Consider the following 576,716-nt stretch of genomic DNA (forward strand, 5'->3'; position numbering starts at 1 on the left):
TCTGAGGTGAAAGTCAGCAAGTAAAACAAAAATTTTGATACCTATTACATATTGATACATTTTAACAGAAAAAAAATACCCATTGCCTAATTACCACATTTCTCCTAAATTGACTTCTTTATATTTTAAGGTAAGAAAACTTTTTCTATATTTATTCAGCAAACAGTTATTGAATTATCTTTGGGATAATCTTACTCTTGGAAAAGCCATCCAAGAAAGAGATATTTGCAGTCCAAACTCCACGAGAGTGCCTGTGAATTCTATGAAATCTTTTTCTTAACCAAGAATTTTATTGACCTTTCAGATGTGAACATAACTACTCTTCTCAGAAGGAATAAAATGTCACAAAAAGCTGTCAGCATTCCATTTCCAATCTTTTGGAAAATCAGTAGAACTCACCTTTATTTAGAGACACCTGTTGGTACAATGTTCCATTCGCCTATTCTTGATCACTTACTGTTTAGTTTATAATACCCCTGTAAAATGTATTCGAAGCAAGATATTTATTTGAGTAACTGTGTAAGCGCTGTGCTTCCTTTGCCTAGAGAGGCCTAAACTAATCATCCCCTAGATGCAGGGGTGTCCAACATTTTGGCGTCTCTGGGCCACACTGGAAGAAGACTTATCTTGGGCCACACATTATATATATTGCAACACATAAGCACAAAAGGGTCTCAGTGTTTTAAGTAAATTTATGATTTTGTGTTGGACCACATTCATAGCTATCCTGGGCTGTATGCAGCCTATAGGCTGCGGGATGGACACCCCTTGCGAGAGTCAAGGTGCCATGCCACAATTTTTAATCCACTTGCTCATAGCCAAGGGTTCTGTGATTACATCCAGGGCCACAGTGATAAGTTGTGCCATGTATTCACCTTAGGAATATTTTATAGCAGCTGCTACTAGATCTCAAGGTTAATGAGAAGCCTTCCCTAAGAAAATCGATTTTTTAATATGAAAGGATTCAGTGGCTTGTGGTCTCTGAGGCTTTTTTGAGCCTGAACTTTATTGTTGCCCTCGTTTTCTCTAGTTTTTATTTTATAAGAAATATGTGCATATTTATGTATTCTGTGTATAAATACAAGTGCTCTTTATTTGACACTATTGACAGTGTGTATCTTTTTAGATAATATACTTAGACATACAACTATATTTACTTAGGTTCATGGTTATGGGTACTTTGTTTTTAATTAGAGTTGATGTATAATATTACATTTGCTTCAGGTATATAACATAATGATTCTACATTTATATATCTTACAATGTGATAACCATTGTAAGTCTCTTAACTGTCACTGTACAAAGTTATTTCATTACTGACTGTATTACACTGACATTTTTTAACCATAAGACAGCCAATACTGTTGATTGCCTATTTAATATTTTATCTTAACTATATACATCTCTTTCCCAGAAGGATTTAAGATATATCACAAATGGAAATAGAAAAAGGAAGTTAGGACCATGGTAAAGAGAAATATGTAAATCTATCACCCATGATGATAAATATGGGAGCTATAAACAGTGTGGTGTCACTAAAGCCAAGAAGAGCCAGTGTTTGAGGAAGGAAGAAATGGCAAGCTTTGTCAAATGCTGCTAAGAGGGGGGCTAGTAAGATGAGGGAAAATAGATGGATTTAGCATCCTGGGGATTGTGAGTGATCTTGGCCAGAGTAGGTTAAATGACATGCTGTAGGCCATGCTTGGGAGTGAAGCCACATTGGTGTAGGTTGAAGAGGGAATTGTTGCTGAGGAAGCAGAGAGAGCAAATGCAGAGAACTCCTTTGAGGTTTTCTTTGAACACAGTTAAAAAAGGGATGGGAATTACTGAAACATGGCATGGAATTCACAGACACGAAGACTTCAGTTTTAACTCGGGAGATACCAAAGTGTGTTCACGTGAAATGGCTACCATAAGATGGTTTCTCTTTGTGAACTTCCATAAAACTCAAACACACACCTTTTACAAAAATATTGAAGAAAACAAAAGCTATTATCTGACTCTTCCTTTAAGGAATTTAATATGCACAATTTAAACAAAGTAAGACATTCTATTAAAGTTAACTTGAAGATACCCAGCAGGACATTTAGGGCATACTGTGGTAAGTGAAGGCACTATTGAGGAAGTATCTTGACCAGCAGCATACGTGGGGTGGGGGAACATCCCAGAAGAAAATAGTATTGACATTTTTCCAGCCATAAATGTACTGCTCATCCACACTATAACCTGTAGTTCTTCAAGATGGAAGAAGTCATCAACCCAAGTGGCTTTCTAACTCTCGAATGTCTTTCTGACATCCATCTTTTGTTCTCTTTTCATCCACCGACCCAATAATAAGGTGCTAGCCATCTGCCACACCTGTGTTCTGGTGATTTTTCTGGGCAGTTCTATTTAAAGAACCAAAGGTTTCTGTGCTTTATAGGCTGAACTTGGAATGAAAATATCCACACTCTAGGCTGTGGTTATCTCGCTAATGCTCTCCTCTCACAGTCTGTGCTTGAGATATATATACAGCAATGAAACACTCTTGCCTTGGTGCAGTCAGCATGACCTTACTTAACATGACATTCAAATATGTATAAATAGATATTCTTACCCCTGAATAATTTCCTCATTTGTCTAAGGATATATGACTCTTCTACCAAACTTTCTTTGCATTCTCAGCATACTCATTATGATTTCTATCATGGACATGCAATAAAAGAGAGAGAGAAAAAATCCTTGTATAAACTATCTTTCATTCCAAGATTATAATCTTCTTCTTGGCAAGCACCACATGCTATTTATCTCTGTCTTTTCTGAACTCACACATAGTAACATGCAAAATATTTTAGTTAAAGAAACAAAAAGAATTAATAAAAACTATCTGAGGCACTTTTATGTTTGTATAAAATGATGATTTTTCTTATCTTAGTTATTGGTCCACTGTCATCTTGTTTAATTTGTTAAATAGATTTAGCCATTCATTTAATTCCTCCCTAGGTTCTCTACAAATCTTTTATCCCTTATTTTTTCCTTTCCAATATGAATTACTTGAAACTTTTTTGCCTTTTTTTGTCACTGTTATATGCTCACTGTCTTTGATTTTTTGAAAACCTATTTTTAAAATTTTTATTCGAGTGACTTTGTTTAATAATATTATGTAGGTCTCAGGGGTACAATTCTACAATACACCATCTGTATATTGTACTGTGTGGTCACCACCCCAAGTCAAGCCTTCTTCCATCAGCATTTATCCTTCCTATGTCCTGTACTACTCGCTTTCTCTCTGGTTGTCAGTGTCTATGAATTGTTTTATTTTGTTTTGTTGTTTTGCTTAATCCCTTCACCTTTTCACACAGACCCTCAACCCTTCTCTTTTTGCTGACAGCTCTCAGTCTGTTCTCTGTCTATGAATCTGTTTCTATTTTGCTAGTTTATTTTGCTCAATAGATTCTACATGTAAGTGAAATTATATGGTACTTATCTTTCTCTGACTGGTTTATTTCACTTAACATAATACCCTCCAGGTCTATACTAGATAATTTCATTTTCATAAAGTTGCTTACTGTGAAAAGTCACATTTATACACTTTAATGACTATTATGTGATAGACTTACAATATCACTATTACATTACTATATTCTTTGTAAGGAAATTTTTGTACAAATGTGCCAGTATGATCTATGTGCCTTTTGAATTAATCAAGAGTATCTGAAGGTCCCATCTCAGGGCCAGCGCTAAGATGCTATTAAAATAACTGACAACCAGTAGAATGGCGCTAGGAACTGGCTTAAGAAAGAAAGAACATTCCATAATTACTTATAAGATCAATGCCTTTATAAATCCAGAATAAAGGTATAGTAATGGGATTATTTAGGAAGAATAACTGGATTAAAGGCAACATGGTAAGAGCACCTGAAACAACAATATTTGAAATATTGAAATCATGTAAATCACTAAAACAGTGAAGGAAGGTTGCTAAGTTTTTCCTTAGCCAATTTAAAGTGATTTTAAACAAAGATATGGGTTGAGAGACACATACCAACGTGAGAATACTGATGACGGAGTAGTTTGGAAAGAAGGAGATCTCCTAGCTTGGTCTTCTGTGGTAGAGGCTATGATAGCATTCCCCAGGCAGACATCAGATCTGATACGTGGTCATAAGGAAAACTTAGGTGGGCCTCTAGGAGTAGAAGGAAACCTGGAGGAAATAATTACAAATGGATGAAACTGAATTCCTTTCCCTAAAGGAAAGAAAGCTAAATGTTGGAATGATTATGGAAATAAACTTGAGAAAGCTAACTATATCGAGCTTGAAAACTAGTACAATAATAAATCCTTGGGCTTCTTTTAGAAACTGGAATTCAAGGAAGTTAGCTATCAAAAAGAATATAGTTCTGCCCACTCAAACAAATTATACCAAGATATTTGAAAGCCAAGAAAGGAAATAAGGCGATATGACTAAACCCAGAACTTTGGATGAAGTTGAAGGACAAATGAGAACATTGCAAAAAAAGGAATAGTAGAATCAAAGTAAATTAATTACCTAATAATCAGATCTAAAATATTTAGAGGAAATTCTTTTTTTTTTTGTCAGGGAGGGATAAACATTACAACGAATGTGACATAAAAATTTTCCTCATTTATTCATTCCACAGATATTTATTGAAAGTTTACCATGTGGAAAGTATTGTTTTAGACACTGTATGTTCACGAATAAGCAAAACAACTTTTTTCCCTTGTAAACTTACATTCTTAAATATTATCAATATATCATAAAAATCATTAAAACATCTTCCAATATATTGTGTGATGTTGTATTTAGTTCAATTCTCTACATATTTTACATGGGTATTTTTTTTGTAAAGATGATTTATGCTAATCCAAAATAATAACCCTGAAGACAATAATCTTTTATAAATTTTATTCACTCAAAAAGAACAAATATGTTTTAGAATAATACACAATTTTAAGGATTGAAATGCATCTTCTATTGCTGCTGTTACTATTTACTCACTTACCCAGATAAACACGATATAGTGGACAATACATTTTGTCTTCACAATGTCTGCTCCTGTTTTTTCCCCAGGAGAATCCTGACTATCTTTGGGTAAACACTACTCCACTCTTCCTCCAGGAAGTGTATTATGATCCAAGGGGTAATCCCCTTCTTTTTGCCACTGATTGGTTCAGGAATGTAATGGACATGTGCCCCAATTTTGCTTTATGAGGTATTTATCCACAGAGTCCCCAAATTGTTTTTTTTTGATATTAAAATGAAACTATTGACTATGATGTGGTTGTCGTAATTTAACAATTCAATACATAAAAGGGAAAATAAAACTTCTGAAAATATAGCAGGGTATATTTAAAAAACCTTACTTGAATCAATCTTTTGATGTTTCTTTTTTCTCATCTATGATTTAGTTAAATTTTAAAAATTTGCAGCTGATATAAGAAGGTCGTAATTATTTAGTGGAACTGCATTCCTAGGTGATTTAAAATTGATTGATGTTCTATTTGACAGTCCTTTTTAACTAATTTTACTCACACTTCCCAAATAGTTCCCAGGAGACCTATGACTCAAACCCTGGTCCCTCTTAAGTTCCAGACTTATAGCCTCAACTGTTTCTCTGAGTGTAAAAGGCATGTCTTGCTCACACAGCAAACCTAGAATGCCTCTAACTGAGTCTATTATCTCCTTTCCCTCAGTCTGACCCATGGCCTTTGTTTCCCACCGTGGTTTAAACAGTACCACCACCCTCTAGGTTAATCAGTCAGAAATAACTCCCTCAATTTCTTCTCTCTCATTTATTCGGGAAAACAAAATGGTTCTTATTACCTTCTATTTCTAAATGTAAATTATTTCTCCAATCAATCCACTCATTTCCCCTTGGTAGCCAATGCCTGATTCTGGAATTTATCCCCTCTTCCCTGGAATTCACAGCAGTGATCTAACCTATTTCTTTCCATCCTCTCTTCCTCCTGCTATCATCAGTTATTTTGTTACCAGGGATGTGTGTGTGTGTGTGTTTGTGTGTGTGTTTACGTACCAAAAGTTTGGCAGAACATCAAGGTCTTTTATGAGCTGACCCTTATAACTTTTTCCAGACAGGACCTGCTTCATTCCTCTTTGTGAAGCTTGTGTTATAGTCAACACAGGACAGCCATCCCTGCTACAACATATTTTTTCTTCTAGTCCTCCATTCACAATGTTTTCTGAAACGCCACTGCCTTCAGTCTCTACCTGTGGAAGTACTATTTCCAAAATCCCAGCCCAAACTTTAACTTCACTTAGAAATATCTTTTTCCAAGGCTAATCATTCTTTTCCTCCTTGACATTGCTCTCAGGTTTTGTTTGGGCTCCATCAGGCACTTACCTACTCTGCAACTCATACCACTGTAACTCATATGAATATTACTCATTAATGAGTTACTATTAGGCAAAAAAAATCAGCTTGTTTCTGGAGCTACCATGCTCAAAAGCAAGATAGTAATACTTGATTCATAGGCTGTATTACTGTAATAGTAATTTTAATCCCATCTTGCCAGTACATTTTATTAAGATGGACAATAAATCAAAAAAGGCACAAAAACTAAAACCAAAAGCATGAAAACAGCAAGAGCATAGAAAACAAAATGAAAAGACAATTTTAAAGAGCTAAGGATCTAATAGGATTTAAACTGGACTCCTTTTAAATTTGTGAAGTGACTGGACTACTATAAAATATTCTCTGCACAGTCTATGCCTTAGCATGGGCCTATGTCTAAGAATTTGGTGGTCTTACTTAGGCTGAGCTTTTTCTATTCACCTTTTTAATAGTTGTGACCTTCTAAATATTTGGCATGACTTAAAAGAAGGCACAAGAAAAGTCTGAATCGAGAAACTTAAATCTTCATTGATTTTACATGGTGTCTCAGATATGTCACGCCGTGAGACTTATTACATACTTCCTTATTTGTGCATTTTTCTCCCACCCCTTTAACCCAATGAGAATGAAATCTCCATGAACAAAAAGACCTTACCCAGTTACTGACTGAGTACTCCCAGTACCTAGGACAAAGCCAGCTCCATGGTACATCCCATGACTAAGAGTTTGTTGACTTAATGAATTACAACACCCAAGTCCAAGCATGACTTGGAGAAAGTAATTTTTAAAGATATCTTATAAATCCTGTTTGCTTACTACTTACTAACCAAAACCTATACTGCCCTCACATCCTCTCCCTCCTAGTGAGATGAAGCTCTATAATTGAATTCTGGCCAATGAAAAGTCACGTGTGCCATTTGGGGGACAAAATTTGTCAAGGAGAAAACCTCTTTCATTTTCACTTTCCCTCCTGCTGGACCGGAGGATAAAAGAGCAGAGGCTCTTAGCCCTTGGGGGCCTGTGAACAGAATTCAAGGGGTTCGTAAACGCGGATGAAAAGAAGATACACTTTTAAACTAGCCTCTAGCTGTGAGTTAGCATTTCTTTCACTCATGATGGCAGTCAAAAAAATCCCACTAGTATTATTAAAATACTTGTGATTTGGTTGCCAGTTGAAATCACAGATATTTCATATCACATTTCTGTTGCTATAGATATTTCAAAATATTGTTTACTCATCGCTACTTCAAAATTTTGGTGGTTATTGAATCTAGGCTGTTAGATTTAGTCATTTAATGCTAATTAAAAAAACACATACAAGGTGGGCAAAAGTAGGTTTACAGTTGTTGATATGAAAAATAATACAATAATTAATAAATAACAACACAAATATCAATCAATACAAGAATAAACCTTACTTTTGCCCACCCCTGTATTTACTCCTAATTTACAGTCATAAATTCATGTTATATACATTTTGATAAAATTTATGTCAATATACATGAATCTATAATATGTAATAATTGCTTTCCTTTATAATCCTATGGGTTTTATGTATTTAAAAATGCTATACTTGAAAAGGGCCTTTAGACCCATGGACAAAGCCAAAGGGGGGTAGGATCCAGGGTGGGAGGTGGGGATGGCTGGGGTGGCGGGGAGTGGTCAGGGGAAAATGGAGACACCTGTACTTGAACAACAATAAAAAAGGAAAAAAAAAAAAGAAAAAGGGCCTTTAGGCTTTACCAGAATGAAAGATGGGTCCATGGCACAAAAGTATAAAAAAAAAAGAAGAAGAGGAGGAGGAGGAACCCTGTCTCTGGACCAGCAGAGTACTGGGGTAAAAAGAGGAAAGGCGCATGGGCATCTAAATTACTACAACAGCTGCTAGCTGAAAAGTAGCCCCTTCTTTAAACTATTAAGGATGTGAAAAGTAAGTCTCTATTTTTTTCTTCATTTATTTGTTTTGGGAGTGTAGTTGTGAACACAGACTATCCTACCAAAATTAATATTACAGTATTTTCTTCAGTGCAATAATCAATTCCTGTGCAATAAAACACCATAAAATAAACAAGAATCAGGAAATAACAAAGTTCTCTACAGAACTATATGGAATAAAGAGAATAAAAAAGTAATGTAAGTATTCTAGCTTTTCAGGGTTATTTGAGGTGGACTTGATTTACTATGATTCCATTTGTATACTAAGCTTGCCTGTAATTAATGACAGCTTCCTTCAGATCAGGTCTCTGAAAACTTTCCTTGCTAATCTCATTCATAGTTAGCATGAGGGATTTTATTTTTGTTGTAACAGAGAAAGAATGATTCTCCTTTACTTCATGATTGAAACCACTTTGCCACTTGGTGACATGCGTCCAAATTTCAGTTTTAGTGCTTTTTGCTGCTATCAGAACTGCAGAAATAATGGGGTCCTGTCCATTGAGTCAAAATTGTATATCCTTTTCTTCTGCACCATTAAGCCAGTGAAAGCATTTTTAGCTCTCATTTTGTATTGAATGTTTTAAATTGGCCACAGTTTCCAGAAAAACAGATGTGATTCATTTTGGACAAGACTTAAACATATAAATTTCACATGAGTTTAGAGGCCTCTCAAGTCCTGGAAGAAGCATCTCATGATTTATAAACACAACCCATTCTGGGCGAGTGACCAGTTAAGGTGATAAGGGCAAGAGAAATATCTGAGAGCACTTAAGGTGAACTATTTTTGAACACACTGTAAACGAAATTCACGACTATTTCACTTTGTTATAAGATTGCTGTTTAAAATGTAAAACAGCAAAATCTGATTTGTTATTATATTCTCTCCCTCTGCAGCCTCCTCTGCAGGCGCCACCCTATGTGGTTGAACAAAGTCCAAAAATCAATCACATTCCAGGCATTTCTTGGGGCTTTGTGTGTTGTTCTACTTTCTCCACCCATCTGCCAAGCCTGCTTCACCCCACAAGATTCAAACTTTTACTGTTTAAAAATTAGAAGGCTGTTTAGGAGCTTAATAATGAGCAATCCTTAATAATTTTAATATCAAAACAGGTTTCATCGCATACGGGTATGTGAGACTATTCGAGACTAAATATAGTGTAGGAGTGTCTTTTTTTAAAGAGCAACTTTATAAGTAAGCAATCTATTTTTACAAATATTATTGGTATAAAATTCCCTAAATTGTATATTCAAAAAATAATTGACTTTCTTAAAAAATAATGGAAATGTATTTTTTAGATTTTTGATGGGGAATGAATACTTTTCTGTCTTAGCTGCACTGGGGTATGTTAGTGGATTAATTAGAAAATTTTTGTTATGAGAGAGATTACCTGTACATGGATTATTTCCCTCAAATACCTAGATAGTAAAATGATATATAAATGCTATGGAGACATTATGTCTGGCATTTTGTTAATATTTTTGAATCCAACAGTGCATTTATAGTGCAAGGGTGCGACCCATGATAGTAGGAATTTTGTCATAACAGACATCAATATTGTGGAAAGCTCAGGGTAGAAATGTTCCAGTCAGGTTAGTCTTACAATTCAGACACCATTTGTTTTTGTGGAAGTTTTTCTTGATTCTGAGTTTTTCCTGTCATGGGACAAGACGCACGTGGGACCTAGCTGAGCAGGAGTTAATTACCGTCCTCCTACCGGGACCCGGATGGTCCTGCAGCGTGGGCCCCAGGAGTGAGTCTTCAGTGTAATCACTGTAATTGCCATTCCTTTGTGTTATTAAAACAAAATAAAGGTTGGATGGGGCAATAAAATGAGAAATGGGACACAGTAGGGTGTTTCCAAGATTAAAACCTCAGTTAACATAAAGAAAATTCATAACTGAAACCCCGAAGAATTTCTTAATATTTTTAGAGTTAGATTTCTCATTTAGAATTATTTGGCTATTGTAGCTGCTACACATTTCAAAAACCTTCATCATCAAGAATCTGGTTAGTCCACAGATTCACATGAATGCTGTGTACATGCTGACAAAGAATGAAAACTTGTTTATTACAATGTGAAAACTTCTGAAGTGGGGTTTATACTTCTCCATACATGCCCTTCTTCTAGTTCATTGGCAGAAACAAAAGCAAACATTTCTTTCTTTTTTTTAAAGATTTTATTTATTTATTTTTAGAGATGGAAGGGAGGAGCTGAGAGAGAGAGAGAGAGAGAGAGAGAGAGAGAGAGAGAAACATCAATGTGTGGTTGCTGGGGGTCATGGCCTGCAACCCAGGCATGTGCCCTGACTGGGAATCAAACCTGCGACACTTTAAAAGCAAACATTTCAACAAACTGAAAGGTCATCACTCCAGGATGACACCAAATGGCATGGATTTAAATGTGAATGCAAGTTAAGGACAACCTAAGGTATTGGATTTAGGTCCAGACTACCATGTTAAAAATATTGGTTCTATTTCTCTTGCAGTGTTGGTAGGAATGTAGATTGGGGCAGCCATCGTGGACAGCAATATGGAGATACCTCAAAAAATTAAAAATGGATCTGCCTTTTGACCCAGCAATCCCACTTCTGGGAATATATTCAAAGGAACCCAAAACACTAATTTGAAAGAACATAAGAACCCCATGTTCCTTGCAGCATTATTTACGATCACCAAGATATGGAAGTGGCCCAAGTGTCCATCAGTAGATGACTAGATGGATAACTATAGGACAATTACACAATGGAATACTACTTAGCCATAAGAAAAAAGAAAATTTTACCTTTTGCAGCAGTATGATGGACCTTCAGAGTATTATGCTAAGTGAAAGTCAATCAGAGATACACAAATAGCATATGATTTCACTCATCTATGGCATCTAATGAACACACTGAACTAACAGGCAAAATAGAGTCAGACTCACAGACAAAGAGCAGGCTGACAGCAAAGGCAGAGGGGGGTAGATGGTGGAGGGATTGAGCAAAAAAGAAAAAGAACTCACAGACGTGGACACCAGTATGGTGATTGTTGGGGGGGTGTGCAGCGTAAGGGACTAAACAGTAATGGAAAAATACAATAAAATAATTAAAAAGTTGGTTTTAAGATATTTAAATGGTTTACATAAATAAATATGTAAATAAAATTAGCCTCACATAAAGATCCTACTGTGTGACGTGAAAATGGCTGGAAAACTTGTTCTGTTGACTTGAGAAAAATCATGTTAAAGTCTTTAATTAATGATTGTTGATTTATTACTTTCTCCTTATAACCTTGTTAGCATAACTTGTTTTACTACAAAAAAAATCTCTTCCATTAGGATCTTTGGACATTACATATTGTATCTCAGGTTAACATCAATCAGCCTACAGTGGTTTGATAGTTTGCCTTGTCTGTTGATTCTTATCCTTTTATTTCCAGTATTTTTATTGTATTCATCTCCCTTGTTTCATTCCTATCATCTGGGTAACTTGGAAATTATGTATCTTATTTCATTCTTCACATTTTCCTTTTGTTTATAGCACACGACAGTCTTATATCAAAATCTAAAGTTCATCACTAAACATAACCTCTTCCCAAATAAGGCAAGAATTTTATCATGCTTTCATTTGCCTCCTTTTTCACTCCATCCTTGCCTATACCTATGTTTGGATAATCTGGCTTTTTTGTTCCAGTTTAGTTAGTTAGTCAACGTTAGATATCAACATTTAGTCAGTCCTAAATATGTTGTACTTTTTTCATTGCTTACCATTTTTCTCTGTATTCCAAATGATCTTCTTTCCTAAATATTTTTGTTGTTTATTTTGGTTTGCTCTAGAACTGGTTTGCAAGCGGCTTCCCAGTGACTTTTCCCCCTGACATTCCTTTATCCTTTGATTCTAAACTTGGACTGTCCAGGAGCCATTCCTATGTCTAATAATAGCCAACATTCTTATGACTTAAATTTTTTTTTCTGATTAAACCCAATGTCAAAACACGAGTGTGCCTTAAGATTAGCTGGGCAGGTTCAAATGTATATAACTCTTACAGAAGAATCTTCCTAAAAGCCTGTTGGCTTTGTGAGTTAGACGCCAGAACACTGGGCCAAAAGGACGAAAAACCTCATTCCAGTGCTTAACCTACTCGTTAGTTCTGTGATGTTGAGAAAAATCTCTAGATTTTTATCAATCTAACTTTTTTCACTGGAAAAACAAGCTATTTCCAACCTAATATTCTTTATAAATATAAACTAGAATGTGGTAAGATGCTACATTCCATTAAAATATTACTTTGCTTAGATGTCTATGGCATGCTGTGTTCTAGTTTAATGTTTTGATGATTTAACAGCTTACATTCTGAAGAGCACAATAATAAAGGATAAAGAAGATATTGTGGTATTCATTATACTTATATAATATTGATGTGTGATATGCAGTTCAAAAGTTTATGAATAATATTTGTTCTAAACAACTTTTATTCTCTATAAATATATCATAAAGGCCAATTGAAGAATATAGTGTTTATTATATATATGAAAACAAAAGGCTTTAACTAAAAGTGGAGCAAAAATAAATCCTATGTATTTAACAAACAGTGAGCAAAAAATTATTGCATTGCAGGTCTTTCATCTTACGCTGAATTTGCAATACTTACTTTTCCCCCCTTCAGTATGGCAAACGGCATTGTGCTCAATGAAAAAACAAGACAAAAAAACAGACAGGAAGGAACTTTATTTAGAGAGAATACTTGTTGATCTGCAGATAGTGCTCAAGTAAAATCACTCATCATCAGGATTCGTTCTAACAGCATCTGCAGAAACCAAAGGAAAGGATGATGTGACAGCTCTTTTGAAAACATCCGTCAGTGTCATCTGATTCCTCTTATTATGTCTTTCCTTTTCAAATATTTCCTTCAGCCTGTACATCTGGAGGATCTCCTGTTCTGTAGCAAATTATCTTTGTTTCATGAAATCCATTCAATTTTTACAGCACTCTCAATTGTCATTAAAATAGACAACATACTATCTAGGTCACACAAATTGGGCCACTGATTGCACACTTACCTTCCATTTCTAGCCCTTTTGCTAATGACTGATGCCACTTGCAGAAGCCAAATATCATATAATTTCAAATAGTGAATATATCATATAGTTCACAAATCCAAATGACTTTAAAAAATGACTTTTGTTCCCACTCCTCACCACACCCACTTTGTTCCTCGCTTACTCTTCCAGACCCTAAAACAAATGATTCAGTTCTGCATTTACATAATTAATTCTTTAGCTATTACAATACATTGGCTATTTTTAATAGATGACCATTTAAAAATATTTATAAAACAATATTCGAATACTTGTAATCTTTAGAATCCTAGAAATGAACTTCTACTGTCACTTGTTTGTAGGCTGAAACAAAACAAAATAACTCATCTTGACTCTCAAATGTCAGAGAAGTATCAAACATAAGATTGGCTTTGTTTATAATGTGCAGTTTAAGGAGAAATGTACCAATGGAAACTAAATGTAAATGAACATAAAAACATTGTCGCAATTGCCCAGGCCCCTTTAAAAGAAAATGGCAAACATTTGGATTCATTTACACTGACTTGCTCTCACTAGCTCCAGAAGAGTAAAGATAAAAGAATATGTGTTGGTAAGAATAAGCTAGAAGAAAATATAATAGTTCAGAAGTATTTGTTACGTGAAAGAAAGGTCTCGGGGCAGGAAATACAGTGGTTACAAGTGTGTGAGCTTTTAGAAAGCTAGTATAAAGGAGAAGGCAAAGTCTCACTAAATCAAAACATAGGGCCTGACCACTATGATGTACTGCTTGCTGTAACTTAGAACTACAGGGAGAAAATGGTTCAAGATGAGTAATCGATTCTCCTTAGACCACTTGAAGCAATACAGCACCAGAAATATTTCAAGATGAAATCATAATACACATAGTCGAAGTTGCCTCATCTAAATTAAACAAAATCGATGACCACATGTGCCTTAAAATACACTTGGTTACTTAACTTGGGTCTCTGAAAGCAAGTAAATTGAGAGTGAACATTTAAGTTCTTCAACTTAATCTTCAACCTTTCCCTTGTGTCTCGGTATAGTTAATAACACAAATCTTCTTCTTGAACCAGAGCATAATTTTTTTTCAAAGCCTGTAATACCAGATTGCCAAATAACAGAAACAGAATCAACTGTGCTATGTTGACAGCCTTAATTGAATATGCTTAACAAAATTAAAAAATTAAAAGTATAATTGCCTTCACTTTGAAAGGATGTTTTAAATTTTATTATATAAACTGAAGGAGGAAAAACAATCATCGTCATCATACCTTAGGAATTGTTTTCACCACTGCACACCATTCATTAGGAATCATGCCGTATGACTTGTTATAGAACCGAGAAAATTTCTTTTTTATCAAAGTCCATTACTAAGTAGACTCCAATGGTAAGATTTGTCTTCTTGCCATGGAATTTAGTTTAGCCTGTACATTTAAATTAGAAGAACCTGAAGAGGTCTATTTTACACTACACTATTGTGCAAGGGAAAGAGGACACACAGAATGAGGGATAAAATATCCCTTCTACTGATGCCATCAGGTGACTGGGGTCCCACACCCTACACAGTGCTTTGCACTTCCCCGTGAGGCCAGAACTGTAATTTTATTTTGGATGTGCTTCTTTTCAAGACAGGAGAGACAATTTTTCTTTGTCACTGTTTTAAATATTTTTAAAAGTGTACAAAACTAATTAATGTGTACTTTTAAAAACTGTTGTTCAAGTACAGTTGTCTCCATTTTCCCGCCACCACTTTCCCTTGTCCCACTCACTCCCACCTGTCATGTCCTACCTCCCACCCTTAGTGCTACCCTCTTTGGCTTTGTCCATGGGTCCTTTATACATGTTCCTTGACTTGAAACTTCCCCTTCTTTCCCCCATTACCCCATCCCCTCCTCTCTGGTAACTGCTAGTTTGTCCTTTATTTCAATGTATACTTTTTATAAAAGTATCAAAATGATTATAGTGATTCATCATTAGCAGCTAGCAATTTCTACCCTTCCTATCCTTACTTTCTAGCCTTAATCATTAAAGGATATTGCCTTCAACAATATATTTAGTGAATAAACTTGATGAATTTATTTTAGAGTTTATTGAATTTTTCTAAGTAGAAGTAGTCAGATAATTGTTGGATATAGGGATCTGAAGTTTAAGAGAAAAACTGTGGGTATGCTTACTGCTTTGGCAATTCTCAATTTATAGGTGGTATTTGAAGCTATGAAAATAAGATCTATCCTAGAGTTTGCATTTTCAAATGTGTGTAGGAGAACCCTTTGCAAAATATGATATAAATATAGAGTATTCTTAAAGTATAAATAGGTTTAATGCAGCAGTAGGAAGCTTGATAGTGTGAAAGGTATAAACAGAAACCTCATTTAAAATGGAGTTGGGAGGCTAGAAGACAGAAGTCTCGGGCACATGTCACTCAATGGCACACCGCTTACCCCAAAAGGAAGAGATGAATCTTTCATCTCTTCCTGGAAGTGATATTACGTTACTACCTTGGCAGAGGAAGAAAAGATTCCTCCTTGCTCAGTGACAGCTCAGCGAATGGGAGACTGCCAGAATGTAGCCAATAAAAAGTCACCATATGTTGAACTTTCAGTTTCCTCCAATGAATTTTTTATTTACAGTAGCTCTACAAAGTCCATTAAAGGGCGTTCCTATTCTTTGTTTCTCTGGGCTTATGCATGGTTCGTCATTAAACCTGTGTGTCCCTAATTGCAATTCTTTGTTATTCCTGAATAAACCCATTCTGCTAGAGAAATACCTGGCTTCCTATTTGTTTGAGGTCAAAAAGTAATAAACCTGTGGCAGGCTATGGTACCATCTCAAATGCAAGGAGCTAGAGACAAGAGCTAAGAGATGAGGTACCAAACTGGGTAGAAAACATAGTCCCCTCAAAAAAAGAGCAACAGGAAAGGGATAGAGGGAAAAACTGGAACCCAATCTTACATTTTCTTAAGGCCAAACCAAAAATCTCCGTCCTGCAGCAGTTCAGAAATTGGAAATTGGAATTTTAGGATAATGATTCCTTGCAGAGCTTTGCTGAAAGCTCCATAGAATTTTCCATGGAGATGTATGTAAAGTGAAACATCATTTTACATGAAAAAAATTGAGAAGTAAAACATGTCCTTGCTTCTTTCATCCATAGGCACCATTTATTGTTATAACATGGTTTCTAAGAATTCTCTGCTTCAATTCTCTACTCAGTTTTACTCCTAGGACCATGTTTCTTCCTCTAGAAATCTTTTCCTTCACGTCCATCAGAACTCCCATGAAATTCTACTATCCATGAAAGCTTAACTGCTGTAAGAACTGTCTTTCTGCCAAAAACATTATAAAATTGAACAAAATACAAAAGAGCAAAGTTTACGCATTGCAAGAGAGACAGTGCACGACCTCGATCTCTGAGATTAGGAAAATAAGTGAGGCGAATCCTAAAATTTGCACAGCTTACACTTTGGGGGAAGTTTGCAGATCACAGTGGATCATGGGAAACTCAAACAGAGCCCAGGGATCTAGCTGAGTTGAAGAGAGAAATTAGAGCTAAGGAAGGACGTTGGCTAAATTTTGTGAGGCAGAAGATCCAAAAAGATAGGGTTAGGTACATGCACAAACAGAGTTTTGGAGATGTGCAAAACTGACTCCCTGAGTCTTCAATTGAATAAAAATCTAAAATGTTTGAAATACAATTTAATGAAATACCAACTAGGAAAACAACTAAAACCTAATAGGTTGGAAATCCTCTGGAGTGTACCTAGTTAGTAAACTTTAAGACTACACGCAACATTGGTTTCAGTACTCAGAAGAGCCTACTCATGCAGTAGCCCTGGAGAAAAGGTTGTTTTAACACTAGTGCGGGGAAAGGGAGAATCCAAAGAACTTATATGTATGACCCATGGACATGAACTAAGGTGGGGGAATGAAAGTGGGAGAGGGGTAAGGGGTGGAGGAGAATAAAGGGGAGAGAAATGGGGCAACTGTAATAGCATAATTAATAAAATATATTTAAAAAGTAAAAAATAAAATTTGAAAAAAACTACCAAAAAAGTGAAAAAAGCTTATCTTTTAAAGCATCAAACTTATTCTAGATAACTTGATGCCAAAAAATGTTCAAAACTATGTGAAGAAATGTATCACCATTCAAAACCACACAATTTAGAATTTCTTGCACGTAATAAAAAATTACCACCATGAAAAAGAGCAGGAATGTATGACTTACAGCCCATAGAAAATCAATAGAAACAGATCCAGATATGACAGAACTGAAATAACCAGAAAAAATGCCAGAACTATCTAGTATAAATCTTATAAATAGATTTTAGGATGTTAAGAATACCTGATGAGAAAAGAAATATGTAAAATGAAACTCTTAGAACTCCTAGAGATTAAAAATATAATATCTGAATGAAAAATTATTTGATGCAGTTAGTTGCAGATTAGAAATTGCAGAAGAAATATTAGTGACTTAAAGGCCTACAAACAGACACAATTCAAGATGATACACAAAGAGAGAAAAGAATATAAAGAAAGTTTGGTTCATCAGGGACCTGTGACATAATTTCAAGTCCGTCTTCCTTCCTTCCTTCCTTCCTTCCTCCCTTCCTCCCTTCCTCCCTTCCTCCCTTCCTCCCTTCCCTTCCCTCCTTCCCTCCTTCCCTCCTTCCTTCCTCCCTTATATAAACAAAATTGGAGCTGGGTGTGGGGGCAGATATGTCACATTCTAAAAAACCACCTAGCCTGAATCTATACAAACAAAACCACACCGTGACACATTATAATCAAATTACTGAATGCCAGTGATTAAGAACAAAGAGAAGCCAACGAAATGGCTCACACACACAGAATCCCACACAGATGTAATTTTTAAGGTGAGGGAACAGTTCTGTATCTTGACTGCAGTGATGACTACATGATTATGTATTTTCCCAAAGTCACCAAACTATAAAGTGAATGATATTACATAATTTTTCCATAAAGCTAATTATTTACAAAAATTTTGTTGGATTTTCATTCTATTCTTTATCCACTTGACAAATTATAATTGTATCATGTACTAATAAAAGGTAAATAAGCCTATCTTCTGGGGTACTTTTTTCAGAACCAAATTTCGGAGTGAAGTTTTTAACTTCAAAAACAGAAGTTGTCATCATGGTGATGTTAAGTGCCGTGATAAAAGCACTTGGGAGCAGGGTAGGTTTTCTGGCACTTACTGAGTCACCATGGGACTGCTCAAAGAGATCCATTCCTGCAAAAACAAACCAGGCTTAACTTAAAATGCCAGTTCAGGCAATCACAGGGAGGAAAACCTCAAGCTATTAGTTACGGCAATTCAGCCACTTCTCAATAATTTACTATGGTGAAGGAGTACAGTGGCACTCACATTCCACAGCAGCCTCGAGTCGTGAGAAAATCTCTGCTTGGCTTCATAATACATCCTATGATTTTTAACAAAATTTCCCCCCAAATTCAATGTTATATAACAATATAGTTATATCAAGCACAGAGCAACTAAACCTCACAGAGGAGAAGACAATGTAACAACAGTTTAAATGCCTTCCAGTGACAGGGTTCTGTGAAGGACTTTGGAAGTAAAAAGAAATACCACCTTAATTTTAGTGATTAGCACAATAACATGTCACGTGTCTGTTGCTCCCTATCATCTCTGGAATAAATATAATAGAAACAATATGTCTCATTTTTCACAGAATCATACAGGTATACGGGCTTGGGAGTATGGCAATGGCAAAACACTTCCTGGACAGCCCAGGACAGATTGGGATGCCCATTTGTCCTTATAAGTACACTTGTGTAAAGGACCCATGGACAAAGTCAACGGAGAAGGGAGGATTGAGTGTGGGAGGTGGGGGTGGGTATGGCAGGGGAGTGTAATGGGGGAAAACAGGGATGCCTGGAATTGAACAACAATAACAAAATAAAAAATAAAAAAGTACTTATGCCCCTATGTGAAAAGTTCTGCTTCCCTTTTATTGTCATCGAAATCAACCTGGTATGAAAGATGTAGTTCACAAAATCTACAAAGTGGAAAATTTTGCATATCCATTCTGGAGAATTGCCCAAACAGCAAAATAAATTTTGATGAAATAATCTCAGGGTATATCCATCATCACAATTGATCTACACATCTATTAAAGAGGAAATTGATTCTGTTTAAGATTCTCTCACCTTCTACTTGCATTTTATAACTCTAGGATTAATTTGCAGAAGCACCAATCTAACTATAAAGACATGGCTTACTAAATTGAAATATAAACTCATAACAACCTTCAGAGATGGATGTTTTACAGATTTTATATAAAGTAAATTTAAGGTAAGAAGTTGGTACTTGTTTTTTTCAACCCGTTGAATTTTCAAAAAAACTTATGAAAAAGAAAGTATATTACTATTCTTGGGAAGCAACATCCAAGAATAATTTTTTTACGATAGATTAAACCCAAGTAATGCTACAGAGAAAAAATTCAGGCAGATTATCAGTCACTTGGTTGTGTAACATGTTTCAACTCAGTCAGCGATCTAAGTGTAGGGGTGAGAGCCTTAATCTCAACAATACTTATTAATAGTTCTAATAATAAAATTGCAATTCTTGTGACAAAAATTTTATCAGAAACTTCGTAATGGCCTTTGAATAACATTCTGGGTCTCCTAACATACCTAGGGACTTAAACCAATGACTTTTGACCTGAGTCATTTTCTTCTAAGATGAAACTTATTAGATGATATAGACTGGGTAGATATCACTACAGAATTTCAATTACATTATTTGACTTAATAATTATTATAAAGCTAGTTTTTTTTCTACTTAGGGCATAGACAGCAGTTAAATCATTCAGATAGGTTTTCAGAATAAATATTTTTGGTATAATGAAAGACTTGGTTTTTTTTCATCTCTTCTTACTTGCACATTCAAATGGTTTGGCCATACCTCTTGATAATTTTAGCTGGGCTTCAATCTAAGAAATTAATTATTTAAAAAATAATTGAAAATTAGGCTAATAACTGCTGAAAAGTTTTATGATGTTTCTATATTTGGTTTGGTTAAGGCATTTAAATGTAGTGATCTTTGACCAAAGAGACTGTAGCTAAAATATTTGTATGCCAATCTTTTAGTCCTAATGATAAGAATGTGAACTTTAATGATTATGTATTCTAAAACCAGAGGGGGGAGTGAATGCTATGATATTGGAGCACAAAAGAGCTATGTGATTTAAATGTGAAATGGCCTAACAGTGAATGACTAAGAATGGAGTATCCACTTCCAATAAATGTTTCTTTTTGGGGAAAAAAAAAGCTGGATTTCATTTCACCAAAGTAAACAAATTATAATTTAATCCACTGGTGCCACAGACCTCACTGTATTGCATACTCATATTATATATTCATGAACATAATACATTCTCATTATATACTTGCTTTATATACTTATTGATAAACACATTCACTTGAATGAAACAAAATTATTGATCCAAAGGGTATATATGATATGTATTGGTTTTGTAAAATGTGTACTTTACTTTAAAACCAGTCTGAAGCCAAATGATAATCTAAGTTCCCCTGATACCCACTTTCCTAAACCTTTGGCATCATTTTTTCTCCTTGTCATGGTCAATCAGAAGTTTGAACCACCAAAAAAGGCAATGTTTACAAGAAGGAAATCCACAGCCATCTTTCAATGGCTCACAAATTGGCATATTTTTTTTGTTCTTAAGTCTTTTTGACATTAGAATTTAACTACTTACTTAGCAAATATTATTTTATCATCCTCATCTACCAGGTGTCAGGTGCAGTTCTCTGGCCTCACAAGTATGGTGAGGATATAAATCTGATTTCAGTGGGTAAAAGATAAAGAAGGTAGTACGGAAGTGTAGAAGGTAAGAATAAATACATTTCTCTAAATATTTTGGTATTAAAAAAGCAAACAATTTGAGTCTCTGGAAAGGCAGGTTACACCAAGAAAGTTTTCCCTTTTACTCTTATTTTTACTTTATATTTTATTATAAAATTTAAATCATTTAAAATTATATTTTAGAATTTAAATGTAAAAATCTTTGCCAGTGTTAAAAATTATATGATTTATGATTCATTGTGAATCATATTAAATTGGGAATATTTTTTATTGTTGTCCAAGTACAGTTGTCTCCATTTTCCTCCCACCCTTGACCCTAGTCCCCTTTGGCTTTGTCCATGTGTCTTTTATACATGTTCCGTGATGACACTGTCCCTTTTTCCCCATTATCCCCCTTCCCTTCTCCCCTCTAGTCACTGTCAGTTTGTTCTTTATTTCCGTGTACCTGGTTATACTTTGCTTGCTTGTTTGTTTTGTTAATTAGCTTCAACTTATAGGTGGGATCATATGGCATTTGTTTTTCACTGCCTGGCTTATTTTGCTTAGCATAATGTTCTCCAGTTCTATCCCTGCTGTCACAAAAGGTAGGAGTTCCATCTTTCTTTCTGCTGTATAGTATTCCATTGTATAAATGTACTACAGTTTTTGATCCATTCATTTACTGATGGGCACTTAGGTTGCTTCCAGCATTTGAGTGTTGTCAATTGTGCTGCTATGAACATTGAGATGCATAGGTTCTTTTGAGTTGGTGTTTGAGGATTCTTGGTGCTTTAGGGTACAATTCTAGCAGTGGAATTGCTGGGTCAAAAGGCAGTTCCGTTTTTAGTTTTCTGAGGAAATTCCGTACTGTTTTCCACAGTGGCTGCACCAGTCTGCATTCCCACCAACAGTGCACCAGAGTTCCCTTTTCTTCACAGCTTGGCCAACACTTGTTTGTTGATTTGCTTACAATGACCATTCTGGTAGGTGTGAAGTGTTATCTCATTGTGGTTTAATCTGCATTTCTCTGATGGCTAGTGATGCTGAATATTCTTTCAAAAACCAAATTAAAAATGCATAAAAAACCTGAACAGAGACATCTCCAAGGAGGACATACAGAGGGCCCTTTTTGTTTTTGTTTTTAGAGATAGATCCTGACATTTCTTGGCTGCTTACTATTATATATGTCAGGCATTCCTGTAAGAGTGATGTAAGACTTAAATAATCTTATTAGGAAGGTAGGCAAAACTATTGTCTTTATTTAAGGTCTAGAGAACTTAAGGGAGAAAAAATAATTTCACAGTTAATAAGAAGCCAAGCTAAGAATATAACCCAACCTGCTCTATGTGGTTCTAATACTCATCACTGCAATGTGATACTATCTTTAATGTATGTATTTTAAATGCATGTAAAATGTATATAATTTTTGAAATGATTATAGAGTACAGAGAAAACTAGATATTTAGGCAAGGTAAGGAATAATTAAGATCAAAGTCCCCACATAGAAGTGGGGAGAGTCAGGTTCACAGGGGAGGGATTGACCTCAGATAGCCACAGGGCAGGTCATGCTTTACAGAGACAAGAGTGTGCACAAGTCCAGGAGTTCTCCAGGTGTGATGATGGAGAAATCACGTTTTCTCCTCACTGTCTCTGTATTCAAAGAAAAAAGAATTAAAGTTATCCACTGAAAGAAAAGCAAGTATTTGTGACTCAAAGAAGAAACAAAGAGTTTGAAAGCATCATTTAAGAGAGAGGGAAAGTGAGAATAACATGATTTCTAGGCTTCAAAGGAAAACTACCTTAGAGTAGTTGGATACAAATTAAAAGAGAACCATCAGTGCAGTTGTGTGATTTTCTCTCCCTCTGAGTGCAGGTATATTATAGGAGAAAATTGAAAATAACCTTGGTTTGGACTTTTCCAACAAGTATTATGGATAATAGTATGTGCAAGGGAGTTGAGGGTGGGAACTAGGGAGTGATTATAAGTGCTTGACCATTGACTTAACTTGGGTAAAGAGGAGGAGTGACATGAGGTGATTGGTGTGCAATGAAAAAGTGATTGAATGTTAGATAGACTGGCCATTTTAATGAGCTCAAAAAGTTGTTGATATGGAATACTAGACTTAGAGATATGGAATGATAAAAATATGTGGTCAGAGAGCAGTGGCCGAAACTGCAAATATTGTTATAGTTAATGTCAAGCTTCAGGCTATGACTGCAAAACTATGTGTCTGAGATGGATTTAGGAAAAATATTATTGAAAGGGAGGTCAAGAAGCTAAGCAGCCTAGATGTTAGATTAATTTTACATGTGGAATTTGATATTCCAGAGAATTTTAACAGAAGTCGTTTTGGAAAGAAAGACCATGAATTAGTTGATAAAATGTTCAAGATGTAAGGGGGAGTAACTGGGAATTTGAAAAATGCCTACACAAGAGGGATAGCAGCTGGTGGAGCCCGATGGCATGTGCTTCAAAGCAGCTGGGTTGATAGAGGGACAAAGATAGACATTCTGGAATCAACAGTGGGAAGCAGGGAGGACACTACTTCCAGGTGATCTCATCTGTGGGATGCTGGAAGGAAACCATTCTGTGCCGGAAAGATTTTCACGGAATGCAGTGACCTCAGAAAAAGGAAATTTCAATTAGAGCAAGAAAGCTAAGTGAATGCTTGGAAAGACATTGCGTGAACGTGCGATTTCTCTGATGGCTAAAAGGGTATTGTTAGAAACTTAGTGGAAGTGTTTGCAACATTTGAGAGCAGTGAGGTATTGGGTCAGATTAGTGGGGGAATATACAAAGACACTAGGTATAACTGTTCAGATGATAATGATGGATGACCTTTGAGAATTGAGTGTTTTTTTTGGTGGTCAGTGATAGATACAGGTGTAATGGAATTAATCTTAATGCCTTCTTATGGGAAGATGGATAGTCAATATTGATCATAACCTGTTGCTTAGTCTTCATCCTCTAGGCAATTTTAGAGCGGTTGATGGAAAATGACATGATGGAATAATCCTCACCTGATCCATCTTTCTCTAGATTATAGCTCCAATTGTTGAGTGCTTACACCCTGCAGAATCCTTGCCTTACAGTCAACTCCTGTTCTTCAGGGTTTATTAACTTAAGTGTATAAGAGTTGTAAAGATGGATAAAAGTGATATCTTGGATAAAATACTTCACAAATCTAAAAACTGTGGCTACCAAGGTACTGGCATAAAAATAAACTTTAGCCTAAAGGGATTCATCACGATTTACTGTGCAAAATTCATCAGATCAGAAAAAAAACAGAAACAGAAAAAATAAGATTTCTACCTCACAGGTTATATATATTTTTCATTTATAATCATGTTTCTCTCAATTCTCTCTTCTAAAGATCAGGTTTCATTTAAATGCAAGATACTTTAAAGGGAAAATTATGTTTGGATATTTAGCTCATAGGAAGAGGACAGAATCAGTAAGTATGTGCTTCTTTTCTCTGGTTTATCTTTAGCAAGAGTCGTGACTCCTACTCCCTCCCTTTTAGAATTGAGCCAAATTGCCTTCCCAGAAATATTGTGCAAACTTTTGTTGTAATACTTATCACAAGATAATCACATTTGTAATATATACTTCTCTTTCCCCTGGACCATAAACTCCTCAAAGGCATGGAAGAATGTTCTTCTTTATCTTTGATTCTATGATACTTGGCATAACTTGGCAGCATGGTATATAAAGTATATGTTATGATTGAGGCTCTTAACTCATTTCCATTTAATCCACTTACCAGATCAATTAGTAGTCTCTAATCTCTCTATAAAATATGAGGAGTAATGCCAACAACTTATTGAACTTGCTGCTCTACTCACACTTCCTGCTTCCTAAACTACTTAATGGGAGTTGGTCCATTGATTTATTTGTGTTTAGACAGTGTTCCAGTGGGGGTACAGCAGCGATCAAAAAAAGACAAAATTCCTTGCCTCAGAATATTTATCAGTTTTTGTAAATATTGCATAAACCAACGCCATATGATTATAAAAAAGGGAGTTGTCTATATTAAAACATGAAAACTATAAATAAATGAAGGGGGATATAAAAAAATAAAAGAGTTCCACATTGCTCTTGGGATATGTGATTTAGGCAAGGAAGGTGACTTGGGACTCCAGTTAGAGTATCTGTACTGAAAGACATGGCTTTGGCCTTGCATCAAAACTTTGATGAATGAATGTGTGTTTATAAGCTTAAGTTAAAATAAACATTTAAGGTATGTGTATACATACAAGGTCTGTCCAGAAGGTATTTAGCCATGTAATATGAAAAATAGAGACATTTATTGAAGAAGACACAAGATACAAGAAACATTGTACATAGAACAATGACATCTCAGTCCCCTTCAAAGTGGTCACCTTGAGACCTCACACTGTTCTCTCAATCACTATCAGCTACCCTGCAGTATTTTTCTGAATCTTATCAGTGGTCTTAAATATCTTCCTTTTAAAAGGTCATTTTAGTTTTGGTAAAAGGCAGAAGTCACGGGACACCAAATCTGGGCTGTACTGGGGTTGAGTCACCTGGGTGATTTGATGTTTCACAAAAATTTCTGTATGAGATATGATGCATAGGCAGGCATGTTGGCGTGATGAAGCTGCCAATCACCAGTTACCCATAGCTGTGGCCTTCTGAATCGTCTGAATCGTCTGAATACTTGCTGCAGAGGAATGTTCAAGCTTAACATAAAATTTGATGCAGATTTGTTGCTCTACTCTCTCAGTCATTTTGAATGTGATGGCCACACAGTACACATGCTCATTCAATGGCATCTGCCACCCCCACTGACTAGTACAGTGAAGTTGTCATTGTTCTTGCATGTACATTCCAGTCCACTGTCCTTGGCTGCCAGGTTACATTGATGTCACATAAACTGTTCTTGTTATATTAACAAAGGTTAAACTTTTTCCAGACAGACCTCATATATATGAAATTCATATGGGGATATGAAATTCTATAAGGTATTCTACTTTAAGTATTTTTACAATGACTATGAATCTTGATTGTATCAGATCAGAGCATTTCTGTTTGGTTAATAATAGTTAATATTGACTTTATTTCCACAACGTGCCATGTTTTGGGACTGGAATTTTATGTGCATATTTCTATGTTGTCATGTAATCCTATTATTCTCTCCATTTTTATGTGAAAAATTTGCAAAAAAAAGGTTGAGTAATTTGCTCAAAGTCATACAGGTATTGCAGATGAGGCCAGGTGAACTCTAAAGCCACTGCTATATAAGGTTACACCTCCATGATAGAGGTGAAGCATTATCTACCTGGGAATGGGAAGCTGATTCTTTCCTGACTGAGCCTGGGTTAATTAATCATGTAATAGTTTAATGCCATTTTTACTGTAGACAAGCTTATGACCTGATCTCAGAGAGGGATAGCCCAAGATTGGGTAAAGGGCCAATATAGTATCCTATGAGGGTGGGGACTGGGTCTCTAATTTCATATAATTCCTCCAAGGCCATAGAAGCTTGTGGACTAATGTAGGCTGAAAAAGTAGTTGTCACAGCAGACATATCTGCCTTCATGTGGACCTTACAGGTCTAGACAGCTGACCCTGGGAATAACAGACATAACGAGATGATAATGAGAATAGCAGATACTTATCTTCACTTTCCTGGATAAGCCCCAGGGTTCTTAGTTGACCCCACAGTATTCAAGAAAGTCCTGAAGAATAATTAAGATTTGACTTTTCATTAGTCTTGGCAAAGGGATGCTAAGACTCATTAAACTTTAAACAGAGAAACAATTAAAGAAATATGGTATCCTAATACACTAGAGTAATTCCTACCCATAACATGTATTAAATATGTGCAAACATACATTTGAATATGTGTGTGTGAAATTTTGTGTATGTTTTCAGCTGCAAGTAACAGAAACTGGATGTCAAATGACAAGATAAAAGAGGACTTGTTTTAAAAGTAGAGGCAGATGAAAGGATTAAAAGGACATACGTGGGAAAATCATCAATTTTTAGAACCTGCATCGAGAATGCTATCGCTGCTGCTTTTGCCACTCTTCCCTCTGTCTCTTCTCCTCTACAAGTAAGGATCTTTCTCTTAGTCTTTGCAACAATACACATGGCCAGCAGCAGCCCCAGGGATCTCCCCTTCCAAGTCCCAGACAAAATGTGAAAAGAGCTTGACCTTCTGGTCCAATGCAGAATATCCTAGGTGAGAACTCCAATTGGCCTCCTACCTGACACTTGAAATGACTTTAGTGGCAGGGTACACAGGACTGGGATTGGCTCAGAAGAGGTATACCAGGTGCAAGCAATGTGGAGGCTGAGAGGATGAGACTTCCTCATGAGCAGATTAGTTTTAAAAAAGATGTGAATTGAACTTGGGACATAAAGGGTGAGAAGCATTCAAAGAGAGGATGTGAGTGAGGAGGGAACAAGCTGGGGGCAAAATCATGAAAGTACACATTCAAGGGAGACAAGGGAGGTGTGGTCATTTACTGTAAAGCACGTGAAATTTACTGGATAATGACTGGTATTTCATGTCTATTTCTCAGGTACTTTTGGGTTATTTTGGCTACATTAACAGAAATCCCAGCTAAAATTCAGTTACATAGCAAATGACTTGGTTCAAATAAGAAGTACAAAGTTCAGACAGGAGTCAAGATTGTTTCATCCAGTATCTTAAAAACCTACCACTGTTTCAAAAGTATACTTAGTGTCTTTCACTTAACGGTGCTGTGTCCTTGCACTGAAATGGAATGTCTACTCAACTTTTACTTCGGTTTTTGTGTTCAGCTCATGTGCTAACTCTGCACTGACTATTCTGAATAGAATAAAATAAAACATTCAGTTCTTCAATCACATAAACTACATTTCAAGTTCTTGACATGCACATCTGGTTTGTGGTTACACATTATAGCGTGCACAGAATTACTTCCAGCATCCTGGAAAGTTCTGTTGGACATTGCTACTATGCATCCCTGAGATACTTTTTGAGACTGTGTGCTTTTTTTGTGTGCAATTTTATCTCAAAAATGCTTAAAGTTTTCTTTTTTGTTTGTTTATTTATCTCTTAATTTTATTCTTAACTGTACTTTGCATGTGGGTTATTCTTTTCAATATTTCATAAATATATATAATTTGTACAAGATAGTTCATTTCAAGGTCAAGGAAATTTCTCTATGTTGAATGATGATTAATCACTTGTTGCTTTGAATGTGAAATATATTAAAATTTTTAAATTGACACAAAACATCCAATATGAATTGCAGATAGGAAACAAACTGAATTCTTACTTCAGAGGAGTTTTAGATTTACAGAAAGATGGCAATGATAGCACAGAGTATTTCCATGTACCCCACATCCAGTTTCCCCTATTGCTAATATTTCAGTATGGTAGATTTGTTACAATCAATTAGATGATATTGATATATTATTACCAGCTATAATCCATATTTATTTTTTATGTACTTTTTTTGCTCCAGGATCCCATACATCAAATCACACTACATTAAGAAGCCATGCTGACTTGACTGTGACAATTTCTTAGACTTTCTTGTTTTTGATGACTTTCATCATTTTGAAAAATACTAGTCAGGTATCTTATCGAATGTCCTTAATTGAACTTTCTGATGTTTTTCTTATATTTAGAAATGAGCATTTTCAAATGACCATTTAAAGGCTGATATTCAATATTTTTCAAAATAAAATTAAAGTGAATAAAAAGAACAGATATGTAATGATTGAGACCACAATTAAAGCGTTACAATAATTTTTGGTATATAGAATGTAGTATCAAACAACTATTTGTACAGTTGGGTACTACTAATTGAAATCCTTAAAGGCTTGGGATAAAGAGTTCCCAGAAGTTTATACAAGGAACATCATAAACATGAGGTGGGGCCAAAAGGTGGCCAAATCTTCAATTTTAACAAAATTTCATTTAAAGTAGCCATTTTCAAGTTATCCTGAGCAAAAGTTTCCAGGAAAGTGAATGAGTTCATGCCAATATCTATAATAAAAGCAGGATAAATCTAATAACATTCTTGAGAATGTTATTCTAAGAGAATAACATGTTTTTCTCTTATTCTAAGAGAAAAAATGCATATTTGTTTCTATTAATCAAATAAATACAATAGTAGCTATATTAAAGTGTCCCTAATGCAGTTTCCTAATAAGGACACCCATACTCATCTAACGTGTTCACTCCTTCCAGGGTGTCATGGCAGTCCCACTTTCACTTTGGGACAGTGTGGTGCTGTGTCTATGTCCATACCTCAGAGGTATGGATATATGTGCTTTCAGATAAGTCAATAACCTGAGGGTGCTTCCTAATTTTTTTTTGATTCATCACATTTCTGTCTTTACTACTGGGTGTAAAAATACACTTTTCAAAGTCCAAAATATCTATAAGCAAGTATGAACATATTTTTACCTAAGCCTCATATATTTGCTTTAAAATAGTTCCAGAAATAATAGCCAAATGTTTAGACTGGATAGAAGAGCATGCAGTCCTCCAGAGGAGTGGGAAAGACAAGAAACAAATGGGTCAGGGAAAGGAAGGTAAAGCTATTACAGAGGAGAGTTGAAAAACATTTTGGATTTGTATAGTTTTTATTTTGCCACTGATGCAGACACTGGCCCACAGTGTCCGTGGCATTATGGATGAGACGAGACAAATTCACATGGACTACTGAGTCCTGTGGAGGAAGAGGGACTGCACAGCTTCTCGCTCAAGGGGAGAGTGCCCTGACCCTTGCCTTGACAGGCTTTTATTGGATTCAATCTGCATAGGAATACAGGGTGTATATGTAAAGCTCATCAATCATTGTCAGGCAGAAATGATTAAACAACAGATAATATTCAAAGAACTCTGAAGGCCTATTTTGAGTCAGGGTCAGAGAGCTAAGAGCCATACAACTTTGAGGAACAAACTCACTTCCTCCTTGATCCCTTATTATTTAAATTGAGGGTACTAGCAAAGTAGGTTTCATAGGATTTTATGCATTCTTTCTTAGGCCTGATCACCCTAGGGAATGTGCCTTTTCCAGCACAGGGCAGCACCCACCTCCAGTCATTGTTTCAGGCGTATGACATTGTTTCAGGCTTAAATCAGGCAGGGCCAGTAAGGCAGCCAAGAGATTAGGAGACTTCATGCAGACAGAATGAGGACTTGGGCTATGTCAAAGCCAAGGGGCGAGGGTCCATCACCCCCTTTTGCTATAGCCCCCCAAGTCCTTCCCTGGGGGCCCCCATGATCATGCTTATTCTAGGTCGAATCTTACTCATCATTGGCTAACCGATCAAGCAATGGGGGCCAGGCAGGGTAAAGTAAAGGAGCAGAGGTGACACCCCTGCCAGGGAGATAAACTTTGTCTCCTTAGTGGCTTATGGTCCCAAGGTTGCTCACTCAGCCTTAGCTAAGGTGGAGTTACAGCTCCTGAAACCAGGCATGGTGGTTCCCAACATGCCACTTCCATGTTGTTATTTATTTCATCATTCTTCAAGTCAGTCTATTCTCAGAACTCAGATTTCTTTTCTCTTACACTTCTAAAGGAGGAGAGCTGGTATTACTTTGGTGCCTCATATGTGCAACTTGCTGTGTTAAGCAGTTATAAGCTTTGTCCCATTTTAATTGCACCTACAAACTGTTGGATAGTTTTATCACTTCCACTTTGTGATGAAGAACCAATGTTTTAAGAAATTACATAATTTGCCCAAGTGTCAGACAGCTGGTAAGTGAAGAAACTCATACTCTTGTCTGTGTAATCTTAAATAAAACTCATGTTCTATCTACTGATAAAACATTTCCAAAATGATTGGATTGACTCAGGCTATATTTCTAAAGTATACCCTCACTGAATATATAAATAGTTTCATCTCTGATAGTTATTCTCTTTTCCAAGATCAGGGAAGAAAGAAGTTAAATTTAGGATTGGTTTATCCAGTAGCTAAAAAATCTACTCACTGTTCCACAAACACGGTGTTTCAGTGGTTTATATTTAGTATGCCTCACAGCTGAGACAACAGTTCAGCCAGGGCTCCTCAAGGAATGAGACAGAAGGTTTCAAGGTCATAGCAAAAGTTTCCATTGTCACGAAAGGCTAGGTTTTTCTAGCAGGGAGAACTCTTTTCAATTCATTAAGTCACATCTTAACAGGCCTTTAGATAATGTTGTGGTACAGACATTTATCTCCAGAACATGAATCCAACCTAAATCAAGGAGTGTGTGAATGAATCACCTTAAGGAGTCAAGCTCACAAGTAGTTTTGGGCCGATCATGTTGAATCCTGGTTAAATGCTTTTCCACAGTCATTTTATTCTCTTCAGTTGTTTTCAAACTGAGTTCATACATTTGCCCTTGATGCAAATGATAGCTCCAACAGGGAAAATGATCATGATTAAAACATGGATCTATTTTAATCCTGTTTGTACAATGTTTGATCATTGAAATATAGTTAAAATCAGGAGGTAGGAATGTAAGAATGTAATTACCTCCATAATTTCAAAAGCCAGTGGAGAATTAGCTGTTAAGAGATATTTACCTGGTGTGTACATGTGTATTGTTGTGTGTGTACTATAGAACACTGCAGAGAGTGTCTGCACCTATATAATTATGATACTCTTTGAGGGCTAGATGGCGATTTTGATGACACATGTATAAATTGGGGTTTAAGAACACAAAGGATGTATTTAGTAAAACTCTTACTTTGGTTCTAAATTTCAGTATATAATTTTAATATAGCCCTCCTCACTGAGGAGTAAGAAAATTTTTCAAAATTTCATTAATTCCCTATTTTCTAATCGTATTTTTCACATGGTACTGAATTGGCAGTTTACTTGCTACAGAAAGAATAATACAAAGAAAATAGTGGGCATGTCTAGCTACATTATTATGGTTGGTTGTTAACTATCAAATATTATTTGGATATTTACAGGAACAAGGATAATGATTATGGGGGAAAATTTCATGATTATTTAAGCTTTTTGTTCTAGCACATTTTAAGAAATTGACCTGACTGTAACTTTTCTTTGGAATGTAAGTTTTAAAACTTGGATTGAAATTTAATCTATCTGGCAGTAGAATTTGAAAGAATCCAAACTCAATTCAGACTAAAATGTCAGAACAGCTTTTAAATATAGTATACTTTATATAACCTAAGGATATAAAGAAATAAACCATCTATTGCTTAACAGTTTTTCAACAACGGGCACAATGTGTAAAGAAAGAAAATCAACATGTTTGTCTCTTTTATTCTATATTTCATCTGTGAAAACTATAAAATCTGGATTACATAATGGTTTGTAGACTTCTTTATGATTCTGAGGGAAAACCTCCCAGATCTTCATTAAGCACTTTTACTCTATGTTATGCAAAAGTCTCTGCTACATGTGTATTTCACCTTTAATACAAATTGTAATTAAATTGATCTTAAATACATAGAATCTACAAAATAGCATTTGCTAAAATTACAATGGTATTTTTTCCCTTCCTGCTGTCTTCCCCACCACCTCACTAACTCATAAAATCAAAACAACATGCTAACAAAGAGTGCCAATATATTGAACCTGATTTTCAATCTAAAGTTCTGGCTCTTGAAACCAGCTACACATTGGAATTGTCTATAATGTTGAAAATGCTAATGTTTGATCCTATTCTACCTAATTTGATTTATATGGAATGTGGTTTTGGAATTTTTTATGAGAAGTTTTAAAAGCTCCGTCAATAAGTCTAATGTGCGACAAAGTGAGAACCACTAGTTTAGAGTAGTAGTTCTCCATCTTGCTCGCATATTGGAAACTTCTAGAAATTCTTTAAAACATTGATGCCAAGTTCTCACATTTCAATTTGAAGTAATTGGTCTAAAGTACAGCCAGACATGAGAAGTATCACCCCACTCTGATGTGTTGCTAGTAAATTGCCAAGGCTGAGCACAACCCAATAGCATTTCTCTCTTTGTTGGATCAGAAGATCAATACAATTTTCATATTTATAAAGTTTCTCATATTGAATTTTTAAATACATAATACGGAAGTATGGAGTTTTGAAATAGATGTATTTGAATGTAGTTTTATAAATTAAGGCAAAGAATAACTGATAGTAACATATGAAGATCTCCCAGGAGAAAAATCTTGTCCTCATTGTGGAAGTGTAAGATTCCAGGGCAAAGTTATTACTATTTGAAGAAAGAAAACTATAAAAATATAATCCAAAGGAGTTATTTTTAATGCAAGTACAGTTAAGTTTATCCTTGGAGGACATTTCTTTCTTATAAGAAAGAACGAGATGGGGAAAAGACACTTTTTGTCAGATTCACCACATTTGAAAGGAGCGTGATCAATTCTCAAATAAATATTTTCAGATGTGTAAAAGTCACCTACAAATGTTTATTCTACTTAGAATTTTCTTAAGAACACAAGTTCTTGACAGCAAATGTAAACTGTCAATTGCTTAAAAGTGGAAAAGGAATACCTATTTAAAGACTATCTAGCATGCTTCTGAATGAAAGGTATGGTGTTGTTTTTTTCTTTTAATGAAAGACTTGATAACACATTCAGAGAGAAGCCAGGTGTAAACAGTTAAAGATTTTTCTACCAGTGTGGAGTCGTTTTATTTGATTCTGTTTCTGTAGTTTGCTAAAGTGTTGTGTAAACATCAGGTGAGTTATTTCTTATAACTTACTTTATACATGCTAATGCTTAAAATATTTTTCCTCCAAAAACACACTCAACCTTTTAAACTCAAAATGATACATTGTGAAGGGTCCTGTTCTCAATCTTCAGTATCATCAGAAAAATTCTCTGTAATTTTTTTTTTAATTTTTTAACATTTGGGTGATCGTGTGTGTGTTTTGAATGATGATGGAAATTTCATTTCTTAAGCGGACTATTTTCCTTAACAGTTATTTCTATAATTCTTCCATTTGTATTGTACAATAGATATTTTGTTAGCAAAAGTAATGCTAAAGCCTCGATGTCTACTGATGCATGATAAAATGGCAATAAAATGACATAATCAGTATATAATTCAAAGGGAAATTTAGAATTTCTTTATTCGCCCTTCAATAAAATGAAAAAAAAAAGTTAAAATTAAGAATAGATAAGTGGGGGTGTCCAACCTTTTGACATCTCTGGGCCACACTGGAAGAAGAAGAGTTGTCTTGGACCATTCATTAAATACACAAACACTAATGAAAACTGATGGGGTTTTAAGTAAATTTATGACTTTGTCTGGGGCCTCATTCATAGCCATCCTGGGCCGCAAGCAGCCCGTGCAGCATGGGGTTGGATGGGAGGTCATTGGCAGTGAAGTGGCCATTTAATCAATGTTAATAAAATAAACTATACAAATGATTATGTGTGCCCAGAAGACATAGGAGAATCTATTCTCAAAGGAATTATCTAAGCCTGGAAATTTTCTTTAAGCAATGGATTAAAATTAAAAATGACCAATTAGTATATAAACTGCAGCCAATATAATCCCAACATTTTAGAGCAAAAAAAAAACCACACCTATTGCACTTTCTATACTTGTTAAAAGCCTGTCTTTTTACCTCATTAATGATATCTCATTTATGAGGTCCTTTGGTTGATCTGACTTTTGATCCATGTTCCAGCATCATGTATTCTACTAATGGGGCAAAAGAAGGGTATTGTTAATACCCTGTTTCCTATTTTATGAACATAATAAACATTTACCTAGCTAACTATTGAATTAGCTGTATGGAAGTCAAATTTCTACCTGAATATAAAAGTCAGTATACTGTTGATCTTGTCCAATCCATAAAGTAACTGAAATAACCTGAATGAAGTTTAGTCTATTTATTTGTATCTTATAAAGATGGTTTAAGGAATTAGAAAATGTCAAAACCTCATGACCTTGATAACATTTTTGGCCCCAGGCACTGTGTCTGAGACCAGGAGCATGACAAATGAGATATGTTATGAAGTTCAGACAGGTTCTTCTTCAACAGTGTCACAGTTCTGGTGAGCAGAGAGAACAGTAGGCATCTAAGACTCAGAATGACGTGAGAAGACAGACTTATTCCAGTCACGTGGGATCACAGAGAAGAGGCATCTGTCTGAGACTGAAGGTGATGGGGTTGGGCCAAAGTATAGGAAAGGTTCTTAAGGGGTATGAGGCAAAGCTGGAATCATAATAAACATTAAAAAATACATTTATATAAGGAGGAGGTAGCCAGTACATTTGGAGAAATACTCGAGGTATGAGGGAAAGAGGAAGTAAAAAAGGTAGAAAAATAGGTACTGAAATTAGGTAAATGCTACTGGAGAATTGACAATGAAGATTTGAAAGGCAGAAAATATTTGAAGAAACAATAGCCAAGTGTGCTGTCATAGGATAAACAAATGAAAGCCAATAAAATATTTTAAGCATTTATGGGAGAGACAAAGTTGGTGATGGTGTCAATCAACTTGATCATATTTGTATTTAGAGAAAAAAAAACACAAAAAACAACCATCTAGCAGCAGATGAGAGACTGCCAGCCGTGGAGGGTTCAGTCAGGAGGGCTGGGGTAGGTAGCATTCCTAAAGGACTCCCAGGGACCCTCACCCTAGTGTAATCTCCTGCCTTATTTTGGGGTGGAACCTGGGAATATGATGAAATATTTGTGATGATGTTTTATATGAGAAGAGTGTTTCAGATTTAATTAGGTTTCCAAATATTTTGACCTTAATATAGGGATATTATCCTGAGTGGGCTGAACCTAATCAAGGGAATCCTTAAAAGGACAGAGTTCTTGGCCAAAGAGACTCCAAGAGACTTAATGAGAAAGAAATGCTTCGCTGCTGGCTTTGAAGATGGAGGGAGCCACAGGGCAAGGAATGCGGGTGGGGTCTAGTGGCCTCTAGAGGACTGCCAGCAAAGAAACAGAGACCTCAGTGCCACAGTAGCAAGGAACTGAACCCTGCCCCACCCATGTGTGTTTAGAAGAGGATCCCGACCTCCATGTGCCAATGGAGCCAAGGCAACACTCTGAATTTAGTCTTGTAAGATTTTCAGCCTAAAACCCAGTGATACCGTATTTCTGATGTACAGAATTGTAAACTGATAAGAGGGCATTGTTTTACACCACTAAATGTGTGTGTGATTTGTTACGCAGCAACAGAGAACTAATACAAGGGAGATACGTCATTTAAAGAAGAAAATCAATTTATGTTATAACTTAAAGTACTTTACAGAGCCATTTAGAATTATACTCAGTTGCAGTTTGTCATAAAAAAATTAGTCATTTTAAAAACAAAATAAAACAAAAGTTTACTCAGGTTGCTCAATAATGTACCATATTTTGGGCTATTTCTATAGGTGAATTACCTTCAATATAGAGAATTATCAAAGTTTTTAATAATCATCTTATGTACATTTGCCATTTCTTTCCCCAAAACTCCTCTTCTTCCAAAAATATTTGTCTCTGTATTCAGAACTTGGATGATCTTTTTTGCCCACGGACTTGAAGACTTGAATTACTTATCATCATTCTAATTTTGATTGCTAAAAAGATTATTTTTCCCTTGCATAAAAAGATTTTTCCAGAAAATCTTCCTCTTATAACGAAGTACTTTGAAAGGTAATACTCATTTAAAATTTTACTATGTAATGATAAAAACTGAGTCTTTAATTTTAAATGGGTGCACATTTTTCACTTTCCCAATGTTACCAAACAAACTCATTTTTACTGCAAATATGAGCAAAACAAGATCAAAAAGAGAAAAGCACAGAATCTGACCTCTAGAAAAAGGTTATCTTTACTAATATCTGCTTACATTTTTTACTATTTATATGTGTTAATATTTATTGTCATTATATGAACATGATATATGGGATACTCACCATAACAATTTATATAGATTGAAAAGCAATATCGAGTATTTCTGTCTTACAAGTGAAGCTATTTACTGAAAATTTATAAAAATTCTATTAAATAATAGCCTCTAAAATATATTCTAATACTTATATTATAGTGATTGTTAAACTGTTTACTGACATTTACTTTCCCTGAGTATTTCTAAATATTTTCATTATCATACTATTCTAAGACAGCAGGAGATGTAAAAATAAGCTAATGTTTTGTTACCCTTCACAAGAAAACCTTTTTTCCCCATTTTTTGTTATTCTTGAATGGTTTCTATTCTGTGCCAAATATTTCCTTCCACTGGTCATTACCAGAAAACAAAATTTTTTAAAAGTGTAGTACACACTTTAGTTTCATGCCAAATAAGTTATATTCTCTGAGAATGTCAGGCAGACATATTCAAGCAAGGAAAATAATATCATCATCAGAGTTTATTGTCTAAAGGGGATATATTAAGAAAGAGATTTGGAATTAAGTAATAAAAATATTTTTTAAAAAAACTTGAAGGGTGATATCTTAAACATGTGATTAAGTATCAAATTTATTATTCCTATTTTGAAAAGAATGTGCTTTTAGTTTGTTATTTTGGTCATATAATTCATTTTATCAATGAGCTGTCACTGTATTTAAACATCTGGAACCCATCACACTGAACAGTTGCCAACGTTCATAACCAATCAGTGAGCGTTTATTGTAAAGGGTAAACATTAAGAATATGATCCTAGTTTTGTTATAGTAATTATGTGATGGAAAATCTTTCGTCTCAGATCCTCATATCTTGCTGCCTGAAGAATTGTTATTGCCACTCTCTCGAAACTTTAAACATCATCAATCATTTTTTTCAAAAACTCCATTTGTGTAGGTTTTTAAGAATTCTAAGTGATTGTCTCAATGATGCCCTCCCATCCTGCAAAATAAGAATATTATGGTAAGAATATTATAACTTTAACCAGAAATCTTCAGTTAGAGACTCTATGTAATTAACTTCTGAAATTTTGGCCTCAATACTTCAAGAAACCACTTAAAAGAATAGAGTCTTTTAACTGCTCTCAACGGAATTCCATTCTACTTTTATCTCTGGAGAGGATTTCCCTGTAATTCCAGCACTTCAGCCAGATTGTTTGCACACGGCTGAGCAGAAATAACATATATTTTTACATCAGCATATTTAATATCACAGGTTCTTCAATGTACTGACACAATGTTGGCAGTATTAACAATACAGACATCATTAGCTTTCCAAAAGATCCATAATTGAAAACTCAGACTGCTGAAAAATGTCACCTTGTATGTACTATGCTAAGGGAGTAAAGCTTTGCCTAAGTGTCTGATAAAAGGGCAAATAAAAACTCAATTATGGTCCATGTTGAATCCATAGGCACTAAGTTCCATTAGCCTTAGCATGCTATTTGGAATTTTCATCTCTGATGAATCATTTCTCTTAAATGTACAAGAACAATTCAATCCCTGTCCCACCTGCTCTTTATGTCAAGTTAGAAAACTACAAAGACTTCCAAAACAGGTTACAAAATAGTGTGTTTCAATATACTTAGGAACCAAGTGTAAAATTTTTGTGAGTCAGGAAGGAAAAGTAATATTTTATAGATGTCTTTGTTTACTAGAGGTAGAATTGTTGGCAGAATTTATCTCATTATTTTGCCAAATCAAGGTACAGATGATGTTTAAAATTTAATTTTACATTTAATTAACATAGTAATTTTTAATTTATTATGCAAATTGCTTTCAAGTAAAAATGTCCAGTCCTGCTACCTTTTTATTTAGTCTCTTTCTCTCTCTATATTCCTCTTTTCTCCCCTTCTTTCACCTACACTCCATACTCTCGGGGATGGGGGTGGAATGGGAGTGGGGTGGGGACAGGAACATAAATCTTTGAAATTTAGAAATATAGATTAAAACACAAAAGATTCACGTAAGTTCGTCTTACATGAAATGTGTAGGTGCTCCAATTTTGTGAGCTTTAAGCCTAAACCTGAGTTGTTACTTTTTGGTTTTACCAGGCAGCTATGGTCTTGAACATGGAGTAGGTCTGTACTGGGATGGGACTGAATCCACTCATAGCTTGCATCTATAATGCATGTAGAGTAGAGCGGATGGTTGAAATTGCCTGTGTGCTATTAATTTCACTTTAGAATATACCAGTGCTGACTTAAAGGTCACATCTCCATATGTTTTTCCCACCAAGGCTTTTAAAAAATTTATTTATGTCCAGGAATAATGTAGCTTAGGTATTGTGAATCATTTCATGGCACTGAATACCCAAGGGAGTTTCTGCAAATGGGCCATCAAAATATATTAGTAGAATGTATACTTTTTCTCTATTGTACATTTATATGAATTCAGTAAACTATTTTGTGTACAACTAACAAATAATGTGAGCAAAAATTCTGGAGTCAAGCTGCGTAAGTTTGAAAGCCAGCTCTTACTGGCTTTTTGTTTGGTGGACTACAAAATATCGGTGCCTTCTTTTCCTCATCTGTAAAAAGACAGTAATGATAATTCCTACCTCATGGGTTTGTTCATGAGTAAATTATCGACCAGGGGTGATTCTGCTGCCTCCTACCCAGGTAACACTGAGTATGTCTAGGGACACTTACAATGCCATAAACGGGGGCAGGAGCACAACCAGCACTAGTGGGTCGCGTCCCAGGATGCTGCTGCACATCCTACAAGTCATAGAACAGCCGCTCACAACAAAGGATCATCCCATCCAACAGGTTGATACAGCTAAGGTGAAGAAGTGTTGATCTGAGTCACTGGAAACAATGCCTGATGCAGAATGAACACTAATAATAATGTTAAATTCTGACTTGAAAAATACTAAAGTTTATTTACTCCTCCTAATTGTACAACTTCTTCCATCATTTTTCCCTTGTTTCTGTCCTCCATCTTTTCCTTTGTGAGTTAAGTCTGACAGAGCCTGCAATTTCTTTTCTTTTTTAAAAGATCTATTTATGTATTTATCTTTAGACAGAGGGGAAGAGAAGGAGAAAGAGGGAGAGAGAAATGTGTGGTTGTCTGTTGTGCATCCCTATTGGGGCCTGGAACCACAACTCAGGCATGTGCCCTGACTGGGAATCAAACCGGTGACCCTTTGGTCTGTAGTCCAACACTCAATCCACTGAGCCACACCAGCCAGGGCCCGAACCTGCAATTTCTTAAGCATCTGATTTCAAAGTGAAATAATTCAAATAATTTTTTTTATTTTGCCCCTGAGAAATGCATTCGCAAGATAGTTGTCATGGATTTAAGCCTAATAATGAGGATTTTGTCCTGCTCCCTTGTATTACACATGCTCCACAACAGTGAAAAAGCGAAGCTAAGCATATGTAAGACAAATTTAATTTTCATTCTCTGTATTGATATACTAGTTCTGAAATAAGCGAACTTGTAGAAATGAGGATAGAGGGAAACAATACCTACATACATTAAATTTACCTGAATTACATGGATAAAATGGCTGAAAACATATACATCCTTCCCAACTGCTACTTTACATTTTACATGTGATATTATATTAGTTAGGCCTCTTGCCTGCAAGTGATGGAAACAGATTCCAGTCTGAGCAGAAAGAAACATACTGAAGGCTGTCTACTGATGTGGATGCTGAATAGAGGTGAACGAAGCAACGAAGGAGAGGCAGCAGGAAGGCTGTGTTTCACGCAGTGTTTATTGACTCCTTACCATAAACCATGAAGTAGTTACACATTGATTCTTTCTCTTCTCTTCCCTTTTTCTACCACTTTGGTTGATTTATGATATTTACCTTTGATTCTATGTTTATTATTTAATTAAAAAAGAAATGATCTCTTTGAATTCTCAGCCTTAAAATGAGAAAGTTTATATAATTTATACTATATTTTTCTCAGTTCCTTTTTTTTTTACTGACTACTACTATTCATATCACTTTAGCTTTGCCAGGCTTATAATATTGATATTCTTTTCTGTAGGCATAGTTGCTTAATTTATTTGTGTTTAATACTGTGCATGATCCATGTAATATTGCTTCTTAATGCACATCTTGGCTGACTAAAATTAATTCTCAAGTGCTTCCTAGAGGAAAGCTTCCTGTTTCCCAGGTCCCTACATGTTCACAGGGTTCTTTGCAAATACTTCATATGTGCACATACTTCAACTTCACATACATCTTTCCCCACAAGTCACCCAAGGCCTTGCTCCACTGTTTTTCAGTCTGGGCACTGAAGAAGCATGAGGTCAGCCTGATTTTTGACTCTTGTATTAGTGTGACTACAAGCAACTTTCCTCATGAATTCTCTGTTTATTTTGGATCAATATGTACATTTATTCTTTTTTGACTCATTTTAATTCTCTCAATTTCATTCTAACTCTTTTTTTCCATTACATTATTTTTCTTCTGGGAAACAAAGGATGTGTATTTGGACCCTCTCAGTTTCATCACTTTTCCTGTGTTCTTTATCATTTTAAATTTTTATTTCTGTTTTATTCTTGTGTCATTTTTGGTTGGGCTCCTTTTTATGTACTTCATTCTGGCTAACGTGAGGGTGTTTCTCTGGTGACACATGTTTACAGAAATTATACATAGGTAAGGGTCAGGGCCATATAGCAAGGCCAGCAGATGTTTTCCTGCTACCCAGGAGTTGCTTATGCAAATGAGTTCCCTTGGCCATTGCCACCTGGCAAACCCCTTAGCCCAGTCAACTGAGATTGACAGCTGTAGGGTTGCTCAGAATTCAGTCTTTCAGATCTCTACCAGATTTACCAACAGACTGCTTCCTGTAAATATGGCTTGAATGTGCATTTTATTGTTGAGTCTCAAATTTTTTATTTCTCCTTGAAGTTAACTCAAGTACAGGGACTTTTCTAAGTACTAGATTTATATCCCAGATATGCCTACCCCTTCTTTATACAGCATATGCTTCAGGGGGTTTTAAAAATGGTGCCTGCCCCTGTGGACACCCCTTTTTGGTACCTTGCCGTAGTACTGCTGCTGATCTTCATTGATTTAAGTTCATCCTACATTGCCAGTTAGTGTTTTTGATAGCTCCTTGTTTTGTTGATTTTTGCATCTTTTCCTTATTTTTGTCATTTTTGGATGGTTTTCTCACAATGTCTTTTTTAAACTTATTTTTGAAGCAAAGTTTTATTGAATATAGAATGTGTTGTTCTTACATTCTTTTAGCATGAAGAGTTATGTTCTCTTATTTGCTGAATTCCATTGTTTCTGTTGAGAAGTCAGTTCTTTTTTTTTGGTATGTTGTTTGTTTGTTTGGTTTTTGCTTTTTTGAAGATAATGTGTGTTTTCTTACAGTAATTTTTTATACTTCAATTACAGTTGTACAATATTGTATGTTTCAGGTGTACAACCCAGTGATTAGACATATAACTTAGAAAGTGATCACCCTGATAAATCTAGTACCCATCTGACACCATACATCATCGTTACAGTATTATTAGGTATATTCTGGCTGTTTTAAAATTTTCACCTTTGGTTCATAACAGTTATCATATGATATACTAGGAGTGATTTGCTCTGTATGTATCATGATTGAAGTTGGTAATTATCATGGAATCTTGTATTATTATGTCTTTTGTAAGTTGGGAAATCTCTTAGCATTGATTTTATAACTACTGTTCTATGCTCTTTATTTTCTTCTGGAACTCCAAGTACACATATATTCTTCTGTGCCCCTTTGCCAATTATACTGTTTTGCTGTGTGTGTTTTGTAGATTTCTTTAACCACGTGCCAGTCTGCACATTTTCTTCTTAGCTATATAATCTAGTTTCTTGTTAGCTGAAATCTCTTCTCAGCTTTTACATAAGAATTTATCAAAACAATTTTATGTGAAAAAACAGACTTTGTCTTAGGATAATTTATATTTAAAAACTTAGCTGTTGAATGCATACACCAATAAAAATAATTATCAGACAATAAAATTGAGTAAATGGGTGAAGAAATTCTCCAAAATATACAGTAAATGTTAAAAGTTTAATTATTTTATAAGTATATCTTTTAAAGGATGCTGAAATCAGAGTGTAAATTATGACTATGTATTGCAATTGCTAGCTTTGTGTCCCTTTAAAAAACATTTTTAGAGTGCAATACACATGTATTAAAGTATACATCGTCAGTATGTCTTAATAAATAAGTACAAAAGTATATATCTGTGTAATTACCACTAAGATCAAGATATGTGTAACATTTGCCAACATTAGAAAGGGGTCTCACTTTCCCTCTTCCCCATCAATGTTTCCTAACAATAATTAATATTCTGATAGTTATTACCATGAGTTAGTTTTGCCTGTACTTAATTTTTATACAAAAAATATAGGTGATATGTACTCTTTTGTATGAATAGTTTTACAAAACATTATATCTGTTTGTTTCGTCTTTGTTATTGAGTCCATTTTGTTTCTTGTAGCTGTTTACTATCCTATTACATGAATATACCAACATTCATTTACCCATTTTTCTATTAAACATTTGGGTTTTTTCCAGTTTAGATGATTACAAACTTTTGAGACTTTGTTAAAGTGAGAATTATTAAGCAGACGCCTCTTGGGTTAAAAGTAGTTTTAGAGATTTTTTGGCCTTGAAATACCATCTTTTTTCCTTGCTTGTGCCCTCAATTGTTCCCTTTAATTTACACAAGCTAAATAGTTATTTTGAAAAGGTTTATAAAAATATTTTATTAGCATATTTAGAAGCTCTGTGTTGGGAGAGTTCTCTTGACTCATCTAGTTCATCGTATTGTCTGGTGGTTAATTTGTTAGGATAAGCATTCAATAACAAAGACTTTTAAGTATAAATTGTCCTGAAACAAAGTGTTTTTTTTTTCATTTAAAATTGTTTTGATAAATACTTTCATTAACAAATATTAGACTTAAGTTTTGAAAAGTAGTCAAAATTTCAATGAAATGCCCAAATAATAGAGGCAATAGACCCTGCCTCAAGAAAGGAAAAATAATAGCTGTATCTTTATATTATTTTATCCTATGGAGAGTAACTTTGCCACAGCATGGTGTTAAATATATTTCAGAATCTAGCAATCAAATTTCAGAATTATCTCTAAAATAATACTTTATTTAATTTAGCCGATAATTTGACTTAAAGGTGCCAATATAATTTTAGCATTTACATGAAAAATCACTTTCTTTATTAGCAAACTAGGCTTAAAACTTAATTGTAGTGAAATGTAAAATTTTGCTAACTGCTAACAAATAGGAAAATTCAATATTTCTTTTTCAATGGAAATCATTGGATAGACTGTTCTTACAAATATGTGTGAGGTCTGCCCGGGAAAAGTCCAGCCATTGTTAATATAACAAGGATGATTTGTCTGACATCAATGCAACCTGGCCACCAAGGAGAGTGGGTGGGAATGCACATGCATGAACAATGACAACTTCACCGTACTAGTCATTGGGGAAGTATACGCCATTGAGTGAGCCTGTGTACTGTGTGACTGTTGCATTCAAAATGACAGAGTGAGTAGAGCAACGAATCTGCATCAGATTTTGAATTGAATTTGAACATTTCTCTATGGAAACTATTTGGATGATTCAGAAGGTCACAGCTATGGGCAACTGACAATTGGTAGCGTCATTAGGACAACACACCTGCTCATTCACCACAATCTCCTACAGATTTTTTTGGTGAAACATCAGATCAACCAGGTGACTCAGTGCCCCTACAGCCCAAATTTGGCACCCTGTGACTTCTGGCTTTTCCCCAAACTAAAATCATCTTTGAAAGGGATGGGATTTCAAACTATTGATGAGATTCAAGAAAGTACAATGGGGCAGCTAATGGCGATGGGAGAACTGTGTGAGGTCCCAAGGTGCCTACTTTGAAGGGGACTGAAGCATCATTATCCTATGGGCAATATTTCTTGTATCGCATGTCTTCTTCAATAAATATCTCTATTTTTTGTATTAAATGGCTGGATACCTTCTGGACAGACCTCATATGTACACACAATGTAAGTACAAATGTAAATTTTTTAGGAAAAGAAAGGCCATACTTCTTCTTATCTATTAATGTATCTTTGCATACACAAAACAATAAAGACATAAAATCAGCAAATAATTTTCATATAGGAAACAAACCACAAGGCACTGTTACTATGACTAAAGAAATCTATTGACTAACTTCTGGGTTTGTCATGAGACTCGAGAGAGAATGCATGCCAAAATGCTGTAAGAAGTGCAAGATACTCTTACTAAAAATATCATCATTAGCAGGAGGAATAGTGTGTTCTTATTCCACTTTAGAAAAGGAGATGTGCTCTTCAATATTATTTAACGGATAAAGTCAGTCAAAAATTATTACAAATAAACTTAACCTAGTTTAGCCTACCATTGGGTGTTACTCAGTAGTAAATAGTAATGGTTTCAAATAAAGAAATATTCGAATGAATACTTTTCAAGAAAATAATGCTCTTTTAAAAAAGGCAAATAAATTGTTACTTGAACATTCTCTCAAATCATTTTATATAAAATGTCACTTAGCACATGCAATTTTAATACAGAAACAAAATTCAGCTTAAATTTGAACTATGCATACTACATAAAGTTGATGGTAGAGGTTAATGTCAAGAGCGATATGTCGTGTTGGTAGCATGCAATCATGATATGATTTGCTAAGAATATTAGCACATTATTTTTGTGGTCTTCCTCTCCAACTCACAACCCTAGTCTAATGATGAGAAAAACATCAGAAAAGTCCCAACTGAAGAACATTCTACAAAATATCTGACCAATCCTTCTCAAAACCATCAAAAACAAGGACTACGTGAGAAATGTAACTGCCTAAGAAGGGATGATAACTAAATAGAATATGGGATCCTAGAATAGAAGAAAGACATTAGGAAAAAACTAAGGAAATCTGAATGAAGGATAGATTTTGGTTAATGATAATATACTAACATTGGTTCATAAATTGTGACAATATGCTATATTAATGTAACGTATTAATAGTGTAATGCATGATATTAGTAATAGGAGAGAGTGGCTGTGGCAGATATTGGAACTCTGCACTATCTTTCCAATTTTTCTGTAGACCTAGAGCTTTTCAAAAGTAAAAATTTTTAAAGGTTAGTTATTCAGTAGTGGGTTTTTTTGTTTAATGCTGCAAATAACCAATTCAGTTGATTTAATTTTTGTTTAGAAGAGAAAGTCGTTGCTTCCTAACTCTGTAGTCATTGAATAATTTACATATGCACGTGTCCAAATTTTGGTAAGTTTCAATAGCTCCTGAATATTTGATAAGTTTCAGTAACTCCTGACTATTTGAGGTAACTTGGAATAACATACCTAAATAAATTTAGCTACTGGAGGAGACTCCATGTGTATGCTGGAGTGTTTTTCCTTTCCCCAGACTCAGAGTTATATAGGTTTAGCTCCATCCACAGAGCTCCATATTAAGACACATCAAAATGAAGCAGAACACTTTGACCTGATTCTGTCATCCCAGTCTCAACTGCATCTTAGCTCCTGCATTCCTGGCGGAGAAACATTCAGTTCCCCGGCAGTTCCAAGTCCCCACTAATCTCTTTCCAATGCTACAAAAGCATTACTACTATCTAATCATGTACTTTAAGCCCTCTCTCTTCCCAAGTTCCAATCCTCAGCCTCAGCCAGGTAAGTTATTGTTCAGGCTCGATGTAATTCCAGACTATATCTTGCACATACTGGAAAACCTTAAAATATCTATATTTTATAGCCAGCCTCTGGACTAGTAAATTAAACACCCTGAACTGAAAGCAAGATGGTTTCAAATCATATTCCAAAGGACACTACATTCAGATTCAAAAATATGAATTTCTTTTTACTTCTTGCATTAATTTGAAAGAGCACAATGTTTTCACAGAGTTTCTTCTATAAACTACAGAAAGCCTTTTGCTCTGAGAACCATTTTATGTTTTTTGTTGGCTCTCAACAGTTTTCTGGAAAATGTATTTTGTGTTGTAATTATGTTCAATAAAGGAAAAATGTATTAAAGCATTGGCACAGGGTTTTGCCACCTTGGCACAATGGATATTTTGAGGCAGATAATTCTTTGTTGTGGGGAACCCTCTTGTACCATATAGAAGAATATTTAGTGGAACCCCTGGCCTCTAGCCACAAGATGCCGTTAGCAACCACTTTCCAGTTATGACAACCAAAAGTGTCTCCAGACACTGTCAAGCCACACCCCAGATGAAAACCACTTATCTAGTGTAGCCATCAGAATTCAATTTTATTTAAACCGATGAAATATTTAATTAATTTGCCTGGGAGAAACAATATATTGTGTTCCCAATATGCAGGTAGGATACCTAACTCATCCCCTGTGCTAGGGGAACACTCTGTTATTTTCCTGTGTCACGCAAGTTGCAGCATTACTATGGAGTGGAGCTAAGGGCAACAGTCTGGTTGGAAGGAGGCCTATGACACTTCAGTTGATGCTTCCTTTGCATTGCCAGCACGATTTTTTCCTTAGATGTTTATTAGCGGAATCTATGGGAGTTGGAGGTTCTCCTTCACCTTTGATAGTAAAGCTCAGCATCAACCACTTTATTTCCACTTCCCAAGAGCTATCCTTTGGCTCCATTCCGGTAACTGATGTTAATAGTTTAGAACAGGAGTTGGCAACTTGTGGCCTTTCTAAACACAGCCACGCCCATGGCATTACACACGGTCTATTGATGCCTTCCTTCTCCAACAGCAGATTTTGGTAGTTGTGCAGATTTCGGTAGTTGTGATAGACTATGGCTTGGATTCACAAAGCCAAAAATATTTCTCCCTTTAAAAAACAAATTAAAACTCCAATTTTAAATCCTAAAATAAGCAAAGATTTTGAGCTGCCTAACCTCAAGCCTTTGTCTCATAGTTTGCATCAGTTAAATCAAAACAGCAACAGCCACATTTGCAAAAGTCTCTGAATCTCTACGATTCATGCCAGGGGCGGGATTGATTTAAACACAATCCTCACCCTCATGGGAATAAGCAGTTTTCCACCTCACATTCAAAGACCATTTTACACCTTAGCTTGCTGCCTTTCCATAGGCTCAGCAAATCCAATACCTTTGACCTTCTGTTGCCGGCTTTCCCCCCTCAGGCCTATGGTATCTTTCCTATTGTTTGTGGGAGAGGAATGGAAAATTGAGGCCACCTAGGATACTGTTTACTGCCACTGGAAGTACCGGTATTCATTTTCTTTCTAGTTAGCATTGGGTAACGAGGAGAAACAGATGCCCTTTGGTGTAGGAAAGAGTAGATAGAAGATTCTTCTTTCTTTTTCAGAATTAGTCGTCACTTTTCAACTTGTCTGCATTGTTTTGTTTTTGTTGTGGAAAAGAAGAGAAGATACTACTGAGTTTATCTAGCAAGTCTACATAATTTTTATTTTGCTAAAAATTCAACAGAGTGAATTTGAAGATCTCATTAGCTTTATTAAATGATTCATGAACTGGTCAGCCTCATATGTGGCAAAGAAAGGAACACTCCAAGGGATTGTACAAAATGGAAGATTTTTTATAGGAAAAAGGGTGGACCAACAGAAAAGAAAGGATTATTTTTATACTAAGACATCATTTTGTGTGGTGAGGGGAGGGAAACCCAAGAAGAGGCTGATTGCCTCTTCTCTCTATGGGGATGAAGAGGACTAACTTGACATATTACCTCATTGGGGTTGAGCAGAAAATTCTGGACTGGTTGATTAACATAATGTTTCTCTGAGAGTTTGAAACCACAGTTAGATCAGGTATTACATCTAGCTTTGTTTCATGGGCTTTAGCACAAGTGGTGCCATTTTTAGCCTGTTTTCTCTGTAACAGTTTCTTTTCTCCAATAATCATGGCTAGTATGGTTTTCCTACTATGACCAGTTAGCACTGTGCTATTTTGCCTGAGGCTTATGCTATGCTTCTACAATGTGGGGTTTTCTTAAATGGGTAAGGCTTGGAAAACAAAGTATGTATGCACTATTTGATAACTTGAGGTCACATGATGTGTGGAGGAAGAGACTCAGGAAGGAAAAGGGAAACAGACAACCTACCTCCATTTACTCTGTAGATTACGCCATCAAGCTCTTTTCATTGTATTATTACAAAATATATTTGTAAAGTTATTGTGGCAAGATTGTAATCTTCATTTTTCTTCATTTCCAGAAAATACTAAGTTAAACATATCTTTACATACAATGCTCATTTGTCCATGTATTATATTTGCATTTTTCTTGTGTAAAACACTAATAAAATAATAATCCTCGTAGAGTAATATTTCAGTGCTGGAGCTTCGAGAACATTCACACGGCAAAGCAGTGTGTGTAAACTGCTGCCCCTTCACCGGCTGTCCCCTTCACTGGTTGTTTGCCCCTGCCCCACTTAGCATGCTGAGGGACGTAACTGTAGCCAGAGGGGACCACAGCATTGCTAGTGAATGTGGAGAAGTCCTCACTCACACTGACAGGCCTTCATTCACAATTTGAACAGATCCCTGCTAAATATAAACTTAAATCTGCTTTGTATTTTGTTACAGTAGAGTTGAATCTACATAAAACATAGAAACTTTACTTACTAATGAGAGGGATACTGAAGTACAATCAACATAGTAATAGGTGCTAGGTTTGCCGTGAAAGGAAATGCCTATTAGGTGGTATTACCTCTGTGTATGACCCACTTGCAAACACCCACATTTAAATGATAGTAGAATCCCTAGGATAATTTTAGATGACTGAGAAAAAGGAGAAGAGAGACTATAAAACTGTGGGAGGTGCTGAAGAAATGCAAATGATTGGTATACCCCAAGAAAGCTTATTAATAATAAACAGAATCAGACAGCCATGAGACCTTTGCTTCACTCTCAGGCCCTAAATGTTATGTAAAGACACCTGATTGTAGCCCCACTCAGAAACCGAGTTGCAAAGGAGTCTAGCAAATGTAATTTTAGCTTTAGGTTCCATCTCATGGTAAAAGATTAAACAATAGGAAATAGATGGTACAGGTGTGATCTAAGTCAGGTCCTTCACTTCAAGGTATTTCTCCTTATTCTTGCAGGATATTTAGTAGGTCAGAACTAATGAATTAAACAAACACATATGTTCACTTATACATACACATATATGCACACATTCCCTATGAACAAGCTCAACAAATCCTGCAGACAAATAATGTATGTAACCATAGCTACCCATTATGAATAGTTTTTTATGAGAATATATAGAGTTTTAATCCTCTTTTTATTGTTGCACAAGTTAAGAGATAGAAGTCCTGATTTCTAGTCCTAAACTTCAATAACAAAGATATTATATTACCTCATGGATAAATAAGTGCTACCACGAACGGTTATCACTTTTTATTTTAAAATTTTGTTCTAGTTTTGATACTTAGGAATGGAACCTATTATATGATCATATGATGTATGGGAGAAAAAACTGAGTTATACACAGACCCTATAGAAATCTTTAAAATAAAGTAATTTTACCTTCCTTTTTTAGATGAGCTAAATGTATAGGGCAGGGTTTGCTTCAATAATATCTATTTGTAATAGGGGTGGAGTGGGCAGTGCACGAATCAGCTATTTTCAAAGTCACATCACCCCCTGGATTTAATAGAAGGGTGTTTTTTCTTCCAGTCTCAAGCATATGTACTTACTTATCAAGAATAAAATATAAAATTTAGTGAAACACTTTCAGCATAACTCAGAAGGATTTTCAGAGGATGAGTTGCAGGAACATGTTACTCAAGAATCACTGACACAATATTTATATAAATAGGACAAAGAGCAACATTTATGATAATTATCAGTGTTCATTGATTATGCTTCTGCAATATGGTATCACACCCAGAGGGAAGCAAAGCTTAATTAAAACAATATTGTGGGCAAAATATTACTGATTTGATTTTTGTCAAACATAGGCACACATACAGTTCATTGAATTTATCAATTGATGTCCACAGAAATTATATTTTTACCTCTAAGATAACTTTCATGGGTTCTTTAAACTTAGGCTTTAGGAAAACTAACAAAAAACAAATAAAATGATCAGGCATCACATGTCATTCAGAACAATTCCCTTGTACCCTGGGCAGAGATGGAATTGTTTCATTAGAGTAGTTTTGGCTACACATAAGTCTCACTAGACTTTGAAATTCATGTCTTTCCCTTTTGCTTGGAAGAGCAAATATATCATACTGTGTTTGGTTTCAAGAAAACTCAACAGTGCATTAAATACGGGGTTTATTTGTCTCATGCAACAAGCCCATGGGTAGGAAGATGGGATGAGTAGTGTGGATCAGTGTCATCAAGGATCCAGATTTCTTCTGCATTTCTCTGAAACCAACCATAAAATGTGAATTTAATCCTCATAATTAAAAGATGATTGCTCTCCAGGCATCCGTTTGGGAGGAAGACAAAGGGAATAAAGGACCATCCATTGGGTTTATCTCTCTTATAGAGCTTTCCTGGAAGCCCCAGCCAGAAACTTCTGCTCATTTGTCGCCGGCCAGAATTGGCTCAGTGCTATCTGCACCAGAAGCTGCCAAAACAAGGCTTTTTTTAGGTGGACTCACTTCTGCTTACGTTGAATGGCTGGTAAGCAGTGTCAGTCACTGTTAGTGACTACCTCACATAAGATTCACTATCTTTATACAACCGCTCCCCACCTAAACTTCACATCACACACACACCCACACCCACACCCACACCCACACACTTTCAGTATTTCTCTAGAGTTAACAAAGATTAATACTCATTTCGATTGTGTTGAGTCAAGAAACATTTCTTGAGCATCAACAATGTGCCAGGTCTTATGCTCAAGTTACCAAGAAGAAAAAGAAAAAAATGTTTTTCATCAGTTTGATACAAAAGAATAGGCATTTGAACACATTAATTACAATAGAGGAAGATATGAGCACAAATTAGAGGGCAGTACAGTTCAAGAATGCTTAACTCTATTGAGAGAGGGGTGCAGGGAAGAGTTCTCCAAGACATGGTATCTGAACTAGGTGAGTCAATGTCAGGAGCAGTTCTCATGTTTGCTGATTTTCAGTCTAATGCATTTTCCACAATCTAAAAATGGAAATTATAAAGTGCCAATGAGAAATGCACCTTTGGTAATACCGGGTATGGCTGACACAAGGCTTGTTTGAGAGTAGTTCATGGGATACATGAATGGTTTGCATGAGATGGACAGCAATTTGAACATTTCACCTAAAATGTCATATGATGTGCTTGAGTGTGATATCGTTATGTTACCTAATTACATGCTTATGATTTTGTAATAAAAGATTTTGTAATAAAAATGGGGCTGTTTTAGCCTGACCCTGTATTTAAAAACCTATCTATGAATGTACAACCCCAAATATTGGTTTGAATTTTAATAAAATATTTGGATTATTGCTTTAGTTCACACAAAATGCATTATGTTATCTTCACTGCGAGTTACAAGTTTCATAAATTTAGAACATCTTACAATATGCTTGCACCTACTGAAAAACAAATAACAAAGTAACTAATAATCCAAGAAATTGTTAACACAAATATGCTAGACATTTTCATGAGCTTGAGAAATCCTTAAATTCTCATTTATTTCCTGTCCTAAATATTTGAGAATAAAAGGGATTAAGTATTTTTCAACTGACTCTAACAGACAATAGTAGTCTAAACTCTAAGTGTGTTCTGGTTAAATCTCTTGACGATCAAGTTACATATTCTTAAAGGTATATATACCCATTTTGTACTTCTGAGAGGATGGAATTTCACGGCAGTCCTTAATAACTGGGAACTAGTATATGTTTCCCCTTCTCCCAACAACTCTCCATTTTACCTCTATCTTTCCATTGAAGACCTTTTCCCCAAAATCCAATCCCGTCTGCCTAGAAAAATAATTCACATTTATAAAATGTATCACAGTGTTCTCAAATATTCTATTCATTTAATTCTTACAGCATTCCTGAAAGGTTGAATGAGTCATTTTTTATAGGTTTCGTGAATTTGGGAGACTGGTCTAAAGCGACAAAGCCAACCCAGGTTTTCTCACCAGACCTACGTGTGCTTGTCAGGACTTCCCACAAGTCCCCACTTAAAAACTAAGCCTTTTCAGAAGGTACCCTTTTAAGTGCCTTGTAGTTTAAATAACCTCCCACTCTGTAAGTCCTCCTTCAACCAGCTTCCTCCAAAGTTCCTGATACATCAAATAAGATATTTATTTTAGTAACCCAGGAGTTTTTATTGAGTATCTATTTATGTTCCCAACACAACTAAGAATAAGACAGATATCATAACCTTCAGCTTCTGTCTTCTATAAAATTACACTTTGTTTCCCTAAGTTAACATAAGCATTGGAATGGCTATAACACAAATAATCACTGTGCTTAGTGATTAGTGTCCTAGTGCTTAGAACAGTGCCTAGCATTGAATCTATTTCAATAAGTATATACATTCATGAAATGAATTTTTAAGATGAGAAAGCATCTGATGGGGGTAACTGTGAAGGAGCAAATGTAGCCAATATACATAGAGGGTAAAATAGAAAAACAGTAAAATGTAAGAAGCCCAGACACCCAAAGAGCATGTGTACAGAGATCGGGAACATTCTGCAGTAATTAATAACTCTTGGCAGGCTTTTGTAGTCCAAGTGGAGAGAAGCTAAACCACTTCGGGGCATGTTTATATCAAGAATCTTATCTTAACATAAACTTTGACCTATTTACAAATTTTGGAACATTTTCCACAAACAATCATATGTGCTTACAGGAATGAAAGCAACAACAGAGCAGCCCAATCCATTTATAAACATGAATGTAGCATGCTCTAAAGAGGGGGATCCTAGAAGGGAATGAAACACTGAAAAAATGAATAATGTGCAATCAACTGAAGAGGGAGCAGTTTAGAAATAACTGAACTATTATTTGAGCAAAAATTGGTGCATATTTCTGGGCTTGGGTAAATTGGAAACTACCCTAAATTGTATTGTGTACCAGTGAAAATGACATTTGGTTTGAGTCCATACTGCAGGTTTTATAAGAACAGCCATTGCTTTCATCTCTCAATATGTTTTTTAAAATTTAATCTTCATTGTATTTTTTTTCATATTCTCAACCAATTCTGTCACCAAATACTAGTCTCTATGTATTTTTCAGAGATCGATGCTTAGTTTATACAGACCTTACCTGACTATTGTGAATGAGTCAGCATCCTTTGCAGGATGTTTCTTCAACAGCTGTAGCTTTAGCTCCAATTTACTGGACACATTCTCTGTGACAGGATGATAAAGAAAGAGAGGCACAGAGAGTTCACCAGCTTCCGTCACCAGGAAGTGGTGGGCGAGGATCTGAGCTCAGAAGTCTGCTTGCTCCAGGGCAGGTGCTCTGAACCTCTAAACAGCCTTTGTCTGTATCTACTACGTATGATGCAAGTATGGTCAAAGTTCAGCTTCTGCAAACGCACTTTGCCTTCTCGGTGGACTTCAAATGACATAGGTGTAAGTTTAGAATGATGTCCTTTTGCCACCCAATATGAATAGTTTTGTATGTCACAGTGTCGTCTGTTTTTATATGCCTAGTAAATATGATTTTAATACTAACCTGAAATCATCAAGAAGCTTAAATATGATAATTTTAAAAGTCTACCCTGAAGGAGATATGATGGTGGGTGATTAATAAAAATGTAGTTAGTTTAATTTTCTAATATTTTAGAAAATTTTTATAGAACCTAATAATAACCACCCACCCAAGTAGGCATGAAATTGTTAAACTACAAACCTAGTTGATTAGGTTTGGAGTCGATGAGTTCCTTCTGGAAGACAAAATTCCAATGAACTAGAAATTTAAAAGGTATAAGGAAATTATGTGGGAATAATGAGAGAAAGAGAAGTCCCAACCAAGATATCCCACAATCCTGACCCTCCCTGACAAGGGTTCACTGACCTTATAGTGCAAAGGAATCATCATGTTAAAACGTAGATTTCTGAGCTCCATCCCAAGATTTTCTGATTTGGTGGCTCTGAAGTTGGACCCAAGAATTGGCATTGCTGGCAATTTCCCAGGTAATGTCAACATCACTAGTGTAACATTGTAACTGAAACCAACGTTCAGCTGCCTGCCGCAATGACAGCAAAACTCATGAGAAAGGTGTTGGTGAAAAAGGAAAGAGGTTTTATTCTGGTGACAGCAAGCTGGAAGATGGGGGACTCTCATCTCCAAGCCCATCTTAGCATCTCAGTGCAGGCGCAGGTTTTTATAAGGAGGGAGAGGGACAAGGAGAACAAACACATCAAGGGGAGGGACTGTGGACCTGCAGCCTGTGGCCTTGCTGGTCCTGATATGGGTCTTTAATGTCAGAATCCTGGAACTGGTCAGTGCCAGCCGAATCCCTGCAACTGCGTGGTCTGTGTCCACCGAGGTTGTGGTCAAGCCCGCTTCTTGTACCAGCAGGAACGGGAACTGCTGGTGCCTGCAATATGCTTATAAAGAAACTGTCAGTATGTGAGTTCTTTCATACATTTTTTTAGGACATTTTATTCTAATTCTATTTCACAGTCAGTCAGAGTAGTATGGTTTTTATTCTCTGTCACATCATCACTTTGAGAACCACTGCTCTACAGTAATTACTTTCAATATAGTATTTACAATCATCAGAAGGTGTATCCTTTAATATATCTACATTGTAACATTATGCCTTTATGATTGGAATCAGAGTATATGCTAAATATAAAGGCTAGAATGACTAAATCCTAAGTGATAGCAGAAAAAAGAGAGAAAGAAAATCTACCAAAAAGTATACTAGATCCAGGAGCTAAGCAACCTGTCTACTGAGGGCTGTTTGGCTAAGATGATAAAAAGGATACTAACCAGACCAGAGGTGCTGACTAGAGCTGGCTGACACTGTCATCAATAAAACAGTGGGAGAGATCACCACTCCCATGGTGAGTACTATAGTCATAGCTATATATTAGTTAAAGTTAGATAAGGATTTGGACTCTATCCTATGTGAAATGGTGAGTCCAAAATATTTTTAAACTGGAACATGACCTATTAGATCCAAATTTTAGGTAATGAAATACATATTAATCAGGATCACCCTCCCCACCCCACACTTGAAAAACTACCTCAATTCAGACTAGCTTTAGCAAAATAGGGAGAATTTTGTCTTATAGACCAGGGGTAGGTTGGAAAAATATATCCATGATTGTATCTACATATTCAATCAATATTCTGAAATTTTGCCAACTTTCCTAATTGGTCCTGAGACTGTCATTTGCCAGACTTTAGCCTAACGTCCAACCATAAGCTAATGGCTGTGGCCTCAGGTAATGGGAAGGTTGGCTTGGTCAGAACCCCAGAGCCAGTTATTTGGAGCATGTGTTGCCTTGTCAAAGTCCCAGCTGTCCCCAGCTATCTAGTGTTCCATAGAAACATGATCATTTCTTCATATGTCTGGACATAGGGGTTTGGAAAACATTGTTCTAGAACACAAAGTAACATTGATGGGAAATAGGCCATATACTTTCCAATGATGCCTGTAATGACCCCAGTGCAAAGAATCTCTAGGTGCCTTCAAGTGAAAATGGGTGTATCAAACCAACATCCCTGACTCTTATGCTGTTACCTGAGTGAGGCAGATAATAAATACCTCAGGAAGTGGCTTCTATGCTCTCAGAAGGTGGAAGACAAAGGGAAGACTAGCTAGAGAGGCCTTAGATAGGACCCAAGGCTTTTGCCCAGCTGCCCCCCGCTCTGAGTGATTTGGGCTTAGTTTGTTCTATTTTGCACGTAATCCCTGCTTGAGGTCAGCATTCAGTGGTTAAAAGAAGCTTGAAAAATGCTACCTCCTGAACAGTCCTAGACAGAGCCTCCTCCATTGCAGTTGGTCAGCCTTCCTGGTAGAAACTCAGAAATATTCTTTCTTTGAAAAACCTTAAGCTAAAGGTTTTATAACCCCTAGGCCTTATAACCCCGTTATGAATGAATAGTCAGGAAGTAAACTCTCTGGGGCTGAATTTTTGATGTAGTTAAGGTGAAATAGCTTAGTTTTTTTAAGGATGTAGACTTAACTAAAGCTCAGAAATCAACTTGTCAGTTTCCACAGGCTCAGGAGCCTGAGCAGGACATGTCATACCCTGATTTGGGACAATCCTGGCAGTAGTCCAGTGAGAAAATATTGCATGCCAGGTTCACACTCCATCACTCACAGTTTGAAAAAAAAATTTTCTCTGAATAAAAAAAGAGGGTTACTCATAAAAAGATAACCAACCCAGCCTTCAGGAGAACTTTTAGCTTTTAAGCGCCTCATTGCAGAATTACACAAAGATGATTTTAAAAGCCAAGTTTTGAAGTGAGATGTACAGTTCTGGGTGTTCAACAAATTCTGACAAGCTTTCACACACTGTCAGAGAGGTTCTTTTCTCTTGCCCAGCTTCCCTGTGGTGGGAGAGGGGACCGAGCCAATGCCCCAACCTTCTTACACTTGGGGAGCCACTTTGACCCAATTCCAGAAGCCCAAGGGCTGTCCTTAATTAGCATTGTAATTTATATTGCACAATTATGCAAATTGGGTACATAAACAAAATTATCCTTTCAGTTTGGCTTTGCTACCAGAGCAATGCGAAGACAGCTAAAGATAAGGATAAAGAAACAGAATACATGTACTTGAATGTAGTGCACCGTTTCTTAATATATCCTCTGTTTTGTTTTACTCTTTCACTCAACACTTGGGGTTTTAAATTTTTTTCTTTTATCCTATTGTTTTTTTTCTTTTTATGCTGTTTTTTTTTTCTTCCTTTATCTACGCTTGGCTCTTTTCCTTGAGAAATTTTCCATCTCATTAATTCTGCTGCAGCGATTCATAACTCTTTAGGCCATGTCTTTGTTTTAGCATGTGACTACTATCTTCGCTGTCTACAGTTTGTCCCCGCTTTTTCTTTGCTCCCAGATTCTCTCCTTTCTCCTGGCATCCCTTTCCATTTTATTCCCTTTTCCTGTTAGTTTGACTGCTTTTATATCTGTGTGACATTCCATGACCAACATCCAGTAAACGTCAGGATCCCATCACTTTCCCTAAGCATGGCAGATACCTGAGGTTGGCAGACAGGAAATTTAAGACACAAAGCCCAGTGAAATGGAAATGGAAGCCAATGTGTAGAGTCAATAGACACCATTCAAGTAGATATTAACCACCTGGTAATCAGGCAACAAATAAGCATAACAAAGATAATTTTCCAGTGCCGGAAGATATGGAGCCAGCCCTTTTAAAAAGACTGAACCCTGTATGGGAGATCAGAAAATACAACATATTTAAAACTAGTGGAAAATATACACTTCTTGGTGAAACTGCAAGTACAGTGGCTATTGCAAGTACAGTGGCTATTGGTGCTTGACAATATGAGATACGAAGATTAACTGTTAAGGGGATTTACAATAGAGGTGCTTGAACAGAATTGTGAAGAGAACAGAATTGTTCATTTCTTTATCTGCCCAGAACCATGGTTCCCCTGGGCAAATATACCTCCTCTTTCTACAGCCCTCTGGCTGTAGCAACAGCAGCCAAATTAAAACATAACCCAAGGGATACTAGATTCAACTTGGGCAAATCAAAGCACCCTCCCTCTGGCTATAACTTTTCTCCTCTTTGAATAATAATTAAATGCTTCCCATACAGATTTTTTGCGCGCTCTCTCTCTCTCTCTCTCCCTCTCTCTCTTGGACCCCCACATCATCTACATTTCTCTAAGTTCTAGCCACCCTTGCTGGTTATTTGCAGGTCATTGCTTTTGTATCTTTCATGCTTTCCTGTTTGAATGCTCTTAATTATTCAATGGATGGTTTCTTCTTGACATTTGAGTCTCTACTCAAATATCATCTCAGAAAAATATTCTATTATGTCTCTATCTAATGTTGACCTCCATTCCATCACATGCTATATATATTATTTTGCTCTAATTTATCGCTATTGAAAATTGTCCTATTTATTTATTTTGTATATATACTTGCCTCTCAGATATTTATATTTTAACCTGTTTATTGCCTGCCTTTCTCTACTAGAATCTTGTCTGTGTGGGTCACCACCATATTCCCAGTACTTGGGATGGTGTTAGATACATACAGCATTCCAAAATAAGTTTGATTTATGTAAATGCATTAATGTTTGTTATAGAATGGGCAATAACTTAAACCTGGCTGAAGGTTTTAATCCATATGGTTTGTGGGCTTAGGTAGAAGAGTCCAACTTAGGTTTCGGGGTGTTGAGTGCTTGAACTAGGAGACATAAATATAAAGCCTGCAGAAACAGATTTTTCCACATTGTGAACCAGTGGAGGTGGGGGCAAGTAAGAAGTGGTGGGGAGGGGTGAGGTGGTTGGAATAGAAGTGAATGAAAACTGAGTTTGAACAGTGTTCTGTGCCTGGTTTTTGATGTTCCTGAGGGCCCATTATATTACTGTCTTTGGTTTCTATGAAATCCTTCAAGGCCCTTTCTTTGATTTCTGTTTTTTCATTTCAATCCTTTGCAATCAATAAAAGCAACATATAATAACCTTATAACATTGTGCATTAGGGTTTGAATCACAATTCTGCTTTTTATATTTGTATTATGGAAAACCAATTTCTTAATCTCTCCAAATTTTAGTTTCTTTACCGAAAAGTGAAGGGCAATAATGGAAGCTATCTGAAAGAACATTGGAAAGGTTAACGCCTTATTTATTTATTTATGTATGTATGTATGTATGTATTTAATTTCCTTCCTAATTAAGGAAGGAACTACAGCCTAGCTCAATGGTTAAAGTCTATTTTGAATGGGTATTTCAAACCTACCTTTGTTGATACATCTTACTTCTTGTGGTAGGTTCTGCATTCCAGCTGTTTTTTTAGAATATTGTCTACATTCTTTTTATGATTAAATATATTTAAAGTTGAACTTTTTTCTATGAAGAGTTATGTTCATCTTATCTCTGATCTATCGGCTTCCACTAGATGCCTGGGTGGAGCATTTAAACAAAGTATTTGGTGCTAAGACATTAAGGAAATGTTGAGGTGGATTGGTCCTCTCCATTGGTAAGTGTTAGGTATTCAGTATATCCAGAGAAAAGTAAGTTCACAGGGCAAGACCCTAGAAGACAAAAAAAGCTTGTCCTTCCCAGTGCTCTTGGTAACAGTGCTCATTGTCTCTTACAGGAAGTGGGTTGTTACAATAAGAAGAATGAACTGTAAATGAGCATGAAATCTAGAGAGGGGCTTGGACTGGATCGACCTTTGTCAATGAGGCTCGAGGTACCACTTTGCTGTTCCCATGCTTTATTTAACCTGTATCCTGATGTCCAGGGCTACAAAGATCCTGTAAGTTAGCTCCACTTTTGCCACATCAATTAACTGGATAAACCACAACTGGGTAAGGGACATTGTCTATGGGAAGGGGCTGTCTCAAACCAGTTATACTAAAATCCAAGCAGTGATGACAAGGTAAACAAGTGGAACAGAGAGTAAAATATAGGTCTCTAGTCAGTCAACAAGTATCTCTGAGAAATATATCATATCTGCCAAAAGTAAAAAGTTTAAAGAGAGGCATTAAAAATATATAATGCAATTAAAAGTATATAATTAAAAAGTGTCAAAAACCTACACACAATTAAAAGACAGTAGTAAAAAATGTTGATATTTTTTAATGTGCTCCCTCATCTGAGCCAAAATTTGAATTCAGATTCTGCAAAGTGGAAGAACTGACTCTCTAATGGGCTTGCAATTCCTAGACAGCATTTAGGAAGAGATTTTGAAGTGGGGGAAATATATGACTGAAAGAGTACTTTTAAACGTAGTAGATCAGAGTGGATTTAAACAGACTGAACTTTTTTCTTCTGAAAATCTTTAGATATGGATTTGAGAGAAAAAGTATATTATGAGTACTATATTTCCTGTTTACACCCAAGTCATAGCATCTATGGAGTTTTGTGGCTCTTCTAACCCAGCAATTACCAGGCCAAAATGTAATGAAAACATTTGATTCAAGTTTGCACAAAAACATAAGATTATTCTTAAAATATATTTATGGGCCGTATAAGAAAACTTGAATACATGGAGAAACATAGTATTATTACATGAGAAGGTCAAATATTATAAATTTGAGCCATCTACATATGGTTGAAATAAATGAAAGTATTGGTGGGTTATTGGATATTATTTTAATAGCCTGTACAAATTATATTTGCCAGTATTTTTCAAGAAAATTACAATTATCTTCTTAAACAAGATTATTTTCTATATTTTCTCTTTTCCTATTTGCTGTATTCTTTTCCTTATTTTTATTGCTTTTTTTTGCTTTTTACTCTTTCCAGAAAATTAAAGATATTTTTCCTTTTAATGAGATTAAGTTCTATGATTCATTTGTTGATTTTAAATTTCTCTAATTCAGTAAAACTTATGCTTATTCTTCCCTAAGTTTTGTCTCTTTGATTTATTGTAATCTACTTAAGTTCTTGAGATAATGACTCATTCATTTACATTTATTTTTAATGTAGTAAATACTGAAGCCAATGAATTTGTCTTTGAGTGAGTGTTGGTAATATAAATGTGTTGCTATAATGTGAGTAGATTTCTGAAGAGTCTGCAATTATGTTTTCCTTTTCCATTTGTCTCAATGGTTATTTAGTCAAATGGTCTCAATATCTAATGTTGCTTTTGTTTTACTATTGGTTTTTAACATTTTGGAGGTATTTTATGAAAAATTTATTTTTTAGCACTGTTACACTGTGGCCAGGTATGATTTTTGCAACTTCTGTTACTTATCATTTGTTTGTCTTTTCTTAATACCAATATATTTTGGGAAATAAACCACATGTTTGAAAAAATGTGTAATGTCTGTTTGTAAGGTACAAATCTTTATAAACATTAATGAATAACTTTCACTTCTATTGTCTTGATTTTAGTTACTTGTGTTATCTGATTCTTCTCCAGTGATTTCATAGTTATATATCATGTTTATAATTTTTATTACTATATATTTCCTCCTAAAATGCCTATATACCTTCTTTATGCTTTCCACTTGTGTTCTTATCAAAGCCAAGAATGCAGTGGTACAAGAATGCAGTGGTACAGCTGGCTCCTTTCCGGAAAGAAGATCGTGTTGCACGTTTCCTTTCACGTTCCTCTCACTCCTCACCACTCTCACAGAGATACTCTCTTTCTCACTGTGGCCAATGATAATATTTATTTTAATTAGATTGTGTTGTCTAATATTTAAGAAAAACACTTAAGTGCTTTATATGGTCAAGGATTTTCACATTTGCTTTCCGTTTACTAAGCCATCACCAACAATTACATAAACTTGCCTCCACGTTCATTCATACACTCTGGAGAATTCTGGTTAAGGAACCAATGCAGTAGGTGGGGAGATTATTCTAAGTACTGCTTCTGTAGGTGCATGCATGCTCCCCAAAACACGTTACCACCTAGATTATGGTAAACCCATAATGCAGATTTTACCTTGATAGTTCCATCCCAGCAGTGGTCAAACACACACACAGACACACACACACACACACACACACACACACACAGAAACACACACACAAATTCATACTAATGGAAGTGAACACTTCACTATTTCCCATATGCTAACACTTTTGGTACGTGAAATGTATACACATCTCATTGTTATTAGTTTTTTTAAAATTATTTCACCTGTAAATATCTGTAAACATTATTCTCAAACTTGACTGCACATTGTAATTACATAGGATGACTTCTCTCTCTTTTTTAAAGATTTTATTTATTTATTTTTAGGGAGGGAAGGGAGAGAGAGAAAGAGAGAGAGAGAGAAACATCAATGTGCGGTTGCTGGGGGTCATGGCCTACAACCTAGGTATGTGCCCTGACTGGGAATCGAACCTGTGATGCCTGGTTCGCAGCCCACGCTCACGCTCAATCCACTAAGCTATGCCAGCCAGGGGAGGATGACTTTTCAAACATCTTAACGACCTAACTACACACCAGACTAATGGAATTTAAACCTCCCTTTCTAAAGCTCCTCACGTGACTACAGAGTGCACCCAAGAGTGAGAACACAGGAGAGTCTCTGGAGTCTGAACCTTTAGTCTAGTTGTGCCTGTGGATAAAACTCAACATGAGAAAGAGCTTTTTTGGATATTTAAAAATTGACTTTGGGAAACAGAGGTTTCAGCCAAGGACAAGCACTTCAAAGTGATCGAAAAACACTTGTGTCGTTGCCGTAACTGTTTTATCATTTGTAACATACACACGGATGGGGTGTCCTGCTCTGTTTGGGGTGAGAGAAGGTCAAGCAAGAGGGTTTTCCAGAGTTGATCAAACAGCTCAGTTAAAACCAACATGGAAAAGCAGATTATAATCCAACTTTTCAAATTTAGAAACATTTCATAAATTTGGTTTGGGCTCTCTGACACAAGAAAATCTGCAGTTAAAGCCTTAATACTGAGGTTCCACAATCTTTTCTTTTTGGGGGGGCATATTACCACCTATGTGTTTCGTGATTTTGTGGAACCTCAGACAGGTATTTAGGCTACGTATCAGATCATCTGATTTTGAAGGATACTTGAAAATAGTCAAGAAAAAAACTCATATGAAAACTTTAAGTGGCTTTATAATATATGCATTTTCCTAAACATGCTGTTAGATAACATATTAGCAAAAGCATGCAGGCTATAGTTACCATAATTTGACAACAAACGGAGCCAACTAGCTCTGTTATGGGATAATCTTCATTCAATTGCAATTTTTTTAAATTTATAATTTGATAGCATCAATTAATTAACTAACTTTTTCTTCCAGCTTTATTAAGGTATAAATGATAAATAAAATTGTATATATTTAAAGTGTACGATGTGAAGATTTGATATACAAATAGCTTTGTGAAATGATAACCACTATCTGGTTAATTAACACAACTATCACCTCATATATTTACAGTTTTTTGTGCCTATATTGAGAATTCTTTAAAAATCCATACTCATAAAAAATTCAAGTATACTGTACAGTATTACTAACTACTGTCACTATGCAGTACATTAGACTCAATTAATTTAGTAGTTAACCTACTCATATGTCTTAGGAAACAGAGAGTTTCTACAGATAAGTGTGATCTAAACTATGTCCATACACTGAAACTTTTTATATTTGGCCTTTTCTTTGCTAGGCTGTATCTATTCATTTTATTGTTTGTGTTGTTGATTATAAATATTCTTAAAAATATGTCCAATGTACCTGTCAGGCAGATAACTTTCGTTATATTTTCAGGTTAGCTTTCTTCATAATAGGATCTGGATTTCCCAAGATATATGGCTTGATTGAAAATGCCTGGCAGAATATAAGATCCTTAGATTTCCATCTTAAGAATAATTAAGAAGATAATGTGAGTTAAGTATCTTGTATAGTGATTTTCACATAGTTCAGTGGTTCTCAAATAGGACCTGAATGAGCAGCATCAGTGTCCCATGGGAATTTTTGACATGCAATTCCCAGACTCCTCTCAGTCCTACTGAATCTGAAACATTGAGGTCTGAGTTTTAACAAGCCCTCTGTGTGATTCTACTACACTCCAAAGTTTGACGATCAAACACAATACAATACGCTGATAATACATTATGGAACTGTACACTTGACACCTGTGTAATTTTACTAATCAATGTCAACCCAATACATTTAATTTTTCAAAGTTTGAGAATGTGTAACATAGTAACAAAGTTTGAGGATCTTTTATGACCCTAAAAAAGGGTCAGAGAATAAACACAGAACAATAAAACCTATGGTTCCTTTACTGCCTTTTTGTTTTATTTTGTTTAGAAATTTTTTTTTCTGCATGAAAAAGGTAGTATTTGCCCAGGAAGTTCATTTTTATCTGCAGCAGAATTAATCAGAGTACTTACCATTTGAATATATTTTTCCATTACCTGTCAAAGGTTCATGACTGCTTTGCAACATCTTTCAATGTATGCCTAAGTGATCATTAATTCCTTATATTTGCTTTCAAAAATTCTTTCAAGCAACAGAATGTTAGATTTCACATGTGCTTTACTTACTTCACTGAGATACTGTTACCATAATGACCTCACTTATATGTTGCATAATTAGATGTAAAATCTCTCTAATGAGATACACCATGCTATTTGGAACCAGCTACCCTATCATGGATAGGAAAGGACACCCCACGCTAAATTTTCACAGACATTTATTCATGAGTCGTCATTTCATAGAGATTATCTTTTCCCTCTTTCATTAAAAATCTCGTTGTTTCTAGATGGATATTACCATTCACAATAACTCAAAGGACTAAGGATGTCAGCTGTGTTTGGCACAAACATGGTGCATAACAATTCTTTGCTGGGAGAATAAAGACTCACTCTGTTAACTAGAAAAAAAAAAACAGCTGAGGATATAGACCAGGTTGCTCTAACATTCCTACATTTGTATATTTACAGCATCTGTTAATTTTTTATGATATTATAGTTTAAGAAAGAACCTTTTTTTTATCTGAGGAATACATTTATTAAGAAAGAGCTACAGGCAGGCTTAAGAATGTGGTAGTTATTTTTTTCAGTACCTGCTTATGTATGTCCAATAAATGTGAGATGAAAATAAGTATGTATACATACCTATGAGGTCTGCTTCACTGGCTTTTCACTCACATAAAAATACCTACATGCACTGTTAATGTAGACAAATGAATACACAAGAGTCATATGGAGACAGCACAGTGAACTGCATGGAGGCATAGCCACTAGTTTACATTCAGTACTATTGTCATCCCTGGGCTGCCTATAAATACGAACTATTTATCTAAACTGTATTTGCTTGCTAATGAAACCAGAGCATGCAGCATTTGACAAAAGGGCGGGGAATTAACGGCTAAGATCGCCTCACCTTTCTACAGTCTTCTGAGTCTGCACAGAAGAGGAAATGAAGGGAGACAAACTGAACTGGGATGCGCAGGGACTCCCTTGATTCTGCCTGTCACCGTTTTGAGCCAGCTCGAGGCCTCGGGGGAGTCTGGCTGCTCCAGCCTTCCTCCGCCCGCCAGACGGTAACGGCCCACTGCTTTTATTCATTACCCTGAATGTAATGCACTAAATTTAACAAGTAACACACTCAGCGGGAATTTATTGGCCTTTTGCAGCATGATTGCAAGGTAGAATATGGATATGGATTCCAATTACTGTTGACACCCAGATAAGAAAAACAAAGCTTGTATATAATTATTAATCAAAGTTGATATTCTAAGGAAATGAAAGTACATACATAAATACATACCTATCTTTAAACTATTTGAAGCAAATATTCCCAGGTTGAAAGAACTGTTCCTGTTACACAATAGGAGCATTCCAATTAAATATAGCAATAATAAAACAGCAACAATTTTTGCATAAAAAGAGCTGTGTGGAACAGATGTACAGTAGAGAGAAGGTTAACAGATTCCAAGCCTAGACTCATGTGTAACATGTAGGTGGATAGTCAAATAAAGAGTAAATTTTAAATAAGATTTTAAGATTTTAATTAGAAAAATAATCCATTTAACATTGTGATCTACTCACTAACTATAGGTCTATATGTGGTAGGAGGAGTGAATGTTTATATATATTACTCTTTCACATATATATGGGTAAATATATATATTTACTCTTTCATATCTCCAACAGTGATACTACCTGATCATGAAAATGAAATATTGTTGGCATATGGATATTTATGATGAACCTTGAAGTCCTTGAGTTGCAATAAGAAAATGGGATAAACAGCTAGAATTTTTGCTGTGAGCAAGGGTGTGTTGTTGTTATGTTTGGTTTATTTATAAACACCATAGCAACGTAATACATATAAGGGCATAGCAGATAGAACAAGATTTTATTTACTAGACTCTATATGGATAAAGATGTTGAAAAATGTAAGGCATATGAAAATAAAGGGAACATCACCTTTTCCACTATTAACCCAAATGACCAACATAAATTATTGAAATAAGAGGCAATATGCATCACTGGGAAAACCTTGAACCCTCACATGGCACCAAGTCATATTCTGGCTTTGATAATTACTAGCTCTCTGACCTTGAGCCACTAATTTAATCTCCCTTAGCCTATTTCTTCAACTGTAAAATAGGGATAATTATAGTGCTACCTCTGTTCTTATATGGACAATATTGTATTATATACTTCCAAGGTGCTAAGAAACTAGATCGTAAGTGCTCTTGACACACAAAAGAAATCATAATTACGAGACATGCTGGAGGTGTGAGCTAATGCTAAGGTGGTAATCATATTGCAATATATAATAAGTGTGTCAAATCAACATGTTGTATACCTTAATCTTCTATGTTAGGTGGCAATTGTACCTCAAAAAAATAATTCTGGTAAATTATTTAATATAGTTCTGGATACAAAGTAAACAATCAATACAGTAAATTTTGTTATTTCCCATTATTTTAATCAGTAAATTTTGTTATTTTGTATTATTTTAATCAGTGTTGAAAAATCACTAAACCAGAACACAAATATCATCATAATCTTTCTTTTATATCAGGATATTCTTCACTACAAATTTGAGCTTAAATATTTCAATGAGAAGAAAGGACATTTTATTTGTCTATTGATTAATTTGGAATTGAGAGTGCCAATTTTATGGCAAAGTCTTGTCATGTAACCATGTGAAGTTAAACAAAATGCATTTCTGACATTCAGCATGCTAAGGTGTAATGTTGCTCTCATGATACCTGCGTCTGGGGGTACCTGGTAAAACGGGAGAAAACATACATATGTGTATGTCTGTGAAACTCAGCACATGGCATGGTACCATCCAAATACGTAAATATTTTTTATTGGGGATCTATGGATGAACCTTAGTTTTTAGTCATCATTGAAATTCTACTTGGTAGGTTCTTTATGGAATGAAAGATGGGGTATGTTAATTGGTCTTTTTAAGACCACAGAATTACTAGCGAGAGCCTCCCTGCACTTAGGTCTGTGAGCGTAAGTCAGGGTTCTTTCTACTACAGTAACTTCCCTTGACCACTGACAAAATGTGTGTGAGTGTGTGTGAAAAATTCAGGTGCTCTTGAGAGCTGGTGCACAGTTTGGTTTTTAAACAGACTGGGTAAGTGATAATCATCCATGTTGTACCATGTTTTATTTTTCTGATTTTTCCTAAGAATGTCACGCAGCTTACCTACTTAAGGCCTAACATAATTGGAATATGAGACAAAATTTTCTGGAGAAGTAGAAAGAAGTACTCTTATCTCAATGTCACCTACTCAAGTTTTGAGATCAGTCTTCATAAGGCAAAGAAAGTAAAAGGAAGCAGTTGAGTAACTGCTTAACATAAGTCCATCAACATAAGAGGAATCCAGCATAGCAATGAGATGATTACCTAAACTGAAAAAAGTGCCCAGGCTGGCATGGCTCAGTGGATTGAGTCCCGGCCTGTGAACCAAAGGGTCACTGGTTCAATTCCCAGTGTAAGGCACATGTCTGGGTTGCGGGTCAGGTCCCTAGTAAGGCATGTGCAAGAGGCAACCACACATTGATGTTTCTCTCCCTCTCTTTCTCCCCCTCTTCCCCTCTTTCTAAAATAAATAAAATCTTTTTAAAAAGTCCTCAAAGTGAAACAATTTGCCAATGTGGAAGAGGTGAAATAAAAAACAGCAAAAGCACTAAAAAACATCAAAATAGACAAGTTCAGAAACTATTCTGAGTAGTGGAAAAAAGGTCTCAAACCCCTGGCTTGTGTAGCTCAGGGGATTGAGCATGGGCCTGTGAACCAAAAGGTTGCTGGTTTGATTTCCAGTCAGGACACATGCCTGGGTTGCAGGACAGGTCCCCAGTAGGGGATGCACAAGAGGCAACCACACACTGATGTTTCTCTCCCTCTCTCCTTCCCTCTAAAAATAAATACACAAAGTCTTTAAAAAAATAAAATAGAATTCCTTTTTCAGGAAGGAAAAGCACCTCTAAAAAAATAAGGTCTCCATAGGTGCATTGCATCAAATGGAGAGTACTTTGAAGGTGACTGAAGTTTAAACATGTAAAAATAAATACACAATTCTGTATCTTCAATTTTTTAATGTTGATTTTATCATTGAATTCTTCACTACTCCAGAATATTTCTTATTCCACATACATGAGATTCATATGTAAAAACTCTTCATGTAACATACAGATAAAGGCTTAGTCTTCTGAATCAGAAAAACACAAATAATGTACGACTTTCAAAATTAAGGAAGAAACCAAATCAAATAATACTTTAAATGAGTCATGAGTACATGCTTACACTGGAGGAAATTTTCATTCATTCATTCACTCACTGATTCTACAATGATATATTAACTCCTTTCTCTTGACCAGTTCGGTGCTGGCACTGAGGATACATCACTGAATTGGACAAAGACACTGCCTGTATCAAAGTAGAGAAAGATATGAGATGATCATACAATTACAACTTTAATGAAGATGGTGACTGCAATGGATACTTAACTGAGAATTCACATATGCTGTTGGGCAAGGGGTCAGAAGGGTCTCGATAAGAAGTAACTTCACATGTGCTAACTCTGTCCTCATACCAACCCAATGAGATCAATACTCCTATAGTTATTCCATTCACAGATTACGAAATTGAGGAAACAGGCTTAAATTTCTTAACAAATCATACAGTCAGTAAAGAGTAGAGCCAAGATTCAGACCCAGCCCATCTGGTTTTAGACTCTGCTCTTAACCACTTTGCTTTACAACTTCATGTGCATTTGTGAAGGGATAATGAAAACACACTGCAGACAGAAAGAAAAGCTTGTGGGAAGAACCTGGGGTGGGTAAGTACACAATGCTCTACATGAGCTCAGCACAATCCAATCAAAATGTGAGCCACATATGCAATTTTAGGTTTTTTAGTAGTCATGTAACAAAACGCAAAAAGAAACAGGTGGATTTAGTACTCTGGAAAGATGATTTGGCAGTTTCTTATAAAACTAAACATGCCAATACCATATGACCCAGGAATTGGACTCAAGTATTTACCCTAGATAAATGAAAACGCATGTTCACACAAAAACCTGTACAGGAATGTTTGTGCCAGCTTTATTCATAACAGCAAACACTAGAACTAACCCAGGTGTCCTTCTAGGGATGCGTAGTTAAACAAAGTGTGGTACATCCATATTGTGGAATGCTATTCAGCAATAAAGAGGAATGAACTACGGATACATACAGTGATGTGGAACAGTCTCCAGAGATTATGCTAAGGGGAAAAATCCAGCTCCTACCAGACACACCCTGTGTGATTCTATTTCTGTAACATTCTTGACATGACAAAATTTTATAAATGAACAACAGACTAGTGGTTGCTAGAAGTTAGGACCAGGGAGGGATGGAGCACAGGAATGGGTGGATATTGCTAGAAAAATACAACACAAGTGATGTCTGTGGTGAAGGAACTCTGTTGATTCTCAACACGGTGGTGGAAACAAGTACCTATGTATGTGATAAAACTGCATAGGACTAAACACACACATAAACAAATGAGTACATTTAAAACTAAGGAAAACTGAGTAAGAATGTTACAGAACACAAGGGGTGGCCAAAGACAATATACTATTACCGAAAGGAACCCCCCAGGTTCGTTATGTCCGCCGCCTTATAGAAAAGACGTCTCTCAGTGCCAGAGATTCGTGAAAAGGGAAGGAAATGTTTATTTAATGCTTTACAGACTTAAAGTAGTGACCTAATGTCTTCATCAAAATCCCGAAGTCCCTTAAAACACCCACAAACACACACAGTCCTTCCTTCCCCCTTTGCCCAGTCTGGGGTACCGTATCTCAGGAAAAGAAATAGAAGTCCGTGGCTCAGGCAGCCCCTGGTTCTTCCCAGTAATCCGTCTCAGCTGGTAGGCCTCTCTCGGTTCCTGGCACCATCAGCTGTGTCGCTGGTATCTCTGCTAAAGCCGGGTGGTGGTTCCCCCTTCTAAAGCTGCGGGGGTTCCCACTCTGGCAAAGCCGTGTGGCTCTCCTTTCTATTGCCATAGCCGCATGGTCCTCTCTGCACAATGGCTGCAGGAGTCCCCATTCTGGCAAAGCCACATGATTCTCCCCCCAATAGCAGCCGGTGTCTGGGTTTAAATCCCTGGCCAGCCTTCCTCAGCAGCCCCATTTCTGATTCCTCCCACTATTGGCTACACTTGCCAGCACTCCCATATCCTTCTGGCTTCACTGGGCTGCCCTCGGGAGTCTGGGCAGGTGTGGCCCAATGTCGTGGAGCCAATCATCTCCAAGCTCTCACGCAGGCGCTGTAACTTGGGGGAGTGGCCTCCCAGTTACATCTTGGTGGGGAAGTTCCTTCCATCCTCCTGGCTCAGAGCATTGCCACAGCTATTTAACATATCTATGCAACCAGTTAAAGGTTATAGATGTATTAAATGACCATGCCAGAGGTTAGCTGTAAAGCTGTTGCTATGCAAAACAGCTGTCAAAGGCCCTGCTCCATGTGTCCCTTCCCCCAACCCACACCTGTGTGGGGCAGGGGTGAGGACATCCTAATATTTCCTGGACACCCTGAGATCTGGGCCCCATTCCAAATCCCTATTTGGGGCCCTCCTCTTCGCTGCACCCTGTTACAAGAGTGTTTCACTGTCAATATCCTGATAGCAATATTGTGACAGTAGATTTGCAAGATCTTACCACTGGGCAAAACTGGATAAAGGGAACACACAATTTCTCTTCCTATGTCTTATAGTTGTATGGGGATCTAGAAGTCATTGCAAAATAAAAATTTTTAAAGCAAAGAAAGAGATTAAGTTTATTTTATTTTATTTAAAAAAATATGTCCAAAATGTTTTCAACATATCAAACAATTTAAAAGGTATTGATGTTTTTAGTTTTTATTTTTCTACCGTTCATTCAAATTCACCACATGTCAAGTTTGCAATAACCACATGTGTCTCGTGGCTGCAGACTGGGCAGCGCAGGTACAGGAAAATCAGACAATCAGAAAGTGAAGACAGGGGTGTAAAAAGAAGCAAGAGTCAAGCTGTAGAGATGGATAGCACTTGTGAAAAAATTCAGAGTGTCTGCAATGGCTTACAGAACCTGATGTGGGGGCAGTTTCCCACTGCCTTTCCCTCCCTCAGTCTCCTCAGGTAAACGGAAGTCCTTGCTGTTCTGGGAAAAGGCCAAGCATGCTCCAGCCTCAGGGGCCTCACTCCTGCTGTTTTCTCTGCCTGGATCCCTCACCACAGGGTGTTTCTCTGACTTGCTCCCACACTAAGAATCGTCTCTGCTTGGATGTTGTCATGAGGTCTTTCCTGACCTCTATAAAAGAGCAAATTCCGCTCTTCCACACTTTCTGCTGGCCACTTTACCCTTTCATTTCCTTGACAGTCTTTACATCTCTTGACATTCTATGTATTTACCTACTTGTTTATTAGCACTTTCTTAACAGAGCCTGGAACAGTGCCTGGCACACAGAATACATCCAATAAATATTTGCTGAATGAACTGTTTGATGAACAATAAATTATGTTTAATTCCTTGACAGTTCTCAAATGACCTGCCTTCTTCAATGAATATTTACAATATCAATGAATTCAAAAATTGTAATAAATTTCAAAACTGAGTAACGTCTTCTGAGTTTTGAAAGTACAAAGCACAAAGTACAAAAGCAATCTCTTTACATCCTTATATGATGAATAGATATTTTTATTTTATTTTTTTCCATCACCATTTATCACCCCTATACTTTTTTCTACCTCCACCACTGCCCTCCCTACAAAGCTAGAAATTTGACTAAAAGTTTTTTTCTTTAACATTGACATTTATTTTACAGAGCCTATTTCTTTATTTTTTAAGTATGTTTCATTGATTATGCTATTACAGTAGCTCCAATTTTCTCCCTTTGCCACCCTCTGCCCAGTGCCCCCTCCCTCCAGCGATTCCCACCTCCTTAGTTCATGTTCATGGATTATGCATGTAAATTCTTTGGCTCTCCATTTCCTATTTTTTACATAGGAAACTGTTATGAATACAATTTCCCCCTATTTTTTCCTACCATTTATGCTTCTTAATCCCTGCACTATTTCCTCATTCTCTTGCTTCCTCCTCCCGGCTGATAACCCTCCAAATGATCTACATATCTATGATTCTGTTCCTGCTTTGGTTGTTTGCTTAGTGTGTTTTTATTTTTTATTTTAGATTCAGTTGTTGACAGTTGTGAATTTGTTGTCTTTTTAATGGTCATGGTTTTAATCTTTTTCTTAAATAAGTCCCTTTAACATTTCCTGTAATAATGGCTTGTTGATGATGAACGTCTTTAGCTTTATCTTGTCTAGGAAGCACTTCATCTGCCCTTCCATTCTAAATGACAGCTTTTCTGGATGGAGTAATCTTGGTTGTAAGTCCTTGCTTTTCATCAATTTGAATACTTGCCAGTCACTTCTTGCCTGCAAAGCTTCTTTTAAGAAATCTACTAATAGTATTGTGGGAACTCTTTTGTAATTCTCTGTTTTTCTCTTGCTGCTTTTAAGATTCTCTCTTTATCTTTAACCTTTGGCATTTTGATTATTATGTGTCTTGGGATGGTCCTCTTTGGGTCTAACTTGTCTGGGACTCTCTGTGCCTCCTGGACTTCTATGTCTATTTCCTCTGTCAAATTAGGGAAGTTTTTTTTCATTATTTTTTCAAATAAGTTTTCAATTTCTTGTTCTTCCTCTTTTCCTTGTGTCTATCCTATGATTCCCATGTTAGCATGTTTGAAGATGTCCCAGAGGTTCCTCAGCCTATCCTCATTTTTTGAATTCTTGTTTCTTTTTTTTTTCCTGGTTGGATATTTATCTCTTCCTTGTATTCTAAATTGTTGGTTTAAATCCTAGCTTCCTTTCCTTCTCTGTTGCTTTTCTGTGGATTATTATTTCACTTAGTATAAACTTAATTTCTTCCCTTTTTTTGCTGTACTCAAGTTCTCTGAGCATCCTGACAACTAGTGTTCTGAATTCTGCATCTGGTATGTTGGCTACCTCTATTTCATTTAGTTCTTTTTCTGGGGTTTTGTCCTATTCTTTCATTTTGGCCATATTTCTTTGTCTCCTCAATTTAGCAACCTCCCTATGTTTGTTTCTGTGTATTAGGTAGAGCTGTTTTACTCCCTGTCTTAGTGTGGCTTATTCAGAAAAGGCACCTATAAATTATATGGGGAAGAGCCTTAGGGCAGGGCAAACCACTTCACCACTTTGTGGTGGGAAGGACCCAGAGAGGGGACAATGTTGCCTCTTGGCTTCTGTCGGTTTGCCCAGTGCTTGCCCCATTTCCAGTCTCTTCACCCCTTTCCTGTGTGCTACTGTTGCTCTTCCAGCTGCTGCCTGGGTAGTGAATCCCAGAGTGAGTGGGTTTGTGTTCTAAGACCATGCTGACCCTTTAAATGGCAAAAATCTGGCAGTTTCTTCCACTGCTTCAACCCCCACTGGTTTTAACAGCTAGAGGTAATGGGGATCTAGTCCTGGTGCTGGAACCTTGGGCTCTGTGGTCTGGTCTGGGGCTGGGATCAGTTGCTCCTAAGGTATCCCTCCCACCTGTTCCACCACTGCCACTGCTGCTGTCTCAGCCTTTCCATGCCATTCTGCTTCTCTTCCCATTTCCACATCTCTGCCTCTCCTTACCCATCTGGATGAATGTGTCTTCTTTAAATCCCTGGTTGTTGGACTTCCGTACAGCTTGATTTTCTGACGGCTCTGGGTGTTATTAGTTTTGAGATTTGGTTGTAATTCTTTCTATAGTTGCACAAGGAGGAAAGCATGTCTACCTATGCCTCCACCTTGATCGGAAGTCAGAACACATTTCTTAAAAAGTTTTTTTTTTTAATTCCTCATCCATATTTACTATTAATTTTTAGAGAGAATAAGGGGTGGGAGAGAGAGAGACAGACATACAGACATCATGTGAGGGAGAAACATCCATCAGTTGCCTCACATACATGCCCCAACTGGGTTTCAAACCTGCAACCCAGGTTTGAACCTGGGATTCAAAGCCACAATATTTCAGTCTATGGGGCAATGCTCCAATCAACTGAGCCACCTGGCCAGGGCTAAAGAACCCATTTTTGACAATAAGTTCATTTTACTTACATTTTGTTCCTATATTCTTGAATTTATTTACATTGTGTTGTGAAATTCACTTTTCTACCAAATAAATTCATTTAGAAATTCTGAGAAATGGCATTCACTACTCCTGAAAGTGCTATCGGAGCCCTCCTACTCCTCTGGGCCTTCCATGATATATCACCTTCTTAGAGAGGTATTCAACAATAACCCCAACCAGGATTTCTTTCTCCCGCTTATTTTCATTCTGGTATCAGATATGTACGTTAATTCAACACCTATTTATATCAAAGATATTTATAAACATGTTCTCACGCTGGGAAGGCAAGAACTATCTTTTTCTTCCTCAGTCACTGACACAATGCTTTACACTTTTCCGTTGGACTTAGATAAATGTTTGCTGAATTGAATGAATTCTATTTTGTTTCAATTATGTGTGCATACCTCTATTCTAGAAGGCTTGTCAGGCAAATGTTGTATAAAATACCTTGCAAACACAAATTCACATGATCCAGTATTGTTTCCAGAAAAGAACTAATATTTATTAAACTCCTATGATACATTAGAGATTGTACATGTGATCTCGTTCAGTCTCCACAATATATGGAGTGTTATTATTAACTCTGTGTCAATGAGGAAATAGAAGATCAGAAACAGTGTGCAACTTTCACAAGGTCGAATGCCTGTTAAATGTCAGGATTCTGACCTCCATGTCCAGTGTGTCACTTCACACTTTGTAGTGGGGGGTCCAACACATCCACATGTCAGAGCTTCTGGAGACAAGTGATATGAGGTACATATTTTGTTGCCAAATTTACCCAAAGATTCTGGGACCCAAAAGAAGACAGTGATAAATTAGGAATTATCTAGAGAAATGCAGCCCAGATATGTTAAGCTTCTAAAACTATAGTTTATGTAAAGTAAAGGAATAAGAGTGTTTTATGCAAGAAAGTAGTAAGTGATACTGCACGAGAAGGAATTCTGCCGCCCACCCCCCTAACCAAAAAAGAGAGGTCTGGCCCTTGTATTAATACTTGGTTCTTGGGAGGTAACCCAAGTGCTAGGAGTGTCTGTTATTCATTGTGAACCCTTTGGACAACCTGCTAAATCAATCAATCAGTGTTGCCTGTGCAAAAAAGCACCAATAAAACCCCAGGTGCTGAAGCTCATGTGAGCTTCCTCTGCTGGCAGCAATCCATGTGTATTGTCACACGTCAGTATTAGGTAGGGAATGTATCCTGAGGACAATGGAAGTTTCACGTTTGGAACTCTTTTGCCCTCTGCACTGTCTCTTCCTTTGGCTGAGTATTGCTATCATTTTCCTGTAATTGATACTGTAAGTATAGTAGGTTTCTAGTGATATATCAAATCTGAGGGTACATTTGAGAAACCCTGAACTTGCAGTTGATGTCAGAAATAAAGACGGTCTTGTATGCATACTTCCTTTTAACTTTGTAGCTGGATCATAACTCCTTGTAGTTGGACTCAAAATTCTTGGGCAGATATGATGGCCAGGAAGACTATACACTTCATTGAGTTTAGGTGTATAGTAATAATACAATAATTTTAGAGATCCTTAAAAATGTATAATAGCATATTAAAAATTTGTAGGAAAGAGAAGCATAAAAACTGACCTCAAACACTCAAAATATTACCATGTAGACATATTTGGTATTGTTCCAGAGACAAAATTTGCCTTGAAGAAGAAAAATCTTTCTAAAAATTACATCTAGTCAAATATGTCACTAGCTTTCTGTAAAAGTAGTAAATGCCCCACCTCTGAAATGTTAAGTCCTAGTGTAGCTGTAAGCCAGATGTACTGCTAAGGGATTTCAGCCTCAAAGGAGAGGGTGGGTAATTTTTAAGAGATCTTCAAACTTGAAGATTCTGCTATTTTATGGTCTCTATTTTTTCAAAAGAGCAATTAATGAAGCCAAGCTTGCATGCTTCATAGAGCAAATTCCTTGATTCAGCTCCTACAAATATTTGTTAATTTTCTTTTGCTTCCAAATACCAGAAAAAAAGAAAGCATGCTTCAGGAGAGAACACTTACATTGGTTCAAAACATCTCATATAAATAAGCTTTTGTCATTTAAAAAATACTTAAACTTTCAAATGTTTACTAAAAAGTATATCTTTTCTAAAAAATTGTTCAATCACAAATAGCGTTTTAACGATGTGCCATAGAAATTGGTATTCTGTAACAAATCAATCTAATTACAGAAAAACCTTTCAAATGAATCATAAATAGATAGAAACAAAATCTAAAATTGTCACACAATAACATAAACTACGTACTTAATAACAATTTAGTGCAAAATGCATTTACTTGCATTTTATGAATGCTGTTTTCACACTTTAATACACCACTATATATTGTCACATCAACAGTTCATAAAAGAAAACCATCTGATGCTTCCTGATTAATTGCCATTGTTTATACCCAACTGAATTACAAGTTCTTGAGTAAAACTCTCAGAGCATGGGTTTTATTAAGTGAACAAAGACTAACCTGTTCCTTGGTGTGAGTTATATTCCAAACACTTCTGTAAATACTCTTATCGACACAAACCATTGTCAGAGGAAGCAATGCTAAGCACCTTAAAAGAGTTTATTCTGTGGCCCTGTATGACCTATAACATAAAATAATAAGAATCCCACTATATGACTAGTATAACAATGCCTGGTCCATCTTTGCCCAGAGTATCCTATGGCTATTGTTCTGTAGAGATTATAAGGTTGGGATCATCATGGGCTACCCTTGTCCATTTTCACAATAGCCCCATCAGTTTTCTCTAAAGGCTCAGCCTGCTCCAGGATCCTCAGTGTGACAAGTAAGATATTACATGACATAATAATTTTAAAATTATGTGTTAGGTTAAGGAACTTAATTAAAATAAAATATTCTTTTACAAATTGGTAACAAAGATATAACGAAGCAACATGTCTATATTCTTACTTTGGGGACAAACACAGCAGGAAGAATATAAGTGTAAAAAGTGGGTCACAGATTCCCAAATTTCATTTTGTAGATTTATGTAACTTCTTGAAAAAATTCTTTAATCCCTTCTATGGAATGAGAAGATATTCGAAGTACCTTAAAATTTAAAGAGAACTTATAAAGGTAATATAGTTCTAAAGTCTAAGTAAGATATTCTCCAATGGTTTAGTTTAATTTTGATGTATTATTGAATAATTGGAATATTTTATACATGATACTCTACCTTTCAGCTAAAAACATCCATATACATATAAAATGAATTATAATTACTCATTTCCAATAAATATATAATGGAAATATATTTCCTCTTCATATCTGGAAAAGGGCATGCAATTAGAGTTCTGTCATAAAGACCTAACTACAAAGGAGTAACACCTAATTTTTCTTTTCTTTTATTATTAATTTAATCTTTTTATTTATATTACCTTTTTATCACTTATACCTCACTGCCCCCAGCAATCCCTACACTGCTGTCCATGACCATGAGTTTTTTATCCTTTTTGCTCAATACCTCCACCCCCTAATGTCCCCCCACCACTAGCTGTGATCTTGTTTTCCATCTATGTCTGTCCCCATTGTCTTTGTTACTTTGGTTTGTTCTTTAGATTCTGCCTACGAGTGAGATCATATGGTATTTGTCTTTCTCTGACTGGCTTATTTCATTCAGCATTAGTTTTCCAGGTCCATCTATACTGCTGCCAAGGGCAAAATTTCCTTTTTTTTATATAGCCAAGTAGTATTCCATTGTGTAAATGTCCCATAGTTGTTTTATACACTCATAACAGGTATCAAAAGACATGAACTTCTGAAAATCCATAAGCAATCATACTTCTGTTTTCATTCTCAAGAGTACACACCTACTGCTGTTTTTAAAAGACAAGTGACATTTCATATCATGCCTTCATATTTTTACCTCAATTCTGCATGGCGGGGATGCACTACCTCATTGGAATAGGGGGCAGTGGTTCATGTGCTCCACCCCAAGACAGTTCTGGTGCTTTCAGTTGCCCTTGTGACCCGGAGCATATTGCTCTTCCCTTGTAAGGTTCACCGAAATACTATATTACTATAACATTACTCATTCTTCTCTGAAAATAACTTAGGGGTATTTTGGAATGGAGAAGGCATATTTAGAACATTGTACTTGTTAAAAGGGACTTCCCCTAGAATTTTTTCCATATTTTAATTCAATTTCAGATATATGAGTGGGAAAATTCATTCTGATAATCTTTTATTATGGTGCCCAAACTTGCTCATTTGGTGAAATCACTGAAGACTGAGGTACTCTTTCTGAAATATGGTGAAATAATGACACTAAGTTCTACCATGAAATATTTGATTCCCAGGTGATGTGACAATGATATATACAGTTGACCCTTGAACACAGGTCTGAACTGCATGGGTCCACTTACATGCAGATTTTCTCAATAAATATACAATTGACCCTGTGTATCTATTTGTATGCAGACTTTTTTTTTGATAAATATAGCATTGGGGTTTGCATTCGTGAATTCAAAAAATTGTGGGCCAAAACTGTTTTTCAGTCTGCAATCGGGGATCCGAGGATGTGGAGAGCTGACTGTGTGTGTTGTTCTATGCAGTATTATATAAGGGATTTGAGCATCTGCAGATTGCAGTATCCGTGGGGTCCTGGAGTGAATCACCCATGGAAATTGAAGGATGACTGGTTACATTTTTAGGGAGTCAAAAGTTACACACAGATTTTAGACTGGGGTTCAGTGCCTCTAACCTCAAGGATCAACTGTACTTATAAAATCACAAACATCCTCCACTCAGTCACAATAGAGACAGGTGTTCCATGTGCTTCCTAATGTGATGTACATGATACAACTTATGAATGAATTTTGTTAAAACAAAAAAAAGAAAACAGCCCAAATGAAACTTTTTAGTCTAGGTCTCTGTTTACAGGAAATACCAGTAGAGAAATACATGGTTCATGACACTACAGAAAGGCAATCAGAAAAATCCAGAATGAGAAAGACACTAAAGGTGGTCTTTTTCACCAGTTTCATCACCAAATAAACTGCAAAGAAGTGAAAAAAGAGGAACCCTATAGCTTGAAAGGGACTTTAGAGATATGTCAACCAAATGCTGTACATTGCCCTTGTATAAATCCTCATTCAAGCAAATTAACTGTAAAAGTACAATTAGGAAAGTATATACATGTGTGGGATATTTGGTGATACTAGATAACTGCTATAAATATTTGTAAGAATAATAATTTTACTCTGGTTTAAAAAACGGTACTCTACTTTTAGAGGTATACACTAAAATATTTATAGATGTATGCATTTTATGTGTTGTGTGGGCTTGCTTCAAAATAATCCAGAAATGTAGACAGGTGGGCATGAATGAAACCAAATTGGCCATAAATAATAAAGATCTAATAGTAGGGTACATATTGGAAAGAAATGAAATCACTTCTTTGAAGAGCTATTTGCATCCCCAAGTTCACTGCAGCATTATCTACAAAGCCTAGTTATGCAAACAACTTAAGTGTTTGTCATTGGGTGAATAGATTAAGACAATGTGGTACACATACTCATACAATGAAATATTTAGCCATAAAAGAAGGAAACCCTGTCATTTGTGACATGCATAAACCTTGAGGGCATTATGATGAGTGAAATAAGTCAGACAGAGGAAGACAAATACTCTATGAACTTATTTATGTGGAATCTACAAAAACCAAAGTTATAGAAACAAATCACAAGTTGGTGGCTGCCAGGGATGTGGGGAAAATAAGTGCCAGTTACAAGATGAATAAGATCAGAGAATATAATGTACAACATGGTGACTGTAGTTAACAATACTGTATTACTTACCCAAAAGTTGCTAAGACGTAGATCTTAAATGTTCTCACCTCAAAAAAACCCCAAAAACTATGTAGCTAAACTATGTCAGGTTACATCGCAATATAGCTGGAAAAAAGATGTCACTTATCTCTCTTCCCCACAAAAAATAAGTTGAATAGTGAAACCTGTATGTGTGATGAGTACATAGGGGTTCATTATGCTATTCTCTAATTTGAATATATTTGAATTTACCATAATGGAAGGTTTTTTGAAAATGATCATCTAAAATATATTTTTGTTAATATCAGTATAATAAGAAAATCAAAAAGAAAATGTAGCAAAAAAATCATCTGGAATAATTCACTGAAAGCGAAAAGTCCTTCAGTAATATTTGGGGATTGACAGAGGAGTTCTGGCCAGGGTTTGGGTAGAAATCGTCCCCTGTTAAAATGAGTCCTCTAGGAAAGAGTGCCTTCAAGAAGCAGAGCAGGATAACTGCTACAAGATCAATATCGTTGAATTATGTGCTAACAGGAGAGCAGAGAAAAAAAGATTAAGATTAGTTAGAAGGTCAAATAGAATACTCTTCTTACCTTATTTCATAGAACAAACACTAAGTTGTACCTTTTATAGAAGTATAGAAAACTTTATAGATTGGAGGAAATAAGCAGAGGAGATTAGAGGGTAATTTTAAAAAGAGATTTTACAGTATTCAAAAGAGCAGCTAGCCCTGGCTGGCATAGCTCAGTGGATTGCGCGTGGGCTGCAAACCAAAGTGTCGCAGGTTCGATTCCCAGACAGGGTACATGCCTGGGTTGCAGGCCATAACCCCCAGCAACCGCACATTGATGTTTCTCTCTCTCTTTCTCTCTATCTCCCTCCCTTCCCTCTCTAAAAATAAATAAATAAAATCTTAAAACAAACAAACAAAAAAAGAGCAGCTACTGTTTTCTCCTAAAACCGAATACTTAGTCCTAAGTTGTGTATTAATTACTTCCAGGGTCCGTAAACATTATTTCACTAATTTCTTTCAGACTGATGTCCATTTTGGTGTCTGGTTACTCAAATTGTTGTCGATATTCTGTTATTTCATTAGTTTGTCCAACTGGAACCAAATGGTACTGTTCTGTTTGTGGCCATGTAAGACGTCCACGTTACTAATTCGATCTGAGTGTCTGCCTTGAAGCTTGAGGGAAAAGTTTACCTTTTGTTGGCCCTTTCCTGGTCTGGAACTTGCTGGAGTGTATTTGTTTGGATTATCGTCAGACGGAACCCATTATTCAATCAATAATTGAACTATGCTCCTAAAACACATTCCGTTTAACACTGAAGGAAAATAACACTGCTTGACCCCTGTGAAGTGTTATGAAGAGGCGCAGTCAAGTGGAGGCTTCTTTTATTCTGGCTGGAGAATGTTGTTGTTATCTTAACCTTGAGCCGAGTAGCGTCCTGAATAGCCACATAAAATTCCTTTATCTTTCTGGCTTCAACGTCAAGAGGCCTTATTAACACAAAGGCATTAAAATTGGATTAAATCTGTAGCTAAACATTTTGCTTTACTGCTTATAATAACAAACTAGGAAGATAATGGCTACTGTTTACTGAGTATGTGTTTTAATCAAACACTGAGCTAAGGGCTTTACAGTCGGCATTGCATTTATACACTCTGTCATTATTTTTTGGCATTCCAAGAGACCATCCAGCCCGTTGCTCCCATCAAGACCACCGCTCTGTCTTCCAGACTCTGCCATGGCAGGGAGCAAAGTTATTGCAGCTTTTAAACATGCACCCTGCTGTGGGCTGGAGCCAGCTCACGCTGATTCAGGAGACAAGTATGTCCATTTTTCTCAACTCCAAGTTAAGTGACATCATATTAGTAGTTTAAAATGGCCATGACGGGAGAATTTACTACAGAAATTAGTAATTGTCTTTTTTTTCTTTTTTTCTCCCAGAGAGCCAGTTGTTAGACACTTACCAATACACCACTGTAGGTGCCTAGGAAAATGAAAGAGGGATACACTGTGACGGTCTCGCGTGGCCCAGTTATTGCCACGGCCGTGACAGTTCAGAGTTGAGGACTAATCGTAAACAAATAAGAGGAGACAAGAAAAGGAACCAGCCCCAGCAGTGTTCCACCCACTAGTCAATCCCCAGTGTGTTTCATTTCTTGAAAGAATTAGGTAAGAGAGCCATAAGTTTTAAGCATTATTTCAATAACTTGGCAGGAAGAGAAATTGGGGAAAGACTACATCAGGGGTCGGTACACTCTGCACTGCCCAGGGGCTAAATGTGGCTGATTTCCTGTGTTTGAGTACCATTGTATTGGAATACAGCCACACCCGCCTGTTTGTGTGTTGTTAATAATTGTTTTTACCCCTCACCAGAAGTGCTGAGCTGATGTGATGTGGTCTGTATGGCCCACATGACCAAAATTACATCCTAAATGGTCCTTGACAGAAAAAAGTCTTCCATGAAAGACTGGGGTTGTGATGTGTTTGGTATATGGATTACGCTTTATTTTGGATTTTTTTTCATGCAACAATGACATAGAAATAAGCTGAGTTTCCTTGATTTACTTCAATCTGATGAAGAGAGCCACAGAAATACAAACTTTGTCCCTAAATTTTATCGCATCTGTTCATGCGATTTCATCACGTAGGGTGAGACTTCATTCATTATGTCAGGAACACCCATATGTAGTTTCAGATAGGTTGGGATACTCAGACCCTCTGCCCGGATCCCTTCACTTAGTCATTCACTTATAGTCATTCACCAGATATGCATTGATGGTTCCTAGGGTCCAGCCCTCGGTTCTAGTCACTAGAGGTATACTCATGACTAATCAAACTCCCGCACATACGAGCGTACATTTCAGTGGAAAAGGCACAAACTTGTTGCTTGTCTAATGTATCAAGAAGTGATAAGCACTATGAGGAAAACTTAAGGTGGAAACATTGCTGGGGAAACAATGAGGCACTTTTAAAGATGTTTAGGGAAAGCATCTCTAAAGAGGTGACATTTCAACAAAGAGACCAGAATAAAGTGAAGGAGACATTCCTGGCAGAGTGACTAGCCAAGGCTAAGGCTCTGCAGTGGGCATGTGCTCAGCTGACTGAGGAAAGGCAAGGTGGAGAGTATAAAGAGGGCAGTGATGATGCCAGCAGGGTAGGCAGAGGCAAGGTCACACAGCGCTTTGTAAGTATGTCAGGATTTTGTGTGTTGTTCTAATTACATAGGAAACCACTGGGAACTTGTGAGGAGGGTGCTCACTTCAAGTGACTTGCATTTTACATTGGCATTTAGTATCCTGTGCCTAATAAAGACTACAGTGGGTAATAAGAGGGGAGAAGACCAGTTATGAGGCTCTTTTAAAAATGCAGGCAAGAGAGGACAAACATGTATAGGGCTTGGGGATTACTAGGAACCATGAGAAGACAGTTATGAGGAATGTGGATTGAAAATGCTTGTAGACTTTCTAAATCTGGTGCTAATTTAGTTCTTACCACATATTAGAGTGTAAGGAAAATTCACACATTCACTCACTTATTGATCATTAATAAGAGAGCACTGGGCATTACATACTTTGGACTAGAGGTGAAAAGAAGCTCAGTTTAGAAGCTCAGTTTGGTTTCTCACATATCCATTCTCTGTCCATTCATATAAACTCCCTTCATACTGACCCTTTCAATTAAGTTCTCTGAACCCAGGGGACACACTCAGGACATTTGAGGCTGTTGCCATTCAAGATGCTCTCTCATCTACAATTTGAGAATGGAAAGAATGGATTAACACAGAAGATATCTACGTGGTGCACATGGACAGATGTAGATAAATTATGGTTTTAGTATAGAACTGTTGAATCTTCTAAGTCCTTTTACAAATCTGTCCTATCTGTTTAGATAGTGATACAGTTTTCCAGGCAATGAAGCTATAGAGTTTCTTTAATTCATGTTTTAATTATGATGGCCTAAACTCTCCCTTATTCCTTGCTTATCCTTTAGTGGTAAGGTTTTAGGTGAAAAACACTAACCTTTTCACAGATTTCATTGATCCTTTGTACTGTTTGGCATAGAAAGACACACATTCTCATATTAACCCTACAGTTCTCCGTGTTGCCCTGAGTATTGTGAATTCAGTATCTGTTCCAAAAGTTATGCCTCCTTCTTTGTCCTAGAGAAAGGGCAGATCTTCACTGGTTTTACAAATTAGCAAGATTCAAGCCTTGAGTAAATGTTTGGGTGTTTTTAGGATGGTGACATTGGTCCCTGTATTATGGACCTGCTTGTGACACCAAAGTAAACTTTACATGTTGGCTAAAAATCTAGGACTTAGAAAAAGTCCTCAAAGAGCTGAGAATACGTGTATTAAGCTGATATTCCTGAGAATGGGGTTTTGAAAACCAAATGCTGTGGAATCTAAACTGCAACAAAAAATACTTCGATGTAACTTAAAAATTATTAAGAAAGCAGAGAAATGACATGTTTTATGGTAGTTTCATGTACACAATAATAAAATACATAAATATACACACAATATTGTTGATACACTTTTAATTTTCAAAATGCCTCCAGTGTGTAACCTGGTCCACATTTTTCTTGGTGTTTTGATGAAAACAAAAAATAAAATGGGACTTGGGAACCCTCTCTGAGGTGTGAGTAAGCTGCATTGGACTCCGCCTCACAAGTAAGACTTAAGAGGGTGCTCGGGAGCTTCGGAAGGGTTAAAGTTTTGCCTGTGACACTGAAATTGAGGCCAGCTGTAGGTCATATTCACGTCCCAGTCACAGGAAAATGAACCTGTGAGACAGAACCTAATTATCTGCTAAACCAAAAGCCAGTCTCAGTTCAATAACTTACGACAGAGCTAGCAGCCAGATATAGTGTTACCATGGCAACGTTGGAAAAAGCTCCACTGCGGTTGAGAATAAGGAGGAAGGGAAGGAGACTGTAACCCTAAATGCGCTGTAGCTGTTTGATCTTCTCGGACAAGTGGTTTGTCTAGAAAACCAGGTTAACTCTCTACATGCCTACCATTGTCTATTCACTTTAATATCTGCTACAATCCCTGAAAAGAAAAATGCAATTACAATGTCTTCTGGGCTTAATAATAACCCACTAGAAGATGGCTAACTGGGAATTAATTTTAAAGAGAAAAACATACGCTTCCTCTTTCTCCTTCTCCATGCTATCCCCAAACACAGATAAAGTGGGGCACAAAGGATGGGGATTCTTGATACTCATCAGGATAATGAATGAGTTCTGTGTCCATGAAATTCATTGACACTCTTTCTCTCATTCCCAAATGCTGAGATATTTCTGAGCGAAAACTATTGGGAATAAAGCAATAGTATTTGCTTTTGTAAGTGATAGGATTAGACACGGAGAAAAGGGGAGAAATAATTTTTCTTTGTGAACTCTGCCTAAACTTTCAAGTAAAATAATTTCCTGGAATAGTAAGTTAAGAATACTCAAACATTAAAAGGAGATAAGCTCCTCTAGGTTGGTCATTTTTCTTCTTGCCAGTTAATCACTGTAGTTCTTGCTGGAGCAGCACTGGCTTTCTGAATTTAGAAGATGATATAGCTTATGCTCATAGAAACTTCAGTATTCAGTACTTACACTGTAAAAAAAGCAACTTATTAAAAATATTTGCAGAAAAAAACAAGAGTTTAGCAAACAGTGATATGCACTTAGAGGAGAAATTCAGAAGTACATTGCTCTCTCTCTCTCTTTCTGTCTTTAATGCTTCCCAATGGAGACAAATTATGCTAAAGCTTGTCAGTTACAATGATCAGATTTCAAGGTATTTGACAATTTTGATATGCTATTAGTGATGTAATAAGACACATCTAACACATAATCTTATCACTTGAGTTTGCTTTTCAGTTGTAATGCCAAATTTCAATCAATAGATATGTAGAAATATATAGATAAAGCAGTATTTTTATGTATAACTATAAACACATTGGGTTTGGAATATGGAGAGGAAGGAATGTGGAGATTAATCATATCCTTTTCATATACATGAATAACTTTGCAGTACTGCAAATGAGAAAACAAAACATGGAAAGTAGGTTTCTTATAGCATATCACTGACTGTAGCTTGAGATTTGCCAATATATTAGAGTCACTTATGATGCCTTTGAATTTTTTTAGGATGTCACATCTTTTAAAAACATTATGCCCTACCCTATTATGTTTTCAGTATATAATTATGTAAATATGGAAATCTACAACTTCACATTTTTTTAAACAACTGCAATGCATAAAAGGGAGCTTTAGAATTGTGAGGAGATAAAAATGGGTGTGAGGGACACAAAGACCAGAAAAACCACATCAAAGGGCAAAATAAATTTTCTGATTAATTTCCAGGTAGAAGTAACCTAACCTCTGCTCTTGACCCTTACTTACTTCAAGTAAATGGAAGCCAGAAGGTGTCTCTCTCTCTAAAACAGATGTTTCTGAGATCTGATTATTAAAAAAGTCTTACTGGTTGCAAAGATATGAATGATACAGTCCAATACACTGGATTCTGTTACTTCTAATATAAACAAATTTTTCTCTTAATCTTTCCACTCGCATGAATTAATTGGTTAAAAAAGAAAAAAATGGAGCAATTTTATCAGAAAAGCATCTAAAGGAGCTATTGATTCAAATGCTTTTATATCTTAGCCTTATCACACATGATTAACTTGCAAATATGAGCTTAATAATAATGCAAAGCACCAGACTGCACTGGATTCTCTGTTCCACTTGACTTCCCCAAAAAGATATGAGGAGGACTAGACAAAGAAGTAATACTAATACTGTTTTTCTCATGAAGTTGTTTCAGTCAGTGATTCTGAAGAGATGCGCTGTGACTTTATAGAACACAGATTTTCTCAATTATTCTGTTACACATTTGCTTTAGTATCATGAATCTTTACTACATCTTGGGGGGTAGGTGTGTTTGTGTGGGTGTGAATGCTTTTGTTTACTTCTAATTGTAACCTTAATATCCATCCATAAGTAAGAATTGTGTGGGGCATATGCTCCATCCATTATATAGACAGTGATACATTCAATTAACATTAAACAAATAACAATAAAGTAAATGGTAGGTAAAACTAACTTTACAAACGAGAGCTAAACTTACAAATTAAAATAATCTGCTTGCCATATGGAAGATACTCAATGTGTTTATTGATTGAGTGAATTAAAAATGGGCATGTCTGCTACAAACCAACACAAAAGGAGAAAAAGCAAAGCCTTGCTGATTCAACCTTTACCCTTGGTTCTAGCTGCCGTCGTGGATCCTCTGAAACTCCACGTCCTCTCTCTACCTGTTTCCAGCTATCTCCTTGATGCCTTTAGAAAATGACAAACTTTTTGCAGAGCTGATCTATGCCCTGTTGAAGGATTTTCTTGGGGAAGGTGATGGGTTGAGGATTGGAGGGGAAGGGTACTAGTTTAGACTATGGTTCTCCTGTTGCTATTCCCACAAGCATCTGTAGACTCCCCACAAGGTTCCAGGTGGGTGGGAATCTTAACCCCTTTTGGCCCTTATGTCTAATACTAATCTAAGTGGAATCTCTTACCCACTTCTTTCAACACTGGGAGTGGAATATGCAATATCCCCTGTGTATATCCAGCTTCTTTCCCCTCCCTCTTGCTCTAGGCTCCTCAATGTCCATAACCTAGAAAGTTTCATGTTGTCCTGTGTGATGAGAAACTACTTCTAACTCATATCCAAAACCCTTCTCTACTTTGTGATTAATTTTTATAAATTCAATGATCCAGTTCTCTAGCATCAGGTTAATGTTTCTGGATCTGCCCTTTAGGGATTAAAAATAAAACTATTTTCATTTTAAGAGCCCAGTGCTTCCAAGTCACAAGTTTGCTTTGAGCTTACTGTACTATTGTAAGTTTAAAATAATAGTCTACTAAGCCTTAAATTATCCATCAACTCTCTTCTTGATTGTGTCTCCCTTCCTAATAAAACAATAAATGCCACTGACCAGATGAGTAGAGAAAAAAATAAAGCAATAAGCATAATTTGGGGAATTTGTTGAAATTTTCCAAATATTCCACTGTATAGTTAATCGCATGGCTCTGTCAGTTATCTATTCTAAATATTAAATTAATCCCTCATTGTCTCTCCATTTCTACTGCCATCACCTTCATTCAAGCCATATTCACCTGTCCCAATTAATATCCCAAAGGAATAATTATACATAATTATATAAAAGTACATTTGTGCCCTGGCTGGCGTAGCTCAGTGGATTGAGCGCGGGCTGCGAACCAAAGTGTTGTAGGTTCAATTCCCAGTCAGGGTACATGCCTGGGTTGCAGGCCCTGACCCCCAGCAACCACACATTGATGTTTTTCTCTCTCTCTTTCTCCCTCCCTTCCCTCTCTAAAAATAATAAATAAAATCTTTAAAAAAGTACATTTGTTATACGAATTCTGTTTATATTAAGAAAAAAGGATGAAAAGAAACTCAATTTACAACTGTGAATGGACTAAGTAAATAAATTATGTTATACTCAAACAATAACATAATGAGCATATGCTAAAATAATATACAAGAAAGTGTTCATTTGACATTTAACAATTCAAAAGCAAATTACAAGTAACTATGAAAATATTAAATGTATGTGTGTGTGTAAATGAGAGAGAGAAGGTATGAGCTTGTATCCACATGCAATTCATTAAATTGCAATTCAGTCATTAAATTCTCTTAATTATATGGTTATGATATTTCTCACATTTATCTCCTCCTTTTCACACTGTCCTTAGTGGTTCTTAATTTTGGGGTGATTTTAACCTCCACTGAGAATCTTATAAACACTACTAGACCACTTTTCCTAGACAAATAAATATTCAGTCAAAATATTTCATGTAATCTCATGGAAACATGAAACTTCAAAAGGCTAGGGGAGGTTAGAAATCTTTGGTTTAGAGCACATGTTTGTTTGTTTATTTGTTTGTTTCTTCCCATGTCTAATTATCTTTGATGTTTTCTTATTTCAACATTTTGTACCCACTTCCTTCTCAACTAGAGTGACAGTCAATCATCTTAGGATTTTTACAAAATGCATCTCTGCATGTGTGGGAAGGGTGGTATGTTTTTATAAGCCTTGTTGATTAGTTCTGATATGTCCTTCATCCCAACGTCTTATATGCCCTTCATTCCAACATCTTATGCTACACTGACTTCAGATTAACCCTGCATCTTCCCCAGAGTCTTTCAAGGGTTCCCAGTTTCAACCACACTATAAAACCTACCCTGTGACCAAGGTAGGTCCTTCTTGAGCTGATCTCAACTCACCCTCCAATAGTTATTTTATAAAATGCATCTAATCTTCCAAGAAAATGGAATGCCAAATGGAATCCTTCCTTCCCGCTCCTGCACACTTGCACATCTGCACATCCTGAAAGCCAGCCCTTCCATCACTCCCAGCCCTTCCAGCCCTTCCTGTAGAAACCCTCCATACCTATCACAGACTAGCTGAATTCAGTTTCTTCTAAGGAATTTTTCTTGATTCTCATCAATTCAAGTATATATTTCTTTTCAACTCCCAAAACATTGGGTATTTGTATATTATTTCTGGATATGTAATATTCAACTTTAAAACTTTTCAAAAATTTTTTCTCATGAGAAGAAGGAATTCTAACATCATTTTGTTTTTCTGACATAGAGTCTTGTTTCATGCAGATTATTAATGAATCGACAGGTGAGTAGAATGGTGTATTAAAAAGATTTAAGGGTTGGAAGTATCTTGTTTTTAATTGTCTATAACTCCTCTTGTTCATGGGGCACTATAAAATATAAACTTATCATTTAATGAGTATTTCTGTTGAGAAGTGAGATTTTGGACAAAGATGAAAACTAAAAATAAAGATGATACAGAGAAATCACTGCCAGATGTCGTTACTCTTTCCATACTTGACCAGACAGAGAAAGGGATGTCTTCCCTTAAAAGAGAAGGTTTAAGGCTTCACTGAGTTCAGATAACTCATGTAAAGAGAGCAAGCAAAAATGCTAAGTAGAAATTTCTTCCACTCTATGGTTTTAAAGAATTGTAGTGGTCTCCTAAAGGTGGAAGACAACAGAGTAGGTTATTTTTTTAAAACATTCATGCCAAGCTCCTAAAATATCTACAAAGAACTTCTCACACTAGTCAAGTATGGAGTTATTTCCACTCAGGTTAAATGGTCAAAAAAAATTCAGGCAAGAGTTTAATGCCTCAATGGCCTAGCACAATTAAATACTTGCCATTCCTCATTGACTCTACAATACTAAACCTGTTTCTTTATGTGCCAAAATATAAAAGTAAAGCACTTTCAGAGGGTTCTATATTTGAGATATGCTTGACTAAAGTTCATAATAATTCCATAACAGGCATTTTGTATTATTAGATAATAAAAGGTTAATATAATGTGTGTATACAGTTCAGATTTTTAAATCACACAACATTTGACAAAAATTTTGCAAAACTAAGTTGCACTTGCTGTTACTATGATATTTTTAAACTATAAATACATCATGTTTAAAATAAAATCTGGCTTATTTGTGACTTTTTTCTTATTTAAAGTTTTGGAAATCAATTTTCCTATATTGAGATTAAAGAAGGATGTAAAAATCCTTCTTTAATGTCAAAGAAGCTACAGTATAGCACACAAATTTCCTCTGATGATCATGAAAATTCCAAACAAGTTTCCAGAAAGCACAAGAAAAGATTTAAAGTAGTAACCCAAGATTTGTGAAATTAAATTGATTTCCATTCAAATCAGCTCTTTTACTCTTCTTGAAAATGTCAAGGTGTCAGCCTTGGCCATTACGAGACTCTGATTTATAGTTGAGACAAAGCGATAGTACCAGCTGACTGTCTGGAGTCAGGGTACAGTGTCTGGAAAGGCTGCCAGTGACAGTCATCACTTTTCTTAACCAATCAGCAAGGCTTAACTAAAATCCTAGTCTTTTTTCCTCTATCTTGATAAGGATATGATAAAATACAATCTGGAAGATTTATTCTGTGGGAAATAATCAAGCATTGTGGGGAGAAGTAGGTATCATACTTCCACAGACTGAATAACAAATATTGTTTATGGCAATCTATTCAATATATTTCAGACATTTAGAAACACATATTCATAACAAAAGCATAAACAGATGTTCCAAATATGACAACCGGTTTTAATATACTGGAAACTACAGCATAATTTTGTAATGTGATTAATTAAGAAGAAGAATTGTGATGTTAAAATCAATTTCAAACTCTCTAAATTACATTTATAACATTGTTCATCTACATTACAAAAAACAGAATGTTTTGTATTAGAATCATTATTCACAGCAAATTAACCTTTTTATTACTGTGGAAGATCCCTAACTAGTTCTGGATAGGAAAACGTTTAAAACTGCTCAGGTTATAACAAGATAAACAACAAGGCTGAAGAGGATAAGGGTCTAAGATCCTAGTCATGTAAAATCATATAATGGTTACAATTATATACAGATAGTATTATATGATTGATCGATTGATAGGTCTATACACAAATAACATATATGTGAAAAGCAGTGGGGTTCTGTCCACCAGAAAGAATTGGGAGCTCACTGGAGACTCACACAACCTCTTAAAGGGCCAATGCGTGTGTGTGTGTGTGTGTGTGTGTGTGTGTGTTTATAAACAGTAGAAGGTAGAAAGGGACAACTCAAGTCACAAATCAAAATAAAAGGTTTTCAAGAATTATCTACATAAACCTTCCCATTATTGGTGGTAAAGTCAAAAAGATAGAAATTTACTGCAATAGAATAGTATAAACATATGATGGCTTGGATTTCAAGATGGCAGCATAGTAGGCAGAAGCTATACTCACCTCCTCCCAAGACAAAACTAGAATTACAACTAAATTAAAGAACAATCATCCCAAGCCTGGCTGGTGTAGCTCAGTGGATTGAACACGGGCTGTGAACCAAAGTGTCGCAGGTTCGATTCCCAATCAGGCTACATGCCTGGGTTGCAGGCCATGAACCCCAGCAACCGCATATTGATGTTTCTCTCTATCTCTCTTTCTCCCTCCCTTCCCTCTCTAAAAAATAAATAAATAAAATCTTTAAAAAAAAGAACAATCATCCCAAATAACCAACTGAAGACTAGCTGAAAAGGAGTTTTATAACCAAAGATTTATAGAGGAATCCACATTTTCACTGGTAGGAAGGGTGGAGATGCATAAAAGGTTGGCCCTGATCCTACAGAGGCTGAGGTTCTGGAAAGATATCTCAGCTGTTGGGGATTCCTCTTGAGAAATGTGGTGCCTAAGTACCAAACAGGAATCCCCAGTCCAGAGCACCAGAGCTGGGCAGAGGTGCCCACATAACATTTGGCTGTAAAAAGCAACAGGGGTTCTATCCACCAGAAAGAGATGGGAGCCAACTAGAGACACACACCACCTCTTATAAAGGAACGACACCTGTTTGCACCCACTCACCCTGGGCTCTTGTGGAGGGAGGGCACAGCAGACTAGGGTTACATAAGGAGGGTCTGGGGTTTGTGGCTCTGGGGAGATAGTCACCAGGATCCCTGTGCTGAGTCATTCTCTGATACTGCAGATGCCATTTTTCTGGGGTGGAGCACTCCACTCCATGTGGCGTCATCTGGGGGAAAACAAATGTCCCACAGTCTGGATTCCCACTTGCCCCACCCTGGAGATCTTAGGCCTTGTTGGGGAGTCAGCTACCTTAGTCAAGGTGTAGGGGTATGGGTAGACTCAGGGGGTATTGGTGAGTGAATTCTCTGGACTTTGGAATGCATTACCCCCACTTTCTTAAAAAACTGACTGGTGACTCCACCTTATGGGAGATCCACTAGAACCACCCTCCTGGATTCTGGAAGATACTTCCTCGAAGCCCAGCAGGTCCCACCCACCTGACTGCTAGTGGTTCCACCCTGAGGAGATCAGAGCAAGATTCAAGACAGACTAAGTCGTGTGGCTTTAAGGCAGGGTTCATACCCACCACCTCCCTTGAAGCTTGACTAGCACCTCTCTTTACTGAAGATTCACTAGCCCCATTCTCCCAATTTCACCAGAGGCTCTTTCAGTAACTGAGCCTAACAGGCAGTCAGCAGGTGGAAGTGGGTGGAGGCACCTGGAGGCAGATCTCTAAATGCTTAAGGACTTTTGCTGACCTGCCCTCAGGCCCAGTGCTGGTAAATACTGGCCTTGGTGCACAGATTGGTTCTTCCAGTGTGAGACCCAAGCTCAGCAGAAGCAGTCACAAACTGTGATTTCCTATAGCTCCAGTTTACTGAGGGCCAGGCACAGACAGTGTTTGACATGGGTCTGCATCAGTGTTCCTTCCAAAAGGCCCAAAACAAATACATCCAGTGGCTAGATTCAGACAACATCAAAGCAGGATCCAATAAGCTTCACAAGCAGCACATCCAAAGAGAGATCTTGGGAGACACCAAACCATGCTGAGGTGAATTACACTTTGTGTGGATAGCATCTGTACAACAGCTCACCTACTTTAGTCAAGGTTGAGCCTCACAGTCAGCCAGTGTGAGAGTTGATCCCATGTGCAAATAGGACAATAGCAATCAAGACTCAATTACAACAGCTGGGCCCACATAACCTACACAAGAAACATTCCTGCAGAACACAGCTCAGGTGATCAAGGCAACAGCACCACTAGGTCCCAGAAGACACATACTACGTAAGACCACCCCATGAAGACTGGGAGTCATAGCAGACCTGTCTAATATACAGAAACAAACACAAAGGAACAGCCAAAATCAGGAGACAAAGAAACAGGCCCCAAAAGAAAGAGCAGGAGAACTCTCCAGAAAAAGAGCTAAATGAAATGGAGGCAAGCAATTTAACAGATATAAAGTTTAATGTAATGGTTAAAAGGATGCCCAAGGAACTTACTGAGAACTAAAACAGCATGAAAAAGGACATAGAGACAATGATAAAGGACCACTCATAAGTTAAGAATACAATATCTGACATCAAGAATATACCAGGAAAAACAAATGTTGGATGAAGTAGAGAACTGCATCAGTAATTTGGAAGAAAATGTAGGAAAAAACACCCAAAGTAATACATAGGAAAAAAAGAAAAAATGAGGATAGCTTAAGGGAACTTTGGGGCAACATGAAGCATAACAACATCCACATAAAAGGGGTACTGGAGGGAGAAGAGACAGAGCAAGGAATGGAGAACCTATTTAAAGAATTAATGATAGAAAACTTCCTTTACCTGGTGAAGGAAAAAGACACACAAGTCCAGAAAGTGCAGACTCCCAAACAAGATGAATCCAAAGCGGCCTAAAGCAAGACACATCATAATTAAAATGGCATAGGTTAAAGACAAAGAGAGAATCTTAAAAGCCACGGGAGACAGGCTGCTAGTTACCTACAAGGGTGTTTCCATGAAACTGTCAGCTGATTTTTAAACAGAAACATTTCAGACCAGAAGGGTATGATATATTCAAAGTGATGAAAAACAATAACCTATGATCAAGACTACCCATCAAGGCTATCATTTAAAATTAGAGGAGAAATAAAGAGTTTCTTAGACAAGAAAAAGCTGTTTGTTACCGCCAAACTAGTATCACAAGAAATATTAAAGAACTTGTATGAAGTAGAAGGAGGAGGAGGAGACAGAAGGGGAGGCCGAGGAGAAGTAGAAGGAGAACAAGAACAAGATGGTGGAGAATAAGAAGGAGAACTGGGAACATAATTTTTAAAAAATTACAATAAGTGTGTACCTATCAATAATCACTTTAAATATAAGTTGCTTAAGTGCTCCAGTCAAAACACGTAGAGTAGCTGAATAGGTAAGAAAGCAAGACCCATATATATGCTGTCTACAAGAGACCAACCTCATAGTGAAAGATACACACAGACTAAAAATAAAGGGATGGAAAAAGATATTTAATGTAAACAGAAAATAAAAAAGGTGGGCTAGCAATATTATATGTGCCAAAATAGACTTTAAAATAAAGGCCAGCTTTGACCAGTGTGGCTCAATTTATTGGGTGTCACTCCATAAAACAAAATGTCGCTAGTTTGATTCCTGGTCAAGGCACGTGCCTAGGTTACTGGCTTGGTATCCAATTGGGACAGATATGGCAAGTAATTGATAGCTGTTTCTCTCTCACATGAATGTTTCTCTTTGTCTCATTCTCCTTCCCTTTCTTTCTCTATAAAAATAAATAAAAAAACTTTTTCAAAAATAAGACAAAGCTATAGGAACAAAGAAAGAAGGACACTACATACTAATAAAGGGAGCAGTCCAAAATGTTTACCCTTGTAATTATTTGTGCAGCCAATATGTAAACACCTAAATACGTAAAGCAAGTCTTGACAGAAATAAAGTGAGATATTAAAAGTAATACAGTCATAGCTGGGGTTTTTAACAACCCATTGGCATTAACAAGGAAACACTGGCCTTAAGTGACATGCTAGATCAGATGGATTTAATTGATATCTTTAGGGCATGTCATCCCAAACCAGCAGAATATACATTCTTCTCAAGTGCACATTGAATAGTTTTCTAAGATACACCATATGTTAGGACATAAAAAAGTCTCAATAAATTTAAGAAGAGTGAAATCATATCTAGCATCTTCTCTGACCATAATGCTATGAAACTAGAAAGCAAGCACAAAAAAAAAATCCTGAAAAACACACAAACATATGGAGGCTAAATTATATGATACTCAACAATGAATGGGTTAACAATGAGATTAAGAAAGAAATCCAAAGATACCTCGAAACAAATGAAAATAGGAACACAACAACCCAAGAACTATGAGACACAGTGAAAACAACTCTAAGGAAAATTTGTAGCAGTACAAGCCTAAATCAAGAAATAAGAAAAATCTCAAATAAACTATTTAACTTTACACTTAAATAAATGTGAAAAAGAACAACAAAGCCCAAAGTTAGTAAAGGGAAGAAATAAACATATCAGAGCAGAAATAAACAAAATAGCATCTAAAAAAATAGAAAAGATCAATGAACCCAAGACCTCATTCTTTGAAAAGATAAACAAGGGTGACAAGCCTTTAAACAGCTTCATTAAGAAAAAAAAAGAAAAAGAAAATCCAAATGAATAAAGCAGAAATGAAAGAGGATACGTTTCAACTCACACCAAAGAAATGCAAAAGATTGTAAGAAAATATTATGAACCACTATATGCTGACAAATGGGAAAATCTGAAATAAATGGTTAAATTAATAGAAACATCAATCTTCCAAAACTGAATCAGGAAAAAATCAGTGACTCTGAAGACAAATTACAACTAATTAAATTGAAGTAGTAATAAAAAAAAAAAAAAAAACCTCAAAAAACAAGTCTTTCTCAAAAATAAATAAATCATAGCTGGATGGTTTCACAGGTGAAATTTATCAAATAATCAAAGAAGAACTAATACCTATCATTCTCCAGCTGTTCCAAAAAATTCAAGAGGAGGGAAAACTCACAAGCTCACTTTATCAGGCCAGCATTATCTTAATTCCAAAACCAGATGAAGACACTACCAAGAAAAAAATTATAAGCCTATATCCCTGATGAACACAGATGCTAAAATCCTCAACAAAATATTGCTTATATGCAAACCACATCCAGCAACACATTAAAAAGATCATACACCATGATCAAGTGAGATTCATCCTAGGGTTGCAAGGATGGTACAATGTTCACAAGTCAATAAATGTAATACATCACATAAACAAAAGGAAAGACAAAAAATCACAGGATCATATCAATAGATGCAGACAAAACATTTGATAAAGTATAGCATCCATTTATGATAAAAACACTCAGCAAAGTGAGAGTAGAGGGAGCATACTTCAACATAATAAAGGCCATATATGAGGAGCCCACAGCCTACATCATACTCAATGGGCAAAAATTAAAAGTTTTCCCACTAAATTCAGGATCAATGTAATTCTTATCGAGATTCCAATGGTGTATTTCACAGAAAAAGAACAAAGTTGGAAGAATCAAGCTACCTGACATCAGAACTATACTATGAGGCTATAGAAATCAACACAGGGTGGTACTGGCATAAAAACAGACATATGCATCAATGGAACAGAATGGTAAGCCCAGAAATAAACTCACACATTTATAGTCAATATTTGACAAAGTTGGCAAAATATACCATGGGGTTAAGATAGTCTATTCAATAGATGTTGAGAATATTGAACAGATATATGCAAAGAAATAAAACTAGCCTATTCTCTTATACTATACACAAGATTAAACTCAAAGTGGATTAAAGAATTAAATGTTAGTCTTAAAACTATAACAATTCAAGAAGGAAACATAGGCGTAAAATCTCAGACATTTCTTGTAGTAATTTTTTTTCTGACATATCACCTTGTGAGAGGGAAACAAAAGAAAAAATAAACAAATAGGATTACATCAAACAAAAATGTTTTTGCACAGCAAACAAAACCATCAATAAAATAAAAAGACAACACATTGAATAGGAAAACATTTCTGATACATGTGATAAAGGTTTAATATCCAAACTTTATAAAGAACTTACAAAGCACAACACCAAAACAAACAAACAAACAATCAAATTAAAAAATGGACAAAAGTCTTGAATATACACTTCTCCAAAGAGGGTATATAAGATGGTCAAAAGACGTATGATAAGATTCTCAAAATCACTAATCATGAGAGAAATGCAAATTAAAACCACAGTGAGATACCACCTCACACCTGTCAGAAAGGTTACCAATTATAAATCAACAAACAAGTACTGGTAAGGATATGCCCTTACCAGTGCACTGGTAAACTGGGAACCCTTGTGCACTGTTGGTGGGAATGCAGATTGGTGCAACCACTGTGGAAAGTGGTATGGAGTTACCTCAAAAGATTAAAAATAGAGCTGCTTTATAATCCAGCAATTCTACTTCTGGAAATATGTACAAAGAAACGTGAAACACTAATTCAAAAGAATATATACACATGTTCATTGCAGTGGTATGTATAATTGTGAACATGTGGAGGTAACCCAAGTGCCCATCAGTAGATGAGTGGATAAAACAGCTGTGGTACATTCACACAATAGAATACTCAGCCATAAAAGAGAAGGAACTCTTACCTATTGTGGCAGCATGGATGGACCTGGAAAGTATGCTAAGTGAAATAAGCCAGTTAGAGAAAAATATTGCCATATGGTTTCACTTATACGTGGAATATAATGCACAAAATAAACTAACAAACAAAATACAAAACAGACTCAGATACAGGGAGCAGACTGACAATGGTCAGAGGGGAAGGGTATTGGGGGCTTGGCGAAAAAGATGAAGGGATTAAGCAAATAAAAATCCATAAATTCAGACAATAGTATAGTGATTATAAGAGGGAAAGGGGGTGGGGTGAGGTGGAAGAGTGTAAAGTGGGGATAAATGGTGATAGAAGGTGATTTGATTTGGGGTGGTGAACACAATGCAATGTACAGATGGTGTATTACAGAATTTTATACCAGACACCCATGTCATTTTATTAACTAATGGCACCCTAATAAATACAATAAAAAACACATACAATGGTTGAGGATGAATACTGGACTACAGAATACAATCACCATCTCTTTATCAAACTCTCATTTCCAATAATCTCAATTTTTAAATGTCAAATGCCCGAGTCCCAATGTTGAGTTTCCTGATATATACCATATATTAAGTGATCATGGAAAATGTTATTAAATTATAATTAATTTGTTGCTGCAGCTGATTTTTAGTTACAATACTGTATAAAGTACATTTGTCCTGAAAAACTTAGTAGTCTGTATGTTGATAGATTCCACTAAGTTTATGAGGGCAAACATATTTTACAGATGCCTTTAGCATATTATGTTAAGTCATTTAGAAATTTGTAGTTCTTATTTGGACCTGTTACATTTTTACCTGATTTTAAATTCTTTTACCTTCTGCCATGGGTCTTCACCCTGCCACCCCACAAGGCTGTCCAATCTGGATAACTGTCATCTGGACAGGGAAGTGGCTAAAAATCTGATCCAACCAGAGCCTTCTGAGAAATGGAATTGATGTAGAGGTAGAGAGTACATTTTTATTTTTCCCTCTGGAATCACAAGCTCTAAGAATGATGCATGGTGTAGGCTTCAAGTTTCTGTTGGCCATATTTTGCCAACATATAGAAAGTGTCTGAGAATAAAGTCAACCTCCTGAGAATAAATTCAGCACACTGCAGATAGTAAGAGGGAGATAGAGATTCTGAGAGGCAAAAAGAGTGAAAAGAGAAATGGAAGAGGAGAGGGAGTTGGTGAGGTAAAGGGAGAGGGAGAGGGACCAGTGTGGACGAGGAGAAATAAGAGGAGGAGGAGGAGATGCTGGATATACATACAGCTCCCTTTTTGCTTAAATTAGTTTGAGCTTTTTCTACAGGAAAAGTCTGATTAATGTAGTGATTTAAACTAAGGCTATTCTTTCCTACCCCTTTCACTCAAAGTGTCCCCCATGGGACAGAAAAATATCCAACTATCTAATGACATACTAATTTTTTTACCTAACAGTCACTTGAAAATGATCTTCTTCCACATATTTATTTTATAAATCATTGTAAATTTGGAAAGTGAGTAGGAGAGAGGTTTGGTTCCGGAAGATAACTAGTGGTAGGAACGGTGTTAGAAATCTGGTCTTCTATCTTCTACGTGACTATTCAGGTTCAGTGGTGGCTTTTATTGTGTAAATATGCAGAAAAAATCCACGTTTATTCTGCATGTTAACTCCAAGAGAATAGCTTGATTATAGAATGTTTTGGTCTTTTGACTAGTTAATGTAATTGCCACTTCATGAAACTGTATGATCAATATTGTTATATTCAACTTAAAAAAAAAGAAATTAAATGATTTTTAGAGGGATAGAAATCCTATGTATATACTACACATTGGTTCAATTATTCTGGAAAAACAAGTTTCATAAACCACAGTTATTACTATTCATGGTTTGTCTATGGTTTTTAAAGACATTTGTGTAGTATAGGAAATAATTTGAAGAAAATCAAGGCACTGCAAAATTCCAGCAATACCCTACCTATATCTTGTCCAAAGCAACTCAAATTATGTAGGTAGGTTATCGCATCTGCAACTAGAAAATAGGATAAACCACTTAGAATGTTATCTATAAAATATGAAAAGTAAAATTGCCAAATTACAGGATTTGTATAAAGCTAAATCACACAAAAGGGACAAAACATGTTGGCAAATGGAAGAATTTCTCTTTATCTTTCCTATCGTTGATACACAGGAAATATATAATAAAGACATTTACAGTAAATGATTTTTGAGTTCCTGAAGCAGAAGTGATTTTCTAATGATGTCTGACTCATCCTTAAATTCTGCTAAGTAAAATATTCTCCCTTTAACAAAAGCAAGTACTAACCCAAAAGGAAAAAAAATAAGCTAATAAAAAATAAGTTAATTTTTTCTGCATGTGCTAGGAACTGGGGTAATAAACTACTTGGATTATTTCGCTGATCAACAATTAAACCTATGGAAGTCCTTGATATTAAAATGCCATTGCAGCTTAAACAAATGGAAACCAGTTCAGTTGCATGACCTAGGCCACATCTATTTGTAGTGAGGGCAATAACTGCTCTTTATTGTTAAATGATTAATATCTATAACTAATACTCATACTTCTGATACTTAATTTTAAAGTCAAATTTTGTTAAATGATCAAGTTTTAATTGGTCATAGAGATCTCACGTGTTGATGCAACCTTAATTCACCGAGTCCTTTTCTAACGTTGGATATACACTTGTGAATAAATAGATGAATTAATGAGTCAGTGGTTTGAGTAGATAAATTATATTTATGAACTGGTGAATTCCACGTGGGCTTCATTCTCAAGCTGAATCTCTGAAATAGCAACAAAGATGTGTCAGCAATGAGTTGAAGTTTCTGACTTCTTTATAACTTGTAATCCCTGAGACAAAGAATCACAATCTTTTCCCAATATCCATGTGGATTCTAAACGAAGACATTAAGAAAAGCCAGCTAGGAATTTCATCCCTGGTCTTCATGTGAACTTTATACGCAGTCCTTTATCTCAATATTAGGACTAAGAAGGTATATATTCTTACAGATGTGGGTGCCCTTATAAAAGCATGCCTTCCAGATAAATAAAAGTAAAGATAATTTTCTAAAGTCAGTAAAAGACAAGGTAGGGATCGTATTTTGATCTTCCAAACTTAGTGTTACATAATCCCATTATTTATCGATGATTTGATCTTTCATATTTACTTCATTACATTTATTTAAAAAATAAATCACAGAATTGAATAGCAGAACATTAACTAAAAAGAACATACAAGTTAAGTATCTTTCTTCCAGAGCAGGAAGAGCAATTTTGTTATATGTCTAATTGCTGAAAAAAATACATCATCTCTTTGTCCTGTGTATATAGTCGGGTGATTTTAGTCAGTGCACTAATGGCCCTCGCTGGAGCACACCCCATGGAAAGAAAATGCGTTTTCTTTAAACGTAAGATACAAGTCCTTTGAGATCCTGTTAATCACTTTTCCTTCTAATTGAAAAAGTCACCACAGAAATTAGAGTACGAATTTCATTATTCTAGAAAGAACCTTAAAAGTTGACATGTCTTTGAACAATTGTTTCAGAAATCCTTTTTTAAGTACATTTTCATTTTCTGGCATGGCTTGAATTGAATTCTAAACTTTCTGCTGCTTGTCCTCTAAGCCCCTCTGGTGAATTTAAATAGGCTTCCTTATATATTTAGTACATTCAGAAATTCTTTGTCACAGGGCCTACTCTGCTTTATTATTAGAGGGCTGTCTCGGAAGTCTAGCAGCCAGTTTGTTTTTTGCCATTAATAAAGAGTCTACTTTTTTCCTCCACTTCTTTGAAGAAGTTGAAAAGGCTCCATGTTGGGTGGAGGGGGGCCAGGAAGAGAGAGAGAAGTGAAGGGCACCGACTGTGGTGTAATCCCCCAACAAAAAATGCTGTCTAATGTGGAAACCTCCCTGAGGTTTACAAATGCACAGGCTGGGCTTAATTTAGTGTGATGTATAACAGAGTAATAACTTAGCCACGGCCTGGTTCTCGCCCTCCCCGCTAAGAATAGGAAGTCTCCTATGAGAAAGACATTACATTTTTAAATCCTATAAAACCTAATGCTTCCGCTGGCTAGTGTTTCAACACCACCCAAATCTCTTACTTAAGATGTTTGGAAACTGGAAAGATAATCGCAATGTAAATCAATAATTTCTCACAATTCACTTACATGGCCAGAAAAAATATGTAGGAGGGTTTCAAGAAAGGTCTAGCAATTTGGATGCACACAATAGTGATGTTGACTCTTGGTCTAGGAAAAGCTCATTCAAAGGGAAGGAAAGGTGATTCCACAATAGTCACCTGGTGATCACAAACTGTTAGACGCCCACCAACACAGAGGGAGAAACTTCTTAGAGCAAAGGAATGGTTAAATCTGTCCACATATAATAACCCAAAACACTCCAAAGAACCTTAAAGACCAAGATAAAACCTAAGAGTTATTCTTCTTATTTAGTTGACCTAAAAATATAATCTGTGATTATTTTTACATTTGTTTTGTTTGTTAAAGGAATTAATTATTAAGGTAACAACTTAAAATCTCATTACTTATATCAACAGTAAAACATTTATTTCACCATCTGAGAATTTTTCACTTTTAAGTTCTTCATAAAATATGCATGGAATGACAGATTATACAAAATAAAACTATTGAATTTAAAATTCTTTTAATCTCCATTTTCTTCAAGTTCTACCTGCTTTTAAACTTCCACATGTAAAACCATTACATATTATTGGCTAGTAATGCATCTCATCTGATAAAGCTATATTTAATGGAAGGTATGGATAAAAAAGTAATCTCTAATAAAAATTGATGCTGGCTCATTGAAAAAAATGTTGTGGATGATTTTAAGATGAATTCTCAATATGTTATATATATTTATATATATCACACACACACACATATATATTTATACTTATATAAAACCTCAGTGTGTGTTTGGTCACTAACAGATCAGAATGCAAAATATGGAGATGATAGATAATAACACTACCTCAGTTTCTGCAGAATAAACAGGAGGTTGCAAAACTATACTAAAAGCTATACTTCAAATGCTTAGAAATGCCCAGGATCTTAAAAAACTTCTATTAGGAACTTTGTTTTCCTCTCCAAATGCCACACTCAGAGATCACTGTGATTTTAGTGCTGAATTAAATAATTTAAGAAATCAAGTAATGTAATCTAAGTAACAAAAATGATGATTGCATTTGCTGCTTACAAAAATGGGTGCTGCCTTGCATGGGTAAATGCCTATCTTGTAAGCACTGCTCTTCTGGCAACTGATTCAAATGGGGTGGCTTGTAAAACCTTTTACCTATTTACCAGGTGAATTTGACCAAGCCCAGGCATGTGTGACAGCACATCCTTTTGAAGAGGAATTTCAGGTACTATATACCTTTCCTAATTTCATTAGTAATTAATTTGTACTGTAATCCTCTGAGATACTTACACCTACTTTAACATTATTAATGCGGACTAATGCTTAAATGACTTTAGAATATCTTTACACCTCTTCTGTAGCTTCACTGGAACACTCAAGTGTTAAGGGCTTTTAAACTAAGAAAGATATGGATCCCATAAACCTTGAAATGAAATGTAATTATATCTAGATTTGGCAAAATTCCAGAAGTGGCTTCCTCGTTGGATCCTAAAAAATGCTATTTTTGGAAAATTCATGTTTTCCTTACAGAGATTAAAAGTTAAAAGAGTGAGAACCATACTATTACCATAACAATGCAAAGGGACAAAAGAAAAAACTAATACTTCATTGGTTGTTGATAGATGTTTAAAGTGAGTCATGATATTTTAAATAAAAGTAACTCGAAGTTCATAGTACATTAGCAAACAATGTGAGAAAGGAAAAGGGAAAGGGTTAGTATGCTTTTGTAAAACAGTGACTTGCTATTTCAAAATTAAAATGTAAAAATAAGCTTGTGTCAGAGAGGAGGTGATTCCTCATTTCCACCGCATTGAGCAAGCTCGCATCAGCAGCAGACAGCCCTTAATATATGCGTCTGGCTCAGGCTGGTTCCCCAACCAGGAAGCCATCGAATTGTTAATATCACTGAGTTTTTTTGTATGCAACACACATCATTTCCTCGCTCTTTGTTGTAGATCTCTCCTTTTATTTTAAGCTTAGTATGATCTGATTTTCCAAATCATATTATAGAAGCCCCAAACAATATTATTCTGTGACAGCTACGATAGAAATGCAGAAAAAGTGCCCTCCATCTATCTAGATACAGCACAAAGAAATTTCTATAAACAAAGTCACCCACTTACAGCTTTACTCACCTTTATGGAGCCAGAGAAAAGCTTTATTCATGTTGCTGTCAGAAAAAGAGTTCATATATAGGAAAGTCACACAGAGAGGGTTCAAAGAATGCACTGTGATTAGTAAAAAATATATGTTTTTATATGGTTATGGGGAAAGTAAACATCATTTCATTCTAAATTCGGTTTTGGTATCTCGCTTTTATGAAATTGCAGTTAATGTATAGTGCTGTTCGTTAATATGGTAACACAAAAAGAAACTGTTGCATTTGGAAAAGCTTAGATCTCCTGTCACCACAGCCAGTGAATATTTACCTTTTATATTATTTTGGAACTAAATCGAGGTAACATCTTATACATACTATTCATGATTATGTTAAACAGGTGTCTATAAAAATATACCTGTATGTGATACTGTTTTATATGAGGTAGTTTCTCATCCATTGTATAAACATTGATATTAAATATAATCAAGTTTTGTGTATTTGTAGATACATATACATAGACTCCTTTGTAGATACATATAGAGTTCTTTGTACTGAAAAACTTATATTTTAGAAAATGTTTAATTACAATGAGAATGAAGTTAAAAGGAGTAAAAGATAAATGCTACCAAAATCTTCACTGTTTATATTATTTCCTTTCATTTAGAGTTTTGAAACATATGTTTATACACACATGCACACACTTAAAATTGCAGAGATTCTAGGGAAATGAAATAGGTGATACAAATAAATAACCCTAATAGGTACAGTGTGAGTACATGCTTAAACATATTCTATGTGCCCTGTATGGATGAGGAGTATGTTTACCATATTGCAATTTCAATTTTTAAAGAAATATAACTCATGGGTAATTTGTATTCTGTGATATTTCAAACCATAAGTAACTGTAACAAATTCAATAAAAAGATGAACAAAGACTTCATACAGTGTTCTAAAATGCATTCATAAATTTACTTTAACAATGCAGAAGACAAATTTATAGTACTCATGTAAAGCATTAGAGTTAAAAGAATGAAATTGCTTTCTTTCTTCTGTAATGGAAAGTCTGTCATCTTTATTTTGAATCTTAATAACTGCAACATTTTGGTAAAAATTTTAAATAGATGTAATATATTAATTCTACTTCCAAAAAATACATATTTGATGTGGTCATGGTTAATAATGTTCAAACATGGCACATTAGTTATAGTTGGAATGGTTACCTCTTATAAAACTAAAATTCTTATAAAACTAAAACTGCATTTCAGATCCAGCTGATAGATGAACTGGAGCAATCTGACTTTATAGGTGCTATTTCTGGTTTATCTCACATAGGTCCATAGTATGTTCAAACTAAGATATAAAAACTAAAAGCTACCATATTTTGGCTAATTATTGTTATAAGTTCTGAATCAAACTCATAACAAAAGAATGTCCTAATATAATAAGATATATAAGGTATTTTGTCTGGTTTAAAAAAAAAACTAAGGGAAACTCTGGCAATAAAAACCAAATATAAAGAAGCATTCTTTTAAAATCAACAGTAAAATCTAATAGGGTCAGTAAAGAGGATTGTAAATCATTTTATTTCTAGGCCTCAAGCATGATTATAGCTATATATTGCAAATTCTGAGCCATAGTTACGTGGAGACATAGGATTTATATCAGTAGCTAATGTACATATTCTATGCATATGAAAAAGTTATAAAAATATAAGCCACTTTCTTCATTAGTAAATAAGGAAATATTCTCTTAGACCAGCCACCTTAAATACACCAAAAGAAGCATTTTAAAAACACTTGTATTTTAATATTGCTTCTTACACAGATATATTGCTTTTATATGGTCATTGTAATATTATATAAATGCGATTCAGTGAAACTCTGTAATCACTTTAGGGTACAGTTTCTGAAAATAGTATTTTTGGGGGTGGGTCCTGGTGAAAACATTGCTGATTATAAAGAAGAGCATTGTTCTTTTTCTCCTAGGCAGAATCTATGCATGTTCTTTTGTTCTGGTGGTAACTGCAGACAATCAATAAGGTCCAAAGCTGCTGGTTCCCCTCCGCCTAGGTCCCAAGAGCCTGACTTGTGATGTTACTAAAATACCTCACAAGTTAGGGTCTCAGGGACTAGGAAAAGTCTGGTTTGATGCGGTAGAATTCTTCTTCTTTAGTTATAAGGCTAGCTTACAAATTACAGATGGGTTCCGTTAAACTTTTCCTCTAAATACTAATTAAAATATATACGTAGAAATAGATGTATATGTATATATATGATATATAAAAGTTAGGATGAGCTGAATATTCACGACAGTAACCAATTACAAACCTTAAAATAATGAGGAATATGAGAAACAATACAAACAATGAACAGTTAAGAGTCATTCCATTAGATCCAAAGAAAGAAACTACAAATGGGTTAAAATCTGTTTCTAGCAGATTTGTACAGCAACACCATAGCTCTATTACATTAAAAAAGGATTATATCCCAGTAATGGGACCCTGATTGAAATTTTGCTTCCCATTAGACTTCTATACAGCACATCTGTTAAGGTGGGCCCAGGACACATAATACTTTAAATCTGATTTCAATATATACTGTTGCAGTTAAGAATAAAACAAAAACTTTTTTTGCATGTCACAATTTAATACCTCTGAAGCTTGAGTTTTCTCTTTGAGTCTCCAAACTATTCAGACAGCAAATATTTCCATGCATACTCTGTAGCTATATGAGCAATGCCACTTAATAAACATGTAACTTAAAACGCTAGCAACATAAGAAAAAAATGATTCTATTTCTTATATAGTTGCATTCGAAAGCTCAGTACTTTTGAAAAATGCACAATCCCAATCCTGTATATTCACTGAATTTCCTCCGATCTTTTAGCCTTGTTTGTGGTTGGAGAACAGAATTTGTACTTTAGGAATGATCCAAGGTTTAGTAGCATAGAACGCAGGGTAAAACAATCGGACCAGCCATAACATAAAAGTCCTGGCCACAGAAGTGGAATCTGGTTCTTCTGAAGTGGTTGATCTTAAAAGGGAAAAGAGGAGGGAAAAAAAAACATGGAAAGAATTAGAATGTTTTCCTGTAGAACAGGTGAATCATCCATTTCCAAGTAAGCTGCAAGGAAAGCTATGCTGAACAAAATATTTGCTAACTGCCCCCCTCCTCCACCCTAGTACCACACCCCTTTCCAACCACCCCCCCACCCCCTGTCCAGATCTTTACTTTGCCTTGTAAGACTTTAAATATTCTGCTCCATGATGCAATGCATCATTATATAAGATCTCTTTCTGTTTATCATTTGATTTTTCCATACTGAATCAGTTATGGCTTAAAATAGTAAATAGTTTTTTTTTTTAATCAAACAAAAAAAGCAGCACTCACAAAAAGCAAAAAATAACAGTTCTTAATTCTAAGTCCATGCTTTTCCTTAAAACTGAATATGGCTTTACAATTTTTGACCATAGCATTCAACCAATTATTAGAATGAAAAATCTCACCCCTCCATAAATATGACATTAACATAATTATACCACCCCCATCACGGAGACCCATCCTCCTTAGGGAATACATCTGATGCTCCAAAGATGGAAATCAGTCAGATTTTAGTTGCTCTCCAACGTACCTTTGCTTCTCACTGACTGACTGGCTTTTACCCTCCACGCACTCACACGCCACCCCCTCCCCTCGGCTAGACACGGGTGCCCGAGCGAGCAGGCGCGCGCACAGGCATACAGACACCCAGCGAGAGGCGAGGCAAAGCATCTGATGCTGACTCAGAGCGCTCTGTGTGCAGGGGGTGGCAGCGGCTGGTATTTTCACTGCACTCATCATTAACATTAACTCACAGTCTAGCATCCACCCTCTCCCAGACCTGCGGGACTGCAGCATTTGCATGACGCTGTCACTCTAGCCTCTGCATGTCAGATGATGGAAGAAAAAAAAAAAAAAAAAAAGAAAGAAAGAACTGAAAGAAAGCAAAGGAGTGAAAAGAAAAAGCCTCAAGGCTTTCATCAGAAATGCCTTCATTTCTCCCACAGTCTCATTTTTCCACCTTTCTACTTCCTCTGCGGCTATGTCTCAGTTGTTTGACATCTTTCCGGAAGAAAATATCTTGTGCTTCCACGAGCCAGTAGCCAGTTGGTCCTCCTCCCCTCACCTCACACTCTGATCCCCACCCCTTTTCCCCTAATCAATAAGACAGAGCTCCAAATGCAGCTGTGGAAACAGGCTCCGACCCAGTCTCATCCTGGATTCACTATCCCAGGGAGCAGGCAGCCAGACTCACGCACGAGAGAAAGAGAAATAACGCCAGCAATTCTTTAACAGTCCTAGACTTTATTCTATGCCTTCTTCCTCCCTCCCTCCATCCCCCCTGCTGTCGAAAGGGCAAAAGGGGTCTTTTCACTTCTATATGAAACCCCCAAACTCCCCAAGAGACACCAGAGTGATACTGATCTCTATACATTCGTTGTTTCTTTTTAATAATGAAAGAAACTATGATTTTAATAAAAATAATTGGTTAATATTTTTATTAGCCATGTTCTCATTTCACAAGAATTATAAGCTCTGCCAGCATCTGAATCATCAATATGATTTAAACCGTGTTGAAATCTTAAGTTCCTGGAATGAAATCAACCAACAGGATAGTAGTGCATTTATTATTATTTTTTTATTTAAGCATTTTAAAAAATACATCAAACAGCCGTGTTGTTGAGTATGTAAAAAATCTTTGAGATTAAGAAATATTTGCAGGCTACAAATATTAAAGACTGAATAGATGTTTACATAAAATGCGGATTTGTGTGCATATGTAAAAATAATCCATATGCATTGTTATAAAAGGAAGTAAAATATTTGACCGAACACAGTTACGTTTGTGTTCGGTGTTTCACAACACAAAAGGCAGCATATAGGTATCCATCCGGTTCCTTTGTTCTTCAATTTTTCCCTGTAATGACAGAATGTGGTAAACTGCCCACCTGTCCCTTCGACATGAGCAATATTCCTGAATTACTTATGAGACAGAGTTAGCCACCGGTGACTCTGCGGCGTACAAGAAATACATACAAAAGAGAAGAACAGCAATCCTCCAGCCAACTCGAATGCTGCCTGGTGCTGTTGAAATTTCAGTTTACTCACACAGACAGATCCCAGCATGCACTGCAGCACTGCAAGACCAACTAAGGTAGCAGCTTGGCAACAGATCTGTGGCAACCAACGTGAAGGACAGCCATTCGCAGAGGCCCGAAAGAAAAGATCACACAGTCCATAAAGAGAAAGAAGCATCTGCAGGCGAACATGTATGTCTACAGTAAGCTCCTACAGGCTTCTGATTTGAAAGGAAAAGGAAGAGAAAAAAAGAAAGAAAAACTCAAGTGCAAAACCCGGAAACGCAAAGAAAAAAGAAGTGGGCACCTGAAGGAAACATAAAATTTGGTAGATGATTTCATGAAAGAGAGAGCAGGAAGAAAGAAATAGGAGAAAAAGAAAAGGAAACGCAGAAATGGACAGAGGGAGAGGAATGAAGAAGGGGAAATAAAAATCAGAGTAAAGAGAAAAAATCACTGAGCACTGAAGCAACAAATAAAATCTGAGATTAAAGTGCAGAAACTGGAGACTCAGGAATAGTGTTCAAGTTGAGAATTTAATGAAAAGTTATAACAGAAATTAATGCATACACAGCATAGCTTTAAATACATATTATCTGTAGCAGTGAGATGCCTGCTGACTTCCTTTTCTATTTCTAAGTCTACCTATCGTCTCTTAAAGTCTCTTTGCTCAGGGATTCATCTCTTGTTTTGTTTTCAGCTTTCCAGCACCTGTGTCATTTATGCTATTTTTTTTTCTAGACAGTTGCCCACAATTCTCTGGATAAATTAATGTCATGACCTCACTATGACTATCAGACATAAAATGTCGACTATTTTAATAATTGAACATGCGCTTACAACAAACTACCTACTGATATCTCAGCTCTGTAGACTTTCTGCATAATCAATATTATTCGAAAGAAGATGTTGTAATCAATCAGTTCAATTACCACTGTCACAGATATGAGTTTAAGGTCTCTCCTGATTCTAAACTTCTAATCATCAACATTAAAACATCCCTAAATATGATTCTGATTATGGTTAAAATATTTACAATGTAAACATTTTTCTCTGTTTTATACTTTAAGCAATGCAACATGTATATGGTCTTTGTAAATCAATTTTTTTCTGTTATGTGAATTGTGTTCTGTTAAAAAAAACTAAGGTGTATCTGGATGTGTATTAAATGATATATTGAGCTAAAGGAAGCAATAGCTACTCTGAAATACTGTAATACAACCTGCCTTCTATCTTATTACTAAGTCTATTCGTTATGGACTGTTTGAAATCAGTTTTATTATGGGAATCATGGTTTAAGAGTGGTTGAGGGTGAGGGAGAAGGAGGACAAAAAATGATCCACAGTCCAAACTTTGACTCAAAATTTATGGATGTGCAGAACATATTGTTTGTATTACTTGCATAATATCTTCTTTGCTTTACTTAAAATACATTCTCCAATAAGTTAGAGCAAACCACATGTAGCTATTAAAATTTAAAAAAAGTTATAGACACATACAACAGTATGGTGATTATCAGAGGGAAAAGGGGTGTGGGGAGGTAAGAGAAGGTAAAGGGGGTATTAATAATGATGGGAGGAGACTTCACTCGGGGCAGTGAACACACAAGACAATATACAGATAATGTTCCATACACATGAAACCTATATAATTTTATCAACCAATGTCACCCCAATAAACTCAATAAAAGTAAAAACATCTTCATTCATTCATAAAATAATAGTCAGTTTCTCTGTTGCTCTAACCCTATTTCAAATATATAATAGGACACATGGCTGGCGGTTACCATTTTGGACAATGCAGCTATAAAACATTTCCAACCTTGCATAAAGTTTACTGGACAGTGCTGACTCAAACTGTCTTCCTGAAAAGTTTACAGCATAATTGATCATTGGAGTCCCAAAACTTTCATTCCCATCTATTTTAAGAGAATGAATCTACATTGATTTATTTGAAGATCTAAAATAAGAGATTCCATTTGACTGAAGAGAATGTAGTGGTTTTATTTACTAGTTTTGACATAACTGAGACTATTTAAGGGGATGTGTTATACACTAATTTACTTTAAGGTAGTTTTTAAAATGCATCAGAAGACACACACAGACACACACACACACAAAATACTCAATCTAAAGTCTGGATAAATCTCAGAGATTTTATTTATTTACTATTAGAGAGGGGGGAAGAGAGGGAGAAAGAGTAGAGAAACAGCAATGTGTGAGAGATACATTGATGGGTTGCCTCTTGTGCACCCCCAACTGGGGACCTGGTGCTCAACCCGGGCATGTGTCCTGACTGGCAATCAGACCAGCCACCTTTAGGTACACAGGCTAGCACTCAACCCACTGAGCCACACCAGCCAGGGCTGAGAGATTCTGTACATGTCTATCCTTTCCAGGAGTGACAGTCATGATCTTTTTTGGTGTCAAACAACACAGATCACATGTTTCTGTTTTCTTTTTTTTTAAGATTTTATTTATTTTTAGGGAAGGGAGGGAGGGAGGGAGAGAGAGAGAGTGAGAGAGAGAGAATCATCAATGTGCAGTTGCTGGGGGTCATGGCCTGCAACCCAGGCATGTACCCTGGCTGGGAATTGAACCTGTGACACTGGTTTGCAGCCTGTGCTTAATCCACTGAGTTATGCCAGCCAGGGCACATGTTTCTGTTTTCAATAAAGGGATGTAATAGTAGTCTAAGTAGCAAAAAGTGAGAGAAAGAGCACTTTTCAAAAATCTTATCAATACAAGGAAGGAATAGCAGTTAAGATTGGCCACAACTATGGTTAGAATTTTTTCTTTTTTAAAATAATAATTGAAGTATAGGGGAGACAAAAATCAGATATCGATGAACTAGGAAGACCTGTTGGGAATTTTCTATTAAATAAAACACTTAGAAAAAACAGGTGTGTGTGTGTGTGTGTGTGTGTGTGTGTAGACTTTGTTAAGATAATTTTGACTTACCAATCAGATTTTGGAACTAATTACCTTAAACAAAATGAAAACAAACTAAAATATAAATATATATATGTTATTACCCCCAAATTTCTACAAAGATGCAACTGGTTTTTAATGAGGAAAAATATCTCACCCATATTTTGTTTTAGAATTTTAGTACTTGGACTAGGGTGTGACTCAGTGTTTAACACAGACCAGTGTGTGACTGGGATGCCAAAGGAGTATTGGTCATCTTGAAATTGGGTTTCTCTCTCTCTCTCTTTTTTGATAATTAAGTGCAGAGTATCCCAATTGATGTGGGAAATAATATTATACATTTCTCTTCCTTTTAGGGTTAATACTTTAAACTCTGGCATGTGAAATCTAATGTCCACTCCACACTTTAGGAAATGGATATGATTGTAACTCACACTAGCAATCCTTCTCTGTTTCTCCCAGCCTCCCTCCCTTTTTCCTTTCCCCTTCCTCTCCCCGCTCTGCTCCACTCCATATCCCCCAAGTGTGAAATCCACTTGCCAATCCAATCTGTCATCAATATCCACAAGGGGACCACATTCAAAGCCACGCCAGCAAGAGGAGATTTGAGAAAGAGCAAGTCTGAGACAGGAGGAATTAGAGCAACAACGTGAACTTGAGGGGGCTGTTGAGGGGAGAGCCACAATAGTCAGTGCAGTTCAGCTGTACTCATGAACAAATGGGTTTTGAGGATGCTGGTGAAGTGTTTCTCTTTCAGGAAAATGGCAGGAAATGATGATGAGGGGCGATGTGGGGATGGCAAAAAATGATGTCATTATCAAATTATATTTAAACCCGGAAAAGTATTTCTCAAAAGTTATCAGGAGATATATTGAGCAAAAGGATATTTCTGCTGTGTTACTGTGCGTCCAACAGATGAGAGAGAAAAGAATTAATCTTGTCTTTAAGACGGGGCATAGTGGAAAAGTTTAAGTGATAGCAAACGACTTCAAAATTACTGCCATGTTTAAAGCTTGAATACTATGGCAATGGAGCAGTAATAATGTATGCTTTAGCTAATGTAACTATAGAAGAGTACTATTTTCCCTACATTTTATAAATAGCACTTTGAAAGAAAGTCTGGAAGTGGTAAGGGAACTGATCTAGGAATCAGGAAACTGGTTCTAGTGCCACTGGGTAAATAATAGTTTACGGTCTTGGATAAGTCATTTAACTCGCGGGAACTTAGTTTTCTTACCATTAAAATTAGGAGGAATGACTAGGTAAATCACCAAGGCCCGATTCAGCCTAAAATTTTGTGCAATGAGGGGGAGTAAAATTGCAAACACATGTTGGTCATTCCGATTTACTGGTTAGATACAGTATTCGTATATATAATGGTCTCATTTATTCCTCACAGTACTGTCCTGTAGTATTTGTCCTCAGAAAGACTAATGGGACATCCTATCTCCATGTCCCTGAGATTTCTCACCTATAACTGAATCTCAAAAATGCACAATTTCAGATTTGCTGCATAATCTATAGACCTTTTCTACAGATGACCCTATTCGCATGTAAAATTTCATTTATTTGAAATTATACAACATATAAGGTGGGGCAAAGGTATATTTTGGTTGTATGGAAAATGATACAATAATGAATAAATAATGCAAGAACAAACTCCGTGTTTCATGTACTCACAACTATAACTCTACTTTTGCCCCACTGTGTATTTTCACTTAGAGCTGGGAAAGCAGTCATTTTTCTGAGAGTCAGAAAAGTGTGTATACACTGTTACAGTGCACGCACTAAGGAGAAGAACTCATAGCTTCACTGGAAAAGTTATGTGAGAAAATTAGCCTATATAAATATAAAACATATATTTATATTATATATAAATATAAAAACATATATATATATATATATATATATATATATCTCCAAAAATCAGGTGAATCAAGAGTATGGAAATCTCTATCAACTATCAAAATCTTTAAAAATATCTTTGTTGGTTTTTAAAAACATTCATTTTGAGTGCTGCTTAATTTAGGTAGAATAAAGTTATTAATGAAGTTATTATTCTGATCGTTCATAATCAATTTTGTTCTGGAGTTTTAGAATTTTCTTCACTAAGGAAAAATGTGGTAATTTTGTAGGGTCTTTTTTATTTAAAGAAAAGAGAATACTTTATTCATTGATCATAGTAGGTAGTAATGGAACACAAATAGTAGATTAAATTAGTTTAGATTAAAAAAGTATTCTTTATTTATAGATACTGTTATTTCCTTCCTGCTTCTTCATATTAAAATCATGTATATTTTTGAAACTTAATATAATGCAATGATACATGTTCAAGATTGAATTTTTACTGTGCTATCTCTATTCTCAGTGATATCAACTATATCATGGTTAATACACTCTTAGAAGTATAAGTACTATGAGACAAGTTAAACTTGGAGAACATGCTGTTTTATGAAGAATGTCACTATAGCATTGTCTCAAACTTTGCTACCTAGGTTTTCAATGTAGGTTAAAGAAACTTCCATTCTATGGGAGTAGAGGAAAATACTTCTAAGTGTTATCAACATCATTTAAATATTTCTGAACCATGAAGGTTCAAGTGTACCCTGCATCCTCATGCTTTGTTCTCATCCTTTCCAATCAAATGTATTGATTTGTTAAAGGTTAGAGGGTATACTTTCATTGATCAAGGAAATAGCCTGACACAGTAAAACTGTCTGCCAATTCAAGACAGATCAATCTCACCTTTGTTTCTTTTGGATACATTATAGTTATTCATTCTGTGTTACTCAAATCCACACTTCATATCTCAGCTGAAAAAAGAAACTGATAAAGAATTGACTATTTTTATGGGTATAAAGGATACATTTCTGGGTATTTCCCTCAATGAATTGATATGGAACTCGGACATTGTAATACCTGATCAAGTGTTCAGCCCATTCTCAAGTTCACTTGAGAATTTTGTCCATTTTCAATATTTTGCAAAGCATTAGAAAAGAAACTTTCATAAGATGTTGAATTCATTTAGAAAATCTGTGTTTATTTGAGAAAATAAAAATGAAAACACATCATTGTAGCTTTCCTTTCCAGAGCCACCTTACTCATTCATTTTTTTTTTTTTAATGCTTTAATGGAACAGTTTGAGCTGCAAACAATTCACTGGTCCTGTCAGCTTCATAACTTAAAGAAACTGAAGAACTCAATTTAAGCTAGCTCGGGAACCAATTTAATACAAGAACAAAGCACAAGCATCATACAATGTTATAGTGGTATATTAATCCTCTTGGGTGGGTAGTTTGTAAGACTTTCTACTCTAAACCTCCAAGTCTTACTAGCATTTTGACTTTTACTAACCTGAAAAGCTACATGCTCTTCCTACTCTATCTGTAAACTTCTCTTAGATAACACTGAAAATATTCACAAATTCAAAACTCTCATAGCCTAACAGTCCCACAGCCAGGCCAATTTTTCCGTAGTAATGCTTAATTATACTTCTTTATTTAACAATATAATTAATTCATTTTCTCTTATGTGCCATGAGCCACAATTCATTAAAGAAAATGGTTAAATTGGAATTTTTGTTCGGATACTTTGCTATTATGAAGCTTTGAATTTAAGGCAAACATATTTCCATTCCTATGCCTGACAAAGACATGTTTTAAACTACACATTAGACAAAAGAAAACAGCTTTTCTACTACTAAACACATTGCTCAGTAGGATAGAAAACTTACTGCTTCTTTTAAATGCTAGAACTTTAAAACATTTGCTAGATGACAGCATTATTTAAAAAAATGTTTCTTTAGCAAAGAATTAAAGCTGAATATGCAACATTTCTTAGGAGCATTGAATAAATCTATTTGTCCAGCTTACTTTGCAAAGACTGTGTAGAAAACAGCACCATAAACACTTTCAGTCCCCACACAAGGGCTAAACAAAGAGTCCTCTTTCTAGCCATCTAATCGGGTAATTTATTTTTTCAACCATCACATATAAATCGAAACACAGCTGTAACCAATGACTTGCAGATCCAGTTCCCAGCCAGCTGGAATCAGTTCTGCTGAAACAGCAAGATTTTTACATTGTTCACTTCTGTACATCTGGAGAAATCATTGAGGTTCAAAGGTGACCAGAAAAGCTCTTTAAGTAAATTCAATCGACAGTGAAGATTTGCCTAAGGAACTACAAACTCCACATTCACTTTTACAAAATGTTCATTTCATGAAATTAATGCTTATAAAGGCTATTTGCATCCTCATCAGTACAGACTTTATGAGTTGCTAATCGAATTAAGCACTTAAATGCCTGTTTCTTTCAAACAACTTGGTTAGGGTTCTCCAAAAACTTTTTCCAAGGAGTGGTAGCTATTTAAAGATGGATGCATTAAAACACTATGTTACATGCAGAAACACTGGGGGACCATAAGAATCTGTAACTAAACCAGATACCAGAAATGTACCTACTCATATCTCAAGTTTAATCATGTTTAGCTAGTATAATCCTCTATTTGGATAAAATGAAAGAGAAATACTATCCGAAAGAAAGCAGGATGGAATATCTCCTTCAAGCTAGGCAGGCAAATCCCCAGGGAGCCAGAGTCCTGGGAGAAACAAACTCAGATCAAGAATGTTCCGCATGCAGTCTTGCAGGGAGCTGATCCTGGCACTGGAAGAAAAGAAACCTAAGAGCAGCAGCCACTTTTGTTCTAACCTGGAAGCATCTCACTACAAATAGGGCACGAGTGCAGGCTCACCAAAATAAAACCTGACACAACCAATCCTTGATGTAAGAGCCTTTCATTAAAATTAGATAAACTTAAAGCAACTACAAACCCAGAGAATAAATGCATGCTTGGTATTTAAATTTCAATGTTGCTTCAAGTGCATCCTTTTCTTCATTAAAACCATCAAAAAGATAGTCACCTTGGGAAAATGAACACACAAACAAATCACAAATATACTTTTTTTTGCTTCTTAAATTAATCAATATGCAAGTAAACAAGTACTTTTTAAAAATGTAATCTTTATTGTATTTCTTCCCATTACCATTTAGTCCTCTTATACATCCCCCCAGCAATCACCACACTGTCATCTATGGCCACAAACAGGTTATTTTCATTATGTAGCCATCGTATGAACTGTGTGGCCATTTCAGTTACATCGGATCATCGGTCAGGAACTTCCTGATGTATATATAGTACCTCTAACCAAAACAGTGAAAAACTAAACAGTAAAGTACACTTTCAGCTTATAGTGAATGACAGACAGGTGATGATCAAATAGTAAGTTGCATTCCTCCATTAGATATTAAATTCACATAAAGCTGGTTAATTTCATTCACATACAGCTGGTCAATGGGTGACTGAGTTGTGTGTATCAGTGACCAGATACAAAGGCTATAGAAAAATAGTCTGGAATAGATGGAAATATGATTTAATCAATAATGAAGTAGTCACTAACACGAGGAGTACCTTTTAAAACTTCAGGGCAATAGAAATAAGTTAGTTCCTCACTTAAATGTAGTTATTATCAAAGTTGGGTAAAGTTTTTACCCATTTTCTTTTCTCAGAGTTTCTTTGGTTTATTAGTTATAAATATTTTAATATATATTTTATGCAACATAGGCTATGAAAAATTTATAGAAAAATGCCATATTGATGTTATTTGATATGGATTTAGATTTTTGAATTCTAAAAATGTATGCTCGCCCTCTTTCTTCTTCAAGAACTAAGGCTGGTTTTGAATCTAGCTTTGAGCTGACAGACTGAGAAAAAATGGTCTAAAATAGGCAAATATTCCATATCTATTTGAGAATGTACTTTGTTTTTATAAAATTGAGTCCATTAATATTAACTTGACTCTTTTTAAGTACTAACAAGACAAAATATTTTGCAATATTTCAAATTCTTTGTTAAGCAATTACATGTGAACTTTTGTGATAATAATAGTTTTTAAAAAAATTTCTTTGGGCTAGGTGTTAAGAAAGCCACAATATTAATTTTAAAATATTACACTCATTACATTTTTGCTTTACTCTGTATAATTACCAATAAACTAGCTTAAAGAATTATATTTCATTGTTCTTTAATACATGCTTTTAAAACCTAATAATTGAGTTTTTAATCATGAAGGCAGCATTTATTTATATTAGTTGTTTGCTTACATGCATATTTCATTCATAATGGTACATGAGTATGATCAGTCTTCATGAGGAAATAGTACAATTTTACATATTTAAAAATGGTTTGGAACTTGGAAAGGTAAAAACTAACAAAAAGATAAATTCAGGGAGGGGTGAAAATTCAATTTTGTTACATATAGATGAACATGAGATGGCAGGAAGGTGGAGTTAGAGGAGAAATATGGGGTGAAACAGAGAAAGCATTCATAAGACAGATTCTTCACACATATTCTAGAGTCTTCCTAAATCAAATAATACTTCCAAGTCAGGATCACATATGAATTAATTTGTCTCTTTTCTATTTAAAGAGGGATATGTAATATTTAAATACTTTCTTCTCTCTTTCTGATAAAAGAGAATTGGCTATTATAATAACTTGCAAAATACTGATAGATTTATCTTTAAAGTTTAAGTTCACCACTGCGTCTGACCAGGATTAAAGATTTTTGAAAATCAACTCTGACCTTTATAGTTTTTTAAATTTGATTCTTTTTTTTTTTTGTTAAACTCTATCAAGTCTAGTCACCTCTCTGTTCAGAGTTGGATCTTAATAATATACATTCAAAATGAAATACCAAGAGAAAGTAATCATGATATTTAAAAATAGTAAGATTATGAACAAACATTCGATTATTTCATTGGATTATCACATATACTGACTCCTTGTCAGAAAGTGGATACTAGGCATTTTGGAATGTTTTATCCAAGAGTTTAGCCAAATTCTCTAGGTTAGGAAGTAACAGATCACTAATCTGGGTACAGATTCTTTGGGGGGAAAAACTGCATGTAATTATAATATACACAAATACATTTATACACACAAATACATATACAGTGGTTTGATCTTTTCAGTCACTCCAAGGGTAAAAAATGGTTCATAAATTTTTAAAGATGTAAAGAAATCAGGAATCTACACAAGATGCTTTTTGTCTTTGGAGGCCTGGCAGATATTACCTACCAGTGGCTATTACAGAAATTAATTTAATCAGAATAAAATTAGGAACTCTTTCAAGATCAGCTGACATTCACATTAGGATCAAGGTTTGGTCTTTTCCTTCCCCAATCTTGCCACCTGTGTAGTTAAATCAGTTTAATCTTCTTCCTTTTCAAAGATAGAATTGTAAAATATCATGTTTGAAATCTTGAGTCTATTTTCTCTCCAGAGGATCTACAAATCTTCCAACTATACTATCTTAATCAATGAAGATGTCATTCCATATCTTTAAGTGGTAGAAATTTCCCAAAATATTATAGGTACTGTTGTAAGCAAGCCAAGGATAGAGCTTGTAAATTATATAAAGACAATGTCCATGAACTAGCCTAGGCAAACAAATATTATACCCACATAATTATACCCATAAGCCTTATATCTGTGCAATTAGTTAAAATGAAATGAGAGTGGGGAAAAGGTGGAGTCAAGTATTCTAACAGGTAATTGTCTTTTTAGAACCAAACTCATTACAAATAAAAAATGTGATAAGTAAAAAGTTGGAAAATGATGCATAAATGGGTACTTCAAAGACACAGACCTGTCCAGAAGAGTGACACGTTATTTCCAGAGCTTTCAGTCACTCTTATATTAAATTTGACATATACATTTAGGGGTCTACTCTGTACAGGTAACCAAGTTGCTAAAAAAGATTAATAAAATGAGAAATGTCCTCTTTCCTCAAACAGCTTAATATATGTGGAAGAGTCAGGCACAAACAAAATTATAATACATGAGAAATATGAAGTACACTATTAAAAATGAAGTGCTAAAGAAATAAAGAGGAGAGACACAATAGATATCGAGCACTCTAAATAGACGGCTTATATAGCAGGAAGCTCCATTGTAGGTGAGCCTTGAAAGAACAGACAGACTGTTAGAAAAAGCAAAGGTAGAGAGAAAAAAACATCTGGTTTGGGGGCAGAGAAGGAGGGAATGCTCAAACTTTCGTGCACTGGTTGGGAAGTGCCCAGGAGGAAGTGGGAGAATGTTGGCTTATTTAAGGACAGTTATTCAGAAAAAATGGCCAGGCCGTTGGACTGGAGCACAATTTTAGAGGGTCTTAAATGTTATTCTGGGAACTAATTATTTAGGTAAAAATAAATAACTAAAATCCTTTTGAGAAGGGATTACCGATTAATGTAATAACCAAACAACGATAAAACAAATAATTACCATGTTCAACACCTAATCCCTGTGCATTCAATATGCTGGTATATATCATATCATGATGTCATCACAATGAGCCCGTGAGGTTAAGTATGCATCTTTATTTGTAATTTACTGGCAAGCGATCTGAGCTTCAAAGACAGTTATATAATGTACCAAACACAATACCAGAAGTAAATGGCTAGAATTTGATCCTGGTCTTGCTGATTCCAAGTTCATCTCTTAACTGTTTTGTCAGACCACCTCTCAAGATGCATTTGGTCTCTCTGAGAAGACACTTTGGAATCTGGATTTCACTATCCAGCAACATAGGTGGTCTATATCCTATCAGGAGATCCTACAAAGAACTTCTGAGAGGGTACAAGGATTCTTTCTAGGAATCCCTTTGTATGCTGAACGTTTCTGACATGACAGAGGTAATGGAACATAGGTCTGTCCAATCCCAAAGCTCATGTTCTTTCCTTCACTGCATGCTACAATTTGTCTAATTAATCATTTAAGTACCTGTATAAAATTTCACCTTGGGAATGTACCATAATTTGCTGAAATGTTTCCCAACTGCTGAGAATCTCTAGAGGTTTCAATTTGGGAATTTTATGAATAGGGTTGAAATCAATACTTTTCTCCATGTGTCTTGTTCCTTACTTGAATTCCCTTTTGTATAACATTGCAGAAGTGGGAAAGTTAAAATGATTTGAAACAGCTGAGTAACTTTGGTATAACTGAATAATTGATGGCCTAGAGATGTTTTCCTTTCTTACTTGAATTTTACAATATATCAAACTTAGGACTATGCTATTTAATATGATTTCTTGAAAGCTTTTGCTTACAAGTTGCATCATTCATTCATTTTTCCATTGGCTCGTTACTCAACCATATTGTTGCCCATCTATTTCTGATCTGACGACAAGTTATGTAACTGGAAAATCACCTAAAGATAAGGCTTTTTCTTTATCTGGTAGACTTTGAGAGTAGCCACGAAATACTTTAATGTTCAAAGGACATATCAACAAAATACCCTATTCTCTCGCATGTGGTAGTTTCAAGTTACATGATAAAAGAACTTTTGGCGATGCACCATTATGTCTATTCCAAGAAATAAGGTCAGTGATGGAACATCAAAGTTTGGACCAAATCTCCCATGGGGATTTTATCAAAACAAGAAATATATCAGTTTGGAGGCTTTTATTTTCATTTCCATTTCATTCACATTTCTAACATTTTTAACCTTTGGCAAATAAGCACTTAAATCAGAGAAAAGTAAGCACAAGTGTATCATAGAAAAATGGGTTTTGAGAGGTCTAAATTAATTTTAAGAGCGAAGAGTGCTTCTAATAAGGGAGTTTAATGTATAAAATAAATGCAGATGAAAAAATACGCCAAAACGTCAAACCTCTGGGTTCTGATTTTGCCTCTGCCATGTGTATTGTACAACTACCGACGGGATAGTTAGCACTTTAAGGAAGCTGCCACATCGGACTGGAATGTCAATTTTGCAACTTTAAGCCCAAAGAAACAAAAATTGATATATATATATATAATACAACATTCTCATGTAACAGATTGATTTGTGGTTATTTCACCTGCTATTTTTAAAGCAAATTATGCTAAGTAGAAACTTCACAACTGATTTCATTGTTTTCAAACTTGACTTTGTGCATCCGGGATACGGTGACAGAGTTGTTGAGTTCTGAAGACATGACACAAAGCAGAGGGTAAAGGAGGAAGCCTGAACTTCTTCCTTTGATTGATGGACATCAAGTTTAGTAGGATACAAAAAAATAAAGACAGCTAGTAGAATTTTCAGAATCTGGGAGCACTATTATTCTGTTAAAAATTAGACAAATAAAGTTTCCAAACTATAACAACACTATCTCAATTCACATGTCCCTTCCAAACATTTCAGATTTACAAACCAATGGAAAATATGAAGACATTTCAGATTACTTTGAGAAGATGGCCTTGAACTATTTTTCTTAAACAGTTACTTACATACAGACCCTAGAAAACAACACATCTACTACTTAGGGAAGGAGGAGGAGGTGGGTGGCTAAGTCAGGGAAATATTTATTGTTTTCTTCCATGCAGCCTGGTCTTTCCATTTTAAAAGCAGTGGCGACTGGGGGCTTTCTCACTAGACAAGAGAGCATCCATCAGGTAGATTCTTGAGTAATCGCAACCAGTTTTAAAGGAAGTTGATTTGTGATTGCAAACCTCATATATCCAACTTTTCTCATTGTAAAGTAGTACTACAGACTCATATCCCTTGCATCCTTTTATAGCTTATTTTATTTTTATTATTTTTTAAAGTGAGTAAATAGTGTGGGGATATTTCTATTCTAAGTATCCCTCACCTCCTGGCTCAGGTAGCCTTCCGTGTATTTGGAAAAATATATCTCTGCTAACTAAAATAAGATTTCGTTGTTTAGAAATGAAAGTACTTCAGTAAGGGTTACTTCTAAAGGAGAAGGAAAACATGTCGTGTATTGCATGAATTAGAAGCATGCATTGTAACAACAAAGGAACAGTAGCAACGGAACAAAGTCGAGCTTGTTTAATAAAAAATGCTTATTCATTCATTAACTCCTTATAGTCAAAACTCCTCATGAAAAGTCTGTCTTGAACAATACAGAGATAAAATGTCTGAATAAAGAATGAGCGTGTGACTCCCTAATTTTCAGGACAGCTACCTAGGCTGTGTCTACAGCTGTTTAGGATTCAGGCACTTTAGAGGTTTTACAAATCTCAAACATGCCTGGAATGTTGTGTTCCTTTCTTGAGAATGGTTTGCCCTATCTTGAAAAACTCTGAGTTAGAATTGAAAGAAACCTTATAAATTTTCCTTGAGATTAAGCACAAAATGTGTTAGATACTATTTTTAAAACTATGAGGACAAGGAAAATAAGTCACAGAACAGTCCATTCTTGAGAAATAACAATGGTACATAATAAAAAAGATGACATTAGCAAGAGCACAGAATTTAACAACATAGGACGTTCAAACGTGTTACTCTCACATCCTTTGCATTTTTGTAATGCTGGCTTACATCCTCTTCCACTTGGGATTTACCAGACAACCTGCATACCCTAAGCTACTCACCACTGAGCAGATGAACTGAGATAAATTTATAAACCATGCCTTCTAGTCTGCCTCCCAACCTCTCATGAAGCTGTGGGATAACAGAAATCCTACTGCTCTTGCCCAGGTGGGCGCAACTCTATTTATACCTACACTCAAGATACTTTTGCTACCATTCCTATAATTTCCATTGGCTTTTAACAAAGCTTTTAAATGATTTTGTGACTGCCTCTTTATTCTTTGAGACTCTAGCAATGACTTCAGAAAATACTTTATTAATTTTACCCAGTGGTCTTCATTTGAAGTCTACGTGGTGGTAGTACAGTGTGAGTGTGTTAATAAATGTTGGCTTTATTCATTACAGTGATTTTTAAAAGTATGCTTGACCTTGTTTTCAAATAATAATGCAACCCCACTGCTTTCTCCTTATACATACAAAACTCATTACATGAATTTTCATTAGATTTTCTGGTTTTGACTGGAGCAAAGAAAACCCTCGAGTTCCCCCGAAGTGCAGTAATAACACATTACTCTCAGAGAAGATAACTTGAAAAAGAAAGAAGTGGCCAGGGAATTGAATTTCACAAGCACAGTAACAATTTGGAGCTTTAGGTCACACTAACTATGTTTCTGATCATAGAAAAAAAAATATATATATACTTTTTAATGCCTTGAGGTCTGGTTATCAGAGAGCATCACTTAGTTTTAGGCTAAGAATCTACACCAAGGAGACCATTACTCATTCACTTTACTTGGTATTAAAAGTAGTTTAGTTCTATACAAATGATGAAGAAAGGACATACTAGTTTTAACATTTTTACTGAAGAACAGATCTACTTCACATGTGATTTAAGTAATATGTACATATATATATAACACAAAAGGGAATATAACAAGGTTACCATTAGAAAGGCTCTCTCCTCCAGTGAAAATCATAAATGAAAAAGAAAATGCTAGAAATGACTAAGAGGTGATATAGACATCAAGAGGAATTCCAGCTGCGCACAGTTCAAAAAGCACCACACTAGCTCTGTTGGAACAACCTGTGACTTCAACAAGCCTGTAAGTCACTATTTGATATAGACTCACTGACCAAGTTATCTGCCAAGTCCATCAGCGTTTCTCCTGCAGGAAAAGGAACCTACATCTACCTCAGCCACTACCACCTAACAGGCAGCTTGGAGGGAATGGGCTAATGTTTAACTGGAAAAAATCATGTAGGTAGGACCAAACAAGGCCTACAATCTGAACATCAAAGAACTGTTCAACTATTTGAACACTGGCATTTTAAATAGACTCATGAAAGTGAATTTAATGTAAGCAAATAGAAATAATTCAGGGGAGAGACAGCAGAAAAGAAAGATTCCTGAAACAGCTTCATTGCTAAAACATGAAGAAAACATGCCCTTCCACTAAAGCATAAGCACCCAAAATTTGGCTGCTCCAGGAAATATGAATATGCCTGAGAAAATAAGAGCAACACAGTTTAAGTCATCCCAAAGATAAGCATTTTTTCTTCAAAATATGTATAAATATATGATAAATATAAAGAATAGAACCATTATATAGTTAACAATGTGGGGGTAGGAGTGGCAAACCCCGCACCATTGAAAATCCACAGGTAACATTTTACTCCCCCCAAATTTAACTACAGTTGGCCTTTGGTGTCTACAAGTGGGTTGGTTCCAGGACCCCTGAGGATATCAAAATCCGTGGTTGCTCAAGTCATAGAACAATGCACACAGTAGGCCCTCCACATCCTTAAACTCCCAATCATGCATCAGAAATACTGTTTTTGATTGGCAGTTGGTTGAATCCACAGATGTGATACCTGCTAATATAGGGGGCTGACTGTATTTATTGAAAAGAACCCACATATAAGTGGACCCCCTGTAGTTCAAACCCATGTTGTTCCCAGGTCAGCTGTAGTTACTTGAACATTAACCTTTTTGAAGGATTATACATAAAACTATTCATAGCTATTCAAAACTAAGGTGTTCTATTTTATTTAAATAAACAGAATTAATGAAAAGGAACATGTATTTTTTAAGGTTAGCATAGCACAGACAAAATGAACATTGTGAGTAAATCTTTCAAAAGGGACAGAGTGGGAAGCATAGTCTATTTTATTTTGAAAACCCATCATTTTCCTACACACAGAAAATGAATGTCAACATGCCTATTCAAAAACTTTTTCCCCATAAACATCTCTGGGTAGGGAAATTTTCATATAGGAGTATCCTGACTACAGAATTCAAAATAAGCACTATATATTCAAATACAAAGGGTTTATTATGCCATTAGTGTTCTTGCAGCCCTCTGTAACCTCCATTTATAGGACGCAATGTAGTTCATCATAAGGGGCTTTCTATCTTGTATTCATTTGGTTTTAATTAAGTTTATTAGACGGAGTCAAGGGGGAAATGTGCCTGTAATCAGATCTTTCCCCCAAGATTCACCAGAAGGAGAATACACACAGGCAACAGTTTTTGAGGCATTAAAAGTAGCAGCCTCAGGATGGATAAACACAGACTATGAACGTTCACACTACATATTGTGAAGCGTTAATTGAAGAATGTTTATTTGGCACAAGAGCCACCCTTTTTTGTACATTCCATAAGACAGTGGCATCATGTTTACATGGCTATGCCACCTTGCAGCAATGCATTCTTCCAAACAGATTCGAAATGCTTTTTAAATTACCTTTCTTCCAACACTGGATTCACAAACCTAATCTATGTTTTGGAACCAAGGATGCAACCAATGCATCATTTAGTAGATTAGATGTCTTTTACGAGGTTGAAAGGTCTCATGTAAAAACTGATTTCAATGCAGAAGGTTGTGATGCATGCCCGTGTTTGAGTCAACTGCCTGCAAGAAGTAAGTAGGGTCAATTTGATATTTTCTTATGTGTGGCACTCACTTTTTCTTAGTTTGCAAGAAATATAATGCTTGAAGTTCTCCTTTCAGCCAACTGAACAAGAGAATTAAATGAGATCAATCTAGGCCAAATATGGAGTCAAGAAACACATATAAACACATAAGGGAGAATGTTTTCTAAGAAAAATATTAGTGAAAAATCTTGAAGATAATATAATTTCTCAGCTTAAGAGAGATCTGATTTTGATGCATGATGTTGTGGTGTTAATGGTCAGTGAGAACATAAGAACACCAAAAATGTTAACATTTGATTAAGTGGTTTCACGATAAACCCATAGAATCTTGAAAATCAGGAGAAACTGAAAAATATGGATGTCATATTAATTTTAATAATTTAAAGTAAAGTTTTATTTTTAGCATACCTTAAACTTAATTTATGGGATATGAGATGAAAGCTGCTGAGGTAAAAGAAAAGTTTCTTTTCATCAACTGCCTTCCAATAGGGATCCATAATTTTCTATTTTTTTTAATACTGTCCTCTTCCTTCGCCTCTCATTTCCCATTTCTTAAATAGTGAAGCTAGTTTTTATAAAGTGCTTTCTAAGGGAGAGACCAGAGCATGGTAGGCGTATTTAAAGTTTTTTAAATCTTAATTCTTTCCTTAAATCTTTCACTGAGAAAAAGAAAAACAAAAAACTGCTTTTTTGATAAATGATATTAGAGTGTCACCAAGTAAACTTATAGTACTTAACATGAGCAAAAAGCTCAGAATCACCTCAAAAACTCTATCACCTATTCATCTGCATTCTCTATAAGAATTTTATATTAAAATTCCACTGATAAAAACAAACAAACAAAAGCAATGACTGATTGGAATCCATACTCAAATTAGGGGCAAATACTTCTATTGGATAAAAGTTACTGAGTTTTTAAAATTATGTATCTTACACATTTAGGTTATGCAATGCTTAACCAGAAATACCATAATCTCACGGTGCAGGACGCAGTTCACTACTCAATGTAACTGTTTTCTGACTAATTATATTTAATATGGCATGCATTTTTCAATAGGCCTGGGTTTGGAAGAAGTACTTATTTAAACATATATACCCATATTTTAATTTTCAATTTTGAATACATACAATAACTCTTTTGGAGTTCAAATGATGGTATTTAACACTTAAAATGGGACTATCATTTCACTTCCTCCCCAATTTTTGTCTCCTGCCTACAGTATCTTCCAAATAATCTTCATGTCCCTTCAACACACACACACACACACACACACACACACACACACGAGATACCTTCAGGTAAAAAATCAAGTGAAAATAGCAAACACGATTGTGAGTGTGAGTGGTAAGGAATGTGTCACCTAGCACAGCATGTTAGAAACATAATATACTAAAAGGCCACATGGTTTCAACACCAAAATGTTATGCATAACTTTGCTGATATATTCTCTCTTATAGCTCGGTGCCTGTCAACTGACCAAGAGAAGTAGGTAAGTTCTCAGTATAAGGTGTGTACACTGACTTATTATATCTTCTGTAGATAATCAGGGAGCGCAAGGCACTTAAGAGTTTATTTATCCTGTCTATTAATGGTAACAATCGCAAATGCCACAAGTTTGAAACATATAAATGTAAATACACATACAAACACAAACCAAAAGTACATAGCTTTAGTGTTAAAATAATGTCATGCTGGTAAAACCCAAGGACATACATTTTTCCCTGGTAAAATGTCAAAGAAATACAGCTCTTTGGGGGAGAAGTTTATTTCTAGGTTTTGGTCCCATAAAAACAACCTTTTTAACCATTTTTCATATGAAGTATGGACTGAAGTATGAAATAAGGTGAATGCATAACCTTAAGAATATGAGTCAAGTAGCTTTAGTAATAAAATTCACCTTTAATAGAAAGCATGACAAGCAATGAATAAAGACATTTACTTTAGAATATTTTATAAAATATTACATAAATGACTGGTTTTAAAAGCAAGACCAAAATATTCCCAGGGTTTGTTCTGCGACAAACATACCCTTCCATCCTTCTACATCTATAATTTAGAAAGGTAGGGACTATTAAAAGCAGGATTATGACCTCAAGTTAACATGTGATCATACTGAAAAGTAAACATTAAATTAGAATCTCTTTGGAAAATAAAGCCAGAAGGTGAAAATTGTTTTCCAAAAAAATGGAAGCATGATGCCTCTCTGGTGGAAAAGTAATTAAAAATGTTTTAAGATAGCTGTTAATACACATGAAAAAACAGAATTTACAGTGAAATCATACTAAACATAATTAGTAGACCTCACTATAATTGTCTTGTCTTATTCCAGTAGAAATTTTAGTTATAAGGGCCTCATTTTTAGCTTTTAAAATGTTGCTAAAGTTGTGTGACTTTACTGAGAAAAACATGGATGATTTTGATAGAAAGTAAAGGACTTGGGAGCAAGTCATCTATGTACATGTGAAGTTCTAGCATATCTTGATGGATATCCGTAGGCATCTACATAGCTATATAAGCTACTGTGTCCGTAGGTACCAACATAGTACGATTAGCCCACTTTGCTGATTTACTGCTTTTAGTTATCAAGGGTGGGATGAGTCGCTTGATGTGCTTGAAATATATGTAGCAATTGGTTGGTCTGTGAACACTGGTAAGAGCAGAGATTTTTGTCTACTGATGCAGTTCACATGACTAAACTACAGGTGGGGGAGCCCTAATCTACAATTAAACAACTCCTCCTCCATTCTTATCACTGGAAACCAGGAGCACTCAGTTGAGGGTGGTCAGTGGGGATTTAACCCAAGAATTATCAAGAGTTCCCAAAAGGAGAAAATATCTAGCGAGTTCTATGTGGGCTAGGGTGTTTATTTCTGCATAGCTTTCTACTTCCTTGTCCAGTAACGTTTGGGTACACACCTTTCCCCTTTTCCCAGTGGGTTTATGACTGACTTTTTTTCTTCTGATTACAAGGGAAAGGGTTACCAGTTTGGGACAACTTGACAATTCCAGAAAAGCCTCTCTCTCTTTTTTTTTCCTATTAATTTTTGCAGAGTGTGGTTTGAAGTGGATGAGCTAGGGCTGAGTGAAGTTGCCAGCGGGGGAGGTGCTCCTGGAATGCTTTGAATGTGCATTCTTCAGATGCTTGGGAGGGGTGACTGCCCGCTCATTGGCTCCTGCCCATTTTCACTGGTTTGGCTGCTTCAGTAGGAAGCAGGTATTTTATTTTTTATTAAATGTGTGGGTAATATTCTCATGGTGCGTTGTCAACAAAATGACTTATGTACATATTTATCATTTAAGCATGATATATCAGGAGTTTTAAAACTTGCTCAGCAAACTGGATACAGCATCTCGGACAAATTGTGGTACCATTCTGGGTATCTCCTTTAAATTTTTTTTAAAGTTACTGTTCACACACAATATTACACACACAATATTACTGTTCACACACAATATTAGTTTCAGTGATTAGACATTTAAATAACTTATGAAGTGATCACCTTGATAAGTCTAGTATCCATCTAACATATAAAGTCATTGCAGTATTATTGACTCTATTCCCTGTGCTACACTTGACATCCTTGTGACTATTTATATGACTGGCAATTTGTACGGGTAGTACTTTTAAACACTCAGGGGGTATCCTAGCTCTCACTCACTGATTACCGATTGCTCTTAGGTTTCTGAAACTAGCTTTTATAGTCAAGCTTCATTTTATTTACATTTTGATTTAAATCTCTTCAATTTTTTGTGTTTATTCTATTTTTAAATTAAATAATAAAGTTCTCAGCTGAGAGAGTCATCTCATACTGGTTGAAGCCTTTCAGCCATGAGCTGCCGCTTAGCACGGGAATTCCACAGGTACATAAGACAAGGCCCCTTTCCTCCTGGAATGTCCTTCAAGACACTAGAATGTTCGTGGCCTGTTCTTTATCAGCTTTTCATTTTGAATGGCTTGGTGATTACTAGGTAATGCCTATAGATGTGCTATTTATTGACATTTTCCTCTTTTGTATTCATTAGTAAAATATCTTAATTGCCATTATTAAATACCACTACTTTCCCATGGCAATTTTCTTTTTTCTGAATCATAAATTACAAACTAAAAAAGTGAGACAAATCCTTTAATCCAGTCAACCAGTTTATCTTCGAAAGATTAAAGAAACAGTTGATGTACTTCTGATCCAAACTCAAGCACAAGCTGATTTCTAGAACAGCCTTGGGAGTCCCTGACTCAACCCAAGCCATCTTTGTGCCGTATTGCATCCCTGCCCTGGTCCCTCCACTTGTCTAGTCCTGTTAATAGGTTTGTGTTATTCTCTGTTGAGAATTACCTCAGGATTCTAAGTTATATAAATGACAATGATACTGATTTTCCTAAGCAAGTGTTTTAAAACTACCATCAATTAAGTTTTATATAGACTTTTGTTGGATATTTTAATTAATGCATAATATGAACAATCATGAAAATTAATTGAGAAATAGTATTTTAATATTAAAACTTTCATCTATTTGCATAGGCCTTTGCCTACCTTTTCCTGAATTAGAGTGGGTGTATGCTAACCATTCAGATATAAAAGGGTATTAAAAATGTTAAAGATAAAGTAAAATAGAGCAACTGAATATGCACAGTTTTTATTCCGTCTGTGGAAATCCCACCACACAAGAGCACATTATTCTGTCAAAGCCCTTATCACCTTGTATTATAATTACTGTTTATAGTCTAGTCCTCCGACTAGGCAGAGAGCTTCAGGAGATCTTAACTTATTTATCTTTGGATCCTGAGCTCTGACATAATGTCTGGCATGTACAGGATGTTCAGCATAAAGGCGTTGGAAAAGGAATATGTGAGGAGAGCAAATAGGCTTGATTTCCTCATTCTGTCATTTATGATGTGTCGTCTCTTACCTCTTAGCCTCTGTGAGTCTTAGCATTCACATCTGTAATATGGGTGAAATAAAGAGTTGCAAAGGACCTCAAAAGCCATCTTGTGTTTATACGCTGTCAAGAATTGCACAGGGCTTAACTTTACTCACCCTTCCGTCAGTGTGAGCTGATCACTCACTATGTGTGAGACACTTGGGCCAAGTTAATGGGACACCCAGCTCCTTTTCTCGTGGAGTTCAGAGTCTAGTGGGAGAAAATGCCAGGTACATGGGCAATCACTGTAACATATGCTAATCACACTGGGGCAAAGGTTGGGCAAAGTACAGGATACTAAGGAACACACTGGAAAGTCCTCACCACAGCCTTCAGGAGCCTGGCAGGGTGGGATTCTAGGAGAATGAGGTACCTAAGACTGACGCACGTCTGTCAGGCCATGGAGGAGGAAATGAGAAGATGGGAAAGGAGGAGAGCATGATGCTTTGTGTGTAGGGGACGGCTTCTTAAATTCCACTAGTCCTTGTCTTACTCCAAAGACAACGTGACGATGCTTTTGTAATTTTATTTTGTGTTGCATCTGTTTCAGAAAAATATCTAAATTATTTTCTTCCTCCATCATGTAGAAAGTTTTCTCTTTGGAACTACATTTCTAAAGTTCTCCAAAATCATATGACCTTATTTATCACTTTTGTGATGTAGCAAATGTTCTGTCAGACAAACAGCAGAGTCTCATCTTGGTTAATTCCAATTAAAGTTGTTACTACTGCTGCTGAATACATTGAATATTACTGAATCAGTTATAAAAATCTGAAAGCATCTTACCACTAATTGGGTTCACCTTTCATTAATTATTGGTATTCTGTGCCTTCCTTAAGGTAAAAAGAATGCTAGTCACAGAAATATTTATATTGACAGAATTAGCAATTTAGTGAATGTTTGCCATATTATATTGTTATTTGTGATTAAGCTTCACATATTGGGTATCACGTTAGCATTTATATTTTACGTAAATACCATAAGTGTTAACTGTACTTTGTGTTGACAAGCAAAGATACTAAACCATGTACTGAGGTCAGTTGTCATAAAACACGAACTCCTTAAAAGGGGTAGTGGAAAAACATGGGCAGATCTGAAAATCTAAGTTTGATTCTTGGCACAGACGTGTACTAGCTCTGTCGCTTCAGACAGGTCACGTCTATTTCAATGAATGTTTTTTTATCCTCCTCATCTACACTTTAAACAACATGGAAACAATGTTTGAAAGAGCTTTCCGTGGAGATTAGTTATAAAATGAATACTTAAAGTTTATTTAAATACAGATGAATACCAGGAGTTAAAAACACCTACACATTATCACCTTGTATCTCTGTGTAATTCTAGACTAAGAATCAAATTTTCTAAGCACTATTTAAAATATATGTAAATTCTATCTTTTACTGAATCATTGTTACATTATCATTAGCCTCAGACATCAATGTTTGAAATGGACTGTAGCAACATCAATAGAGGAAGACAATTTTAAAATACCTCAGATGGATTCCGACAGCCAACAAATCAAAGAAAAATAAGATAAAAAGAATTATGATGTTATTATAAGATGAGATCCTTAGGTACTTTTCTAGAAATTTCAATTGTAAAATGTCTTAAAAGAACAATTTCATGGGTTTAAAGGGAGAAATGAGCTATGGACTGCTTCCCATCATTTCACAACTAAGTGTTCATTTTGCTCAGTCTGACCTCTCACAAATTATACACACTATTCGCTCTCAAAAAAAGAATTCAGTAGAAAAATCTAGTGCCTTCTAGTTTGTGTAAGAAATAAACTGCTAATTACCTTGGAGGATGAATATGATTTCAAACCATGTATTTATTATAGACGTCATTATTTTCCATCCCCAAATTTCCTAATGATGAGAAAGAGCCCATCTTAGTCAAACTGGTCTCCCTTGCGCTCCTTAAGTACAACAGATGCTCATCTGGGGCTGCAGACAACGGTGCCGCGAGAAGGCAATCCAGGCTGCGGGCCACAGTCGGGGCAGTCTTCTACTAAAAATAAGTGGCCGTTTAAATGCTTCCATATCTTGTTTTGCAAATCTGTCCTTGCACAGCACATCATCATTTTTGGTGCAAAAGTTAGTCATAAAATCCTCCATTAGTGGTTGGTAATGGACCATAATATTACATGTTTGTAAAAAGTGCATTTGAAAAATGAAATGCTGGAAGTGCTGGCCATATAAGGAATAGTAATATTTATATGAGATAACCTTGTGAGGCTAGATTTCCTTTTTTACTGACAATTGCCTACACAGAATATTTCCCATTATCTTGAGGAGAAAGAGCTTTGCAATTCCATCACTCATTTATATTAAGCTATATCAATACCCTGCTTTGTTGTGTCCTAGCTGCTTTAATAGAAAAATGGGAGTGATTAATAATTGTTAGTTTTATAATAGATATGATAAAATAACTCAGAAAGCAGCTTTAGAATGTTAAATATATTACAGGCAAACAATGTTAACCTACGTCTAAATAACCTGAATGCTTACAGCAAATTTCCACCCTTCACTATTAACACATAAGCCCAAAGGGATGAAGCAAAAGCAAGTATCAAGAAAGAATCTGGTTCTTGTAATTAACCTCTCAACATAGAGTGATAACATCCCCAAAGCAATGCCAACAATGCTAGAGGAGATGTGCTCAGTCTCCACCATGGTCAAAAGGGACAAAATGCTTCTTCTGAGAAGAGAATGAACTATAATCACTTAATTATAGACAAAAAAAAAATTCTGAGCCCCTTTATTTCTTGTTTTAAAAGGAATTTTTTATTTCCATGAATGTAAGTATGATCATATTTTTGTAAGTGCCGCACGCTAACCGATTGCACCACTGAAGCTCTGACTGATCATATATTTTTTAAAGATTTTATTTATTTATTTTTAGAGAGGGAAGGGAGGGAGAAAGAGAGAGAGAGAAACAGCAATGTGTAGTTGCTGGGGGCCGTGGCCTGCAACCCAGGCATGTGCCCTGACTGGGAATCGAACCTGCGATGCTTTGGTTCGCAGCCCGAGCTCAATCCACTGAGCTATGCCAGCCAGGGCCGATCATATTTTTAATGATCAACTCAGATTGGATGAAACTTTTTAATTTTCACAAAGTTATGCATAATAATGATGATGATGATTATGAGGTGATATTAAGCATTCACAGTGAGGCAAGCACTGCTCTGCTTTGTTTGTTATTTCATTCACCCTTTTCCACAACCTTTGAACTTGACACTTCCTTACAGGTGCTTCATCTGAGGCAGGGAGAAGATAAAGAACTTGTTTAAGGCCATACATCTAACAAGCGATTCCAACTCTGACAAACTGATAAAGGAGCCTACTCTATCTCTGTTTGTTGATGTCTCTCTCCCTGGGCAGGGAAATGAAAGACTCATTGAAGGTTATTGCTCAGCTCAAGTGCTAATTACTAAATGCAGAGTGTGCATCTTTAAACCACAGTCTGAACTAGCCAGCCATTTATTTTCAGGAACTGAAGGGGCCTCGAGCATGGACACTCAGTGAGTCCCTAGCCTTTGACTGTTCTTAGAATTTTGCTGGAAATTACATGGAAGAATATTAAGTTTCTCTTAGTGGTAAAGAAAAAGTGTACAAGGGTCTACTGGTGTAGAACAGTTCTGCCACAGGTCTAAGGTAGCCGCAAAGGAACAATGACAGGCAAAACTGTGCAGCGACAGAACACGAGGATGGGAAAAAGGAAATCTGAATTCAAATCAAACCTTAGTTTCCATACCTGTACAACATGGATCCTAAACATTTCACTGCTTCTTCTTGCGTTAATAGGGAGCAAATCAAGGTAACAAGGATGAAAGTAGTCTAGAGACAGCCAAGATCATAACAAAATAGGTATTTTTATAGAGTCACAGTTGAAACAATCAATTGCTAGATGAAAGAGAGGACCTTTTGATGTCAGGTGTAGTAGATCCTCATGTCCAGGCCGACTTTACTAGGAGAGAATAATACTGCTGCAGGTCCAGGGTCCTCTGGGCCTGCCTCCGAATATGCATCATTACAAATGCAAAGTGAGTTAAGTGATTCAACTATGGAAGCAGGAGTGTTCCTGGATCTTCCAAAGATCAGATTTATATGAGCCACGCTGGGATGATCAAAAGACGTCAAGAGGGATTTGTCAGTTAAGTAAATCTGTAGAATAAGATGAAGTTGGAAGGAAAGGAAATACAGTATAGTACTAACTTAGAATTCGGAAGTCTGGCCAGAAGTGGTTTCATGACATTCATTTATTCCAGAAATATCCACCACTGTGGTTCCATCCTGTGCCAATCATTATGAATATTAAGCTGAACAGGCTATCAGGATATACATATGTATTACTTTTTGGTAACTCAGGACAACTAAAGAGGCAGATATTATACCATGAATTGCAATAAATATGTTTTTAATGAACTTGAACATCAGTTTTCTTAAATATTAAATAAGGATATTAGACTAGTGATTGCAAAAGTCCCTTTCACTCATTACCTCTATGACTGATTTTTTAAAATGCCCACCTAAAGTATTGAAAAGGATACAATATCAACTAAGAAATAAGTGGAATTGCCAGAACATGCAATTTAAACATTATTAATTACATATTAATGTGAATATTGGAGATAAATAAACCTTTAAGAATGAATGCAGCCCTGACTAGTGTGGTTCAGTTATTTAGGCATCATCTGGCAAAATGAAAGGTCACCAGTTTGATTCCTGTTCAGGGCACATTCCTGGGTTGCAGTCTGTTCCCTGGTTGAGGTGCATACAAGAGGCTACTGATTGATGTTTCTCTTTCATATCAATATTTCTCTCCCTCTCTTTCTCCCTCCCTACAAAAATACATGAATGAAATCTTAAAAAAAATGAATGCAATATTGTCAAAAAAAGTAAATTGAAAATCTTTTTAGACAAAAGGAACAAACTAATCAAAGTCTTTGTGTTCATCTTTGCTGTATTACAAATAGCTTCCACTATTGCGTTCCTTGTCCTGAGCAAATTATAACATAATTTGAATTGTGCTATCTCATTTAATCCCACAGAAGCTATACACTGTATTATTACCCTAGTTTTACATAAAACAAGTGAGGGTTATAGAGACAGTTACTAAATGATGTAGCCACATTAGTGTCCTGGTTGCTTCAATATTACAAAACCTGTGATTCTACATCTTACTCATCTTATTGCCTTCTATTACACACTTTCATGAGCCCAGTGTGACTGAATTTAGTGGTGTATGGGCATGGGGTAGAGAAAGATGGTCCAGGTGATGGAGGGAGTACCTGGCATAAGTTTATGTTGGTACACCGGAAACATTGTAAAGTCCCTTAATGTCCTGCAAGTAATTTAAACATTACTGTGCATGCAAGATAATACAACTTTTGTAAATACACCTTACTCTTTGAGTATGGACTGAAATAGAGGGGAAGGAGCTTCAGAAGCTAAAAGGAAGCCTGAGGTTTAAATGAGGGCCATGAGAAATATCATGATACTGAGTAAAAATCTAACTTAGATATATGGGACATTAAAAAAATCCAATTACTTTAAAATAGTCTATAGTTTAAAATAATTAAAGAAGCTACATATTACCTATATTATTTTCAAATGTATAGTTAAACAGCTAAAATAGAAAATGTATATAATCACAGAACATTTTTGTCTGACAAAGAACTATGTTCAGGAACAAAAAAGTTAAATGACATTGTTAGAGTCCAAAAACAAGATAGGCAGAGGTCAAAGAATGAATTATTTCTTACCCACCACCAAAGCCAGGTCTTCTAACAAATTACCTGTTAGTGAAAATGAGGGGAGGGAATATTTTCTAAACACCCACTATAATCAGTTCAGCTAGAATTAAAATTCTTATTTAATCTCAAAAAATTAAACAAACAGAAACAAAACACCATGCTATGGCCATAAGATCCCACGTGACAGAGGACGATCGTTAACTCTGAAAAAGATTGATTTAACTGAGGGATGAAGGTTCCAGCCTTGACTTGTAACTATGTGACTTTGAAAACAAAATCCTGATCGTTATGTGCTTACGTCCTTCTCTATAAACTAAAGGGAACGGGGCCAAGTTGCTAGTACAAATTTCCTCATAAAATGAAAAGATTCATTGCGTGCGAACATGTGGACAAGCCATGTATGTGCCTGGTGTGACTTGATACGTGACACTTTGAAAATCTCCAGGTCTGTTATCCTCTGTCCAGGGCTGCAAGGAGAGAAAGAAACTTGGGGCTGATGAGTGTCGGGAGAAGACCCAGCTGGGAAACTTGGCTCCGGAGTGGAGGGTCTGGGCAGAATTGGAAAGGGTGGAAGCCACTGAGCAGTTGGGATGATCAGACAGGAAAAGATCAAGCTGTGAGAAGGGGAGAAGCTGCAACACGTGCTAGACAGTGAGAGAGTACCACCAATTTCTAGGTGCCATGTAAAAGAAAAACTCGAAAATAGTCATTTGCAGAGAGATAGGCATCCTTATTTTCATTGCAGCATTATTCACAGTAGCCATACACATGGAGACAACCAGTGTCCTTTGACAGAGGATTGTATAAAGATGGGGCACATATAGACGATGTAATACTACTCAGCCATAAGAAAAAATGAAAAACTGCCATTTCTGACAACATGGATGGACCTTGAGAATATGCTAAGTGAAGTAATTCAGTCAGAAAATCTAAGGACCATATGATTTCATTCACATGTGAGATATAAAACTAAAACACATTGACACAGACAACAGTACGGTGATTACCAGAGGGAAGGGGGTGGGGGTTAATACAGGGAAGAGGGGTGGTGGATGCTGGGCACACAGTGCAAGGTACAGATCATGTCTCAAAGAAATGTACACTTGAAAGCTATAGAATCTTATTCACCAATGTCACCCCAATGAATTTAATTGAAAAACAAAAGAAAATTAAAAAAAAAAAAAAAGAAAAAATATTCAGCCAAGTCTAGGGCAAAAACATACACAGCACAGGTTATAAGTATAAAAATTATGTTGTGATGGAAATTGATGCTTCAAAAGCTAACTAGGAACCTAAAATAACTCATAGCAACAGATCATGTGAAAAGCAAGCAATGCTTTATTTATATTAACTCAGAAGTAAAATTGTTTTAACCAGAATGATCATTTGATGGAAAATTTTCCCTCCAGACTCTCAAAAGAACCTGTCATAACTAATGCAAAGATGGCTTAAAATATCACAAAATGCAACAGGTGATGTGGCTTTAACATTACAGCAAATTTTTAATTCCCTGAATTTAAGCTGATATTATGAATTGGCTTCCATTTGTTAGATGTCATTTACTAAACTACTTTCTTAAATCATGTTAACTAATATGACCTAATAGTTATTTTACATAATCCTAACATTTGCAAAGTTTATCTCCAATTTTCTATTATTATAATACAAAATATTATATTAATTTTATATGCTTTTCCCAAACATTTCATGGATAAATCTTATTCTGTTTCCTTTATTAACTTCTATTCCTTTATTTAATGTGAGTGGAGCATATATGGAGAAATAGGATAAGACACTTTAATATGGAAAATACTATCTAAAAAGAATTGCCAAATAAAAATACAGATCGTGAAGTCAAATCTGAATTTCAGATTAAGCAACAAAAATAACATGGAATAGTAAACATAGGGATACTCAAAAATTATTCATTGTCTATTTGAAATGTAAATTTAACTGGGCGTCCATATTTTTATTTGCTTAATCTGGTAGCCCTCTTTCTAAAGCCCATGCTTTATAATGCAATTATCTAAGCAAAGGAAGAAGGTCTACCTTCCCTGCACCTAATGATCATGCACCAGATTTGAAAAGACCTACTCTGAAAGCCATACAACTCTGACAGTCATAAGTAAAATAATAAGCACTTGAAAATGGGCAGGGCAAGGTCACTATCCCAGCTCGTGACATTTCTGACACTACCATAAAGGTAACAATAGGTACTTAGGATGAAGGAGGTAAAGATACTATTTCCTAGAGAGTATTTAAGCCCACATTCAGGACCTAGGAAGAAGGGGTGGCCTTTATGTACATTTGTGGGACAGAATCAACGCAGTAGTTAATGGGAATCAAGCCCTAGGTACATTATGCCATTGAACTTTAGCTGCCTATGACACTCCTTCTCTATAGGTGATTCTGTTTTGGGAAAGCACCCAACGCCCTCACATATGTAGTACTGCATCCAGCATGCAGAAAGGGAGAAAAAGAACCATGTTCAAAATCTCACAAACTTGTAAACCCAGTTCAAAAACCTTCTGTCTATTCCCTAAAATGAAAATTGGTTACAATAAAATTACTGAAAATGCTTTCACTCCAAGATAAAGTGAATTCAGTTTCTACAGACTAAAAAATCAAGTTGCTTCTGAAACAGAGAGATGCACCCACTTTTCTTTAAGAAATGTTTAATGTAAGTCAGTCTCGTCACACCGGCATGCTGTGCTGCCCTTTCTCATAAGGAAAAGATCGACTTTAAGAAAGGAACCTGTTAAGCAGAACTTAGAGGACTGACCACGCTTCCTAGGGCACCCCATGACCAAGAAGGCCAACGATTAGCACGTTCATTATACTGAAGCTAATACTTTCCAGTTACATGTGAACTACACTCTACATTTCTGTAGTCCTCATTAATTTATTTAATTCAGTAATTCATTTGTTTATCTAGTAAATATATATATATACTACTTATTTACCATTTACATATAGATATTTATTTTAGGCACTTGGCTCGGTTTAAAAAAGAAACTTGTATGTAGCAATGGAAAGTGAAATGCAAAATGTTAAGCAGTAGAAATAGCAGGATCAAAGAACACGAGAGAGAGAAGGGAAGAGAGGAAGAGACACACAGGCAGAGAAAGACACAGAGAGAGAGACAGAGACGAGGAGAGGTACTGAGAGATTGATAGAGATGTTTTCTTCCTGCGTATGAACAATTTAAAAATACTTTGTTACTTCTCCCCCCCTGGAAATCTGTTTATAAAATTTCTTGTGGATAAGTTTAAATGGGTTAATTTTCTATTTGTGGGAATGCTGATATCTTCTTTCTTTCTTTTTTAACCTTATATATTTTTATTTTCTCAAGAGTCTAGAGAAAGACAGCAGGAAGCAAATGTTATCCCTTTTTTTACAGATGAGAAAACTAAGGCACTCAAGCAATTGATCACTTTACTCGTACACAAACATTGGTGACAAATTTCTTATGCTTTCAAAATAAAATGATTATCAAAAGGAAAATATTTAACTTTAGATGTATGAAGAAGGACTACCATTTTGAGAGGAAAAGGTGAGACCTCTTGTTTCCCACGATCTGACAATGAGAAGAACATTTGAAATGTGGTTTATTCAAAATAGCAAATCCAGGCAGCAAAGCCCTGACATTCAGGAATCAAGGTGGAGGTCTCAAAAGAAATAGCCTCCTTCTAGTGTTTCCGGTGGCTGCCACTGCCTATGTACATTCCACAGCACTGGGTCCGTGGGCCATTTAATAAGTAAACCATACACTGCACCATTTAATACATGCAATGATGTTCCTAATAATTATATCTTTTTCAACTGTATCTACTAGGCACCATGCTTGCTAAGTGCAGTATAAATAAAATCTTTTAATCCTCACAAAAATCTTGTAATACTGGTGTCATCATTCTCATTTTACAGATGAAAGTCACACAGCACTGATGAAAAGATCAGCTTTTGTAGTCGTGGTTGACACATTTGTTGTGGATTCAGGTGTGCCTGACTGCAGGGCTGGCGTGCAGTCTCTGCATGACTGGGGAGTGGGGGCTGGTCAACATTCAGATGCTAAGTTTAATGTGCAGTGAAAGTCCAAGATATTTTGGAGCAGGGGGACCTTTCTGAGGCCTCTGAAATCATGACACAAAACAATGCCTATTGGAATGTGGGCCCACGCAGACATAAAATCTGAGTAATACTGAGGACTTTCCCCAACTACTCCCACCTACCGCCACACTGTCCCCTCTCTCTTCATGTCCTCAAACAATAAAGCTGAGAACCACTGTTCTAAGAGGCCTTAAAACCCAGAGCAAGGCAGTGAATAATAAGCAGTGTCAAGCTAATATTATTAGAGGAGGAGAAAAAAACAGAAAATAAGGTCTGTACTGAGTCCCTAGATCAATCATATAAGGAACAACGTCGGACGTTTCTGAAATACCAGTCAGTTAATCTCAAGTAGTCTGCTTATGGTACTCACATATTTTGAAACACTTAGACTTTAAAAACAGAAGTGATCATTACATAATAGATAGATGTAGCTCAATGTTTATCATCAAATAAACATTTTACCACCCTGAGCTGAAAAATTCCCAGTTTGAAATAAACGTATTTGCTCTTGTCAGGCAGGCCGGGCAACATGCTATTCTATGTTTTGAAAAATCAGAAGCAGAAAAGAGCTCATTGGCTTTTTGTTGCATGGATCTCTAAATGAAAAGAAACACTGGTCTAGGAAGTTTTGCCTAGTGACGCTGGACGCTTAATTCTAAATAGAGTAAGTCTCACTTTTAAACTTTTACTGTGTGTACCTACTGCTTTCAAGTGGCTGAGCCTCTGTAGTTGGAATCAAGTCCTTTGGGTGTAAGACACATTTATTTCAGTTTCACGCATGTGGTTGTAGGAAACTATACAAACCCCTGACTATGGTGCTCTCACATTGGAAAGAGGATTAACACTGTCACAGTTGAAGTCAGCCTACCTGATATGTCTGGGATCAACAGTTAACGGATTACACAAAAATATTAGTTAGTAAGGGAGACATAAAAATACATTAAAACATATATATCTTTAATTTTTCTTGAAACAAATGAGTGCAATTTTCTAACTTTTCCAGTTTTCTCATGTGAGACAAATCCTCCCACTGAGCGTGGAACTAGTGTCAGTCTCTGTGTGTTATGTAAATCAGACCCATAATGTACCGCTTCAATAGGCCCCGTCATTTATAAACAAAACTAACGGCGCAGGTATAGTAAACTGAGAGATTTTTCAGTCTATATTTGTATGATCTTTTCTAATATTTACAACTGAATATTCGAATTTAATATGACAGTGTTTTTTCCCATTTTATTGAATCTTTCCAAGGAATTAAGCTATTCTTTCTCTTCTCTACCATGTTTCAGAGTTTTAGCCAATTAGTTAAATTACATATATAATTAATTAAATTACATATATATTATATGTTGTACATTTAAATAAAATTTTACAAATTTAATTATATAAATAAACTACATATTTATTTGAAATGTGTATGTGGATCAATGCATCATTAGATAGATTGATAGACGGATAGACAGGATTTACAATATTTGTAAGAGAAGGCTTTCAATGCTATCAAGTGCACTACATCTGGTACCTCAAAAAGTATTAAACAGGAACCCAAATGCAGTTATTGCTTTTTAAAAAAAGATTTTAAAATTGTTTTTCTATTATAGTTGTCCCAACTTTCCCCCCTTTGCCCTCCTCCCCGCGTCACACCCCACCCCCACAGTGAATTCCCACACTGTTGTCCATGTCCGTGGGTCACTCACACATGCTATTGAGCTGGTGCCTTCCCCTGCTTCCCACCATTATCCTCCTCCCTGCTCCCCTCTAGTCACCGTCAGTCTGTTCCAGGTACCCATACCTGTGATTCTGGTATGGAAGTTAGTGAGTTAATTAGTTCATTAGTTAATTTTGTTCATTAGATTCCTCTCCTCTTATAGGTGAGATCATGTCATTTGCCTTTCACTGGCTTATTTCACTTAGCATAATATTCTCCAGTTCCATCCATGCTGTCATTTTTGAAGAATCATGGACTCCTAAGAAAAACTGACAAGAGCTGGAACATCTTCCTCAGAAAAATAAACACATGCACAGGCATTTAAAGTTCTGTGAGTATTTTCAAAGGGCCAAGAGACTCTCAGCATGTTCATCTTATGGCTCTAATGGATCTATGCTCTTAATTAACAACTTTTTCCCCCCAAATGAAAAGCAGTGTCATTACTTTCTAACTAGGTTTGTGTTGACTGAATGCTTCAGAAGGAGTTGCAAACCTCTGTAGTTCCCAATGTTTTGGCTTCCTTCTTTTGAGTAAAGTTCTAAAATTCCATCAAACTAAATCTATACTCAAATACAACCAAAATAAACATATAAAAAACAATAAAACAAAACCTGCTGAATTTCAAATCAGTTAACAGTTTCCTAAGCTATTGCCCCCTAAATCTTAATTCAACTACAGAAGTACTCTTAACCATTCACCACCTTACAGGTTATCTGACATTTTCAACAGATGCCCCAGCTTGCCCACTGCATGAGAGCTCATCTCCAGCATTATGCTGTCCAATACACTAGATACAAAACACAAAACACATAACTATGTACATTTTAATTAAAATTAGCTAAATTTAAAATTCAGTTCTTTAGTCACACTAGCCACATTTCAAATGCTCAATAACCACAGGTGGCTAGTGGATACTGTTAGGGCAATGCAGAGTATATTTTATCACCTTAGAAAGTTCTAGAACACCCAAGTATTTCTGCTCCAAACAAGTGATTTGTATACTTTCTGGTAGCCAGTCATTTACATCTGTTCCCATACTAGTTTATGCCAGCGGGGTCAATATGAAATTGTATAATGTAATTAAGTATTATGTAAACCAATTTAAATACAAGTATAAAAAGAATAAGAGATGTTCTACACATGGAAATTTTTGAAATTCAGTCCTTTAAAAAAATCCTAATGAGTTTGATGTAGTTAAGACAACTTTAAAAATTAGAAAAAAACATAGAAAATATAGGGTTTTGCTCTCAGGTTTCTTTATATTAGATTTGTCCTTAAAGACATTTATGAAGCAACAAAAATTATAATTCATAGATGATGCATTATGGGATTTACAGAAAGAAAAGTGACTAAGATCTGTGAACAGCAACCCAAACTCAAAAATATCTGGGGGACAGACTCATAGATAAACAGCAGATGACAGCTAGTCGGAGAGTTGGGGGATGGAAGGATAGAGCAAAAAGTAAAAAGGACTCATGCACATGGACAACAGACTGGGGATTGCAGGGGAGAAGGGGGTATAATGGAACTAAATGACAATGGCAACAAATACAATAAAGATTTAATAAAAAATAAACACAATCACAAGTGAAAAATACCTTAAATTTAGCTATCTATTATTTTATTTGAAAAATTATTGCATAAATTACATTATAAAAATATTTCATGACTTCGATAAGAATCCTGGCAACTGGGTACATAATTAAATTTTAAAATTTAAACAAAATATGCATTGTATGTATATATTAAGTTTTAAGATCTGTTCTTCAAAAATCATTGTGGATTAATTGATCAATGACTGATTCCAATTATATCAAATAGGAATGTTTGCACAACACATAGCAAAATTGCAAACATGTCTTTTTTATTATAAACTCAGTGTTTCCATAATTGATTGTATCATTTTTACTTGCCAAATTTAAGTTCATCAGATTAAATTATATTAAAAATTGATGGATACAAACCTGATCTAATTCTAGATTTAAGCATAACTGGTCCTTTAATTATAACAAAATAAGATATAATTAACAACAATACCAGTTATTGGCTCTCTTGAACTCTATGAAGTTGTGTAAGACTTTATACTGAGATGAGAACATTTGAACTTTGTGTTCACCTTATACAGCCTTTAGATTTTTCTCACTTGAAAATGCTATCTATTCATCTGTCTGTAGCATTAACTAGTTGAGATATAAGAACTATAAGAACATTTTTTGTTTTGTGCATTGAGATTTAGATTCAAATGGAAACCTAAAACTACACATTACTGTTAGGACTACTATAATTACTACTGCTACATTTGTTTCATTAAAATAGCATCAAAATAACATTGCAATTGGTAGGTATTGCTTGACCAATGAATATTTTTCATTAGTCAGATAATTCAATAAAATATTTATACTCTCATGGATCATACACATCATACACATCTATACACATCATACACATCTATTAAAATAATAGCAACACATGTGTATAAGAATTTATCCTTTTTATACACTTTGGAATTATTGGGTATATCACAGATTCTCCAAATTATCAACTTCACTGTAAAAATGCTGTTAGTTTCATCAAAAGAACAGGCTTACTGAAGCTTTGCTTTACTATGTGATACCTTCATTTCAAAATGGAAAACTGGCTGCCCTTATTAAGGGCCTAATTTAGATGAACTGAAGAAGTCATGTTGACATATCTTGAAAGTGAGTGAGTATGCCTACCTTGTTCAATCACAGTCCCCATTGCTTCCTTTTGTCCTGAAGTCCATCTTACTACACTGCCTAGACCCTGAAGTCATTTATGTTCATGATCCCTCGTATGTACTTATATCTTGCATATCTCAAGGGGGACGTGCAGTTGAGTTCTTAAGTCTAGTAAGTTATGGTTAGCATTTTATGTTACCTTTTGTTCTCCTAAGCAACACAGTACTAACAGGTTACCAATTCGAACTTATCCCCTTTTTTACTTATGATACTTCACCAACTGCTAGACCATACTGCTCTCCCATAGAAAACAGTTCTGGAAGAAGGAGATGAATCACAGTGGGAGTAGAGGGTAAAGAAGTGTCTTGGTATGCCTGGAAGAATAAGACTGTACTTGTACTTGAAAGAACTATAGGCATACAGAATTCATTCTAAATAAAATTAATAATATAGCTATCATACTTGAATCTAATAATAAATTACTTTGTTATTTGTAGTTTTTCCAAAATAAAACTTTATCTCATTTCAATCAATTAAAATTTGTTTAATGACACGACTCAAGAGCCTATTGATACCAATTGAAAACTACTTGAAAATCTGTTGCTAGGAAACATAAAATATTTTGTCTTGGGTAGATTATTGATCTGAACAGAAATCTGGGCTGAGTACATACTAGTGGATTGACCCTGGCAAGATCATGAAATACTCAGTTTGGTCATCTGGAAAATGGGCCAGTTGATCTCTAAGGTTCTTACAATTCATAAATCTAGATTTTATTTTTAATTTTAATCAAGTATGACTTAAATGCATAGTAAGTAGAAGTACACATGAATTATACAGCTTACAATCTAACTTTATTACCTATTGTCTAAGCACATAAAAAGTAATGGGAAACACAAGACTCAATATGATTGGAGTCAAGGAAGAGATTAGAGTGAAGAGAATAGAATGGATCAGGGTACTCAGATGTAGGGAAGAAATATGGGTAGTTTATTTAACTTACACATCTCACATAGCATAGTGTGAGGTTAAAAAATAAAGGCACACACAAAACAATGCCAACCTAAAAATCCAGAACCACCATCTAACAGATTTCTAAAAAGTTAAAAGTGATATTTCTAATTTCTTTTAAACTCTAAATGTTTAAAGTTTGAAGAAATCCACTTAAATGTAGAATGGCTCCACTGTATCACATACTGTTTTTATTTCATTTAACTTTTCTTGTTCCTTCACCAAACAGTTCTTGATTTCATCCTATAAGCTGAGCACTGTGGAAAGAGTCATGAGCTTTGAAAAAGACAGATATTTGTGTATACATGGAGTTTATATTTATTATAAATAATAGATTGGTGTTTCATAAATCACATTCAAATATGTGACTTAAGACTGATGAATCACTGCTTATTTTAAGTTGCATATAGTATCTCACCATTGCCCATAAATGATCTAAAGTTAAACTCAATCCAACAGTTAAAAAAAGGTATGTACATTGCAGGAGGTACACATACCCAAAGGTGAATCACATTCACTTTTGGATACATGTACTTAATATTCATGGAAGTTAGAAAAACTCCATAAATATAAAAGGTGCAAGATCTATAAGGATTCAAAACTGAGAAAGTCCCTCTTAGAGAAAGAGTAAAAGGCTTCTTGGATAGAGAGGTGATATATAAGAATCTTGAAGAACATATTATCAAGTAGTGGGTTTGTTTGGAAGGAGTAGTGAATGGTAGATATTAGTAAGCAAGTAAGAGATAAATGCTATTTTGAAATGCCAGAGCCTTCACCTAATAATCTCTCATAGGCATTCTCTAGGGATCTTGGTTTTAGGGGGCTGGTATGGGTGTAGTCAAAATTGGTGACCTCAGAATTATTCCTAGGTTCTGTTGAAGAGAAACGAGGTGTGGGTGTGAAATAACGCTCAGGGTGTTCGAGTTCTGTGTCACATCATCGGAAAATCTTGGGGGATCACCTATGCTCACTAGTCAGCCTTTGATAATAGGGACTAGTAGAAACAAAATGATTATTTACAGAGAGGGACTCATTTATCTAATAACAGTTCACATACTGCTGGATTGTTTTCAAGGAGACTCAGTCCAATTGCCAAGTAATTTATCTGATTTCCTCATAGTTACTTTGGCCAATTTAGTTCATAATATTAGGAATTAAATTAGGCTTTTCTGGTAAGGCATTTTCAATTGCTTTGCAACTGGTCTTCTTTGCCTTTCATTCTTCCCTCCCTTCATTTCTTCCGCTGCCCCTTTCCTTCCTTCCCCCTCGAACTACTTCCTGCTTCATTCCCAAAGCATTTAAGGTAAGTCAGCCACTACAAACATAAAGATATATGTGCAGTTTAGGGTCCCCAAATATCAAGAGATATTAGTTCAGTAGAGTATGATTTACTGATATTTAATTGCTTCCTAAATTTTTACATTTCCTTTGTCACCAAATGTGGAAACCCTGGTATACAGTAAAATATGATCACTGAAAATTCTTAAAGGAATAACTGAATCCACGTAGTTCCTCCTTCATTGAATTTTAACCTCTTATACACAACATTTCCCTATGGTTTCTTAGACCCAAATTTAACTATTTCTAGATGCAGACATTAGCAATGATCCTGGATCTTATTTTTTTTTAAAAAAGAGTCTTTTCAATTTGTGCATTTGCCATTTAATGTCGTTTTCATAAATTTATAGTAAATTAAATAATCCCAGTAGCTAGAAGCATGAAATTTAGTATTAATCACTAGTGAAAACATAGTTCTTCCAATGTAGTATTCTCACCCTATTTTCTTCATTGAGGCTAATTATACCCTCCACCTTTTAGAATTGTTATGATTTCTGTATGACTAACACAATGAGTCAGAGCTACATTGTTGCCATTTTTCAGCCATTCTTCTATAACACAGGTTCACTTTAGATACAGTGGATGAGAGACCATGATATTATGCATTTATCATAGTATGTTTATGAGATTATCCTTTATAATACACATCACAGTGGATTTCTGTGATATATGTTATTGCACTGCATGGAAACAGGCATTTATTGGCAATAGTATTCTGTTTGGGCCATCAATGTCTAAACAACTTGGTCTCCAACTCGATACACTGAGTATTGGGATACACACAAATACATTCACCCACAAGAAAGGTACCCTAGCTTTCATGGGTTATGCTATCCACGAAGATTTCATTGTTTACCACTCAGTTGTCTGTTTCTTCCACCTCTGTGTTGAACAGTTACCATTAGACATGTCATTGTTTCTCTTTGCTAGAAGCCACTGTCTTGTTGTTTTCATCTCTCCATTCTGTCTCTCTCAGTCTTTGTCTATGTCTCCTGTTCCTTGTCCATGGTCTCTTAATTAGTCCCTAAAAAGCCTCTTCTTTCTTAGAGACTATTAGTCTTGAACTTCTGCCTACCAGTCAACTAATTTTGCTTGAAGCCATTGGCATTTGGCTTTCTAAGGTGCATGTGTTCTTCCTGTTGGTGACTCAAAGGTTCCTTCTTCACTATCATTGTTGGTAAATTCTAAACCCTGAATATTCTGAATGCCAGAGTGTTGTTATCTAGAAAGCTCATCAACACATAGACAAGGTCTTATGGTTTTTAAAATACAAGTGTGTATTTGTATCTACAAATTTTTTTTTATGTATTCAATGTTTCATGCTTGGAGTTTAAATTAGTTCTAATATCGACAACTATTTATGTGACTGAAAGATGATCTACATAAACTAGCCTCTTTATATAAATTATACAATTCACTGCCACTAACGTTGATAGCAAGTTAACAAATTGCAAAGAGACCCATTTGCTTTCTACAGACATAATAATGTAGGTGCCTTTCCTTCAAACACAAATGTGATCCCAACTTCACATCATACTTGATGTACTTATTTATTATTTTTTTGACATGATTCTGGTTTAGTATGTTTTGCTTTACTCAACAGATACAGCTATATAAATATAAAGGATAGTAGATAAGAGAAGTATACAGAATACAAAAAGCTAATTTTAAAATTGATATTGAGATAAAAAACATTCATCTGAAAATTAAGGAATTTGAAACTTCAAAAGAAATATGCACAATCTAAATTTAGGGTTATAAACTATATAAACTTATTAATAAAAATGAATTCATTCTATTGTTTTTATTCTAGATAAAAAGCATTCCTAATTTTAAAATTTTATGTCTAGGATGAGTGAACCCACTGAAATCCAGTGGGTCCACTGGATCCAGTCAAGAAATAAGTCAAGTATATTACTGAATCAGTACAGTCTTGGAATTAAATTTGGGGAAATTTTAGAACAAATAAAAACAACAGATTTGTGACCACTGTTGTCATTCAATCACATATAGAAATAGAAATCATCACAGAGAGAGTTCTTACACTCCATTCATTCATCCAATAAAAATTTAGTTCTTATTATGCATGAGGCATTGCAGGGGATACAATGAAAAATAAAGCATGGACTTTGCCCTCATGGGGCTTACAGTCTAGTATGGAAAAAATAAACAAGCACTTAGCATAACATAAGGGAAAAAGTGATGTGTCATAAGATAGATTCAGGCAATGTGCTGGGGAAGTCATTGACACTGGCAGACTTTTTTTTTTTTTTTACTGTAGGGTCTAAGTAGCCAATAAAAATATAAAGAACAATGATCAGTGCACAAAATTAAGTGCCAAATTTTTTGAGTCTGTGTATGAAAAAAGCTGCAATATTAATGCAGTTTCAGTAACTACCCACCAGTTTTTAAAAATATTTGATCACTGAGTTACAACCTATTAGGAATACCATCTTGCCAGTGTCATAAGTAGATGTAAATGGAGTAATCTATTATTTAGGAACAAAAATATCATTTTAATGTAATAAAGACTCAGATTATTCAAAATACTCATGACACATTACCTTTTCACACAGAAATTTGCTCGTTCAGATTAAAGTGATGAAGAATTCCTCGATGGCTCAAGTGTGCTCCAAGGAAAGCTAGAAGGTTGTACAGTTAACTCCCAGGGTATAACTCTAAACCATACAACCTACTACCTCAACCCGGATGCACACAGCTTCCACTGTGGCTTCAAATTCCTTATCATATCTTCAGTCAGCTCCTCCAAATATGGCGGCCATACACCTAAGGGCTTGGCAAGGATGTAGATATAATATTCTAACATTTTACCAATTAACTTAATTTGTGTCTACTAGGACTATCCTAACCTCTTGGGTTTCTAGCATAGGTCAAACGAAACATCCTCTGACATTTCTCTTGGCATAATTGTACTAGTAATTAATAGTGTTAAAAGTCTATAGCATTCAGCTTCATTTTTCAAGAGAAGAGGGTTTAAAAGTAACACATAAATCCAAATATTGCCTTTAATTTTCTTATCGAAGTTGATGAGGTGCACTAACCACTTGTAATAAGAATTGACATTTCTGAACAGTATCTATTCAGATCTTGGTTCATACCTTGCTATAAAAAAAATCCAAGTTTCTTAAGCAATTTACTATCCGTGCATTCAGACTTGAATGGCTATTCCCTGAACTCTCCCGAGTGGGCAACAGTTGCCCTCTAAGACAGATGAGGATTAATATACACATTAAAAAAACAAAGGAAAATACAACTACTTCGAAAGTAATCAACTGGAGTTTTACCAGAGTTTGGCTGAAATATTATCTAACAGCCTGGTGTACAGCACTTTGCCAGATTAACCGCACTGACACAGACCCATAGAAGCGAGCTTGTGCGGTCCACTTCACCACAAGATCGGATCTACGGGTTTATGCCAATGGGCGACATCTCACATGGGCTCCTTATTAAAGCAGAATGTATTGCAAATATCTGATGAACTTAGGAGATGAGAACAATAATATCAATCCTTTCATATAAATATTTTAAATGCTGAAATGCTCTAAGTATGCATACTCCCAGTTAAAGGCCTTCAAAAATATTCTAAACTAAATGAAGGTTCATATACATAAGAATTTAAAAAATACTAGATTGAAAGATTTTCCACAGATTACTTCTGTTTTAATAGTATTTTAGAATTACACTATTCTAATTAACAATGAGTTGTAAAAGAAAAAAATAATCCATACATGCATGTATGAATTATGTAATTGTGAGGCATGAATGTAGTGTTACGAGCCTATAATTAAGACCAAATTAACTATTAAGCTAATTGTGTAAGAGTAACACTGTGTTTGTTCTGATTCTTATAAAACCTCGGTTAGTGGTTTCAAGGAATTGGTAACATATAACTTTCTCATAAAACAAATGAAATCTTGTTAACTGGGCAGAGTACCGAAGGAAGTTATTTAAAAGTCCTCAATATATACATAGCTGCCTATAGTTAGAACAACACTGAAATTAACAATATTTGAATCAATAAATAATAGAAAACTAAACTTCATCACATTAATAGCATTATTATGTCTACTGAGCACTAACATTTATACTCTGGATTTATTTCATCAAAGAGGATTATCATCTCTCATACTCCATATAGTTAAATTTATTTTTCAAAAATGATATACTTAAAACATAATATATGGCTACATACATCTCTTATCTGGTCAACAGGTTGGGTAAAAAAAATAATCAAAAATACTTAAATCACCAGACCATGGACAAACACACAAGAATAAATATAAAGCCAGCCACATACATGTTTTTTAAGATTGAAAATTCAACAGCAACAAAATTATAACTTGTACAATCGTGAATTGTTTCACTCATAACGACAATATTTAGCATTTTTCAATTATACCTTCACTGTTAAAAACAGTAGTACCACATACAAATCACTATGCATTTTCATGTTTTGAAATAATATGTGTTTTATAGACTTTATGTACAAAATTTGGTCATCATAATTTTCACCATTATTTGTTTCCAAATTATCAACATTCAAGATTCATGCATTCAATTATAGTAAAAATATTTCAACATAAATTCACAAATTTAGATGTGAAATAAAAGGTGGCATATATTTTGGGTTTTATTGTAACTAAAAAAATGTCTATTTTGGTTTCATTGTCTTATTAGATCATATGTTTAAAAGAAAAAAAAAGACTTTATTCTTCCACCTTGCCAAATTTAATTTACATTTTTATGTCACAAGAACTGATAAAATACACCTTTTCTTTTTCTTAAATAACTTTCAGTGCAACCGTACTTCATCTATGTCATATGTATGGATATACAGATATTTATTCAAAGTGACTCAAACCATATACTGCTCACACACTCAAACAAAATTGTTTTCACAGAGGCAGGTAACATAATAAAGTCTCAACCACCAACTAAAATTTCAACAGCGAGATTCATAAATAATATGAAATGAATTCTTATAACTAGTCAAAATTATTGTTTTTTTCTTAAAAAAATGTAAATATTAATTGTTCTTTTGCTTTTCATTTTTACCTGAGGTGATTTTCTCCTATGATCACTTTCTTCACTTCTCATATCCATGTTAAGTTTTTCCCTAAAACAACCACAAAAGGAGAAATATCAGACAACTGCTGTCCAGAAGGAGCATCTGGGAGGATGGTGGGAATGAAGGTAGACGACCGAGAAGAAAACAATATGAAAATGGGCAAAACCTTTTAAACTATTTTTTAAAGGCTTGGAAGAGTCATAGAGCCCCACCCAAGGCTCCTCATATGACATATAATGTGGTTTCATAGTTTGCATTTATGCATTCATTTTGGTTGGTGGTGTTTTCACAGTAACAGTTTTGAAAGTGAAAGGAGGCATGGCTGTTAAGGAAGCGACTAGGTTTTGCACAATGAACTAGTGAAAGCTGAAAAGAGATGCGGATTTGGCATGAGCTTAATAAGATAATTAAGAGTGTAGAGATTAATGACTCCTAAAAATAACGTTTAAAATAATGTTTTTCAACTAAAGGATCTTGAAACATGAAAACAGGTTTATAAATGTTAATTAAGCCTGTGCAAGTTGACGTTCCATTAGCTGAGGCAGCACAAAGAAACGAGAGCTATTTTTTAAATAATTAGGGAACAATAAACCATAAACTTAATAAAATGTTTCATTTGAATGTTATCAGTATCCAGGGCATTTGTGATTTCCTATAACTCTTCACAGAATAACAAAAAAGAAATAATTCGTCAGTTCTATATTTAGTCATTGTTTACCCAATGTATTTTCAATATAATAAAATATGGTTTTAGAAGTACAATAGTTTGCTCAAAGTTTATTCTTTTCATGAAATATTATAGCTTCAGTTTTTAATATGAAATTATAGCTTTCATTTATATGTTGTATATTTCAAAGCATTTTATTTTTTAAACATGTTTAGAAAGTTTTAGTCAAAATTAAAATCCATGGAATACATCTGTTAATCCTTTCCCATTGACTCAGGCAAAACTGAGTTTTGTTTGTTATAAAATGCTTAAATTCCTTAGCAATTTAATTCTACAAACATAATAATTAGAACGCAATGCACTTATCTGCTGAGCCAATATCTTGCTAGAAACTTAAAACAAGTTTGTATGTACTTTTTCCACTAAAATAGCTAATGGATATTTCCAAAGCACTCTGCAACAGCTCTAAGACAAATATTTTCTTTTAAAGTATACTTTAAAAGAGAGTATTATCGTGGAACAAGCTTCTTTTCTACTTAGCAACGGAGAACATGATCTTTTCAGCACTATTTAGATGACACTGAAATCCTGGTAAATTATTTAATATAACCTCCCCCAAACTAATTTTATGTATCAGCAGCTTAATGCATATTCTAATATGACCCTTTTTTAGAAGCTCAAAATGTTTCTTTCACATTTCAAATTATGAGTCACAGCACATGAAAGATTGTGTTTCTTCACCAATTAGGGCTAAACACTCACTTTTCTTAGATAGCAAAAACTAATACTGTACACAAAAAAGCACAGATAACATATTAATGTCCTTCTAAAACTTCTATGTTTGACAAAAATAAAAACATAGACCATCTTTTTCATAGAGATTTTCTATTTATAGTTAAGTTTCTATTCTAAGCAGGATTAGAGCAAGAGAGTAAAAGAAAAAAGTTAATAAGAGTAAAGTGGGTGACGAGTTAAATAAGAGTAAACTGAAAGTTCAAGGATTCTCTTTTCTATAACAGTAGGTTTTAAAGGAAACAACAAAAAAGTTGTACCTGATATGAAAGGTGCGATTTCACCAAGTGCAATATACTGCTAATTATGCCATATTTTTGAAATAATAAAAATAAGAAGGCTCATTTGCTTATGTTGCCTTACAAAGCTGCTTTACAAAGCTCGATGTCTCTGTAGTTATACAAGCCAATGTTTGCTTTTTTTTTTTTGGTTTGTTTTGGTTTAGATTTTTGTTTGTTTTTGTTTTTGAGCAGGAACGTCTCATTTTTTTTTCATCACTGTTGCATGGAATGGGACATACTCCGTTTTTTGGTTTTGATTTTTTTTTTTCTTCAGGGCTCTTGTAACTTCTTGGAAAAAAGGACCCGGGCGCTTGTCTTCTCTTTCCTCCTTTTCGGCATTCCAGGCACAAAGCACTGCGCAGAAGCTGCACCAATCCTTGCTGTCCCTGGCAGCAGAGTGGTAGAAGGTGGGAGAGACCAGGAATCCTTCCAGGCTGTGCTGACTTTAGAAATGAGGATTGCACACGTTTGTCTCCTGAACCAAAAGGGTGAGAAGGCAGGGTGCCAGTTTGCTACACTGCTGCAATGATCTCATGCTCACTGCTGCTGTCGTCTTGTTTGCCCAGTTCAAATGCCTGTTCATTATAAACCAAAAAAAAAAAAAAAAAAAAGAGAAGAAGAAAAAAAAAGAAAAAAAAAACCTACTTGGATTCTTCAGCAAGCAGAAAGAGTATTAACATTTAAAAAAAATCAGCAGTTAGAAAAGGCAAAAAAACAACCACCAAAAAACGAAATACACACAGTTTTAGGATTCACTTGTTATGCTTCAATATTCTGTTTATATTTTTCTTTTCTTTTTTTTTCCTACTTAGAGATAAGCAGCAGAATTTATCAGGCGTGAAAGGGACAGCCTCCTGGTGGCCTGCCAAAAACCCAGAATAAAGGCGAAGTTGTGCTTCAAAGCTCAGTCGCTTGCTGAGCCTGGCTAAAGTCAAGTATTAAGATCCACCATTTTCTGAGCAATGCTAGAAAAGAAGAAAAAACTCAGGATGGTTGCTGCTATCCAAGTCTCCGTTGGCACCATCACAAAATCCCAGTCGGAAGGTCACATGATTCTCTGCCAAATGTAGAGTGCGTTCCCATCAACCATTCTGCTGATACTGCGAAGGCAGCTATTGTCTCGTTTAGACCCAAAGTTCAGCCCACTCTTCATTGAATTAGCTGAAAAAACGCATCACCTTTGGGGGCTGGGAGTCATGGAAACGTCTACCTGGCAAGCTGCCCACTTTTTCTGCCCATCAACCAGAGATGGAATTGTGCTGCCTAATGCAATGATGACTTGGAATGTGAAGAGTCGTCCAAAGTGAATCTGATTCTTGCAACGCCTGTTTCAGTTTGCACAGAAAACTCTGGCTTCTTGTAGTTCGGGGGCGGGTGGGGTGGGGGAATCTTTCCTATTAAATGTAGCAAATAAAGGTCTGAACATGCCTACTCTGAACTTTCGTTTCACAGCACACCCAAATGGTTCTCAAATGAAGAGACTGAACACTCGCAAGTTTTCTGAGTTTAAGGCACCCCTTCCTCTGTTTTCCTTATGAGTAAACGCAACAAGCCCAGGTCATTTGTTTTAGTTTCTCACACTAAGGTTTGAAAGCTCAGAGATTCTTCTTGCTTTTTATTCCTCTCTGATTTTATGTGGTACTGATTCTGTACTACATGGACACAATATCCTCTAGCAACAGTGGGGATGCAGGACTGCTGCGATCTCCCTCGGAGTGGTCCCCTGAGAGAAGAGCCAGTTGTCTCTCTGGCCACACAAAACCCTGCAACTGGGTCCAGGGGTAATCCTCTGCACTACCTAGCACAGCTGCTGTGCTTGTTTGCTGAGACTGACTCATGTCAGAAGTGCTCTTTCTGTTCCTCCACTGGCTACGGTTTGCCTGTCGGGAATGAAAGATGCCTTTGAAAGATGCAGGGAATGTATCAACAACTCATGGGCAATAAAATGAGATGGTTCCCCCTCCCCAATGAATTTCCATTCTAGCAGGCGACCAAAGTTCCCATGGAAAAACATTTCCATACTTTCTAACAAAAGTAAAGGGAATTAAATCTTTCACCATTTCCTTGAGCAGAACCTACAGCCAAGTGGAAAACCAAGTCCTATTAGTATTTAAATCAAACATATTCAATAGTGCTGAAAGTAATCATGTTCTCCTACCTGCACTAAAAAAGCTTTGATGATGGGAAGATCTTTATCCAAAGTATAATTTCATTTGCAGAAAAATTTGAAGTTATATTTGGGGCTTTACAAAATGATGGACTAATGTTATCCTTCCTACATGTATATATACAAACACACACATTGCACAATGAATGACAAAGATATAAAAAGATAATAAAACCTTAACTTGCCTATAAAAGTCATCCACAAAGTTGAGGGATTTAGGAAACATCTTTAAAATGACCTATTTTTTTTGTAGCATGTTTTTAGGTCACTGTCTTTTGAAGCCATAGGAATGAATGCTCACACACACACACACACACACACACACACGAGAAGCATTCTGGTGTCCTCCCCATTTGTAATTCAAAAGACAAACAGTTCTAAACCATAAAACAAAACCTAACGCATGTGTTGAAACTAAAATGGCTTTTTTTCTAGATTGTGAAATTCTGGACAAATTTTGTTCGTGTCCTAATGCACATGGCGAGTGCCGAGCAGGGAGTCAAGCATGGCTGGCAGATCCATGTGCCCCACGCCTCAGCACAGCGAGAAGAAATTAGATAATCTCTAATGGAAAGAAAACTTCCCATTTTCAGCTCTCATTCACTTATTCAGCAGATATTTATTAAGTAAACACAGTAGGCACAGGGGAGGAGTGATGAATCAAACGGGCATGCTCCCACGCGGCAGTCATTCAAGAACTTTCAAGTGAGAAAAAGCTCACTTCTAAACCTAAGTATTGCTGGCCCTAAGGGAACATTTATTGGCAACGAACTGGTCAAGAAACAATAGTATAAACTGGAAAGTGGAAATGAAATGGATATTAAAAAATAAAGATAGAGAGGCATTCTGTCTCAAGTGTTCTTTTTAATTCAAAATTTAATCAGTGTTCATAACTCTGTTTAACTTCCTTGAAGAACCTAATGGGAAAGTTGTACATTACCCTCTCAATCACCAAACTAAAATAACAGAGAAAAGAGAAAGAAACAGGAGATGTTCACTTTCCGGAAGATGCCATAGACTTAGTTTTTCCTAATCCTCCTGTTAAGCACAACTAAAAACAACCTTGAGTGTTATATATGAAACACATGCCAGGAGGCTCTGAAAGACAGAGAGAAGACCGACCAGTCAGAGACCTCAGAACCCAAGGAACAGCATGGTAGTGAGGTCCTTGGATTTTATTTTTGCCTGATAGACCCAAAATGGGCAGCTGAAGGCATCTACAACCCAGAGACACCAACTGGTGCAGACCAGAAAAGCCTCAGCAAAAGCCTGCTCTCTCTAGGCAAAGGACCAGGAAAGGGCAATAGCTAGAAAGACAATTATCACTTTGCTCTAGGAAAACACCACACAAAAATGCGCCCCACACCTGCAAAGGCCTAATGGGGAGTTTAGTGCCGACCCTTGCTAGAATAGAACAAAGAATCCCGGACTTCCCTCCTCAGTCCCAGGTGGTATAGGGAAGTCTGAGTAAAGCACTGAAATTTTCCTTCCTGTCAGGGGCTCCCCCACCAACCACAATACAGTGCCAGTGCAGACCATACAGGGAACCTGGACTTGCAACCTGGTCCAACAGTAATGAGGCACCTTCTCCATTCCTGTTAAAGTGGTATCAAATAGAAGAGGCCCAGTGAAAATTCATGACCTTAGAAACTTTCCAGGAGCAGTAAAGCCACCTCACCATCCCCCAACCTATAAGGTGCTGAAGAGGCCACAATGGGAGCAGTAATAAACCACTCCCACCATTCTAGCCAGGCAGGCATCAGTGGAGGCCTACCGGGGAACAGGGACTCTCACCCTACCCAACAGTGATGCGAAACCCTCCCACTCAGGTGTTAATGTGGCTGGTGGGGGAGACCTGGAATTCTACCCACATCTGGCAATGAAGACACATATTCTTTCTTTGCTGCAGTGGTGTTGGAGGAAGCTAGCTAAAACAGAAGGTTTCTATAGCATCCAGAGCCTTGTAACATGTACCCCAAACATCCAGATTTCAATGGGAAATCATTCATCACACAAAGAAGCAGGAAGATTGCCAAATGAATGCAAAAATGATAATCAATACATGGGAACACTAACATGATAGAAATATTAGAATTATCTCACAAAGACTATAAAGCAACTATCCTGAAAATCCTTTAAGGAGCAATCATGAACATGGTTGAAACAAATACAAGAAAAAATGAAAAGTCTTAGCAAAGAAATAGAAGATATAAAGAACAACCAGATGAGTGTGGGGGGCGGAGAATGGAGACAACTGTACTTGAATGGCAACAACAACAACAAAGATGAATAACCAGATGAAAACTTTACAGCTGAAAAAATACAATCACTGAAATAGAAAAGGAAAGAAGGCAAAGGAAAGGAAAAGCAGTGAACTGAAAGACAGAGCAATAGCAATGTTCAAATATGAACCACAGAGAGAAAATATACTTCAGTGAAAAGTAAATACTCAGGCAAATGTGTAATATAAGAAAAGTAAAGCATTCTTATATCATGCAAATGTTAATTCAAGAAAACAAGAGTAGCAATATTAATGCCAAATAAAAGACTTCAAAGCAAAGGAAATTTTCAGTATCAGAGGTAGTCATAAAATGATTAAACAAAGACAATCCATGAAGGAAACAAAATCCCTGAATGTGTATGCACCAAACAAAAAAGCTATAAAATGTAGAGTACAAACTGGTAAAATAGAAAAGAAAAAAACAGATCCATGATTATAATTGTAACCTTCAACATACTTCTCCAAACAATTGATAGAGCTAGACAGAAAATTAGCAAGAATATAGAGCTCAGTGATATCATCAACCAGCATGATTTAATTGACATTTTTAGATGTACTGCCCCAAAATAATAGAATACACATTGTTTTTAAGGGCCCACCAACATACTATAGGATAGGCCATTTCCTGGTTCATAAATCAAATCTCAACAAATTAAAAGTAAGTGAAATCATACAGTGTGCTTTTGGACTGCAGTGGAATCAATCTAGAAACCAATAATAGAAAGATAACTGAAAAAATTACTTGGCAACTAATAACTCACTTCTGAATAATTCATAGGTTAAAGAGAAGTCTTAAAGAAAAACATATTGGATTGAATGCAAATAAAAATACAACATAGCAAAATTTGTGGGACACAGCTAATAACTGCCTTGGAGGGAAATCGATACTATTAATTGCATATGTTAGAAAAAACTCTCAAACCAATAACCAAAGTTCCAACCTCAAGGACCAAGAAAAAGAAGAGCAAAGTCAACCTAACCGAAGAAGGAAAGAAATATTAAGGATAAGAGCACAAATAAATTAAATTGAAAACAGAAAATAGAGAAAATCAATGAAGCCATGAGTTCATTCTTTGAAAATCTCAATGAACTTGGTGACCCTCCAGAAAGACTGACAAATGAAAAAACAAAAACAAAAACCCAGAAGATACACCCCAAACCACCAGTTTCTGGAATGAAGAAGGACATAGCACTGCAGATTCCACAGACATCTAAGGCAATAAGAGAAAACTACAATCACAAAACTCAGAACTTAACATGAAATGCAACAGTTCTTCAAAACCCATATTACCACAATGCACCCAATATGAACTAGATCATTTGAATAGCCCAACAAGTATTGAGGAATTGAATTTGTAATTTAAAAACTTTCTCAAAAAGGTATCTCCATGACCAGAGCATTTAGAAGAATAATTCTAATGAATATTTTAAAAAAGATTTAATACCAATTCAACTCACTTTGGGAGAAAAATAGAAGGAATAAAAAAAAATTATTTTATGAAACTAATATTATCCTGAAAAATCCAGACAAAGACAATATGAAAAAAGTATAGACCAATATTCTTCACAAATATAGACTCAAAAATCCTTAATTGTATTTTAGTGAATAGAGTTCAGAAATATGTAAAAGGAGTTATATAGCATGGTCATTTGAGGTTTATTCCAGGGATGCAATTCAGGTTCAATATTCCAAAATCAATCAGTATAATTCAACACTTTAACAAGCTAAAGGAAAAAAAAATCACTCAACATATGAATGGTAACAGAAAAAGTGTTTGAAAAATTTCAGCACTCACTCATGACTTAAACCTGACCAGTAGGAAGAGCAGGGCCCCCCACAATTTGATACAGATATTTTCCAAAAAAGCTACAGTTGACATTATATATGATGGTGAAAGTCTAAATGCTCTTTCTCTAAGAGCAATAATAAGGAAGAACGTTCACTCTCTAACCACTCATTCAACATAGTGCTGCAAGTTTTATTCTAGGCAGTATAATAAAGTATAACAAACAAAGTAGAAATACAATGCTAATTAAAATCACTCAAAAATGAAATATTTAGGTAATGATCTAAAAACATATATAGACCTTGTAAGGGAAAAGCTATAACATGATGATTAAAGAAACCTAAGATCTTGAGAGACATATATTCATGGATTACAAGTCTCAACATAGTAATGATGTCATTTTTTCCCAAATTTATACATAGGGTTAATGGAATTCCTATCAAAATCCTAAAAATAGTTTTGTAAAGATAGATAAAATTGTTCTAAACTTTACATAAAAAATGCAAAAGAACTTAAATAGCTGAAATAGTTTTGGATAAAATATTGAAAGGAATTATCTGATTTCGAGACTTACATAATAGTATATCATCACTAAATAAACTAATATTAGGCATAATGTATATCTATAGACTATATTATTAATAATAAGCATAGTAGTAGATTACAACTTGATTATAAGCAAGGTTGTATGGTATTCATAGAGGAATAGGTATGTTGATTAATGGAACAGAACAGAGTCTAGAAATAGACCCCCGCATATATGCCTAACTGATTATTGACAAAGGTGCAAAACCTGTTTAGTGGAAGAAAAATAGTCTTTTCCACATATTGTACAAAAATTAATTCAAATAGGTCACAGACTACAATGTAACATAGAACTTCAAAACTAGAAAATAGCATAGAACAAAGTCTGTGGGATCTGGGTCTGGGCAAAGAGTTCCTAGAATTGACTCCATTATCACAATCCATACAGAAAAAAATGATAAATTGGTCTTCATTACAATTAAACACTTTTGCTCCATAAAGGATTCTATTAAGAGGATGAAAAGAGAAGCTACAGGTGGGAAGAAAATATGTAAAAACCACATGTCTGGAAAGAACAGTATCCAGAAAATATAAAGAACTCTTACAACTCAACAGTAAAATGTAAAACAATCCAAATGGAAAATGGGCAAAAGATAAGAAGAGACATTTTATCTATGAGGATATGCAGATGACAAATAAGCACATTAAAAGATGTCAAACTTTGTTTGTCATTAGGGAAATGGAGATTAGAATCACAACGAAGTATCAGTACAGCCCTACTAGAACAGCTAAAACTAAATATATATACATACATACATATACATTCACTATATATATAGTGAAAACACTAAATATTGGTGAAGGTTTCAGATCACTCATTCTATTGCTGATTAGAATGTAAAATGATAAAATGGCATAGCAACTCAGGAAAAGATTGGCACATTATTTTTAAAACTAAACATATGTTTTCCATAAGACTCAGCAATTTCACTCAGGCACTTATCCCAAAGAAATGAAAGTTTATGTTCATGCAGAAACCTGTACATGAGTGTTTATAGTAGCTTTTTCCGTAATAGACAAAAACTGAAAACTACCCAGATGTCCTTGAACTGATGAGCAGTCAAACTGGTACGTTCATACCATGGGCTACTTCTTAGCAATAACAAGGAAGAAACTATTGATACACTCTTCTGAATGATTTCAAGAGAATGATGCTGAGTGAAAAGAGCCAATTCTCAAAGGTCATATTCTATACGGTTCAAGTTATAAATTCTTGGAGTGATTAAATGATCGAAGTGGAAAGAGATCAGTAGTTAAGATGTTAATACTGGCCATGGGAATGGGAGGGAAGTGGGTGTGAGTAGAAAAACACAATGTGAGGAATCTTTATGGTAATGGAAATATTCTATATCCTGACTGTATCCACATCGATATCTAGCTTGTGATATTGTACTACAGTTTTCTTTAGCCAGTAGGGAAAACTGCTCAAGAATGCTTGGTACCTCTCTGTTTTGTGCCTTACAACTTAATAGGAGTTATCACAAAATGAGTTATCACAAAATAAACAGTTTAGTCATTTTTTTGGTAAGAAATAAAACAAAACAACTACTTTGGCTAATTGTTTGTACTCTTCTTGTGTTATTAAAAAGAAAACTCCTGGAAAAATCTGAACTTGCTATTGGTTTACTTAGACTTGAAATCCCAGAGTGGAGTTCGTTAAACAATGATTTGACCAGCTAGGGAAATTAGCCTGGTGAAATGTTCCAATCAGGGCCAGCAGAATTTCTGTAAAGGGACAGATAATATGTGCTTTAGTGCTGCACGTAACATGGCCTGTGTTGCAACTCTTCACCTCTGCTACTGCACTATGAAAACAGTCATAGACCAAACGTAGATGAAAAAAAATGTGTCAGTGTTCCAATAAAACTTTATTTACAGATAGCAAAAATTTAATTCATCAATTTTCATATACAAAGTATGCTTTTTTCAAACATGCATAACTAAGGAAAAACGTTATTAGCAAATAGACCATACAAAAACAGGTCCTGGATTTTATTTGGCCCACTGAACATAGTTTGCTGGCCTCTGAGATAAATTATGTATTTTGGAATCTTGTGTCATGATTCAGTTCGTTGTTTCCTCTTTATTTTCTTCTAGAACGTCTTCAAAAGCTGCTAACTCCTCCCATTTAGGAATTCCCCTCACTGTCCTTCTACATTTTCTTTTCTCACATTGTCAAGGAATACAAACAGAAGTTTTATTGTTAAAATGTGGAGCTTTGTACAAAGTAAAAAATTGGATGAGGTTACTTCCCAATCTCTCCTGTTCAAACTTTTTTATCATTTTACTGAGAAATAGTGCTACCTCTTCCAAGGCCTCTTGATGATACTGTCCTGAGAATCACTGAAAGAAGAAATTGCATGAGGCAAAGTACCTGAAAGATTCAAATTTATGTAGATCATAAATTGAAAAGATATAAATAAGATGGCTATAAGAAACAGTAGAGTATGTTGTGGTTGTAGGTGCTTCTTGCATGGCAGTGGTTAGGGAGTTGGGGCCAGCAGACATGGCATTAAGAAGCAGGGTAAAAATGTATTTGTGACAGTAAAATGATATCTAAATTGTTAAGTGAATTAAACAAGGAGGACATCAGACTAGGGTGGCTTTAAATGCCATACAGTATTTTTTCCTATTTTTTTTATTATTATGCAACTTTAAACAAACTAAAACCTAGCCCTGGCTGGCATAGCTCAATGGATTGAGCTCGGGCTGCGAACCAAAGTGTCGCAGGTTTGATTCCCAGTCAGGGTACATGCCTGGGTTGCAGGCCATGACCCCCAGCAACCGCACATTGATGTTTTTCTCTCTCTCTCTCTCTCTCCCCCTCTTCCCTTCCCTCTCTATAAATAAATTTAAAAATCTTAAAAAAAAACAAAACCAAAACAAAACAAAACTAAAACCTAAGCCTGTAATGCCTGAAGGCTAAGAAATGGAAAACTAAAGACAACCAATCACAAACAAACAACTAGGCTTTTCCAAACAAGGCAGCTGCGTAGTCTATAGCCCAACTTCCTTGCTTTGGCGTCTTCATAGAAGTCTTTCCCCTCGTTCCTCTGGGGGGCGTGCTTCTCAGCACTGGTAACCACTTCTGGTTTGGCACTGAGCAGTTGGAATCAGTTTTTGCTCAGATAAACTCTTAGAATGTTTAATGTGCCTCAGATAATCTCTTTAAAAAATTAAACTTATATCAAGGAAAAAAAAAACACATCAAGCACAAAGAGAAATTCAAAAGGAAAGCCCAGATGGGAGGAAGGGTAGTAAACAATAACTTGTCTATTCTTGAAGTCAAAGTACTCCTTGGAGGCTATGTGGATAAAATGGTAGGCATCTACTGGAATTATTATTTTCATGAAAACTAAGATTTTTCCCCACCAAATCATGCTTTATTAGTGACCCTATGAAAAGCAGTTATTAAATCACACAAATGAAGTCCTCAGACAACATTGTCTAGAATTTCCTTCAAAAATTAGAGTGAGTATGTGGAGAACAAAACCTTTTTTAAAAAAAAACTAACTGACTTTAGATAACTAATGCAGAAAATTAAATCATTTATTACTTTTACTCTTCTGATCAACTAAACACCAAGACTCATTAAAACCTCATGACCATTCATCATCCTTGTATCAGATAGGAAGTGCTGAAAAGTTTTAAATAAATGTTATTTCTTAAAACTTTGACAATAAAGTGAAATGAGGTTTTGTTATTACTGACATGAGTTAATATGTATACTTAAAAGTTATATTTAGAGCCCTTAATAGATAGATGTATAGAGAAATATTAATTATTACTGAACACTCTCAAATTATAGGTCTGGTTCTAAGCAATTTACGTGAATTGATTCAGTTCATACATGTGTGGTTACTACCCATCATGTGGCAGAAAAAGTGCTGTTTTTAAGTGTGTGGTGACACTGGTGTTTAAAGTGGCCTAGGGTTTTAACCATTACTTTTGCACTAACTATGGAATTGTACATTTCAATTCTTGTTTTTCCAAAACAGAGATCCTGAATAACATGCAATTTTCAGTATATGGGTCCTTTCTAAGTAATTAAAAAAATGCTGCTTGTTGCTTATGAATATCTGATTCTTCTCAGATCTAGAGCTTTAGCCTACAAGTAATTAGTAGATCCTTTTGGGCTTTGTCTGATTTAAGAATTTGGAGTACTGTGACAGTGACCAGAGGGGAGAGGGGAGGGAATTTCAGGGGAAGAGGGGAAGGGTTTACAGCAACAAGTCTAAAGGACACATGGGCAAAAAGTGGGGAGGGTGGAAATGGGAGGGTGGTGAGGAGGGCTGTGGGGTGGGCTGGGATGGGAGTAAAAGACAGATAACTATACTTGAACAACAATTAAAATAAAGAAAAGAAAAAGAAGAATTTGAGGTACTAAGATCATCACCCTGAAAGCATACAAACCAGATTACAAGGGTCAGAAATAAATTGATTTGAGATTAAGAACAAAATTCAAGACCAAACATTTCAAAGTGTGTGTCATAAACACTCTCCTTCCATGGGACTTTTAACGGGCTTTAGTACTGTTCATTAAGAGTTTGGAAAGATAAGCCGTATCAAGTTTAAAATTAATAAATGTGTGTACTTAGACATGATGCAGATGGGTAAAATTGTTAGTTATCTTATTAATTTGACTTTGTTTAAGAAGAGCATTTATCTTAAATATGCATGACACTTCATTTCCTGGTTCACGTACCAGATGAGGCTCATACATTAGGCATGGAAGTTTTGGAAATTTGGCATCTTTTTTGCTCATTTTGTGGCTCTGTTTTATATAGTAACCAATTTTAGGCTTCATTTCAATGAAGGGCTCTAAGAACCTCCATTTATTAAAATGTAAGTTTGTATTAAAAGAGTTAAACAGCAAAGTCATAAATAGCCAAGATATTACTGTCTACTTAATGGGAAGAACCACAAGGGTATTCTGGACTCGCTGTCTAATGTTCCTATGACTTCATCGATTGCATCTATGAAGTGATAAAGCCTTTGGAAATAAGCAGAACATGAGCCAAAGGTGTCCAGTCCAAACCTGACTCCAGATCTGAGACATTTTTGAGGGTACTTCTAGGAAGGGCATGATGCTCAGAACTGAGAACATTTACTCATTGGTCCCTTTCAGCAGCTGGATTATTTTATGAGTATTTCTCCGCAGTCAAATGCATATGCTCACTGATGTCCAAGTATAATGTAGCAATGATTATAGAATCAAAACCAGAATAATTATTAAATAATTTGATGCCAGAAAGGTAGAGATAAGCTGTCCTACAGAGTCCTAAAGTATGTAAACCCACTAAAAAAATTGCATTTTAGTTTTCTGTTCACCACATCTCCCCAGATCTTCTACCAGTGTCTGTTCTCAATTACAAATAGCAAGTTTTACCTTTGAAAAGTCACATATGACCTGGCTTTACCCTCACTTACATACTATCAATTACTGATCTTTTAAATTAATTTAATTTAAGATAAAATTGCCCTCAACCTCCCCAATAACTTGGGGTTGTGCTGGTGTAATGTCATCCTCCAGGTTTGCACATCTTTTCCATGTGTGATGATAGATTCTCCTTATAAGGAGTCTGGTTGAAGCAAGAGTGGGCAGAATTAGCAAAACATGGAATATTCATATGCCACCATCTGTACTCAATTGTGTTAAATGTAGCCCAGATCCATCATGGGAATTCTCCAGATTATTGTCATATTGGTGGCCATTGGCCTGACTACATCAGTTTTTATGTCTCCTTCATCTCTCTAGGAGAACCAAATGAAAATTCCACGAGATGCTTACATTTGGAATCATCATGGGCTACAGAAGGGATTTACTATTCACATTTGCCTGCAAACTTTTCTCCATTTGCTATCAATACGGATAGCATTATTCATTGTTTCTCAACAACCCTTATTCAGTAATGCAGGAATAATTTTATTCATGCTATGTTCATGAATTAAAAGCATTCTTTACAAAAAATGTGTAACAACAACAATAAAAAGAATGAAAGTTATTTGTGCATGAATTGAACTCACCGTAAACAGATCTCTCTCCTCCCATTACTTAGTTATAAAAAGATATTACAGGGGCATAGATATCATATGACATTATTAGAGAATGGAATATTTCACAAATTATTTCTTAGTAATGGAACTTTATCTTATTAACAAGAAAATAATAATTATTTTTTAAAGATTTTATTTATTTATTTTTTAGAGAGGGAAGAGAGGAAGAAAGAGAGACAGAAAGAAACATCAATGTGCAGTTGCTGGGGGTCATGGCCTGCAACCCAGGCATGTACCCTGACTGGGAATCGAACCTGCGACATTTGGTTCACAGCCCACGCTCAATCCACTGAGCTACGCCAGCCAGACTAGGAAAATAATTTTTAAAAATATAATTTATATATATATATATTTTTTTTTGGACAGCATTCCACATTTTTACTTGCTAAAAAGCATATGTTGTCTTAATGTTATTTTTACTAGATTTTGTTTTCTAGGTAATATTGTTATGGGCTTTGGTTATTGAACTTTAGTTGATCAGAGTGTCCCAGTTTGTAGTGGAGCAAGACAGACTTTCACAGAAAAAGAGTGTACCAAGAGGATGAGAAAACAAGCCTCAGAATGCAAAAGACATATCTGACAAAGGACAGTAATTCAAGATATATGAAGAATGCTTAAAATGGAACAGAAATAATAAAAAAAACTTAACTAGGTTAAAGAATTGGCCAAAGACCATGATGGACACTTCACTGAAGATAGACAGATAGCAAATGAGCATATAAAAATATGCTCTATATAACATGTTATCAGGGAAATGCAAACCAAAATAACAATGAGGTACCACTATACACTTAGTAGAATGGCCAAAATTTAACACATTGGCAATACCAAATGCTAGCATGGAATTGAAACATAAGAACCTCTTATTCGTTGCTGGTGGGAATGCAAAAAGGTACAGCCACTTTGGAAGACAGTTTAGTGGTTTCTTACTAACCTAATTATATTCTTTCTATACAATCCAGAAATCATGATCCTCAGTATTTACTCAAAAGAGTTGGAAACATAAGTGCACAGAAAAACATGCACACACAGGTTTACAGCAGAAAGTTGTGGGGGTGGGGAAGAAGGGATGGCAGAGCACAGAGGATTTGTAGGCCAGTGAAACTACTCTGTGTGTTACAATGTTGATAAATGTCATTACACATTTGTCCAAATCCATGGAATGTACACAACCAAAAGTAAATCTTAATGCAAACTTCAGAGTTTTAGATGAGAATGATGTGGCAACGTAAGTTTGTCTGTTGTAACACATGTGACATTCTGCCGGGGAATGTCGACTAAGGGCGGGCTATGTATGCAGTGGGGCAGGGGTATATGGAAAACCACCTCAATTTTGTTGTAAAAATTAAATCTATTAAAAATAAAGAATGTGGTCACTTAACTTGCCATAGTATTCAGTGCCTATGCAGCCTATTGGTATAAGCTCAATACAGTTAAAAAAAAATAGAATTTGATTATTTACTCCTAAACTACCTGGCCTTTATATCTTCACATATTCATATTTTATATTTCATGTTAGTTTATATATGTTTTATATTTTGAGTTTTATCAACCTGATTTCCTTTTCTTTCTTTGTGTTGGATGTCGCTTTTTTTCTGTCTGTCAGGGTCTCTGCCAGCTCCTTATAAACTGCATGTACTTTTCTTTTGGCCAGGAATGAAAAAAAAAAAAAACCACACCCAAGGCAACAGTGTCAAAATCACCATCACTTTCTTAATATTTAATAAATAATAAGCACTGTATATGTATAAGCTATTATTTAAGGAAGATTCCCATGCTTTCAAAAGCCTTAAAATCATGTAGAAATTATAAAACAAGTCAAAGAGTTTTTAACATAAGGCCATTTTTTTCTTCCAACAGGTGGTTGAGGACAAATATAAAGGGAATGAACATTGGTTGATAAATCAACCAAGTCAAGGGTGTTGATAAGTCTAGAAAAGCTTTATGTATACCTACACATTGATGATTAAACAAAAATCTAGAAATTAAGAAATATTCCATGCCATACTTCAAAATTCATTCTGTCCTTCCAAAAATAATATACTCAATGAGATGTGTTGCAAAGCTGTGTCTGACATTCGGTGTGATGGTGTCCAGAGGAAGGATCTGAAGAAGTAAGCTTTCAGTGTAGTATCTTCATTAGCCTACAGACAGGAACATACCAGATTTGGAGCAGAAGATAGAAACCAAAAAGATGAAGTTCAACTGTATTACACATATATGAGTAAAATCATTGCTCATTGTATTTTTTGCTTGACTAAACAGTTCAAGTAGCTACAAGGGAGACTATGTACAAAGACTATGTTTTTAAAATAATTGTGAAATTTATTCCTAATAAACAGACTCCACTCATTGCTTGTCCAAATATGTGTTTTATAATTTACAAATGGTAAATAACATGAGAAGAATGCACATGTATTGTTGTGTGTAGTGTCATTTACTTACAGTTAAATAAAACTATTCTTTATAATTTTTTCAGTCTAAGAAAGAATATCTTACTATTTGTTATTTTAAGATACAAAGAGAAAAAATTAGATTTGGAAAGCAAGAGTAATATTTAGATGCTGAATATATAATTTTATTTAATAAAAAGACTCTAATAACTTGAAATCAAACGTGTTTTAGAAAACAGAGCTTAGAGTATAGTCAGAGTTAGGGTTAGAGTTGACTTTTTAATTTCGTTTGCTTTGTTCACAAACTGCACCAGTGATCACTGGGTTTAACTGCAGGTATTTGAATTTGATGGTGGTTGCTAGAAGATAAATATCCAGGTAGTGGAGAATGAATGTATTTAACTATTCAATCTGAGCTTCTGAAATCTTAACATGTGCCTGTGTCTATACCAGAATTTCTTACATATGTTGAGCAAGCACAGTCAATATGTTTTATTTCAAAAGGTTTACTGCATAGATTATACTACAAAATGCCTTTCATCATATACATAACAGCAAGAATCTGAGCATACATTTATAAGGTCCTATCATATTTAAGATTTTATTTTAAAACTTGCCCCCTCCTACTCCATGCACTATCATTTGTCCAAATCGTAATTGAAATTCCTTACTTTTATTAAAAGTAATGTGAAAACACCACTTTCAACTTTTTAGACCTGTATGTAGCCTGTTTAATGTATTTCTTTTAAAGTTTAAAAAAGTCTTCTATCCACTGCATTTCATTTGGATAACATTTTGTCAAGTGCTTTTTTGTTGTTGTTGTTGTTTTCCTGGTTGTAATTTGATGCTAGCTAGAATCTAAGAGATGACATTGACCTTATTCAAATAAAGAAATATTTTACTTAAAAAAAAGTACTGAATTACAGAAGTAGTTTTTCTGTACAGTTCCAGACATGTATACTTGCTAATAACAGGGAAATACCTATCAACTTTATTCAAGGGGGTGCTTTTCAAAGACCAGGAAGTTGCTATGGGAGTCTTCCCAAGAGGAGCACACCCATAGGCCTGCCTCCTGCACTCAGATCTGTTGCAACAGAGGCTGTGAAGCTGTGGGGAGGAATCCTATAGCGAGAATAGCCCACTGAGATGGGGTAAACCAGATAGTCTGAGGCCCATTTTGCATTGTGATGCTGGGTCAATCATTTAATCAATTTGTGCTTACTTTCTTCTCTTTTGCAATAGAAATAAAGATAATAATGACTACATTAGGTTGTTAAAAGAATTAAATAAATAAAGGGGTTAGGACATGTCTAGTACACAGTAGGCATTAAATAATACTAGCTAATATAGTTGTTTTTTTAAGCCTCAGAGATTTATGTCCAATCAAAAATACTGAATAACAAAAGACTCTCCAGTAACATTTTCTGGGAACATTACTATGTCAGTGTTGCTACCACTCCGGTGCATTGATATAGCACTATACTGTACATATATCATTTGATAATCATCACATTTTAAAAAGTCAGCCAAGGCAGATTCTATTATGGCCCTCTACAAATCAATGAACTGAAGGTCAGAGTGACTAACATATTTGCTTAAAATAATATATTTGAGATATAAAAATCCAAGAACACAGGTTATCTGATTACTATCCAAGGTCTAGTTTTTTTTTTAAGTTAAACATGTTTTTTTTTTAAGTACATTTCTTAGCTTGCATTTTTTCCTTGTTTCTCTCCTTCTCTCTCTGTCTCTGTCTCTGTTCTTATCTCTCTTTTTTCCTCCCTACCCATCTCCCACCTGTGGGAGTAATGAGGGTAGGAAGAGGAATAGAATATACAATTATATTTCCTGTATAACTATATTGAATATTCTTTTGTCTTAATTAGACCATTAGATGTTGGGGTTTGAGGTGGGGAAATAAAATTCAATAAAAATAAGTAAGAGAAAATTGTTTTGTGTTTGGTGAAATCTGGATTTTCTGGACTATTTGCTTTACATAGAGAACATGGAGAATGTGGGGAACATTTTGAGTTCTGTTTTGCGATAACCCTGGAAAAGCATTCGGTAAGAATTCAAGTTGCATTCATTATACTATCATCTATCATCCAGTCTTATCAGCATAATAAGAAAACATTCCAAAGATTTTTTTTGTGAATATTTTCACCAATGAAACTAGTTTTGAAAAACATTTTAACATATATTTTTTATATAATTTTAAATCTACATGATTAAGTTTTGTGCCTTTCAAATGTAGTGGAATCATTTTTATTAACAATTTCTCCAAAGATCAAATTAAACTTTAAATGTTTGTGAAACTTAGATTTCACAAGACTCCAGTTATATATTTACCTTAAATGGGAACTTGAGATTGAGGCCAAAATCTAATCAATGTTTGTACATAAATTCAGGTTAATTTTTTTTTTGTAAACCACAAAATGTAAATTCATAAGTGATTTTCAAAGAGAACAACCTCATCATGTTAAAAGAACTTTTATTTATTTAAATGTATAGTGTCTAATATTTTATTTTTTTAAATATTTAATCTTTAATAAAGTTTCCTTTAAAGTGAATTAAAATCCAGAAAATCAATAACAACTATAATTATCTTGTTAAATTGCATTGTATGTATATAAAGTATATTTGTAATTTAGTGTTATAGTAGAAAATTATGAATTTCTGGTTATCAGATTTATTTTTTTTACTAGGGGAAGGACATATTTTCTGTCCTAACCTACATTAGTTCAGGATATTGAAGAAGTATAGACTTTAGATCAAAAGTAAAGTTTCACACTTGACAGTTATCAAAAAACCTCATATTTGGACAAAATGCCACATGTATTAAAAATTAAAGTATGTGACAGACATAGACATTTATGAGTTTGAATAAGGAAATTAATGTGGTTAACTTAGTCTCTTGTTTAGTGGTTGAAAATTCAGGTATATTCAGTCACACAGTGCAGATGAGTTAGGTAATGAAGTCAATTATGATGCTCTAATTCTTAGAAGTTTTTCTCAAGATTAAGAATAGGACAATAGCCCTGGCTGGCATAGCTCAGTGGATTGAGCGCGGGCTGTGAACCAAAGTGTCGCAGGTTCGATTCCCAGCCAGGGTATATGCCTGGGTTGCAGGCCATAATCCCCAGCAACCGCACATTGATGTCTCTCTCTCTCTCTCTCTCTTTCTCTCTCTCTCTCTCTCTCTCTCTCTCTCTCTCTCTCTCTCCCTCCCTTCCCTATCTAAAAATAAATAAATAAAAATCTTAAAAAAAAGAATAGGACAATAGAGAAAAATGCAACAAAAAGATAAAAAAGGAATATTTACCCAGTTGTTTTCATAAGGACAGCTTTCTACAGCTTCTAAAGTATATAAAGGCTTTGTACTGGGTATAACCTAACTTTTGCCTGTCTGTAAAAGAGCAAACACATATGTTCCACCAACCCCAATCCTGCCCCTTTATTATTCACTGGACTTAGAAACCTATTCAGAGGCCTTTTTTCTCATGATGATAAATATTTTTATTTATTTAAATTTGGAGAGGTATTTACTTCACACTATTTGAGAAGTAGAGGAAGAGATTTTGTCTCCTGTTAGAAGGTAAACTCTATGGAACGGGTGTTTGTCTGTTTTGTTGGCTGTTCTATCACCCGTGTTTTGAAGAGTGCTGGCCACAAAAGGGGGGCTCTATACATATTTGTTGAATTAATGGACATTGAGGTGTTCTCACTTGTATAACTGAGTTAATCTTGCAAGGTGGTTTTTCTCCTTGGGGAGAGGGGGTACAAATAATACAGTTTTATACCATAGTTTAAACTTTGTTGACCAAAGCAATATTTTGGAAAAAACTGACAAGTGTGGAGTTTCCTTTAGCAAAATCACTAGTATATTGGTGGCCATTTATGCTCAAAATCACAATTACAGCAATGCAAACATATATACTTAGAGTCTTTCTCTATAGATTGCAACATGGTATACATACAAAATAGCTTTTATTATTTCTTCAACATGAAAAACACTCTTTCTACTTGGTATACCACGTACTTATATTTTTTTAAACAAACATAATTGGAGGATAAATTCTCCCTTCCTCGTTAGTAATAAAGTAGGCACTATAAAATCTTGCTACAAAGAACTTGGTCATACCATGATTTTGATGTGTCTCTCAATCTTAAACTTTTCAAACACCAGTTGCAATGGGGTTCCTTATCAAAATACGGGAAACGCTGTGATAAATCTAACATTAAAGAACTGAAATGCACTGTGATCTCCAAGATGGAACATGCCACACAGTATTTAAAAGATGTACTTGCATGGAATGTCTCATTAGACTATGGTTATGCAAGTTTATCGTTAATGATGATGAGCAAGTACAGGAAGTTATTTCACCAAAATATTTGCTTTGAATTGACTTTTTCATCATGGTATGTAGATATTTCCAGTCCAGCATTTATTTATGATTATATTTATGATGACGATGTGGAAGATGTCATGGGAACCATCCACCCTCATAAATGTGGGAGGCCATCCAGAAGGACCACCACACTGAAGAGCTCCATGGATTTTCCTGACAGTTTACAAGTATTTAACCACCACAATGTACAAACAGTGTTAGTTTTCCTTTCTGGCATTCCCTCCACTTTTTGTCTTGCACTGGCCATTTATTGAATTTAAAAAAGAATTATGTAGGTGAGGGAGGGTGTGGCAGAAATTCTTTTCCACCCTTGATGCTTTCTTTCACATGGAATGATCCAGACCTCCCTCCTCTTACTCAAATTCCCAGTGACCTAATCTGACTGATAAGTCTGCAAGAATAAAACTATCCATGCATAACTCAATCCCCTTCACTCCCATATTTTTGGGGGGAAGATGACCTTCCCACAATAAAATGGGTACTGTCCTACAAGGCAGACCTAGTTTTACTAGTCTGAGTGGGTGGGTGAGTTTGTCATATTTTGGCTTTCTACCTGCCTCCTCTTTTCCCTCCTTTGTTCAGAACTCAAGGGGCCCTTACAATCTATTGAGGAAAAATCAACATGTGGAATTTTGCTTCCCTTGCAATTTAAAAAATAGATTAAATCTGTGGTTGTGAATTAGTTTTTTATGCTTTCTTTAGATAATTCTCTAGTATCATTTATTCTTCAATGTGCCACGAGGCCCCAGAGTTTCCTGTGCATCCTTTTGTAGTCAGCAGTACTGAGTGCATAACCAATGTTTCTCTTCGTACATGAGCACTGCTGATAAATCATTAACAAGCAGACACTGTACAGTTGGGGATTTTTTCCAGGAATGCTGTTGGATTTGTTTCCTGTTGCCCAGTTTTTTTTTTTTTAATGGCTAGTGGTATTCAGTGATGAGATAGTTGGCCTGGGTTTGAACTGTGGTCTGCGAGTGACCCAGGAAGAGAGCAAACCTCACCGGCACAGATCTCCAACTCAGGCTTTGGCCTCATTAGCTCCATGACTCAACCATCTGAACTAATTAATAACAGATGTGCAATTATTATCAACCACTCATTCCACTTCTTGAAGAATTATGGGTCTACAAGTTGTATTAAAGTATATTTAGGCTAAACTTGGATGTGTTATATTGAATGTATTTGCAAAAATAAAATTTTCTCATTCTTATTTTTTTTTTCAGAAATCTTAACACCATGGTAGTAACTGCACCTAAATAGAAAATTGATCCAGAATAAAAAACATACTGATGCCTCCTTCCTTTCCACCCTCCATCCCCCCACAAAAATGTTTATACACAGTGACATTTATAAGTTCTCTCATGGATATCCAGTATTCTACACCAGCAATTACCTTTGGAAAAGACAGTAACGCTGGGGAAAAATAAATAAATTGCAAGAAGAGAGGGAGACCAAATATACAATGAGTTGACTCGATAAGACAAGCCACGGGCTTGAGCACGAGTCCACAGGAGTCGAGCGGGGCTGGTGAGGACAGGCACCGTGGACATCACTCCTTCACAGCCTTGCCAGGGGTCAGAGCTGACTCAACAGCACATAACACATGCACATCAATAACATGGTTGATCCGTTCTCTTTGTTTTTATTACCAATTTCTCTTATTTATGAAACAGTGTCCTAATTTCTTCTTAAAGGTTTTCACACTCTCCATTTCACTCAGTCATGACACACCTTTTATTTCTCTTCTCTGCATTCTCTTCCTATGATGCACAGACTGATGGAAAATTTCTTTTATGACAATACATCATTTCTTAAAAAAATATAGTAAACTTAAAGAAATCTAACAAGATAACTTTTTCAATAAAAATGATTACTAATAGAGCATCTTGAGAATACACATCTTGTGATTAGCAAATAAACTTTATCAATTATATTGTAAAAATATATTAACACATGGATAAACAGAAAACAAAAAAAAAAATTTACTGGTTGCTCCAGGATGATTAAGCTGTTTGCATGATCTGCACTATATAATAAGTGGTTAATCAGAAGCAAAAGTGTCACGTATGTCCAGAAATTCCATCTGTTAAATTTTATTCTCTCCTATAAGACAATATGTTTGTGCTTTTTAGAGCCAAAGAAATACATAAGAATTCTGACTTATTCTCTGAACGAAAATTGTAATGTAATTCAAAAGTTCCAACTTGTGAGATTTAATTATAGTTTCTTACTTTTTTTATATTTATATAAATTTTTGTAATAGAAATAAATTATTTACATGAGCTCTTTTCAGATAAACTTTATGCTCATATATTTTGGAGTAATAATTTCAAGCCCCTGACTTAAATTTCCTCCAACTTTACTTGTATTAATTCAGCAGAGTTAGACTTTTTAAAAACAGATCTATTTTAAGTCTTTATCTAAAATGTCTGCTTCATTTTTTCTTTCCCTTTTAGTATGGTGAGATCTGGTGCAATCAATTCTTGGTCTTTGCATTTTGATTTAATATCTTAAATATACTTTATAATTGTCTCCTCAATAGTCTTCGTACCCTGAAGTCATCATCCAAACCATCAAAACACTCATTAAATATTGCTGTACAATTTATTCATCATTTGCTCTTTGGGTATTTCAAGAAGCCTGTGATACATTTCCTCTCCATGATCCTCTGACACATTTTCACTTCTACCGTCTTGATGTTCCCATCTACAATATTTATAATTTCTCTGCATCATAAATAAGGCAGTCTTCTTTAAACATTCCCTTTTAAAGTAGTTAATCCCTATATTGATGAGTAGATTTTAATTATCACTGTAGCCACAAGAAACAAATAGATAAATTGGCCCCAATCAGTGAACTCTATGTAGTTTAAATCTGTTTTTGCCCTCAAATTTCCTAGGCATTTCAGAGCCAAGGACAACTAGGCCACCATTCAGGATTGTACCAAAGCTCCTATACAGTTTTCCTCCAAGCAAATACAGCTCATAAAGTCAAGTTTTATCCTCCCCTTTTGAAAATGAAAGGCTTTTATTTCCCAGAGCAAACTTCTATAGATTTTCAAATATGGGTCGCTCATGTTTTTCTAAAATAGAAGTTGGGACCACAGGTTCAAAGAGTCCTAAAAACACTTGCTTCATTAACTAATATTCAGATTATATTTTACTTACATCTCTAGAGTTCTTCTATGACCCACAATGTAGAAATAATATATAGCAGTATACTTGGGACACAAATTATGGATTACAGCAATATAACCCATAAGTATCCATTAAGTAAATAAGGTTCCTTTTAGGGAAGTACAAATGGCAAAAATAGACTAATTAGATACATGAAGACTTGGTATGGAGTTGTATAAATGTCCAAGGGGAAAAGGTACATTTAAAGCAATCCTTTGAGCTAAAAAAACAGCTTGTTTAGGTCACTTAGATATCAATGTATTGATGTGAGAAATCAGCTGCTAAACCAGCAGGACAAATGGAACTGTCTATGCCCTTGCTAACACAACACATATAACATGTGATACATCAAAGCCATCCTGATTCGACTCCCTTAGGCAGATTAGAGGCTATATAGGAAATACTAGTATACAGTGGTTAAGGCTCTTTGGTCCAATTCTGAAAGCAAACAAAACAGCAATAACACAGCAAAATACTGTTGCTAACATCCACACCTTTATTACAACATAAACCTTATCCTTCCAATGGCCAGGAAAAGAGTGTTCCCACTTTATGGAAGGAATCCTCATGCTTATATCGCTAAATCCCATCCTGTAAGTGACCTCTAAATAGCATTCTAATTTATAAGCATGGTATGAGTTAATACCTTAAAATGGAAAATGTATTCCTTTATCATTAGGAAGCTTCAAATAAGCATCAAATTCATGTCTTCATCCAATATGCTATTAGTTTAATTTAGAGTCTGCATTCTGATCAGGTACAAAATTTGTGAGAAGTTCAAAGGCCTTTTTACATACCGAGCTGAAAGAGAAATTGTGTTACTTTTTAAAAACATCTTTCTGGCAGCTACCTTACCATTCCTACTGTTCACGGTAGATTGATTCAGCTGCTTACTAGATGAAATTTATGAAACTACTGGGGATGGAACCCATTATGTACCTGATCCTTTCTATTCTATAGAAAGTGTTCAGTCCTAAAACATCAACTGGGTCACTAACCCTTGCCAAAAATCTCAAAAGTACCAGCTGTTGTTCATAATAAGGGTGGATATGTCTGGGTTAGCAAATTCTACTGCCACCGCTGGAAAATAATTCAAAGTGCATGCTCTTAGTAGATCCATAATAATATGTAGTGCTATCTTTGTGTAAACAGGACAATGTGGAATTTAATAATGCCTTTAGCTGAGAGATAAGGAATGCATTAACAAAAAAACATTTTGCTCACAGAACTAAACCAACAACCTTCAGAACAAACACTAGGGTAGTATAAGATGAAAATATAGATATATCATGTTATTGTAAATTAAATGCCTCAGGTATCCTCTCTTCTCACGCCATCTTAATTGCTGCCACCTGAAGCTGAAAGCTTATCACTCACTCCACACCTGCATTCCTGGGAGTGTTTCCTAGGGACCTTCAGGACTCCAGGCTGCCTCTTTCTTGCCTATCTTTCTGCCCTTCAGCTGTCACCCATATATTGCCCACCACTTCCACACTAATCCATTTTAAATGCTACTTTCATCCTGTTGAAACTCTGCTTAAAAATCTACCATGAATTCTTCTTTCAAACCACACCAGACACAAACTTTTCTATCTAGGTGTTAAGACAACACAAAAACTATTTCCATCATTCTGATTTAAATTTATTTACTGAGATTCACCCACAAATACTTCTGAGTTGCCTTCTCACTGTGTCACAAAGGGTCACATCCTTTGGAAACTGCATTGTTTCCTTCAGGAGTTTCCCCTCATACCAGATGCCTTCCACCATTGACTTTACTACCATTGCTTTACTGTCATTACAATCCCGAGGTTTCCACGAAGCACTCTCTTCTTCCAGCCACCATCATTAGGCCCCATCTCCTCTCAACACCTGTATCCTTAATAACACTTCCTGGTAAATGGCCTTTTATTACTCAAGTTTCTTTCATGGTTTTTAGACACATTACCATAATTATAACATATTTGAGGAGAGGCACTATGTTAATTACTTTGGTATGTTTTCCTACAACAAAAACTGTACTAAAATACAGAAAGCACTTACAAATTATTGATCAATTGCAGTGCACTTCCACAAGCAATAAAAAGTTAGAGCATTATATTTCTGGCCACTTCTGAATTCACAAAGCATTTTTTTCTCACTTTTCCAGTAATGGAAGTGGTTTTCAAGCTATAAAAAGAACTTTTTTTTTTGCTATAAAAGTTAAACTTTGTTACATGGTATTGACTTTACCATGGTAAATGGTAAAACTTTTTTGTAAATACATGTAGCACAGTATTTCAAAACCATGAGAATACATGTAAATAATTTAATCTTTTTGTGCACCTACTCAAAAATAGAGAAACTAATCCCTAACTGTTAGAAACCATTTAAGGCTTTTTCTAGCTCCTCAAAAATCAGCACAACTATATTAATAGTACAATGGAGCTTGGAAATAAAGACACCTTTAATAATTCTTTAGAAAGATATCATTTTGGGGGTCTCTGAAGGAACTTTTTATTTCTAATTCTTTTTATTTCTTTTAAACTAAGGAAGCTAGCAATTAATGTTTTTCAAGCTCTGTGATCAGTAGCAACGACACACACTTCAGGGGTGATCGAGTCTTGTTAAACCGCACTAATGAGTCCTGGACAGATTTAACCATTTAAAAAAGCCTTTTGTCCCTTTGTAAAAATTCAGTTTATTATTTTTTCTGTCAATTTCTCTTAATGCCACTTATAATTCCAGAAATAAGCTCCCATTGGAATTCCAGTAAAAATTTTATAGACTTACAAAGAAGTGACATTCTGAAGTCAAAAGGTTCAACAATTCTATTTTGTAATTACTAATTAAAAAACCCAGGGATCCCTGGTAAATTATCCCAAACAACCAAACAGAAACAAGGGACCCAGCAGAAGTTCTCTAAAATGAGATTTCTAATTTCTCTGGGTCTCATTATTTCTTTGTGTTCACACAGCTCTGTCCTGTCTACTCTTGTTTATCTATCTGTCTGCATATATATTATCTTTGATGAGTGGGGAATAAAGAATATTGATATTACTTAGATAATATTAATGCTTATAACTAGTATTTTGATAATATTGATAGTAAATTATTAAGTAATATTTCTAATATTAATAAAATACTGAGATGCTAGTGCTCTGAAAATAAATGCAGCTAAAAGACTGCTCAAAACACATAAAGGATGGGGCTGAGAAATATGAAAAGTTGAGTAGAATAGGTTGGAAAGGTCAAAGTCACGAGACGGTCTAGGGACACTAGTGGAGCATGTTTTTCTGGTGTATGTAATATAAGTGATGAGGAGAGCTGTGAAAACCAATTTATTTCTATATATGTGTTTATGTTGGCATTATACAATTGCTCCCTGAAATATATTTTTCTCGTTTCAAATTCAAATAAAGCATTTTCAGAAAACAACCACCAAAAAAGGGGTGTGGTCTATTTTCTGTTTTCTTTATAGAATGCAGGGTTACTATTCATCTTCTGTACAACTTTACTACACAGGAAAAGCTCAAAAAAGCACAGCAAAAAAACAAAGAAAATGTCACCAATCTAAAATATTTCTTTTTACTTCTCCAGAAATTACTTCAGTGTTGATCTTAAATTATATGCCTTTTTACCTGCTCTTAATTTTCTAAAAAATTAAGAAACAATTTTTTAAAATTATTAAGAAATCACTGTTATTTCTATGTCAACATGAAAGAGACGAGACAATAAACTGATACTTCTGTTTCATCTGCCTTGAGAAAAATATCAACGATTAACAATGCGGTCTCTAACGGTCCCCTTTCTTAACCCATGTCCAGCTCAGCAGTCTTTTAATAAACACAGAAGTTCAGCAGTAATACAAAAGCAGCCATTCCCCTGAAGATGCCTATACCTAAATCATCCTTTTAATAAACGAAATGTACTGGTGCCTAAAGACTCAAATCATTGACTTATGGATAGTAGTAGCAAGTCTGGGTTTTTTCCCCAGTTAATGTTACACATACTAATATTCACGAATCCATTTTGTGATCTCTATTTCATACTCTCCTCACATTAAAAAGGGCAATGTTACTTCTAGCCATGAATTCAGCTATCATTTCCAAGTGTTGAAGCAGACGGGAGAGTGGCCCCGGCCAAAAGACTCTGTCCTTTGAGATGAGGAACTGCCAGCCTCCTCGCCATGGCGTCTGCATGAATGCCTTTTTCACCTTGAAGTTTTTTTTATGTGCTTTATTCTAGTTAGTCTGCTTTTTCTATCTCCCTCCAAGCAAGGCATTTCTAAGATTAAAGCATATGTTCTGGATGCCAAGATTACCGACCAAAAAGTGAAAATTTAAACATTTTTGGTGTGTGTTATTTTGCTATAAAGTTGTTTTATTTATTTACTGTTTGTTTGTTTGCTTTGAGGCCAGTTTAAGACAAGTGTCCATGAAGTGTATTGTGTGGTCTCAAGTTCCGTGGTCTGATGCCACCTCACAAGATGGTTTTCCATGATTCCAGAGCACATTTTCTACACAATATCTGTTTTCTTAATAAAGCAAAAGGAAGTCCTAGTGAGATGTGAGATGAAAGAACTAGAAATAATTTAAAGATGAAAACTATCACTCCTCTGAGAAGTAGTAAAATGTTCTAATAACATTTCTCAATGGTAAGGATATAGACAAACACTCCAAACTGGTACTGAGAATAACAAGATGGAATTTATATGTTGAAAGTACTCACTCAAATGCCATCTATTAGAGTTTTATCAGTTATGATAATAGTGGAAGTGGGACAAAGATATGAGAAAGTTTCATAGTTTCATCTATACAAGCTCATTCCAAATAGTGAAAAATAATAGCTAGCTAGCTATGTGGTCTAATTATTATATTCACGTATGAAGATTTAGAGGAGGATGAAGGAAAAGGGTGAGAGAAAAAAGACACTGCACAGAAAAAGAAGGAAAATTAAAAGAGAACAGAAATAAAAGAAAATGATAAAAGTGGAAGATAGGCTGATTAAAAGAAGAAATGTTGTTGCAAACAAACCAAAAAAGTTACCAACACATAACACTCAGGTTCGGCAAATTTTGTTTTGTTTCCGATGGGAGCTAAAGCAAAAATTGAGTTTTGAGCTATTGAAAAGCCAATCTATGTGGCTTAGGATTTAATTTTAAACTCAGCCTTTCACTGTTTTTCTAGTGTGGAGGTTTTCTTTTTTCTTCTTAAAAGAGACTTTGATCTTTTGCCTTAACAAGTCTGGCCAATATGTAAAGAATCAAAATTGTGAGTTTTAATGCCTCTATTTTGTTAAATCAAGTATTGGACATTGTACTATTTGTGTGGTCTGAAGACTATTGGAATTGTATTTTGTGTGACCAAGGTGTTTGAAGATTCTGGAAATGAAGTGCTTAGCTGCAAAGCCAAAGTAAATTTTGTTTTTGCCAGAAACACATTTTATTTTAGAAGAACTAAGTTCAGTAATATAAAAATATCCATTTTCTTCAGCAGAGTTAATTGGCAATTATGTCTGAGAAGTCAAAGCCATTAATAAATGTGGACCCTGATAATGCAGGGTATAACTTGAGAATCTTGTCTCTACCACTTTTTACTCTAAATTCCTCTATTACAGTAACACTTTCTTTTATTTCAAAAACTTCAAACTACATAGCCTAAAGGAATAGGGAGTCTATTTCAGAGAGTACTTAAAAAGAATAAGCCAAAGTAATTAAAACTTAATGATTGATTTCTTATATATAGGCTTTATAATTGGACCTACCACTGGTTATTAAAAGGTCTACCACAATTTACTGATCACTAAGTGCAAATAATATGCTAAATAAGATATAAATATACATTTAAATTTAAATTTAAATATATACCCAAATGAGACAGGTGTATTAACAGATGGAAAAAATAACTCTTGATTTATTTTCTAGTTTTTGAAATTACAGCTTTAAACACAAGCTGATAGAATTGATTATCAAATCAATTGGTCTAATTTTCCATCAGTAATTAATTTGTAAACTGAGTGCAAATCTTGATTATTATGTTCTCAATTTTTTTCTTTGAGAAGAACGGTGTTTAGCTAAATGGATGGCAGAATATCAAAAATGAAGCACATATATCCCAGGAACACTACAGAAATAAACAGGGTTTAATGACTACCATTTGGTGACAGTTATGCAAGTTACTTTGCATAATTTTTGAATTAAATTGAAATGTACACTCAGACAGAATGTAACTATCATATGTAAATTATTTTAAATTATCTTAATTGGTTAGATTACTTATTATTTATATATCTTTGAGCTATTTTTCAAAGACTCAGCAAACAAATTTGAGAAACATTGTTGGAAAGTTTTAGATATGTGGGTTTCAGGTTATTTTGTTTTTTAAAGACTATTTTTTTAGAAAAAGGGGAAGGAAGGGAGAAAGAGAGGAAAAGAAACATCTATGTGTGGTTGCCTATCTCGTGCCCCCTATGGGGGACCCTGGTCTGCAATCCAGGCTTGTGCTTTGACCAGAATTGGACCAGCGACCCTTTGGTTCTCAGGCTGGCACTCCACCCACTGAGCCACACCAGCTGAGGCTTTCAGGTTACTTTAAAACCTAAGGTTTAAAAAGGGTCTATAGACCCCAATTAAATCTTACAGCAGTAGGGCATACTCTCAGAAGTCTTTTGCAATGTCACTATTGAGATTTTTCAAGCAAAGTTAAACACCAAGAACAAGAATATGTAAAGCTAAATGCAATATTAGATAACGGGGATCTCACATAAATATTAGGGCATACTTACCAAATGTTAAACCATAGGTAAGATTTCAATTGGTAGAAATGGGAGGAAAAGATATGGGGGGAAGGGGAATGAAAAAGGTACCATCTTGATTCAATTACAGGGTATGTGGAGGGATTGTGGAGAAATTTAGTGAAAAGAAAGGAAGTTCTAAATAGACTGTAAATATGATTGTAATCTGAACCACAGATGTGCAATTTACTTTGTTGACAACTAGGAATCATTGATATTCTCTGCACAATGTGGTCAATTTTTATATAAATAGCACTGTTATAGCAGTGTATTAGAGGCAAAAGCAGGAAGACTAGTGTTACAAAAATGATGTTAAACATTTAAAATTTTATTCACTAACTAGTATAAGTGGAAAATCTAGTTTAAATTATAAATTATAATTTTTTATGTCCATATCATTAAGCAAACTTTAAACTTCATAGGACTTTCCAATAATGGCAAGAGAGGGGTAGGTTTAGATGTCTTACAACTTTCTTGTGGTACTGTAATTTGGCACAATCTTTCGGAAAAGGAGTTTTGCAGATTGTATCAAAAGCCCTAAGTTTCAAGATTAGAGTAATTTTAGTTCTAGAAACATATCCAGAAGAAAAATTAAAATGCAGATAAGTATTTCTATAAAATTATAGTCAGATATGTATATAAAATAAAATATTGAGCTGTTGTAAAAAATTTACAGATTTGATTTTTCTGACAAAATACTTATCATAATAATATGAAAACAGAATATATAATAAATATTTATATATTATAAATACTATAATATTTAATAAAGATATCTTTATTCTGGGTGTAACTCTTCATACCTTCACACAATAAACATTATTGAACATCTAGAACATGCCTGTCATCATTTAGTATGTTTCTAAGAATACAAAAGTAATTCAGCTTATAAAATATTAGGGAAGTTAGATACCAAGTAAGTGCAATGACCTTCTCTGCTTGTTGTCCATTCATAGACTAGGTCAGTGTGGGTGTGTCTAAGGAGGGCTCTGACCAAGCAATACGGAGGCTAGGGCTGGGGTGGGGCATTAAGCATAGTGAGAGAGAGCTTGGAGAAAGTAGGAAGAAGACTGAAAATCAGAGGGCTACTCTGGAGTGGCCAATTTTTACAAGAGTGTAAATGGAAGAAGCTATCAGGGGAAAAATGAGAATCTTTTCATCCAATCCATGGAAATCTCTAAGGAATAAGGAGAAGATAGCCATGGGCCCGGAAGAGTGAGTTACCTCAAGCTAAACGACAGAAAGTGTCAAAGAGGGAAAGAGGCATATAAGATGATAAATGAGAAAATAAACATCAAAAAAATGCTTCTTCAAAAAAGGAAACATTTGATAAATTTGGGCATAAGGACAGGTCTAATTTTTACCAAGAAAACACCATTTTATTAATGTAACTTATTGTCAAGGTGTCTCCATTTTTTAATCTCCATGAATACATGAATTCCTTATTTTAAAGCTAAAATGACAATTTTTTATATTCTAATGTGTTATTGATGCTAAAATACAAATAATTTTTCTTGCTCATGACTTTCTAAGCTGGATAAATATGTTAATAGTTAAACTTGATTGATTTTTTTCAGATGCTGAATTAAAGATACCTTCCATCAAATTGGATTCAAGTTTCTTGCTAAAAGTAGATTGAAACAATATTAAAATAAGTTAAAACTGGCAACATTTATGTCAATTATATATTGTATTGAGAAGCTCAAGAAAATACCAGTCTTGGTTGATGATTTTTTTCAATGTTCTTTCAAATAACCACACTATCCCACCTGTCTTCACCCTTGTCCTCTTGCAAACAACATGTGAAAGATTAGAATTTACGAAGAGAGGTTTTTCTTTTTTTTGTTTCTTTTTGTTTTAATCTCTTCCTTTAGAAAGTTTTTAAAAAGTTTGCTTCTAAAAGCATTCCAAATTTGCATGCTATTTATTGACCATATACAGGTAAGAGCTTTATGTGAGGATTGGGGCTGATAATGGATTAACTCGTCTGAATAATGACAGATAATCAAATTGCCTCAATGATAACATATGATTTTTTGGTGGTGATGTAAATATCTAAAAAATTCAGTGTTGACTATGAATACAAATGACTATTATAAGAAACAGAGGTTTTATCTGTCTATGATAAACATGGCTCAAATATATTTTTTAAAATGATGATTATGATAATAAATAAAAATGTTACACATTTTCTGACATCAATTAGAAAGAAGTTATTATCAAATTAGGTAATTAGGATTTGCCTCTAGCTTTGATAAAAGTTCACTGATTTGCTCAAATAATATTTTAATGATGAAATATGGTAAAATCTAAGTAATAATAAATTAATTAAAATACTTCAAGGCTATGGATTGATTCATTCTTTTGGCATTCCACCTTATATTGTCTTACTAATATTGATTCTATGGAGATTTCATTAATGTTTATAAGTCGAATTAAAAATTGAATATTAGCATGACTAAAATACTGAACTGGAATATATTTTATATGGTTTAATTGCTGCCTAAAACTTATTTAAGTCTCAAAGAAAAAGATGCTTTCTCAGACTATGTTTCTGTGGCCATTTAACCTTTCTGTAACCTGGTTTTACAATGTAGAAAGTAAAATTTTCCAAGCTAATTCACATGGGTGACATTAAACAAAATAAGAGTTGGGCAATAAGTTTTAATGTCAAATCTTTAATTTTCTTTTATTCCCACTTATTTCCTTGCATTATAATGAGCTAATACTATATGCATGTATACATACATGCATGCACATACATATAGGTATATATGTGTTTACATGTATGTGCACACACCTACAGGAATATATGTATATGTACATAGACATGTATTTATACACATGTACATATATATATATATATTGCACAGCTTAGTGACATGGATCATTGAAAACTTCACACTTTGAGAAAGTTGTTCTTCTTTAAGTAATTTGGGTGTTATAAAATTATTATTTTTAAATCTAATAAGAAAAAATGGGATACTGAGTAACATTTGATCATGTTTTTGTGCTCATATTTGAACAAGAGGGGTTCAAACATTTGTGAGTCTAAATATAAAGTGGATTATTTAAAACTAAGATTATTAGTAATGAAATAAATATCAAGATTTGAGTGTTCTTCCTTTTATTTTGGAATAATTTTTTCCTAGACTTTGAATCTTTGTCTTTAAAAATAGATATCTATAAAAGAAGCAATCCCACATTATTATTCAGGGACATTATGATCATGGGTGATACTTTTGTCACATCTGTCCTTCATTTACAATTTTAAGTAACCTACTTGGTTCACTGTGGTTTCAAGCTCTGTTCACTTCTTGCCATAAATATATGCTGGGCTACATTTGCATCAGTAATTTAACTTTCCCTTACATATGTTTACTGATTATACCCAAGTCAATCTCTCTAGCTTAGGTTTCTCTCTTCAGTGCCAGTTTTGTCTACTTAACAATCTACTTCCTTGATCAACTGAATGCCCCCCAACACGTCAGCCTCTCAATATGTTCATAATTGAGCACAAGTGTTCTCCCAAACCTGTTCTTTCTTTGGAGTCTGTTAATGGAGTCTGTTAACAAACTTTCTTACAAACTTTGGGAGTCATTTAAAATTTCCAGCCTGTACTAACCTCCCATACTTGAATAAAGTCTTATCAATTTAATAGCTAAAATATCTCTTGAATAACTTATACAACTATACCTTCCAATTGTTTTTATCATTGATAATTGTCCTCTTTCTTGACCTTTCATATTTGATCAATTTATATAGTTTTCACAGAAGCAAAAACTTCCAGAGATCATTCTAAAATATAAACTTGTTCATTCTGAAATTGATTTACTTACCTATTCTTTATTATCTTCACAACTTAATTCAAAGTCATTAGCATTGTATTCAAAACTCTTGAGATCTGGCACATGCCTACTTATTTTGCCCCTCCCCCACTGCTGTCTTTGTTCCAAACAATATATTTTTATTCTCCAAGTGTATTTTTCCTGCCATCAATATTTATTTATCATACTACGAGCTTCTTGTTACTTGGCCTGACTCCTCAAATTCCACTTTCATATTTCCTCTTCTAGGAAGCTAAACCTGAGGCTTTGGAGCCAGGTTAGGGTTAAAAGCTCTCAGATGTGTGTGCATCCCTCTGAAGACAGAAAATTTAACTATGCCCATGAATCCCCAAAGCCTACTATAGTGCCCAGTGCATAGTGTACAGTTAATAATCACTGATGAGATCACAAACGAGAAACCCTTGACTAGATGAAAGTAAAGGATGGGCCCTGGCTGGTGTAGCTCAGTGGATTGAGCACGAGCTGTGAACCAAAGCATTGCAGGTTCGCAGGTTTGATTCCCAGTCAGGGCACATGCTTGGGTTGCAGGCCACAGCCCCTAGCAACGACACATTGATGTTTTTCTCTCTCTCTCTTTCTCCCTCCCTTCCCTCTCTAAAAATAAATAAATAAATTCTTAAAAAAAAAAAAAAAAGGATGGGAGGCTCCCTACATGCTTTATGAATTTGGGCTAGGAAATATGTTCAAGTTGCAAAACACCCTATTTAGATTTTGTGAAAAGAGGAATCATTGTCCAATAAAGGCAAGCCCCTCTCCTTTGTTCTCTGGACTTGCCTATGACCACCGTAGCTTCCTTGACACAAAGTGCAATTCTCTGCATTCCCAAATAAACTCAACTTTACTTTGAAAATTTGTTAATTATTTAATTTGAGGTTGACAACTTATATACTTAGGATTCTATATATTTTATATAGTTAAGTGAAACGAATACTGACTGGACTGTGTGCAGAGGAAATGAGTGGTGTCACCTAAATGTTATATAATTCTTTCATAAAAGATAATCCAATAAGGTTAATTGAGAAAACCATAATTTACTCATGCACTCCCTTACCATTCTGGCTTTTCCATTCACTGGGTTGATGAAAGTTCCTGAGTAGGTGTTATGGGTGAAATATTAGGGATGTAATAATGGCTGAGTTGTTGATGTCTCCATTTAGTTGAAATCCCCCAGTTTTGGATTTGCTGTATGGGAATGCTGAACTTGTTTGGGGGAGTCTTCTCTTCCCATTGACTAATTCGTTTTGTAGTTTCCTTGCAGGTACTTAAGTTGATCAGAGACCTAACTTTCACAACACTGACCCAAATGTGTGGAGAGTTCAAGAATCTATTTGGTCTTTATGAACATCTTAAATCAGGAGATGTGCAAAGGTCACTACTGATGGGACTGAGTCCCTGAGATTTGTTGTAAAACCACAAACCTTTGGAGTAAACCTTTTGGAGTAAAAGCTAACTGAACAATCACATGATGACAATGAGGTAAATACTGGTTAACTTTTTCCCTTTGTGCACTATATCATTCTCTACATAGAGAGGCTTAGAAAATGATAGTTCCTTGAATTGAAAAGTATCTTTTTAATACTTTCTCTGGAACCATCATAGAAGGAAGTGACTTTTCCTTTCTAATAATAGTAGAACATGGAAATATGTCCACAAGTAAGGCAAAGCAGAGAGCTATGGCAATTATAAGGATAAATTAGTCACAAAGGCTGTTTCTGCCTCAATAACCCAGGTAATTGAAAGCAAAACAGGTTCAGGCATGTAACTGGCAAGATTTTCCTCTTTGCTTTGGCAATAAAGACACATGATATTTTCACAAGTCTAGAACCAGTTTTAAAAGACAGCATTCTTCTCTGTCTGTGGAATATTTTAAAATACGTAATGAGTTACTAGAGTTTCAAATGATATATTCAAGCAATAAGTTAATTTGACAGCAATAAGTTAATGGGAAAGTAGAGCATTACATGGTTATACAGACAAAACTGGCACAGATTTATATACCCTACTATAATATATACCTGTATATTAAATGTACAGAAATATGCATGCACTTCTCCAGTTTTGACATTCTCTCTTCTTCAACAGGCACCTGAAATTTGTTCTCTAAAACTGGATTCCTTTTTATATCTCTGCCTGCTCTGCAAATACTTTCTTGGCCTTTTCATATATCTTAGCTTAATTTAGAACATCATTACACATCCAGGAATCCAAGTCATAAATACAGGAATTGTCCAAACTTTCATCCTTCCTTTCACACTGTGATTTACCTCTTCCCCTCCACTATCCCTTAAATAGGGGAGAAGTTCCACTGAATCTATTTTTCAAGTGACTCTTAAATCTAAGCACCCACATCTTTCTCCCATTCTCCATCTCTTCCTTTATTTCTATATGTTAGATCTGTCATTTATTTTTGCCTATACTAGTAAAATGGCCTCCAATTTAATCTCACTATATCCTATCTCTCCACAGCTAGTCGTCAACAATCAAACTACAGTAGAAATCTCACCATGTCATGTGCCTGTTACACAGAGAGAAAGCCCAGGGTTTGCTATTGCAGGGAAATGTCTCCATTACTGGCTTCTCTTTTGTCACCATTCTCAACTCATCTTTCTCTGTCACACTACTTTCACTAGGCTTTGGAGGACTGCAGATGTTACCTTACCACCACCCCCCCCCCCACTCACCAAGACCTTCCACACTTCCATGACTCTGCTTAGTTCTTCCTTGGAGTTGTGTTTACCCGCCAGCTCTCTGGTGTCTCTTCCTTTAAGGACACTAATCCCATTATGAGGCCCCTCCCTCATGATGTCATCTAAACCTACTTAGCTCACAAAGGCCTCTTCTTCAAAATATCAGTACAGTGAACAGGAGTTTAGCTCCTGAGTTTGGTGGGTGGGACACAGTTCACTCCTTAGCACATAATATTGATGATTTTACTTTTTGGTAAAATTTATTTTGGTTAGGTGGAAAAATGCCTGTGTTTCTAAGGGGACTCGTTACAAAGCAGTTGAGGGTAATGAGTCACTAGGGCAAAACTTACTTTCAAATGATTCCCTGTGCTATATTTTCAAATTGGCTATAAGTTTGTGATTTTTCCAAAAACAGTTTTAAAGATATTGTTTCTGATCTTGAGATTCACAGTTTTGGGGAAGAGGGATATGTGAGCAACTATAATTAAATACCATTCAGTGCAGTGAGATGTGCGGTGATGTAACAAAGAACTGAAACAGAAGAGGGAAGGTCAAGTCCACAAGGAAAGCAGGAGAGAACTCAAAAGGAAGTGTCTTAAACAGGTCAGAATGTAAAATAAACCAAAGGCCATTGGATCCATGTTTATTCATTAATGATTATGTGACAGTATTTACATGTTTGAATTTATTTTTCTCACGCATATGACTTCCCTTTGATGTTCATTCACCATTTTTCTTTTAAGAATAATAAAAGACAAAATATTTGCAGAAAGCTTTAAGAAAAGAAAATACGGTAATGAATTAGTAGCACAAGGTCTGTTGGGGATCAGATTAAAATGTATTTAAAAGTTATCTTTCTTAGCCATCATTCTTTTCTGTATCATAATATATTTTCACAACACTTTCTTAATTTACTTGGTTTATTCTTTCCACAAAAGTGGACTCCAGAGATAGTTGAACATTTTTATTTGACTGGTCTCTTGTATTTGTTGTTATAAGTATGGCCCTCCCTAAAGTTTTATATGAATTTTTTAATGGACAAGGGAGAACAAAGGTTAGAGTGTTCTTTAATTTCCCTATTTCTTATAGAGGTCTATGATTCACTCACTGAACAAATATTTACAGTGTTTATGCAAGAGTAGAAAACTGCTTACCTAAAGTCTGTCTTGAGTGGATTACATGGCTTGTTTTTTTTTCCTAATTTTTAAAATTTGAGCCATCAAAAAACCACAGAAGTTCAAATAGAAATCCCAATAGTTAAGTCCCTATACTTTTTAGAAATTATGGCCATTGCAACATAAAATTGGCTAGAAAATTTGACTGGAATGAGTAGAAGTAACCCTTGCATGTTGAGCATATGATCATATGTCCCTCAGTTCACACTGCTCCCTCTTGTATAATTTTGGTCTCTCACACCCACTTTTGTTGTTATATTTACAACCCTGGTCAAATATTGGGACAACACTGACTTCTTTGAGAGCAAAGGCATTGACTTTGGGAGGACAAAGTATGCATTTCAAATGCTAAGTTTCATGTTCTGGTCAAGTAAAGGTCATCATCAAGTTCAAGCATTTGTCTTAGAATAGATTGACCAAGATCCTTTCCTCCTCACAAGCTTGCCCAGGGAAAAGTGTGTCAAATCAGAGTTGGGGGAAGTGACTTCTGCAAGTCAGATGAGGAGGAAACACACTAAGTATTACATTCAGTTTCATAAGAAACTTTTGCATCCACTAACACCTAATTTTTCTGTGAAGAGAAGTGAAATTGGTACATTTGTTAAAATATTTTAAATTTGTATTACTGTTGAATTCAAAGTTATGTGGAATGAGAGATTCCTTCAAGCATAATTCAAAGTATAGTAACTCCGCTCTTGCTGGTTGTGACAAAGTCAAAGATTCATTTCCATGGCATGAGCAATAACTTGCATTACACCAAGTACTGACAATACTTCCTTTTTAACAGACTTCACAAAGTGTTCCTTCTTTTATACATTATTTCTATTTTGTAAATAATCATAGGTAATTTTAATCCACAATGCCAACTTTATGGCTGCCTTAACAATAATAACAATGTCTTAAATGTGTATGATTCTTTCAAGCTGGCTAAGTGTTTTTAGATCTGTATGTATGTTTTCATAAATGTTATATATTTTTCTGAAATAATTTGTAGGTATGCTTTTGAACATAAATATAATAAGGAATATTTAAAATTCAATTTAAAATAAATTTTATTACATCATAGGAACCACAAAAATAAAAATTCATTTTAAAATGACTTTCATTGTATATCAAAAACTATTCATATTATTTGTATCCCATTATCAGAAGAATTCATTATTACTTACTCTAGAGATTAAATTAGAGAAGCAGATAGTGGCATCTTACAAAATTTGGCTAAGATAAAATATTTTCACTTGATGTCTCCCCTTTCTCACACTTCAACTTAGCTAAATGATGATTGATTCAGCATCTACTAGATTTAAAGAAGAATAACACACAGTCATCACCCTCTAGGGGTTAACAGCCTATTTGGGGCAAAAAGTACATGCAAGATGAATTTTTGCATATGACATGATGTGATGAGATCTAACTTTCCCCTGAGTGTTTGGAGTTGTGAGAAAACTGGTGAGAATGAGAAGGAAGGGAAAAGTCTCTTTGAATGTTTATGGAAGGAATTGTCACTTGGGGTGAACCTCGAGAAAATTAGTAGAATTTTAGTTTTATATAGCTTCAACACGTTGCATGAACATCTATAGTATTAGCCTTTGTTTCCCCTAACAATTTATGGGCACTTACCTAATCGTATTTTTATGCCTCTTTACTGTAACACTTTTTCTTCACCCCTTAATTTCCTGATTCAATGTGCAAATGGGAATTATTGTTTTGTATGCTTGCCAAAAGTGTAATTAAGGAAGGCCATCTTTCATTCTATTTTAAAGTTCTATTTTTTAAAAAAGTTTAGGGGACCTATTAAATAAATCATGGGACATCAAAGAAAGAGTTGCCTAATATGCAGGCATTATGAAATAGAGAATATACATTGACTTAGAAGGTTGTTCCTTATTAAAATGTTAAAAACACAGAATTATGCATATGGTATGAAAGCATTATGTTCACATATTGATATCGATGTTTGTGTATATTAAGAAAAAATTTGGAAGAACAAATACCATAATTTTTGAGAAAAAATATTACTTTCTATTTAGTATAATTTTCTATTTTTATTAAATAATTCAAACAACAATATTAATATTGAAAGAAGTACAAAGTAGATACCATCTGCTTTCCTATTCCAAGAATTAGGAAATCATTGCCACTTTTTAATTCAGTAATTTAATTCAATAATTCTTCAATATTTCTTCAAGAATTATTTTATTAAATATTTTAATTAAAAATTAGAAATGTTAGAACTGAAATGATATAAAAACATAAATTCAAATTATTGAACAATCAAATTCTAGGGAAGAATTATAATTAAAAGTGTATATTTAAGCCCTGGCTGGCATAGCTCAGTGGATTGAGCGCGGGCTGTGAACCAGGTTCGATTCCCAGCCAGGGTACATGCCTGGGTTGCAGGTCATGACCCCCAGCAACCGCACATTGATGTTTCTCTCTCTCTCTATCTCTCTCCCTTCTCTCTCTAAAAATAAATAAATAAAATCTTTTAAAAATAATCACAATTTCTAAAAAAAGTGTATATTTATATTAAGATAGAATTCTAGTTTTATTAAAATTAAAGCCAAAATTTTAAATCGATAACCAACAATGCTCACATTTTTCTGTCAATACATCAAAAACAACAGAAATAATCACCTAAAGATGAAAGACAACAAATGCAATAAATCCATGTCTCTGCTTTATTATTTTTCAATGTTGGCGGAACTGGAAATACATTTTTTCTGTGGAAGTATAGTAGTAGACAACACATAAAGTTTAAAGAGAATCATAAAATTGAGGCTATTCAACAGAAAGTGGTGATGCAATGCTCCATCACAATAGATTAAACCTGTAATGTATCAACTAGAAAAACAAAGGATTTCCTTAGCTTCTGTAACTGCAACCTACCTCAGCTCGCCTCACCCAGCGACACACAAGGTAATCTTTCACATTAGTGAGACCTACTCTTCTGTAACTCAACCAGATCACCAAAAATAATATGTTCTTTCCAAAGGATTAGAGGAATCACCCAGCCATTTTACAGTCCTTGTTTTATTGGATCTTCAGTTTGGTAAGTGAACAGAATGATATTATTACATGCATTTTACATATGAGGAAACTTTGCCAACCACGAAGCTCGCCAGCAGTGAAGAAGCGATTGGGAACAAACACAGCAAGGACAAGAGACCATTTAGTTAAAGCCTAAATAAAAGCGACCTGCCTTGACATTTTTATGAGAACATTCTGATTCCCGGTCCACTGTTGGTTTTTATGTCATTGTTGTTTTGGTTTTTGTCCTATGTCTTTAATCTACTATCCTGCTTTTTTTAGGCATTGAGCTATTCGTCCTGAATTAGAAAAGAGGTGCTAGAATGTGGGAGTGGGAAGCTGACCTACATCTGAACAATTTGCATATGATTCACCACAATTAAACAATTCGGTTTGAAATAGCTACAATTAAGCTATTATTGGAGAAAGTATTTACTAGGCTAGAAATTCTAAATTTGTCTGTACATGTTATAGCCAAGAAAAGAGCCGCATTTTCTGGTATTTTATTAAGTAAACTCTTCCAAATTAATATTTATATTATTAAATTACTCAGATAAGTATAACTATCTTACTGATCACTATCCTTATGGTTACTTTGGTTTTTCCTTAAGATGTTTCAGGTTTCAAATAGCAAAAAAAAAAAATGAAATTATGGTAAATAAGAGAATCCCAGTTTCTAAAAATATATTATACATATATTAAGATACATGAATGTATAATTATAAAATTGCCTTCCTGATATATGGAAATTTTATATGCTAATGTTAAATGACCGTAAAATTATGGAAAAATATAAGAGCAAGAATAAATTCTGCCTATAAGAAAATACAAAGTGCAATAATATATAATATACAATAGTATGAAAAAAGTTCAAACTGGAGATTAAACACTATGTGTTGGATGATTTCAAGTTTAGTAAGTAAGTAGGTCTGGCACACTTTCCAGTTGTTCAGAATAAGCAACATTGATCTACTTACATCTAACAAGAGCAGTAGATTATTGAAACTTGGATAAAACAAGTACAACATATTTTATAATGAAAAAAAAAGGTTGTTTTCCTACCATTATAGGCACATGAACGTTTTCTGATTAGTCTTCAAGAATACCCTACAAGAGAAATAGAAAATAGATGACATGGAGCATAGTGAAATAGCAGGATTAGCTTCACATTATTGACAACATTTCGTGTTAGAGGTCTGTCTGGTGGCAAAGCCCTGGCAATTTCACCCACTAATTTGCATGACCCTAGCAACATAAATGAGCATCATATATGGGTTGAATTTTTTTTTTTTTGCTGTCTCTACAGCATGGATATAATAGTTAAAACTCTTGATCATAACTATTAGCTAATTTGGTAATTTTACTATTGACAGCCATTAATGGTGAAAAATAAAAAGAAAAATATCATCATATTGCAAAAATGAACAAAAACAATAATAAATAACAAAAGTTACAAAGCAAAACTTCTGGATTTAATTACATCTTTCTATAGCATTGAAAATATAAGTATTAAGATTTCAGTCCATGTTGTGGATATGATCACAAGATTTCAGGGAAATCTTGTCCTAAGTTATAGAGATTTAAGAGAAATATTACCTGGCATAGGCAATTATGGTAAGAAAATTCTAATGCCTTTCATTAGAATAGAATTAGTCTTAGAACTAGAAGGTAAATTAAAAATCAACTGGTCCAACATCCTCACTTTTCAAAGCAAAGCAAGGTCACATAGCTCGTTGGTAGAAATAAGGGTAGAATTTCCATCTCCCAGCCTCAAACTCATGCCACAGCATTAAGTTACTTTGTAACTTCCAAGAATTGAAAAGAAAGAAAGGGAGTGGAATTGCATATTCTTCTCTTGATAAGTTTCTTCTTCTTAATGAAGTTTCATACTCCTGCCTGAATAAATAAATAACCTATGTCCTGGGCATTTATTGCAACTACCTCATTCGAAACTCCTTTCCTTGGTGCAGGAAGATAAACCCAAACATCAGGTGACAGGATTCTAATCTGAAACTGCTTACAAATCAATGAGAGAAAGCAGGAAAGAAATCAAGGAACGAAGCACATGAGCTACAAAGCTGACAAAACCAGTCAATAACACAATAGCTGGATCAGAGAGAAGCCATCCTGTAGCACTTCACATCAAATCTGCTTTCTGGGCAGCCTTCAAAGAAAATCTACCATTGTTCTTTAACAAATGCTCCCTTTTTCGGAACGGATCTCTCCTGTTATAAGCAGTAATCAAGTCGTTCTCTTGCTTTCTGGTTAGACTTCATTTAAAACACACACACACAATTTTTGTAATTTTTAATTAATAAAGTGTAATTTTTTGGGTAAAACAATGGTGTATTAAGCCATTTCTTGTAAATGCTTTTCCAAAGATAGACAATGCCCCCTGGCCCACTTTGTTTTGCAGCTAACAGTAACCTCTTGTTTTCAGAAGGTGCAATAACAGAATCAACATTATATAAGCACAGAACCCACCTCTGTACTCTCAAGGCTAGCATTTTAAGAGACTGGGAACTGAGCAAGCAGCAACACAATAGCTGTGGAATGCTTCCTTGGGCTGTAATCTCAGAAATGGCTCGTGTGTGCCACCCTGGAAGCGCACCGTATCAGTGAGATGCCTCTGCCCTCACTGGACAAAGTAAACATTTAATTCATGTTTCCTTTGCAAAATATTAAAGGACAAGTTTTATAAATGTAAATGTCATATCAGATACTTAAAAAGACATTAAGTAGAAAATGTTTCCAAAATGTGAAATGGACATAATTTCTCTGTCCATAGAAATTATGGATGTATCTAGCTAAAGTAGCTGGTGTCCTCAAGAAGATAAAGAATTATTTGGTAATAAAATGCATTTGTTGGGTTTTATCACTCCAATTTTTCAACTGTGCTTAAATCATGAAGAAAGAATGATGAAGCATTTTTTTTTTGTGGGCCAATGTTTAAGCACCTTACTTAACCCAATTTTATTTCGGAGAAATGATGTCACAGAAAGAATTACAGGGAAATATTTTTGTTAAAATTTCGGTAACCTGTAAAGTATATAGTATATTCACATTTTCTTTTCTATAAAAAGTGATATGATTATAGTTTAACACTCTTAAGATATATAAATATACACACATATACACACCATTCTGGTGGACACAATGAAGTTATACACTAGCAAATATGGTTAAATATTTACATATATACTTCCAGTCCATTGTGTAGGTTGTTCTCAAATATCCTTGACTAGAGTCTAGAGTTTTGGCAATTTGAATATCCCCCAAATCAGAGTTACGGTAAATAAACACTTCTACAAGTTTCAAAGTGATATATGGTACAAACGACTGCCAATTGTAGGGAAGATTTCCATAATGTGGAACACAAGACTTTGTAGACAGTTGAAGGACAAAGTAGTAAATGTCAAATTACTATTTTTAACATAAAATGAATTAGGCCCTGGCAAGTGTGGCTCAGTTGGTTGGACTGTCAGCCTGTAAACTGAAAGGTTGGGGGTTCTATTCCTGGTCAGGGCACATGCCTGGACTGTGGTTCAGTCCCAGACAGGGTGAATGGGAGAGGCAACCGATCGATATGTCTCTCTCACATCAGTGATCCTCTCCCTTTCTTTCCCTCCCTTTCCCTCTCTCTTAACTCAATTAAAAATAGATTCGAAATTCTTCTTGTTCTCTGCTCTCCTTCTCTTCCGCTGAATCGACTATTGTTGTTTATTAAGATGCTACTAAGAACACTTAGAAAGATCTCTTCTTTTACAAAAAGGAAATTCGGCAATTGAGAGAATTTAAAATAGTGTACAAACATATTTCAGCTTTCATTCCTAAAAGCTTTATTGCTTTCATCAAAATAAGAGGTCACAAGTATATTCTGCACAGAAAGCAAATTGCTCAACGCATTAGAACAGGGGCAAAATTAGACCTTAGCATTTCCACATAAGACCAACTAACTGTATAATGTCTACACTACATATCTCTAGCACAAAAATAAATGTGCATTTTGTAATGTACAAATAGAGAATTGTACTTCACATATTCATTAAAATAGAATTTTAAAGTATAGTATATGTAGGCTAACTGGGTTAAAAGTTTTGATTGTCTAGATAAGTCCTCTTATAGATATATAAATGATTAGATATATATCATAATATTTATGAGTAAAGCCTAATTTTATTATCCACTAAAATCTGTATTGCCTTTTTAGAAATAATGACCATTAAAACCTTCACATTTTTAGCTTTGAGGTTTACTTCCAGTTTCTCTTTAGGATTCAAACCAAATAATGTCTACTAGTAGTATAAGTTAACTTGAAAACCTATATTCTTCTCTTTGGTGAATACACAGGAATAAACACAAGATTAAAAAATAAAGCTTACTTTAAAATACTAAATTTTCTGACATTATTAGCAATACAGAGGTTTTTGTTCATAAGAAATAACTATTGTTTCTGCATAGTATTTGACACTGTGAATTTTCTCTTCTATATCCTACAATTTGAAGAACATAATTCTATACTTTGAATCATAATGGGGGGTAGACTGAGGGCTATTGGTTGTCTCTTAGTCTTGGTTTCTTTAATAACCGTGACAGGAAGTTGTGGTTTAGTTAATGACACACAGATTCATCTCATAAATGTGTTTAAGACCCAAAGCTTTTATAGTATTATAACCATCTTCACTTCTTAACTATCATAGGATGGTTTAAATCAATATAAGGCCTGTCCTGACCTTTCCAAAGCTTCAGCTTCCTGGCCTTCAAGATACTATAGCTTGAGAATACAGTTGTCCCTTTCTTATTCATGGTTTCACTTTCCACAGTCTACTCTGGTTCAAAAACATTAAATGGAAAGTTACAGAAATAAACAATTCATAAGTCTTTAATTGCATGCTGCACTGAGTTGCATGGTGAAATCTCACACTCTCCTTCTCCATGCCACTGACAATGTAAATCATCCCTTTGTCCAACCTGTCCACACTGGACACGCTGCCCACCCATTAGTCACTTAGTAGCTGTCCTGGTTATCAAATAGCTCATGGTGGCTATGCAATGCTTGTGTTCAGATCACCCTTATTTTACTTAATAATGGTCTCAAAATGCAGTGTCATGATGCTGGAAATTAGGACACACCAAAGAGAAGATGAAAAGCACTTCCTTTAAGTGAGAAGGTGAGAAAGCTCTTGACATAATAAAGAAAAAAATCGTAAGCTGAGGTTGCTAAGATCTACAGTAAGAATAAATCTTCTATCCATGAAATCATAGAGAAGGGATAAGAAATTTGTGCTTGTTTCATGGTTGTAATTCAAACTGCAAAAGTTAGGGCTACAGTGTGAAGAAGGTTTTAGTTAAGATGGAAAATGCACTGAATTTGTGGGTGGCCGACATAAACAGAAAACGTATTCCGATTGACCTCAATGTGTTGGGCCAGAAAGCATCGAGTCCATATGAGGATTGCAGCAGGAGATCCCCTGAAACAGGTGGCAACAAGCCATCTCCAAGTAAGATGCCTTGTAACAAGGCATCCAAGTAACAAGGCTTCATCCAAGTAAGAGATAGCTGCACAGATTCAGGCATAGCTTTATAACAAAAAATGCAAAATTACAGAGGTTGAGTCTACTGATGGTGAAGCTGGGGCCACTTTTCCAGCCAAGTTGAAGAAGTTGACTAGGGTTCAACAGTATCTGCGTCCTAGGCTTCCATTTGATACAATTCCACCATGGTTTTGGCATTTGCATATAATATATATGACACAGTTAATTTTTATATTACCCATGCTTATCTTAGAAGCAGATGTCAATATTAGCTATATATTTGTTTGTTCCTCAGAATTCTTCTATAGTCTGGAAACAATGATTATTTTCATAGTAGAATAACTGAGTTTTAGATGCTTCAAAGATTTTTAGATTTAGCAGTCTACCATGTTCCAGAAAGATAGCTGCATTGGTTTTATGACAAATATAAATTGGCTTATTGTGTATGATGTCACTTTAAGCTACCTAAATCAAATCTAAGTTGTTATGACACTTATGCCTCAATAAATCACTTGAGACACTGAAGTAACTTGGTAGGCCATTTTCTAAACAGCTAATGAGGATGGGTCAATAACTGGATTTGACTCACAGGCACAGTCTATGGCAAAGAATGAACCTCATTTTCCTTGAGAGATACATCAGTTAAGTTTTTCAGAAAATGATAAAACACCAGAAGAAGAATGTCATATCAAAATTAGAAGAAAGTGCTCAAAGGAAGACCTAAATCGGTGTTTTGAACTGTCTGGCATCCCTCCATATACTCATATATTATCATCAAGAATTAATCTTCATCATTTCTTCCAGGTCTTCAACAATAGAAAATCCCTTAATATATTTCTTGGACAGAAGACATAACCCCCCCAAATATTAAAAGTTCACTTATCACTGATGTTTGGATTGTAAATTCCCTTTTTGGCAAATGCTGTAAAGATGTAATTCTCAAATCACAACCCAAGGAATTATTTTGTTCTGTTTTGTTTTAGCAATAAACATGTCCATCACATGGTTCTTTTGTGCTTTGCCTACGAGTTTCTTGACCTTGAAATATTAGAGGCCTCAAATGTAAAAAGGATCATTTAAGTATTGCATGAATACAACAAGAAACTGGGAAATAGCATATAAAAGCTACTAAATTACACAAAAAAACTAAATTTCTCCCCAATAATTTACTTGCACATTACCAAAATTTTCAAAGCCATTAAAGTCAAGATGATTGCCTAAAATTTGCCCAAGGTGATAGCATGCGTGTTACTGAAGGTACAGAACAACCCACAGGGAGATTTCCAAATACCTAGCCAGTGAGTGGACCTGTAGATGATAGCAAAAAGCTCACCCATCTTTAGACTTCAAGTTCTTCCAAGTGTAAAGACCTATCTGGCTGTATCACCCTTATGTTTCCCCACACCTAGCACAGGGTCTGGCAAAATGTAGATTCTAACGTAAAATTTCTTGGCTAAATAAAGTTTTTCAGGTCTTCAAAATATAGATCTATTCCTATCACTCCTATCTATGCTTAAAATCCTTCAGCACTGGCCCACTGCTCTCAGAGTAAAGACTGTGATTACTAATAGAATCTACAACCACATGCTGGCTTAGCACCTACTCACTTCTCCAGACTCGTCTCCCCTGAGACTCCCACTGCACTCTCGGCCCTAAGCAGGCTGGCTCTAAGACCTTGCAGTCACCTGCCTCCCTTAACTGACGGGAAGGGTAGACTTCATAAACTTACTTTTGAAGTACTTAAAAATACAAATGTACAGAAGTATCACAAATTATAAAGCAGGCTCTAAGTATACAACCCAGATTAAAGACATATTACCATTTTTGCAATGGTAATATCTGTCTTCATTCTCTAGTTCTTTAAAACAAACAAACAAACAAACAAACAAACAAAAACCAAGAACAGGATATAGTTCACATCTTATTACCTTCAGAGGTCTGCTCAGAAATGACTTCCCTTACAGCCAATCCAAAATGGCACCCCTCCTTAATGTTTCCATCTTCTTGTTTTGCTTTAATATTTTTCATAACATTTATTACTTCCTAACATATTGCATATTTATTTGCTAAAATGTTTATTGGCTGTTCTGCTCCAGAATGTAAGCTACATGATAACTAAATAACTTACTGTAGCCAAAGTTCCTCCCAACACAATCTACTTTTCCTTTGCCCCTCCCCAGATATGAGAACAGTCTGAAGTCTGCATGTGTGCTTCTGGGTGTGGTCTTTACCTTTCCTAAGAATGGGTCTCCATAACAGACACTGCATCGCTCTCTTCCCTTTTTTTTATTTTTGCCTATGAACTTATCTCCATTCCCCAAATTTCAACTGATGTGTACTTTCTCACACAGGCCTTCCTCCGCCACCCTGCTTGTCTCTCTCCACTCCTTCTTCTTGGTAATTGTGACAGCCAATATTTTTGTGGGTGAATATCAAATAATTTGTCTCTCTTGGCCACTAGACTGTAAGCTCCATGAGGGTGGACTCAAATCTGTTTGCTTATCATTCTTGACATGTGGTAAGTGCTCAGGAAACACTAAGGGATACTTGAGTTGAGCTGCAACACAGTTCAGAGGAAATGATTCTGATCTAACTCTCACACATGAAGATGCAGACTTATTAAGGCCAGGAATACCTCTTTCCTTGGTGAGGGTGACCTTTAACTGATGTCCGTTTGCCTGGCTAAAATGAAACAAAGGTAACAGTACTATTTCTATTTTTCATACAGATATTTTCTCTCCACAATTTTTTATTATACCCTGGAGAGTGGTCCATTCATCCCCATGATGGCTAGTGCACATACTGTTTCATATTTTAAGAAAAACAACTGTATTTCAACACATTCCAATTCTAGCAGTCACCAAAGTATATTCAGGCACCAAACTGAAAACTACTTTGAGCTATTTACTGATGTTGCAGTGAGTCAAGGAGAAATATTTTAAATTGTTGTTTCATGATCCTCAAAAACATTCCATGTAAAATATGAGATCCAGTTCACCTAAGATCCTGCTCAAAAGCTCATGTATTATTGGATCAAATTACACAGCATTTATATTTTGAAACTGATTCCTTTTTTCCTCTGGCTGTTCCTCCTCACATTTTTTCCAAACAACACACACACATACCTTAATCAAAAATTGAAACTTAGACAATATAAAAATATCTGCATAAACAGTAATCATTTCTGTTTAGTTTTACAAAACCTAGACAAGTAAATTTGCAAGAAAACTTAAACATTTTTTAAACTGAAAACAATAAAAATATATTGATATATAAGAATGGATTTTAATAGCAAGGTTTTCTAAGCCATATGGAGCTCTTATACTGACTTTCCCATTCACAAAGTTTTGTATCCATCTATGACTAAGAAGACCAGAAAAGCAGTATAAATTAGGTTATAAAAATATATTGAAATGCTTTTATTAGATATTCCATAACCACATAAAAGCAAAGCACGTCTCTGGGGTAAATAAATAGTACTTACATTGCAAAAGTAATCAAGTCAATGTGTATTCTTTTAAATATGAACAAGGACAACTTTGATGTATGATGTACAGTAATAATTCAACAAAAGAAACATAATTTAGATATTTAGGGGCAATTTCCAAAAAAATGATTTTCTGATTCATTATTTAAAAAATATGTATTTTTTCCACAGAATGTGGCTATTTCCACAGAATGTTTTATGCTTTACACAGAGGTCTAAAATTCAAGTTCTTATAGCAATCTGGCCCTGTAAGTCAACTACATGGACCGGGGTGAACTGCACTGGGCTGGAGAGTACATGTTAAGAGTTTGTGACTTCTGCTTTAAAGAAAGGTGGAAAACCTCTCTTACATATAACTATTTTTTCCACGTGAAAAAATAAGTTGAAATTTAATTAACTTAACATCTAGGGTGATTGCTTATGTGACAGTTGCTATTTAAATTGTCCTCAAATAGAAAACAATAATAAAACTTTCTGTTTCAAGGTACCTATTATCTAGTGGGTAAGACAAACATGCAACTAAAAATAATGGCTGACTATAATAAGAGCAGTGGTAAATATGGATGGAAAATGCACAGGGGGTTACTGGAACACGGATTCGAGTCATTAGCTCTGACTGGAATCAGGATGAGGGTGAGAACTTGGTGGACTCTACAAGAATGAATAAGAACTAACTGGAATGAGAATTGGCAAAAATTTGGGGGTGCGAAGAGAAAGCCTCCAGACAAAGGAAACAGCATAGTCAAAAAACCTAGGGTAAGAAATGGCATGGTGTAAAAAGAAAATTACTATCACTGAAATGTTACAGAGGATACGAGTGCAAGGCAGGGGAATGGCTAGAGACGGAGCTGGAGACTTTGATCAAGTCAGATGATAGATGCTCTTCGGTTGCACTAAGGGGTTTATCCTAATTAATACAACAAATGAATTTACTCTTACTTACCAAGTCTTTTATGATGTAACTGGGTGGTTTGGTTTCTGTTTTTGAGAAGGATTCTGAGGGAATATTAGGACTTATTAAAATAGAATATTTTATTTGATTATTAAATTTTCCACAGATGCAAGAATGAGGAGTTATGGCATTGATGTTATAATTGCAATCTCTGTTATATATAGTTGATGTCTTTCAAGTGTATTTGTAGGGTGATATTTTAAGGTTTTTCTTTAATTGAAGACTAATCAAGCAAGATTTAGAATGGATAAATAAAATTACCAGGGTTTTGATGAAAGTCCCAAACCAGGGCAATGGGAATACACAGAAAGAGGAAGGAACGTTTTAAGAAATATTTAGAAGATCCCATGGGAAGGAGTCAGATATGGGTGATGATGCTGAAGGAGGAGTCATGGATGACTCTCAAATTTCAGCCTGGAAAACTGGTTCATTCTGATACCACCCCCTAGGATAGAAGTATAAGAGTAATAACAAACTGAAAGAGTAAATTGCCGAGATATGGCTTTGAAATTTAAGATACTGGTAGAGACATCTGTGAAACAGTGAACATGTATGTAGTTCAGGTAAGAAGTCATTTTGTTGGAGGTAAAAATTGGGAAAACCATCAGCATACTAGTTAAGAGTGGAAATTATGGGAGTTAATGTGTTCACCGGAAACAGAATGTAGAGAGAAGAAATCCAAGACTGATAAACAATATTGTTCACAGGAGCAACGAGCCCCTGAAGGAAACAAAGAGGGATAATGAAAGTTTAGAAGGATGGGGACAACAACAGAAGTCAACAGAATTTCAAACATGGTTGTTGACTTAGTCAAATGCATCAGAGAACTCAATGAAGTAATAACTGTGTGTGCCCCTTGCACTCGGCAATGAAAAACTGGTTAGGTGATCAAAAGGTAATGGAGTAGTTTCAGTAGCATAATAAGAGCTAAAATTATATTTAAACATTATTGTTAAGGTTTTTTCTTATGTTTATTGAATAAATAAAATCAAAGTTATAATTTCTTCCTTGTCCATATAAAGCACAAAATTATTAATTTTAAATAGGCCATTTCTCTACTATTTTAAATATACAAAAAATGAATCACATTTTAATTAAAATATGTAAGAGCTTCAAGGTGCCTACAGTCTAGTGGGTTAGACACTAGATACTAAAGGTATTCTATGCCCTGGTTGGCGTAACTCAGTGGACTGAGCGTGGGCTGCAAACCAAAGCATTGCAGGTTCAATTCCCAGTCAGGGCACATGCCTGGGTTGCAGGCCACAGACCCTAGCAACCACACATTGATGTTTCTTTCTCTCTCTCTCTTTCTCCCTCTTTTCCCTCTCTAAAGGTAAATAAATAAAATCTTAAAAAAAATAGATGTTGGTGATGGTTGACCAACATTAAAAAAAAAGGTACTCTATAAGAGATAACTATAATTATTACATATTTAGTTATTATTTATATATTTTAACTATTATTTATTTCATTATCATTTGCAAATATTGCTCTCGGTTATTATTTCTAAAAGAAGCATATAGGATATATTGGTTTCAAATAACTTAAAAATCTTAATTTTATTTTTAGATTCCACACATAAATCATGCGGTACTTCATATGGTATTTGTCTTTTTCCATGTGAATTAGTTCACTTAGCCAGTTCCTTCAAGGTCCATCATAGTTGTTGCTACTGGCAAGAGTCAATTTTTTTTATGGTTGAGTATTCGATTATATATATACGTGTGTGTGTGTGTGTGTGTGTGTGTGTGTGTGTCATTTTTATCCTTTCACTCATCAACAGGCAAAATGAAACAAACAAAAAAGCAAGCTTATAAATGCAGAGAACAGATTGTTGATTAATAAAGGAAGGAGGTTGTGGGGAGGGAGTAATGGGTAAAGAAGGTCAAAGGATTCAAACTCTAAGCTATAAAATAATGAAGTTATGAGGAGATTATAATAGCATGTTGATTATTGTTAATAATACTGTGTGACATATTGAAAGTTGCTAAGAGAGTAAACCATTACAGTTCTTGTAAGAAAATAAAACTTTTTTTAACTATAGTGATGGATAGTAACTAGGCTTATTGTGATTATTTTGTATTGTATGAAAATACTGAATCATTATGTTGTACAATTGAAACTAATATAATGTTACACATCAGTTACACCTTAATAAAAACAATCTTTAAAGTAAGTTAGTATTTGGTGATATTTTACATTATTAGAAATTCTCTTTAAAATATGATTTAAGCGTGGGCAATAAATGCAGGGCTTTGACTTTTGTATAAGGTATGAATCATACGTAAAAACAGGGAAGAAAGGCAGGGCAAGTTTAGCTAGTCTTCATCCAAAATTCATAGGGTGTTAGGTCACCATTTTAAAGAATGGAGACTCTTAACATTCTATCCAATAGTGAACTCTGCATGCGAAGGTCCCTTATAATATGACTGTGAGAAGAAAACCTTGGATAGGTGATTTCAACTCCATAAAGCACTCAGAAGTCTTTTCAAAATACACATGCCAAGGCCCCACCCTGGACCTAGTAAAGCAGAATATCCAAGAATGGATATATGGGTTCAAGGCATATGCATACTGAAAAGGCCCCTGAGTGATTCTGTTGTCCATATATAGATTAAGAGTCACTGTCCTGGGTCCACCCAAACTGCTTTTCCATAAGAATGTCTGGTCTTGGCTCCTAAATCCCATCAAACAAGCAATAGCTGGCTTCAGTGAGCCCTAGTAGTAGACTGATTGGAGTTATGTGTTGGCTTCACCTCTGAATCTCCAAGCCCAGCATAAGTAGCAATAATTTCAGGTTGCTTTATAGCTCAGGCCCCAGGCAAAACACAGGTGGGGACTGACCTTGGCCTATACCACCTGGGAAACCCCAGGGCCAGTGCACCCAGCTACAGACATTTAGAAGCACCACCATCCTTCCCTTGCACAGGTTATCCTCCATGGAGGGTGGGGTTTGGTGGTCAGTGGACACAACCAGCCATTGCAGTTGACTGGCCTGGGTAAATCCCTCCCATTGATCTGCCAACAGCTACCAAGTGTCAATGACAAGAGAAGAGTATACTCAGCCCACACAAAGGGCATGCCTTGAGTGCCCAGCTTGGGGGAGAGGGGAGGGTGTACCATTGGACCCTACAGGACACCTTACATTAGGTCACATTACCAAGACATGGAGTCAAAGCAGCTCTACCTAATACACAGACTCAAACAAAGGGAGGCTGCCAAAACAAAGAGACAAAGAAACATGGCCCAAATGAAAAAACAGATCAAAACTCTAGAAAAAGAGCTAAACTAAATGGAGATAAGCAGCCTATCAGATGCAGAGTTCACAACATTTTTTATAAGGATGCTCAAGGAACATGGTGAGGACCTCAGCGGCATAAAAAAAGACGTAGTCAGAAACAAAGGATATACTAATTTAAATGAAAAATGATTTACAGGGAAACAAGAGTAGAATGGATGAAGCAGAGAATCAAATCAATAATTTGGCACATAAGGAACCAAAAAACAGCCACAGAGAACAGCAAGAAGAAAAAAGAATCCCCTCACCCCCCCCAAAAATGAGGACAGCATATACAGCCTCTGTGACAACTTCAAGGGGTCCAACATTCATCTCATAGGGATGCCAGAAGGAGAAAAGAAAGAGCAATAAATTGGAAATCTATCTGAAAAAATAGTGAAAGAAAACTTCCCTAATTTGGTAAAGGAAATAGATATGCAAGTCCAGGAAGCACAGAGAATCCCAATTGTGATGGATGCAGAAAGGCCAACTCCAAGACAAGTTATTAAAAGGCCATAGGTCAAAGATAAAGAGAGATTCTTAAAGCAAGAGAAAAGAATTTAGTTACAAAAAGGTTGCCAGATGCAGGGGTGGGGGGCAAGGGAAGAATGGGTGAAGAGGTGAGGGGATTAAGAACTACAAATAGATAGTTACAGAATAACTGTGGGGGTGTAAAGTACAGTATGGGAAATGGAGTAGCCAAAGAACTTACACACGTGACCCATAGACATGAATGTGGTGGAGGGATTACATGAGGGAGTGGTGGGCACTGGATAGGGGGAGAAATGGCAAAGGGGAGAAAATCAGGACAACTGTAATAACATAATCAATAAAATACAGATTTAAAAAAGAATATTGGATGCCCCATGAATTATTTGATTTAAATGTCCAAAATACATAAATATTTTTACAGAAAAAAATTTTTACTTTTCATCTTTTAATTGAAGTTATTAGGGTGACACTGGTTAACAAAATGTCACAGGTTTCAGGCCCATAATTCCACAGCACAGCTGCACACTGGCCCCGGCTCTGGGGGCATGTGACACGTGATTCTCCTTCCCTGTCTATGGGACCTCTCTGTGCATTCAGGATGTCAAGCAGTACCCTGGCCTCTACCCATTAGATGCATGTAGCACCTCCCTCGCTGTGACAATATAAAATATCTCCAGACATTGCCAATTGCCCCCTGGGCGGGACAAAATTACCCCAATGAGAAACACTGGGAAAGCAACTGTACAGTTGTAATTTTATATTTATTGGAGTAATTATTTGAACACTGTCTTCTCTTATAAGATGATACCTGTCCCAAGAAAACACACAGTATTTGATTTTCTTCTCACTATAATATTTCCAGCCTGTAAGACACTAACCAGTATATACTAGGCAGTAAATAAATAGTTGTTAGGGGACAAAAGTTTAAACCAATGGACAAACATCTGCCTTCTCTCAAACCTGAGTTATATATTTTTATGTGCTCCATTAGCTCTTTCTGCCTACCGTTCAGTGTGCTCATTATACTGTATTATAATTGCCTGTTCCTTGGTCTGTCTCGCTTCTCTGTCATCCACCACACTGAGCGTTCCTTAAGGGGAGAGAATGTGTCCAATCCGTCCTCATATTGTCACTTCCTAGCACAGTGTGTGACAGATAAATACCAAATGAATAAATAACTGGATAGCAGCACTAATAATTACTAAGCATTCAACACAGGGGAGGCATCAAACCAGTTCATTTGTGCTCTACGTATCTCATGTCATCTTTATGAGAAATTTGGAAGAATTTGATAGAATCTCTATTTTCACAGGGTACAAGACTGAAAGTTAGAGATTAAGCAGCATGCCTTAGGCATGACATGGTACAGTTAAAATATGAACTTTCAGTGCCTGATTCTAAAACCCAAAGCATTACTTTGACTAAATAGAAGGAAATTTCTTGGCTTTGTCTATGAGAACCAGTGAGTGAGTTAGGCAACAGCAGATTAAAAAACAAAACAAAACAAAAACCCTTTGTTATTTCAAATGAGAGGTGAGAAATATTTTCAAATTATTATCCAGACCCAAGCAGCTTAAGAAACAAACAAGTCACTCCATGGAGGAGACGGTGTCCGTCCTGTCACCTAAGTTTTCTGGGTAGCGAAAATTCCATTTGGAAGCTGAATATACAACGCCTGGGTACTGACAATGGAATGTCAATTTAGTCCAAATTAATTTTTCACCCAATTTTATCTTTGTTTAGATAACAAAATTCCAGCCATGTGGTATTTTCTTGTGGAATCAATAGTAAGATTTAAATGTAAAAATAGTTTTTAAATCTTAAGATACTGGTTCTACAACTATTTCTTCACACTTATATTTTAATAGCGTGATTTTGTAATTTAGTGCTCAATAAACCATTACAAAGCTCATCTCTTACATTCTGATCATTCATTTTTATTATTTTCTCATTATTTTATCCATAATTCCATTTTTTTCTAGTGATTGATTTTGTAAACTTTAAGTATCCTTCACCTTTCCTCTAGCCACATATTAAAATAATAAGTGCATATATCAGTATATATGTATCAAATATACCAAATTACTAATATCAATAGTATAAGAGAATAAAAGCATAAAGAAATAAAACCATTTCTGTGAAAAATGTATCAGAAGGTACAATTTAAAACAGTCTTGATTTGATGAACACTGAGAAAAAAATATAGCACAAAGAAGGCAATATAATAGCAATGACAATGTCTGAAATTTGGACATCAGCATTTTTAGAGCACCCTCATTTATAAGGGGGGGATGAAAAAACAGAATTTATATCTAAAAACTTGGTAACTTATTCTTACATGTTTAAACTTCAGTCACCTTTAAAGTACCCTCCATTTGATGCTAATACACCTATCGAGGCTTTTTTTGAACTTGTCAATTTTGATGCCTTTTAATGCTTTTGCCATTTTTGTTTCATCTCCTCCACATTGGCAAACTGTTACCTTTTGAGGACTTTTTTTTTTATCAGAGGAAACATTAAAAAGTTGCTCAGGGCAAGATCAGGTGAATAGGGAGGGTGGGGCATGGGGTCATTGCGTTTTTGGTCAAAAGCTGCTGAACACTCAGTGCGATAACCATCATGAAATGGGTAAATGAGCTGAAAGAGTCTTAAAAAAATTGCTGAAGCTGAATGCAGCCTCTAACAATGATGCCAGCTGGTACAGTGATACGGAGGAGTTCCTAGAACATTCACCTAGTGGGGGAAGCATGTACTACAAAAGCCTGCTCTCCAGAAGATAATTTGGGTTTTTGGAGTCCCTTTTGTACTTTTTACAGAACCCTCGCAATAATTCTGGAAGGTAGATTAGCTGACAATTACCATTTTCCAAGTTGTTGCTGAGAAATATGAAGTTTATATGATTTGAAATACATTTCCAAATTTGCTGAGGGAGTAAATGGACTACCTTGAAGCAATTCACAATCTGAATGATGCTTCCAACCTAACTTTTTTCTACACCTTTTTTGTTACTCAGTTAGATGATTATATAGATGGTACCTAAGAAAAATGGAAAGATTTAAGGACTTTTAAGTTAAAACTGTGTCCAAGTTCCAGTAGTAAGATATAAAAATGCAAATCATAAGTACGATGAGATACTTCCTCACATCTGTTAGAATGGCTATCACCAACAAGACATGAATGACAAGTGTTGGAGAGGTTTTGGAGAAGGGGGCCCCACATTCAATGTTAGTGGGAATGTAAACTGGTAGAGCCATTATGGAAAACGGTATGATAGTCCCTCAAGAAATTAAGAATGGGGTTACCATATGGCCCAGAAACCCCTCTTTGGCTATCTACCCCCTAAATTTAAAAACGCTTATTTGTACAGATATATGTGCTCCTATATTCACTGCAACATTACTTATAATGGCTAAGACATGGAAACAACCAACGTGTACTTTGATAGATGATTGGATAAAGAAATGTGGTACATAATCTTACAGAATGAAATCCTACTCAGCCATACGGGAAGAGGGAATGCTGCCATTTGCAACAATATGGATGGATCTTGAGAATATCATGATAAGTGAAATAAGTCAGACAGGAAAAGTCAAGAATCATATGATTTTACTCATATGTGGGATACATAATCAAAGCAACAAATGAACAAACAAGACTAACACAAATCACAGACAGACGAGAGTACGATGGTTACCAGAGGGAAGCGGACAGCGGGCAGTAAAAGGAGTCAAATATATGATGATGGAAGATTTGACTTTTCGCAGTGAACACACAATGCAATGTACGAAAGATGTGTCATAAAATTGTACACTGGAAACCTGTAAAATTTTATTGACTGATGTCATCACAGTAAATTCAATAAAAAAAGAAAAAAAATGTTTTCGTGCTTTCTTGGTATTTTTTCATGTACCTTTTTCTTGAAATATAAGCACTGAATTTCATGACTGGTTTTGAAATTACAAACAACATTTATTCTTAATTTTTACATGGTATAAGTTTGATAATTTTATTCACAAAAATCAATGACCCCTCTTAAAAGTAACTCAGGCTTTTCACCATAAATGCCTTCATAAAATTAATATTTTTCTATCTCAAAATTATACCTACAAGATAGTACTTGTATCTTTTGTAAGAAGGGACATTTTCCTGTTATGATAGTAAAATTTGCTGCATTCTACCCATTGATCCAGTTTTATCTTCTTTTTATTAAGTAATTATCAGCTTAAAATTTTTCATTTATTTTCATTGCCTGGAGCAGTGGTTTTCACTTGAATCTGTTCAGAAGGTCCGTCCTCGAAAGCAAATTCATGTTGAGAGGTTCCTCCCATTAGGAAGTGGTGATGGCACTATCTAGTTAAAAATGACAGAACTTATGTAGATTCTAGTCTCTGAATGTCCAAAGAACTTTGTACACCCATTACTCATTTAGCATTTAATATGGATGTAGGGCCCTACATTGGTTAACTTTTTGAGGATTTACTTTGATCTCTTCACAGAAAACATAAGCCATCAAGGTCAGAAACATTGTTAATATTTCATCTTAAGACTCAGCACTAATGAATATAATTGGTGCTCAGTAAATATTTATTAAGAAATTAGCTAATTCGACCATAAATTAATTTAACCAAAATGAGCTTAAACTATCCCCACCTAATATCCAAATCAGAATTAAAATGATCAAAGCATCACATTGTTTGCTGGAAATGAGCTTCTGTTTCATTCAGATTATTAAAACAAACTTAGTAAGTTCGGCTCATTTCCAAATAGACTGAAATCCAATAAGTGTTACCAAAACATACAATTTCAGGACACAAGAGAAAGTGTAAGATGGAAAATGAAAGAGTCTGGGACTCCCACGACATCCACTTCCCCCTGGACGTGCCTGGCGGCAACAATGGCAGGATGGAATTCCATCCAGGGCAATTCTATTCAAGGAAGAGTGCCCCACTCATATCCCTTTAGAAGCCTTTGCAAAAATTATGAGAACAAGCACGTTTGATTTTCTTCTCACCCTAAATTCAAACAGAACACTTCTCTTTCTTTGTTCTGTTTTCTTGTTTGGGAGGAAAATCAGGGGAGAATGTTGACAGAAAAAAAATTTTGAAGTCAGGAAAAAATAATTATTGTATCATTCCTTTAAGTTCTCATGTTCCCTTAACTTGTTTACATGCATGCATGCATGTGCATGTACATACTCCATGTTTGTAATCTATATATAATGATACATAGTTGACATACATTATGAAAGTCTGGTTTTGAATACTGAGTTATAGTCTAGAAAGGTGAAAAACATGTAAATCTAATAAAAAACATTCAAATCCCACAAACATGCCTTTATATTGATGAATTAATATCCAATATTCCAACCTCTATATCCTTTCCTAGTTGAAATATAGAAACAGGTATGAGAAGGCATAATCCTCAGAACTTGAATTCATCATGCCCTTAATATAGATCTACTTTCTCATTATATGTTTCCTATTATACCTATGTATATAGGTATGCATTCAAATACTAATGAAAAGCAAAATGGTGAAAAATACACGGCAAGCCCAAGCTCTCTTAAAATTAAATTTAGAGCTTAGATTAGGCATATCACTGGTATATAAGCAGATAGAGGTAGACATATAGATATAAATATGTAAATACCTATATATGCTTTGTGGTCTGAGAATAACTACATATACACAGGTTATAACTGTTATACATTGAATCAATTACTTCTAACATCTTGGGGAAAAAATAGAAAACAAAAGCATCGTGAAAGAGTCTTCCTTAGCAGTGTCTTCATTGGGTATTTGGTTCAAGCCCTTACTTTAGAAATGAAGAAACTGAGCTTGAGGCAGTTTAACTGACTTTCATTTAAAACCTGAAATATAAATCCATGTGTGGGTTCCATTTCTAAGAAGTAAGGAGTCTGGCTGGCAATTCTTTAAATAGTGGTGTTATTTACAGCATCCACTTCACTGAAAGCAATGTCCGTCTGCCTGGCAACTTGTTTTCTGGAGTCATAAGATTTCACCATCGCTAACCCCTGCCTGTGGACTTTGCTTTGTTCCTGTGCCCATTCTTCAAAGGCCTGCACAAATGCCACTCCTTCTTAATGATGTCTTCTTTGGTCATCCCAGCTGGAAGTGATCTTTACCTCCTCAGATCTAGTAGTGTAATTATCACATTCTGTCTTGTAATTCAACATGGCTTTGTGAAAGTGAATGGATGGATGCTGGAGTTAGGCAGATAAGGGTTCAAAGTGTGGTTTTGTTGCTAATAAGCAAATAAACTGTACGCATGTCAGTCAGCTTCTCTGAGCTACAGGTACGGATAATCACAACTACTTCCACTGTATTTAGTGTTACCCTTCCTGCAATATGGTAATCAAACTTATTAATCAGCTAGGTGGGTTTTAAATCAGTATGTCCTATACACTTATTAAATGTTTACTAAGTATGTTCAACATGCCAAAATCTAAACTAGACATTTCTTCAAAATTTTAAAGTCACATGGTAATTTATAGCCGTATTTCCCATCTTCCCCAACCAGAATAGTCACATCTTCAAAACAGGGTGTATAGGTATTATCATACATTATTTTATGTTCCATTGTGTCACAGTAGGTATTTGACAAATAGTTGAAAAAATAAATGAATGACTAAATAAATGAGATTGAATAGATTAATTCTTATTAGAAACTTGATTGGCAAGGGTTACATACAGACTTTTAAGTAACTTAGGTACTCATTCTATACAAGAATAAGCTGTTTTTGTTGTTAATGATAATCCATCTAAAAATAAAAAATAGACTTGTTCTCTAGAAGTAATAAATTTATATTTTCACCAATAAATATACATTTGATTTGATAACATACTGCATATAAAATTTCATTAAACAAGATTAAACTTTTATTAAAATTTCTACATTGATTGAATGATTCACCATATAAATATATCTAAGCCCTCTGCAAAAATAGCTCAATCAACGGGAGAAAACATGATTTCTATTAAATATATCTATGGTTTACTTTTCTTGTATCAGCATATCATAACTTCTTTAAGATCAAGCCCATCAAATAACTACTGATAAATTACAAATGTCGACCACATCATGGCACAATACTTTGCATACTTAAATGGTGCAACACTTTAACCCTACAAGTATAAAGCAGTACAGTCAACATAAGGGAATTCATCTTTATGATGGGTTTATTCTCTAAAAGGGTTAATGCTCAAAGGATCCTTTGTTTTTGACAAGTGTAATGTGAAGACTCTCAAAATCCTGATTTATTAGTGCTCCCCCCCACCTCCCGCTTTCTTTCCTGGTGTTATTTTTTAAGGGCTTGCGATCCACATTGGATTAAAAAAGACATTTGAGGTCGAGAGCTGTGGAGGTTCGGAGTGGGAGGAAGAAGACTATTTTAAATCTTGTGACAGTGAGGTTTCGTTCACTAAGGAGCTCTCTGTGGGTTTCTGGCATTGTAAGTGTTTTGTCTGCTTGCAGGCGAGCAGCTGATGGATGGGGAAAATGTTCATTGATTTGTAGTGCCTGCACTGCAGCCAACCAGCACTAGAATGATGTGGCACCATCATGAATCTCTCAACTATGCATATTTATATGCAGCTGCTGTACTTCTAAACCTCCAGTGAATACAAAGTACTTGTGTGGCCACCAGTTCACACAATGCCGTCCTGCCGCATGCTCTGATTTAACTACTGTATGGAAGAATAGACTTGGGGGGGGCTCCGTGGGATATAGAAAGGAGAGGTAAGCATGGAGGGAGAAAAGACTCTTGCACAATTCCTTTTTCTTAGATAGTCAAGAGAATGACATGAATGTGGGAACAAGTAGGGAACATTCTAATAAATGCCTTATGTGCTTGAATCTCACGTTCTAAAATTGATTAATGGAAACAAAATCCTTTTAAAGATGTTGTTTTCAGTGAGTGAGGCTTTGGGACTATATGATAATGATGTGGTTAAAATATGCTGGCACCATTGAAATCATCATAGCATTGAGCGGTGTGTATGAGAAAGTCCCTCCCCTGGGTAAACCACGGCTTCGGTATAGAGAAATAGATGAGATGTAATACCTGGGGGCTGGGCGAGAGGGGATGAGCCGGGGTGAGCAGGGGGAGGGAAAGAAAAATAAAGAATTCTTAACAGCATTAGAAAGAAAATTTAAGAGAAGTGAAAATATGATGTTGTTAGAAATACGCAGGTAAAAGAGAATTCACTTTAGACTGGCAATGGAGCGGGAGGAGTGGTTTGGAAACACGAAGGCTGCAGGGCGAGGTTTGGGAGCTGAAAGCTTAGAGGTACCATGAGGTATATCCTGTAAGTAGGAAAGTGAATTAAAGAAAGAAAAGAAACAAAGAGAAGGCAATTGTCAAACTGAGAAGCCAGTCTTTCAAAGGACGTAAATATCTCTACTTGAGACATAGAAGTACACATTTAAAATGATAGATTCTGAATAGTTTTATAAAATGCCACAATTGTATTAAACTGCAAAGTTTTGAGGTACAATAAATTTGTAAGATTGCAAATTTTCAGGCTTGATTGGTAAATGCCATTTTCCCTGAATTTAAAGTGGAAGAATGAAAGTGACAAGAAGGGAGTGGGGAAAACTGAAAATTATATACACCTATCATATAAGGAATTATTCTCATCCATAATGTTCTGAAGGCCAAATTCAGGTAAATGTTATCAACAACAATAGTCCCACAGAGTGTGTGACAGAAGTTCATTTTATTGTCAGATTAAGGCTCAGCTCCAAAATAAGCTGTATCAAAGCAACATCAAATGAAAAGTCAAATTCAATATCTGGATACGGTGTGATTCCATTATAAAAAATAAGCTTTATGCCTTTCCATGTAGAGTTAAAGCACTAATTCAGCCCAAATTGCAGCTGCTCTTTTGACCAGAACATAAAATGGCCTTCTTCCAAATAAATCTCTCGGAGTTTTCTAGGCAGGGTGTCAAACCTTATCTCCCATGGGCCTAGAGAAGATGGATTGACTCTTGAAAGTTATAATGCCAGAGCATATTCAATGTTGGTATTATATTCTAGTCATTTGGCCTTTATTAAACATGTCCAGCTTTTTAAAACAATACACAAAACCTCAAAATTGATTAGGAGTTTCTCTCTTCTGGCACAGAAACGCCCTGTAACGCAGTAATATTAGACTCTGGGCTAGCAGTGTACTCCACCCAGTGGCGTGTCAGAGTAAAAATGCCTTCTATAAAGGCTAAGACTGACCTAATTTCCTTTTATTTTTTAGCTTTACAGCAGGAAAATGTTAGACAAATACATGAGATGTAATGTGAACTTTACTCTTTATCGTAAAATAGGAAAGGTGCATTATCTTTCTGGAAAAGTTGGTGCCTTCCAATTTTCAGTTAGAAATAAGTAAACTCTCTAATATAGTTATCATATAAGGTTTATAAAAAAAGTTAATCATTGTTCACACAGGTGTACATATTATGCACTGAGAGAGGTGACAATTTCTGAGGTCATGTAAGAAAGCACTAAGCTGCCATCATTAAAACTGATAAATGAAAAACACCCTTTTCCTCATTGAGAAACCAAACCTGAATGTTAAGCAAACAAACAAGCAAAAAATGCAACCCCAACCATTTGACTGGTACTAGAATGTGTGGAGGCCAGGCTCTTCAGATTAACTCAATGATTTGGTTTACAGGCCTACCAAGAATATCTTGCCCAACCCAGCTGAAATATCTAGATTTCTGTTTGCGTATGCTCTTGTCCTGTTTAGTGGAGAATGGGGGAAATACAGTGGAATCTCTCTTTTGTGATGTATCTTTATGATCTGAGATCACTAGACATCAAGGACTTTGTGACTTGGGTAAAGCATGCTCTGAGATTAGGTCTCCCCCAGGAAGTTACATGTTCAAAATTCTGGTTGTCATTTGCTTCTTACAAAAAACAGAGCAGAAATAACAATTGAATTAGAGTTTGAATGTCTAATGCTGGGTTGGGATTTTTCCCTATTAAATATGGAAGCATATGAAAACCCATATTTCCAGTTCACAGATGAAGAGAATGTAGGAAAAAATGCTTTGGGCTTTACGGCTAGCCAACATTTTAGTTTGAACAAAAATTGAGGTAATGCCAATGAGATAAATAAATGGTGGGAAGTGGTTCTGCACAATGTCAAAAGGCAAATTATTATTTCAGATCTGCCATTAAATAGTCATTTGACATTAGTCAAGTCACAATACTTTTAACCCCAAATTTCTTTGCATAATAAACATGTACCACTAATATTAGCCTATTTCCATTGCCAAGAAAGCAGATGACTAATTACTAACTTTGTTTACATTTTTAACCTTTGGAGAATCTAGTGAAATTCATGAACATCCTCCAGAGAAAAATATTCATATCCTTAGACCCATAATGATTTACACATAATTTTAGGATTTGAAGACTCCCCTGAAACTGATTCATAGACTAACATGGAGACCATGATCTTCGTGAAAAGAAACCCTGAATACCCATTTATTAATTTGTATATTCAACCAATACTAAATAATTTATTTCTGTCCTCAAGTCTCGAACAATGTATCTGACCCAGAGTTTGTTCTCAGTAAATTTGGTATCTGAATGGTTTCTTAAGATTGTTTTGAAATTAAAGTTTTGAGATAAGGATTTAAAAAAACCATAATTTGTTCTGAACAGCTTGAATTAAAATGAAAATTGGACACAAGGAACCACATTAACATTTACTCAATTCAATGTACATTCAGACTTCCCTGTAGTTCAATCTGACAAAAAAGGGACCATGAGACAAAACAGTCATATGCGTGGAAATGCGGAGCAGGTGTCATCTTCACCAAATAGTCTATTGTCGTTTTTTAGTTTTTAAAAAGTGTGAATATTTTGTAATTTTTCCAATAGAAAAAAATAACGTGTAATTACTCCATCATCACCTCATGCGATACCAAAGAGTCTTTCTTGTAAAGCAGGTAAGTAAAGGGCAAGGTGGTATGCCTTCAGGCATTGCTCATCAAACAACTGTTCCATGGGCTGCACGTGGCATCATCGGTGGTACCACACTTACAGCGGTGACTCTCATCAGATACACAGTCTTGTTTATTGCAGCAAGGTAGAAAGCCGGATACAATCAAAGCCCATTACAAAGTAGCCCACAATTACACTGGACCCAGACACACTCAGGGCCAAATGATGTCCCTCAGGTAAAGTATAATTTCCTCACTATTACCTCCCAAAGCCCAGATAGTTGCCATTACTCTTTTTTCATTATATCATGATTTACATGACATGATTAAAACACTTTTTCAAAGATTTACCTTAACCAAGGAGACAAGAAATTTGTAGAAATGAGTATATATATGGAGAGAATTAATCCTGAATAAGTTAACTAATTTTCTGAGACTGGCTTTTACACATGCAAAAATGTCCAATGTATTAGCTGTGATTTTCAACTGTCAAGATCAATGTAAAGCATACAGCAACATGTCCGCTATAAAGTACATGCTGAATACATGGTAACTGCTACATTACTATTTCCAGCATTGCTTTACGATCACAGAGCTTAAGTCTGACCACAGCAGATCTTAGGCTCACAAAAATTTTACTCTCCTCTTTTGGTAAAAAAGAATCCTAAAATTATTTCTCTAATACTCAGTGATTATTATAAATGTGGAACATCTATCAACAAAACTAATGCTTTGAAAATAATCACTGCATGACAAATTTTAGTTCTGAAGTTGGACTAGAGCACATTTAATATTTTTCTGCCTACCTTGTTTGTTTCAATGAGAACTGATGGGGTAAAAAGTCACTATCACATGGGCCTTTGCACAAAGCACACTGTTCAAAATGGTTGCTCACTTAAATACTGTTAACAGTGCGTGTGATATTATTATAGCTATGCTGTCTGTTTTCTTAGAGTCAGGATCTGATGACAATGACCTTATCTCAAATCAGTATTTGTGCAAATAAATGTTTATTAGTTGTAATTACTGTTTAATATACCAGGGCATTTTTGACACATTCAAAACTCTGAAATAAATGCAACATTTTTGTTCATGTATTTCACTGAAAGGTATCTGTTGAATAGCAAAAATTTTGTTTTTTAATTGGTATTTAAATATTTATGAAGATAATTACTCTTAAGTGAAATAATTTTATTGATTCTCCTTTAGCCTTATTTATAGTAAATAACTGAAATAAAATAGAAGTTGGACATTTCATTTTACTTCAAAATATGGAAAGACATTGAGTATCTCCTTTGTTTAATATTAACATCTGCTATGTATGGAGTAAAAATGGATGAAATTTTCTTTACCTTCAATGAATTAAGCTATTTCCATTGCAGGAGAACAATTTGCTGATAATTCTTCCATAGAATTGCTTTGGATATTATAAGAATATTAGCAGAGGATGTATTCAGGAGATAGACATATTATCAGAGGCTATGAAATGACTCACTGATAAACTCCAACTGTGTCCTGCTGCAGGGCAATAATAATTTGGTCATTTCTCAAACGAATCTAATTCTCCTGACTTCTGCTTTCATCCAATAGCACAAGTGAAGACCTCTGAAACAAGGACAGAGGAGGCTGTATGTGTTTATATACATTATGAAGGGAAATCAAAGCTTATATTTATATCTAAATTGAAAAGTAGTTTGTAGAGAAATCTTTGTCTAAATGAAGATAGATTTGAACTTCTTCCCCAGATTCTAAGTCCTCTCAGAGATTCACGTTGAAAGCCCATGGAAGGGCATTCCCACTGTGTACCCCTATTTTGCCACTGAAACAGAAGATCAACATTTTCAGGCATCCATCCAAATTATACCAGAATTATTTTGTAAAAATGACTGTCATTGTGCTATATGCAAACACACAGTATCAGTCTTACCACTGCCTCTATTTTACAACTGAAGGAGATGATAAATATTTCATCTACCAGCTTACCAGAGAAACCGCCGTGCAAATACAACATAGAAAGTGATACCACCTATTATTTTCCTTGGTATTTTGTGGAGAATTGTAGGGATGAACTGCTTTCATTTGTCAGTTGGAATGAGACTTCAGTCTAACAATTTTGTAAACTAGGCTCATTTGAAACTGTGCCTGAAGCTTTAGCAAAACAATTAAAAACTAAGAACGAAGACTTTTCAGGATGTTGCCCTACCTGACATAGAGTGATGTTAGCAATGTTGGAGTCAAGGAAAACTCCAAACCATTAGAGCTGGGCTTCTAACTAATATTTCTGTTGCTTGAATGAGTTAAATGGTTATTGTATTGTTGGATGGTTTTCAAATAATCTCTATTCATGTTCATTCTTTGTATTTTCTTTATGACCCACAGTCTTTATTAAGGGCCCAGATACTTACAGTATAAAAAGTTTTAGGATGATGATGATGGCAACAACTACAATGAATGAATGAATGTGTTCAATAATTACATAGTTCAGTTTATTTATAGGTGTTCATTAAGATGTTAGTCCAGCTTGTCTGACTTATTTTGTCTGGGATGATAAGCACAATAGATTTAAGGAAATTACTATATTTTATCCAGGAGAAAGCCATAATGTTGCCTAGTGTCAACCTAAGTATGTTTTAAATTGTTGAATATATATCATAATGATCAAGTCAAAATGTAAAGAGGTCCAGAAGGGGGATATTTATCAGCAAAGCACCCTACTAGGTTTGACTGCGCCTGGATAACAAAGTGATGGGGTGAGAAATAAAACCTTGCTTAAGGTAAACACTTGCAAACCAGTGGATTGCAATGCAGTGGTTTCTGGTGTAGTTCCAGATTTTCTGCCTTTGAGTTCTAGGCCACATGCTGATATACTGAACCAAAATCCCAGAGATAAGGCTATGCATTTGTATTATAAGCCCTTAAAATGATCCTCTGAACTACATCTTATGAAATATCAGTGTTTTAATGTCTAAAGTATTCAATGTTAAATATTAAATAATAATAATCTAATTTTGAAATAAAGTATTTCTAAATAATGTACAGACTATTTGCATACAATTACCTGATATAAAAATTGTACAGAAATTATTTTGAGGTAGGATATATCTGCTTTAAAGTCTGTCCAAGGGATTTTATATTGAAGAATCAAGAGGGTCTTATTTTCATGGACAGCAGTTGGTGGTTCCAATGCACGCTACAATTCTTTAAATGGAAAAGCTTTATAAATCATCCATGGAGATGGAAAGAGTCTAATAAGATGACAACTGGCATTTATGAAGCAAAATCTACAAGAGAATGCAACAAGAGAAAACACTGATAATAGAAAGCTTTAATATGCCTCTCTCAGTACAAGTCAGAAAAGAAATAAGAGTTAGAGGATCTAACCAGTGTGACCAACAGGGTAGGTTCTATGGACGTATATTGACATCTATTCTCTGTGAATACAGAATACGTATTGTTCTCAGGTACTCACAAGATGTCCACAAAAATTGATCACACATTATATTTCAAAGAACGTATTAGTATCTTCCATAAAGTAAAATAATATGATGTGTAACACTTTATAATTATAAAGCAATAAAATAGGAAATTATACATATTTTTTAAAAATAAGGAAGGCCTTTCCATCTGGACATTAAAAAAAGAGCTTTTTACTAACTAACTTTAGGTAAAAGGAGAAATTCAAGTTAAAATGATAACATTTATAAAAATTACAATAAAACACTACATATAGAATAAAACATCATTTCACTAACCACTTTCAGTAATAACAGAATTAAACTAAGTGAATTAAATTCTATTCTCAAAACACTAGACGTGTAACAAAAAACAACAAAGTATCACGAAGATGGAAAAAAATAAAGATAAAAGAAGAAAAGGAGAATATAGAAATAGTCGATCTAATTAATGAATTAAAATACCGTTTTCTAGAGACAATCAACGAGAGAAGAAGCACTAGCTCCCTGGTCAAGGAAAGGCGGTGCGGTGGTGAGTCACGTGAACGCACACAGCACACGGACACACACAGACACACTGTTCTGCAGGGCTCTGCTGTAATACACTTGAAAAGCTACACAGTGTTCCTGGCAAGGTGGATATTACTTAATTGACTCCATACAAATTGTAAATCTGAAAATAAACCATAAAGAGCACCAGACCCTGAGGATTTCACAGTGGACTTTTACCTACCAGAATACTTACAAAGAAATAGAACAAGAGAAGAGTATCACCCAAATTAATTCAAGATTACAGAATAAAATATTAATAAACAGAATCCAATACCATCTTAAAACGCAATGTGCCATGACCAAATGGACTTTATTCCAGGAATGGGAAATCACTTCAATAGTGAGAATTTTATTATTATCACACATTATGTCATAGATCTCTGGGGCTGGGGAGGATCATGATTATCTCTATAGATGCTTGAAAAGACTTTGACAAAATTGAACACTCTGCAATACTTTTAAAACCACAAGAAAATAAAACTGAGGGATAATATATACATATGTATATGAGCCATATATCCACATATAAATATGCATATATATATGTGTGTATATACACACACACACATAAATATACAATTCCTATATAGGTGGAATTCAGAAGCCAATATTTAATATATTATTTAATGAGAAAATAGTAGATGCTTATCAGCTAAAATTGGGGAAAAGATAAGCATGGCCACTATATATACTACTACTCAAAAATATACTTGAGATATCAGCCAATACAATTAGATGACAAAAAATAATTAGTGGCATAACAATGAAAGAAAAAGTGATACTATCTCTTTGTAGCCCTCCCTAAGTTAATTTGTAAACCTAATGAAATCCCAATAAAAACACTACCGAGCTATTTTATGGGGTTAGACATTTTGATACTAAAGTTCATTTTAACAAACATAAACAAATAGCCAGAAAAACACTAAAAAAGAAAAATTACAAGAGGGACTTAGTCCTCTTAGACACTAAAATATATTATAAAGCCTCTAGAAGTAAAAGGTGCATTACTGTCACACGAGTAGACAAATAATCCAGAAAAATGGAGTACAATATCCAGAAACAGTCTAAAACTTGGCACACGCTAAATGTAACATCTCAAACTATTGCAGTAAAGGTAAGCTCTTAATAAAAGGTGCTGGGACAACTGAGTAGCAAAACATTGGAAACAGCCTAATGCTCAGGCACAGGAAAGCTGGTATTGATATTTCGTGTCAGAACAGCACAACAGAGTATGATGCACAGCTGTAAAGAAGAATAAGCAATGTCTCTGTGAAGTCTGAGTTGGAGTGGTTTCCAGGAAAATCTGTTAAATGAAGAAGGCAAATTGTAAGCACATCTATAGTAGCTACTTTTCTTGTAAAAACAAAGGGGATATGAGGAAATAAAAATGCATCAGCCCATTTGTGCAAAGAAATACAGAAAGTGTAAATCAGAAGCTAAAGAAAGTGGTTAAATGCAGGGAATGGGAGAGAAAAGACAGAGGACAAGGGGGAAATGTGAACCTGGTGGTAACAATATAGAGGGAGCAATAACTTAAAAAAGAGTGTCCCCTATTAGAATGGTAGCACTTTTCACAATCTCCCCCCAAATTGATAAAAAGTTAAAATTAAAAAATAATGAGACTGGAAGGCATTAGCTAAAAGGAACACACACACACACACACACACACACACACACACAGCCCATGGACACAGACAACGATGTGGTGAAGGCCAGGGGCCAGGGCAGGGGCTGGGAGTGGGCAAAGAGGGGGAAATGGAGGACATCTGTAATAGTGCCAACAATAAAAAATGAAAAAATAAAATAACCCAGGATATGAGTTATATATTCTTGTACTGTACAAGTAACAAATGAACCTAGTTATGTTATAAATGAAAAACATAACCACACTTAATGAGATCTGGAATACAATAACGAACCAAAGTAACTTTGGGAAAAAACATTTTGAGATATTATGAGGCAAAAGAACTGTACATATTACTTTACCTTGATTAGTAAATCAGTTTTTACAGGGGTATGGGTTATTAACTTTGTAGCTACTTGATGTGGGTACCAGGATCAAACTAATAAGTAGCTATATTGTAGAGAATGAAAGCTAAAATTTTCCATTAGAGTAAAAACGGTTACGGAAAAGGCAATTATTAATTAGTAATAATTGTTCATATATTTATAAATATATACAGGAATAAATATGAATAAATGTCTGTGCATGGATCAGTATCCATACATATATTCCTTAGCACCGTTTATTAAGAGGTTTAGAAGCAATAATACCTCCAGAAGGATATGCATACATAGCACCCAGATCTTGGTTTCTAAATACCATTCTCCAATAAAAGGAACCCAAATTCCTTGAGCAAGTGATTCATTTCAGAACTGAGCAGGATAAACAGAAGGTGAGTCTAGAATATACCATGTTGTCAAAAAATAAGAAAACGCTCAAAAAGGATGAGGGCATGTCAAATAGACATGAAACCAGTTGGAAAAAAATTATCAGTAGCTGAAGCTGGAATAATTTGAGCAAAATACACAATAGTACTGAATAATAATCTTTAAAATAAAATATACTCATGTGTACACACTAATACAAATATACTGTATAATCGAATATGCAAACAAATAGGGAAAAAGGCAAATCTCCTGTTTAGAATTCCAATTACTAAATGAGGGCCATCCAAAAATCACATTAGGCAAATACAATAGGAATAATTGTTAAGGACAAAATCTACTGATAAATGGCCCTGGCTGGCATAGCTCAGTGGATTGAGTGCAGGCTGCGAACCAAAGTGTCGCAGGTTCGATTCCCAGTCAGGGTACATGCCTGGGTTGCAGGCCATGACCCCCAGCAACCACACATTGATGTTTCTCTCTCTTTCTCTATCTCCCTCCCTTCCCTCTCTAAAAATAAATAAATAAAATCTTTAAAAAAAAATCTACCGATAAATGTTAAAATCTGCGGGCAAAAGATTGATGAGAAGCAGGACATTTGCTTAGTCTAAAAGCAAATATATATATATATATATATATATATATATATATATATATATCCTCTAAGGTACATATTAATTATGAAGGCAAAAATAGTCACCCTACGCTGGAAAAGCCTGACCAAACCACCTTCAGGTGATGAGTTTGCAGGTTAACATCATCAGTAATACGATACTGATGTACATGTGTATTCATTCCCTCATATGACACACCAGTTAGGGCATATTACTTATTCTTACCCAAAATGTATTACCTCAGTGTGCCCATGAGAAACATCAGACATACCCAAACTGAAGGACATTCTCTAAAATAACTGACCAGTCCTCAGAAGTGTTAAGATCATAAAAGAAAGGTTAGGACTGAGAAACTATAAAATATTGAGGACGAAGAGACCCAACAATAAAAGGTAATGTAGAATCAAGAATTCGATATTCTAATAACACCCTAGTTTTATATAATTGTACTATCATTATATAGGCTGTTCACATTAGGAAAAACTGAATGAAGGCTACACAGGTATGCTCTGTGTTATTTTTGTAACTTTTCTAATGAGGTTTCAAAAACCTCATAATTTTAAAATTAGAATTTAATTTTAGCTTGACATTGTGATTTGGATTCTCGTCTTAGCTAGTATTGATGTTAACAGATGTGACTTGAATATGTCACTTGACATCTCTGGGCTTCATTCATTCATCCATTCATTTGATGTACATTTATAATGTAACTGAATACAATATCCTCTGATGATGTTTCTCCTTTAAAACTCTATTGTCTAGGAAAAACAGAGGAACACTGTGGAAAAATATTTATAATCTTAAATCTTTTAAATATGATATTAATATTACTCTGGGTATTTTATAATCTTAAATTAAAAAAAAACATAATATTCATATTACTCTGGATAATTATTTAAGCTAATCTTGTTTTAATTCCTAAATTTGGTGCTTCATTTTTTTCATTACTATCTACTTTTGGGGGAAAAGCAAAGTACCAAAGGGTATAAATCCTGTTTGGGATCATATATCATTTTATTATAAATATATTACAGTTCTAAAAGACTGGATTAATGCTTAGAAATATCAATCAGCCTTTCTTAGAATGCCAACTAAGAAAGGCATAATAGAAGGTGGTGGGAACACAGAAATGAATAAGAAATAGTCCCTGCTGTAAGGAGCTGACAGTTTAGCCTGAGAGCAGACATGTATGTAAATGCATATTTGTAAGTCAATGTGAAAAGCATTGTGATAGAGATGTGTACCATTCCAGAGAGGAACAATCAACTTTGCCTTGGGGAGTAAGGGAAGATTTTTCAAAGGAGATGTCAGAGTATTGGAGACCCAGCAAACCTTTTTCAGGTAGAAAAGAAGAGAGGGATTTTTCATGATGTAGAATGGTATGAGCAAATATATAAAACTATGAAAAACTAGTGAGTTTGATGCCAAATGAATCATACGCTAAAGAACAATGGCAAAGCCCATTGTCTTTTACACTAAATTAACATTGTTCTTAAACACTAAACTCAAATGGAAATGGCTCAAGAAATGAGCAATTATCTAATTGCTCTCCTCCTTACCATTGCTCTCTTTCTTGCTTTCTTGTTCTTTTTCTTTTATACCGAGGATTTTTAAAAAGACAAAAATGACAACAAAATCCCCAAATCCCAGATGTATCCTATGAGCGGAGCTTTATCCTGCAAGCAACAAGACGCAAAAGGCTGCCCTGGCTGGTGTGGCTCAGTGGATTGAGCACCAGCCTGTGAACCAAAAGGTTGCTGGTAATTCCCAGTCAGAGCACATGCCTGGGTTGCAGGCCAGGTCCCCAGTAGGGGGCACTCTAGGGGCAACCACACATTGATGTTTCTTTCCCCTCTTTTTCCCTCCCTTCCCCTCATTCTAAAAAAAATAAATAAATAAAATCTTTTAAAAAAAGAAGCAAAAGGCTCATTCATGCTTCTCATGGTGAATTTTATAAACATTTATGAGGAAGGGATCTCGTATGTATAAAAGATTCTGGGTAGATATAAGAAATAGTCTTTATCTTTTGCATTTTTTAAAAAAGAAGCTATACATTGATATATTGGTTTAACTATCAACAATAAAATACATGTAATCAACAAACTATGTTTAATACTAAATTTAGCTCAATGTTTGAAGCTCAAACCATTTTTTGGTAAAGAAGCTGTGGTGGCATTTTAAAATATGCACTCTGAGTTATTGCTTTTGAATAAAGATATAAACTGCCATATAAACAATTAGGAAAAATTTCAAATCTAGTTTCAAATAATAATGCTTACATACTAAAATCCCCATTTTCCAGGTGGTGCTTTACCAAAGATGTAATTGGTCTTGCCATTATATACATATAGTTTCAGCTCTAAATATAACTCCCATGTTATTTTTCATTTGCATTTACCACAATTGTATTTAGATAGAAGAAGCCTTCAACTGCCAAAAAGCTGGATAAATCATGTAGGAGGTAATGACATTATTTTGACCATGATCTAGAAATTTGGCTTCATTCCAGCTAGTTCTCACTGAAATGATTTTTTTTTTTGCTTGAAGCAAGTATGATTTCTAAGAAACATTATTTTTCTCCTAATAGCATAAAAATTATATTGAGGATTTTAATATACAAATATAATATACAAATATGGTATAGCTATAACTGATTTTATAGCTGTTTAATACAGCAAATCTTCGTGTTTTCTTCATTAATTTTCTAGGCATATAAATTTCAAAAACTTTATCCTTCAATAATTTTTTGAAACTTAAGTTTCATTACTAATCAGAATATTTATTTTCAATCCATTACTATTTATACTTTACAGTGGTTATCAGCAGAAGTATATTAAAAGCAAACTCAATTGATTTAAAAAATGTTCTTTACAAAAATTTTGGGTGTTATTTATACAGTGAGTTCAAATAATAATTATCTTATTATGTTAACAGTGGTAATTATTGGCATGAAAATAATTTAGTAATAATAATTTCTTCAAGGCATTAATGAATACTAGATAACCATTATGGAATAATGAAAATTTTGTATCCTTACTTGGTTAAACCATTCTTTAAAAAATCACATACAATTAAAACTGCAACATCTAACTTCTAAGTTTGGTAACTAAACAAAATCAGTTTCTTATTCTTCTCAATATTCAAATATATATTTTTGAGTTTATAGAAGTTGACACTGAAGAGAATTTCTGAAATTTTAAAACAATGCTTTTGGTCAAGAAATGACTGTGGAAACCCAATGCACGGCTTATGCACAGAGCTCTTCTTGGAGATCCAGTGTTATTTTCTGTCCTGTTAATTGTTATGGTCATAGTTGAAAGAATAAAACTTCTGAATAGTTCAGTTACTTCAGTAAGGCAAGCTAAGGAACATCAAATTCTACACAGCGTGCCCTGTCTTGTAGAATGCCATCACTTTTCTCTTTCAACCTTACTCTTTACTCATTTCCATACGCCACCTAAACCCTTTCAAAATCTCTGCAAAATTTCTGTTGAGCCATGGCTGATGCCTATGTATTGTAATTTACAAAACAACGCCAAAAAATTTCTCCTCACAGAAATTCCTCCAAGATAAAATTGTTATTAGTAATCATTTATTTCAGTAATCAGTTAATAGACAAATTTTGGGGGGAGAGAAAGAACACTTCAGGCAACAGGATCATAAGAGACCATGAAAAATAGAGAAGTGATCTTAATTGCTGAAAGAAAGTTCAGGTAAGAAGGAAAGTATACATAGCATAATTGAGGCCATGAAAAAAAGATTGGTTGGAAAATTGCTGCGACACTCTAGCTGTAATGTGCAGGATGAACTAGCACAGTGGAAGTCTGTCTTGTAAATAACTTTAAACCTGTGTGAAAAGAAATTTAATTTCCTGATGAGACATAGAGGGCTGTTATGAGAATGCAGTGGCAGCGGGTAGTGACAGATGATTTTGATTCCTTATTACATGGGATGGATAACATACAGATGTTCTGAGAAATTGCTGGATCAATAGAAGAATATATTCCATTATCCTCTTGCTTTGTGTGTCAGTGTGTTTTTTTGTTTTTTGTTTTAAATCAAGCAATATCCAGACTCTGTGCAAGGCCCTCTGCTGTGTGTTTGTCTGTTTTACTGCACTCAAGAATTCTGGGCATCCTTTGTTGTATTAATCTGCTCTACCACTCCACCACCAAATCATTTCCTTTTCCAAAGCCTCCATTCATTTTCTAAAAACAAACAAACAAACAAACAAAAAACAACAACAACAAAAGAAACAAAAAAAAGTACCTTCCTTTCATTTAGTTTGTTTCTTATTTGTGTATCTTAGAAGCAAAAAAGAAAAAAAAATCACATCATGAGGGCTAATATTTTTCTAAAAGTGAGAGAATGGATCATTGATGCTTTGAGTATTATCCCAGACCAAAAATAAACATAAAAACAAATTTAAAAAAATTTTTTAAAGAAATTCTTAGGTTCTAGATAAGCAAAGATTAGCTCCCTATTATAGCTCCTCATCTAAAGAAGATCTCTTCTGCTCTTTAAATGGAGTTGTTGGACTTTGTATAAAGAAATTAGATGATAGAAAATGAGATTTTCCATACTGGAAACTTACTAATTTTTTTAAAAAAATTAAATAGATCAAAATAGAAGTATAAAAGGATATTTTTAAGCAAGGCAAGATACACTGACAGGGCAAGATACACCTTAATGAAAAATCTGTTAACTCTATGTGGAACTCTTATATCTAAACATCTGAATTAAGCTCAAGGGTTATTCCAAATATATATATTTAGATCTGTACATAAACAGTAATAATTAAGCTAAACACTGATTTCCTTTCCAAACTCTAAAAATCATACCAGGTTTCATCTGGTGTTCTTTTCCCTTAATTTACTAAACAATAGAATTAACGTCAGAAGGAGAAAGACGATAATTGTGAACACCATTCAGCCTTTTGATGGTAATCAAAATAACCACTTACTTCAGAAAAGAAAACCAAGAGAAAGTGACAATGGATGCCAGAAAGAAACAGGAGAGCTGAGATTGTGTATTTCATCATCTCCCAACTGAAAAACTGGGACTATATGAAACTTGGATTTAAATTAATTGATTTTTCTTATGTGAACTTATCCTATGAGAAGTGAAGTGCATCCTTTGAAGTTTTCCCGGGTTTAATTAATGTGCTTATGGTTCCTTGAAGAAATGTTTCAAAAGAAAATATAAGTGAAAGATAAGACTGGTATACCCTCCAGTTAATGTTGATTAAAATAAATAAAGCAGAAAACATTCAACACGTTCAAGTGTTCTTAGAACACTGCTACTTTGTTCTCTGCTTTGACCTCCATTACAGCAAGACATTGGAAACTCAGTTGCTGGTTTCTTTCAATGATTTTATATTCACGAAGAGTAGCATCTCAAAAAAAATGAAATGCTTCCTTGTCCTTTTTATTCACATTCACTCCCATGTCCAGAATAAGTTCAATGCATCTTCATTTAATTAGAAGAAATGTTATTAATTTTTATTTAACAAATATTATGAAATCAGTTCTGTTATTATAGCCAATTAAGATGAGAAAAATAAGGTAAGGGAAGGAATTATTCCAAGATTTGATAACTAGTAATTGGCAGAGGTAGGATTTGAACTAGGCAATCTGACTCAAGTATCTATTCTTTCAACAGAATTCTAAAGTTGTAGGACAAGCCCAGTATAGTCCTGAAGAGGTACTCATAGCAGCTTCTAGTATTATTTTTTTAAAAGTCTTCTACTGTTGAAAGCTGTTAGCTCCAACTATATTCAATTTATTTCTATTTTGGAGAGGAAGGGAAAGATCACAGATTTTAAATTTGTGTTAGGAATATAAAGTGAAATAATTCACTCACACCTGACTTCTCCCATACTCCTAAGTGTATACTTATTAGTTACTAAACTAATTGATTTTGATTAAATCTTCCTGACATTGAGTTAAGAAATTTGCTGGTGATGAATTGGTATATAGAGAGCGAAAGGCAACACCCATGGATGGAAAAATCATCATACTCAGGAACTGAAGGGTTTAGAAGTTATCATTAAATCAAGAGGGAAAATACTTTTAAAAGGTGTTCCAACATAGAGGCTGTATTAGTTAATTATGGCCCTGTATTTTTGTGTGCATCCTTTTTAAACAACATTTCTTAATCCTTGAAAGTAAAAAATGTACATATAGCTTCATTTGACTTTATAAGTGGCAAAAATACAAGTTTTCATTTTTATAAAGATATGTATTTACAGTATCCAAATTGTCCCAAGAAATAACATGTATACCCATACAATTATTCTGTGAAAGACAAAATATTTTCTTTTGACTACAATACAAGGAGGCCAAAAGTAAGTTGGATATGGTTTTTACATCTCAGTTACTAATTGATTTTTAAAGGGCAGTAAAAACTAAATTATTAAATCCTTGGTGATAGTCTTCATTCTTTTCTGGACCAAATGTAACCATGATTATAATTTCCCACATACATCAGTCCTCAGAATTGTCCATTTCTTTGGCTGATAGTATAACAGAATGAGAGTCAGAGTAATTTCTCCAATTACTCCAATAAATTTTAACCTAATGTTGTTACTTTGCAAAGTAACTAAATCGTTGAAAGATAAGAGCTCCAGAAGTAGTTTTAAGTGTCTTTCAGTCTTGAAGAAAATGAGCTATGTTGAGAAGGGGAAACCCAATTAGAGATAAAAATGGGTAATTTTTTAGGGTCATTCATTCATTTATTCATTCAACATGTATTTGTTGAGCATGTATCATTTCATTATACATCAGTTCTTATTATGCAATAGAAATAGGAGGAAGTCCTGGATGTGTTATGAAAGGTAGCTATCATACACAATATCAACTAATGGTTGAGTTGACTTCAGTTATCTTTCCAACAGGCTTGTGTGGCATTTAAAAGTGTGTTTTTCATTAAAAAGGCTGTTTAAAGAAATTTTGCTGGCTTGAATTTGAATTTTTTCTTTTATGTAAGACACATAATAAACCCAAACCAAACAAACAAACAAAACCCCTGCTAGCTGGTTAACCTAATTTTCATGAGTACAGAGATACTCACAAATGTGCTTCTAAAAAAGGTACAAAAATATGAATCCATTAATGAAAGCTAGTTAGCTCACTAACCACTCCAATTGCCTATTGATTTTTATTACTCAGAGAAATGGTAGGTATTACTATGGTAGGTTTATAGATAGATACGTCATACCCTTTCTGCATCGGTTCCTTTCCTGAATCAGTTACCTGATACCTAGCACCTATCAGAGACTGGAGAAACAACAGAGGGTGAAAGGTGTATCAGTCAATTTTGCAAAATTTCCTTTTAAGACACTATTTTATAATCAACACAATGGTATAATTGACATCCCTTTAATAATTTATGGCTTGAATTTTAATTAATTTTTTAATGCAACTAAAATGACAAGTTAGGTGCACATCAGAATCAAATGTTACTTTCTCCCAGTGGGTGTTAGGGCCTGTAATGAATGAGGGATAGACAGTTCCGGCAGGACGGGCGGGTGGTCTTCCTCACATGGCGGTTTCCTTAGTGGGCTGGTGATTCATTGTGGTTCATATTGGCCAGAATTGGCATTTAGTTTTCTATACGCTAACATTTATTCCAGACAAGACAAGGAGAAAATCAAGGAAATAATAGATATATCTTCTCCTTTCAAAACAAAACTTACTGAATAAATTATATTCATAACTATAATTATAGTAAGGCAGCTATTATAGACAGCAAGTTCTGTGCAATTAAAACATGTTATAATTGGTTAGGAAATTTGCACTTTATCAGTTCATAATTAATCTAGACAAAAGGAACACATATTAAACTCTTTCTGTTATTCATCATAGTTAAATATTAATTCATTTTATAACAACTTCATTATAGCAAACAAACATAGAATTGCAAGAAAAGAGAAATAAGGACTAATACAAGAATACTATGACATCTTTAAGAGAGAATTGCTTAAATATCACACCAAGAGGAATAGGTGTTAACTAAGGAGTAAAAAAGCCAAAAAAAAAAAGCCTCTAGTGAAATATTCAATGTGTGACTCATGAGGAAATGGCCATAATGTTAACATATTTAGACGAGGATACCTAAGTGGAGGCACTTTAAAATATCCTGGAGTGATTCTGCAGTTGTTTCCTCCCCGATCTTTACCTATTTCTGAATAACTCAATGTAAATAAACATTTGCTTTTTAAAAATTAGCTTCTTCCTCTAAGACGATTCCTTCTGCTGTCCTCAGATACAAGTGTGAACCTGACCTTCTCCATGGTTAAGACTGGAATAACTCCATCCATTTTCATGGGTCAAGTAAAGGTCAATTACTGCAAGGTGGCACCCTGAGTTAAAGAGGACAACACTTGGATGTCGATTGTATTTCCTGCAAAGCCAGAGACGTACGGCATGCTAGTATGACAAACTAGTATTTTTCAAATGTCCACATTAGTTCATGTACTCAGAGGCCTTCAGGCACTGTCCATATTTAAATGTATTTAATATGTAGGATTAAATTACGGGGGGGGGGACCATTGTAGAAAGTTGATCTTCTCTTCCTATTAGATGCAAATACATCTAATTAAGCAGAAGCACAGCAGTGGAATTTTGTAGTGTTCATGACATGTTCGCATTGTGAACAGGCCACATATGAATTCATGTGAGAGGGAATCTTACGCCAGCTGGTGTCAGAAATGGAATCAGTATTGGGCATTGTACAGTTGTCAAGAATAATCACAAGCATCATTGACCTTGACCAAATTTAAACACAAAAATACTAGAAAGGGATAGTACTGTGTTTAAGGGGCTATAAGGCTTTCAAACTATAAACTCCAAGAAACCTTTAAAAACAAATTATTTGTTATTTATTATTGATAAATTTCCAGATTATATGGGAATTTTCTAGTGAATTAATATAAGATCAGTTTTGTTTAAAAAATATTTTGGAAATTTTTCGTAAACTACTTTTCATCAAAGACCTCCTACATTGGGTAACATTCTTTATAAGAACATTGTAATGAGTTGTAATGAAAGACAGATTTAGAGTCAGGGAAAAAAATCCCAGTACAAGGTAACAGCTCAGACTTTACTAGCTATAGTATACTGATTAATTCAGTCTTTGGAACAGAAGAGTGTGCTATCTTCTCCATCCCAGAATTAATGTGTGTCTGTGTGAAAGGGCATTGGACACTACATTTTAGCATATTAATATTATTCCTTTACAGCACTTGTTTAGTAGCAAGTATAAATAATACCTGAATAACAATTCCCGACTATTGACATAGCCAATGTAATAACTATATTCATTCGCACTTGGAGGATGCACTCAATAACTCAACAAATGACCCAACAGGTGAGAAGGCTAATGACACCTAAATAACTTTAATAATTTTCCTACAATCATTGTAGGCACTGGATTTGTATTTTAAAATTATGTAAACAAGACAACTGGAAACAACCCAAAAACATAGAATGGATAGAAAAATTGTGGTGTATTCACAGAAAGAGATACCACATAGCAATAAAAAAGAACCTACTAATATATGCAACATGGGGGAATCCTGTGGAAAAAATATTGAATATCATAAATGAGACAAAATTGCATACATGTGTAATTCTATTTACATGAAATAAAAAACTAGTAAACCTAATCTATAGTGGTAGATATAAGTAGGACAAAACTGTCTTCTGGTGTGTTATGATTTCTATATCTTGATCTGAGAGATGACTATATGTATCTATATGTATGATTACATACATGTACTCACATATAAAATATTCTTCCAGCTGTATGCATAAGAATCATGTATAGGCATACAGGACTAGAAGGAAGATCTAGATGTATTCAAAGCCAACTAGTATCATTATAAGGAGAGAAGGACCATTTCCCACCACCCCCTCTAAATCACCATTTTCTTCTACATAAATTTAGGGAATTAAAGAGCATTCAATGATTACAGCTCTAAAAAGCAATGAATCAAATATCTGAGTGTTGGAAAAGTGATTTTGAATCATATTCTTCAGTGTTCATCCAGATATTTTGAATCACAGTATCCAGCATTACACAAAACTTAATTGAAATAAAACATATTATAAAATGTATTTATACTTATATCTTCATTTGTTTTAACTTTTAGTGCTACCAACAGATGGTAGAAATCTAAATTTTAAAAGTTACCAACAATTGGTCTATAATATATTTCAAGTTTTTTGTTTTTTTTAAAACAATTCTTTCTTCTCATGCTTTTTTAAAAGATTTTATTTACTCATTTCTAGAGAGGGAAGGGAGGGAGAAGGAGAGAGAGAGAGAGAAACATCAATGTGCAGTTGCTGGGGGCCATGGCCTGCAACCCAGGCATGTGCCCTGACTGGGAATCGAACCTGTGATGCTTTGGTTCACAGCCCATGCTCAATCCACTGAGCTATGCCAGCCAGGGCCTATTTCAAGTTTTTTATAAAAGCATATGACATGGACAAAATGTGAATTTTAAAGTAAAGATACACTGTCATCTAGTGGGAAGTGCCTACTTCTTAACAAGGAAACACTTGGGGAGGAATTCTGAGTCATTTGCTTCTGTGGGATGCCACAATAGAGCACCGTTTAGGAGCATAGGATGGTTATTATCTGTGGTCACAGTGAAAAATCGCTGTGCCTCTCTGATTCTTACAGGTCTTTGGTTATAATAGCATATATGTTAACCAAAAAAAGCTAGTGAAATTTCCTGACAGACTCCCCCCCCCATGTGTTATGTCATAGATCTTAGTATTTTTAAACCACTAATGTGCAAAGAAATGCAATCATTTCCATACATATTACCATTTTTTTCTGGAAAAATGCTTATGATCAAAAGTGTTTTATTGGTCACGGGCTATTGTTCAACCTGGAACTATATTTAAATAGACTGAGCAGAAAGGAAAAAGGACTCATGGACATGGACAACAGCATGATGATTGCTGGGGGAGGAGTATAAAGGGACAAAATGGTAATGGGAAAAATACAATACAGATTAAATAAAAAAGTATATGGTTCAAATATTGAAAGTACCTACCATACAAGGGCTTGTATCTCCCACTATTATCTGCCTGTGGCTGACTTTAATATTTTTAGTACTCTGTTTCTTCAATTGTTAGTGAAAAAAGCATTTAAATCAGAAGTTTATATTTAATGTTCCTCATACTCTCAAGGTAAAGACTACTAAATGCGTAATTCAACAGATAACAGCATGGTCTAGAAGTACCATGACAGAGGTTCAAATTCTGATACAACTTCCTAGCCCTGGAACTCTGGGAAAATCACTTAAGCACTGTGAGCCTTCTATCTATACAATGGGGATAATTATCATGACCTTTGATAGTAATTTAAGTAATTGAGATGAGATATTACATGAAGCTTTTTCCACAGGATCTGAACCACTGCATCAATGACTGGTACATATAACACTTTCAAAGACAGGAGTTAATACCTTGAAAATATGTTGTAGACAGAATGAGTAAAGGGTTCTATCAGCATACTTGTAACCAACGAGTGAGTTTTCTAATTACTTCCAAGGTCAAATTTTTGGAATTTTTTTAGTAACACTCTTAGAAAAGCAAATTATTGTTGAAATACTAATGGATTGATTATAATAAATCTCTGAGCTTACACGGGGCAAAAGCTCTTTAATTCCTGGTCCAACATCACCATCCACTTCTCCTTCCTTTAACCATCAACATGCCTCTCTAAAATAATTGTAGAAAAACTAGGCTATTCCTAGCTGCAAAGAAAAGAAGTATATTCAAGCCCAAAGAAGTTTCATCAAGAACAAATATTAATGAGAGTAGCTTATCATTATTGAGTATGCAGGTATCCCCAAGTAAAATGTATGAATTTTTTAAAAGCTGATTTTCCTCAAATATAGGTACATTATCATTTCTTATAATCCAAAACACAAAGAAACATTTTAGCAGTATGCCCTATTTTTACCAACATACCAATGTACTTATAGCTTATTCTTAACATTTTCCTTATCATTAGGCAAAGAAAACATGAAAACTTCTTCCACACAAACACAGCAACAACACATGCACACACCATCTTGTGAACATGTACACACACACACACTTTCTTCAGCTATAGATGAATCATTTTGCATGCTCTCAGGGATTATATAATGTAAATGGCATACAGGCATAGATTGCATAGAGGGGAACAACACAGTTGAAAAGCAGCTTTTAACTGAGCGCAGGCTATGAACCAAAGTGTCACAGGTTCGATTCCCAGCCAGGGTACATGCCTGGGTTGCAGGCCATAACCCCCAGCAACCGCACATTGATGTTTTTCTCTCTCTCTCTCTATCTCCCTCCCTTCCCTCTCTAGAAATAAATAAATAAAATCTTAAAAAAAAAAAGAAAAGAAAAGCAGCTTTTATAAACCTACTATAAGTTTAGGTCTGGTTGTAATTTCCAATACTGTAATGGTTCTGCTGCCACCTAAACAGAAATTATCCCACGTACTCATAAGTATTAATTCCCTTCATCTAGTAAACCTAGTAATGATGCCTTCAATCCAATTTAAAAACCATTAAAAGGTAGTGACTTTTAAACCCATTATAATTCAGCTCATTTCTGTAAAATTTAGTTAGAAGCAAGCAGCTGTTCATTTGCACATCTGTAAATTGCATTTAATTGCACTTTTCTCAAGTGAGAAAGGAGAAGCTGATTCTATCTGCAATGAAATTTGTATATCTGACCACACAAATGCTACTAAACACCTGTACTTCATATATAATTTCATTGTGGATTACATAATCTCATTTTGCTATTAATCTAGAATTTTATGTAATTTAAATACTGCAAGTTTGATCTTGAGTGGGCTTTAAGATGGGAATGGAAACTGCCAGACATATGATTACTAACAAGTTATTTACTTATGTGAGATGAGAGAACAGACTTCATAGGCAGACACCGATAATTTTGAAAGTGAAAATATGCAAACTATCATGTTCATATTTAATTATTTGAGTATTGAAAATTAAAACAAATTTCAAATATGAAGTAGCCTAATGGCTTAGATTTATCTAAGACTTACTCATGCAATAAATCAGTCTTTGTCTTCCATCAGGCATTCTGAGCTACAGATTACCAGAGTCAATTGCCACTGCCATCTAGTAACAAACAGCCATTTCCAAATTAATTTGTTGGCATCAAAGTATGTCAGCAGAAAAATGTTATCATTCTATAAATATTCTGAATGAATTATTGTTCTGTTTCATCTGCCAAAATTATGATATCCTTATTGATTTATTTCCTGACAGTGGAAGAAGTTCTAGATGCAGCTAAGTAACACTTGAGTAGGAATTTTCTGTGCCTAAAATTTTTTTCAATGCCAAGCTACCTAAATGTATCTAACATTGGCTTTTGACCAGACCAAACATCTCTTTAGAGGCTATTTATAATTGGTCTCTAGGAATAGAGAGGAAAGAACATGTGATCAGGTTAAAATCCCACATAACAGCAATAGCAATATACATACAATTTCCAAAAATTGCTCCACTAGCAGAAAATAGACATCTAAATCATTATGCCTCATAAAGAGTATAATACAAAAATTTTAAGTGGAATGCTTTTAATTTGCACATGACATCTCAAATAGAATGATAATAAAGTTAATCCCACATATTTAATTTCAGGACACTTATTCCTATCATTATTTTAAATATTTGTGACATGCAATGTACATTGATATACACCATTTTCAATACAAGTAGAATACACATGTTCTACAATTTTTCCAACTCAACCTTTCATGACCAAATTCTTCGGGAAAGTACCCAGGTTCGGGGAAGTATAAAAACCAATTATCCTTGCTAAGGCTGAGTAAGCTTGGTTATTAAGTTGGTTTGTCCAACTGATTGAGCTGACTTACCCAAATTGTGATTTTTTTTAAAGTCACTAAACAGAGAAGAACACTGCCTCTGTCAAAGAAACCCCAATCACAGACCCTCCAGTGAACAATAAGAATGGGTATGCCCTGCTGCAACCCTATAAAAATTCCTGAGATTAGATATGGGGCTCTGAAGCAAGCGTAGAAGATTTAAATATGGGAAACGATGGCATGGCCCTAGAACACCATAGGCCATACAGATGGGCCCCAAACCACCCATTTGCCACCACTTTCTCCACACTGCTTCAGTGAAGAGCAAATGAAGGCCGCCTCAGAGCCCACTGTCCATCTTTCCAGACTTCTGTTTATGTGTGAATAACAAGTTGTAATGAGTTGCTATAAAAATGCACCATGTCATTAATCTCAATCTTATTTTCCATTTTAGTTTTTGAACTGGAATCCACAGCCAGCCCTTCTATTCCTCACTTTTATGTCAACATTCAAGAAATACAATTACTCCTTGCAAAATGCCTGCAAATAGTAAAGCAGTTGATCATCACTGAAGAGAAAAAAAATTTGAAGTATTTTCAGGCAATCCTTCCATGACACATGTTGACCTCTTAAGCTAATGGCACAAAGGGAAAGGAAGGTTATGCTTAGTCTCACAGTATTTTTTAAAGACAGCTGGTATGTAATATTTCAATGATAGCAAGGTGTAGGCAATTATGAACTTAGTAAATATTAATAGTTTTAAAGAAAATAATGGCATTCCAGATGATCTGTAGACTACTGTATCTTTAAAACCAATAGTAATCACATATTTACAATAATTTCATAAACATGTAAATGACCACTAACTTATGCTGAATATTTAGTGCTTTAAATTATCCAAATCTTCAGATTTGATGTAATCATTTAGACTGATTCATATATAGGTTAACTTTCAATAGGAAGCTAAAAAAATTGTTTATTCAGAATAATGCAGAATAATAATAAACTTAGAGTCTATTACTACAATTTCTACCCATAATGTCACAAGGCAGAGATCTCAGGAGGTACCGAGTCCACAAGCATACCTGAACACATCCACAGGGGAAATTTACCCAGAGGTTTTTTAGAGAAGATTTTGAGCACCAAAAATAAGGTCTTTTGTTGATGTTGAATTTGAAAGAATATACAGCTAGACATAAATCACCATTGTTTAAGTAAACAAAAGGTCAGGTTGCTTATAAAATAAGCACTACCATGTTTAAAAACTACATCAAATAGCAATATTTGCTTTATGATAATTTGAAAAATTTAACCAGTATTGATTGAGTAAAAGAATGCAACAAGTGCAATCCAAATGTTCTTTTATATAAACACATAAAATCAGGGAACATTATTCTATTTTATATTAATTATATTTAAATCACAGCAACCATTTAAAAATAATTGGTTATTTAATTTATAGTTACATGTTGGCTGCTTGAAAATGTGACTGTTCGTCTCATAAAAAAGAACAAAACATTAGTTACTTCTATAGGAAATATCTTACAAATGCATTACAGATTGTAATTCATTTTTTAATGTTCAAGATTTGTTGTATTAATGCAATGACAACATACTACTATCAGCAATTTACATGAAAAGTATCTCCTTTTATTTTAGCACACACTTTCTCCCAGAAAACAAAGATTGGTGTCTCACGTGCTTCTCTACTTCTGCTCCTGCAAACCCACGATCATCCCACATAGGCTAATCTTGTATGGCAGAGGTCACTGAAGTTGTGCCAAAATTCAATAATTACGTTCAATCTAATGTAACCATACATTTATCTCATTGCTGGAATTTAGACCATTAACAACAAACCATTTCATTTGAATAATAAACGCTCATCAAAAATGCCCCTATGTAAACATTTCCCACATTTTAAAATTTGTGGATAAAATACTGTAGTTACAATGCTTTCTTATCAATAACGAATTAAAGTTGATAGTTATTTAAAATCTCTTTTAATTACACACAAGAAAAGCATTTTATGTGCCTGTTGCATAATTGCAACAAACAAAAACCTTGTCACACTTAAAACTGTAAAGGCCAATAATCTAAACTGACAACTACGGATAAATTTCACTTTTTTTGAAGAGTGCCGAAGTTTCCACACTGTAAAGTTGGACTGGGTTTTAATATTTACAAAAGGACGGGAAAAATGAAGAATGAAGTAAATTCTTCAAGCTGTTCTTCCCAAATAGTATAAGTTTAACAAACATGGAATTTTTTAAATGAATTATACTCAGCATATTGTTTTTAAACTGCCAACTCAATGAACAAAATGTTTGTAGTGTTTTACATTTATGGTCTCAGGGAATATTAGCTAATTATTTTGCCAAAAACTTACTCTATTGAAATACTCATAATTCATAGCTATAACAAAAGGAGATAAAGTTCTTAGCTTTTTCAGGTAAGAGTATAATGTACATTTTTCTCAATACTTGTTTCTACCTCAACTTAAATATATTTGTCAAGAATTGTGAACAAATAAGTGTCTTCTGAACTCACAAACAAGCATAGCTGTAGTATACTCTGAAAGTTCTGTATTTTATGGCATTTACTTTGCTAAAGTCTCTACTTAACCGAAATAAATAAATAAATAAAATTTTCAGTTGAAACACCATCTCTCAGCATATTTTAGAAATATTCTGCCAATTTCAAATAAGTAAAATAATTGATTAAAAATTAAAATGAGAAAATATGTACATGGGAGCTAAGATTAAAATAAAAACAGAATGCAAAAATAATTTGTAAGCAAAAAATCATGCTGAATAAGAGAAGCGATCTTACTTTTCCTGCACCTGTTTGATAACAGCAACTGATAAAATGTTCCCGTTTTTATCCACATTTTGAAATATTTACCTTATATGTTAAATGAGAATTCAACTGTGAACTCACATAGATGTATAAAACTTATCCAGGTAAATGTTGGTGAGGAACAGATATGTATTTCTTTGTTTTTCCCCAATCTATAACATCTATGTATTTTACTGTTGACTGTTAATGATAATTTCAAATTTTCCATGCCCCAATGCAACTAATGGCCAGGTATATATAGTATCATAATTCAATTCACAGGGACACCAACAAATTCTTTATACATATTTTACATATACATAAATTATATACATGTGCAAATTGATCTGAAGGAAGTCAAGATGCGTTTTCTAATGCTAAATTTGCCTAAAGTTAATCATCACTTTTTCTTTTGACCCAAATTAACAACATTTGACACTGTGTAATAATAAAGGGAAGATAAACATAGTGATAAATATACGATAAATATACCTACTAAGACAGCTACAATTCACCTTACTTTGAAAGAGAATAAATCAGGTTTTCTTCAATATTTTAAAGGGAATATACTTACTTTAAAGTAAAAAATATTCAATCTAGATTACTATTGACTAAAATATAAGGCAAACTAGTATTTAGAATAGTGATAATAAGGTTTCTTAAGAACAACAGGGTTACCAAGATTCTACTTTTCTGCTTTTAAGCACACCACAGTGTACCTATTTTTTAACGTCTAAAGATGCTGCTAAAATGGCTATATAAAATCTAAGGTTGCTAATATCCGATTAGTACAATATTTAACGGCAACTTGTGAACTTGACTCTTAAAATACTGAAGTATAAAATAGCTTACCAACTTACTTGACACAATTCAGTTAAAATAAAATTAACAAGTTTAAAACTGCATTTAAGTGCATTTGAGCTTCAGAATTTCTTTCATAAAGATCATCCTTTTATAGCCAAACAGCAATTAAATACAATTATTTAAAGTTATTCAGTCATGTTTACATACCAAACATTTCTCTTAAAACATTTGTTAGAAATAATATCAAGACATTAATAAAATTTTATAATTATATAACAAATGTTAATATTTTTAGAATCCCAAACATCATATTTGAAATATACAAAAATCTCAGTTAAAAATGTTAAGTTTAATTGTTCACACCACAAAACTTCTAGAAAACTTCATTACTTACAGTTCACTGAGTATTACTTACAGAGATTAACAGTTTTAAGAATTCATCTGTTATTTATCCTGAAGTGTTTGTAATAACCCTTTCATACTGTATACGTCTCAAGGAGATGAGCATCCCTACTCTGTTCTGCTGAGAAAAACAACAAAAAAAATCAGTAAATCTTCTTCTTTAAGATTGTTCTTGTTCTGACGTACTTTAGGTGACCACGAGCAGGAATTCATAATGATAAAAGCTACAGTACGAGGAAGGTTTTTTTTAAATGCTTGGCTTTTTTTAAAATGCGTGTTTCATATTTACTGTATAAAGTCATTTTGACATGCCTACACAACTGGTTGTGGCAGTTTTCAGACATGATTTCTAATCAAAAAAAAAAAAAAATCGCCCCAGGTTCTTTAGAGAAAGCTTGCCGCTGGGAAGTTGATTTTGGCCAAGTGCCAAAATCATGTGCAAAGGGGCCTCATTAGGGATTCATGGCAGCCTTCAGCAGTAACAAAAAATGTGACCCAACAGGCTAAATCAGTGACTAAAATTAAAAAGTAAGAGACAAAGACAACTTACTTAATATTCCTTCCAAAGCAACATTAAACTTTTTTTGGTAATTAAACCCTTGTTAGTCTAATGCAGTGTTCTTCTGTCCTCAAATGGTTGTACAATTACTCTTTAAAACTTGTCAATTTGCCTCCTAAATACACTTTCTTTCTGTGGCAGTTTACAAAGATTTTTCTATATAATAAAACTCTATATCTACTATAATCCATTCAAAAGCAGAAAACAAAATTGTAAAAATGCAGCCTACAGTATTCTCTTAGGATTTAAACAAACAAACAAAAAATCAGCAAACAATAGTCAGTACCTTTTAAACTTCTACAGAAGTGAAGATGGACACGCCAGACTCACGTCGCTTGTGAGGAATCATTCTCACTGCCCGACTTTTCCCCCCAAAAGTAGATTTGATAGGGAGCCTTACCTAGATGTCTTCTGGCTTTTCTTCAGATCAAAAAGTTTCCTGCCTAAGCACACAGATATTCTTTCACGAACCATAAAGGTCCTTTTATGAATCCAGCACTGTAACAGGCAGCTTTCCACACCACGTTGAGAGCCCAGTGCGTCAGCTCTCAAGATAAAATACATTGCTAATACACAATTAGTGGGAGAGGTTGTCTATTGGAGACTATCGCAAGGAAAGAAAGAAAAAAAAAGAAGTTTTTTCTTTTCTTTTTCTTCCTTTTTTTTTAAAGCAAAGAGGGTGCGGTCAGATGTTAGGTTTTGCCTGAGAAAAGGGCCCTACACTGCACTAGTACCTAAATACTAGCAGAAGCTGCCTGGGAAGAGAGCCAATGGAAGGACTTTGTTTGACCCAGCTGCCAATCTCCCCTGAAGCCGTGCGCCAGACTAAACACTCACACTATTTTAACTCAAATCAGGCTACAGCAGCTGTTTGCTTTCCGGCTCCGAGCTCTGCACCCATCATGGCCTGTGCAGTTCACCCGGCGAGCTCTGCTGGCTGCCTGGCTGAAATCTGTTCTGGGTTGGGATTTGTCATTGGAGAATAAATTTTAACCCTATTCCTTGGGGTAAATATAGACTGTTTATTGTACAGCATCTAGATCTGGTAATTTGGGATGTATTTATGATCCTTTTAAAGAAGAGTGATTTTTTTTTATCATAGAGGAGAATTGAGATTTGAAGGTAACTTACATTTCAAGGATTTATATATTTCTTTGAAATTCTAACCAAACTCTGATGATGTTCAGGTTAATCCTAAATTAACCCTTGTGTGTAACAATAATAAGGTCCTTACCAGGACTTGTTAACCTTTGTTAAGGTCTTTAACAAAGTGGTATCCCAACTTCACCCCAAACCAAACTTTTTCAACCCTGGCAAGATGGAAATTTGGCATCACAGGACCAGAGAGAATCACATCCATTTAAGAGTTAGTAACAACTTCTTAATGCCCTGGAACATTCATCCAGAAGCAACACCTTGGCATACATGTAGTTTGTTGTCCTGATATTAAAAAGTACTGTGTGACCCATATGCCTTTCCTCAATTTCTAGCTTATTTAGCTACTGGCCTGAGTGTAAAAATCCTATCCAATTTACAATCCTAAATTGTTAACCATCAAAATTTGCCCATTGGCAGTCTCCAATAAAAAAGGAAACTAAACAGAAATTAGTCAGGGGAAGTGTAATTTAAGTAATAATCAACATCTGATGTAGCAGAGCGATCTGGTAACTAAGGTCTACTGCCCACCAGGTGTGAGCCACATAGCGCATGTGTGGAGAAAATAAATCAGTAAGTCATTCAACATGTGCGAGAGAGAGAAATATTGAGAGGAGTGTGAAAACATGGCCTATAACCAAAAGTTTATAGTCCTAACCAAATTACTCCTCCTACTCCAAACCAAAGTACTTCTCACAGACAACGAGGGCCATGGTGAGAGAAGACAGCATCTTCGCATTTAGTTTTTGTTTCTGGGTAGAAAGCTGTTTCTTCATTGAGGGCAAATAGCAATAATCCTTTCTTTTTTAAGGTTAACTAATTTGGTTCACACTGGAGTTACAAGATGAACTGTAAAAAAAAATAAGTTTTTTTGAAATGTTGGAAAAGTATGTCCAAAAATTTTTTTCAGAAAGTTGTTTCTTCTGCTTTAAGTAGAGAGTTTACTGTGTTTCTATCCCTGGCCCCCAAAATGATGTATATGTTATCTTAGAAACTAGAGCTCTAAATTTATTATTATAATATGAAATATAAGATGAAATTTATTATTATAATTTTATAATATATTATTCATTTTATTTATATTATAAATAGAAATTTATCATATGTTTCATTTATATGATATATAATTTCATATAAATGAAATATATACTCAAATCAGTAGTGGCAATGATGGGCATAGAGGTTGACCTATTAGTTCTAACAGGTGCACATAAAGACTCAATTCATCAAAAATGCCTGCCAAGATAATATTATATGACAGGGAAGTTATTATCCTTATTCTGAAAGTAATGCGTATATAAACCCAAAAGGTTCTCATTGGATGGACTTGGCTTCCTACCTAGCAGTATATGACTAGATGTTCAAAAATTTTACGGAATCAAAATGCCAGGAAATGATTTCTTTTGAGGCCTTCAACCCAAGGAAATATTCAACACGTTTCTCTGAATGGCTTATTACAGTCTAACAAGCAAATTTCACCCACAGTTGCACTATTACTTGCACTCTTGCAATAGCTACAAAATAGTGGTCCTGTACTACCATGGATTCATCTCAATAATTACTTCTGTTTCCCAGCATTCTGCATTCCTCTCTTCTCCTTAGACAGATGCACAAAGCTCTTAGTCCACACGAGGAGTGTTATGGGCTGAACTGTGTTTTCCTTCTCCCAAATTTATACTTTGAATATCTAGATCCCTGTATCTCAGAATGTGTCTCTAATTGGAAATAGAAACTTCAAAGAAATAAATTAGTTAACTGAGGTTATGTGCGTGGGCCCTAATCTGATATGACTAAGTGCCCTTACAAGAAGAGATTAGGATGGAGATACACACAGAGGAAAGACTGTATGAAGACACAGGAGAAGAGGATTATCTGAGAAGAAGGAGGGAGGTTCTGAAGAAACCAATCCTGCCGGCACCTTGATCTTGGACTTCTAACTGCCAGAATTATGAGGAAGTGAATGTTTGTCATTTAAGTCATCCAATCTGTGGTACGTGTTATGGCAGCCTGAGCAAATTCATACAATGTCTAAGTACAAAGGAGTGAAAAATTATCTTATTTTGGAATGCAATTTGTTTTTACACTGAGCTTTTAATTTTCTCCAAGAAAGCTTGTAATTTATGAAAGATGAGTGCAATATTCACATTTCTCAGAAAGAAGAAAAACTATACGTATGCCAGAGTTTTACATAAAAGTCATTCTTGGTGTTTAGATGAAGAAAATATAACACAATTGTCACTTTTCCATGGTAATATATTTATTTTCATACTGTGAGCAGGAATACTGTACTTAAGTCATGGCCTAGTACATAATAAAATTGTATGTGCACAATTAGTATGCATGGATGTTGACAAGAATCGTGAAATTAAAAGGGTTAAATCTTTGTGAGGAGACAGCTCAAATAACTTTTATGAAGGGAAAACTCTTGAAGGGAAAACAAGAAGAAAAACAAATGTAGGTGTCTTGCAAGAAAGTCTAGATAAAGGTAAATGAAATGAAACTGAAAGTAATCAAAGATTAAAAAGTCAAAAGATTAATGAGAATACCCCCCAGGTAAACCATATTTATCCAGACAGTTAAGGGATGGATACTTCACTTACATGATGTTGGAGGCGGCATGGTAATGGTACAAAATGAATTAATGTAGGGATATCTTTGTTGTGGTGGTTTGCAAAATTCTAAGACAGCCTCTAAAATTCCTACTCTCTAGTGCACACTTAATGGAAATGCTTCCCCAAGCAATTCCATGCAACCTGTGAATATGGAGATAGTTCTTTTGATTAGATTATCAATCCATATGTAAGAATTAGTGAGATCTTCATGTGAATACTAGAAGGGAAAGGGAGAAGCCAATAGCAAACTAACACACCTGACCAGAAGAGGTAAGGAAAAGGTGATTGAAATGACCACTGTGATGAGATATTGTTTTACCTAGCAATGATTCCCACCCACTGACACATGGATATATGAATCCATTCATTTTTTGATTTACCCATCCTCTCAAAAATTGATGACTTCTTGTGGGGCACTGGACTAAGAGTGGTGTAGGATAAAACAAACAGACAAAAACAAAAATAAAAAAATCACAGCCCCTGATTTCATTCTAGTAAGCAATCTAAAATCCAAACAGCCAATTCTAAAGAGAATGGCACTACCATACTTTTTGGACCATAAGGTGCATGTAGATTTTAGAGAAGGAAAATAGGGAAAAAATTTTGAAGCAAAAAATGTGGTAAAATATTTAATAACATAAATAACATAATATTTCACCAATGTAAATGTAAACAGAACTCAACATCAGCATTAACAACCATTATTCCTCCCAAATTTGGGGCAGGAGAAAGTGCATCATATAGTCCAAAAATACAGCATATTTGTTGAACACTTCAAAAAGCTGAGGTGGTACTGTCTAGTGGTTCTGTCAATGTGATAGAATGTTATGACAACATTGGTACTATCACTTATTCACGTACTTAAACTAGTTAATATGAAAGACATTATCACGGGAAACAACATTATCTTATTGTTTAAAGTGCCTAAATATGCCATTGCTTATATAAAATTATGATTGGTAGTTTCTCTTTTTTGTACATATTTCCCACTTACTATATATCTTATGCTAGTTCAGACCAAAAAAGACCATATATCTCTAGAAATGCTAAGAGGTTAAAATAATATCCAAGATATAATCATTGTGTACGAAAGTCCATTATTACTCTGAAGTAAATTGCAAACTACACTACAGTAGCTTATACTTTAAGCAAGATACACTAATAATAATACAGTACTCTGAATACCTGTTTCCTATGAGAATACCCATAAAACATGGGGAAACTATTTTAAACCAATGTAGATGTAAACTGAGTATGTTCACAGAACACTGAAATTATTGTAAAGAAAATAATCTTAAATGACTAAGTAAAAATTATCCATGAAGATCATATGCTAAGATTTAAAATAAAACATGATACAGCATATAATTCTCAAAACAGGAAGAATGTTTTTTAACTTTTAACTGGAATAGCAAATGGAGGTGCCCACAGAAACAGTACACATACAAACAAAAATACATGTATTTAAGTAATGAAAGAAAAAAAGAAAGATAATGTATGCTTATTGTACAAGATTTCAAAAATGACTTCATATTTCCAGTGTTTTTTAAAAATCATGTCTTGCTTCACTACATTTTCTTTACCTATAAATCTGCTCTTTGGGGAATCTCTGTAGGCATTTTTATATATTATCAAGTATATTTTATAGTGTCAGAAAGATTAAGAACAATCTAAATATATACAAGAAGAAATAAACAACAAAATGGTTTCACAGGTGATTTCTACCAAACATTTAAGAAAAATATAATATCGATTCTCTGAAATCTCTTCCAAAAAATAAAAGCAGAGAAACATTATCCATTATCTAACTCATTCAATGAAGCCAGCATTACTCTAATGTCATAACGAGTCACAAGAAAGGAAAATCACAGACCTGTATCTCTCATAAACACAGACACAAAAAAACCCTCAAAAAAATTCACAAATCAAATTCAACAATGTATAAAACAATTGTACCCTAACACCAGGGTTTATTCCATATATGCAAGGCTGGTTCAATATTTGAAAATCAAACAATGTGATCCACCACATTGACAGACTTAAAGAGGAAATCGTCCAACCACATTAATTGACATAAAAGACATAGCATTTAATAATCTTTAACATCCAGTCATACTAAAAACACTCAGCAAACTAGGAAGAGGGGAGAACTTCTCCAAGTTGATGAAGAACATATATACAAACCTACGGCTAACATACTAAATGATGAATAATGAGATGCTTTCTCCCTAAGGAACAAAAAAAAGTCAAGGATGTTCCAAATTACTACTCCTATTCAACATCATACAGAAAGTTTTACCTGGTACCATAAGGCAATAATTCAAAATAAAAATATAAATTTTGGAAAAGAATAAAATATCTCTGTTCATAGATTATAGGATCATCTATATAAAAAATTCCTAAAAATTAAATAACAGCAACTACAGCAAAGTTTCAGGATACAATACAAAAATGCCAACTGCCAAGTTAGAAGAGTAAGTTTTGGGGTTTTAGTGCACAGCATTGGATTATAGTAAATATTCCTGCATTGTCCACATAAAGGTTGCAGGAGAGTAGATCTTAAATGTTCTCACCACACAAAAATGATAATTATGTGATTTGATAGGAGCATTAGCTAACACTACAGTGGTTATCATACTGCAATAATATATAAGTATATCAAATCAACACATACATATGAAATTCATACAATGTTATGTCAATATACCACAAAAGCACTAGAAGATATTAAAATATTTTTAAAGGTCAATTGCTTTCCTCTTTATCAAAAATAAAAAAATAATAATCTGAAATTTTAAATATACCCTTTGTAAAAGTATCCAAATAATAAATACTTAGGTATAAATCTAATAAAATACATACAAAAAATATGTATGGAAAACTATAAACTGATAATGAAAAAAATAAGAGGCAACCTAAATGTTTGTATGTTTTTCTCTATCAGTTGATAAGGCCTTGGACACAGTAAATGCAGGGTAAATGAGCACATCCAGCACCCAGACCTTGGTTTCTAATACCATTATCCAATAAAAGAAAATAGGGCTCCTTGAAGAAATGTCTGACTCCAGGACTTGGCAGGAAATATGCAAAATGAGCCTGAGCATCTTACAGTGCCAAAAAGTAAGTGCTAAAAACCAAACAATGATAAATATATATCAAAGACATATAGAAGCCAACTGAGAGATGTCCTGATGGCCAAAGTTGGAACAATTTGAACAGCAAAATAAATTAAGTCATATTGGATTATAACCCAAAGTACAAAATAAATATTTCTGAGTACATAATAATATAAGTTAATGAATTAAGTAACTTGGAAATGATAGACAAATATTCTATGCAGAAGAATTCCAAAAAATTCCAAGTCTATATATCCCATTTTTTAAAGAGGTAAAGCATATTTGTCCACTCCTTGAGTGTGGACAAATAGAGACTTCCTTCCAAAGAGCACAATAAAAGAGAGATAAAAAGAATAATAATAACAAATTTAGAGTGGAAAAAATTGACAAGTATTTCCACAAACCAGGTGATAAATAGGAACATAACAGTGATCAGTTATTTTGGTAGCGTTCAGCTTGGATATCATGTGATGAGAATGGCAATCCCTTTGTGGTCGTCTCTCCAGAGTGGCATTACTCCAATCTAAGCACAACAAAAGCATCAAATTCCAGCTGGGAAATATTCTACGGAAAAAGTTGACCAGTAAACCTCAAAACTGTCAAGGTCATTAGAAACAAAGTCAGAAACAATAACATTCATGCATATCCTAAGAAGACATGATTATTAATGTAATGTAATCCCTGAATGGGATCCTGGAAAAACAACAACAACAACAAAAATATTAGGTACAAAAGTGTAAGAAAATCTGAGTAAAATATGGATTTTAGATGGTCATAAGGTATTGAGTATGTTTGAGCAATTGTGACAAATATATTAATGAAATGAGAAACTGTATGTAAGGTATACAGGAGATCTTTTTACCTCTGAAATAATTCTATAAATATAAAATCGCTATAAAATTAATTTTATTAAAATATGCACTACAAAATATTTTAAATAGAAAAAATCATTGAAAAATTCATGGGTATGTTATCCAACATTTTATTAAGTGTGGAAGTAATGTCCAGAAAGCAATTCCTGAGAAGTATGTATTAAGGTAATAAAACTACTCCTTGCTCTCCATGACACTCTTTCCCTTAGATGTTTTCTCATTTATCTAATTTTGTTTTCAACAGTTAAATATAAGTATCACTCAAGATTTCCTTCTTAGTTTCTGGTTGTTTTTTTTTCTTTTCTCACTCTAATTAGAAATCTAGTTGAGTCTTACAAAAGTGCTGATAGCCTCCAAATCTTCAGCACAGATACCTCTATAAGTGCTTCTGATTCCACTTTTTAAATGCCCATAGACACCCTGTCCCCATTCCTAAAATGAAATTTATTCTTTTTCCTCTAATCTGCCCCTTCCCTGTTTAGCTGCCCTTGTTGCATGCCAGATAACTGCAGTCAGAAAAGATCTCAAGATATTCTGATGAATTCCAAGTAAAACACTGGGACAAGTAGAAAAACATGAAATACAAATACGTAATTAAAGAAAAATGTTTTCAACAACAGCACAAAAGGGGAAAAAAGTGAAAGAATTTAGCAGGCAGATCAAAGAGATTTATCTTGTTCCAGGAAAAATGAAGGCAAAAAAGTCATGAAAGGGAGATTGATCAATAGAAAAATTTAAAATAAAAATACAATTCATAGATAGTTAATGTTCCTGAAGTAACAAAAAAAATCAAAGATATCAAAGATAGAATCGAATAGAACTTTCTCAAGCTTAATGCCAAATTAAATATTTCAACATGTGCTTGGAAAAACTGGTGGAGAAAAATGCAGACCTAGATCACTCTAACAAAGAAAAAGTTATAATTACAATTTTAGAGAACAAATTGTAGCAGTATCGAGACAAAAAGAGAGAGATTATCCACATAGAAATAAAAAGGAGCTGTCACATTATTTTCTACAACATGAAAAATTAGCAATATCTATATAACATTGAGGTAAATTATATTTTGGATAAAAAGATTTAGGTCCAACTGCAGAGAACCCAGATGAATTATGATGGCCTCAAACCAACAGAATTAGGTGAAAATCTAATGTGGTTTGGACTGCATGGTGATAATCTATCTAGTTTCGTATGTATAAAGGAGGCATGTATTTCTGGGAGTCACCTTTCTGTAGTTACGACAGAACAAAGAACTGGATATGAAACTGACATCACTGTCGAGAAAGAAGAGAAAAGAGAACTAGAACCTTGATAATATTAAAATACAAATTTAATTCTATCTTACCTATAACTGTTTTCAGTTATGTGAACCAGTGTATTTCTTTACTGTTTAAGCCTCATTGACTTTATTTTTCTTTCACAGGAAGTGGAAAGTACAGGGTGGAGCAAGAGTAGGTTTATAGTTGTTTGTATGGAAAATAATACAATGATTCATAAATAATAATACAAGAGTAAATTTTCACATACAACTATAAGCCTACTTTTGCCCCATCCTGTATTATCACTGATAAGCTGCCTAAATTTTTACATGTGATGGTGACAGAAAGACATTTTAAATTATCAAAAACTCAAAGATTATATTATTTTTGAGAAAAATGCATAAGATATGCTGGTTGACTAAGAGCTGAATCAAAATGAAGTGTCCACTGATGGATGAGTGGATAAATATATACACAATAGAATTTTGTTCAGCTTTTAAAAAGAAGAAAATCTTGTCATTTATGACCATGTGAATGAATTTAGAGTATGTTATGCTAAGTGAAATAAGCCAGACGCAGAAAGACAAATACTTCATAACATCATTGATATGTGAGATCTAGAAAAGTCCAGCTTGGGAAAACACAGAGGAGAATGGTGGTGGCCAGGGTCTGAGGGGATGGGAGAAATGCAGAGATGTTAGTCACAGGGTAGAAACTTTTAGCTATAATATAAATCAGTTCTAGAGATCTAATGTACAGCAGAGTAACTACAGAATTTCATTGAACACCTGAAATGTTTTAGGAGAGTAGATGTTAAGTGTCCTCACAACAAGAAAAGGTAACCACATGAGGGGATGGATAGAGTACAATAATTTGCTTGATTGAGTGTGAAAATCAATACACAACATATACTTATATTAAAATACCACATTGTATAGCTTAAATATATCCTATTTTTTTCGTTGTCAATTATACATCAATAAATCTGGGGACAAGATTTTAAAAAACTCAACGCAAGTAAGAACTTATGTTAAACAAAGTTTGAACTCTGTGTTTGAGCTTGGACATCTTCCCTAAAATATTATACTTCTTTTTCTTCTTTTTCTACACTAAGAAGTAGATTAGTTATGCTACATTCTTCATAACACAATGTTAGATGACCACTTAAAACAATAGCATGTTCAACTCCAAAACTTGTTAACAATGGATACACTATTTACACATTTAGGATACCATGGCAGAGTTATGAAAAAGTTCACTTATTTTTTTATAGAAAAATGAATAGAACACCAAAATGGTAAGTGATAATCTAATAAAAAAGTTTGCAGATGCATATATTTTCTGGGACTGACCTCCAATTTATGCTATTTGATATCAAGTTCCTATGCATGTGTCTCTTATAATTATGTTTCAAAGTCAACCATTAAAAATAATCTCAAATAAAGAATGGCAATAATAACTACAATGTATTGAACGCTAACTCTACTAAAGTAGTCATATAAATTTCCTGTAATTATCACTCCATCACAAAGAAATGCACTCTATTGTATTGATTTGAAAAGTCTCCCCCAAATTTATATATAATACCTAGCAACTGTGTGTGTGTTTTTATTTGTGAATGGAGTCTTTGCACATGTAATCAAGTTTAGGAGGTCATTCTAGATTAGGATGAGCCCTAAATCCAATGTGACTGGGGCTCTCATATGAAGGGAAAACTTGAGCACAGAGACAAACGTGGAGAATGCTATGTGACCATGGAGGCAGAGATCAGAGTGGTGTGTCTACAAGACAAGAAACACCAGAAGCCAAGAGAGTCATGAAACACATTCTCCCCTAGAACCTCCAGAAGGAACCAAAGTTCCAACCCCTGGATTTATGACTTCTGACCATCAGGCCTGTGGGAAAATATTTCTGTTATTTTAAGCCACCTAACTTATAGCAATTTGTTATGGTAGCCCCAGGGATCTAATATATCATCATGACTGAATAGCCTGTGAGATCCTGCTGCCTGCCTCAGTCATCTAGACCAGGGTGTCAAACTCATTTTCATAGGCGGGCCACATCAGCCTCAAGGTTGCCTTCCAAAGGCTGAATGTAATTTTAGGACTGTATAAATGTAACTACCCCTTAACTAGGGGCAAGGAGCTTGGTGCTGCCACCAGGTAGAAAAAAGGTGCTGGATAAAACAGAGCAGAGGGCCGGATTCGGCCTGCAGGCCTTGTATTTGCCACCTGTGCTCTAGACGAAACTCTGAAGGCAAAGGTTTGGTGTTAAAGGAAAGGAGTCTTTATTCAAAAGCTACATAATTTTGGAATGTAAACTCTTTAACTCTTTAGTTACAGCTTTAATCACTTAAATCTATCAATTAAGGCTAGAATCCCTAACACCTGAGTTCTCCTACCATTCTCCCTGCTAGTTTTTAATGATCTTATTTCTCTATAGGATTGGCTTACAAACTAAAACAACATAAGATACAAAATCTACACAATTTTGGAAGAATGGTGGGCTTCTGCCTCAGAGCCCATCCCCTCTGGAACACCCAGAGAAGAATAACGCTGCCACCCTCTGCCAGACCGGCCTGATCTTAGGCTGCGCTTCGAGTTCCTTCCCATCCAAAATGCCATCCACTGGGAAATGCAGGCAGCTGCTGCACAGTCATCCAGGCATCCTCAAGGAAGAGACCTAGTCTCTGTCCCCCCTTTATTTTAAATCTTCTGGCCCATAATTCCATGTGCTCCAGAGGCATCCAGCTTCTCAACCAGTCCTGTCTTAGGCTGTTTCCATTGCCTTGAGCAACTTCCTCCTATGGCCCCTTTCTACTCCTCACCAGTGATCTGATCACATCAGATCACATTATTACTATTTACCTTGCATAGAGGAAGAACTGAAATTTAGGAAGGTTAACTATTATTCGAGTAATGGAATAACAGGATTAAATCCAAATTATTTGACATGGGAACCCAGGCATCTGATCACTATCTATACTGTGTCTAAGGTAATATTTATTGATTACTTCTTATACAATGGGCATCTGCTCTGTAAATGTTCTTTGTGGTATAATAATTACTTAGCTCTCTAATAACATATCTTGCAAATTACCCATATTAGATCATCAATGCATGCAACTGGGTTCACGGTCATGTTTTCTCTCCCCAGTCTGGGCACACCTTTCCTTCCAGCACTTTCCTTAGCTATTTTCTGTTTGGAGACAGCATGGGTGTTAACCCTATCAGAAAGACTTTCTTGACTATTTCCAGACCAAAGTCTAGTTTAGCATTCTTTCTATGCCTTGCTGTAGTACAAGACATACTTCTAAATAGCATCATCTATTGCAATTTGCTTTATCTACTTCCCATGACTTTATAAACAAGGACTATACTTCCTTCTTTTCATTCTCAATAACCCATACATATAGTCCTTGGCACTTAGTAAGGACTGCTAAGCAATAGGAACTACATAATGAAAAAAGTTTTGACTGGAATATTTAATGTTACATAAAGGGGAAGTCTCAAATTACATAAAATATATGGATATCTATAGATCAATTTAAAATAACCAATTGGAAGTCTACGGAATGAATGCAAATTCAAATACAAGGAACTAGATTCTGCAAAACAGACAATATTTGTGAGCCATTTTATACTCATTAATAGACTTGAGTGTAATATGATAAATAATTTAACACTCCACTTAAGTGATTTTCTTATTTGGAACATTTGTTCCTTTATCATGGTTTAAGTATATGTTTGTCATCTGTTTTTTTTTTCCTATGTTGAGTTTGTTTGTGGGTTGAACTGCATCTCCCAAGATGACCTATTCAAGTTATAACTCCTGGTACTTAAAAATGTGAACTTATTTGGAATTAGGGTCAGAATGAATTAAGATCAGGTCAGACTGGAGTAGGTTGGGTTCTTAAAACAATATGACTAAAGTTGTTATAAAAAAAGAAGAACCTTACAGACAGACACACAGAGGATGAGAGACATCTGAAGACACACTCAGGAGGAATGCTGGGTAACAACGGGAGCAGGGAGCGGAGTGATCACTCTATACACTAAGGAGCACCGAGGGCTGCCAGAAACCACGAGAAGCTAACAAAAAGGCATGCGACAGCGTTCAGAGGGAGTTTAGCCTACTGACACCTTGATCAGACTTCCAGCCTCCAGGACTGGGCGAGAACAATTTCTGTTGTTTAAAACCACCCACACTGTGGTATTTCATTATGGAGCCCTGAGAAATTAATACAAGTTTTTTGTTGTTGTTGTTAATCTTGAATAGGAACACAATTTTATCATGGTCTCCCCACTTTCATTCTAAAGGACCTGCTTTGGGCTCATGGAACATTAACTTCTAACATGTTTACAGAGATTACATTTTTTGGCAACTAAAACAAAGTAATCATGCTGATATCAACTGAACTTGATATTCTATTGCAATAGATATTCTAATAATAACTTTTTTGTTAAAATATAAAGAGATAACATTTATTGAAACGGAATGTAGATCTCTCAGAAAAAAGGCATTGGTGGCAAACAGACTTGCCCTTTCATCTGGCCAAACCTTTCATCACGGCATTCCTCACACCCCGGAACATATTACATTTCAGATTTATAACCTTCAGAAGAAGTCTGAAATGTTCAGCAGTGGGAGGGAAAAGCCTGGTACAGTTCTGATGTATCCACTCCATACTTCACAAGGCCCATATAAAACAATGTATGGAATGCTGATGAGGTTGTAGGGTTGAAATACCAGGTCTGCTAAAAGCACGATGAATATTACATTAGCCGTTTGGAGTAAAGGTCTAAAATATAATACGTTTCAGTGCATAAACAAAAAGAGTGGGACATAAGACTGAACAGATAATGCAGGTCTAAACCCATAACCTTTAGCTGTCCTCTCAGAGAATGTGGTACCTCTAATCTCACAAATAATATCACTGTGATTAAATGTAACGAGAGTGCATACCAAGAATGTGCACTGCCTGCCACTGCAGAGCTTAGCCAAAGTGCCAGAGCAGGCTATTTGTCTTGGGAAACTCACTTCTTGGTAAACTCTAGCAGCCAGCCCTCAGGTATCTACTGCCCTCTGGCTGTCCTGGGCTCTCCCTGCCCACAGAATGCAGGCCCCCACCCTCCAGCCCAGCAACCCTGTGCTTCAAAACCAAACTTCCTGTCAGTTCCACTTTTCAATCAAAACTCCAGTTTCCTCAGGCAAGTGGATTTTGGCATGATTTTTAGCAGAATCCTAATCTGATAATCTGGTAAAATTAATTCAGAGTAAATTGCCAATGGTTACTAGCCTAAATTTCTGAGAGAAACTGAGTTCTTGCCAATCTAATGTGCAGAACATACAAAGGATATGTTTTAGACTGGAAAAATTTCTGAGTGCCCTTTATTCAAACTCAAATGTCTTTAATTGCCTCTTTGATTCCCTTTCTTCCTTCCTTCCTTCCTTCCTTCCTTCCTTCCTTCCTTCCTTCCTTCCTTCCTTCCTTCCTTCCTTCCTTCCTTCTTTCCCTCTCTCCCATTTCCCTCTCCCCCTTCCTATCTTTTCCCTTAATTTCTCTCTGCTCTTCTTTCTCATCCCCACCCCACTGCTGGGTCAGCAGTGTGGGCAAATGCAACTTCCTCATTCACCAATACTCTTAATATTCTCCACTGGTGACTTTTTAAATGTGTGATGAGGAAAAACTATTCAACTAAGATTCAGAGTTATATTTTCCACTTTTTAAAGTTATTAACAATTACAATTTAAAGTGTAAATAGTGAATTGGGAAGCATTACAATGAACTACTTCATTTATTATTACTTTTTGTTATTCAGATACTTAAACTGTCATAAACAGTTACTATTGATCAAAACGTCTTTCCCAGAACTGCTAGGCATCTTTTGTAAGAATTCGCCAATATTTGCATCAGGCCATCAAAGCAAAGTACACCAATATACATAATATGCTTATTATTACTAATTAATTATTCAAAATATTCATTAATAAGAAAAGCCATGGTTAGTATATTTCTACAAATAATCAAAACAACTTGTATTTATTTCATACGCTTCTGTGCAGGGCGTTATCCTACTTTTCATATAATTCATTTAACCCTCAAAACAATATTATGGATTGGGTACTTTTATATACTTGCTTTTAATGGATTTGGAATACTAAGGCTTGGCCTGTTTCATGAATTTGCTTAGGATCACACAGTAGGTGAACCGTATTTAAAAAACACTGTATGGTTACATAGAAGAATATGGGCACCTCCTCCTCCAGGAACATATACATAGTCATGTTCTTTTAAAAAAATAAATCATATATGAATATTAATACTGGTTCCAATGGAAGGTGTGGGACCAGCAAGTGAGAATTAAACTAATGTTGGATTGTCTTGCATGGAAAACAAATTATTTCTGAGGATATCTTAGATTAATATAGAAGAATTCTGGTGAAGGAGGTATTGTAGCCAGAAAAAGCACTAAGAAATACCAGTATGTTCAGATCACTTCTCCTAAGGGTGGTCCAGAGGAATGGTAGGGCATTCAAGTCGGGCTTTGGCAAGTTTACAAATAATACCACTGGTGGTAAAATGCTAAACTGACTGTATAAAGACATATAGTAAATAATGTCTTCACAAATCATAACCGGCAGATAGAAGAGAAAATGAGTCACCTTAATCATTGCAAAAAAAATAAAAAAAACATAGATACTGAAGGAATAAAGCTTTATGCAATATAAGAATACAATCCCAACCCAATACTTCATTTATTTCTATTGAATAAATTATTTGGAATTTTTCAATAAATATTGCTGAACATGTTCAACAAGTAGCAGGCTGTGTGAGGGAAGCAATTGGACAGTAGCTTAATAAATATCATAGCTGACTATTTTAAATTATAAAAGTAATACCTATTTGGGTTAAAAAATCTAATAATACAGAAGTATATAAAACTTAAAACAAAGAGGCCTTTTTTTCCCCTTTTTTGTCATTGACATAATCACTAACCTAGATGTGTTTTCAAGACATTTTTACTACATGAACAAATACATAGTCACTGGTCTTGTTTTTGTAAAACAAAAGGACTAAAATTATATTTCTTTTTTTAATATAAACAAATGTTTTGTTTTTTCAGTTTTCTTTTGATTTTTTGTTTTTTGATTGTTGTTCAACAACAGTTGTCCCCGTTTTCCCTCACCACTGTCCCCCACCACACCCATCCCCACCTCCCACACTCAATCCTACCCACCCTAGGTGGCTTTGTCCATGGGTCCTTTATATGTGTTCTTTGATGACCCTTCCTCTTCTCTCCCCCACTTATCTCCCTCCCCTCTGGTTACTGTCAGCATGGATGGAACTGGAGAGCATTATGCTAAGTGAAATAGCCTAGGCGGTGAAAGACAAATACCATATGATCTCACCTATAAGTGGAACCTGATCAACAAAACAAGAAAGCAAAATATAACCAGGGACATTGGAATTGAAATAAAATTATATTCCTGTATAAATGTAAGTGTGGCTATAATGTAAGATTGATGCACTTTTTTCTATAAGGGATCTTGCCATACATATTATTATTATAACTTAATTTAATTTATTTCTTGCCAAAATATAACATGGGAAACTTAGCAAGTCAGAGCATGTAATCCTACCATAGTTTTTGAGAAAAGTTCCATATATTTCAAGGCATGGTATCTCATAAGTCATTTAACTATTCCATAAGGTTTTGACTTTTTCCCAAGCTAGATTTTCACACATTTATGTATATTACCTTATGTATTTAGAGACCTAAGTTCCAACTCAAACAGTGTGTTTAATCATGAAATACTGTATATTTTTTTGTCTCCATTATCTCACAGAAATAAGATACTGAGGACTTGGAAAAAGTACTTATTCCAATCACTTTTCATACATTTTACTCTGTATATTTTTGGAGGTAAGAAAGCAGATCTGAAGCCAAATGGCCGAGTTTAAAATACCCTGTGGACCATAGTTAAGTATGTAAAAGTTTAATAAACTAAAATTTCCAGTTACTCTGGCCAAGAGTTTATGTTCCAGAAATATTAACTGACCATTTTAAAAGTAAATCCCAAATGTTGGGATAGGTGGGTAGGTAAAGCATTCCTCGGAGGATTCTAAGGAAAACTCACTCCAGAAGTCAGTGGGAGCGGGGTCATCCATGCAACAGCCGCTATGTGTCCCCTTTGGCACTCAAGAGACCCTTATGCACAGAGAAATTTTGCAGCTGGGCAGAAGAGACAAGCATCTGGCTTAGAAAGAACACCATAACTCAGAGCAACTGTTGGCCTCTACATTTGGCCTTGTACATTGATCTTATTAAATTTCAACGTCTTCTTCTGGAAAAGGGATTCAGTTAGAGGGGAAAAAATATCACAAAAAAAACACTTCTGGCACAATGACTCAAGTGAACAGCCTTCAGATATCTTCTAGGTGGGGAACATGTTTACCAACAAATGCAGACATGGGTTGGCGCATGTAGGCTTCTTGGGCTTATCATGAACGAGGACAACCTCCTTTCTCGTCCACCAAAGAAACTAGCAAAATATCTGAACTATTTCTTTATAGCTGGTATAATGAATAAAAAAGATAAAATTGATTATCAGTTGGTAGAGACACAGGCTAACTGAGTATCTTTGTTAATAGAGTTCAGTAAAAATGAAGCAGGTCACAGGGTTACCAAAGAATAAGTATCTTCAAGAGTGTAAATGCAGGTGGCAGGCAATGTCCACATTAGCAGGGAGGGAGAGAAACATTATGTAGGAGGCACAATGATTTGCAGAGTTTTAAGCTAGAGTAAGGACAAATTATGACTAGGTCAGAACTGATTTTTCTACTTATAACTGTGAGCAAAACCAAGCAAACAAATACAAAACAAACCCTTGTGTCCATAAAGATCAATATTCACACAATGGGGTCCAATATCAGCAAAATATATAAAAAAATAAATGTGTTTAAAAAATATACTTTTAGTCATAAGATAATGAAAAGCCTATGTAAGGATTTGTAAAGTGACTATAAAACTAACATGAATGAAGTTATATATATATAATACACACACATATGTGTGTATATATATTTAATTGGAAGAATAACTTTAAATTTGGGTTATGTTTTAAAGAATGACGAAAGGGAAAGTACCAACAAAACTCTTTTGAACGGCATTTATTTCTTTGAAAAACATGTAAAATTAAAAAGGAGCCATGAAGGTGCACATGTTGTAGCCAACACCACCTGGCATATTAAGAAAAATATGTATACAAAAACTCCACACTTCCTCCATAGTTTTCATTTTAATCACATCTGTTCTAAATTAGAGCTGTGTTAGATAGAACGAAAAGTCGTGTCATCAAAATCCTTGAAAAATTGATAAAAACCATTGATCGCCTCCACAGACAAAAGGAATGCACACAATACATTGCATATAGTTTCAGAGGGATTGCTGATTATCTTATCTAAAACTTACTCCCTGATCTCAATTTAAGGAGTTCTAGTCTAAAAAAAAATAGCCTCAAGTAAATGGGATCTACTGTTTCTGAAATGTGACTAACAGAAGAAAAATGTAATTCTTGCCACCGTGTTACTGTAAACATGCTGCATTCTCCCGAACATGGAACGCTGGGAAGGCGGTGGACACCGGTGGGATGTAGAGCCTGCAGTGAGTCTCTGCTTATGGAATGCTCTGGAATTATCTCCCCTTATCTTTGTTCTTTCAACCTCTAACACCCATTTTCTAAGAACCAACTACAAAGAGTTGTTTGAATAAGATAAGAAAAGCAAAAGGAACCTTACACAATGTTTCTAATATCCACCATAGAAAACAGAACAAGTAAAGAAAACAACCCAGGATCCTAGAGATTCTTATAAACTAGATAAACTAACTGTTTTTGTAAGCTAATAAAAAATCCTTTGAGCCATTTAAATTATTTAAAGAAAAACCAAGTGTTAAGATAGTTAAAGTCTTTGCTTTCTATTTTAGAAACTAGTGTTATGATCCCAAATGCCATTTTAATACACTTCATGGTTATAGGAGCACAGATATGTATTACTTAGTCACACCCTGAAAAACTTGGAATTAAATTACTTGCCATGAGTGATAGTCAAATGTCTTTTACACCAAGTTTATCAAAATAAACTCATAGGAGTGGACAAAGTTTGATTCAACTGAGGTCACATTTCACAACTGCTTGCAACATTGACTGTATTAAGTATGCATTTTATATGTATGCAATTTGCAAATGATAACTACACAATGTAGTATTAAAGACTTGGCTGTACTTGTCTATTTGCAAGTCACTTACCATACTGTGCATTTCATTCTCTTCTCTGTTCAAATCTTGGCATCAAGACTTTCCTTGATCTCAGAAGCAGTAACAAGGTCCTGAAAAGTATTTTTTGTATTGTAAAAGATTGTGCTTATGCATATACATACAGATATTTCCCCAAATAATGGCCAATTTTTAACACTTGCATTATTTATGAAGATATTTAGGTCCAGAAACAATTCGCAAATTAGTAAATTGTCCCTAAGAACGCTTGATTTTTATTGAACATTGTGGAGGCATCAACATTGTAGATTCACCTTTGAAAAATGTTAGATATGTATTTATTCTTTTGTCTTTTGGCTGACAATTGAGTGGTATTCTTTTAAAAGCACCTATTTTAGGTGCTAAGAGGTCCTTGTTAGATAAATTAAAAACAGCATTAAGTTTTAGAAATGAAGTGTCAGAATTGATACCTTTTTGATCTGTAGGTCACTAAAGGAGCAACAAATAATGGGATTACAAGTTAGTTACAAATAATGGGATTATCTTTCCTGCCTTAGCATTTTGGGTTTGATTAAAAACTGTTTTACTTTAGTTACTGCCTAAGGTTCATGTGAGTGATTGAGAGGAAATGTATTATTTTCAAGAGGCTCCCAGATACTTTCATTCTAATTTTTCCTGCCCATATTATGAATTATGAATGAATGAATGAATAAAAAATGCCAGTGACCTCTGTGTTGTAGTGTAGCATTATCATCTCTGGGAGGAGCATACCGTATGCAGGGTGGAGTAAACCAAATGAAATAAAACAAATAACCATAATAATGACAAATTTATGACATAAATCAAGTCAATAAATCAGTATTCGAATAAGGCACTGGACTGAGTTAAAAGGACCATAACAGTCATTTGGGGTATTTATAGCCCATTGAGGAAGGTGATACAGACATGTCTACAACTGATGATAAAAAATGAAACAAAATTAATTACAAACACGAGAGTCCTTTAATTATTTTTAGTTGATCAGGGTAGGTATCATTGAGGTACCATTTGAACTGTATCTAGATGAAAAACCAGCATGTGCAAATGTGAAAAGAGAGAGGGAGAACACATCCAGATTAAGAGAATAGTATAGGCTAAGAGGCAGAGGACCCAGAGAGAATATGAGAAGGTAGGTAAGTGCTTCATTAAAAAAGAGCATTGTCCAATGATACCCACAATAGCAGATTAGCTATTGGAAAGTCATTTGCACTCTATGAGGGGGCAGTTGCCATGAAGCGGTAGGGAGAAAAATCAAACTGCATTTTGGGCATGGTAAACTGGTCAATGAAGAAAATGGTCAAAATGAGTGGATAAGTTAGGGAAGAAGCAGGATGGGAAAAGTTTTGCAGAGAACAAAGCACATTAGGAGACCAAGAAGAAGAAGGGAAATATATCAAAAAATCCTTAACAATCTTAATTTAAAAGTAGTATATTTTGATTGTGGTTTCTCTGTGATATACATTCAAGAGGTGCATCAGTCAAACCTAAGATTTTCCAGCCAGGGCAATGAAGAGGTCACTTAGAGCAATTAAATTTTGGCATCTTGAGTTGTCTGATACTACTATTGACTACCAAGAAAAAAAAACATATAACATGTGTGATGAAAAATATTTTCATATTTAAAAATATTTTTTTATCAAAGATGCACATTGATGTCAACAGAAACTTTACTGAGCTTTGGAACACTATATCAATTTTCAAAGAAATAATACAAACAAAACACCTGCAAGGAAGAAATGTTAAGACATTCTTTTTTAAAATTTAATCTTTATTGTATTTTTCCAATACCATTTAATCCCCTTATACCTCCCTTTCCTTAGTAATTACCACCATGTGTCTGTGTCCATGAGTCCCTTTTCCTTTTGCTCATCCCCTCCGCCCCCTAACCCCCACTCCACTAGCTGTCATTCGCTCTCCATCTATGAGTCTGTCTACTTTGGTTTTTAGTTCAGTTTGTTCATTATATTCCAGATATGAGTGAAATCATATGGTATTTGTCTTTCTCTGCCTGGCTTATTTCACTTACCATAATGTTCCTGCACCCATCCATACTGTTTCAAAGGGTAACATTTTCTTCCTTTCAATGGCCAAGTAGAATTCCAATGTGTAAATGTCCCATAGTTGTTTTATCCACTCATCTATGATGGACTCTTGGGCTGCTTCTATATCATAGTGATTGTAAATAACGCTGCAATAAACATAGTTGTGCTTATGCTATTTTGAATCAGTGTTTTAGTTTCCTTTGGATATGTTCCCAGAAACAGGATAGCTGGGTCAAAAGGAAGATCCATTTTGAATTTTTTGAGATCTCCATATTGCTTTCCACAGTGGCCACACCAGTTTGCATTCCCCCCAACAGTGCACTAAGTTTCCCCCTTTTTCTACGTCCTTGCCAACATTTATTGTTTGTTGATTTATTGATGACAATCATTCTGACAGGTGTGAGATGGCATCTCATTGAGGTTTTTATTTGCATTTCTCTGATGATTAGTGCTGTTGAGCATCTTTTCATATGTCTATTGGCCATCTGTATGTCCTCTTTGAAGAAGTGTCTATTCAAGTCCTTTGCTCATTTTTTGATTGGGTTGTTTGTTTTCCTGGCATTGAGTTTTGTATCTACTTTATAAATTTTGCATATTAACCCCTTATCAGATATATAAACAAATATGTTCTGACATTCCGTGGATTGCCCTTTTATTTTGTTGATGATTTCCTGTGCTGTGTAAAAACTTTTTAGTTTGATGTAGTCCCATTTGTTTATTTTTCTTTTTGTTTCCCTTGCCTAGGGATATATATCAGATAAAATAGTACTACAAGCATTTTCTGAGATTTTAAAGCCTATGTTTTCCTCTAGGATTTTTATGGGTTTGGGTCTAACAGTTAAGTCTTTGATGCATTTTGAATTTATTCTTGTGTGTGATGTAAGAAGATGGTCTAGCTTCATTTTTCTGCACATATATATCCAATTTTCCCAACATCCCTTATTGAATAAACTATCTTTAGCCCATTGTACGTGCTTGCTTCCTCTGTTGAATATTAATTGACTATAAAGGTGTAGGTTTATTTCTGGGCTCTCTATTCTGTTCCATTGATCTGTGTGTCTGATTTTATGCCAGTACTAGGTTGTTTTGATCACTATGGCCTTGTAGTCTAGTTTGATATTAAGTAGCATGATTTCTCTAATTCTGTTCTTCTTTCTCAGGATTGCTATTGCTATGTGGGGCTTTTTGTGGTTCCATATAAATTTTTGAAGTATTTTTTCTAGTTCTGAGAAATATGTTATTGGAATCTTGATAGGAATTGCACTGAATCTTTATATTGCTTTGGGTAGTATGGGCATTTTGATGATGGTAATTCTTTCTATCCATGAACATGGTATGTGTTTCCACTTATTTGTATCATCTTTAATTTCTTTCTCAGTGTCTTATAGTTTTCCAAGTACAGGTCTTTTACATCCTTGGTTAGGTTTATTCCTAGGTATTTTATTCTTTTTGAAGTAATTGTGAATGAGATTGTTTTAATTTCCCTTTCTGTTAGTTCACTATTGGCATAGAGAAATGCAACTGATTTTTGGATGTTAGTTTTCTATTCTGCTACTTTGCTGAATTTATGTATCAGATCTAGTAGTTTCTCAGTGGAATCTTTGGGGTTCTCTACGTACAGTATTATGACTATAAATACAGACACTTTACTTCTTCCCTTCCAATTTGGATGCCTTTTATTTCTTCTTCTTGTCTAATTGCTGTTGCTAGGACTTCCAGTACTACGTTGAATAACAGTGGTAAAAGCAGATATCCCTGTCTTATTTCTGATCTTAAGGGGAACACTTGTAGTTTTTGCCCATTGAATGTGGTGCTGGCAGTGGATTGGTCATATCTGGCCTTCATTATGTTTAAGTTTGCTTCCTCTATTCCTACTTTACTGAGAGTTTTGATCATAAGTGGGTGCTGGATTTTATTAAAGGCTTTATAAAAAAAATTCTAAAATATTTACTCTTACCACATGGAAAGTAAGGCTGCAATTCATCAAAGCTTTTAGAGAAACAAATGTTTTCCATTCATACAATCCTCACAAATATTACTAAGACTATGAATATATTTACCAAAGGATATAATCACACTTATACATCAGACAACCTGAAACTGACATTCTACAAAACAATTGGCTAGGTTCTCTGTGTAAGTGTAAAAGGCCATGACAAGAAAAGAAAGATTGTGATGTCAGATTTGAGGAAACTATGGTGATTTGGGGATTGGATCCAGGACCAAGAAAAAAAGACCTTAGTGGGATGACTAAGGAAAATTGACTAGGTCTACAGAGTAGTTAATAGTCTTCACTGTTAATTTCCTAGTTTACAAAAGTGCATCCTAGATATGTAAGATGTTAAGGGAAGTTGGTTCAAAACCATAAAGAAATTTCTGTAGCATTTTCCAAACTGTTTTGTAAGTTTGAAGTTATTTAAAAGTAAAGTGTTAATAATGAAAGATTTCTAACTATAAAAAGAAAAGTCCCATATCTGAAAAGCTTCATATCTGAAGATATGAAGAAACATATGTGAAAGTAGTAAGAAAGAAGTATTTGCATGTGTCATGTTGCTATTCAAAATTTAAAAAAAAGTCAACCAGCTGAAAAGTGGTCAGAACCAAGTGGCAATAAGAAAATATGTCAAGCATGACTTGGTTCTAAAGAAAGAAATTCCTCGTTTATATGTGAAGTACCCTGTTGTATTTTAGTAAACAAGCTAAAAAATAGAAACTCAGAAAGTGACTTTTAGTATGTTTTTAGTGTGACTTTTCCAACACAAAAAAGATGATCAAAGCCGATTTTGAAGTTGCCATGCCATTCAATTTTGAGTACCTACTCAAAAAACACCATGGTAACAGAAATATATGGTCTGTGATTATGAAGTGCCTCATGAATGATACTGGACTAATTATATATATTTCGCAATAACAGCACTTGACAGAATGTCTTATAACTAACAGGCAAGCAAAGTCCTCTTGATCCATGAAAAAGGAAGAATCATTTGGATTACCTCGCAGAAGCTTGGATAATACCTGTCCACCATGGGAAAATGAGAAGGTCTTAGGTAGTAGCAGGATCATTTGAAGTCAGTGAGAGATTCTGATGGTCAGTGATTGAGGCACAAAGGAGAAAGGAAATTTAAGAAGAGGAAAGCCTAAACAAAGTCATGTATGGAAAAAGGCAGAGTGGTTTTTACTGATTCCAATAAGAGGAGGAGGAGCTCTAGGGTTGGAACTTCAATGATGAACAAGACAGTTTAGGGTGTAAAGAGGCTTGGGCCTCCAAGAAACTTATGTGTTTCTAGAAATACTAGCCCCTTTCATATTTAAGGCCAATTCTATTGCATATATTTTTATCCCTAAATTCAGAATATTTTTATAGAACCTAAAGTATGAAATACATATTTAATTGCCTGCTCCAAAATGATCGTCACAAATTCCAAAGATGCTGGATCTTCAAATATGTTCTAAGTGTATTGTTTTGTAAGTAGCCAATTACTATTTACTGCCAATTACTATTTACTATTCCAGAAGGTCAGTAATTCAGATTCTTCTATAGCAGCGATTACCTTATGTAAATTTAGTCAGGAGAACTGACCTCTTCGATCTTAGATTGTCAAATAAAAAACTGACAACAACCAATAGGACAATAGCCATGGCTATGTGAATGAATCAAAATTATACCTATTTTTTGTGTGCCACAGAATTTTAGTAATTAGTATATGTGTGACATGAGATGAAAATGGTTAAAAATCACTGCTTTACAGGATCCTCCAGTATCAAGCTGTCCACTGAGGTTTTACAAAACTGAAAACATTCTTGTTAATTGGATATAGATTTCATTGTAGCTGCAACTACTAAAGTAGTTTAGCAGCACTTTACTCCAGGGAACACCAGATCTGATGTAAAAAAAATCCCTTAGCAAATAAATTTGATAAACATTTTATTAAGAAATGTTAATCAAGGGTCTTAGGATATAATCCTAGCAGTGGAATTGCTGGGTCAATTTTAGTTTTCTGAGGAAATTCCATACTGTTTTCCATAGTGGCTGAACCAGTCTGCAATCCCACCAACAATACACTAGGGTTCCTTTTTCTCCACAACCTCACCAGGACTTGTTGTTTGTTGATTTGTTTATGATGGCCACTCTCAACAAACCCTGAAACACCAATCCAAAAGAACCTATGCACCCCAATGTTCATAGCAGCACAATTTACAATAGCCAAGTACTAGAAGCAACCGAAGTGCCCATCAATAAATTAGTGGATTAGAAAACTATGGTACATTTACACAATGGTATTCTACACAGCAAAAAGAAAGAAGGAGCTCCTACCCTTTGCGACAACATGGATGGAACTGGAGAGCATTATGTTAAGTAAAATAAGCCAGGTGGTAAAAGACAAATACCATATAATCTCACCTCTAACTGGAACCTAATCAACAAAACGAACAAGCAAGAAAAATATAACCAAAGATATTGACATTGAGAACAGGCTGACAGTGACCAGAGGGGAGAGGGGAGGGGATAATGTTGGGGAGATGAAGGGTTTACAGGAACAACTATAAAGGATACAAGGACAATAACAAGGGTGGTTAAACAGGGGAAGGAGGTGGGGAGGGCTGGGGTGGTGAGAAGGGGTGGGAGGAAAAGGCAGAAAACTGTAATTGAACAATAAAAAGAAAAAAGAAAGAAATGTTAATCAGATTTTCTTGTTTCAGGAGTTACAAGGACCTTGAAAATGTGAAAATTATAGTATGTAACAAGAAAGGAGATAATATCCATTGTTTCACAAACCCAGTAAAGTTCGAAACCTGAGCCATATGCATCTCAGCTTTACCTTATTATAAGTCTATCACATATTAGGAGGAATGGCTTAACCAAATGTCTGTGAGGAAAGAGAATTTTCTCTAAAATAATTGGATTTGTGCATGGCTATGGGTGCTATAGTACTATAGGTACTATAATTTCAATTTTTTTTTCACTTAATTCCATCAGAAAATGTTGCCTCTTAGGGAACTTTCTCTTCTTTTTAAGTTGGTATTAGTGGAAAAAGCTATGAGCAGATATGTCCTTTCCTGATAACTTATTTGTGAAGAAAACTATTTTGTGAATGGAAAACCTGCATTTTATTCATCTTATAACATGTTGCAGTCATGTGAAGTGATCACTTAAATGTCAACGTTGACCCTAAAATAAAACACGGAAGCAGAAAATGAGGAAAGCTAGGTAAATTTCAAAGAAATTAAGATACAAGAAATGGACAAGCAGTTTGGAAATAACTGTGTACTTCACATATCTCTAAGTCCAACGACAAGCCAAACATCATGGTACACTCATGAAATATCACTATGTAATGTCAATACTTTGCAACTGGTTTATAATTTCAGGTATTTGGATCTGAAAGAGTGATTTTTATGCAGATCATATTTGGTGCTATAGCTTGAGAAGTAAAAGCACATGAATGCCAAGCCCTACAGTTGGATCAGCAGAAAAGATGAAAACATTATGTCAAACTTCATTTCACAAAGCCCATGTATACACCATCATTGTTTTATAGAGAAAAATATATTTTGGATGCTAGATCCAAGATGGTGGAGGAGCAAGTGGAAATTACACTAACCTCCTCCCAGGACCAATCTGGAATTACAACTAAATTGTGGCAAAACCATCTGGAATAAACAAGTGAACAATAGTAAGAGAGAAACCTTATAACCATGCACAGGTACAAGAAACAACTTCAAAATGGTATGCCTGGTAGGGAGCGTGGTGGAAGCTCTAGGGAGTTGGCTGGATGCCCACAGGTGGCAACTAAAAGGCCAGAGGGCTAATGTAAGTGGCTGGGGGGATCCCTCTGAGAAGTGTGCAACCTAAACCCCAAGCTGGGCTCCCCAGCGTAAGACACTAAAGTCCAAAAAGTACATAGATAACACCCAGCTGTGAAATCCCCAGGAGTGTTTCTGCCAGAGACAGATGGCTGGAGACAGAAAGAGTCATGTAAAGGGTTTTCGCATAAATTTTCATATGCAGCCACTTACCCAGGTTTTGGTAAAGGGTGGGGCAGAATGGACTAGACACTTGAGGAGAGACTGGGGGTGGTGGCTTTAGGGAGAGAACTGGGAGAGCACCCTCCAGGATCCTGGTACTGAGCCACTCACCACACTGCATAGTCATCTCAGTAGTCATCTCACTCAGACAAGCCACTCTTCTCTGAGTGTCATCAGTAATGCGCCCCCCCCCCCCACCAGGAGGGATTGTTTCCCACCTTGGGTTCTTTGCCTGACAGCTGAGTACAGAGTGACTGGATTAAGAAGTAAAGGAGTCAGTTGCAAACAGTATATTACTGGTAATCTCGAACAGGCTGCCTAAGGCCAGACAGGGTAACTATCTGACATCATCAGAGGTGGATCCAGAAAGAAAATACAATGGCAAATACTAGAAGCTACCGAGGTGAAATCCACGGTGGTCTTCTCCATGATTTGTGATATTTTTTTTTTCTGCATAGTTTTTTAACATTCTTTTTTTGTCCTTCAACTTTGTGCATATTAAGTCACTAGATTTTATATTATAGTTTATTTCAACTCTCGTATTTTACTCCTCTACCCTCTTACCCCATTTTATCTTCTTATTTCCTCTTATTATTTTCATTTTAAATTTTGCTTTCTCTCTTGCTACATCTTATGTCCATTCTGCACTCTTACTATTCTCCCCAGTCCAGCCTCTCAAAGCCAATTTTCTTGTCAATCGTCATCTCACATTCCTTTTCCTGCTCTTAAAATAGCTGCACTCTCTCTCCACCTTTAGCAATTTTTGGTCATTGGTTGTGGATAGGGTAGTTGTTGTTGCATTTTTGTCATTTTTGTCTTTAGGTCTTCACTATTTTTGTATTTCAAATCTCAAATTTGACCATTTTCCTCTCCTATTCCATTTTGCTTTCATCCAGCACATTCTTTTTTTCATCTCAAATGTTAATTTTTCCTCTTCCATTCAGCCCTTTTTTCTTTTTATCTCACATTTTAATTTTTCCCTGTCTTAGCCTGGGTTTCATTCCTCACTCTTAGTATTCCCTCTCCCTCTATCATCTCAAAACCACTGTCATTTCCTCCAGACATCTCTTAAGCTTTTCCTTCTTCCTTTCCCCCCTCTTATTCCCATCCCACCTTTATTAACTTTATCTCATTTGTTATTGACAGTCCTGTGGTGGATCTTGTTCTCCAATTTGGTTCTTACTCTTTAAAATATTTATTTGCTTTTTTCCTTTTTCTTTCTCTAACTTCATTTTTTTTAAAAAAAATTTCTGTTTAAACCTAATACTATATACCTCCCTTCTCTTACTCCATTCTTCCTCTTCATTCCTTTTATTTATGATGTAAATTTTACTTTCTCTCCTAGCATTGCTTCAAGTACCTACTTTTATTAGTATTCCCCCTTCTACTCTCTTCATTTATAATTCAATAGGTCATCTCATATTTGCTCTCCTTTCTTATAACAGCTTTAATCTCTTTACCCTTATTAATACTGGCTCACTTGCTATTGATAGTGGGATAGATCATTTGATCTGTTTGATCAAAGCTGACATGATAATGTACACAGAAAACCTTATAAATTCCACCCAAAATTACTAGACCTATTAAGAGAATCTGGCAAAACAGCAGAACACAAAGTTAATATTCAGTAAATGAAAGCATTTTGGACACCAACAATGAAATATCAGTAACAGAAATTAGGAAAAAAACACTATAGCAACAAGAAAAATAAAGTACCTAGGAATACTCCTAACCAAGGAGAGAAAAGAACTGTACTCAGAAAACTATACTGAAGAAAGAAATTTAGGAAGACACAAATAAATGGAAGCATACACCTCATTCATGAACTGGAAGGATTAATATCATCAAAATGTCCAAACTATAGAAAACAATGTATAGGTTAAACAGAATCTGTATTAAAATACCAATGCAATATTCCACAGATATAGAACAAATGCTGCAAAAAATTTATATGGAACCATAAACAACCCCAACTATCCCTGGCAATTTTGAGAAAGAAGAACAAAGTAAGAGGGATCTCAATACCTAATATCAAACTATATTACAAGGCCACTGTAATCAAAACAGTCTGATACTGGCATAAGAACAGATACATAGATCAATGGAGCAGAATCAAGAGCCCAGAAATATACCCATGTCTCTATGGTAAATTAATACTCGACATATGGGGCAGGAGCATAAAATGGAGTTAAAATAGCTACTTCAACAAATGGTGTTGGGAGATCTGGATAGCTACATGCAAAAAAATGAAACTTGGCTGCCAGCTTACACCTTACACAAAAATAACTCAAGATGGATAAAATACTTAAATATAAATCATGACACTATAAAGTCCCATGGGAGAACATAGGCAGGAAAATTTCAGATATTCCATGTAGCAATATTTTCACAGATATGTCTCTTAGAGCAGGGGACATTAAAGATAAACAATGGGATTACATCAAATTAAAAAAAAAACAAACTTCTGCACAGCTAAAGAAAACATCAGCAAAATGTAAAGGGAACCAACCACATGGGAAAATATATTTGCCAATGATACCTTGGACAAGGGTTTGGTCTCCAAAATATATAAAGTACTCACATGACTCCACACCAGGAAGATAAACAATCCAATTAAAAAATGGGCAAAGGACCTGAACAGACACTTCTCCAAGGAGGACATACAGAGGACCCAGAGACATATGAATGTATACTCAACATCACTGGCCATCAAAGAGATGTAAATTAAAACCACAATGAGATACCACTTCACACTGGTCAGAATGGACATCAAAAACAAATCAATAAACAACAAGCGCTGGAGGAAAAGGAACCCTAGTACACTGCTGGTGGGAATTCAGGCTGGTATAGTCACTGTGGAAAACAGTACAGAATTTCCCCAACAAATTAAAGATGGAATTACCTTTTGACCCAACATTTCCACTCCTGGGATTATACAGTAAGAGTCCTGAAACACCCATTCAAGAGAGACTATGCACCCTGATGTTCATAGCAGCACAATTTACAATAGCCAAGAGCTGGAAACAGCCTAAGTGCCCATTAGTCAATTAGTGGATCATAAAACTGTGGTACATTTACACAGTGGAATACTATGCAGCCGAAAGAAAGAAGGAGCTCCTACCCTTCCCCAACACATGCATGGAACTGGAGAGTATTATGCTAAATGAAATAAACCAGGTGGTGAAAGATAAATACCTTATGATCTCACCTATAGGTAGAATCTAGTCAACAAAACAAACAAGCAAGCAAAACTGGTGACATGGAAATAAAGAACAAACTGACAGTGACCAGAGGGGAGGGGAGAGGGAGATAATGGAGGAAACAAGGGGAAAGGTCAAGTCAAGGAACATGTATAAAGGACCCATGGACAAGGACAACTTGGAGGGAGGACTGAATGTGGGAGAGGAGGGGTGGTTAAGACATGGAATAATGGAGGATATTCCATGGAATAATGGAGAATAATGGAGGAAAATGGGTCAATTGTAAGTGAACAACAATGAAAATATTTTTTAAAAAGAATAATATATTTTTAAATGTAATATAATTGTAAATATTTATTTGGTAATTGTAGTAAAATATGCATTTTTAAATTTTAGTAGGTAAGTTATTTATCATACCTGCCACTACAGTTGTTTTTTATAGTACATAATTTTATTTTATTAATTTTTTATTGGTGACATATTACAGATGAATCTCACTTTCCCCCCTTTACCCAGCCCCTTCCATCCCCACCCGCCCTCCTCACAGCCTTCAGCACATTGCTGTCTGTGTCCACGGGCTATGCATATGCGCATACATGTCATTTGGCTAACCTCTATATTTCTTAATCATAATATCGCAACTGAGGCTTTTTGGGCACATTTAACAGGATATTTACATAATCATAATTATTTTTGGTTTGCAGATACAATCAAGCAAAATTAAGATTATCCTTTCTCATGTAAAAGTGCCAAACATATGGTAGGCAATATATAAGCTTCAAAAAAGAAGCATAACATATGTTTTAATACACCTTTTTTGGGGGGTAGTATGAAAAACAATCTTTTTCTAACAGTTGTATAACCAGGTCACCTCACACAAATAATAATTTATTTAATTGAAATATCTCCCTCTATCTAGAAAGTGAATGTTTTGGGAATATATGAGTCTTGAAGCAAACACTAAATTTGATTTTTCTTCCTCTTAGTAAAAATGCATCTAATGTCACCCCCAGTCTCTCCATGTTGCTATTACAATTTTTTCTCATCAATTTAGTTAATCTTTTCTCTCCACTATATAAGCAAACTCATGAGGAAGAAATGTCACTTGTCATAGTACGTAGAAAAACTTTTCAGTAAACCTTTGATAGAATGAAATGGTATTTCATTTCAAAATGCTGGAATTCTTAGATGTAAGATAATATTTTTTAGAGTACAATAATAACAGGATGGTTAAAGCAAAAATAGGCCTTCTTTCTTTTCCCAACAGTGAATATCTGCTTCTTGCTCCCTACTCTCTCCCTTGAATGTTAAGTGCTAGCCTTGTGTGGGCAGCCACCTCCAGAGAAGGAAACAGCATTCTTTCCTCCTTCACAAACTGTTCTTTTCCCAGATACTTACGTGGCTAGCTCCTCAGATCTCCCAAATTTTTTACTGAAGAGTTTCGTCCTCAATGCTGTCCTCATTGTCTACACTATATACAACTTTCATCCTTCCCTTGACATTCTTGCTTTTAAAAAAATTTTCATCATTTAATATACTGTGTAATTTACCTACTTATGCCGTTCATTACCCATTTCCATCACTGCAATGTAGATTGCATGGTGGCAGAGAATTTTGTCTTTTCTTCAGTTCTGCATTGCCAGCACCCAGGAGAAATATAATAGGTGCTCAATAAATTGAAGAATGTAGTCACCATCACCATAAAAAAAACTCTTTTATGTATACTGATAATTCTGCTAGTTGGTGCACTTGGTTAAATAATTATCTCCTCAAAAACATTTAACAGTTAAAGGCAATGATTCATGCTGGCATAGCAAATAATGAAATATTGGACAATAAATAAAATGTTGTCAAATGTGTAATCTGATGAGCAAGTGTTCATGTAACATGTAAAAATAAAGTAAAAAACGCCTTGAAAAATAATAGTGAAGCAAGATAAGTATTGGAGGGAAAGATGAATAGCCTGCATCTTATCTATGCCTCTGTAAATTTTGCCACACAGTCTCCTTTTTATTTCTCCAAACTTACTTCTTCTATCAGCCTTAATGAGAATACCTCAATTGGTCACATCTAGTCATTTCATTATTCAGTCAGGTTTTACAATAATTTGCTATTATTTTGTGGCTTTTGTTCTCCCAACTTTGTTGTAAGCTTCAAGGAGGTGTGATTGTGTTTTGAACACCAGTGATCCCACAGCATCTGACTCAGGAATCAGTGCATGGCCAACCCTTACTATATGTGTGTGGACTAGCTGGCCAATTGATCCCCATGCCATTTAGGGTATCGTGAGAAGTTCTAATTTAAAAGTTGAAAGAAAAGTCACATTTATGCAAAGGACAAATCTTCAAAGACCTTTAATAGTTTTATACATCAAATGTTAAAATATAGGAAAAATGATATTCCACATTAATATCTGTACAATATTGTAACTTATTTAAACAGGACTTCCACATTCAATATTTTGGTTCTTTTTATAATTAAGTCTGTACTAAATGTATTCTAAGCTAGCTTTCTGTGTAATTGTCATATTTTGAAAAAAAATAATTCAGAGAGTTTTAATTAAAATAAACTTTTAAAGAAAGATAGTCATTACTACTTTGACTATCTCAACCCATATACTCTGAAGCTTGCTCAAAATTTGTAACTTAAAAGTATAGATTAAGATTATATTTGTTCAAGGGATTTTCATGGTAGTACTAAGCTTGTGCATCTGTTCATTCATAATTGTTTTCTCACTATTTATTGAGTGCCTTCCATTCTTAGTCTGGGGTTTTCAGGGGACCAATGAGTCAATACTTGAGATGCCCACAGATGGGAAAAACAATTTTACCATAGGCTAATTGATATAAATAAGAATTAATTTCCTTGACATATTTCTGGTAAAAAAATCACCAAAATTCTAAATAAAGACCCAAATTACTTCTAATATTAAATATTGAAATACATGTAAGCTACACATACATTCAAGAAAGTTGAATGCAAACAAATAAAAAAACAATTTCCCAACCCACAATTCCATTTCAGGGTCACAGGTGGCCAAAGTTCTCCCTATAGCTCAGGATAGAGGGCCTGGACCTACCTGGACAAGAATTTTTACATCACAGATGCACGCACACACACACACACACACACACACACACACTCACTCAGAATGGGACAATTTAGACATACCGGTTAACCTAACATGCAAATCTTTATGATGGAGGAGGAAACTGAAATATTCAGAGGAAACTCTTGCATATATGAGGAGAGTGTACAAGCTCAGCAGAGATAGTATGGCCCAGGATGGAAATCGATTATTTTTTTGTCAACATTATAACAACACATTATTCAAGGACTGTACTTCTTTGCTGTAGTTCCTTGAAATAATGATATTTGATGTACTGTGTTTAGCATAGTGACACAATGATTACAAAATGGCTGCCTTTCCACCACCCTTTCATTACAAAATAGTCTCTACAAGTTAAACTCAAAATCTGAAGGAACTAAAGTTACTTTAAAAAATCGTCTCCTTAGAAAAACATTTTTATTATAATCTGAATATATAGTACAGGTATGTAACATTCTGACAGTAGAAGACAAAAAAAAAAGCAAACTAGAATGGTGAACACATTTATCAGTAATAGGATTTCATATGGGAACGTAAAATGAAACCAGTATTAAGACTACTTTTAAACCATGACTAATTAGAGAAAAGACAATTCAAAATATGTAAACTAGCTGGAAAGTTATTCAAGCAGTAAGTGCCAGGTATTTAAACATTTTAAGATTTTTAGATGGAAGATTTAAGATGGCAGTGGAAGTTATACTCACCTCCTCCAAGGACCAAACTGGAATTACAGCTAAATTATAGAACATGCCAAACTGGATAACCATCTGAAGACTAAAATCAACAGTCATAACTAAAGATTTATAGAAGCCACACTGAGACTGGTAGAAAGGACAGAGAAGAGCAGAGACATGCAGAGGCTGAAAATCCAGAGGGATATCTCAGCTGCAAAGCTACCCCTTGAGGAATGTGAGGTCTCAACCCCATTCCAGGGTCCCCAGCCTACAGCATGAGTGCTGGGAAGAGGATCCACCATAATATCTAGCTGTGAAAATCAACAGAGATTCCATCCAGCAGGATGAAACTAGAGACACTGGAAATCCAGGTGGCCTCTTAAAGAACCAATGCACAAAATCTTGCTCACGGACACTCACCCTGGGTTCCAGCAGAGGAGAGGCAGCTCAGAGGTGACAGGAGTCATACAAAGAAAGATTGGGCTCTGGCTTAGGGAGAGGGATGGAGGGACAGCCATCTGTGTCACTGTGCTGAGTCCCTCTCCTATACTGCCCACAGGCTCCTTCTTTCTTAGGTATAGCATATGGCATCAGCCTGGAAGAATGCACTAGCCCCACCCTCCCAGCACCCTGTAGCCCCACCTTGCCGTGCTGACACCCTGTTGAGGAATCTGCTGGCTGCAGGTAGCCTGGGCCCCTACTGCAGTCTTCCTTGAATAATTCTAGAGGTAATCTGGACAAAGTCAAAGGAGAATGTCAGAAACACACAGGAAGAAACTAAGTTGTGTGACTTTTGGGTGAGGGCCATTCTTCCACCTGCACACCTGACAAGTACCACCACCATTCCTATGCAGATCGCTCCCTCCACACAGCCAGTTCTTATTCTATTTTAGCTTGAGAAGCTCTGCTGGCTCCACCCTGATGACTGTGGTCAGTCAGTCCTATGGTTAACCAGCCTGAAGGTCAATCCCACCCACAGATGAGCTAACAGCATCAGGATTTAACTACATCAAGAGAGCTCACAGAACTCACACAAGAAAGACTCCTGGAACACCCAGATCAGGTGATGAGGAAGGCTGCGTCACTAAGCCCCAGAGAACAACTACTAGGGAAGGCCACCATACCGAGAATGGGAAAGATAGCAGTCTACTTTATACGTAGAAACAAATACAGAGAGGCAGCCAAAATGGGGAAGCAAAAAGACATGTCCCAAATGAAAGAACAAGAGAAAAACAACAACAAAGCTGGGGTAGCAGTACTTATATCAGACAAAATAGACTTTAAACAAAAGCTACAATAAGAGGCAAAGAAGAATATTACATAACAATAAAGGGATCATTCCATCCAGAAGGTATAACACTTGTAAATATAGATGCACACAAAACAGAAGCTCCTAAATATTTCATCAGTGGATGAAATAAGGAAGATATCCAAAGTGATACAGTTCTAGTAGATTTTCACAGCACATTGACATTAATGACAGGATCATCCAGACAGAAAATAAACAAACAAACAGCAACCTTAAATGACACATTGGACAAGATGGACTTAATTGATATTTTCAGAACACTTAACCCCAAAGCAGCAAAATATATATTCATTTCAAGTGCCCATAGAACATTTTATAGAACAGACTACATGCCAGACCACTAAACAACACTCAATAAATTTAAGACTGCAATCATATCAAGCATCTCTCTAACCACAATGGCATGAAACTAGAAATAAATTACAAAATTAAAAAAAAACTGAAAAACAAACACATGGAGGCCAAATAACATGTTATTAAACAACAGGTAGGTTAACGTGAGATCAAGGAAGAAATCAATAGATATTCTGACACCAATGAAAATGAAAACAAAACAATCCAAAATCATGAGACAATACCAGTCCTAAGAAGGAAATTTACAGTAATACAGCCTAGCTGAAAAAAAAAACACAATAAAAATCTCAAATGAATAATCTAATGTTGCATCTAAAGGAACTGGAACAAGAACAACAACTAAAGTGATTAGAAGAAAATAAATAATAAAAATCATAGCAGAAATAAACAAAACAGAGTCTAAAACAACAATACAAAAGATCAATATCATCAAGAGATGGTTCTTTGAAAAGATAAACAAGATTGATAAACCTTCCATCAAGAAATAAGGAAGACCCAAATGAACAGATTCAGAAACGAAAGGGAAATGACAACTGCCACTACAAAATAAAAGGATTAAGAGAAAATATTATGCAAAACTATATGTCAGTAAATGGGACAATAAGGAAAAATGGATAATATTTTAGAAATATACAATCTTCCGAGGCTGAATCAAGAGGAAACAGAATATCTGAAGAGACTGATGACTGATAATGAAATCAAAGCAGTAATCAAAAAACTCCCAACAAAAGAAAGTCCAGGACTGGATGGCTTTCAGAAAAGATTAATGCATGTGGCTCAGTTGATTGGGCATTGTCCTGCAAAGGGAAAGGTCACCAGTTCAATTCCTGGACAGGACAAATAAGATTAATGCCATCCTTATCAAACTATTCCAAAAAATTCAAAAGGCCAGATTATTCTGATTCCAAAACCAGACAAAGAAATTAGAGAAAAATAACGTTTAGGCCAATATTTTAATGAACATAGATACAAAATCTTCAATAAAATATTAGTGAACCAAACAGGTAATACATTAAAAGATCATACACAATGATCAAGTTGGATTTATCTTGGGTAAAGATTGATTCAATATTTGCAAATCAATTAACATGATACACCACAGAAACAAAATGAAGAATAAAAATCATATGGTCATATCAATAAATGCAAAGAACTTAACAAACTCCAGCACACATTTATGATGAAACTCTTAGCAAAGAGGAAACAGTGCAAGCACACACACACACACACACACACACACACACATACAAAGCCACAGCTAACTTCATACTCAAGGGGGAAAAACTAAAAGCGTTCCACTTAAGATCAGGAACAACAAAGGAAAGCCCACTTATGCCACTCTTATTCAACAAAATACTAGAAGTCTTAACCACAGCGATCAGACAGAAATAAGATATAAAAGATATTCAAATTGGAAAGGAAGAAGTAAAAATACCATTTGTAAGTCACATGATACTGTATAGAATATCTTAAAGATTCTACCAAAAATCTATGAGAACTAATAAACAAAAGAAATAAAGTAGCAGGATACAAAATAAATATTCAGAATTCAGTTGCATTTTTATACACCAGTAATTAACTATAGGAAAGGGAAACTTAAAAAAAATACTATTTACAATTGAATCAAAAAATAATAAAATACCAAGGGATAAATTTAACCGAGGAGGAAAGAGACCTGCATTCAGAAAATAATGAGACATTGAAGAAAGAAATTAAAAAACATACAAATAAATGGAAGCATAAATCATGCTCATGGGTAGGAAGATATAACATTATTAAAATGTCTATACTACCCAAAACAATCCTTATAAAAATGGAATTTATTAACAGAACTAGAGCAAATAATCCACAGTTTATATGAACCACAAAAGACTCTGAATATTCATAGCAATTCAAGAAAGAAGAACAAAATTGGAGGCATCATGTCACTGGATCTCAAACTATACTACAAGGCTACAGTAATCAAAACAGCATGGTACTGGCACAAAAACAGACACCTATATCAATGGATCAAAATAGAAAGTCCAGAAATAAACCCACATCTAGGAGGTGAGAACATACAATGCAGTTAAGTCAGTCTATTCAGTAAATGGTGTTAGAAAATTAGATATATACATATATATGCAATGAAATGAACTAGACTACCCCCTTACACCATCTGCAAGAATAAACTCAAAATTGATTAAAGAATTGAGTGTAAGATTCAAAAGCTTAAAACTTCTAGAAGAAAACACAGGCAGCAATTTCTCCAATATTTTTCTTAGCAATGATTTTTCTGTTATATCTCCTTTGGCAAAGGAAACAAACAACAACAACAACAACAACAATCACAACAAACCACAAGGGACTACATCACACCCAAGAGTTTCTCCACAGCAAAGGAAACCATCCACAAAATGAAAAGACAATGCACTGAATGGGAGAACATAATTGCCAAGGATTCATAAAATAAGAGGTTAATATCCAAAATTTATAAAGAACTCATACAACTCAATCTCAAAAATACAAATAATAAAAATTATGGGCAGAGGACCTGAATAGACACTTTCCCAAGGAGGACCTAGAGCTGGTCAACAGAAATCTGAAAAGATTTTCAACATCACTAAGCATCAGAGAAATGTGAATTAAAACCACAGTGAGATACCATCTCATCCATTTTGGAGTGGCTATCATCAATAAATAAACAAACAACAAGCAACAAGTGTTAGCAAAAAATGTGGAAAAAGGGAATGCTTGTGAACTGTTGGTAGGAATGCAGATTGGTTTAACAACCATGGAAAACATTACGGAGTTTCTTCAAAAACTTAAAAATGGATTTGCCTTAGGACCCAGCAATTACATTTCTTGGGATTTATCTGAAGGAATCTGAAACACTAATTCAAAAGAAGATATGCACTCCTGTGTTTGCTGCAGCATTATTTACAATAGCCAAGCTATGGAAGCAACCCAAATGCCCATCAATAGATAAGTGGATAAAAAAGAAATATGTATGCACAATGGATACCACTGGGCATAAAAAGAAAATAAAATCTTACCATTTGTGATAACATGGATGAGCCTAAAGAATACTATGCTCAGTGAAATATGTCAGGCAGAAAAAAACAAATGCCATATTATTTCACTTATACACAGAACATAAAGAATGAAATAAATGAACAAAAAAGGAACAGACTCATACATAAGGAGAACTGACTCATGGTTGCCAGAGGGGAGGGGCTTTGGGGACCTGAGTGAAAAATGTGAAGGGATTAAGTACAGATTGGTAGTTACAAATGAGTCATGGGGATGTAAAGTACAGCACAGGGAATACAGTCAATGATAGTATAATCACCATGTACAGTGCCAGGTGGGCATTTGAAATATCAGAGCCACTTTGTAAAGTATGTGATTGTGTAACCAGTGTGCTGTATGCCTAAAATGAAATAATATTGAATGTAAACTGTAATTGAAAAATGAGATAAAGGAAAAGATTTGAAGATGCTCAGCATTTTAACTGATATGTTAAAATGTTCTCTTTATAATTAAGGAATGCATTTTTAAAAGCTAAAATTAAAAGAAATGTACCTATATTATTCAGCTTTATGGCATTTAAAGAAATATAATATCCATACATATAATTTCATTTAATGCTAGTTTAACTTTAGATCTTTAATACATCATATTTGGGTCAACTTTCAATATTAAAAAATAAACTCAAACAGCAAAATCATTAGTATATCAAAAAAGATTATTGAGAAACCAAGCAAATGAAACAATCAGAATAATTTCACAGAAATGGGATTCCTTGGGATACTACTTCAAAAAATTAACAATAAAAGGAAATGAGAGAAAGGAAAAAGGAAGAAAAATAAAGAAGGAAAGGAACAGAAAAATTTCATTCAGAAGGAATGAAAACAGGATTAAAGGATATACCTTTCTGTAACACTAATTCATATTATTGAAAGTGTATCCCAACCATAAAGTGTAAAACGGATTTGATGTGTATATACTTAACATAGCAAATAGTGAGTAAAATAGTCAGGTACTTTTCTAAATCCTCATGGATAAACAATCACTTGGGAGCTACTTGTGTCAGGAATAGGAGAATCAGTGTTTTAGGAGAGAAAGGAAAAGTTTAAAGGAACAATGTCAGATGTTAGATCACATGTTTATATTCTAGATAGAATAATACATCTGTCCTAGATAAATCCCTTCCAACTCTAGGTAGAACACAATTTAGAGAAACCAAAAGTCCCTCTTCTTGTCCTAAGCAAACACACAGCATTTGTAATCTCACATTTAAAATAAACTCAATAAAAACAACGTTTAGCTATATATCAAATATTTATAACACAGAGGAGATAGTTTTCTGTGGCATATGTTGATTCATCTATTTTGAAGGGAGAGAAGAAATTCTTTAGAAGAAAACTATCTACCACTTGACATCTTTTAAGATAAAAGGAGCAATTTGCTTAAATATTTGTATATGTATTTCTTTAAAGTTTTGGTCACTATACACTCATTTAACTAGGCCAAATTTCAAAAGTCATTTACAGTTCATTCATACTTGGGATTGTCACTAGTTACCATGCACAACGTATACTTCTTTAAAGAAATCATTTCAGAACTATTGTATAAGGGTTGTTTTAATATAGATCCATAAAATACCATCTCTGTCTTGCATAAATGTATTTCTAATAACTAGAACCAAACCCAATGGTGAAACACTATTTCTAAAAACAAATACATTTAGTAAATGTAAATGATGAACTTATCTTAAAAAGGTACTTCATGAGCAAAGTGTGAGTAGGTGTTACTATTATTAACCTTTCCACCCAAGTGTTTAAAATTCTATGTAGCCAAGGTCTGGATTGGGGCGGAATGGGGGGGGGGGTGTTGGGGCAAACAAGGAGCCTTTCGATTATCCACTGTTATCCTGTTTAGAGGTACATCTTCAAAACACATTACATTTTAGTTTGCAATATATAAAAAGATATAATATTTCAATCTGAAAAGTTTTTTATAATTAAGGAAAATGGGTATTTAAGGAAGAGGTTAGCATTTGTAAACAATAAAATTGCAGATTTTTGCAACTTCAAACAATGTCAAAGCAGCCAACCTTTTTATTATGCTGGGTGCCAAAGGTTAAAACGCACAAATCAAAATGTCCTCATGGGACCACCTGGCATTTGTTTCTTTCAATATCTCTTGTTTAAGACCTGGCAGCAATCAGGCACAAAGGGCTACAGTGCACTCCATGGTAACACCCCATCTTGTAGTAATTGCTTTTTAAAAAGAAGGGTCTTTAGTCACTGGCATGTACATGATTTCGGACTAGGAAAGTCTAACTATAAAGTATAGCCATGTTTTCTAGGCTGATACAGATTTCAGCTTAAATACTAGAAGTTAACTGAAATAATTTTAAGTCAACTAGTCATCTCCCAAACAGTTTTAATATGAAAATTTTGTTTAAAATAATAGTTTTAATCCACCAACGTTCTTGTCCCTTTACTAATACAATGCACATACTATAATTCATTAGATTTCATCTGGGCTTTGTACCATGTTTTCAGTTGGGAAATATAACAGAGACTGATATGTTTTTAGCTATGATTTTGTTGCCATTATTTTATGACAGGTAATAGCTGATAGAGGGCATTTCAATAAAATTAAAAAGGTAAAATCTGTACTCATGTTAGATTTTTAAAATTTGAAGTACTGTAGTTGAAATTACATTTATGTGGACCCCCATTATACAGGTCAAGAAATCATTTATTCTCTAGTTATTTTCTCAGTAATGTGGGAAGATTTTTCAATTAGAGCAAGAAAGGACATTTCCTCCAATTTTCAAGGCAGTATATGAAGTATGCCTTCCCACGTCTATTATCACTTCTGCCCGGTGACTTGAACAGCTGCTATAAAGAATCAGTTAGAAAGCTCGGAAAGAGAGACAGTCCACTTTAAATTGCACGTAAGTGGTTTTTTTCCCAGTAGCTAATAAATATCAAAGACACCAAACAAACAAAAAATACAATTGATATGATTTCATCAATTGCACCCAGAGAAAATGTTCTGAAATTAGTATATCAAATACATCAACTTTTATGCAAGCAAAAGGTCAGTTCCATGACAGAGGACCAAATGGAGACACGGAAAGAAGAAAATCAAACAAGGTTTCACATAGATGTAGGGAACTATTTGTTTGTTTGTCTGTCTCGCTTAGCAGCTCCTCGCTAAATGTTTTATCAATATCCTAAATGGAGAAATGAGTAGTAAACATCAGAACCACACAGAGATCAGGCAGCATTAAATTAACTACGGTCAAAGAATTTGTATGTATGTTTAAATTAATTTCTTAAAATATTATACATTACTTAGTCTACAGTGTTGTTTTCCTCAACTATTTTTTCTATTGTTCATACAAAAACCCACCTTAAGAATGTTTTCCAAGTGTTCCACTAGACTTTGAACTCAACAATGCGTCAACAAAAGTATGACCTGATGCCCTTTATCAAACAGGATCACCAAAAATAATTTTAATAATAGAGTTGAGGGGGGTTAAAGTACCTGTTCTTGAGTATACATGTAGATCAATAACTCAAATAATGTAATCACTCTGGAAATAAATAGAAACCATATTAGAGTACCTATTCTTGAGTATACAATTAGATCAATAATTCAAATAATGTAATCACCTTGGAAATAAATAGAAACCATGAATATGAGTAGAAAAAAATTATATACAGAACTATTAAAATCTTTTTTTTAAGATTTTATTTATTCATTTTTAGAGAGGGAAGACAGGGAGGGATAGAGAGAGAGAGAGAGAGAGAGAGAGAGAAACATCAATGTGCAGTTGCTGGGGGTCATGGCCTGCAACCCAGGCATGTACCCTGACTGGGAATCAAACCTGCGACACTTTGGTTTGCAGCCCGAGCTCAATCCACTGAGCTATGCCAGCCAGAGCCAGAACTATTAAAATCTTTGACAAGTGTTTTAGGGAAGGAAATTATTAGAGAAGATATCACCTTGAGCTTGTAGTGGGTAAACAAAAGAGAAATGCAATAGACAGCAAGAGACAACAGTGACAAAGTAGCAGCTGAGAGAACAATAATGCTTTAGGAAAAGTAATTTAAAATTAGTAGCAGGAGTTGGGGGCACAAGCAGGTGCGGCTGCTCTGAGCTGCATTCATAAGGAGGGTTTGGTCAAGAGGCACAGGTAACGCTGGAGTCGGGAGGAAGGGGCCTCTTCCTCAGGGTGCTGTCCTCGCTCCTGCCTTCACTCACACTTGCAGGAGGGTTAGCCATAACCACTTTCTGGAAAGAATCCTATAACTTCCTCAAGAGAGTTAGTGGCTCATGTTCAATGTGTTCAAGAATCTGGGTCATATGTCTGGATTGTAATATTTATTTCTATTTCTCCCAAACTAGAATGCGGGCTTTCTTAGGATGAGAGCAATGCATTAGTCAACTTGGTATTTCTCAAGCTTAATAACAACACCTATAATATAGGATTCATTCAAATTTTCTCTATTATTTACTCAACAAAGACCCATATAATTAATTAGATTCTTCCTAATTTTTGAAGGTCATGTACTTTGTTATCATACTTATGGCAACTATTTTAGGCTTCTTCTGAATTATATAGAATAAGCATGCTCAAGGCCCTTCAGTTCCTGGCATTTTCCTGATAGGTGAAAGAACCCACACTTCCCCTCTAAACTTTATTCCAGTATTTCTAGGCACAATTTCCTGGCTGCATGTTTCACTGTCTTTCTATAGTTGGAAATAACATGTTCGTGCATCCAGAAATTATCACATTCTCTCTCTATTGTCTCTTGGCTTTTAAAACTTTTCAACTTCTAGTTCTGAGGTAATACAAAATAAACAACATAAAACAGTGAGTGTAGCAGAGGTATGGTTAAATCTTCAAATCACCAGAGCCATTCTCTTAAAAACTGGAATGATACAAAACTAAATAAGTGGGCAGGCCGCTATAATTCTGCCATGGAATCAAAAACATTACCAAAAGTTAGCTTTTGGAGAGGCTAAAACTAACTGTCAACCTAACAAATCAAAGAAGAAATATATATTTGTGTACATGCATATCTAGTGTGTGTATACACATAGGCACATATTTTTCCGCATACACATTTTTGTGTGTATATATGTACACCATGTATGTCATGCATATTTGTTTAAAAAGTCACAGATAATGCTAATTAGTCGATAGGTACTTTAGGTTAATGAGCAGTTGTCTCTGTTTAAAGTGAGACAATGCTGGCACAGAAGGAATTTTGGGTTGACACCTGGTACGCAGTGCTCGGTCACCACCTGGAAGGATAGGACACTTCAAAAAGACTAAGGGCAGAGTAAGAAGAGGCCAAATAGGATACAATCAGGGAGCATTTTCTCCACAAACTTCATAGATGCAGAAAAGCCCAAAGCTTAGGTGGGGCTTGGTCTGGTGAAAGATTTTTTTTTAAAATTCTGACGTAGATGGAGGGTCGGGTGGAGGGAGAGTGGTGAGAGGCTGCAGAGGCCTGGACTGTTGACACTGAACACCCCTTCTTTTGGACACGGTGGCTTTCTCAGAGGTGGTGACGGAGGAAACCCACTAAAGAGCAGGAATGGGAAGCAGTGGAGTCCTGCAGACTCGGGGCTCCTCAGATGTGGTGCCGGCAGGCCGTCATCTGCGGGCCCTGCGGACATGGGGTTGTGGTGGCAACCTTCATCCGTAGGCGAGTGCAGAAAGCTCCTCTGGCGAGGGCCAGGCCAGGATGGCGGTGAGATTCAAATAGCAGCATCCTGAGGTTTCACCCATGGGCGTTTGATAAAGAGAGAAAAACTCTCTGTCTACCAAATGTTTGTGCTTAAAATAACCAGTTTTTTTCAGGCTAACAAGTAACGACTTTTGGAAATTATAAACCGAGTATCAGTTTGAAATGTAGAGTTTAGTCTGAGTGGCTAGGGGCCAACCTTATTTACTTATTTAGCAGCACAAATTATGTCTAAATGTGGAAAAAGACAGGTGGTCAGTGTTGAAAAATATACTGACCTATCTTTTTCCTTTGGCGGACAGAGCTGGCTCTTTGCAAGTGAGGGCGAGTCGGGCAGTAATCAGAGAAAGGTTGTTTGAGGAGAATAAGAAGGCAGGGATATGGGAAGATTCTTTTGAGCCAAGAATGGTCTTGCGTTTACATTCTACAGATGTTCCAAAAATAAAATTTCAGAACATGAATATAAACTGTGGTGGCTGGTTTTGTAAGATATGTTTGCAGAGTGTAGGTGGTCCCTAATAACTTTCCACAGCAGACTTTTGCGATCAGAAGAAGCTGGGATGCCATCTGAGTCCTTAGGTCCCCTTTGCTTCATCTAAAATATGTGGATGATGTAGATGGCAGATATTAATGACTGGAAGAAGACTTTGATAAGAATGTGCCAAAGTAAAGATAAAACATGATACAATGGACATATGCTGTTATTTGGGGGCAGGGAGAATTGTATTCTGATCAGAAGATTCGGAATGCTGAGTGAATAATGAGTTGAACCCCCAAACAGTTACATGTACTTGGAAAAGGAGAAGAGAATTTAGACTGTGGCATGAAGCAGAGGTAACGTGCAGCCCATGACAGGTGTGACTGGGTAACATGTGGCAGAGGGGCCGGTGCTGGTAAAAGCCTTAAGAAGGTGAATATGACCTATTTTATAGGTTCAAGCCTCATGGCTATTTTCTTTATCTACTTATTTGTATAGTTGCCCACCACACAGGCCCCAACTGGGGACTGAACCCAGAATCTGGTCATGTGCCCCTACCGGAATTGAACCTGTGAACTTTCAGTTGGCAGGGCAATGTGCAACCAACTGAGCCTCACCAGCAGGGCTATTTTTTTTTTATTTTCAAACAAGTTTCTTTAACTGAGTTTTTCTAAAGCATTCAATGTAATTATTTTTCTTGTTTATTGAATTTATTGGGGTGACACTTGTTAGAAAGATTATACAGGTTTCAGGTGCACAATTCTACAACACATCACCTGTACACTGTGCTGTGTATTTACCACCCCGAGTCAAGTATCTCAGTGATCTAAAAATGAACACGTCCTCAGACCTCATGTTATTATGGAAAGGGCTCAGTTTATGGCTGCTTCAGTTGCCTGGAATATAGAATCAGTACAAGTGACAAAGAAGTGAAGAGACTAGTCAGGATGCACATTGAAACCATGAGCTGGAGTTTCTGGGAAGTGTTCCTTGCTCTCTCGGTTACAAGGGAGGCAGCACACCAAGCTGAGGGCGGAAGGACAGAAACCAGAGCTTGCTGGCGGTGCTACCACCCCCAGGGAATGAATGACCAGAGAGTGTATTAGCACCGGTGAAGAGACCCTGAGTGCTCCCAGGGTTTTGACGCATTCCAACGGCTCACCAGAGACAGAAGAGTCTCCTTTGTAGATCAGTGTGCCTTCAACTGTATTTGGCAGTGAAAATAATCAGGCAAGAGGAAAACTCCCTTAGTATGTATTAAATAGTCTAAAATATTTTCCAGATATATCCAAACATCATACCATTGTCCTGATATATCATAGTTGCCCTTTCCCCTACCACATTTCATCAGTAGATGGACAGCCCCTCCACCACAGCTCTGGGAGGGCTCTGCTCTAGGGACATGCTCCCCAGCAGTTTTTCCCCTGTACTGCCAAAACTGAAAGAAATGATGGTCTGTTAAACATCTTACAGCTGGGGTGGCCCTGAACTAGGAGCCTGCGAGACAGCCGGAGAGTCCTCTGGCCACTTTGGCAAATCTCAGTCGCATTTCAAGACCACGAGTCAACAGCTTTTCCCAACTCTCCATTTTTACTAATACTGCTGTGTTTTTCCATTTACTTCATTGACAAAATGTTTAACTATCTACTCTGTGTCATGCACATAGCAAACAACAATGAACACAGATCCCGTCTTCATTCCTATTATAACCCTCTGCCTTACAAAAATAAAAGATTGGTAAAGTTATTAAATTGCCAAGGTTTTCAGTTACTCAGCCCCTAGACCCCTGTAGCTCAATTGGAAGTGCATAGCCATGTACCACTTCCAGGAGCTCCGTGAGAAAGCCTGGACAAACGGAAAGATGTGGGCTTCTAAAGGTTCCAAGGCATGTCCAAGATCATACAATGTGGATGGAAAGGCCGTCTAGATCAGATCCCAGATGATGCACTACTGCTCTAACAGGGGGATCTAGACAAATCACTGGGCAGAGGGGAGGGATCCCTAGGTGCCAGGAAAGGCTGCACTCCCCAGAGTGAGGGGGGGTTACAGGAAACCCCAAGGCAGGAGGTTTGAGCTGCAACCTGGTGCTTGACTCCATGCTCTGAGTGAAGGTAAACAAACCAGCATGTGAAACCCCAGCCCTGGCAGAGACCCTGTGACCCTGCACACAGCTAGAAACACCCCTACCCGCTCCCAGATCATTACAGCATGACAGGGGCAGAGACACTGGCTGCCTGACAAGTGCGGTGGGTACCAGCCTAGACTGGCTGGGAATCTGGGCACTCCCACCTCCTGTGGGATTTGGGGGTGGAAAATTTAAACTGAGGGAGTGTGGAGACTCACACTCTGTCTTTCCCCTCGCTTCCCCTATCAGGGTCAGGGATGCAAGTATTCCCAGGCCACTGGCCCTAGAGACCACATAGGCAGGCGACAAGCCCTGTGCCCCTCCCCATGGGATACGCAGAGGCTGCGCTGGCGACTGGTGCTGTGCTGCACAGCTCTGAGCAGCAAGGAGCACAGACTAAGCAGTGAGCTGATGGCCAGAGGGGCAGGATGCAGGTGCTGGGGCGGCAGGCAGCAGCCAAAGGAAAGGGGAGCATGCCCAGTGAATAGGATGCGGCCATGCACAGACTCCAAGGGGTGCCTGGAGCTGAACTGTTACTGGGAACCAGCCAAGGCTCCCGGATACTCATGGCACAGCCGCTTACATAGCCCAAATGACAGTATTTTTAAATGGAAGAAGGAATTTCAGGCTCAGCCTTGAACTAGTCTGGTAATGAGTCAAGGGGCTATTTGTCTTTGGGCATTTTAAAGTGAATGGACTTCGAGCAGAAGCCTGTTATTCTTCCAAAATTGTATTAGCCTTTAAATAAAAGACTCTTTTCCTTTTCAGCAAACCTCTGCCTCTGGAGTTTTTGGGTGGTGGGCAGCAGAACCCCATGTGACCATTTGGTGACATTGTCTAGTTCTTTTGCTGATACACCAATGGGTTTCCAAATGTTTGTTTCATTTTTTTTTAAAGAGTAGACCCCTTTGCTTAAATTGTGTATTGCTAGAAACACCAGTATGAAAACAGATAAAACCTAAAGTTATTCATTAGAATCAGGCCCAGAGCCTGATAGATTTACATGTCCTCACCCCTTGCAGTCACCACATCCCTCAGTGGCAGAATCTTCAGGCTCCTGGGGACAAGGTTTTGCACTATTTCTTATATAAAGGTCAAAGTGAATGAAAACTCTAAAACACTTAGAAAACTTAAAATATGTGCTTAGTTCTTACTATGGGCTGGATGTTTGTCTCCCTACCTCTTCTGCATTTATATGCTGAAACTCTAACCACCAACATGGGGCTTTTATGAGGTTATTAGGTTTCGATGAGGCTATGACGTTGTAGCCTGTGAGGATGTGATTAAGAGGAAGAGACCAGAATGTGCTTTCTCTCTGTGGTGTAAGGATCCAAGGAGAAGGCAGCTGTCTGCAAACCATTAAGAGGTCCTCCCCAGACTTTGAATCTGCCAGCACCTTGATCTTGGACTTCCCAGACTTCAGAACTGTGAGAAAATATAGCCTGTCATTTATACGACCCAAGCTTCAGTACTTTGTATAGCTGCCTGAACGAAGGCAGTTAGCTGTCAGGCTTTTGCACTTAACTTCATATGGGACTGAAGAAGGAGAGGATCTCGCAAAACAGAAGAAAGAAAAGACATTCACTTCATGTTATTAAAACTGACATAATCATTTTTTTCTGCAAAGTAAATTTTTATAAAGAGATTTTTAGATCTTTTCTAAAGAGTTCCAACCTTTGTATACTGATCATCATATGCTTATAGCTACCGATTTAATGTACCAAAGAAACTCAAAAGCCTCAAATTAAATTTAAAATTATAACTACATGGGAAATAAAGTGAAGGGCCAGATAACAAATTGATTCAACAGAGCAAACTAAGAAAACAAAAAGTTGTTTTTTTTAAAATCTACAATTAAAATGGTAGTTTAAAGGGAAGGTTTTAAATAATTTGTGGAGTTTGTTTTAAACTTAAGAAATTCTTCAGTGTCTCAAATTAATCCATTAGCTTTTTCATATGAGAATGTAAGTTGAGCATTAGAATAAATGTTGTAGATAGTATACAGTTATATTGCTTGTTAGTGGATAAGTGGATATTTATTGACAAGAAATTTTTTATACATAATAAATATATACAAAATCCTTTTGCTCTTGTAATTGAGCTTCTCATGTGTCTGTTTTTATTCCTTCAAATGAAACAGAAGAATGTTCCATTTTGAGTCTTTTGTTACTTTATATTCCACAGGTTTTCCAATAATATTTTAAAATTGTAAATATGAACGCTGATGCTGATTGTATAGTATTTCTTTACATAGTGTGGGTGGCTCCTAACAACCTTCCATAGCCAATAATCATTTGTAGAACTTTTTATCATCTCTCACAAGCATTTTAAGAATGCAAAAATACTTGAGCCAAACAAATATTCCTCAATAAATGTTAATATCCCTATATGTCTATTATGATTAAGATAGTTCAATGATTAAGATAGTTCATTAGGTTTGTCACAGAGGGAATACCTTCTGTGATAAAATTCAAAAAACTTAGTAAAGCAGTTTTGAAACTGTTGTTCTACCTCTTATCCAGAAATTTTAGATGGGAAATAAAACCACTGAAAAATTATTTAAATACTGGCTAAAATTGGGGGGGGGATAGTTTAAACATAGAATTTTCTGATTATATGTTACAGGTCTTTTTTTTTTACATATAATTACCTGAAGACATTTTTTCCCATTGTTTTCCCAGGGAGAGAAAGGGAGAGAGAGAGAAACATTGATGTGAGAGAGAAGCATCAGCTGGTTGCCTCCCCTAGGTGCCCAGATTGGGGACCACAAGTGTCTGGGCCAGGGGCCACAAGCACCTGTGCCTGGACCAGGACCAAACCTGCAATGTAGGTATGTGCCTCGAATGGAATCAAACCCACAACCCTTCAGTTATGGGACAAAGGTCCAACCAACTGAGCCACACCGGCCAGCGTTGCATGTTACAGGTCTTAACTTTAAATTAATTATCTGTGATCTCAAGGATATTGCTACCTCCTTGGATCTGGGTTTATGTAGATTGAAGGGGATGGACCGATGGCCTCTAAGCTATCCTTCTATTATTGTCTTCATGGAAGTCCATAATTAGGGCATGATCCTTACACTTGAGCTCTGAAGAACCAGAAGGTTTATGATATGTCCAAGATAACTTTTCCTTATGATTTTCATCACGTTGATCTTCACTTTTCAAAGAACACCACTTGTGAAAAGATAATTCCAAATTGCATTGCCAAACAAAACAGCACATTGTGATTCCTCTCCAATATCCCAATGCTACTACTATTACCAGCTTAAAGGAAATTTCTGCAGTAGATGAACTCATCTACTCACTATACCCTGAGCACACAACATTCCCCATGGCATCATTGATGACGATGATCCTGTCATTTCAAGACCTCTCCTTGGAATGTACGTGTCCCTTCTTCCAAAATTCTCCTGCTCTTCAGGTGCTGCCTTAGATACTTCTTCCTCTGTATAGTTTTCTTAAGTAGGTATGTTCATATTCTACTTATGTCATCTCTTAAAGGCTTCAGTTGCCTTTGAGATACAATCCCATCTCTACAACATGACATACAAGGCTCTTTGTGATATGGCTCTCACTTCTGGTCTCAATTTTTAATACATTTTAACAGATAATTTATAATAATTTATAATGTAGCAGGTAGTGGGTCAAAATGATGAATCAAGCAGGCCAGATCTCTGTCATCATGGACCTTGAATTCTCATGGGAAAGATAAATGATATACACAAGTAAACACATTTATTGAGAAGATAATTTCAGATAGTGATATGAAGAAACTGTAGCAGGAATAGATAATAGAATCGAGGGGAGAGGGTGGATCAAGGACCATGCTTTTGAGAAAAGAATGTTTCAGCAGAGACTGAACAATAAGACATCAGCCAAGGGAGAACCCAAGGGAAAAACATTTCAAGGAGTAATAACAAGTGTCAAAAGTGAGAATGAGCTAAGACATGTGGTTGCAGATGAGCTCAGAGAAATAGGCAGGGTCAGGTCAAGCAGGGTCTTATTGGCTAGGTCATGTGGAATTTGGACTTTTCGCAAAGGAAATCGTGCTCTGACATATTTTTGAATGATTATTTTGGCTGATGTGAAGATAATGAATTTCAATGTTATAAAAATAGAAGCTGGGAGAGGGAGCCAGTGCAGCGGTAACTCCGTCACGAGTCATTCCTGCATGTTTCAGCTTTTCCCTGGATGTCACTTGCAAAATGGCTTTTCTACTGACATAGAGATGTTGGAAGTGAAATTCTGTTTCATGGGCGAGGATGATGTTTTGACCAGGGATGTTCTGTGATGTGGAAGTCAAGTAAGGTAGATATTTTTGAAATACAGAAATATCAGCTGTGATAAATGTAGCACTCATCAATTCATTTTATTCGTTCATCCACTAAATATCAGTTGAAAGTTAATATATATCAGGTGCAGTGCTAATTTCTGTGATTAGACAGGTTGGCAAAAATAATAGCACAGAGAATATAGTCAATAATATTCTAATAACCATGTATGGTGGTGTCAGATGCGTGTGAGGCTTATTGGGATCATCACTTAGTAAGTTAGGTAATGTCTAATTCCTGGAGTGTATATCTGAAACTAATAGAATAATGTATGTCAACTGTAATTAAAAATAAAAGTGATAAAACAATACTAATAGTAGATATAATATATAGGATATTTACTACATGTAAAGCTTTTCACACATTCTTTACATGTATTGACTAATTTCCCTCACAATAGCCCAATGAACTATTTATTATTTGGAATTTTATAAATGAGACAAATAGAATAGAGAGGTTAGAAACTTCCCTGGGATTATTCAGGTGGAAATGCAGGGTTTTGAATCTGATTCTAACTCCAGAGTCCACACTGTTATCAGCTATTCCTTAGAAACTCTTTGGAAAATAAAACACACATAGTCATTATTTTGATGGAACCTACTATTGGGTCATTAAGATAAGTATTAAGCAAGATTAAAAAAGAAATATGGTAATAGCCAATAGTCATGGATTTGTAAGAGTAAGATTTGATAACTTTGAATATTGACATCCCCTTAAAACAATTTCAATAATTTAGGTGGGTAAAGAAAGCAAAAATATATGAGAACATAATAGCAACAGATTTGGCCATTTATTTGAGAAATTGAAAGAAGAACATCATAAAATAGGAGGGAGAAATAAAAACAAAATTTTCTTTAGGAATGGAGGGCTCTGAATAAATTTGAAGATAATTAACAACAGTGTCAGTTGGGAAGTGAGAAAAAAAAGAGCTTAAAAATAGGAAGAAATAATATATACAGAATTCCCTCCAGGTAGGGATGCTCTAACTTGAGGTAAAGGAATTCTATTTGGCACAGGAAAAAAAAATTGTCAACTAGGTTTCAAAGCAAAGAGGAAGGAGGGTGACCCGAAATAAAATGAGGTAAAAATTAAAGATAAAACAACTATTTCACATTCTATGACCCTATTAATGGAAATACTGTATGTGCCATGGAGCCATACAAACAGAGCAAAGGTCTTGAATGGTTTCAAAGCTGCACGTGTGTCATTTCTCCCCTGCTGAAACAGTACCAGGAGGTAGTATCAGAACAGTGTTGTTTGAATTTTCCATGTTTTATAGAAATATTCAAACTTATGTTAAGTATTTTGTGTATTAATTATAGATAAAGCATATCAGCTATTCTCATTTTGTTTTAATATTGTCTTTATAGAACACTACAACTTAATAACCCATTCAGCCACTGTCAAATAGAGCCAGTCTAGTGGAGATGCGCGATAATTCCAATCAACATCAGACACCAGTGAGATAACTTAACAATGGTGTTTTTTGAAGGGATTGCTCAGGTTTGGAAGCTTGCTTGCTAGTCACCTAGGACTTGGGGTAATTTGATACTGTCCCACGTGGCTAATACATGGCCACGTGTATAAACCACTCACATCTGAATATACATAACTCAAAGCCATCCATGAAGCTATGAATGAGTGAACAAGTATGGAAGTAATCAGAAAAGAGATTGAAAGAGAGTGAGAGTGTTACCAGAACTTCTGCATAAACCACGACAATTGGTGAGATGTGCACCAACGTGTCTGGGCGCTCGCCACTCCACGGGGGGTGAGTGCCACGCACCATCATCAAGAACAGGTGCTGGCCTCCCTTACAGCTCATTCATCATCAGGCTGCAGCAGTGCTAACATATGCTGCTTTAGTGTTAATGGTGTTTGTATTTATAATCAACGCTGATCTTCCCTTCATCGTGCCAAAGAGATAAATGTTAGCGGAAGGGAAAACAAACCCGGAACGCAATATTCTGTATTCACCCAGGTTTATGCTTTGCTGCTGCCATCTCCCCCACGCAAATTCCCATGCCTGAGACCTAAAGAAAGTAAAAGATTTCAAATTCAAGATCGTTGGGTAATTTAAAAGTATAGAGAAGGCACATTTGAAAGAATTACGCTTGACATGAACTATTTGGAGAACTCTTGGTTAAGCACTTAAATTCTCATATTGATTGTATGTCACTGATTTAACTACAGATTACTGAATCAATAGCATTCTAGTTAACAGAGACTATTTAGAGATTAGGATTTTAAAACAATTAAATTTGAATAATGGGCAGCCCGTTTTGCTATTCAATTGTTAAAGTACAAGAATAAAATGTTTGCATTTTAGTGAAAACCACAAAGCATAGGATCAGACCTATACAGCAATATGCCACAACTATTTATTAATTAGGCGCTGTCTGATTACATGAAAAGGCTAAATACAGAACTTTCTACCTCCCATATAGTTGGGAACTTCATTAAGTTTATGACTTGACTTCAGTTTAACAAATGAGAATATGTTAATTAAGTAGTTCATTTAGGACTCTAATTTGCAATTTGCAAACCAACTGTTAGTTCTTAAACAGATTTCCTAAAATGTTTAGAGAAAGCATCTTCTTAAATGTTTACCTTGTTTTTTGTTCTTATGTCAACAGAAGCTTTGCTAAAGTACAAGAGTTACCAATGGTATTTAACTAATTATTAATTTTTAAAAGGGAGAGCAAAGGGGCTTAGTCATTGAGCTTAACAAAATGAGGGGCATGAGCCTGGCTGCCCCATCAGGAAGCTTCAGCTTTATGCTCCAGGAGATTACTGCATTTCTCTGCCAAGGGAATCAATGCTCCTCTCTCCCGGTCTCAGGTACCGGATTGTTGGGGGCACAGCAGGAGGCCCTGCCAGTTTAACTAGGGCAGTAAACCTCTCAAAAGTCTGTGAAAGTTTGGGAAGGTGATTGGTTCCTTTGAAAAAGCACCTGGTCTGTCCCGTGTCCAAGCCAATAGAAACCCAAGGAAACAAAGAAGCTCTCTCTCCCCCTCAGGAACATGCACTTGTCCCACACGCGATTGCACTGTCTTTTCATAGCCATCTGGTTTCAGCAGATGTGTGGCCAGGAGCCACGCAAACTCCAACACTGGAGCAGCCAGGAACAAGGTGAACTACCTGGTTGGGGACTGAGATCTCTTAGTGGAGCCCATGGGCTTCAAAAGAACTAAATTCTCTCCCTCTCACTCTCTCTGTCTCTCTCTCTCTCTTGCGCCTAAAAACCAAAATCACCCTAGGCACTTACAAGTCCTTTCTCCATAGTTATGTGGCCTTAGCAGCCATGTGGCCCATGGCCATGTGGACTCCACACGCAGGCCCCCGGAGGGAGCCTGAACATTGCAACACAGCAAGGGATTGCAGCTGGAAACATGCACTAAGTTAGCTGGGTGCTGGACTGGACTGTACTTTAATACGGAGCAGAAACTCTTGGTGTGGCCTTTATTCTGGCCTGCTGAAGACAAGTTGAATGGAGATGGAATATTGGGAAGTCAGGAGGGAAACCGCCTTAATTTTACATTATTAATAAACCATACCATAGAGCCCCATTCATCTGCGTGGATCTCAAGCATTCTTTTCCTCATGACACCACAAGAATTCATTTTCAACTGGCAATAAAAGTATTCAATGCAAACTTTTCCCAAATACGATAATTTCTAAATTGGGAAATAAAAAAATCAAGGCTGTTAAATATCTACAAAAATTACTTGTTTGTAATTTTAGCAGCTACATAATTTGTTATATTGTTTTAAGCTGCATCATTTCTGGGTTCGTTTATTTTTATTTTATTTTTTTCTTGATGGGTATATATGAGATCCGTCCAGAAGGTATCCAGCCATGTAATATGAAAGATAGAGAGATTTATTGAAGAAGACACAAGATACAAGAAACATTGTACATAGGACAATGATGCCTCAGTCCCCTTCAAAGAAGGCACCTTGGGACCTCACACGGTTCTCATAATCACCATCAGCTGCCCTGTTGTATTTTCCTGAATCTCAGTGACATCTGAAATCTCTTCTGTTTCAAAGGTTATTTTAGTTTTTGGAAAAGCCAGAAGTCTCAGGGCACCACATCTGGGCTGTAGGGGGGCCAAGTCACCTAGGTGATTTGATGTTTTGCCAAAAATCTCTGCACAAGACATGATGCATGAGCAGGCGTGTTGTCGTAATGAAGCTGCCAATCACCACTTGCCCATAGCTGCCACCTTCTGAATCATCCCAGTAGTCTTTGTGGAGGAATGTTAAAGAGTAACACAAAATTTGATGCAGATTCTTTGCTCTACCCACTCAGCCATTTTGAATATGACAGCCACACAGTACACATGCTTACTCAACAGCATCTACGGGCCCCACTGACTAGTACAGTGAAGTTGTTATTGTTCACACATGCATATTCCAGTCCACTCTCCTTGGTTGCCAGGTTATATTCATGTCACAAAAACTGCTCTTGTTACGTTAACAATGACTGCATTCTTTCCAGATTGGCCTCGGTATGTGGTATGACTAGGGCTTAGTCATGTTGCATTCTTCTTTCTCATTTAGCTTTTTGCCAAGTCTTTCTCATTGTGGTGTTTTTTTCCTTTGTATTCTGGGTCGGCTTCCACTCTTTGTGGCTTTTGCTTTTGACTTTCAGGCCTGTGATCATTGCCAGTTCAGTATCTGGTTCCTCTTTTTGTCTTTCCTGTGAAATGGTATGATTTGTTCTTGAGATAGAGAATTGTTTATATGCTGAGCTTCTAGTATCTTCAACTTGCTCTTTTCAGTTTGATTTTTCCAAATTTTTTCTTTTTTAGTCCAATTTTATTAGAATCTTGTTTCTTAAATATAATGTGTTTATTTTATTTGGTGCTCTGAATAAGATCTTGAATTTTATGTTTATATCCACAAGATTTTAATGATATTGAAATGATTTTTCATTTCACACAAATGGTAAGTAAATTATTTAAACAAAGCATTTATTTATTGTAAACACTCAAATGTTTAGCATGAGATTGAATTGTTAAGAGAGATAGCCTGGAGTGGTGATTAAGCACAAAGACTTTGGATTCAGTTTATTCAGTTTATTCAGTTTCCAGTTCTAGTCTTCCATTACCAGCTATGTATCCTTGGGCACCTTACTCCATCTCTCTGGGTCTCAGTTTCTTCCTCTGCAGCATGGAGGTGATGTTATTGCCAAACATAGGACAGTTGTAAAGATAAAATTAGTTACATATGTAAAGCATTGAAAGCAGTGCCTGAAGTATCACAGGTTTATCAATGAAAATATTTACTTCACTTTCAGGTCTTCTGACGTCACCATTATTTCACTATTATTATTTCTAGGGTAAAACACCCATCTCGGTATAAGTTGTATGTGTGTGTACACACATGCACATACGCTATGCAGGTTACCGTGTAGGAATCCTAACCCCATACTTTGCCTCAATTTTGCCAGTCTGCCTTTTATTTACAGCCTCAGAGACCCAATTATTCTTAATGAGCTCCAGTGCTTTCAGAAAAGATCACTTATGCTAATAGGGATGAGAAGCATGGACTAATGGGTAGTAGACCCAATGAATCAAGTGTCAGCCCCCTAACAGGCCTTCACAGGACTCAGTGAGAGATTTCCAGAATCCAGAAGAGAAAATTGCCAACCAGTAGCAACAAGAATGTGGACATAAATGATGATACATGTTCACTCCCCATCCCCACACATTCAGACACCAAATATTTCAGATGGACTGGGATATATGTAACTCTTATTCCGTCCGCTTATCTAAGCAAGTTTACATTTAGAACATATTGATGCATAATTCTTTACACAAATATTAATATAATGCTGTAATTGATGGCCACCTCATTCCCTATAGTGCAACCATGTTCAAATTAAATGTGATAAATGAACTGTGTTGCCTACTGTTGCTGGTTACCACCACAGGAAAACAGTTATATTTAAATGAAAAATAAGTCATGTTACTCAGTTGAGAGTAAAGCATTTTCTTTCACACTTCCTTGAATTAAATCCAACTCCCTGTCTTCAGCAATCTTAATACAAATCACATTATATGATAATAACATTCATTCCCTTTAGTTTGCATGGACTACAAAAATAATAATAACTAAAAATAATTAGCCCCTGGTGATTTTCTTCTGTTATTTTGCAGATACATTTACCATCACAAGATGATAATATCCACAAGAGCATGAAACCATGGCTAGTTAGTCCCCATATTCTAGAGTGATATGTATTCAGTAATTATTTATGCATTAAGTGAATGAGAGAACCAAAGCATGTAGTTTTCCAGAAAGATCTTAATGGTCACTAACTTCTCATTAAGGACCAGGTGTTGTTGTGGTAATGTCCATTAGAGTACTTCACACTTTGTGTATTAGTTTTTCTTGTTGCAGTTAGCTCACCTTTGTGAACCCTACTTCATATTTTCACATTACTACCCACAAAGCATGGAACAATGTGGTCTGGGTTTGGCATGTTGGAAGAAATCTAGTATAAACTGCTCATTTGTACATTTGAGATTTGTAAACTGATACAATCTGAGTTAACTGGAGTTTTTAGTCAATAAAATGTGGGGAAGCTGCCTGTGCCTTTCATCTAACGTGCTCGATGTTATGTCTCTCCTAGTTCCTTCCTGCGACTTTGTATAGTTCCTAGTAGGTTACAGCAAGAGGTCCGAGGATCTGAGAGTCACATGACATCTCACTAGAAAGTAGGATTTGACAGAAACAGAGTCACTTGTTAATTCAGCATTTTCCATTCAACAAAGTGGACATCGTTGACAACAGCCTTAGACACTCTACTGCTTCTATAAATATGAAAGTTTATAAAATAAAATGTAGCTTATTTTTGCTGTATCTGGGCATCATTTTCTCCCCTTTCAGATGTTTTATATTTAGAATTTTTATTAACCACGTCTACAGTATTTCCTTGGCTTATAGCCACAGCTTTTAAAAAAGAGACAATTCAAACAATAAGTAATAGGAAATAAGAGATAGAAATGTTGACTGAGTATAAAATCTATGCCATTTTTCATTATTACTCCAAATCTATACATATAAAGAACCACAGTTGTTTTCCAAAAATAGAGGAAAAGAATTGTAACTACTTTTCAAATATATAGTGTTCATTATACATTTACATTTTAGCTATCAAAGACCATAATGTGTGATGTCATTTTTCACCAAGGCAAAATGAGTATAATTGAAAAAGAATAATTTGACTTTCTTTTAGAAAAAGGAGGAAAGAAGTCTAGATCTTCTGAGAACTTTTCTAGTCTTTATTATGAATTCTGTATGAATAGCATGCATAAAATCTCTACTAACTTACAAATATCTCAAACAGTACCTTCCAACTACTGTAAAACCACTAGTATAGCCCTGGCTGGCATGGCTAAGTAGACTGAGCACAAGCCTGCAAACCAAATGTTCACCAGCTCAATTCCCAGTCAGGGAACATGCCTGCGTTGTGGGCTAAGTCCTCACTCATTTGGGGGCATGTGAGGAGCAACCACACATTGAAGTTTCTCTCCCTCTCTTTCTCCTTCCCTTTCCCACTCTCTAAACAATAAATAAATAAACTATTTTTTTAAAAGAAGAGAATTCTTATAAAAATACCATCAGTATATTATAGAAATCAAAATAATGCATAAAGTTATTTAATATGATGAAATAACCCATAATACTACAGATAGTTTGGTTTTGAGGCTGAAGGTTAACAAGTACCACAAAAGATTTGAGAAAAAGGAAAATTAACAGATTGATTTAGAAGGAAAATATATTAAGTGAGATTTCAAATGTGAGAGTTATAAAGAAGATCAGAAAATACAAGAATAAAGTGATAGTAAGCAAGATAAAAAACAAAAGTAAATAGGTAAATAAAATAAGAAGATTATCTTTGAAACATCTTAAGGGTCTATTTTCACCTTTTGTACCTTAACTCTGAAGGCAACAAGTTAAATTTGCACAAGTTTTTACCTAGTAAGTACCAACAAAGGAACATTGTATCTTTAAAATATATATTATGTATGTAGAATTCTTGAAATGGAAAGACCTACAAATAACATAAGACAGAAGAATTATCCCATGCAGGTACATAAACTTTGGGTTGTTGTTAACTAAATCATTTACATATGTTTTCATTTATCTTCAGCATGGGAAATTATTCACGGATAAACATTTTCTCATTAACTATTTCATTTTTCCATTGTCTTGATCTCAATAAAATGCAATATGTTAAATTAAATAAAACCTGGTAGCCAGAAAAAAGTGAATTTGGCCACAGTGAGTGGGACATCATTTGGCTGAAGACAACAGTGGAAACATCTGAAAAAATATATACATATACATGTGTATGTCTCTCCACAAACAGTGTCTGTGTGTGTGTGATGGGAAAACAGAGGGTCCTGGTACAACCTTTGGTTGATACTCCAAACACACTCCAGGAAACTCCAGGGAGGAACACAGGGAGGTAAAAGAGAATGAGAAAGAAAAGGGGGAAAGGAGAGAAAAGAAAAAAAAAACATACAGTTTAACTGTTTTACAATAGGTGTTTTTTGTCAGGTCCCTTTCTCCCATTACATGTTGGGAATACATAAGAGTCTTTATAAAATTAAGTTAAGGTCTTTACTACTTTTCATCTGTAGCCTCTAAAATATTAAACATCACTACCTAGGGGGATTTCATGGTGCAGAGCAAGCAAACCACTGTAAACAATGGCTTTCAATGAAATACATGTCTAAGAATTTAAAATTTCTTAGAACAAAAAGAATATAGAGATTCAGAAGCATTAATATTAATTAAAGATAATTTTGATAGTTCAAACCTTTAAATACAAACTGTATTTGTTCATTTCTCCAAACATTAATGGGTCTTTTAGTTATTAAAAGACAAATATTAAATTAAATTTCAAAAAATCCCACTGTACATTTAGGAAATGGCTCAAAATCATCTTTTTCATTTATTACATAATTCTACTATTCTTGTGGTTTAAGAATTACTCGTGGTAAATTGCAGATTTCATTTTGTCTTTCTTCTGTCTTGATTTTACAATGTCTCAGAAAGTAAAAAAAAAAGAGAGAAAGACAATTTCTTTGATGCTGCTATGAGTCTCTTTTTCCAAAGCTTTCTTTTGGATAGGATAGAAGAACCAAATTAAAATTAAACTTAAGAAAAAAATTAAAAGCAAAATCTAGGGTAGAGCCAAAAGTAACGTAAGCAGGTCCTCCTGCACTCAATCTTCCTTAAGTGTTCGGCCAATGCACTCTCAATGTGTATATTCAACTACTATCAAGGGACTGTAAATTACAGGACATGTTTTGAGTGGTCTAATGTTCACTAGGGAAATGAGAGTAGATGCCGCAATGATTTCCATTTGCTCATTGACTTTGAACACGAGCTACCAATGCATCTCAGTTGACTGACTTTTTGGCTTGCAAGATTTGTATTTATATGTCATAAATTAAAAAAGATATTATCTACAGTATATAAATCTTTTCATCTGGTTTTTCAGTGTAGTGAAGGAGAGCTTCACCATGTTCCTAATACTTTAGTTATGACCAGTTCATCATTTTACAACTTTTGTGTTTTCCTGTACGAAGACTGCAAATGTTTCTCTAGCCCTTCCTCTGCATGAGGAGTACATTAAGGGCTTTTGGAAATTGTATGGTGGAAACCCTTGAAATGAAGAGTGGTAGAGAAGATGCTGCCAGTCAGGTCCAAGGGTTATTTTATTCTTTCAATCCAAAGATAATGTTGAAGACACCCATCAGCTCTGCTAACAGGGCTTCTTGATTTGTGTCTTAGAAGACCATTAAGGGCCCACCTGTTTGATTGCCTCTTACATGCAGAGATGACAGCAAAGACGTCTGCAGTTGCCAGTTGGTACAAAACATTGCTCTGGTTCTAAATCGGACAGTCCATGAGTCACGGGCCCACACTTTGGGAACCTGCAAGATTTTAGTCTTCAAATTTAAAGCAGATGTTGTATTATATTTTATGTGCATGCTCAATGCCTTCCTTAAATGAAATGGGGGGATTTTGTGGAAAACATTCAAAGCTTTTTTTTATATGTCAATGATATTTTAAATAAAGTAATCATGTCCCAAAATGACTATAAAAGAACGGAAATGAAGCTGAATGATTGTGAGGTTCAACACTATCATTTTGTAACTGAGGGCATTTAGAGTCATGAATTGATTTACTCAAAGTTGCATTATGTTATGTTTCAATGCCAGGTTTACTTTCATGAATAATTAATTTCTACATACCTATCCACTAACCTACCTATCTTTAGTTTTAAGATGGTCAACAGTATCTTGAGTATATTATTCTTTTTCATTTTTATGAATATTAAGTCATTCCCACTTGAATTTCAATGTGTAATTTAAATGAATTTGAATTCTTTCTCAAAGTATTAATATTAAAAAGTTGCCAAAATGGTCAAGATTAGGAGCTCACTAAATTCATTTAGTCAAGATAAGAATTTTATACTTTTTAACTGAAGATGCAGCAATGCTGATTTTAAAAGTTTTTAATTTGTAAAATGATGATATTTTATATTCAACATATGGGACCATAAGAATTAACTATTATCAATGTCAAAATCCTCCTTGACACAGAACACATGAATACAGAGAGCAGTCCCTCCCAGAGAACAATTATTCTAGTCTCTTATAAATAAAAGTTCCTTAATTTGTTTTAGATTCTCCAATTAAGAGAGTAATAGGACCACACTAAAATCATGCTACTGTATTATTATGCTCTTGTATTTCAGTGCACCTTTGGGATAAAACATTATCCTTATTGTATGACATATTACACCATACCATGCCAATACTTTAGTTAACTTTTCAAATGATGGAAATCCAATTTGTTTCATTGTGGAGAAAAACTAAACTCTTAGATATGCACAATACTGTGTGTGTGTATACACACACACACACACACACATATATATTTAATTTTAAGTTCTCATTTAAGAAGAGGCAGTTTTTTTTGTCTGTTTCTTTTTGGTACATGGACATCTTCAACTAGACAATTGATAAACTGAACATAATCCCTATCAAATACCAGTAGCATTTTTCACAGAAGCAGAACAAATAATTCTAAAATTTACATGGAGTCCCAGCTGGTGTGGCTCAGTTGGTTGGGTATCATCCCACTAACGTAAGGTTGCCGGCTCGATTTCTGGTCGGGACACATGCCTGGGTTGCAGGTTTGGTGCCCTGGGGCACAACAAAGGTGACCAATCATTGTTTCTCTTGCCCTCTCTCTCCTTTCCTTCCCTTCTCTCCGAAATAAAAAAATAAAATGAAATATTTAAAAAAATTTACATGGAACCACAAAAGACCCTGTATAACCACAGAAATCTTGAAAAAGAAGAACGAAGTTGAAAGTAACACTGTGCTTGATATCAGGCTATGCTACATAGCTACAGGAATAAACATGGCATGACAATGACATAAAAACTACACATAAGTAAATGGAACAGAATAGAAAACCCAGAAATAAGCACATGCCTAAATGGTCAATTAATTATGGTAAAGCAGGCCAGAATGTACAATGGGATATGGACAGTCTATTTCATAAATTGTGTTGGGAAAACTAAACAGATACACACAAAAAATAAAACTAGACTATCTTCTTACATCATATACAAGAAGAAATCTTCTGGAATACTATACACGCCCCCCCCCATGGAAGAAAATCTTATCTTTTGCAACAGCATGAATGGACCTGGAGAATATTATGCCAAGTGAAATAAGCCAGTCAGAGAAAGACAAATATATGATCTCACTTACGTGTGGAATCTAATGAAGAAAATGAAGTGATGAACAGAACAGAAACAGAGACATGGATACATAGAACAGACTGACAACTGTCAGAGGAGAAGAGGGACTGAATTAAAGAAAGAGAAGGGGTTAGCCAAAAAATATACACACATAACACATAAACACAGACAATAGTGTAGTGATGGAGGGATAGGAGGGTCAGGGCTAGGTGGAGGTGGGCAAAGGCAGGAAAAATGAGAATGGAAAGAGACCTCACTTTGGGTGATGGGTGCATGATGCTGTGTGCAGATAATGTTTCACTGAGTTGTATACTTGAAACCTGTATGATTTTGCGAACTAATATCACATCAATAAATTTAATTTTTTAAAAAATCCTAGAAGACTACATGGTGAGTAAAATGCCTGACATTTATTTTAGTAATTTTTTTTAACATATCTCCTGGGACAAATAAAACAAAACAAACGGGACTATATCAAACTAAAAAGTTTTTTTCATAGCAAAAGCAACCATCAACAAAATGAAAAGGCAGCCTACTGAATGGGAGAACACATTTGCCAATGATGCATCTGAAAGGGTTAGAAGCCAAAATGTCTAAAAACTCATACAACTTAACCCCAAATGATCCATTTAAAAATGGGCAGAGAACTTAAACAGACCTTTCTCCAAAGAGGACATACAGATGGCCAACAGACATATGAAAAGATGCTTGACATCACTAATCATCAGAGAAATGCAAATTAAAACCACAATGGGATATCACCTCACACCTGTCAGAATGGCTGTCATTGATAAATCAATAAACAACAAGTGGTAGGAGAGGGAACTCTTGTGCATTGTTGATGGGATTGCAAATTGGTACAGCCACTATGGAAAATAGTATAGAAATTCATCCAAAAATTAAAAATAGAGCTACCATATGTCCCAGAAATTCTACTTCTTGGTATTTATCCAAAGAAATCCAAAAGAGTAATTCAAAAAGATATATTCAACCCTATGTTAATTGCAGTGTTATTTATAATAGTCAAGATATGGAGATATGGAAGCAACCTAAGTGTCCATCAATAGACAATTGGATACAGACGATGTGATATATATACGGCCAAGTAACAATACAATATTACTTAGCCATAAAGAAGAATAAAATTTTATCATTTGATACAACATGGAAGTGTGTGCTAAGTGAAATAAGTCAGAGCCAAGTAGCATATGATTTCATCCATATGTGGAATCTAAAGAACAAAATAGATTTATAAAGAAAACAGAAATGTACTCATAGATACAGAAAAAGTCCTGGTTGCCTGATGGAAGGAGAGTTAGAAAAGCTGGGTGAAAAAGCTGAAAAGATTAAGTACAAATTAGTGGTTACAGATTGTCAGGGGGATAAAAATTATAGCATAAGAAATACAGTCAATATTTAATAGCTATATAGGGTACCAGATGGGTACTACACTTATCAGGAGATCACTTTACAAGTGATATAGATGCCTAACCACCATGCTGTACACCTGAAACTGATGTAAAATAATATTGTACATCAACTCTAAAGGAAAAGACCATGTCTCAGTCCCCACTCCCCCAAAGCAATGTTAACTCTGTTTTCCCCAAGGTTTGCATTATTGTTGTTCATGCAAACATTATGAATATGAAAATACAGATAACATAAATTCTCATATCTCTTCAGAATTTCCGTCTTCACTTCTAATTTACCTGAGGTTAGAGAAAGACAATGAGCTATTCCCTCAACAAGCTTACTAGGGAAAGGAGGAGGAGGAGGAACAGGAGGAGGGGGAGGAGGAGGGGGAGGAAGAGGAGGAGGGGGAGGAAGAGGAGAAGAAGAAAAGAATGCGATACAGAATATTGAATGAGATACAGAATATTGTATTCGGTGAGTTCTCTGATGTCTTTAGGTTATCAGGATATTCTTTCAAGACTCTTAAGGGCCCACCTCCTAACATTATTTAGTACCAATTGAATGAAGAACTAACACTCTACAACTCTTCTCCTTTCTAAGACCTGTAATTTACAGGTGCATGCGCATACTCAAGGTAGGGGGCTCAAGAAACAATCTTGTGCTTGCTACAAAAGATCACATACACCCTGCTGAGTTATTTATTTACATACCTGGCTGGTAACTCTATTGCTAGGGATGACTTTTACATGACAAGGTGACAAGTGAGTGAACAGCATTTCTTTTTAGAAAATGACTTACAAAATTATCAGGGTGTGATCTGATACAATTTATCTGGAATCGATTATCTAAAGGTATATATGTTATTTATTTAATAATAAAATTAATTTATTAATTATCACTTAAATAGTACTCTTTTATTTAGTCATTTATTTTTATTACATCTCAAATCCCCCACCAAATCAGCCAATTACTATCATATTCCTCCACAGTCAGAAGGATTTCTTTACCTCCAATGGACATGTACTTGTGTATTAGTCACATGATTTCAAGATTTACTGTTTTATCTTATCATATCTTAAAAATGTATAAATATAGCAATAAAATCCCAACATAATGCAATATTATGAGAGTGGGAGGGACTTGGTGCCTGACCTAAAGCCCTTATGTCCAAATTGAGTAGGGCCATTGTATTTTTAAAATACCAGAGTTATAAAAATCAACAAGATGACCTGAAAACTATAACATTGGTGAAAGACATTGAAAAGACACACACAAATGGAAAGATATCCTGTAGTCATAGACTGATAGAATCAGTAGTGTTAAAATGGTCATACTACCCAAAGCAATCTGCAAATTCAATTCAATTGGTATCAAAATTTCAATAACATTTTTCAAAAAAATATTGTAACAATCCTAAAGTTTGTATAGAACCCTAAAAGACACAAAATAGGCAAGGCAATCTTTAGAAGGAAGAACAAAGCTGGAAGCATTATGCAACTTGATTTTAAACTATATTACAAACCTATAATAATCAAAGAATATGGGATTAGTGTAGATCAATTGAACAGAATAAGTTCACCCATATATAATGAGTTCATTAATGACAAAGGAGGCAAGAATATATGAAAGGAAAGTCTCTTCCGTAAATTGTGTTGGGAAAAGGAAAGTCTCTTCTGTAAATTGTGTTGGGAAAACTGGATAGTACCATGCAAGAAAATGAAACTGGACAACTATCTTACTCCATGCACAAAAATAAACTTAAAATGAATTAAAGACATGAATGTAATAGGAAAAGAACTCAGGGACATGGATAACAGTGTGGTGACTGCAGTGGGGAGGTGCTTATACCGGGGTTCAGTGGTAATGGAAAGAATATAATAAACATGTTTTAAAAAAGAATGTATCCCCTCTTCCTGTCTGTGGACTTCTATTGAGTGCATATGAAGGGTCAGACATGGAGCTAAGTTATATAAGCATAACTTCACTTAGAGATACAAGAAATAAAATGGAAGTAAACAGTTTAAAAATACTTAATAAGGGCATAGGTCAAGTGGCAGCCAAACAGTTCAAAACATCAAATTTAATATTTTTGGGAAATACTATTAAAACGCAGGGGGAAATAGACATCTGTTAAATATTGCAAGGCATTGCAGTCTACAGCAGCAAGTTATACTAAAGTATATATTTGTAAATAAAATTCTTCTGATGTCCTTAAATGCACACATAAAAACACATTGCTGCTGGATTCCATATGCTACTCAACACTAATTACATACGTGTTTCTATTTACACAAAACTTAGAAAACTCATTAGCATTAGATTAAATTTGTGGAGCCAATTTTAGCCTTCCTTTTTTTTTTCCAGCTATGTAAGACACTGCCATTTTTCAAAAGCATTAGATTCATTCATAATATAAAAGAACCCTTAAAAGAAAATGCCATTACTTCCCATCTGAAACTAAAATCGGTCTCAAAAGTCAGTTGGTTGTGGAATACACATGATTAATTCTCAACCCTTGTGCCAGTATTCAAAGAGACGGTGATACCACAGAGTTAAATAGAATATTTTTGAGCCTTTATTTAATGTGAATGAAATTTGAATTTAGGTTGAATGTTCTCGTGAGATTATCAAAGAGCACTTTGAAAGGAATCGTCACATTTCATAGGTAACTCTGTTAATACTGGGTTTGCTTACAGTTACAATTAATATCATCTATTACTTTTTAAAAACATATCTGTATATCTTGGTCTTTAAGGAAGTACTTTAAGGTAATCATTACATTTATTTATTTTATCAATTCTGCATCTTCTAACTAATTACTTTGAATTTAAATATTTTATAGGTATATTTATTGATAAGATTCAAAAATATAAAGTAATACATTTCAAGCTATTATAAACAAAATTTATCTTGGAACAAAATCTCAAATCATTTTGAATACTAATTTAAAAACTTTGACAATTTCTGTCTTGACAATTGCACACAGTTTTTGTTCTTACATAAGCAGATACTGTATATAATTTTTCCCTTTGGCATATTTCACTCTATATATTGCCATCTGTATTGCTATGAGGAGATGCATTCATATAGATATATAAGTTGAGATATATACTCCTTCACAAATGTGCATGTGTGTGTGTCTGCCATACATACACCTACACAGACATATTCAGTCGCTATAGAAGAGTGGGTTTTCATTTCATTATGCAGATTTGCATCTCAGATAAGACCAAAACACTTGGAGTCTCAGTTTTCTCAAGTGTCGAAGTGGGGGCTGCCTATGCCTGACATCCCTCGCATAGATTTTCAGACCACTGGAGAGGGAAATATAGGAGAAAGCACTCTGGAAGTGAGAGTGTAACTACAAACCAACTGAATAATCTTAGGCATATTTGCTGGTCCTGGGCTTCTACATCTAACATCTAATAAAGAAGAGGGAGGAAAAAACCATGGAGCACTCAACCACACAAAAATAATATGGATTGAATCTAAGAGTCAAACACCATGAAACTGAAGATTCTAATTTGTTATTGGATAATTATAGCTAGTCATTTTACCAGTGATATTTTCAATTACTGGAGAGCTGTTACAGATGTCATGGTGGGGAGGGGAAGGAAGCTAGGCATACGTACACTTTTACCCTGGTGGGGACAGCATATATTTGGGGACATTACAACTAGGAGTGTGTTTCACAGGAAAGATAAAAAAGCAATGTAAAAGAAAAAAATAATAAATGTTTAAAATGATATCATTAGAGTATATATCCACCTCAAAATAAACATGAGGCACAGAAAAAAAAAACAGCCTGAATAACTTAAACAATATCATTATAAATCTTACCATGGTGTTTGATAGCTGCCTCATGTTACTATTAATTATAAATTCATGTGAGATCATTCAGTCATAAAATAATCACACAGAATCTAGGACAGCATAAACACTTTTTCAAAACCCCCTTTCCCCAATTGTCTATTACATAAAACAATATAAAGATACTCTTTAGTCAGAAGCTCCTGTGGAATGAAGATGAGAAGAACTAACACCCTAACCAATATTTTAGCACTAATCGGAGTCAGAATTCAGATCCGGATCCTAATGCTGCTGGAGAGGGGAACAAGAATCAATTGTAAAGGGCTTTGGAACCCAAGTAAAGAAATGAAGCGTCATTCTAACTACAATGGAGCCACTGAGCAGTGTCAGCACGCTGAGGATTCCATTTGAGAAAGATCACTGTGCGGAAGCATGGAGAAGAGATCAGAGGATGCAAGGCTGAGAACAAGAAAACTGATAAAATGACGGTTTAAGTAATTCAGTAAATAGGATAATGGCCTAATTTAGAGGAGTAAAAAATAATGATATAAGTAAGTGATGAATTAAGAGTTATTTAGGTGTTAGAAAAACTGACTGATTCAATACGGATTAGAAAGCTGGAAAAGAGGTTAAGGATGTCTTCAAGGCTTCAAACTTGAAGGGGCAGCTACTGAATTAGAAATAATGGAAGGAAGAGTAGGTTTGGGGAGTGGGTGACGAGTTCACCTGTGAATACAGAAGGTGACTCCAGACTCGACCTAATGCGAGAAAACAATTCCTACCAAGTATAGAGCGGAAGTAGTCCTTAAGCATTAAACCACTTGCACAGTGAGGAAGAACGTGAAGTATGCTCCAATTTAGGATAATTTTATTGTTAAATATAAAGTTCTTTTTCTTTGAAATGAAGATTTAATGACTCCAAATGAATTCCATAATTTGACAGTTCTCTAATTCCACCTCCCCCCAAACTCCTAGGATTGATGGTTTGCGAAGTACCCCCCAGAAACCACAGGAGCACCAAAGGAGCTTGGCAAATATTTTATTCAAATTTCATGCTTTGATAATTATACCCTTGAATGACTTTAAACTATTTTAATGATATGAATACTTACTCAAAGGTGATACAGGGATGCTACCTTGGCAACAAAACAGGAACAAAGTAACTAGTGCATTTATTCGTTTGTTAAGGAATTTTAGGCAATTATCAAAGGAAAGGTTCTGCTACCATCTTAATATAGTATATGAATGTCTGATAAATGTTTCAGGGATTAGGTTGCTGCAATCTCTGCTGATCTGTTTTGAGATCAGACTATCGTAGCCTGTCTATCTGCTGGTACAGACGTGAGCAAACAAATACTCTGCACTGTGCTCAAATGACAGGCAAGGTCCACAGCCTCTGCGTGGTGATGGCCAGCATGATGGTACAATACTCACGGCACAATACTCATGTAATGTGAGAGGATGACCTTGTGAGAACCTCAGGGAGCAGACTTAGCGTTTAACATCAACTGTAAGTATTTTTCTATGATTTTAGGGAGTCAGATATGGTGCCTTCTTTCCTATTTTTTGTTTCTTTTTTCTGACCAGCGTATGTTTCCATTCAGTTCCTTCAGAGAACAAACCAATTCCCTAGACCAGGCTGTGAAACTCATTTTCATCTGGGGCCACATCAGCCTTGAGGTTGCCTTCAAAGGGGTAAAATAATTTTAGGACTGTATAAATTTAACTACTCCTTAACAGTTAAGGAGCTGAAATTATATTCAGCCCTTTGAAGGCAACTGTGAGGCTGATGTGGCCCCCAGTGAAAATGAGATTGACACCCCTGTCCTATACAGAGATGACCATGTAACCCAGTATTTCCCCTTTCCCCTAGCAATACTGGTGGAAATGAAAAGAGTCCACACATACATTAAGCAGAGCCAATCAGAGTCTTTCCTTGAGATTGACATGGACAAAGTCTATAAGTTGTAGGAGAGAATGGAGTGAACCCATGAGATGAAAGCAGAAATGAGAAATGGATAGGGATGTGGACTGGGAAAGAACTGAGTCTCCAATGTCATCGAATTTGAGATTCGGGTCTTCCTTTGAATGTGTAAATTGCTATGACCAACTTGCCCAAATCAGTAGTCTGACAACTGAACTCTTTTTGTTTAAGTTATTTTAAGTTAAGCCCTGGCTGGCGTAGCTCAGTGGATTGAGTGCGGGCTGGGAACCAAAGTGTCCCAGGTTTGATTCCCAGCCAGGGTACATTCCTGGGTTGCAGGCCATAACCCCCAGCAACAGCACATTGATGTTTCTGTTTCTCTCTCTCTCTCTCTCTCTCTCTCTCTCTCTCTCTCTCTCTCTCCCCCCTCCCTTCCCTCCCTAAAAATAAATAAATAAAATCTTAAAAAAAAAAGAAAGTCAATTAAAAAAAAAAAGTTATTTTAAGTTAAACGTCTATCACTAAAGCCGAAAGAATTCTAACCAGTACATCAAATAGCTGCAATTTATAATCTCTAGGTTGAATTGGTACTAATCAATAGTCAACATAAAATTATTGGTATCCAATAAATATAAATTAAAATTAAAAGCATTTCTCAGCTGCCAATTCTTGTCATCATTACAACAACCTTTTCATGCTGACATTTTTGTTATCCCCATTTAAATGAGTAAGAAAAGTGACACACATGAGCTTTTGTAACTGCTAAAAGGCACACAACTGGTAAAAGGAAAATCCTCAGTTTGAACTCAGACCTTCTAACTCTGGTGTCCAGACTCTTACTTGACCTCGACTCTGAATTCCCTCCCAAGATATGAACGAAGATCTGATTCAGACATCTACGGGATGAGACCTTTCATCTCTGACATTTAAATTTGTTCATCTCTAAACAAAGGATATTATTTCCTCCTGCAAAGATTGTTGTAGGCATAGGAAAAGATTGTGCTTATGAAAGCATTTTGGAGACTGCCTAGTACCGGAGAAATGTCAGTTCATATTACAAAATTATAAACCATACTAAGGCTTTATCAGTTATGAACCTTGTAATTGAGTTAACTACATGATTTAATCAGTATGTTTAAGTCAATAATTATCTCAGAAAAGTAGATACAAAGGTCAATTTATATGTTAGGAAGCAGCTTTTAATCTAAAATAAAGTAAATAATTCTGGTCAATAAAATCTGTCTTTTTTCAATACCAATATGATGATGATGTCTAAGATAAAATTAAGTTACATTTCAATATCACTTTAAATTTGCAAAATGACATCTTTATCTTGTTTAGCATATTTCTGTGTCTTTGAAAATGAATTATATTTAGTTTTTTTCCCATTAATGTCAATCTACTTCTACTGGACAAGTTTTTGTAATAAGTTTCCTGGATGGCAAAGGATTATACAGCTCACCATGAAGCTCTCAAAATTAATAAATATGAAATATTTATTCAAATCTGCTTTTGAATTCCTGTCTTTTACCTCACTTGAAGACATTAAAATCTCAGAATTTGAACATAATTTTGCCTGTAAGTAAAATTAAAAGAAAATATTCTCTACAAAAACCAAATTACACATCTGTACCCAATTCCTAATTGGTAATATAAAATAGAAGTCTTATATAGTATAGAATTCATTCATGTACTTAATTTCTTCTTGCCAAGTCTGCACTTTCAGCTGGTATTTATGCATTTATTATGTTCAATAGTCATGTCTATTTTTATATATGTTGGCAAATACTTGACAGCTATGCTGATTAATCTTACAATAAACAAGTAGATCTTTAATATAGCTAAATATGATTTAGTTGCCAACTCTAAATCTTATATTTATAATTAATATTTGAAAATATCAAAATATCACTCAATTCTGTACAGGCTATTATGATTTAAATAATTTTTAGGATTGAAGGGATCTTTTTTTAGCTTGCATCATATACTGAGTAATTTACTCTAGCAATGTAATATTTTATTGGAATTCATAAAAACATTCGAATTACATAATCTTCACTAATAGCATTCAATTTATCTGACACTTAGAAAAACTCAAGAGAAGGGAATCAGAAACCAGAGAATGTGAGCAAAGAATATAGTAGGTCATATATACACACACACACACACACACACACAAAACAGAACAATAACAACAAAGCTATAAAATATATGTTATGAATTTACATGGTGATAAATTTGATCTCCATAAAAACCCCTAGCAATTCTAAAATAGTTTACGTAAGCCAATTTCTTATTGCCAATAACATTTACCAGAAATAACTCCTTTTAACATTTATATAACTCACAGAGGTCTATTTTATGAGAACACATAATCAGGCAAAATAAAATATTACATAAAATGGAAAAAAGTCATGAATTGTTTTTAGTAGTGTGTGACTGCGCTGCAGCAGAGCGATCCTCTTACCATGGCTTAGAATTAAATAGATACAAATCTAGCTGCTGATTTATATTTCCTTATTTGACTTTTTATACACATGCAATTTTATTTTTAAGCTCATTTGTATTCATGTGAATTGGATTGCAATTTAAAGTATGGAGGGTTTGATTTCATTAAACATTTTTGCCTCAATCAAAAAGTCTGTATACACATGAATATTTAAAAACCTGTAGCCTTTTCTTTTAAGAGTTTCAATGATGCATCTTTAAGTATAATAGCAAGGAGAATGTCCAACCCCTGCCTCACATAAAATTTCTGAGCAATTTTATTGAACAGCCTAGGCTTGGTAGGAACCAAAATCCAAAAGAAACCAACTTTTTTTTTTACCACTGTCTTACAATCATGCTACTTTGAATCAACATGCTTTCTTCCTAGAAAGTTCTTAGAAAGATCCATAGGTTTTTGAGAGAAATCCCTGCATTAAAATATACAATTCAGTTTCATGCTTTTATTTCTTCTAACAGGGCTAGTTTCAGGCTCAAAAGTTCCAATGATCAAGAAAGGAAAAGGTGAATATAGTCACTTCTTTGCACAATTCACACCTTAAGTTCCTTTCCCCATTCACTACATTGACTCGTGATTAAAGAAGAGAAATAAATAACTTAAGGTGCAGCAGGGACCTTTCTTAATTAGTGCAATTGTAACTTGTGCTGGTGAAATTTCTCATGTGGTGCTTTTGTAAGTTTTTGTAGTCAATACCTATGCCTTTCAATAACACACAGAAACGTTACTTTCTCCAGTGTCCAATCTGAGGGTTTAGAATATTTCTTTACAATGTGTGAGCACATATATCATGGTTCTCAGATGTAAGACCTCTTTCAAAATTCTAGCTCACCAGGAAAAGTATCATTTAACATTATATACATATATATGTATGAAATTATATTTGGAGAGGCCCAATAAAACATTGCTTTTTAAGAAAACATTTATAGATTTCACACAGCAAAAAGAAAATCCCAGTCAAGATGGCACAGAATTCATGATGCGATATATTGCTATTGCTTCAAACCCATGACAAGGTGGATGAAATGCAGAAAGAAAAACTCCAGAAGACAGAGCCAGCCTCAAAAACAGATGAAATCTCAGTGAATGAAACCCAAAAAGGAATGGAAATCAGCACATGGTGCTGAAAGGACAGGTTCACAATTGAAAGAGCACAGAGCTGGCCAGAACTGTAGCCCCTGGTGGTACCAGGAGAACAAAAAATCTTTCATGTGGGTTGGAGGACCCCAGGGCAGCCATGTTCTTTGCTTGGAACCAGAGATTTAGGCCAAGCCCTCCTCCTGAGTGAGAGGTTGAACAAGAGCAAATAACAAACAATGACAAAACAAGGCAATTGCAGCTGAACCTATTTAGGGGATTAACTTTATAGAAGGACAAGGGCTTGAGTTAATGGGAGTTAATGGACATACAGAGTTTTTAAATCAGAAATTAAGCCAAGCTACCTGTGGTTCTAGGATAATGGGTTTCCAAGTGAAACGCCTGGGAGAGACTGGGAGAGACCGGGAGAGACAACTGCAAAAATGAAGACAGGACGCTGTTGGGAATAGAGAGAATGGAAGACTGAAAAGGAACAAAATCCCACAACTTGGTCTCTTCCTCATAACGAACCTGTAAACGTAAATACGTTAGGTATTTACGTTAGGTATTTACGTTTACAGACATAGACAAGTAGAAGACAGAAAAGACAAGTAACAACCTCAAAATTGGATGAAGAGGTAGGTGTCTTCTCTTAAAAGGAAAATCTAATATGTTCCTTTTAAACATACCTCCTGTGATTCTAAATTAAAGTTGCAACATCAAACACCTGAAACTGAGTTTGTCTGATGTTAAAGCCACAGTGATAGAACACTAGTGGAGGGAAGATAATATATAAGGAGCATGGAAGAGGGCAGATTGATGCGTCAATCATGTGATAGCTGAAGGAGGATGTAGGCCAGAAGAAAAATGTCCTTTGTGCAGCAGAGTTACTCCTTGTTTTGAACATGCACAACTAAGCAAATCAACTCAAAGCGCCAAGATGGTGACAGAAGTTGACTGATCCATGAGTCCAGGATCAACTAAGGGAGGGGTTTACTTTAAAATACAAATTAAAATGTAAAAGTCCAAACTCCCCAAATAGATAATCCATGGCTAATCATTTTTTAAAAAGATTTTATTTATTTATTTTTAGAGAGGGAAGGGAGGGAGAAAGATAGAGAAACAGCAATATGTGGTTGCTGGGGGCCGTGGTCTGCAACCCAGGCTTGTGCCCTGACTGGGAATCGAACCTGCAACAGTTTGGTTCGCAGCCCATGATCAATCCACTGAGCTATGCCAACCAGGGCACATGGCTAATCTTGAAGAACTGAAATCTGCCTTAAGCTTCAGGCTCCAGAATCCAAACACCATCGGTCTCTACATACCTACTTGAACCCACTGGACAAATACAAAGTGACTTGCAATCACACCTGCAGGAAATGTGAGCCAACAATGAAGAATCATTCCAAGCATTAGTTATAGCTGAATAACTGACGAGTTAGCCAGAAGTTAATATGTAAAAATAAACTTAAGATAAAAATAATTTCAACAGCTTTCTAGCTTCCTTTTCTGCTCCAGAATAAGATGTTTCCCTCCAAAACTGTAGCTTACTCTTCTGGTACAGAACATTCATACTGCTACTGTTTAACTATCCTATTTGCTTTTCTGCCATTCCTTAGCTAAGGCCTACAAAAATAAAAATAAAAGCACATTAGCAGGTTTATTCCTATCCTTTAGTTGACAGTAGAATTAATTTGATTTAATATTTGTTATAATTTCTTGTAACACATTTTTAATAGTAAGACTAACACAAGTAGAATATCACTTTACCATCATTGTTAATTACTAGGAGGAAAAAGTTTCACTCAGTTGTCTCTCGTATGCGACCCAACAGGGGACTGAACCTTCAACCACAACACAGGTATGTGCCCTGACTAGGGATCGAACCCAAAGCTTTTTGGTGTATAAGAGGATGGTCCAACCAACTAAGCCACCAGCCAGGGCAAAATTGCCATGTTTTTAATGTCAATATAAATACTAAAAGCAAAATCAATTTTTCTGCTCTTTCCACATGAGACTGGAAGTCAAAATTTTGGAAAAAGATAAGTAATGGCCAGGTGTCTCTAATAAACAGAAGCAATAAATAAGAAGAAATTTATGGTAGATCATATTTTGGAATACTTGACTAAGAAAAGACAAATACCATATAGCACACACACAGAGAAGCCCTTCACTTTCCTCTGAAATGGTGCATATTAAAAATTAAATCCACATCTGAGTAAAAACTGCCTTACTATATTTTTTCAGTTTCCTAAAAATGTATGTGAAAAACATCATTTGTATTTTACATGAGACAGAAAATACACTAGTAAAAATATGGAGGTCATCAAGTAACATGTCAAGGAATATTATTTTGACATTTTTCATATTTGGAGAACTAAGCCCCCATTATCTGCGGATGGCATGTCTCCAGTACCATGCTAACTGCAAGTGTCATAGCAGTAACAAAGAGGCACCTCTTGTAACATTAATCAATGTCATTTTTAAATATCATTTTGATAAGCTGAAATTTTTGTCCCTCAATGCATATCAATATTTATTAAACAAAAAGTATATTTATCATGTAGAAATTCTAGTTAATACCTATATGAGACACTTCTTTCATTTTCAAATGGAATAAAAAGCAGTAATTATAAAATTCAAATGAGGAATTTTTCAGGTAATAATTCATAAAGAAATATTCTTATATTCTTTGAGATACTTTTTTCTGAGGTAATATTTAGCTTTTAAATATGATTTCTGCATTATACTGATAAACTGATCAAATTATTGATAGATGATTATCTTGTGCCTATGATATAAAATAAAAATTTTTGTTAATAGTTAAAATTTTATCTATAACAAATGAGATAAAGATAATTTTTGGTCATAGATGAGATGAATCACTAGTGACACAGGATGTGACAAAAATTGTTGTTGCTGATTATTATTTATCATTGCTATTTATGTGGTTGTAAATATCCAAAATGTAAAAACTAGTCATATGACTGTCATGTAACTGAACAACAATAAATAAAAAAAAATCACAGAAATCTTAAGACATACATCGCCTAAAGCAACACTGTCTAGTAGATCTTTCTGTAATGATAAAAATATTCTACAACTGACACTGTGAATTATGACTCAGCATTTCCACTTCTGGGAATATATCTAAAGAGGTTGGAAACACTAATTCAAAAGAGTATATGTACCCTTATGTTTACTGCAGTATTATTTACAATAGCCAAGATCTGGAAGCAGCCCAAATGCCCATCAGTAGATGAGTGGATAAAACAGCTGTGGGACATATACTCAATGAATATTACTCAGCTGTAAAAAAGAAGGAGATCTTGCCCTTTACGACAGCATTAATCAACCTGGAGAGCATTATGCTAAGTGAAATAAGCCAGCCAGAGAAAGACAAATACCATATGATTTCACTCATATGTGGAATCTAATGACCAAAAGGAACTAACAAGCAAAATGGAGACAGATTCATAGATAGAGAGCAGGCTCACAACTGTTGGGGTGGGGGTGGGGGGTAGATTGAACAAAAAAGAAAAAAGAGAAATAAAACTCGTGGATACGGACACCAGGGTGGTGATTCAAGAGGGGAGGGGGAGGGGGAGGGGGAGGAGGAGGGGAGACAAAAGGAGACTTGACATGGGGTTTTGAACACACAGGACAGCGTGCAGATGACGTGGTGTAGAACTGTGCACCCAAAACCTGCATAATTTTGTTAACCAGTGTCATGCCAATAAATTCAATAAAAAGGAAAGAAAAAAACAGCATCCAGTACAATAATCAAAAGCCCCATGTGACAATTGAACATGTGAAATGTGGAGGACAACTGAGAAACGTACTATTTTTTATTTAATTTTAATCCTTTTGAATTGGAATGGTCGTTTGAGGTTAGTATTGCAAAAGGGTGAGTCATAAAACTTTCTGTGCATGTTTCTTTGTGTCAAAATCCCACTCCAGAGAGGAAATGCGGTGGCTCTTGGGCAGTCTTTTTCCCTTTAAAAGTTCTGATGAAACCAAATCTCACCCCGCAATTCCACAGGACCCTTACACGGCTCCAGATACTCCTGGAAAAATACTTTACAGACCAGCGATTGGAACAAAAGAAAGGGGACCTGGGTATATTTGAATGCTCTAAAAATAGTACTCTTCCTACCCAACATCTCTCTTTGTGCCCCCCTTCACCCCCTCAAAATTATGCCAGACTCTTCAAGACCCCTGAGGCCTGTACCTCAAGAGCATTTCAGGATCGACAGACTGACGTCTTTCCTCTCCACGCACGGACTCGGGAGCCTGCACTAGCCTTGTGGGAATGTTTGGACTTGCTCTTCCCTGATAAGAGGCAGCGTTGTCTCCTGCTGGACTCCGCAGTAGCTCCTCTTCTCCCTGGTTAATGAGGCAATGACTTCTGACCTTGGCTTTTGTTTTTATTTTTTTGCTTTTTTAAATATTATCTTTCTGCCAATCTTATCTACTCACAGCATTCACTGTTAACTCTGTAAAGATACATGTGTCTCCCTCATCTCAACTTCCACTTCTAATCCTGAGTTCTAGTACAGGATTTCCAGCTAACAGTCATACATTTTACCCTAAAAAAAAATTCAAGACATTTTAAATTAGAACTATCCTCCTTGCAAAAACAATAATAGCAAAAAAGAAAACAAACAAAAAAACCTTTCCTCATCTCTGCCCTATTTCACTCATGAATTTAGTCAGCCATGATCTAAATTAAATCTTTGCCTTTGACCCTTTTTTTCATGCTTAAATTTTGAAACATCAAAGCAGCCAAATAAGAACTCAGGTTCAGGAGCGAGCAGAGCTAGACTTGACCCCCGGCTACACCATCCACTCCCTGCACACCTTGGATATATTACTAAAATTGTCCAAATCTTAGTTTCTTCAGCATGAAAAGTGAAACTAAGGCCCTGGCTGGCGTAGCTCAGTGGATTGAGCACGGGCTGGGAACCAAAGTGTCCCAGGTTCAATTCCCAGCCAGGGTACATGCCTGGGTTGCAGGCCATAACCCCCAGCAACCGCACATTGATGTTTCTCTCTCTCTCTCTCTCTCTCTCTCTCCTTCCCTTCCCTCTCTAAAAATAAATAAATAAAATCTTAAAAAAAAGAAAAGTGAAACTAATAGTAATAACTATATTATGATTAGTTAGTTGTAAGTACTTTATGTCTATTAACACATTTAGCCTTTACAACAACTCTAGGAGACAGATACAATCATCACTTCTTTTCTATAGAGAAGAAACTGAAATACAGAGAGTGAAATAAATTGCCAAAAGCCACAACAGTAAGTGACTGGGATTCAATCCCAGACACTTTGGCTTCAAGACAGTAAAGGACCATACACATTCTTTTCCTGATAACAACTTACCTCATAATGTTGTGAGAATAAAACTAAAGTACTGATTAATATAAGCTGTTATTATCATCATAAATTTCTAGATCACCAGAGTCAGAAGTAATTAAAAAATTATTTGTTTATTTTTTAGAGAGGGGAAGGGAGAGAGAAAGACAGGGATAGAAACATCAATGTGTGGTTGCTGGTCACGTGGCCCCCACTAGCGGCCTGGTCCGCAACCCACGCACGTACCCTGACTGGGAATTGAACTGGCAACCCTTTGATTTGCAGGCTAGCACTCAACCACTGAGCCACACCAGCCAAGACAGAAGTGACTTTTTGACTACATGAACTCCTATATCACTTACTCTTGGACCACATGACTTACATACTGCCTTGTACTACATCACTTGACCATCATTTCTTATTACACTATATAGATTATGAGCTGTTTGAAGCTAGCAATAGTATATAAAACAAGCCCATATTTAATGAATATTAGTAGAACTAATGTATGCCAAGGACTTTTAAAATTTATTGTGATAACCCATATCAAATTCACAGTCTCTTGGATTCTGGTCCTCAGTTTAGATACATTCTGCTACATGCCACCTTATTCTGATGATTCATGCTTCTCCAATTTTTGATACATTCACCACACTCAGTCTCCCTACATAGAAACATTTCTTGATTCCTGTTCACTGGCTTCTGAAACTGCCCTATTCCTGTATTCTGCATTCTGTACCCCAGCTTATTCTCAGCACCCCAGCATACTGAATCTCAACTGTCCATAGTGGTTTTAGACTGCACTCAAGACTTCATGGTTTAAACACAGATGCCATGCTCATGACTTGCAGGCATAATCCCTTAGACTGAACACTAGGAGTTTCTGTGGGGTTACCAGAAAAACAACAGTTAGTTGGAATGTGGTATCCTATACTTTCCAAACAGATATTTTGTGAAAATCAACAGGAAGGAGCTAACCTCATCCATGTTAAATCCGTTCCTTTTTTTATTAAAAAATAATACTCAAAATTCTCAGAACATATTATAATATGAAAAATTGTAATATGTTAAAATAACAATGCAAACAATATGGGCTAATTGATGTATATAAATATATATAGAAAAATGTATGAAAGGTTATATACCAAAGTAGACATGGGTTACATTCAAAACAGGAATTATGCATAAACTCTCTATTATTTATCTGCATTTTCCATTGTTTTACAATAAACATTTACCATTTGCATAACAAATATACTATTTAAAAATCTATTTGGCAACATTTTCCTTAACCCTTGGTATTAATTAGCAAACTAGCAGTGTTTTGCATCAGTAATCTTAAGAATTAAATTTTGCTTGTATGATTTACTCCTTAAGATCTTACCTAAAGTCTATTTTTTGACTTAATCTTTTATTCTTTTTTTTTTTCATTCTGGCATCAGCTACACAGGTGGCTGATGGTTTATATGGCTGTTTTAAATGTATTCTAAAATTCAAGGGCAATTTTTGTTCAGTTTTTAGGTAACTATACCTCTCAGGCAGTCAGTTGTTCTGGTCCCCGGAGTTGTTACCTAACACAAGTTTTGCTATACACATTCATATTTTTTACAGCATCTATCTAGAAAGTAAGAGTACTCTAAAAGTAAGTTAAGTTATTGCGGTTTTTTTACGTCTTTTTAAAGAACAAAGTTGCCATTTCCTTTAGAGGAATAATAAACTTTTAGGTGGCATGTAACAATTAACAAAACAAATTATGGCAATATGGAAAAAATTCTAACCTATAATGAAGTATGAAAACAAAATAAACTTTCACACAATAAATGTGGTCTTTAAACCATTGTACACTAGTGTATTATGCTAACACAGCAATCCAGTTATACAATGTTCCCACATAAAACCAAAGCAGTCTGTTTTTGCAGTGAAGTAATGCTGGTGATTGGCGTCAAAGCCCAGAGCACCGACCCAACACGAATAATCTTAGGAGCTGTGAGCCTAAGTATCTGCCTGAGCCTCCTCTAAGTAAAACCTAGGTGAACGGGGAAAACAATGGGTGGGGGTGAATCTGCTAAAGTTTGAACAATCTGGAATAGTAGGAAAGGCAATGAATGTACTGTGTAAACAAATTTATATGAAGGAAAAAATACATGCACAGAAAATAGATTAAAAGGAGATAGTCTAAGTTGTGATAACACGTTGGCTATGTCTCTCCTTTGCAGCACTGTAAGAGGTTTGCAGTTCAACTCTTGCCACCAGCTTCTTTACTTACACTGTTTAAGATTTAGGAATATGACTCATTCTATCTTCATTTCTACAGAAATTTAGACCATCTGCCCCTTGCAATTGTCAAAATTAAGGCTGCTGAAGAAAAGTCTGACTTTCTATTGATTTGAGCACCTAGATCCAAGAATATTTGTGTAAATAAACTGTAAATTGTAGATTAATGTATTCTTTGCCACTGCTTTATTCTTGGATAAACTTATGGACTAAGAATCCGGTGTGATGAAAACACAAGGTTTTCAACACTTTGTTCCCAGTCACTGTAGAATGTGCAGCTGGACATAAAGGGAGAGGTTGGACTTGGACTTAGAAGACCAGAAGAATGCTCGATTTTCACTCAGTGTCTAACTCAGTGATGAGCCAGTCACAGTCTCTACATTAGTTTGGAAATTTTTTAAGTAACATTTGTCATAGGAATTTTAGAGGGATTGATATGAAGATAAAATGAAGTCACATATGAAAATGCTTAGTCGGCTATAAATGCCTATATGGAATATTTTGTGATACTATCAATTCTATTTGCCTAATAGTGCTAGAGGGATTAAGGGGAGGAGGAGCCCTCTGGCATTTACACTTGTGTTTAATGGATATAAAGATATGTGCATATCAGTTCTGAAACTCATTTTTATGACTCCCAAACTCCATATTTTTATTGTACAGTGTTTAGTTGAACTTCTTATTTATATCAAATTTATATCTCTACATCTTGAAAACTCAAACATCAATCACAACAGTAGAAAATACAGTAATAAGCACCCATCACTGAGAACGTACTACAGGTCTGAGAATTACCAGTTTTATAGAGGAACCCAAGAGACTGAGTGCTAATTAACACTGCTGGAGGGGAATGCATGGAGATGTGGAGATGTTTTTTTTTTTTTTTTTTTTGCTGTATTTTCCACACTTTTTGTGATTAAATTCTCTCTTATTCTTTATCATATCAGAGAGAGTAGCCTTGAACTTCATAGATATGCTAATAGTACCTTTACTAAATCACTTTCATTTTTAAAAAACTTCCTTAACATTTGGCACACATAAATCCCACTTAAATTTGGGTGTGCAGGTATGAGCATAGACTACTTTTGTTTGTTTGGTTCTCAAAAAAATAAAACAAAACAAAAAAACCTTTATTTTACATGATGCCTGGAGCTTGTTAATTGTTTTTAGAATCTTTTAATATGCATAATTTCATAGAATTTGCCATTTTAACTATTTTAAGTGTACAGTTCAGTGACATTGAGCACATTCACATTATTGTGCATCCATCACCATTATCCATCTCCAGAACTTTTTACATTAATTTTTTAAAGATTTTATTTATTTATTTTTAGAGAGAAGGGAAGGGTGGGAGAAAGAGAGGGAGAGAAACATCAATGTTTGGTTGCCTGTCACACATCCACTGCTGGGGGCCTGGCCACAAACCCAGGCATGTGCCCTGTCTGGGAATCAAACCAGCAACCCTTTGCTTTGCAGGCCCACTGAGCTACACCAATCAGGCAACTCCAGGACCTTTGCATTGTTCCCAACTGAAATTCTGTACCCATCAAATAGTGAATCCTCATTTCCCCTTCCTCTAGCCACTGGTAATCACTGTTGTACTCTGTCTTATTCTATTTGACTATTCTAGATACCCCATATGGTGGGAATCATCCAATATCTGTCCCTTTCGTCCAGCTTATTCCAGCTAGCTTAATGCCTTTAAGGAACATCCCCACTGTGTTATGTATCAGTTTCATTCCTTTTTGAGACTGAATAATGTTCCAGTGTACGTATATACCACATTTTGTTTTCCCATTCATCCTTTGATGCACATTGGGGTTGCTTCTACCTTTTGGCTAAGGTGAAAAATGATCCTATGGATATAAGTGCAGGTACATAAATACCTGTTCAAGTTCCCGCTTTCAATTCTCTTGTGCATATACCCATAATGTTATTTTTTTTTGTTACAACAAAATGTGGGTATTGCATCTTGGGGGAATAGAATTCAGTAATTCCTTGGTCTCCTCATACAGCATCAGGTTGAATGCCATCATCTAATAAAGATAATTTAATAATTTAACTGAATGACTGTGCCTGCCCTGAATAGATTAGACTGGCTTACATTCTTTGGCCATTATTCCTATAACCCAGAATATTATTCTTTAAACAATATAGTAAAAAAGTTACTTTCATTATAAAACTATTTTATCACTCATCTCTTATACACCTTAAAAGGTTGAGAAGATTCTAAATTCTCAAATTTTAGAAAAAGGAGGATTTTCAAAAAGAGAACTAAAGTATGTTCTCTTTCACTTGATAGTACGTACAAAGTCCCTTAACATCAGTAACAACTTCCTTTGACTCTAACCCGTAATTGAACGTTTTAGATTTTTGTAATTCTTTACGTGGTTTTCTGCAGCTCACCAACAATGCTTTACAAGAGTGAAGACAAGTACACTTCAGGCGAAGCTTAAAGCCCAAGGGCCACAGTTAGGAAATGTCTATTTACATGAGCAAAGGCACGAACTTCACTCAAAAGAAAGCAGGATGTTTTTCTTCCAGCTGGTGAGTTTTATTACCCTTCCACCCAATCACAAAGCTATAATCTTCCTTTTCTTTGAAGCAAAACTTTATACATATGAATAACGTATCACACATTTATGTAATTCAGCACATAACTAAAGAATGTAACATAGCTTATTTAATCGTGCAAAATACAGCAAAAGAAAGACATGACAGAGAAGTCGAATACATGAAATACAATTTGCTCAAATACCTTAGAAAACTTTAGATATTTTCCTGGCCTATTTTTCCCCACAATAGACTTACATTAATAAATTTATCTAGAATCTTTGCCCTCTTGTGTTCTCATACTTTGGATGTGTTACTGCAATATATGAATTGGATACTGTGTAAAAATACACTACCCAGCTTCATAAATCCAAAAGTTATACATCCAGACAATGGAATATTATTCAGTGCTAAAAAGAAATGAGTTTTTAAGCCATAAAAAGACATGGAAGAACCTTAAATGTAGGTTACTGTGTGAAAGAAGCCAATCAGAAAAAGACTACATACTGTGTGATTCCAACTATATGACATTTTGGAAAAGGCAAAACTATGAAGACAGTAAAAGGATCAGTGGTTGCCAGGGTGCAAGGGAGAGGGAGGAGCGCATAAGCAGAGCACAGAAGGTTTTTAGGGCAGTGAAACTATTCTGTATGATGCTGTAATAGTGGATACATGTCATTACACATTTGTTTAAACCATAGAATGTACAACACCAAGAATGAACCCTACAGTAAACTACAGGTTTTGAGTGACAATGATGTACCAATGTAGGCTCATCTATTGTAAAATGTGTTCTGTGCTAGTGGTGATGTTGGTCGTGGGGGGAGGCTACACATGGGTGGGGACAGCCATTATGTGGGGAATCTCTGGGCCTTCCTCAATTTTTCTGTGAAACTAAAAACACTGCTCTAAAAGTAAATGCATTTACTCTTCCACTCTACACTTGGATCCTGGTAATGTAACAAGGCAAAACTAAATCAACCCAATATTTCTTTACCTGGTGTAATTCTTTCTGTTTTCCACAACTAACTGGATTTCATTACAGAGTAATTCCCAAATTGCTTATTTCATCCATCAAAACCTCAAGGTAATGACTTTCACAAATTTACATCAGGCTTCTTCTAAGGAAACTTCAAAATTCTTTTTCTCATTGCATGAAACTTTCCAGGGTGGGAGCACAGTCACAGGTGTCTGTAAGTTCGCTCTGGGACATGTGCTGCTGATGCTGGGCGTCATTCATTGGCCACTAGGTGCTAGATGTTACACTGCACAGTTTACACATGTAGTTTGAACTGGATAACATTGCAGATGCTTGTTTTTAATCTACAAAAAAGGCAATTTCATGTGGTTCATTATGAGATTTTTTTTAAATCCCATTTTTTTATTCCTCGTAAGGACCATGGCATGCTGATATGACTGCTATTTTCACTACAGACGATGAACCTGAGTGATAGATGTGTCATGTGTCTTGTCCAAGGTTATAGGCATAATGAGCAATGAAGCCAAGTAGCGTATTTGGCGATTTGACTCTGCAGGCCATTGGATAAACTTCTGTATGTGTTATATAACACAGTAACACACAGAGACGTGCACTCTGTGGGGTTTCACTTCATTTTTGAACCCCTCCCCTTTGATAAGCTACTCAGAAGCTCTCATCACTCAGAGTATGGCCTGAACATGAAGAACAACACGGGCATCACCTGAGGGGTGTTAGAAATGAGGAATCTCTGGCATTGATACATGGAGGCTGAATCTGCATTACAACCAGATTGCTAAGAGATTCCTAGGTACCTTACAGTTTGAGAAGAATTGTGCTATCTTGATTCTTTAGACTTAAAAAACATATGCAAAACAGTTCATTTACATGCCAGTAGGTAAAAAAAAAAAACAACAGTGTACAAATGCCCTGATTCAGGTGATCTCACTGTATTCAGTGGGAAACAATATTTTATATGTAATTTTGATTCTATACAAAATCAATCTTATAGCAGTATTGCATCCCCTCCTACCCTCCTATCTCCCCACAAATCTCTTTAACTCATTAAGTAAATAATCGATTAGGTTTCAATATCCATGATACTGTGTCTTTCAGTTTGCTGTTTTACTTAGGACACACAAATAGTGTTTTTCCCTTTCCTCCTGGAACTTGAGGGCCTTAGATCCTATCCCTGACATAGTGACATGGGTTATGTCTTCCCACTAGATGGCAGTAATGGCAATTTAATAATACATTTATAAAGCTACTGCCAGCTTGCCAAAAGCACAGCAAACAATGACTCTTTGTGCGTGAGGGTTTGTGAATCGCTGATTTTAATATAGGGAACACTGATTCAGTGACAAATTAGAGAAAACTTTCCTCTGTTGATGTCTATGTTTAAACTTCACTTTGCTTGCTTGGTGGAAAGCAAGGTGGAAAGCAGTCTCGTTTGCATGCCTCTCACCCGCAGAATCAGCAGCGGTGAACAATCCGCACTGATGTGAGTTTGAAAACAGACAGGTGGTTGTGACTGTAAGAGACTTTGTTAGCATAATTGTCAATCGGTAATCTCATCAGTTCATTTTTAAGGATTTTAAAAATATTTTTCTTGATCAAATACAAGATGTATATAATGTCTAAATGCAAAAATTCAAGGGTTTCATGAGAAATCACATCTTGGTTTGATAAATTCATATTTTGTGAAGTTCTTTCCTAATAAATATTTAAAGAGCACCACAGGCAAATGCCTGACTACAGAAGTTAGGGAGTAGCTGAGAGGAAAAAAATGGGTTTATATTAAACTGATAATAGGATTTTATACATGCAGTTCCATTGAAATTCTATCTAGTGTTTAAATGTGACTTCTTGCATTCAGAATGTTTTCACATAAATATTTAAGAATATCTTAAAGAGAGGGAGAAGTTTACTAATCAAATATAAGTTATTTGAGGAATATATGCAATCTTGTTGTAGGCTTGATGTTTCAAAGAGTGCAAAAATACATTTTACTATTGATTGGATGCACCCCATATCTTTTTTAAAACTCTGAAAGCCCTAACACAGAGCATCTCAAACTAATCGGGCTGAAAAGCCAGATTTTTTTTCTCAAATAGACACAGACAATGAAAATGAGTAACTGGAAAATAATTAAGGAACTATTTTATTATGTGAGCCAACGGACACAGAATAACTGTGTCAAAGTTTTATAAAACTTTCTAACTGCTTGCTCTCAGTTTTCATACTTATTGTTTCCTGATTGGTGTCGGAAGGGCCTGGCAAGTGGAGCACCCTTTGGTTGGCACCACCCTAGCCTGCTTCCTGGCTGAGAGAAGCTGCATCTACTGGGGGAAAGATAGATGAACCAAAATGTGGTCATCATCAAAAATTTCCATGAACTTTTGCCACGTTCACACACACACACACACACACACACACACACGCAGACACACAAAGTTAAATATGGAGGTAATAGGTATGCTAATTAACTAGATGGGGGAATTCTTTCACAATGAATGTACATATCAAATCACCACAATGTACACTTTAAATTTCTTATCATTTTATATACTAATTATACCTCGATAAAGCAAAACTTAAAAAATTCTATGAACTAACATTCAATGTTCATTTTACATTCATTCAAAAAATCTTATAATCAAAACATTCTTATTAAAATGCAATGTCTAAAACATTTAAGTATTTTACTTTACATTCTGCCATTTGGAGTTGTCTTCTCTCCTTCTCTGGGATCCCCTAAAAACCACTGCACAATAATAAAATCAATGGCTAGGAGTAATCAGCCCAATTCATCGTAGGGGGGCTTTCTAAATTTGGAAATGTACAACTTTAAAAATAAAAATTCATAAGTCCAGCCAAAATTCAGTTTACATAAATTGAATTTTAACTGAAAACATGCTCTTGTAATTTTATTGTTATAGTTGTTTATAAAATACCATACATTTTTTAGAGACAAAAGATTGTCATATGGACAAACAAACAAATCACCAGCAATTAATTTCTATAATATCTCTAATTTGATAAAGAAAAGTTTTTTTGAATCTCAGGGAATTACCAGTGGAAAGCTACATTTTAAAATACTGCTTTACTTTATAATATTAGTACTAAAATATCCCATAAAACAAGTCTACTATTTAAACTTTTAATACTTAAAACACCATTCCTAGCTTTTTAGAGATGTTTTAAAATGCTATAGTATATGCTGTATTTACAATTAATTTCCTTATCAATTTGATGAACAGGTACAGATTTCAAAAACTATTTATTCATAAGAGTAACTAAAATCATTTGAAATGAGGTGAACACTTTGGAAAGTGTATGCTTCCTGATGAGGTTTTATGCGTTATATTCCGGCAATGTGAGAATCTAGTACCAAAATGAGTGATGGGCCAGTCTCGTTTTTCAAACAGGAGAATATTCATGCAGGCTGCAGGAAGAATGTTTTCCTTCGTTGACCTAGTTCATTCCTAGTTGGCAAAACATTTGGAAACTAAAACCTTAAGGAAAGCTGGTCCCCCTCCCAGACCATGAATATGCAGAAAGAGAACAGAGGAATCTAATCTTAAAACCCAGTGCTTCCAGATTTTCATATTAACCCAATGTAGTCTCTTCTTTTGGTTTGTTTAACAAACCTTACATTATATATAAACAGTTTAATTATATCTGTTTTTGGTTAATTAATTATGAATAATTCTTGAAAACTAGAGAAATATTGAGAACAAATTCTAAAGTAAGCTAATAAAATCACAGATTAATACATCTGTCTCTCTTAAGTAAAATACTGTAAGCCTCTGGTCAGTTTTGTTTGTGCTCCTAGTAGAACGTAAAGAGAAATGAACAGAAATACATAATTAATTCTGTTAGTGTCTGTAATTTACTTAAAAATGCTCCAGTAGGTATAGTATAAAGTACATTAAGTTACCTTTAATTTACAAACCAGAAAAAATTAGTTAACATTTGGAAAATTCTAGGTGGGATCTACTCTCTAGGATGGTTGAAATTTGAAGTTTCCTAATGAGTAGTTTTCACACAGGGCAACTGTGACACATGTTTCAAATTTCCAAGTATTGCTCTGTGAAACTGTATGTGGGAGTTTAGTAATTTACAATGATTGTAACAATTTTCATTGGTGAGACAACTGGTGATCAAGGTATGTGATTGGCTAGAAATACTGGGCAATCATCTCACTATTGTGTGAACAAAGTATAAAAATCTCAGTTCAAGGTTAAGAGGCTAACAACTTCTTCGGCATCATAGATCTGGAATTCTATTCCACATATCCCATCCCTCAACTTAGAAAGCGGTCCCATTGCCTGCTACTATTGGAAGACTCCTTGCTTTTGCCACCAGAATACTGATACATTTTCTCAGCAGCAAACCTCTCCTATAAGGTGCCAGGTGGCATGACACAAGGGACAGAAAACAGAGATTACCCCCAGATTTTTGGAATAGGCTGTTTGATGGATTTTGTAACTGATTGTTAGGAAAAGTTTGGATGTTTGCAGAAATTGGCCTGTAACTTACTCAGGGCTTTGTTTCTTTTGCTTTTGTTTGTTTGTCCTTTAAGCAATCTGGTAACAAAGTTATAAGAGAAGACACATATAGTTCCAACCTATTTTTTATTGTCAAAGATTAAAATATTGACAGAAATCTCTGACAATTGGTGAAAGAACAGATTAGCTTTGGTCGGTTCACAATATCAGCTAGTTGAATGAGAGATAACTCAGGTCCAAATAACTTAGTTTTGCCAGAGAAAGAAGATTGCACTGCAATAATAACCAAATGTCACTTTACTGACTTAAAATTACAAAGGTGTATTTCATGCTCACACTCAATGTCTACCACTAGGTGACAAAGGAACTCTGCTAATTGTAACCCAGGTAAGTGGGTAAACAGGGCAGCCTCTATCTCACTTATGGGAAAGGTATGAGAAGGATGAAAGAACATTGGCAATTAAATATTCTGATTTCAGGTACAATAGTAATTGACCTCCACTCTTTTTCTGACCCCAGTCTCACGGGGACTAGGAAATACAACACAGTTCTATCATGTGCCCAGGACAGAGGAGAATCAGAAATATTTAGCAAACTTTCAAAATTACCACAGCAATTCTATAATTAAAACTGAGTTTTTCTGTTTGAACAATATGTCCTAAAGTTACAGTTCATTGTAAAATTACACTTTTTGCAAAAAAAAAGAGGGGTGATTAAGTTTGGTTTTGTGTGCTAAAGATAGAAATCTTCATGACTGAATTTTATTATAATCAAAACAACTTAGATTATTAGTGGGTAAATTAAATGATATAAACAACCATTAATTTTTGTGCAATGGGAGAATCTAAAAAAAGATTAAAAGAGACTATACTTTCTATTTACACGCTATAGAGGGAGTGATGAAATCTTCATGTGCATACTACTAGCAATGAGTATTTGTTAAAATGCAGATTCCTGGGCCTCTGGACTAATAATTTAATTGGTCTAGTATTTGATTGAAGAATTCTACAGTTAAAAATACACCCATTTAATTCTGATGCAGGCAGCATCAGGTCCTGGAACAAGTTTTAGAAACGTGGCACCTGTAACTGATTGGTTTCAAGAAGCAAGAAGCATAAATATAAAATTGAATTGGGCTAACTAGGGATTCAATCAATTCATGGCAAATTTTACTTAGCTGATGAAATTATATTATAAAAAATGTATCAAGAGAATACCTGACTCAGCAGTCTCAGTAAGATGCAGTAGCTATGCATTAGCATTGTATCTCTGCTCTGCCTGAAAACTTTGGAAAAAAACAACTCATAGGCAATTAGTCTCCATTTAAATTATGAAGAGTAGGGACATACTGTCCTCTATGCAGTTGATTCCCAAACCAATATCTCTAATCCAGGCTCCCTTCCTGAGTGCCACACTCAAATATCAAACTGTCTACATGATATCTTCATTTGGAGAGACCTAACGGGCATTTATATGTTTATGTCTTCAAATCCAGATTCTTGACACTTGACCCCCAAAATGCTCCCTCTCAGGCCATTTCTATCCCAACCAACTATCCTTTCAGTTACTCCAGTCAAACACCTGAAAACCACTCTTCTTGTATCCGTTTCTCAAGCAAGAACTTATATGCATGACCCATGGGCATGAAGTAAGGGGGGATTGCTAGAGGAAATGGGGTACTGGGCAGAGGGGGCAAATGGGGAAAATTGGGACAACTGTAACAGTATAATCAATAAAATATAATTAAAAATTAATAACTCAGCAAAGCCTTTCAATGCTTCCTTTGAAGGTGCTTTCTAGGGTCTTACCGCTTCCTGGTACCCCTTCACTACCGCCCTAGTCTAATCTAAGCCACAGCGATCTTCCGTGTGTACTGTGGCAACAACCTTTGGTTGAGCTCCTCAGGGATGTGCTGGTGAATGTTTATCAAAGCTTTATTTATTAAAAAAGTAAACATTTATTGTGGTAAAAAGAAAGAAAAAGAAGAAAGGAGAGAAAAAAAGTAAACAAAGACAGAAGGAAAGAAGGAAAAGAGGAAGTATGGATTGAGAAAAAAAGGGGGAAGGAAAGAAAGGAAGGCAAGAGAGAGAAAAAGAGAGTGAGAGCAGGAGCAAGACAACAGAGGGATATAGACAAAAAATATATATAAAGGAAGAAAAGAAATCCCTGATCTACAGCTTCTGCAGATTTTCATGGCATAAACTTTCCCACCATGGCTAATTTCAAGCGACACAACAAGTGAGAGCAGCAAGGTACACAGTGGCGTCCAGGGAGCTGGTAAGACGGAGTTCTAGCATACCTTCTTTTCTTCCTTCTTTCACTCTTCCCAGCTAATACTGTCTCCATCGCATGACATCCAGAATGATCTGCATCTGATGACATGACTCTTCAGCTCAAAGCCTTCCCTAGACTCCACATTTCACTTGGATTAGAATCTCAGGTTTTAACAGAGACTAAAAGACCTACAGGATAAGGCCTAAGGGTACCGCCCGCTCTGCATCTCATCGCCTGTCACTCTCACTTGGCTCACTGTCTTCCAGCCACTCTTAGTTCCAAGCTTAACCCTGAACATATCAACTACGCCCCAACTCAGGGCCTTTGCACTTGCAGTTCTTTCTGCTTTGTACATTTTTTCCCTGGATATGCCTCTCCCTTACTTCCCTCTGGTCTTTAAAGAAATAGTACCTCATCAGCCGAAAACACAAGAGAAGGCTGAGACTCGGAAGGGTATCAATGGAATAATTAGGAAAAAATCACCAGGAAAAAAGTTTTGTCATTAGAGACAGAGGCTAAGATCATCCATACCCTTGTATTGCCAATTAGTATGTATGGATGAGAAATGTGGACAGTGAAAAAAGCTGATAGGAAACAAAAAGGGGGGTCCATCTGAAGTTCAATATTGTAGAAAAGCTGTATGGATACACTGGGCCACCAGAAAGACAAACAGGTGGGTCCTAGAGCAAATTAAGCCTGAAACATCACTGGTGAGAAAATGACAAAATCGGAGTTGTCCTTCTTCGGGCATATCAGAGAAGGCGGGGTTCTTTGGAAAAGACAGTAATGCTGGGAAAAATAAAAGACAAGAGGAGAAAAAAGAAGACCAAGTATGTGATGGATGGGTTCCCTAAAAAAACAGCCATAAGCATGAGCTCTGGGAGCTGGGCAGGGCTGTTGAGGACAGGACATCGCAGGCACCACTCATTGGTGTCAATGGCACGTAACACACACACAATCGGGGGCCCTGCCCTGAACATCTGACATAAAATGGCATAATGACCTTCCCTCTCTGATCCTGCTGCTTGCTTTATTTTTCTTTGTAGCACTTTTTACCACCTGACATTTATACATATAGATAGATATCGTTATCATCAATATTTATTGCCGTCTGTCTCCTTAAGGGCACGCATTAGTTCAGTTCCCATCCCTAGTTCCTGTGACACTGCCTGTCACTTAATGAACTAATAAAATCTTACTGACTATGGTGACATACAAGCAAATAAACAAAGACCATAATTTCAGGTAATGAAAAGTGCCATAAAGCAAATAAAGAAGGGTGACGAGTGATCCCTGGGGCGCAGTGGCCGGTGGCTCGGAGATGTGTCAAGAAGTGATATCTAAGCTAAGGTCAGAATAACAACATAATTAGTGCAGTCTGCTCATGAATACAAATTCATTACAGGATAAATGAGAAGGAGTGGCTTCATAGACAATTTTAGAGTTTTAAAAAAGAAGAGGTGAAACAAATCAATTGCTACATGTATTCTCAGAAGGAGCACACTGAATCTTAAAATGACAGAGTAAGAGGATGGCATTCCATTAAAAGACAAGGAAATGCTGGCAGAAAGCCACCTCCAGTGTCCCACCCTGAAGAGGGATGGGTAGGAATAAAAAATTCTTCAGGCCCTAGCTGGCGTAGCTCAGTGGATTGAGCGTGGGCTGCGAACCAGGCATTGCAGGTTCGATTCCCAGTCAGGGCACATGCCTAGGTTGCAGGCCATGGCCCCCAGCAATCACACACTCATGTTTCTCTTTCTCTCTCTCTCTCTCTCTCTCTCTCTCTCTCTTCCCGCCTTCCCTCTCTAAAAATAAATAAATAAAATCTTAAAAAAATTCATCGGGAAATCCTTATAGTAGCACAAACCCTTATACTTTCCAAGTTCACACTTTCAAATTTATTTACCATATTTATCCCTTACAACTACCTTGGAAAACTGGCACAGTTTATTTCCATCACTAAGAAAAAGAGCCTAAGGCTTACAGAGGTGAATGCCTTCTCTAAGATCAACAGGCTGACTAGTTAGTGAAGGAGGCATACCATTATATGATGTCTATTGTTGCCATGCCACCTTGATGAAAACTGGCCAAAGGTTGCCTGGTGTTTTCCAATCTGCTCACTTGACTCACATTTAGAGTCCACAGACTTGAATTAAAGGTTGACTTTGAATTCACGGCAGGAAGGTCAACAGTAACATTGACTTTCAAAGATTTCTTCGTGACCCCCAAACTAAGTGCAGACTCTCGTAGCTAGTGCTTAAGGCCATCACAGTGTGACTCCAATGGGAATGTCCAGTTTTCCCTCATGCATGCCTTCAAAAGAGTTCTAAGACCATTTCATCCATGCCAGATCACTTGTCCCAGCCACTCAACACGAACAGAAGAAAAGAGAATGAGAGGTCTGATTTTTCCACCTGTGATATCTACCCTCTTCCTCTCATCTCTTTTTGTCACAACGTAGCCATCTGCAAGTCTTTTGCAAATCTCTTGAACCAGGAGTGGTTTTTCTCCTTTGTATGAGATTCATTCAAGTCCGAGGATGCCAGTCACATTCTGCAGTCATTTTCTACCTTGTACAATTTGAGAAATTGTTAGTATTCTACTCCCCAGAAAGAAGTCCAGTGATTTGATAAAAGGGCTGTCCCCTCTGCAACTTCTTTAGTTTTATATTCCTTTTTTCTCAGATAATAAACTAAGAGGTGAAAAATCAGGAAATATTTGTGGAGTTGGAAAAAAATGATTCAAAGAGAAAAATATAACCTTCAGATTAATCATTGCAACAGTCTATTGAAAGCAGAAGGAAAGATTAGAGAGATATGAAGTATGGGGCAAAATCAATAAATGAAATTATTTGGGAGAATGAAAACAAGTAGAAGTGGAAATAGTCCATTGTATCTTCAGAGGCTGGCACAATGCGTGGTGCGCAGTAGCTACTCAATAAATGCCTGCCAAATGAATGAATGAACAGAAATGAGAGTGTAAACATGAAGAAGGAAGGAACTTTTGGAGGATTACCTTAAAACTGGGTCTGTCATTTCAGCCTAAATGGAAAGACACTGGCAGAAATGAGGTTATTACTATAAAATCATATACTATTCAAAGAATAAGAGGAGATATTTGTTCATACCACCTCATCTCATGCTCCTTTGTTATTAAAGAGCTTTCCTAGTTAATTTAATTTGAACCACAGACCAATTCTGTGAGGAAGCAGGAGAAACATGGTTCCATTCATTTTAAAGGTAAGAAACAAGATCAAGAGGATGAGCCTCTAGGTTAAGGTCAGAATCAGGGGCAGAGTCAAGATTTACGTTTCCTTATTAGGATCCCTCGCACTCCTACATGTTCTTCTAACTGGGCTCCCAAGACCAGCAACATTGTCGCTGGCTGGAGTCTCCTTAGGAAAGCAAAATCTCAAATTCTATTCCACGCACCTGAATCAGATCTGAATATTAACAGTACCCCTAGGTGAGCTAAAGTAATCTGAAAGGTAACCACTTACGTGCTATAAAGGTGATTATAAATCACCTGTCTTCGTAGATAAAGCATGATGCATGATATGTAAATATAAATCAATAGAAGAACCACCCTATAGACATTACTCTTATTTAATAATACTGAGTATTATTGAATAATATGATATATGTGTTCTACGATAATAAACAAGAATTAGAAAGGAACATTTGTTTAGGTCCATGAATGTGACTCTTAAAAGAAAAACAATGTTTAAAGGAATGAGCCTATTTTTAATGAAAACAAATTTAATCTAGCAGTTTGTTGGGTATATTAAGGATTCAATTACCTCCTCGAGAAGTAATACAAAAGGGAACACAAACTAATATAACAGCAGCACATTTGTTGGCATCCATTTATAAAAATAAGAGCTTATTTCAACATATGTTACCTTCAGGTGATTTTACACACACACACATACACGCAAGCAAGGTAGAATTGATGCTCAGACAATATGAAGATTGTAACATGCTCATTAAGGGAAATGGCTTTTTGTGATTTATGTTACTAACAATAAACAATAAGTTTTAGAAATCAAGGCAATAATGGAGCCTTGACTTAACTTACTATAAACACATATACACCTCATGTTTCAGATAAAAAAATGGGGAAGGGTAGCACATTCATTTTCCCTTTTAGTAGGGTAAGAAATTGTCTTTATTTTACATTTTTTAAAGTATAGAAAAAGTATTTCTTAAAAAGTGGTTGAAAATTCAGAGCTGAGTTATGTGTCCAATTACAACTTCCTAGTGTGAAAATTTCTGCATATTATTTTTAGATTTCCCATTGCCATCTAGTCACTTATTACTTTTACCTCAGCATAAATAAGAATAAAACAGAAAGAAAGGGGTGGTGATTGGATAAGACAGAAGGAAAAGTGGAAAACAAAACTGACCCAGAGAGAAAGGAAAAACAAAAGGGAGGAGAGTTGATCTAGGCTAGTAAAGATTAATTAAATGTTCTCGATAAAACATTTTTAAAAATAATTTTGCGTTACCAAAACATGAAAGAGCTTCTTTAAAAAAACATCATAAGGGTCTATTTTTCTTTCTAAAACTAGAAGATAATAGTGCTTATCATGTATAAATCATGCTTGTAAATTATAAAAAAATCAAAGGTATGGTCATTAAATATTTTACATACAGTAAGTAATTTGAAAAACATTCATGCATAAATTTGGATGTTGCCATATTTTCAAAATTGTGAATTACTGCTTGAAAGAAAGAAGAGTTCTATATTATGTGGCATAGAGAACTTTCCAGTGCTAAAATTGTACATCATATCTAATGTGGTTGATATATTGATGAAGTAAAGGCTTTTGCAACTTTTCATTGGCTCGAGAAGTCTCAGAAGCATAACATTAGCAGGTTCAAATGATTTTTTTCAATTACAAAAAACATGTTATTCAATGAGGATTCAAATACGTATTTCACACATATGGATACAGAAAATATCCTCTAGTTGAATGCCTGTAGTAATTTACATTGTGATTAGAATTGTGCTTATTTTATGATCATGGTGAAGTAGCCTTTAAGAATCTTGACTTTATGGGAAATACTTTCTTGTGTTTATAAACAGGATGTGTAGCTAGATTCTGTCATTTATGTCTCCACTTATACTTTACTTAGGACTATATTAAGAATCATGTCCTTGCCACCTTGGCTGTACTATTCATACGGTTATTTGTGCACATGCAGCTCTCTGGGATACGTCAGCACCTGTTGGAACTTGGAGAACTCTTGGTGTCCGTAATATAGATGTATATCAGGTTGAAAGCAGACAGTCTTTTATTCAGATGGCTTTCTCTCACAACAGCAGCACATTTACCCTGCTTTCTTCTCATACTTGGCTGTGGGATCCACAGGAGCAGAGACCAGCTATTAATCATGTTTGAATTCCCAATGAATAGCACAATACTTGTCCCCAAAACAGACGTGCAGATTAATTAACTAATTTGAGGGCCATGTAAGCTGAAGTGTTTTGGATGTATGTGTTTGGGAATGGAAATTAAAATTGTAATATAAATAACCTCGTGTATTGTCACAAAGTAGATCCTAGAGACCCTTCAAAACATGATACCATTTAACTCATTTCTTCAAGCAATGAGGCCAGAAAGTAAACCATTCATGACTCTAAGTTATCTTTTACTTAGTCAAATATCTGCACTTGTTATCTACCCACATTTAGAGAGTTTACCAATAATCTACCCACAATAAAGGATTAATTGGAAATTAACTGGTTTACCTATCAGAAATGCATATTTCAATTTCTTTATTAATAGATTTTCCATTTTTGTTTCCTCCTAATAATCTTACCCAAAAGTCAAGTGGGTTAATACATCCGATTAAATGACTGAAATTAAATGGCAGGCAAGACAAAGTATACATTACTTCAAGACACCTCATCTTGGTTTTATAAAAATCCAATGATAACAAAGTGAGCCTGAGTTAGAGACACATCTAAAGGATGTCTGGTAATTTTCAGAGCCCCATTCTCAGGCACTCACTTAGAAATGATTAGACAATAATATATCAAAGTACATAAATATTTTGATAGAAAAGGAATAAACATGGATGCCTATGCAGGTAAATTAGAGGAAGATAAACTATATGACTTCCTGACATAAATGCTAAACCTCTAAAGAAAAATTAGAGTGCTTAATATTTTCCATAGCCATCCCCCTCTTTTATGTTTAATCTTCATAATTGATTTAAATAGTTTTCTGTTTTAGACAGGTTGATGAATAGAAAACTTCTGAACTTATTGACCTCTGAGTGGCCATAACTTACTTACAAAGATGGATTGAGAGAGGAAATTAGACAATGGTGTGCTGGTAAATGTTTAACAACCGGCTCTCAAAAAAAAAAAAAAGAAAGAAAAAAAGGTCCTCTTACTTGCAGTATTTGCTGATTTCTGTGGTGAAAATACTTCTGCCATAGCTTATTTCAGGCAAAGAAAACAATGTCTCTTAAAAATGGAGTCTAGGAAGTAATAGTTACAATTGGTTGTATCGAGCTGGTTTAGCCAGTTTCTGAGCATCATTTAAATTAGGCCATGCGAAATTAAAGAGTATTTTGTGAAATAAGTTGAATACATACATACATATATAATTTAATGAGCATTTTTGAAAAAAGTGATTAAGTAACTTTAAAAATAGTGTCTAACATGTGCTCTTCTTAGGGATACTCTATATATGTTAGCTGTTTGAATGCCCTGAGAAGCATTGTACAAGAAATCTATTTAGCATTGTTTAATGCAGCATCCCTCTAATATTTACTAAACTGGATTTGTTTGTTGTCTTAGAACATCCAGTAACCTCAAATGTGGCTCCAGAGATTCACTAGATGTTCCTAGATTGTTCTAGTTTGATTAGACACATAGTTGGCATCCAGCAATCTTAGGTTACTGATACAAAGTACTTATTTGTGTAGCAAGGTCATAAGAAAAAGATTTTAAAAATACATCAGTAAATAGGCCCTGTCTTCCATGACACTGCATTATTTTTAGGTAGGTCTTTAGTTTGTGCAGTCACAGGCTTGTTAATTCATTGGCGATCTATTTATTGAGCATCTACTATATTCAAAGCACTAGGTAATGGAAAATTTCAGTTGTTTTATTTCACTTATAAAGGTATTGCTCCATAGCCAAGGTAAATTGTGATTTAATTTAATTTTTTATTTTTTGATTTTGCATGGGAGAGAGTAAAATACACTAATTGTTCTAAAGTTTAACTCTAAGGAATACTTAAGTCTAACACATCTTGTTCAATGAATGGAGTTTGTGTTGCAGACTACATGAAGTATAAACATATTACTCAGCTATTTAATCCCTCACATACAGAGGATACTTCTTAAGAAGCTGTCATTTTTCCCTCTAAATACTCAGCATTAATTGTCTTCATAATAATGTGTTAAAGTAATAGCATTTTACTAATTACTGATCTGATTCTATGAGAATGTCTCCAAGTGTTTTATATCCACAGTTGCCAAGTTAGTGTAATTTATGTTCACACATAAATAGTCATAAAACTGAGTATGTTTGGAAAAACAAAAGAGCAGGACTAATGGCTAAATGTTAACTGAGGGAAAAAAAAAACAACAACCAAGAATCCAACTATCTTTTTTGTAACAGATTTCATGCCATAGCCTCATTTTTCTTTTAACTACAACTCACAAATTATCATGCAATATGTAAACTGCAGTGCATTTGCTTTTGTTTTGTTTTCCTTTGGAGAATTGACAGGTAGATTTTCCATAGAAGAAATAACTGGCATTTGACCTTTGGTAGCAAGTATAATCTGTTGTTACATCAAAGAAACTCCGATGTTAAATTATCTTAGCAGGAGGTAATTATTCAAAGAAACTAGAACATGACTGCTTTAAGATGTTTGTTGCTTATAATAGTGTCTAAATTATTATAATAGTAAAATATCGGCACAAATAATTCATTTTTACCCCAAACACTTTCCATATGATGCAAGCATAGAAAATATACATCAGCACATTGAAGGAAAGAAAACCATATGCATACATTTACCCAGGAATCTAACTAAAAACACAGCATCGGTATGGAGGAACACACCAGAAAATTATTGTTTGATTTCTCAATTGAGAGCATAAAATTCTTGCTGCCACCGTCATCAACACTTAATTGCTTTTGTAAAGCTAGAAGGTAATTTTCCTTCAGGTAAGTATTTGAAATTAATATCTAAATACTACAAGACCATATGGTGCTTATTTATAGTAAATACAGAGCTTCTGAAAAATAAACATAATGAAAGTTGTTTGGAGCATTCTTTTCTTTGTCATTCACCAAATTTAACAATATACTTGCAAACCAAGCTTGCCCAAAGGAAAAATTCCATAGAGCATCTCTATTTAATTGTACTTCTTTGGGAGATAACCAAACATTAACTTTTCTAATATTTAGTTATGGCTTAGTGTTAGAGGAATGTTCATCTATGTTAATTATTCATATGTCTACATTTTGTGTGGTCATTTTACCAGACCTATAATACAGATATGCTACATTTCTTATTGGTCATATTTATTCATAAAGCATCAGGTATTTATAATAGAGTATATTATACCACAAGATTCAACTTTGCAACTAAACATCTCACAGAAAAGAAAAAAAAACTTTCATATTTGCATATAGGGTCTCATCGATGTATCGAGCAATGAGTAAAATATAAATGCATGAATCAGAAACAGAGCTATTGTCAGAGGCTAATGGCTTTGACACAAATTTGAATTCACTATATTTCAAAAGTCATAGAAAACCCAGCTTTCTCAGAGACCGGTAACACGGCACCAGAGAAGTTTCTCCCCAAACCTCCTACCTCTCCTCATGAGATCTAACCACAATAATGAACATAAACACGAGAAAATCCAGGGCAGGAAATCAAATAGAACCAGGTCAAAAAAAGAGATTCGCAAGAATGTATATTTGATGTTATAGTCCGGCAAACAAAAAAAGAAGAAATATTTTAAAATGATATCCATAATAAAGCAATATTAACAATAGTTGTATGGTTCTTCCTTGGGGGTGGGGGTATTATCTTGACCCTTGACCTCTGCTCACATAAGAGCCTGAGAAATGAATATCAAGTTTATCATCGCTGTTTGCTTTATACAAATATACTGCCTTATTTAAGCTGGTATAAGGAAAAAATATTCTATTCTGAAATAGCTCAAGTCTGGTTCATAACAGTCATGTGACTTTTTTTTTTCTGCCAGCCATGTGCTCCGTATCATTTTACTCTGAAATAACTACGCGGATTTCAGCTCAACCTGCCTTTGCTTATAATGCATGACATACCCCGTGAGGGAGCCTGAGAACAGACTCCCTTAAAAGCAAGGTTCTCATAGTTGGCCTGTAACCATGGAAGCAGATGCCGTTTTTCTTCTTACCCCTGCTTACCTCTTTGCAGCCTGGAGCTGCTCCCTATTGTTAAAAGGGGTACGCCTGGATTTTTCTTCATCATGACCGAACTTGCCTCTTCTTCAAAGGGCATGATGCTGCAGGTCATTGGTCTAGACTGTTTGCACGGTCCAGAGAACAGCCTTGATGTAACCCTTGCTCCGTCTGAGCCACACCACCAGCCGTGCATCTGTAGACTGTGGGGGGACATTGGAGATCTGTATTTGAAAAGAAGTCTGTCTGATTTTGCCATTGTGCCTTTCCACTCATCGATCGAATGAATATCGAACCTTCTGTCGTTGCATGTGTGAAATAGATAGCTTAGCAAGCACTTTTGTGCCCAACCTGTGTGATGGGCCAAAAGGTTTTCCTTTTAGTCTCAAGAATTTTTTCTTCAGACTTTGTGAATTTTGTCTTAGCTTAAACTATATGTTTTTTTTTAAAACTCAACTGTTACAATGACCATTTATGTTACTTCATCAGCAGTGACTTTCTTTTGGTCCTAGAAGGGGCAGTTTCTTTTCTTTCTTTTCTGTCAACTATGTTTTTTCTTTTGTTACTTTAAAACATCTTGTAACTCATTTATAACTAGAAGTGGTGTAACTGTACCTTGGTAAGCCAAAAAGTTGAAATATCTTTTTAAGAAGATGATTAAATGATGTCTGTCATTTAACAGATTTAATTCCAGAAAGGTGAACTTGACCTGCTTCAAGGTAATTTCAGTGATTTGTAAGAGTAAGTAAATCAAATACATTGATTTTAAATTTTAAAAAATGTTTGGTAAGCTCTGTTCCTGGAAAGATTTTTTTTTGTTTTTTTTTCCCTTTAAGAATTAGTGAAAATGTTAGTCTGACATTTTGAAATACTCTTAAATATGTAAAAGAGTTACTGTAATTTTATATGTTAAATAAATGCCATATATTTATAACAGGTATCTTATTACATGATTCAATTAGAGAGTATACACTATGAAAAATGCTGTGTACATTTTGAATACAATTACAATTCAGTGCTTGTCATCAGTAACTGATGTTAGCAATAACCGATGGCAACCATATGTACACCTGCCTGTTCCAGCATGTATTATTTTACTTGAGTCCTTAAAGTCAGAATCATTTCAAAAAGCCTCATGCGCCTATCTTCAGTGTATTACTTAGGGAGCATTGTCTGTGTGTCACAAATTTTGTTTTGTTTTGAGAAACCACTATCTCATACTTCAAGGCATACCTATTTTCTGTAATTGCCACAGGCAAAGGGGAGGTCCATGACAGAATAAAGAAGGTTATTGTGACGGATGAAACATAATTCACAATGAGTACTCTTTTCATCCAGCCTTAAGTAGCAGAGGATTACTTCCAAGCCGAATTTGGTGGCAGAATGTATGAGCTGATTTTATTAACATATAAGGATAGGCCAAAGGGAGAAAACCTATTTATCCTCAGCTGGGTGGTGGTTGTTTTGCGTGTTTCTGTTTCGGAGTCTTATTTGGTTCATCTCAAATAGAAGATATGCTGGACTGAAGAACAGTCTGAAAAATTGGAAGGAACAGGTGGGGAGGGGAGGAAATAGGAAACTTAAAGCAATAAAAGATGGGTTTTTCTATTCTTGATAATGAAAAATGGTGAAATCAATGTATTATTTCTACATTCTTTGTCATGCACATGACACAGTCGTACTTTCAACAAACATGAGCTGCAAAAGTAGGTAAATTTTATTTCATAAATTTACATTTTTTTAGATCATGACTTTTTTGTCTTTCTCATATTGTTAACATCAAATGGTTTGTTAGACTTCTAGATGCTCTTTAGTTTCTCATGAGGGCTTAGGACTAAATTTAAAGTAAGTAGGTGTGTGTTTGCTTGGATATTCTATTTGCTTTCAAATGTTTGTTTTTAATGATAAGGCTTTTATTTGATCTTTATAAAATTTTGTATCAGAATATAAATATCTTTATTTTCTTTCTCTTTCTAATGAGGTCAGATTTTTAGTTAAATTAAAAAAATAGATGAAATTGCACTTAATAAATATATATACATCATAAAAAATTCCATACCACAAAATCCAGTGCACTATATTTGTTTTAAATAGAGCTTCATTTTCATTAACCATTTGAACTGTTACTCGTAAAAAAATCTGTGTTTTGGCTTTATTTTCATACCTTATAGAATTGTAGCTAAAGTATGTTTCTGTATGTAAAAAGAAAAGCAAGCAGTTATTCTGTCTACCAGAATTCACAACAAAGTGCTATTTCTCTGCTTTGTTCCTGTCAGTCATGGTTTGTTATTCCAGAAAGGAAAAAGAAAATTCTAAATTCTAAAGTGAGGCTTTTCTTATTATAACAGATACATTTCATTTTTAAAACATTATAATAAATAATTCAGATATACTAAGTGTAGGTAGGTATTCTCTAAAAGAAGGCAGAAAACCTATCGACAAGTATTTCTTTTACATGTATACTTTTAAAGTACAATGATATGGTTCTATTATATCTATCGAATACATAACTCTTATTAGCTAAAATGATTTTACTTATTTAAGTTGGCTTTGTAGCCAAAAATTTAATAAAATATGCAAGAAAATTATTTCATCATAAAATTTGTTAGCATTGATAATAAATACTTATTACTGCATTACAGATTTGCTTCCATTAACTGATTTTTCATTTCTGTTTGTGCTTTGATTGAATTGTTTTTATTCAAAGCACAGTAATTTAAAAGTAAAAGAATGTAACATTCCATAACTTCAGAAAATATAAGAAAGCATATATTTATTATCTATTTGTTGATTAAAATAGAAACCTTCCCCTATTGAATTAAAAAATACTGAATTAAATCACATTTCTAGGGAATATTTTTAGAATGTTCTTTTATATGTTTTTGTTAATACAAAATAAAATATCACCTTTAAACAAAATAAGAATTTTAAAGTATGAAAATATGGATATATTTACTATTGCCAGATCATCTACAAAGACTTCCTACTGTAGTTTTCATATCTACCTTAATTATTACTCTGTAAAAACATGTCAATGCATACATATTTTTGTATTTGGTAAAATTTTCTACTTCTGTTATTTAATAATTATTATTTTATGCAATTTATCTGAAATATTTGTGCAATTTATTATTAAAGCATATGAATGAATTGAATTAATACTAAACTGAAAATTTTAATCAGAGGAATGAAGAAAACTTTAAGAATGATGAGATTAATACAGAAGATATTTAAATATTGTGATTCATAATATTATTTTTAAAATAATAGGTTTTCCTTCTTTCATTGTTGAATTTAAAGTCAAATGGAGTATGTTAAACAATCATATCTAAAAGTAAAATTCATCTGCACTCATTGACTTTATAAAATATTATGGGAAAATAATTGTATTCATTTGAGGATAGGATTTTGTTTTGTAATTATGTGATAGCTTTAAAAAAATTATGTAATCTGAAAGTGATATGGTGATTATATGTATTTTATATATATGTATATAATCTATATAATCACCCTGTATACTCATCATAGCGCTGGAAAAACTAATAATAGAGGTAAGTATATTTGATTTTCATGTCCTATCTTTGTAGAGTCACACCTCTGTTCTACTCAAAATTTATTTGCTGCATTTCAGGCCAGAACATTTTTCATATTGCCTCCTTCTTACTCCCCCTCCCTGAAACACATTTTGCTATAAACTTCTGTGCCAATCACTAGGAAGACACGACTGCAATAGCAGTTCAGGAAGCAGCCCTGTGAATGTAAAAAAAATCACAGACTTTGATTTTATAAGACAAGTTGGATAGGAGTCAAAACTGCCACATGCAGTGTGAAAAAATGCCACCCTGGTGTGAACAAAAGGTTTAAAATGGAGTCAAGAAGCATGCGAGCTCCTCGTCTAAGCCTTTCCTGTGAATTGTCTGCGGCAACCTGCAGGGTATCAAGTGGGCTGGGAAGAGCAGAGAGGCTCTTGGAAGCTACAACTGAGAAACATCAGCAGTCAAATGTGTTAGGTTGTTTTTTTTTTTAATTTTTGTTTTATGTTGTTTTGTTTCATCTAGGCATCATTATACAAAACTGTTTTACCCAAAACATAAAACAAATCCAAAAAAAGTCACATAATGTGTAAAGAAACTGTTGCTTACGAATGAATTGTCAGTTTTTTTTTAATTTTTTGCATTCCTTCATTTATAGCAAAGTAAAGTTACCAACTGTACTTTATATTTCAAATTCATTGTTGTGTAGAACTGAGGTTTATTTACAGGAGCGTGAATAGGGTCTGAGCTTTATTTACAAAGGGTGAATGGGGAAAAAGATTCATAAAATCCTGACTACTAGAATAAAAAATGTAATTATAATACTCATGTTTGATTACCTCCTAAATTATGAAGAAAAATGTAGGAAAAAGGCAGTTTTTGGAAAATATTGGAAACAAGCATTTCATATCTTCATAAATAATATAAGGATAATTCTGAATGACTATTCAACAAGGATAGTTCTTCATAAAAATATTTTTGCAATAGACTACTACCATCCACTGATATTTATACCTTTTCTAGTATAATACAATGTAAAAATTTACTCCACATACAAAAATATATGGTAACTAAAAATAATTAGTCAAATAAATTTGAAGTTAAGCCATCATTATTCGCTTAAATAACTGAAAAAGCAATTCAATTTTAAGGATAATTAAAAAGTATACTACTCTGTCATAACCTCCATGTTAATAACCTTCATATGTTTATGAAGGCACATAGGAATGCTAATTACATGATAAATTATGAGTAGCATTTAAAGAAAGTAACATTTCCTAGGTAAGTGTGATCTAATCAATACAACACATCTCAATGCAACAAGAAACATCTTTGATTAGCATTGTAAAGATCCTTAAACTTTGAAGCCAGTTTTATTACATTTGCATCTTATCTCTTATTAAGGATTGGGTCTAAAGCCAGCAAATCCCATCAGTTATGAATGCAGGTCAAAGACAGGAACATTTTTCTATTTACTCTTTGTAACACTGGATAGAAATCAATATGTTACTTTCATTACAACCACACAATCAATTCCATTTAAAGTATAATACAACAGCCAAGTCCAAGGACAATATGGATCCTTGGAAAAGCTCATACCATTTGCAGGGCTGTATTTGATATAGCTCCCGGTGAATTGTTTTCTTTCTATTTAGTGTGCATGAATCATTTAAAGCAAACATGCCTGAACTGGTTTTGCAACAAAGGATCCACCAAAAATTAAGAGTACAGTCATTGTCAAATTGGCATTAAAATATACATATATTTTAAACAATGAAACCTACAAGGAAAGATTCTCTTTATGTTGACAAAATGCAAGCAAGACATTATTATATAGCATGTTGATATTTCAAGAAAATTTTACACACTCTAAAAATTTTACCTTGGAATTAGCATATGAAATCCTTATTTCAGAAGTCACCTTCCTCTCATCTCTCAACAAATGACTTTATTCCCATCAGTCTTATCCTGCCACAAAATGACTATGCTTTTTGCCTCTAGGAACTTTCTCGCAGAAAACATAGCTCAATAAACAAAAGAAATATGTCTATGTGTATTCTATTTACCCTTAATGGAAGCATAATTTCAATTATGTTTAACTATCAAAACTAAAATAATATTCATGTTTGTAAATTATTTGAAAGCACAACATAAACTCCTATACACCACTACTAATGGCAATTAAATTATTTTCCCTTTACTTTCTAAATGAGGATATTTTCTTTTCCATATCAATTTTAAGCATTTCAATTTATATAGGCTCCTGGCTTCCTCAAATATATAATAAATGAGTATTCTCAAGAACAGAACACTTTACAATTCTCTCAGATGTGTTTTTAAAAATATATTTGCTATTTGAAATGCATTTTCCTCCTTCCATATGAGAATGGTTTCTTCAGATTTTCTTTGGTTGTTTCATCAAAAAAAACACAAAAACAAAACAAAACTATGGCATGATCTTGAATTTTGGAGTTTGGGAGGTTTCTGCATTTAGAAAAATTTAATTTCCAAATTTAGTAATTCATTCTTTCTGCAAGATGAGGCACATGTACTTCTTATCACAATTCAGTAATGTTTTTATTGTAATGATTGTTAACTAAATTCCCTTTTAGTGACCAGGAATAGTTCCTAGGAATAAGCTTTCCTCAAGTACAACCTATGTACTGCCATATGTTCTCAACATTTTTCACCATAAAGGGGCATCTTTAGTGCTGTATTTGCTGTTTACATAAACATAGGCCAATGAACCTAGTGTCAAAGTTTCTGAACAGACAGTCACTGCCTGGAAGATACTCTTTTTCATGGCCAAAACTCAACTTCTGGTGGCCTTAAATAGCCTTGTGGGGGATGACTCCTTCGTTGTGTTTTCCTGTTTCAATGGCATCCACCACGGAGACCATGTAACTCACTTTCCATCTGTCTATCTTATGTATTTTCCAGGCTATACTTTTTAAACTGAGAAAGCACCCCACTCACAGATGACCTGCACAAATCATACTCAGGGACCCCATGGACTTAGAGTGAATTAAGCATGCAGAGGTCAAAGGTAGGTAGATCAAATCTCTGATAGCAACTCATTGACACCAGGATGGCCTAGGACAGACAGAACCATTTCAGAGTCAAGGCTAGCTGGGACCACTTATAATACAAGCAGTTCAAAAGCAGAAATAATTGCAAGTACTTGGGGCAAAACTTAGAAGGCAGATAGGGCAACCCTTCAGTGTTTGAACAAAGGCCAACAAACTAAAATATCCTTAGATGATGATATTTATATGTTTATTAGTTTTGGTTTTAACTGTCACATTGTTTTGAAATGTTTCTGAAACCACATGTGGAGTTCTTAAAAATGATCACTTTTGTACTTGCATCCCTGATGTAGTATTTGATATACTCTTTAGGTTTTGTACTCAACCCCATCAATTTTTGTGTAAATAAGATATAAACTGACTACTTCTGGTCAAGATAGAGGCATAGGTAAACACACTTTGCTTTCTTGCATAAATACAACAAAAATTACAACTAGACTATAAAAGAAATATCACCCAGATTCATCAGAAGATCAAGTTGTATGGAAGTCAAGGATTTAAAGAAGCCACATTCATCCAGATAGGTAGGGAGAGGCAGAGATACAAAGATACACAGAGAGGCATAGAGAAGGGGAGGTTTGGAGAGACATGGAGATGCATAGTGGAGTGGAGAGTCAGAGGAACAAGTAGTCCTACATTCATGTGTGGTGGATAAAAATTGGGAGGGATACCTTGGGAACAAGGGACCCCAGCCCCACACCAGACCACCCAGCTCAAGGTTCCAGCACCGGGAATATAAATCTTTATAACCTATGACTATAAAAACCAGTGGGGGTTGAGGTAGCAGAAGAAACTAAAGGATTTGCAGAAGACCCTTCTTAAAGGTCCCACAAATGTCTTAGGTTTTACACAGATTCACCCCCTCTGGGACTCAGCACGAGGGCAACATAGAAGGACACAAGTGGTACACAGGGAAAAAGCGACTGGCAACAGGGTGAATTCCTGTAGACAGCTTCCTTCTGGACAAACTTCCAAAAGCCAGGCAGCAGCATTGTCCCTCTCCGAGTCCTTTGCCACAGAGAGCCACGAAAGAGTGAAATGGGTTGCCCCACCCTGGTGCTTACCTAAGGCTCCACCCCATACAATTTATAGGTGTGCTTTTCTACAGTAGGCCATGATACTAAGGGAGTCAAAAATACTCTACCCAACACACAGAAACAAATACAGGAGGCTTCCAAATTGAGGAGACAAAGAAATATGGCCCAAATGAAAAAAAAACACAACTCCAGAAAAAGAACTACAGGAAATGTAGATAAGCAAACTATCAGATGCAGAGTTCAAAACAATGGTTATCAGGATGCTCAAAGTACTCCCTGGGTACTTCAACAGCATAACAAAGACACAAGCAGAAATTAAGGATACATTAAGTGAAATAAAGAAAAATCTACAGAAAACCAGCTGTGAAAGAGATGAAGCCAAGAATCAAATCTATGATTTGTAACATAAGGAAGAAAAAAGTATTCAATCAGAACAGCAAGAGGAAAAAAAATTAAAATAAAACAAGGATAGACTAAGCAGCCTCTGGGATATCTCCAAATGTACCAACACCCAAATCATAAGGGTTCCAGAAGGAGAAAAGGAAGGGCAAGAAATTGAAAACTCGTTTGATAAAATAATGAAAGAAAACTTCCCTATTTGGAGTAGGAAAAAGACATACAATTATAGGAAGTACAGAGAATCCCAAACAAGTTGGGACAACTTGGGTTGGGACCCAAAGAGGACAACACCAAGACACATCATTATTAAAATGCCAAAGGTTAAAGATAAAGAGATAATTTTAAAAGCAGCAAGAGAAAAGCAAGCAGTTACCTACAAAGGAGTTCCCACAATATTCTCAGCTGATTTCTCAAAAGAAACTGCAGGCCAGAAGAGACTGGCAAGAAGTATTCAAAGTGATGAAAACCAAGGACCAATCACCTAGATTACTCTATCCAGCAAAGCTATCATTTGGAATTGAAGGTCAGATAAAATCTTTACAGGCAAGACAAAACTAAAGGAGTTAATCATCCCCAAACCATTATTACATGAAATGTTAAAGAGAACTATATTAGAAAAATAAGCTTGAAACTCAATTAAAATGGCAACAAATTCACAACTGTCAACAACTCAATCTAAAAAGCAAACTAAGCAAACAAGTAGAACAGGACCAGAATCATTTGGAGAGTTACCAGCTGGGAAGGAAAGAGGAAGAATGGGGGTAAATGTGCAAGGATTAAGCAGCACAAATTGCTAGGTACAAAATAGACAGGGGGAGGTTAAGAACAGTATAGGGAATGGAGAAGCCAAAGAACTTATATGCATGACTCATGGACATGAACTAGGGGAGGGGGTTGCTACAGGGAACTGGGGTACCAGCTAGAGAGGGGCAAAAGAGAAATATTGGGATGATTATAATAGCGTACTCCATAATATATATTAAAAATGAAAATAAATAAATCCTAAAGGTTTTGAGACTAAAAAAATGATATTTCTATTCTGGTGAAAGTAATATGCTTAATTAATACATTTCTGAAAAGTAACCATTTAAAATATATTCAAATGTCAAAATTTTATGCAAAATATCTCATATGTCACCATATCAGGAGCCCATAATTAATATGCTTATACTATGTCTTAAGTAGGCAATAAAATTTTGTATGCTTTTGTAGTGTTGATCTGAACTGTAGATAAAACCCCATCTATCAACTATGCTGTTCTCTATTTGCAGCAAATATGTGTTACTCTGTTTTTGGAAAAAAATCTTAATATTATTCCTCAGAGAAGAGCCTCAATTTTCAATGTATTTCTAGAAGTCCAGTACACTAGATCACACCTTTCAATTTCTACTTAATAATTTCAAAAATACAATTGAGATATTTGCAGTGTTATAGTCTTTGCTATCACAAAAATACTTCATTGTTTTGAAAATAAAAATGTTATCTTTTTTAAAAAATCATTAAAAGTTGAAACACGACTATTTCTATAAAGCATTATTTCTTCATTAGAGTCAGACAACAAATGTTATACACAGTTGCAAGATTAACATAATAAAGCATGAAAACTGGCCGTAAACTGGCAATTATTCATTGGGGATGTGAATCATTTAATAGAGTCCTGCTCTCAAAAAATATTTCTGAAATAACTCATAAAGTGAAATAGATATTGACAGTGTTTTATATCAAGTAGTCTTTTGCTCTTAAATTCATTCATTCAACTAACATTTTTTATTGCCTTTGTGTTTTTCCAGGTTTTGAGAACATTTATTCATTTCATAAAAATTTGTTCCAGCTGTGGCTGGTGTGGCTTAGTGGACTGAGTGCCAGCCTGACAACCAAAGTGTTGCTGGTTTAATTCCCAGTCAAAGCACATGCCTGGGTTGTGGGTCAGGTCCCCAGTAGGGGACACATGAGAGGCAACCACACATTGATGTTCCTCTCCCTCTCTTTCTTCCTCCCTTCGAGTCTCTAAAAAAATAAATAGTATCTTTAAAAATTTTTTAAAGTGTTCCATAGTTATTTAGTAATGTTCCAGGTGTCAAATATGTAATTACAAATTTTTAAAAAGTGATTATGCAAAGGTGGGGAATAATGAGAGTGAGAAGGAGGAGTGCCTACATAGATAAATTAATCAGGAAAGGCCAAGGGGAAAGGTCTCTCAGAGGAAATGTGTGAAATGAGATTTGAGAAATGAGAATGACCTAGCCATGGGAAAAAGAGCATATGAAGTTTCTCCATTAGAAGGAATAGTTTATTCAAGGAATCCAATGCAAAAAAGACACAGGATATTAGAAACAGTAAGAGGAGCCACAGCACAGTCAGAGAGCAAGGAGGAGTGAGCTGAGACCAGCTGATGGACCACAGGAAACTCAGGACTCAAGGACTCACAGGCCACAGGAAGAGTGCGGATCTTATTTCCAGGGCAGAGGTTGCCTCCTGAGGCAGCATCTTTCAGTAGATGTTGAGATATGAAATTTCTTTAAGTTCCCCAGATTCTGGGACCATCATTTGTAACCCAATGTGTGTGTCAAGCAGGCATCTTTAACGATGTCAAGGAAACAATTCCAGTGTCATTATTTGGTGAGTAATGCAGGCCTCCTAATTATTCTTCTGTGAATATTCGGTGTACTAGTTTATAGTTTTAGTTCTTAGGAGCTGATGAAACAAGGACCTTCCTAAAAATCAATGCTAACTTGGTTACCTTGGTTATCAGGTAAGGTTGGTGATTCCAGGAGCACATACATGTTAATGACCTCTATCGAGAACAGGTGCATCCCCCTAGTTTGCACGCTCACATGGCAAAATAATTCACCAATGAGATTTTTATTTTACTGGCTCTTTAAATACATTACAAATAAGCATGATAGTACTTTCTACTGAACAATAACCAGGAATATACAATTTAAATATCATTGAGTTTTTAACCTAACTAACAACTTACACCATACACAAAAATAAACTCAAGATGGTCAAAAGACTTAAATATAAGTCATGATACCATAAACTCCTAGAGGAGAACATAAGCAGGAATATTTCAAATATTCCTTGCAGCAATATTTTCACTGATAAGTTGCCTAGAGCAAGGGACATAAATGAAAGAATAAACAAATGGGGCTATATCAAGGTAAAAAAACTTCTGCATGGCTGAAGAAAACAACAGCAAAATGAAAAGGGAACCACACATGTGGGAAAATATATTTGCCAATGATACATCAGACAAAGGTTTTATCTCCAAAATATATAAAGAATTCACACGACTCCACTTCAGGAAGACAAACAACCCAATTAAAAATGAGCAAAGGACCTGAACAGACACTTCTCCAAGGAGCACATATAGACGGCCCAGAGACTTATGAAAGGATGCTCAGCATCACTAGCCATCAGAGAGGTGAGAATTAAAGCCACAATGAGATACTACTTCACACCAGTCAGAATAGCCATATAACCAAATCGGCAAACAACAAATGCTGTTGAAGTTGTGGAGAAAAGGGAATCCTAGTGCACTGTTGGTGGGAATGCAGACTGGTGCAGCCACTGTGGAAAACAGTATGGAATTTCCTCAAAAAACTAAAAATGGAACTGTCTTTTGACCAGGCAATTCCACTGCTGGGATTATACTGAAAGAATCCCCAAACACCAATTCATAAGTACCAATGCTTATAACAGCATTATTTACAATAGCTAACAGCCTAAGTGCCCATCAGTAATTGAGAAGATCAAAAAACTGTGGTACATTTACACAATGGAATACTACACAGCAGAAAGGAAAAAAGAACCCCCACCAGTTGCGACAGATGGAACTGGAGAGCATTATGCTAAGTGAAATAAGCCAGGTGGTGAAAAACAAATACCATATGATCTCACCTACAGGTGGAACATAATCAACAACACAAACAAGTGAGCGAAACAGAACTAGAGACAATGAATTAAAGAACAAACCGAGAGTGGCCAAAGGGGTGGGAGGAGGGAGATAATGTGAAAAAGAAGGGGAAGGGTCAAGTCAAGGAATATGAATAAAGGACCCATGGACAAAGACAAAGGTGGGGGGATGGGATGTGAAAGGTGAGGGTGGGTAGGGCAGGAGAGAGTAACTGGGGGAAAATGAAGAAGACTGTAATTAAACAACAATAAAAAATAGATAAATATTGAGTTTTTAAGAATTTTTTTGTTAGATAAAATGTGTTTATTGACGTCAAAAGAAGCAAAGTTATAAAGATTGAATAAGCAGTTGGAATAATTATTAATAAGCTGTAGCCCAAAGCACAACTTTGAAATTAATAACACATAACTATCAAGCTCAATTACAAGGTAATTCTGCTGATTGAGATATTTAATCATAAGTTTCATTGTACTTTTTCATCCCCTTGAAGATAAATAATTACAGCATTGTAAATTCTGGATATTAAAACATAATAGCAATATATTTCAAACTTACGAAAGTACTATATGTGACATTTTTAAATTGGGGCTTCCCTTTAATGGATTTGTTCCCCCCAAAACAACTTGCACCTTTTTAAAGATTAATATACAGAAGGAATCCTTCCTGCAGATTTGTGTCTAACCATGTAGAACATGAAAATAAGCCTGAAAGGAATGCTTCATTCACTTCCACATAGAATTTTTCACTATATGTTGAAGTTCACTTATATTAATATATTCAATATTTTGTTTTCCATCAAAAAATTTAATAGCTATCTATACTCATCTTAATAACTGAAATGCCTTGTAAATGTCCAATTTGACAAATCTAATTTAAAATCAGAGATTAAATTGTCACTTTAAGATCTGACTGATTTTATGTATATATTATTGCCACACATTAAAAGTTTTTAACTGGAGTGATGGTATCTAAGAGATATTAGATTGCAAAAAGAGTTTTGAGACAGGTATCTTAGAAGTAATTTCAAAGTAGGGGACTCTGAACACATAAAACTTGGGATGAGATGTTAGAGAGTTTTCTGAGAATTTCTTTAGGGACCACTGTACCCAGTTCTCCAATCAATTTAGTGAGGAGGTTTCTGCAGGACCATGTGGAGAGCTGGAATTGGGATACAGAGTGAAACTGCCTTTATTCCTGTCTGGAAAATAAATAATACACATGGATGAGCTAGCTGCTTTAGTGTCAGGTCAAAGCAGCGCTTCCTACAGAGTTTGTTGGGGTGAAAAATGCCTGAGTATGGCTTGTGGACCAATGTTACTCCAAGCATGAAGAAAAGCCGTGTAAGAAAGCAGTGGGAAGGATGGTGGACACCATGGGAGAGTTTGTGTGGAGTAAAGCCCAAACACCACAAGCTAGGCATGGCACAGCAAAGAGGAAATCTATTACCTGACGTTCAGGGAGTATAGTCAAATCCTCCCCAGGGGGTTCTCTGATGTAGATCTGAAAGCACCCTAAGTGTTTTACAGTTCCATGTCCTGCCCAGAGGAAAACTCACTTAAGATATAATACTGATACATCAACTTCCTGCTACTCTTACTTCTCTCACTGGACAATAGAAACTGCCCTAGGCAGATGCTGTAGGAGGAATGCGAGATGGGAGTGGAGGAGAAAAGGTTCTCCCTCTTGATTCCTGGACCATGGACATCACACATGAGCATATCCCACTTGGGCAAAAAGAGGTGAGTTTAGAGGGTTAAGCAGCAGCCAATTAACGTAAGGTCTTTAGCTTATTTAAAAAAAAAAGTTGAAAGTACACAGATTTCCCACATATCTCCTCCCCCATTATTAATGTCATTCAAAAGAGTGTACTTTTATTACAATTGATGGACCTAAATTGACATATCATTATAAGCCAAAGTCCATCAGTCTTGATATTGTGCATTCTACAGGTTTGGAGAAATGTATAATGACACGTATCTGCCATTATATGATCATGCATCATAGTTTTACTGCCCTAAAAGTCTCTGTGTTCCACGTAGTCATTCCTTTCTCCTCCCTAACCCTAGGCAACCCTTAATCATTTTATTATTTCCATAGTTTTAGCTTCTTTAGAATGTCATATGATTGGTCGTACAGTGTGTAGCCTTTCAGATTGGTTTCTTTCACCTAGTAATATGCATTTAAGATTTCCTCATGTCTTTTCATGGCTTGACAGCTTTCTCTCTCTCTCTCTCTCTCTCTCTGATTTTTTAGCATTGAATAACATTCCATTATCTAGATATAATTTTGACCTTTTTTAAAAGAAAATTTTCACTCTAGATGCAATGGAAAGACTTCGGAATGCTTTAAAACAGAAGTGACATGATGAGATTTATAATTAAAAAACATAAACCAGCTCCTTCATAGGGGAGAGGTAGAGTAGGATAAGGATAAAGTACAAGAAAGAGTTGGGGTGTCATAACAATAGCTCTTGTGTGAGAGGAGAAAGCCATATTCTGGGGTGGTAGCAGCAGTTGAGATGAACAGAATGAGAAAGTTTAAATAGTATTTAGGAAATCAAAGTAGTAGCACTTGTTAGTGAATCAGATTTGGGGAATAGTAGGAGAGGTGAAGGCTGCCCTGTAGGTTTGGGGCTTGAGTAACTGGAGAAATGAGGGTATTGAACAAGGGTGGGTGGCGAAATAAGACTGGAAGCCCACCAAAGTGGGTTGACGCCAGGTCAAAACTCAGTGTCACAGAAATTTTCCATTAGAGAGGCATAAAGTCTTCACCAAACATAGATCTTATTTTCTTTTCTTTGCAGATTTTCTCAACTTCTCTTAGGCTCCAGGCATATGAGGAATGCCCTTACTAATGTCAACAAATCCTTAATTTTCATCAGTCCCTGGTTGACTATAGCTCTGTTTCCATCATCTTTAACCATCTCCTCAATGGTTTTACCAGCCACTGCTAAAGTTGACATCTTACATCTGGCATTACTCTTTCTAAGTTTTTGCTGTTTGTATTTTGCAAACTTCTATTATTAGCAAACATTTACATCAGCTAAAAAGGTTCAAATTTGTTTGATGGAGCCTTAAAGAGCACACAAGGAGTTCATGACAAAGTGCTAAGATCATTTGCCATAGGTTGTTTTCATAATCACTGTCTATCATGTTAGCTCTCATTAACTAAAAGCTTAAAATAGCATTCAGAGCACACAGATAGTATGCTATCATATTTTTCTTTCTACAGGCATTCCTTTTTATAAAAATGATTGAGAGACTAATAGTATTAAATCAGCAGAACCAATGTCAATTTTTTTGGTTTTTATAATTGGACTAGGGTTATATATGGTATTTACAGTAAGGGAAGCAGGTCAGGATACATGGAAACAGTATGTACTAATTTGTAACATTTCTGTAGATTTAAAACTGTCTCAAAATAAAAAAGGCGAAAAGTAAATCATCACTACCAGGGCAGAGTTAAAGGGAAATACACATACAAAATGCCTGATAAAGACAGGTATTCAAATATCAGCATGAAAGGGATTTAATTTAGCATCATGTTTTTTTTATTCTTGATAAATGCATGAGTTCATTTACATTTGCAAGTAAAATCCAATTTAATTATATGAAATAAGGCAAAACAGGACTATGCAAATAAATATATGACTATATAAAATATCTTGGAGCTTAATGAATAAACAAGAATGAATATTATCTTAAAGAGCTGTGAAAGGGTTAAGAATCCATCATAAATATGCATGTAAACTTGTTTACATTATAAGCCAGTTTGCCCTTGCTCTTAAGTAAAATAGTTCATAGAGTTCTAAATACGCCTTTTAGCTTTACCTAATATGTTTATTGCAATGCCATTTTTCTATTAATCAGCATCACCATTAACTCTTTCTTCTCCATTTTTTCTTTCATCCAGATACTTTCCAAATCATGCCAAGTCTTCACATTTATTTTTACTTCTATTTTATGTTAAAATATCTTACTGTATCTTATTGCTTCTATAAGGTACCCCAAGCATAATATTCTACATATTATTTACTTTCCTTGACTTAAATGATTCATTCCATATACATGAACAAATAATTCAGTATAAATTACAGAACAGGTTATGTTCAGAACCTCCAAAGAAATATATGACCTTAAAAAAGAAAGAAAAACAAGAAAAAATAAACTCTTCTAAAATCTAGTCTACATCAAGGCACCTTGTCTCATGCCAACTTCAACTCATACTGTTTCTTTACCCACAGTTTCCCTGCCCTTCTGCCCAAAGGGGTTGGCTGCTGTTCTCTGAATGAACCTGAGCTTTTCCCTACTTGCCATTGTTGTTCATGTGGTTTCTCTCCAGTTGGAAATGTTTGCTTTCTCCCTCCCCAAGGGCCAGCTTTAACGCAGAAAACCAAGATAGAACTTTAAGATGACAGAGTGGTCTTGCCCTTGAGAGGCTCCCAGTGAAACACTGCTTAACCCCGGAAATCCTTCTCATCCACCCGTTCGCACACAGACGTGGTTTCCTTTGACCCGCCTTCTTTTCTGTTAAGGCATTGATATAGCCATACTCTGATACATACACTGATATTGTCCTCCTGGGTGTTGCTTTCATAAGGCCTAAGATGATTTACACATATTTTTTGCACCTAGAAATGTCCACTGGAGAAATGAGTGCTCACTCAAGATCACAAGCATTAAGCTGATATGGAACACATTCTCAAGAAGCAAAACTTACTCAAATTCAGTTCCCAGTCAGCTCCTCCCTTTCCTACCCCGATCTCCTTACAACAAGTTTATCTAAATTATTTTGAGCCTTAAAATATTGACAGGCATGCTACCTAGGTAATAGTATTTTTTCAGATTAATAATATTCTGTGACCCATAATTAAATATGACACAATTATAATTGCTTTATCTTTTGTAGAAAGCTTAAATAACTTTATTCTGCACACAGTTCAAATTTCTAATTGAATGAAAGCATAATGGAGCTGGAACACGGAACCATCTTCCGTTAGCCCTGTTCCAAATTCTACTCTACCATTGTGTTCACTATCTGATATCTACAGGGCTCTTGTACATTTACGAATATTTACAAGGACCCCTGTTGTTTTCGCTGTGCCCTAAAAAAAAGGACACTGGTCAGGTAGGTGAGTGAGACTGAAATCCATTCCATACCCTGTTGTCAAACCATAAGCAGGTGTCTGATTACACCTCCAAGGGTGTGCTTGTCAGAGGAAAGGACCCCTTTTTTATCATTTACATGAAGTGCAAGTGGGGGTTAGTCTAGTCAATAAACTTTGATATAATGTATAGAAAACTTTTCAATACTGGAATCCTTGTTGCTTTTAATCCTATGTTGTTGTTAAGAGTGCAATTTTCATCTAAGTGTATTCCAGTTTAGAAGCAGTGAAGAATTCTATGAATTAAACATGCGCACCCCCTAGAAATAATAAAATGATACATTAGGCCATTGCATTCATATTTCCCAGTGTAAGATTGTTCTTTCTTGTGTATTTTTCATTGTTTTCTCCCACATGAGTTAAAACATTTAAGCTATGGTTCTGACTCCATTTCCCAAGGGTGCTTATTCAACAGTCTCATGGGAGTCCCTGGTAATGAACTGAGGGGGTGGGTATTTTCATTGTACACTTCTTTTGTGAGGTAGACTGGCCTAAAATTCAGGGCACTTTCTGAATACTGTTATGTATATTACTATTGTTATTATCAGTGAACATCTACTGAAAAACTACTGTGTTCAAAATGCTCATTATCTCTAATCCTCTCTATAAAGTAGCCTGATAGATAATGTTATTCCCACTTTTTTACAAAAGAAAATCCAGGTGTTTAGTGATTTTCCCAAGTCTAGAAGTTAACCATGAGTCCAAACTGAGATTTAAATCCAGATCCTCTGGGCTATAGAAAATTTTCTCACTCCTTAAGGAAAAGTCTTGCAAACTATGTCACCCTTTTTCAAATAAATTTATTTAAGAAATAGTTATAGAATATGTGTTATGTGCCCTACATTCTCCTAGGTGCTAGAGATTGAGTAAGAGAGAAAATACTTGCTCCATGAGACCACAATAGGGAAACATATATGAAACAAGTAGATGGATCTATAACACGAGTCCAGGTATTGAAATGTGCTCTGACACACACAGAAAAAAAATCAGGGTAAGGAAAGAGCATGTAATAATTTGAAAGTAGTGGTTGTGAGGTCAGAAAAGGTCTTTCTGAGGAAGTGGTATTTTAGTAGTGGTCTGAATGTCATAAAGAGAAGGTCATATGAAGGTTGGTTGGGAAAGTGTCCCAGGCAGGAAGCATCATGGCATGTGAGAGGAACATCATGAAAGCCAGCACCACTAGGACAGAGCGCACAAGTGGGAGCAAGGTAGGGGTCGTAATGAGAATACCAGTAGAGACTTCTCATAATGCAGCCTCAAGTAGGCAAAGGGAAGGGATAGGGCTTTGCTTCTAGTGAGACCCCATTGGAGGGCTTTATATAGCTTACATTTTTGAAAAGTCACTTTGCTGCTGTGGGCATAATTAAGGGGAGAAGAATGGACACAAAAATATCAGTTAGAAGACTATCGAAACGGTCTCTTCAGGAGGTGACAGGGGCGCAAGGAAGAGGAATAGTCCTAGAGGGAGAGAGAACTGGTTATATGGGAACAGAGTGGAAAGTTGACCTGTAGGACTCCCCGGAGGGAAAAAATGTGGGTGACAAAAAAAAAAGAGAGAAATCCAAGATAACACCAAGGTAACATTTCAGATACTGGTGGTTATTGTTGTAGTTTACCGAGCCAAAGAAAATTAGAAAAGATGAATGAGAAACTAAGAAATTGGTTTTATACATGTTATTATTTCTTATAGCATTTTATATGTTAATCACTCATTTGAGTCTATAACATATCAACTACATCATAAAAGATCTAAGAAGAGTTGACAGATTCCTCCCATGGATTTGCACAAGCTGTGAAAAAAATGTCTCCCTGTGTTTATCGACTCACGCACCTGCCCAACATACAAATACAAAAGTGACTCTACCATTATATATTATACCTGCATCTTTATTCTTTGAGAGACATGATTTAATTTGGATCACCAAACCAGTGATTAAGTGCAGCCATAGCAGAAATATGCAATGAATGCAGTCTTTTTGCAGATCAGCTCTACAATGTGTGGGGTAACCTGCTGCTGATGGGTCCATTGTCTCCATTCATAAGGTGGGTTGGGTAAATCAGCAAGAGGTGTTACTTGAAACTGTTGTGGACAGGTTACCAGTTACTTTTAAAAAAAAATATTGTTGTTCAATTACTTCATCTCCATGTTTCCTCCATTGCTCTCCCCTGCTCTGCCCAGTCCCCTCCCCCATATTCAATCCCCCCTGCCCTGCTCCCAGCTGTCCTTGTCATAGGTCTTTACATGCATGTTCCGTGGCTTGGCTCTTTCAGTTACTTTTTACCTCAAAGTTGTTAGAACCTTCTGGGGCATGACGCTTCCAGAGAAAATGTGGTTATAAAAATGGTTTAAATATCAAACTTTTAATTTATCTTAAAGAATTATCTATGATGTGTGCTTTCCCATGGTCCTGAGCTTGGGAGCAGAGATGAAGTTCACTGATATGTTTTTGTTTGTCTGACGCCTTCCTTTCAGGACCATTCTCAAAACACAGTTCTTCCGAAAGCCTCCTCTGATTGATTGCTACAAGCTACAAAGAAAAGAGCCTGAATCTTTTCTCTGAAGAGAGTATCATTTGTATCACTTCTTTAGTACTAAGAACTGACTTGCAATTCTTGGCTACCCTTTTATTTATAGGTGATTTCTACCACGTAGGATTGAAAGCTGCTTAAGGTAAAGAGTGATGTCTTTTATGCACTCAGGTCACTGTGCTGAGCATAGCGCCCACTTTAGAGGCCTTTGATCAGTTTTTGCTAATTTAAAAACAGAAATCAGAAAAAATGATAAAAACAATTAGAACGTCTACTTTCAAAATTCAGAAATGATTCACAATAGTGTATAGTGGTTTGGGACATTTTGTTGTATATTTTTGAAATCATGAATGGCTAACTCTGGAAACCATGTCATAGAATAATATAATCTAAATTTATTTTGTGTTTAAAACTTGACTAGGTAAATTTCTGCTTGCTAATATCAAAACAGACAGCCAGACTGACAAAAAGGAGCACCTTATGAATCTTTGCCTACCTGTGAAATGCTTTGGTCTGTTGGAGATTGGTTTGTTCTTTGGAGTATCACCTTTTTTAGTTATTTTTGTCCATCTTGAACTATATCAACATTTCTATGATTTAATTTACCTATAAGCAGTGACGATTTGCACAAATACCAAAAAGAGAGGGAATGGCACAGAGACAATTTGAAGGAAGCTTTTCACTAACCAAGCTGACGACCTTTTCCCACTCGATGGACACACAGCTTCAGGCAACAACTATTGATAGTCATTAGCGTGAATGTACACTATTTAATTTGACTTTATAATCTGTAAGGGTAATTCAAACATTAGTACGATTTCCTAAATTATCTATTACACTGAGAAGAACATCTTTTGACCAGCAAAAAAGTGAACGTGTTTCCTTATCTATGGTAATTTACTTTTTTCTATTAGTGCATCATTTATAAACCTGAATTTGTGAGAGTTAAGCTTCATGAACTTTGTCAGGTTTGGGTAAAATGTTCAAATACATCTTCTGACCAAACACAAGAGAGCCCTAAAACACTCATACCCAAAGAGGTGTCAAGTCTATTTGAAGCTCAGCCTAAAATAGGGAGTTTTTGCCTTTATAAACCTATTTTACTAAGAAAAGCATGAAAGATCTAACATGACAGGGAACGAGATAAGAGGTGAATGTATGTACATATTTTAGGACCTTTCCAATTATGTATAGAAACACCAAAATTAGCTTTCTCAAGTCACAGGTTGAAAGTGGAGTGGCCTCATTTCTGTTTTGCATGGATTCTCATTGATTAACTTGTCCAGATAATTCTACCCCCATTTCCCACACTTTTGATTCAATCTGTTGTAAGTCCATCTTTTAGAATGCTTGCTGTGCCCACTGGTCAGAGACAAATTTGGTTCAATACCGGACTGAGTAATTCAAGTGGACTGCCAAAGAGCTGATATTATACTCATTAGTGACTGAAAACAAAACAAAAACCCAGAGGGATTAATTGGACTCGGTGAGAAAGATGGTAAAAGACCGGACTGAGAGTACAGCGAGAAGGTTCAACAACATGGGGAGTTTCCATTTTTTTTATTCTGAGTGTTATTTTTTAATTTGTGTGATTCTGGAGAATGTCTTATATTCTTAGCATAGTTTTTCTTGAGTTTCACTATGAAATGGCTTGACAAATTCCCCTGTGTAGCAGATCACCAGGAATTCTCAAAAATAATCTTAGTAAGCGAGCTTGAAGGTATTATCTTTTAATATAAAAATCAGATACTAATGCTAATATTGATTGCCTAAAGTGATCTGAGGAGAAACAGAAATAGGGCCTTGATGTTTTTCCTCTGGAACAATAGAATCTCAGTGGAGAGAGAATTATCAAGAAGAAGTTACAAAACATTCAAACTTCTGTTAATCAGAGGAAGGCATAATTAGCACATCTGTGTTTAGGAAGGTAGAATTTAATTCATTTTGTGTTTAAAATGTCTTCGAATATGACAAAAGTTCATGGCTATTCAATAAGCATTCATTGACCTCCTGCTATGTGCCAGGCACCGTGAACAGGAAAATGAGTGAGACAAGGACTGTGCCCTGCAAACTCCAAGAGGATAGGGTTGATCCTTTAAGAAGGTATTTAGATGTGTCCATAAGGTGAAGACATTCCAAACTTTCATTTTTGATTTGAACAGTTACAACCTTTGTGAACCTCAGGTTTATGCAAAGTCAATAACTCTTAATTTTAGGCTTCCAAAGTGTTGCCAACATATTAAAGAAAAGGGGAGAAGTGTAAAAAATGAGAGAGAGAGAGAGGGAGAGAGAATGAATGAGCCAAGAGAGAAAACTGACTTAATTTAAATGATTTCAGTTGGAGAATATGAGTTTGAAGTTATTTTAGGATGCAACCTTAAAAATATTAAGTAAGATATTTAAGTTGGAAAAAAAGAACAATTGCTTTGAGATATGTGGTGATGGGTTGCAGAAGAAGCATTCTAAACCACGCTGTTATGGCTAGAAATCTATGCAGAAAGAATTGTGTTACTTTAAGAACCAGTAAGAAGAAGAAAGAAGCAAAAAGACCAACAGAGACAGACACTGAGGAGATCCTCCAAACTTAAACACAAAGTGACTATAAAAAATGAATATGAATTTATGCATAGTTTACTAATTTGCAAATGGTTATATCCTATACTCAACAGAATGCCTGGAACATCATGTGAGCTCGATAATAAACATAGAGCAGATGTTTACACTGTCCTTGTAAAGGACAGTCCTATTCTGTAAAGCGTATGTTAAGTGTGAGTGTTGAAAAGAAGGAGCTGCCAGGGTCTAAGGACGTCATCATTCTCTGAATCCCTTTGATGAATAGAAAATAGGGATGGAGACAATGAAGCCACGTTCTGTTTCCTGAGGACACCCTAGGTACTGAGTCAGCGAGATCACTTCAACAAACATTCTTTGATCATCTGCAATTGTTTTTCACTCCACAGTGCTTACAGTCTAACTGAAGAGAGAGCCTATGAACAGATAAAAAATAAACAACAACCAGGACTTCCATATTCGCTGAAGGCAGCAAAAGAAATTTAAAGGGAAAATATCATTGGCAACCAATGCTTAACTATCTTATAAATTACTATGAACACAGTATTTTATAAATGTAAGAGAAAGCAATACTGCCATAAATATTAGATTATCTGTTCTCCTGGAATTAAACATGCAAAGTTATAAGGTACAAAGTAAGATCCCAGCCTAGGGTCTGTTTCTGTCAATGATAATTACTTATAATCTTTTTTAAAAGTCTACCTTCTGAATTATTTCAAATTGTGGCAGTTAGCCATGGAATGTGGTGCATCTTGGGAAGCTGTTTTTCGGTAGCACCTCCTTGGACCCATAAAAGGGGAAATGCACTCCACCCATGAGTTTCCTTAAAAGGTGACTGAAAATGACCAAACTTATTACAGCGATTCTCATCTCCATGGGAGAAAAAACGAACAGTGTCCAGGACATCAAGGGCTGCCCATCATTTTCATGAAATAAGCTGGATGATTGCACTAATCCCCCTATAAATACACAAATACACATATTCTACTGTAATGTGGACTGAGTGCAGGATGATGGTGTGAGAAGGTAGGAATCTGTTAACTCATATCATCACCCAAAATGTCAGTCATTTTCAGAAAAGATGTGTTAAGCAGCCTGAGCACATACAAAGTTGATAATTGAAAAAATAATTGTGCAAATTTTAACATAAAAATTCAACATAAAGACTCTATTATGTTTTGATCATGGAGAAAAATATTTTACTTATTACCTACCCTTTATAAATGTACTTTCTTTAAATAGATGTTAATTGTACCTTGATGTACATTTGAGGTAAGCTTTGATTCATCAAGATGATTTTCTTTAAGCACTCATTTAAAAATGCATGACATCAGAAGGGAAAACAACTATGAAGGGAGCCATATTTTATCCCACATACATGCATTTAACTTTCAACAATGCCAAAAGGCTATTCACATGCCAGCAATATAATATTCTGTGGGATTTTTAGTTTTTTTAGCTTACTGAGTGAGTTACACTGTGAGCTATCAGTGAAATTTCCAACTAAATCATTTCCTGGTGTCCATAACCCTTGTAAAGTCAGTATATAACTGCTTTAGCTTCCTGCTGCTCTTTAACTTTAGGGTTAAAACATGACAGTAAACCATCTTTGACAAATACAACTTGGACTGAGTTCCTTCCACACAGACCCTTCCACAAGTGAAATTTAAGGACAAACTTCTAGTGAATGATTGGATATTTCTTTAATAAAATTCACACAGATTGGTAAATTAGCTTCCATGAATTAGGACCTAGAGCATTTTTGACTCACAGTGGCAAGGCCCAACTGTATTATTTTTCTTTGCTTACATTCCTTTCCCAAAGGACTGAGCAAGCTTGTTAGAGGTTCAGATTACTCAGTGTCAAAACTGTAAAGGGGAGTTTGTGATGAAACTAAATGTGATTGATACCTGGAGTGTGCCAATACACAGGACAAGCATGGAGTGTGGGCATTTCCATATACTTAACCTTATAATTCTGTTTTATTATTTTCCAGATAAAAAAAATTGAGGTTTAAACTACAAGATGAATGTGTCCTACTCAAGGTCACACACCAAGTGCACAGGGAAGCCTGGGCATTTACATACTGCTCTGATATTAAAACTCCTGCTTATATTTTTATTCCTCACTGCCTTTCGGTTTACATTAATTATCAGAAAATCCTGAATATTTATTTTGAATCTGGTATTGCTCTGAGAGGTACCAAGGGAGGTTTATTAGCATAACCTGCTTTAGTGTCTGTTTATAATTATTTTTTCAATTTCTTAAAAAGATAACATACTTCGCCCACATGAGCTGTCATTTTACAGCTTTTCACCCATGAATTACTATCTCCACCATTAAAACACTGTTAGCAAATACAGAGGGAGTGATACAGTCAAAGAAAAGGTATGTCATCAAGAGTGAGGATCAAAATTTACACATTCCTAAATTCTGATATTTTACCCATGAAAGCATACTTCTTTGCAGCATAAGCAATAATAAGAACAATTTATTTATAAACTAAAAAAGAAAACCCTTCATTTTACCAGCTTTAAAATCTATTTGCAAAAACAGGTTAACCTAGAATCACAAGCCCATAAAAACATGAGAATTTTTCATTTTCTCAAATTTCAAAATTGGCACAGGTTTGACTCTAGTCATTTTCCATGTGTCTCATTTCTAATTATCTAGTGCTGGTAGGAGGATGGTGATAGTGTCTAAGTATCTGAAAATAATAAACAAGAATTAGCCCTCCTTTTAATTTTGGTAACTCTTCCCATACATCAGCAGAAGTACACTGTGCATGAGAAAATAAGTGAAAATATAAACATGGTATGTTTGACATTTTGGAGCATCCTTGGAGGGACATTGATTTGTAATTCAGATCACACAGGATCTTTGATTTCTCCCACTTGCCATGCCCTTTCCCCACCCTCACCCCTGAAAATAAAACACAAAAGCTTTATCTGCGATGGATGGAGAGCAACCCAGGAATCAGAGCAGAGACTATCCATCACATTTCTGTCTTAATTGAATGACACCAGAATGAGATCGATAAAATGTAACAAGAGACAGCTTTGCATTTCCACACTCACTTATTCCCCTTCTCTATTACTCTGAGCTACCACCGTGACCAGAAAGCCCAAGTACGGAACGTGAGCACTGCTGCCAGGCAAGCTGTTAGGATACGAATAAACTTGTCAGAGAAACAGCAAAACTTAGGGACATCAGAATGGAGCCGTGGAGACAAAAGGTTATGAGAATAGTATTGAATAATAGACTTTTGAAAAACACAATTTCATAGATGTATTCTCACTCCTAGATAACCTCCTCGAATGCAAGGTTTCAGTTAGATAATCTCAACAGCCCTCCCTGTGCCCCCAGGATTTCTTGAGAATGCATCAGTGCCTGGCTCAAAAGCAGATGTGGTGACATCTCAGCTCAAATCTCCAAGTCCTACCACAATGCCGGGCAGCTGTAATGTCCATATGTACAAGGTTCCTGGGATCTCCAATGCATTATTGATAACCTCATCACTCGGCTAAAAGCTAAGGCTGACATTGCTATAATCTCGACCTTCTCCTGAACAGCTCTGGCTTTGCCTGGGAATTGATCACAGGAAGAAGGAAACCAGAGAGCAAAACTGCACATGTGAAAACCACGAAGGTGAAGAATTGCCCACATTCACTTCACTCTGGAGGTGTTAACTATAATCACATGGCCAGCTTTGGTGTTTTTATATCTTTGACAGTTTACAATGTGGCCATATGCTAAGCTCTATGTTGTAATAATTCATTTAATAATCTACATCTTGAGCTTGTTAGAAGTGATCCCTGGATCAGGAGCCTGCATGATAAAATAAAAATAAATCTTCAGTGCAGTTTCAAAAAGTGCAGGTTTTCATTCTTCATTCCAATAGATTTTTTCTATATTATTTTGCAACTTAATTAGACATAAGTAACTGCACTAGAAATTAGTGTCTTCTTTCCATTGCCATGTGACACTTTATGAAAGCTATGTACCTCCAGAGATATGGAGTTGCTCTATAATAATTCTACTATTTCATTATACTAAATAATAATGCAAGATTATAACAGAAATTAGTGGCAAATCTCCCTATCAGGTTTTATTTTTTAAAATTATTTTTAACATGATGCACTGAATCTTATGATAAAACATGTGCCATCCCATCCCAAGTAGATGTAGGAGAGAATGAAAAGATAGCCAAAACATGATTTAAAGCTTGAATATTCTCTCTGTTCATACCTAGGCATAACAGCTTCACTGGTCTGTCTTTGCTGTTAAAAAGGAGAGAACACCATTTTCTTAGCTGGTGTATGGCTGGGCAATTTGTAAAATCATCAGTTGTCTCAGGCTACCATTGGATTCTAGAGCAAAGGAGCACGTAATGAAATCATTATTTACAAATGAAACAATGGATCACAAGATAGAGGATAGAAAACCTCTATCCTCTTTACTCTCCAGAGTGTATGATAAGGAGATGGAGCGAAAGGCGAAACATACAGAGTTTGGTTTCACCTGCAGACCGTGGTCACCTGAAGCAGGAGCTGATGGCAGCCCCACCCTGGTAAAACACGTGCTGTGCATTGATGAACCTGCTCCATCATCCTGTTACTTGTTGAGACCCGTGTTTGATGTCACACATTTGGCCCCAAGTTACAGATTTTGATATGGCCCAACAAAGAGTAGGACTCTAGAAAATATGGATGTAATAGGAAGAGTAATGTGTGACTTTATACATGTATGACTATGTTGTGAGGCAGAAAATTGTTACTTGGGACATTCTAAATTAAGTACAACTTAAAACACCTCCAGGCTCATTGCATTGTTTTATTATGGTCTTTGCTATTTAATGTAGTCCTTGTCCACTTTCCTCAGCACTGTGGGAGCTTAACCCCTGGAACAAAACAAGTTTCATGGAATGGGGAACTTATTTGAACAACATAAACTAAAACTAGTTGGGAATAAATATATTTTATCTCTGATTGTTTCTTTTCATTCATTGCATTTCCTTCGTTGGAGGGCTGTCCATTGAGCAGTAAGAGAGTGAGGCTATTTCTGGTATGAACAAACACATCACTGAAAAAAATAGTTAAAATGCAACAAACCCCACCAAGCCTGGTGCCACCAGAATGGGACCTGGTCACCCTGGGGTGCGTGCACCTCTGGTGAGGGAAGTGCACCCACCACACGCAGGCCTTCCCAGTCAGATATCCCACAAGGAACATGGCTAATGCTGTGGGGCGCTTCTTGTTGTTGATGTTATTGCAGGGGGGTTGTTTTTCATTTTAAAAATAAGCCTATGGCTAATTAGGGGTGTTGGCACAGCTTGGACTGATGAGACTGATTACAATTATAAAAGATTCTGGGGCTGGGGTAGTCAGTGATGCTGGCTGCTACCGGTGTAGCCCCAGCAGTGTCCCTATGGTTGTCAAATATGATTATAGCAGAAGCACACTGGATTTACCAGTTTTTTTCCTATAGGATTCAAATGCCCATGCATGTAGCTCATAGTATCACTGGAGGCCTAGTTTCTCTGTTGTATTTTTCCCGAACAGTTAGCAGACCCAAGAAAGAAAACCTCTATCCTCTTTACTCTCCAGAGTGTATGATAAGGCAGGATGAATAAAAGAGAACAATTATGTTCCCCAAGTAATTTTTATAATAGTTTATCATTCTTAAAACTGAAAGTCAGTCTCCAACCTGTTCATTTTTCACACTCTCTATATTTGAAACTAATAAAAAATAAGAGAACATATTGAATATACACCATTAAGGTGAAAAAGGAAAAGACTGAATTTTGTTTTAGGAAAATTATTTTCTACAGAATGAAGAAAGAGAGAAAGGGAAAGAGAGAGAAAAGAAAGAAAGAAAACCTTTCTTCAGTCCTTTAATCCTATGGGGTAACCCATTGAAATGCAGCATCTAAACATAGTTTATGTTAGAGTTTTGTCGTCTCATGAGCATTCTTCATTTAGGAGATGTGCATTTATTACGACATGTTACAAAAGAACCTGAATGGGTATTCAAATAACTGCTGTAATCAAAAGGTTCTTTTTTTTTTTCAAAGAAACAGCCCTAGGTTTTTATAGTTTTCGTGCTTTGCTACAGACATTCTAAAATGACAGAAAGATTCTCATTTGTGTCCCCCGCTCCTCCCCTGGAAGCCATTGAATTGTTCTGTATCAGTACAGTGTAGACCACTCCTGCAAAAATAAAACACTTCAACTCCGTACAAAAGGTGAGGCTTTCCATTGGAAGTTTTTCTTTAGCAGGAAAAAAAAAAAAAAAAAAAACAGAGAAAATGGGCTGACAGCTTTAGAAAATTTAAACAATTCCTCTTGCCAAAATACGTATTTTGTGAGTTTTCTCTAATTTTAGATTTGGTGCATATGTGTCATGCCAACAATGAATGCTTTCAATTTCAATATTCAGTTTCTTCTCTCCTGGCTCAAACCAATCTTCACCTTTTAATAGGCAATTAATTTTCTAGTTCTTCTTAAAAACTTTTTCCGGAGATGACTATGAGACACTCAGCTCTAAGTTATACAGTATGGATGCATTTAAAACAAATTCAGGGAACTGTAAACTGCAAAATGCACTTGATTGCTAGGAGTATCTTAAAATGAGAAAATAAAGCAAGGAGGCTGTATGTCAAAGTATTAGAAAACTTTTGTAACTTACATATCCAAAAAAAAAACCCACCGGGAAAATCAATTGAGAAGAATTCTTTTAAGGAAAATAAAAGGCAAAGTTGCATTGGCTGTGATTGTTTTAATGGGCTGTGCAGTGTAGTACTATTTTCTCCCATTGGTATTAAATCTCACTTCAAAAAATATAATATTCTTCCATTTTTCTCTGTTTATAATCCATTACCTACATTGAACACACTTTTCTATGCTGGAAAAAGTAAAACTAAGCTTTTCTAATCTCAGCTGTTTATATATCTGTTCATTTGAAATAGAATGCTTCAAAAAACACTCTCAGGTGGAGAAACAAAACAGAATAAAGTAGTTAGAAACCAAGATCAAATAATATGCAATATTTTACTAAACTCAGTTTAACTATTAGGCAAGAAAAGAAAGACAATGCCATCCAGCCTTGTGATACTTTAGAGGGTTTACAGCAATGATAATTTCACTGTTGCAGACACACATAGAATAATGAAAGTGCATGTGGTTAAGCAGTTGAAATTTGTAATTGTTTTATTTTATAGATGATTCTGATAGGGTTCAATTCAAATCAGAAAAATCTGGTGATGTTTCATGAAACCAACTAAACCTATAACAAAAGCTTCTTTCAATGTCAATGTTTTAAAATTAATTTATGACAGGCTGTTTAAAAGATGTTTAATTATTAATGGAAACATTTTACCTTATAGATTTTTTAAAAAGTTGCCCTTGATATTATCTACCACCGGTTGAACATAGAAGGTAAAATACAGCACATGGCCGTGCCAATATCCCAAAGTCCTAATTAGTATCATGCTATAGAAAAACAATGAAGTGATTCTGTCCCCAATTACTGACAATTAGCCTAAGCACAACAGTTAATTTCATGGAAATAAAACCACCATAAGTGAATGCAACAAAACCTATCATAATTAATGGCATTTGCCTACATTCCTCTACTGGTATTTTTAATTCATGAACCATAAAAGTTTTGAAACAACTTGAACAGCTACACATGTACACAAATTCAGGAGTCTGTGTATCTGGCTTTTCAGATTTTTAAGCATCTGAGGAAACATGTAATTAGCAACAGGATTATGTAGATCTGATTTTTACCCCCTAAACCTAAAATACATCATGCTTCTAGAGGGTGCACTTGTTAAACAATAAAACTAGTATATTAAGTTTAAGACTTTTGATAGCTTGTCATTATCCTGTTGTAACACATCTAGATATAGGAAATTGCCAATAATTGTAGAAATGTGACAATGTTAAAAAGTGCCTTAATCTCCCTTACACTTTTGTCCCACTCAAACTTTTCTCTCTACTTGCATTTTTTTTTTTAGTCGTCACTCTGCTGTCCTAGTCATGAGCATGGGGATGTTTGGGCTTGTGGCTCATGTCAGTTTCATCTCATGCATGAACTCTGTCACAAGTTTCAAAAGTTGCAGAGTCACAAGGCATCAGGAAGTCAAATCAAACTTTCAAATGCTGTTCTGGCTTCTCCTTCAGCTGCAAAGGATTCATTTTACAAGTTACCTACCAATCAAGAAAGTAAAAATAATTCAAGGCTGTGACTTCTTGACGCTAAACTTCAGAAAATGTACCCTGGCCAAGATTTTTCTAGTTTCTACAAGTTTTGAAAACAAAACTTTAAAACCTAACAAAACATCCCTTCAGACAATTGCTTAATAAACGGCCACATAGCTTTTAAAACTTTACGTATACAAATAAACATTTTAGAGGTTTGTGGCCCTGCGGAGATAAGATCCTCTCTGGGGAGACGACCAGAAACTGCTCTGTCTTTGTCCAGACTCCTGGAATGTGCTTGCTTTTCATTTCTTTCTTTGTGTCTGGCACACTGGCCTCACAGGCAGTGTCTTAAGCCATGCAGGGTCAGGGCAAACAGAGAACTGCATTCATGGACAGATCAAGTTTATGTGAGAATCTGCTCCTCCACTGCCCTCAATCTCCATATGAATTGTTAATAAAATCTCAGCCTGAAAGCTCATCACCCCAACAGTGGGGAAGTCATGCAGAGAATCCTCTAGTTCAGAAAAACAAGATTTCTTTATCTTTTTCATCCCTTGCCAGCATTCGTGGGAATTCTGCCATGTAACCTCCTCCTGAACCAACCTTCCCCCCCTCCGACACCCCACCTCTCTCCACAAGCCTCTTGGTCCCACCTGATCATGGGGAAGGCGGGAGCTAAAAGACAAAAGAAGCATTCTGACACCCACAGCAAACCTACCACATCAACTTTGCCTATGCAGTAATTTGCTGCTATAAAAACCTTCAGGCAAAAGGAAACATCAATGCTTAATTTTTTCCAGTTTGTGTCAAACAGCTGGAAAGACTTTCCCAGAGCTTTATGACACCACATGAACTGGAGAGCCACAGATATAATAAAAGGTCACATATAAAGCGAAGAACAGTCATACCCTAATTAACTTGATATCTCCATGCAAATACTGGACAGGAACAAGGCTCGATGTATGTTGCAGCCAATCTTGCGTGTATCTTGCTACAGGCTAGCTGGGCCTCTTGTTTCCTCTGCTTTTGCTCCTTGCAAACTGTTTTAATATCGAACGCTTTTCAGTGGGATGGGCTGATGAACGAAAACATGAATTTCCTGCTTGCCCTTTAAGGTGGGTTAAAGGGAGTGCTAGCAATCAATTACAGAACAAAAGAACAAAAAAAATGACTTAAGAACCTAAGGAGTAAATGTGTTACATTCTTTGCAGTCCATTTTTTTTAAAACTGAGTGCTTCATTTTTATTCACTCTTATCATGAATAGTAAACAGTATCTATTTTATTAAAGAATGAAAGTTTACCTAGTAGCTCCTAAAAGAAATATATTGTTTTCTACTCAAAAGATCTTTAAATGCCCTTCACTTTCATTTCAACTTGATAATAATTTTACAAGTAATAAAAAAGTTTGAAATTTTATTCAAATTTGCCCCTCAGATTTTCACTTTGCTTTAATATACTTAGGTGTATTTCAGAATAAAAAGTTATCTTTTCAACCCTAATGAACATTTTGTCCCTATTAAACTTTTGTTTCCTCATTTATTTTGGTCAATAAAACAACATTAACTTATAAACTCTCACATAAATTGTTCCAAGATATCTTTAATTGTACTTTTCTGTTCTATAACTGTGCATGTCCAAAAAATAAATATTATTAAAAATAAATACTTCTAAAGTACACATAAATTAGTGATTTGATGAAATATAACACAGATTTCTATCACCATCTAGAAATGTCATTAGATAATATTTGAGAAGATAATAGTATACAAGAACACACATACACACAGTTTCTTACAACCAACAAAAGGAACACAAAATGACAGCTTGCCTACTCACATAATAAAGTCATATAAATGTGCTATATCTCTCAATTTAATTGCAACAAAATCACTATTATAAGTAGCACATTCATTTGCTTTATATTTATGTATCATTTTAGTGTATAAAACATAGGAACCAATAATTCAAAGAATTCTCTCACCTCATATTTAAGTCACAGAAGTTTGATACATTTTTAAAACAAAACTAAATTTAGTTTTACATTAAATATCCCAGTGCCTCAGTGAATTCTATTTAGATATTATAACTTTAGAAATACATTAAAGACACAATATAATTACAAATGCAAAATAAAGTTTAATATTATCCTTTAGCATTGATGTAAAGTATTATTACAATTAATAAGTATTATATTGTTTCTGGAAGTATAGAAATTCCAACTGTTTTTCACAATACACCTAAACTAAATTAATCTTTAAATATATAAAGTCAGTAATTCAATGAATATTGGACATAGTTGCAAAGTTATGTAAGTATGTGAAAAGAGTTATTTTAGGAAATAGAGAGTGATGTAAAATATAAATTTCCCTGTTTTGTAAATACTCAATAAGTTAATTTTATAGGAATGATTATTTTTAGTATGGCTATGAGAAACTCAATAATTTTTATTCATAAGACTGTGTGTAACTGAATGATAACAGCTCAAATATTTAATGTGTTGGTTCACTTCCATTAATTGCCAACAGAATATTAGTATTTTAACACAAAATTTGTATTACCAAACCTCAATTTCTATTGTGATGGGTGTTTTTCTGAGCAGGAGGAGCTAATGGTTCCATCCCTTGCCTTTAAGAGTTTGCTTTTCAAAGTCCGTGTAGCAAAATGTTCGTGTACTTCTCCAGTGGGGCTCCTCATTCTTTTTCTAAGTGAAGTGCGTGCGACTGGGAGGGTGGCCACAGAAGGAGGACCTGTTCTTGAGAACGAGCCTGGGGGTGGTAACCAGGTGAAGCAGTTAGGAACTCTACTCTGGACATGTGTATTGCCATTTGGAATACAGACGTCAATGTGGTTCCAAATATGAGGTTTAACAAGGCTTTCACACACTCTACAGATAAACTCAGAGACAAGTTGAAGCTTCCACATTGCATGGACTGAAGATGTGTGTCCCTTCAAAATTTATAAATTAAAGTCTTAACTCCCAATGTGGCTATTTTTAGTAATGGGACCTGTAAGGAAGTCATTAATGTTAAATGAGGTCATGCAGGGGGGCCCAATTTGATAGGATTAGTGTCTTTATAAGAGATACCAGAGGTCTTTGTGTCTGTCTCTCTGTCTGTGTCTTCCCCTCTCTGTCTCTCCCCCTGCACACGTGCATAAACATTGAGGAAAGGCCAAGCGAGGACACAGAGAGTACCTGATGTTTACAGACCAGGAAGACAGCCGTCACCAGAAACTAAATTTGCTATCACCTTGATCATAGGCTTTCAGCCTCCACAGAGAAAATGCATTTCTGTTGTTCAAGCCACTTGATCTATGGCATTTTGTCACAGCAGCCAAGTAGATTAGTGTACATATTAAAACCAGCAATAACACAGCATGCTGAAATAAATCCAGAACTGTATTTTAGAGATAGTTCTACACACCTGTTCTCTCTTCCCTTCTTGTAGAGCTAGGTGAAATGGAAAAGAATTGCATTTCGTATCCCTGCTTCTGGTGTAAGGTGTTAAGTCTACCAGCCAACGTCTGGGCAGCTTGTAAATCTGTCTTTAACAAGCATTATTGATTCAATACCTCAACTAGAAAGCATACTGTTGAATTTCTCATCGAACCATTTCCCTTCAAAATACCTATGGAGAAAAAAAATCTATAGTATACTGAGGAAGAGCATGGATTTTAAAGTAAAAGCCTAGGTACAGATGTTCTTTGACCTCCTGTGTCCCTTGGCCAGACCAAACCTCAGTTTCCTGAGATGAAAAATGGGAGTAACCTCACTGGTATCAAAATGTTGTAAAGTGTAGGTGCTGCTGGTTATGTGGTACAAATCTTCACGAGATGGCTATGATCATTATTGTCATCCCACTTTCCTAGGCATCTTACATTTCTTCCAGTTCAACTAAGGTACTATATATGGATTCAGTTATTCTTTTTTAACATTTCAGCTATGTGCTCTGGCTGGTGTGGCTCAGTGGACTGAGTGCCAGCCTGCGAATGGAAGGGTTGCTTGTTGGATTCCCAGTCAGGGCACATGCTTGGGTTGCAGGCCCTTCCCCTGGGGGCTGGCTCTTGAGTGGCAGCCATAAATTGATGTTTCTCTCCCTCCCTTCCCCTCTCAAAAAACAAATAAATAAAATCTTTCTTTAAAGTTCAGCTTTGTTAACCTATTATTAGTGTATAACATTGTAAGATATTTAAAGTGTATATTGTGGTGATTTGATATACACCTACACTGTAGAAGGATTCCCCCAATCTAGTTAATCTATCACCTCACATATTTATTTATATCTGGGTTGTTGCGTGCATGTGAACATTTAAGTTCTACTTTTGTAGCTTATTTCAGTTATATAACACAGTGTTATCTACTGGAGTCACCATATTTCACATTAGCTCCTCAGACCCCATTCAACTTAGAGCTGGAAGTTTATGCCCTTCTACCAACCTGTCCTTATTTCCCAGGCCCCAGCCCCTGGCATCCCTTGTCTACTTTTTGTTTTAATGAGGCCTTTTTTCTTTTTGTAAGATTCCAACAATCGCAATACCATGCAGTATTTGTCTTTCCCTGTATGTTTTATCTCACATACATTTTTCCAGTGTCATTGGAGTTGCTGCAAATGGCAGGATTTCCTTCTTTTTCATTGCTATATAATATCCCGAATTCTCTCTCTGTCTCTACATACATATATCAATTCATATGCAGGTGGACACTCAGGCTTTTCCCATATCTTGGCTATTGTCAACAATTCAATGAGCATGGCAGTGCAGGTATGTCTTTGATATTCTGCTTCATTTCCTTTGGACATGTACCTGGGGGGTGGCATTGTTGGATCATACAGTAGTTCTTTTTTAATTTTTTGAGGAACCTCCATATTGTTTCCCATTGTGGCTGTGCCAATTAACATTCTCATGGAGTTAGACAGTATCACTGCTTCCCTAGAATCACCTTCATAGAGCGATTTCTTACTATAGTGCCTGAATATTTCTCCAAAATTCAGCATGAGAAAGTATTTTGTCCTGGTGCTGGATGTTTCTGAGGTCTCTGTTCATTGTATGATCTTTTGGGAGAGACAGGACTGAGGCCTCCACTGACATTACGAGATGTATGTTGTCACCACATACATCTGGCTTTCAGCAGCTGATGCTGCTAAATAACCACGTGACTTTTGTGATTGGCACACTCCCACTTCCATTCCCGTCACCCTGTCTTTTCAGTTTTTCATTTCTCTCTGCACTGTTTTTTGGGAATGTCCAGATTTGGGCAGAGAATTCACATATTTAGGAAGATGGATTTAGAAAGTCAAAAGCTGTGAAAATCGTGGGACTCTGGGACCAAATTGTGACGTTCCTAAGAAAGCAAGACCATTTATTGGCTGTGTGACCCTGGACAAGTTGCTAATCCCTCTTCTTGCTGCCTCCACCTGTAAAATAGGTGTAATGTCAAAGGATTAGGCTGAGGTTTAAAGGACTGACTGCTCCCTTCCAGAAGAGTGTTTGAGAAAAGTCAGCTGCTCAATACGTGTTAGCTGCCATCAATACTGTAGTAAAATAGGCATCGTGCCTGTGAAAATGTCCATCTTGAACAAAACAGAGAAATCTTGATTTATCATGATAGATATGAAGACCTGTATATGAAGTTTTCCCTCAAATACATTAAAATTTAATTGGTGAAATAAATCCACCTATTAAGGAACATTTTAAAGAAAAATAAAGAAGACGTTTGACAAATTAGTATATGGTTGATTTATAAATATGCAGACAAGAGGGTGATGTTTAGAAGACTTTAAGGAAGAGGTCTCTTCGATGAGGAGACTATGTTAGTCAGTTATTCTCATCTCCTGATGAGGGAACAGCATAGTAGAAAACAATATGCTTCTTTCCCCTTATAAACAGAAGTTTAAGGAAAGTTAAGGATCTCTAAAAAAATTGGAAAACTATTATTTGAGCCATAAAAACTGGGCAGTTATCAAAATATTCACAATATTTGTCAAAAACACCCCAGCTGTAGGTTCTGCGTGGAATACTGTGAAGCAATTTCAATATGCTTTGAAGTCATACACAGAAGATATTCTATTTCTGTCTTCTCCATCACCATACACTGCATTTAAGGTCCTAGTGAAGATTTTAGGTGTGGTCCGCCCTCACTCATCGTTTAAATATAGCCCTTTATTCTAACTTAAACAAGAAAATATGTTACATGTGAAATTTATAAAATGTCAAACAAAACTTAAAATCTTATTTTATTTACATTCCTGCTTCTACAGTACATAACATTGAAGTGAGTTATTTGAAATGAAACTCTAGGAGCTAATTGGATTTTCAAGTGATACAAATATTATAAGGAAAAGTGAGTTATGGTTCTTCTAAATTGGAGCTGCTGAACATGGACCAAAGCGATGAAAACCATGCTAACTCAATATAAGTATACCTCCACAGTTGTTTGTCATTGCATAATGTATATACTTGCCATAGTTCTACAAAAAAACATGGTCTCTAATTTGCAACATTAATGTTGCTGTGGTTTTATTCAACAATTGATCACTTTGCAAAAATAAATGCATCTATCCAGAGGACCAAAATACTAGCTTAGTTATATACAACGTCAAAAGCTATATACTGCTTTGGAGGAGAGATGCCCTATGACATAATTGCTGCTATATCCCCAAGCTGGACCTGGGCCAGAAGAGGGAGATTGCTTACATCAACCCCCCATTAGGGACTGCCTGAATGAAGTCAAAGTTCATTCTGACACAAACCATCGCCCCTCTCCTGCCTCCTGCTGTGTGCTGCTCTCTGAAACGGCCCATTGTCCTGACCTGATCAAGCATGTAAAGTAATTTCCTGTACCTGGTAGCATTCACATACGAGCACCCATGACTATGCCCCACTTTGCCACCTATATAATTCTTTGGCACCTGTCAGGTGGCGCAGGGGTTCATTTTATCTTCTGTAAGTTTACCTTAATGAACTCTACTAATTACCAGACTTGGATGGCCACCCTCTTTCTTCAGTTTTTCCCTGCCCTCCACTTACAAGAGAAGATTTACCATTCTGGGACCTTTCCCTGGGTCTGCGTGTCCTAACAGCTGGATACAACCCAACAGCAGGTGAGAAATAGTTAAAACACAAAGATTTTCCCCAAACTTCAAAGCTCATTTTTCACAAGAGATTTTTTTTTCTTGTTTTGGAAAATAAACACCTCTTGAGTTATTTTAGAAATATTTTGAATGTGGCTGTTTCCAATGTGTATTTGCCAAGAACTCTGCTCTTTTATTTTTCAGTATGCCAACGGTTGAAGAACTCAGTCACGTACTTATTGCTTATTCAGCTTTATTTAACTCTGGAGATGTTTGTTCCCCAAGGAGTCCCCAGGCCTTTGGACCTTGCGCACTGTGTCAAGAATAAGTGAGAATCAAGTTGCAGCAGGCCCAGACGCAGAGCCCAGACAGCGCTATTGGATTCTGTGTTTGGCAAAACACACTCTCCTACACTTAATTCTCAACTACAAGTCAAGCTCTAAATATATAAAAAAAATTCTTTTCTCAAAAGTACAGTAAAATTTATAGATTATAGGAGGGAACAACATGGTATATAGATAGCAATGACAAAAATATCACTATTTTTGTGAAATATGAAACACGGTAAAATGTGTATAATTATCATGTCACTCAACAGCATATGTGAAATACAACATAAATATAAGAAAACCAGTTGAAGTTGACTTTAAGAAATAAAAAGACATATGAATTTCATGCAAAGGGTAGTATAAATGATGCCTAATTTAGTAACAAAAATTTAACAAGTAAAACATATCTAACATCATTATAAAAATAATCACAGCTGATGTTGAACACAGCTAATATTTTGAGAACTGTTGATTTTGTGAACACGATATTGATTCAACTTTGTAATAGTTGTTTCTGACATGGATATCGTGTCGTGTGCAAAGTAAATTATTTACTTACAGTAAACGATAAGACACAAGATCTTTGCCTCAGATAATGAGAGCACTATTGTTTCCTCCATATTTAGAAGATATGAAAAGTGAGGCTTGTAGCAATTAAATGACTTGTCATTTGTCACACAGCAAGAGGTAGAAAGGGGACACTAACCTATTGTGCCCAACCCCAAACCTGTCTTTTCATAAACCTGATAGAGCAAAGAGGTAAGCATTATCAATTCAAACTCTTTTGCTTTCTTTTTTTTTAGCATAGCCTATGAGTAATTTAGAGTGATTTACATTCATCTCACTTTAAAAAAAATATTTTATTTATTTATTTTTAGAGAGGGAAGGGAGGGAGAAAGAGAGAGAGAGAGAAACATCAATGTTCAGTTGCTGGGGGTCATGGCCTACAACCCAGACACGTACCCTGACTGGGAATAGAACCTGCAACACTTTGGTTCGCAGCCCGCACTCAATTCACTCAGCTACGCCAGCCAGGGCTCCTTTGCTTTCTTATAACAAGACCATGCTAATTCATTCATTTTCCTGTGTTCCCCACTCATCCCTGTGTGTGTGCTATGCACAGTATTTTCTTTAACATAAAAATTTGGGAATTTGGCCCTGTCTGGCATAGTTTAGTGGATTGAGCCGGGCTGCGAACCAAAGTGTCACAGGTTTGATTCCCAGTCAGGACACATGCCTGGGTTGCAGGCCACAGCCCCCAGCAACCACACATTGATGTTTCTCTCTCTCTCTCCCTCCCTCCCTTCCCTCCCTAAAAATAAAATAAATAAAATCTTTAAAAAAATTGGGAATTTGGTAAGCGTGGAAAGTTACTTGGAATAAAAACATTTTCTTTGTATTTAAGCATGATGATTCCTATGTCTACCTTTACACACTCCTTGACTTCTTTTACATGGTTTATTAAGACCATGAATCCTAAAAATAGTGTAATTATTATAAAATGAAGAGTAAAGACCATTTAACAAGAAAAAGCAACAAATTAGAATCTTTATTTTCAGCATAATATTTTTGTTTAAGGTAACCTCTCATTTTAACTAAAATACTTTCAGCTAATTTTGACAAAATCTGTTCTAAAATGCCTTTTAACATGAAGCATTTATTACCATGCTAGAACACACCGAAATTTAAGGATCTCAATAAGAGGGCCACTGGGAGCTGTGGTACCCTGTGGTGGCATAGCAAGAACATCTCAGAGTAGCTGTGGGTTCCTTAGAAATATAAAGAGCCATAAGCTGCCCAGGTCACTGGGGTCAGAATTGGTGTTTTTCTCTAAGAATGTTAAATACAAAATTTTTGCCATAATCTATGACTCAAACCCAATTGAGACATTTTTTCCAAAGTGAAATTCAAGGTCAATGTTTGTAAACTTCAAAAATGTGCTTGCTAAGGGTTTGTAGGACAGTTTCTTGGAATATTACCACTTGCAAAAAGTAAGAAAGATTTGTATGCACAAAATGAGCTGAGAGCAAGTTGTTTCAGAAAAGAAAAATCTTCATAGGTCTATGAAACCAGTGATCTATTTGTTTCATTAGCACACATTCCTTTTTTTTTCCTACTGATATTTCCTATTTACTAATATTCAGGGAAATATTGCATTTTATTCAATTTGCTATTTATCCTGTACTTCCTAACAATTATTTATGAAATATTTGTTGTTCTGCTTGTACTGTGCCATATGTATATATTTATATATACATAATTTATTTTGTTACCTATATAATTTTTACCAAAACACTTGTTTTATCTTGTTCACTCAATGGAAATACATTCAAATACATTACATATTACTACCTACTTTTTGTAACTACTAATTATGACATATAATATCAGTATTTGTCTTTGTGGCTATATCTACCAAATATTTAGTAGTCTTTGTTACTGGCTGTATGATAATTAGTGATTCTAGCATTTTTAAAAAGCTGTGACATACTGTATTTTATTTAGGGTTGGTAAAATATTACCACATGTCCAGAACTTCTAAATTCCTACTGGAGTCACTTGTACAATTTCTGTATTTCCACAAACTGTCATCTCACCACAACCAATAAACCATTAAACTACTTGAAAAATACATTCCATAGATAATCTTCAGAAAATTCTCATATAACATTCAGATAGACTGAATGTACCAGCATTTTTTTATTCTGACATTTAAATAAATTTTTAAATATGGCTTCTCAGTAGACATTTTTCTATTTTTAATCTGATCCTTAACATTGGGGTTTCACAAATCATCAAAAAACAACTGGAATACTTCTCTCTGCCATAATGTTTCGAACTTGTATGCACAAAAGGTAACATTGCTATAAACTTGTGCTGTTCAAAGTAGTAGTCATTAGCCACACACAGCTACTGAAGATGTGACATTAATTCTGGGAACATAGTATTCTTTAGGAAAATTAATTCAAGGGTCTAAAGATACACCACTCTTCTTTTTGCATTTTATATTATATTATCTTTAAGGAGAAGAGGTCTGGAGTCTTCTCAGGGAAAAAAAAAAACATTTATGGACACGAATAGAACATTACACTCAATGTCTGGGTTCCAGAGACCTTCCGCAGCCAAACAGCATAATAAATTAAGGACTCCAGTTATAAAAGTTATTTTGACGTTATTTTGAAGTTTCTTTGCCATGCAGTAGCACTTGAGCACACCGTGTGGTATGAAGGCCTCTTGGAATATCAGTGCCGTGGGCGGAAGGAGACTTGGCCGAAGGAAGTCAGCACGGAGGGATGATGACCAGACTTCAGTAGAAGTTCCAAGTTAGGTAATCAAGAGTTTCATTACGAATGCTGAACGGAATGCCCTGAGACTGGGCTGAATGCACAGCAAATGGAGCCTAAGATCTAGTGCAAGGGTTGCACATTGATGCTGTGAAATTCCAGAATCTCACCTCTGAGATTCAAATCATAAGATTTTTGTAATAGTCCGGCATTCAGGGATGAGTCATTAGAGGGACTGGTGACAGCATCCCTAGATAGAGCATAACAAGAACTTTTGTAGCCTGGCCAAACTGGCTGCATTCAAGATTAGGCAACCTATGAGAAAAAGGGTGCCTTTATTGAGAAAACTCCAGAAGACTTCACTGACACAGTAGAAAAGGGGGAGAAGCAGCTGAGAACGTATTCCCCAGAAAACCAGGCGTGTATGAAGTTCAGAACTTGTCATATTATCCAAAAACAGATGAAAATGCCAATCGCAGTGTTTCACAAGAGCCCAAGTGGCTATACCAACTCAACACTTCTTTTTCCTACAACCTTTGGTATACAAGTAAAATTTATTATAATCACAGATTACTTAGCAAAGCTGTATGTTAAGTGTACAGATTCTGGAGTTGGCTTACATAGGTTCATGTTTCAGTTCAAACAACAACTTTAGGCTTTACCTTTTGTACTGTATTTACACACCTGTAAAATAGGGGTGAAAATAATACCCAACCTGTGGGAAAGTTCTAAGTTTAAAACCATGACTGACACAATGTGTGTTTATTTAGTGTCATATACTCACATTTTGCTCAGTAGATGACTTTTACGTCTTTGAAATGGCTAATTAAGCATAAAATCTCAATTTTCAAAAAATTTCATCTGGTAACTAATATATTATGAGACTCTGTTCTGAGTTTTTGGGATCTGGATTCTGAGGCACATGTTTCTCCAGTAGAGGAGTTATGCCCACCAACTGATCATCCCATGATGACGACACCCCAAATATTCTGTGTCAACTGGGTGATTCTGAGCCACATACAAACTATTTATTCTGTAAAACTTCAAAGTTTTTAAAAAAGTGTTTGAAAGGAAAACATGACACATAGGCAATTTCATTACCCTGCAGTCACAGCTTATACTTGGCAACAATTAGACAGTAGATTCTCTTAAAAAGTGTCATATTTTCACAAAAAAATTTCTTAAAATTTGTAACTGGAACACAGGCATAAACATTAAAAAATTCTGAAACAATGACCTCTTATGTGCAATAAATTATAAAAATTATTATTTTCCATGGAGCCTCAAGATATGAAAATATCTACTGGAAATAAAGTCTGCTTTTTTTTTTGTAACACTGTTCTGCCATTATTGTATTTTTGCTATTTTCATTTCCTAGCACAAGAAGATTAGACAATTGGGTACCCAGCTAAAATGCAGTCTATGTTGGCTGCAATACTAATGTGCACTAATGGAATTTTATCAAATAATAATAATTCCAATTAGAACAACGATAATACATTGTCTGAAGAAAAAATTATTTTTCTCTCTCCTAGCAGAGCTATTAGCTCAGATGAGATGTATGAACAGATTTAAACTAGTATCATCAGCAATATTTTAAATCTCAAACATTGTAATATTTCCTATAAATATTGAAGACCAAATTTAATTTGTCTTTTTTTAGTTTTTTAAGGAAATTTCAATCCTGAATTAAAATATGGCTTTATTATCTCCTCTGGGCTTGTGGTCAGACATGAAAAATGAATATTTATATGTTGCACATTTTCAATTATATTTTCTATAGCATTTTAATCCGTTTGTAGAAAAATGTCCCACTTGGAATACCAATTATTTTTTCTTCTTTAAAATTTATATGTTAGTTTGTGTTATATGTATGATTTATTTGCCATGTAGATTATGATATTCTAACTGGAAAAGTAGTTTTCTACATGGTTTTGAAATATAACATTTATAAAGGTACAAGATACATTTCAATGGTTCAGTTAAATATTTTTGGCAATACTCATAATTACAAATATATGAAATGCTCTGATTCTTTTGTAATAAAATTAACACTAAACACTACAATGTTTTCTACCCCAGATACACATTCTTACTAGCAGATTTATTTAACTTGTCATATGATGAGTTACATTTACTTAATAGTTGGCATTTTATAGTAAAAATACAAATTTTGCACCACTTAAAAATGCTTGCACATAAATTTTATGAAAGGACTGTAGTTATTGGAAATTTAAAAAATCACCAGTAATAATTGCAATTAGTAAGACATGTGATAAATAATAACAGTACAGTGCCATTATTATATCATTGTACATCAGTACTGTGATATACATCAGTACAATGATATAAGGATTATAAAAATTGAAAATTCTTAAGTAGAAGAAAATAAAACATAGGATATAAACTGTAATCAAGTTAACCAATTAAACAATAGCAGTGAACTTTCAAAAAGTCTAATTCATAGGCACGATTTTGACTTTTCACATTCAGGTTTAGATAAAGCTGGTTATCGAGGTATGGCTGGTATGTACACATGTACATGCTCAAGAATTGGTGGGGTGGGCGGGAGTAAAAGCACTTTTTCCCTTACCAGAAGGTTGATGTTTTAGAGCCTAAATCAAATATGCTATGTGTATTTCTATGAGAATATGCATGTCTTGTAATTGCTTCAGGTCTCCTTTTTTGTTTTGGAAGGCACATTTAATTTGCACCTGAGAAATAATAAGGAAAAATGTCCACAAACATCCACTTGACTTGTTGCTTCAGGTGCTCCACTCACCTACAGTGCATAACCCATCTGATCCCCCATGAGCCATCTGGCCCAGGAAGGTGAGAATCATATCTGTTTTGCTCACAACTGTATCCTCAGCATGTAGCAGGGCCCTTAAATGGCATTTAATAAATATTTTACTAATATAGTAAAAAGTCATTGAATGACTACATGGTCTTATATTCAACAATTCTATAATGACCCTTCTTATATGACAAAATAATAATATGGATATGTGTATGCAGCATTGTGTGAAAAGAAAGAGCCCTCACATCAGTAAATGCCTGCAAATTTCTAACACAGTGGAGAATATGAACTTTTGGACTTAGCTGCCTCATAGATTTGTGTTCAAATTCCTGCACTGTAGTCTAGAGAGCTTCAGGTCTTTAGATATGTCTGGTTTTAAAAATCTTCAACTTCAAAAAAGGAGACTCAATGAACCCCCCTCAAGGTGCTACTAACAGGATTAAAGTCTATGACACAGGGTTTATGAAAGTATTCAAAAGGCAAATATCTTCTCCCCCCGTTATCTTACATATACACATTAATATTTCAAAGAAACTCCTGAAATTTAAGATATTCAACAAAAAGTTACTGTGAAAATTGTGCACACTTTGTTTTCAAATAGATTTTAACAAAACGATATACATTTTAGAACATTATTTTATCTATTTCCATGTTTGTAAATCGGCCACATTATTAAAATGCATCACTTGTAAAAATGCATCACTTTTCTGTTCAAGGGTAGGCAAAGAGACATGCTCTGCCTTTTCTTCTTATTCAAAAATAACTGTCTACATTTAAATGTCCTTATTAGTTATCTACTGACAAAGAGCACAAGTACACAGTCATTCTACTCAAAACAAAAATAATAGTAATAATTTGAAGACCAACTATCCGTCTATTGCTTTTTCTGTTGAAAAAGTCCTAATTAATTTATCCTCTCCTCAGTGGAGATGTTTATGCTTTCTGTTGATACTGTGAGTTTGATGACTGAAGTAATCTCTCCTTAACTATTTAATCACTTTATTCTCTTAGTAAAAGTCAAACTAGTAAGAGCCCTTGTTTTTGCTAATTTCATTCCTTTTGGGAATTTGACATTACCTGTTAGAGTCCAAAAATTGAGTGAAGGTTCTGTGAATTGTTTTTCAAAGAATACCCTGTGCATGATGCTTAAACTCACCCCAATATTAACTCATATTTAATTTTAAAATGAAGACCTTACCTTTTTGATTTGGGAGTTTTGGGACAGTGACTATATCTCCATCTTTTCATTTGGTTACTTGTATTTTAGTCCAGATAATGGCTATAGCCTGATGATGACATTCTTGGTATTTTTATTTTTAAATAACAATTTTCCCCCATAAGATTAACTAAACCCTTAAACTTGTGTAGGTGAATGAAGTAACTCCATATCTGAATAAAGTTCTTCAATGTCTACTGCTTACCTCCCCCTCCCTTATTCAGTACATTTTTTGAAGGACTACTATAAGAAAAAAATACTGTGACAAACTAAAAGCATTTTTTTTTCTGACTCCAAAGTGGAGCTTAAAACTAATGGATAAACCACAATTAAAGGTGACATTTCTGTGTTTTATAGAAGAATAAATTCCCTAGGAAACATTAAAGATGTTTTCTTTAAACATTAAACAAAATTGAATTTATGCAAAAAAAATACTGTGGTTCTTTCCTGTGTATATTATGTTACCTTAATAACGCACAAACCATTCAGGAAGCTAAACGCTGTCAGGAAAAATGGTGGATAACTGTTTTTCATATAGATGGAAGCAGGGACCTTGGTGTCTTCATGAAGCAGAGCCACCTACCTGCTCTGGACAACCTACCTTCATCAAGAAATGCATGTGGAATCAGAAATAAATTTCTGCCTTGTTTGACTCATTATCTGTGGGCGTCTTAATCACTGCTGCTTAAAGCCATGTGAAGTATGTGCTTTCTAATAATGGCAGTTCAAAACTTTCCAGCTGAAAGAATTTTCTTCTCTGTTGCAGCTCCCAACTATTGCATTATAGTCTTTGTAGCTCCGATGTGATTCCCTCTTTCTTCACCTGGCAAATTCCTTCCCCAAACTCCATTATTACATCCTGTGAGAAACATTCCCCAACTCATTCAGACACCTTTCACTCATTCCACTGAGCTCCCCAAAGACAGGTTTATTTGATAAAAGTATCCTATGATAAAATATTGTTTTAAGATACATAGTCTCAGGAAGCTTGAGAAGGGTGGATTTTGTTTAACTCTTAACTTTGTTATTATGACACTTACATGATATAAACTGCAGTATTTCATGTAAATTAAGTACAACTCAATGTACCTGAAGAAAAAATAAGGCCTAACAAAAGAAAACATATTTGTGTCCAATCTCTTACCATAGTGGTATGTAGGATCAGAAGCCTATGTTATTAAAAAATTGAAATAAAATCTTGAATAATATTTCTAAGTCTAGAAGTGCAGGCTCATCTGTGCCTAGAGTTCAAGTACTCTGTCTCTAAGCCAAAAGCTCATCTATCTTGTACATCATTCAGCATATCTATTTTAAAAAATGGGTAAATTTAGCCCTGCATTATTATAAGAATGACCTATGAAAACTGCTTCTTAAATTCTGTTCCTTGTTTAAATTAGCAGGTGTCTACTACATATATTGGCATGCTTCATTATCATAGCAGAAACATTTGTTTTAATATGTATTACATATATCATATACATGTATATTACATATACACATACACATACATATACATAGTATTTTAAAGTAGTGTGAAGAAAATATTTAAAGGCATTAGTGTTGTTTCAGAATTATTTGGTAATTTTCATAACAAATCTTTCCAAGGACACATTATAAAAAGAAAGAAAGAATAATTATTCTAGTCAGTCTTGAACAGAAGTAAACCTCTAGCCATGTAAAATTCTAGCACACCATATAACAATCCTCAACTGGAAATGTGAAAGAATATTATAGGGGGGAAATGCAAAGAATTTTTTATTCAACTTGGGATATGCACATATCTGGCATAGAAACTGTCTAATTCAAAGCACGGTTAAAGAATCTTTAATTAGTATGAGACCTCAGAAATGCCTTGGTTAGCATACAGGTCTCAAGTTCATAGACCAGCTTCTGAAATATTTGAGGCCTCCTATTTAGGACTAAGCAAAAGGGAAGTTATTTTTTATAATTTAAAGTTGAACAAATAATTAATTATCATTAACATTTTATTTTAGAGTGCTTTCTTTGTGTCAGACATTACATCAATTACATTATCTCTAATTTCTCAAACCTACAATGTAGTAATTTAATTATTCTCCCTTTTACTGAGGAATAGACTAAGTCTTTGAAAGATTAATGACCTTGTTCAAGATCCTGTGCCAGTAAGTGTTGGAGGCTGGCCTGGCTCCAAGTACCACACTTTTAAGCCCTATCTTATATTACCACCTGTGTTTACACATAGTAACATACATCATGTGGGCCTAACATTGAATAATATTAACAGCACTACCATTCTTAAAGGCTCATTTCCAAAGACTGAGGGTTTTGATGCTATATACAATGAAACAATGATTAAAATCTAAAATATTTCTGCTGGAATTTATAATTAGGCCTTAAGTTTCAAATTAACTAACTTAAAATAAAGTTTTACCAAACATAAATTGTGTAGAAAAAAATAGTATCACTTCATTTTCTTAAACAGGCTAAAAACTTAAAAGGGGTTTAAAAGTTCCCATTTGCAAACCCAGTCTAAAGTATCTTTATGTGAATTACTCACACTTTACATAACTTTACATAGTCAAAGACTATACCACTTTTATTAAAATGGAAAAAATCATAAACTTTGGAAATAAAGATTTTATTATCCATTCATAAATTTCAAGTTTACAAGAGAGCTGGAATATGCTATAGTAACTGGATCATGCATAAAAGGGGCGATACACTCAGTGGCTCATATTACTTTAATTAAAAACCTGCTCTGGGTTACTACAGGTTGGAGAAATGCACAGAAATAGAAGTCACAGGGGAAGATTTATACTGTTGATATTACCACTAACAGGAATCCTGCATAATATAAAGATTGGTTTATTTCCATGTCAGAAAGCAATCAATATAAACTAAATGTGCGATGCATAATGCTTTTATTAGAGGGAGGGAACTGGGTTTTTCCATTCATAAAATTCCTGTCAGGGCTGACTCACTACTTCTTATTCAATCACTTCCACAAATACATAAAATTATATCTGAAAGTGATCAATGCATGCACAATAGAAATTACCAAAAAGGTACCAAAAAGGGAGATAGGTGTTGCTCAATGAAAACTATATTTTAAAAATTATTAAAGGAAATACCACTGACATAGTCCTGGGATGGAGGTAACACAGAGACTTCCACGGGGAGTAACTCTGTACATACGAGAACCAAACCGAGCGGAGCAGGGAAAGGAAAGCAGAAATAGACTTGACTAGAAAAGCAGAACACAGAAGTTAGAACACTTTGTTTTCACCCAGGCACACTGATAGCCACAATGCTTTACACTGTGATACAACTTTTCACATTCCATTCACTAATTCTTCCAATTCTCATAACCACCTTCAGACTTTCAAAAGGCAAATATCATCCCCAGTTTACAATATGGAAATAAGCCACAAGATCCCAATGGTCACCTCATTCTGGATGCAAAGTTACAAATGGACAGAGTAGAACTTCAAACCCACAACTGCTGCTTTAAGCCAAGTATCCGTTCCAAATAATAAACTATCTCATTGGCATAGTCCAATTTCAAAAAGAAGAAAAAATGATATTGTAAAATGAAGTATAATAATAAGAAATTAGTTTCAATTGACCTATGAAGGCTCTAAGTTACTAGCAAGAAATAGTTTTCATTTCTGTTAATGTTACAAATAGAATATAGATAAATATAATGTTTATTATTGGTCATAATGAGTTATGTTTTATTAAGTTATTATAACAATCTTTCAGTTATCCATTTAAGCTATAGTGGATTAAGATCAGGCCAATTTCTTGACTTATAATTTGAAAATAATAGACAATTCTGCACTAGAACTAATCATTTTCCTGCATTTAAATCAACTCCAACTTCAATAAGTACTTATTTTACATGTGATATTACCCCACTACATGACAGGAACTATGCAAAGAAATGGGACAAAAAGATAACACCAAATTACTACTCTCATTAGGTAAGAGTTATTGATGCTAAAAGAGAGATATACCAGTTAACTAACATACAGAGTCCAGGGTCTAGCAAAAGTAAGGCCTGATTCAGTGTGGTTGGTAGGGTAATAATATGAGTGTAATAATTTACAGTCTTAATTTGAACATTTCACCTAAAATGTCATATGGTGTGCTTGAGTGTCATATTGTGATGCTACAGAATCACATGCTTATGATTTTGTAATAAAAAGGGATGCTATCTGTGAAAGACCCTGTGTATGACAAGTTAACAAACCACAGAAAGAAATGCTCTCTGCAAATACTGAAGATGGCTATTTCTAAAAACATTTTTAATTACTTCAACATTTCTATTCCTAAAATTCACTGCAATGTATTCTCTTTCTAGAATTCGCCTCAATTTCAATAAGGCTGATTAATTTTTCTGTTTGTGAACACTAACCCTATTGCTTTTCTTTGACAATAAACCATGTTGATAGGATAGTTTTATTATGTACAAAGGGAGGTGGATATGATACTGGCAATTCTTTTCATTCTTTAACATCAATATATATGGAAATTTTTGCAGGCTTTGCTTATAAAGTTAAGTGGGGTTACTTATTCTAAGATATATGACATTTACCTTTCAAAATGAAAGAAAATAATTATATTTATTTCAGAAAAGCTTCAAACTGTCAAAACTATAATGCAACTTAGTCCTCTAGTGCAAATATACTTTCATTACTGAAAAATGTATGAACAGAAGAATCTGTGAATTAATCTTAAAATTCAGACTCATTATTTGGCAGAAATTTAAGCTTAAATATAAGATAGCATGAGAAAAGTCACCAAAGCTTTTCACAGAAGGTAGATACCGCACTAATGAATTTCATCCTCATGAAAATTCCCCCTCATTTTATAAGGTTCAAAATCTGCTCCCTAAAGAAATAGAAATATTATCGGGGCTGCTGACCAATAGGTGGAACATAGCCTCACATTATAAAAACAATTCGTTCTTTTTTTCTTAAAAATATCATTCCTTGTCAGCCCTGGCTGGCGTAGCTCAGTGGATTGAGCGCGGGCTGGGAACCAAAGTGTCCCAGGTTTGATTCCCAGCCAGGGTACATTCCTGGGCTGCAGGCCATAACCCCCAGCAACCTCACATTGATGTTTCTCTCTCTCCCTCTCCTGCCCTCCCTCTCCCTCCCTCCATCTCCCTCCCTCCCCCTCCCTTCCCTCTCTAAAAATAAATAAATAAAATCTTTAAAAAAAATTGTTTTAAAAATATCATTCCTTGTCAATAGTAGGTTCTATACTCTTTTGTGTTTCCTAATTTTTAAAATATCTATATTTTCTAAAGTTAAAATTATATTGAAATGTACAAAGAAGTAAGTAAGCCATCCATATCACACAGATTCCTACTACCTGTTTTATTAGGATTAGTATTTTCCAAAGAAAAATCCTGTTAGTGAGGTCTTTTTCCAATGTTAGTCCCACTCACTACAAAAAACTAAAAAAAAAATTGTTGAGAGATAAAAATACAGCAAAATGTTTTAAAACACCCCAAATCCTCATGCAAAAATGCAGAGAATTGATATTTCAGACATCTTCCTATGCATGTGTATGAATGGAGGGATGAATGGTAATTGGTATCTTTATGAAGAGTGAATTATTACAAATGCTATTTTTAAAGTATTACATTTAATTTCATGGGTATAACAAAAGAGTGAAAGTGAAGACTGATGAATTTCTAATATTTATTTATCAAAATAAATGATTTATTTAAATTTCCTTTTTGTTTAAAAATTGAGCTGGAGACCATTATGCTAAGTGAAATAAGCCAGTTAGTGAAAGACAAATAGCATATGACCTCACTTATAACTAGAATCTAATGAACAAAATAAACTAATGAGAAAAACAGAACCAGAGACACTGAAACATGGAACAGACTGACAGCTGTAGGAGGGAGGAGACAGGGGGGAATGGTGGAGGGAAGAGGAAGGGACCAGTCAGAGAACATGTAGGAATGACACATGGACATGGACAATGGGGAGGGGAACAACTGTGGGCGGGGGCGTTGGCTGGGTGCAGGAAGGCAAAGGGAAAAAATAGGACAATTAGACTAGAATAAACAATAAAAAATAAATAAAATTATAAAATACTAAGATATAAAGTCATTATCTTTTTTTCTTATTGATTTTCGAGAAAGGGAGAGAGAGAGAAAAAAAACCCACTGATTTGTTGTTCCATTTATTTATGCATTTATTGGTTGATTCTTGTATGTGCCCTGATTGGGGAGCAAACCCACAACCTTGGCTCTCACCAACTGAGCTACCTGGCCAGGGCCTTTGTTGTCTTTTTAAAAAAATTTCGCCCCTGGCTGGTGTAGCTCAGTGGATTGAGTGCGGGCTGCGAACCAAAGTGTCGCAGGGTTGATTCCCAGCCAGGGTACATGCTTGGGTTGCAGGCCATAACCCCCAACAACTGCACATTGATGTTTCTCTGTTTCTCTGTTTCTCTCTCCCTCTCTCTCTCTCTCTCTAAGTGAATAAATTTAAAAAATCTAAAAAAAATTCATGTTAAATGTTATTTTCTGTATGATGTTTTACTGTGAAATATGATGATGTTAGCAGTTTCATATATACCAATCTTGTCTCTTTCTCCTTTCTAATTTTTAAATGTGAATATGCTAAAACTTACCTTCTCTAGGTTTAACATTTAGTCATTTTTGTTAAAATATTACTGTTAGTTTTTAAGTTTTAGTTTTATATTTAAATATATGAAAAGCTTACCATTATTTCACCCCTACCATGATCTTTTCTGCTTTCATTATTTTGATTCAAACATTCATTGGCTTGAATCTATTGTAAGGAGGATTTTGGGTACACATCCACACATCTCTATTTATTAATATAAATATATATAATCACTTTAAAAGAAAACAATTTAAAAACAAAACAAATGAGACAAAAATAATTTTTAGCTTCAAATACTAAAAAAAAGGGAATGCATTAAATTTGTGCTCTCAATTAATTCAAATTCTGTAAATGCCCTTCACTAAGGGCAGTTTGAAATGACTAAAGGCAATTCTATGGTTTCAAGGTAATTCTAATGTTAATTTCCAGTGTTTATTTAAAAATTAGTTAAGGAAAGGAGCTATTTTTAAGAATGGTCTTGACTACATTGATGATGGGGCTTTGTTTCTAATCTTTAACTCCTTTGAATTTGTAGATGGCGTGCAGTTAAGTTACTGTGTTACAATGAATCCTGTCGAAATTATAGACTCCACTTTTAATTGATATACTAACTTGAAAAGTGGGAGGATAGGAAAAGTAAGATTGAAGGCATAAATATTGGAATTGTACAAAAAAAACCCCTCAGAATTTCTTCCATTTGTCACAGTTGATTCAAGCAGTGTATCTATCACTTGAACAGACTGCTTTCTTCAAACTCATCCCGTAATAATCTAACACAAGAACAGGTAGCAGAGCCTCCCCCATCCAGAACCTATGTCTCTCAATTAATTTACTTATTTACAAGAGCCGATTATGGCAGTACAATGCTCATATATTGGACCTCAGGTTACTAAGGAAGGAAGGAAGAAATTAGCTGTGCCTTGGTGGGATCCTCATTTAAATTTCATAGGCTCTGATTCAGAAATTATGTATTTTGATTCAAAGGGTGTTCTGGTTTTGACAAGCTATATGACACTCTCAGCTACTTGCCCAGAAACGTGATAGTCACATTAAAGCTCAGAATGAAATAACACGTCTGGCAAAATGGATAACCTGTGACAAAACAGCTCATTGGGAAATGTCACATTGTGCTTATGAATCACCTATCATCAGACATGCTTAGTACCCAGGAGGCTACTGGTATCACCAGAAGAACATTCCCAACCAAGAGTAATTCGATTTCTCTGAGAGCAGCTTTCAGAATAAGCTTTCTGACTGTCACAATTAAAAGCATAAGCTGATGATCAGATATGGTAGCATTACCAAACAGGCTGTTTCAAATAAATAATTGTGTAAATATCATGTGTAAAGGGGTTCTGGAAGTTTTTAAGATAATGGAGAAAGAGATTTTTAACTATTGCTGGAATAAGACAATACATAACTGAACCTGCATATTCTGATCATTCCAGAATAGCACATGCAAGTGGGAAGCACAACTGTATATGATTCCTCTTTCTTGAGTGGCCTAGGTTCCCAAAGGAAAGAGGGCATTGGTCCCTGACAGGACTGCAGACTGAACCCACAAATCCAGCCTCAATTATCTTCAACATATCAATAAAAGGCACCATGACTGCATACAATCATATGATTTAGGGATATGTGCTTAGCCAGAGAGAAGCAAAGGTATGCACAAAAACTCCAAGGGCAGGAGAGGCATAAAATCTAGGTCTTTGGCTGGTGCTATAAAGAACTTAGTGCAGTGGTAACTCACTGCCCACCCCCAAACACACACACACACACACACACACACACACCTGGTTTAATGTCCAGTATTAACTACAATTAATCAGGACACTATTTAGAACTGGTCAATCTATTAGGTGTATTAAAAATGACAGGTAAAACTTATTCCATATATGTTTTAATGCAACTGGATTAAGAGAAAAGGTGAACATGTTAATATTACTCAATTTTGAATACTAGCTAATTACAAAGCAATCTGGAGCAAGGAGGGAGATAAGATATCTTCTTAAAATGGCCTCCCAGTTGTCACAGACTTGACCAGAAGAAATATTTGGAACTGAGCACTTGAAACTTTCATAAATTATTTCTAAATATCTAATTTTTAGAAGAGAAATAATAAAGATAGTCAAAATTACTTTAAATGTTAACTTCATGTAAATTTAAGGGTGCAAAAAGCTACAGTGAAATTTTTATAGAGGGTTTGTCTCTTTGTAAGAAAACCATTAAAACTTGTGAGGCTTGTCTATTTTTTAAAATGACATCCTAAAAGCAAATTTAAAAAAGCTTTTAATTTTTATTCAAATGTAAGTATTTGCTAAAGATAACTAGTTGGTTAAAAAGTTACTTATATTTGAAAATGCTTTTCTGACAAAAACTGTTAAAAATCAATTACCATAAATTTAACACCCTGTTCACTTATTCCAGAGGATATTTGCTGTAATGCCTACAGTCAGCCTCCCATGTACTTTTACTTCTCTTTCCTGTCCTTAGAACATGTACTCAGCTCAGGAACAGCTTTGTCAGCTTTAAAGATAAGTAATCATTCAAGAAGAAGTGGAAAATTGACCCCATAGTTTATAGAAAAGGCTTTTAGGTGTCAATTCAGTGCATTCTTTAGCTGTTTTTTTTTTTTTTCAGATTTGTAAATGTGTTGGTAGAAGACCTGGGGATGTAATAACTGCATTTATATAAATGTCAATATATTTTATATCTGTCCATTTGGTTTAATTTGTTGGCCAACATACAGTAAAAAGATTTTCACTTACCTTGCTCAGTGTTTCCATTTAGGTACACTATCCCTCTCTTTCTCTTTAAAAAATATATCGGAAGAAATAAAGTCATCTTTAGTAAATCAAGATTTATTCCTTTCTGGTCATGCAATTTCACAGTACAGCTTTCTACCTTACAGACAAAGACAATCAAATCAACTAGACATGGCCATCTGGAGTTTAAAACCACCAAATAATGAAATAACTGTTAAATGTATTAGTCTAGCTCTCTGAGTGGCATTTTCCCCTTGTGTCATCATGCTAAGTACCCAGGGAAGTAGCCATCCCATAATTTGAGACATCTAAGCCTGCAGGCAAGAAGTAGATAGAAAGCAAATGAAGTTTAAAATACAGAAAATTGATTAGAGATAGAATTGAATTAACACCTAGAAATTAGATTGCTTATTTAATTATTTCATTTAGTTTTCATTTTCCTTCAATTACTTTGTAATCTTTTGTAATAAATGAAGCCAAATCATAGAGAGAAAAAGTTTTGACATTAATTTTTTATAAAATTAGACCACTGCATGAACTAGAAATGTGAAAATCTCTAGTTCACTATTAACATTTTTAGGCAATGTGATTGCAGTTTGAAGAAGACCCAGTTAGGTGGGAATATTTTTCTAATGATTTTGAATTTTCTTAGTGTTTAATGTAAAGAAAATGCCACATGATTTAAAAATATCTTTGAGACAAAAGTATTTTAATAAATCAGTATCAGCTGACATGTAAGATACTGTTACTGAATGTTTTAAATGTATATATTATATATATTAGAGACAGATGAATATATGTGGTATTAGGGAAACAAAATAGAAATGATAAGAAATATGGTAGAATTTATATTCTATACACTATTAAACAGTATCAAAATACAGGTAGATAATTAGGTCAAAATTACTTCTACTGGATAATCTATGTTTATTAGTACCAAATGAATCATCTGAGATAGTATAGAAAGAAAGATTTTTGTATCTAATAGTAAAACATAGATGATCAAAACTTCTGCTTTCCCAGGGCCAATATCATGAGTTGAAAACGTAAAGATGCTAAGATAGGGAATTGTCCTGAAGCCTATTATGCATGTCTTGCCCATATTCCTAACTATGAGTTAGAGTAGAATTTGGCTCAGAAGAGATCTCGGGAGAGATCCCCATGCAGAGATACACAGAACTGATATTAGGGAACTTCGTTTCAGACATCTTTCTATGTATGTATATGGATGGATGAAAGAATGGTAAATGGTGTCTTTATGAATAGTGAACTATTGCAAATGCTATTTTAAATTATTAAATTTAATTTCATGAAGTATAACAAGAATGAAACTGATGAATTTCTAATATCTCTTTATCAAACACATGTGATTGCTTTAAACTTCCTTTTTGTTTAAAATTATAAAAATATTAAGATACAAAGTCTTTATCTCCTGTTGGAAAATCTGAGATCCACGAAAGTAACGAACTACATGCTATTTGATGAACTGATAACAAAGACAAAAAAAAAATCTATTAAGTAAAAGAAATCACTCCAATAACAGAAAGAATATCATCTGTTACATTTTCTAATGCAAACACATGATTTGGAAATGGGTTCTGTGCTTAACACAGACAGGAGGTGACTTTAAATGTCCTTAATAATATGTTGTATTTTCCATACTTCCTGTGCTCATTTTCCATTGACATTTTGTGTATATATCCCACATGTAGGTAGCTTGGAATTCTTTTTTTAAACCTTCATATTTTCCATAGATTAACGTTAGGGTATATGAGAAACACAACCATATTTTTTATATATATACCAAAGCATTACTAATATGTATTTAAATATTTAAGACTGATGTATAAAACATTTACCAAGTAATGTTGATTGATGCATTATGCAAAGCTACTTTTACATTTTACAGTGGGAAATCTCTCTTGAGGGATTTCAATTACTCTCGTCAGAGTAAGTATATGCTCTCACCATAATACAGGTGGGTGCATTTCTAGAATAGGCACAAAAACACCTTAACCTATAAAGTAACCAAACTATGGTTTAAAAGTAATAACCAACTAAGCTTAACTTTTGTTTGATTAATTCCAAATTAATCTGCACCCCATGAAGCTTCCAGAAAGGGGTTTCATTCCTGCCTCCCCATCCAGGCTTGCCAGGGGAAGCTAACAGTCAACATGAAAACTTCCTGTTACGTGCTGCCTTCCTTCCTCCTCACCCCAGACCACTATAGAAAAACTTAGATTTTTGGAGTTGCCAACAGCTACTAAAGGTGTGCAGAGAGAAAGCAGTTGAGAATTCCTATATTTCAGCATTTTAATACTGGCTTGCTTTTGGACAAGGGACAAAATCGGAGTCACTCAGATGTGGTGCGGTAGCAACTTCAGGACTTCCTGCAAGTCAGTTAATACGTTTAAACTAACAAAAATGCCACTAATTAAAATTCTAGAAGTTCGCGCGGATTCGTCACCATCTTTCATCCACCATTATACTCCCAGGATTTAACTTGAGCTTTTCACTTTGCCTATTAGTTTAGACTCATTTATGACAGCCACTAGCATCCATTTCATTGCCATGGCATTGGTGGGGCATACCCTGAAAGATCATGACTCTCTTCTAAATAACACAGTGTGCAGAATTGTGACAGCTGCACTTAACAAACAGGCGATAAAGCATATCTTGGTTTATATCAATAGTTTGGAGAATTTTCAGGACCTTTTCCTTTATGCATACTCCAGCTGTAGCAGACAATTCTCTCTGCCTACACAATATAAATTCCTACTTTTTTTCTTGCCAAACCCTGATTTACTTGGGGACATCAATGTCCCCAAGTAAAATTATTCAAGTTCTCATCTACTCATAGAGTCAGAACAGGCAAAGTGCCACAGTTCTGGCCAGTCAGACATAGAAGTACCTACATTTTTTTTTTTTTTGCTACATTTCTACTGTTTATGGTACTAACAGGAAAGCACGATTAAAATCTGAATGACTGCAGGAAATCTATAATAGCTCACTCTAAAATACTAATAATTTCAGAATCTACTCCACAGTGGACACAGTGAAATCCTAAATGTCTTGATTTAAAGTTTATAGCTGACTTCTAACATAGGCCTAAAATGTTCACTATAAACCTTGGGACTCATTAAATACTCAAAATCAATTTCTTCTATATTTGATTTTAATATAATGTCCCTGTAAGATAGGAACCTAATGTATTATATCATCTGAGCTATTCTGCTCCCCTGCCCATATTCTGGGGACCTAATGTGAAAAGTCCTTCATGGTATTACTCTTTAAATCCATAGGTATTGTCTGTCTTTCTCTTTCTTTCTTCCATTCTTCCTTCCTCCCTTCTTTCTTCCTCCTTCCTTCCTTCCACTTCCTTCCTCCCTCCCTCCCTCCCTCCAAACTTCCTTCCTTCCTTTTCTTTCTCTTTTCTTTTTTCTTTTCTTTTCTTTTTTCTTTCCTTTCCTTTCCTTTTTTCTTTTCTTTTCTTTTCTTTTCTTTCTTTCTTTCTTTCTTTCTTTCTTTCTTTCTTTCTTTCTTTCTTTCTATCTTTCTCTCTTTTTCTTTCTCTCTTTCTTTCTTCAGACCATTATATATATACAATTCAGTTGAGTAGCAAAACATTAATAAAGTTATAAAATGAGATATTTGGATAATGAAATAGAATTTCCAAGTATTGAAGTTTAACATAACTAGTATTTTAGAGTTTGCTTGAAATAAATTATCTTAAGTAGAGAGAGCCAAGGAGTTTCCTCCCAAGTGTTGCTGTGCTACTGTGTGCATAATCAGTTTTAGACTGAGTCTGATGAAGAAGAAACAGTTTGTGAGTATTGTGTGTAAATCATACAGAATAAATATTGGCAAAAAAATAAAAATGACAAACTGCAAAATTAGTGAAAACATTAATTTTAGTTGTATCAAAAGTGATGACATACACTTTTTTAAAAATAACCAGATCACTAGAGCAGCACTCCTTTTTAAAAAATAAAAGCATGAATCAATAGATTTAGAACTAGTTTTTATCATAACTGGCAACCATAGCCAACTGAATGAACTCCCCAAGAAATACTTATCTATTCAATGCATAATTTGGAAAAATCACACATTTTTCATTGACCATTTCTATTAGGTTAAGATGCAGATATATTCTACTCTTAGATCTGCATATCATGGCTTTCTGAAACATTTAGTAAATATTTTAATGGAGGGACATTTTTCCATGGAGAATATATTAACATTTTTTGATTATATGGTTTCCATCTAAATAGAGAAAGTGATAAGAACAAAGATGAATAGTCACACTCAGTGTTGACTTGCTATTAATATTTATACTAAAAGATAATGTAAAAGAAATCAGAAGAGAAACAAATTCTCAAAGTGATTAGAAACAGTCTTAGAAAACATCACAGAATGAAACTGTGAGGTTATATTAAGTATATTAAATGTCATTGTAGAAAATTAATGATAAATAATATTTTAAAGCAAAAATAAGAAAATAAGTCAAGATGTCCACAAGTAATAAAGAAAATAATACTAGATATAGAACTTCTGGTGTTAATTAGAAAATTTTTAAAAAGTCAGTCACTCATTCACATATATTTTCTTTGTCATATATTTGCTCTCTATTTTCATATTCCCATAATGTAGATATAAAACCCTTGTGCTTAAAAGGCAGAGTTTTTTCAGAGGTTTCCATAGAGCCTGATATTATTATAAATCCTTCAGAAAACTTTGCATATAAGACACATTATATTAACACACATGCATTTCTAAATTTGACAATATATATCTAAATGGCATATGGTATTAACTTAATTATACCTCAAGTCATTACTAGCTGAGTACCAATAAAACAGTAAGAAGCTTCCTGATATGTGTTCAGTTGTTCTTGAATCAGCCTTGAAACTATATTTTAATATGTTACACATCCCAATTACCATGTCCTTGTTCTGAGCATTGCACCATATGGTATGTCTTCAGGAAAAGAATTACAATCTAAAGAAAAATAGCAGAAATGTGCCTCTTTATTATTAATCCAAATAAGTGTTCATATTTTCAGGAAAAAGCATTAATTATTTTTAAGATGGTAGTAAAATTATTGTTATTGAACACAGCAGCAAAGCTTAACCTTTTAAGATTGCTATAAGGTAAGTTTTGCTGTAATCTTGTCTTGTAAAACACTCCAGATATGGTTAAAAATAGTTTTATCCTAATCTGGACATGGATTGTCACAGCATTTAAATCTAACTAACCTGATTGGATTAATAACATGAGGACATTCATATTTCATAATACTTAAAACTCTAAGTTATCAAGTTTTATAAATTGTGACATTGAGATGGGGAAGTACTCTTCAGGTTTTATTTTTAATTATTTTCAAAGTAAAAAGAAATAAAAGAACCAATATTTATCATATATGATCATACCATATGTAGTTAATAATATTTGAAATCCTCTACAATAACTTCAAGAACTCGAAGACTTGCTGTTGCAGCTCGCCAGCTGGAATTGTAAAATGGCACTAGATTTTCTTTATTCAATCCTCTTATATTTTGATGCTAAATCTGAGCTCCCAAAGGGTTAAATGACATGTGTACAGTCAGTGGCAGCTCAGTCTTAGCAGAGCAATGGTAAAGAGCAGAACCTAGCTAAACCAGTTTTTAATTGGGGGTTAGTCTCATTTTACTTTTCAGCTAATTTCCTTAATTGACTAAGAATATGTTAAGCCATCAATTATGTCTACCAAATTATCAGTAACAAAAATTTCATGAGTAGAAATTTTTACAAGTAATTAAAACTGAAAATTTTTCAAAAAATTTATTTTGGAATACCACATTTTAAAAACCTTTACTTACTTCTTTCTACCCAAAGCAGAAAAAATGTGTTAAGAAAACTGCAAATATCCAGCATGAAGAGAAAAAGCAAATGCTAGCTGTTTTGCAATTGGTATTTGGCAATACCAATAAATATAGAAGACATAGTTTAGAAGGCTGAAATAGAATCTTTCTTTTAAATATTACATTTTAAAAGTTATTTGAAAACATATTGTTTGTCTTCCCAAACAGAAAGAGACCTTTTTTTTATGACTGAGCACATAGAAACTAAACTTGGGGAAGGGTATAAATTCTCCTAAAACCTAGCCTATTGACAAGAATAAGTTGTTGGAACAACTCAGCCTATCAAATGTCCACAGCCATCACTGGCAGGGGCAGAATCGTATCACTGACACTTAAATTCCTTGCCAACTTTACTGAAGTTACTAGAGTAAAACCATTTCAACAAAAACATGTTTTTCATTAGGTTTGTGTTCTTGGATGCTCTTTCTATTTATTATATGTAAACTTCTTTTGGAGATACGAGAAATTATGGGGACTATTTGATAAATGCAAACGGAATAACCAACTTTTTATGATTGGAAATAATTTCTTTTATTTTTTAAAATTTTTTTATTGTTGTCAATTACAGTTGTCTCCATTTTTCCCTGTTACTCTCTCCTGCCCTACCCACTCCCCACCTCTCATATTCAATCCCCACCCCCCCACCCCATTGTCTTTGTCCATGGGTGTTTTTTACATGCTCCTTGAGTTCTTTTAAAGAAGACACTAGATTTTTAAAAAATCTCCAAATGTAGTAATAATAACTATGTCTTTCCTCTGGTAACAGTACAAAGTATAGACTCATTTACATTTAATTTTAATTCAAAATCAACTGCTTTTGAGGTATGAAAAAGAAATAACCATAATGTTCTTTAATTAAAAGTAAAGAGCATTAAAATACCAATACCTCACTAACACTTCAGAAAGTATTTTATTCTTTAAAAAACTGTCTTTTTTAAAAGGGTAACTTTGTATTTTAATGCCCCTTGAGAAAACATAAGAGAGCAGTGAATTAGACAAAGGTAGGCTTTACAGACATTGAATTAGAATATAAAATAAGCATGTCTAATGCACAGAGAACAATGCCTTCTGAACAAAAAACAAGTCCCAAACCACAGGAACATATATCAGTATGCAGTTTTCATCATAATTACTATATAAACATTAAACCATCATTTAAAATGTTAGACCCTCACTAAAATAATAAGAGTTTTTCAAAATTGTTCTATTCGGGTGTAAAAGTTCATAATTATTTTTATTTTATAAAAAGGAACAAGAACTTTTAAAATGTTCAAAAGCTGTAAGAGAAAAATCATGCAGCAAATATATTCACAATTCTTCAATATGTGATTTTATTACTAAATATATACAAAGATTTGATGTAAAATTCTACTTCAAAATAGTGTTTCACTTCTTAATTTTGATTATTTAATTAATAAATAACAATCCATGGAAGTAAAAATGTGAAAATTATAAGAAACATTTGTAAATAAAAATTATTGTTTATGTCTAAGTAGAAGTTGCATTTCATCTTAATATAGCATTCATCTTTTATCATGGTGGTTATGTATACTTTATCATGATAATAAAACTCTTTCTAAAACAATAATCATAAAACTTCATTTCAAAACTCTTTCTAAACAGTTTTCTGAAAGTGTGTTTTTAAAAAATTAATTTATTCACTAAATTATAATTTTTTATCTACCTAAATATATTTAAAAACCTTAAACAATTAAAAAATTGTATTCAACTGAAATTGTTAAAAATCAGCTCATTAGGTACAATTGCTTAATCATATCTATATTCTTTATTTACATAAGAGAAAAATAATTTTACACAACTAACCAAATATAAATGTGCCCTTTATTCAAATTCCAGAAAAAGGCATTGTATGGTTTACATCTGAACTGCGTAACTTTGCATGTGTTATTTTGAAAAGAGAAATTAAAGATACAAAAACTTAATCTTTAAGACAACAATTTACTATTAATTAAATCAACCGAAATCTAGTCATATTTTCATTTATTCCTCTCACCATTAATATACCTTTAAGAATTATAAAATGGATCATATGTGTAAATGTTAACATTATGAAGCTAATAGACCTATATGAACCCTAAAAGATGTATATTACAATAACTTATTATAGCATAAGATACTCTTGGAAACCTGAACCCTATAATAAAAATGCTCTAAACATTTATTTTGGATGTTTAAATGTATTCTTTTAATTTTCTTGGGAGATGTAATTTTATTTGAAAATATTACATTGAAAGATTTTCCAGCCAAGTGTTTTGATAGCACCTCACATGATTAACCATGTTCACTAATGAATGCAAATAAATGTAGGTTCACTAAACATCTTTTTGCCCTGATAAATATGTATTCTTTACTTTTGTGATAAGGACCATTGTCAGCAGTCTTACCAAGGCGGAAGTTGGTGAAGGACACTCCAAGGGAGTTGGAAAGACCAAGGGTAGAATGGGTGTTTCTGTACAGAAAACATTTAATTAAGATCATTTCTGATTTTGAATCTCCCTCTGTGCTGATGAAAAGGCAGCTGCGAAGAAGAAGGAGACCCTCCCACTGGCAGTAAACAGGGTAGAACAAATACCCTGCAGTTCCAAAACAAGGAAACAAGGGCCCTCCCGCTGGCAAGCAATGGGAGGAAGTTATCTCCCACAGACTTCAGAGATAAGTCCAAGAAAGGGATATAGGTACGAGAATCACTGGCACACCAAGAAGGAACAGGAAATGGAGCTGAACCATTCATCATGGTTTAGCTCCACTGTTGTGTAAAAATGCAAGCAGATTTCTAAGGACAAAATCATTGGGACTTTGTATTGCAGAAATCATGGCTGTTTAATTTCTAAAGGAGGTGGGACTCTTAACACTTCTATGTTAGCAGCAAAATCATGCCTCACTAGGTGTCTTTTATGTCTCAGTGATGAATATTATGTCTTGTTATTATTATCTTACATTGATGAACAATAATTTTCCATCGAATCTCAAACATTAAATTATCACAATGAAACACTTTATTAAATGGCGTTCTTTAATGAAGAAAATAAAATAGACTCTATATGTTCCAAAACTTCAAACATTTTAAAGTAAAGGCTTAGCAGCCATATTTGTAGCTTTGAATAACACAGTTTTCATGGAAATTAGATTGGCATTCTTAAAGAAAACCTGACATTCTTCATTTGAAATGGATTTTTTGCAAAGATAGTGAAATAAATTTGAAAAACCTGATACATTTTTAATTTCCCCAACAATATATGCTTCCTAAGGTTTTTATATATGTAATACCTGAATTTTTAAAGTCTATTTTCATAGCCTTATACAAAAACATAAAATTAAAAGTCATATTCGATTTATTATGTTTTATGGTTTATTCCTATTGAAATTAAATAATAAATAAGTAAATAAATACCAATGTTCCAGTGTTATAAATATACATAAAGTAAATTTCCCCATCAGCTGAGTTCTGCATATTGAAAAAAAAATTCCCTGTGTCCCTTCAGAAACTCTCCATAAGCAGGTTGTTGTTGCTTCTTTATATTGTTGGTTGAAACATTGGGATTTCAATGAAAATTAAACCTTACAAACAAACACTAATATTATTTCCAGTGACATAACAGTGGTGCCTTGGTGGCAGCAATGGTGTGCTTTGTTTTCCTACTTAATAGAATATAATTTTCTAGTAAAAATCTAAAAATGCCTAAAGGTTGGAATAATTTTTATTGCTAAAAATTTTTCTAACAAAAAATATTGGAGATAAATGGATAGTAATAATTATAAATTTACAATTTTAAAGCTAAGACTATATGTTTATCATAAATTGGCTCTTTATTTTACTATAAAATAAGGTAGCAGTTATGCAAAAAGACCATAGAGAGTAAAGTAGCAGAGCACAGAACAGGATTCATATCAGTGAAACACATGGAGAAACAAGTGTGCTTTACAGATATAATAAACTCAGTTCCCCTTCTCACTAGTTTTGGGTATATAGTGACCCATCCTGGTGCTCTGTTCTCAGCTTTTCTTTCTAAGAAGAAGCAACAAAAATATTCTACGTTCCTTACAATATGGGCTTATGTTGAGAAGGACAAGATATACTGTCATCCAGTATTATAAATAAATTATTCCTAAAAAGAGCTTAGCCAGGAGAAGATGACTGAGGTGCTCACTCAAACTCATTTCCAAATATTCCATTCAATTCTCCTCCTTCCCAAGCACATAGTTGGAATGTAGCTTCTCATTCTTTTTGAGTTAGATGTGCCCACATGATTTGTGTTGGGAAATAAAATATGACCAGATGTAATACTTTAAAAGTTAGCTATCCACTAGTGTCTCTTTCTCTGTTACAACCGGCCAAGTTGGTCCTTCATCAGCTTGTGCCCTGAACAACATGCAGAGGCCTCCTTGTTCTACAGCATCAGTGAAAAGTGAACCTTTGTTGAGATAAACCAGTGGAATGCAGGGTGGCTTCTCAATGCAGCAGAGCCTACAGTACTATGACTCACAAAATATATAAATTCTAAAAGGTCACAATTATGGTTATGTCCAAAGAACTAAAAAAAATATAAAATCCCCTTGCCTATATTTGGCTTTTTCGATACCAATTGATGCCCTTTTCATCTCAAATACACTCCATTTTTAATGCCTACAATTCTAACCACCAATGTCAGCACTCTAGGTTTTTCTGTTATCCTCTAATTTTAATAATGGGAAAATTTAATTAAGTGATAAATTAATTACATAAATATGTTATGTAAAATGGTAACACTACCAAGATTTAACTGTTGAATCCGCAGGGGGACCATTTTGTAAAGTACACAATTTTCTAACCACTTTGCCTTACATCTGAAACAGAAAAACATTGAATAGAAACTGTAATTAAAAACTAAAGAAATAAAAACCAAGAAAAGAAAAATACAACTATTGTCTTGGGGAAAAACCACACTAAAATTGTATAAAATTTGCATTCATAAACTGATGCTTGAATGAATAATTTTAACACAAAAAGGCATATATATGGATGTCAACATTAAAAATCACGTTCAAAAGACAGAGGTTTTAATCAATGATCATATATCATATATGTGAAAGTGTTTTGTACACTGTGACAGATGATAGAAAATGAAAATTTCCAGAAAAATAGATCCTTTTACCATTAATAAAATATTTTAAAAATTGTGCCTTAAATTCCATACTTTAAATTAATCAGTCTTTGTCAATTGTTGTCAGCCTTTGTTCAAAATGTACTGTAGCTTACTATATAGATGCAGTTTCATGATATGCATTAGTCAAGATGTATGCCTGAAGGATGGAGCGTATCTACATTTTGCATAAGACTATCTGGAGGCTGTAAGACTGTAAGACTGTATTGGAGTCTCTCTGGTATAATCTCTGCACCTCTAGGTTTTACAATGTATGGAGACATTATTACTCATGAATGAGTGAACAAACGAATGCATGAATGAATAGAAAAAAGAAATGTATTTAATTAAACAATGATAACAGGGTTTTTTTTTGTTTTTGTTTTTGTTTTGAGAACTTACTGTGTACTTACCAAGTACTTGGATGAATGCTAGAACACAGGGTCTCAATGCTGGGAGATTTAATGAGTACCAGGACCTGAGTTCCAGTGAAAACCAATGAAATCAGAACCTTTGCAAGTGGGATATGAGTATCCCCCATCTCCCACCAAGGAGGTAGATTAGTGGGTCATATGGGAAGTATATGTTTTGTTTCTTTTAAAACCACACAAGCTTAAGGTATAATTTGATCGGTTTGGACATAAGTAGATGCACAACATCACCACAATCAAGTTTCATTGTCTATTCCCATGTATTTAAGAGATCTTCTAAGGTGTTTCAAATGGGCAGCCTTAAGTTGAGAAACAGAGCTGGAGAGAAAGAGGAAAAGAGGGAAATGACACCTCTCCTGTAGCATAGCATCCCTGTGGGAGACTAGCTATTAGATAATTGTAACTAAATATAAAAAAGACTAAAATAAGTCTAAATACAAGAACAAGCATTTTGTTTTGTTTTCAGAAAGAAATAAGAAGGATTAAGTATAATCTGATGATATATTTATACTTAAATTCATTTATATTTCATAACATTGCTATATGACAAAATTGTTTGACACCTAAAACAGAACTTTAAAATACTTCTTAAAAATACAAAATAGATTAATCCCCTGTAAATCATAAAAATAACAGTATTTAAAAACACTATTTATTATTCAAAATATATTATAATAATGATACATCAATGTTACTTTTTGCTATTAATTACAATTACCTATCTACAAAAAAGTACTTACTAGAGGCTACTTCAGAATTCTATATACTTATAAATTCACAAATGCGTACACCAAGCAAAATTTTATTTTACTTTTCACATTTAGATAGTTAACCATGTACATAGTTTAATTTGAGCCTGTTTCCTTGTTTTCATTAATTCCAAGTTATTACAAAAGACTTTGTCTTGCTAATCTATACATATTTTTCACTACAATTGTGGTCCATCTACCACTTACTAGTTCCATGAAGTTCACAATTCACTCAGCCTTTCTGGGGCTGTATTTATGTAATATCAATATTAGGCTATAAGCTCTAAAAAACTACCTAACATATAAAACTATAATTTTATGATTCTGTACACAAAATCTCATCTTTTATGGTTGAAATATTCTCAACATTTGGAAAACTAGTGCCATTTTCAGCGATTAGCTCTTATGTGTGGGTCTCTCAATCTTAAAGAATAGGGGCTCTTTTGTAGAAAAAAAAAATGTCTATTTGCAGACCTTCATTGTGGACCTAAATTATTTTTTCTAAATTTAAATATAAAACTACTTATGAATTCCTAGATCTTATAACTTTGATAAAACTATAAAATCAAGAGAAATGCTCAAAATATAAACAAATATTCAAAGCAAGATTCATTTTCTCCCTCCAATAGAACTAGAAAGTTGAAGATTATCTTTATTTCTCAAGATACAGGAAAACAATGCCTTGACGGTATCTAAATTCATTGAAAACAATGTTTTCTTCATCAATGGTTGATAAATCACCGCAATTACAGTGCATTCAATCTAGTTTCCTAATTATTCAAATGAGCAAACAATCCTCCAACTGCTCAGACTGTGTTACTGACGATGTGTGTGGAGTGCTATGTATGTATGACACTATTAAGAGCTGACATACCTTGACACTTGAAAAGAAGTGACTAAGACCAAGCTGTTAACATTTAAAATGTATATTTACAAAGACTTAACACTTGGTTTAAAACTTTTGACTAAATAAAAATATGATAGGGAAAATTTAGCTTAGCTGCTTTTCCTATATTGAAGACAAAGAGAAAACATTTATTTGAGCTAAGTTTTGGGAAGTAACTGCTAAATTCATTCAATCTGTTATCAATCTCTCTTAAATCTTTCAGGCATCCATAAGACTCTTACTTCTTACAAGCTCAGGCTTACTCTTTAATTAAAAAATCAAATGTCTAATTACATGCTGTAAAAAAGAATGGAAATTACATAATCATAAATATTTAAATGTGAACGTCAGAAAAACCATAATGATATAGTCTTGGAGGCAAATTATTTGATAGTATACATATATACACATACACAATAATTTCATTATTAAATTAGAACAATCTACTTGTATTATGTAATAGTTATAGTTCCTCATGTTTCTTAAACCCATATTCAGGACACAAACCATTGTTTACTTTAGCCCCCACAGATTTAGAAGCAGGCAATCTCAGAGTGTTAAGCAGCTATAACTACTACTCTGAATAAGTCTCTCATACTTCAAGCCTCAACATTCAAAAAACATAATTTATAGTAGATCCCTTCTAAGTCACATATATGGATCCTATTCTATGATATTCCCCTAATACAAAATGTCAAAGGCTCTTATAAATTACCAAACTATCAATATCTCCTCAGTTTGACCTACCCAGGACATCATAAGCATCTGTGTATTTTAAACTGAAGTCCTCTAAAAATAATGATCAGCAACATTGGTTAAATGTCCACCATGCATCAGAAAGTGGTCTAAATATAAAAACACCCCCTACCATAATACACAGTAATCAAATGTGATTATATTCAGGAAAGTGAGGACGAGAATGGCAAATAAATTAAGAGATCAACTTGGTACTGAGGTATGAAGAAAAACGACACACTGAGGAGTTTGGGCTTTTTCCTCTAAGTAATGAAGTCATCAACATCTTTGAAGGGTTGATTCTCATGATCATATACAAATTTTAGGAAGTACTCTGATGGCAGTGTGGTTGTTGAACAAGAGAGGAGAGAATATAGAAATAATGAGGAGCTTATAAAATATCAAGGAGCCAATTTTGTCATTCTAAAATTGAGGTAATAAGTACAGAGGTAAAGAGAAGTTTGAAATTAAATGTAAATATGTGATTAATAGGATTTTCACGAAGATTGGTTAAGGACAGGACAGCATAGAGTATAGCTAAAATATGAATTGAATAAAGATGATATGTTGAGAGCTTATTAGGTTTCCAGCACAGATTACCACCAACCATCAACCAGGACCAGAAATGGTAGGAGGTGCAAGTTAGAGATAAAGACTGAGCTCATTAAAGTTCTGGGTATCTTCAGGTTATCAAATCAAAGATAGACTGATGCAAACTGGAGGAACTAAGTGTCACAGAGGATCACCCAAGTACTAGGAAGAGTGGACCTCTGTTTCAGAATGGTGCAATGACTTAATATACCTGGTTAAACATGCTCTCCATGGTCACTGCCAATAGTCTATTGCATCACTGGAGAACATAATTTGTACAGTACCTTTTATTTTTTCAAATAGAGATGTCCCCTCAGGGGAAACACTACCCAAACAGGAAAAAGGCTTTGAAGATATACATACTTATAGAAGTTATAATTACAGACATCCTTATTTTGTAGATTACTCAAAAAAGGGTCCAGGAGGACAGCCAACTTGCTCAAACTACATCAGCCTTATTTCACCAGACATGGAACTGTTTTAATTATTGGTAACTCAAACCCTCTTGAGGGGCTGCTGTGAATTGTTCAACTTTCATTGCTTTTGGTTTCTACTTTTATGTTATCCTAATTTAGGTTTGGTTTGGCCAAAACAACCTAAATTTCTTCTGCCTTGTTTAAAAGATTGAAATTCATCATTCAGGACGTGATGATTTAAAAAAAAAAAAGAAAGCAAAATAACGTAATAGCCTCCATCTCTAAACTACAGTGAATTAGGCCAGATTGTCAGCCTACTACTTACTATTGACATACCGAGTAAATGTCATTCTATTTTAAAACAAATTTTTTATCTGGAACCTGAATTTCTCCTGAAGAGGCATATAAGGAAACCAAACACAGATTTCTTCTTTTCACTTAGTTTCATAATGAACCCAAGGGCTTATTAAAGTTCAATTTTCACCTGTTGTGTTGTAGTTCTAAGATTTACAATTCACAAGTGACAAAAACAGACAAAAAAATGCACTCACAAGAGACCACATAAAAATATGCTGAGAAGACAAACAGATGGAGTAAATGTCCTAGATGAAGGAAAAATGGAAGACGGTAGGAATAGCCTTGGGAAAGAATGAGAACACTAAACACATCTTTAAGACAGGAGGGCATTTCTAAAAGTCAGATTCTTAAAAAGCATGAATGCTGGCTCTAAGTAGATTCTTAGTTCTCCTCCCTGGCCCTGGTGTTGCACCTACTGTAGCTGATCTTCCCCATGCTCAGGAGGCTCATCTTCCTCAGTGCTGTTACTCAGATAATCCCCCAGCTTGTATTTGGGGGCTTTATCCCTGGAGTATAAATCCAAATGGATTACTTGAACTTTTTAAGATTTTCATGCACTAGCTTCATCTTTGTCCAGTAGACAGAATACAAAAACATGAAACCCAAATAATGTAATTACTTATATTAAATTGATAGAACTATATATTCTATTTAGTATATGACATGGATTACATATAACTTTCATACTTTCCCAAACATATAAAAAGTTGATCATACTCAAACCTTATCATAAACAACCCGACACACATTTAAACACTTTCATAGAAATAAAGCTAAGAATTTTTATATGTGGAATGAGAAATAGAGAAAATATTTAGCAGGATTAATAAATTAATTTTTAAAAGACAAAGAGTAAATAATTCTAGCATTTTTTTTGCTTTCTGAAAAAAACAAAATTTGCAAACTGTCGACATACAAAATAAATAAAAACACATACAAATTAAAATTTTAGTCTATCAAACTTATTCAGCAATAATTTTGCAAACCATAGGACTATAATGTATTAATATATGCTAATAATAAGAAAGGGTAATAAAATAGGCAATATTTTAGTAAATGTCAGGTTGAAAATTAAGTCAATAAGTAAAATTCCAACAAAATTTTAAAAAACTGGATGAAGTATTTTTTATTGTAAATACCACCTCCAAAATAAATTCTGTGACCTTATTATTTTACTAGTTTTTTCAAAATTAGAAATCTCATTAATATATAATTATATATAATATATAATTATACTTTATAACATATTATATGTGATAGAATATAATATATAAATAATGCATAATATATATCACTATAGAAAATATTATGAAAGTTTCAATAGAACCTCCTTAATAATACTAAATAGATGGTAAGCAATAACAACATACTGTAGCACCCTAACTTTGGAGCATTCCTCCCAATTACCAAGGAAATAAAAAAGTACATACAGTATGGGATAAAATAATAAGCTTCCAGCTATTCAAGGAGAATATAATATTAGCTAGGCAACTGCTCAGAGAAGTGATTGCGGCAGGGACTCAAGCTCAGGCCACAGAGTCATTTGTGGGCAAATGGGGTGAAATAAATCTTACATCGTCATCACTGTCGCTTTCTGAACTCCTGCAGTAGACTGTGTTTTCATCTACTGAAGGCACTTGGCAATTTATATGAAGGGTTCACTGGTTGTTTTTAGGTAAAGAAAATATGGTTATTTTGTTTTTATTTCTATTTAAATTCATGTAATCTGTCCATCATGAACATATTATCATGTGAAATGAGAAAAAAATTACAAAAGCAATTTCAAAGCACTTTGCTTGGGTCAGGAAGCCAGATAAAGAATTGTGTGTTTAGACATCTCCATCGGATCCAACACTGTTGAAAGACTTAGAGCCTCTCTGGCTGACACCATGGCAGTCACAAACTTAAGCAGTGAGTTTCAAGGGATCTCAGTTACTGCCAAGCGGTTCTACAAGATGAATGATGACTTCATATCTCCCATATCAAACAGGAAAACAAAGCCCTGACTGTTGTGGCTCAGAGGGATGGGCATCATCCCACAAATCAAAAGGTTGCCTGTTCAATTCCTGGCTAGAGCACATGCCTGGGTTGTGGGCCAGGTTCCTGGTTGGGGGCCATGCAAGAAGCGACCGACTGATGTTTATCTCCCTCTTTCTCTTCCTCCCTTCCCTTTTCTCTAAAGATAAATAAATAAATAAAATATTTTTAAAGATGAAGAAATAAACTCTTAATGAAGATCATCCCAAAAGTGAGTTTTGACCGGTTTATCAAGGTGTCAGAATTATGAGATACAGAGTTCAATATCATTTTAATGTGTTGATAATTATGGCTCCATTGAAGCTCATAAATAATGTTTTTATAATTTTACTATAAGAAAATAAATAACAAAATTATCTGAAAGATAATTTTAAATGTATATTTCTATACACAATCCTACCTAAATATGGTTTACAAAATGTTTGCTAGTAGCAGAGAAATTAAATTCCCAACATTTTAATGTGTTTTAAATTTTAGAGGAGATTGATAAATAGTCCACAAGTTTACATGGCATATATTTACACTGCAGCATGAAATTTAAAAATAAAAGGAAATTCTAGTGGTTTTGTTTTCTATTAAAAAAAGTTAAAAAATGAGTGGGTAGTGACAATTCCTGTTTCTCATTTCAATACTCAGAAACTTGTATTAATTTCTGACGAACAGATTTGGTGATATAATAAGAAGTTCCACTTACCATTTGGATAGAATTCTTAGAGTTTCATTTGGATAGTTATCCCAGTAAAATTCTTGAAGATCTGAAAAATTAGATTGATTGAGAAGCATTAAGAAAACATACTTTACACATGATTTTATAATATATTAATTTCATATTATCTTTGACTAGTAACTGTTCTAGATTTCCACAAGGATGCATTCAAACTCGTGATTTTCATTTGACATGAGTACTGTCTCAGCTCAGGAAGTAGGCACATCCTTTTATCTCTTTCACACACCACCTTCAGTGTGAGGAGCTCCAGCGTGCCGGTCCTCAAACTCAGTACTGACCTGCAGCAACCACAGAGCAGATTTAAAAAAAAAATTCATTCTGAACTCTGACTCTGTATTTCCCCTAAAAAAAGTCAGAAGAATACACCACTCTGTTCTTACTGTTTAATGCACACTTTCTTTTTTTTTTTTAGATTTTATTTATTTATTTTTAGAGAGGGAAGGGAGGGAGACAGAGAGAGAGAGAGAAACATCAATGTGCGGTTGCTGGGGTTATGGCCTGCAACCCAGGCATGTACCCTGGCTGGGAATTGAACCTGCGACGCTTTGGTTCACAGCCCGCTCTCAATCCACTGAGCTATGCCAGCCAGGGCCTAATGCACACTTTCTATGGGGGAGATTGTGTTATAACTATTCACTGTGATAATAGGAAATAAGTATCGTGAAAATTTAAGTGTAAATACTAGCCGAACTAATTTATAATGTTAGTAATTGTATCACCTCTGAAAGTGTATTTCTTTAAAGATAGTGATTGCAGTTATTCAGATGTAATACTCTAATAGCCAAGTACTTTTATAAAATCAGAAGAGTCCTCATCAATCTAAAAATTCCTTATTTTTAAAAGATGAGGGAAATGAGACCTGGCGATGGAGAAATGGCTTGGCCTAGATCTTAGCTTAGAGAGAGCACTATGACCAGATGCTAAGTCTCAAGACTTTAGCTTATCTCTTTCTATGGTATTAGTTTAAAACATATGTGTTAAGGCTCTGATATACACCAGGCACTGAACTGGGCACTGGATAATGAACAGGATAATGAACAAGACAAATAAGATACCTGCCTTCATGAAACTTTATTCTGGTGATCTTGGTGCATTAAATTATTGCATATAGTACATTTTCACCCATATAAGTAATAACATATATAAATATAACCAAGATACCAAGATTTTGTTACACAGTTCTACCATGAGCCAAGTCTGGTTTCCAATGAATATTCTTTCTTTCACCTTAAAAATATATTTGGCCTGCAAAATGCTTAGCTAAACATCTGAGTATCTTTGACACGTAGATAGACATTTTGTGTATAGATAAATCTTTCAATAATTGAAAGAAACACATTTTTCCATTGCATGCTTTAAAAGACATTTTTTTATTTGCTTACTGATCTCAAGTGTTAACTTTCAGACTTAGTGTGAAGCTTAATAACGTGCTGTAGAGATGAAAAGTTCCATAAATACAAATGAGCAAATATATGTCACAGGGAAAAACAAAATAAGGACCTTGAGATCCATTCTGCACATAATTTCTTAACTACTGTTTTATATTTAGCGCTGAGCTCAGTGTCCTGCTTATAGTAGATATTTACAAAATAGAATGATATAATTACATGTAAAATAGTGAATTCCTAGACTTCTAAGCAATTTTCCCACCCCTTCCTTTTCATGCCTCCAACCAATAAAAGGAACTACTTTCCCAATTAGTTGCATTACCTTAATAACTTTGGAAATATTATTTTAGAATGCCTTTCATATGAAGTAATTAGGATTTCTTTTGCATTATAAAACAGCCATTAAAACATGGAAAACAAAGAGCTAAAAATAATGCACTAAACACCAGTCCAAGCTCCGCCTACTAATTACAGTTGGTCTATTATTAAAACATTAGAGATATATGCAAAATACTAAATAATGATAAAGTGGTTATTGGTTAAGTTCCCTTAAAAGAGACAGTCCAAAGTTTATTCTCTTAAGTTATAAGGACTGCTTCTGTTTTAGCAAGTAAGCCTTCAGATTCCCCATAAACCCCCTTAATATAACATTTAATATGCTGAAATAACAAATTATTTCACCACCACTCCCAAAAACCACAAAAACAACCAACATGTAGAATGAAACTATCAGAGGAGGCAAGAGGAAAATTTTTCTTTCATTTTAAGGAAGAAGTGACAAGTCCAGAGCCAGCTCCATGGTCACATACTTGATTAAATCATCACCAGAACCAAAGCTGGGTAATGCTCCTAAAGTATTGGTTTCATGGCTTTTACAACTTCATAGTAAGCAAAGACAAGTTTCTTTTATTCTCATCCATTTAGGACATAAGGAGTGTTTTATGGCAGATACGATACAAGTAAAAGTCTAACGTATATGATATTATAATAGTATATTACATATATCATGTATCTGCATTTTTCACTGGAAATGTCTGAATTTGAAATTGGTGTCTTCCAACTTAATAACCAACTCCATCATATAAGGATATTATCTCTTTAGAATCATATTTAGACATCACAAGAATTCCACCACCAAAATTAGTAACCACTATCTTTGGCCAATTTCATTTTACCTTCCTTGGAGTAAATTTTTTCCAGTAGATCAGATCTCTACAGATTTTCCTGTAGTGCCTTCACTTTTAGAATTAAAGTTAATACATTATTAAAAACAAACCCTCAGATCTTATTGGCCAATGTTATGCTCCTAGTCCTAATCACTGCTATTATATAAATTTTGGTTGTGAGATTTGACTTCTTCAAAAGATCAAATATCAGAGTTTTGTCTTTTTATTCTATTTTTACTTAAAAATATCACTCTGATTTATATCCTTGAAACACATGGCGTATGAATGAATATTGTCTGTCATCTGCTTAATAAAATTCAAAGATTGTTTTTTTTCAAGTATTGTCTTATCACTGGGAATTGGAGGGCCAAATAAAACACCAGTGACAGAAACCATGTTTTACTCCCATTTCTTTCAAACAAGCCATTAACTAAGGGTCAAATATTTATGATGGAAATAAGCCACATTGATGCTGGTTATATTTGCCATAAATCTATCAGTTACTATATGTTTCAAGTAAGAGGATCAGTTTCTTTTAATAATGGCTTTGCTATTAGAGAGTAAAGGAAGGAAAAAGGGAAACTAAAAGAGAAAGAAAAAGAGAAAGTCTGATAACGATGACAGTAGTTATCATTTACCACATGCCCACTGTGAGTTATCAAAGACTTGAAGCCAGAGCCTGACTTGATTTCATTTAAGGTCTGATGACATTTACTTTGTCTGCTAATCAGAGAATGGATGAGGAATGGGGAGTGAAGTGACTCCACATAAACAGGAGAGATGGTGGAAGGCTGCTGTTGCAATCCAAGCGTAACACACTCATACTTTTGATTTAGAATGCAGTAGTGAAAACAGACAGAAACGAATGTAGTTGATATGTTTGGACAATAATCTCAGGGGAAAGATGAGGATTACTTAGGTGTTGGCTTGGGCAAGGAGGTAGATCTTAATGCTTTTTGTTGAAAGGGTATGTCTGAGAAGAAACATATTTGTCCATGGTGGAACAGAGGAGAATGAGAGGGAAGGTCCTGTTTTTGGCTGTGTTGTCTTTGTAGATTTAAAAATACTGGTTCCATAGGTGAGGGTAAACAAGATGTCCCATACATTTCTGCTTTAGCAACCATAAAGAACTAGCCATCTCTCCATTTCTGCAGCATCATGTTGAGGTGCTTCAAGAAAAATTCTCATGTCTTCTATATCCTTACCCTTTTGCTTTACCTGATCCTTTTGCAGAAATTATCAATTATATTTGTGTATCTTTTACTTTGAAAATTAATACATCCCTCTATCCTTTGGACTCCTCTATAATGTCCCTGTCACAGCTAAGTTCCTCAAAAGAGAACATAAATTTGTTCATTTGAACTCTCCCATTTATTTTCAGTTCTACTATGCCACTGAGTGGGTGGCTCAACTTCCACTACGTTACTGAAACTGACCTCCCCAAGGTCCCCAGTTAACTGCAAATAACAACACCTCAACACGGATTTTTTGGAGAGCTTTTTCACTGGCTCCCCTTCCTCCTCTTAAATGTTTTTCTTTTTGCACAATCACTGTTTTTAATTTCATTCCTTCTCCTGTCAACATTTTGCCTTGAGTAATATTAACACTCCACTTACTAACTGCTGATGATCAACAAATCGATACCTCTAAACCTGTATTCTAAACTGCAGGTTCACATATGCTACTGGCTACTTGGCATTCTCACCTGGCAGCCCTGTACACACTTCAAACAAAACATGGCTAGACACTGAGCTCCTTACTTTCACTCCCGATCTGTCCCTTCTATACCTATTGGTGGATAGCATGACCCTGCATCTACTGACTCAAGGTAGATGCTTGGAAACCAACCCATACTACTGCAGTTTCCACATCACCCACATTTTATTACTGACCCCATATCATTACTTTTACTTCCCTAAAATATCCTTCCTCAGCTCCTCACCTCTCCATCACCACCACTCTGGGTTATTTCATGTCTCAATATTACCTGAATGAATCACTTCTTGTCTGCATGGCTGCCGAAGGTCTCTATCTAAAATGTGCAGCTCAGTCCCTTTCCTGATAAAAACCCTCAAATATGTCTTCATTGCCTAAAGGAAAAAGTTCAGGGACTTGAGCAGGGCTTCTGAGGCTTTCCAAGATCTGATCCCCGCCTTATTTCCTTATTGACGTCATCTCTAACCAAACCCTCCTATGTGCTTTGGCAGCATGCACAAATAATCCTGCTGTCTATCCTGATTCCACTGGAGCTTCCCACATAAATTGATACTTCTTCATGACCCTGGTAGAAGAAGTTCCTAGATAGTTTGCCATTGTTTACATAAAGTTCTAATATAGCAACTCCAGTATTTTATGGAACTCATTGATCTCATACTTCTACCTCACTATACTGCCATTTGATAAGTCTATGGACATGATTGGCACTCAATAAGTGATTGATTGTTATTCAGGAATGAATGAGGAAGAAGAATAAATAAACTACTGACTAAATAATTTATCCCACAATCCTACTAAAAGTCCTAATATTTATGTCTGCTAAAACTCCCATGATTTCCTAATCTCATATTAAAGTAGAGCACACCGAAAATACTACAACTATATTATATAAGCAGCCTAGTATGAAAAGAACAAAGTGTCAGCATGGGACAAATCTCTTAGGTCAACTATTGACAGACATAAGCCATCTCATGGACTTTGACTACAGATAAACTTGAGAAAACAAATCCGAGTTAAACTTTGAACTTCAGAATTTAAGGAGAAACAACTAAAATACATATTCAGTTTAAATTCCGTGGGCACTATTTCTAGATACAGCTTAAATACTGTTAGCTGTCTTGATCTTTATTGCCAAAACTAATCATAAAGCAAAGCATAGAATGCTTAAGGTCTTCAGCAAATAGTGACTTTTAAAACTATATGTAATGTTATTCATGTGGCCAAGTCAGAACTATACTCATTCAGTGGTACAGATGGAAACGATTTGTTTTGGAAACCAAGATAGTATTATGGTTTTATTTTTACCTGCAAAAATAATTCACATGCTAGTATATGAGGGATTTCAGACCACAAAATACATCCAGACTATTGAATCAGAATGTAATCATATCAAGCTATGAAATTAAGATTTGATGCTTCCATGCTGTTTACTTTTGTACTCTATATTAATTACATGTGGTTCTCTACTTTAATTTTTAAATACATAGCAGTACAGAAACTCATCTTCATTGTCAAACATTCAAACAAACACTTGTGCATTTCCTAGGAGAAAGTTTTCCCTCCTCCTTTTGCTCAGTGTTAATCCTTCCTCCAAGGATGTTTAGTGTATTATTTGAGTTATTGTGTTATACATTTACATATTCAGTTGTTATCATATGTGTGATTTATTATATGTATTCAATGTATTGCATTTTCTGTTAATAATAATACTTCAGTATATTGCTGGTAGGAGTAAAACTGTCAAAAATTGTTGAATGCACGATATCTTTTAACTAGCAATTCGACTTCTGCAAAAGAAGGCATAAACAATGGTGTTCATTACAGGGCTGTTTGGAATAATGAAGTAGAAGGAACAATATAAACATCCAGAAGTACAGAAATGTTTTAATATGTTATGACATATCCATACTGTAGATTATCATATTGCTATTTAAAGTAATGAGACAGATCTAAATGTATTGCATTTATATACCAGTAACTATCTATTTTTTTCCTGAAAATATTAACTCAGCTTTATTTGTAAGCAGTATCTCAAATACTACGTTTTGTGAAAGAATAGCAGTGATTGTAAGTCTCAATGTCAAAGAAAAACTCTAATTGCTGGTAGATTTCTAATTTGGAAAAGAATAGGAAGTTTTATTTTTCTTAGAAATCCCTCTCTCTCAGGATGTAGTTACAAAGTAGCAATGGATTTGGGAAACTGATTTTGACCAAGGCATCTTATCATTCTCAGACTCAGTTTCTCAATCTCTAAATTAAAAGAAGGTGATAATTAAGTATGAAAGCACGCAGCACAAAGACCATAAAACCCATTAAATGTGTTTTATAACTATAATTAAACTCCTTTTTCCAATGATTCTTTGGTAAACCTAACAAATTCTGATCATCTCAGTTATTTAATCCCTAACAACTTAATTTACACAGAAAGCAGGGGCAATTGTTTAATATAACAATAGGTCTTGGTTAAGGATGATAATTTATTAAATAAGACTATGCTTTAAGTATAGGTTGTTAATAAAAAACAAAAGAAATACCAAGTTTAATTCACTATTTAGCACTAATGCATGTTTATTTTTTAGTAAAATAATTAACTAAAAACAAATGCTTAGTCTTGATAGATTAAGTACAAATAAAACTTCCTGAAAAGTCTAATAGTTCTCCATTTCTGATAGCAGTTTGCAATGTTTGTCATTTGCATATATCTTGCTTTCTATATTCATATTTATTGCTGTATTATAAAGTGAAACACCTTTAGGATGTGGGTCTTCTTTTCCCTTTTATCACCTTACCTAACCATCCTAGTTATCCTTACCAAGGAATGTACCAAGTAAATGTGGAATCATAAAAAAAATTAGTATTCCGTCTACATTACTGTTACCACCAACAGGAAATAGAATGACAAAGAAAGTTATGGTAGGAAGTTCCAATGACCAAATTTATACTAAACTTGGTTCTCACACATTTTTTAAGGCACCTCTTAAGGATATATTTTCCAAGGCAAAATACTAGGAGTGAAATATGAGCATGACAAAGGCAAAAACTTTTCTAAATATTTAAAAAAGGGCTTAAGGAAAGAAAATAATTGAGAAATACTTGTACAAGTATTACATAAATTTTTACCCCCTCTCAGAGTATTAGAGAAGAGATAGCTAAACAATTCATTTTCACTTAAAGGTGCTAAAAAGAAGAAACAAATTATTCTGTAATCAAAGATAAATTCACAATCTTATAAATAAAAGTTTCAAGTGTGCTATTCTCCTCAAAAATGTCCTTTAATCTATACATTTTCTCTTTTGAGATGAAATAAAAATGTATTATATTTTATATTCTCTTATTAGTCTTTTGCATTTCTTGTGAGTTATTTTTCAAAATAAGATTAAATAAAAAACATTGTTAGGATACTGATTCACACATTATCTCATTTAATTTTCTCAACAGCCCACCCAGCTAGGAATTATTAACTTCATTTTACTGATGACAAAACCAGAGAGGTTAAAAACACTTGCCTAGAGAGAGCCTGCCACCCTTCATAGCTGGAACTGGAAGTCCCATTTGTTCCCCTCCAGATTCAACTTTTTTAAATGTACAACATCACAGTTTCCTTAATATCTTCGTATTACAATGAACAAAAATACTTTGCATTCATACTCTTATTGACCAATGTAATCATTCTCATTATATATTTAAGGTAATATTTATAAAAACATGAAATGAGTATCATTTAATAAACCTAGGTATGTAAAGTTGTCAGCTATATCACATTCTCCCCACATGATAGGAAGGATAAGAAGGCCCTGAAATGAATCTTTATTGTTTTTGTTGTTGCTGGGTTGCTGAATTCTCTGTAATTAAATAGCAATCAGGCACTTAAAGACAGGCTGATCTCAGTACTGTATTTATATAAAGCAGACAAAGACTGCATTTTCCATTTTGTGGTCTGGACACGGTGTACAAACTCCAGCAAAAAGGTCAGCATAATTGAAACCATCCTTCATATGCCTGTCATGGAAAAAAAAAAAACTTTGAATTCTGAAAACTCTATACAACAAAATGATAAATATATTTTTTGCAATACTATTATGAGTGCCAATATTTCTGTCCTTAGTTGAATGCTTCTTGTGGCCATTTCCATAACTTTTAAACATCATCTTTCACCTAATAAAGTAATTTGCATTAGAAAGGCCTAATTGTGTTATGCAAAAGCCACGGGGATAATTATAGTTCATCCAGACATTCTTAATCTGTATTAGTGGAAACATGTTACAGGCCTGATGAGAAACTCTCATATCATTATGCAATCTCAACAGCTGCTCGACTCAGTCTTGCTATAATCAAATCTAAGTCATCATCCCATCGTTTCCAACAGGCCATGTTCTTCCGCACTTCTACTGATTTAAAGATATATTTTAAGTCATCAGATCTAAGGCTTAGCACTATCACTAAATGTGTTTCACGAAACCAAACATGGCCCTTTTCTAATATAATTTAAGATTGCACTCTGTACATTACAATTCGATGTAACTAGCACATATTTGCCAAATATAGACTACGTGCTCAGTGTTAATGGAAGTAGGAAGCCTGAAGACATTACAGAACCTGCTGTATTACCCAGAAGCAGCCAAATCCCTCTGAGGAGAAAATAACTTCACTTACTGTGTATGTCCCATTTCCATACCCCAACTTACTTAAGGTTGCAATTGAGCAATCCATTTATTAAATAATTATGATGATAGTGAAGCATTTCTTTTCAGAGCAATATTAAATCCTTACTGAATGTAATTTAGCACCTTGTCCAGCTGGATTTCACTTATCCAGACCGCCGGCATTTCCACCCTTCCGTTGGAACTTTCTTCCATAACCAAACACATTTCCACTGTTAGATTGTATTTCCTGCCTTTCAGTTCATCTTCTTCCTGATGCTTATTAAGCTGGAGATAAATACCTTAGATCTGTAGGATCAAAAAATTAATTTGCTTTGTTTTAGAAATCTGGGAGAGTCAGCAGATATTCCCAAATTTTCCATGAATAATAAACTCCTTATCTGTGAGTGTCAACATACTATAACCATTTCCTCCTGATGGCAAGGTTACTGCTTTTGACAAGCAAGGGGAAATTATTTAAAAAGTAGCTAAACTGCTTAATCTTTTTTATACATGTCAGGAAACTTTAATTTTCCCTCTTTGGGAAAACGGTAAGTGCAGGTGAAAAGAAAATCCTGCCTTTACAAAAGAACCAGAAGATACATCCTACCATGTAGTTAATGGAGTTGCAAAAGGACAGGAAAACAAAACAAATTCACCAAAGGTGCTCTCACACACATTCTTACTCATCTTGATCAGAATTTTTCACTGATGACCTACCAATGCCTTTACACTTTTCAAGATATTTGACAAATTCCAATCTTATTTTAATGTATGCCTATCATTCTTAATTGGAAATGTTTTATACTGATTAAAATATTTTAGCCCGTTCAAATCATGCCTTTGTGAAATTCACACTATTTTACATATCAAAAGTCCATACTACCTGATGTACCTCACCAAAAGGTTTAGCCAGGTATTATACACCCAAACTTAACTTCATACTGTTTTACTCCTCATTTTCTGCTTTTTTCATTTTTGCTGTTTTATTTAAATATTATATATTGTAAATAGTGACTCCTTCTGTTGTATCATTCTACAGAGTAGGAGAAATTGTGATACTGAATGCAAAAACAAAAAATTAACAAACAAAACAATGTTTCCTCCAATGCCATGCTACCGAAAAGTCAGTGGGAGTTAATTTTCATTTTATTTACTAAATTTTTATTAATTGATTTTGAGAGAGAGAGAGAGAGAGAGAGAGAGAGAGGACTGATCTGTTGTTCCAGCCATATGCATTCATTGTTGATTCCTGTATGTGCCCTGATGGGGGATCAAACTTGCAACCTTGGCATATAGGACAATACTCTAACCAACTGAGCTACTTGGCCAGAGGAATCTTTATTTTTATTAAACATCAAAACTATTCTCAGTTATGGTTTTATTTAAACTTAGTACATAAACTTTAAGAAGAAAACCTGATTATTACACATTTGTAGCCTAATCTTTGAGTCACAGATTCTAGTCCATGAAATAACTTGAAGAAATATCAAAATCAACCTCAAAGATATTTTTAAAAATCAATGACTAATTTTAAGTAAACTGGAATGATACAACAGGGACTGCAATGTGGAAAAAATCCTGCGTGAACAACCAATTATAGCATAAAACCTATTTCTTTCTGTCTTTATCTTCATCACTGTTCCAATATTTTACTATTAAAATACAGAAACTGTATCATTCTTTCAGGTGGTGGAAAGAGAAACTGGTAGGCTTTTAAAAAAAGATTTTATTTATTTATTTTTTGAGAAAGGGGAAGGGAAGGAGAAAGAGAGGAAGAGAAATATCAACGTGTTGGTTGCCTCTTGCATGCGCTATACTGAAAACCTGGCCTGCATCCCAGGTATGTGTCCTGATGGGGAATCAAACCAGCAACCCTTTGGTTCACAGGCTGACACTCAATCCAGTGAACCGCACCAGCCAGTGCTGAAAACCCGTAGACTTTTGTAACAAGACTACTTGACAGAGCTGTGAGTGCTAAGAAAGGAAACAACATAGGCCAAGAGAATGAAGTCAGATAAGCCATCACAGTCTGAAAATCCTGGAGAGACCACGGGAGTGTTTTGAACTTCTTTCTGTGAGTGTGAAACAGGTGCTCATTATTCTTTAGAATAACTCTAGGTAGTGGGTAGGGTGGTTATTACGGATAAAAACTAAGAACTCAAATAATTTTGTGGCAAATAAGAGTAGCCTAAGTTCAGTCTTTATCTTCTGATAGATTATTGGTCCTTTACCACTTACTTTAACAAAATCCTCCTCAATTTCTAAATACTATCAATGAATAGGAACTGATAAATGTAATCCTAGATAGTTTTAGGAAGTACTTTCCTTCTCTTTTAATACTTTGGAAATTTACCCACTATTAAAAGGAAAGCTACACCTTAGAAGAAATCATTATGAGAGCACATAAATACTGTCCTCTGTAATTAAAATTCATTTGAAAGTCATATTAGCTAAAATTTTTTTTAAATGTGAATTCAACCTTTTCTTTTTTTTTAATATTTTATTTATTTATTTTTAGAGAGGGAAGGGAGGGAGAGAGAGAGAGATCAATGTGCGGTTGCTGGAGGTTATGGCCTGCAACCCAGGAATGTACCCTGGCTGGGAATCGAACCTGGGACACTTTGGTTCCCAGCCCGCGCTCCATCCACTGAGCTACGCCAGCCAGGGCTTATTAGCTAAAATTTTTAATGCTGTTTCATTTAAATTCTGCTATTGTACTGAATTTCCAGTGGGCATTCTCAACTTAGATAAACATAGCATATAGTATACTTAATGGAAGTAAGATTTCTCTGTAAGTTGGAATCATTTTAAGAAAATTATTGATCTACAAGAACCATATTAATTATAACGCCATGCTTGTCATCTAAATTATGTTACCTCTTCTCTGCAGGAGTCGATAGAGATCTTTTGTTTTAACCTTAACAAGGGTTAGGGCTGTCTTTTTGGCAGAGTAACATTTTCAGTAGCTAATGGAAAAATGTTCTTAGGCAGAACACCTGCAGACCAGGCTTGGAAGATTCTACGTTAATACTCTCCGATGTTTTACATCTGGTAAATTGTTACTAGCAGGTCTAATGGGAGTTCAAGAGGCTATTATAGTCCTTAAACATTTAAATACTTTCCTCTGCATCAAAAAAAGGGGGAGAGTGACTCTCAAAACCTTCATTCCCAGAGAGCATGTCAAGTAATGAATATTCTCGAATGTGCGGAGGAGAATTACATGTGCACTCGAGAAGCACTCCAGTGTTACCCTTCCTTTTGCTGAAGTCTACAGCGATGAAAAGGACCCGTGAAACCTTCAAACTCACTGAAATTTAATTAACTTTTGCAAAATTTACAAAGAATATGTATATCCTGACAATGTCTAGAAGAGAACTTTGAGTGGGGATTTGGTCAAGAGAAGGCACTTAAAGGAATATTTGCCAGTAAGAGCTTTAAAAGGGGAAGGTCATCTACCTTGTGTTATTTCTCTTTCAGAATTTGTTTTCACAATACGGCATGTGTGTCTATAACAGAGCATATCTCTGTTGTGCTTCTCCAAAGGGCGAGGCTCTCAGATGTCATTGCTCAAACCCAGAAACAGCTCTTGCCTGGGAGAATTTTAACAGTGTCTTAGCTAACGAAAACAACTGTAAGTGCTCTTTGGAACTCATCAAATAATTCCCAAGGATTAACAACTGAAAACACTCTGGTAGTGAAACACAAAATCTCTGGATTAGCCACCAGTGTAAATAATCTCAAAGCCTTTTCAAATCTATTTTTTCCAATGTTTTGCCTAATTGTTTTCTCCATTCTAACCCCACTGCCTTAGTTCGAATAGCTCCCAAAGGCTTTTATCTTTAGTTCTTTCATTCTAATACGTTCTGAACACTAGCTTCTTCGTTAAGCATATGCTACATATTTTCCAACGGCTTCCAACTGTAAGCAGGGTGGTAAAGGCCTGTCATGTAGTGGTCTCAAAGCATCTCTCTGACATCTTTACCTCTGCAACTTTCATAGACTCTCATCTCTAGCCAGTTGGTAGCTACTTGTTGTCATGTCACTTTTCATGCAGTCTTTCCATCTCCCCCTGATGGTGAGCCCCTGGGAGCTTCAAGCTCTGTTCAAATATTGCCTCTTCCAGGAAGCTCCTCCTTTGGAAGAAAGTTTTTAATGCCTCTGTTATAGAACCAAATACATCTGGTATTACATTAACATTTACTTATATATAGTTTTATCTAAGTCTTTTGAAGGAAAGAAGTATGTCTTGGCTATAGATATGCCCACCACAGTGTATGACTCAGAGTTTTGTACTTACAACAGAAGTTGCTATCTGATTTAGTGTCTGGGACTCTTTTTCTTGGGGACACAGATAGGTTACTTTTACCAGGGTTATTTGGGCAAGTTATGTTCCTATGGCTGTGTTACAAAAGCAGAAATGTGGGTGGGATGGATTATTCCATTTCCGGGTCAAGGACCATCAAATCCTTCCACATGTAAAACTTATAGCCTGAGGCTGTGGAAGTTGATGTTAGTGAACTTGCAAGTTGGAAAGAACCTGAGTCCTTGAATCAATGAGCAGAAAACTGCCTGAGGCACACTGCTCTAAGTTCTAAACTTCTAAGCTGCTGGATTTTATCTGTTACATCATTGAAGGTACCCTTACTAACATAGGTCTGCTGACTGGTCAGCCAATTATTACAGTGGAGAATAATAAATAACGCCCTAATGGTCTTATTTTGGATAGATTTGCGAGAACCAACCTACCTTGACTCAAATGGCCATCTCTTTTGTCTAGTGCTGAATCCATCCTTGGATCCATGCTGCTTGGATCTAAATAACAGTTCCTCCAGTTGGACATTGTTTCTCTCCTGGGATTTGTTACAGCTGTATGGAATCAGTCTCCAGACCTTCTGGCTAGCACTGAATCCATTTGGCTGGACATTTAAATTCCCAGCCATATGTCCCAATCATTCTTATCACTCAAAGCCGAGCAGATGTTTTGGTCTTAAATAAAATTTAGTATCAATCCATTCTGAATATTTTCACCTGGCTTCAGACTCCTTGTAATATTCATTTGGTAATGCATTATACTCTGAAAAAGTCTTAATATGCTATCTCTTTTCTAAAAAGTTTTTTTTTAAAGAGTTAGTTAACCCTCTCTTAATGCTACTCTGTTACTGGTGAGGGGAATTATGTCAGATGTTCCTCTGTAGGCTTCCAAAGCACCTGCCAGATTAGCTGGAAAGAGATTCGGGATATATATGAATTGAGTTGTGTGTGAACATCAAACATCAGTGTTGCTTTTCTAAGTTTTTATTTATAATTATTCCATTTTAATCAACCAATAAATAATTTAAATCGATTTGGTAAATCCATAACAGTGATTAAAAGGTTAATGACATTTAGTAAGCATTGATCACCTTTTTTCTATCCAGAAGAGAAAAGAATTCTAATATTGATTCAAGTCTTCTCAACTTAGGTGATTTGGGCCACATCCTTGTGACCATTTTCCCCTATGTAATTTCAGTGCATAAATAGTACAAATGAGAACTGTAGAAATCTTGCTACCTTGAGCGGTTGGTTATAAGAACCACTGCCTTTAAGAACATATGAAATTAATCTTACTAATTTATATCCGACTCACAAGAAAATACTGATTGAGAACACGAGAACAATAAGAAAACCAATTATAACTGGATAAAAGATGTCAAACCAACACAGAAAAGACTGATATTAAAGAATATCATATTTTGTTCTGGGATTTAAATGTTTACTTCTTTGTTGAGGCAGGTTTTATAGAAATGAAGTAAACTTCCTGCTGAGGGAAAGATGTGCCAGCAATGAACAGTGTAGGAGAAACTTAAAGCAACTGGAAATGGCTGTGCAAGTAGAGAAATGAAAGAAAGACTGTGCAGAAATTTTACTACAAAATGACAAATTATGGGATGTGAATGAAGAAATAGACTATACCTTCCAGAAATAATGGTAAGAAAAGCCGGACAAAGCAAAACTAATGCAACTGAAGGGCCAGAAGAACACCATAAAGATGCTTTTGTGTTCTTAGAGGAAAAACAACTGTATGAACAATTAAATAGAAGATTAAAAAAAAAAGGAAAAGGAGGAGGAAGGAAAAAACTATTCCACAGAAAAATAAATATGAGAAAAAATGGACTTGTTTGAAAACAAGTAAAAAAAAACACCTCACAAAGTCTAAGATAGATATACCTTGGAGTAATCTGAGAACCAGAAACTATGAACAGTTTTATTTAAAAAAATAATAAAAGTCCTGAAACAGAACAGAATGAACAGAAAATGTCATGGTGCCAAGGTATTACTTTCAAAAGGTAAAAAATCTTGGTAGCTCTACCCATGGTTTCCCTGTATCTGATGTCCTTCTTGATAAAAAGACAGACGTAAAGATGAGAATATACAAATAAAGGCAAAAATAAAAAATGTTAAGATCAAGTTGTCAAGAAAAAATACACTATGACAAAAAGAATGGACTTATCTATGATGTAACACATGGATGAAAGGAATACAGGGTGGTGCAAAAGTAGGTTTACAGTCATGAACATGTGAAATAGATAATTTATTGTTACTCATTGACTAGTGTATTATTTTCCATATGAGCAACATTCCATATGAAAGGTAGATGTACCTTTGCCCCACCCTATATAAATATGGCATACATAATGCTAAACATTTAGTATTCAATAAATAAATAGCTCATAACTTATATGTTTTTCCCCAGAAGTTATCATTCTCCTCATTATTACACAAAGTAAAAATTGCCATTCCACTAGTGACTGGTAGATGTTCAAGAAAAACCAAGTGACAGAATGCAATAGAGATTTACTTAAGGTTTTCACTTCTTAATATTTTTATGGCCTGTCTTCCTGATTTCATAATTGTGACAGTGAATTTACAACCTTGCACAAAACCCCATACAATAAAAACAAGAATGTTTACTATTATTCAAAGAACTTCATTTTGGAATATATTACTTGTAGCTGCAAAGCCTTTAATAAACTTAACTGCCATGATTCTCTCTGCAATATCTCTGACCATTCTTTCTCTCTCTTCTTTTGAACTCATTCTCTTCTCTTACCTGCTCCTTAAATGCTGCTTTTATCAAAGGTTCTTTTTCTAGCTAAATGCTGCTCTTTTCACCCCAGTTTTACTGAGATATACTTGACATACAACACTGTATAAGATGTGCAACATACTTAGTTGATATATGTACATATTGTGAAGTGATTTCAATCACAATATTAATCAACTCACACAGAACTTTTTTCTTATAATAAGAACTTTTAAGATCTTCCCTCTAAACAACTTTCAAGCATACATTAGTTTATTATTGTATCATTAACTACATTATACCCCTAGAACTTTTTATCTTATAATCGAAAGTTTGTACCTTTTGACTGCTTTCACCCATTTCCCCAGTCTCAACCCCTGACCACAAAAACTATCTGTTTTCTGTTTCTATCACTTTGGTTGTTTCAGATTCCACATATAAGTTAGATTACACAGCATTTGTCTATTTCCATCTGACTTATTTCACTTAGTATAAAGCCCTCAACTTTTGTCCATGTTGTCTCACTTGGCAGGATTCTTTCTCTCTATAGCTGAATAATCAACCACTGTTCTTAATGTAATCTAGTGGTTCTTGAAGTTTTAATCAAGGACAAGTTATGTAGGAGGAATTTATGTGTACTGCAACTTATAGACAACCTAAAACCTACTTTTGAAACTTCTAAGTAACTATGGTTTCCAGATTTAAAATTTGCTAGAACATGTGTGAATTAACCACAGACATGGACAACAGTGTGGGAATTGACTGTGGGCACGGGAGTGGGATGGGTGGAGAAGGGCAAATGGGGGAAAAATAGGGACAACTCTAATAGCAAAACATTTTTAAATGGTTTAATAGGACAAGGAAAGAAACAGGACCTATTGTAATGATCTTAACTACAACTCATGCCACAGAATGTTGTTCTGTCTAGGTAAACATACATCTGACCATTTTTCAGTCTCACTAAGCCTTTAAATGATGCCCTAGTGTGCTTAGGATAATGTCTAAACTAAGTCTTTCAGGGGTGAGCCGGTACTAATCTCTACAACTTCTCAGCCATTTACCACTGCAAGCATGTTTTACTCCATCCAGTTTGATCTTTCTGCAGGTCCTCAGACTCACCATACCCTCCATTTCCCAGTATTGTATATACTCTTCCTCTGCCTGGAACATTCCCCAAGCCTTCTTGGCTAGCTGCACTCCAGGAACATGCTTCAGCCTGAAACCCAGGCACTCTGTCAGTAAACATGCTACAGCTCCCAGGATGCTCTTGTCACACTGAATTCACTTTTTTCTCATTGCTATTTAACTCACAGCCTCTACCTTCCGTGAAATCAGGGATTATCTTCCTTTTTCACTTTTACATCCACATCAATACCCATCATAATGCCTGATATATAGTAGGCTCTTAATGTACATTTTTAAAAATACAAATTTGCTAAACTTTCCTCAACTATAGAAACCTGGATATTTAAGATGTTGGGTTAAAAAATGTGGTATAGGAATTATCTTCTGATGCATGATTACTGACTGCTTTAAAGAATATGAATTTTTCAGTTCAAAAAGTAGTATCACCCTTTTCAATTCCCATAGTTTTTGATAACTTTCTCAACATTGCATGTGAGACTAAGCTTTCAGGAAGTATGTCGTGTTCATAGTTTCATTCCTTGTAGTATGCAACACAGTTACTTGCAGGTCTTAAAATAACTCCACAGTATATTACATGACAAAAACATGATGTGAAATATTATATATAATGGGGTGGGGGTAAAAAAATTCTACATTTTTATGTTCAAAAAGGAACCCTGTGAAGGTACCTATGATGGCAAGTAGAGGCGGAGAAGGGAAAAAATAAAGAAAACCAAAAAGTTAATAAAAGAAGATAAACAACCTAATAAGTACTTGGCAGAGGTATAATGATGCAATTAACTGAAGAAGACATTTGCATCACTAATAAATAAAAATATATTCACATTAAAAATGAGTGGTATACTATAATCTTTCTCTCTATATAGCTAAGGTCTCCAATGGGTTCATTAAAAATAAAAAATGCAAATTAAAAACTTTAACATACTAATTTACTCAATAGATATCCAAAATTTAAAACATTTGGTAATATTAAAAGTTGGAAAGAATGTGGGCAAAAGGGTCCTCTAATAAAAACTGATGGAAGCAAAAATTTGTGCTGTACCCTTAAAGATGAATTCCACTCCTTAGAAGAGTAATTCAGAGAGTTGTAAAATTTAGACCATGCTTATTTCACAACACAGAAATTTTACCTTTGTATAAATACCCTAAGAAAAATTCAACACAAGTCCACAAGGGGACATATACAATAATGTTCTTTTTGAAATAACAAACACTTAAATCCTTCTTAAACATACAGTGAAGATGCTCTTGTTGTTCTGTGCATATCCTTATGGCACTCCTACTGCCCTTATACATTGAAGGTGTCTTACCATAAGCACCTACTACTTTCTGCCTGAAGGTATTTTCTAGCCAAGAACATGCTTGGGCTGCCATGATGTGGGCTAGGATTCTAGAGTTATGGTCATGGTAGTAATACTCAACCAGAGCCAGATAGGAACTTTGAATATATATCCCAGATTCTTTTTTACTGAGTGATAGAACTCCTAAATGGCTTTCAATATCAGTCAGATAGTAAGAAATATGTAGATATGATCAGAGAAGTTGTTAGAAATAGAAATACAGTCTTGCACAGTTGAAAATCCACATGTAACTTTTGACCCCCTCAAACTTAAGTATGACAGTGGTCCTCTGTATCTGTGGGGTACTGGTTTCAGGACCTCTGCAGATACCCAAATCCAGGTATACTCAAGTTTCCTATGTAAACATATGTAGATCAATGGACTTCCAACCATGGATCGAAACAGTGCAGGTATTTATTGAAATATTTCTGTTTATAAGGGGACCTGCACAGTTCAAACCTATGTTGTTCACTGGTCAACTATTTCTAAATACAGAAATAGAAAATCTGTTCCATAAATCTCAAATGTGTAGGTAGAAATATAAAGAAGGCAGAGTTTCTTATTCTGTTTTGATTTTGGGCAACAGGTACATGACAGAATTCAGAAAGGTTTCTGATGGGGAGATGGTTCAGATATGGACATGTTAAATACAGAGTGCCTGTGGCTAAGTGGGTATACCAGCTGAAATTTGGGGGATGAGAAATAAGTTAGAAATTGGCTAATAATGGTATCTGGGGTCATGGTGAAATGTGAGATGACCCCAGAGATAGGATAGTAGGGAGAAGAAAAGGAAGTCAAGTAGAAGCACTGAAGTTCATGATTACTTAAGAAATGAGCAAAAGATATTCCTACAAATGAAAATGAAAGTGGGAGCTCATGTGGTAGAGGGAAACCAGTGTTAAGAAAAGAAATAAAATGACTATTTTATAAATGCTCTACTTGAGGATGTGTTGGTAGTACCATATTTTTTGTCATGTATAATGTGCACCCACATTTTTGACCCAAACTTTCAGGAAAAAAATTTTTGTTTTAATTCAATTATTTATTTAGTTATATGTAGATACTTGGTTTTTATATTACAAAGGGATTTTAGCATTTATTTTGAACATATTATGGTACAAGAAATTTTATGTAACAGATAATTACAAAACATAAGAACAGATACAAGGTATTTCAGGTACTACCCATGTATAATGTGCACCCTTATTTTTCCCTCAAGAATTTGGGCAAAAACATGTGCATTATACACAGCAACATGGTTTCTTAGAGACCTATTTTCTCTGTTTTCAAACTGGAACAATATTTCCAAGTTTTTGTTGTTGCTTCAGCTCCATCCCCATCTTTCTTCACCATCTTTTACTACCTTTGACTTTCAGAAATTTTTTATTTCACAAGTCTCTAATTTCCTACCCAGTCAAATGTGCTCTATGTCAACACTCTAAATGTAAATACTAGTTTAAATGGATGTTTTAAAAAGATACGAATATTGAATAGATACTTATATTACAAATTAGCTACAGAACAAGAACATCCAAAACCCTCACGAAAGACCCTGTCCTCCCTTTTTTTCACTATCACAGAAATCCACGCCAGGGTGAAACTGTTATGTATGTAATCAAGCCAAAAGAGCAAGTCACAAAAGCCAAGGCAGAAAGAACAACCTGTTCCCATGTCACTTATCTCTTCCATTCTTCTATTCTGCTAAAGCCACATGGATTTCAAGTAACTGTATCAAAAAGGTCACTGGAAGAATGATTTTCTTTTTATGCTGAGGTCTCTGAATTATTCATTTATACCATCTAAGGTATGTGGATCACATAACAGATCACCTACCTACCTGTTCGACATGAAATCGAGTGCACTTGACATTCATCTTTAGGAACTGGCTTCAGATAATAAAAACTATAATGTTGCAGCCATTCAGAATACAAGAGACACAAAGTGTAGTTTATACTTATATTACCATTTATTCATTACATAAAAATTTGGTTGTATTGTATGGTTTTGGTTGCTCGTATTCCCATAAAATTTGTACACTTTTACAAAGTACAGGCTAACTACTTTCCATACACCATCTCATTTAATGCTTAGAACAGCCTTATGAGATAAACATTGTTATCAATATTTTTGATGGGAAGGAAAGGAGACGTTTAAGTAATTAAAGACATTGCCTAACACAATAAATAAGGGAATCGGAATGTGAACCCATGTTTTCTGACCTCAAATCCACGGTGTGGAAATCTTTTGCCAAGACGGACTTGCAGTAAGTATGGTTTGAGCCTCTGGCCTTCGCTTTCAACATACAACAATAATTGATAGAATATTAAATAAGATAATGTAACAGTGATATCAACAACAAAGTAAATGCTTCTGAGGACCACTGATAGAATAGAAACAGAAATTGAGCTGCAGTATGCTGCTGGTTTCAAATGATTTCCTAAATCCGTGAGATAACTGGGGTGCCACACTTGCCCACAGGGAGCGCAAATCAGTGCCAGGTTTACTGACTGAAATCTGAGATAACAGAAAGTTGAATAACTGACTATTCCCCTGGCGGCACGGCTTACATAGAGCTGTTTATGTAGAGAGGCCGGAAACATCAGCCATAATCTGGCAGCCAGAAGGTGGGACAAACTGCTTTTGACTTGGTGTCTGTGTTTGTCTCCATGATCAGAGATTTCGAGCTTGGGGCAGAGAGCATAAAGGGCCAGCTCTGTGGCCCTTGCACTGGGTTTAGGTTAGCAAAGAGAGAGAGATTTTTAGAAAATCCTTCTTACTCAAGTTGGGCCTGAAAACCAAAAGTCCAGGACATGTAAAGTCATACAAAAAAAAAATCACCACAAATTTTTAAAAAACAATGACATCATTCAAGATGACATAAAAATAATACATCAATTTCAGAATTTCAAAAGTAAGCATGTTAGATTCCCTAAAGAGACAAAGTAAAAAATAACATTAATATAATTTATAAGAAAATAAGTAGAGATGAAGCAATAAAAGTGGCTGTGAGAAAAGAATCCATTAGAATCCCCAGGAAAACATATATAGTCGAAAAAAATTCTGGAATGGACATAGTCAAAACACAAATTAGTAAATTGAGTATAATTCGGAGTGATTCACCAAAAAATGCAGCACAGCAAAATGTATAAATTTGTGTGAAAGAGAATTTAAGGAATATGTATGATATATTATGAGCATCCACATGCATTTCTTATAAGGTTGTAGAAAATAAAAGCTTAGAGCTAATAGTAAAGGAAGAACTTTTAAAAAGAAAATCCTTAAGCTTTTCATAATTTACGAAAGACGTTATTCTTAACATTAAAGTGCCTACAAAGATGAGCAACCACTATGCCCTTTTCGTTGTAAGAAGAGTAATGAAAAGCATACTGCCACTCTCCAGACACCCTTTAGAGGACTCATAATTTGTCAGAGACAATAGAATCTAATGCTATAGATTCAGCCCCACATTTTAATAAAATATATCATCTTAAAAAACAAATGGATCAATGGAATTGAAATGAGAATACAGTCAATATGACATTTTTCCTCAATAAAGAAGGCATAATTTCACTGCGACACATATCTACTACTACAGGGTTACAAAAAAGTACCGAAATTTAGTGACCATGAGAATTAAGGAAGTCAAAGAGTGTCATAACCCTAGCACATGTCCAGGCCACTCTGTCACCCTCTTTGTGAGCTTAAAAATGCAAACACACTCACACAGACACTAAACTGGTTTAATATTGCAACCTATGGAAATGACAATGACTCATCAATGTGTTTTATATATAGCTCTGGGGAACAACCCTAGAATTAATTTGTGAACATATTTCCATTGTTTCCTATTAATCTAATAAATAATTTAAACTTCTGTGCAAAACTAGCCTTATATAACATATATACCTTCTTAAACCCATGGCTATAAAATGATGCTAAGGTGGATTTAAGTTTTCAAAAGCTGCCTTCACCTCGACAACCAATCAATAAGTAAATATTAACAGAAAAGACTGAACACAGTAGTTTAAGATTAAATGTTAGGAAAACTAAGTGGTAAATCTTTTTAATTTTGTTTATCTGCTTCCATTACAGCAAACCCCATTTCTTTTGCAGCCCCTGACTATAGCAAAGTGACTTCCTGAGTTGTGGTTAGCTATAACGGAGGGAAATAATGAAATTGCCTTTAATTTCTGGTCTTTGGATTGGTTTAGAGAGAATCAGTAAGGGGTAAACATTTTCGTTTGTTTCTTTTCTTCTTCTTCTTTTTTTTAAGTCTTGATACCAAAGAGAGAAATTTTCAAAAGCTGATTTCTTGGCAAAGCCTTTCATAAACCCTCAGCCACACCTTAACTTGACTTAATGAAACATATTAAAAGAAAAACCCAAACAAGTGACATCTCCTTTCTTCACTAGTCATATTAAGATTGTACCAAAGACCTTATTAAAATCACTTTGGTGATTTTGATGAGAACATAATTTCAAAAACCTCAAAAGGTTCATACAAATGAAAACTAACATTTTCTCTCTCAAAAAAACATTTCACTTTCCTGTAGCACTGACAAACAGCTAGGAAATGTGATCGTGGGCACAAAAAGAATGAACGTAACAGGTGACGAACATGAACTCATCCAGAAAAGGACTTGTCAGTCAGGTTTTGCAATTACTGAAAGAAGCTTGTATCAAATCATAGGAATAGCTCAAAAATAATTAAATTTCTTATACAGGGTTCTTGTATTAAAGTCAAGACTGTTACCTAGTTTTGCAATAGTTGATAGTTTTCCATAAATCTTTGAAAAAGAAAAGCTAAGTAATGCATCAAAATCACCTCATAAGCAAAAACACATCTATTCTTTCTTTAAACGCTTTTCTCCTTTATTGTGAAGTTTTATATAACTTCACAATGACTTCAACATATTTTTCCACTTATTAATTTACTTTAGTAAACAGAAACTATAAATCTCAAAATATGAGGAGCTCGCTTTTGTCAGTTTTCTTTTTAAAGTGATTATTCAAAATTTATATTAGAGCTGCTCTTTAGAAAGTTTAAATAAATGCGAAACCCCATAATAATGCTGATCTCTGCATTATAGCAAATCCAGCAGTGTGGAAGACACATTTTTCACCTCATTCATTGGGCAACAGCTAATGCAGTCACCTTGTTAAGAAAACTGCTTTTTAAATAAAGTCAATGACAACAGTATTATTTTGTCACCTATTGAAACTGTAATACTAAATTCTCAGGTTTCACCGAAGAATCTCTTCTACAACATTTCTAGAAACACTTCCTGAAGGTTTTGATTTTTTTTTAACACACAGCACGTTTATGGTTATATGAGAAATTAAACACAATTTACACTCTGGGGTAGCATTTCTCTCAGGAAAGTAATCTTACTAACTTCTAGGTATTTGCACTGCAGTATCTGCCTTGAAATTACTCCGTCATTTTTCAAGGTAACTAAAATTAAGAAAATAAATTGTGTGCAAAGTTTCAACAGTGAAATGTGTGCAAACAGGACAAAAAGAAACAAAAGAAGTTTGCATGCTCCTTCTCAAAAGAAGCATAAATGATCCTGTGCTGGGAACAACACACAGAGACTTTAAGAGGGCAACTGTTGAAATCAAAACATACTTACTTTTTAATAGGTATAGATGCCCTTTTTTTTTCCATTTTAAGTTAAAAATAAGAGGACACCCTACTGAGTCTCCCTGGCAGTCAGATAACACACAGGCCCTGACCCTTTAACTCACAGGAATTCTCACACAAAGCCCTTTTCATACAGACTGTGCTATATATATATATTCCTGAGATAAGGCAGCAAACACGAAGCCGTGAGAAGTGACACAAAGTTGGACTAAATGAAATGTTTACATATATTCTGTCACACCGTTCATTGTTCCCTTATTATCTATTCCACACACGATTTGCCTAAAACAATATTTATTCAGGTTAAAGAGAAGCATGGCCTAAGCAAAAGGACAATTTTAATAAATATTGTATTTCTCTGCTAGCATTGCCAAGTTTAATGTGAAATCAAGCAGAAACAAAAGCAAACCGCCTTGTTAGAACTTACAAGAAAGGCTCTTGCTATAATTTCCTTCAGAGCACAAGAGATTTCTCTACTTGTTTCACAACATAGAGAGTATATTTTAAAGAATATCTTAAATCTGCACTCACCATGCGAAAGCCACGGTTGCGTAGCGTAAAAGTGTGCTATTTTCTGCCCCTGTTCCATTTCAGTTTTGCCTATAGTTGTCCAACACCCAATAGCCCAGAGCTGCCACCCAGAGGCCCCTTCCACGAGCTGGCTTATTTGCCTGTCAATCTGAGTCCCGGCTTCTGTATTATGCGGCTGTGCACTTTGCTGAAGTTTTAATATAATTTCCACACGCTCCCCACAGCCTGAAGTAGGTAATTTGTTCTTTCAGTTCAATAAATACTCAAATCATTTTTCGCTTAACTCTCTGGGATCAGGCTTTAAGTTGTTCACCTTCACGTTAAGGACTTCTTGGTGAGAAGTGGGTGGAGAGAAGAAAGCTCACTACAAGGGAATTCGGAGTGTAATCAGAACGAGAAACTTCCTCTCTTTTTTCCTGCCTTGCTAGGCTGAGCAGCCAGTGCCTCTTTCACAGAAGTTAGGAATGTAAAGGGTGGACGCAGAGAGGCCCCGCCAGACAAGCCTTTCTCAATCAATTAGCTTGCAGCCATTACTTGTGACCTGAGGTCACACAGCGTAAGTGTGTGGGGTGTGCCTTCAGGGGTCCCAAGGCTACTTATTGCAGCTTAGATAACCAAAACCAAGCAGGCGCTAAAAATCAAGAAATATTTTTAATAGAAAATATGACACAGATGTGAAATAGAGCAAAGACAAAAATTCCAAGTTTCTTTTCGCAGGAGCAGCTCTGTAATTCAGTGAAAGATATTTTTGTTTCTACCAGGAAGTCTAAAACAATATGTTTTTTTTCCATGTTGGATCAAACAGGATTTAGAAGGAAGAGGTGAAGCATTTCTTTGATATTATATTTTTGGCTGAGAAAATGAAATGACAGAATAACTAGTATATCGTGTAGATATAGATGTCTTTTAGTCACTTGGGTTCTTAGGTTTTGTTTTAGTGGTTTAAAAAATACTGACTTTTTATACTGTAAAGTTAAACTGTTATAAATAAAGTTCTCTATGCTTAAGGAAATCAAACTCATACCACTTTAAGGTACAGGAATAGTTGTTCTAAATTCTTTCAAAATTAAATGCTATCTAACTAAGGTCATGATTTCTCTTATAGCTACTTTAACTAGAATTTCTTTTTGTTCTTTACTTTTGGTAAATGCTTGTTCTCTTAAAATATATAAAAAATAAGAGTTCAAAATAATAGAAAATACATGTGACACTAAGGAGAAATGCAATTGTTTGAAACTACAGGTTTGTTTCAACTTCATACATTAAGTTTGCATATCTCTCAAAAACACTTTAAAAAATAATAGCCACCATCATTATCAGTAAGTTAGTGACACGGACTTACCAGGGAATTTTGTTATCAAATCAAATTATTCCTTTGAATACTACAACCCAATTCAGGAGCACGTGCTTTATAGTGATATTAGTCACCATGAATAGCATTCTTCAGCGATAGATTTGCCACACCCACATTTTCTCACCCTAATTTACTTGATGATGCCACAGCATTATCTGGTGCAGCCCTGTACAGGAGCAGCAAGCAGTATTTCATATGGGGCAGAAACTAGGGTTTTCCACTTTTTCCAAAATGCAATAGGAATCACTGACATATTTAGAAAAGGTGGTTGATATAGCCTCCAAATAAGTTTAAAAAATGAGTCAATTGATAACAATAACTTGTCAGCTTTTAGTGATTCAGTCATGCCTATTGTATATATCAAGAACATAAAACACACATTATGCAAAAGCACTTTGGTTTTTCTAGTCAATAAATATGTAGAAAACCAAGAATTCTAATTACTCCTTGAAAGATACCTAGTGTTTTGAAATTCTGTGATTCGATGCCAGCATGTCATTCTACACTCTATTTTCATTCTTGTATGAAAACCAAGCTCTTTTTTTTTCTCATTTGAAACTAACAACTAACTTCTAGGAGTCAACAGGGCCACCGGCTTTCTATTAGAAGTCTACACGCAAACACCTCGAGGGGCTAGTCCCTCCTGCAACAGCACTTCTGCACCCACAAAACAAAAGGCATTCTGATAAATGCAGAAAGGTCACTAATAACCCACATAAAACATTCACCAGGATTTGAAAGAGCTTTGGTGATTTCATAGTCTATAATGTATTTTTTATGGCCTGTTGACTAAAACCAACAGACATTTCTGAATTACACACAGGTTATGAAAATAATCCCCTTTGCAAAAGACTGGTATCTCACATTGGAAAGATCGCCAACTTTTTACTACTGAAATTAGTTTGCCAGTTTTACCCTACTCAGTTTCCATCTCCATTGTATGAAAGAAAAGTCTACTTTTCTGCAATGGAGGTTAAGTGAAATGCTGTAGGTCATTTTTGTTAAATTCATATAATTTGAAAAAAATCTCAATAGCTCTGATCATTTTACTACCAAAACCCTATAATGTTGATTTCGAAATTTTAAGTTAGAATACATAACAAATATGCAAATAATTTAAAATTATGTTGCGATTAATTAAAAAGCCATTCAAAATTATAGGATACAATTATGTCTACATGAAGTTGTAAAGACATAATTTCTAGGCATTAGATAATAACAAATCTTGGCCACTTACTATGTGGTGCTGGCATTTCTCACACTAATGCTGTCTTACAATCATGCATCCTACTCTACTCATCTGTATTGCTTTAGGGTAGTCATTTTTAAATTAATTAATTAATTTATTTATTTATTTTTATTGTTGTTCAAGTACTGTTGTCTCCATTTTCTCCTCACCATTCTCCCCTACCCCAGCCATCCCCACCTCCCACCCTCAATCCTACCCCCTTTGCCTTTGTCTATGTGTCATTTTTAGATGGAAGAAGAAATAAATTATAATGACAGGCTTAAAAATATTACTATCCAACTTCAACTTTTATAAGACATCTGATTAGCAGTCTTCCATCCTAAGTTGGTCTTAGCTACCTTTGAGTTAAAACACCTACAGAGAAAAAAATATAATAATAATCCTAAAAGCTAACCTTAATAGAAGCAATCTCTGTACCATTCTTCTAAGGCTAATGTTGAATTAAGCAAAAAACAACAGGTGGCCTATGCATGTAGATAGACTAGTTTTATCCATTTGAAAGTTAAGAAAGTATTTCAATATTTCTTGAATGGCTGCCTTCAGGTTCATTGACATTTTCCAACAAAAGCCTGGATTGCCATGATTTCACTGGGTGTCAATAGAAGGTGCTGCTACTTGGAAGACATAGAGTAGTGTCTTCAAAGCACCATCTCTTCCTCTTTGGGTGTTAGTAGCACTGACCTTCCTGAATGTAGGAAGGGAGGGAAGGGAGTAAATTGTGACTCATTACACCCTCCCAAATTTATTTAAAGCATTGTAAGTGAGAGCAGAGGTATGAGGATGGTGGAGAGAGACTCATTATGAATGCAACTTTCATGCTTGTGAAACATCATGCTTTTGGATGTAGGAGACCACCTTACTGATCTCTAACTGGAAGGTCTACACACCAAACTGTCATATAGTTAGAGTGACAGCCAGGAGATTTAACCAGTATAAGTGGGCGTCAACCAGCAAGTGGATAGTGAAAAAACAAAACAAAACAGATGTCATCTGGCTGTAAACATGACATTGGATAAATCTGAGCTAATTCAACATTAAGCAAATAGAAAACAAATGTAAAATTGGAGCTATATTAAAATGATAAAGTGGGAAAAAACACTATCAAATGGCGAGCAATAACTGAGTACATCATCTCTTAAAATAGGTGAAAAACAGGCATTTTAAATAAAATTCATGAAGTCATGACCCTTATAATACATAAAGGAGAAAATGACCTAAAGCTGCTCCAAGAAAATAGAAATAGGAATAGGCACTTAAAAAAAGCATATAAAAAACAAAGTGAAATAAAAATAAGAAATGACAATCTGAAAAATTATATTAGTGATGTGAATGACAAACTTTTTTTAATGTTTATTTTTTAAGATTTTATTTATTTATTTTTAGAGAGGGAAGGGAGGGAGATATAGAGACAAAGAAAGAAACATCAATGTGCAGTTGCTGGGGGCTGTGGCCTGCAACCCAGGAATGTACCCTGACTGGGAATTGAACCTGTGACACTTTGGTTCGCAGCCCGAGCTCAATCCACTGAGCTACGCCAGCCAGGGGGTGAATGACAAACTTAAAAGAAGACAAGTTGGAAGTCTTCTTGGGAGTATAGGTGAGCTCTCTGGGAGAAACCTCTAAATATTTGTTCTATACATTTTTTTAAATCTAATATGTCATGAAACCTTAAAAAAATCGAAAGCATGCTATGAAAAAGAGAAAAGTGTCTATACAAATGTGAAAATTTCAACTCACAATACATTGAAGCCCTTTTATATTACTTTAAAGAAATAAACATCTTAGTGAAAAATGTAAAAAAGAGGAACAGATAATTCAAAGGAAAAACTTAAAAAAGAAAGCTAAAGCAATATTGAGGTTACAGTATAAATTCTTCCTATTATTTGACAATTTGAAAATTAATATTCAAAGTGGGTTATCTTGGACTTATTAATATACAAGCTGGAAGAAGTTTCTAATAAGCAACTAGTTTATCTGTATCAAATTTCATTTTTCTTTGTTTTTATCTATTCAATGATCACTTATTATGTTCTGGGTGTTGTTTGAGATATTGGGGATAAACTGTTTAATAAAACAGACAGAATTTCTGCTGTTATTTTCCTTAAATTTTAGGAGGTGGAGGGAGGCAATAAACACATAAACAAATAAACAGACATGTTAGGTACTATTGCATACTAAAAATAAATATAGTGCACGATAAAGGGATAAAGCATGATTTGGGACGTGATGGATATGACATTTTATAAAGGTGATCAGGGACATGTCTCTTTGGTGCAATCACATTTGAGCAACTGTCTTAGTGCAAGGTAGGAGTCCCACATGATGATATAAGTAAGAAAATACTTTCAGAGTGGCACCTACCAGAGAAAAGGCTCTGACATGGAGCATAATTCTCAGGAATATTGTATCAGAGACAGACTAGATCAAAGATTCTTTTGTAAGAAACTCTAAAACTTTTTTGTAAGAAAGACATCAGTGAGACAGAGCAACATGTTTGTACAAAGTTTTTTTTTAATTGTCATTCGAAACTGAAAATACAAGTATATCAATTCTCATGATATAGTATTATATAGCCATTTAAAATCATTATTTTAGCGACTGATAAGATGTGAGCTTTCGGTAAGTAAATGCAGAAATAAAACAAACTGTGATTAATACATAATTCCAGTTTTATAAAATTGGTGTTGCTGAGTATAGTGAAAGGATCAGGTATCTGAATGCAAATGGCAACTGTCATCTCTGTGGGGTAAAATCATGGATTGCTTCCGCTTTTGAATTTTCTTTGTAAAATATTTACAATTGAACTCTATTCCTTTCACAAAACAAAAACACTCATTAAATAAAAGAAGAGGCAAACACTACTAATTTATATGTATTATAAATTCCAGCATTCTCTTTATCACAGATCTTGAATTTTTCAATTTATTTTGGATTTTTTACTCCCTCAAATCCAGGTGGTCAGTACTTGGAAACATTATGTTATATTTAAAATGTTTCCATTCCCCTCCATTTGACTGATTCTGCCCTGATACTATATCTATAGGGGAAAAATTTTAAATCTGTATAAAATCATGTTTGTGTATGTATAGCCTTTGTTTTCTCCTTTGAGAGCATATGGCAACAGTCATCCCTTTCACTCAGTGACAAGTGCCCTCCCACAGCATCTACTGCTTTGACCCTTAATTAGATCTTCCCAGACCATCAAAAGTAACTCATGTCTGAGACCCTCCCTGTCTGGATGGGTCCCAGAGGATTGGGCAGCAGCAGAAAAGCAAGAAAATGATCTTACTGTAATGTAGAGTATGTGGAGCAAAATGGTGAGGAAGTAGGTTGTTGACTGTGTTTGTTTAAAAAAAAAGAAAGAAAGAAAGAAAGGGAAGGGAGAAATAAAGGGAGGGAGGGAGGGAGGGAGGGAGGGAGGGAAGGAGGGAGGGAGGGAGGGAGGGAGGGAGGGAGGAAAGGAGGAAGGAAGGAAGTGAGAGAAGAAAAAGAAAGGGGAGAGAAAAGGAGGGAAATAAGGAGGAAGGAAAGAAGGAAGGAAGGAAGGAAGGAAGGAAGGAAGGAAGGAAGGAAGGGAGGAAGGAAAATATAAAAACTCCACACAAATGAGACACTAATGAAAAGTAAAAGCAGAGCAAAGTATTGGAATATAAAAACAAAATCTCATGCTGAGGAGCAAGAGTTTGGGTTAGCCAAAAGCATTCAGTTTGACAACTTTTGTTATTTCACTAAATATATAAAGAATACAGTCTGGATGCTCTCATTTAAAGATCCTATTAAAGCAAAACAAACAAAAAAAACAATAAAATAGGGAAATATAGGAACATGAAATTAGAAATAGAAAAAAAAAGAGAAAGACAGAGAGAGGGAGAGAGAAAGACAGAGAGAATGAGAGAGAATGAGAGATGAACTGGCATAATAAATAAATATATGATTAGAATGGTAGACAGCATGGCTTCTGATGAGGTAATATGAAATGTATATGAATAAATGGTTCCAACATGTGTTGCTATATTTGATTTAAGTAGAAGCTTTAGAAGAGAATGCAGAAACTAGCCTCATTACAATGGAATTATAGCAGATGGGGCTGAGAAAGCTGGAGTGCCTAGAAAGTATGTGTTAGATTCAGATCAAAGAATAATAAACTCACAAATTACAGGGGAATGAATCAAAAACACAAATCGGGGCAAGTAGAAAAGGGTAGTGTGTCTTGTGTAGTGCAAGGTAAATGCTGAAGTCTGATTCTCTAGGAAACTATATAGGCACCGGTTTTGAGCTTCTCAGGGCGGGAATCTTCTGCCAGGCCTGGGATAAACTGCAGTTCTTCTGCTGGGACTGTCTTTCAATCAGACATGAGATACTGAGTCGTCAGTCTCCGCATACCCTCATGTACAGTAGATTCCTTCCAGTCAAGGCATTGCTCTGGCTGTTGGCAGCTAATTCTGCCTAGGTTACAGACACAGACTAGGAAGATATTGTGGTAACAAGTTCAATCAAGGAAAATAAATTACAGACATTAGGTAAGTATGCTCTAGTATATTAAGTTTCAATAGAGTAGAGAGTCCAGACAAGAAGAACTGAAATTATGTTTGGCATTTACAAAGAAATATCCCTGAGATAAATCAGGGCTTTTGAGAGTAGGTCTTGAAGAACATTCTATGGCTTGAGGAGTGTGGAAAGACCAGTCGACCAAAAGTTATTTTTCTCTTAAGCCATATTGGATTCTAAAATCTCCTTGGAGAATTTGGTGCTAAAACATCCTACAGTATCAAAAACTAATATGAATGAAAGCAAAATACTATGTCTAGAGATTTTTACAAAAATAAAATGTAGTACACATGAAGATTATGTTCACCCTTGCAACTATTATCAAGCTTCAGTTTAGGATATTTGGAACCATTTAGGGAAAATTCAAGGTCAAAAGGCATTGCCAAGAAAGGCAAGCCTCCCAAGGTCAAGAGCACCAAAATCAAGTTAATACTCTGAAAACACTGGCTTTGAGACCCTTCTTATGTATCACCTAAAACTCTGGTTGCCTGCACTGTCATTAAAATCTAGACTATTGAATTAGATAATTCAAAAGAATTAGCATTCTTTAGGCAAACTTCTACTTTCCTGACCTCTTTTAGTCTATATCCCAATGACCAGACCTAAACCTCCATTTAGAAGAGGGCATGATGGGCTATTAAACACAAAGGTGGATAAATTTTTGTGGTTCCAGTTCTAAAATTTTTAGTAAAGAGCTATTTTTCAGATCCTAACCACTATTTAATTAGATTGGGGAATTGTTGCCATGTTTGTCATTTTGACCCCAAATCTTAGCTAAATTAATGAACTCTGAAGCTTTTTAAGGAAAGGAAACTGATGGTAACTATGGCATGTGCTCAAAAAGCTATGTAAATATCTGAGCTAGAGCACTTTGGGATGTATTACACAGATTACCCATTACAAAGTTTATTCTTTTCTTGCTCCTGTTCCTTTCATAAAATGAAGCTCAAGAAGAAATAGTCAGATGTCACAGGATACTTCTATGTGCAAAGTACTGTGAAGATGTGTGATGAGGTGTTGTCTTTATTTTTTGACATTTGTCAAACCAGAGAAAACCTTACTGTGCTTGAGTTATAATGGAAATCATAGCTAGTGTCTTAGCTGTTCTGGCTAAATGTGTGTAGACTGAATAAATGATATATTACAAATGGATAAAACAGCTAGATATAATCTTTAATGAATGTTTATCTATAGGAACATGAAATGGGGATGATTTTCCTGACAGATAGAAGCCTGGGGTATATTTTAAAAGGATAAAAGTCTGAGCAGGCATAAGCATTGGTAGAAATGTAAAAATAAACACATAAGGAAAGGAAGGATGAGGGGAGTTAACCAGAGATTCCCATTGACCAGTTCCTTCATACCTCACCTCCCACTACACTTTCTGCATCAGCAATTGCCTGCCACTGAGCATTGATCTAGCAGCCACTCTATTTCTCACATCTATGCTTCTTATCAGAGAGTCTCTGGTATTTGGAGAGCTTTGCTTTCACGATCTGCTTTCCTGCTCTTCCTTTTTTTTAAATAACTTGTTTTCTCTCTCTTGTAAGGCCAGCTTAGGTATTATCTCCTCTGTGCCTGCCCAGACCTAATTGGATCCCTCTGCCCAGCATCCAACCTGTGACTGTTTGTATTGCACTTCCCACTTCTACTTAAGGGCAAAAATCCCACCACTCTGCCATATTCATTTCATGCTGATCTCTTCATCCCATTTCTTTATTGTTTTTCCCATCACCTCTGCTCTGACTCAGGTCATTGTCCTCTACTGCTCTTACAAGAGACCCCTGACTGATTTCTCAGCTTCTCTTCATCAATGTAACAATCAAAATGCTGCAGCGTTTCCTTACTAATGGACCACGCCATTTCCTAATTAAAGCCCATCTTCTATCATTTGCAGACAAATAAAATTCTAAATTCCTTCATGCAGCAAAAAAAATGTTCATCATATGACTTCAACCTTTATAGTATCGTGACTCCATACTTTCCTCCCCTTAATTTATGCTCCAGGCATATTAAAAATCTTTCAGTACCAAAGTAATCCATGCCCCTCAACATGTGCATGCCTCCTTTCCATAAAAGGTCATTTCCTATTTATTTATTCATCATAAAACTGCAATCCATCCCCTAAGACCCTGCTCAAGTACTACTTTATAAATCCTCTCAGACTCTGTCAAACACAGATATTCACTATATGTTTGTGAGACCACAGCATTTTGCTCATACTTATAATTTAATACTTATAGTATCATATTTTAGAGGTTGATTTTTATTTCTCTTTTTGGCCTTATGTCTTGCTCTAAACAAATGTTATTTTTGCTCCTTTTCTAGATCAATAGTTGGTGAGGTCATGAAGGGAAATAAAACTGCTTTATTGGTTTCTGTATTTCCAAAGCTAACCACAATGCCTAACACTAAGTAGATAATTAATAGATTATTGGAAAAGGAAAGGAAAAGAAAAGAAAAAAAAGAAAGAGGAGGAAAAGAGAAGGGATAGAAAGGGAGAAATAGATCTAAAATATATTTGACAGGAGACACTATAAAGTAAGGAGAAAAGAGGAATAAAAGAATACACTGTTAAAATTTCACAACTAAGAAAGCTCTAATACTTTTCAAGGTAGGCATATTTTTACGGCTGAGAAAATTATGAGAAATAAAAGTAAATATAAAAGTGAATGTGAATTTTAAGAATGTGAAATAGATATCTTTATACTTCTTTCTCATTTCAAAACTTAAAGCATGAATGAGAAAAAGAAACTCGAATACATACTGTCCTTACTTCCTGTGGCTGCTATAAAAAATTCCTACAAACTTGGTAGCTTAAAATAACAGAAATTTATTTTCTTGCAGTTCTGGAAGCCAGAAGTTTAACAATACCTTCACTGGGCTGAAATCAAGCTTTTGGCAGGGCTGTGCTCTGCATAAAGACTCTGCAAAACAAATGGTCCCTTGACTCTTCCAGCTCCAGTGGTCTCCATATTTCTTGACATTTTCTGGCTTGTAGCCACATCACTCCAGTTGTTGCCTCCATCTTCACGTCCCTGTCTCCTCTGCATGTGTCAGATTTCCCTTTGCCTCTCTAATAAGGACATTTGTGATGGCATTTAGGGTCCACCGCTATGAGCTAGGATAAATCTCCTCTTCTCAAAATCTTTAATTAGACTTGCAAAGACCCTTTTTCCAAATAAGGTAATGTTTACGGATTCTAGGAATGAGAACATGAACATGTTTTGGGGAAGAATTAACATGCTTACCATACTCAAATATTTTCTAAAAGTAGAAGACTTTAATGACTAAACCATAATACATAGAGGCAGAAAGTTGGTATATTAGTGTCATTTGACTTAGCAGAGTAGAAGAAAGACAAACTAAATGTAAATAGGAGATACTGATTAAACATATACAAGCACACCACAAAGTCAAAGCTCAGACATTGGAACATCCATGTATCATCAAAGGTAGTTTGAGGCCAGGAGTTGAAAATAAAGAATATCTTAAAGACTGAAAGAGGAGCAGTTAGAGACACACACATGATCACACATCCTGTATAAAGAAGCCAGGGGACTGACTCTTCTCACCCGTAAAGAAAATGTGGTACCTAGAAATTTTGAACCAGAATGACCCCAGTCTGTAAGACAGAAGGCAGCAAAGGGAAATAGTATGAAAAACTAAAGGTTATGTGAAAGTCTTTGTAAAATGAAAACTATGATACCCCTACCTTCCATAGATACTCTCCAGGAGGTTTATATCCCCAAACAAAAAAGTGAAGATTTCTTCTCTTGAATAAATAACTGCCTCTGACAAAAATAACTCAGATGCAGATGCTAATGTGATCTGTCCACCAAAAAGCCAACTTCCAAGCCAATGGATCGGAAAAGAAACCCACCGCTGACAAGCTCTCCTCCTGCACACGGAAGTCCTAATGAGGTTTTTAGTCCCTCCTTCAAAGATATGACTAGAAAGTCAGGATCTATCACTGAAAATCCATCAGGGAAAAATAAAAAAATCAAATGAGTTAAAAAAAAACTAAGAGAACTAGAGAATATGAGTAAACAGAATAAAATTTCAAATAAGTAATGACAATGTCCCCCAAAATGACAAGAATTATCGCCTGTGTGAAACAAAACAAAATACAGTAAAAAATAATAATACAGAGAAACAAAAACAAGCAGAGAATAAGAAAATTATAAATTTGACATATGAACACCAAAACTAATAATTAGTCAAAGTAATAACAGATAATGAAGGGTAAACTGGAAAAGTCAAACTCATAAATAAAGGAGAGAAAAGACTTTTTAAAAGCAGGTGGTTGATAAAGATAAAAAAATATCCAGCACTCCACATATGGTAATTTTTCAAGAAATGCAGATTGGAAAACAATGTTAGTAAAGAAATTGTTAAGGATATACTACAAGAAAATTTCTCATAAGTGACAATATGAATGAATCTTTAGATTGAAGAGATCTATCAGGTCACAATGAGACATGATAAAGAAAGACCCCATGTTAAGATACACACACATGTGTGTGTCACTGATAAATAAAGAGACGATCTCAAAAGCTTATTAGTGAGAAAAGTAGGTAATGAAAAAAGATCAGGATCAAAATGACATTGGTCTTCTCAATAAGAACATTGGAAATTCGAAGGTAATAGGACAATGCTTTTAAAAATTTGAGTGAAAATTAGTTTAAATTTTTAATTCTGATGCCAAAGATTCAATCAAGTAGGAAGTAGAATAAAAACACTTCTCAAATGTAAGTTTGTAAAATACTTACCATCTATAAAATGTTTTACAAAACATTACCAGAACTCTGGAAAGAAGAGGTTACAAACATCATAAATTGGAAAAAATTTCTAGGATAATGGCAAAAAAGCCTGAATTGCATTTTTTTATAGGAATCTGTAGAGAATAACCAAACAAGATAAACAAGGAAAAGAGAGAGTCCCATGAAGGGATTTCTTCAAGGAAAAAAAATGGAAAAGCAAGTGCTAGATGGTATGACCAACTTGTCCATGTAGGAAGTTGAATAGAGAAGGATTTTATAAACATTTGGAGCTGTGGAGAAGACTTAGTAAAAACAGAAAGGAAGACAAGAGGGAGGAACAGGAGTGAGGGAGTGAGGAAAGGAGATGGGGCTGGCAGGAGTCGGGGAAAAGACCTGGCCGAAAAAGAAAAATAAATGAAGCCCTTAATAATTAAAGGGAAAAAAGTCCTACATAATTAATCATAATCCTATAGTTATATCATATCACCAAGCTCAGCTACACTATTTGTATAGTCTTAATAATTAAAAACACAGATATGGTTTTAGCCCAAAATGTAAGTATAGTTTTAGTGGAAGAATTAAAGTAAATACATTTGGAATTTTAACAAAGTTTAAACCTTCATCTGTAGCAATAAAATCTATGTTCAGGAATCCTGAAATAAAATAAGATCTAAAAGTAAAATTAAAATTAAATAATAAATAAAATAAAGAAAAAGTATAAAAATAAGATCTAAGTTCAGGAATTCTGAGACAGCCATATGCTCATTTTAAAAATACAAAAGTGCCCTGGCTGGCATAGCTCAGTGGATTGAGCACGGGCTGGGAACCAAAGTGTCCCAGGTTCGATTCCCAGGCAGGGTACGTTCCTGGGTTGCAGGCCATAACCCCCAGCAACCGCACATTGATGTCTCTCTCTCTCTCTCTCTCTCTCCCTCTCTTCCCTCCCTAAAAATAAATAAATAAAAAAAAACTTTAAAAAAAGACATAAGTAATCCATCTTTAAAAAAAAATACAAAAGTAAAATAAAAATTAAAGAGTTGAAAGTGGTTGCCCTTGTGCCAAAGGGTTTATTTCTTTAGGTTTTTAACTTTTAAACTTATCTGCATTTTAAATATCTGTGCATATACTTATTTGATAAAAATAAAAAAAATATTTTTAGTAAACATTACACTTATTTAATTTAAGGGCATGCTCAAGTAGCTCGGTTGGTTAGATCATCATGTGCATAGACCAAGTTTGCAGATTCTATCGCTGGTCAGGGCAGGGCACACATAAGAATCAATCGATGAATGCATAAATAAGTGGAACAACAAATCAATATTTCTCTTTCTTTTTTTTCTCCCTCTCTCTTTCTAAATCAACAAGTTAAAACATTTATACTTATTTAACTTAATCCTCTTTCCTTTGTTTAGAATTATAACAAGGCAAGTCAAATTGACATGCATCCTCTTTTTTCTTTAAAATATGCCCACAAAACTAGATTATGTTATGAATACAACTATACTAAATTAATGGATTAATGCATAAATATGTTTTAGCAAAATATTCTAATCTTCATAAAGAAATGAAATGTTAGATTGATATAATACAATGCCATGTTATACATATAAATTTGATAGTAAATATAGCTTCCTAAAAAAATCTGTAGAGCAGATTTTATAAAGAAAATAGTTATTTTAAATTAAGGGAATATGTTCTCCTAAAATTATCTCTATTACTTTTACCTGATTTCCAATTATTCAATTTTCTTCCAGTGAAGCCCTGGTTGGGTGTTGTTACTCATTCCAATCTTCATATCACTGTAGGCAGCCTAATTGAAAATGCTGGAGAAAGAAATGTTGGCCTGTTCATTCAGAATTAGCCCCCATTCACAAACTTCCTATAAGTATAGTAATGCCAATTGTATAAACTTGTACACATCTTGTTCATCTTCCTCAACTCTAAAATAAATTTAATGAAATAACATCTTTGAGAGTATAATGGCTGCTTAAAAATAATATTTTTCACAAAACATGAAGAGAGCAAAGTACAAAGAGTTTACAAAACAGGATGAGATTCTCCATTATTATTTCTGGAGAGCATCCTAGTCTGATGTTTTTCCTTCTGCCATTCTTAGAGAAACTACATTATCCACCACGGGTCAGCCCAGATTCTACTTATTTCCTCAGGAATAAGGGTCAGGCAACATGTAGTATCCTTGGGAAAGTGGCCTAAAATTACCAAAAAGGCTGTCTCAGTAAGACTTCAGGAAGCACAACTGTTTCCATTGACATGAACATAATAAAAACAAAATGGTCTAGAACTAAGTGCTTTGTGAACCGTAGTTTGTAAAAATATCACACATGCTGTGTTTTGACCACCCACAAGAAATCAAAGTCACTGTATCGCTCCACAAGCATCTTGGTCCTAGTAGTGTTTATGATTCTAAAATCAGGAACAGGTTCCTGGGACACAATCAGTCAGTATCTGCAAAGGCAACATTAGAAAAAAAACTTTAAAATGCCCTCTTTGTTCCTGATCTGCTACGGGAATTCATGGTATGCAACATCAAAAGCAAAAATTCACGTCACCTCTGTTGGAGGTGTAGCCATGTGGGCGTGTGAATCAGAAACATAAAACAGAGGACCTGACAGATTTCTGTTTCCATCCGGTCTCCCAGTCCTCTAAAAGTAATCCTCATTGATAATGGAAAGAGAGGCCTCAGACCAGTTTCAGGATATGCTGATTTTGAGAAAAGTGATGTAAAATGGTCAAATACTCCAATGCTTTCAGGAAATGACCAATAAAAGGGCAGGTTAAAATCTTCATAGTTCCAAGTAAAAAACAGACAAAAAAAATTCCAGGAATATTTCTGTTCCACCATGAAATAGATGAGAAGTCAAGCTGTTCAGGCACAGCTGGACAATGAGTAGAAGTGAACCATAACACTCCTGGTTTGGCTTCTCAAGAAGCTAAAGGTTTTGATGCTATTAGGACACAGCTTCTTAGGGTGCTTCATAGTGAGCAAATGAATCAACCACCTAGCAGCTAAGATCAATGGATCCCGTTGAGTGGTCAGACCCTCAAGGGAATGGGTCACTGATGTCAAAGATAACAAAGCTTACATCTTACAACTGGTAAAAGTGTAGAAATATTAAAACATGGTCATCTATACTAGTCAAAAACAATGGTCAACTGATAGAGGCAAAGTAAGGAAAAGATAAAAACAAGGGAGTTTGTTATCTGAACAAAGTTTTCATTTTAGTCATTCTGATGCTTCCTTCAAACCTGTCGTGCTTAAGCCACTTCTGCAACTTGATTTTTAATTTCCTTCCTACCAAAACTATTGCATTACCTGCTTTTCACCTAAGACACCCCTGGTCTCTTTGAAGGCTCCTCTAAAATTGCACCTCCTTGATAATAATTTCTTTGACCATCCTACAACATGGCAGTTTCTATTGAAGCCATATGCGCCTCTTTCAGCAGTTATCTGGCGCTTCCCCGAGATGTGGTGTGCGTGCGTCTGTTTGTTTAATCCAATGCCTTGTCTTCCCGTTTTTTTACAGTGCAAATCCCCTGAGGCCCCAAATCAGGTCTTCTATTATTTTCTGTTTTAATTTCCTACAGCTCTTCCCTTAATCTTATACAATTAAAATGTAATGGTTAACAAAAAAAAAGGGCATATTTTTTTCATTTAGTGTAATATCGAAAGGCTCCTGCTGTCTTGTAATTCATTTTAAGAGATTTGCGATGACCTTGTGAAGAAATACTATCCAATCATCTAAAGCTTTCTTTTTCCAGTTATTTAGGAGTTTGGCTTAGAGTAAAACGATAAGCAATAAAGGGACAATATTTACACAGCAATTCCTGAGTTGCTTGTCAGTAATTCCACAAGTTTTCTCGGGACCTATGATTTCAGCAAGGACTTTCTTTCTAATCTGCTCCCTCTCTGTACAGGAGTAGACTGGGAATGGAATTTATATCCAGGCATTATTTCATTTACATTTTAAAAAAATTGGACTGCTTTTTAAGTGATACCAAATTCTAGATAGTTACTAAATACTGATTATCTTAAGCATTTCTAAGCTAGAAGCACATGTGTTTTTTGAAGATTTTTTTTTCCCAATGAAGATTTAGGTGACCTGAGAAAAATGGGTCAGGCACTTTAAGAGAACATAAAGATGTATACACTAAGTATTATCAATCATGCACAGTATAAAATACACTAAACAAAAATTAATCTTGGAAAACAAAAACTCTTTTTTGTTCATGACCAACTTGAAAACACCTAGATATTCTGAAAGAGCCATTATTTATATGAATATTTCCCTTTATTTTTTTGCTTACAGGGAAATATGCACTGTTTCCAGTTACGAATATGCCCATCATTTTAAATGGGTAAAAACAGGAAAACATTGTAAAGGACATCATTGCATCTGATATATGGAGTTAAATGCTCAATTGAGGCTTATTATGTGTTCAGCTATCTGACAGCTATCTAAAATAATAAAAATTAGCATGATCGAATCCTTTCTGTCAGAAGGGTGGCAAAATGGAATGGATACACACGTAAAGAAGGATGCCTGAGTACAAAAAAATACAGGATTTAGTGCAAAGGAAAGACTTGAATTTATGTTATGTTGCTTTCTACCAGAGACTCTGGGAAAGCAGAGTGTACAGTCCCTTTCTGCTCTACCCACAGATGTACCAGTTCAAGGCAGCGGGTGTGTAATCTTGTTTAAAAAAATGACTCCCACATTCAGAAAAGGTTTATAGAGGAGAAAGGATTTTGATGAACTTGAGGCCAAGAAGAAAAGGAGCAGCAAAATAAGGTATTTGGAGAAAGTAAAAGGTGCTTACATGGCAGTAAACATGTAAGTAAAAATTATGTGGTGGGATACCCCTACTTTGAAAGATGAGTCTGGGTGGAAGGCTTATGTTAAAAAGTGATTTATAGCCCTGGCTGGCGTAGCTCAGTGGATTGAGCGCGGGCTGGGAACCAAAGTGTCCCAGGTTCGATTCCCAGCCAGGGTACATTCCTGGGTTGCAGGCCATAACCCCCAGCAACCGCACATTGATGTTTCTCTGTCTCTGTCTCTCTCTCTGTCTCTCTGTCTCTCTCTCTCTGTCTCTCTCTCTCTCTCCCTTCCTTCCCTCCCTACAAATAAATAAATAAAATCTTAAAAAAAAGTGATTTATATAAATGAAGTAAAAACATAACTTGAGCCCAGGCCATGGACTCCTAGTGGCAGACTGGGACACCTTGGGAAGCCAATGAAACCTCCTAGCATGACAGAGAGGGCTCACTTCTCCGGAAGTAAGTGGTGATGTACGCACCAAACTCAATCATTAATCTTCCAACTATGAAGCCTTCCCTGTTGAAAATGTTTCTTTCCATCATTTCCAATAAATATGTATTCTTCATTCAAGTATAAACTGAGCTTTTATGCAAGAGAACTCTCCTTAAAGAACATTTTGTGTTGCTCAAATAAATTATATTGTGCTTTTAAGTGAAGGCCAACAAGGCACCAAAAACATCTCTCAAGTAATTATTTGTGAACATGAAGAATTTGGTCCAAGCATGAAATAGAAATGCATATTATAAAGTCTACTACAGAGCAGATCGCTAACTAAAAATGCTATAATGCATTTTTAATGGCCCTCTGTGGAATTCTTCAGAAACAATAAAAATTCTTAGTAATGACAATAAATTGCATACTTACTATTCAGTAAGAATGTAGTTTCTTTACCTGCAATGTTTTTGTAGATGGACAGTGCTAGCTACAGTCTAAAAAGGGCACCCAGACAAGTATTTTATTTATTCACATTTTCTCAGAGTTTCACCCCATTTAAGTAATGGGGTCTTTCAGTTTTTAGTTTATAAAACACCTATTATCATCCCATAGCCATATGTTAGTTTTGCAGCTCTGTTTTAAATGATGATTTAATTAGCCTGAAGAAAATAATTTTGGTATTCAGAGTAATATAAGGCCAAAATGCCTCTGGGTCTACCCAATCCTGAAATGTTCTTTATTTTTGAAAACCTCAAATAAACAAAACTCACTTTCACTGAATTAAATTGAAGCACACTGAAAGCTCAGTACAGATGAAGAACTACAATATGTAAAGAATATATGTTTATATCAATTCAGCTTTCTTGCATTAATGCACAGTGTCTTGAACTTAGTTTTCTACAAGGGGTAAAAATTATTTCTGTAACATGATGAAAACAAACAAACAGTTTCTTAATATCTCATTGTTATATATACTATTAATATTATTCAAATATTGCAATTCCAATCGATGGTGGCAATTTAATAAAATAAATTCATCACAGTTTTTTCATATTTTTACTTTGATTTTAAAATTCTGGATTATTGTTAAATTTATTCTAATATCAAGAAGAGCTTGCATTTAGCAGTGATTTCCCTTTCAAAGCATTTTTAAGGTTTATTTTATACATAATCAAAATAAGTCTGAAAAGAAACCACTGCCAAAGTTGATGATGGATAAAGCTTCTATAGTGCAAGCGGCAGTGATTTTCTGGCTGGTTGTCTCTAGTGAGCAAGGCCAGGTTATTTCCAGAAACCCTCAGCCCAGCCTGGGACTTGATGTCCAAAACCACCCACCAATCCCTCTAATTTAGCTGAACCCAAGTCTTGACTTTACAATTTAAAAAAGAGGTGCAAAGCTTAGTAAAAGCTAGGGAAAACCCATAAATATTAATACAGTCATAAAAATAAAATCTATGAAAGAACATTAATAAAAACGAGATTTGTTTTCTCACACTGGAGAGTATTGAGATGAAGGAATCACTTGATAGTCCTCGAACTATTAACTATAAAAGAGGCACAGAGAAAAACTCCTTGAATGAATGCTTGTGCAGGAAGAACATATATGGGTAGAAAGAAAAGTTACCATTTTAAGATTAAAGTAGAATAAAAATACACTAAGTGAAATAAGCCAGGTGGAGAAAGACAAATACCATATGATCTCACCTATAATTGGAACCTAGTCAACAAAACAAATAAGCAAACAAAATATAGCCAGAGACATTGTAATTAAGAACAAACTGACAGTAACCAAAGGGGAAGTGGGAGGGGGTAATGAGGGGAGAAAGGGAAAGGGTTGTCAGGAACATGTGTAAAGGACACATGGATAAAGCCAAAAGGGGGTGGGATCAAGGGTGGAAAGTGGGGATGGCTGGGGTAGGGGGGGAAATGGGGATGACTCTACTTGAACAACAATAAAAAATGTGAAAAATTAAAAATTAAAAAAGAAAACACTGGTGTTTGATTAGAACAAGAAACGCTGATTTAACATGAGGAAATTTAAATGAGATTTTAGGTTCAGGTATTGAATCCTATTGAAGTATCAATATCAGCAAAGAGAAGCCATGTGTTCTTCACAGAAGAGGTGGAGAAGGACTAAGGGTCTTCCAAAAGAAGCAACATCACTTATGGGGGCAGAAAGAAGGCCTCATGACAGATGAGCACAGCTTCCTCTGCTGTCTAACATATACCAACTTCCTCTGCTATCTACCAGCTTCTTCTGCTATACACTAATAAAAACATCAACAGCAATTTATGGACCATGTATTATATGTCACACCATATTCTATATTAGCTATTTCAGTCCTCAAAACACAACTAAAGAGAGGATAACATTATCCCCAAAACATAGCGACAGAGTGTTTAAGTAACACTGCTAGTTATTGGCAAAACCAACATGTGAATGAACCTTGGCTGTCTGGATCCACAGCTCACACTGTAATGTTTCCCAGCTCTCATTATTATCATCATTTTTATTCTTGTTCAGAAAATTGGATAATTCTGTGCCTCTAGGGTTTGTTTTGGGGTATGAATAGCAGTGGGCTGAAGTGATATCTTGGCATGTTTTAAAAAATGAGGGGAAGAGAGTTTAGGGAAGATAAAAGACATATCAGAACCTGCAGAATATTGATGGAGATACATAACTTGAAAACACCTACTCAGTGTGTTTAATGCTGTACTTTAAACATCATAAATTATTTACAGAAAGTAAATTACTTTAGAAGGTAAAGACTGACTTTACTTGGGCACTAGAGGGTGAGTGAAAAAGTTAGAGCAGCTCTATTTAATCCAGGCCCTCTGGGTATGGCAAAGAATCAGAAGTCACAAAAGCAAACCCGGTCATCTCCTCCTTTCCTGACAAACAAATTGCTGCCCTGTATTTATGACATGAAGTTTTATCCACATGTAATATTAAGTTTAAACAACTTAGAGTGACATTTAAAATTTTTTTAGCAATTTTGCTTCATCCACCTTTCCATCCTTACTTCCTACAACTTATGACCACTCCCTACAATACATATTTTTTAAATTTATTTTTATTGTATTTTTCCATTACTATTTGTCCCCCTTATATTCCCCCCCCTGCAACCCCAAACTGTTGTCCATGTCCATGAGTTCTTTTTCCTTTTTGTTTGATCCCACCTTATTGTCTCACCTTATTACATTTATTCAGTCATTGAATAAGTATTTTCTGAATAACTACCAGGAACATTCTAAGCTCTGTAAACCAAGGATTATTCATCATTTGTCATTTTGAGTGGAGGGGGTTGTTCTTGTTGGTGGTGGTATTTTCTATTGCCTTACTCACTGCCTAGCATAGAATAGCAATTAATTAAACATTTGTTGAATTGAATGACTCATGAGAACCTCATTGGACATTGTAGTCAACAAATAATCATTAAAAGATAACTGATCTTATATTTTCTTAGGGAGAAATAATTGGATGTAGAAGAATATATATGTAAAATAGCAAACCTTTAAATTTGGCAGGATCTCAGATCTGGAACTTTTATAATGTTAATTAGAAAGGGAGTAATGAGGAATGGCACCATTTGGCTGCTTTTAATTCCTTCCTTCAAGTTTTAAATGGATGTTAATCTCCTCTAGACCACCAAGTTAGGCTCAGAGATTCCTAAAGCTTTCAAAAAAATTGGAAGCCATCCAGTCCAAACCTCACATTTTACAGATGAGGAAACTGTGTTCAGAGATTAGCAAAGATGGGACAAGAATCCAGGCTTCTTCTTCCTATGTCTTTGCCTTATGTTCACCATATATACTTTTTTCTCTTTCAACTTATATTTCCTAGATACTCAACAGAATACTGGCAGCAAGTTGTTGGTCAGTGGGGACAATTGAAAGATTGATGGTAGAGAAAATACTTCCTTCTTTTTATATCCCAAGATTCCTTTTAACATGGAGTATTTTAGAATAACATGAAACAGTGCTGAGAATCTGTCTTTGAATAATGACAGAAGAGAGTTCAGATTTAAACTTTTTTTCCCTTTTATTCTATCATTTTACAAATTTCTGGAAAATCGAATCTATTAAACAGGATGTCATATATATGTATGTACACATATGTACACATGTGTTTATAGTATATATGTGTACATATATACTATCCCTACAACATATATGTATATTGTATATCATATACTCTACACTATAGTATATATAAATATATATTTATATATAAAAACTATATACACACATTTTTTCACAATGGAAAACAAATATTTCTACTTCTTTTATTTGGTATATTCCCTGAAACTTCCTTGTTTTATTGCATTTTGTGATTAATTTATTAAATTCTTTTTGGATATAGTGCAGACTGATCATGATTAATGTGTTTATCTGCTAAATGTATGAAAAAAAGTTGGTTTGAGCAAGCAATTTAGTGTGTACTATGAGTTTGTGCCTCCTGGGTTGTTTCCGTTTTGAAATGAATTCAACATCTTCATTAAAACTCTAGCTACTGCCAATTTATTTTCAGTCACTTTAAAAGAAGTTAAAAAGAAGTGTTTTTCTAACTCTGAACTATTATTACAAGTGTGGGAAAGAACCTATCCTTGCTTGACTAATGAGTCTTTAAAGATCACAACCAGAGGGAGAGTAGTTATAGATGTTTTGGTCTGAAAAATGTTCAATTTTAAGTTTCTACATTTTGGGTTTAGATTTAAATATTGGATTAACAAAGGACAAGAGGATAGGAGAGCAGAAGCCAGAATGCTACATCTTATGTGTGCTTACTATCCCATCTCGGTGACTCAACGATCATTGTTTTCACTTATAAGAAGCTTACGCTTGATCTTGTTACTGAGAGCCCAGCCCCCTTTGGATCAACTTGCCTGGATCTTCTTATAGTAATTTTTTAGTGTCAGTCATTAACAGTATTTTTTAAATATCACTGGAAATTAGACACAGTTTCCTCCTTGAAACCAGCCCACTGCCTGGCATCATTTCTTGAAACCAGCTGCTATGTCATTCCAGTCTAAGGGGCAAATTGAAATTCAAAAACGAATTCAGCTGCAACTTCTTTAAAGCATCTTACTAGGTTACTTTTCTGTCTTACGTCACCCAGGTTTCCAGAAATCTACTCAAAATGCCTAATGAGGCAATAAATTCCTTTATTGACTATTCAGAATGTGGAAACAAATTGGAGTGACTCACTCAGGCCTTTTCTTAACCCTCTTATTCAGCAAAACAGTTTATTTTACTGAAAGAGTAGGAAAAAAGAGCTGACAATTTAGAATTAAATGAAGGAAGTAGGTCCACCCACTTTTGTGCCTCTAGGGCATTCAGGACTATCTTTTCACATGAGTATATGTTACAGCTTAATTGAGATCGTAAAAGAGCAAGATCTTGGCTTATTTATTGTCCTCCTGAAAATAATTGCTATGTGTGCCTTTTCACTTATTATGAATTATTACGCCAACTGTTTTTATGAAGAGTTCTCTTTTTTTTAGTTTTATGTTTTTTGTTTGTTTTATTCTAAACTGCACTGTTTCGCTGTTATTATTACCCACAGGTATAAGTTTACTTACTAGGGAGTTAATACTTTATAAGGAATAGAAAATAACACAAGAGAGGGAAAGTGCCAGAAATTTTATGTTTTTCTTTAGAGTTTGCCTAAAAACTTTTGAATGATTTGTATTCCTTAAGCATATTCTAGATAATAATGAATACAGGTATTGAAAAAAACTACACTGGAGATTAAAAACTCAATAACTACATGCATAAAAATATGCTTATATACACATAAAGGATATACATTGTGAAAGCAATATATTACAGTTAAGAGTGAACTTAGAGTAGACTTAGCTGAGATTCCTCAATTTATAGGCATTGAAAGAAAGGCTGGGAAAATAAAGGGACTTAGTGAACATCACTGGGAAGTTAGTATATGGCACCACATCTGGAATACTCATCTCCTAAGCACTGAATGTTCATTCCAATATTGCATTCTTACCTTACGTTTCATTGCTAAACCTGAAAATTCCATACAGTGTTTCTTTCTCATGCGCTCATTCATAAAACATAAATCTTAAGGACAGGAAAGGGGATAACAGAGAAAGATCATCTCCACCCTAAAAAGTTGGGAGTCAGCTCTTAATTTTCTCTTTAAAAATAGCAGCCTTCCTCATAATTAAAAATAGCATTTTGTGTTCCTCTTTTCTTTTCTTCTTAATTTCAAATCTTCTAAACTACTTGCTTGAAGGTTAGGGTATTACCATAAATATAAATATGAGAAGGAAGTGATATCAGTTCTGATATTTGGTTTGTGAAATCTTGACTTCTTGAAATTCCACAAGAAGGAAGCCATTAGGAAGATAATAAGGATAGCTTATAAATAAGAAGCAATGAAATATATAATCATTTATTTTAAATTTTCAGAAGAATGGGACCTTAGTTTTACCTTCATCTAATAAATTGAGATTAATGTCTATACATATGTACAATTAACATGCATCTTAGAAACATAAACTGTTAGAGATAGGAGGTAACTTAGATATTATTTAACCCTAACTTCTACATTTTATAGATAGTTTAAGTGGCACATAGTTAATGTAGCAGGATAGAAACAGCTGGCTATCTTAATACCTAATTCATGGTATTTTCCTCAATGTGTTGCTGGAAACCATTGCCACTATCACAAATCATTTATGCTTAAAATGAAGAACATGAATAGGAAAACATCTTTTACTAAAATGGGCAAAATGTTGCCTCAGTCATTGTCTTTATCAACTCATTATAGTGGAAGACTTTAAAGTCCTAATTAAAGGCAACTGCAAATAAGTAAATCACGCCGAATACAATTATTCTTGAAAAGAATGGATTCATCTTTTAATAATCCAACTGAAAAAATAAGTTTTAAAATATGTAAATTACTATATTAGTGTTCATAAAAAGAGTCATCTGGGTGAGTTGTACAAATAAAGCTAGCATGTCTGCATACTCACAGTTTTCTCAAGTATAGTTGTTTTCCTGACCAACAGGGAGTACATTCCAAGACCCTCAGTCAATGATTGAAACCACGATAGTATCAATTCACGGCTTCTCTTTGGTATGTTGAAATTGGCAGCATCCTTACTCTCGTGCTTTGGGGCTGCTATTAAGTGACATAAGGGTGACTTGAACACAAGCACTGAGATACCACAACAGTCACTCAGATAACTTCGATGACTACTGAGTGACAAAGGAGGGGAATGCACAGCACGGAGATGCTGGATAAAGTCATGTCCTAGACAGGACAGCACAGGATGGTGACAGATTTCATCATACTACTCAGAAGTTAATTGTGTGTTTCTGAACTATTTCATTTAATCTTTTCAGACCAGGTTGACTATAGGTAACTGAAATTGTAGAAAGGGAACCGGTGGATAAAGGAGACTATTGCCACATAGAGCTGTGAATGAGCTGAAAAACAAGGATTTCAACGAGAAGCCTACCCAAGAGTCTGTTAGGTTTGTACCAAATATAACTCCCTATGTCTTTCTCAGTTTCAATACTTAGCAAGAATTTCTTGAATCAAAAATATTATTTACATTTAATATGAGAATACACATTGCATTGGTAATTCTTAAAACTGCCAAGATACTTCTTTCTCAAGGGGGTAATGTATTGCAGCAACATGGCAGATTTCTTAATTTGTTTTTTAATATATAGGGCAAACAGCTAACATCAAGTTGTGAATGAGAAGATTGTGAAGGTTTTCACTAAATGGTTTTTGTACATGCAAATAAAACATTTTACCCATCTCATCATCACTTTACGTATCCATTTACATATATTAAGTGTTCTGGACTTGCTACTCTTAATTTACCTTTTCAATATTTACATTCCAAACAATATTTCACCCGAGAAAATGCATCTGTGTGCCATACATTACATAGTTTATTTCATGTCATTTGAAAAATTACATAATTAATATTGAACTAGGACAAGTTTTACCTGGTTATCCAAATTCAAAATTCATTTTTTTTACTTTCTTCTCTAACAGTCCATAATAATAGTTATAAAAATAAATTAGTAAATAGAAATTTATCAAATGACAGAATACCAATGTAAGAATTTAAGGATTATCTAATGTAATGAAGTGGTCATTTTAACACAAGAGAATATTTTTCAGTGCATTTTATATTTTAAAACCCGTGATTTTCTCCAGTACTTAATCTATCAGACACAATGGGAAAATTAAATTATATATACAGTTACTACTTATCTAATAAGGTTGTAATGAACAGTTCTTGAAATGTATCGATTCCCCTTCTCTTAGAACTGTTTTCACCGTCCATAGGAATGGGTCCCTAGGAGGTCAATGACACTCTTTCTCAATCATAACTGATTTGACCTAGCCATACTTTTGACACATGCTAGTTTAATTAACTTCTTCCAGAAACTAGAATTAGAATGAAAAAAAAAACTTTTTAGGCTTTAGGTCTAAAGACCTAGTGCAGGTCTTTAGAAACCAATGTAAACTCAGGACACCTGAGTGACCCCCCTCCTCCAGCTTCTGAAGATTGGAATCAGCAGTCTGGCATGGAAGACTATGGGATAGGTACTTAGAGAGAAGCAGAGATGGAAGACAGAGAAAATATTTCAACATTAAGGACCTAGTTTCAATCTCTCCTAAAGAGCAAGCCACTTTCTTTCTGTTAGATTGCATGAGAAAATACAGTAGCCATTGAATAAATATATTTGTGGTTTAAGCTAACTCACAGTTGGCTTTGGTTACTTGTAAACAAAGAGCCCTAACTAAGCCTTGGATAATTTAGTAGTTTTGTTAAAATCAGTCATATAGAACTTAAAGAACTCTCAGAATCATCAGCGTGAAATAAGCTGACACTAAAAACATGACCTATACTGATTATGAAACTACACTTATAAAATGAGTAAATCATGGATGTAATGTATAGTACAGTGACTATAATTAATAATACTGTATTGCATATTTAAAGTTGCTAAGATAGTAAATCTTAAAAGTTTTCATTACAAGAAAAAAAAACATTGTTGTATACTATGTATGGTAACAGAAGTGGTGATCTTTTTCAAATGCCAATATCAAATCACTATTTCATACACCTGAAACTTATGTTGTATTTCAATTAAACCCCAATTAAAAAAACTATGTTCATGAAGATATAACAAAACCAGTCTCTGCTAAATAGAAATATTGCTAGTGTCATCTGAGTTATAGTTACAGAAAATTTTAAATATTTTAATGGTCAAAACTACAATGAGGGACTACCTGATCCCTGATACAACAGCTGTTATCAAGAAGAAAAGAAATAAGTGTTGGCAAGGATGTGGAGCAAAGGGTACTGTGGCCTGTTGGGGGAAATTCAATTTGTTATAGCCACTATGGAAAACAATACTTTCCTTAAAAAATAAAAAATAGAGTTATTGTATAACCCAGCAACCCCTCTTCTGGGTATCCACCTGAAAAATTTGAAAACAATTATTCATAAAGATACATGTATTGTTAATTGCAGTATTACTTATGGTGGCCAAGGCATGAACAACCAAATTGTCCTTCAATAGATGATTGGATAAGAAGTTGTGGTATATAGATACAATGGAAAACTATTTAGTCTTAAGAAAAGATACATTTCCCATGATATGAATGGATCTTGATAATATCATGCTGAGCAAAATGCATCAGATGGAAAAAGTCAAGAACCATATGACTTCAGTATATGTGGAATATAAAACTGAAGGCAACAAATGCACAAACAAGACAGATGAAACAAAAACTCATAGACACCAACAACAGTGTGGTGATCACCAAAGGAGAAGAAGACTAGGAGTGAGGTAGTAAAGGGTAAAGAGGGTCAAATATATGGTGACAGAAGGAGATTTGACTTTGGATGCTAAACACACAACGCAGTATACAGTTGATATATCATAGAATTGTACAGTTGAAACCTATATAATTTTCTTAACTAATGTCATCCCAATAAATTTAATAATAATAAAAAAGTCATCACCAAACAGAAATCACCTATATTTTCCTGTTATTCACTAAGTGTGTAAAATTTTTGGTTTTTCTGTTTAGGTATATGGGGTTATTAATTTTAATAAAAAGTCCAACATTTGTGGCTAAAAATATTGTATTATTTTTATCCTTTTCACCAGAGATTTTTATAGCCTTACTCACTTTAAACACTGTTTAATTTTAATATTTATTATGTTCAAAAGATATTGCTTTCTATGCCGCATTTTGCCTCATGACATATTCTAGAATAAAGGACTTTCTACTCTCAGCCCGCTGGTGAACATAAGTGTTTCACTGCCTACATTTTAAAGCAATGTTTAAATTAGCTTACCTACCCTTTATATCACATCTTGTACTTTAAGAGCTTTGTGAAGCAATGAGAAAAGTATAATGGGGCCATAGATCAAGGCATCTCATTCATTAACTTTTTAAATATCACCTCATTTATTTAGTCTTCCTCTAAAATTTCTCTTGATAAGTAGCAATTTTATTAAACATCCGTTTAAGTGAAATGAGGAAGAATGACATACTTTGCTCCGATACATATAAAAGCTACATTCCTACATCTAAATTTACCCTAGCCAGGAACATTACAGTGTGATCACTGCATCTGTTTTTGGTATATAGAAGAGTGGGAAGAAAACTACTGGCTTTTACATTTACAGAACACCAAATAGCTAATACAGATTTTGGCCGTGTGGGAAAACTTTGATGAAACTACCCTGTCTAGAGGAGCAAAAGGGTGAAATCATTGGATTAATGGCAAGCCAAAATATTTGAAAGGTGAAAGCAGGCTTCAAGAAATCTGCAAGAAGTGAACCCAGTTACCAAGGGTAATTTATTAAAAATAACAGTACATCTTGAGGCTTCATGCAAAAGTCAGAAACACTAGACCTATAAATGAAAGAATAACTGTCATAGCAGACAATACATACCGCCTTGCACATATAGTTCATTGTGTGACAAACATATAGAAGTACTCCTCTGAGAGAGTGTTTGAAGAAGCAGTAGATTAAAAACAGTGATATGCAAACTTTTAGATGTAATATTTCTGGTAAGATATTCAACTCACAAATTAATGTCCTATAAAGTTTATTAGTAAAAGAGATACATAGATACAAAATTAATCCATCCCTGACTGGTGTAGCTCAGTGAACTGAGCTCAGGCTGCAAACCAAAGGGTTTCCAGTTCAATTCCCAGTCAGGGCACATGCCTGGGTTGCAGGCCAGGTCCCCAGTGGGGGCCACATGAGAAGCAACCACACGACAATATTTCTTTTCCTATCTATCTCCCTCCCTTCCCCTCTCTCTAAAAATAAATAAATAAAAATAAAATTTTTAGATACTAAATTAATCCAATGATCATTTCTCATCTATCTTATTCTGTAGTAGGAAAAGTATGGGAAAATGATATGTAGGGTCAGAAATTCAGCCCTTATTTTCTCTAAAATATTCTTATATAATTACGTTTCCTTTCCATTTAGCCATTGGTTATATCTTTTCAAATTAAAAATAATATGAAATTTCCAGTACATAACTTCTCAGAAGTATGCATATAAAAATAATATTTAGGGACAAATTAATCCCAAATTATCAAGACAACCACATTTTTCTGTTAGAAATTCCCCACTGCTTTGTTACTTCACAGAACAGAAGAGAGATTTGCCCACCTTACACTACTGAATATAAAAATTTCCAAACTATCTACATTCTCTTTTTCAGTTCTTTCAGGAAAAATAATGACCTGTTGAATCAGAAGGGGAGATAACCTCACCTGCTGAAAACACAATCTGAGATTCTTTAATATCATCATTCTATTGCAGTTGTCCCAATTTCCCCCCTTTGTCCTCCTCTGCCCATGTCGCCCCACACTATTAATTCCCACACTGTTGTCCATGTTTGTGGGTCATTCATACATGTTCTTTGTCTAGTCCCTTCTCCTTCTTTCCACCATTATCCCTCTCACGTCTCCCCTCTGGTCACTTTCAGTTTGTTCCATATTTCCATGCCTGTGGTTCTATTTTGTTGATTAGTTTGTTTTGTTCACTAGATTTCTCTTATAGGTAAGATCACATAGTATTTGTCTTTAATCAACTGGCTCATTGTACTTAACATAATGCTCTCCAGTTCCATCCATGCTGTTACAAAAGGTCGGAGCTTCTTCTTTCTTTCTGTTGCATAGTGTTCCCTGGTGTAAATGTACCACAATTTTTTTATGCACTCATTTACTGATGGGCATTTAGGCTGTTTCCAGCACTTGGCTACTGTTAATAGTGCTACTATGAATATAGGAGTGCATAAGTTCTTTGGAGTCAGTGATGAGGGATTCTTAGTGTACATTCTTAGCAGTGGAATCTGGTTAAAAGGCAGTTCCATTTTTAGTTTTGGAGGAAATTCCATACTGTTTTCCACAATGTCTACACTGGTCTGCATTCCCACCAACATTGTACCTTTGTTCCTTTTCTCTGCATCCTCACCAGCACTTGTTGTTTGTTGATTTATTAATAATGGCCATTATGACAGGTGTGAAGTAATATCTCATTGTGGTTTTAATTTGCATCTTTCTGATGGCTAGTGATGTCGAGCATCTTTTCATATGTCTGTGGGTCATTTGTTTGTCCTCCTTGGAGAAGTGTCTATTCATATCCTTTGCCCCTTTTTTTTATTAGATTGTTTGTCTTCCTAGTGTTGAGTCATGGAGTTCTTTATATATTTTGGAGATCAAGTCCTTGCCTGATGTATCATTGGTAAATATGTTTTCCCATACAGTCAATTCCCTTTTTCATCTTGATAATGGTTTCTTTAGCTATGCAGAAGCTTTTTAGTTTGATGCAGTCCCTTTTGTTTGTTTTTCCCTTTATTTCCCTTACCTTAGGAGATATATCAACAAAAATATTGGTACATGGGACATATGAAACTTTCCTGCATATTTTTTTCCTCTAGGACTTTTTTGGTATCATGACTTATATTTAAGTCTTTTAAACATTTTGAGTTTATTCTGGTGCATGGTATAAGTTGGTGGTTTAGTTTCATTTTTTTGCCTATACCAGTCCAGTTTTCCCAACAAGGATTTTCCCAATAAGATTTTTTCTTAATTTCTCTTTCTGATAGTTCATTCATTGTATACAAAAATGTCTTCAATTTCTGAATATTGACTTCATAGGTTACTTTGCCAAATTCACTTATAAGTTTGAGCAGTTTTTTGGTAGAGACTGTGAGATTTTTTAATGTATACTATCATGTCATCCGCAAATAATGACAGTTTTACTTCCTCCTTTCCAATTTGGATGACTTCTATTTCTTTTTATCTGATTGCTATGTCTAGAACTTCCAATACTAAGAGTGGTGAAAGCAGACACCCTTGTCTTAGTCCTGATCTTAAGGGGAAAGCTTTTACTTTTTGCCTGATAAGTATAATGTTGGTTATAGTTTTCTCATATATGGCTTTTATTATGTTGAGGTGTGCTACCTCTATTTACACTTTGCTGAGTGTTTTTTATCATAAATGGGTGCTAGATTTTATCAAATGCTTTTTCAGCATCTGTTGATATGATCAAATAATATTTCTCCTTCATTTTCTTTGTGTGGTGTATTACATTTATACATTTGCAAATATTGTTTGCCATGTATACCATCCTTGCATCCATGGGACTAATCCCACTTGATCATGGTGTATGATCTTTTTAGTGTATTTCTGAATCCAAATTGCCAGTATTTTGTTGAGGATTTTAGCATCTATGTTCATCAGGGATATTGGCCTATAGTTTTCTTCCTTTGTTGTGTTTTTACCTGGTTTTGGAATTAGGATGATACTAGCCTCATAAAAAGAGTTTGGGAGTCTTCCCTGTTCTTGAAATTTTTGAAATAGTTTAAGAAAGATACGAGTTACTCTTTCCTTAAATATTTGGTAAATTTCACCTGTGAAACCAGGGCTTTTGTGTGCCAGGAATTTTTTTAGTACTGCTTCAATTTTACTAGTTGTTATCAGTCTATTCAGTCTTTCTGTTTCTTCTTGATTCTGTTTTGGAAGAGTGTATGTTTCTAGAAATATGTCCATTCTGTGCAGATATTCCAAATTCTTGGCATATAATTATTCACAGTAATTTCTTACAGTCCTTTGTATTTCTGTGGTATTGGTTGTAATGTCTCCTCTTTCATTTGTGATCTTATTTATTTGGGTCTTCTCTTTTTTTCCTTGATGTATCTGGTTAAAGGTTTGTCAATTTTGTTAATCTTTTCAAAGTACCAGCTCCTAGATTTATTGATCATTTGGACTGTTCTTTGAGTTTCTATGTCATTTAATTCTGCCCCAATCTTGATTATTTCCTTCATTCTACTTACTCTGGGCTTTGTTTGCTGTTATCCCTCTTGTTCGTGTACATGTAGAGTTAGGTTGTTTATTTAAGAATTTTCTATCTTTAGGTAAGCATGCATTGCTATGAACTTCCCTTTCAGTCCTGCCTTTGCTGTGTCCCATAGGTTTTTTGTTGTTGTGTTTTCATTTTCACTTGTTTTCAAACACTTTTTGATTTCTCCTTTGATTTTATTGTTGAATCATCATTGTTTAATAACATGTTATTGATTCTCCATGAATGTGAATGTTTTTGTGTTTTTTCCTTGAGGTTGGTTTCTCATTTCAATCTCTTGTGATCTGAGCACATACTTGATATAATTTCAATTATATTGAATTTGTTGAGGCTTGCTTGTGTCCTACCATGTGATCTATCTTTGAAAATGTTCCATGTGCATTTGAAAAAATGTATATTTTACCTCTTTGTAGTGAAAGCTTCTGCATACATCAATTAGGTTCATTTGATGTAGAGTGTTGTTCAATGTCTCAATATCCTTGTGGATTCTTTGTTTGGAAGATTTATCCAGGGTTGACAATGGGGTGTTGAAATCCTCTATAATGAGTGTGTTTTGGCCGATATCTTTTTTGTTAAGTCCACCAAGATTATCCTTATGTATTTAGGTGCTCCTATGTTGGGATGCATATATTTTTACAAGGGTTATCTTTTCTTGATGGATTACTTCCTTAAGTAATTGCCCTTCTTTGTCTCTTTTCATGGCCTTTGTTTTGAAATCTATTTTATCTGCTATAAGTATTGCTACCCCCAATTTTTTATCATGTCCATTTGTTTGGAATACTTTTTCCCATCCCTTCACTTTCAGTCTGACCCTGGTAATGTCATATGATGTCCTAGTCTCGCCCAAGGCATCCTGTTCAAGACTACAAGCAATCCACACTCTGTGGCCGTCTCCTTCAGATTTGGCTGGTCCCCACTGCTCTGCCCTGCTGGCTTTCCATCAGCCCAGGACCCACATTTAAGGGTGGCTCATTTAAGGACCTTCGAGGACTGCCAGTACCTCCCCCATCTGCTTCCAGATGGGACCTCAGTGCAATCCCACCCTGGATCACCCCCAGGGGGCACTGTTCTGTCTCCTGGGAAGATGGTGGGAGTGTTTCCCTGTTCCCTCATCACACAACTTGGTCTGCCCCAGATTCTTTCTAATAAAGTATGGTCTCTGGTGAGTTAACTGTCTGTTTCCTGCAAGGGGCCAATCTGTATAAAAGGGGCAGCAGCTCTTTCCTGCTTGGTGCAGACAGCAGCTCTGTCTAGGCACCAAGGTTAGGAAGGGCCCTAAATCCCCCTTGTCATACCTGCTGCACCTCTAATCTATCTGCTTTGCTTCTTTTAGTGGATCAGGGCCCATGTAACAGTGTAACTTGTAGTGTCTCGTACAGGGGCCTTTCAGAGCTTTTTCTTCTTCCCCTGCAGAAATGAGCCCAGCAGGAGGCTCCTGAGCCAGGCCTCCCTGATCTGCAGAGCCTGTAATCCTGCACATGGAGGTTGGGCTCCTCTGTCTGTGAAGGGCAGCAGCAAATCTCAGGCATCCAGCTCCTGGCCTTCAGTCCCTAGCCTGCCTCTTTCTTGCTGGAGGCTTGGGTGGGAACTCTCCGTCTGTCCAGTTCCCTGCTCACCAGCCATGCTGGGTTGGGTCCATAGTCCCCTCAGCGTGACTCTATCTCTCGGCATTCTTTGTTAGCAGAGTTGCTATATGCAGGCACTGGCATGCGTGCACTGGTTCTCTGCTGAGTTGAGTCTTGCCTTAGCTCCCCTTTTACAACAAGTTATGTGTGGCCCCCACACTGCAGCCCAAGCCCTGGGGCGCCTGTTCTCCACACACGCCTCCTCCCCAGAAATCACAGAGTCTCTTTCAGTCAGGGCTGGCCACCACCTTCCAGAGCCTCCAGTAGTTTTAGATAAAGTTTCTCTCTGGATCTCAACTGGATGGTGCTGTGAAGAGTCCCACAGCAACACTACAACATGGGGCAGAGCAGGGGATGCTGCCCCTGCTCCCTCCAGAGATTCTCAGCCATGGGCAGGACTGCTCTCGCCATGTTGTTTCTGCAGCCGATACCTCCCTGGCTATCTCTCTCCAACCATCACCCCCCTACCCCCATCCCCGCCCACCTTCTGGAGTGGCAGCTCCTGAGTCAATCTGCAGCACTTCAAATCCGCACAGCCAGAGCTGCTTATTTGGGTAGTGGTAGCAGCAGTCACTCTGTTAGCAGAGCCCAGGGCCGCCCACTCCAGAGCGCCCTGCAGACAGGCAGACTCTTGCCCACTTACGCACACTCCCCACACTCTTCTCCTCATACACACTCACTCACACATGCTCCCACTCACTCTCTGCTGGATTTTCGAGTTGGTCGCTCTGTGGTTTAGCGGCAAGACTGGGACCAAGTGGGAGGAGCTCCCAGCTGCTCTGCAGCTATCTTGGCTCTCACTTGCGATTGTTTTTCGAATCACAGCTAACTTGCTCCCTTTTGCATGTGGCTGGTTTCCTTTACAGAAATTGGGCAAAAAAATTTTATAGTTTGATATGTTTGAGTAGAGAATCATTACTCACACAAATTTATGCACAACCCAGATATATATATATTAGAAACCCTTAGGGAGAGGTACTTTGTATTTTTATGGAAAAAAGTTTAGATAGAAACTAATAGTCAAACATATATTCTCCCATGGAAATTCTCTACTCCAGAAGGGCCACACTGAGAATATAAAGAAAGTTATGAATTTTTCTTCACAACAGATCAAGATGTAGACAAAATTGTGCACACAATGCACTTTATTTTATTGTGAATTTTGCTCCTTTCATGTCAAATGTAAAAACAAATAGTTGTTAGTTTAGTTTTGAATTTTCAATGCAAAATTTAACAAAATAGGTACTTTCTGAAAACACATAAAATTAAAATCATACAGAATTCTAATCGGGGAAAAATTCTATAATTATTTCTTCCTCTGGAGTAGTGATTTTCAAACTTGTTTGCATGTTAAAATTGCCTGGGTAGCTTTGAAAGATACTATGACTTGCATTCTATGACCAAATTTTTATATTGGATTGGTCTGTAGTAGCCTTCTTATTAAGGTTTTTAAAATATTCCAGGGGAGTCTAACATGCATCCGCTGCCCTAAAATACAGATTAATGTTAAGCTGTGTTAATCTTTTAAGTAACGTGAAAGTTTTGTTGAAAATAAACAAGACTAAAGATTATTTGATACCCCCTGTAAAATAACTGGTATAATTAAAATCAGAGAAAAAATGTAGATACTGAAAATATTAAGTAAGCCAGATTAGAATAGTCAATCTTTATAAATCCCTTTAAAGATATAATATGAAATACGATATTTAGTAAGACCACATATACATGGGTGAAAAAATCTGGTTTTCAGAAACATGTCTACCTTTAAACTACACTAATTTTCCTTTGTTACCTGTGGAAGATCATAGAAGCAAATCTCATGTTATTTTTGATAATTGCATTGTCCTACATCTTAACTTTATTCAAAGAGCAAACTGGAGTTCTCTAAAGTATGTATTTCCAGGAGTATAGGGTGAGAAATGGAATTTGAGATGCCAAGATTATAATGCTTCTTCCTGAAATTAATGTCTGCATGGATATATTTCAGGTGAAAAGTAAGGATAAGTAATATGCTTAAATTCTAAAAGGAGTTTACTCAGAATTAGAAGCTATTGGAGTAGTGTAATTGTTATAAATAAATAAAATAGGTTCTTATCCAAATGAATCTGAGCAGATACTCTTATACATGTATATAATTATATATAGATAGTTAAGTTTTAGAAAGTCTAGGGTTGTATGCAGATCTTCAGCTGTGTGGGGGGTCGATGCCCCCCACGATGTTCAAGGCTACTGTGTTGATTATTCACTGAGACAATGTGAAAGCAAAAGACTGTAGTAAGTCATGTGTTCAACAATACGGGACTTGTTTCTGCCACACACTAGACATTGTGTCAAAGAAATAATTATATATCTTATAAATGATAATTATATATCTACAAACTGTCTACATACTAATATAGAGAGAGCTCTTGGCTATATTTCATCATTTATTTTAAGTATAAAAAGTATTTATATTTTTGATCCCTCTATGTAAAGAAAAGAAGTGAGAAAACATATTCATAATTTTCATATAGCATTTGTATTATAAAATGTATACAGAATAAACCAATAAATATGGTGGGAGGAGGATTTTGTACCCATTTTAGTATAGTTTTGACCTTGAACAATTTAAATGTATTGCTATTATAAAATTAAAATTCACAAATAAAATAAAGTGAATGCTCATGCTAATATTTGGGGGTTCGATTCTAGGGATTCATGAGATAACACTGAAAAAAGTCTGGTCAAAAAATAATGAAGATGATACTTTTTAATAGAGGATGGTTTTAATAAATTTTCTTGTTCAACAAGTAAATGCTATGAAATCTTGGAGATATTGTAGTAGAAACAACTGTGACCTAAAAAGATGTCTGTATTTTTCAGTTTTAAAAAAGGCAAGTTAAACAGGAACATAAGATGTGATGTATCTTGTGTTAAATAGGAAAAGTACATAAAAATAATAGCTGAAAACGTGTTCACTAAAACCTCATCAGCAGTGTGCCCTGGGATGTGGCAATAGATTGAGTTTTATGTTCTTTGTATTTAATGGCCCTAGTTCTGCCCACAACATCCGTGGTGGGCATTCCATCTGCTGGACATCGCAACAGTACCTTTCTTCCTCTGGAACAGTCCCTCACTCTCCCTCTCCCCTCCTCAGCTGGGCTCTGGAAGAAGCCTCAGGCTACAAGGATTTTAGAGGGAACATATCAGGAAACAGATGTGAGGTCCATTTAAGGTGCAGAGGAAAACCTAGATTATTTTTCTGCCAAGTCTTCCTTTTGCAAAAATAAAGAATATCCTGGACATTTTATCATAAAAGCTAGGCTGGGCCATCTGGAATGAAAGCTAACTGACATAAATGAACAGTTAAATGCGCAGAGCAGAATGCTAGTGATCAGTGCTAGCAGAATGCTAGGGATCAGTAATAAGGCTGCTCACTCGGATTGAAGCTTTCTTCTTCCTTTTCTCCTTTTTTTTCCATCTCAGGCAACCCAGCCACCATAATTGCTCTGGGGGACAAAGTGAGACTTGAGAGCCATGCATAAATTTGGCATTTGGAACAAGATTTCACAGCAGCATAGAAATTTGTAGCCAAGTCAGTTGTGGAAATGAGGTGGGTACCTAAGGTATTGGCTTTGAGTTCTCTCAGCCAAAAAAAAAGTTTTACTCAGGCAAACACTTGACCCTGAGTCTCCTTCCAAAGCTAATTCTAAGTTTGACTCAGAAGGCCGAAAACCAAACAAATAAAGCAGTCATCAAGTTAACTTTTCTGACCAAAGACCAATTAGGGAGACTTAGAGGCTAAATAATGTTATGATGGAGAATGCCCTACAAGTTCCAAAAGGGGTCTATAAAGGGCTCTTTAATAAATATTAAGCTCTCAAAACAACTCTGTGATTGCATCTTTTTGAAGACTAATCACTTCATATGTGAAATATTTAAAAATTTTTATCTGCATTGCAGGGCAAAGTCAAATCTGAGATTTACACAGATACTCTGAGAAATTGCTTAATAAGATTTGACTATTAAATAATGAAACTGAATCTCCCCTTACTTACAACTGGCTCTGAGACAAATTCTTTAAAAGGAGTTGAAATAGCAGCAGCCTCACTCAAATGAGGGTATTGTGTCCTAAGGTAAATGAAGGACAGCATTCAACTGCTGTATTAAGACTGGAAAAGTCCTTGACCTCATTAATTGTGGTTCTCAAACTCATGCACATCAGAACTACCTGAGGAACTTGTTATTACACAAATGCATGAGTCTCACCCCCAATTTTCTGTTTCAGCAAATGTGAGGAGAGTGTCTTCCATATTTTGGAAAAGAATTTGCTTTTTCAAAAGTTTCCAGATGGTGTGGATCTACTGTCTTGGGGATTACAGTTTGATAACCATTGCTTTAGAGGGGTATTATCCCATAGTTTACATAAATATGCTCCTAGAGGATTTCATATCTCTATAGAAACTATTTAAGTTTGTTTTCATTCTGATCAACCCTGAATGCCATGTTAATATTTGAATTTTTAAAAAATCCCAGTGGTAACATTCTAATCAAGTTTTACTTTTTATTCATTCAGTTGCAAGAATTTATATATTTGAGTTTATAATCATGTGAGCACTAAACTATTATGATGTTAATTTTTAGTATTTTTATAACTGGGTCATTACATGTATTTGAGGAGTCCATGAATCTCTAATATTAGAAACACTGGTCTGCATGCTAGAATTTTGCATGGTGATATTAAAAGGGTGCAAATTAATCTCCCTAACAAGGAACATTCACATAAACATTTTTCCGCATGTCTGTATCCTATTGTTTTAGCAAGTAGTTTCCAAATTTTTCAGTAAGGGCAGTGTTCCCCCAAAAATAACTTTATAAACTATCTTTTAACTAACATGGTTTGGGAATTGGGGTGTGCAGCACAATACCTATTTTCACATACAAACACCCCCAACAACACATTTATGGTAATTTTTCTTTAATGATTTAGGATGACCTCCAGGATTTTGTATGGCACGAAGCTAATACTTATCAATTACTAACTGCAAAGCCTTACATGTCTTAACTAACTGATTCAAGTCAACTACCCCATTAAATAGATATTCTTATTATCACTATTTTACAAATTAAAAAAAAATAATGCAGGTGATACTGTGAGGCTGTGTTTGCCCAAGGTGACAAGCAGTAGGTGAGGGAGCTGGGATCCGAATCTAAGCATTAAGGATCCAGCCATTTTTAAGAAACAGCCAAACAGGTAGAAGTATGCTGATTAAAAAGACGTTTCTTCTCATCTGTATTCCCAAAGAGCATTTAAGATGCCAGGGATGGTTCCTTAAATTATGGACTACAATGGAGAGTAATATGGATGTTAAAAATTAAGTGGTACATTTATAATTATTGACGGAAATATGACCATAGAAGTGAAATTGAAAAAATCACGTTAAGAACCATTAAATGAAATGGGATTCCATTTTAATAAAGTCATATGAGAATTAGATTAATAAATTAATAGTGGGCATACCCAGATAGTAGTATTACATTGGATTTTTATAATATGTCCTATTTTTTGGATTTTTGGGTAATAGGTATATAAATTATTTTATAATTGAGATAAAAGTATAGTATTTTTAAAACTATAATGTGCTTTAGTGATTGGCACACAATTATAATAATTACTAACACTTATTTACCATTTATTATGTGCCAAGCAATAATCTTAGAGTTGTTCATAGGGAAACTCATTTAATCACAAGTAAGAAAACAAAAAAACAGTTGAGGTAGGGATTGTTCCACTTTACAGATGAAGAAACTGAGACCTAGAAGGATTTTACAGTCTCTTCATGCAGTTCAAATGCCAGCAGTTTGAATCCCAAGCAATATTTCTAGATGCTACAATACGAGGATCCGCTCCCTTCTTAAGCAATGGTCCAGGAAAGCCCAGCTATTCCTCGCAGCATGTTCCTGTAGGATCCTCAGTGTTATTACTCCACCTTTTAGGTGGGATCTTGAAATTTTAGAGTAAAATCATGCATTGAGATGGCAAGACACCAAATGCATTTATTCTGATGAAACTAAACTATGTTTTTAGTTACGATACTGCTCGATAGTTAACCAAAAGGGGAAAAAAATAGTGCAGACAAAGGAAATGCAGTCTGGGAGCCATAAAAAAGAAAACCGTTTTCAAGCATTTAGAAAACTAATCTGCCAGTGTTACTGCCATACAAAGAATAGGATTACTACAGATGGTTGGTTTCTACTTTGTTTAGCACCTAGAAGTTTATGAAACTCGGTCCATATTCTCTGATTACCTTCCTTAGTTTGTTGTACTTTCTTGTGTAATAAAAATAAATAAAACTTCATTTATGTAGGGGTTTATCAAGTCAGACTTGCCACTGGCAGGCTGGTACAAATCTCTCCTTTTCTATGCTTGCTTGCTCTGAATATTCTTTCTTTCTTTGCCCACTGGGTCTCAGTGGGAGGCTTTACTGTAATTGTAGGATAACCACGCAACACCTAAACACATTCCAGCACTCAGCCTCTGATAGCACAAACATACTCTGAAACACTTCTTACCACTCTCTCACAATAACAAATCAACTCTAAAGGAAATATGCAACTCCAAAAGCCATCCTGTTTATTATGTTTCTCTCTGTTAATATTGGGCTGGCTTCGCTGGGATTTATCACCCTCCTTTTCCTTCACATCCTGGTGGCTGCAAAGTAGAGAAAAGAGAGCAGAGACACTCGGCTGACCCATCATATTCACAGTTGGTACAAGATGGACAGCTGGGCTCACTTTCAAAAACATTCCAGCTTTCCCAACCGGTTGCTGAAACTCTCATTCAAATATATGTATGTAAATACAATACTGTATGTCATCAGTACAACTATAGGTAATGGCACACAAAAGTAAACATTTTGTATACCATTTTTTTAAAATGTACACAAGTACTGTAGATGCTGGGAAGGTGCTCAGTAATGCTGGCGTTCGTGGGGTACAATTGTTTCAAACACTTGCCTCTTACTTCATTCTTTAATGAACATCTCTGGAATAAGTAATTACTGTGGGAACACATCTTCAGAGCTCTTCTCAAAGAGCAAAATTGGCAGAGGTTGGTTTTATAAAGTTCACAAAATGAATAGTGCCTTAATGCCATAAACAAAGAGATTTTTAACAACCAGCTTTAAAATACCCAGCAAATTACCGATAAGTGAATCAGTGAATAAAGATAAGTCTTCAATTGACAAGAAAATGAAGGATTAGGCTAATAGTGTATTACAGCAATATGCCGTGAATTCAAACTTAGGCTTTCTTCCCTATTTGGACTAGGTAATTACAGGACCTTTTAAAAAAAAAATACCAGAAAGACTATTTCTTTTGCAACATTGCTGCCTAACATCTCCTAAAATGTGTTTTACTGGTATTAACTCGTAGCATTAATCCTGCAAGTAACTGTCATGTCCTCCCAACTGCATATTTGAGGTACTGATTCTCTAAAGTTGCCTTTTGAAACTTGAGGGCTCTCTATAAAATATACTTGCCTACAAATACATGTCAGTAAAAATAATTATATTTTTTACTACAAGAATATTGTGTATGTGTGCTCTAAATTTTTTATGTCAAGATTAAAATATTTGAAGGAATTATTCTATTTTGGATGTTAAGCCAAGATAAAAAATCAGGTACTCATATTAAAATTAAGAATAAATACTATGAGCTTTAAGATAACCAATGAAAGGCCTGCATTTAACTTCTGAAGTTAGTATATAACTATTTTTCCCTAAAGAATGAGTCAATTGAACTAATCCATAAATTCCAATTATGATTTTAGAGTTGAATATTCATTCATGTTCAGATAGCACTATTTCTTATTAGCATAGAAAAACACAATAACCTTTAAAGCCTTGAGTTTTCATATGTATTTTGCATTTGTAGGCTCTAGCTGGATGTTTGGTCCTGTCTAAAACGTCCACAAAGGAATTTGGACAATACCAAAAGGTCCTTTAAATTCTGTCCTGTTCAAAACATCTATGGAGACATTAGGGTCATATTTTATTCAGGCTTTTGCCCATTTTTACTCAAATTATTGTTATTGTTATTGAGTTGTATAATTTCCTTATATATTTTGAATATTAACCTCTTATCAGATACATAATTTGTAATTATTTTCTTCCATTATATCAGATACATGTTTTGTACTTATTTTCTCCCATTTCTGCCTTTTCATTCTGCTGTGTAATAGCTTTTTAGTTCAATGCAATCCCACTTATTTATTTTTGCTTTTGTTGCTTGCACTGTTGGTATCATATCAAAAACAAATCACTGCCTAGAGCATTGTCAAGAAGATTTTTCCCTATGTTTTACTGTTTCAAGTCTTACATTTAAGTCTTTATTGCATTTTGAGTTAAAATGCCTGCATATGTATTACTTATTATGGGCTTTCAAATCTGTCTAGTAGTCTCTGTCACTTCTTATCCAGTACTATATTGTTTCTGTTACTACAGCTTTGTAGTGTATTATATGTTTTGAAGTCAGGAAGCATAATGCCTCCAGCTTTGTTCTTCTTTTTCAAGGTTGCTTTGGTTATTCAAAATCTTTTGTGGTGCCATACAAATCTGAGGCTTTTAAAATTCTATTTTGGTGACAAATGCTATTGGAATTTTGAAAAGGATTGCATTGCATGTCTAGATTGATTTGGTAGTATGGGCATTTTAATAATATTAATTCTTTTCATACATGAACATGAGATATCTTTCCATTTATTTGTGTCTTCTTCAATTTCACTCATCAAAATCTATAGTTTTCAGTAACATCTTTCACATCCTTGATAAAATCTGTTTCCAGTATTTTATTGTTTTTGATGCTGTTGTGAATGGATTTGTTCTCTTTATTTATCTTTCAGATTGTTCTAATAATTTTGGTAGTTTGGGGGGTTTTCCATATATAAGATCATAACATCTACAGGCAGAGGCAATTTTATTTCTTTCTTTCTGATTTGAATGCCTGTTTATGATTCTTGCCTCATGGCTCTGCTTAGGATTTCCTGTATGTGTTGAATAGAAGTGGGCATATTTTGTCTTGTTCCTGATCACACAGGAAAAGCTTTCAATATTTCACCATTGATTATGCTACTAACTGTGGGCTTGTCATATATAGCCTTAATTATGTTGAGTTATGTTTTTCAAGACCCAATTTTTGAGAGTTTTTATCATGAAAAGATGTTGAATTTTGTCAAAATCTTTTTTACATCTATTGAAATGTTCATATGATTTTTATCTTCCATTTTGCTAATGTGGTCTATCACCTTGATTCGTGGAGATGGAACCATCCTTGCATTCCTGGAATAACTCCCACTTGATCATGGTCTTTGGTCTTTTCAATGCATTGTATTCAATTTGCTAATATTTTATTGAGAATATTTTCATCTATATTCATCAGGGTTATTGGCTTGTAGTTTTCTTACAGTGCCTTTTTCAGGCTTTGGTATCAGGGTAACACTCTCCTCACCGAATAAGTTTGGGAGTGTTTTCTCTTCTTCAATATTCTAGAAGAGTTTGATGGGAATTGATGTTAATTCTTCTTTAAATGTTTGGTAGAAGTCACCAGTGAAATCATTTGGTCTGGGCCTTTTCTTTTTGGGGATTTTTCTGATTACTGATTCAATATCCTCACTCATTATTGGCTTGTTCAGGGTTTCTGTTTCTTTATTATTCAATCTTGGTAGGTTGTAGTTTTTTTCTAGAAATTTATCCATTTCTAATTTGTTGGCATATAATTTTTCATAGTAGTATTCTATAACCCTTTGCATTTCTGTGGTATCTGTTGTAATGTCTCCTCTTTCATTTAAAATGTTACTTGAGTTATTTTCTTTAGAACTTAAGTAATATTAGTTTAGCTAAAGATTTGTCAGTTTTGTTTATCTTTTCAAATAACTAGCTGTTAGTTTTATTAATTTCATGTTATTTTCTTATTTTCTGTTTCACTTATCTGCTCTCATCTTTATTTTCTCCTCCCTTTTGCTAATTTTGGGCTTAGTTCTTATTTTTCTAGTTCTTTGACATATAATGTTAACTTATTTATTTTAGATTTTTCTTTTTTCTTAATGTATTCATTAATAACTATAAATCTGCCTCTAAAAACCCACTTTTGTTCTATCCCACAATTCATTGTGGGTTTGTTCCCTTCCTGAGCACGCCAAAGAATATGTTCCATGGCCAGTACAATCCATGGGCTGGAGATCCAAATCAAGCAAAACTGCCAACTGAGCTCCCTGCCTAAATGAAGTCACCAGCTTGGCTCTGCAGGTGGAAAGAGTTGCTGGTTGGGATTTCTGTTAAAGAACCACTGCAAACAGAAAAACACAGTCTGCCAAGATCTGAGCACTGCCTGCTGAAAATGCTGCATCCTTTCTCCAGCTTTATCTGATCTTCATTGGTTATATTGCTCAAGCTCTCCCAGAGATTTCCATGAAGCAAAACCTGAACTTCCCAGGGAGCATTCTGCAATACTGGGAAAGCTGATGTCCACCTTGGGCTCTATTTTCCCCAGAGGCCCAGGGAAGCCCTCTTAGCTTGGCACTGTACTGGCCTGGAAGAGGAGCAAAGCACTCAAAGTGGAACAGCTCCTCTTACCCTCCTATATGGTCCTTCTTGGTCACTGTTGTCTAGAGAAGTAACCCCCGGTTTCTGGGATTCCCACAGTGATATCTTGTCTACGAATAGTTGTTGGTTGGTCTCCTTGTGGGTGAGACTGAAGTTGGGAAAGACCTATGTCACCATCTTGATGGCCTCTATATTTCTTAGCAAGTTTAACCCAGTACCTTTTTCATAAAAGTCTCCAAATATCAGATTTTTATTATTATTAACATTAAAAGATTTTAAGCTCTTATGAAACTACTCCAAACTCACATAAATCATTACAGAACAGCTATAAATAAGATATGAACTGGATATAGTGGGACATTCACAGGACACTTTAAAATGAAGCATTTATTAAATTTATGTGCAGATGTGTTTCAGTTTATTTTATATAGCCAATGTCTTTTTTTAAAAAGAGTAGACAAGAAAAAGACAACATTTAAGAAAAGAAAGGAAAAATAATGAAGCTACAATGAAATTTTTTGAAAGCTTACGGGGCTCTGGTCCTGTGCTAAGCTCTTGAGAGCTATAATTTCACTTATTTTTTGCTATAATTATAGGAGGCAAGCATTATCTCCTTATGTTCAAGAATACTGAGGTCATGGAATACTCAGCAAAGTTCCTACTTATACAACTAGCAGAGAGGCACAGCCAAATTTGAAATTCAGGTTTATTTGATTCACCCACTAAAGTGCTCATACTATGTTCGGCACAACCACATACTAACTTCCTTAGTTAAATGCTAAAAACAAAATCCAGCTCATTAGATTTCATAGTTTCACCCAGAAAGACCACAACAGAGCACCTGAATAACATGATTTACCATAATGTCTGAAAGTGTTATTGACATCTTTGTCTACTTGCCAAACAATAAGATGTTATAGGGAAGAGGGTGACACATGAGAGATATCTTTGCTGAAAGAAGGGTATTGCATTATTGACCTTGACTGTTTTCAAAGAATAAAAGTAAACAGGAAATATCAGAGCATCTACATGTAAAACAATATTTGTGGAAGTCTAAAACTGTTCTAATAAGGATAAGGAGGTATTTTTTAAAAACATTAATTTATCATCAAGACATATAACACCCTTATTTTTCTTATAGTCAGATAGTGTCCTGGCTCCATTGAGTAACAGAAGCTAGTGTTTATTTCATAGTCCTTATGGAATTTTAAACATCATACTTAATGCAGTGTCTGGTCATTCTTTGTAGCACAATTTAAAAACACAATTTAAAATGCACTGTAAAATGGACACATGATTGTCTGTTCCACTTATAATGGACTTTTCTCCATTTGAAATAATTTGTAAAGCAAAAGTAAGCTTTAATCCTATGAAAATGATATAATTTAGAAAAATTAGTAACATTACCAAATTTTTAAGAAAAACAATGAAATATTTTAAAACCTATCCAATATTCCTAATATGTTTACAAATCACAGAGAAGTGTTTACCTCGGCATACTATACAATACTAAAAAAATTAGATAATTTTTCTCATTGGTAATTTCAAATATTCTTCTAAAATAGGAAATATAATGACTAAATACATTTCAAGATAAATAACTTGTTTTAATTGATTGTGCAGGCAAATAACAAATAAAGATGTAAATATCTGAGGGGAAAAGACAAAATTTCATACCACCCCGATGCCAGAAGCCTGTTTTTAAAAAGCCAAAGATACTAAGACATTTATTTTAAAAGTGGAATAAAATGGCCTAAATATACAATACACCATATTCATAGTGTCTCTATGAAGACAATAGGACTCAATTACATAATAAACATAAAATACACAAGATAGTCTTACTAATAAATTATCCTAATCTGGTATAAATTTGCTTTACACTTTATGATCTCTTGAATTAAAAAACATCTGAGTTATTGTATAAAAAGTTTAAATATTGCAATATTGTGTATCTTCCCAAACTGTGAAATTAGTCATCACAAAAATGATATCACATGATAGTTGACATTACTACATTTATGTAATGCCTACTGTGTCATAGACAGTGGGTTAAGTACTCTATTTGCAATACTTCATCTCAGGTTCATAGCATCTGTGGGACATAAATGTTAATATTTTCCCAATTTTAACTGGTGACATATTTGTACATTCTGAAGAAAAATCAGAGTATTTTCCCCTACTTTATAGTCACAGGAACTAATGCTTCTAGTGAGAGGTTAAGTAAGGCATTTGCCCCAGGTCACACAGTTGAAGAACTTTAAGAAAGAGGAAGATTGAAGGAGGAATAGATCTGAGAGTGAATATTGGGAGTTTGATTTTGTACACTGCATATTTCAGGTGCTTAGTAGAGACCTAAGTGCAGAAGGTGAGAAAGTATATTGGATATATTGGATATGAAGTTGGATGTTTAAGGGTCTTGAGTTCTGGAGTTCAATATGAAAATGCATTACTTGAAAGTCATGAAATAATTAGTGATATTTAAAGCCAAGAGACTGGATGAATTCATAAAAAGAATGGGCAGATTGTAGAGAAAATATCTAAAGATTGAACTCTGTGATACTCTAGCATTATCAAGTGGCCACGGATTAAGGAGTATATAAGGTTAAAGAAAAGAGCAAACTCTTTGATACTCTTTCCAATGAGTGATGGGTCCATTTCCTCTCCCATTAAATTTATGCTTGCTTTGACCAAGACAGTACATAGAACAAGTTTCATTTTGCCAGGAACAAGTTTAGGGTACAAAGGACTGGCAGCCTTACCTTGATTTATTTGACTCTGAATCTTCATGAATAAAGACTAATTACCCTGGTGGGGAAACCACTGGGAGAAATTAATAGGGAGAGGTAACCTGTTTAGTTCAGCCTTTCAGCTATTCTCACCCAAGTATCAGGTACATGAATGAAATCACCCTGAAAACTTTAAGAACAGATCAGCCACCAGCTAAATAGCATCAAGTGACCCTCATCAATTCCACATGGAGTACAAAAATCACCCTAGCCCAAAGTTCAAGTCCAAATGATTATGATATATAATAAAGTTATGAAGTAATAGCTGGTGAGGTAGAAAAAAAGGAAGAGATAGTTGACTGTTAGAAATCAAGTGGAGAAAAGATTCAAGAATGAGGAAGTGATTTGCAATATCAAATGCTGCTTGAGTAGGACGAGAACTGAGAATTGACCATTGTGTCTATTGATGTGGATTTCACTGGTGACTCTGACCAGGGTTATTTCAGTAGAATATCAAAGACAAAATCCTGCCTGGAAAGGAGGACTCAAGGGAGAATGGGAGAAAGGAATTGGAAGTGAATAGTGTGAAAAACAGTTGAGTAGTCTTGTCTTAAAGGAGACCAACCAGGACAATGGTATAGCTAGATGACGGTGTGAGGTCAAGGAGTTATTTGTTTTTGGAAGATTGTATAAATTACAGAATATCTCTATGCTCTTTGCACATGATCCCAGCAGGGAGGAGAAATGAGTGATGAAACAAATGGATGAGACAATTGGGAAAACATTGCCTTTTAATTGATGAGATAAATAGACTGTGTGCTCAAGTATAAGGGTGGTATTTGATCAAAGCACATTGTATTTATATCAACATAAGGAAAGGTCAGAGTTATGCAGATAATTTCAATGAATCCTTTTGAGATGTTTTTTTCAAAGGTGTGGTCATGGCACAGGACATCATAGATCAGTGAATTAACATAGTTTGGCTTTAGGCATTTATAGGAATGCAATACTTAATTTAAATAATATGATAGAAAGGGTTATTTCTAGACAAAAATAGAAAGGGTTATTTAGTAAATTCAGATGATTTAGCAAAATGTTAATATTCTGCTGAGTACCACTACTCACAATCTTTGCCAAAATAAACTTGTATGCATTTAAAAGTTAAATGGCTTAAAAAAACAGGTGACGAGTTTAAAAAAGATAACCTAACAGACAATTATATCTCTATGGGATTGCTTGATGGAGGAATTTTCATAACTTATAAGTGTATACAATGTAAATTTAAAAAAGCAAGGAGCAAAATTGAATGTTTACTATAAATGCAACCATTTGGTCTACAAGTACTCAAATAAAAAATTTCCAACAACTGGATTTCTTTACCTTTAGGTGACTGTCTGTCCCTAATTTTCTAGTTCACAAATCTATGAAATGTTTGAAGCAAAGATTTACTCTCCGCAAAGTCACTGTTATACAGGAACTGCTGTTTCGCTCTGCAATCTGTAACAGAGTTGGGAGGGGTTATGCAGGTTATTTTAGGTTTGAGGTCTAGATGGAGGAGGAGAAGAGGAAGAGAAGAAAGACCCACTCCCTGAAACTGTCTTGACCACAAGACAAAGGCATTGGTTCTTTGCACTTTTGGATCCAAGTACCTCATTTCACCCCAACTCCTCCCAAATGGATGAAGTTTAGACATTAAACTTCATTATGTTTAATGTTTTTCATCACTGCTTAAAGGAAAAAGACAATAATTAAATTCATAAAACTGATCATATTTGTTTTGGACTTGAAGAGTCATGGTTCAAGTTTCCATTTTTATACTTTCCCTAATGTAATATTCTTTACACTTTTAAAAGTGCAATATGCAAAAACTAAAAATCATTATAGTACAAGGGCTCCAAATTTGTACAAGTTAATGATTATAGTTCTAAGTTAAATTTTAGCATCTCCAGTGTGTTTATTATTACTATACATCCCTATATTAATTTTCATTTACATTTTGATTGCCATTGATTTTGATTTACCTGGAGTCAAATCAAGATTGAATCCTGGTTCTATTGCACATAAATTGTGTGTACTCATCTGGTAAAATGGAAATAACTCTACCATGTATTCCAACAATCTTGGGAGGATAAAATGGGATAATGTAATGAAAGTGTTTTATGAAGTGTGAAACACTATGAAATATGTCTTTTGGTTATTTTTATACTAAAACATTCGCCAAGAGAAACTGTAGATTCAATTTGCAGAGGTAAGCAAAAGTAGGTTTACAGATGTATGAGAAACACAGAATTTATTCTTGCATTATTATTCATTTATTAATTATTATATTATTTATTTGTATAACTTGCCTTATTATTGTTATTATTTTGTATCCTTACTTATGATTTATCTTTTAGGTAATGGTAGCTGGTAATTTAAGGTATTTTTTTCTCACCCCTGTATAATCCAAGTCTATTAACCTTTGTTAGAATGAGATCCAGTTTGGGGACTTTGTCCCAAAGGTGAATGTGAGAATGAGAAATGATTAGAGTGGAATGGAGCATATTTAAAATTTAAATTTCTCAATAAAATGTGTTAAAGAATAATTAAAATTACTGAAACCCTAGAGCCTTCTAAAAAAGGGAAACAGTGTGTTATTTAATTGGGAAGTAAAAAAAAATACATATCCAATATTTCCAAATGACCTTATCATAAATTATAAATAAACAAAAGCAAAATATTGTCTTGGCTACATTTTAAAAATAATACCTTCAAAATAATTTTAAACCTTTATGTATGTGTATTATTATGCAAAATTTTCAGGTATTGTCACCCAAATTTAAATTGATTAAATTTTAATGATTAACATTCAAATTATAGCACTCATTATAAGACAAAACTTCAAAAATTGGGAAATAAGAAAATCAGTCCCACCAGTATGGCATAAATATCAATTATTATTATTTTTATTAACCTCCTTTCCATTTTGTATACACACAAATACACACATTAACATCATGGAAACCATAATAAATGTATAATTTGTATGTCATATTTTCACTTACTTAAGCATGAATTCTTTGACATGTAGTTATTTTTACTAAGTTGGTTAGGTACATTATAAAGGGTTTCCCCCCCCCCCCAAAATATCAAGCTATTAGTTGACAATAAACATAATTTCCTTAGCTAGAAGACCTATCAAAATAAATACATTTTGCTAAGGACAAATGTCACAGAGATTTAAACAAACATGATGGGTGAGCAGAGAGATGATTCCATTAGGGTATTTTTGTTCAAATGCACTGCATTCACGGTGCCTAGCGAATAACAGAATTTCCACAAATGTTAATACATCCTTTTTAACCAACTGGGTCTTGATCAGCCCTCATGATGGAGGAAGAGGGAGATCATTTAATTCTCCCAAGTGTTTAAAAAGGGCTAGTCCTGCAATTTCTAGCATGCATCTTCTTAGACGCAAAGTCTCATGAAACCCTTCCCTTTTCCTTTACAATATGCTTCTTATTCTACCTTGCTTCTTCAAACACAAGGGAACTTTTCCAAGCTTATGTTTTTCTGGGTTCTTGAACAGTGCTCTCTATTCACCCCTTTAAAAAATATTTGCTTATTCCAAACAGGTGATAGCAAAATCATATTTCTAATTTAGTTTTGCCATCCGACAGAGTACCTAGAAGCCAAGTCCCAGTCAAAATTAGCAGTTCAAGTGATATATTTAGGGGCAACGCCTGTGGGGGAAACACGGTAAGAAAGACCAAAGATGTGGTTGAAGTCATCACATATTATGTAGTTCTGATCAGGATAAGGGAGAGAAAAGGAAAGTAATCCGGCTGGAAGTATCTTTGGTTTTTGCTGTGTTGTTAGAAGCATCTTATAGAACAGTGCAGTTCTAAAAGTTTGCCAAGTTTTTCTGGGTGGGGTGTGTGGGGAGGAGTACTTGAGCTAAAATTGCCTGATAAATGAGCCACAGGTCTCCCAGCAAACAGCCAGCATTAATTTTCCTTCTGCACTCAGCCATTGGTTACGAGTAGTCTGTGGGAAACTTGATACAAAAGCAGTTATAGATTTTAAGGCACAGCAATTGAGCGTCTTGATCAAATATACTTCCAATATTTGGAGGCACATTAACATGCCCAACAGAAAAATATATGCCCAACTTGAGATGTTTTTATTTTGGAGAGCAATTTTTTCCTCATTTTTACAATTGAAATTCCATATTCTATAGTTTGAAGAAGGCTGGAGATTTATGCTGAGAAAGTATGAATCTACATGTAGGTCAAAGCCAATATTTGGTCAGCAATAAGTTATGTCAATATGAAGATTTTGATAAAAAAAATACATCAAGACCCAGCACACTGACCATTGTCCATAAGACACAAACTATGTATATGGCAGTTTGCTGTAAAGAAGGACACCAAGGTCCTGAACTAAAAGACTAGAATTCAAGTACTTTTCAAAAAGCATATTTATAAGACTACAAAGTCAATAGAGATTATGATAAGAAAATAGGAAACTTTTCTTATTATGAGAAGATTTGATTCTAGAAAGTGATTCTCAATACCATTTAATAAGCCTGAATGAGCACTGTGAAATGAGTTCTTCTTTGGCACATGATAGGAAAGCTTGTTTGTCACACAATTGAAAATAGAAATATTTCAGACCATTGAAGGGAAACAAAGCCCCAGAACAGAGCAATAGAGATCCAGTATGTATAACTTGGGAAGAAAAGGCATCAAGTTACCTGATGGTATCCAATTGGCCTGTTAATGGTCAGTTAAACTATGCAAACTATGATTCATAGTTCAGCAAACTATGATTTGTAGTCCCAAGCCAGCATGAAGCCCAGTTTTAGGAAATAAAGGTTTATTGAAACAAAACAATGCCCATTTATTTACATGTTATCTGTAGTTATGTTTTCTATAAAATGGCGGGGCTGAGTAGATGTCCCACAAAGGAAGTATGCAGACCCCCGTCAAAGCCCAATGACACACACACTAGTAGTAATCACCATCAACAGACCTAGCAGAATGCAAATACCTCAAATTGTATTTTGAATCTCCATCATAATCTGAAAAATAAAGCAAGTTTGTGTATTCCTCACAATCACCATATGAGATTGAAACTATTATTTCCTCATCTTTCCACTGTGGAAACAAAGGGCTACCAAGGGTTAAGTGATTTGCCAAAGGTAACACAGTCAGTATACAGCAGAGCCAACCTTTAAATTGGGTTACACAGATTTAGATTCTGTGCTCTTGATCCCTACTCTGTCTTACATACTCCTCCTTTTACACAAAACAAAAATGAGGTTCAGGAAAATTAAATATGTTGTTTAGTATTACTTGCGTATCAAGCAATAAAGCTAGATTGCAAACCTGAAGCCAACACGCCTTCTGTGTTTTTCACATAACTATCCAATTAAATGATCCCAATGGAGATAAAAGTTTGGGTAAATTTTAATCAGGTTATAGTTGGAAAAATATACCTATGAGAAGAGATTATTCAGTCCCAAGAATCAAATGAAATGGTTTACTTTAAAATAATAGGCAAAAGTAACATGGCCTTGGTTGCTAAAAATAGCAATGCCTGGAAAATGGTTATTTTTTAAAAACCTGGTCTTTAATCTTTAATATAAGACAAATGAGTATCTCTGCAACTATAGATGGAATTATATCTAGAATACAATGGTGGCAAGGTACATCTTTATTCAACATAAAAGAACAAAACAAAAATATATTTCATAGAAACATTTGTGGAAAGATTGAAATTAAGACTCACCTATGAAACAGAGGCAGAAGGATGATTTTTAGTAAACAGTAAGAGGAACATAAGTGATATAATTGTGTGAGCAAATTATAGACTACATAGTGCTTGAATTTATAAGATGCATTTCTAATATGAAAGTCAAAATGTTCCAGAGGCAAGTTGTAGCAGTGACAGGAGCTTTCACCTATTTCAGTATCTACTAAAGTGCTGTTTTACTTGCCTCCTTTAGCATTTATATAACCAGCAAACATTCTTTGCGTGCCTTACCTTGCCTTTAAGATGATTACAGAGACAAATATCCTAGCTCCTAAGGGAGAAAAAGCTTAAGGAGATGAGAAGAAAGACATGTGATCACATGACAAAATTATAGCACAGATTATTAAATAGTTGAATTAGTAGTTGAATAAAGCACACAGATTAGTGGGACTGGAATTAGTCCACAGTCTTGACTCAGAAGATTCCCACTCCATGAAAAACTAAGTGAAATTGTGGGCTCTCACAGTCCAATCACATGGTACTGGTATTCCTACTACTAATAATAGGGACAAGGATGCTGGAAGACTATGAACTTATTAGGCAGGCAGTGCTGGTGAGGCTCACTTGCTGTGTCAATTTGGGTAAACTTCTTAGCCTCTCTAAACCTGTTTTCTCATTTTTAATTGGGATAATGGTGGGCTTCGAGTAAAAATAAATTACCACATGATACACAACCATATTTCCTAGCACCAAAAATGGTCAAATGGAAACTGGATAACACGTATCTGGAGCTTTACTAGAGGAAAATTAGATAGGAAGACAACCTAGATCCTAGCTCTCAGAGTCTATGGTCCATTGTCATCATATTTATTTATGTATTTTACTTAAACATAGACACATTGTTAATCCTTTGTCAGGCTCTGCTCTACATACTTTATAAACATTTACTAATTTAATTCTAATTAATGTTTGTATATGTGTATTATATTTTATATTTGGATATTTGATCATTGTGACTATAGTCATATCTGCTCTGGCTGCCAAAGGCTAGAATCCATCCAATCGTAAATGCCTTAACTTCCTAAATTCAAGTGATGTGAAAACAGTATTGTGGTATATTGCATGGTTTTGTAACTGTATTAAAACTAAAGAGGGAGGTGGGATTTTTTTCTTTTTGAAAACTGAAAATAGACACTATGATATGTGCATATTACAAGACACTGTAGTCTGATAAATAAGTCCCAGGTTGAAAGTCAGGTTCATGAATGCTGTATCATTCATTGCATCACAGAATTACATCATGTCTAAATGAACAATCTACTATACAGGAACCATGTCAATTTGGCATTTTATTAAGGGCCAGTTTGAATGGTCCCATAGTTAATCTCCTGAGTTATAGGGAAATTTGGCTGGGAAATATGAGTCTACAGAGTTCCAGCAAAGTGCTTTTTACAATACAGCCCCAAACTATTTCTGACCTTATTCAATTTTCCTCAAATCTCTCGGTACCTTCTCTTGTAAAATAAAGTCATGTACCCCAAGAGAGTCCCAGGAATTCAAACTGGGACAGAATCTAGAAGTCTCCAAGCCACTCAGTTCACAGTGACTCCCTAAAAATGCTAATAAGAAGACAGGCCATCCTATGGCAGAACAACAACAACAACAACAACAACAACAACAACAAACTGCCCCACTTCTGAGTGACTTAACACAACAAAATTTACCTCTTGCTCATGTCATAACAAGCAACTGGATTTCTTCTGTTTTATACAACTCACTTATCTCCTTGCTTCCACCTTGCAACTTGGTCATTTGAAATCCTTTGCTCATGGCTTTGCAGATGACAGCAATTATTGAAATCATAGCCTGGTTCACGTTAAGTGAACCCACAGACTGAAAGTGAACAACATCCCCTGGATTAATGTCCGGTTTTTGTCACATGCTTCCAATCTCACCACAAGAGATGCTAGAAAATGTTGGGAGCACTAATGATCACTTCCGGAAGAGGTGAATGGGTATGAACAAAATAATATAAGGGGCGCGTGTCAGATTCACTGTGACAACTCAGGCCTTTTAGCTCCCAGTTCAATGTTCCCTGCAGATAAGGTGGGGTTGCTAGGCTAATATCTCCAAACTCACAAAGTGACAGTTATTTCTCACTACAACAGCCTGCATTTTATTGTGATTTCTTAAAAAAAACTAGGTTTCTTCAACCAATACAGAAACATATACCCTTAATTAGCTTTCTCATGAGGTCAACAAAAAAAATAACCTATATTCCACAATTTCACATTATTCCGAGTGCTCTCTTCCAAACATTGTTGCACTGTGGCTCCTGTTTGAAAAGACTCTGTCAAAGGCAAATTCCACATTATGTTCCTATTTGATATCCACCTTTTCCAAGTGAGAGTCCTTGGAGCCGAGAATCTCCTCGTGTGAATGAGATAGACTAATATGTTGAGCTATAGAGTATGGAGATTCCTTAGAGATATTTGAAAAAGTTTATGAAAAAGGTAAATGTGCTTGATTTTTAAGATTCTTTATTTAAAGCCAGGATAAAAGAATAAATCCCATTGTGTTTTGCTGGCTGCCTGTGCTTTGGCTTGGGTTCAGTTGTTGATTTCAAAAGCTAGGGAAATAGTTCAGTCTACTGCACATTTTAAGAAAATGCGGTTATACAAAATCTGGGGTATACTGAAATCCTGGGTTGATTCCATAACTTGGCCAAACCTTTAATTCTTTTTTTCTAAGACTAAAGCCTTTTTTTTTTATAACTACAACTAAGAATAAATGTAGACAGAAAGATAGTATGCAGTTGCTTTTCATTTCATATACCAGTATTTTGGGATGATCTTTCTACTTTTAGAAAATCCAGGTTCTGTGGCCTTTCACTAATCCACTCAGAAAAGCAAATGGTCTTACCTGTGTTGAGTGCCATCAACACCTTCCATGTCCTATAGATGCTCACACATTTTTTTTTATCTTGATTATCATTGCTGCTCTTGAAGGCAGCATGAAAGTAGTTTAACAAATGTACCTCTGACATTCTAGTAAAAATGTTGGTAACTTCCTTTATTTTCTTTCAAGACCAGGAAATTCAATACATGAGCTTTTCATGTTAAACTTTATGTTTCTCTATTTGTGAAAAATATTATATCAGTCTCTCCTCTGATGAGCATGCTGAAGTCAATAACACATAGTCATTTTCTGAATAAATTGTTCCCATTTTTTATGCATTGAAAGAAGTACCATCACTTTTATTGAGATTACTTCTATGTCAGTAAAATTAGGATTTGCCAGTAATACAATTTTGACTAACCTTTTACTGCACTGCATTTTATTTATTTGCTTACTTGTTTTTTCTGTCTAACAGGATGGATTTCAATGCTGAAGTCCAAGTTTATTCATCTTTAAATTTCTTATCCCTAGGACCCTGAGGGAAAAGACCCTGAGGGATAAGACCCTGAGGTCTTGACCAGTATCTGGAAAATAAAACAAGAGGTTTTCAATACACTTTAATGGCCTAATAAGTAATTGTTGGTCTATAGGGAAAATAATATCTATTTATTTAGAAGTAGTAGTAAAATACTAAATAAACATAATTTCCAGTATAATTAGTTTTACTACCTTCAAGATAACTTTAAAAGTCACAAGGTCAAAAAATTACAGAATTCACATATTATGTATAATTCTAGGCTAGCCAAAATAACTACATTAATAGAATATTCAAGGAAGAAAGAACCATTACGAGTTTCTAGGTTTTTTTTTTCTCTTCCATTTGAGGAAAGTCAAGCCCAGAAAGGAGAAGTCCAAAGACACAGTGTAAATTCATGGCAGGACCTCACCCCAAATCTGGGCAGTCTAAATATGAAGTCTTTTTCCTCCCCATTTTATTTATTTAAATATAATGAAATATGTGAGGACTTTATTCACATGCATGCCAGATGTCGTGAATTTTAACTCATGTCAACACACAAAGTATTAATAACTCAACAAAAATATTTGAGAAGACTGTTTATATTTAAATGTTGGAATGCAATACTTTGAGAGTTCAACTTTTTTTAAAAATTGTAAATATGAAATATTTGTTGTGTTAGGATCACAGAATTGGAAGACACTTATTCCAGAGTTGATCTTGATTTGGGCTTAACTTCAGGGTACTAGATGTTAAGTTCGTCTATAGTTTTAAACACACTTCTATGCCAACTTTAAATTATGCAGGCATATTGTTTATAAATGGTATCCATATATTTGGTAATTTCTTCATTTGATGCTGAAAGTATAAAAGAAGAGTTTTACACTAACTTTAATTTATATTTAATTTTTGTATGTGTCCAACATTTATAACTGCAATAGTTTTGTCATAATCTGAAACAGGTGACATACGTGATGATGCCTCTGGAGAAAAATCCATATTATCTGAAGCAACGGATCATGATTTTTAAAAAAATTACATTTTCTATCACTAAAAGCACTTTTGAGTTTGTTTTGTTTCTGTCTTTATTGCTCAACATACAATCTTTTAAAATAAAATTTTAGGAGGCCAAAGGACTTTGTCCAAGATGAAAAAAAATATTTGGAAAATGTAAAAGAACTTATACCTGAAGTGTTTCTCTATTAAAAAAAACACTGTATTTCTTTTTTTGAGGTACAGCCTATATTGACAACCTCAGGGTGTGCTGCTTGAAGCGCCACTCCTTCTCAGTCCTCAAATGAGTAATTGCTATTATTCTTAAATATTATCAGGAAATATAACACTGGCAGATTATTTTCTAGGTAATAAGGACTTACACATTAAGTAAATGCTCTCATTTGGACAGAATCTATGACCATGCAATATTGCCATAAAGTCTTTTCAAAAACACATGAATTGAAATATTCCCTGAACTCACTGAAATAATCACTTATTTTTACATTAAGTTGCTTTCCACATATGCAGTTAAATATAAAAGGTTTTTATAGTTATATAATTAAATATGTATTCTTACTGCTTTGGAAGCATATGGAGTGATTGTCATTTTGCCATCTAAGTGTATGGAGAACCAATATTAAAAATATAACAACACAGCTCAATATACAAATATCTTTCCCTATATATCTTGGTTATTAAATCTTCTAAAATTGCCTTTGAGTAGATATTTGTTTCAGTGAAGAGAATATTTCATTTTTTTACACACAAAAATATTTTCTAACTTGAGAAAGGCACATTTTTCATTAATGTCACTGGCCTGTCTCAAGGTTTAATTGAAACCAAATGAAGTCTAGTAAAACTAATCAAAACCAAACCAACCCTTGGGCTATGTGAAGGGCTTACTGCTAGCAGGTTTTACCTTGAGTTGCAGTTCTCAAAGATTTGGTTAGAGTATTTGAAAATCAAATTTAAAATGGTGTCCTACCAAGTGAACTAGACAGAAAATATTCTCCTAGGAGTTTCGTGAATGGGTAATGCAACTTTATTACCTACAGAATTATACAGTGACCATTAAGAAAGTCAGAAAATGATGAAGCAATTCATAGAAAGTAATGATGATAAAGAATTAACCTTAGATGTTAAACTGATCTCATGTGCTACAGTTACGTCAGTCACTAAACAGAAATTTCAGGAAATCTCCCCAGAATATCAATGCATAATTTGCATATCTTTCTATTATTTTGTATTCCTTTTTGCCTTTAAAGGTATAGAGATGGAGAGAAAGTGACTGTGACTTTTATATATAACAGTACAAGTATTTGGATATGTTTATTTCATATTAAATAATATAAAATTTATTATTACCCCAAGAATGCATGTCTTAAATGAATATCTATTCAATGTTTCACAGGCAGAGTAGTAAATAGTGTGGTCATATGCTGCATAGAATACAAATTTCATATAAAAATGTGATTTAAAAGATTTGATGTTACAATATTGAATAGGTTCAAGGGCCAGTTTTTATTCCATGAACTTGACTCCTGTAAAGCTGCTTTTAAAATGATGGTGTTTTAAAAAAAATAGACATAAAATACAACAGTGCTATCCTAAGAGAAAAAATAAATAAAAATTTCCTTTCAGGCAATTAGATAATTTACATTTGTTGACCAAAAAAGGAGAAAAGAGGTATAATTGAGGCATATAGTAAAGTTTATTACCAATAATTTGATGATGTGCTTAATTGAACTTTCTGGTTAATTGAGAACATATTATATAGTTATTACTTTTGTTTATAATTTTAAACTGCTGACAATTTAAAGAACTTAATACAGTATGGGGCAAAAGTAAGTTTACAGTTGTAAATACACAACACGCAGTTTATTCTTGTATTATTACTTATTATTATATTATGTTTCACACAAATAATTGTAAATTTTCTTTTGCCCCACCCTATATGTCTGATGATTAGTGAGTTAGTGTTTAGTAATTTAGTATTTGGTAATTTAAAATATTGTTTTAGCTAATCACCACTGCATGTACCTTGTGACCAAATACATTTCCACCATTTTCCCATTTCTAATGCCTTACATAAATTTAAAATTGCTAAATAGTCTCTTCAATAATGTAACTGACAATCTCAAGTTAATTTCCTCCTAAAAAGTCCTCTATTTTTATGTTAACCATAGAGCAAGAGAAACAACAAAAACAACAAAGAAAAACTCAGTATTTTAACTGGAAACAATAACATAACATAAAATCCATAAAACTTTCTTTTACATGTTGCATTTATCAAATTCTAATTGTAAAATAGCCATGTGTAGAAATTTCAAGAAGATAAAAGCCAAGGTAGGACAATGTAACTGAGTATTTTCAAGTTATATAACACATTTGAGAAAGCCAAATAGAATGTGTATAACTAAAAAGTATAGTAGCTAAAAAAAGACATAATGAACTGAAAAGCAAATTAATCACAATTAAGAAACTGTGAACTCAAGATAGATAAGGAACCATTTAGAGTGAAGCACAGAGAGAAAAAAATTAAATAATGGGAGAAATTATGATTCTTAAGAATATAGTAAGAAAAGCTAATATACAATTAATTGGAGTCTCAAAAAGAAGAGAAAGAGAATGGGGAGTAATCAATATTTGAAAATATTGAGAATTTTCAGAATTGAAAAAGATATCAGTCCACACATTAAAAAATGTAATCAAACTTCAGCAGGATAAAAAAGCAGACACATCATAGTGAAACTCAGAAAACCACAGATAAAGAAGACATCTGAGAGAGAAAAGATAATCTTACTTTCTAAGGATTAATCGCTGACTTCCTAATTGGAAGCCAAAAAAGAGTAGTTTCTCCAATGCATTGAAATGAAAGAAGTGTCAACTGAGGTTTTTATATCTAAGAAAAAAATATTTTAAAAATGAAAGTGAAAATGCCTATTTTAAATAAAAGTTTAAGAGGTTTGACAATTAATATAGCTATACTCAATGAAATGCTGAATGATATACTTTGGTTATAAGAAAAATAATTTAAATGAAATCTCAAAGAGATAAGAAGAAAGGATGCATCAGAAAAATAATGAAAATGTGGATAAATCTATTTACATACGCTAAAAGATGACAAAGATTATTTAAAATTAAATTTTATAGGTTTAATTAAAATTTATAGATTTAAAATACTCCTACTTCATCCCATATGCAATAATAAATTCCAGACTAATTATATATAGAAATTTTAAAAGATGTTTCTAAAAAAAATAATAAGGAAGTATATAAACAAGACTTTACAGTAAGAAAAGTCTTAAACATAGCAAAAAAGCACATAACATTAATTAAAAATGATTAATTTGATTACACTAAAATTAAGAAGTCACAGTTGCCACAAGGTATTCTTAAGAAAGTGAAAAGTCAAGTCCACAAGAGGAATTTATATGAGTTATAAACTCATATAACTAATAAAGTCTCATATCTGGAATATATAACGAACAACTACAAATTCATAAATAAACCTCAGGCAAAAGGGAAGTGGTCTTGAATAGGCATTTCACATACTCTACAAAAAGCTAGTATGCATACTAAAAGATGCACAACTTCACTAATAATGGAAAAATTCTAATTACAACACAGTGAAATAGTTTACCTACCAATGCACCAATATTAGCCAGGAAGTGGATCAATGGAAAATTTCATACACAAATAGTTGGGCATTATCTAACAAAGATCGCTATGAACAGCATTTCCACTCTTACTCCTAGGCAAATACCCTCCAAAACAATGTGCATTGTGACACAAGAGGGTTCTAGAAGAATGCTTATCTCAACATTATTTTATCTTAACAGACATAAGCTAAAATATGCATGAGCAATACAATGGACATACAATGTAGTACCTAACAGCTATGGAAATTAACAGACTGCTGCTACTCACAGGAACATAGATGAATGACACGAACATAATATTGAATGAAATAAGCCAGGTACACAGGTGCGCGCACACACACACACACACACACACAACTTGAAAAAATGGCAAAATTAACTTTTGGTGTTGTGAGTTGGTTGGATCAGTGGTTATTTTGTGATTGGGGGTGAATGCAGAGGTAATGACTGATGACCCAAGGAGGGCTCCTGGCGTATGTCTATTTCTCTGTTTTGTTTTGTTTTTACATAAAGCAATGGTTATATGAGTATGTTCGTTGTGTGACAATTCATTGTCTGCCATGATCTGTACATTCATGATGTATGTGTATTTCTAAGTGTCCATTTTATTTGAATATTCAATAAACATTGTGTACATGGGTAGAAAAAGTAGGTTTACAGTGGTTCATATGGAAAATGACATGGAGGGTATGATTATTACCATACCTCTATTAACTCAAAATAATGTCACAATGCAACTGTAAACCTACTTTTCCCCACCCCTATACACACACACAAACACACACACATATATGCAGGTATAGTTATATAGAATTAAAATGTTAAAATGCAGGGCAGCAAAGTCTCAAAGAATAGTCCCAGACATTTTTCCCATATTAGTGACTTCTAACAAATATTTAAGAAATAAGCATTTCAAATATCATACAAATTTTGCTAGAAATTAGAGAAAAAGTATATATTTTACATCTTATTTTGTGTGCCTAGCATACCTTGATGTGAAACCAGGAAAAGAAAATGCGAAAATAGCATATATGTCACTCTCATTCATTAATATAGATGCAAAAATTCAAAACAAAACTTCCACAAACCAAAATCAGCAATGTAACATCCAAACATGTCATGACCAAGTTAGGTCTATTCCAGGTGGACAATGCTGGGCTATATTGGAAAACATCATTAAAATTTGCCATGTCAATATTTTAAAGAGAATAGTTACATCATTAGCTTACATGATATAGAGAAAATCTATTAAAATTCAATATCAAGTTATAATAAGAAGAAATAATTTAACAAGTGAGCAACAAAAGGGTAGATCCTTCAATCTAAGAAAGAATTTCTATATAATAAAAATTTCCACAATGATAAATCTCAATGTTAAATTTATTATAGTAAATCCAAAACAAAGATAGCCATTATCACTATTGTTATTCAATATATCAGTGTTGAAAACTTTCAGTATTTATAAATAATAAATTATTTACACAAAAATATAAGTAATCTATAAATTGATGGGATTAATGAGTCTATTAGTAAGGTCATTTTCTACGATATCAGCAAATCAAAATATTATGTTTTTAAATATAAGTGCTTAAAATATTTTTATAAAGTATAACTCACCATAGGATGAAAGATACTAGTAAATAAGGAATAATTCAAAGAAAAGATATGCATTAATTCTATAGAATAAATGGTAACACTATTGAAATTAGAGATGACCTACACAATTGGAGAGACAAATCATATTGATGCATTATCTGACTCATTATTACAAATATGTCAATTCTTTATCATTGTTCTACAGTGCTTGCTCTATTGTGGTGACAGGAAACCAAACTGGCAATATTTCTGAAGTATGCCAGTAGATTAAACATATTACCAACTAACACCACAATAGAATTCTCAACTATACAGTTGCTTCTAAAGTATAAATAGAAATTTAAAAGGCCATAAATAGTTAAACATTCTTATATAAAATAAAACATGAGAGGGCTTGCTCAATTGATACTAAAACTTTCCATAAAATAAATAAAGTAATGTTAAGAAAATGTGGTATTAGTTCAGGGAAGAGAATAAAGATCCCAGGAACAGACTTGTACATACACGGAGGCTTCATTTAGCTGCTCTGCATACTAATAGGCAAAGAGCCATCTCAAAGTACATTGCTAGGAAAATCTTTAATGCTAAACTAATATTATGGGGCCTTTTTTGTTTGTTTCATAATGAAAATGGTATTTATAGAGTCTCTTTGGTAATTGTCTGTATTTCAATTATACTCAATTTTCTAAAATGGCTCTTTGCTGTGCTGTTCAAATTCAATGAATACTCCAAGTTATAGTATATTTCAACACAAAATTAAGTTCTTTTCAAAGGGTAGAAAGTTGGGAAAGTCATGATGATGCAATATGGTATAGATTATTTTAATAAAAGTATGTCTTGTTATAAAAGCTCTTTATAAATGCAGCTTAAAAACTATTCAATGAATGCAAAAATATTCCCCAAATACTTTGATCAAAGGAGCTGTATTTAAAAACTACATGCTGAATCCTTTTTTTTAAAGACCTAATGTCCATATGGCAATATGAAATATTTACTCTTAAAAATGTTTAGTGCTTTGTTTATAAAAGTTTGTAATGTATAAGTCAGATATTATTTGAATTGACACAAAAATTTTGCAAAGTGGTTGTCAATATGAGAAGTGGCCCCTATTTTTAGGAAGGAAATAATGTTAGGACTCACTTCACATTACAGAATTAGCACAGAAATCTGTTCCCAATTAAAAAAACTGCAGGAGAACCCAGCTGTATTTAGATTTGGCAAACATATTAAATTGTGCTCCAAATGCTTTGGTTTCAGCAAAGCCTGCAAAGTATTTTCTCAAGTCTTTTCCTCCTGAACTTTAAAACACATGTACAGAGAATGAATATGCAGCCTCTCTCTCCTTCCAGTTTTAATGATTAGTTTTAATGTTCAATGCCTTTAATATTTTATCTGTTTAATACATAAAGGGTAAAAAAGAACATTCGTGAGGTCACCTGTATACACAAAAAGATTGATGTACTGCTTGTCAGACTGTTTAAAAAGTGATTCACGTTCACATACAACTAAGAAGCTAAGTTTTGCCGAGGGCTGATGGTCCTCAGGCTTGGAGTGGTTTGGATTTATTTTGAAACATAAAAGCCAAGCGAGCAAGGAGGTTGTTCCAGGATAGTTTAAAAGTTCCTGCAACTACTTGTCATGCATTTTACACCAACACTTGAAAACTAGGATTCTAAAACAACTTAGTTAAAGAAAGAGTCTTTTCTAGGGATATTAAATTAAATGTAGAGGATATAAATATTAAAAAAGGTTTTTAAATAGTAATGAATAGAATGGGTAGAGTATGGAAAACTGAAAGTAATCTAGAGGATTTCTTAAAAATCATAACATGAGAACCATCCTCAGAGGTTTTGTGGTGTGTTTTCCTCTTAACACTAAAATAGATCAGCATATTTCTCTTTGATTAACCCACTTAGTTAGTGCTTCCCTGTTCAATCCTTAGAAATAGAAATTTCTAGAAAGACATGAAAAAAAAAACTACAAATAGACATCAGACTTTCAAAGTCACACATCCTACGTTTAAGACTATCCTTAAGAGGAAATAATGTCTTTTTTAACTTGAGATTGAGAGGGAAGTAAACTAATAAAATCTGTTATGGCTTATATGTCATATACTTTTCAAAACTTTTTATATATATTAATGTATTAAATCATTTCAACAGTTATGAGGTTAGATACTACCATTACCAACATTTCACACACAAGGCAAATGAGATACAGGGAAACTGAGTAGAAATTAAGTAGACAGCTATTAAGCTATTGCGCTGCTTACCTGGGATTCAGAAAAAGCAGGGCACCTTGATAAAGAGTGCTTTTAACTGCTGCACTGTATGATATCAGGAGTATGATGAAATCAGACAGAGTTTACATTTGCACATTGTCACCTATCAAATACTGGGACCTCCAGGATATGAGCTCTTGTAACTTCATTGTTTTCATCTATGTAACACCAATGTTAGCATAGAATGATTCAGATTTTAAAAGGATATAAGGTCTTGGCCCATTTTTCTTGTTATTTCTCTTTAATCTTTACTGTATTTTTTCCATTACCATTTAGTCCCCTTATATGCTCCTCCCCGCAGCAATCACCACACAGTTGTCCATGTCCACGAGTCCTTTTTCCTTTAAACTCAATCCATTCACCCCTCATCTCCCTGCCACCAGCTGTCATCTGCTTTCCATCTATGAGTCTGGCCCTATTTTCCTTGTTAGTTCAGTTTGTTCATTAGATTACACAAATGAGAGAAATCATATGGTATTTGTCTTTCTCTGACTGGCTCATTTCACTTGCATAAATGTTTTCCAGGTCCATCCATACTGTCACAAACAGTAAAAATTTCTTCTTTTTTATGGCCAAGCAGTATTCCAATGTATAAATGTCAGGTGGTTGTTTTATCCACTTATCTACTGATTGATATCTGGGCTGCTTCTGGATCTTAGCAATTGTAAGTAATGTGCAATGAGCATAGGGGTGCTTTTGTTCTTTCTTTCAAATTAATGTGTTGGGTTCCTTCAGATGTATTTCCAGGGGATAGCTGGGTCAAAAGGCAGACACACAATATATGTCAGTTCCCACTGATACAAATCATCAACATATTTATTCTTCACAATTTATTTATGAAGCTATGTATGGTTCTGGTTAAACCTGGAATAACAAACATGCTTTTTTTTTTACCTCCTCTCCCTTTAAAAATTTCATTATGATGTTTATGAAAGAGTTTAAAAAGAGGAGGGGGAAAGATAGCCCAGGAAAATAAAACAATGGAGAGGAGAAAGTAGCATACAGGACATTTCAAAAAAAAAATAAAAAAAGGAATCTGAGGAAAAAGTGAGCAAGTGATAAAAGATGAAAAGCAACATATAGAAGAAACCTGAAATCCAAATATGTGAAAGCATAAAAAGACAAAGCATATCACCATGCACCATATACCAAGAAAATGCTTAAAATTTGAGGCGCCGTGAACCCTGAAGAAGGAGAGTAGGTAAGAAAAGCTCTGGAACTGGTTGAAAGTCTATGGGAGAAGCAATTAGCTTCCCAGATATCCCGTCTGTCTCCACACAGTCAAGTGATTAGCTCTTACTAAATACTCCCCGAGAATGGAGGATTGTTCTGCAGCATGACTGAACTTGATGCAGATACACCAAAAGCAGGAGAAGGCCTGGATGCCATCTGAAAATCCAGACTGAATAAAATTTTAAATGCTGAATGGTGAGATGTCCTCTACCACAGCAAGACCACATTCACCCTTTACTGGGCTTTGAGAAAAAGTGGCAGCCTCCTTTATACTACCATGAAAAAAAAAATTCTTCTCCTGAAACACTGACATTCAAGAAATGACACATAGCTGCTGATAGTTAACTCACAGTAAAACTGATATATCCCTGGACAATTATTCTAAAGTAAAGCTCTTAATTTAGTACATACTGCCTCCTTAAAGCTGGGGACTTTTTTATGCTGGGGTAACCATGTCATAAAAATTAGAAGGTTAACTGTGATTATTAAGTCTATAGCGTTAGATCCTAATGGAACTTTAATATATCTATAGAAAACGGTGGGAAATTCTACATCTGAGCTGTTAAATTTAACAGTTAGTCATGTGTGACCATTGAGTACGTTAAATGTGGCTACTGCATCTGAGATGCTGAATATTACATTTTATTAATTTTCACTTATATATAGCTAAGCAACCATTCATACCTCATTGGGTACTGTAGTTCTAGAGTAGGTCATTACCAAAAGTCAAAATAGTGGTGCTCATTTGCTTATTCTTGTCACTTTAAAAGAGGCCTCAGAGAAATTAGCACGAGTTCATCAGTTTGAAAGAGGAGACTGAGGAGAAGACGGCTTTGCTAAAAAGTGTGTCTATCAGTCTGTTGCCTTCAATTTATACTGAAGATGGCTTAATTCGCACCTCACTGTCGTCTTCATCTCAAATAGCAGGAGACCAGAGGTCCCTAAGCCTCTTTCAGCACACACCCACATGGTATTGGTGAGAAGGAAATATTTAAAAAGTTGTTCTCCCCCAACTCTTTTAGATGGTTTCAGAGCAACTTTCATTAGCTTGATCCTTTGCACATAATATACAATCTCTTACACTCTTTCAATTTTACATTCTTTTTCCTCTCCATGCTTTTCTTTGGGCATTTTCTATTGACCTATATTCTAATGAACCATTCTCTCATTTTTCCCAATCTACTGTTAAAAGCCATTCATTAATATTTTTAATTTCAGATATTGATATTTAAAATGTATTTTTCAACTTTAGAATGTCAATTATAATCTTTTTACACATAGCAGTTCTACACAGAAGTTCTATACACTTGCATTTCATTTATTCCTTTTCCTCAGATTTCATTAACATTTTAATTGTAAGTAATTTGAAGTCACTACCAATATTTAGGTTACCTGTGCATTTACTTGGATTATCTATTTTTTCTCTTGATATCAGTCATATCTTCCTACCTCTTTACATGTAGTATAGTAACTTTTAATATATATTGGAAATTATGATAAAAGAACAACAGAGGTTTTAAATGATATTATTTTCTATCAGGAAAGGCTTCCCTTTTTCCTTTGTTTGGCACATTTAGTAAGGGGTCGATGATCTCAATTAATTAGAGATTGAAGTTTTTCAGAGCTGGGCTGAAGTTTCGTTAGACTCAGTTTACCTCTTGGTTGACCTTGCCCCTGAGGTATGACCTCCCTGGGCTTTTGAAATAAATTCTGGTAAATATTCTTCCCTCATCCCAAAAGATAGGACACCATGCTCTGCTGTCATGGGTTTCAAGGTCAGTTTTTTAGCCACTTACCTTCAAATCCTGGCACTTCTATTAAAGACGGACTATTCTCTAAGTAAACTCCTCTCTCTTTGGATTTTTTTTTCTTTTATACAAGTTCACAAGAAAATTCACTCTACCTTTTAACATAGCTTTTCAACTTCTGTAGCCCCAGAACTCAGCCATGGTAGAATTCCTTCATGTTTACAATTTTTTGCCCTAGTCATCCATGACAACTAAATGCTTCGCTGATTCATTTTCCCTAAGCAGTAGTCCTCTGCTGAGACTAGGCATTCTCTACTTTCATTCAGTAGTGGTTTGTGCCTTTAGGGAGTCCAAAGCAGATGGTGCTCTTCAGATCATTTTAGAATAGCTCATACTACCCAAAGCAACTTACACATTCAATGCAATACCTATTAAAGTACCAATGGCTTATTTCACAGACATAGAACAAATACTTCAAAAATTTATATGGAACCATGAACGACCCCGAATAGCTGCTGCAATTTTGAGAAAGAAGAGTAGAGTAGGAGGGATCACAATACCTGGCACTAAACTATACTACAAGGCCACTGTAATCAAAACAGCCTGGTACTGGCATAAAAACAGGCACATGGACCAATGGAACAGAACAGAGAGCCCAGAAATAAACCCAAGTCTCTATGGTCAATTAATATTTGACAAAAGAAGCAGCAACATAAAATGGAATAAAAATAGCCTCTTCAACAAATGGTGCTGGGAGAACTGGACAGCTACGTGCAAAAAAATGAAACTCAAGCACCAAATTACACCTTATACAAAAATTAATTCAAGGTGGATAAAAGACTTAAATATAAACTGTGACACCATTAAAGTCCTAGAAGAGAATGTAGGTAGGAAAATCTCAGGTATTTCACGCAGAAACTTTTTTACTAACATGTCTCCCAGAGCAAGGGACATAAAGGAAAGAATAAACAAATGGGACCTCATCAAAATAAAAAGCTTTTGCACAGCTAAAGAAAACAGTATCAAAATAAAAAGAGAACCAACTGTATGGGAAAACATATTTGCCAATGATACCTCAGACAAGGGTTTCATCTCCAAAATATATAAAGAACTTATACAACTCCACTCTAAGAAGACAAAAATCCCAATTAAAACATGGGCAAAGGACTTGATCAGACACTTCTCCAAGGAGGACATACAGAAGATCCAGAGACACATGAAACGATGTTCAATATTGCTAGCTATCAGAGAGATGCAAATTAAAACCACAATGAGATACCACTTCACACCAGTCAGAATGGCCATCATAAACAAAGCAACGAACAACAAGTGTTGGAGAGATTGTGGAGAAAAGGGGACCCTAGTGCACTGTTGGTGGGATTGCAGACTGGTACAACCACTATGGAAAACAGTATGGAATTTCCTCAGAAAACTAAAAATGGATCTGCCTTTTGACCCAGCAATTCCACTGCTAGGATTATATCTAAGAACCCTGAAATACTAATACAAAAGAACCTCTGCACCCCAATGTTCACAGCAGCACAATTTACAATAGCCAAGTGTTGGAAGCAACCTAGATGCCCGTCAGTAAATGAATGGATCAAAAAACTATGGTACATTTACACAATGGAATTCTATGCAGCAGAAAGAAAGAAGGAGCTCCTACCCTTTGCAACAGCATGGATGCAACTGGAAAGTATTATGCTAAGTGAAATAAGCCAGGAGGTGAAAAACAAATACCATATGATCTCACCTTTAACAAGAACCTAAACAACAAAACAAAGAAACAAGCAAACTATAACCAAAGACACTGAAATAGAGGACAGACTGACAGTGATCAGAGGGGAGAGAAGAGGGAATTTCAGGGGAGAATGGGAAGGGTTTACAGGAACAAATTTAAAGGACACATGGACAAAAACTAGGGGGAAGGTGGTAATGCGAGGGTTGGGTAGGTGGGCTGGAATGGGAGTAAAAGGGAGAAAACTGTACTTGAACAATGATTAAAAAAATTCTATTTTAAGACAACAACAACAACAAAAGAATAGCTCTACCCTCTCTAATATCTAGTCTTTATTGTTCTATTATACCTTTACAAGTATTATTTTGTAATTTATCTTGATTTTCTGGTAGCTGTAATGTCAAGTGTGGGTTGGGACTCACAAAAGATTAGTAAAGAGATAGGAAATTTCAGGTTTAAGATTTATTTTTAGATGAAATCTCTGCTTGTGCTTACTTGCACAGGAAACTGACTGAGACTATAACATTTTTATGTAAATTGTATTTTCAAAGAACCCACAAGGGAGATTTACAAAAGCCCAGTGCTTTTCACCTGTCAAAACTACCTCCAGGTCTCCAAATCCATACCAGCAGGAAATGAACTGTGAAATCTGTATTTTTCCAAAGAAGCTCATGCATTCCACCACTCAGCTAAGATGTGACCATAAGGAATAATGGGCAAAAAGTAAACAAAAGGCTTCCCAGGTGGAAAATCCAAGAGCCATGGAGGGCAATATAAAACATGTTAACCCCCCAGAAAGCGGAATAGTAATGATCAACTTAGAAAGGTACAGAAATTCTTGCCTATCAGGATTTGATAACTTTAATGAATAACTGACATCAGTCTGTAAAATATTCTTGGCTTTCCTGAAAAAGGAAGTTTTATTGCAGTATCCTGTCCCACTGTACAAGAGCTTGTATGTAGAATCAAAAAAGGGGTGATTAGTAAACTTCTTTTGATGCCAAATCATAATTAGCCTTAACTGACCCAAAGGGGAGAATTATACAACTTTGACCTAGATCAATTCAGTCAGAAAGACTTTGGATCATCTAACGTGGGGAGGGAAAAGTATATTTTAAATGGACCCAGGAATAAATAATATGACTCATGGAGATATGGGTGGTCAGGCTATGAGAAAAGGATATTTGTCAACCAGTATCCATTCTTTCCTTCTACTCTTTTAGTTCAGAGAATTCCCAAAGATGTAGCTCACTCCATGGCAGCTACGAGAAGCCAGGTAAATAAGAGGCAGCTTCTGGATGCGAGTAGAAACGGTGTGAAATGTAAGCAGAAAATGACACGGCCTGGAAGGGACGTTATTTGTTTTCAACTTCCTCCTTTGTGTGTGGCAGAGTGTGGAAGTTTTGAGACATTTTTGACTATGCAGATAAGGCAAACAGGGGATGGTAAAGTAAAAATATAAAAGAAGAGTTATATTATTCATGGCCATATTCAAGACTGCTAATGTTGAGAGAATTCCTTATGGTAGAATAACTAAGTTTCCATTGTCTTCAAAGGTAATAAGATGTTAGTAGGAAGAATGAAAGACTTGGACGTTGAAAGAATCTGGTAAGTTCTAACTCTGCTCACCTCATCCCTGTCAGCAGTGCCCAAAGCCAAGTCAGAGGGTGTCTTTGAATGTGTCTCCTTATCTATGTAACAAAAATAATAATCTACCTTTTTCACTAAATGAAATTAGTCAAGTTCAAATGAAATCTTATATGTGAAAGTGTAACAGGGTGCAGCCAAGAGGGGGACCCCAAGATTTGGAATGAGGTCCAGAACTCAGGGTGTCCAGGAAATATTAGGATGTCTTCACTACTTCCCCCACAGGTGTGAGCTGAGGGAAGGGACAAATGGAGCAGGGCCATTGAGAGCTGTTTTGCATAGCAACAGCTTTGCAGCTAACCTCTGGTGTGGTCATTTAACATATCTATAACTTTTAACTGGTTGCGTAGATATGTTACATAGCTGTGAACATCCTCTGAGCCAGGGGAAGTAACTTCACCACCAAGACATAACTGGGGGGCAGGTCCCCCTAGTTACAGCACCTGTGTGGGAGCTTGGAGAAGAATGGCTCCATGACATGGGGCCACACCTACCCAGACTCATGATGGCAGCTCAGCAAAGCTGAAAGGGTATAAGAATGCTGGCAAGTGTAGCCAATTATGGGAGGAGTCAGAAATGGAGCTGCAGGGGAAGATTGGCGCGAGGATTTAAACCCAGATGCGGCAGCCGTTGGGAGGGAGAACCATGTGGTTTTGGCTGAGTGGAGGCTCCCGTAGCCTGTGTGCAGAGAGAACCACGCGGCTGGGGCAGTGGAAGAAGAACCATGCGACTTTGGCTGAGTGGGGACTCCTGTGGCCCTGGGAGAGAGAACCACAAGACTTTGTAAGAGTGGGGACCCCTGCAACTTTAGAAGGGGGAACCACCACCTGGCTTTAGCAGAGATCCCGGCGACACAGCTGATGGTGCTGGGAACCAAGGGAGGCCTACCAGCTGAGACAGATTACTGGGAAGAACTGGGGGCTGCCTGAGCCATGGACTTCTATTTCTTTTCCTGAGATATGGGACCCCAGACTGGGCAAAGAGGGGAAGGAAGGACTCTGTGTGTTTGTGGGTGTTTTAAGGGACTTTTGGATTTTGATGAAGACAGTAGGTCACTACTTTAAGTCTGTATAGCATTAAATAAACATTTCCTTTCCTTTTCATGAATCTCGGGCATTGAGAGATGTCTTTCCTACAAGGCGTCAGACATAACGAACCTGGGGGGTTCCTTTCGGTAATAGTATATCATCCCAGGACCCCCTTGTTGTTCTGTAACAAAAGTATTGTGCACAGTGTTATAAATCAGACTTATAAACCTAGAAAAGAAATGCATAGAACCTCAAGAGTTAATGAGTCAAACTTTTAAAACAAGTTGCTTCTACAGTAGAAAAGAGAGATTATGTATGGCAGAAGAACAAGAACAAGTAGTCAATAAAGTTAGCTTTAAGAGTGAAAAGTAGATAATGTTTATATTCAGGAAAAAAAGACTAAAAAATTAAAAACATATATTTGTTCCAAGTAACATAGCTATTTAAAATGAAGTAGCTTTGTTTCTCAAAATAACATGGATCAGACATATTAATTGATTTCACTGACAAATAAATATTCTCCTGGACTTGGGACTTTCTGGGACAATTCTGTCATTTTCCTAAAAATCTGTGATCTAAAACTTAGAGGAAGGTTCTTTTCCAGCAGTTCCTTTTTTCTCTGGATAAATCATGGACATCTTGAATTGCTTCTGATCCCACAAATAATCAGGGTCTCAATGCCTACTCATCTTTTTTTTTTAATTGAATTTATTGGTGTGGTATTGGTTAATAATATTATATAGATTTCAGGTGTACACTTCTACCATGCATCATCAGTATTTTGTATTGTGATCACAACCCCAAGTCTTCTTCCATCACCACTTACCTCCCTTTACCCTCATGTACCTCTCCCACCTTCCTTTCCTTCTAGTAATTACTGGACTGCTGTCTGTGACTGAGTGGTTTTCTTTTCTTAATCCCTTCACAGTTTTCACCCAGCACCCTCTGAGAGCTGTCAGTCTGTCCTGTGGATATATGGGTCTGTTTCTTCTTTGTTTGCTAGTTTTATATTGTTCATTAGATTTCATATATAAGTAAAATCATATGGTGCTTATCTTTCTCTGACTGGCTTATTTCATTTAACATAGTATTCTCCAGGTCCACCCATGCTGCTGCAAAAAGTAAGATTTAGATTTTCTTCCTTTTTTTATAGCTGAATAGTGTTCCATTATGTAAATGTATCTATAAGGCAGCGGACATAATGAAGCTTTTTTATTCACTCATCTACTGATGGGCTCTTGGGCTTCTTCCATTTCTTGGCTATTGTAAGTAATACTCCAATGAACGTAGGGGTATATATAGTCTTTCAAATTAATGTTTCAGGTTTTTTCAGTTATATTAGTAGAAGTAGAATTGCTGGGTCAAAAGGCTATCCCATGTTTAAGTTTTTGAGGTAAATCCATACTGCTTTCCACAGAGGCTGTGCCAATCTGCGTTTCCACCAACAATATAGAGAGGGTTTCCTTTTCTCCACATCATCTCCAGCACTTGTTTGTTGATTTATTGATAGCCGTTCTGACAAGTGGCAGGTGATATCTCATTGTGGTTTTAGTCTGTATTTCTATGATGATTAGTGGAGTTAAGCATTTTTTTCATGTTATTTATTTATTTAATTTTCCTCAACCAAGGACATTTTTTTCTTTGCTTTTAGAGAGGTAGAGAGAGAGGGAGAAATATCAATGTGTGAGAGAAGCATCGATTGGTTGCATCCCATATGTGCCTGGATGGAGGATCGTATGTGCTCAGACTGGGGTTGCTATGTGCCAGGACTCAAGACTGAACCTGCAATACGTGTGTGTACCCTGACCTAGAATTTAACTTGCAGCTTTCGGGTTGTGGGATGATGCTCCAACCAACTGAGCTACACCAGCCAGGGCTGATTATGTCTTTTTGTCCTCTTTGGAGAAATGTTTATTTAGGTCCTTTGCCCATGTTTTAATTGTGTGTTGTTTTTTTTTTTTTGGTGTTGAGTTTTATAAGTTCTTTATAACTTTTGGATATTAACCCCATTATCAGCTATATCATTGGTGAATATGTTCTCTCATTCAGTGGTTTCTCTTTTCATTTTGTTGATGATTTTCTTTGTTGTGCAAACACTTTTTAAATTTTATGTAGTGCCATTTTTATTTATTTATTTATTTAGTTAGTTTTTCCTTGTCTGAAGAGACATAGCAGAAAAAATATTGCTGTGAGAAATATCTAAAAAATTCTGCCTATATTTTCTTCTATGAGTTTTATGGTTTTTGAGTCTAACAATTAAGTCTTTAATCCATTTTGAGTTTATTCTTGTGTATGGTGTAAGAAATTGGTCTAGTACTATATTTTGTGTGTATGTATCTAATTTTCCCAACACTGTTTTTTGACTAGACTATCTTGACCCTATTGTATATTCTTGTCTCTTTTTTCAAATATTAATTGATCATAAGTGCATGGGTTTAATTCTGGGCTGTCTATATTTTTCCAATGATCAGATGTCTGTTTTTATGCTAGTACCATGCTATTTTGATTACTATGGCCTTGTATACTTTGATATGAGGTAGTATGATTTCTTCATCTCTGTTTACTCTTTCTCAAGATCATTGTGCTATTAAGTGTCTTTGTTGTTACATATAAACTTTTGGAATATTTTGTCTAGTTCTATGAAATAAATTGCTTTGGTAGTATGGATATTATAATGATGTTAATTCTTGTTATCTATGAATATAGTACATGCTTGAAATTATTTGTATCTTCAATTTCTTCAGTGTTTTATAATCACTTGAGTATAAGTTTATTGCATCCTTGGTTAAATTTATTCTGGGTATTTTTGATGCAACTGTAAATGGGATCATTTTCTTAGTTTCTTTTTTGGGCAGTTCATTTTTGCTGCATAAAAATGCAACTTATTTCTGGATATTTATTTTGTATACTGTTACTTTACTGAATTCATATATCAGTTCTAGTAGTTTTTTGGTGTCATCTTTAGGGTTCTCTATAGGTAGTATCATGTCCTCTGAAAATAATAACAGTTTTACTTGTTCCTTTCCAGTTTGGATGCCTTTCATTTCTTTTTCTTGTTTGATTGCTGTGACTAGAACTTCCAGTGCTATGTTGAATAAGAGCCGTGAAAGCAGACATCATTTCTTGTTGCTGATCTTCAGGAAACCGCTTGTACTTTTTGCCCATTGAGTATGATGTTGCCCATGGGTTTGAATATGTGGCCTTTATTACAATGAGGTATGTTTCCTCTCTTCCCATTTTGCTGAGAGGTTTTATTCTAAATAGGTGCTAGATTTTATTAAATGCTTTTCTGTATATATTGATATTATAAGATCATTTTTATCCTTCATTTTTATGTGCTGTATCACATTTATTGATTTGTGAATATTGTGTGAACCTTGCATCTCCAGGACAAATTTTAGTTGGTCATAGTGTATGACCTTTTTAATGTATTGCTGAGCTCAGTTTTCAAACATGTAATTGAGAATTTTAGCATGTATGTTCATCAGGGATATTGACCTTGATTTTTTTTTCTTTGCAGTGCCTTCACCTGGTTTTGGAATCAGGATAATGGGGCCCTATAAAATGAGTTTGGGAGTTTTTCTTCCTCTTGAATTTTTTGGAACAGTGTGAGAAAGATATGGTGTTAGTTCTTCTTTGAATGTTTGGTAAAATTTGCCTGTGAAGCCATCCAGTGCAGGACTTTTGTTGCTTGAAGGTTTTTGATTACTGCTTCAATTGCCCTAGCTGTAACCTGTCCATTCAGATTCTCTGATTCTTCCTGATTCAGTTTTCGAAGACTATGTGCTTCTAGGAATTCTTCCATTTTGTTTAGATTATTCAGTCTGTTGGTGTATAGTTGTTTGTGATGTTTTCTTACAATCCTTTGGGGTTTTTTGGTGTCACTGTTATTTTTCCTCTTTTATTTCTGATTTTATTTATATGGCCTTTTCTTTCTTTCTTTTTCTTTTTCTTTTTTTTCTTTTTGATGAGTGTGTTAAAGGTTTGTCTATATTGGTTATGTTTTCAAAGAACCAGCTCATGCTTTGTTTGATCTTTTGTATTGTTATTTTAGATTTTTTTCTGTTCTTATCTCTATTATTTCCTTTCTTCTACTCACTTTGAGCTTTATTTTTTATTATTTTTCTAGTTTATTTAAGTGTAATATTAGGTTTTTTGAGATTTTTCTTGTTTCTTGAGGCAGGCCTTTAGTGCTATGAATTTCCTCTTAGGACTGTCGCCTTGGTTGTGTCCTGTGGATTTTTGGGTTGTTGTGTTCTCATTTTCATTGGTTTCAGGCTATCTTTTGATTTTTTTTTGTTGATTCTTTGGTAACTTATTTATTGTTTAGTAACACGTTATTTAGCCTCCATGTTTTTGTGCATTTTTAAATTTGTTTCCTACTGATTAATTTTTAGTTTCATGCCATTCTGGTCAGAGAAGGTTCTTGATATAACTTCAGCCTTCTTAAATTTATTGAGATAGGTTTTGTGTCCTAACATGTGATCTATACTAGAAAATGCTCTTTGTGCACTTGAAAAGAATGTACATTCTGCTTCTTTGGGAGGAAATGCTCTGAATATATCCATTAAATCCATCTAATCTATTGTTTCTTTTAAGGCCACTGTTTCCTCATTGATTATTTTGCCTGAAGATCTAGCCATGACTCAATTCTCCCAGAAGGAACTGACAGTGTTTTCCCACTTCTTTTTTTTTCATTCCACAGGTTATAGAAGCTGATAATTCTATTGTGATAGCCTTCCTCGCAGTCTTACAAGTTCCTTTTAATGGAAAAGCAGGCAACCTTTCAACTGTGCTTAACTTTGTTCTAACATTGTCCTACTTGGTAAAATAATGTGTCCTAATGCTTGGTGCTGGGAGTCTAAGTCCAAAATTGCTGGTTAAATTTTTCTTCTTAAAGGATAATATATAGCAAAGGAAAGAAACACTCTAGTTTCCTTTAGAAGGTAAGTTAAGAATAGACTGGTATTATTTACACTCTCTTGCTTCTTTGTTTCTTTCATCAACATTTCTTACTCTTAATTTTGACAGCTGAGCTCTAATAGGTACCTGATAATGTATGTTAAAGTTAACTGAGAAAGAAGAATCTGTTGGGGAAACAACTATCCTGTAGCTAAAAATGTTGTTCCATGTAATTAGCCAAGGTAACTGTGTTTAGAGCTTAGTTAATTCTAATAATTTTCCCTGCCTATAAAATAAGCTAAACATGACAAAGCAGATAAAAAGCATATAAACATGGAGAGAATACATCTTTAGAATAAAAATTGTCAATTATTATAAAAACATTTTATATTGTGGCCACATAATCCTCTTAATATAAGAAAGTTACAATGATAATTGAAGATAAGAGAACAAAAGCAAAATTAAGGCACTCTTTGGTTCCTTATTAAAATGAAACATGTAGATTGCATTAAAAAATGAAAGGTGTGAATCAAATGAATAAACACATTTTTCTCATAAAAATCACCCCAAGATACTATCTACCAAAACATATCATTATTACTTTGAAATGAAAGCCCAAATAAATAGAATGGAACACTTTAATGGCAGAACCAAAATGGGCAGAAATTACTTTTCAAAGTCCATTTTCTATATTACGTAATTACCATTGATTTTTTTAGATCCTAAAAACAACAAGCCTAATCCATAATGCCAAGAAAGTCTTGGCGTATTTATTTTGAATGGTTTTGTTTTTAAAACAGATGTAACATTCAATAATCAATTTGCTTTCAAGTAATTTTAGTCATTGTTACAATAAATATACCAGCAAGCCTTAAAACCCATTGCACTCACTCATTCCTCAACTTAATTATAGTTGGGTCAGTTAAATTTAATTTCTTCTTAATAAAGAACAATGGGAAATTCTATTAATAAAAAATAATAAATCGTTTTAACTGTTTTTAGCTCTTCAAAACTAAGTGTTCTTGATCAACTTTTTTCTTTTTATATTAACATATTTATTTTTGCCAGTTACATAAGTAATACATATTCTTTATAGAAAAATAAGAAAACACAAAAAAATCATAAGGATGCGAATGAAACTTTTTTTTTAATTGGACCCTGAACATTCACTCTCTGGATTATCACCAACAGCTCAATTATATTTCCTACACATTATCATGTTTTTACTGATTAACCTGAAAATGTTTCAGTGATATAACTAGAATGCTCTCCCTTCCCTCACATAATTTTGTGCTTTTTCTTAAAAAAGATACATGTGAACAGTAAAGAAGAACAAAATATGGAGATATTTATGAATGCAAACTTCTGTCTCTCATAAGCTATATTCAATTCTCTTGTAATTCATTTGATTTCTGCCTTCAAAATATGCCCCAGTTTCAACCAATCATGTCTCACAACATCTAAGTTGAATTATTAGAGAATTGAAACATTTCCTTATTTTAACTTAATTGCCTCTTAAAATGTCTATCCTCAAACAGTCACATTTTGAGGTAGCGGGGCTTAGACCATCAACGTATGAATTTTGAGGGAGCCTAATTCAGTCCATAACACACATAGAAACACAATATTCTCATTATTTGTGGTAGTTAAGGTGCAAAAAAGTCATGGCAAACACTTCGTTTGTGAATACAAAACCTTGCTCATAGGGGAAATTCAAGGTATGTTCATGCAAGCCTCTGGTTGCGTTCTGCCAACCGATCAATGCATACCCTTGTTTTATGTGTGTTCCTGTATTAAAACCCCTTATTTAACATATAGTTTTCACAAATAATTAATTGCATGGCTACTGAATATTTTAAAGCCAGGGGCTTTGGTGAACACTTGTGTTATATAGGTTTCTTTACCAACACTGTAAAACAAGCAGCCTCATCAACATTGAGAACCTACTCTTCCACATAACACTTTTCCTATATTGCACTTAGCAGGTATTTTTAAATTCCTAAGCCTCCTGACCTGCAGAACTTGTCTTGCCTTCAAGTTTCATGTTTTTCATATCACCTTTTGAAATGTGTGAGCCAGCAAGCATTAGTTGAGAAAGAGTCGGTAGTTTCCTGACCCTGGGTACCATAACTGTAAATTTCTGTGTTCTTTAACCTCACACCATTGTGGTCCACTATCTTTTTTCTATTGGTGTTCATCCCATGAATCCACAGAGGTAGCATCACCCATACACTGTCCATGTTTTTCCATTTTTTGATAGCTTTATCATGCACTGTAGGTGTTACTTTAGCACTTTCTGCAGAGTCTTTTATACAGAGTGGCAATTTTCTTCTTCCATTTTCCAGATGCACCATACTATTGATTCATTAACACTGAACTTACAACCAATAAAACTATACAATTCTTGACTGAACGAGGCTATTCTAATACATATATTTTCTCTACAAGGCAAACCACAGCTTTCTTGTGCTCAGGAACACTGGACAGCATTTGAGCACTATGCGCAGGGGTCATTTTAAACAACAAAGTCTCAACAACAACAATAACAACAACAACAACAACAAAACACACAAACATGCAAAATATATGCACCAAACAGACCAGAAAAAGGACATTTGTTTACCATATTAGAGTTGAAAGAAGAAAGCAGCAACTTATATTTCAGTCTTTTATCCACCTTGAATTTATTTTTGTGTATGGTGTAAGTCAGTGATCAAGTTTAATTTTCCTGCATGTAGCTGTCCAGATCTCCCAACACCATTTGTTGAAGATTTATGCTGATGCTTCCTTTGTCAAATATTAATTAACTGTAGAGACTTGGGTTTATTTCTGGCCTATTCTGTTACATTGGTCTATGTGTCTGTTCTTATGCCAGTACCAAGCTGTTCTGATTACAGTGGCCTTGTAATACAGTTTGATATCAGGTGTTGTGATCCCTCCTACTTTGTTATTCTTTCTCAAAATTGCTGCAGCTATTCAGGGTCATTTATGGTTCCATATAAATTGTTGAAATGTTTTTTTTTATGTCTGTGAAATATGCCATTGGTACTTTAATAGGTATTGAATTGAATATATAAATTGCTTTGGGTAGTATGTACATTTTGATGATGTTAATTTTTCCAATTCATGAACATGGTACATGCTTCCATTTGTTTGTGTCTTCCTTACTTCAGTATTGTGTAGTTTTCTGAGTCCAGGTCTTTTACCTCCTTGGTGAGGTTTATTTCTAAGTATTTTATTTTTCTTGTTGCTATATCAAATGGGATTTTTTCCCTGATTTCTGTTTCTGATATTTCATTGTTGGTATATAAAAATGCCTTTGATGTCTAAATAAGGAGAACATAGGCAGGAAAATCTCAGATATTCCACACAGCAATATTTTCACTGATATGTCCCCTAGTGTAAGGGACATAAAGGAAAGAATAAACAAATGGAATCTTATAAAAATAAAAAGCTTCTGCATGGCTAAAGAAAACAGCATTAAAATGAAAAGAGAACCAACTGTATGGGAAAACATATTTGCCAATGATACCTCAGACAAGGGTTTCATCTCCAAAATATATAAAGAACTCATGTGACTCCACTCTAGGAAGACAAAAAACCCAATTAAAACATGGGCAAAGGACTTGAACATACACTTCTCTAAGGACATACAAAGGGTCCAGAAACATAGGAAAAGATGCTCAGCATCACTAGCTGTCAGAGAGATGTGAATTAAAACCACAATGAGATACCATTTAACACTGATGAGAATGGCCATTATAAACAAAGCAACAAACAACAAGTGTTGGAGAGGATGTGGATAAAAGGGAACCCTAGTGCACTGTTGGTAGGATGGCAGACTGGTGCAGCCACTGTGGAAAACAGTATGGAATTTCCTCAGAAAACTTAAAATAGATCTGCCCTTTGGCCTGGCAATTCCACAGCTAGGGTTATATCCTAAGAACCCTGAAATACCAATTCAAGAGAAACTATGCACCCCATTGTTCACAGTAGCGTTATTTACAATAGCCAAGTGGTAGAAACAGCCTAAGTGCCCATTAGTCAATGAGTGGATCATAAAACTGTAGTACATTTACACAATGGAATACTGTGCAGCAGAAAGAAAGAAGGAGCTCCTACCCTTTGCAATGGTATGGATGGAACTGGTGAGCATTATGCTAAGTGAAATAAGCCAGGTGGTAGGAGACAAATGCCATATGATCTCACCCTTAAGTGAAAACTAATCAACAAAACAAATAAGCAAGAAAAATATAACCAGAGACATTGTAATTAAGAACAAATGGACAGTAACCAGAGGGGGAGATGGGAGGGGATAATGGGGGGAAAGGGTTAAGGGTTTTCAGGAACAACTATAAAGGACACATGGACAAAACCAAGGTAGGGTGGAATCAGAGGAGGGCGGAGGGGATGGCAGGGGTATGGGCAGAGGTGGGGGGGGAAGGTACAGAACTCTACTTGAACAACAATAAAATTTAAAAAATGGAAAAAATAATTTGGTATCTGAAAAAAAGATAGAAAGTAGCAAGTTCCCTTGTATGATTTCAGATGGGAACATTTCTTTTAACCCATAACTTTCAAAGACATATGAATGAAGACATTTATAGCATCACCCAACAACTTTGGAATATTTACTATGTGACAAACAGTGTTTTAAATGCTTATGACATTTGTTACAGTTCAGTTGCAGAGAAGAGAATCCATGCCTTTGAATTTTTATTCCCAAATGATTTATTTAGGCTTATAGAATCACTGGGCCAGGGAAAACACTTTAGGTGGAACTTTCAGGGTGAACTCCTAAAGCCACATTTCACAGCTAGGTCATGGACAAAGCTACTACTGCTTCTATAATAGGAATCGGATTTTGCTTTTGACCTGACAATTCTACTGCTGAGATAATACCCAAAGAATTCTGAAACACCAATTCAAGAGAACATATGCACCCCAGTATTCATAGCAGAAAAATTTATAATACCCAATTGTTGGAAACAACTTAAGTGCCTATCTGTGAATGGATTAAAACACTATGGTACATCCACACAATAGAATACTACATAGCAGAAAGATAAAAGGAGCTCCTACCCTTTGTGACAGCATGGATGGATCTGGAGAGTATTATACTAAGTGAAATAAGCCAGGCAGTGAAAGACAACTACCATATGATCTCACCTATAGGTGGAACCTAATCAACAAAACAAACAAGCGAGCCAAATACAACCAGAGACATTGAAATAAAGAACAAACTGACAGTAACCAGAGAAGAGGGGAGAGGGGATAATGGGGAGAAAAGGGGCAGAGTCATCAAGGAACATGTATAAAGGGCCCATGGACAAAGTCAAAGGGGGAGAAGATTGAGGGTGGGAGATGGATATGGGTGGGGTGGGGGGAGTGGTGGGGAAAAAATGGAGACAACTGTATTTGGCCAACAAATAAAACATCTGCCTGGCAAATTGGGAATCTTCCAGTAGAGCAGTTAGACCGAGAACCACATCATCACTGTCATAATGTGTTACCCACCGAGATTAACAAACTGACAAGATCACAGAGTCATCACCAACAGGAAACCACATGCTGCTGGTTTCCTACTGCTGGAAATCCTACTGCTGCTGGATTCAAGATTGTGTCTTATTTGCTAGATTATCCACATCACAGTCAAGGACTCATTGTCTCTTCTGAATGTTTAATATTGCACATTTCTTTTTCTTTCTACTCACCTGTACTATGCTCCTCTTTGCTACAGACTATCTTTTCTCCAGTCCCCAGTCCACCTATAAAAAGCCACAGTTTTTGACAGCCCCTGAATTTAATATGTCCCAACCCAGGAACTTAGAAAAATTACACTGGCTTTCAATTCCAGTTTCAAAATCAAAAGAAGGATGTCACTTGGTTAAGATGCTTACCATTTATTAACACTTATCACTGCATTATAAGATGTACAATTCTTATATAATCTTATAAGATTATAAAAGATATAAGAATTACAGCATATTTCTTTTCAAAAATTACTTAAACCAAGCACAATGGAACAAATCATTTAAAGTATGAATGAGAAAAAAAATACTGTTAACCTATAATTATTTACCTAGAAAGAATATCTGTAAAACTGAGGTAAAGACTTTTTTCAGAAAAACAACTACCAACAGAATTAATCACCAGCAGAACTATACTACAAGAAATGTCAAGGATTGACCTTTAACCAAAGAAAATCATAGTTGGAAAAAATCTTTATCTGCACAAAGGAATGAAAAGCACTGAAATGACAATCTGGTGGGTAAATATTGAATATAACATTTTTTATTTATAAAAATTTTTGTAATGCTTTAAAGATTTATTGTATTGTTTATAGAATATGGAAAAATAAATGTTCAAAACAAATAACAGGCAGATTAGAGTTGGGGAATAGAAGTATGGTGTTATAATATTTTTACTATGCACATGCAATGGTATAATGTTATTTGGAAGTGTACTGTAACATAAAAATGTGTATTATAAACCCTAGAGCAACTAATAAAAATAAAATAAAACAATAACATCAATAATGAAAATAAAGATAACTCTAAATAATTACTTTACCCAGGAGAAGAAAGAGGAAAATACAAAATAATGGAATAAAAAAACAAATGGGACAAGTAGAAAAACATGGCAACATCATAGATAAAAACCCAGCTGTACTAAAATTATATTAAATGTAAATTGTCTGAACACTTCAATTAAAAGTAATGAAACAACAGAGATTGTCATTTCAAATCAAAAAACAAGACTCTACTATGATGTTGTCTAGAATACATGTATATATAGATGATATCAATATAGATATAGATAATTTAAAATCAAAAGGATTAAATAAATATACCAAACCAACATTTTTTTAATTGAGTTGCTATATTCATATCAAACAAATTAAAGTTTGTAACAAGGGCTGTAACTTAAATGTTAGCATTATGAATAACAAAGGAATGAGTTAGTTCATGTATATAGGAATGCCTAAATAAGGATAGACTAATAGAACTTTGAAATACCTTAAGAAAAATGGTAGAAGTGAAAGGAGAAATAAACAGATCCAAATTATAGATGAAGATATTACACATCTCCCTCAGTTGTTATTAGAGAAGGCAAGTAGAATATCAGTAAGAGTATGACAGACCAGAGCAACGGATTCAGCAGTTCTAATTAATTCAAAAAAACTAAAACCATACTAAGGTCTCTGACCACAATGGAATTGACTTAGAAATAAATAATATTTGAAAAGTCCTCAATTATGAAGAAATTAAACAATTCATCTCTAAATAAAGCTAGGTAAAAAGAAGAAATGATGAGTGGTGGGAATGGGAAAGGAGAATTAATGCTTTTATATTGAAGTTACTGAAGGGTTTTTAGTAAAAAAATTTAAGTGAAAACATAACAAAAATTTGTAGAATGCAGTTAGGTCAGTGCTTAAAAGAAAATGTGTATCATTAAGAAAGATTTAAAATCAATTATCTAAGCTTCAAATGTAAGAAACACAAAATAGATAGGCAAAATAAACCCCGAGTAAGTGAAAAGAAAATAATTAAGGTGTGTACAGAAATAAAAAAAGAAAAACAAAAACAGGAAATCAATAAATATAAAATCTGCTGTCTTGTTCAGATAAAAATTGATAAAGCATTAATCTCACTGATCAGAAAATAAGAAAAAAACACATAAATAGCTGAAAATAATTAAATAGACACAGATGTTAAGTTCTACAGACATTTAAATGATAAAAAGGGGTATTTTGAATAAACTATATGCTTTATGACATCTTGAATGAAATGGAATAATACCTTGAAAAATACAGACAACAAAAAGCTCCCTCAACAAGGAATAAATAGCTGGATAATCTTATAACAATTAAAGAAGTTAACATCATAATTAAACCCTTTCTCTAAAGAAAGCTCCAAGCCTTTACTGGTGAATCCTAACAAATAGTTTTTTCTTAACAAACACTTAGAAAAATAATACCAATTTTACACACGAAAACAGACGAGAAGAGAATACTTCCTAACTCACTTTATGAGGCCAAAATTATATGATATGAAAAACCAAATAAAAACAATTTTAGACAAATGAATACATATGTACATACCTAGAACAGGTTAATAAACCTCTGAACATATGTGCACAGACCTCAAACAAAATATCAGCAAACAACATCTGAGAATGCATAAAAAGAAATAGCACGTTTTCCCAGTATTATTAAAATTGATTTAATATGCAATAATCAATATACCTTCCTGTATTATCATATATAAGAGAAAATAATATGCTTATCTCAACATACGGAATAGACATTTGATAAATTTAAAGTCCAATCATAAAAATTGCCAACGAACCCTAAATTGAAGGTACCTTGTTATCAATCTGATAAAACTATCAAACTCTCACAGCTAGTATCATTCTTTCGAAAACTGACCTTTCCTCTAAGATCAGGAACAAGTCAAGGCTGTTTGTCTTACCACTTTCGTTCAGAACTACATATAATAGCTAACGTTATACAACTTTTAGAATAAAATAAAAGTGATGGTCTTAGAGATATAATTTAGGCAAAGAATTTTTAGCACACAAAAACCCACAAACTTTATAGTACAATTTAGTATAGTATTTTATAATACAAATTCTTTAATTAGACTTTCTCAATATGAAAATCTTCTATTCTTTAAAGAACATTTAAGAAAATTAAAAGACAAGCCACAGACAGGGAGCAACGTTTGCAAACATATATATATCATGAAAGAGTTTTATCATGTATATTTAAAGAATATTTAAATCTCAACAAGAGGAAGAAAAGATGCAATGAAAAAGGGCAACAGACTTTAACAGATATATCACTGAAGAAGATAGACAAATGGACAATAGCACTGCACATACACTAGAGAGCTAAATTTTTTTAAAAAATAATGACAAAACCACATGTAAATGATGATCAAATGGAGCAATCAATATACACATTGTTAGAGACGTAGGAAATGGTAGACGCACTTTAAAGAGAAAATGTGTCCGAGTTACTTAAAAAATTAATCATGGACTTGTATCACCCAGTAGTGCCATTTCTGTGCATTTAAAAATGCCTCCACTGAAAGACTAGTACAAACTTGAATGATCACAGAAGCTTTATCTCTAATTGGCCTAAACTTGAAGCAATCTGAATGTCCATCAAGTGATGTTATTTCTTTTAACCTGTAGAGGTTGCAGCTGATCTGAAAGATAAAAACAAACTCTTTTCTTAAATATTTTTACATGTATCAAGTGCATAGGTTCAAGGTCATGATGAGGTTGAATATTATGGCTTAACATTAGTCACATACAAAAGCAGTATTTAAGAAAAGAGTTTGTTTGTATCTCCCAGATTGACCATGATCTCCACTGGGTTTAATACAGAATACTACTACTTAGCAATAAGTAGAAATAAACTATTGATACCCTCAACATGCAGGTGAATCTCAAAAGCATTATGCTGAGCATAAAAAGCCAGACATAAATTACTACACGCCATATGATTCCGTTTACAGTTGACCCTTGAACAACACTGTGTGGACTTCCACACAATAGAAAATTCATTCATAATTTTGATGCTCCCAAAACTTAAGTTCTTCCTCAAAGTCTGTGGAGCAGTGCCCCCTGTAGATACTAAAGTCCATGGAGGCTGGAATCCCTTATATGATGGCATAGAACACCATGTCCGGTGAACCTGCATGTCTGTGGATTCCCAACCTTGGCCAGAGAGTCCTCTTTGCGATCTATCTTTGTCTGAATCTGCTAATGTGACATCCAGGAATGTGGGGCCAGCTATCTATTTATTGAAAACAGATCTACCTGCAATTAGACCCACGCAGTTCAAATCCTTGAATGACTTGTTCAAGGGTCAACTGTGTAATGAACTTTCAAAAACACGCAAAACTGTAATAATAGATTATGCAAAGCAATGATTGACAGAAGCTGATGGTGAGTGGAGGGGTCTGCCTACAAAGGGACAAGAGGGAACTGTTGAAGCTGAAGAGCATATTCTGTGTCATGGTTATGGTGTTGGTTATAGGACTATGGATTTGTCAAAACAATAAATGGCATACTTAAAATTTTAGTACTTTATTTTATATAAACACAAAGTATAGCTTATTTTTTAAAAGTCTATATAGATGATCCCATTTAATCCTTTATAAGTTAAATGTTACTGCAATCATAACATAATTAGGGAATCCAGGTTTGACCTTGGTTATATGACCACTAAATGGAAAAAACAGATCTATCTATTCCCTTTAACAGGCTGCTTACAGCTGTATCAGAATATAAATCTAGTGCTTAAGTTAAATGTCACCTACATGCCATTGATACAAGAAGCAAAGTATGAAAGGTAGTAAGTCAATTAAGATAAACTTTATTTCCAAAACCCCCAATAAGCACTGCTAGTTCTACCTTCTTAATCATTTTGTAGCATTTACATATAAACAAAAACATATATATGAATTCAATGAAATCGGTGTAATGTATAAACAACCCTATAACCTGCCAAATTTCTCTAATTTTACTAAAAATATAATCTATGCCAAATATTTCATTCTTTTTCTTCTTTCAATCACATATTTAATAAAGGAAAAAAAAAACCCTTGGTTTGTTTTCTCTTTTTAAATAAAGCAGAAATACTATTTAATTATATGCTGAGGTATGAAACAGAAAGAGGATAATTTGCCTTTTCTTCAAATAGTGCTAAGTATATTAAAGGATTTACATGGGAATAATTTTCGCACAAAGAAAATGTGATTCATTTATAACATACTGCTGTTCCCTAGTCTCAACAAACGGACCAATACAATTCATTTTTTAGCCCTCCTAACATTTGCTACATAAATTCCATTTATTAGGATTACATTTCTTGAAGATAACCTGTCAACCTAAAGTATTCGGCTTTTCCCCAAAGAGCAGCCCTGCCGAGTTCCCTGGAAACCTGGGTTGCACTGTTATCATAAGTGACCTAAGTGACCGAGCGGAGGGCTTCAAAGGGAGACAGGTGCAGAACATGTCTTCGCAGCTCCTTGATCTCTGGCTGCAGTGTGTACATGTACCTCTCTCTACATTGTCTAAGGGGAAATGCAAAGTTTACTTTCAGAATCTTTGAAGGCAATTGGTTCTGATGAAGGTGAAATGGGGAGGTGACTGTTAGCCCGAGAGACAGTATCCATTTCACATGGCTCAATGCCGACAGGTTAAACTTCAGCTCAAACCTATTTTGACAAATATTTGTTAAATGTACGCTACTATATGAAAACCACATAATACCACATTTATCAAAGACTACTTACATGGAGATAAGTGAGGAAGTGTGTCAAGGTAAAATAATGTGTTTCTGGGTTGACATCAAAGTAATATAAGAGGAGAAACTAGATGGAGCTATGGAGAGAACTGGCCGTTGGGTGATGGCTGGTTGGACTGGGCTGGTAGCTTCATGGGGTTTTAAAGTACCATTGCTTCCTCTTGGTATCTCCAAATATTTCCATAATAAATATAAAATAACAATACTAATAATAATGAAAACAGCATTTAAAACACATTGTTTATACCCAAATGAAAACAATAGCTATATTCTAATACTCCATGGAGAGTTAGTTATTAGAAATGAAACCACATTTTTTTATTTGATGCAACATTTTACATGCACGATGATTATGGGTCTGAGTCAATCCACAGCAACCTATACATGTTTGTTTTATATTTACTAATCACAGTGTTTTAGCTTATTCATGGACTTAAAATCTGTTGTGGGCTGGCATCTGCACGCTTGCATGATATTATTTTCATGGACTGGTACATTCCATAGAACTGAGAAAGAAGGAAATTTACCAGGTACATATTTTCCAAACTACCACTGACCAGCCTCCTCCCACCCCCAACATATGATACAATATATCCACCAGTCAGGACAATTTTGAATGAAAGGGACCCTATTGTAAATTACTAGACAAAAGCCATAAACTTAGACTGCCCTAAGGGAACCAAGATATAGTTATACAGTTGTCACATCTATAAAGTGACTGCTTATTTAGGCTGAGTTTCTGTGTCGTGGGAACTAAATTATTTTTTTAGCTCTACAATGCTACTTATTACTTTGCAAATACAAACTGAGAACTATAAAAATTATAAACCGATATTTTAAACAAGGAACTATAAAACATCACAGATTTTTCCTTCTCCTCTTACAAAAAGTCTTCTCAGATTATATTTGGTGGCTAAAATAATCCTGCAGGTTCTGAATAATGTTCCATATTTTGGCCAAAGTAAAAATTATTTGTCTGATAGTCTAATTTCATATATTTTGTACTTTGAAGCAATGACCTGTTTCACTCAACACTTGCTTGAAGGAATCTTATTCATGAGAAGGACGAAGGTAAGTCATAAAAATAAAATTAAAATGCAAAACAAAACTCCATACGTTCCCTATGTGAGTCAAAAAGGGTAAGGTTGCACTCTGATAACAAATGAAGCCTGAAATTTCAGTGACATATGACAAAGTATTTCTTCTTCACTTAGTACTCAGAACATTTCATTTCACTCTATTTCACTTCCATACAGCTCTTTTGGAAGTAGTCTTGGGAGTGCAGGGCTGCTTGAAGGACTCTGCCATCTCAATACATGGTCCCTGCCCCGAAAGGGACTGGAGGGACAAGGAGAATGAGCACACTGGCTCCTCAAGGTTCTTTGTGGAAGTGGCTCTAATGGTTTCTGATCACAGTCATTGACCAAAACCAGTCATAGAATGCCACCTGATTTTTAGGGGCTAAAAGATGTACTCTTTCTTTGTATTCAGGGGAAGAAAGTGAAATGGGAATTGGTGAACGGAAGCCTATAGCTCAGAAAGCCACAGGAAGTTTCCAACCAAAGATGTGGCTATGTCCATTCTTTATCTACACAAAGTAATACAGTAACAGCTGTGAGGCCATTATATAGCTGCCCTCCAGCTCAGCAGGATGAGATCCGAAACACCGTAAGTGAAATCAAAGATTTGCAGGGAAAAAGCTTTGCACCAATGTCTTTAGGAGCCCTAATAGCAGGGAAATAAGGATTCGTGGTATTTTTCTAAACAAAATATCTCAAGTTAAAATTTCATCTATCTTCTGGGTTCTAACAAGGACGTAGATAGGTAAAAACCTCATCACAAACCCCTGTGGTTGGAGGGGGGGACTCTTTATATTTTCAAAAAAAGTACCTTTTAGTCTCTTCTGCTTAAACATTTCAGTCCCTTAACATTTGTTTTTTGTACTCCCAGTCATGGGATTCGTTCTAGTTTTATGTATATGGTATATATGTTTTCAAATATAGAATTTTCTGCTTTAGGTGAAGTGTTAATGTTGTCGTTAGTTAAGTTAAGCACTGTTGTCTAAGCTAGTAAACATAATAAAAGGAAAGTAATCCATCATGTTTTAAGGAAGTGAGCTTGAATCAATTTAGATTTTTATCATTACCATTTTACATTCTGGAATTTATAAATGTATGTGTTCATTTTCTTAAATGAATAGTTTTGTAATACCTTTTTTAAATTTATGAATAAAATTGTTACCTGGTGTTCTTGAAAATACGTTTGTTGATTATAAATCTGAGGGCAAAAAAAAGGTTTTGTAATCTATAATTCACTAATTGTATTCAATTAAAATGTAGAGGACTAATGTGGGAAAAGAGTATTTAAAGATCTAAAGATATAATTATTTAAGAGAGTTTTGGGTAATGACTAGATGGAATGATAACTACTTCCCATACATCTCGTTGTAATGTGAATTATTGAGTGATAATTAAAAAAACTCAATCTACCATGTATGCATTGTGAACTAACCATTTTTGGAGCTCTAATTTTGGAATTTTATCTGCTATTTATAATGTAATGCAGGCAAGCTGCTGCAATTTGCTTCTAGCTTTACAGTATCCTTATTGGTGAAAATCAGACTCTCCTTTCCAAAATGCATTAGAAAAAGACTGTATCTAGTAGACAAAATTGAACTAATGAGGCAGAAACTTGAATTTAAAGTTAGCTTTCATCTTTAAATTCTCTTTTCTTTTATTCTATGGATGACATAATTGACAGTCCTAAGAAAGTAGCCTAAGGCAGTTCTTTTTGAATTAGCTCAACCCTGGCCTGGGCCTGAAGAGCAGGAATTAATGCTTAAGGCAAAGATAACTGTGTATTCAGGTAATTATATAATTTATTATCCTAACTGGGAGAATTCTGAGAGCAAAATGGGGAGCTATTATTAATTTCATCTAGAAAACAGGAAAAAACTTTCATCTACCTTGACCTTTTTATGCATAAGCTGCCTCCAATGAGAGATGCAAGCAGCTGAAACAAGCAGTTAGAGACTTCTCCATAAATGGTGATGTATGCACACTTACAACACATTTACCCCACCAGTTCTTCTCTCCTAGGGGATATAAATGATGCTGCCAAAAAGGAGGAGCGAGGGGCAACTTCTGGGGGACTCGGTGTTGGCATGAGGTAACAGAAACCGTTGTTCCTGGAAAACCTGCTGAATCCATGAGGCTAGTATACACTCAAACTTGCAGGCACAGGAGCAGCTTCCTGAGCTACCTCACTTCCCTGGCTATCCTTATCAGGAACAGCCACCACCAATATAATATGAGAGTGTCTCGTGTTACTGTGTAGCCAGGCTACTACGAAACACAATGCACGCTAGCATTAGCCTTGGAATTTCAGTGCTTCGGAGGGGCTGGGGGAGGGAGAGGAAAGACGAATAACCAGGTCACCATCACCATCACTTTTGGGTTAAAGATTAGGCTCCTAGTAAAGGCGGAAAATATAAAGGGTATCACTAATAAATGTATATGCTTGTGTAAATGTCATTATTTGGGTATTATTCAATTTTAAACAATTTCCATGACCACAGGAAGTAATCTTTTGCCAAGCACCATAAAGACCGTATGGACTAACCAATAATTCCACAATATCTTCAAAAGAGGACACAAAGTGAGAAAAAATTGAGAGGTTGAAAAGCAATTTTGAGGTTTAAAATATGAGAAATGGAATTCTTCTGAAAGTTTTGTAAGTAAAATCCAATGGTGTACTTAACGCCTGGACTGAAGAATGTGTATTGAAACTACTCCAACAAAGGTTTGATCTACTGCCATCTAGTGGAGGTTTAATTTAATTTAATTATTAGCCACTGGCAAAAACAAAAGGGAAAACAAAATAACAGTCTAATTTTACATTACAGGGATTCTAAGGGGTTATTTACTCCAGGGGCCTCAGCCTCATGAAGTACAGGAGGGGTAGACTCTGAGGCCCCACTCCTAATCCAACCACACCAGTTACAGTTTTATCCCTTCTGCACTTGGGGCTTCTGACCTGAATTTATTTGAAGAAAAGATTCCATTTCTAAAGAGCAAAAATAATATTGAAAGACCTTATTTGGTTTTACTGTATAAATCAACAGACTAATAAATGTTCATTTTCTAATGTCACACAAATGGCTAGGGACACAACAGGAGGTAGAACTGACAGATTTTGACTCATTTTTATTCGTATTTTGGGTTTCAGGCTACTTCATTTAAAAATAGATTATTTCCTTGAACCTCACTTAAAATAAGTTGACTTTACTATCTCCCCTGTACCATCAGAAACTTGAGTGGGGACAGAATCTCAAAATAAATCAATGGAAATGAGATTATGGCAATAAATTATAGTTACACTATGTCAAGCACACATTTAGTCTAGAATGCCCTAAAAATAATAAAACAGCTTGGGGGGGGGGGTGTTTTCTCTCTTATCACTTGGATTCATTTACTTTCAGAGGTAAAAGAGACATCATGAATCAGTTAATAAGACTATCACTTAAAATTACTTCATGTTTTATAAAACATAAAAGTCTCTATTAGGCTGGGGTGCAGAGCAACTATGCGGGCAGTCTTGCAGGCAGTCTCGCGTTGGTCGGAGTGGTTTTCAGCTCTCCAGACCACCCGTCCAGCCACAGGACAGGTCAATGAGAAATAGAGAATAGCAATTTGGGAGGTGGTGGTTGTTTTTTTTTATCTGTTGTTTACAATGGGTGAAAGTCGAAGATTGTTCAGCACTGGGAGGAAACACTGGATGCAAAGGGAAGAACTGATCTAGAAGAAAGAAAGATCATCAGTAGAGCAAGTTCCATGAGGATCCGAGAGAAAATATAGTCCAGAATCATGTGGGGGGAGAGATACCACTCTCTGGGAGCCATACAAGGTGTCTATACCTGGAACAGCGTTATCGTTTTGATAGACCTCACTTAAATTCGCCATCAAATAAATGTTTTTAACAAATGGCACTGAAATGTTCACGTTTGTTTTTACATTTATCCTATATCATCTCATTAAAATTGTAAGTTTGTCATGAAAAACCTAGGGTTTTCTATATTTATTTTATAAGCTACTTCTGCTTTATTTTTAACCCAAATGTATATATCCTTCATAAGATACCACATAATATTTCTGTCAGTGTTAAAAGCAAGATATAAATTGTTTATAGAGTTAAAATTCAATGTTATTTAAGGGGTGTATATGTAGATAGTTTGTAAATAGAGTTTTGTAACTATGGTAACTTTTACAGAGTAAGTTAACTAGACAGTTTGATTTTTTTATCTCTTAAATTTTTCCAAAAAATATTACATTGATAACCAGAATGCTTTTTAAAAAGTGAAATTAAAAGCAAATCTTGGTTCTCTCTCTGAGGCTGCTACAAGCTATCCTGTGAACTGGGGCAAATCAAATACCATTTCCTTTTCACACTTTTGTGCACATTTGAAAAATGAGAAAATTAAGCTAGATAATCTTAGTCTATCTCAAATGTTAAATGGCTCTGATTTTATGACACTGTTATTGTCATTTTGACTAAGTATACTTTGGTATATAAATGGCTGATTATTTCTTTTATGCCCATAACATAAGTCAATGAAATTTTAAAATAGTCATGGGCTTTATGAAGAGCCAAATAACAGAGAAGTTTCTTTCTTTAAATAGAAATCATTTCAAAAGATCCAGAATGCATTTTGAAGGGTAAATTATATATATTCGTAGAAAATGACAATAATCTGTCCTCAGTAAGGAAAAATATGTTTTCAAAGACAAATGAAGTTTTTTTATGTACATTTACATGTTGTCCCGAATACAGAAGATATCAGGACTAGTAGGAATTTAATTTTCTGTACTACTTTTTTATTAAACTGTAACATAAAAATCATAGGCAACTGACACTGTCAAGTCTAGGAGGGCTTAAGTTGTCAGGTAAGCTATTGAGTAAGAGAAAAAAAGAATATACCCAGTAGGAATTCATGGTATAAAGTTAGCTTACATCACTGAGCAGTCTTATAAAAAACAGGTTGACAGAGACATTGAAATTAAGAACAACCTAACAATAGCCAGAGGGGACGGGGATGGAACAATGGGGGGAAGAGTTTTCAGGAACTACTATAAAGGACACATGGACAAAACCAACGGGGAGGGTGGAAGCAAGGGAGGGAGGTGGGTTTGGTTGGGGTGGGGGGGAGTGGTGGAGGGAAAGGCAGACAGCTGTAATTGAACAACAATAAAATAATTTAAAAAAGAGAAGAGGATGGATTTTACAGGAAGCCTTCCTTTTGTCAAAGCAATTTGTGTAAGAGCAAAATATCATCAGTATAACTTGATAAGTATATGTTATTAACATATGAAGGACCTCTAGAACAAAAGCATGAGAGCTGGGACTTTGTCTATTTTCTTTACTGATGTGTCTTTATAGCAGACTGGCACACACATAGTGCTTAACCAATGTTTGTCAGAAGAATGAACAGCCTGGATTTTTTTCCACTATGAGTATAGACCTGAGTACTAATGAAATCCGATGTTCAATTGAAGGAGTTTCATTCAGCAATTACTCACTGAGTGTCTAACACATGTCAACAAAATTATCTAGCATTATTACAGCCATATTTTTAAAACCAAAACTCAGTTTGCATAATTTGCAAAGTACGAATAACCTTTTGACAATGGTCAGAATATCTGTATTTTAAAAATACAATTTGTCTTTGTATTCAAATATAATTTGTATTTGTATTCAAATACAATTTCAAAAATTATATTTTGAAAATATTATCTTAGCAAACAAAATCAGAAATCAACTTTATATTATAGAATGGCCATGTAACTTCTAATTATTGAGAATGCCCACTTTTATTTTCTGTAATGACCCATTTAGAAAATGAAACTGGGTGCCCTCAATAATCACCCTGGTATATCAGGCACTAACTAGAAGTAACCCTGAGGAAACAGGGTATGTGTTTTCTTTGACCTCATGCTAAAGTCTCCACCTAATAAAAGGATATGTTTTCATGTTGGTAAAAACCCACCCAGTCAATTCTTGAAAATCATCGATAAAATAGCAAAGGTAAAAAAATAATTAAGTTTAATAAAATTCTAAAAAAATCTGAGACCATTGGAGCTAGGAAAGTAATGGCAAAGTTTAACTCTATTGCAAAAGGATGAGCTTTTAAAAACTGAAAAGCTAAATACATTCTAATGCACAATAACACTGACACCCAAGACTATTTTTGGTGGTGTTTAATATAGTTACCAATAGCTATTTAAAAGGAAAAGGTAGGGCAGGGACTTACGAAAAGCCAACATTACTATAAAATACCCCAACCACACTGTGCAATTTCTTTGCTTTTGTTATACACATTGTTTAACCAATAGCTATACCTCAAGATATCATGACAAAGTCTATTTAATCGCCACCCTTATTTATTAACACCATGGAACAAACATAAATAGAGCCTGAAGGAAATAGTACCAAGACTTAATAGATGAGACAATTATAAAACACCATAAAATTGGCACATAGTCATTCAAATGTGATGTCATTTATAGTATATTATTTCTTCACCCTAATGACATAGCTGACAACAGTGGTGCATAAAGATGTGCGTGTCTTTGAACTTTCCTCTGCCTCAATCATTGAAAACTCTTTCTGATTCTCTTTTCTAACAAATATGGTAGGTCCAAAGAGGGGAGAAGGGTGTCTATGCACCCTTTTTTAAAATGCAAAAACCTTTAGTCTCAGTCATTCTCAGGTTACGAGAATAATCTGATTTAGTCAAACGGCATTCACAATATCTCAAATTAGTCAAAGTAATGGGGAGAGACTGTTGATTCAAAATGTAAATAAAACAATATTATTCTCCATTCTATGGAACACGTAAGGTAAAGGTTGACTCAAAGACTGCATTTTAGTGAAATCGTGTTGCTTTTATTGATATTATAACCATCCTTATTTTATAAGACAAGCGAGGCTACTGTTACCCAGGGTTCTCACCAACGTCTTCTGATTAGAATCTATTGCTTTTCTTCCTGAACATAAGAGTGTTATAAGAGAGTCCCGTATGTATCAATTACCCGATTCATGGGCTCAATCCGATGCTTGGATTGTGGGTTAAGTTTCTGCACTGAATGCCACTGATTAGGTCATTCTAGGGTATCTTGATCTAAAATATTAGCTCTACTACACAGCTCTGAAAAAAGTAAAATCTGTGGTCTCATGCATTTTTAGACATCTCAGGACATCGTTTTTGCTTGACACGTCCAACCAGTAAGAAGGAAAAAGTAGAATCAATTAATTAAATATTATTATTTTCCCATAATTATGAAATTATAGTGACATAATTAAAAAAGCGTCAGTACTTTAAAAATTTAAATGAAACCAAGATTTGATGAGATAAAACTGATAATTGCATTATTAAAATACTTTGATAAATTGTAGAAATAAAAGGAAAAGGCGAAGAGGCAGAGTAAAGACAATATTTACACAAGCATGAACACATACATCTCCGTTACTGAACTACAACATATTGATATCTAGTTAAACACACAGTCTCCACCTATGTTCTCCAACGACATACTCATTCGTACTCCCCAACTACATTCTACACTTTGAAGAAAAGAGACCATGAACTTATGCTATCTTTATACTACCATCCTTTGCGAAAATGCACAGAATCTTCACAATGGTACTATAAGGTAGGTACTATTATATAGATGAGGAAAACGAGGCATGAAGAAGTTAAAAAAATTATCGAATATCATGTGTCTAGCAAATAACGGAGTCTGGATTCCGAAGCAGGCATTTGGCCAGAGATTCCTGTGTTCCTAGCCACTTCTATACTGCCCCATAGAGTCAACTGATCATTAAGTAATAGTTGACATAGTTTTCCTCACTATTAGCTCTTGTTTTCATTGTGTAAAAATAAACATCCTGAAAACAAACACCTTAAATGCTCTACTAGTGATGTACTTTGTCCACAGGCTCAGAAAGCAATGGGAGATACTGCTTTGTTGACCTTCATTGTTGCCCACAAAGAGAAAAATGTTAGTAACATGAAAGTAAAGGAATCTTGGGAGGAAAATAAAAATAAATATCAAGTTCTGACAGCAGAGGAAGATAATGTAGGGCACAGGCAAAATCACAATGCGACCCTGAAAACTGTTAATGAGACTTCAGACCACATGGGCCTAGTTGTTCAGAGCACAAAGATAGTCCTGCTGCAGCCTGCATTCGTTAGCTCTTCCAAGGAGCATCCTTGTGAATTCTAGGTATCAGAACTAGGAGAACAACAAATATAGTGGACTAAATGCAAATGAGAATCAGAGGGCTCAAAACTATTGCTTTCCTAAGTTATTTTGAAGAGATGGGGCCATAAATTATGCAATAAAACTAAACACTGTAATTACATACTAATATATATTGACCTGTAGTATCTCCATTAACACCAATAACGATGTTGAATTAGAACTGAAGGGGCTAGGTTTATTGTCTGCAGTTTCTGGTATGCAATAGGTACATAACTGACTTGAGAAATAAATTGTGATAAAACAGAGGCAGAAATTGGGTGGAAAGCGTAAAAACTATCGACTCTTTGGCTTTCTCCTGTGCCTTCACAAAATTAAACTGATTCTGTTAAAAAAGTTGACTATGTCCCTTAGTCCTGGTAAAAGCTAGAAGATATATCATTAAGCATAGGAGGTGTTAGTACACAGTCAGCAGCTAGAAGATTCTCTTTTAGCATCTCATGGTTTACCAGGGCACATAGACAGGAAATGTGTAACCAGAACTGGGAAAGCTGAGGTACCTTAAATGTCTGTGCAGTGAGGATCTAGTGAGACTCTTTAAGTGACACTCTGCAATTGCCAAATCAATAAGCATTAATTTTCTCATAAAATAGATGGCATTTTTAATCAGTAATGTATCTAGGAGAAAGAGGAAATGGAAACATTTAGTCTAATAATCATCTTTAGTAATTCAGACTTATAAAGGCATTTTAGTAATATCATGACCTTACATTGAGCTAGTATTTTACTGTTTTGAAATTGACATTGAATGCATTACCTTAGGTGATGAGAATTGGTGTGTGAATATGAAAATATAAGAAAAATATTAATCTCATTGTTATAGCTCGGTCAATAGCTTTCAGACTGATTTATAAAACACTGATGTAAAAATATATGTGCACATCTGAAAAGATGAACGAGATAAACTATTTCTGGGTATAAGAGATGAGACAACATTCTGTCCCTATGACCAAGCAGCAAATTCACATGTACGAATTATTCAGTCTGGGCACAGGGATTAAAAATATGGGCTCTCAAGTCAGACTCTTTGGTCTGAATCCTAGTTTTGTTGCTTTTTAGTTATGTGACTGACAAGTTGCTCAGCCTTTCTGAAACTCAGTTTGTTCATCTGTAAAAGAGGAAAATAATATCAAATAATAGTTTTAAAAGATATTAAGTGAATTGAACTCATTTACATGAAATAATGTCCGCAGAGTGCATAGGGTACCAATGGCGTACAACTCATCTGAGTGAGCAGTAGTGTTCGGTCACATCCTTTTCTTCCTCGGAGTGTGTCAGCAACCAGTCATAGGACAATGCCTGTGCTCGCTAATGATGAGACACACCATCAAAGTCATGAAAATACTCTTAAGTTCTGAAATACATTTGGTATTGCTCTTGATATTGAGCATTTGAAAGGTTAAATAGAAAGAAAATTCTAGAATGGCAAACTTTAGGTCGCTTTTATCTATCCCTTTGCCATGTTACAAATAAGTAATTTTCGATCACAAACCTCGTGTTTTATTGTACAAATGTAGGTCCCAATATTTACCCTCACTTTCCTAATTTGAGTTAATTTTATAATAAAAAGCCATAGGATTATGATATTAAAACTGTCAACATAAAGGGGAATGTTTTCTTACTTTTATCTCATTTATCACTATTTTAATAAGTTTTGGAAAGACAATAATGTTATTCAGATGCAAATAGCTTTCAGTTACCATGTGTCAAACTATGATAGAAAGGAAAATTTTCTTTATCTTAAATGTTCCACATCTACTCAGTCACTCTCCAAGCTCCAATATACTATTTTCTGAACAGAAGAAGCTGAACGGAGTTCTACTGTTTTTACTATGTTTCAGAAACATTCCCTAACTGGATACAATTCATCTCCTTGTGTTTACAGGGTTCAGAATTTTATTTTAATATAAAAGGAAATACCATCATTGAGATAACAGGAGACTTCAGCAGGAAAAAAAAAAAAAAAAGACAGCAATAACGGCACGACTCTCTAGTCAAAAAAGAAAAAGTTCCAATTCGCCTCAGCCAAACCTATTTACCTAATCCTATAATTCAAGACACAATATTCCTGTTAATTGAATTCAAAGTCACTGCAAGGTGAATTCAGGTATCATGTTTCCATTTTTCCTTCATCAAAACCAAAATTATTTTAAAGAATACTAGTATAAATAATGATTTATTCGTAGGATAGAGGGGATATACACTTCGCTAAGCTCCAGTCTCCTTGTTTTCACCTATGAAACAGGAATGTTTACATACAGTGTTGGGTTATACAAATGAATGTAATTTATATTATCACTGTATAATTATATAACCCCATCTGACTGATTTTAGAAGTAAAGATTGTTAGGTGGAGTGGAAAGAATAATAAACCAGTCTTTCTGAATTCTGGATACCAGCCGCAGCTGTCTCAGGAACTTGATAGAACACTCTCTTACACAAGTTACTTTTCCTCCCTTTAAGATTTTTATAAAACATGGACATCAGACTACCCAATTTCTACTGCTAAAGTTTCTATTTCCCTAGGTATAAAAAATGTATATAATTTCTAGTTATTTCATTTCCTTCTCATAACATGTACTGGGAAAATGGTTAGAAGTACGATTTTCAAAATCTAAAAACAACTCACAATCATATTACCAAGACTATTATTGTTTGCAAAGAAATTAATCTCCACTTAGTACTCCAGCAGTAGTACAGTAGCCAAAAGTATCAACTTAAATAGATGAGTAGCATAAATCAACCACATCTTGGCATCATGTTATCAGACTATATCAAAAACATCTAGAAATACACTTTTAAAAGATTAGTGTATGAGTGTGCAGATTAAAAACATATATATCAATTATAACACTGAGACTGACACAGGGTGCTATATTTCCTGATTACTTATGCTTTGCAGAGCATTTTAGGATCCATCATTAATTCCTCACCTCTTCCGAGTAATTAAGTCTTCTGTATCATTAACATTAGAGCTTGATACTATAATTTGCTTCTCTTGGTGGCTTTACAATTAATCTACAGCAATTTCATTTATTTTTAAGTTTTAAAACACCAAACCAAGTTGGCTTAATTCTATATTTGATAAACAAAAAGATTTACATTTCCCTACAGCTGGTTATTTAAGAAAATTAATGAGGCAACCATTTATTCTGAGCTTTATCATGAAGGGCCAGTGAAATGAAAGGCATAAGAATAATAAGGTAAATGTGACATTAACTGGTACCCGGTGATAATAGTTAACAACGGCAATAGTAATTCCTGAAATTTGTAAATCTCTCCTACAAGGTACTTACAACTCCTCACTTAAACTACTGATTTAAATACTAGGAGCACAACCTATTATTCTTAGAACTGGAGGTGGAGGGTAAATTCGACCTGGTCTCTGTCCCCAAGGGGCTTTCAGTCTCGTGGCAAAGACACACACACACATGTGGGTGGCCCTACATCAGCACTGACAGCCACACAGACAATCACAGAGACACAAAGAGAATGATGAGGTGAGAGATTCTGGCCGTGATGCTTTGAAAAGATTTCATAGACGAGGGAGCACACTGAACCTGGTTCTGGTAGCGGCAAGGAAACAAATTCGGATATTGAAATAAGAGAGGACAGAGGGGTTCTACACAGAGAGAATATCTCTTGTACTGACAGTGGATTTCATTTTCACAGATAAGGAAAAACAGAGAGAAATTACGGGATTTGATCTAGGTCAGAACCAAGGGAAAGAATCAGAGCCATTCCTTGCACTTTCCATTCCCGGGTCCAATGGTTCCTGTTCTACCACATCGCTTCTTCTCCAAAGTGAGACAAAGCTTCCCTGCTTTCACAACCACTGCCCTCCACCCCTCCTTTTTCCCACCATGTTGCCACACCCTTTGTAAGACCTTGTGAGGGTGCCCAGGGACAAATACACAGGCAGCCACCTCTTCATAAAACCCATTACGTTTCAGCTGGTGTCTAAAAATCAAACAAACACATCTACTTCAATTTTAGGCCCCCTTTCCTCACCAAGCTCCATCATTTCCAAGGAATGGGAGCCTGCACTTTTGCCACAGGGCATGCTCAATAAAACTGTGATCCATTCCTAAGCCTTCCAGTTTTCTACTTCAGTTTTGTTGCGTCCCCAATTCTAAAACATCGTAATTCAGAATGTGGGGGAGGTTGCAGATTTTTTGGCTCAGGAGGTCATACAGATGTTATTTCTTAAGGAAGAGGATCATGATTGCCTATGTGAGTAATGGCTGTGAGTTGGCTAGGAGCCAGAAGTTCTCTTATAGCAGAATGTATAAACCATTCTCCTACTGAAAGAAGGCCCCCAGTAGGATAATATATTATTACACATGATTCAAATTACAGGATCTCCAGCAGGGGAGCTCATGACTGATTCAGGACAGTCGCTCCCTGAATACTGATGTTGGGATGATGGAATGCCTCATGAATTAAAAGAGCCCTGGTTTAGCGTCTAAATCCTTCATATGCTTTTAAAAACGTCTCTGCCTATCATTGTACTCTTTAAGCTTCTTAAACGAATCATGCACTGTTATGAAACCCTTGTCGATGTTTTTAAGTTTCCATGCCCCTAAATAATTATATTCAAAATATCTCTCTACAAAAGACAATAAAAGTCTAACTCTGCTAGAAAACTGTATTCCTTTAATGCCAAGATGCAATAAAGGTAACTTAAGAGAAATCACATTTAAGTGTGACCCAGTTTCCGCTCTTTGGGATTCTCCAAAGCAACCTGAAAATCTCCACATGCCACATGTTCCAGACTTTTTCAGTTATCTATAGAGTGAATGAGTTTATCTCTAACAAGCTGAATTCGAGTGGACAAGATCAAATTGTGCTTCCAAAGGTTTGCTGTTGATAAATGAACTCATTCGGAAATACTATTATTTCATTGGATCTATTCTGTTTATGTAGCAAACCAATACACTTGCTGAAGGCATCACACCGGGAATGGAAGTCAGACATTTCTAGAGAAACACTAAGACAGATGTTAAATATTATGCATTCAGAAAGACAAGCTGCTGCAATATATTCTGAAATAATATGTAAGCTTGCCCCTAACTTCTTTTCAAGCTGGTTCTTGTATGCAATTTTTCTAGCAAATGGATGCAAATCAGGTGCATTGTGCTGAGATGGGGAGATTGAGATTTGTTCAGAAATGACCTCAGTTCTATTCATTAATGAAATGACATGTTGGCTGAGAGTGGTGAGGAAAAAATACAAGAAGTGAACTTTCCTCCGTGTGACAGACACACATAAGCAGTTTTTCGATAAAATGCTGTATGTAAAATGGCCACTGCAGCATAACATCTGCAAACATTAAAGAAAGCTCTGAGACACAGATTGCTTGGAAAAACTGCATGTTCCACGGCAATGCGCTCCCTTGTTTTCTATTACCTGGTACAATTAATTCTGAATCCCAAGTTGCAGAAAGCATGCTATTCATAAAAGAGGAGTGGGGTCAGATAAAATAACCAAAGGTTTAATTTTTTTCTAAGATTTTTATAAGAAAGAGAAAATAATTTTGCAAGGTCCAAACAAATACCCAGAATAACTTTCAGTGACAGCAGACACCAATGGGGGGTGGGGGAGTGGGAAGGGTAAAAACTATCAGAGAGAATGTAGCCACATTTTTGCATAGCGGTGTAAATTATGCTAGCAGAATAATTAATGGAAGGACCTAATATGGGGAGGGGGTAACAGGTAAAGGGGGGGCCTATGTTAAACAAAGTTCATTACTGCATGATGTAAATGAGTTTCTCACCAGTGATGTCACTGATTGGCTGAGCTGCAGAGCTGGCTTCGAGCATGGCCGGATTGGCTGCTAGCTCTTCTGGTGCCTGCCTGCTTGGGCAGCGGTTGAACCAGATACTTTCTGTCTCTCTTGTTGTCGTTTGAAGCAAATCTTGTTCAGCCCAGCTGTGTCTCCATAGTAGTGGCACCCTAAGAGAGAGTCTCCCTCCTGCTTCCCACAGCTCGTCTGTGAGGCGGTCGCTGCTGTGAAATACCAGCGCTTGGCACCGAGCCCAGACAGCGTTCTCAGATCCATCTATAACATGCACATACAAAAAGAGAAATAAAAAAAAAACAGTTCTTTTATCTGAATTGCATCCTAAGGAGGATTAAGAAGGCTTCTATTGCTACTGATTCGTGTCCTTTCAATTTGATAGCCAAAGTAGTTTTTGAAATACTGTATCCCCTCATCAGCAGTAAAACACAATTGGTTAAAATTGGTTAAAAAAAAAATAAGGGGGACTCCCCCTCTCCCATGTTTACCTTGATTACAGAAAAATAATTCTTCATTTCCCTCTTAAGCACCGTAACTGATGTTTTTGGTCTCCTACCAGAATTTTAAACTCTCGCCAGATTTCTAATTATATCCGAGTCATTATTTTCAGGTTAAGACAAGGGATCTTAATTAGCATTCTTTTTTAGCTATGCGAAATGAGACAGGGCATGAAACAGAAACGATCTATGGAGAGGCAGAGAGAGAGAAAGAAAAAAAAATCTGTGCAGCTTTTACAGTTAAGCTGACACCCCCTCCTTTCCCTCTTTCCCTCCACCCCCCTTTCGAAAAAGAATGCAGTCATATGAACTTTACCAGACAATGGAGTACCTACAGGCTCTCCCCTAGACAAGTCCTTTATAACCAGCCAGTGCTATGTGCTGCAGAAAGTGGCCAATCGGCGGGCTCCTTTCTGCAGCAGGGACACAATAGGTGCATTGGCCACACTGTCCTCCTAGCCCCTGACAGCAGTTCAGGTTCATTTATTGTACACTGGAAGGCACATATGTCTTTCATATGCACTGTGAAATTATCAGTGAGCCTGCCTTTATTTCACTGTAATTACATCAACCTAATTACTGCGCACGAGCTGCAACAGCAGTGTTTGCAGAGTGGCGCATAAGCATGCATGTCGTAAAAATATGCATGAGCATGCTTGCTTATTTCAATAATAAAATCCCCCAATTATTTTCTTCCCAGAGCTTAATGTGTGCTCCAGAATACTTCAGTGGGTATAGTCATCATTTCTCCCCTTCAAAAGAAAAAAGTGTGTGTAGATGTGTGGGGGTGAGGGGGTGTGCATGTCTATGTATGTCTACGTATGTATGTTTGTATAATTTAAACATCATTTTATTAATTTATAGGGGAGAGGTATGAGACTGAAACCTAGTCAGCAAATAAAAGGTTATTGAGGACCTAAGGCATTTTCCCCTTATCACTAGGCATCAGAGGGAAGTGATAAGTGAGTGTGCACACATCGCCATAGCCATACATAGGTGCTAATTTATCGAGTCCAACATGAACATCTGCATGTGTCTCATTTATGTATTTTCATGTTATGTCATTATAGCAGTCCTTGCCACACATTCAACATTCTTGGAAAATTAAATCTTTGCTTTTTGTGTTTCCGAATTGGGTATGGTCTGCAGTGGGAACAGCCTGCTATTTTTTTTTTTTTATTTTATGCATGGTGCATTTACATATTCATGAACAGAATAGCTGTTATGACCGCTGATTTTGCAGCAGGAGATGAAAAGGCAGGATCCAGCATACAGAGTGTACTAATTTCTAGGGGGAGAATGGCAGCATGTGATGAACAGGAAGAGAAGGTGCTTGGGGGTTTCGTTTGGGGGTTACCTCATTGTGCAATAAAAGATGTGGATAGACAACCTACCAAAAATGTGTAAGTATAATGAACCTAGAAAGTAAAGTCAATTTGCATTACTCTCAGCCATTCAGTTACCCTGTAAAGAAATAAGCATTTCGAAATGGCAATTTCTGGCTTGGGTTTTTGAAGGTAAATAAAATAGTGTTTTGATTTCCAGCTACTTAGCATATCATCAAAATGGGATGTGCTTGGAAGCCCTGCATTTTCTCATTGTTTTATAATTCATATGTTTCTTGTTCCAAATCAGAATTCTAAGCTTTAAGCACTAATTCCTAAGGTGACATCTCAGCAATGCTTACCTGTGTTTATTACTATATTTTGCTTTTTAGTGCATGATTCTCTAGTCAGGAATGGAGTTCTTCGTTACAGTAGGCACGTTAGGAGAAACAGTAACTCACATATAGACACATATGCATAACAAACATTTAACCCACACCAGAGAGAGAGAGAGTACCAATGTGTTAATTTTATCAACTTGTACTTTAGAGTCCTCTTTTCAATATTTGCACCATTTATATAATAAAATACCTTTAAGTTGATTTTGTATTTTCTAAGCATGTTTTTTAAAACTCTTCTATCTATGCTTTCCAAAAATAAAATTTGTGTAGGAGGGGGTGGGTGGAGCAAATTTCTAACTAAACCAGTAAGAGATCACAAAGCTCAATGATGACAAACAAATAGTTCATTCATATTTCTGAACTACTAGACACATTAAAATCCAAACACCTAACCTCAAAAATGTAAGTTGGTTACTTGACATGTAATGTGAGATGCTTCTTCTGTTTAACTTGCCCTAAACCAGGGAAACTACCTGCCTCACCTTACCGATGATTTTCTATTAAAAGCTAATTTTTCTCAATTGTCAAGTAAACCATAGCAATTTTACTAGAAATTAAATCAAGATATGTAGAACTAATCTCTCTCTTTCTCACACACAGAGACATACACAAACGTATACATATATATATATATATATATATATATATATATATAAATACACATATACAAAAAGTTGCACATTTTTGTAAAAATGTGTGAATTTTTTCTACCTAGTCATCTCAATTCTTTGACCTGATATTGCACACAAAAAAGCTTAAGATATCCAAAGGACTAATACTTAATGGCTAGTTGTCCATTTTCTTTAGTAAAAATCAAAACAAAGGACAAACTCTCTTAATATCACATACATTAAGGTTCCATCAACACATTGAATGCATTTGGAAATTTCCTGTTTTACAAGGGAGTTTGATGAATATATTAAATTTATTAACAAGATTAGTGGATGGTCCATTCTGACATCCTCAAACAAACAGGGATCTGTGAACAATGAACACTTAAAACAAAAGAAGACTTCTTTAAGTACTACAAATTATTAAACCAGGCAAGTTAGGATTCCTGCTTGTTACTATATGATGTTCTGTCACAGTCTGAGTTATTAGACATATTTGAAAATGACATTGTAATTTTACAGCATTTGAGTGCTAAGCTTTACTATTCTTCTCACACCCCAAATACAAAATGCAATTGTGAGATTTTAATATACTACTCAAGCCAAAATAATTTTGCAATAAAATCTTATTTGGAATCATTTTACCAGGGAGCTGAGACCTAAGTGATGTTTTACAAATTGAAGCCATTACTTACAGACATGACACCCAAAGAAAATTAGTAACTAGTTTGTGTATTTCCACCCATCACACTGCCATCATTTATTAGAAATACACTTGTAACTTGCTGTGAACATATTCTTAACTGGCTGAGTTTTATTAAAGATAAGGTATTTACAGTCTCCTCCTCTAAGATCAAAGACACACAGCTATAAGATAACTGTGTGAAGAATATGAGTGCCATCTGTGTTCCCAGGATGGAACTAAGCTCACTTCTTTACAAAGACCAAAATCATAAGCTTAGACTTATAATCATGATGATCTCACCAAGACAGTCAAGTCAGCACAAATTGGCTGGAAGGATGTGAAACAGCAGCCAATCATGTTAACTTTATAAATAATACAATGCATTCCCTATGCAGAGCCAACTTGGAGAGAGATGCAAAAATAATAAATTAAAAAGCAATGTGTCAGTTTCCTACTGTGAATCATTCTTTGAAAAAATTGAAGCCATCATAATAAGTGGGGAGAATATTCATACTGTAGCCGGCGTCAAGAAGCCACTGTTCATGTCTCCGTTTACACAATGGCAAACATACAGGTGACAAAACAACTAAATCACCAGAAGATCTCTGAATATCTGGCTGCCTTTGCGGCCACAAACCCACTGCTTAAAATGTCAGTGTGTATGTTTCAGATTCCAAATGAGTAATTCCTGAATTTCTTAATAATGATCACCATTACAGGATATAAGAAATATAGGATTTTCAAAGCTACCATTTTTGGTTCACTCAATGCACCAATCTGTTTCCAAAGTATACTTTTCCAAATACAGTTATGATTGATCTCATTTATATTGACCTGAGAAAAGGTTGGCAGTGCATTTCCAATGGAATGAAACATAATATCTCAGTTTCAGAAACTAATTTCTCTTGCAAAGTTCCCAGTTATTCTTAATTATTATTGTTTATTAAAGGTGCGCTTTATTTAAAAAAAAACAATAACTATGACATCTACATACTCAACGGAAAAGAAAAAAATTCAAGCAGATCACCTAAAAAGAAATATTCCATTAGAAAAAAAGCCACAGGTTTCTGCAACTGTTAACATGCTGCTCTATAATTACTATTATTTGTTTTTTTCTGTATACAGGAAATAGCCGAAAACTTGGAGAGATAAATGAAAGCCTTTCATCTGAGAAGTTGTTGCCAAGAACCTAAAATTACCTTATTGTGTTTGGATAATGATTTTCATCTCAGTGAAAAATTGTTTTTAACATCCAGGATGAATGAGAAATGTTCTCCTTGAGCCCTGAGATAAATCCAAAAGTATATCAAGCAGTGGTTGCTAGGTCTATGATTAATAATAAAGCTATTGCCTCATATCACATAATCTGCATGCACTGAAGTAAAAAAAAAATATTTTTTTACACTAAAGAACAGATGTGGAAAGAAAACATGACTTCTTCATTTAGAAAACATGTCCTACCCATTTTATTTTTTTATTTTAATTTTTTAGTTTTGTTCAAATATATGTATCTCCATTTCCCCTTCCCCCCATGCCTTCCATCCCCACCTCTCATCCTCTGTCCTACCCGCCTTTGGCTTTGTCCATGTGTCCCTTATACATGCTCCTTAATGACCCTTCCCCCCTTTTCAACTATTATCCCCTCCCCCCGCTCCTCTGGTTAAAAGTGATCTAATTGTTTATATTCTCATCTCATTGAGTTATTGGAGGTTGGGAGGAGAAATTAAATTTTGCAATTAATTTATCTCATCCTTTTATAGTTACAAGAGTCTTTTTTGAGTTATTTCCTCTCTGGTAGAGAGAATGACCCTTCCCAAAAAATCCACATCCTAAATTCCCCAAACCTGTGAGGAAGTAAAGTTGCTGGTGGAATTACGGTTGCTAATACATTGATCTTAAGGAAGAGAGATTATTTTAGATTGCCTGTGTGGGCCCCAAGTAATCAAAGGGTCCTTAAAAGTAGAAGAAGGAAGCAGAAGGGAGCGAGAGCAAGTGTGACTACAGAAGAATGGTCAGAGACACTGTTGCTGACGTTTAATGGAGAGGGCAAGGGCTGTACTCAACGATGGGAGACAGCCTGCAGCAGCTGGAAGAGGAAAGGAAAAGGCTTCTGCCCTAGGATCTCCAGAATAAAACAGAGCACCACCCATACCTTGATTTTAGCCTGGTGATGGCCATTTTGGACTTTTAACCCCAAGACCTATAAGATATTATGTTGGTATTGCTTTAAGCCACCAAATTTGTGGCAATAGGAGACCAATAATTGCCATCCTTTGAATAAATGAAAGTTTGAAGTTTAATCCCTTTCTCCTGCATAATGATGGGGATGAGATGGACTTAGAGTTTGTGATTTTGAGGAATGGGGAACTTTGGCCTCAGTGGTCTCTACTTTAAATGTGTGCCTTCTGTCGTCTCTGGACCGCTGTGTAGCACTCACTGAGGTAGAGAAGCTAATCCCACGGAGCATGTGGGAGCATTGTAGAGACTCTCAAAGCTGAAGTCCACGTATCTTATCGCTTTTACCACGTCTGTGCACGGTATCTTCATGCTGCATGGCTGCTTCATTCTGGCTCAGGCTTTTGTTGGAAAATCAACCCTCAACTTTACTGTGTCTACCCACCAAGTCATATGAAAATGTCTAATCCTCTGTATATTATGTAATCATCATAAGCCGTAATTACCTACAGATTTTCACTTTTGGCACCTCACTCAGGGATTGCTAACCTCCTCCATACTGTTCTGACATGAGTCTGAATGTGAGTGTGAACATTAAAGGAGATTATATCTTCTCACTTCATGTCTAGTCAAATGCTGTGGCTGTGGGAAGTTTCTTCTTCCCACCTCCTCAGTGGCATCACCAACTTTATCTAGAGATATACTCAGCTCAAAGGGAGTAAGGGCAACTATGTACATCTTATCACTTGCTTCTTCTTCCATTTGTTTCCTTTCCACACTCATCTGGGTTAAGAGGATTGGTAGTTTTTGTTTCTGCATAGTAGAGATTTCTTTTTTTACATCGTTACTCTTTCTTCATGAGGTGGTACCCACAAATCTTTCTTTCACTAAAGCCAAATGGAAGAATAGCAGCAAATAAAATTTGCAGGGATAAAATGCATTTGTTCATTATATTCAAAATATACTCATGGACTTTGGTTAAAATGGCTGATTCAATCTCAAAATCTTACTAACTCTATAGATAAGGGGTTTTTTTTCTTTATGGAGGTAGCAGAAAGAACAAAGGATAAAAACAAATTCTGAAAGGTGAAAACAAGAAACAACTTTTTGAAAAGTGGAATAAAATGTTGAAAGGTAGATAATTGGTGACTAACCCCCCAGAGCTAAGAGAGTTTAAAGAATCAGAAGCTTTAGCTATTTTGAGATATAAGGGTAAAGAGGGGTAGAATTAAGAGCATGGTAAAATTAGGTTGATAAAAATGTTAGGTATCTGCATCTCTTCCCCTACTCCATGTTTGTGGTCAAATTTCCCTCCTCCCTACAGCAGAAGACTCAAGAAGATAAAATGTAGTTGACACAGTTGAGGATGGGGCTCCCATACTCTAGAGCTTTAAGTCAATGTGTACATTCTAGATACTGGGTCTCTTCCCACAAAATTTTCTTCTCCAATCAGGTTATTTCTCAAAGTGCTAGCTTCCAGTTCTTTTCTAAGTAACTGGATTTAGCAAAGAAAAATAAAAGTAAAATGCAAACATGATGGCTAGCTCTACAATAAAAATATCATATGCTTCCGTAGTGTAGATTTATTCCTGGTAAGTGGCCATCCGGTGCAAGTCTGTATTTCTTGTCACTCTATAAATGCATGTATACACAAAGTGATGTTGATGGAATATGAGAATTGACGAGCACCTCTTCTAAGCCTGGCACGTCCATAAAACTTTTTCACATAGCTGTAGTCCATCTTCCTTTCTCTTCTGAACTGTTTGAAATGTAGATGACTTCCTGAGTGACCTTAAATATCATATATTAAAAATGGCAAAGCCTTTCTTGGTCTAGGCTGCTAACTGATTTTATATACAAGGGATGCTCTCCAATATAATTATCTGTTCAATCCTCCTTTTCCCTTTCTTTGGCTGCATCAATTTTTTTTTTATTATACTACACAGCAATGAAAAGAAATGAACTACTGCCTTGTTTAACAATACGAAAATGTTGGTCAAAGCGGTGGGTCACAAAAACATACATATTGTATGGTTCCATTCACGTGCAATTTAAGAAAAAGCACAACTCATAAATGGTTATAGAGGTCAGAAGAGTGTTTGCATTTTGGAAAAAAATATTAACTGAAAAGGAGCCCAAGAAAACCTTCTAGATTTAGAAAATGTTTTATATCTGAATCTGGGTAATAGTTCCATAGGTATGCACGTATGTGAAATCTTATCATGATACGCACTCAAGATTTCAGCAGTCTACTGTACATACAGGGTGTGGCAACAGTAAGTTTACAGTTGTGACTATGTGGAACAGTTTATTTTTCTACTATTAGTTATTAATTATTGGATTATTTTCCATCCAAGCAACTGTAAACCCACTTCTTCTCCGCCCTGTATGTTATACTGTTACAGAAAGAAAAAAATATAGGGGAAGCAAGCTTCATCAAAATGAAAGAGCCAACCAAAAAGAAGATAATATCAGATGTCAGAGTCAGGGAACACAATACAAAGAGAGGTGAAAGAAACTTCCAAGTCAGTGGAGGGAGAACCCCGCATTACATTTGTACTGTAGACAGAGAAAGGCAATGAGCCACGTCCGAGCAGTGTGACTCAGAAGGTGAAGAAGTAGAGCACTATCACCCCAGGAATTCCTCCTGCCATTAACCTATTTTTTAATACTTAAGAAATAACGCTGGGTTGAGCTCTGCCTTAACGTAGTCATGCAGATTTTGCTTGTTCTCTCAGTTCAGTTGCCTTATAAATGAAATACCATCATTTTGCCCCACAGAAGAATCCTGCTTTGCCCTTCTCTGAGAACTGGAATAGGTCCTTCTGAGCTTAGAAAAAAAGATGATTCCTTTCACCCACCTCCCTAGCTCATATTCCTCACTGGTGCTGCATGCCTGGGTCATGAGGAGCTTTTTGTAGGATGAGAAAAAAAATACCTTACCATTTCAAAGTCACAATATATTAAGTGTAATAAAATGCAATTCTAACTTATGTAATCTTAATAGCAGTTAATGAAATCCTTCCAAAAAATAAACATCAAATGTAACACCATCCTTAGTAGCACTGCATTTCACAAGTGAATATGCATGTGAAACATAAAATAAATTTGCATTTATTTATCTTAATGTTCTCTGTGAAATGGATCAGGATTTTGAGCACATTGAGGGTTTTTTTTTTTTTTCACAATATTTACAAAATCACACCATCTTGCGTTCTGTCTAAAGGACACAGTGCAACCAAACAGTACCATTCAAACATTTAAAGGAAACTAGGTAATTAACTGTATAGAAAAATATCAACAAAATACTTGTAAGTGGAAATAAAAAGCAGACCATAGTATGATAGTAATTCCACTTAGGCATGTGCATGTTATATTTTGAAACACAATTTTGAAAATATATTAGAGAATACTCATCAAAGTGTTCACAGTGGCTACTCTTTGTTAAGGGAGTTGAGGAAAGGAATGGGGATATTTTTATCCTTCATTGTATTTTCAATAACAAGTAAAATGTTTTAAAATGACACAAAGCATATGCTTCATTTGGCTAAATGATGCCACATGTACAGGTATTAAGAAATATTTAGCTCTTTCCTCTTGCTTTTTTCATGTTTTTCCAGATGGTTAAGATCACGCAGACACTTCCTCAGTTAATATTTAAGAAGCGTCTACAGTTTGTAGCATCCGCCTTCATTTAGCTCTCTCTAAAACAATTAATGATGATTATTTCTGAGGTGCAAACAAAATAAATAGTAAAGTAATATAATGGGGGAGAATATGAGTTTGAATCTTGGCTTCTCTGCTCAGTGAAGAAATTTGTTCATCTATAAAACAGACAAAATCAACACAATTTTAGAACACCATGATGATTAAATCAAATAACTTGTTAAAATAGCTCCCTTGGGGTCCATGCCAGAATAAGTACTTGACATGTGTCATTCCCCTCAGTCTCCCTAATTGTCAATATCCTAATTTAAGCAGCTTTTCTATTTACAAATTTTATAAATAAATTTTTTTCTATTTACATGATTCGAAATTTCACAGAGAAGTCTACTACAGTGGTGGAGAAGTGTGAAAAAAAGCTGATAAAAAGTTAAAATCCTTTGTAGGATTCAAAATAAGAAATGAACTCATCTCTTCTATGAATTCCTCTGAGGCAGATGTAGGTCAGGAAAATGATGCATGTCTGGCTCTTGCTTGCATTAAGAGCCTCCTGCCAATGTTAGGAAGGACATATAATCCTCACCTGAATCAACAAAGTAGAATTGGGCCAAAGATTATCTTACAACATCTGAATTTTAAGAGCGATGTTAACTCTTCAAGGACTTTTTTTTTTTGTTCAACAGCTTATCTCACTCAGTAAGGGCTTGCTGAGATAACACATGTCCAAGTGTCCAATGGAAAGCCAGTACTGTGTGAGTAAACGTTCTTTTTTTTCAGGTCTTCAGACTCTGGCCTGGAATAAATAACACCTGTTGCGTACTACATAAAGCAAAAAATGTCAGTTTTGTTTGGTTCCCACTCTTGGCACAGGAGAGAAACCAAGTTGTGGGCAACATCCCTACTCTGGGCAACAGCTATTCAAACTATCTTGCCTGGAGGAATAAGGACTGTTACCGGTGACTTTTCCTCTTTGTTGGGGGAAGGGGATCCATACCTTTTTTTGTCACTGGAATTTCCAAGAGCAGGAGGTACTCATGCTCATTAAGCATGTCTAGAAGACATTTTCTCCAAAGAAGAAAGCACCTACTTCACCCTCCTTTGAATCAGAACATTGATTCTTTCATCTGGCAAATTAACTTTTCCTTCAGTTCAGGCATCTCCAGCATCTTGACATTAAGTAAGACTTGCAAGAGCAAAGTCCCTAAATATACATCTGGAAGCCTCTCTAAGATGCCTTTGTGAGTCACGACAGAGACTTCACTCCCTTAGGACTCAATAAGGAAATTATTTTTGTATCTTTTTTTCCTAAATTGTGTTTAAAAGAATGGTCCTCACTGTTCCTCCATGTCACATCAATAAATCTCAGTTCTAGTACAAAATCCAAAGAAAAATGGTACATCTTCAGGAGTATGCTGTCATCAGAATGTAAAACTATGCAACCAAAGATGTTTCCCATTTTGCCTTTGATGTTGGAAACAGTGAAGTAAAATTTGTTGTGCAAGTATTATAATCTGTGCTCGCTCTGCCTCCAACAATGGGGCCTTTGTACCTTTAAATGTCTCCTCACGTACTTCAGCTGCTACTCTCAGAAGTCTTTTCTTAAATAGGTGTATGTGTGGTCATACAGGGGTGAGGGGTGGTAATTGGTTTCCTATTCCTGCTCTAATAAATTACCATGGAAGTAGTGGCTTTGTACAACCCAATTTATCATTTAATTGCTTTGGAGGTCAGAAGTTCAAAACGACTCAGTGAGATAAACGCGTTTCTTCTGGAAGCTCTGGGGAAGAATCTGTGTCCTTGCCTTTTTCACCTTCTAGAGGCCACCCACATGCCCTGGGCAGTGGCCTCTTCTTCCATCTTCAAAACCAGCAATGATTCATCTTTGTGGTCATTCTTCCCTTAGATTCTGAAGCCTCTACCTCCTTCTCCCACTTTTAAGGGCCTTTGTAATTACACTGGGTCCTACCAGATAACCCACAATAACCTCAGCATCTGCTGATCTGCCTCCTTGATTTCATCTGCAATTCTACCTTAATTCCATTCATAATTTCTCTTTGCCATGTAATATACAAACTCCCAAATTCTGGGATGTGAGACGTAAACACCTTTGAGGGGGTTCGTTATTGTGCCAAACACGATGACGTCTTAAATTAGCAATGGAAAATTAATACTTATCAAATATGTAAAATCTGATTCAGGAAATAATCGAAGGTTAAGAATGACAGTGAACACCTGACCCCCCAAAAGAGGGAGTGGACAGCATTGGAAGTGAGATTCCCAGAGAGAAACCATCAGCTGTGGGTTAGGCATGGGAACAGAGGGTACACTTAGGCAGCAAGAGGGCCAGGGAACAGACCACCAGTCACTAATGGGAAGGGTAGCCTACATCAAACTGTAGGTCACCTCTTTGGTCTTTCTCCTCCACACCCAGCCCAAGATTTTTGTGTCTTTGTGGCTGCAGCTCTCTAGCTGGCTTTTCCTCTAGGTCTCACTATACTTGATTGGTCTTTGCTGGGACTGAGGAGCGTAAATACGAATACCCAAACCTGAAGGAGGTTTTCACCCACAGTGCTCGTGGTTACATAAATGCTGTACTTAATTAATTACCAAGTGCTTAAACGGAACCTGAGTACTCAGGCTACCAGGTTTGACAATTTACTCATTTACCAATGACACAGGACTGCTGAATTCAAATACAAAAAGACATTGGGAGACATTCGAGCACCAAACGTATGGACATATCACTGAAAACATGCAGCAGGCTGCTAATGGGTCTAATATTCGTTCCCCTCTTTTCTTCAGTGAGTGCAGTAGTTTCCTTTTGCTGTTGTAACAAAATTGTTTACCACAAACTTGGCTTAAAACAACACAAATTCATTCTCTTAGTGATCTGGAGGTGAGAAGTCAAAATTATTCTTAGGAAGCTTAAAGTGTTAGTAAAGGCTGATTCCTTCTGGAAGCTCCATAGAAAATTTAATCTCCTTGTCTTTTCCAGCTTCTAGAGTCCATCTGCCATCTCCGGGTCCTCACCCCTTCCTACATCTTCAAACTCCTCATTACAACCCATGCCTCTATTGTCCATCTTTTTTGAACTTCTCGAATAGTTTTTATAAAGCCTGTTGTGCTTAGATTGGGCCCATGTGGATAATTCAGGATTATCTTATCCTTTCAAGATTCTTAACTAAATAACATAAGCAAAGTCTCCTTTGCCATTTAAAGTAGCATATTCATAGGTACAGGAGTTGACATAAATATGTTTGGCGTGTGGACTTTATTTGTGTTTACTACAGTAAGATAACCCTGATTGTTATCTTGGTGCATGGCCAAATAAAATAAAGATGACACATCACCATTTGTTTTGCAACTAGGTGTGACTATGTGGCCAAGTTTTGGTTAACAAGATATAAGATGAATTTTCCTGTGAAAATTTCAGGAAGTGTGTCTAAGTGAAAGTGGTATGCCCTGTTCCCTTCTTCCATTCTGATGCCTGGAATGCAGATACAATGGCTAGAATTCCAGCAGCCATCTTGGATTGCAGAGTTAACCTTGAAAGTGGAAGCCAACAATGGGAAAACTAGATAGAAGGAATTTGGGTTTCTTTTGGAACAGCCAAGCAAGCTTGAACTGACCTCTAGACTTCTTTCTTGAATGTGTGAGAGAAACATATTTCTGTCTTGTTCAAACTGTGATTATTTGGAATTTTCTGTTACTCGTGGGCAAACTTAATCCTAGTTCAAACATATTTTGCATAACATAGATTAGTATTAAACTTTCATCTTTTGAAACATTTATATCTTTGGCTGGGTTATAACATTTTCTATTAACTAGAAGGATTTTATCATAATGATGGTTAATGTGCTTACAAGCAAGGAACCAAAAGGAATTCTCTAGATAAAGTGAGATTTAGGAAGATGAAATATAAATTCATGTCATTGGTTTATTTCCTTACTGCTGTATCAAGTAAAGCAAAATCCTAATAAATTTATAACTTCAAAAAATTTATCTAAAGACTAGTACCAAATATTGGCCAAAGAACAATGCTAATTTAGCAAGATGCCTTTCAGTGTCTGTGTAGTTCTTCTGTCTCCTTCATAAGGACCACCTACTTTATCTTTTTAATCTGTGTGCTTAAAAACAAAGCTATGATTTAAAATTTTGATAAGAAAAAGTACACCAAGAATGATATATATTTTTATCTTTCCTTAACCTAGTAGGAGGTTGACTATATACTGCCTCTCTCCTTTTATACTCAGTTTATGAACTTATAAAAAGAAAAAAAATCTTTCTTTTAATGTGTTAACTTAGTGCACATGTGTTCCCAAATAGAATTTCTCAAGCCAATGTTTTTTTGATTCAGTTTTGTGTGTGTATACACATATAATTTCTGAATTCATTTTTATACACACACATGCAACCACATATTACTTCACTAAAATATGTATTGTTCCCAAATTAGATGCAAGGGCATGATGGAACTTTTTATGCTATATATTTATACCATTTTACTCATTTTAGCACCACTGAAGAGGGGGAACAGCTAATTACCATCTTCTTAATAATGTCTAATTTGTGTATCTGTACATACAAACATAATATATTTAATACACATAAGTACTTATATTTATAGTAATGTTTGTGAAAGATGTACTTTTTCTTCTCTATAAATAAATTCTTCAAATATTAAATCTGTATGTGAATAAAATTTTAAGGCCAAATAATACAGAATATGGTGCTAAGGGGAAGTGTAATAAAATATTACTAAGTAAGCTACTAAAGCAAACTTAATGTCACAATGACCAAAAAAACAGGAATGAAAGCATTACATGTTACACATCACCCTGCATAACACCCTAATATTTGACTATTTTGCATACATAGATTATACAAGAGAAAAAAGCATAGTGAATGAATAATAATGGAACGTATACTGACAACCTTCAACTTACACAGAAATGATGCTCTGAAAGTTTATGTGGAAGTTGATTGCCCTAAACACAGAGCATATTTTTGTTGTTTTACCTCCGACATTGTATCAGTAAAAATGTTGACAGAATTTTACAGTGAATAAGTATATCCTCGCCCACCAATATGCTCTTGCTAATATTTACTATATTTGCTCTATCATATATTAATAATTACCTTCTTTTTCTGATGGCAGCCTGATGTCCTAGGTCATATAAATTAAATTAAGCTTACAATATGGCACTGATTTACATTAAGTTGTTTAACCTCCTCCAAGGCTTGCATTTATGTAACAGAAAACTGAGACATGAGAAAAAGTAGAAGAAAGCTTTTTCTAATTTTATCACCAACACAATCACAAAATTGACATAATTTTTGCTGTTATTTAAAAAGAGTACTAATGGCATATTGAGTTTATTTAACCATTACTTAACCATTTGCTGGTAATACAACATTTTATTTGCAATTAATAACTTTTTGCTTCAGTTTTCCCCCTACCTGGCTCCCAGGAAAAGATCTCCCATTTCACCATCAAAAGGACAGGCTCGATACAGAATACTACATCACGAAATCCCACATCGAATCCTGGACACCGCCTGTATACATATATTCCTGGCCCCAAGACACATCATTAGAATTCAACCATCACTACCTAACACCTAAATTAATTTTTAAAACATTTTATGAATACATCACATTGACGGGCTGTTAATTCCCTTCTCTCTGTGCTACATTTCCTCATTCTTAATGGAAATTCTCATCGATTACCTAATCTTATTATGCCCTTGCTAAGTGAATTAATATGCTTAGGATGTTAAATTGAAGGATTCCTGCTCATCTGTTGAAACTTTATATTTTCACCAGGTTGACAGATTAATTTCCAGGAAAAAACCATTAGCGATAGTCTCCTCCCTGCTATTAAACATGATGTGAAATAAAAATAATTGGAAACAGCTGGAGCAAGACTTTCCAGGGTAATACTTAAGGACTCTGCCCAATGAAACATTAATCTGTATTATAATGTTGGGACTAGTTTTGCTATTCAGTTTAAAGTCCAACTTAACTTTTAGAGAACTATCACATATCACTAGAATGGAATTTATAGCAATGAAAAAAAGTGCAGATCATCACTGATCTTAGATGAGCACGGAAAAAAAGGAGAATAGAAACTTAGAAGTGACTAAAGTAATAAAACGATATTTGATACACTTTAATTATAATTGCCTTCATGCTACAAATTAAGGCCATTTTTTAAAACATCAATCAAATTTTAGTTTTCATATTTGGAAGTCACCAAACATACTGGCTTAAATATAAGAAGTATTAAAATTCCATTTCCTTATATTTAAACTATTCCAAACCATTTTGACTTTTTAAAAGGAAGCATTGAATCCTTGAATCTTAGTGTTGCATACTGAAATATTAGCAGATGAATTGATATCCCTAAAATGTGCTTACTTTAAGTATTCCAGCATAGTGAGGGATTGAGAGTAGAGAGGTATAAATGAGCCATGCACTGATAATTATAGAAACTGGGGAAGTACATAAGGATTTTTATACTTTTTCTACTTCATATACTCATCACTCATAAAATATTTTTAAAAGGAAGCAAATCTAAAGCACATATTTCAACCACCTCTAGTGACAACATAGGTAAAAATATGTGTGAGAGGGAAATAAGAAAATACAAAAAAACCCCCGTCTGTTTCTTAATAGACAAGAATGCACTCACTTCACGCAGTCGTTGGTTTATTGACTAACCAGAAGTTGTTGAGCATGTGTTATGTACCAACAACATAGTGGGTATGGAGGGCACCGACAAGAAAATCACCCCCCATTGTGAGGGAAACAGATTTTCAAATAAATAATTATAGTCTATACAATAGGTGATGAATGCAGGGAACACAGCTGCAGAAAATATAGGAACATAAGTGCAGGAAATATGAAAACATAGAAAATATGGAAATTTGTTGGACAGCAACTCTTACGTCACATAGTTTTTCATCTCCATCTATTTGTCTGTATTTCTTTCTGTTTCTTTCTACAAACCAGCTCCTCCACTCACTTAAGTGTTTTTGTATGGACCACATCAAGGTTCCCCTGAGAGAAAAATCTGCATAATTCTAGTCCAATCTTCGACACTTTGTGGACTTCTCTACCTGATTCCAAATTCCCTGGAGAAGGAATGTTATGAGTCATATTGGCATCAAGTGAACTGCCGTGGCACAGAGAGATGAGGTCAATGGAGCTAAGACCCTTCAGGCTGTGGGTGAGGTGTGCTCTCTCAGAAGTAAGTCCTGTAATGGTGACTGTCTCCTGGTAAAGGGCTATTTCCTCCATAATTGTGTTATGAAAATTAATACAACCCTAACATAAAACTCCCTGAGGCTACTAAAAAAGGGAGACTTCTGATGATCTTAAATTATACCATGCTAAAATAAAGTTGTCTTAGAAAAAAATTAAATGATAAAACACCAAAAATTAAGAAAGATCTCAAGTCTAATGTTTTTCCAAAAAGAGATTGATTGATTCTTTTTGTAAGGTTACCTAGAATAAAAACAAAGGCAACACCAATAGCAACAAAAATGGCACGAATAAAAGACAAAGGTTTGACTCACTTCAATATTTCCCTGATCCCAATTTCTTAATGTTCATAAAGAATTAGAAATTAATTTTATAGAGATACAAATTCTATGGTTTTATTTTACTTAATCTTTCAAAAATCTTTGAAAGATTTTTCAAAGCTTAGAAGCATATGATATTGTATTCAGAAATGATAATGATTTTAAATGCAGGGAAACATCATTAACTTTGTCTATATCACTTATTGACTTCAACAAAACAGAGCATGTGAGTGAGTAGGAATTAAAAAAGAGAGTATTCAAAATTATATGTACTTCATTGCCTTTGCCAGGACCAGCTTGGTTGATCCTTACTTAATGCTGCAGAACAGGAAACATATTCTAAAATACTTTGCAGCAATAATGAGTTCCCAGGAGGGATTATATGTGCAAGAAATAATCTTAGACTAGCGGAGAGGGAATTAGGAAGAATTTTGTGCTGGGCAAGGGGTAACCTTGAAATACCTTCTTTCCCATGGAGTATGAGGGTGAAACAATATTGCCCATAATTCTATCCTTTATTTCTCCTTTCTCATTCCTCTTATTTTAATAATTAGTAGTAATTATAAGATAGCAATTAAAGGAAAACAAACTGGGTCAGAAAAATACACCAAAAAAATAAGAACACCAATGAAATATTTGATAGAGAAAACAAAATTCTTATGCACTGTTGATGGGGATATAAAGTGGAATAATCACTTTGAAAACCTGTTTGATGTCACCTCCCAAAGCCATATACTCGTATAACCTATGACCCAGTAATTTTAACTCCATAAAGGCACACATATGTGAAGGAAGGTATCTCAAAGATGTGCACAGTTTTGTTCTTTTGAAAAAACATTTTGTTTAGGCTATTACAGTTGTCCCAATTTCCCCTTTGCCCCTTTCACCCAGCACATTCCCCCACTCCCACATTCAGTCCCCACACCATTGCCCACATCCGTGGGCCCTTCACATACATTCTTTGACTAATCTATTAACCTTCTTTCATTCAGGCCTCACCACCCCCCTCTCCTCCTACAGCTGTCAGTCTGCTCCATGTTTCTATGCTTCTGGTTGTCTTTTGCTCGTTCGTTTATTTTCTTCATTAGATTCCACTTATAAGTGAGATCATATGGTATTTATCTTCCACGGACTGGTTTATTTCACTTAGAATAATAGTTTCCAGTTCCATCCATGCTCTCTCAAAATGTGCACGGTCTTACCCTTAACGGCCCCAAACTTGAAATAACACAGATGTTCATCACCAGTAGAATAGATAAATGAATTAATAAAAAACTATGAGAAATTCATTGAGAATAAACAAACTGTTTTTAAATTAAATTAAAAACTCTTACAAATACAATTTTAAGCAAAAATAGCCAGACATAGAAGAGTTCATATTGTATGATATTTTCTACTTGAAGTTGAAAATAGGCAAAAAGTAAGCCATAGGGATGGAAATCAAAATATTGGCAACCTTTAGATGTTGGTTCTACAAATTTAAATATGTATAAAAAATCATTTAGTTCTGCACATAGGATATGACAACTTTACTCTAATCAAGCTGCACTTAATAAGAAAGTTAAAATAATTTTAAAAAATGAAAAAAAAGTATCAGAACTGAAAATGGCCATAGAAGTATAAAAGTACAGAATCAACATTGCAGAAAGTATAATCTATACAATCAAATCCTCCACAACATAGAGAGGAACAAAAATGAGAAAAATCCATAAGATGTGAGTGTGGAAGACATATAATGGTAATGCAATCTATATTTATGTTTTTGGACAAATGAGTCCATATACGTAATAAATGAAATCCTGACTACAGTGAAAATGTGACTCTTCAGATTAAAAGTGCTGATTGTGTGGCAGACAAAATAGACAAAATACAAAATCTAGAGAGTTGGGTAAAGTATTAAATTTTAAGGATAAATTAAGGACTTTACAAGCTTCTGCTCATCAGCATGACTCACCAGATGCCTACATTCACCCAAGCCCTTCCCCTGGAAACTTGGCAGAACAAGAAAACACTCACTAAGGACAAAAATCAAGCTGGTGCCAGATTTCTCCATGTACTACATTGAATGCCAGAAGATGGAATAATAGCTAGAGATAATTGAAAGAGGAGTTCAATTCCAGAATTCTATTCTCAACCCAGTTGACATTTACTTAATAAAGCAACAGAAAGACTGAAATATACAGAAAGTTAGAGACTAGTGTCATTGCTTCCTTTCCATGGGGAGGAAAAAATAAAACAACTATCTGAGGAAACGCAAGAATGAGTCCAAATAGAAACCTAATGATTTTAGAAGTTGACATAGAAAATCGGAACAATTTGCTATATGGATGGAATTTTCAGTTTAAAATGTAAAGCAAAAGTCTAGGTAAATTAAATCACATATTTAACGCCAGTTTTGTTGTTTTGCATACAAATTGAGAAGAACCTAACAATTCAGTAGTAACAAATAGTGCGGGTGGGATCCCTAAGGAAAGGTAGGAAAGAAAAAAGATTTGTTACAACTCTATCTACAGCCTGCAATTCCAGCCTACTTCCAGGGAATTTGATCTTCAAAGTCTGAAGAAATTGGTGGTCATTTCATAGGTGATTTGCAGCAGGAGATAATTTCCTGGAATGTTCATAGTTTCATAGTATGACAGTAAGCTCTATTTAATGGAAAGGATGGTATAATTTTCCAGGCTCAGAGGACCTTTGAGATGTCCTAGGCAGAGAACTCCATGATGCATGGAGAAGAGTGGAAGTGACCGTCTTCCCTCCTGCCCTGTGCCTGCCCCATAGCTCTGTTCCCTTTATGACCTACTTACCCTAGGTAACTCTCAACAGATATGACTTACTCTTCTGTCACATTTCTACACCACTGTATGATAAAATAATAAAAATACTTACAGTGATAACCAAACACTGTTCACATTTTAGAAATAATAATCCTGGAAAATGATTATAATCCTAAATGTCAACATTAAAATGATATACTATATATTATAAAATTCAATGTGAATACAGTAATTTTAGTTAAACAAATGGACGCTCAAATCTCTGAGCATATTAACGAAATTTGAGATGTTAAGGGAGGGAAGCGATAAGAGGAAATATCATCAACCCCTGAGCTGGTCAACTATAGAGTCACTTGAATTATAACATAAACTAACATTGCTCACAAATCAATTATCTACCTAAAAGGGATGCTACATGAAATATTTGCTTGTGGCAACAACCCAGGACAAGGAATTACTTCAGCTATTTTCTCTCTCCTTTTGACCACTTTCCCCCATCAAAACATAAACATACACCTCACAAACAGAAATAGAAACTCTGAATTCTAAGAGAATTAATTTCCAAGTATTTCGAAGAGTTTCCCTAACTCTGCTCCCCTATGTATTTAACTTTCAATAACTTTCAAAGAACAAGGAGCTCTTTGCAATTTCCAAAGCAAGCTGAAAAAGAAAAAAAATCATTAGTAGAATAAAAGAGTGAGGTCCTTGAGCCAAATGGCCATTAGAGGAGTCCCTTGTCTCCCGGGAATGACACTCAGTGTCTCCAGTCTGCTCAGTCGTTGTCTGGAAGCAGCTCGTAGGAAATACGGCCTCATGACAAACACAGAATAGATTTTTGTAAGAGCTGGGCCCTTAGTCAATTGCACTTCCTATAATTGGAGATCCGTGAATCTATGACCACCAAGCATTTAAGGCTTATTTTAACGTAAGAGTTAAAGTCCCTCTCCCAACCCATCCTTCCTGTCCCCTCCTCTTCCCTCTTTCTCATGCACGCGTGCCCCCCCCCACACACACACACACTCCGACTCACTGTTCTGACACTGGCAACCACTGAAAAATCAACTTCTGAAAAATGGTGGACAGAAGGTGGATTTCATCCTATAACTTTACCATCCCTAAAGAGATTATACTAATGCAAATATGCAGTTATTTACATTAAAGCAGGGAAAAAGACCTAATTCTTTTTCTAGATGCATTATATAAGTTCTGTCATACCTCCTCATAACACTGTTCTGATAGATGGATAATTAGTCCTATTTTCAGAAGTGAGAAATTACAGCTCCAAAAATTTTTAAATGGGCTTAATGTAGTCATTAGGTTTTCAATCTAGACCTTCTGCAGCCTTTACATTTATTCTACTGTACTCCCTAGTAATCTTTCAAACAGTTTTAGACTTAGAATAAATAACAGAATTCCAATGTTCAAGGAAGTGACATTTTACCAAGCAATATAACTTACATTTCTAAAAGACAAATAAAAAAAAATTTAGATAAGCATTTTGCTGCAAAAATTGTCAGAGACTATGAAAAAAATGTATTACGTAAATGATAAAAAAGAGACATGAAATGGAATACTTAGCAATTATAAACATGTTTCGTATCCCAGAATCCTTATTAACCTATGTGAAAGAAATATACTAAAATCTTCACACCATGGAACCACTAAGACAGCGAACAGGTATACACACAGGGACTTAACACTAACTAAGCAGAATGAGGCCACGCTTCACAGTCTGGGACACAGTGCTCTAGGCAACCGCCCTCGCTGCAGACGCCAGCACACTCTCAGGAGCTCCCGTGCTACCCACACTGCTGATCAACTGGCTACTCGCTTGGGGATTCCCATTACCCCCTCAGGTTCAATAATTTGCTAGACTAAATTAAAATTCAGGAAAGCACTATACTTAAAATTAGTCTTATTACATCAAAAAGGATACAAATCAGGGAAATTAGGGTCAGTGAAAAAACGAGACATGGGAATGGCCTGGGAGGGTCCATCCTGTCCACACACATATACATATTCAAATAAGAAATTTCCAGTGTCCTCTCCCTGTGGAGCCACACAGAATCACCCCCCTCCCACCCCTGAGAGTGGCCATATGCACAGAGTGTCATTCACCAGAGAAGCCCATGTGAGCACCAGTGTCCAGAGATTTTATTAGGATCTCATTATGTAGGCATGATCATTGAATTATTGCCCATGTAATTAAACTCAATCTCCAGCTTTTCTTTCCCTCCCAGGAGGTCAGGATGGATGATGTGGGTCAAAGCCTAAACCCTCTAATTACATAGTTGGCTTTTCTGGAGTGGCCAGCCCCGATCCTGAGTCACCCTGTTAACACAAATAATCAAGGGACTATCCACCGTCACTTCGTTAGCATAAACTATTAGGAGCCACCATTAACAAAGACAATTTTATCACTTGAGATCTTCCAGGGCTTCAGCAACTACTTCCCCAACACTGGTCACAAAACCAGTCAACTTTTTAAAATTGTAAAACAATATATACAGCACTTTACTTTGTGCCCAGAATATACATTATTGTTATTAATAATATTCATAGGACACTAATTTGACAGAAAAATTAAAAACAATTCTATGATTTATCTTCCAGCCTTAAGGACAGCTGAGAATTCTACCTTTATTAAAATTCTCCTTGCATGTTAACTCAAGGAATGGTAGGAGCATACCAGACATAGATTAATGAGAATTCATCAAGGTTATTATTTTATACATCATCCACTTGCACCTCATGGTTGAGTTTATTGAGTAACAAGGAACAGCACTGATATTCTGATGTACTTGGAAAATGGGGGGCTAGTTATGTTCATATGAGGAGGACTTCATGGACTTCTGCAAAGTGTAAAACCTAAAAGAGCTCACAGAATGTCTGGTTTCCTTCAACTGAGGTGGCTAATAGTCAGTCACCTTTTCTCATTGCTGATGATCACATTCACCTCAACAATAAAGTCAGAATATCAAAAGGCTTAGGAACACCAAGACCTCTGATTTATTGTTCCCATTCATGCAGTGTAGCCTGCCACACACCCTGTTTTAAAGCTAAGTAAACTTAATCCTTGGTGAAACCTACTTGACTTGTGAATTTAAGTCAATTTGAACTCAAGAGCACTGTCTGTGCTCATGCACATTGGGTGTTACACTAAAATTCTCCGAGGAACTAGGAGTGCACATTTTCACACATTTGAGAAATGTACAGAAATGTTAGAAAATCAAATTTTACAGTGTAATAATATTTTAATGAGAAATCACCTCCAATGAGCTTAAACATAAAAAATAATCATTAGTTCAATAAATCAAAAGTCTAGAAGTAATATGAACTTTAGGCAGAATTCCATCCAGGCTCTGTCTCAGTTCTCTGATATGAATTCCTCTTTCATGTGCTGTCTCGCTTCAACATGGGTATAAAATAAGTGCAGTTATTCCCAGTATGATTTTCATAAAACCAGCCAGAGGAAAAGTCAACATCTCTTGACTAAAAATATCAAGTGAAACTCACAGTCTCATTCTACGAAAGCTTAGATGTTACCTAATCCTGAACAGTCGCCATATTCAAAGGAGTGCTGTACATTAATGGTTCAGGCCAGCTTCCATATTATTCTAACTAAACCGTGCTTCATGGGAGATAGGATTAAGCTTGTTGGGTTGGTTTTGTTTATTTGTTTGCTTCAGGCCAGGGAATGAACATAGGCATAATATGTAACAGCTCTGTCTTTCCTTTCTAGGTTCAGAAATAAATGAAAAACGAAACAAAGACATAGATATATGGAGACCAAAATATCAGTTCTTTTTCTTATAGACTAAGTAGAGAACGTGGCCAAGGCTGTGGTCTAATGATTTTGCTCAGATTCCAACTATAGATCTCTGGAGAGTCTCACTGAGGCCAAGCCTGTTCTACTAAGTTCATCCATGCTGCTTTGTTGAGGGGGAGAAAATCTAACGTGAGAGAAACGAGTTGAGTTCACAGCACTCAGTTCCTGGTTCCAACTCACAATCAGCTACCGTGCTTTTTCCACAGGGAGCACTGAGTGACGAGTGGGGAGTGTTACTCCACCTGAAATCTCTCCACATGCACAAACTAAGTCCAAGAACTGAAATATTGTTCACCTTCCTCCACATCAATGGTGTTGATAAGTGTGGCTCAGTAAGGGCCATTCTCTCAAAACCACATAGCTAGTCCATCTGCAGTCCTGTTAACAATGGGTGAGGGGGGAACTGAGGAAAGGGAGTTAACCGGCTCGGGCCACTACAGACACCATAAAACTGCATCTTGACCGAGACTTCCTGAAAAGCATGGAAGACACATAAATTCATCTCTGCCCCTTCCCCAAACCTCACTAAAATAGTGTACATCATCGAAAACAATAAAAGCATTAACTCACAGGGACCATGAAAATGATAAAGGAAATACAAGCACTCCAGTGAAGTCAATAAAATTCTGGAGGTATATGGATGGAGTAATAGTAACAGAAAGCTAAGTAACTTCTTGGAGAACATCCAGGATGCGTAAGCCAATTCATGTCATAAAACTACTGAAAGGCTCAAGAATTTAATGAACCCACTATCTAGAGAGGAAGGAGAGTGGGGATGTGAGGATAAGGCATAAAACAGGAAGAATGGTAGAAAATCTGAAACAAAAGAGTTGGTATCATGGATAACATTTTCGAGTCTGTGCAGCAATATGATTAACCAATTTTCACCACAGCTGCAGAGTTCATGTCTATAGAAGCTGCCCAAACAGCAAGGAAAGAGCTGACCACAAGGATGAGATGCTGCAATGTCAAAGAAAGAACAAGTGAATGTTTGAATGTTGCATTATGGGAACACCGTTCTAAACCCCACCGATACCCTGGCAACTACCTCAGGTTGAAGAATGATGGAAAAACTGACTAACACATAGGGAATGTTGAGCACCACCTTCTAATCACCCTTCAGTAAACAGAGCTTCCCATAGCATCTGGGCAAACTCTTGGATATAAATAGATAGCCTGCCTAAGTCAGCAATATTTGAGTAAAGCCACTAACTTTTACTTCAGCTACTTTCCTTCTTCTTTTCAGATTAAAGAAAAAGTAGCATATGAGATTGAGTGGAATGATAGAATAATTTATCATGATCTAGAAAACTTAGCTCAAAATTTCATTATCTGAACCATGAGCTTTAATGGATCATAATTAATGTTCTGATGAAAAATATGTGGTTAGCACTGTCATCTTTTAATGACAGAATTTAGCATTTTTCCAATGCTCAAAAGCAATGGTAAGCAACTTATAAATTCTGCTGAAATAATGAAGCTGTTTAATACAAATGCTATGTTTTGTTTTGTATTAATTCTTTCACAACATCAAAATATATTCCCAGTTCTCTTGTGGGTTTTGCCCAACACCAGAATATGTATCAGGAAGCAGTTTACTATTTGATTTCATAAAATCTTTGCTGTGTCCCATTAGAGTCTAAAGATTCGTGTTTTAACACAGGCATCTGTCACTATCCGAACTCTCACTATCCCAATAGATTCCTATGATAAGGGATACATGTGTTTTGAAGCAATAAGGGTGAATGAAATACAGGATAATGACAAAATGCTGATTCTTGTAAAATACAGAACACTTTTTGGAGAAAACACACACCACTTACCAGGACACAGGTCAACCTGGCGAGTGAAATGCAAATTTGTTTGTATCTCAGTACAAAAAGAAGGCTGTTTATCAGTAGGTATGTTGACACCCTAGGAGAGTTAACTGACATTAATGACATTGTTGTAGTTTGATTTTATCAATGGTCTCACTAGTTCACCACTGTCCATATTTGTGCATTTTTGTCATGCAAATTTGCAGTTCCATCCCACTCTGTCCCCGGGCCCTCCAAGTTACTTGTGTGGGCACATGTTTGGGTAATGAGTTATCAGAAAGTGCGAGATGTGATTACGGACTTGAGAGCATGTGTGCGACTGTCTTGCTCCTCTCTCTTTACCATGAAAACATATCTGGGCTGACCCAGCAGGGGCGTCCAACATTTTGGCGTCTCTGAGCCATACTGGAAGAAGAAGAACTGTCTTGGGCTACACATTAAATACACAAACACTAACGGAAACTGATGAGCAAAAAAACAGGTTTTAAGTAAATTTACAATTTGGTGTTGAGCCTCATTTGTAGCCATCCTCAGCTGCATGCAGCCAGCGGGCCACGGGTTGGACACCCTTGTTACAGTATGACCATAAGTAGGTCTGAGCTAAGTCACTTTTATTTTTGGTTCTCTCTCTTTCTCTCTTTTTCTTTCTTTCTCCCTCTCTCCCTCCCTCCCTCCTTTCTTTCTCTCTCTCTTTCTCTCTCTCTCTCTCTCTCTCTCTCTCTCTCTCTCTCTTTCTTTCTTTCTTTCTTGTCATTCTTGATATCCAAGCCAATGCCATCATTAAGACATGTGAGCAAGGCCTGGCAAGATCATAAAGACACCTAGTGGACAGGTAGTTTAAAGCAGCCACGTGAACAAACACCGCTGAGATCAGCTGAACTCAAAGGTCATCTAAATCCTATGAAGTCATAAGCTGAATAAATTTCATTGTATGCCCCTGAGCTTTTGTGACCATAGAAAGCTGATAGAAGTTTATAAGGTAATTTATGTTCATTAATTAACTACTTTTTATTGCTGTTATTATATTTTTAGCAATTAAAAACTAGTACAGTTATCCTGTTATGTATGGATTTGCTAAGCATCAGCCATCAAATAAGTCTCAGAATTTTTCACTGCTTGAGTGGGTTTTCTGTTACCTACAGCCAAAAATAACATCACGATGCAATTTGTGCTTTCTTCCTGGAAGCAGTGAAAAGGCACTGAGTGATGGCAACACTTCAAAGACTCACAAGTATGATGGCCAATATTTTGTCTATATTTTCTACACGTCTGCCTGACCCAGAAACAGATTTCCTAATTTGTGTATAAGCATCTTACCTTTGGGTTTTGTATTTGGAGCCAAGAATGATCACATGACTTTTAGCAACTTAAATTAAGTCATAAACATTGAGATCAACATCCAGTGAGTCATATGAGGATAGTAGAAACTTCAGTATAATAAACTTAACTTTTATAAATTTGATAGTTGAATTAAATTAAATTAAAACTATAAATATTGGGGGAATAAAATATTGGGGGAAGAAGGGATATACCTTGAGCAACTTAAAAAAATATTATCTAGCAAATTGAAAAGTAATATACATGTTATATCTCTATACCTTTTTAAAAAAATAAACTAAAAATTATGTCAATTCAAAGAAAATAATTTGGAAAATTTTTACTTTGAAATATGATTTGTTTCAATGAAATAATGGCTATACTATCAGAATGAGGATCAATAGCTTTTTAAATGTTGCACATAACACTGAAACAAAAAATATCAATCATTTATCAGACTAGCAAATATTTGTAATAGTAATAACTCTGGCAGGTATGAGAAGCAAATAGTTATAAAGGTTTTGGAAAATGAATTACCAATATGAATAACCAGGTTTAAAAATATTCATTCATTTTGGCCAAGTAAATTATATCTGTAGATTGTGACATACCACCCCAAAACTTAGTTTATAAAAGGGCAATCATTTATTACCTTTTAATTGGGTAGTTCTGGTAGTGCTGGGCGCATCTGTTGTCCTTCTCCACTGCAGGTCAGGGAGGCACCTGCTTCTGCAATTGGCTGCCACGTGGCTAGAGTGATGGGGCAAATGGATCAGGTGCCCGTCATCAGCAGCAGCTGCTTAAATGGAAGCTAGTAGGATTCCAAGAGTCAGAACACAAGCTGCAATGGAGGCTTGGAACCAGCACAGCCATCACTGTGGAACGGAGGCTTGGAACCAGCACAGCCGTCACTTCAACAGCATTTTATCAGTCAAAGTAAGTCACAAGCTTTGATTCAAGTAGTGAGAGACTGGATTCCACTTCTTGATGGGAAAAGTTGCAAAATGACCCTGCAAAGGAGCATGGGTATGAGAGGTGTGGATAATTGTGGTCAATTTTGCAAACTACTTCATAGATTCTAACTATATCTTTTAAGACATTATCATAAATGTGGGGGTACACTGCACAAAGATGGTTATGTTGAGTAAAATTAGGAGAAATAGCACTTTCAACTGTTAAGGAAAACGATTACATAGGTTATGAAAAGTTTATCTTAAGGATAAACTTTTCCTTAAGAAATATGCAGATAATGTTCAACATATAAGAAATAGATACCACATTGAATAACAAAGTAGAAATGCATGAAAGTAAAAAGATGACAGTTCAATCATTTTGAAAGAAAAAGTGACTTTTATATCAAGTGTAATTAGTAAATTGTGTTTGGGGAGCAAGATTATAGATTTCTTAAATCAGTTTATTCTTGTGAATTTGATATTTCCTTATATCAAGCATGTATATGCTTCAGCATTTTAGACATAAAGTGGCACATGATAACACCCTCTTAGCTATTCTTTTAAAAGGTATTTTAAAGATGATACACCTAAAGTAACATCATGCTTCAGAGAGGGGAGAGGAATGCTGCTTATCTATTTTCCAAGTAGAAAGTGACACATACACTTGGAACACAAAACCCATCATGAGACTGAAGCAACCACAGAGAACACAGGTGCAGATATAATGCATTATGGGTAGAAAGGCAGAGAATTCAGCAGACAATTCCACATTGCAATATGTGGT

At 35.1% G+C, this 576,716-nt stretch overlaps 2 long non-coding RNA genes across 4 annotated transcripts; one reads left to right on the forward strand and one right to left on the reverse strand.

The window, feature by feature from the left end:
- Positions 1–100,718: 100,718 nt before the first annotated feature.
- Positions 100,719–445,986, reverse strand: LOC114491101. Of its 3 annotated transcripts, XR_004901239.1 has the most exons (6): positions 445,357–445,986; positions 420,687–420,747; positions 265,896–265,975; positions 197,443–197,487; positions 154,256–154,316; positions 100,719–108,314 (listed from the first exon to the last, which is right to left on the reverse strand). It is a non-coding gene; the product is annotated as an uncharacterized LOC114491101 (long non-coding RNA). The 3 variants fall into 3 exon arrangements; XR_004901238.1 differs by lacking the exon at positions 100,719–108,314 and having other exon boundaries at positions 152,346–154,316; XR_004901237.1 differs by lacking the exons at positions 100,719–108,314; positions 154,256–154,316 and having other exon boundaries at positions 197,263–197,487.
- Positions 441,670–458,625, forward strand: LOC118498782. The gene is made up of 3 exons (XR_004901240.1): positions 441,670–441,679; positions 443,829–443,832; positions 458,535–458,625. It is a non-coding gene; the product is annotated as an uncharacterized LOC118498782 (long non-coding RNA).
- Positions 458,626–576,716: the final 118,091 nt, after the last annotated feature.

Source organism: Phyllostomus discolor, chromosome 2 (assembly GCF_004126475.2).
Source record: "Phyllostomus discolor isolate MPI-MPIP mPhyDis1 chromosome 2, mPhyDis1.pri.v3, whole genome shotgun sequence".
Taxonomy (NCBI): domain Eukaryota; kingdom Metazoa; phylum Chordata; class Mammalia; order Chiroptera; family Phyllostomidae; genus Phyllostomus; species Phyllostomus discolor.